Source organism: Onychostruthus taczanowskii, unplaced genomic scaffold (genome assembly GCF_017590055.1).
Source record: "Onychostruthus taczanowskii isolate IOZ18803 unplaced genomic scaffold, ASM1759005v1 scaffold100, whole genome shotgun sequence".
In the NCBI taxonomy this organism is placed as follows: Eukaryota; Metazoa; Chordata; class Aves; order Passeriformes; family Passeridae; genus Onychostruthus; species Onychostruthus taczanowskii.
The window spans coordinates 417775-976106 of record NW_024496527.1 but is presented as its reverse complement, the minus strand read 5'-3'; the positions used below and the strand labels follow the sequence as shown (position 1 = coordinate 976106).

The 558332-nt window shown below is 49.7% G+C and overlaps 18 protein-coding genes and 1 long non-coding RNA gene across 32 annotated transcripts; 9 read left to right on the top strand and 10 right to left on the bottom strand.

Annotated features, from left to right (window-relative positions):
- The first annotated feature begins 2253 nt into the window (after positions 1 to 2253).
- On the top strand, positions 2254 to 23039 carry KLHDC1 (kelch domain containing 1). Of its 3 annotated transcripts, XM_041409854.1 has the most exons (14): positions 2254 to 2488; positions 4963 to 5033; positions 7035 to 7152; positions 7739 to 7857; positions 9272 to 9350; positions 10309 to 10392; positions 11191 to 11274; positions 13259 to 13501; positions 15673 to 15731; positions 17400 to 17512; positions 17928 to 18000; positions 20980 to 21064; positions 21723 to 21775; positions 22100 to 23039. In XM_041409854.1, exons 1-14 carry the CDS (start codon positions 2387 to 2389, stop codon positions 22272 to 22274), a joined length of 1458 nt encoding a protein of 485 aa, XP_041265788.1. In that variant the 5' UTR covers positions 2254 to 2386; the 3' UTR covers positions 22275 to 23039. The 3 variants fall into 3 exon arrangements, 2 of the variants coding, with proteins under 2 accessions (XP_041265788.1, XP_041265795.1); XM_041409861.1 differs by lacking the exon at positions 13259 to 13501 and having other exon boundaries at positions 2255 to 2488; XR_005953065.1 differs by lacking the exons at positions 17928 to 18000; positions 20980 to 21064; positions 21723 to 21775; positions 22100 to 23039 and having other exon boundaries at positions 13259 to 14947; positions 17400 to 17479.
- Positions 23040 to 25426: 2387 nt separating this feature from the next.
- On the top strand, positions 25427 to 34917 carry KLHDC2 (kelch domain containing 2). Its single transcript, XM_041410395.1, has 14 exons — positions 25427 to 25510; positions 26876 to 27042; positions 27861 to 27940; positions 28721 to 28838; positions 29823 to 29938; positions 31065 to 31146; positions 31256 to 31339; positions 32214 to 32294; positions 32370 to 32428; positions 32620 to 32729; positions 33145 to 33217; positions 33823 to 33910; positions 34218 to 34270; positions 34672 to 34917. Exons 2-14 carry the CDS (start codon positions 26887 to 26889, stop codon positions 34793 to 34795), a joined length of 1224 nt encoding a protein of 407 aa, XP_041266329.1. The 5' UTR covers positions 25427 to 25510; positions 26876 to 26886; the 3' UTR covers positions 34796 to 34917.
- An 899-nt stretch (positions 34918 to 35816) lies between these two features.
- Positions 35817 to 54920, bottom strand: NEMF (nuclear export mediator factor). The gene is made up of 33 exons (XM_041410416.1): positions 54761 to 54920; positions 53691 to 53759; positions 53250 to 53352; positions 51615 to 51740; positions 51392 to 51540; positions 49777 to 49844; positions 48748 to 48834; positions 47997 to 48073; positions 47503 to 47573; positions 47334 to 47409; positions 46088 to 46150; positions 45824 to 45901; positions 45325 to 45533; positions 44716 to 44901; positions 44348 to 44411; positions 43809 to 43897; positions 43235 to 43338; positions 42833 to 42895; positions 42597 to 42709; positions 41655 to 41712; positions 41266 to 41324; positions 40732 to 40852; positions 40026 to 40356; positions 39501 to 39543; positions 39369 to 39418; positions 38557 to 38704; positions 38218 to 38295; positions 37953 to 38144; positions 37361 to 37393; positions 36627 to 36733; positions 36503 to 36546; positions 36330 to 36409; positions 35817 to 36047 (listed from the first exon to the last, which is right to left on the bottom strand). Exons 1-33 carry the CDS (start codon positions 54817 to 54819, stop codon positions 35970 to 35972), a joined length of 3276 nt encoding a protein of 1091 aa, XP_041266350.1. The 5' UTR covers positions 54820 to 54920; the 3' UTR covers positions 35817 to 35969.
- A 206-nt stretch (positions 54921 to 55126) lies between these two features.
- Positions 55127 to 58446, top strand: LOC121338693. Its single transcript, XR_005953070.1, has 3 exons — positions 55127 to 55230; positions 55423 to 55501; positions 57847 to 58446. It is a non-coding gene; the product is annotated as an uncharacterized LOC121338693 (long non-coding RNA).
- Positions 58447 to 65993: 7547 nt separating this feature from the next.
- ARF6 (ADP ribosylation factor 6) lies at positions 65994 to 69587 on the top strand. Its single transcript, XM_041409887.1, has one exon. The coding sequence runs from the start codon at positions 66106 to 66108 to the stop codon at positions 66631 to 66633; it is 528 nt and encodes a 175-aa protein (XP_041265821.1). The 5' UTR covers positions 65994 to 66105; the 3' UTR covers positions 66634 to 69587.
- Positions 69588 to 87899: 18312 nt separating this feature from the next.
- VCPKMT (valosin containing protein lysine methyltransferase) lies at positions 87900 to 92747 on the bottom strand. 2 transcript variants are annotated; one of them, XM_041410100.1, is made up of 6 exons: positions 92516 to 92747; positions 92275 to 92385; positions 91733 to 91805; positions 90051 to 90170; positions 88936 to 89040; positions 87900 to 88332 (listed from the first exon to the last, which is right to left on the bottom strand). In XM_041410100.1, the coding sequence occupies exons 1-6, from the start codon at positions 92725 to 92727 to the stop codon at positions 88318 to 88320; spliced, it is 636 nt and encodes a 211-aa protein (XP_041266034.1). In that variant the 5' UTR covers positions 92728 to 92747; the 3' UTR covers positions 87900 to 88317. The 2 variants fall into 2 exon arrangements, with proteins under 2 accessions (XP_041266034.1, XP_041266043.1); XM_041410109.1 differs by lacking the exons at positions 87900 to 88332; positions 91733 to 91805; positions 92275 to 92385; positions 92516 to 92747 and adding exons at positions 88376 to 88852; positions 91097 to 91165.
- Positions 92748 to 94698: 1951 nt separating this feature from the next.
- Positions 94699 to 140995, bottom strand: SOS2 (SOS Ras/Rho guanine nucleotide exchange factor 2). The gene is made up of 23 exons (XM_041409876.1): positions 140879 to 140995; positions 128476 to 128601; positions 125987 to 126118; positions 124496 to 124660; positions 123590 to 123793; positions 121978 to 122121; positions 117535 to 117645; positions 116372 to 116470; positions 112427 to 112554; positions 111253 to 111908; positions 109855 to 109936; positions 108752 to 108874; positions 106332 to 106435; positions 104790 to 105009; positions 102260 to 102379; positions 101841 to 102003; positions 101271 to 101388; positions 101011 to 101183; positions 100633 to 100749; positions 98176 to 98437; positions 97830 to 97871; positions 96877 to 96986; positions 94699 to 96250 (listed from the first exon to the last, which is right to left on the bottom strand). The coding sequence occupies exons 1-23, from the start codon at positions 140963 to 140965 to the stop codon at positions 95741 to 95743; spliced, it is 3996 nt and encodes a 1331-aa protein (XP_041265810.1). The 5' UTR covers positions 140966 to 140995; the 3' UTR covers positions 94699 to 95740.
- Positions 140996 to 143562: 2567 nt separating this feature from the next.
- L2HGDH (L-2-hydroxyglutarate dehydrogenase) lies at positions 143563 to 156059 on the bottom strand. Its single transcript, XM_041410037.1, has 10 exons — positions 155902 to 156059; positions 155090 to 155205; positions 153358 to 153509; positions 151443 to 151574; positions 150698 to 150860; positions 150166 to 150200; positions 148874 to 149041; positions 147411 to 147568; positions 146355 to 146486; positions 143563 to 145627 (listed from the first exon to the last, which is right to left on the bottom strand). Exons 1-10 carry the CDS (start codon positions 155976 to 155978, stop codon positions 145432 to 145434), a joined length of 1329 nt encoding a protein of 442 aa, XP_041265971.1. The 5' UTR covers positions 155979 to 156059; the 3' UTR covers positions 143563 to 145431.
- A 53-nt stretch (positions 156060 to 156112) lies between these two features.
- DMAC2L (distal membrane arm assembly component 2 like) lies at positions 156113 to 159134 on the top strand. The gene is made up of 4 exons (XM_041410051.1): positions 156113 to 156389; positions 156950 to 157158; positions 157963 to 158134; positions 158610 to 159134. Exons 1-4 carry the CDS (start codon positions 156298 to 156300, stop codon positions 158722 to 158724), a joined length of 588 nt encoding a protein of 195 aa, XP_041265985.1. The 5' UTR covers positions 156113 to 156297; the 3' UTR covers positions 158725 to 159134.
- Positions 159135 to 159930: 796 nt separating this feature from the next.
- CDKL1 (cyclin dependent kinase like 1) lies at positions 159931 to 171913 on the bottom strand. Of its 4 annotated transcripts, none has more exons than XM_041409935.1 (9): positions 171659 to 171913; positions 169304 to 169425; positions 167432 to 167504; positions 165445 to 165535; positions 164536 to 164736; positions 162943 to 163025; positions 162509 to 162565; positions 161855 to 161939; positions 159931 to 161023 (listed from the first exon to the last, which is right to left on the bottom strand). In XM_041409935.1, exons 1-9 carry the CDS (start codon positions 171824 to 171826, stop codon positions 160788 to 160790), a joined length of 1116 nt encoding a protein of 371 aa, XP_041265869.1. In that variant the 5' UTR covers positions 171827 to 171913; the 3' UTR covers positions 159931 to 160787. The 4 variants fall into 4 exon arrangements, with proteins under 4 accessions (XP_041265869.1, XP_041265885.1, XP_041265877.1 ...); XM_041409951.1 differs by having other exon boundaries at positions 161855 to 162010; positions 171659 to 171879; XM_041409943.1 differs by having other exon boundaries at positions 162970 to 163025; positions 171659 to 171879.
- Positions 171914 to 172846: 933 nt separating this feature from the next.
- On the bottom strand, positions 172847 to 233555 carry MAP4K5 (mitogen-activated protein kinase kinase kinase kinase 5). Its single transcript, XM_041410239.1, has 33 exons — positions 233114 to 233555; positions 213259 to 213316; positions 202161 to 202251; positions 200926 to 200990; positions 199946 to 200001; positions 199445 to 199492; positions 199314 to 199356; positions 198080 to 198152; positions 196054 to 196185; positions 195210 to 195272; positions 194621 to 194702; positions 193734 to 193850; positions 193505 to 193583; positions 192813 to 192871; positions 192349 to 192410; positions 189870 to 189914; positions 188933 to 188975; positions 188168 to 188378; positions 187568 to 187665; positions 187420 to 187461; positions 186650 to 186734; positions 186447 to 186526; positions 185199 to 185259; positions 184272 to 184274; positions 184066 to 184180; positions 183875 to 183933; positions 182457 to 182560; positions 180638 to 180815; positions 179238 to 179306; positions 178733 to 178825; positions 178105 to 178175; positions 177343 to 177398; positions 172847 to 175935 (listed from the first exon to the last, which is right to left on the bottom strand). Exons 1-33 carry the CDS (start codon positions 233219 to 233221, stop codon positions 175848 to 175850), a joined length of 2637 nt encoding a protein of 878 aa, XP_041266173.1. The 5' UTR covers positions 233222 to 233555; the 3' UTR covers positions 172847 to 175847.
- A 7769-nt stretch (positions 233556 to 241324) lies between these two features.
- On the top strand, positions 241325 to 269916 carry ATL1 (atlastin GTPase 1). 2 transcript variants are annotated; one of them, XM_041410360.1, is made up of 13 exons: positions 241325 to 241467; positions 253999 to 254246; positions 255701 to 255835; positions 256783 to 256887; positions 257095 to 257145; positions 258607 to 258663; positions 261642 to 261734; positions 262726 to 262864; positions 264124 to 264251; positions 264844 to 264900; positions 265527 to 265598; positions 267288 to 267719; positions 269256 to 269916. In XM_041410360.1, the coding sequence occupies exons 1-13, from the start codon at positions 241434 to 241436 to the stop codon at positions 269688 to 269690; spliced, it is 1986 nt and encodes a 661-aa protein (XP_041266294.1). In that variant the 5' UTR covers positions 241325 to 241433; the 3' UTR covers positions 269691 to 269916. The 2 variants fall into 2 exon arrangements, with proteins under 2 accessions (XP_041266294.1, XP_041266301.1); XM_041410367.1 differs by having other exon boundaries at positions 267288 to 269374.
- Positions 269917 to 274952: 5036 nt separating this feature from the next.
- Positions 274953 to 288952, bottom strand: SAV1 (salvador family WW domain containing protein 1). 2 transcript variants are annotated; one of them, XM_041409905.1, is made up of 6 exons: positions 288795 to 288952; positions 286850 to 287296; positions 280052 to 280322; positions 278296 to 278439; positions 275801 to 275823; positions 275073 to 275282 (listed from the first exon to the last, which is right to left on the bottom strand). In XM_041409905.1, the coding sequence occupies exons 1-6, from the start codon at positions 288886 to 288888 to the stop codon at positions 275215 to 275217; spliced, it is 1047 nt and encodes a 348-aa protein (XP_041265839.1). In that variant the 5' UTR covers positions 288889 to 288952; the 3' UTR covers positions 275073 to 275214. The 2 variants fall into 2 exon arrangements, with proteins under 2 accessions (XP_041265833.1, XP_041265839.1); XM_041409899.1 differs by lacking the exon at positions 275801 to 275823 and having other exon boundaries at positions 274953 to 275282.
- Positions 288953 to 290160: 1208 nt separating this feature from the next.
- On the bottom strand, positions 290161 to 349186 carry NIN (ninein). Its single transcript, XM_041410427.1, has 30 exons — positions 349131 to 349186; positions 343221 to 343424; positions 337724 to 337805; positions 331405 to 331568; positions 326655 to 326694; positions 325154 to 325341; positions 323972 to 324118; positions 322895 to 323062; positions 321140 to 321276; positions 319921 to 320061; positions 319053 to 319227; positions 318371 to 318481; positions 317522 to 317611; positions 315823 to 315976; positions 315374 to 315495; positions 314594 to 315120; positions 311903 to 313903; positions 310594 to 310719; positions 309700 to 309769; positions 308775 to 308990; positions 308351 to 308464; positions 307065 to 307187; positions 306424 to 306537; positions 305332 to 305478; positions 304406 to 304567; positions 303693 to 303842; positions 303061 to 303159; positions 300209 to 300379; positions 294491 to 294604; positions 290161 to 293821 (listed from the first exon to the last, which is right to left on the bottom strand). Exons 2-30 carry the CDS (start codon positions 343401 to 343403, stop codon positions 293612 to 293614), a joined length of 6246 nt encoding a protein of 2081 aa, XP_041266361.1. The 5' UTR covers positions 343404 to 343424; positions 349131 to 349186; the 3' UTR covers positions 290161 to 293611.
- A 6497-nt stretch (positions 349187 to 355683) lies between these two features.
- ABHD12B (abhydrolase domain containing 12B) lies at positions 355684 to 361122 on the top strand. Its single transcript, XM_041410226.1, has 13 exons — positions 355684 to 355778; positions 357491 to 357618; positions 358033 to 358135; positions 358228 to 358347; positions 358650 to 358680; positions 358838 to 358883; positions 358974 to 359103; positions 359321 to 359361; positions 359573 to 359652; positions 359763 to 359845; positions 360317 to 360395; positions 360525 to 360649; positions 360981 to 361122. The coding sequence occupies exons 1-13, from the start codon at positions 355684 to 355686 to the stop codon at positions 361000 to 361002; spliced, it is 1083 nt and encodes a 360-aa protein (XP_041266160.1). The 3' UTR covers positions 361003 to 361122.
- A 251-nt stretch (positions 361123 to 361373) lies between these two features.
- On the bottom strand, positions 361374 to 374681 carry PYGL (glycogen phosphorylase L). Of its 2 annotated transcripts, none has more exons than XM_041410214.1 (21): positions 374568 to 374681; positions 373320 to 373572; positions 371802 to 371903; positions 370381 to 370459; positions 370057 to 370160; positions 369359 to 369490; positions 368624 to 368735; positions 368468 to 368550; positions 367391 to 367534; positions 367174 to 367266; positions 366809 to 366955; positions 366087 to 366250; positions 365871 to 365985; positions 365158 to 365259; positions 364937 to 365084; positions 364784 to 364842; positions 363995 to 364136; positions 363660 to 363867; positions 363446 to 363580; positions 362238 to 362304; positions 361374 to 361761 (listed from the first exon to the last, which is right to left on the bottom strand). In XM_041410214.1, the coding sequence occupies exons 2-21, from the start codon at positions 373560 to 373562 to the stop codon at positions 361573 to 361575; spliced, it is 2568 nt and encodes an 855-aa protein (XP_041266148.1). In that variant the 5' UTR covers positions 373563 to 373572; positions 374568 to 374681; the 3' UTR covers positions 361374 to 361572. The 2 variants fall into 2 exon arrangements, with proteins under 2 accessions (XP_041266148.1, XP_041266138.1); XM_041410204.1 differs by lacking the exon at positions 374568 to 374681 and adding an exon at positions 374341 to 374555.
- Positions 374682 to 376056: 1375 nt separating this feature from the next.
- TRIM9 (tripartite motif containing 9) lies at positions 376057 to 439094 on the bottom strand. Of its 2 annotated transcripts, none has more exons than XM_041409971.1 (13): positions 438229 to 439094; positions 406727 to 406822; positions 405753 to 405875; positions 395945 to 396055; positions 394747 to 394900; positions 391871 to 392028; positions 390484 to 390622; positions 385901 to 386089; positions 383191 to 383232; positions 382122 to 382145; positions 380764 to 381067; positions 379933 to 380095; positions 376057 to 377718 (listed from the first exon to the last, which is right to left on the bottom strand). In XM_041409971.1, exons 1-13 carry the CDS (start codon positions 439042 to 439044, stop codon positions 377656 to 377658), a joined length of 2382 nt encoding a protein of 793 aa, XP_041265905.1. In that variant the 5' UTR covers positions 439045 to 439094; the 3' UTR covers positions 376057 to 377655. The 2 variants fall into 2 exon arrangements, with proteins under 2 accessions (XP_041265905.1, XP_041265914.1); XM_041409980.1 differs by having other exon boundaries at positions 391871 to 392016.
- A 31736-nt stretch (positions 439095 to 470830) lies between these two features.
- Positions 470831 to 478779, top strand: TMX1 (thioredoxin related transmembrane protein 1). Its single transcript, XM_041410405.1, has 8 exons — positions 470831 to 470997; positions 471078 to 471193; positions 472228 to 472273; positions 474165 to 474293; positions 475260 to 475305; positions 475385 to 475486; positions 475752 to 475824; positions 476202 to 478779. The coding sequence occupies exons 1-8, from the start codon at positions 470837 to 470839 to the stop codon at positions 476378 to 476380; spliced, it is 852 nt and encodes a 283-aa protein (XP_041266339.1). The 5' UTR covers positions 470831 to 470836; the 3' UTR covers positions 476381 to 478779.
- Positions 478780 to 535416: 56637 nt separating this feature from the next.
- On the top strand, positions 535417 to 555361 carry FRMD6 (FERM domain containing 6). Of its 4 annotated transcripts, none has more exons than XM_041410348.1 (15): positions 535417 to 535508; positions 537620 to 537738; positions 544339 to 544524; positions 545469 to 545559; positions 545685 to 545764; positions 546432 to 546508; positions 547355 to 547541; positions 548528 to 548683; positions 549218 to 549283; positions 549365 to 549433; positions 550105 to 550279; positions 551253 to 551588; positions 551668 to 551793; positions 552478 to 552569; positions 552651 to 555361. In XM_041410348.1, exons 3-15 carry the CDS (start codon positions 544426 to 544428, stop codon positions 552933 to 552935), a joined length of 1839 nt encoding a protein of 612 aa, XP_041266282.1. In that variant the 5' UTR covers positions 535417 to 535508; positions 537620 to 537738; positions 544339 to 544425; the 3' UTR covers positions 552936 to 555361. The 4 variants fall into 4 exon arrangements, with proteins under 4 accessions (XP_041266282.1, XP_041266277.1, XP_041266258.1 ...); XM_041410343.1 differs by having other exon boundaries at positions 545685 to 545827; XM_041410324.1 differs by having other exon boundaries at positions 545685 to 545875.
- Positions 555362 to 558332: the final 2971 nt, after the last annotated feature.

Here is a 558332-nt window from a genome sequence, read left to right as displayed (position 1 = left end):
TCCAGCCTGGCCTTGGACACTTTCAGAGATCCAGGGACAGCCACAGTTCCAGGATTGTGGAGTAGCTGCCTTCTCTCCAGATGGAAAACACACCTGATATTTCATTCAAACACTCATCCCCATCTCTCAAAGTACAGCTTGATTCCACAGAAGGCTCACAAAGCGACTCTTGAAAGAGTTTGATCGAAAGACTGCGGGGATTTAAAGACAGACAGAAAATGTCAGCTATTTTCCATAGCCCATTCTCAACTGCATAATTTATAATTGCTCCTCATCAGAGAGTGAGCTCATGGGTGAAGCTGCTGCTACTCTCTTCAGACAAAGAGCTGCCATCTGACAGGTCTCAGCTATTTTGGCAGGAAATATGATTCATTTTTTTGTCACAGGAATGCAGCTAGGTGCAAATTATAAGCCCAATTCTTACATAAGTACCTTCATTTGCTAAAATTACTGCTTATTCTCCTTCTAAGAAAACCTGATGCTGCCATTCAGCTCCTGTCTCGCCACATGAAGGAAGGTGCACCTGGAGAAGGGATGTGCCCCTCATCCAAAAATAGTTTTCTCTAAAGCTATGACCAACCAGGGAATGTAAAGCACACTCCTACAGCATCCTGCTGGATTTGGGGGCTCTCTTAGCTTGCCTGGAGCCTCCCACCAGAGATATAAAAGTATTCCAGTGTGAGCTGCAGCCTTGTGTTCCACTGAGCCATCTGCAGCTCTGCAAGCCGTGCCCAGATCTTTGTCAGCTCCCGTTGGAGATCACAGCAGCTGGAGAGTGACTGGAGAGAGCCCAGTGCTCCAGGATCAGCCAGCATGGATCTACCTGGATCCATGGAATTGTTTTGTTACACTGACAAACAGCTCATTTCCATGTCTGTCACTGCTCCACTGGCAAAATCCCATCTCCTGAGGCAGCACATTGCAGCTCTGCCTGACCTAGAGATCCATGGACAGAGTTTGTCTGCTTCCCGTGGCTTTTTTACATCTTCCAAATGCTGACTCCTGCATTTTAACCACCATCCCAATGCACCATCAGTACCTTGCCTCATTTGAGGAGTTCAGGACAGGTCCTGATCTCTGTGTCACCACTGAGAGAATACCTGGAGCTGTGCCAGGGGAGCTTTGGGTTGGATCTCAGGGAAAGGTTCTTCCCCAGAGGGGGCTGGCACTGCCCAGGCTCCCCAGGAATGGGCACAGCCCCGAGGCAGCCAGACCTCCAGGAGCTGCCAGGGATCCCAGGGTGGGATTGCTGGGGGTCTGGGCAGGGCCAGGAGCTGCCCTGGCTGATCCCCGTGGGTCTCTTCCAATTCAGGAGAGTCCAGGATTAATATTACCAGTTTATCAATGCAAATAATTAACATCTTCCCTCCTACATCCAGCAGAGGAAGTGCATGTCCCACTGTCACAAGGAAATCTTGACAGTTACTTTCTGGTGCTGTTTTATAAGATGCTAAAGTGCACATTTCTCCCCAAGTTCTACTCTACTATTTCTGAAGAGCTGTACCTGTTTTATTTTGAATTCCATTAATTCCAGCTGGACACAGAGTTCAGCAGGAACTGACTCAGTTGTTGATAAAACACAGTAAGAACTGGAACTGTCCAACTGTTTAATTAACATCCGCTGCTATTTCATAGCTGCTGCTTCTGGCAGTGGCTTGTCCCACCTTCAGAGACACAGGGAGCTCTGCTGTGCTTGTCTTATCACAGAATCCACAGGATCATGGAATGGTTTGGGCTGGAAGGGACATTAAAGCCGATTTCATTCCATATTGCCATGGCAGGGACACCTTGCACTGTCCCAGGCTGCTCCAAGCCCCAAAGTCCAACCTGGCCATGGGCACTGCCAGGGATCCCAGCTGCTCTGGGAATTCCATTCCAGGGAGGAATTCCTTCCCAATATCCCACCCATCCCTGCCCTCTGGCAGTTTGAAGCCATTCCCCCTGTCCATCACTCCTTGTCCTTGCCCGGAGCCTTAAACCCCGTCCCGCTTCGGGACCCGGCTCCTCCCTCCCTTCTTGCCCTGTGGTTTGCGTTTAGCTCTCCTATTCTCGGTGCTTCTTTCCTCCTCTCGCGCCCATTATTCACATCCTCCCGCATTATTCACATCCTCCCGCACGGTTTATTCCGCCTCACACCTCAGCCCGGCACTGCAGCCCGGCACCGGGGGCAGCGCGGGGCTCTCCGTCCGTCCGCTCCCATCCCGACGCGCGCCGGGTGCCGCCCCACACTTTGGACCCTCCTCGCTTCCCGTCCGCCCCAGGGGAGCGACCGGCGGCGGAGCCGCAGCTTCACCCGGAGGAGGCGGTGGCGGGACGCGAGCCCTGAGGCGGCCGAGCCGCTTCCTCCTCCTCCCTCCTCCTCCTCCTCCTCTTCCTCCCCCCCAAGATGGCGGCGGACCCCGCGGATCAGTTCTGCGTGGCCGAGGAGCGCAGCGGCCACTGCGCCGTGGTGGACGGCAACTTTCTCTACGTGTGGGGCGGATACGTGGTAAGGCGGGCGGGGGAGCCGGGAAGGAGCGGCGGGAGCGGGTTCCGGGCGCGGGGAGCGGAGCCCCGGGCGGGGCAGGGTGGGGGGGGGATCCCCCCGCCAGCCCTCAGCCCTCGGCGGGCGCTCGGGGCTGTGGCGCGGGCGCTGATTGGCTGCGGCGGCCGCGCGCCGTTCGAATGGCGGCGGGAGGCGCTGAGGGGACGGCTCTGAGGGGACGGCGCTGAGGGGATGGCGGGGCCGCTCCCACCGCCTCGTCCCGCCAGCCTTTCCCTGCGCCATCAGCGCCCTCCTCCTGGCCCGCTCGCCGCCGCTCCGTCGCGCAGCACGTGTGGGGAAGGGCTGGCGGAGCCGGTTCGCTGCCGGCCCCTTGCGACGCGCCCTTGCTCCGCTCCTCAGCGCGTCTCCCTTTTTTTGCCCCGACGCTGTAATTTGTGGCTCAGTTTTTCCAGGGTGTAATTTCCAGGGTGTCCTCGCTGCTGAGTCCACGTGGTTTTTTTATTTGTTAGGAGTTGTGTGGCGCTTACAGCGCGTTTTCCTCCTGTCGTCTCAAAAACAAGCAGGCTGAAGCCCACCCACAATTTAATTTTTTTTTTTCTCCATAAAAAGAATACTTTTGGTTCTGTCATAAGTAAATTCTTGTGTCTTATAACTCTGTGAATTCAACCCAAAAGGGAGATAAGAATAATACTACGTTTAATACACCCACTCAGTTTTACCTGTTATTTTTCTGTTGATATTCATCTATTCATCTTGTCTGCCTGTGCACATTGGCCATAAAATTGAAAATGCCTGTGCTTGGTGTAATTCCTTAATCAGGTGGAAACTATTACTTCTATAAAGATATTTCATATTCTATATATATTTTTTCATGGTGTAAGGTAACTTTAAAGTGTTTAAAGTTTGTCCTTCGTACTTAAGCAAAGAAATCTAATGGGAAACTCCTGGATTTAAACTCCATAATACTCTGTAGAACTAAATATCTCCTAAATCACTGGTAATCTTCAGTAGATTTTATGCTCTGGTCTTTAAAACTCAGGTTGAACTAATGATCACCATGTTTTCAAAGGTTTTCTAATAAAAAATTGTGGTTTCATGGTACATTCAAAACAGTGTACGTGAAGTTTAGCAGATAAACTTTGCAAGTGTTCTTGGTAGTACTACGTATTTATCTGCTAAAATATTATGAAAGTTGTTGCTCTGTGAGCAGCCCTTTACACAGATAAATCATTTTTCACGTGTTGCTGCTGGACTCCTGCCCAGCAAACTTTATTTTTGGCATCAGAGTGTTTGCTCAGAGCTGGTTCTGGAGCAGGTGCTCGACCTCTGGCATCTCCAGATTAAACTGAGTCAACTTGTGCTCCTTGCAGACGCTGCCAGGGCTGTGTAACAGCAGAGCAGAGGTGCCTGGCAGAATAAATTACCAAAAATTTACCAAATAAAATAAATTGCCAAAAAAAACCAGGTGCTTGGCACCTCTCAGAGTGAGAAATTCATAACAAAACATCATTTGAAGGCAAGTCGTCCATATCAGTAGCTGGATTGTCACTAATTAAATTTCAGTTTTGTGTTTAACTTCCTCACATTCGTTTAATTTTGAGGCAGTTTTTATTTGTTTACTGACTCTGGCTGCTTACTCACTGCCAGGCTTTAATTTCTTCCTAGTGCCAAGGCAGTAATTAATGCTGCAGTTGTTACTCACCATGAGTACTGCATTTTTTTGGGCTTCCTCTCCTGTTTGTTGTTTTTCCTCATCATTATTTCCTAAATTATTTATCTTTCTTAATGACCTCTGTTCAGGACTCTTCATAAATCTTTTTTTTTTTCCACAGAAGAATTAATTTGCTCCTTTATATTTGGTCTTTCAAGTTACTGCTGCAAGTAACTTCTGTGTTTTCAGTCTGTTTTTATATTCTGTTTTTTTATTTTTCCACTATGCCCATGGATAAAAAGTACCTAACTGAGTTTTAATTCAGGAGCTTCAAATCTGGTTGATGTCGTTGCACATCTTTCCTTAGCAAACTGAATTTGGTCGATCTGTGCCTTTATTGAGCAGTCCTGAGGAGGAATGAGTTGTTTATTTTTAAAATAAATTCATTTTCTGATCGGAGCAGTAACGCTGGAGCGTGACTTTGAGTTCCTTGAGATCATCCCTTGTTGCTGAGGAACGTGGCTTGGCACTTCTGCCCATGGATAAAAAGTACCTAAATGAGTTTTAATTCAGGAGCTTCAAATCTGGTTGATGTCGTTGCACATCTTTCCTTAGCAAGCTGAATTTGGTCGATCTGTGCCTTTATTGAGCAGTCCTGAGGAGGAATGAGTTGTTTATTTTTAAAATAAATTCATTTTCTGATCGGAGCAGTAACGCTGGAGCGTGACTTTGAGATCATTCCGTGTTGCTGAGGAGCGTGGCTTGGCATTTCATGTGCAAACACAAAAAGCAGAAGTGATTGAGCATTTTCACGTTCCCCTTTCAGTCCATTGAAGAAAATGAAGTTTATCTGCCCAGCGATGAGCTCTGGATCTACGACATGGACAGTGGGCTCTGGTGAGTTCAATGAATTCAGTGATGCTGAATTATTACCTGCAGCTGGTTTTGTCTCTGCTCTGCAGGGAGAAGCCCTCAGGGACCTTGGTTGTGTCAAACAGCAGGCGTTCAGTGTCAGCACTGAGGGACAGACCTGAGCTCCAGGAAGCACAGTCCCTGCTCAAGGCTAACGTTATGTTTGCCCAATGATCCAATCACAAATAAAAGGCCAAACAAAATTAAATGTAACAATAATTTTAATAGAATTTAAATGAAATAGTTTAAAATATATAAACTTGAATGCATTCAATAAATTGACAGTGTAATTTGGTTATAATAAAATATATTTTGGTTCGGGTAATGACGCATCAGCAAAATTACCGCGGGGTACGGAGCATGAGGGCCTGGGGACCCCTGCCACCTCACGGACAAGCTTGCCAAGCCCAAAATTCCCCCTTTATCCTGTCTATTATCAGCATCCCCTCCTATTTTCCATTCATCACTCCGGTGTCTCCACCCTCATCTTCATCTTTTAGGGGGTCGCACCACTCTTTGGGGGTCATCCAGATGAAGGCCGCTCCTCTTCCTCAGGTGTCCTTTATTTCACCTTTGGGTTACACATGCACACCAAGCTAATATCATATATGCCAAACCAAAGTTATATAAGCCAATATAATAAATCTTGTAAATTAACATATTTCTGATTTCCACCCAAGTTTTCCCTCTTTCAGTTAATTTTAGCAAGCTTTATCTGACTCCTTTTCCTGCCTTGAACATCTGCAGAAGATAATGGGGGGGGGGGGGACCCTTCCCCACCGCTTTCCTAGCTTTTTACCTTTTTAACCATTTTGTTATCTCCAAATATTGATTACTATATCCATATTGATTACTGTTTCAATTTTATCAGCCCGAATCACACCTATTTATCACACTAATTATTGTGTGCAGGGGAGTGGTGGAAAGGGTTGGCTCCAGGCTCTGTTAGCACAGGTGCATTTACTTGCCAGTTTATTTTGGCTTAGGTTTTTTACACTCACTTTTATGTTAGAACAGTTAAACACTGGCTGCTTGGGCTCTTGATCTAGTTACAGTTATGTATTTATTAATTTTTGTATTAATTCCATGTGTATTGCTACTCAAAAATAACTCAGAACTTCCCCTTTTTCTCTTTCCGTCCACTTTCTTTATTTCCTCCCAAAAATAACTCAGAACTTGCCCTTTTTCCTTCCACTTTGTTTTTTCCTGCCTTTTTTCTCTTTCCCTCCATTTTCTTTTTCCTCCCCTTTTTGTTTCCTTCTTCCCCTCCTTTTTTGTTACCTCCTTCCCCTTTTTTTTGTCTCTTCTCTTCTCTTCTCTTCTCTTCTCTTCTCTTCTCTTCTCTTCTCTTCTCTTCTCTTCTCTCTCCTGCCCTTTCTTCCCTTTCCCCCTTTCTCTTGCCCCATTTTTCCCCCTTTCTCTCTCTTGCCCCTTTTCCCCCATTTCTTTCTCCCTGCAGACCATGATTTGCTGTCCTTCCTGTGCCCAAAGCCCCTTCACACTCCCTTGGTTTTCCTTTCTGTGCTCCCAGGGAAGTGATCTGGGGTGAACAGCATTTTCCAGGTTATATTTAACCAGGATCTCCTGGCCTGCCTGAGCTCTCAGCACAGCTCCACGCTGAGTGCAGGGCACAGCAGAATCTCAGTTTTCCATTTCTGACATCCCAGCAATGCCAGATTCTCATTTCAGGAGTTCCTGGAGTTAATAATATTTCCAGATTCTGAGTAATTAATGTTTCAGCTCTACTAAAGCTCTCCTAAAGTGAATTTCACCTCCAGAAGAATCAAGATACTTTATAAACACACAATATCCACCTGGAAGTTCTCTCCCACCACAGGAGCCCAACCTCACCTGCAGCTCCTGCTCCTAGTTATGGCCCAAACTGTATTTTCACCTTTAAGTCTAAAAATTCTGGATAAATCTGTTTGGGATTGTTACATTTTGGCAGATTGGAAGGGACTTAATGTATTTTTTTTAAAATTGCAGGACAATGCACCTGATGGAAGGGGAGTTACCCACCTCCATGTCAGGCAGCTGTGGGGCCAGCATCAATGGGAAGCTGTACATTTTTGGGGGATTTGATGATAAAGGATACAGCAATCGGGTATTGTAGTCTTTTTTCCCCCATAATATTGTATTTTCACAAGTATTAATACTGACCTTGCTGTTTATTTGGTGTATTTGTATTTGAATTAAAGAGAAATTTGAGGAACAGCTTTATTTTTTTAAAACCTTCTATATTTATGCCAGTGCTTTCCCAATTGGTTTTAAAAAAATATTCTGACAACCTTAATTGAGGCTAATCTCTGAATATCACTTTTCTTTTTGCTCTTTGATAGCAATTCACTGCTTTAAATAATCAGGTAATAATTAAGGTTAAAATAGAGCTACCAGCTTTGCTTGTAACTGAAAACTGAATTAACAAAATAGATTAAATCAGTTGCCTCATAATGGAATATAAATAATGTCCCAGTTGACTCCTGACTAGGAAATCAGTGAAATGGAGCCTCTGGTGAAACTTTCTGCCAATTCTCCCATTTTAACTTCGTTTTTGTGGTGTATTTCTCATTGTAAACTCACTGCCAGTTCCTCTGTTACTTCCAGGCTTCTGGGGCTGGTGGGTTGTTTTTTTCTGGTGGTGATTTGTGGGTTTTTTTCTGAAAATATTGTCATTTTTCTTTCCTTTCAAGCTGTATTACGTCAATTTGAGAACAAAAACCGGAACCTACAGGTGGAAAAAAATCACAAATTTTAAAGGTCAGCCTCCCACACCCCGTGACAAACTTTCCTGCTGGGTGTACAAAAACAGGTAACACGTTAAAAATACTTAATTTGTGTTAATTGCAGAGAGAAGGGGTTAAAAAGTGAAGAGAACTCAGGGTTGGCATGGAGGGAACTGATTTTTAGCTTGACTTGCTGGGGGATTTTGTAACAACTTTGTACCAGAGTTTTCTCAGGTGTGAGCTGCAGTAACAAATAAAACCCCACTTCAGGAGAGGGCTGGGATCTCTAGGGCAAGTTTGTGGAATGTTTTACACTTCAGAAAGCTGTCATGCATCTATTACATGATTTCAACACGTTAAAAACCAGTATAAAATTACTTTCTCTGCAAGGTTCATTATTTTAAGCATTAAATTATTACCTGCAATAAATCCATGCAGTGTGTTCCCAAGGATTTTAACAGCTGGCAGTTGCAGAGGCATTTCAGGGATTATCTTTGTCTTGCAAGGACTGAGTCAGTCCTTTGGAAAAGTGACTAAGTGTGTTTAGAAAACAGGCTTGGCTAAACAGAAATACTCCAGATTTTCTGTTTGTTATGGAAAATGTCTGGGTAATGAGGCAGAAGTGATCACAAGCAGGTGCCCTGTCAGTGATTTGTTGTTGAATCTGTTACAAACAAGTCAGGATGTGATTTATAGTGCACATTTATCAGATGGAAATGATTTATCTCTTTCTGGACTTCACATCTAAAGAGGTTTTGCATAAGCTGTGCAGTTTCCCTGAGTGCCAGATCTTGGGTTTGTAATTCAAATTTAACTGCAGGAGATGGAAAATACAGATATTTGAACAGCTCCCTAGCTGTTAACACAAGATTATTCAAAACTAAATGCATTTATTCAAAGTGTTGTGTCACCTGCATGCTAGAAAATCACCTGGTTTGGATGATAGAATGGAACCCTTTGATGGAAAAAAAGATGATTTAGGAATGGCCCTTTCCTGGGTGGAATATTAGGCTGGGAGGTGTGTGAGGATCCTTGCAATGGGAGGCTCAGTGGTGCTTGGTTCAAAAATTTTATTTTAAGCCAAAAAGAGACTTTTTGTGTCCTGTGGGACAAACCTTGGGAACATTTCCTGCCAAAAATAGGACACACAAAACAAAAAACGCAGCAGGAGCATGGGAACTTCACTAGAGAAGGAGGCATTTCACTGTGCTGGGGTTTATTTCCCATTTTTGCCTGAGAACAGCACTGGAAATAAACTTTTGGGGAGAGGAGCAGAGACGTGGAGGTGTCCTGAATGATTTCCTTGTGTGGGTGACAGTCAGGTTTGCTCAGGGCGTGGCTGTGACCTTCTCCTCGTTGTGTTTGCATCATCAGGTGCAACACAAAATACTCTCATTGTTTGTATTGCTGCTAGTGCAGCAGTGACCCAAAATACTCATTACTGCAGCTGATGCATTTTAATTTTCCCTACAGAAGAATGAAGTGGTTTTGTTGTTTCAGGCTAGTTTATTTTGGAGGTTATGGCTGCAGGAAGCACAACGAGCTCAGCGATTGTTTCGACGTCCACGATGCATTTTGGGTAAGAGATTTGTCCCCATTCCCACTGATTGCTGCTTTCTGATTGGGAAAAAAAAACATCCTTTCTATCACCCTTGATGAGCATGGAAATCTGATTTTTCTTTTATTTATAGCATCAGCAGAAATGCAAATTTGGAATCTTTTTTAAGGTCTAAAATTCCAGATACTGCACGTTGGGAGTGGTGGTTGTTCCACATATTCCAAACTCCCAGTGCTGGGCTTGGAGTGCAGTGAATTAAATGCTGTCAAAGTGGGGAAAAGGTAGGATAAAAAGGCATATTTTAAAGCTGAAAATCCCAGAAAAACTTAATAATTTTTATAATTTAATCTAATCATTTTTATAGTTTATTTCTAACCTAAAGTTAGAAATACTTTATAGCTTCACACATCTAGCTGACTTCAGTTAGAAACAGCTAGATGTGTGAAGCTATCAAGTACCTAAACATTAGGTACTTGATAGCTTCACACATCTAGCTGACTTATTTGTCTAGCTGACAAATACTCTGACTTAATTTATTGAATTACTTTCCAGAAGGATGCCTGGATGATCAACTTCCCTACAGTAATTCCTTACAATTAGTACAAAGATGACTGAGCAGAGTATTGACAGGAAGCTCCTGACATCAGTTGTTAAAGACTGACACCCAAGAATTGTTTTTTTACAATCTCTTAATTTCTCAGTGTGTTACAACAAAATTTCGAAGGTGAAATTTGCTGCAGTGTCAGATGTTGGGGCCCAAATTCAATTTTCAGGTGTCACCAGCCTGAACATCCCTGGGTGCTGCTGACCTTCAAGTGAATCTAAGCTGCTGCAGCATTCTTAAAATATCACCACACATTTTCATGGAATTGCCTGTTTTAGTGTCTTTTCTGTTTGGACAGATCCCTTCCAGCTTCGTGTCCTTCACTAAGCAGAAAGATATTAAAATAATTTTTTATTTCTCTTTTTTTTTTTTTAGGAAGGGCAGATATTCTGGGGATGGCACAATGATGTTCATGTGTTTGATACAACCACACAGACTTGGTCTCAACCAACAATTCGAGTGAGTGATTTCAGTCTCACATCCTGACGCTGTTGGGATTTTACTGACTTTTGAATAATTATTGTGCTTTAGAAATTTGGGACACCTTCCACTGTCCCAGGCTGCTCCAAGCCCTGTCCAGCCTGGCCTTGGGCACGTCAGGGATCCAGGGGCAGCCACAGCAAATCTGGCAATTCCAAGTTCCCAATCTCCCATCCATCCCTGCCCTCTGGCAGTGGAAGCCATTCCCTGTGTCCTGTCCCTCCATCCTTGTCCCCAGTCCCTCTCCAGCTCTCCTGGAGCCCCTTCAGGCCCTGCCAGGGGCTCTGAGCTCTCCCTGGAGCCTTCTCCAGGTGACCATTCCCAGTTTTCCCAGCAGAAGGGCTCCAGCCCTCTGGAAATCTGTGTCCATGTGTAATTACCACGGATAACCTGTCACAGATAACAGGAGAGCTCTGCCTTATTGAGATAAAAATATTCTCTAAAGTTCATAAAATCCAGGTGAGTTTATGTAAGAACTCAGCAGAAGTTGTATATTTTAAACAGTGTCTGGCAGCTTTTATAGTCTTTACAAGATGTTCTAAAATCCCTTTAAAACCAAATGCAAAATGTAAAATTACCATTGCAAAGTAAAACCCAGTTTTTCCACCTTCAGCCCTGATTTACACAGGGAGAACTTTTTGGCACGTGGCTATAGCATCAAATTTTAAGGTGTGATTTCCAGAGGTTTTAGTAGCAGTTCCTGATGATTTGTAGATCAGAAAATGAAACTGTCCAGGAGGTTGCTGGTGTTCTGAAGGATTATTTTGCTTCTTCCAGGGTGGAGATCCACCTCAGCCTCGAGCAGCTCACACGTGTGCTGTGCTGGGAAATAAAGGTTACATCTTTGGAGGACGAGTGCTGGTAATTCAATATTTTCTTAGCAGTCATATTATTCTCCTGGCAGTTTTCTTTCTTTTTTTTTCTTGTCATTTTGTAGTAGGAAAAAAAAAAATCCCAAATGTCTTTGGCCTAACCTGGATGTTCAGGGCTCTGAATCCAGGATGCTGCTTGTCATCACTCTCTACAAAAAGAAGAATATTTCTGTCTGTAATGTTAATGATTGTCCCAAAAAAGGTAAAACACAGATGACTGTGTGGTAAATAACAGATTTGAGTTGGCTTTCTAATTGAATTTTGCTACTTTTTGCACATAAGTGACTGAAATAGAGATGTCTGGAAGAGGTCATAAACAAAAGGATGCAATCTGTGCATAAATAATTTAGGGTTGCATTGTGGCTGTGTCATTTTTACTCTTCCTGACTCTTTTTAACTGCAAAAAGCCATAGGCACCACCCCCCTGATTAAAGCAGGGAGATACTCCAACCTCTCAGCAGCACTTGGAATTTCTCCAGTGCTAATTAAAGGAGATTTTCTACTCAGTTCCTCTCTGCTGGAGCGTTGATGTAAGAAACAGATCCTGTAAGGCAAGTTAAAAGCCCTCCCAATTTCAGTGACTGTGCACTCTTGTGTTTTATTTTAATTGAAGTTTTTAGCTCTTTTCACTACAGCTGATTTAGAACCTTTAATCCTACTCAGCTAGAGGATGAGCCTGGATGTTTTCTATCTCCAAAACTGACAGTGAAGAAGCTTCTGAGAGCCCCCAGTGCTGTGTTCCTGTAGTTCTGGTCTAAAAAAGAGAAGGAATTAGTTTGGGAATGAACATATTCCAGCTCCACCTTGGAAAGCTGCCACAGCCTCACCCTTGTATTCCCAAATCCTGGCAAAGCAAGCAGTGTAAAACTGCGTTTTGTTCCCCATTCCCTGATTTTCCTGCTGGAATATTCCTTTGGCTAATCTGCACTCCTTCCACTCCTGCTGCTCAGTGACCACACCGTGTCCAGCCACTTCCCACACCTGCAGGAAGTTTTTATTTAAGTGCCTTTCCAGAGCAAACAGAAAAGAAAATAATGAAAATGGATCCTGTTTGTTCCTGCCATTATGTGACCTTTGATTCAGGATCTCTGGAATTGTTCCTCAAGCCTGAGAGAGCTGCACTCAGCACCTCCCAGAGCTGTAGGTTTGGACAATCTGGGTTTGGAGATAACTGAAGGAAACAAAGAGATGTGAGGAGAGTGAAAATCAGGGTTATCCATGCCCTGAGTGAGCCCTGTGCCCTGTCCTGTGCGCCCACAGCTGAACCCTTGCTGACCACAGCCCAGTCCTGCTCCTCCCTCAGGGAAAGCCCCAAAAGTGGGGCTGTAAAGGTCCCTTGGATGGTTTGGTCCTGCCCTGCCCGTTCCTCCTGAGCACCTGCAAAGCCTCCTTCCCCAGGGCTCTGTCAGGGAGGGCTCTGTGCCCTCCCTGGGGTTGCTGCACTCTTGAGCTGCTCTCTAACTCCAGCTGGGGTTCCTTGCAGCCTCTGCCAGTGAAATTCTGATTGAGCTGGAGCTCACCTGGCATTCCTCCTCTGCCCTCAGAGGGTTTGCCCTCAGGCTTCTGTTGAACTCTGTTTGACTACAGCATTCTGGTCCTAAAAGGTTTTTCTCTTCAGCTTCCTTAAAAACTTGCTAAATTTCAGTGAAACCACTTGGGAACCCGTGTCAGAAATTGTGGAAAGCTGTGTTTAATTCTGTAGGAGAGCAGCAAGTGTAATTTTCACCTTGGTGATTATTATTGATCCGTTTTCTATCCTAGAAATAAATGGAAGGAAACATAAAAAGGTGAGGGAACATTCAGTGGGGCTTGAGGAATTAATGTAAGTCATGAAAAGAAAAAGCTAAAGACAGCAGAAAGCCAGTAAATTTCCTGACACCAGGAATAATTCCTCCCCAAAGGATGAAATTTTGCTTTTCTCCAGAAATTAAGGAGCAAACACGGGGTTGCTCTGCTCCTCCTTCTCCTTCTAGTTCACCATAATACAAATCTTCCCAGGGAAAAGGCTCTGCAAGGAACCAGAAAGGGCCAGGAAGTGTCATGAGGCTTCTCCTATTCATCTTTCTGGGAGGAAAGGGCACCTTTTTCCAAACTTGGAGCTAGAACTGGTAAAAGAAGATGATGATGATGATGATGGTGATGATGATGAGAATCAGTTGTACCAGGAATCATTTGAAAACAGGCTCAGAAGTGTTATGTGGACTCAGTTCCTTCAGGTAAGCCCCTGGAAAAACAGAAATGGGAGAAAGTGGGAAGGAAGGAGAGTTAGTCCAGAAGTTGATGCGAGTCTTATGTTTGATTTAAGTGGAAAATTTTCATGTTGAGAATGAAGTGAATAAACCAAAGTCTTTGCAGCAGCTCTTCACACATCTGGTGCCTTAATGTAAGCATGTTTCTATTTCCTGTCAGCTAAGCTCAGAAGATCCGTGGAGCTGCAATCCTTCTCTTGGCAAAGCTTGGAGCTGGACTAGCTTTTGATTGTAAATCCAGGAGGGAGAGCTGCAGAATTCCCTGTCCCAGCAGGGAGCTGGGAATAATGTCACCCTTAAAGCCTCTCATGGTGCTAATCCTGAGACCAAGCAGCTCCTGCCTAACGTGCACTGGGCTGCCAAGACATCAACTTGCCAGAGATGAGCAGAGTGCCTCAGGAGCCCTTGGAGCTCCGAGGGAAATTCCAACCCTCCTAGGAGGCTTGGTGCTCTTAAGCCTATTAAAAATCATTTCAGGATTGGCAGCAGAATGATGAAATAGAGGAGGACAGAGAAGTGCATGAGAAGCTGCAGGAGAGCTGTGTGGCAAGTGATGGTCCTGTAAACCTGTGTGGCTCCAGCTTCCCAAAGAAGGGTTGGGTAGAAAGGTGCTTTTATTTGTTAAAGGCCTCAGTCTTGGACAGTTGGTGTTTTGAATTCACAATGAGGTTGCTGTAATTCTGCATCTGCCCAGCTGTTGAACCATGAGAATGCAAAGATTTTTTGATTTCCCAGGGAGCAGGAAAGAGAATTTCTCCATCTTCTGCCCAATGCCCAGGAAAGGAAAGTCAGCGAGGAGGTCTTGAAAGGATCCTCTTGAAACCTTAATTTTCACCATAACAGCAACTTCCTTTGATAGATATCCTTTATATCAAATTGTGTCACTCCAACGTGATTGAGTATTTCCAGTTGTAGAGGCCAGGATGTTGGGTTTGCCCCAAATGTACAGAAGATCCCAACTGCATTTTGCTTTCAGCTTGGATGATTTGATCCCCTCATGCCCTTCAAAGGCACCAGGAGCAGTAGGAAACTGGAGAGAGGTGTCATGGAAGACAGATCTGTTCCCCTGGCTGTCAGCTGGACCACACTTGGTTGGTTTTAGGTTGTTTTTAGGCAATGCCCCAAACCCTGACAATCTGCTTGTCTTTATCCTGTTGCCCTCCCCAAAATGCTCTTCCCATTCCCTTCCCAGCCCAGCAGGGTTAGCAGTGCTTGGCAGAGGAGGTTGTAGAATTCCTGAAATCCCTGAGAGACTTCCCAGAGCTCTGCTGGGCAGCTCTGGGGGTCCCTCAGCCTCACTGCTGGGGTACAAGCACTCCTTTCAGCCTAGTTCTGCCTCAGAGGATCTGCAAGCTGGAGAAAGGCTTTTTCTAATAGATCTATGGACTGCCCAGGGAGAAAAGGAGTTGGAAGGTAAGGCAAGAAACATTTCCCTACTTCCCAGATGGTTTTTGTAGTTCCCAGGGGAATCACAGCTCCCAGGCAAGCAAAGAATTCCTTTTACCACCTTCTCCACCACCCCGAGGCAGGCAGAGACTTCCTCCATCTCAAACCCCAGGCAGATGAGCAAGAGGAAAGATTTCCCATTTTATTTGATGGCAAATGCTTGCTGGTGGTCACTTTGTGAAAGGAAAGCAGGGAAAAGCACAAATGATGGACATTTCTGGGAATAGCCAGAGTGCAGCACTACCAGGATACTCCAAGGAGTAGTGACCAGACAGGAGGATCCAAACTTCTGATCACAGTGTCAAGGAAAATAACACCAGGCAACAATAGGAGAGTAAAACACCTTCTGCATTGCCCTGCCAGGAGTTCTGTGGATGGAAATTAAAAACATTTGCAGGAACTGGATAAATCCCCACAAAGTTCTTCACTTTTAGAAGCTAAAATTGGCCCCATAGTGCTGTTGCATGACTGGGAATATTTCTGCCAGGCACTTTCCTGAGAGTTGCATGGTTTTTGTGAGGAGAAAAGCTTTTCATCTGCCACATAATTCAGATTTATATTAAGGCAAGTGGGTACAGATTTCTTCAAACTATTGGTACTTGGAATATTCTGTCCCAGGAAGGCCTCACTGGAATATTTTGTTTATTGTTTGCTTAAAATAACCCAAGTGGGATTTTATTTCTTTGTTTTAGCAAACCAGAATGAATGATTTGCACTGCCTGAATTTAGACACTTGGACTTGGTCTGGAAGGTAGGTTTGCTTTTGTAACACTTAAAACTGAATTTAGAAGATGGAAACATATTGTTAAATAGTTCCAGAGCTACTCCTGCAGCTTTTCCAAGAGGAGAATGAGGGTTTGGGGACTCCTAACAGCTGCTGGGCTGGGATTTCAGTGGAATTGAGTTTTGATAGTGGTTACTGAGCTTTTCCTGCTCTGCACCAGAGCATTGATGGTGCTGTTTAAAGCACAGCATGGAGTGATTTAACACCCTCATTTGCAGCCTGGCTACATGTATCCAGATGGAATTCCAGGTTTTAGGGCTTTTTGAATGCTGGGTTTACTGTCTGTAGTTACAGCACAAATTGGGAAAAGGTCTTTTCCATAAAAGGCCATGAAATCCTCAAAAAATGAAGATTTTTCCAAAATTCAAGTTATTTCTGTATTGTGATCCAAGAAAAGCTCATAAGATTTATCCATGATTGAGTATAGTATCTATATAAAAATATTTATATATATATTGCTTCACTGTAAATTTATATATTAAATATATACATATTTATATTTATCTATTGGATCACTATAAATGTAGGAATCTTCTGTTCAGCTGTTGCAGCACCTCTGCAAAGAGTCCTTGAGAGACTAAAAAAAAAAGATTTAAGACTGAAAATAAATTAAAGATATTGGGGAAAGAGTTTTCACAGTATCTGCTACTGTTGCCACCTCACAGGAGATAAAATGTTTGTATTTATTATTATTATTATTTATTCCTCTGATCACAAAGGAGCCAATAATTATTAATTAATAGATGATTATTTTCTTTTTAACCAGTCAAGTTTTTTTTCTTACTCAACTCTGCCCAGCTTTCTTAAGGAATTGCATCATATGAATCTGCTAACCCAGGATTAGCATGCAGCACAATTCATTTCAGCTGCCACTGCCAGAAGTTGCTTGAGCTCTACTAAACTCATACAATATTTGGTTATTTCTGGTACTCATCACTTCTTCTGCATGAAAATTGAAATTTATCAGTTATCAGCATTGATATTATATTTTTTTTAACCATCAAAGCCCAGGCTGCCCCTTGGCCAATTTTAGAAGCCTCTTTTCTTCACTTGGATTCAAACAAACATTGCAACTTGGCCTTGAGTGCCAAATTTAGCAGGGCACTTTTGCAATCCCTGTTTAAGTATCTCTGATAAACTGGTTTTTTGGGATGTCAGGATCTTTACTGTTCACATTCTCAAGCAAACCCAACTAAAATAAAATCAATTTCAATACACCTCAGCTGAAATAGATTTCAGATGAGATTTTATCAATACTAAACCTTCATCTGTTCTGTACTTAGGAAATCCCCTCTTTACTAATATTTATTTCAAGTGTGGGTGAGCCCCAGCTTGAAGAGGTGGTAGCTTTTGGATCAGAGGTAAAGCCACAAATCCTTGTGTCATTTAAAATAATTTTCCTTGGAGTGGAGAGCCTGTAGCCCCTCAGGATTCATCAATTTTGTCTCAATTAACTGTTTCCCTACATGCATATGGAATTTATTTGTGTATTTAATCTCTTTTTTTCGCTGGGAAAACACCCAAGGTGGTTGCAGGACAAACTGAAATTTTCTGCCAAATTAATTTGAATTAAACAATTAAACAATTTCAGCATTGTTTGAAGATTTGGGGGTTTTGTTTCTTTGTTCCCCCCAGGATTAATATCAGTGGAGAGAAGCCCAGAGATCGCTCCTGGCACACGCTGACCCCCATAGGGGATGACAGACTTTTCCTTTTTGGTGGACTAAGCTCTGATAATGTTCCTTTGAGTGAGTAATTTAGGGTAATAGAAATCATTCTAATCCTGCTGTGAATTTCACATCACACAAACAGGGTTTGGGATGGTTGGTAGCAGTTGCTTTTGTAGAAAAGGCAGCTTGTTTCCGTGAAAAAAAACCTGAAATTGGCAAAAATTATTTGAAGCTAAATAATAATTTCACAGATAAATCCGCTGGGAGGAGATGATTTTCTCAATTTACCCAAAAGAAAGGGGTTGGGTGTGTTTTAATTCCAGGGCAGGGTGGTTCTGGGACAGCATTAAACCACAAGTGTGAAAAGATGCAGCTTCACAAAGGGCTGATGTTCCTGCTACCTAAATAATCGTGCTCTTAGAGCTGTTTGTGTGAATAAAAAGCTAATTTTTTGATCCCAAAAACCCCATTAATGAGCATTCTCCCATTGCAGGTGATGGTTGGATCCACAGCATTGCAACAAATGGATGGAAGCAGCTCACCCATCTGCCCAAGAGCAGGCCCAGGTACAGAAACACAAATCTTGTGGGCTGAAATGGAATCCTTTTTCAAAATGAACCACTTTTTAAATTACTGAACTGTATTTTAAAAGAATATTTTAGAATATTAATGCATTTTGCTTTAACACCTTTTTTTGCCATGTACCTCATTTTTAATTTGTGTATTTGATGCTTATTTGCATGAAAAGGTGGTTTTTTTGTGGTGAGGGATCTGGATGTCCAACTGGCCTGGTGCTCTGCAGCCAAATTACTGTTCTATAAACAAACCCATAAAAATTGGAGGAATAAATAACCAAGGAGAATAATAAAAGCTCATTAATACCTATAAATTATTAGAAACAGGGGAGGAGAGAACCATGAAAAAGTTGACTCCTCTTTCAGGGTTCAAAGGCAAAATTGAGTGTTAACCCAGTGTTTGAAGAATTACCTGTGTTTCTGAGTTACAAACTATTGAACTCATTTGCTGTAGATAGTAAATATTCAGATTTTCAATGAATTAATTCCCTGCATTCACCCAGGAACTCCCAGCACAATTTTATATCATAATATATATCACAATATATTTGTTTATTATTTTATTTATTATATTATTAATGCAATATTTATATCATATCACAGTTCTATATCCTTTTTTCTGATACAAAAATGTCCAGTTCTGCTCTGCTCCCTGCCTTGTTACTGAAATCTCTTCACCTTCATTATTGTTCTTCCTGTTTTATCCTGTTCTGGGCTGTCTCTCAAACACAACAGCCACAGCTAAACCAACTTTTCTGCCTTCTTACCCTTCAGACTCTTCTTCAGCCCTCAGCCTCACCAGATATTCAGTTTATGATCAGTGATACTTTGATGCTATTTCAGGACTGAGGAGTCTTTAAACACAGCAGGAGCAGCCAGGGCTCTGGGCTCAGTTCTTGAGTCTCCCAGACCTTCCCTGTGCTGAGGTTTTCCTGGGATGTGCTGGGGAGCAGCCCCAGGAGCAGCAGCTGTGCCTGGGAGGGACAGGGATCCCTGAGCCCCAGGGGTTCCCAGGGGATTTGGGTCCAGGAGCTCTCCTGGACCTAAATCTTTCTAGCACTAAAGGATCTCCCCTCCTTCAAGCAAAGCCCAAACCTCCTGGATTTCTCCAGGAAGTCCCAGACTTTTAAGGTTGGAAGGGAGCTCTGGAGAGCCTCCAGTGCAGCCCCCTGACGAGGCAGGGCCACCTGCAGCAGGTGACACTGGACGTGTCCAGGGGGGTTGGGATAAAAGCAGCCACGCCAAAAGCCTGGCCATGCACTGAGCTGCTTAAGTGTCAAGTATTTGTACCATAATTGTATTTTCTGCAGGATCTCTGCAGCTGGAAAAGCTTTAAATCAGTTCAGTTGCTCTTCAAATACATCTATGTGTACTTCTTTTATGTATTACTTTGTAATGAAATTTATTAGGGTCTTTTCCTGATGCTTCTGCAACTCTGATTCCCTCCCTAAATTCTGTAAAGAATAATTTCCTTCAACCTCCACTTTTAGCAATTTCTAAAGAATTGCCCTCTCAGGTGATCCTGAATTGGTAGAAAATACTGTTCCTCTCTCTATCCATCAATTTTAGTTTTGCATGCTGGGTTGAAATAAAGAACAAATTTTAACTCCTGGATTCCCAATGTTTTCATTCCCATAACTGGTAGAAAATACTGTTCCTTTTTCTGTCCATCAGTTTTACTCAGCCAACCTTTTGCATGCTGGGTTGAAACAGAGAACAAATGTTTAACCCCTGGAATTCCCCATGTTTTCATTGCCCTAATTGATATAAAATACTCTTCCTCCCTCTGTCCATCAATTTCAGTTTTGCATGCTGGGTTGAAACAGAGAACAAATGTTTAACCCCTGGATTCTCCTGTTTTCATTCCCATAACTGATATAAAATACTCTTCCTCCCTCTGTCCATCAATTTCAGTTTTGCATGCTGGGTTGAAACAAAGTGTTTAACCCCTGGATTCTCCTGTTTTCATTGCCATGTGATGCTGTTGCTGTGGTGAAGAGCCCTGTGTGATTGAATAACGTGCTCTGTTAGAATGTTTAGGTGATAAGTTAGAGCAGCCCATGGGAGGCCAGGAGCTCTCAGGCAGTAGGAAAAGCCTCAGGTTGCAAGCTAGGATGTCACCAGAGCCCAGGCAGGAAAGGCTTCCCCGTGTTCTCCGTGACCAAGCCCAGAGTTTCCCTAATGCAGAGCAGGCAGAGACAGATCTGTCACAGGTATGAGGAAGGGAAAAGGTGAGGTACCTGCTAAGGACTGATGTGAAGGGAGAAGGAAAGTGGGGACGTTGATTTTTGCATGAATCTTCAGTGGTGTGTTTGATTCTGGTTCAGTGGCTCTAAAGTCCATCAGCGGTGGTGACAGAGCAGAAAAATGGAATCATGACAAATAAATCCCCACCGGGGGTGGCTGCTGAAGGGGTAGGATCTTTGTGAAAGTTACAACGTCAGGCTTTGCTTTTGTGGGGTCTTTATGATTCAACTTCCTTGTGCTGGAAGTTACTGACTCACAGCAAGTGATCCCAGGAATCTCTGGGGGAAGGGAAGGACTGGAACAGGAGAACTGGAGATCCAAGTGCTCAGGGATCTGTGTCAGCACTGAGAACCCCCCCAGGCTGAAAGCCACGAGAAAATTGTTCTTCTGAACCAAAGAAAGTGGAAAATTGCAAAAGGAAAAGCTTGGCAAAAGCTTGGTTTGTAGAGTTGCCAAAAAATTTTCCACTGTGGTGATAAATAAGACAAAGTTTAAATGCCCAGAATACAGAAAAGTCAAATAATGACAAAATATATTGGTCTGTATGAAAATAACTCTCGTGAACTGGGGAGTCACATTGCTCTCTTATTTTATATTACTAAACAAACAAGTAATAAATTTTATGGTGTTCTTTTTTAGCTCTGAAATAATGGCTTTGTCTTGCTGCTAACACCCAGGTCCTTGTTCCTTGGGCCCTGATTGTGTCTGTGGTTTGATTTGCAGGTTGTGGCACACTGCCTGCCTCGGGCAGGAGGGAGAAGTGATGGTGTTTGGGGGCAGCAAAGATGATTTGCTTTTTATGGACACGGTCAGTAAACTGAACAACAAATCCCATCACTGGGATAATCATAATTAATGCCAAATTATGGAATGGTTTCAGTTGGGAGGGGCCTTAAAGTCCATTTAATCCACTACCCCAAGTTGCTCCAGGCATCATCCAGCCTGGCCTTGGACACTTCCACAGATGGGGAGTCCAAAACCTCTGAGCAAATAAATAAATAATATATTAATTGAAGAAAGTTAAATGAACTTGTAAGAAAAAGCTGAAACATCACCTGGTCTCTATAGGAGAACTTCAGTATATAAATATATTAATTGATTTATTTTCATTTTTCAATTAAAATCCATATAGGATTTTAATAGAAAAAAAAATCAGATTGAGTTTGGTTCAAACAATTTGCTCAAATTGGTAACTGAAACCATTATGAATTACACACCACTGAGGAAATCATAGTAATTTACACACAGATTATAAATTAATCATAACTTACACACCACTGATTCCACTGAGGAATCCCCACCTGAGGCTTTCTCGACTGGCAGAATAAAAAGGAATTTGTAATTCAGGTTCCTTATAAATAGTTGGTCAAGGAGGACATTTCTAAGTCCTGCACGTGGTAATAAATGTGCCACGAATGTGGAGAAGTTGTTTGCCATTCTAATGGTTCTGTTCTTCTCTTGCTCAGGGTCACTGCAGTGACTTGTTGATATTTCAGACTCAGCCTTATTCCCTGCTCAGGTGAGTTGGAGTTACAGAATCCCAGAATGGTTCAGGCTGGGCTTAATTCCCATCGTGTTCCATGGGCACCTCCCACTGCCCCAGCTGGTGTTTTAGCCACCTGCTCCTGCAGAAATTGGGTGAAATATCCAATTTCCTCCTCAGGAAATACCTGAACCCTTCTGTGTGTGATGCTGCACAGCAGTTGAATCACTGGTGCTGAGTAATTCCCTGCACCTGTAATTAACACCTGTAATTAAGGCACATCCGCTTTTTCTAGGGGTAATTTGTTAGAAAATAAACCATTTACTTCAATTTTTCTTTTTTCCTATTTCCCTTCCTCAGGCTGTGTCTTGACTGCATTGGGAAGAACTCATCTCTCTTGGAGAAGCAAATTCCCTGCTTGCCATCCAAACTTCTGCAGGAAGTGCTGAAAAAAATCACTTTTTGGGCTGCCATGACCCACAGGCAGGAGAGGAAAGCTGAGACTGAGAGACAAAGCCAGCTGCACTCCACATGAGGCAGGGCAGGGAGCTGCTGGGACACCTCACAGGGCTCTGTGCTGTTCCCCTGCAGCTCTGGGCTCTCCTGGGTTTCTGAGGGAAGTTTGACAACAAATCCTTTTTATGGGAATCTCTGGTTTCCTGCGTTACGGAAAAGTGATCCAGCTTCATTTCTAGATAATTGTTCACCTCTGCTCTCGTGGTTTTGGCCACGCAGCCCTCACAACCTTTTGTCCTTTTGGAAGGGGACACGATCCATTTCAGCTGGATAAAATATGGTTTGAGTTTAAAAATCCTCCTTGGCCTTACCCCCATCAGCCTTCCCAAAAAGATAAATTCACCTCGGTGTCTTGGGGACATTCACACTTGGTCAGTCTTAAAGGTAACAAATTTACCACCACCAAATGTTGGTTCCACCAGGCTCTCACCAAAATCCAACCCTGGAGCCTCACACCTCACACTCCCAAGTAGGAAAATCCATCAGGGAATTGTGGAACTTGGAAGAAAAAGCTGCACCATCACCTGGTCTCTATAGGAATACTTCAGTTCATCACCTGGTTTTACTGTTTCTGTCATCAGGAAGTCCTTTTGGAAATAAGTTGTATATTGTATTTTGGATGTGCAAAGTTTATATTTCATTCTTGTTTAAAAAAAAAAACCAACAAAAACAAAGTTGTTTATTTATTGTTTAAAAAAGAAAACAAATGTAGTACTGGTTATTTTTCTGTTTCAAATATTTACTTAACAGGAGCACAGTCATTAAAATTTTATAGAGAGTTGAAGCAAGAGGCATTTGGACACATTTTTGATGGTTTTAAAGTCTGTAAAAATTAATTATTTGGGGGAAAGAGCTTTAGAGGGAGCAAATCTGTTTCAAAAAGGAAGTTTTGTTACTGGTTATTTTAACAGCCTCATTTCATGTGCTGAACTCCCTCCTGTCTATTTTTGGGAGGGGGAGTTCAGATGCCCCCCTGAACCCCAAGGTTTGATTTGGGAGGCTCAGGGTGCCCCCCAGGGTCTGATTTTGGGGGTTTGGGATTGACTTGGTGCATTCAGCTGCCTCAAGGTTAATTTGCAGGGGCTCAGGTGCCCCCCAGGGTTCATTTTGTTGGCTTCAAGTGCCCCCAAGGTTAATTTTGGGAGGGCTGAGGTGCCCCCGTGGTTAATTTGGGGGGTTTCAGATGCCCCCAGTGTGAATTTACAAGGTTCAAGTGCCCCTGAGGTTAATTTTGGGGTGGTTCTGATGCCCCAAGGTAAAATTTTGTGGTTGTTCAGGTGCCCTCGTGGTTAATTTGGGGAGGTTCAGGTGCCCCCTGTGTGAATTTGGGGGCTCCAGCTGCCCTCAGGGTTACTTTTGCTCCCAGTGTTGATTTTGGGAGGTTCAGATGTCTGCAGTGTAATTTTGGGGTGGTTCAAGTGTCCTGATGTTAATTTTGGGGTTATTCAGGTGCCCCCAGTGTTAATTTGGGGTAGTTCAGGAGCCCCCAGGGTCAATCTTGGGGTGGTTCTGGTGCCCTCAGGGTGATTTTTGGGGTGGTTCAGGTGCCCTCAGGGTGACTTTTGGGGTGGTTCAGGTGCCACCAGGGCGAATTTAGGGAGGCCCGGGTGCCCCAGTGTTAATTTTGGGCTTGTTCAGATGCCCCCAGTGTTAATTTTGTGGTCGTTCAGGTGCCCCCAAGGTGATTTTTGGGGTGTCCCAGTGTTAACTGGGTGGCTCAGGTGCCCTCAGGGTGAATTGTGGGGCAGTTCAGATGCTCCCAGTGTTAATTTTGGGGCGGTTCAGGTGCCCTCAGAGTGATTTTTGGGGCGGTTCGGGTGCCCTCAGGGTGAATTTTGGCATGCCCAGGTGCTCCAGTGGTAATTTTGGGGTGGTTCAGACACTCCCAGTGTTAACTTCGGGGTGCCCGGATGTCCCCGGGGTGAATTTGGGGTGGTTCGGGTGCTCCCTGTGTTAATTCTGGGGCGGTTCGGGTGCCCTCAGGGTGAATTTGGGATGGTTCAGATGCTCCCTGTGCTAATTTTGGAGCGGTTCAGACGCTCCCAGGGTTAATTTTAGGGAGCCCGGGTGCCCTCGGGGTGGTTCAGGTGCTCCCAGGGTTAATTTTGGAGCGGTTCAGATGCTCCCAGGGTTAATTTTGGGGGTGCCCGGGTGCCCCCGGGGTGAATTTGGGGGTGCCGGTGCCCTCAGGGTGAATTCTGGGATAGTTCAGACGCTCCCAGGGTTAATTTTGGGGTGGTTCAGACGCTCCTAGGGTTAATTTTGGGGTGGTTCGGGTGCCCTCAGGGTGATTTTTTTGGGGTGATTCAGGTGCCCTCAGGGTGAATTCGGGGATAGTTCAGATGCTCTCGGGGTTAATTTCGGGGCGGTTCAGACGCTCCCGGTGTTAATTCTGGGGCGGTTCGGGTCCCCTCAGGGTGATTTTCGGCGTGCCCGGGTGCTCCAGTGATAATTTTGGGAGCCCTTCAGACTCTCGCAGTGTCAATTTTGGAGCTGCCCGGTGCCCCGGGGTGGATTTTGGGGGCAGTTCAGACTCCCTCAGTGTTAACCCCGGGCTGCCCGGTGCCCCGGGGTGAATTTTGGGGGCAGTTCAGACTCCCTCAGTGTTAACCCCGGGCTGCCCGGTGCCCCGGGGTGGATTTTGGGGGCAGTTCAGACTCTCTCAGTGTTAACTCCGGGCTGCCCGGTGCCCCGGGGTGGATTTTGGGGGCAGTTCAGACTCCCTCAGTGTTAACCCCGGGCTGCCCGGTGCCCCGGGGTGGTTTTTGGGGGCAGTTCAGACTCCCTCAGTGTTAACCCCGGGCTGCCCGGTGCCCCGGGGTGGATTTTGGGGGCAGTTCAGACTCTCTCAGTGTTAACTCCGGGCTGCCCGGTGCCCCGGGGTGAATTTTGGGGGCAGTTCAGACTCCCTCAGTGTTAACCCCGGGCTGCCCGGTGCCCCGGGGTGAATTTTGGGGGCAGTTCAGACTCCCTCAGTGTTAACCCCGGGCTGCCCGGTGCCCCGGGGTGGATTTTGGGGGCAGTTCAGACTCTCTCAGTGTTAACTCCGGGCTGCCCGGTGCCCCGGGGTGGATTTTGGGGGCAGTTCAGACTCCCTCAGTGTTAACCCCGGGCTGCCCGGTGCCCCGGGCGCGTTCGCGGAGCCGGAGCCTGCGCGCTGCCGCCGGAAGGTGCCGCCCGCCCGGCGGATGTTGCGGCGCGGCCGCGGCTGAGGGAAGGAGCGAGGGCCGGCGGAGCGGCAGCGCCGGGGCCGCGGTAGGAGCGGGACGGGGCCGGGGGGCTCTGAGGGACGCGGGGCCGGCTCGGGCCGGGCCGGTAACGGCGGCGGGCAGCGCTCGGGCGGCCGCCATGTCGCGACAGTTGAGCGTGTCGTGAGGAGCCCGCCGGGCCCGCCCTGCGCTCGGGCATGTCGCGACAGGAGAAGGGGTCGTGAGGAGCCCCCGGCTGCGGTGCGTGAGGGGCGTGGGCAGAGCCGCAGGGCTGCGGGGAGCTGAGGGGGAAATGGCTGAAGGGACACGGCCCGGCGTGTCTGAGGGGTAAAATGAATTACAGAGTGTTGTGCGTATCTATTCTCGATAAATATTGTATCGCTGTTGTTGCTCCGAGGCGGTGAAGACGCCGCTAGCTCGAAGCAGGCCTGTTTCACTGTGGGGCTGTGGGCAAGGCTTGCTAATCTAAATTAGAAATCGTAATTAAAACTCAGAGATAACCCCCCGGAGGTGGTGCAGCGTCTCCGTGGCGGGACTGATTAAAATTAAACAGCAAAAACCCCTCAGGAGCGGTGTGTGGCAACAGCAGAGTATCCAGCCTGGATGCAGGGTGTGCTTGTCCCTCTGAGCTCCTTTTCCCTGGATTTGGGCGCACAAATTCGGGCTGCTGGGCTGTGTTTTCCCAGCGCAGTCTGGGGTTTGGCGTTCTGCACGGCTTTGGAGCAGGGACACTGGCTCTGTGGGAGTTTGTGTGGGATGGGGACATTGTCCTGCACTGAGCCGCTGTGGGAGGTTTGTGTGGGGGACACTGAAGAGCTCCAGGATTTGCTGCTATTGTGGGCAAAGCTGTCAAATTTATTCCCCTTTGGATTGTTTTTTTGGGTTTTTTTTTGGCATCGTGGGGTTTTTTTGACATGGTGTGGGTTGGAAGGGACCTTAATGCTCATCTTGTCCATGGGCAGGGACACCTTCCACTATCCCAGGCTGCTCCAGCCTGGCCTTGGACGCTTCAGGGATCCAGGGGCAGCCACAGCTGCTCTGGGCAAATCAATCTAAGTATTTACAGATCAGATTTTAAATATATTTAAAAAGGGACACTTTGGGGCACATTGGCAGCTGTAACCATTACACTGAGGAGTCCCTGCCTGGAACATTTTTGACTCCAGCCGCGTGTAGTTCATCCTGGCTTTTCCAAGCCCCACACTGCGTCAGGGGAGGATCAGGATACCCGGGAAAGGCTCCACTATTCCAGAGGGTGCTTGGCACTGCCCAGGCTCCCCAGGGAATGGGCACAGCCCCGAGGCTGCCAGAGCTCCAGGAGCTGCCAGGGATGCGCAGGGTGGGATTGCTGGCGGTCTGGGCAGGGACGGGCTGATCCCGCTGAGGGAATTCCGCGTCCCTGCGCCCGCAGCACGTCCCGAGATGGCCGATGAGAACGAGGAGCTGCCGGCGGACGAGGAGCTGCCGGCGCCGGCCGAGGAGAACTTTGAGCAGCTGGAGAACGACAGCCCCGCGGAGCGCAGCGGGCACGTGGCCGTCACCGACGGGCGCTGCATGTACGTCTGGGGAGGATACAAGGTACAGCTGCCCCTCTCCCGCCTGGGAACCGTCCCGTCCATCCGCCCGGGCGTGACTCTGCCCAGTTATTCCTCCCCCGCAACGCGGCGGCTCCAGCCAGCAATTTGTAACGCGGCCCCCCGGGGGTGTTTTGCAACGTTGGGATAAATCGCGGGTGTTAGGGCTTGGCAGATGCACGGATTTTTGGGGTGTCGTTTGCCTGTGGGAAAAGGTGAAGGGAGTATTGTCCGATGGGAATTGTGCGCCCTGGGAGTGGTGGTTTTATTTGCACAGCTGTATTTTTTGGGTAGTAATTTGTAATTCCATTTTGTAATTTGTCATTTTGGGTGGTAATGGTTTTTTGGGGTGGTAAGGATCCCAGGTTTGTTGTTGTCACACAGGGGGGTGCGTGTGCTGCAGCACCACAAAATCATTTCAGTGACCGAGTCATTGTCACTGAAACTGACACCGAAACTCTGCAGTTTCACTGAAAGTGAACTCAGTAGATAAACTCCTGTCATGGAGGGTGTGGGGGAATGAAAAAGGAGCTTTTGGCTCATTTCTGCTCCCTGGCTCAGGCTGTAAAACAGAGGTTTAACTTCCATTTAACTTCCATTTACCCTGTCTGGCTCTGCTGGGAGCTGATTGTCCCCAGCAGGTGCTAAATTGGGCTGATTGCTGCTCTCTGTGCAGGTGGGAGGCACAGGAGTGTGGGAAGCACAGGCACTGCTCCTGCTGGGATCAGATCCCAGAGGGGTGCAGACATTCCCAGGAGTCTGTAATTCCATGTGTCAAATATCCTTCTAACCCTGCTTTTCCTTGTCTGACCTGTCCTGCAGAACGCCCAGGTCCGGGGGTTTTATGACTTCTACCTGCCTAGGGATGAGATATGGATCTACAACATGGAAACTGGAAGATGGTACAGTAAATCATTAATTTGGGGGAAAAAAAATTGATAAATCCTTGAACTGGAGTGGAAAGGGACTGAGCAGGGAGAGAATTCCCTGATCTCTTTGTTCCCACCTATCAAAGTCTTGCAAAAGTGTGTCAGATATTTCAGGTTTGGGGTTTTTTTTCCTGTGAAAGCATCCAATATGTTTTTCCAGGATGAAGTAGGAGAGGCAGCTGGGCCAGGCAGCCTGGATAGGAGTGTGTCACCAGCAGTGTGAGGTGTTTTGGGATTCCTGGGATAGGATAGAGCAGCTGGAAATTGTGTTTGTACCACTCTTGATGCCAGTGGTGGTCAGGGAATCCCTGCTGAGTTCTTGGCCTTGTCAGGAGTTGTTTTTCAAGGTTGATGCAGCCACAGAAGCTGCTCAGTGCTTTGCAGGAAGTGGGATTCAGCCCTCCCTGGGGTCAGGAACAGCCTGGGGCACAGGCTGGAATCTCCTCTCTGTGGTTGTGACGTTTACAAACAGGAAAAATCCAGGAGCAAAGTGGAAACCTGCAGTTGACACAGGTGAATCCTCTTAGCCTCAGGATTCTGAGCATTCCAAACTCCTGAGCTGGGCAGATGGGATTCCTACCCCCAAAAAACCCATGTATTAACTAAACTACCTTTTCCCCACCCCTCCATCGTAGGGATTGTTTTGTGAATTGTTACATCTGAAAAGGTGGGAACTGGGGTAATTAAAACCCTCCAGTGGAGCCCATCCCTGCTCACTGGGAGCAGGTGAAGGATCCCACCCTGGTTTTGCAGGAAGAAGAGCAAGACTGAGGGAGATGTTCCCCCCTCCATGTCTGGCAGCTGTGCCGTGTGTGTGGACAGAGTGGTTTATCTCTTCGGGGGGCACCACGCCCGGGGCAACACCAACAAGGTCAGGAATTCCTTTCCAGTAGAATATAAAAATATCATCCTTTCCCGTGGGGGTTGTGCCCTGGAAGTTTCACAGCACTGCAGGAACACCCCGAGCTGGCATCGGTTCTGTCCTTGTGCAACTCCCCTCAGCAATTGGATTGTGTCCCTGCCTCTGAGTTTGCTGATTTTAAAAGATGGGAGTTGCCAGAGTTGCCTGAAAAATATCAGGAACTGGTCTGGTGGTGGCTTGAAGTGTTTCTGTTCCCTGGAGTCTGTGGTAATCCCAGAATCCCAAAATCATTGAGGTTGGAAAAGCCCTCCAAGATCGCTGACCGATCACCACCCCTTCAACTGGAATTAATTAATGATCTTTTCTGATAGTTTGGCACTGTGGCTTAAATTAAATAGTTTTGGTCTATATAAATATGTAGTTTATCCATTTAAATATAAGATCATATATTTCTTTTGTAAATATAAGCTGGAAGGAGTTGGAAAGAGTTTTTGCAGACAGTTTGAAACAAACCTCATTTGTAAGGTGTGATTTCTTCCCTTCCTGCTGTGGCATTCTCACATTTCAGTCTTGTATGTGAGTGTAGCAGCTGATTCTCTTCCTGTACAATTATGTAAATGCAGAGAAGGGGTAATACTGTAAAAATTGTCACTTTGTAAACTTCTGAACCATTTTGTAGCTGTAAGATGATTGTGCTCTCTACACACCTTCACTGTATCCCACAACAGCTTTTGGATGCTGAAGCTCAGTGCCCAGAACCCTGTTAGTGGTGTAAAAGGTGTTTGAGTCTGCAAAAAGGTCAGAACTTTTTGATTTGTGAATCCACCTTTTGCTGCAAATATTTTCAGTGCTCTACTTCTCAGCTAGGAAAAGAACTTTCCATTTATTACTATTTCTGTACCAACACATGTTAATTTAAAGGTGCTGTTTTAACAGCAGATTTAAGCTTTAAGCTGACCGTGTCAGTTTAAAAAAATCTCTTTGTTTTCCCAGTTCTACATGCTAAATGCCAGATCCACGGACAAGGTGCTGCAGTGGGTGAGAGTGGAGTGCCAGGGGGTGCCCCCCTCGTCCAAGGACAAGCTGGGGGTGTGGGTGCACAAGAACAGGTGAGGCCCCAGCGAGGGCTCTGCTCTCTCTGGGCTTCTCCCTCCTCCTCCTCCTCCCTGCAGTTGCCCTGGGGCTGGCTGGGAATGTTCCCCTGGAGAGGAGAAGGCTCCAGGGAGAGCTCAGAGCCCCTGGCAGGGCCTGGAGGGGCTCCAGGAGAGCTGGAGAGGGACTGGGGACAAGGCATGGAGGGACAGGACACAGGGAATGGCTCCCACTGCCAGAGGGCAGGGATGGATGGGAGATTGGGAATGGGAATTGCTGGCTGGGCTGGAATTGCCAGAGCAGCTGTGGCTGCCCCTGGATCCCTGGCAGTGCCCAAGGCCAGGATGGACACTGGGACACCCTGGGACAGTGGGAGGTGTCCCTGCCATGGCAGGGGTGACACTGGGTGGCGTTTAAGGTCCCTTCCACCCAAACCAGTCTGTGATTTTGGAGTTTAGTTCTGTGATTTTGGAGTTTAGCTCTTGTGCTGCCTTGGCCACTCCATGGAGAGAGCTCCCAGTTAGGAGATTTGCTGTGGGATTTGCTGCAGAGACTCAGGAAAGGTGGGGAGTCCCTCGTGTGTCCCTTCCAGCTGGGGATGCTCCGTGGCTCTGTGGAATTGCCCTCAGTGCTGCTTTTTCAGCTCCTTGATGTGGGGAGTGAGCTCCTCATTAGCACACCTGATAGCATCAGCTTAGATGTGAATCTCTGCAGGGCTGCACTTGTGGGTGGTTAATTAGGTGCTGCAGGTTGTTTTCTGTCACTCCATAATCCTGTAGGAATTCCTGGCAAGGCCGTGCCAGTTCCTAACACAGGCTAAACCCCAAAAGTAAAACTTGGAGGTAATTGCCATTTAAACTGCAGGAGAACAACGTGGCAAAGGCCACAGAACGCTGTGCAGTGACCAGGCTGCACACCCTGACAGCTTCAGAGGTCTGGAAGTGGAGCAGAGCTTGGGAGCCTGGGGCTGGAAACAGCTCCAGAGGGATCCAGCGTGGGTGGGAGGGTCAGTGGGGCCACAAACAGAGCCCTCACCTGGAAAACCAAGGAGCTTCCCTGGTTTTCTGAGCACTTTATATTCTATATTTATACTGACAGATGTGACAGAATTTCTCACAGCTCGTGCTCCATGTCTTCCTCCAGGCTGATATTTTTTGGAGGCTATGGCTATTTTCCTGAAGGGAAGCAACGTGGAACGTTTGAATTCGATGAAACTTCTTTTTGGGTAGGTAACCCTGGAAGCCATTTCTGGTTCAACTTTCAGTATTTCATCAGTGCTTGGTAAAACTTGTTGCTTCTTTATGTTGGTTTGTTTTTTGTTTTTTTTTTTTAAGAATTCAGGTCTTCCTAGGGGGTGGAACGACCACGTTCACATTCTGGACCTTGAAACTTTCACTTGGAGCCAGCCCATAACTACGGTAATTAATGCTTTGCTGTCAGTTAATTAAGTCACAGCTCAGTGATGTTATTTAGGAGTGTTCTTGGAGCCATTTCCACTGAATTTAAACCATTCATTTAGACAGATCTACTCTGCAAAAAGAGGAAATTTGCCTTTTCTTCAGATCTCTTTTCATGCATTTTTTCCTGTCGCTTGCTTTGGTTGATGCTGCAGCTGCGTTGTGCTCAGGGCAGCGGGGTTTGCTGTCACCCTCAGTGCCAGGGGATGGTTGGTTCCTGTCCCTGGGGGCTGAATTGTGGTCGGGAGGCAATTAAACACTAAATTAAACACTTTGCTAATTGCAAATAGACGCATTTGGAGTGTTCGGGAACAGGGAAACGGGCTGGTGTTGCCACAGGGTTGGGAAGTGAAGTGTGAGACGAGGAGCTCCAGATTGCCAAAGAATTGCTCTGATTGCTTCATACAGGCCTCAGGTGGTTCAGAAACTCAAGAAAAATGGTGTTTAATGGAATCCCAGAATGGTTTGGGTGAAGGGACCTTAAAACTCATCCAGCCCCACCCCTACCGTGGGCAGGAACGCCTTCCATTAGCCCAGGCTGCTCCAAACTGTCCATTCTGGCCTTGGGCACTTGATGATTTATGAATTTAAGGATTTATTATCTCACTGTCTCATTTACAGTCTGTCTTCTGTGGCTGAACCCTGTGCTAAAAGCAAAATTTATACAAAATTTATACAGGGAGTTCTCTGATCTTCCATCCATCCATCCAAAAACTGCACACAGGATGATTTACTGGCTGTGTTTTTTCACTCTGATCCCTGCTGGCCTTAAAGCTTGAGCTGAGCCTCTCCTGTCCTCTGGTGACTGATTTGTGCTGTCCCTGTCCCCCCCCAGGGGAAGACCCCGTCCCCTCGAGCCGCCCACGCCTGCGCCACGGTTGGGAACAGGGGCTACGTGTTTGGAGGCAGATACAGGGTAAGCCCAGCCTGCTTCAGCTCTGCTCAGCCCAGACCTCAGCAGGAATCTGAGCCACGCTCTGCTCTCTTGCAGGAGTCCAGAATGAACGACTTCTACTACCTGAACCTGGACACGTGGGAGTGGAACGAAATGTGGGTGCTCAGACTGGATCCGTGTGAAATTCTCGGTGTCTAAAGAAATTCAGATTGCCCTTGGGTCACTGCAGTATCCTGTAGATAATAATCCCAGGAATAATAATATCCTGAAAAATAATCGGGGCAGGAAAGAGAGAGGGGTTTTGCTGTCCCTGATGGTGATTTGGGGTGTTTTTATTGCAATCCAGACTCACCCAAGGCATCTGCCCCGTGGGCCGCTCGTGGCATTCCTTAACGCCCATTTCCTCGGATCACCTCTTCCTCTTTGGAGGCTTCACCACGGACAAGCAGCCCCTGAGTAAGTCATTCCAAAGGGATTTGGTGGTGGCTCTGTGCTCTGGAGCAGCTGGGATGATTGCCTTGAATTCCTAAATTCCTCCTGTGTGCTCCAACTCCTCATTCCGCAGAGCAGGAGCTGCTGAGGGTGTGGAGACACCAGAACTCCCAGCAACTGATCTGCTCCAAAAATGGCTCTAAAAGTGCAAATTGCAATTGGTGGCAGCTTTACAATTCTCCACCTTCACCCCCATAAATCTCTGTTGCATTAAACACCTGTTGTCAAACAGGAGCCAGTGTTTTACAAGGTTTTTCCTAAAACATTTGATTTGTGTAAAAACAGAAACGGGATGTGCTACACCAGAGTATTTGTATATTGCAGCAGCTTCCAGAACTGACAGAATCCTGCTTTTATCTGGGAATTTGCTTGTTTTCAGGTGATGCCTGGATTTATTGTATCAGCAAGAACGAGTGGGTACAGTTTGAGCATAACTACTCTGAAAAACCAAGGTATGGCAGACATTTCCCTGGAAATTGGGTACAGAAGGGATGTGGAAGCACCTGGTGGTGGCTGTCAGAGAGAGGACCCTGGTTCCTCCTCACAGCTCTGTGTCCCAGAGGTGCAGGTTGTTGTGTGCTCCCAGAATTCCAGGTCAGGGCCACACAGGGCAGGCAGCCTGTGAAACAGCAGGAAGCAGAGGATTTAGGGTTTGATCTCAGGATTTAGGGTTTGATCCTGGGATTTGGGGCTTGATCTGGCTGCAGAGTGCCAGCAGCAGAGCTGACTGGAGCCAGATCCTTGCTCTGGCACCACCCAGGCACGGGCTGGTGTCACCAGGGTCCTGCCAGGGGCTCATCCTGTGCACAGCCAGGGCTGTCCTTGGCTTCCTGCTGAGGAAATAGGAGTTGCTGACCTGCCTTTTAAATCTGTGATGCACCAGTGTGGCGTGGGAAACACGAGCCTTCCTCCCTCTGGTCAGGGAAGTGACCTGAGCCAGGCTGAGGAGTTGAAGCACTGCTGCTTCCTGGTTTTCTCCCTTTGGCCTGGCTGGGATGAGGAGGGATCTTCCCAGAGCTGGGCTTTGGGTTAATGCAGTGCTGCTCTCTGTTCCCAGGCTGTGGCACACGGCCTGTGCCAGCGAGGAGGGCGAGGTGATCATCTTTGGGGGCTGTGCCAACAACCTTCTGGCCCATTCCAAAGCTGTGAGTTGGTTTTGAGCTTCCCTTTCCCGTGGGATCTGGAGCGCTGCTCTCACGGGGATGCATGGACAGAGCCTGAGGGGGAAATGCTTTGCTCCTGTCCAAAGTCCCTCAGTGCAGATGCCTCAGGGCTGGGAAACCTGAAGGCTTGCTGCAGTGTCCCTGCCCAGGGCAGGCTGGAATAGGATGAGCTTTAAGCTCCTTCCAACCCAGCCATTCTGGGATTCCCTGGTTGTGTGGGCCTGGGCTGCTCTGGCTCCTGCTGAGAGCCCACAGAACCAATTCTCTCTCTGTCTCTGCCACCCTCCAGGCTCACAGTAACGAAATCCTGGTGTTCTCCCTCCAGCCAAGATCTCTTGTAAGGTAAGAGAGCAAGACTTCAGCAGGGAAGTGTCGTGTCCCAGCTTAGCTGGCAGGAGGAAATTCCTGGGAGGGTGGCTGCCCCTGGATCCCTGGAAGTGTTCAAGGCCAGGTCGGACAGGCCTTGGAGCACTCTGGGATGGTGGAAGGTGTCCGTGCCCATGGAAAAAGGGTGGAATGGGATGGGATTTAAGTCCTTGCAACCCAAACCATTCTGGGATTCTAGGACAAGTGGTTGCGAGTCACCATTAGACCTGTTCCTGTTCCTAAAATACTGGCAAGCATTTCTGCCTGTACCAAACCCCAGCAGAGCAGCAGCCGGGGCTGGGGATGGAGGATTCCCCTCGCCTCTGGCCCGAGCTCCCAGCGCAGCCCCCCCTGCTGACGGCAGCCCCGTGTTGCAGGCTGTGCCTGGAGGCCGTGATCTGCTTCAAGGAGATGCTGGCCGGCTCGTGGCACTGCCTGCCCAAGCACCTGCTGCACAGCGTGACCCAGCGCTTCGGCAGCAACAACACCTCGGGCTCCTGAGCCCGGGCCCGCGTGTCAGCCCTCTGCGTCTAGGTAGTTGCTTCTCGCCCTCCCGTGCATGTCAATGGCCTAGAGAGAACCTATTTCTGTGTGAGACGTTCCAATAAATGTGTTTGATGCCAGAGGAGCCCGAGCTTCAGCTGTAACCAGGTGTGGGGTTGTGCACCCCGAGGGGGTGAGGCCGACCCCGAGGGCGGGGGGGATGTCCGTGGGGACAGAGCTGGGAATGCTGAGCGCGCCGCGGCTCTGGAGTGTTGCTTTAGTGGTGTTTAGTGCACAGCTTCACGTTCTGCCACAGATGCTTAAGGTCAGAGAAGCAGGATCTGGAAGTTAGAAGCAGGATCTGGAGTTAGAAGCAGGATCTGGAAGTTGTCCCGTTGTTGGTCGATAAACTGTCGTAAACCTTGAGATGTTAAAGCACCACTACTTTCTGCTTGGCTGTAGTTTGGTTTTGGTTTTTTTTTTTGGAATTTTTATGTTGTGGAACTTCAATTGTGAACCTTAGGTAGCAGATATTCTGCCCTGCGAGTGTAACTGGGAGTTTGTGCCTGTTCCCTGCCCCTGGAGCAGCCCCAGGGATGTCCCCTGGCTGCAGGGACATGGAGAGGGGACACGGGGGACAGGGCCAGGCCGTGCTGCTGTGGGGAAGGGGGGAATCATGTTTTAAGCTGTCTTCAAAAACTAATTAAAAATGTTGACTTGTAGAACAATTCCTGTGCTGTAATTCCTGAGATCCTGGGGGTTTATCCTGACTCCCAGCCCTGCTCTTCCTCCCCTCCACAGGGTTCTGGCACAGCTGGGCTGGGGGGGTCTGGGCCTGCACCTTCCTCTCTCCACAGCCAGGGGATGTTTGGGGGGAAACACGATTCCACCTTCCCAAAGGAAGCATTCTCCACTGGCACTGCCCTCCTGGAGGCTGTGGGATTGAACACCCCAGAGTTTTCCTGCCCCAAATTCCAGAGCCTTGGCCCAGCAGTGGGGAACGAGTGCTCGAAGACAGAAGCAGCAGCAGGGGAGGACATTCCTGACCAAATGCCAGCAATTTAATTCCATATTTATCTGCAATTTGTATCAGAGTCCAGCTAAACCAGCAGGAATACAGGCCCTGGCTGCTGGAATTCAGTCCTGGTTGTGGGTCTGGGTCCGGTCTGGGGCCAGAGCCCCCAGCATGGAATCACTTCCTCTTCATGTTCTGGAGGTGAGGTGCAGACACTTTCACCTTCCCAGGAATATTTCTCGACAGATCTGTGTCCTAGGGAACATGGGAGAGGAGAAGGTGAGCACAGCAGGAAAGCCTTGCTGGAGCACCGGGATGATCCTTGCCTTGGCCCTGGTGAGGACATCTCCACCCTCAACTCCCAGTGCAAGCTCCTGCCCCTGCTCCAGGAATTCCCACACCCAGAGGGTTTCCTGGAGATGCCACTGCTAAAAAAACCCAGCAGCACGCTCAGTTTTGGCAGCATTTCCTCCCAAAATGGCGCCTGTGGCCATTCTGCTGTGCTTTGCAGAGGAGACTCTGCAGAGCCAGCCTCACCTTCACGCTGCGGAACAGGTCCTTCTCTCGTGCACTGGCTTCTTTGGACTGCATGAAATTGTGCAAGGCAATCTTGGCAGCTGGAAAAACACAGGGAAGAGTGAAACAGCTGGAAACCCACGCTGCCTTCAGCAGGCAGAGCTCAGGAGGGGAGTCAGGCTCTCACACCATACCTTTGCCCTTCTTCTGCGTGCCCGGGGTGAGCTTGACTTTGTACCTGCCCAAGGAAAGGGATAAAGGTATGAAGTCAGAGACACACACTCACCACGTGCCCTCCCAGGAAGGTGCTGCACTCACTTGTAGTTGGCCATGGCTGTGTAGGGAGCACAGATGGGGACAGCAAAGAGCAGGATGTCCTCGGGGTGGGGCTGCCCCGTCAGGGAGTCCAGCAGGGCCTCGCTCTCCTGGGACACAAAGAGCTCCACTGGGACCTGGCCCCGTGCTCAGCCCTGCCTGGAGTCACGGGGCAGGAGCTGGCAACGGGCAGCCCTGAAGGGCCCTTCCAAGCAGAGCATTCCATGGCTCCATGAGCATGGAACTGGCATGGAATGCCCAAGCCAGGATTTGTGACTGATCTGTTTCATCACTAAAATCACATCCTTGGCTGGATCTTGGTTTTGGGCCAAGGGTCACCCAAAGCTTCCCTGGCAGACACCGTTACCCTCCTCCATGGAGGAACTTAAAGGAATTCACTTATTCCCAGCCCTGGGCAACACCCACAGCCTGTAATTACACAAAAGTAATTACAGAAAAGTTTTCCATTTTACATGTAAACAAACTTCTGAAGTAAAGAACCTGCACTACTCACTGTGTCATCCTCCAGCCCAGAGCCACCAAGGCAAAACCAAGGGCAAACATCCTTGGAGCCAGCTCTGGGTTTATGGGGATGTGGAGATGAGCAGGGCAGGCAGAAAAGGTTAATTTTTAAAATACAATTACGGTGGGTTCAAACAGTCCTGGAGGGCTCCCACATGTCCCAGTCCCAGCAGGAGCACAGCCCCACCTCAGCCCTTACAGAACTGAGCATTTACCTCCAGTCCTGGCTGCTCCTGGTCCTGCTCCTCCTGCACACACAAACAAGGACACATCAGAAACCAGAGCTGCTTCTGCCTCCCCTGTCCCCAGGAAATTCTTTAATCAGCAGGCCCAGAAATCCCCATTCTCCCTGCAAAGAGACCTGAGCTCCTTGCACAAGCACGGTGAGAGCAGCCCTCTGCCGTGGGTGGGAGGGTGGAGTGTTTCTTTCCAACCTCTAATTTGCCTGGCACACGCCGAGCTGGGAGGAGGAGATGGAGGTCGGAGATAGCAAATCCCAGCGCCAGGGCTGGGAGCTCCTCCCACCTGCCTGAGGGGGAGCTGCTGGGGGAACGGGAGCCCGGGACCGCTCCGAGCCCAGTCCTGGCTGTGCTGGGAAAGGATGAGCACAGGGATTGCTGCAGGGCTTTGGGCTGCCCTGGCATCCAGTGGGCTCCCTGAGCACTGGCAGCAAACACAGAGCTCTCCACAGTGCCCAAAATCCAAGGGGAGCTGCTCAGCCTCCCAGGAGCCACGAAAGCCCCAGCAAGGGACAGACACATGGACAAGGGAGGAGAGAGCTGCTCACCTTCTCACCCTGTTCCTCACCTTGTCCTCCTGCAGCTCATCCAGGGCTGGCTCCTGTGCCTCGTGCAGCACAATTCCTGCTGGGAGGGTCTCCTTGCCCCCTCCTGCTGCACGAACGGGTTTGGGTTTCTGCTGCTGCTTCTTTGCTGCCTCTTCTTTTGTCTTCCCCTTCTTGCCTTTTTTCCCTTTGTCCTCCCTGTTGGAGCCTGCAGACTGTGGTGACACAGGTGGTCAGGGCTGGTGACCAGAGCCACCACACCCCGGGGAAGGGACAACTCCCCCTCACCCCCAGCAGCTTCATGATGAGCTCCCGGTCCTCCTCGTCCTGGTCCCTGTACTTCTCCTTCATCTTCTTCATCTTACTCTGCAGCAGGAAACACCAACAGCTTCAGAAATGACAGCTTTTAGCAGAGTATTGCAAGCACAGATGGCTCTTTCCTTCCCAGTATCCCAAACTTTCAGAGCAGTTCACCAGTAAGCAAGGCACTGGTTCCAGTGAGCTCCGTGCTAACGCCCAGCACCATCACGAGAGACCCCTCAAAGCAGCCATGGATCCCAAACCCTGGGATTGCTCTCCGTGTTTCCATGCCAACAGCTCAGCCCAGGTTCCCCTGGTCCTGCCCACCTTCTGGCCCCGCTTGATGGGCTGGGGGGCTGGAGCTGCCCTGGGGCAGTTGGGAGCAGCCACAGGTTGGGTCTCTGCCTCCTTCTGCTTCTCTTCAGACAGCTCCGAGTTCTCAGAGTTGTTCTGCTGCTTCTTTTTCTTCATTTCTCTAAGGAGAACAGTCACAACACCCTCATTTGTTGTGGTGAGAGAAGCTCCTGCTCTCCTGACAGCATTCCCACCCTGCTTCCCAGCCACAGGGACCCAGAGGAACACTGCAAACAGCCCCTCCTCAGCAAAACCTCTCCATCCCACCAGTAAAACCCTGACAGCATTCCCACCCTGCTTCCCAGCCACAGGGACCCAGAGGAACACTGCAAACAGCCCCTCTCAGAAAAACCTCTCCATCCCACCAGTTCTGTGTTCCCAGCCAGCATTCCCAAAGGACAAGAGCAGCACCTCACCCTGGAAATGCAGGATGGACAATGGGCATGGACTGGGGTGGTTACAGATGTGCCCAGGACATGGGGGCCCAGCCAGCATTCCCAAAGGACAAGAGCAGCACCTCACCCTGGAAATGCAGAATGGACAATGGGGTGGGTACAGATGTGCCCAGGACATGGGGAGGGAATGGGGAAGAAGCATTTGTCCAGAGCAGCTGTGGCTGCCCCTGGATCCCTGGCAGTGCCCAAGGCCAGGCTGGACAGGCCTTGGAGCAGCCTGGGACAGTGGGAGGTGTCCCTGCACATGGCAGGGGTGGAATGGGATGGGATTTAAGGTCCCTTCCAACCCAAACCATCCTGGGATCCCCTGGAACACCCACTGGCTCTCACCTCCTCTCCTTGGCAGAGAGATGCCTCCGGCCCTGGGCCCTGCTGTCGCTCTGAGGAGGGAAAGGCAGCTCAGGGCAGGTCCTGCCCAGCAGCTCCCACTGCCCTGGGCACCCACTGGAGCTGGGACCTTACCAAGCTGGGCTCTTCCTCTTTGGGGATGATTTTCTGCAGGGATCTGTGGGGAGAAGGAAAAGGAGCTCATCAGCAGATGGAGGGCAGCTCACCATGGACACGCCAACCACAGCCCAAATTCAGCAGCCTGGTTCTACCTTTCAGCTTTCCAGAGCTTGGCAATCTCAGCTTTGGTGACTGGAAAAGGCAGGAACACTGGATTCACTTTAGAAAACAATCTCAGCTTTCTGCCAGCTCCTCTCTCACACACACAAGCACCAAACACAGCCTGGGCACCGAGGGAGCCCCAGAGTGCAGCTTCCCATGAGCCTCACCCATCCCTGCTCCTTGCACCCTCTAAGGAGTCCCAGGGACAAGAGGGAGCCGAGCTCATCCCACAGCCTCAGCAGAGCAGAGGCAGCTCAGGGCTCAGTTTCCAGCATTCCCATTGCTGAGCATGGAAGGAAGGGATGGCAATGCATCCCAGCCTTGTCCTGGCAGTGTTTTAGGGGACCCTCAGGTGCCCCCAGCTGCTGCTTCTCTCACCTCTGGGGCTGAAGGTGTGACAGGTCGATTGTGGTGTCTGGATAATTCACCTCTTCCTCCTTCACTTCCCTCTTGGGCTCTGGATGCTCCTCCTCAGAGTCTCCATCCTCCTCCTCCGAGTCAGCCTCTGGAGCAGGAGAGTTCCCTCCTCCCTGCTCAGCACTGCTCTCCTCTCGGGTGCTCTCAGCTGTGGCTTCCACATCCTCTGGAGCTTCCACATCCTCTGGAGCTTCCTCAGCCTCTGGAGCTGCCTCAGCCTCTGGAGCTGCCTCAGCCCCTGGAGCTGCCTCAGCCTCGGCTTTTTCCTCCTCACTGCTGCTGTCTCCTCCATCTGGGGCATGCAGGGCAGGAAAACACAGGAATACCAGGATCCATCATCCCAGGATGGTTTGGGTTGGAAGGGACATTAAAGCCTACCCAGTGCCACCCCTGCCATGGCAGGGACACCTCCCACCATCCCAGGCTGCTCCAAGCCCTGTCCAGCCTGGCCTTGGGCACTGCCAGGGATCCAGGGGCAGCCACAGCTGCTCTGGGCACCCTGTGCCATGGCCTGCCCGCCCTCCCAGCCAGGAATTCCTTCCCAATCTCCCATCCATCCCTGTCCTGTGTCAGTGTGAAACTATTCCCCTTTGTCCCATCAGTGATCCAAACTCTGGGATCACCCAGAGCCTGAGGGACCCCCCAGCAGCCCCAGTGCCCCCCATACCTAAAAGCTCCACCTCCTCAGCCAGCAGCTCACTGGCACTGCTGGAAACCGTGTCCAGCTCCTCCTCCTGGACTCTGACCTTCCTCTCCTCCCGGTGCCTCCAGACACAGCTCTCATCCACCTGAAAACAAGGAGCCTCTGGGTCAGGCCTGGTGATGCTCACACAACACCTCACTCAGCTTTTCCTTCCCTTTTTAACACTTCCTGCCATCAAAAGGCAAGAAAATTAAACCAGACCCAAGTGTGCCAAGCCCACAAGTCAGGGTGACACACAGGAATGTTCAGATTCCAAACAGAGCTGGGGGAACAGCAAAGGCTGTTCTCTTAGAGTCTGTTTGGAATGCAGACAGAGCACACTGGGCTGAGATGGAAATGAAAGCAGAGCCATTATCAGCAAGAAGCTCTTTATGGGATTTTTCCCAGTGGGAAAAGAAGTAATTGGGAATACTCTGATAAGCAAGATGCAGAAAATAAACCTCCTGCAGCTCAAAGCAAATTACAAAAGCCAGCAGGAGCTGCATGGAAAAGCTGTACCTTAAACAAGAAGCTGAAGCCCATCATCAGATAGGAAGGTGGAAGGAAATTCTTTTTCCCTGAAAAACAAAGGGAGAGTCTCATGAGGAGCTTTAGCAGCCATGCTGCAGGATGTACTTCCAAAATTCATTTTTATTAGAGGCTTTAGGCTACCAAAAAATTACACTGGGGCTTTTTTATCTCTGGGATGAGAACAGAAGAGCTCAAAAGCAGCTGAGTTAATGAACTTCTGCCCAGGGCTCAGCTCAAACTGCTGCTGCAGCTGCCTGATACTCAGACTAAGCCATTCCCAACAGACTTCTGGGAGAAGAGTGGGATCTGCTGCCACTGCAGGACAGCCCAGCACCTTTGGGAAAACATCCCATTGCCACTGCTCCCTTGTGCCTCACCTCGGATCATGAAGCTGCCAGTAGTGAGATATTCTCCCGTGGGGGCAGTTTTAGAAACCTAAAAGAAAACCACAATAAACTGTGAAAAATCTCTGTGACAGAAGTCCAACATCAGGTGACAACAGCACCAAGAGAAAAACTGGCTCAACAGGAGCTGAACTCCTGGGAACAGCTCTGCAGGATTCCATATCCAAGGGGCTCTTCCTCTCCTTAGCAGGGAATTTTCCTAAGGGGTGTTTCAATCCAATCACACCCTACCAGCACTGTGTTTTAGGAGTCCTGGGTGAGCAACTCAGGAAATAAACCCAGGATTTACTCAGGAGCATTCAGGGAATAATGCCTTGAGAAGGCTGCTCCAGAACAGAGGCTGGATGGAGTTCCAGAATAAAGCAGGGATTGATTCCAAGGATCTCCTCCATGGATCCACCTGAGCCATGATCCATCCATGAGCACCAGAGCCCAGCCAGGGCTGCCCCCAAGATGAACCCAAATGGTCCCAAAATGCACGAGCGCTCCCGGGGTCTCTCCCTGGGATCAGCTCTGCTCCATGTGCACATTGCAGTTCAGTGTCCAATTCCAGCTCAGCCCCTGCACTCCCATCCTGCTTGTTTTTCTCTCTGCAGCCCACGGGGTTTGTGCTCCTGGGCTGAGATTTGGATCATTTGTCCTTGGTGCCCAGCTGGAGCAGGAATTGTTTTGTCTCCCTGCTCTGTGCACAGAGCTCACCATGCCCTGATGTGGAGCCCAGCCCCACACACTAAAGCAGCTCAGAACCTGAAAATAGAAAAGCTAAACCTGAGGCATCAACAAAACCACCACAACTTTGGTGTGATCTCCAGACCCTCACACAGAAGTTTGATCCACACCCGTGGGCTCCTGTCTGGGGTCACATCCCAGCTCCCTGGGGTGCAGTGCCTGGAGAGCTGCAGCTGATGTGCTCACCTGGCTGTGGGACACCCACCAGGCGCTGGTGACCACGCGGGCGTCCCAGGCAGCGCTGTAGCACAGGGCCATGGTCCCCGCCTCCGTCAGCGTCCGCGGCGGGATGGGCTCACCTGGGAACACCCAGCACACCAGCAGCCATCAAATCCTGCCCTGACCCAGCCTGGGAGCTTCCCAGGAAGGACTGGTACCCATCCCGAGGGAAGGCAATGCCAGTTCCTGTCCTCCACAGGTACCTGAGGGGTTCTTGATGACGCAGCTGGTGGCTCCGTGCAGATCCGCGTGCACGTAGATGTCCCCTGGGAAACAGGAGGCTTCCCTCAGATCCACACATCCCTGGAGCCAGGGAAGTCTCTAATGTCAGATGGAAATGCCTGGTCTGGCTGCAAGGGGCAGGGTGGGGACACAGAAGCCTTTCAGCCCATCCTTGGCCCAGGGAGATTCAGCTCCTCTGCTCCTGAGGGGAGCCCATCCAAGCTGCTCTCGCCCCATGGCACCAGAGGAACTCCCACCACCAAAATTCCCTTTGATCCAAGGCCCAGCTCAAGGACAAAGCAGAGGGACCTTCCCCTGCCACTCCTGGGCACTCACACAAGTGGGAAGGAGGAGGAAACCCCCCATGGCCTCCATGGGCTCACCTGGTTTGAGGTAGCGCTTCACGATCAGCTCGTTCTGCTGCTGGTCCCTGCCAGCAATCACCAGGTAATTCTCAGAGCTGATGAACCACAGGAACTTCTCAAACCTGCCAAATTCCAGCAAATCCCCAGTGTGAGCAACACCTGGAACTAACAGGACATTGCACAGGTGGTTTTTGATAAACTCAAAATATCCATCTTAGCACAGCCCTCCTATTTATTTTTATTTTAATAATTAAAAGCTTTGATGTTTTGTTTCATCTGTTTGGTTTTTAAAGCACAGAAGCCCAGAATGGTTTGGAAGGAACCTTAAAGATGATCCAGTCCCCCTGGGCCACCCCTGCCACTGCCCCAGGCTGCTCCAAGCCACGTCCAGCCTGGCCTTGGACACTTCCAGGGACGTGGCAGCCACAGCTGCTCTGGGCTGCTGTCCCTGGGAACCATTCTGGGATTGTCTGACTCTTTAAGGAGTCTCCATGCAAAGTGCAGTGCTCAGAAATCCTAAAGAGCTCCACTCTGATCCAGGGTAGCTCCATCCTGCCAGGACATGAGAGAAGGACAAGGGAGCTGTACTTGCCAGTAGACCTTTCTGGCCTTCTGGATGGTGGTGACAGTCTGAACTTCCCTCAGGGTTTGCTTTGTCTTCTTCTCAGCTGATTTAAAAGCCTGTTTGGACAGAAAGCACCGTCACCATCCAGCAGGAATCACAGAATTCCCCACTGAACACTGGGAAAGTCGGTAGGAAATGGCTCTGGACTTGATCACAGTGCAGGCTCCAGCCCTGCTCTTAAAACTGCACCCTGGAGAGCTGCTCCCTGAAATGATCAGCTCTTGCACTGGAAGGATTTCCACTCATTTTGCACTCCAAGTCCTGGTCTGTCAGTGTCTCCCCTGCTCTGAGTATTCCCAATGCCACTGGTGGAAAAGGAGGATCCATCAGGGATCTGCAATCCTCCAGTGAGCTCCAAATGTCAAGAATAAAACAACTCTGGGTGATTGCTTTTCCCTTTCATGTTCTGTTAGGGTTGCTCAGACCAGGTCAGCATTTCCCACTGAGCAGTGGCAGGGATTTTCCTTTTAAATATCTTCTAAAATCCAAGGGGGGGAAAAAAATACCTTTTCTGCAGCTTCCACTGTCTTCTGAGTTTTCTTGGCTGCATGTCTTTTGTGATCATAGTACCTGTGAAACACAAGTGTGTGTCCTGAAATCCCAGCAGATCCACTCCCTCATCTTTTCCCACTCATCCCAGGCCTTTTGTTCCATGGGCAGAACTGGAAAACTCAACCAATGTGAGCCACAGAGCAGCTGCCCTGCACCAGGGAATTCCCATCCCAGAGCTCAGGACAGGCTGCTATTTCAATCTTTAACTCTTATTTTTAACAAGATATCCCAAAACCCTTCTTCCTGCAATATTATCACCAACAACTGCACACCCAGAGAAATTTCTCCTACAAAAAACACACATTTACTAAAAAAATCTTACTTTTTGGCATTGGCATAAGCAGACAAATTGAGATCAACATCAATCAATAAGGGTTTGTTTTTCTGAGGTTTCTTCAACTGTTTGGTTTTATTCTTTTTCTTTTTTCCTTTTGGTTCTTCTGTTTCTTCCTTCTCTACGTCAGCATCATCCTCCTCCTCTTCCTCTTCAGATAACACGTAGGGGTTCCTAAAAACACGTGAGATCATAAGACTGAGATAAGAGAACTGGTTAATTTTTAATCCTTGGTGCAATGTGCTCTTAATTTTATTCTCTCAGAAGTTTAGAAATGGCCCAAGGAGCCTCCAAACCCTTCACACTGTGCAGACACAGGAAGCTTCATGTGCCAACCCTTTTTTGTCCTGGAGTCAGCCAAATTTGGGGGGGAAAAATAAAACAAAATCAGAAGATAAAGAGCCCAACTTTTCCAATCCAAGGAACTGACTGAAAGCAAGTTTGTTCTATAAACTGCCATTTCTGAAAGCGAGGTAACCAAAAATTCACAGATGAACTCTGCCACGTCCCAGCTTTTCTACCCAAACTTCTGGCTACAAAAAAAAAGCAATTTTGGGGTATTTTAAAATCCCTAAGCTCCCGATGCAGCACACTCACCTCAGCAGCATGGTGATGTGGTTTGTCTGCAGCTTTAACTCTTTGATTGCCACGGCCACGGGGTCCCCCTGGGCCTGGGCCTCCTTGACGATGGCCCCGATCTCGGTCCAGTCGATCTGGTTGGCCAAGGCGCTGCGGACCACCTGGATGGCCCTGTCCACCACCTCCAGGTTCATCTCTATCAGCTCCCCCTTCAGCTTATCAGCTTCCTTGGGGAAAGGAGGAGCTTGGAGCCAGCGCAGCCAAGCACGTGCTCGGCAGCAGTTGTTGTAAGAATGGAAGCAGCGGTGAAGAAACCCAAGGATGGATTGAAGTGGCGGCACAGGAGAAGATCCAACTCCAGTGCTGCCAATCCCTGGAAGTGCCCCAGGCCAGGCTGGAGCTACATGGGATAGTGGAAGGTGTCCCTGCCCGTGGGATTGAAGCTCCCTCCCAACCAAACCATCCCGTGGTGATGTGGTTATGCACTTTTTAAATTAAAACCCAAAATCTGTCTTACCTGAGCCTGCTGGAGAGCTTCCAGTCTGTGCTCATGGTCCTTACGGACATTTTCAAGTTTCTTCAATGCTTGTTTTTCCTTTTAAATACAAGATGGCAAAAAATTACAAATATTTGATATAAAAATATATTTCTATGTATATATAATCTTGCAGTGATTATCTGATGCCATTACCAAATGGCATCAGGTAATCACTGCAAGAAGCAAGAGAATCCTCTGGAAATGTGGAGCCATCCCAGCTGCCCAGGCTGGATGAGGACACACCTGCTGCAAGGCCTTCAGATCAATCTTCTGCCCCTCCAGCTTGGAGTAGAACTCATCTGTAGCCTGCAGGAGAGAGTCAGGTTGGAGAACCCCCAGGCTGGCCTGACTCAGAGCAGGCACAGGAGGGTCCCTGCAGAGAGGGGGCTGCAAAGCTCTGGAAGAGGTGACAGAGGCTGAGACAACCTCCAGGAGTTTCCCCATTTCCCTTCCCATGGGAGGAGTCCAGGGAGACACTCAGGGCTGAGTCTCACTGCAAACACAGCAGGAAAACAGTGGCCAAGCAATGGCTCATCTTTTTGCTAAGAAATGATGGAAAAGCTGCTTTGGTTCAGATTAAATGGTTGCAAAGGCAGATCTGTCTGCCCTGAACCCCTGCTGCTCCACTGGGTTAGTTAAAAAAACCCAGAGTGCCTAAGAACTGCTCCAGCTGTGCTTAAAGCACAAGATGAGGAAGGCTGTTTAGATCATCAGAGGGACTGGGGACAAGGCATGGAGGGACAGGACACAGGGAATGGCTCCACTGCCAGAGGGCAGGGATGGATGGGAGATTGGGAATTGCTGGCTGGGCTGGTACTGCCAGAGCAGCTGTGGCTGCCCCTGGATCCCTGGCAGTGCCCAAGCCAGGCTGGATGGGGTTTGGAGCAGCCTGGGGCAGTGGGAGGTGTCCCTGCCATGGCAGGGCTGGCTCTGGGTGGGTTCTGAGTCCCTTCCAGCCCAAACCATTCTGGGGTTCTGTGATCACTGAGGGACATGACAGAAATTGAGGCAGGAAGCAGGGCAGGAGCGTGCAGTGGGAATTCTGGAGATCAAGGTCAAGAACAAGAGGCCAATTAACGACTCCAGATGTTAATGAGTCAAGGAGCAGAAAGGACAATGCCCAAGGAAGCCCCAGTAAGAGCCCTGAGGCTTGCAGAGCAAGAACAGGAGAAGTGTAAATGTGATGTCTGCCACAGTTATTAACTCCAGAGACAACTCCAGAACAAAACATCTGGGACTCTCTGACTGGAAGCTTCCACCTCCCTCACAGGTTCCACACTGCAGGATGAGCTCAGCAGCCAGCACTGCCCAGCTGCAGCCCAAACCCCTGCTGGGGTTGGCTTTTTCTCATCAAACATTCATCCACAAAATGATTCATCCCTTCCAAGGTCTCTGCGTTCATTAACAGCCCCTGCACTGTGTTTTAATTACTCTTTTTAGCAGCAGTCAATTCAAGCACCCAAGTACAGCATCAGCAAAAGCACTGTACCTTATTGAATGAGTCAAATTCCAAGTAGGGACATTTTGAATGTTGAGAAAACAAGAAAGGATGAAATTCCTCATATCTGTAAAATACACATTTGATATTATCACCTGAAAAACTAATTTCTGTTATGCAGACTAGTAGAAAAAAAGGGAAAAATACTTCAAATATTTACGTGTAGATATCTTCTGCTGGCTTATCTGGTTCCAGACTTGGCTTTTTCTCCCTTTTCTGGATAACATAACCCTGAAAGAAAACAAAAATATCATTTGTCTGTGGAAAGGTTTAGGTAGCAATAAATAATTCCAGCAGGGAACATTGTGCCTGACCCCAGTGTCTTGTTTTGACTCCAGTTTCTTCTGGAAAAAGAAGTGAACTTCTCCCAGCCCTCAGGACTATCCCATAAATGCAGAGTCTGGGTGCAGGATTTATTACAGAACCTATTAAATCCCAAGTGCAAATCTCCCAGGATTCACACAATCTGCCTGTGCATTATTTAATTGCTGCCCAGCTTGTGGAAAGAAAGCAATTTTTATTCCACATCAGCACCTGGCACCCAGGAATAAAATGCAGAGCTGGGAACAGCAGGAATTGGGAATTCCTGAGGAATTCCTGCTTGCCACCTTAACTCTGCAATTCCAAATCATTGATAAGCCACCCCAGACCCACCTTTCCACTGAAGTTGTCAGTGAGGGCCATGTATTCTTCTGCTTTCTCTAGAGCTGAAAGAACCTTTTCAAGGTTTTCTGAAGAGAAAACAGCAGAAATATTTCATCCCTGCAATTACTGCTCATTTTAAACAGAAGTCTAAGTTTACATCTGGGAAACTTTTAAAATAAAAATTTATTTAGATGATTTTAGCACATAATTATTCAAGTTTCAGGAGGAAAAAAAGACCCCACAATACCAGCACTTTATGAAATTAAAGCATAACCCAGAAGCAGTGAGAAGTTATTTTTTTACTGCACCATAATGCAGTAGGAAGGAAAAAATCCTCTGGATTTATGGCAAATATAAAACACAGGAGGAAAATAAGACTGCAGGAAAATATTTTCTGATTTCATTACCAAAATCTTTAATTTCCCAATAAATGTAAAGCTGCTATGTTACCAAATTCCCAATGTTTGCTACAAATAAAGACTTGGATATTAATTCTTCTTGTCAAACAACCAGAACTCACCTCATGGGAGAGGTGATGTCAGAATAAAATCATTTAGACTACAGAACAATCTGACATTTTATCTCCAATTTATGCACAAATCAACAATTTTAATGCAAACAAGGATGGTCCCCAAGCTAAACACATTAAAAAATAAAACCACACGGTCAGAACCACAGGTTCACTCATCTCCTTGGGAAAAAACCACTGCAGAGACATAAAAATCCCCATATTTGTGGCCCAGCCTTTAAAATATTACACCTTTATTTTCCAGCTGTTGATCTATTTTGACAGCTCCAGAAAATCCAGCTTCTATAAGGCAGTGCTCGATGAGAGTGGCCCCATAAGCTGTTAAAAAAAAGAAATAGTGAAGGATCATCTGTAGAAAATATTCACAGTTTGCATTTAAAAAAAAAAAAACCAAAACCAACAAACTGGACACAAGAGTGTGAGAAGAAAATATTCACAGTTTGCATTAAAACAAACAAACAAACAAACAACAAAACTGACACAAGAGTGTGAGAAGCACCAAAAACCAGGGAAGAGGCAGGAGGGGAGGGTGGGTAAGGAGGAGGGGGTGAGAAAAAGCCAAAATTGCCACAAAGGGAAGAATGGTGAGGATTTTAGAGTGGAGCAGCTGTGCCTGGTAACTGGATCAGTAACACCACGTGAGGCCAAGGCTTCCTACATGACAGGATCAGAAAAAAACCAAATCCCAGCAGGGACACAGCACAACTGGGATCAGAGGGGACAGTAATTAGCAATTATACATCATCATCATCATTATTATTTAGAAATTATTTAAGAGAGCAGGGTAGAGAAAGAGAGAGAAAAGGGTGGTGAAAAAGAGAATGAAGAGATGGGGCAAGTCATGCTCAGGTGTGATTTGAGCTGCTCAGGAAATTCTCTGCTTGAGCAGCTTTGGCAGGTCAGGAGGAAAAGCAATTTTGTTCTGATGACCTCAAACATGACAAAATTGGTTCTGTGCTCAGGAAAACCTGACTTTACACTTACAGCTCCTGGTGGTGCAAAATGCCCCAAGGCAGAGCTGCAGCAGAGCCACAGCTCTGTGCAGAGGCCTTGGAATCACTAAATCCCTGTTTTCCAGGGCAGCCTGGGAGGGTGGAAGGTGCCCCTGCCCAAGGCAGGAGGTGAAATGAGATGGGTTTTAAGGCTCCTTCCAATCCAAAGCACTCCAGGGTTCTGGGATAAGTTATCCAAATTTTCCAGCATGACACAGCACACACTGAGTGACCTCATTCCATCTCCTGACCAAGGCCAACCACTTACGAAGGAGTGGGTTGAGAACCCTCTTCAGCTGCTCCCCTTTGGGTGCATTTGATATGATTTCAGTTAACCTGCAGGAGAAAATAAAAACTTGCAATTCCATCTGTTGTTTTAAAACAACACTGCATTGCTTAGAAGCTACAAAACATTTCCAGCCTTAAAAAAATGAGATTAAAAATGGCCTGTAATAAACTAGCCAAAGATTTTCACAGCTCTGACAATTTGGGTTTGTCCCAATAAATACACCATTTATGAGCTCTGAAATTCATGGGGATTTCTGAAAGAGTTTTGAATGAGTTACAGATGGGATCTCTGAGGTTTTTAGAGGATGCTGTTTATTTTCTTATCTTCTGCACAGGCAGGAAGGATGAGTTCAGCTCACATCTTCACTGCACAGTTCAGAAGGTCACAAGACCCTCAGTTACAAGACTTTTTAAGGATTTATTCCCCAATAAAACACTGCCAACAAGGATATTTATGGTTTTAACCCAACCCTTAAATATTTCATCTTATGGACCCATGCTACAGTGTGAGCTTCCTTAGCCACTCATGTTATGGCACACAGACCCACAGTGCTGCATCCTAAACTCCTTCTTCACCTCTGGAACTACTTTTATTTTTATGTCTTAAACTCTAAAACTCTAAACTTTCCTTTCCTTAGCTCAACATGTCTCTGCTTTAGACTGTAAATCCACATTCTCACTTCTGGCACCTCAGTTTGGGAGCCTTTTCCAAGGGCTCAGATCAATCCTGAGTTTAATTCTCAGCTTTGGCTCACAGGCCCAAAGCTCTGAGAATTCCCTGCATTTCAGATTCCAACAGAAACTGAAACTACCTGTCCAAGGTGGGCAGGGGCACAGCAGCTTTTGCACTGGCCACAAGAAATCACCAACTATGAGCTCTGGGACTGGAATTACCTATCCAGGGTAATTATTCCTGGACAGGAATTACCTGTCCAGGGGCACAGCAGCTTTGGCACTGGCCACAAAAAATCACCAAATATAAGCTCTGGGATTGGGATTACCTGTCCAAGGTGGGCAGGGGCACAGCAGCTTTGGCACTGGCACCAAATATGAGCTTTGGGATTGGAATTACCTGTCCAGGTTAATTATTCCTGAACAGGAATTACCTGTCCAGGGGCACAGCAGCTTTGGCACTGGCACCAATAAATCACCAAATATGAGCTCTGGGATTGGAATTACCTGTCCAAGGTGGGCAGGGGCACAGCAGCTTTGGCACTGGCACCAAATACGAGCTTTGGGATTGGAATTACCTGTCCAAGGTGGGCAGGGGCACAGCAGCTTTGGCACTGGCACAAGTACGAGCTCTGGGATTGGAATTACCTGTCCAGGTTAATTATTCCTGAACAGGAATTACCTGTCCAGGGGCACAGCAGCTTTGGCACTGGGCACCAAATATGAGCTCTGGGATTGGGATTACTTGTCCAAGGTGGGCAGGGGCACAGCAGCTTTGGCACTGGCCACAATAAATTTACTTGTCCAAGGTGGGCAGGGGGAATTACCTGTCCAGGTTAATTATTCCTGAACAGGAATTACCTGTCCAGGGGCACAGCAGCTTTGGCACTGGCACCAAATACGAGCTCTGGGACTGGAATTACCTGTCCAAGGTGGGCAGGGGCACAGCAGCTTTGGCACTCTCCACCGGGTAGCGCTCCCGCACCGCGAACCTGACGTCGTCGGCCTGGTCCGTGCGGCACCTCAGGATGTTGAGGATCAGGTACTCGTGGTCGGTGAGGACGACGTTGCCCTGCGAGCACGGGGACCCTGAGCGGGGCCGGCGCGGCGGCCCTGCCCCGGGGCACGCCGGCAGCGGCGGCTCACCCTGTCGTAGAGCTCCAGGATCAGGTGGTAGGCGGCCCCCTCGCTGCCGAACTGCAGGTCCACGACGCGGTCGGCGCCCAGCTGCCGCACGCTCACCAGCCTCCGCGTCCTCAGGTGCTTCCGGCACTGCGGGGGAGGCCTCAAGCTCGAGCTTGTGTGGTTTTCAAATCGCTGCCGCCGCCTCAGGGGGTGACTCTAAAAGCCAGCTGGCAGCTGCTGCTCCCTCCTGCTTTGTGCAGATGGGACAATCCCTCCTGTTCCCTCCTGTTCCCTCCTGCTTTGTGCAGATGAGACAATTCCTCCTGTTCCCTCCTGTTCCCTCCTGGTTTGTGCAGATGAGACAATCCCTCCTGTTCCCTCCTGTTCCCTCCTGCTTTGTGCAGATGAACAATTCCTCTCTAGGCCTGAAACTCAAGGACGCCTCGCTGGCTCAGGCACCGAAAAATGTAACCAACAGGGAATTAATCAGGGGGGTTTTGTTCACTAATATTGTTCACTTTTTTTGGGTTTTTGTGCTGGTGAATGTTTTGCCTGTGAAATAACTTTTCTCCAAGGAAGTCTTTTTCCTGAGCCAGCTGGGGGAGGAGCCAATTGAATCTGCTTTCTAGAGAAACCTATTGGGAGGTTCTCTCCCAGATTTGCTCTAAACCAGGACAAGGGGCAAACTTTGGAGCAAGTGACTTCATTACTTGAAGTTATAATTGGACAATTAAGCTCTGATATGCAAATAGACCAAACTTTCATCTGTCTGTAAAACTCGTCTGGGTGTGGCCTCAGCAAGACTCCTGCGTGCTCAAGGTGTGCCCTTTAAAGACTTTCCACTAAATAATCACCTTTATCCATTAACTCTATCTAGCCTGTGCTCTAGGCAGCCTTTCCAGGCATCAGAGGGGTGGGAAAAACGTCTGGGAAACATCTGAAAACACCTGGGAATGGCTTGGCTACAGAGCCCTCCTGTGGCAGGAACCACTTCCCGTTTAACTCAAATATCACAAGAGTGAAAATGTTGGTGCTCACCGAAGTAACACCTTCATTTTTATAATTGTAATTAAAATTGAGCCCAATTCTTAACATTAACACATTTTTTCCATATTGTTTGTTTAGCTCAAGGGAGCAGCTGCTTCAAATTCTAAGAGTTTTATAAAGAGACCTGGGATTATTCCTGCATCCATCTCTGCTGTGGAAAGCCACCCTGGAGAATCTCTGCTGAGCCACTTCTGGCTGCACCCAGAGGATAACCAGATCCATGGGAGTCATCCCAGGCTGTATCCCCATGGATGCACCTGCAGGAGCCCAGCCTAAGAGCCTGGAGCAAGGCCTGAACCCCTGAACTGAATTGCATCCAGCAACTGAAAATTCACACAATCCAACTGGAATGACAAGGACTTTGCTGGAGCAACGTTCCGGAAGGAATTTATAAATCAAGTTTATAAAAGGTTTGTATAAATTTGAATGTTCCCTGTTTTGGGCACTGAACATCGGCGACGTGACCCCAAGCCCACGTTTGCTCTTCCCTTGTCCTCAGCCACCTGCAGGACCAGGATTCACTGGGAAAACCCTTCCCTAATTTCCTGCCTCCAAGGCCAGAAGGTGACCACTCCTTCCTTTCTAAAACACCAGCCCTGCTGAGCTCACCTTCATGGCAAAGCTGGATGGCATCATGTTCTTTGGCCACTCAAACTCCGTCAGGTGGATGCGGATCCCGGATTCCAGCAGCAGCGTGGCCTTGCACTCTGGCCTGGGGGAAAACAGAGCAGCTGCACCCCAAAACGCCCAGCTGCACCCCAAAATGCCCAGCTGCACCCCAAAATGCCCTGCACTCCCTCCACACGAGGACTTTCTGGGATCCCAGGTGGCACAGGAGCAGCCACCCCACCACCAGCCCATCTGCGGAGGGTTTTCTGCGGCGTTTCCCGTTTCCTTAGAACTTTCTGGGTAAAAATTACTGCATTTCACCAAAAACCAGCAGAATTTCACACAAAACAAGTGAGAAATTACTGCAGGCAATTTAAAAAAATCTGGTTTTCACACAGCACTCCTAAAGAATCTGTAAATAAAGGCATTTAAAGCTCTTACTTTTGCAGGCGAATGAGATAGGTCTTGTTATCCACATCATAAACGTTGTTCACTCTCATTCCCAACAAGCTGCCAAAAGGAAAACAAGAAATGCTTTGGAGAATCCAAAGCACAACTGGCTGGAAAAAAATCCCAGTGGCAATTAGAGTAAGCAGAAGGGCAAGTTATGATAAATTACCAAGGAGTAACCAAAAGGGCAGCAAAGGAAGATTAATGGAATGAGCTGGAAGCAACAACCATGGAGAGATGGAGAAACTGCTCTTAAGAGACAACAATTAAGAGAGGGAGAAAATTAGATGGAGGAATTGATATTGATGAATGAAATGGAGAAAGCTGCCAGTTCCTGCCCGTGCTCCCCTTTGTGGCAGGGATGTAAAGTGAACTGGTGATACTGGAGCTCCTGGCCAGCACAGGGCACCAGTAATCCCAGTATGGGCACTGAACCGGCCTGGGGGCGTCAGTCACTCCCTTCAGAGCAGGGCTGGACACCAGGGATGTGTCAGAGCTCCACAGGGATGTGAGGGAAACTGGGAATGTTCCCTGGAGAGGAGAAGGCTCCAGGGAGAGCTCAGAGCCCCTGGCAGGGCCTGAAGGGGCTCCAGGAGAGCTGGAGAGGGACTGGGGACAAGGATGGAGGGACAGGACACAGGGAATGGCTCCCACGGCCAGAGGGCAGGGATGGATGGGAGATTGGGAACTGGGAATTGCTGGCTGGGCTGGAATTGCCAGAGCAGCTGTGGCTGCCCCTGGATCCCTGGCAGTGCCCAAGGCCAGGCTGGACTCTGGGGCTGGAGCAGCCTGGGACAGTGGCAGTGTCCCGGCCATGGCAGGGCTGGCAGCGGGTTCTGTGCTGAGGGGCAGAGCTGTCACACGGGACACGATGGAGCAGCAGAGCCCCCGCAGCCCTGAGACTACGGCGGGGCGGGAACACCGGGACCAGGACCACGGAGAAGAGGGAGGAGCGGGGACAGAACCAGAACCAAAACCAGGACCGGGACCCGGGGCAGGACCAGGTCCCACCGGGCCGGGCGCCGCTCCCCGGGGGCTGGAGGGTCAGGGAGTGCCGGTACCTCTGCCGCAGCTCGGCGAGCACCGCGCGGATGTCGACGGTGCTGAAGCGGGACTTCATGGCGCCGGCGCCGCCCGCCGAGACCCACAGGGATCCCGGCCCGCGGCCCCTCCGCGATCCCGGCTCCCGGCCCCTCACGGCTCCCGCTCCCTCACGGCCACCCCGCGCCTGCGCCCACGGGCGCTACGGGTCGCGCCCGGCGCCAATCCCCGGCGCTCCGCGGCCGCGCATGGGCTGAGCCGGGCGGATATCTTTGTGAACATGTGCAGTGTACAGAGAAGGAGAGACCAGGGTCTCATGGCTGGGACGGGCGGGGCGGCGCCGCGCGCGACCAGCAGGAGGCGCTGTGAGCGCGGGGGCGCTGAGGGGGCGCGCGGCGCGGGGGGCCCGGCGGTGACAAAAAACGGTCCAGGAATGATAAAAAAAGACTCCGGGAATGACAAAAGAGACTCCGGCGGTGACAAAAAAAGGGTGTGTGTGTGTGATCCCGGGAGAGGCGGCGAAAGGGGGAGCAAAAAGGGCGCGAGAGGGTCCCGTGTGTGGGGAAAGGGTCCCGCGTCTCTGCGCTGAGCGCGGCGAGGGAGCCCGGGCGTGTCCGTGTGGGGCAGCGGAGGGAGCCGCGGGACCCCTGCCGTGAGCGTTTGTCCACATTTATTCTTTCAGGGCTGATTTGTCTTCAGAGTCTGCTCGGAGCTGTGAACTTAGCGGTTGGGCGGTGCGGCGTTGTTGCGGTGTTCGGCCGGTAGGAGGCGGTGTTCGTGTGCGCGGTTTTGGGGCAAAAAAAGCGGTTTCTGCGGGGTTTTGGGGCGCGTTAGTTGCGCTGCGGGGCCAAAAGGGAGCCCGCGTGTCTCTGTATTGCCCAGGCTACGCTGGCGTGGCTATTCACAGGCGCGATCCCGCTACTGACCGCCACGGGAGCTTTGACCTGCTCCGTCTCCGACCTGGGCCGGTTCACCCCTCCTTAGTCAACCTGGTGTCCCGCAGCTCCCCGCGGGTCACCATATTGATGGCGGCCTTAGCTTGGACGCCCGCTCGGCACAGCGCACGGCAGCCCAGAACTCCTGGGCTCAAGCGATCCGTCGGGCTCAGCCTCCCCGGCAGCTGGGATTACAGGCGCGCGCCACCGCGCCCGGCGACGGCAGCGGGCTCCGCCGGCGATACGCTTTGTGTGGAGCCGCCCCGTCCCGCCTCCTGATCCTCCTCCTCCTCCTGCTGCTGTTCTCGCTCCTCCCTGCTGTTTGTACTGCTCCTCCTCCTTCTCGTTCGGTGATGGCAGCGGGCTCCGCCGGCGATACGCTTTGTGTGGAGCCGCCCCGTCCCGCCTCCTGATCCTCCTCCTCCTCCTGCTGCTGTTCTCGCTCCTCCCTGCTGTTTGTACTGCTCCTCCTCCTCCTCGTTCTCCTCTCCTTCTCCGCCTGTTCCATCTTCTTCTTCTCTCCTCTTTCTCCTTCTTATTCTCCTTCTCCATTTCCTTCTCCTCCTTCTTCTTCTCCTCCCTCCCCTTTATGCTTTTCCCCCTCCTCCTCCCTTCCCCTTTCCCCTTTTCTTTTCCCCTTCCCATTCCTCCTTCCTTTCCCCCCCTTTCTCCTTTTCCCTTCCCCTGTCTCTTCATCCTTTTCTTTCCCCATTTCCCTTCCCATTCCCTGTCTTCCCTCTTCTTCTTTTCCTTATCCCTTCCCATTCTCCTTTGTCGCTTTTGCTTCCCATTCCCTGTCTTCCCCCTTCTTCTTTTCCTTATCCCTTCCCATTCTCCTTCCTCTCCTTCCCCTTTCTCCTTTGTTGCTTTTACCTTCTTCCCATCCTTACCCCTTCTCCTTACCCATTCTCTTTCCTCTTTCCCCTTCTCATTTCCCTTCTCCCTCTCTTCCTATTTCCCCCTTCCCTCTATCCCAATCTCATCCCCAGCACACACTGTAGTTTCCCTGCTGAGGAAGCAGCCAGGTCAAGGACAAAACCCCCTCCCCATTCTCAGCACAAACCCGAATTCTTCACTTCTTACACAATTTGGGCGTTGTTATCAGGGATTCACAGTGGGATTCAGGATCAGGGCCTCTCTCAGGAGCACCATATCCCCACTGAACTTCCACCAGCACAACAACTGCAGCCCAAAATCCCAACCTCAGCCTCCCCAGGACTGGGATCCCACCAGATCCAGCTGTTCTGCAGATTCCTGCCACCCGTGCTGTGCGAGCTCTGCCTGGCCACACAGTGGCAGTGGGGAACCGAGGGAATGCCCTCGAGCTCGCTCTGGTTTATGTTCCAATCCGCTTGGCTAGACAGGAATGGTTTTTGAGGAGGTTTGGGCTGCTGAGGAAGCCCAAAGCCCCACTCGGAGCCAGAGCAGGCACACCCTGATGCTGTTCTCGTTCCGAGCCGAGCGAGGCACAGCCTGGAGCTCTGTCCCGGGACAGCTCCGGACAGAGCAGCCCGGGCATGTCCTGCTTTGAAAAAAAAACTCCTCGTGGAGCAAAGCTCCCCGATTTGCCAGCGCTCTCCTGAGAGTGTGGAGCTCAGAGCCGAGGACACCAACGGGCTGTGACAGTAAAAACCAGCAGAGTAACGAGATGCTCCTGGGAGCTTCCCCAGCGTTTGAGGCACGGCTGGGACTGCCTCGCAGCCAGAAACACGTCGGGAATTCCTGCTGGCCGGCACAGGAACCCGGCATTTCCCAGTTTTACATTCACATCTGCTGCGATCCCAACACATCCCACCAAAACCCGAGCACGTCTGGGTGGGCGAGGCTGGCGCTCCATCCTCAGGAGGAGCATCCTTGGGAGTGCTTTTGCCTTTCCCTGCTGTGTGGCTGCTCCGCGGCACGGAGAGCTGACAAAGGGGGCTGGGTCCGAGGGGATAAGGTGCCAAAGGGGCTGGGTCCGAGGGGATAAGGTGCCAAAGGGGCTGGGTCCGGGGGGATAAGGTGCCAAAAGAGGCTGGGTCCGAGGGGATAAGGTGCCAAAAGAGGCTGGGTCCCGTCCTGTCACCCGGGCTGCGCTGCAGGGTCTGTTCACAGGCGCGATCCCGCTACTGACCGCCACGGGAGCTTTGACCTGCTCCGTCTCCGACCTGGGCCGGTTCACCCCTCCTTAGGCGACCTGGTGGCCCCCGGCTCCCCCGGGGCCACCATATCGATGCCGGCCTTAGCTTGGACGCCCGCTCGGCACAGCGCACGGCAGCCCAGAACCCCCGGGCTCAGCGGTCCGCCAGCCTCAGCCTCCCCGGAGCTTGGATTACAGGCACAAGCCACCGTGCCCGGCTGCTCCCTCCGCTGCCTCGGCTCCCCGTCAGCCCGGGAGCGGCTCCTCGGCAGCGGCAGCAGCGCGGTGGGAGGAGCAGCAGGCACACGGAGCAGAATTTAGCTTTTCAAGTGAGCATCCAGCACAGTGCTTTGGTTTAGACAGGTCAGGGTGTGCTGGTGTAAGTTTTAAGTTCGTGGCTCTGCTCTGGGATGTTGCCCAGAGAGAGATCAGAGGGATTTGCAGAATGTCTGAGGCGCAGCATGCTCCTTGCAGATGGAATGAGGTGAATGATTCTCAGCAAAGGATAGAAAAATAACAAAAACCTAAGGCAAGGAATAAAATTCAGGAGCTCCCTGTTTTTATTCATTCCCTGCCACAACAGGCTGCTGCCTAGGAAATCATTCACTGAGGATTTTTCATCTGAACTCTGTGTTTTGCCTCTGTCAAAGTGTCCTGCCCCAGGTATCCCATGGGAATAACTGGCTGCTCCCTCTCCTCCATGGATAGCTCATGGAATTGTGTTTCTCCAGCGCAGAGGTCGAGGCGAGGCCGTCCTGCCCAGGCAGGGCCACACCTCCTGCCCTGCCAGAGCCACTCTGAGGTGTGTGAGCACTTCCTCCAGCCCGAGCTGGCCTCTGGGCTGCTGGAGCAAAGTCCAGGGCTAAAGTCCACAGGGCAATCCCATCTTCGAGAAGAAAATAAGATTTTCCCCAGTGCTGCACAAGCCTGAAGCATTAAGGGTGTCAGGGCTGCATGGGAGAGATCCCAGACCTTGTTCTGGGCTTTTATCTCCTTAAGGAAGAGCTGCTGGTGACAGCTGGAGTTTTGGCTAAAGGCATTAGGATAATGGTTTAGGGGTCAAGGCATGAGGAGAGGGGGGCCTGGCATCCACAAACAGGGGAGAAAGGCAAACAATCCCCACGGAAATAACACTGCACACATCCAGGCACCCCCTCCTGCCACGGACACGGGGATTCTTCCTGCCACAAACACAGACATTTTTCCTTGCATGAAGAAACCATAACAGGAGGGATTTGGGAGAGCAGGGGCATGAAACTGCGTGATTTCCTGGAAAAAAAAAAATGTGATGGGAACGGGCTTGGCAGCCTGAGGAGGGCCCAGAGAGCAGGGCAGCACCAAAGCGACAGCCGAGATGCGAAATGAGCCCCTCGGGGCTGGGCACAGCTCGGGAGCTCATCCCGGAGCCCCGGGGTGCCCTGCCCTCCGGAGCCCATCCCGGAGCCCCGGGGCTGCCCTGCCCTCCGGAGCCCCGGGCTGCCCTGTCCTCCCGAGCCCCGGGGCTGCCCTGCCCTCCGGAGCCCATCCCGGTGCCCTCCCCTCCGGAGCCCCGGGGTGCCCTGCCCTCCGGAGCTCATCCCGGAGCTCCGGTGTGCCCTCCCCTCCGGAGCCCCGGGGTGCCCTGCCCTCCGGAGCCCATCCCGGAGCCCCGGGGTGCCCTGCCCTCCGGAGCCCCGGGGTGCCCTGCCCTCCGGAGCCCATCCCGGAGCCCCGGGGTGCCCTGCCCTCCGGAGCCCCGGGGTGCCCTGCCCTCCGGAGCCCATCCCGAAGCCCCGGGGTGCCCTGCCCTCCGGAGCCCATCCCGGAGCCCCGGGGTGCCCTGCCCTCCGGAGCTCAGCCCGGAGCCCCGGGGTGCCCTGCCCTCCGGAGCCCCGGGGTGCCCTCCGGAGCCCATCCCGGAGCCCCGGGGTGCCCTCCCCTCCGGAGCTCAGCCGCAGCCGCCGGACCCGCCCAGCCCAGCGGGAGCAGCTGCTCCAGGATCCCGCTGAGCTCCCCGCCGGAGCTTTGTGCACAGAGTTAGGGCTAAGCCAGGCTCCGGCCCCACAAATCATCAGCCTGGGGATCCCACTGAGCTCCAAAACTCCTCCTTCCAAGGGCCAGGCAACCACAGAGTCACGGAATAGAGCCAGCCACACAATACCATGGAGTCCAGCTCCTGGCTCTGCACAGGACCCCCCAAAATCCCACCATGGGATTATTTCTGCCACCATGGGGGTTGTTCCCACCATGGAAATAATTCATTATTCCCACCATGGGAATTATTCTTCTTGTTAAGGCTTTAGGATTTTTCAGGCTGATGTTGCCATGGTGGTGATCCAGGATTTTGGCATGTGAAGGTTTGGTCAGGCAGTATCCACCTCCCTCTTCATTTCCTCTCTCTGCTCCTGGGAGCACCCTGGGAAAGGAGGAGCCAGCTTTGCCAATAATACCTGCAGAGACATTTTGATGTACTTAGGATATATTACAAAACCCTAAATATTCTGGAATCATAGAATCCCTGAATGGTTTGAGTGGGAAGGGAGCTTAAATCCCATCCCATTCCACCCCCTTTCCATGGGAGGGACACCTGCCACTGTCCCAGGCTGCTCCAAGCCCTCTCCAGCCTGGCCTGGGGCGCTGCCAGGGATCCAGGAGCATCCAATGTGCTTTTTCTGAGTGCTTTTTTTGAGGTATTTTACCCTGAAAATCAGTCAGCAGTGTAAGGCTGAGCTATATGGAGTATAGCCAGTGCCCAGAGGTGCATTTCTTTCACTGGGGGTGGTTACAGGGAGTAGATTTATATACTGAAAACCTGTTTGCAATACCTCAGCACCCTCTGAATAAAGAATTCCCAATCTCCCATCCATCCCTGCCCTCTGGCAGTGGGAGCCATTCCCTGTGTCCTGTCCCTCCATGCCTTGTCCCCAGTCCCTCTCCAGCTCTCCTGGAGCCCCTCCAGGCCCTGCCAGGGGCTCTGAGGATCTCTTCCTCACTTCCACAGGGGGCTGGAGACCAGGACAGGGCTTTTTCCTGGTGATACCTGTGGGGTTTTATTGGTTCTTCAGGATCCTCAAGGCATTGTTCCAGCACACTCGGGTTCACAGAGACCTGCTGCAGCCAGGATATTTTTTGCTCAAATTTCATCTGTGATGACAAATTTCCACCTCACAGTGGCTTAAGTTGCTCTCTTAAAAATAATGGTCTTTCCAAACAAATTCCCATATTGTCCAACACCCTTCCCACCTCCACTCCTTAACGGGATGGGAAGATCCAGGGATGTCTCTGATGCCACTGTGCCTGTAGCACAAACACCTTTGGAGGTTTCAGGTTCAGCTTCCTGCCAATCCCAGCTGCTGCCGCATCCAAAATCACAGGAAACAGGGCTGAGCCATCCATGGGAGCCATCCCCACCCCTCCCTGCCCACAGGGAGGCAGGACCAGGGCCAAGTGCTCTGGGAAAGGCTTCTCTCCCTGACTCACCCCTGCACAGGACACTTGGCCCATTGTGTCAGATATCTCCATGACAAATCTGCCCCTGGAATGCCATTGTTGTATCGAGGATGTAATTTGTTTTCACAACGGGAGAATTTATCTAACACAGATACTAAAGCCAGAGCTGTTATTATATTCCCTTTTCCTTCCTTGGAAATCCACAAAGGTCTTTGAAGGATCAGTGAACAAAGGCTTTTCCCATCTCTGTCAAGAGGGAAGCAGGGAAAAGATGGGCTGCACCCCATCAAAACAGGTTTGGCCTGATGGTCCACAGTGATTGGAACTTGATTCACATTCAAAGAGATAAAAATTCTCTGACTGATGAGCATCAGTTTTCTCAAGGCTTGGTTAATTTGGTGTTTCAGTTGCTGTGACAGCACCTGGACCTCTGGTGGAGGGCAGAACATGGAACCACAGCCCTGCAAACCCATGGAAAACAATAAATGCAAACCTTGGTACCTGCACTGCCCAGGGGTTCCTCCTGGATAAGGGAAGATAAGGAAAGATAAGGGAAGATAAGGAGCAGCCAGGCCCAGCTGAGCCACCACAAGGTCCCACAGGTATTTGCTGCCCTTCTCCCCAGGCTGTAAGCCCTAATCACTTTATAACCATGATTGCTTTTTTCCCTCTGGGCTGTAAATCCCCAGCAGGTACACGGGCCACCCCATCCACTGACACAGCATCACACAGAGCTCGCTTCTAAAACACTCACCTCACTTTTAAAACATTCATCTGACTTTTGAAATATTTAATTCACTTCTAAAACACTCACCTCACTTTTGAAACATTCATCTGACTTTTGAAATATTTAATTCACTTTTAAAACACTCACCTCACTTTTAAAACATTCATCTGACTTTTGAAATATTTAATTCACTTTTAAAACACTCACCTCACTTTTAAAATTTCACCTCACTTTTAAAAACGTTCAGCTTACTTTTAAAACATTTAACTCATTTTTTAAACATTCAACTTACTTTTAAAACATTTAACTCACTTTTAAAATATTTAACTCACTTTTGAAATATTTAACTCCTGCAGGCTACCCAGTAACTCACTAGGGGTTGCCAAGGACCTGGGAAGGGTTTTAATTCTCAAGCAGGTGTGTGAAACTGAACCCCTTCTAAGAGCTCACGTTTTTCATGTATTTTAGGGCATATTTGGCTATTTTGAGTGCTTTACTGGGATATTTTACCTTGAAAATCAGTCAGCAGTGTGAGGCTGAGCTATATGGAGTAGCCAGTGCCCAGAGGTGCATTTCCTTCCCTGAGGGTTTACAGGCAGCACATTTATATCCATCCTGAGGTGAAGAACCTGCTTTGCTCAGACCATCACGCTTCACCTGTGGTGACAAATTTCCACCCCACAGCACCTTAAGTCTCTCTCTTAAAAATAAGGGCTTGTCTTTCCAAACCAATTCCCATTTTAGAGGCTGTGCTCTCCCAGAGGCTCTGCAGGGACTGGGATCCCTCAGACAGCAAAGCCTTTTTTTGCTTTATAGCTGAAGTTATTTCCATTTGCTTCCTGTTTACCCTCCTTCCTGTGCACTCACGGAAACCAACAGGACTCCACTGAAATGTTCCAAAAGTAGGTGGAGGAAACCAACAGGACTCCACTGAAAGGTTCCAAAAGTAGGTGGTGCTCTCTCTCCAGCTTCTCCCCATCCCCGCGGGACTGGGAAATGTGAGCTGCCAGGACTGACTGCACTGAGTTCATTAGTGACTAATTTGAGATCTTAACTACCCAAAGTGCTGAGTGCTCAAATGTCTCCTTGCTATCTATCCTCCTCAAGAGCAGGAATACTTCCTCTAAAAGCACAGCCAGGCCGTGGCAAATCTTCCCCTGGTGAGGCTGGGAAGCTTTCCTGAAGAGCAGGGAGGATCCTTGGGAATAAATCCCAGCACAGGTGGAAAAGCATTTGAGTGAATCCCATTTCTCTTCTGAGGAAGAACTTGTTACTGTGCAGTGAGCAGGCACTGGAACAGATTGCCCAGAGAGGAGTCTCCAGTCCTGGAGGCATTCCAGAACCAGCTGGACACGATCCTGTGCCCCGTGCTGGCCCTGCCCAGCAGGGAGCTGGCACCAGGTGACCCCACTGTGCTCCCTTCCAACCCGAGCTGCCCAGGGCACGTAACCACATCCCCCCATCAGTTTGGGGTTTCTGTGGGAAGAAGTGCAGCTCATCATTCCCCTCTGGCAGGTTTTGGGCCACGGATGATCATGGGAAGATCAGTTTTGGGTGCTCTCAGTGTCACACAGAGGCAGAAGCTGCGACCACAGCCCAGAGCAGCTCAACTCAGCCACAGGCCCTGCCAGGGATCCAGGGAAAGGAGACACACTAAAGCAGCACAGAATGTGAAACCATAAAAGCCAAACCTGAGGCATCGTTAGCAGGCAGAGGGAGAACAGGGATTGGAGCAGGGGGCTCTGGGAGGGCCTGATCTCCACAGGCTCCAGTGCAGGAGCAGCTCAGAGAAACTCTGGCAGGTGTTGCACAGGTCCCATCACTTTTCCAGGAGGGAAAGGACAGCAGGAGTTCAGAAAAGCTGTTTGCCAGGTGAAATGGACAGATCTAAAGCAGGCAAAGCCCTGTCTGCACCCAATCCCCAGGGATGATGGACAACACAGCCTCCAACAAAGCAAACAAAAGCCAAGATTCAAGAGGAGAGACCCGAGGAACAGCATGGCTGGGTGCAAAGTGGGGAGCAGATGGAAAGGGCACTTCCCCACCCTGCAGGTGCTCATTCCGTGGGGTTTCATGGTACCCAGAGGGGGGTGACACAGCATCCCAGACCCCACCCTGTGCTCCACCTCCTGTGCTTTATTCTCCCCTAATCCCTGAGATCCACGCTCCTCACCTGGTGGGAAACGGGAGAAAGGCCCAAAGGAGCCCCTCAGCTCTTACAAAGGAAAGCAGAACAACCTCAGCACAGTCACACCCTCTCCTCAATGCTTTGCACTGTCAGAACAAAAGCACCAAAAGTCATTTCCTGACAGCACAAAAAGCTGCTCCGAGGAGAGGGAAGAACAACAGATTCCGGCTCATGGGCAGAGGATGGACCTCAAAGGTCCTGACATCACCTTTCTGTGCTGCTGGGAACCCTTGTGGGCTCGTGCTGCCTGACTGAACGAACTCAGCAGCATGGAAATGGTCACACTGAGAGAGCCAAGTGAAAACCCACCAATAGCCACAGCCTGAGGTTAATTTTAGCCCTGCAAATATTTAGCTCTCTGTTCAGATAAATATCCCGTGCTAGTGAGAGAGGAGACTGAGCCAGCTGCATCCAGCGGGATCAGGGCTTGCTGGAAATCCCAACCCAGTGTGATAATTAGCAGCATTATCTGCTGGTTTAATCAGCAGAGCGTGAACTCGGGCAGTGCCCGGCCAGGCAGGGACACTCCTGAGCCCTGGGGTCAGCAGGCCGAGCCCTGGCACAGCCAGGCCACGGACGCCGTGTTTGCCTTGGCATCCTCCCTCCTGGCTCCTGCAGGAAAGAGCAAAGCCTTCCTCCAAAACTCCTCCTGACATCACAGAACCGTGGAAGGTCCTGAGCTGGAAGGGACCCCCGAGAACTGTGGATCCAACCCCTGGCCCTGCAGGAGAAGAACCTTTCCCTGTCTCCAAGCTAAACATCCCTGCACAGCTCCAGCTGTTCCTGTCCCTGCTCACCAGGGGGAAGAGCTGATCCTTTATTAATTCTGCAGTCTAGCAGAGCTCCCGTTCTCCTAAAGACACAAAGCATTCCCCTTGGCAGCTCCAAGAGTTTGCTTTCCACGTGCCAGGCCATCAGCCATAGAAATCAACTCACAGCTTGGTGCTTTTGAAGGGAATGGGAAGGTCCAGTTCAGTCAATCCTACACCTCAAGGGAATGCACTCTGTGCTGTCCAGCAGGAGACCCCACAGCGACCAAGTGCATCCCGTGGGAAGTGTCCCTGCCGTGGCAGGGGTGGAAGGAGATGGATTCAAGGTCCTTTCCAACCCGCACCAGTCTGGGATTCCATGGTTTTGTGGGATTTGTGCTCCAGGTGCCGCTCCCCCCATTGACTCCACGAACTCAGGAGCAGCCACCGCCCCAGGCTGGCTCCCGCAGGACCCGGCCGGGCACCGGCAGCGCCGGCCCGGAGGAGCAGCCGGCACCGCTCCCGTGTCCCTGGCACCGCTCCCGTGTCCCTGGCACCGTCCCCGTGTCCCGGTTCCCGGCACGGCCCCGGGGCGGGGACGGGGCCCGGCGTGTGCGTGCAGGAGCCGCGGCGCTCCGCGCTGGGCGTGCCGGGGCACGGCTCCGGGCACAGGGCAGGGCCGTGCCCCGAGCGCTGATCCGCGGAGTTTCACCCGCCCGAATCACAGGGAGTGACCCGGGACAACGCGGAGTCACACACCCGGTGATGCAGCGCTGAATCACGGCCGGCCGCGCTGGAACGGACCCGGCCCGGCCCCGGCAGGGACACCCGCCACTGTCCCGGCTGCTCCCAGCGCGGCCTCGGGCACCGCCAGGGACCCGGGGGCAGCCACAGCCTCTGCGGGCACTCGTGCCAGGCTTCCCCCGGCCCCGCTGCACACAGCGCCCGCGCCGGGGCTCGGTTCGGGGCTCGGTCCCGGGACGGCTCCCGGCCCGTCCCCCGCGGGTCCTGCCCCTTTAAGACGCGCCCCGCGCTGACGCGCGATCGCGTGGCGCCTCTCCCCACCGCGGCCCCGCCCCCTCCGCGCGCAGCCCAATCAGCGGCGGGAGCAGCGGAGCCGCCTCCCCGCCGCCCCATGCGCGGCCCGCGCTGAGCCCCGCCCGCCCTTCCCCGCCGGGCCGGCGCTCGCCCTCTCGCCCTCCCTTGGATGCCGCCGAGATGGGCAAGGTGCTGTCCAAGATCTTCGGGAACAAGGAGATGCGGATCCTGATGCTGGGGCTGGACGCGGCCGGCAAGACCACGATCCTGTACAAGCTGAAGCTGGGCCAGTCGGTGACCACCATCCCCACCGTGGGCTTCAACGTGGAGACCGTCACCTACAAGAACGTCAAGTTCAACGTGTGGGACGTGGGCGGCCAGGACAAGATCCGGCCCCTGTGGCGGCACTACTACACGGGCACGCAGGGGCTCATCTTCGTGGTGGACTGCGCCGACCGCGACCGCATCGACGAGGCGCGGCAGGAGCTGCACCGCATCATCAACGACCGGGAGATGCGGGACGCCATCATCCTCATCTTCGCCAACAAGCAGGACCTGCCCGACGCCATGAAACCCCACGAGATCCAGGAGAAACTGGGCCTGACCCGGATCAGGGATAGGAATTGGTATGTGCAGCCCTCCTGTGCCACGACGGGGGATGGACTCTACGAAGGGCTGACGTGGTTAACGTCCAATTATAAATCCTAATGGGAGAGGAACTATTTAGTCTACAAAGAATTAAAGAAACAAAACAAAAAAAAAAATTTAAACATAAAAAAAAAATTACAAAAAAAAAAAAAAAAGACCCACGTGGCTTTCCAGAAGAATGATTCTCTACTGAAAAGTAAAAACAAAACCGCATCCATAGGATTACGATCACCTTTCTCCAGTTGCCACCCTTTCCTCCTGCACCCTTGGCTGGATTCCTGTTCTAACTCCTCCTGCTTGGCGTTAGGATGCTCTAACCTCCGAACGTGACACGAACACGGGCACTAGATGCTACGGCAGACTTCCAGCAAACGGGGGAAGGACACATTATAGACTTGCTAAGTAACTTTTTTGTTTTGTTGGGTTTTTTTTTCCTTTTTCCTCTCGTTAGCCCTTTGCTGGTTTGATTATTTTGGGGGATGTTGGGGGAGGGGGTCCATTTTCAGTGTATGCTTTCTGGGTCTACTTTTTTGATTATATATATTTTTTTTCTCTCTCTTCTCTCACTATGCTGTAGATTGCTACTTTTTTGCATTCTTGCAGGATATGTTGCTAGGTCGACTTCATCTAGTAAACTGAAAATTGTTGCTTAAAATCAAACTGCAGTCTGTCTTTTTATATTAAGGACTTTTTTTTTTTTTTTTTGGAAAAAAAAAAAGTTCTGTTAATCTGTAACTAAACAGTGACTCAGTCTGGCTCCACGGCTCAGGCTAACGAGGGGAATTCTTGCCTGCAGTGGCAGAGAGTGGGAATTCCACTGTAACGCGTTCAAAGTGCGTGTCGGGCGCTGGGAAATGTAAGAACTGCTTTGGAATGTCAGCTGGGAAGTTCTGACCCATACATCGTGCATGAGGAGGGATGCAAGAGCAGCTCCCCACACCACACAGCAAACAAGGCACGAGCGATGCTGTAGTTCCAGGGTAGGCACCGGGCAGGTTTTTTCACTTAAATGAGGTTTAGTTGCAGTTTTTTACTCCTTGGTGTCGGTCCTCGGGCCGAGGCTCTTTCCAGCAGATGCAGCAATAAAATGTTGCAATGAGTTTGACTTTAAATCAGATGTTTTGGCACAAGTCCAGCTCTGACTTGCCTCTCGCTTCCATCTCAAGGCAGCTGGAGACACCTAAACCTTGAAAGGATTCCTGTTTCTTTCCAACAGCCAGAAGGAAATTGTTGTTGTTATTATTATTATTGTTCTTTTTCCATGCTGGAGCCTTGCGGAGGGGCGAGTTCCGAGCCGAGCTCTGCTCGAGCCCGGGCTTTCTGACATCAGGAATGGCCATTTTGAGGAAATCACTGCTTGCTTTGGTTTTCCAAGGCTGGACTCAGCCTCCTCCCTTTGTCCCGGGGCTGCTGCAGTCCTGGAGGAAAGGGAACTGTGCTGGATGGCTGAGGCCCATTGAGGAACTGCTAACGAGAGCGGGGAGGGGAGAGAGAGAATCGACGCTGAATGTAAACTTCCATAATTAGTTCTTAAAGGGCAGAGCAGCTCGTTAGCCATGTCACAGCCCGTAGCTGGGACTGGCCAATCAAAAACCCCACCCAGAGCGAGTATTTGCATAAAAACTCAATCAAGTGTTAATTAACGCTGGGTGCACAAACTGTTAAAGCAGCTGGTTCTTATTCAGCCTTAAGGATTAACTTCAGATTTCCTCAAGGAGTTAAAACTCCGTTGGGGAATTCTAGGAATGTATGCTACAAAACCAGAAGAAAATGGCTTTTATTTTCCTTTTTTTTTTTTTCCTTAATTGTTTTCTCTTTTCAAGAATATAAGTTTTACGTGGAATTGGGGGCATTACACTACATTGCTGCAGTGGTGACTCTGCATGCCGAGTACCTTGTACATGGAGCTCTTACCAAAGATGTATGGGAAGATAAAAATCCTGAATTCACTTCTGAAATCCAATGCTTTGGAGCACTTCAAAGTCCTTTTAGAGTATGGTTCCAAAAAAAAAGACTTTTCTGGATGTGGGTTGCAAATGGGACTGGATGGGTTCTTGGTGCTAGAAGATAGAGCATTGATGGACTTTGTGAATTAGAGAGAGTCTGCAGAAGCTTAATGTAGAAACAACTCTTCCATCTCAGCCCTAAAGAAGAGGAAGTGAGATTAGTTTATTTTAATCCAAGGCTTTTTGCCATTGGAATATCATTGCTCTATTTTCTAGCTTTTATTTTTGTTTTCCTGTTGCTGTAACTTAATGAACAGTGTGGTGGTATAAAAATTAAAATCACAACAATATGGTTACTGTTTTCTTCTGGAGCATCAATAAAATAGCCAAGCACAAAGTAAATGCCTAAACTGGAAAACTTGAAGCTCTATTAATGGTTCTTGAACTTTCTTAAACCTATTCTCAGTCAACATGAAAACTTCAATACCTTCATTTTTTGTCTGAGTTGGTTTCCTGTGTTTCCAAGCGCTGGGGCAGCCTTTGCATTAAGTTGACTTTGCAATTTTGTATCCCCTTAGAAGTAACTTTGTAATTCTGTTTTGTAGGTGAAAGGAAATCGCTTTTGCTTCTGGATTTTTAAAATTTCTTTTTTTTGGGGTGGGGGTGGGAGTGGGGAGGAAGAGATGGGGGAGAAAAAAGTTACTGGAACGTGTGGCAGAGCCGTCAGAAATAACCGGCTGTGGCCACCGAACAAAAACCCACAGGTTTCACTTCCAACACGTCCTTTCTAGGCTGTAGCTGGACCTCAGCACGAGGGGGTGGCTGTCAGTAGGAAAAAGTGGGAATTCTGTACCAAACCAACCAGTCTGGAATTCCAAGCGCATCGGTTTGTGTTCGTGTGAATTTATGGAGTAAGTTTTGAATGGCGTTCAGTCGTGTCCGACCAAGTGACTGAGTTTGTGGCCTGTGATCTCCCTGACTGAAGTACCCAGGAATTTTGTGTTCTCAATATGGCTGTAGTGTTGGTAAAGAACTAATAAGCAGAAAATAAAGCAATTATACAGCGGAGCTCTCCTGGTATGTTACTTGTATTGAATTATGAGAGAAGCAGAAAGGGGCAATCTGGTGCTGGACTCGGGCGTTGTGCTGGCATAAAGAGGGCTCTGTTCTGGATCTCCCAGATTGGAAGCCTGGCTGTAATTCCTCTGAGAATTAGATGAGAGACTGTAAGTGGAAAAGGAGGATGCTGCTTTAATATTCCCACTTGAGCAAACTTTATTGTCAGGATTCTCCAGCCTTGGTGCCAGCCCCACCTAACTCGGGAAGGTGAGGGCAGGGAGGGGCTGTCCCTGCCGTGTCCCAGGGAGGAAATTCCCTGGAAAGGGCAGCACGAGGCCGCTGTGGAACACGCAGGGGTGGACAAAGGGGCTGATGAGTGACTAGGGGTGCTTGTGGAGTGACAGATGTGACGTTGGGACTCGCCGGTGCCCGAGCAGGACACGAGTGAGCTGACAAAAGGACTTGGGCAGGTGCTGGGGCTGGGGAGCAGCGGGATATGGATCCTGTGACAGCTGCCATCCCCTGGGACAGGCAGCGGGGTCACAGCCGGAGCTCTGCTGGCAGAGGGCACGGCCGGGGCTCCGCTCCCAGGCTGCTCCCACAGCTGCAGGTGCTGGGCCAGGTGTCAGCCCTGGAACTGCCTCCTTGCTGCAAAGCTTTGGGAATGCTCAGGAGCGCCATTACCTGCTCCAGGGAGCAGCATCCCTGCCTACGGAACGAGCTGAGCTTTGAGGTCCCTTCCCCCCCAAAGCATTCCGTGATTCCGTGAATATCCAGCCAGGTGGGTGCAGGAGCCTTCCCCTTCCAGGCTGTTCAGGCTCTGCCTGGCTGGCAGGCCAGGGTGTGGCTGTGTAAATGAACTTACTCTGACTTAATTAAACTGCTGGGAGACAAGCAGGGGAACCGGTGTCTCTCCGGCTGCAGCAGTGAGTCACATTTCAAAATGCCGGCGCTTATCGCGTCCCATCGGAGCCAGGAGCACGCCGTGGCTCTGCCCCCAGTCACAGGGCCCCGTCCTCATGGACAGGCCTTGGGAAAACTGTGCCCACCATTCCCAAGTGGAAGTCATCCCTGTTAGTGCAAGTCCTCCCAAAGGAATGTGTCTCGCTTTAGAAGCGCTGTCAGAGCAGCTGGCGCAAGGGCTGGGAGAGCCTGGGGAGCTGAGCTGATCTCCCTTCTCACCGGGGTTTGGGAATGGGACAAAAGGCACTGCCAGGAGCAGAGAACTTGCTGGGGATGTGGAAGCAGCCTCGCTGTGAGCTCTGTGACTCAGACTTCCCTCAAACGCACGGCTGTGCTTTTATCTTGGATTTGTTTTTCATATCTGCCCAACCTGACAGCTCGGTGTGGGCAATCTGAAATCCCCTCAGCTTTGGTGCTTTCTGGAAGTTCAGATAAAAACTTTCCCCTGGTCTCGTGGGGAAGCATCGGCTCCCCGGGGCTGTTGGTGAGCGATGCCAGCCCTGCTGACTGACTCGGTTCCTCTTCCGAGGTCCCACGCGCGCTCGCCTTTCGGAATTACGTCCGAGCAAAGGCTCTGGGGGCTCCATCGGCTCCCCGGGGCTGTTGGTGAGCGATGCCAGCCCTGCTGACTGACTCGGTTCCTCTTCCGAGGTCCCGCGCTCGCGTTTCGGAATTACGTCCGAGCAAAGGCCCTCGGGGCTGCAGGCCCAGGTGGAGCCCCACGATCCATCTCCCTTTCTAAAGTGGGAGCACCCCAAGAGCAGAAGGGTGTCGTTTTCACCCTGTGTCAGCTCTGGAAGGCGCAGGGTGAGTCAGAGCCCGGCAGCCCCGTGGAGGGTGGTTTGTACAGGCGGGAAACAAACGGGGTTTGCCCAGGAAGTGGCTCTGCTCTTGCTTAAGAACAGGTATCTCTGGCCTCCTTAAGAAAGGAGGGGGAAAAAGTCAAGATGTGAGTCACTGCTGAGTCTCACAGTGGTTTAACAGGCTCTGGGCCCTGCTTTGCCTCAAGTGTTCCCTTCCAGAGGCTGCACTTCACTCTTCTGTTCCTGGTTTTTTTTAGTTGCATCTTCCGAGACAGCTTTAGTTAGGAAAAATGCTTCAGCAGGGTTTCATGGGTGTCCTGTGAGACGGAACTTGGCGATGCTTGGAAATTGGTAACACTTAAACACTTTGTTTTCCTTAGGAGTTTTCAGGTGAGAGCAACCCTCAGGGGTGGCACCAACAGCTCCTGGATCTGTACAGGATCCTGGTGCTCCAGCTGCCTTTCAGGGGGTGAAAACTCCCTTGGTGGTTAAACAGAGGAGAGGAGGAAGCCAAGGTGTAGGAAAGAACCTGAATTCCTGGCTGGAAGGGTGGGCAGGCCCTGGCACAGGGTGCCCAGAGCAGCTGTGGCTGCCCCTGGATCCCTGGAAGTGTCCAAGGCCAGGCTGGGTTGGGCTTGGAGCCTGGGATAGTGGAAGTGTCCCTGCCCATGGCTGGTGTGGCACTGGATGAGTTTTAAGGTCCCTGCTCAAACCATTCTGGGATTTTACAAAGCTGTGAACTCCTAAAATTATCCCCATGCTTGTGCCTCTTGAATCCAAGAATGGATTCCTTGTTTGATTTTCCACTGCATGGACCAGGCATTGGCTTCATCTGAAGTTTCTGATGGAGCAGGAGGGGAGGTTTTCTCTCTCATCAATGCAAGGCATGAAAACCTGTGGAAAGCTGCAGCAAATGCTGCACTGTATCCAATGATTCTTGAGCTGTTTTGTGAGGTTGCACTTTTATTTCACATTTTGGGGGGAAAAGGGGAAAACCTCAAGCAGCCTCTGTAGTTACAGGAGAGTAGGACATGGCGTGGGCTGGCTGGGAGACCTCAGAAGCAAGGGAAGCAGTTTCCCAGGATTACCCTGGATTTTTGAGAAGACCACATTGCCTTTTTCGTGGCTGAGCTCCAGCAATTCTCATCCCACGAGGATCCCTCAGAGGAATGCACCTGCCTGGATCATCACTGCAGGGGACAGAGAGAAGCAGAGGGAAGCACCCAGTGCCAATCCTGCCCCGAAATACCTCTGCCATTCCTGCAAAGCTGCTACTGGGGAAGGAGCTCATTCCATGAAGGCTGGGAGCTGCAGGCTCTGCCGTGCCTGGTGCTGACAGCTCCTAACGGGGCAGCACCGCTGGCTCCGTGCGCCTGCTCCAAGGGAGACTTTGCACTTTGGGAGTGGAACGTGGGATTGCAAAGTCCCTGGGCTGCTGATATTTGTTATTTTTGCCCTGAGGAGCATTGTGCATTTTCCCCTAGGAAGGAAGGGGCTCCTGTGGAGCAGCAGGACCCCGTGGCTGGGCACTTCCCACCACCACGCGCCGTTGGAGCGGGAGGTGCCCGCAGTTATCCCATCAGCTCAACATCTGCCAGGATGCCTTTCCCCACAGGGGCTGGATTAGGCTGGAACTGACCCAGCTCTCCAGGAAGCTTTTCCTATCAAGTTTTTGTGGCTTTCAGGCTATAACCAACCCCAGCACCCGCCTCACACCGCCAAGAGGGAGCTTTGGCAGGTCAGCAGGGAGCTGGCTTTACCTTTGCCTCCAAAGAATGTCTGCTAAGTGTTCAAATTCCATCCTGTATATTCTGGAGCAGCTCATATTTTCAATATAACGAGTTTTTTGGGCCGTGATGACTCAGAATGGACCAGGTTTCACATTAGCACTGAAAAGAGAAGCATTTGGGTAGGGAGGTGAGGGGCAGCAGCAGGACAGACACTGCTGGTGTGCTCGGTGGCTCCTTGCTGCCCGACACAAAGGTTTGGGATGACCTTCCCTGGCATCTGCTGGCTGGAAGAAGAGCCAAGCTCAGCAAGGGCTGCTGTGGAAGCTGCTGGCCCCAGGTGCTGCGTTGTGGAAGGAGCTGAATGGCTGCCAGCGAGCTGTCCCTGGATCTCTGGCTGATCTTACAGCCTTGGACCCCTTAATGAATCCAAATCCTCCAGCCCTTGCCTCCAAATATTTTGAGTGTGTGGCATTTGAGAGCCAGGGTCACCATCCAGGCTGGGGTCTGGTGATGCTCCTGGGCTGCTCCTGCTGCTCTCCTGCAGCTCTGCTTTGGATCTGCTCCTGGCCATGCCGGCTGCAGTGCTCTGGCCTCTTTAGGGAGGGCTGGGAATGTTGCAGGGAGTAGGGCAGAGGTCTGTTCTCCTTTAAGGAACAATCCTGCAATCTCAGGATCTGCTCCTGCCCTGCCTGTTTGGCTGATGCCTCATGGAGAAATCCTGATCTGTGTTTTCCCCTGGATGTGAGGTTCCACTTTTAACCACAGCACCAGAACTTCCCAGCTTTTCATGCCATCATGGCCATTATGATAATTTTTGGCAGGGGATGCATCTCCCCACCAGGATGAGCTGCAGTTTTTCCACCTTGTTTGGAGTGACCTGTGGATTTCCCTGACCCAAGGCCTCCAGGTCAAAGGCTGGAACCTCCTGCTCTAATGCCACGCTCACTTTTTCACTCCTCACCATTCCAGCATCCCCCAGCCCCGCTCTGCCATGGGGGAGAAGGGGTTCCACAGCTCCTCCATGCCCTCTCCAGCTCCAGGAAACGCTCCCAGTAGTGAAACTGGTTAATCACGTTGTCACTGGAGGAGTGCTGGCATCAGAGAGGGATCTGTGGATTAACTGGTTCCGGTGTTTGCCAGTTTCTCGGCAGCCTGATGCATTATTCAGCAGCCGGGCTTTCGGGCCTTCGGAAAATCTGGAGCTTCCCAACACTTGAGGGTTTATGAATTGACGTGTCTCCTTGCAGCTTCCTCCTCCCTTGGATTGCCAATTAACCGCGGGCAATTAAACACCAGACCCGGAGTGTTTTGCCGCCGGTTCCGCAGTCTGCAGAGGAGGCTCGGGGCACCCGCGGCTTCCTCCTGGGCTCCATCCCACCTCCCAGCATCCGCCCCGGGAAACCAGGTGCTATTTAAGGCATGGGATCCGTGGACTCGTTTAACATCTGCCAACTCCCCGGCATTCCCAGGTTGCGGGGAAGGCTCGGGGACAGCCGCAGCTCCGGAGCAGCCCGTTCCCAAACCTGCACTTCAGGCCGGAGCACTTGCAGATGGCAGATAGGGAGGGAGAGGTGACTCACGGAGATTAAATATCCTCGTGGGCAGCGATGGCTCAACACACCAACGGCACTCACAGCCGGCTCCGTCATTCCTGCTTTTCTTTTGCCTCCAGGTAGAGGAGAAAACTGGGAAAGGCAGAAGCTGTGGTAGCTGGGATGGCCCTGGGGGAGGCAAGGGGTGGAGGATGAAGGGACAAGAGGACAGAGAGGCAGAGTAGTGCCGGGGGGAGGCTCGTTCTTCCTCAAACATGATTATATCCATTGGTTTCGATGGCAAAACCCGGATTGCCGCATCCTTTCCCACGCCGCAATCCCGCCGCTGACTCGGTGCCAGCGGAAGGCGCTTGCGGGGCCATCGAGTCCGAGACAACAATTTTCCATCTTCTCTGATTGTTCGAGGCACTGCAGAGTTGTCAGAGCCTGTTCCCCGTTTTGGAAACATAATTGGAATTATGCAAATTCCGGTGCGGCACCGGTGAGTGACTGACGCGCTCCTCGCCCGCAGTCGGGCTGTTGGAGCAGGGAAGGCCGCTTCCATCCTGGGGCAACCGGGGGCTCAGCCCCGCTCCTGCTGCAGCTCCTGAGCATCCCAGCCTGCTCCTGCTGCAGCTCCTGAGCATCCCAGCCTGCTCCTGCACAGTTCCTGAGCATCCCAGCCTGCTCCTGCACAGGTCCTGAGCATCCCAGCCTGCTCCGGCACAGTTCCTGAGCATCCCAGCCCGCTCCTGCACAGTTCCCGAGCATCCCAGCCTGCTCCTGCACGGTTCCCGAGCATCCCAGCCTGCTCCTGCACAGTTCCCGAGCATCCCAGCCCGCTCAGCCCCGCTCCTGCCGCAGCTCCTGAACATCCAGCCCGCTCCGGGGCTGCTCGGCAAAGCACAGAGCTCGTTCCTGCCTGAACAGCCCGTGCTTGGAGCTGCGACACCATTGCTCGGCCATACTGGTGCTGCCAAAATTCCTGATGGTCGAGGGCTGGAGATATTTTTGGGATGCTGAGCTTCCCAATGGCAGCTCGGGGGGCTGTTTGGTGGGAGCAGAGCGGGATTTGGAACACAAGTCTTGGGGGATTGGAACAAGACTCCCTGTGAGGGTTGAGACTCTGCAGCCCTGCAGACACGTGGTAGGAGCATGGGGATGGTGCCTGGATCCAGCTGCAATTCTCTCCTGGAATGTGCTTTGGGCATTGCCCCACTGCCCTGGGTGCGAGCTCGGCGGGGGGAGCTGCTCTCTGTGACTCGGCCATGCCGGTGGGAGCGGTCCCGGGCCCAGTCCGGGCTCCTGGGAGCGGGATCCTGGGAGGGGCTCGGCCTCACGGACAGGGCTCGTGCTGCACAAAGTCCTCCCGTGAGGAGATCTGCGTGAGGAAAGAGGGATTTTGCCAAAATAACAGCACTTCCCCCCCCCACACCCATCTCAGCCTTTCCATCCGCGCGTCCCGCAGCGGTTCCTCTTTTAGCACCACGTCTCCTAAAAAAAAAAAAAGTGTTGACTGCAGCTTTTCTGGAGGCTGCAGCGCTCCCGCCCCGCTGACTGCACAGCTCTTCCCAGCCTCCTTCCCGCTGCGGTTCCCGGGCTGAAGGCAATCTTTTCCGGTCTGATCGCACGGCCAAGGAATGTACGTGCACATACAGCGTGTCTGGAGTCAGTTAAGTGCCAGCAGGCAGGATTTTGGGAGCAGCACCGAGGAAAAACGATGCCCAAGCCGCTGCTTCCCCAGGTCCCTTTGGGTTTGGGACGTTGATCCGGCTGCCCGACCTCGGCGTCTCTGCCCGTGTTGAGGGTGTGTGGCAGAGATTTCTGCCTCTCCACGGTCTATAAAGTCTTGGCCAAGTGGAACAAAAATATTCAATCCTTTTAGTTTGGAAGGTAATTCCAGCTAATAAATAAAAGGGGTTGGGGAAAAAAACCCCGGTGATCCGGCGTGGCCAACAAGCGCATCATCGGCGCTCCCCCAGAGACGCTGAGAGGGGGATGAGGGTAATTAACAAAGCAATTAATGCAAGATATGAAGCTGCTTCCCAAATACACAAGGAAATCCAGACTCCAGCTGTGCTGTCATTGCTCGTGCTGGCAAAGGCCTTGTCTGGGCTGGAAGGGGGATGCATGTGTTGGTTTGCAGGATCCATTAGCCAGGAGAAGCAGCAGGCTGGGGATTTGGAATCCTCCAGCAGGTCCCAAACCTCTCCACGAGTTTTGGTGGGATCTGTGCTGCTCCCTCAAAATAAAGCTGGAAAAGGCCAACTGGAGCAGGAGGACCAGCAGCTCTTCCCAGCTGCCAGGGCTGGGTGATCCAGGGCTGGAGCTCCCTGAGCATCTTTCCAGGCCAGCTGCTTTGTCAGCTTGGAGCTCTTGGAAAGAAGAATGGGATGATGTTTCTGCAGCACAGCCAACATCCAACACGCTCAGCTTGGCTGCAGTCCATGCGTGGGGCCGTGCTCAGGCCTGGAGCTGGATGGAAATGCCTTTAAATGTGGATCTAAATTGGATCTAAATCTATTTCTGCGCTGGGGGTGAGCTCAGGGAAAGGGGGGAAAACCCCAAAGACTGCTACTGGCTCCAGTTGCAAAGATTCATATATATTTATATATATAAATAAATGGAAAAGTTTATCTCTATTCATGTTGAATGAATCCCAGATTTTTATGGATCTGATAAACCCGATGACACCACACATTACAGAATCCCAGAATGGTTTGGTTTTGAAGGAACTTCAAAGCTCATCAGTTCCAACTCTCTGCCTTGGGCAGGGCACTTCCACCATCCCAGGTTGCTCCAAACCCTGTCCAAAGTGGTCTTGGACCCTTCCAGGGATCCAGGGGCAGCCACAGCTTCTCTGGGCTGCTGGGGATTCATGGCAAGGAAAAGAAGGCTCTGATGTGGCTCTGAGTGCTGCCATGTGATTTTTTGGGCAGACACACCATCCTCTTTTGGTTTGTGGGAGACTCAGGAAGTGGATCTGGGCATTTCTGCCCTTTCTTTCCACGGTGTGAAGCCCTGGGAGCACCTCCCCACCTCCCAGCCGTGTGTTCCCGGCACCAACTCCCCTCTTCCCAAAATATCCCCTCCACAAAGCTCTCACAGCTCAGGCTGCCCCAGCAGCATTTTCAGGGCGTTGCCTGCGGGCCTTCCCACTGAATTATATATAACACTTGGGTTTGGGGTGGGATTTTTGGGAAGGAAATCTGTTGCCAAGCAATGGAGCTGTGGCCTGGCTCTCTCCTCCCAAACTGAGACTTAGAAGTGTGTGTAAAATATCTGAGACATCTCAAGTGGGGTTGCAGGAGGCTGGATCACGGGAATGTGGTGGAAAAGCTGCTGCTGGAGCTGGGAGAAGGTTTTCCTTTCACTTTCCAGAGCCAAATCTGGAAGTGGAGAGTTGTTTGATCCCAGAGGCAACAAGAGATCATGAGAAATCCCCAAGGGTCCTGTGGGGAGCTCTCCCCATGGATTTACACCCAGGACATGTCCTGGGCAGCATGTATAAAAAACATTGGGTTTTCTGCCCAAAAGGAAGGTGGGATCAGCCCCAGCACGGAGATGTTGGGGGGTCAATCTCAGCACCACAAACTGGAGCATGAACTTCAGTACCCACTCATCAACCCATGGCACCCACAGTGGGTGTGGATGAATCCCAGGGTCAATACTGACCCACATCCCACAGCTGGGGGGTTGGCAGTGCCCGCTGGCCTTCCTGGGAAAGCTCCAGTGGGAATGGCAGTGCCAGTCCCGGGACTGACTTCATCCCAATGCCCACGAGCCCCGCGTGGGAGCCCCCGGTTTGCTCCAGGCCAGGAGCAGCCCCACAGGAGGGTTTCAGCTGACAGCAATCCAGAGGGATACAAAGTTTTCCTGATGTTCTCCCCAGCTGTTCAGCTCGGGAGGGAAATCCCACCGGCGTGCTTTCCTCATTAACCGCTGTCACATTTTCCAGGCAGAGCCTCGGTGTGCCAGGCGCTGATTTGCATCACCAGATCACAAGGATGTGACCTAATTAAATTTCAGCTCTTTTCAATATGATTTTCATACTCACACAGGGGTTTTTTTTTGGACCTGTGGAACCAGCTGTCTCGGCAGGGACGTTTCAGGCTTGGAATGGAAGTGGAGAAAACATCTAATTTCCCACTGGGAGCGGCTGCGGAGGCGAGCTCTGGGGTCTCTCCAAAGCCTTTCCCTGCTCCCAAAGTTTGATTCACAAGAGTGAATTGTGGGGGGTTTTTTTAGGGCAGATTGTTTTATTATTATTTATGCAGAGGGGAACATGATAGTCCCAACCCCCTTCCCATGCAGATGGATTTAGGTCACGCTGGGAAGAAGGGTGGGAGAACCTGGAGTGAACCACATCCCTCCTGGAACAAACAACCTTCCCAGGGCTCAGCACTGGATCTTAAAGATGCCTCCAGTCAAGACAGGTCCTATCAAACCCCACCAAGGCCCCTCAACACAAGGCAAATCCAACCATTCCATGCACCCAGACCTCCCCAGGAGCCTTTTAATCCCCAAAAATATTATTTGGAGTCTTAATTTTCCCTGGGAAGGGCGTGTTCAGCAGTGAGGGTAACACAGGAGGGTGTCCCAGCTGGATTTTTGGCTGAATGAGCAGAATCCCCTGAGTTTTCCCGTTGCTATGGCAAGGGGGAGAGCCGGGATTTTTGTGCATGGGTTGGTAAATCTGGCCCGTTCTGCACGGCTGATTTGCCCTCCAATTAATTAAGGGCATTCTTCACTTCCCCTCGCAATTAACATAAAGAAAACCCAATTAACTCCTGCACAGTGGACGCTGAGCACCGCCTTGGGCAGTGTGAAACCTCCCTGCTCTCCTGCAGGAAAAACCGAAGATTGTCAGGCTGACCACAGACCCCACACCAGAGCCCAGAGCCTGTCGTGTTGCCATCCCACCCCTGCAGAATTACCCTGTTTTCCCTGAGTGAAATCACATTCCTGCCTTTGCCAGACCTGTTGATATTGATTGCGAGCTGGGAATTGGGGTGGAAAAGGAGATTTGGCTGGAAAAGGAGATTTGGCTGGAAAAGGAGATTTCTGGCCATCCTCAGGCAGGCTGGTGCCTCTTCCCACAGCTCCTGGGCTGTGATGGTACAAAGGGCACTTCTCCTGATCCCTTGGTCGCTCATCCTCCTTTTTTTATGGCTGAAGCCACGAGTCCGGGAGCAGAGTCTGGGAGCAGAGTCTCTCAGGCCGTGGCATCCACGTCTCCCGGCCACGCCTGTAATTCCTGCCATGAGGTGCAGCAGGTATTTCCTGTTCCCGGACTGCTCCAACTTGCCCTGCACGGCTCCGGCTGCCCCGAGCAGCTCCCGGCCCTCCCAGATGGATCTGGGTCCTGCAGAGCAGTGTGGCTGCAAGGACGAGCCGTGCTCTCTGCAGTTTCCCAAAATAAATATGGGAGGAGGGAGGGGATGGCAGTGCCCTGCCAAGATAAAGGGTGACACGGTCTGAGCCGGCTCCTGCTGCCTCACCAAGTCCTCAGGATTTGCCCTCAGGATTTGCCTCTGGAATTCCCACGCTGCCACAACATGAGTTTGCCTCATCCAGGGGATGCCTGGTCTCTGAGCAGGGAGGTGACTTGGTGACTTCCATCTACTGTCCTACTTGGTTTTCTCACTGACACTGGCTTCTGAATTTTGGGTGGGTTGGATAAACCATGCTCTGGCTGGTTTATCAGCTCCCAGATGACCTGGAGCAGATCCAGTGTCCTCCCCAAGCTGGGAATTGCCAAAAATCCCAAGTGCTGGCACCACCAAGCTTTTTTTTTTTTTTTTTTCTTCTAGTTTAACACTTTTTAGGTGTTTGTGTCCAGTGCATTGGGCAAGCCCTGAGTTTGGATGAGGACAGAGCAGCCTCCTTCCCACAAAGGCACCTGAAGCATCCTTCATTTCCAGCACTGAGCTGTGATCCTGAGCAGAGCTGCAGGTTTGTCCACGGAGGGGGACAAACCCATGTCCCCCACACCCTCCCCAGGGCCGCCCACGGTGCTGCGACAAAGGGACCACACCAACCACCATCACACCGACTGCAATTCCTGAACATCCATCCCTGTCCTCAGCCCCTGCCAATAATCCTCGGGGACAAAAGACCCCGAGGGCAGCTCCCGCCCCCGCCTGTAATTCCTCCCCTTCACCCTAATCCCCGGCCCTTCTGTCGCAGCGGCCAAATCCAATTAACCGCGCCGGGATCGGCTCCAACGGCGCCCAAAGGCAGCCGCGGGGTGGCAACGCTGGGGCTGGAGGAGCCATCCCTGCCTTGAGCGGGGTTTATTCCCTAAAAAAAGACCTGAGAGCAGGGAGTTGTGTCTGGCCAGAGTGAGGGAGGGGAGGTGGTCTGGGGCTCGTGGCCGTGGCTCTGCTGGGAGTGACTCTTTTATCCCAGGTTCCCAGCTGGCTTGGTTGTGGTACCAGCTTCCAAGGCCCCACTCCAAACACCCCCGAGGGTCCCACTCAGCCTCCAAGACTTAATTTCCACTTGCTCAGGGTTTGCCATGAGCCTCTGAGCTCTGTTTCATGTCTTCTGCAGAGGAAGATGCTCTAGTCCAAATCCAACGTGGCATGGAGGATGGCTGGGGATTGGAAGGATGTTCTCCAACCTGGCCACACTCCCAAAGGTCCCAAGTTTTTTTTCCCATTATCTTGTCTGCCAAGAAGAAAAAAAGACTCATGGAGGTAGCATAAATTCAGGATGGTCCCAGTGAACCCCCACCAGAACCAGAGTGAAGAAAAAACAAAGAAAAACCCAGCAGTTTGGATTTGCAGCTTTTGCCAGGCTGAACTCTAAGCTGCAGCTGGGATGAGAAATCAGAGAATTTTGGGATGGTGAAGCTCCTGGGATAGAAAGGAGGAGGGGGGCAAGGAGATCTGGAGGGTGCACACGCAACAGAACAGTGAGGAAGGGCTTTGGTGGGGGCACAGAGGATGTGCCAGGCAGATGCTGCTTTTCCAGGCACAGATTGGGTAAAAGGTGAATAAATGATGGCTGGCCCCAGGGGCTGCAGAAGGACCAGGCTGTGCCTTAAATGAGGTGGAGAAACACGTGGAAAGAGAGGCTGAGTCCCAGGGGACGAGGTCCAGCCGGCCAGGGGAGGCTGCGGGCGGCACACTGACCACTGGCAGCTGCTCCCAGACCTGAGCTAATGTTTAGCTTTGGACTTTGCCAAGTTGTCCAAGGGGCAAAGGAGGAGGAGGATGAGGGCAGGTGACCTGAGAGGGGCTAAGGGTGGCTGCAAGCTGGGCCAGTGCCCAGGGCTGTGACTCCTGCACGAGCTCCGGGTCAGAGGGAGCCACTTTTGGGTGTAGTTTCTGCTGGTTTGGTCCTGGTTCAGCAGGACGTTCCCTGACAAGGCCTTGCTGAGCTCCTCCATTTAGCTCAGCTCTTCCTCATGCATTTTATTCCCATTGGGCTCCAGACAGCACTTGCAAGGGCTGCACTGATGGGACACTGTCGTGGACAGGGCGAGGAGCCTGGTGGCACCACTGACAAGGCTGCAAACGTGTCCCCAGCACTGACCCAGGGCTGAGCACGTCCCATTGGCCTGGATAACCCACCCTGGCAGGTGCCTCATCTCTATTTAAACCCCCTCTCCCGGGATGTAATTAAGGACGTGTCTATTAATTGCTGTGGCACAGCAGCACGGATCGTCCCTGCCACCACCGGTGCTCCCTGGGCAGCTCCCACTGGATCACTGCCATGTGTCTCCTCTCCATCCCCACCACCTCAACACTGCAGCATCCCAAACCTTCACATTTTGAGTTCTACCTTCCAGGCAATTTTGCACAGCAATGTTCTCCAATCCCAGATTATTCTAATGACACCGTGGAAGAGCTAAAAATAGCAGCAAGGCATTTTTTATTGCCTCTCCCCCAGCAGCCGCTGTCGGGAGCGTGGGGACGGCACCGGCAGCCTCTGAGGTGTTTGCAGGGAGCGTTTGGAGAGTATCACACCTCCCCTTTCCCTTCCCAGCCCTGGATCTTTAAATATCTGGCCCAAATCCACACAAGCCTGTAGCTGCTTAACTCTTTCCTTGCTCTCCAATCCAAAGGAAATTGGGCACCTGGATGGGATGGAGGCCATGGGGTGGTGGGTGCAAAACACTCCCAAATGTGCCAGACCTGCAGGAGTGACTCAGCCATGGTGTGGGTGGTGGGATCCTCCCGGCTTCCCTGGGGACCTCCTGGCTCCAGTGGGAGCCTTCCAGCTCCTGTGGGATTCACCTGTTCCATCCCACTTCACTTGCTCTCCTGCCAGGGCTCTTGGATGTCTCAGGGTCCTGCATGTGCCAGAAAATGCTGTGGGAAGCATCCAAATCCATGCTGCTCTCCCTAAAATGAGCATTCCAAAATTGATGTACTCACCCAAAAATGGTGCATTCCTCAAAAATGTGCTGCCCTGCCCCCAAACCAGCCATGCTGGATTTAGCACCTGAAGATGCTTGGCAGGGTGAAGCAGCAGCCTGGGGGCAGCTGTTCCAGGTTATTTCTGTTTGTTTTTTTTTATTATTTAAGGCATCCTATGGGATCCTGAACTCAGCAAGGCTGGCTGGAGTTTGGAAATCCACAGGAATTGTGGACAACATTCCTCCACATAGCCCTGCCAGCCCTCAGAGCCCACCACGCATCAGCTGGGCTGGGCAGGGGGAGCAAAACCCACAGAAACTGTCACCAACTTCATCCACAGCTTCCCAGAGCGGATTCCCAGAGCCTGCACTGGGAATGGCTCCTTGCACCACTCTGGGCACAGCAACCAGTGCTGGCATGAGGGCACGGATGTGTGTGGAGAGGCAGGGAGCAGCCAGGGAGACATCCAGCCCCGGCACGGGCTCAGCGGCACTGTTTGCCCTCTAGGGATGCAGAGGCAAACCGGAGGGGTTTGGACGCAGGGATCCAAACCAGGGGGAGAGCCCTGCTCCGAGGGTGTCAGGCCAGGATTGCGGAGCTGGAGGCGGGATGGGCAGATCGGGAGGAGAAGCGGAGGATCGCTGCCCCCCAGGGGGACAGAAACGCCGTGAGCCGGCGGCTGCCACGCGCCAGGGATTGCACTGGAGCGGAGCAGAGACCGATGAGTCACAGGATTCGGGCACAATGGGAAGCGCGGGCTCAGCACGGCCGGGGACACGCAGGGACAGGGACATGCCGGGATGGGACATCAAGGCTGCATCACCCTGAGCAAACGCTCCTCCAGAGGGAAAAACGCGGCTTTTCCCCGCCGGGTCGCAGGGAGAGGAAGGAAGCGGGTGAACTCATGGCAGCGTGCTCGGAGAGGGCTCTGCCACGCGTCCTCCCCGTCCTCCCGGCAGCCGGACACGGCGCTGTCCTGCACTTCCACTGGCGCTGGCAGGGTACCAGGGACCACAGCCCAGCCCCGGCAGGGCTCCCCCACTTCCCTCCTGCCCACTGCTGCCTTCTCACTTCCACAGCCTTTCCTGTTTTATAGATTTCCTTCTTTTATAAACCCAAAAAAGCAAATCCACGAGCACAAGAGGATTAAGAAACAGCCACACCAAAGCAGGAGCCCTGTTTCACCTCCTGATCCGAGTCACCCCAATAAGCCCTTGGCTGCTCTCACATTCCTCAGGGGAGCTGGTGAGGGCAGGAATAACAGGCACAGGATAATTACAGGGCTGAAGATGGAGGTCCCAAAGCTCTCAGGGATGGGAGAAACCTTCAATGGCAAACTTGGGCTGGACCCAGACAGCCATTCCACAGGGGAATTTGGGAAACATCCTCCAAAAATGTCTCCACAGGCAAAACCAGTTTGACAGAATTTCAGCCACCGCTTTCTCTGCTCTTTGTCATCTTTCTTCCTCTTCACACGGGGTGGGTGCTGGGAGAAGCTGATCCTCAGAAGAAGACACTAAACTTGGACACAAACGTGTGCCACCATCACCCTGGAGGTCCTGGTCACCCCCTGGGGCTCAGGCTCAGGGCTGGAAACTTCAGCCCACGGGTGCAGGAACAGGAGCTCCTGGGCCCCTGTGCTGCACAGACCTCATGGTTTGCATGGCCTCAGAAAAGAAACTTTCTTTTTTGTGTTTCAGGATGTGAAAGGAGACCACAAGACTGCGGTCCCACGGCTTCCCCACCCCGGGATGACAGGACACTGCACCAGCAGCAAGCAGATCAAACTGACACCATTTCAGGAGAGGAAGGGTGGGATCCCTCTCCTGGAATCCCACACGCCCTACAGGCACTCGAGGGGCAGTGCTGGGCCACGGAGTCACATCCACACCACCACTGTCACCAAGGAGTTGGGCTGCCAAAAAAACGTGGGGTTTGAAATCATGAAATTCCTGAATGGTTTGGGGTGGAAGGGACCTCAAAGCTCATGTTGTTCCACTCCCTGACATGGCAGGGACAACATCCACTACCCCAGGTTGATCCAAGCCCTGTCCAACCTCACCTTGGACACCTCCAGGGATCCAGGGGCAGTCACAGCTGCTCTGGGCACACTGTGCCAGGGCCTCACCACCCTCACAGCCAAAAATTTCTCCCTAATATCCGGATGAACCCTGGCCTCTGGCAGTGGGAAGCCATTCCTCCTGGTCCAAGCCCTCCATGCACTGCCCACCTCCCAGGGCCCCATGAGGTGTGGGCAGGTGCAGCAGGGATAGGAGAGCCCCTGGATGTGACCTCCTGTCACTGAGCTGCTGAGTGACTGTCACCCTGCTGTTTGCCCCTTGGCTGGGGCTCAGGAAGTGGCACAACAGCAGCAGCAGCCACACAATCAGCCCTAGACACCGTTTAACGGACCGGGAGCCCACTGCAGCTGGGGGGAGCGAGAGCAGATCCACAGGAATAAAAACCCTCTTCCTTAATGCTGCAGGCAAGAAGTGCCATTTTCTAAGAGGAGAATCCATTTGTCCAGGACTACATGCCATGGAAAACGATTACACAGCTGGGGAGAACATTTTCCCAAGCAAAGCCACCAGCCCTGAGGGATGTGTGGGAGCAGGTCCCGGCCTCACACAGTCCCAGGGGCTCTGCAGCAGCACCAGGAATCACTCATGGATGGCCAGATCTGGACACCAGCACTCCTCCTGGCAGCTACCCTGCATCTCCTGCTTGTCCTAGAAAAGGGAAAAATATTCCTGACACCATGACAAGAAGGCATCAGTGACTGACGTGGCTGGTGCTGAGCTGGCATTGCACACTGTGCTCCCTCCTGGACCGTGTGCCCTCGATCCAAGTGGAGCTGGAACAACTCCACTGGCTGCCACAGCCAGCAGTGAGCAGCCCTGGAGAGGCACCACAGGATGGTGGCACTGCCACTGCTGTCACCAGAGGGACAGGGCAGAGCACCCTCCAGGGCTGTGGGCTGAGCCAGCACAGGAACACCACGGCTCTCCCAGGAAAATCACGCGTGACCTCGCACCTCAGCCCACGCAGTTTCCCATGGCTTGGGCTGGTGTTGAAACCATGCCAGAAAATTATCCACAATTTAAGCATGACTTCAGGCAAACTCCTCAAACTCCCAAATGTCTCTGCCTGTGACACTAAACCAGCTCCCACAGCAGCAGCACAGGGAGGTTTCTGCTCTCTCTCTTGTGAGGACACAACCAATCTCAGCAAGGTGAGGCACAGGGCGGGTACCCAGCTGGGATGTGGTGGATTTGGTGCTGCTAGTTCCCACCACAGCCAGCCTGGAGGCAGAGCCCAGGGTGAGCTCTCTCACATGGAGAGCTGGGACAGATTTGGGCTGGCATGGCAGGAGGAACTGCCAGGGATATGAGTTCTCCAGAGCACCTGCTATGCCCCAGAGGCTGGGCAGAGCCTGACTCTGTTACAGCCAGACTTCTCCAAAGAGCCTGTGTTTAAGGGAGGAGGCACCAAAACACTCTCTCTCCAAGGAATCAGGACAAGTCCAACTGGGACAAACAGGACAGGTGAGAGAACAGAGAGGTTGGCAAGAGGCAGGATCACCACCTCCCTCGCATCCCATTTCCCATGAGGGCTCCACACCCTCTCCTAGTTCAGAGGAGGCAGCCTCTCCAGACACAGTGCAGCTGAGCCCCAGGTGGATCTCACCCCCTTTCCCAAAGCCCTTTTTTCTCCCCAAAAAGCAGCCGTTTCCCGTGGTGGCTCTGGGGACAGGGGGCCCGCCCTGCTGCCCTGGTTAGCAGCAGTTTCCTCTCGCAGCTGCAGAGCAGCAGCAGCAGCTGGGTTTTACATCCCCTCGCCCGGTGACAGGAGGTGACGCAGGGCGTGACACGACCCAGCCCCCTCCCACGAGGTCCCTGTCACTCAGGGACAGTCACAACCTGGGTGACGCAGGCCCAAAGCTGAGGGCACAGCAGAGCAGCAGCCAGCAGGGAAGAAAAAGCACAACTTCTTCCCTTTTTCTTCTGAAGAAGAGATCCGAGCCCTGTGCAAAAGGAAGTGCTGACACCACATATCCTGTAGATAAAACACAGTTATTCCACCAGCTCCAAACCCTTGGGAAAGGCTGCTCCCCTCTGCATCTCCCTCACCACCAAGCAGGGTGCCAGAGTGTCCCAGTGTGACACCATCCCTTTGTGCTCTGGGACATCATCCCCACCACTGCTGGGATTTGGGGATCTTTTCCTCATTTTTCTGGAATAAGAGCTTCCACTTGGGAAGCCACATTGGTATAAACATTCCAGTAAATCCCTTCCTGCGGGCCACTGGGTAATTAAGGAGCTCTTTTCATAACAAGGTAACAAATAACACGTGTGGTTTGACAAATTAGGTTCTCGCGCTCGCTAATCATCGCCGCCGCGCTCGGCAAGCCAGGACAGCGTTTTAGGATGTGGGAACTTTGCAAGGAATTCTCTTACTGGAGATAAAGGGAGCCTGAACTCAGGGCAGGTGCAGGAAACTCCTGGGAGCCTGCAAACAAAGCTCTTCCCAATCCAGCAGTGTCTTAGAAAAAACTCAGCCACAGTAACTCGTGCCTCTGTCACAGACCCAACTTCCACAGCTGCTTCCACCACAGAAAAGTGAGAATTCCTGCAAAATTCCTTCTCTAAGCCACCACTGAGCTCCACGAGGCAGAAACACCAACAGCCACAAGGAACCTGCTCACCAGAATAACCTGAAGGTGTCAAACTTGAACACTGCACATCTTTGCACCGGAAAAGCACAGGTGAAAACAGAAGGCAGAACGATTTTGCACAGGCACGTTTCATCTGCGCAGGAACCACCACCACCACCACGACAGCCCCAGCTCCTGCAACGAGCCTCCCAGGAGGGAATGACACAGGAAGCACAGGACGAATGAGCAACCCACCAGGCGAAACCCAACTCCCGTGCCAAAGTTTTATTGACCGGCCGTTCGAGCCCCTCCCGGCGCTTTCCTCGGTGAGCGCTCGGCAGCGCCGCTCCCGCAGCAGCCGGCCCCGCGCCGCCCCGGCTCCATTCCCCGCCGCCCCGGCTCCATTCCCCGGCTCCATTCCCCGCCGCCCCGGCTCCATTCCCCGCCGCCCCGGCTCCATTCCCCGCCGCCCCGGCTCCATTCCCCGCCTCCCCGGGCCGCAGACGCGGCCAGCCCAGAGCTGTCCGGCCGGAAGGCGCTGTCGGACACCTCGGCTGCCGAGCCGGCCGGCCAGAAGCTGCTCGGTGCAGATGAGCCACAACCGCACCGCAGACATTCCCTCTGCGGTGTTATCCCATCCCCGCTTGTCCAGAGCTCTGCCAGGGGACAGATCCCGTGCTCAAAGGTCTCACGATGGGAAATTCTGTCAAGAGATTTTCACAAAGATGACAGATTTTTAAGCGGCCTGGTTTTGTTCGAGAGCTGAGCCTGCATGTTGTGTCAGCACAATATGCAAAGTATTTTCTTCACGCTTCATCAGTTAACCCCAAAATGATCAAAGCAGTCCTGGCAGCTGCTGAGTATCACATCTAGAGCCTGGTTTTGGGGAGGGGGTGGCACAGCAGAGCCCACGGTGCCAAAAGCAGCACCAGGCATTTTATTTTTATTACTTTGGTGCCTCTAAACTCCAGTTTGGAGATCCCACCCCACCAGTGCATGGAAGCAGAAGTGTGAAGCTCAAAGATAGCGCTGAAGAGGAAGGCTGGCACCTGGAGCACCAGGTTTGGGAACAAAGCAGCTCCTTTGTACAGCAGGGCTGTGGTTCCACAGGGTCCCAAACTCCACAGCCAGTCTGGAGCTCCACCCCTGGAGTGCTCAGCTCTGGGAATTCCGGGCAGCAGTTGCTGTGCTGGTGCCACGAACCATTCCAGTGGAAGGTGTCCCTGCCCATGGCAGGGGGTGGAATGAGATGAGCTTTAAAGTCCCTTCCCAACAACCCAAAGCGTCCTGGATTCTGTGCACCTACCGTCTGCTTCCTGTGGATGCTCACGATGTGGATGTCCTCGCTCCGATACTCCTCGTCGTGCCTATCCAGGGGAATTCTCTCCAGCTCAAAGTCCCTCTGAAGCAGCTGTTCCACAAAGAACAGTTCCACAACCATTCCGGACACGCAGCACTTCACCCTCATTTAAACTGAGTGTGGTGGGCTCGGTGCTGGCCAATCACCAGTGCACCCACTAGGATCCCAGGAACCAGGACGCTGCTCCAGCACTAACCTAAAGCTACAGACTCGCAGGAAAATCTATTTAAACTTGTGGTGAAACACTCCTGGAGGGATTTAAAAGACGTGTGGATGTGGCACTTGGGGACAATGGCTTAGTGGTGGCCTTGGCACTGCTTGGGGATGGTTGAATTTGATGATCTCAGAGGACTTTTCCAGCCTAAATTATTCTGTGAATCCATGACTTTGCTTCAATCCCTAAAATGCTAAGGCAAACCACAGCACCTGTCTGCCAACCCTCTCAACTGGTTGGAAAAGGAGAGAAAAAACCAGTCTAAAATCCCCCAGCATCAGCTCTGGGCTGTGCTCAGATTGCCTGGGCTGAACCTGGCAAACAAGGAAATAAATCACAAAAAAACCCACAGAAATCAGCCAGAAACACCAACACCTGTTGAGTTTATTGTGGGAGCAGCACCTCAGCAGAGCTGAGCACAGCCCTCCTCACTGCCAGGGCCCCTCAAGAGTGTGAGGCACTAATTACCAAACAGGTACTTGATTAACGCCTACCAACCCCCTGGAATTCTCACCCTTTCCCATTTTTTGCAATATTATATTTATTATATATAATCCTGCACAAGATCTGCTTCTCAGCAGCCACCTCAGGTGCAGAGTTAAATCTGCACTGACCATCATCCCCCCACAGCTGTTCCCTGTGTGGCTTTTCCTCACCTGCACACAAAGTACAGCTGGAACATTCAATTAAAACACTTATTAATGGGCTCTCATTAGAGAGAAGGATTTTTTTTCAGAAGCACCTCCATCACTCAGGAAAGAGTTTTGAGTTCCTGAGCAAAACTTTGTATTTTCCCTCTGCTTTCAATGGAACAGCCTAAAAGAAAATATGCTTCAAACTCACTTACTTCAAAGTATTTCCTCTCAATTTCAGGGTTCTTCCCCACAGTCCTCTGTTCATAGCAGCACAGGACACAAGTGGCAGGGCCTGTCAGGTCCTTCAGGGTCTTCAGCAAGGGCTCCAAGGACTGCCCAAAAAAGGTTAAACATTTCCCACGTGGATTTCAAGTTCATTTCACTCTAGCTGAAGTCCTCACCCAAGAGAGAACCTCCCAGTTTCACTTTTCAGGGAGTTATTTTTAGTGCTTTAACTGGGACAAGAAGAATATGGGGAAAAAGCTGGGAAGCAGAGGAGAAAAGGGGACTCACAGGAGAAGAATTTCCCAGAGTGACCAAGAAAACTGAACTGGAATCCAAGCCAGAAACATCCCACATTGCTGAGTGGGCATTTCCTGGAGGCACACAGCAATGAGTATTCCTCAGTGTGTTTAAAAAATGAGAGTTCTCTCAATTATTCCTGGAGGATGGCTCAGATCCAGACCACAATGAAGGGAAATGGGACCAAGAGGCAGGGACACAATGCCAGGGGCTGGTAAAGCCATTGGAAGGGCACTGGGACATGGGGTTTGTCAGGTTATTTCCCTTTTCCTGCAGCTTCCCTCAGCTCTCTGTGCACATCCTACAAGCTCCAGCTGAGGACACGAGGCAGACTACAACAACCACTGAGCTGTGGCAGGATTTCTTCTCTTGCCTTCCCAAGGAAAGAGTGAGGAGAACCCAAACAGCAGATGTAGCACTCTTAAATTTCATTCACCAATGATTTCAACAGTTCACATTTCGCTTCACCCCTCCCAATGTAAAAAAAAAAGGGGGGGGAAAAGGCACAAATATTCAATTTGGGATTTTTAACATAAAAATAGTCTCTGGTTTTATGTCAAATGGCCTTATATCTATCAAAAGTGCCTTTTCCAGTTTTGTTCTACATATTCCTATAAACCACAGGGACCATGTCACGAGCACAATATTTATCTGAACATTTCTCACACTAAACACACTGATCCCACCCCCTTCCCAAGAAACCTTTCTGCAGGGGTTTAGCAAAGTCCTCATTTACCTCCTCATAGTAAATGCAATCAGCCATGAGTATATAATCGGGGGGAGGCTGAAATTCTGTTACATCTTCACCCCTAAAAAGAACAAACAAGAAGAAGACCAACAAAAAGTGGAAACAAGTTTTAGTAATAACACATACTAAAGGACTGAGCACGAAGTTAACTACTGCGTTTTCACATTAAGTTTCCCTCTCACATCTCTGTGCACATCCTACAAGCTCCAGCTGAGGACACGAGGCAGACTACAACAACCACTGAGCTGTGGCAGGATTTCTTCTCTTGCCTTCCCAAGGAAAGAGTGAGGAGAACCCAAACAGCAGATGTAGCACTCTTAAATTTCATTGACCAATGATTTCAACAGTTCACATTTCGCTTCACCCCTCCCAATGTAAAAAAAAAAGGGGGGGGAAAAGGCACAAATATTCAATTTGGGATTTTTAACATAAAAATAGTCTCTGGTTTTATGTCAAATGGCCTTATATCTATCAAAAATGCCTTTTGTTCTACATATTCCTATAAATCACAGGGACCATGACACGAGCACAATATTTGTCTGAACACTTCTCACACTAAACACACTGATCCCACCCCCTTCCCAAGAAACCTTTCTGCAGGGGTTTAGCAAAGTCCTCATTTACCTCCTCATAGTAAATGCAATCAGCCATGAGTATATAATCGGGGGGAGGCTGAAATTCTGTTACATCTTCACCCCTAAAAAGAACAAACAAGAAGAAGACCAACAAAAAGTGGAAACAAGTTTTAGTAATAACACATACTAAAGGACTGAGCACGAAGTTAACTACTGCGTTTTCACATTAAGTTTCCCTCTCACAGCGGTGTTTTGAAGTTATTCAGCAATTTAAGATGCCAGTGCAGAATCACAGAATCTCAAACTGGTTTGGGTGGGAAGGGAACTTAAATCCCATCCCATTCCTCCCCCTGCCATGGCAGGGACACCTCCCACTATCGCAGGCTGCTCCAAGCCCTGTCCAGCCTGGCCTTGGACACTTCCAGGGACACTTCCAGGGACAGCCACACTGCCCTGGGCACTTGTGCCAGGACCTTCCCACCTTCCCAGCCAGGAATTCCCAATATCCCATTTAAACCGATTCTCTTTCAACCTGAACCCAGAATCCCCGTTAAAGCTGGACAGAGACATTAAATAAAGGCTCATACAAACCATTTCAGTACCTTGGCTCGGACGGACCCTGTGACCAGGTGCTTGTTATTCTCAATATTAACCATCAACAGCTCCTGCAGCTCCTCCAGGTCTGTGACCGTCACGTTCGCCCTGTAACACACACACGTGGTTAGGGAGCAACGCCATGGCAGGGGACACTCCGCACAGCACAGAAAATAGGGTTTAAAGGAATCGAAAGGGTGTGAGGGAGCAGACAGCGCCGGGCAGGGAATCCTCTCACCCCAGCGTGGCTGCCATGATGCCGACGGCGCCGGTGCCCGCGCCCAGCTCCAGGACGTGGCGGCGGGCGAGAGGACAAGCGCCGGTCTCCAGGAACTTGGCGAGCACCAGCGCGGCGTCCCACACCACACAGCCCACGCCGCCGGCCGCCCGCTGCTCCAGCCGCAGCGCCGGCCCGGCCCGCCGCTCCAGCTCCCTCACGAAGCCCGCCATGGCCGCGGCTCTGAGGCGGCGCGGCCCCGCCCCGCCAGGAAATGGCGGGCGGGCCGTGAGGGGACGGCGCTGCCCGCCCGCTCCGGGCGGCGGGAGAGGCTGGGATTCGTGGGCATGGAGGTTTTTCCAGCCGGAATGATGGCAGGATTTCGGCAGGCCTGTCCAGCCGGAATGGTTCCAGGATTCCGGCAGCCCTGCCCAGCCGGAATTGATTCCAGGCAGCCGCGGCCGTGAGGGAGCGCGGAGCCCTCAGCAGCCGCTCCCTCATCCCTCCTGACCCGCTCCAGCCTGAGCCCTCCTGAAGGTTTTGTTACAAACCGCCCTCACACAACTTAAAAAGTCTTACAAACCTACAGAAAAGGTCTTAATAAACTTAGAAAAAAGTTTTAATAGACCTACAAAAGTCTTAGTAAGTCTACAAAAAAGGTCTTAATAAACGTACAAAAAGGCTTTAATAAACTTCAAAAAGGTCTTAATAAATGTACAAAAAGGTCTTAGCAAACCTACAAAAAGGTTAATAAACCTATGAAAAAGGTCTTCATAAACCTATGAAAAAAGTTTTAATAAACCTATAGAAAAGGACTTAGTTTGCAAAAAGGTCTTAACAAACCTACAAAAAGGTTTTAATAAACTCATAAAAAAGGTTTTAATCAAGGAACTAAATATGAGTTGATTCTGCATTGACATCTTGAAATGCAAACGTTTTAGATTTTTTTCCCCCCCTTGGATATGTGGAATAAAGTTTTTTTATTACTTTATTTCTTCATTCCTTTTAGAGCAATGGGAGGCCTCTTGGTGGTCGGCAGATTCCCCTTGGGAAGAAGTTTTCTGAGGGAATTGCCTTTTCCCACATGAACCAACTTCAAACCCAAATGTCCCATTTTTCCACTCCAGCAGTTTTTTTGTTGTTCTTTTTACCTACCCCTCTAATTATGAAGCAACTGAAATGTTATTTATTGCTCTCTTGAACCATGCTGGTGGGAATCTCACTGCCTTTGACCACTTTCCATGGCCATATATCATACTATGATATATTTTACTGTGGAATATTCAAAATGGTTCTGGCATAAGCACTTGTACAGGAAGGCATAAAGCTGACATCTGTATATTCTAAAATGTGGGAGAGAATTTTTTTCTCTTCATCAACACACAAAAAGTTTGAAAAAATATTATTCCTTGTTTAGCAGTAGCTGCTGGTGGGGACTTCAAAAGAGTTAATGCAAAGAATCTAATAAAGAATTCCACTTTTCCAAGTCATCCTCCATTTCCTACCTGCACTCCCAGTCCGTGCATCTCAAATTTGGGACTTCTTGAACCTTATTTTAGCAAAATGAAGCAGTTCTCTTATAAAAAGCGTGAATGGATTCCAACCCTCTCTTCTTCCTCAAGGAAGGAGCACGGAGGGGACAGGCAGTAAAAGTGTTCAAGAGACAGATGGAAAAATACATTTTCCCAGGAGAAAAATGGGGGGTTCTTGGTATGATCTTGTACAGGGCCAGGAGTTGGACTCCTGATGGATCCCTTCCAACTCGGGATTTCTAATTAACACCGCTCTTCAGTCATATCTCCTTTCCAAAAAGAAGAATTTTCCAAATGGAATGCCCAGGACAATGGGAGCAGCTTAGGCAGCCTGATGAGAGGCTGGAGTGTGATTTGGAAGCCTGGGATGAGCCAAAGTGAGACCAGCAGCATGGAAAATTGGGCCATTTTGTCAAAAATGCAATTCCCAACCTTGTCCTTGCAAGGAACACGCACTGCTCAAGCTCTTAAAAATTAAGACTGGGGTGATTTATTAATCTTGTTAAGAACTCTGATACAAAGCACAGTAAAAGGCCACAAACCAGTAAATAAAATGTGGCTTGTGAAGGCCACTTTATAAATGCTGCTACAGAACTACCAGTAAAACAGACTCACTCTCACACCAGTTCAAACACGGGCGTTCGACTGGCAAAGAAAAATTCCATTCACTTATCAGTTTAAAAAGTTTAATAAAGCTTTAAGTGTTTGCTGGTTTAAATGCTACCAATTTCCAAAGTGGATTCATGAGTTAAGTGTAGCTCTAAAGGAAGTTATTAGGTCTGGAAGGCAGGACTGCTCCCAAGCCAGAGGAAACGCTGCTGGCCGGATCCAATCCCAGGAGTAGCAGACTGTGTTATAGGCCTCGAAGTCAACTTCAATTTATACATGTCATTAGCATATCTGTAAATATACAATATAAACAATTGTACAGGCGCATAGCTTTGTTCTCCACAACAGCAGACAAACTCTTTAGCTTAAGACACCTTCGCCTACCAAAACAAAAAAGGCACATCTGAACAGGATGCACGTGAAGTACTCGGGATCCTCCCCGATATCCGAGAGGATACTCCTCCTTCATCCTTTCTCCAAAGAACCAAGACCAAAGGAATATTTTGGTATTTAGATTTCAACCTATTTTTTTCTTTGTCTTCAGCAGCAAATCAATGGCAATTAAGACATGGCATGAGAATATTCCAGAACAGGAGCTGTCACTCAGGAACCTCAAGGCAAGCGGTCAGAGGTTTCAAATCTGTGACGCTCTGTATCCTCGTGTTGCTTGATCATCCCATTGCTGGGTTTCCTTAATTAAAAAAAAAAGGCCACTAGTGCTCAAATTTGAAAGAAAAATTTCCACAGACGCACCTTTTTTTGGCTCAGTGCAATTAAAGGATGTCAGTTTAAATTCACTTAGTGTAGTTTACAGTGCAAAAGGTCTATTTTGTGTCCTGGCAGAACGGTCGGCACTGAGGATGTGAACCAAGGCAATGCTGCTGCTCACCTGAGGGTAATGCTGTCCAACCACACAGGCTGGAATGTGTGTAGTCTGAATTATTTCCAATTTAAACCTTTTTTTTTGATCAGCAGCACTTTAAGAGCATAATTTGTGAAAATACTAAAATACACTGCCTTTTTTTTTTTTTTTTGAATAAATTAAAAAAAAAAAAGAGGAACTTTACAAACAGTATTCCAGTGTCAATGACTACTATGGCTAAGGTCATTGAGGAGTTTCTGCATTTTCTAGCAAAGACAGTCTGTGCAAAGGAGGGTGGGAGAGCTCCCTTTTGTAAGTCTTTGGCGGCAGTTTCGGTAGCTGGGGGCTGGAGTTGTGCCGGGGCGGCACGGGGGGCACGGGCGGCTGTGCCAGGTTGTTGTGGCTGGCGCTGAGGACGCAGCAGCGGCGCAGCACCCGCGGGGAAGGGGTGCTGGGAGGGGTGCCCGGAGAGCTGGGGCCGGAGCCGGCCTCCCGCAGCCGCTCGGGGTCCCGGGGGAAGCGTCCCAGCGGCGGCGGCTGCAGGCTCAGCGGGCAGTTGATGAAGTGCTCGGGCGGCCGGAGCGGCACCGGCGGCGGGGTGTCGGGGACGGGGTCCCGGGGGGGCGGAGGAGGAGGGCTGTGCAGGGGCTGCTCCAGGGGGGCGGTGTAAGCAGGAACGCGAGGTTGGATCTTTGGAGGCGGCGGCTGCCGAGGTGGGATTGCTGGAGGATCGTCATCCGACTTGGAATTCCCCTGAGGTGTCGAGGAGAAAAGGGAGGTGTAAGAAATGGAAGAGCACGGAAGCTCAGAATGGTTTGGGTGGGAAGGGAACTTAAATCCCATCCCATTCCTCGCCCTGCCATGGCAGGGACACCTCCCACTGTCCCAGGCTGCTCCAAGCCCTGTCCAGCCTGGCCTTGGGCACTGCCAGGGGCAGCCACAGCTTCTCCAGACATGCTGTGCCAGGGCCTCCCCACCCTCCCAGCCAGGAATTCCCAATTCCCAGCATCCCATTTAAACCTACTCTCTTTCAGTTCAAAGCCATTTCCCGTGTCCAAATGTTTGGATAAAGAGCAGTCTTCATTCAGATGAGGAATTCTCCTGACCTCTGCTAGTGGTGCTGTCAGAAGCACAGCAGCTGTACCCTTGATGGGAATGTGAACATTTTGTTCCTGAAATTGCTAGCAGGGTTTGGACACTGGGAATCCAAAACTTAAAAACAGGAAACTGGAGCTCTGCACCTCAAAGTCTTTTAGACTGACAGAGCCCTGTTTGGATAAATGGTCGAACTTGACAATCTTCAAGGTCTTTTCCAAGAGAAATGATTCTAGATATTCCCCAATTTATCACCAAAGTTATTCAATCCAGGACAGCAATACCTTAGCATTGGAAGCATCCTGATCCATCTTTTTTCGTGGAGGAAGTGGAGGAGGGTTCTGAGGCTCATCAATCAGTTTAGGGAAGCTCCCCCAAGAGCTGAAGAAAGTCTCTGGAGAGGGAAAAGCAGATCTTTTACTCCTTGTGCAATACCTGAGGAACATATTCTGGAATATCAAGGCAAACTCAAAGCAACTCAAGTAAGGTCTTTGTGCTCCACAGCAACATGAACCAGTAACTGCAGCAGCACGAAATCCTTTAATTCACTGCTTTAATCAGATCTAGGCCTCACAAAGTGTTCTCCTATGTCCAGTATCAAAAAAAGGCATCAGCAGTCAGGAGGCAATGCTGAGAGACAGGAAAATAAATCCAGGGAACTCCAAGTGAGTTCTTACAGAGGGAGGAAAAAAATCCTCAAATTAAGACATAACACAACCCCTGACTTGTATTGGTGATTTCTGTCACACCTTCACTTTTCCTCTTAGGAAAAGCAGACCTGTGCTCTCCAGCTGAAAATTAAATTAATCATATTTTAAAAAATGTACGTGGAATAAATAAAAAGAACAGCTGAAAACACAGGTGAATGCAGGATATCCCTCACAGGTGTGGTACAAAATGTGTCTCTTCCTTCCCAGCAACAGAGCAGTTATATTCACCATGTGGAATTAGGAAATTATCAAGTTGCTTTATTTGTAGCTTAGTCAAACAAAACAATCATCAAGGACATTCAAAATAGAAGGAAAATCATGTGAGAGCCTGGAGATAAAAACCCAACCCAGACTAAACCAGCAGTTTAAGTTTTAGGCTTTACATTCTTTACTGGACATCTGATCTAAAAGGAACCCTTCTGAATGCAGCCCACATTCTCATCCCAGATCTCAGATTTTAATCCCCACCGAGCTCTCCTGAACCCAGGGAAGGCAGAGTTAAAATTTAACAGAGTTCCAACACTCACTCGACTGAGGCAAGTTCACAGGAGCGAAGATGCTGTTGTTCCCTGGGAAATAAAAAAATCCATTAAACCATTTCCAGACAGAAGCACTGCACTGCAGCACAAAACAAATGCTGAAACAACCTGAGAGATCAGAAAAAAACCCCAGGTTTATCTACTGCAAACGTGAACGAGAATTTCCTGTGTAAGACCTTCCTGAACTGGAGAATTTAACTCACGCTGGGAATTAATTGAATCACTTCACATTTTGCAGTTTATTTTTTTAAATCCTGGCACCCACTCCCAACACATGTGGGAAGCCTGAGGGACAGCACCAACCATCATTAACCCATAATAAGTTCTTATTTACCGTAAGAACTGTTGAGGTCGATGTCTAAGAAGACGCTGAACTCCGAGGACGCGGACACGGGCGGCGTCGAGGGGGTGTTGGGGGAGGTCGGAGCCGAGGCCGCCGTCTCCTGCTCGGCCTCGGTGATCCTGCTGAAGCTGATCTTGCTGGGCTCCTTCTCCAGGGGCAGGGGGTGGCTCCTCAGCGTGCCCGACGTGGAGCCGTGCCTGCCCGTGTTGGGCCTAATCCCGGGGGATTTCAGGGGGTACGTTGTTTTCCTGGGCTGGAGACAGGGGAGCTGTTAGCACGGCGAGGTTCCACACGGCGACGTTCCCAACAATGCAACGTTCCATAATGCAACACGGTCCCAACACTGCAACATTCCCAACACTGCAGCATTCCACACTGCAACATTCCCAACAATGCAGCATTCCACACTGCAACGTTCCCAACAATGCAACATTCCATAATGCAACATGGTCCCAAAACTGCAACATTCCCAACACTGCAGCATTCCACACTGCAACATTCCCAACAATGCAGCATTCCACACTGCAACGTTCCCAACAATGCAACATTCCATAATGCGACACGGTCCCAAAACTGCAACATTCCCAACACTGCAGAATTCCACACTGCAACACTCCCAACAATGCTACATTCCATAATGCAACATGGTCCCAACACTGCAACGTTCCCAACACTGCAACATTCCACACTGCAATGTTCCCAACACTGCAACGTTCCCAACACTGCAACATTCCACACTGCAGCATTCCACACTGCAATTCTATCAAAACTGCAACATTCCCAACTCTGCAACATACCACACTGCAACATTCCCAACACTGCAAGGATCCCAGGCACTGCACATTCCCAACACTGCAATGTTCCACACTGCTGCCATTCCCAAACACTGCTGTCATTCCCCAGTGCAGAAATCCCAAGAACTGCTGTCATTCCCCAGTGCAGCATTCCCAACACTGCTGCCATTCCCCAGTGCAGCATTCCCAGCACTGCTGCCATTCCCCAGTGCAGCATTCCCAAGGCTCTGGGGGGTATTTTTCAAGTATTTCTCAAGGAGCAGCACAGGGGTACAACTGAGGGGAGGTGCGGCATTATTTGCACAGCAGGAGTTTGCTGGGAAGTTGTGGATGCAGCTGAAGAAATCTATTTTTCCCCCACAAGTATGAGGAATGAAGAGTCCAGGTTCTGCTGCCAACCAGGACAAAACACTGGGAAAAACAGCCTTGGGAAATAGAAATTGATTCAAGAGCCCCTCAGAGCTGCAGCAGAGCCCCAGAGAACACCACAGAAACAGCAAAAGCACAGAGGGTCACCGGGCCCTGCACACGTCCAGGACCAAGGACACACTTGGAAACATGCTGTCCCTGTCCTCCAGTTTATCCAGGACAAAATTCCTACACCAGGTCACTGTGTGGACAAACCCAGCCTGGTTAGGCTTGGGTGGAATCCAGCACAGATCAAAGCTGAGCCTTGCAAAGTGAATTATGTCCCCATCTTTCAGTGGTGTCCAGCACATTACAGCACCCACAACTGGATTTTCCTGAAATTCCAGTAAGATTCTCTCTTGGGAAATCATGAGTTGTAAAGAATTCCTGCCCAGCTGACTGGACTCCTATTTTTAGACAAGATTTTAATAAAATTACTGTCAGAAGCATTTTTGCAACAGCAATTTCTGGTGTTTTCTTGCCACATTTGTGACATCATCTTACTCATTCCTCTAACAAGAGATGGCAAAAATTATTTATAACTCTCCCAAAAAATCAGACATGCCTCCAGTTCCTCAGACAATTATAACATATAAAAAACAAGTGCTCTAAATTGTGATTTTCCTGCTTAAAAAGAACTCTGAGCTCCAGGAGCTGGGTTTTTAAACCCAAAATTGCTACTCCTTTAAATGGAACTGCATTTTCTTCAGCAAAAAGGGTTGCACCTGGTAAAGTCTGCAGTTTTTGCAACAATATCAAATATTCAGACAAAAGAAAAATAGAAATTACCTTAAAGAAAACTGAACATATTGTGTATAAAAGTAATATTTTAATTAGTATTAACATAAGTCTTCTTGGTATTGTGAAATGAAAATATTACTCCATATTTTATCATATGACTGTATGATAAGAAATACAAATCTAACAGCAATATTTCAAGTTTTGGGTGGAAAAAGTGAGTTTTAAAATCAGAGAAAGGTAATATATTTTAGTAGTGACAAATATCAGGAGTAGAAGTACTTTTAAATCAAGTTTAGTTGGAAAATCAGCTCAGGATAAGGAATTCTGGAGAAAATTTATCTGGCTTGTTGAGGTAACCATGTGTTATTTTCATAGGGGTCAGTGAATTTTAGCTATTTAATTTTTGTTAAACATTAAATTTAATTAAATCTTGCAGGAATTAGACTCGATGATCCCTGTGGTTCCCTTCCAACTGTGATCCCATGAAATGTCAGGAAAAACTCACAAATCGAGGTGGTTGCTTGCAGTTCCGAGGTTCAATCTCCAAGGACTTGTTGAACAGATAATCTGTAAACTCTTTTTCTGGTATCTTCCCCATGGGATTGAGATTTTCAAAGAATTTCTGAATGAAACAAGTAGCAAGAATATTTTAAAAATAAGCATACAGAGAAAATTTTAATGAAATACTCATAATTCAGTGATTCAAAATGTCATTTTTCACCACTTTTGGCTGCTCCTTTGTGTGGTTCTTTGTTGTCTACCACCCACTGCTCCCCCCTCTTTTGATAATCACTATTCATGCAAAATTAGGTCCAGTGTTAGAAGATTATTTGGCATTTTTCCCCCTCCCCAGTCCCCAAAGAGATATTTCATGGCTGCTTACCCGGATTTCTGGCTCAACCCGTAAGCAGTAGGGCTGGTTCTGATACTGCTGAATTTCTCCTGTAATTTCAGCCACTTTTCTCCTCTTACTGAAGTTAATTAATTCTTTCCCTTGTCTTTTAAGGAAGTCAGGATTCCCTTCTTCTGTCTTCAAGATATTTGTTAGGTATATTCCTGATTAAATAAAGAAGTTTTTAAGCATATATCTGCAAGAAACTCAACTTCAGAGTGACAACACACAAAAAATTTGATGTCACTTACCAAAAAAAGGCACACAGGGAGGGTTGATTGACTTGAGCTTAGCTAAATACTTCTTAAAATGATCTTGGCTTAATTCTACTGCTTCATCCAAAACTCTTTTTTTCCTTTCCTGGAGTGCCTAAATTGTCAAAATAAAAAAAAAATAGGGATGGAAATGTTCTCAACAGCATGGTTAGCAAATACAAGACAAATCCCTGGCTCTCTGAGCAAAATTTGGGAATTGAAATGAAGGTTTCAAAGAACCTCTTGTGGCAATGGTTTGCTCTGCATTATAGCCCCCAACAATTCAGTCATGTGGATCCAAGATTCCAGATTATAGATTACTCAAAACAGATTGTTACTTTAACTTTAAAAATTTGGTCTTCAATAAAAATTAAACATTTGATTTTAACTTCAAGGCCTTGTGCTGCCTTTCAGAGCCATACAAAACTCAAACCATTTTATTCACATTCTTCTTTTTCTGTTTTACTCTAGGGAGGCTTTGCTGCCAGCAAGGGATTTCACCCCAGAACCTTGTGGGACCCAGCTCTGGATTCTGATTTCAATTCCTTTTCCGTGCCCTAAACTCACCTCAAATGTGTGATCCAGCCTGTAGACAGAGACAGAGTTCACAGCACTGACAATCTCCAGAACACCATTGAAATTGTTGAGGTCTTGGAAAACCTGCAGGATTTCTATGATCCTGCTGAGCACAGCCACTCGCTCCTCAAAGTTCTCTGTTTCCACGATGCACCTGATCAAAAGATGGCATTTGAGAAACACTGAGAAATAAAACCTGACACTTTCTGAGTTATTAAATCAAATTTTTCCATGAAAACCCATCCAGCATGCAGATTTTGGCTCTCTCTGCAGCATCTCAAGTATGAATTTCTGCAATCACATCTTACACATGTTCGAGTTGGAAAGTCAAGGGAGGATTTGCAGAAATAAAGCAGCAAACCCCAAGCACATCCAGGTAAAAGTGGTCAATGGCACTGCACTGGACTCACTTCTCAAACCACAGGGTGAGATTTGTAGTGTGACGAATCATTTTCAAGAGATTTGGGGAGTTAATTTCCTTATCTTCCTTCGTCCACACGCTGCCCACGAGTTCAGAAGGCTGCACAGCCCTGGCAGTGACAAAGAGGAGGAAAAATGCTCAGTACCAATAAAAACTGTAATTTCTGTCTTTCAATTAAAAGGTTATTTCTCCCATTAATCATGACCTGATATTTCACCAATCCAATCCCACCTCATGTACTACAAACCACAACTTTTTGAGTGCTCGAGTACAGAAGGGAATACATTTGTATCTTAATTGAAACTGGATAATTTTGAAGAAGCATTTTCAGATAAGAAAATCACAAAGGAGTGAGCTTAATTTTCTGAAAGGCCAGGAAAAGAACTTCAAAAGAGTTAAAAACTGAAAACAGGAAGGTGAAGCACTTGCAGCAACTGGTTGATTTCAACACAAAACCTCCTGACACTGAAGCAGGAATGGGATTTTATAATTTGAATTTTGTAAAACTCCTGAATTATTCCCCCTGCATTTCTGTTGTCACAAGTCTGATATGGAGATAAACCTCTTTTTTTTCCACTCCTTTGCATATTTTAGCATAGGACACACAGCAGAGAAACCTCTCTGGAAGTCACAGTGTATTTTTGACTGATGGTGTGAATGAGGAGCATTTTTTTGAGTGAAATAATGACAAAAAAGACGTGAGAGTGTTGGAACCCTGGATGCTGAAAATTTTAGATTTTCTGTGTTGAAAGACACTGACCCCCAAACAAACACTACATTTAACCTGAAGCCGTAGAGAAAGCTTCCAAAATTATATAACAGCACTAAGATTATGAGTGTATAAATAGAAGTGTGTAATATCACACAGCAGAAAATTTGAAGTTTTAAAAGATAAAAATACATATAAAGCAAGATAGAAGTTTTAAAGTGGTAGTTAATTCTTCTTCTTCATGAGTTTAAGTAGTATTGTATAATTAGAAAAATCCATGTTGCAAAACAAAAATAATTATTTAAATATTATTTAAATATTAAAAATAAAAATAATTTAAGTGTCATTTCTTAATTAAACAGCTTACCCTTGAAACACCTTGCAGAAAGAGCTAAACAAAGCTGTTGTTAAAAATAATTTAAGTGTCATTTCTTAATTAAACAGTTTACCTTTGAAAAACCTTGTAGAAAGTGCTAAACAAAGCTGTTGTGTAAATTATTAGTGAAGTACTATAAAACTCACAACTTGTAACACCATAATATAAATAAAATAATAAACACTTAAGTCCAAACACAAAAAATATCATCTCAAGCACTTTTAATCCCAACTCTTACACAAAAAAAAGAAAAAAGAAAAAGTGTCATAGGTTGGAAAAGGGGGTGTGTATTCTATTCCTATCTGATGGGGCAGCTGTCTCTGTTCATGGGGCAGTTTTCTTTATCTCTCCTACAGCCAATCCTCCCTCCAGGAGTTCTCTGCTGTTCATGGGCCATTAATTATTAATTATCTTCAGTCCATGGCCAGGGAGTGCCCCTGCATGGCTGATCAAATTCCAGCATCCCACTGGGAGATGCTCCGCCCAGGGGAGGAGCCAAGCATTCCTACCTGGATACAATCTGAGCCTGGAACAGCACAGCAGCCTTTGCCCCCTGCATTCCCAGAGGAGCAGCTTTCTCCTGTCCTGCATTCCCATAGGAGGAGCTTTCTCCTGCCCTGCATTCCCAGAGGAAGAGCAGGCCCATCTCCAGCAGCCCTGGAGCTGCAGAGGAAAACTCCAGCCTTGTGCAGGATCCCTGCTCCAGCAGAAGCACAGCTGGCACTGCAGGAGGGCTGAGCCCCCATGGGATGGGACTGTGCCACCACCCTGACACACAGGGGGACAGCCCTGTCACTGTTGTTTTGTATTACTGCATTTTTTAATTTTTATTTTTATTTTCTTGCTTAGTAAAAAACTGTTATTCCTCCTCCCATATCTTTGCCTGAGAGCCCCTTAATTTCAAAATTACAACAGTTTAGAGGGAGGGTGTGGCATTTACATTCTCTGAAAAATCCCTTCACCCAGGATTTTTCTCCTGGGAAGCTGAGAAGCCTCAGAGAAAAAGGAAAACAATTCTTATCTCATTTGATTCTCCTGTGTTTTGCTTGTCTGGAATGTGTGTGGAGATTGTTTACCCACAGGTGATTGTTTCAGTGGATTCTCCTGAGTTATTTTCTCTCATTGGCCAGTTAGGGCCAAGCTGTGTCAAAACTCTGGAAAGAGTCATGAGTTTTCATTATCTTTTTAGCTTTCTGTAAGTATCCTTTCTGTATTCTTTAGTATAGTTTAGTATTCTTTAATATAATATAGATCATAAAACAATAAATCAGCCTTCTGAGAACATGGAGTCAGATTCATCATTCCTGCCTTCATCGGGGCACCCCGCAAACACAACAGGAGGGGTTTTCCATTTTCCATTTCAGGGTTCCTGAGCAGCCCCCTGTCTTTCCAAACCCAGGCAGAGGAAGAGCAGAGTGTGGGAGCGAGGCGTGCCTGTACAGGTCGGACTCGAGCAGGGTGAGCTGCCGGGCGATCTCGATGGGGTGCAGCGTCATCAGCTCCAGCGCCTCGCCGTGCCCCACGCGCCACAGGTGCCACTCCAGGGGCGGCGGCGGGCTCTCGAAGGTGATGTTGTGGCTGACCCCGTCTGCCTGGGCTTTCTTCCTCTTGATGATTTTAGCAATGGACTCCACCCACTTCTTCATGGATTTTCCTGTAGAAGAGAAATCATTGAAAAAAAAAATATCCATACAGAATTTTTTAAATGATTTTGTAAGTTCGGTTTTCAACTGACGGAGGGTTACAAGTCCAAGAGAGGGGAAAAGTGCATTGATCTTGCTACAAGTGTTGCTTTTTAATAAATTTGTGTTCTTTCATAAATGTTGATATTATAGAGCAATCTCTGGGGAGGGAATATTTTGAGGTTGTAAATAAATATATTTGGGAACTGGAGCTCAGGCTGGAGGGACTTTGGACAAGGGATGGAGGGACAGGATGGGGGAAATGGATTCAAACTGTCAGAGGGCAGTGTTAGGTGGGATATTGGGAATAGGGAATTCCTGGCTGGGAGAGGGGGGAGGCCCTGGCACAGGGTGCCCAGAGAAGCTGTGGATCCTTGGAAGTGTCCAAAGCCAGGCTGGACAGGGCTTGGAGCACGCTGGGATACTGGAGGTGTCCCTGCCCATGCAGGGGTAGAACTGGATGGGCTTTAAGCTCCCTTCAACCCAAACCATTTGGGGAACCTCTGATCTTAAAGAATTTTTGATAATTTAGTGAAACCAACTCCCCAAAAATTTGAATGTACACTCAGAAGTCTGCATTTCTGCACGTAAATCAATCAGCTTTGTATTTCTCTATTTTTTCCTTATGGGTTTTTGCACCTATATCAGCTGACAAATAAACACACGTGAAACCAGTTCTATTTAACCACATCCTCTGACAGTTTTGGTGTGGAAAAAAGTGACCCTGTGTTCAGGGTCTTTTAATTGTCTTAGAATTATGTTGCCCAATGTCAGACCTGGCACTCTGAAAATAAAAACCTGGAATTGCCAGGATAAGGATTAAACATGCCAACACGGCTGCCCTCCACAGAGGCTGCCAGAAAGATCTAGTTCATAAAGAAGAGATACCAAATGGGCCCAATATCCTCTTCTAAAAGATTAATGATTTTCAGTTGGAACTTTATATAAATAGGAAAAATTAGAATGGAAAAATTCAATTACCAAAAGAGAAGGAATTCTCTATGGAGAAGGGGAAGGTGACAGCCTGAATTACAGAGTCAGGCAAGGATGACCATCCTGCCCAGAAGGAAATATATTTAAAGTGTTATTATCCTAATGCTTGAAATCATTTTTAGGAGCTGCTTAGGCTCCAGGCCAAAGCTTCCTCATGTAAAGGGGAGCCTCATAAACAGCTCAATTAAAGGCATTAAAATTACTCATGTGTGTACAGGGATTCTCAGCCCTAAAATCCATCAGCATCAGACTGGGAAGTTGTACAAAACGTGGGAAGGGAGCAGGACCCCCCTTACTGCACCTCTGACACTGGAAATGAAGGTCTCCAGCCTCTCCAGCAGCTCCAGATCTCTCTCAAAATCATAAAAATGGTGCTCGACCCAGTGCCGGAAAACATTCAATATTCTGAGGAAAGATGAAAAAAAATAAGTTTCTTTTAAAGGACTTCCGTGGCTTATCCCATAAAAATGAACCACAATCCTACAAAACTCAAGTTCCAGATTCATGTAGTTGGTGACTCTCAAAATACACATGGACAAAGGAGCAGAGCAAAGACTGAGCTTGGCAGGTGTTTTTAAAACCTAATTTATATGTTTTAAAGAATAGTTTTAGCATAAATAAAGCTTGGTGCTATTTTCAAATCTAATAGAAAAAATGCTAGTATTGAGATACTACAAGATAAACTTGGTATTTCTAATTTTCCTTGTAATTTCTTTTTTTTTTTTTTTTCTTGGTGTGGTATGAAAAAAGCTAATTAGGATCTCCCACTTGTTAAGAAGCAAATTTGTCATTCTTTCTTTCCTACACAGCAATTTCAGCTTCAAAGTTGATGTTATTGCCCTGCTTATACAATTTTTAATGACCCAAAAGGCCTGATTAGATCCAGTACATCCTTTAAGGATAACACTGAACTTCCTCTTGATTTTTCTCTACAATTTCTTACACAAATCACTAATAAATCAGTCTCTAAAAGTGAACTCCAGCTGCTTTTCAGCCTTGTGCACTCAGGATAAATCAGAATAAAAAACTGGTTTGTCTCTTCAGGTAAACAAGCTGAGCTCACACCTTCAACACTTTCATTTATCGAGGTGCAATTTATCACCTGAGCAAAAATCAGCCCTACATTGAGGACAAATGAAGGACACATGGAAAATTCCTTAACTCTCCTCTTCCCAGTGTGCAAGGTAAAAAATAAGGTTTACCCCATAAAAGAATTGCTGCCCAAACAGATCATTCAGGCTGGCAATCAATGCCACATTCCAAGAGGCAAAGTTTTAATCCAAGTTTCATGTAACAGGATCTTATCTAATCCATCTCTGCCCTTGAGATCCCGTGGTGAAAACTCTGGGAAAGCCAGAGAGAGCCTGGATCTGCTGACTGCACTTCCAGCTGAGCTCCTCCTCCTTCCCATCCCCTCACATTTGTGTCCAAGCCCTTTCCCTGCCTGGGCACTGCATTTTCTACAAGATGGAGAGTGCAGGGAAGCAGGGAAGGAAGGGATAAACACCTTCAATTCTCCACCTTCTTCCCAAACTGCAGTCTCTGAAGCAGAGGTCAATGCTTTTAACAACACTGGAATGCACAAAGTGATGAGTTTATCCACCAACAGCTCAAAGTCACTCATTTGCAGCTGTAAGACAGCTTCAAGCTACTGGAAATACACAGCAAAGATCAGAAACAGCTCCCAGAAAACAGCAAAACCAGGGAAAGCACGAGCTGAGAGGCAGCTCTCCCAGGAACTGATAACTGTGGAGACTTCTGGTGCTGCTGAACCCCCAGGAGCTGATAAAGTGAGAACACCAAGGGCCTGATAAGCTGCCCAAGGCCAGCAGTATGCAGGGGAATCAAGGTTACCCTGAGGTTATGTGACTTGGATCATGTTCAAGAAGGTGGTGGCAGTTCTGTGTCGAGGAAAACTATTAAAATTATCTTTTAATCTTTTATATATATATGCACACGGGTGTCTGATAAAAATGGGACCCCTGAGTGACTTTCTGAACACCTTGGAGGTACTGGCATGTCAGTGTGCCCCTTTGAGTCAACTGCTGTTGCTCCAACAGGAATGTGTGGTAGCAGAGTAACTGAGGGTTCTCTGTGTGTGTAATTAATAGTAATAATTACTATTAGTAAAATTAACGTGCTGTTAATAGGAACATCTTGATGTTACTCATCAGTGTAACGACTAAAAGTTGCTCAAGCAAACACTGCTTGTGATCTGTGTCTCCTCCTGTCTCGATCCCCAATCAGGGCAACAATTACTCTCATTCATGCTAGAAATGCTTAATTGTTCCCCAAATTAGCTTGGTCAGCAAGACCTTGAAGATTCCCTGCAGCCCACTGCAGTGTGCAGCACAGACAAGAGTCTCCCTGTCTGTGAGCAAACCCATCTACGGGGCTGGGAAAGGGAGTGAAACACCAGCAGGGCTGGAAAACTGGGAACAGAGGAATTATCTTCCCAGGGCCTTGGGAACAAGGAATGCTTTGAGAGCGTGGCCAGCCCCGCTCTGAGCTCCACATCCCTCAGCCACAGGCGCCGTGGGTGGGGATCCCAGCTGGGCCAGCTCCAGCTCCAGCAGTCGCTGGGATAATCAGGACACGATTTGGGATATTATGCCGGCAGACGTGGCTCAAGTCTCCAGCAGAGGTTAGAGTGTGCAGGAGCTCTGGCAGGCAGGGCAGCCCAGGCTGGCAGTGCCAGGGCAGGGCTGGGGGCACACCCACCTGAGCTGCACGGGCTGCACGTATTCCTTGCGGAAGCGCTTCAGGTCGGCGCTGATGGGCTGCTCCCCCTTCTCGATGGCCAGCCTGTCTGCCTCCGTGGGCTCGGGCTCAGGGATCTCAAACCTGGGGAAAACAGCACACAGGGATGGCAAGCAGGGCAGAACACAACCCCTCCGTGCACAGGGTGCAGTTTAGAGAAATGTTATTTCTATAAATTCAGTGTGGGGAGAAGCAGGTGCTTCTCTGCCGGCCGGTTTGCCTGGAATTCCCTCCCCGGCTCCACACCCTGCTAATTCTCTGCTTCTCTGCTCATCACACCATGTCTAGACTGGGATAGAAGGTTTTTAAGGACCTGCTGGCATGATTAAGGGAAGATTAGATGAGAGCTTAAGAGCAGCTTTACCACACTGCATTAAAATGCTGTTTACCTTAATTCTGTGCCTTCAAACAAACTGCCTGGAACATTTCTGTCCTTATTTCCATCGTGCACTCAGCTCTCTCATGAGCAGATTCAGCAGTTCACAACATCACCACCCACAGCCCAGGCACACCAGGTGCTCCAGCTCCTACCTCATTCAGGTAACTCATTTAAACTGGGAAAAGGAAGCTTGCACTGAAAACCTGGATCATTGTTTTAAAGTTCCTGGTTTATAAACTTCACTAGAACACTGAAATTTGACACTGGGATCCTGAGCAGGAAAGGAGCACTTGGAATCTCTGATTTTTGTGGGTCACTTCCAACTCGGGATGTTCTATGATTCCAAATATACCAAACTCATCAGGAACTGGGGTGACAGAACAAGGGGAAAGGCTTCAAACTGACAGAGAGGAGGCTTAGGTGGGATTTGAGGAAGAAATTCCTGGCTGTGAGGATGGGGAGGCCCTGGAATAGAATTCCCAGAGATACTGACTGCTCCAACCCTGGAAGAATCCAAGGCCAGGTTGGAGAGGGCTTGGAGCAGCCTGGGCTAGTGGAAGTGTCCCTGCTCATGGCAGGGGGTGGCACTGGATGGGTTTTAAGGTCCTTTCTCAAAGCATTCTGGGATTTTATTCTGTGATTCCAAACCTTTTCCATGCCTTCAGAAAGGAGGATCACTGCTCACCTTTCTATCAGCAGACTCAGCAGCTCCTGGGGCTTGCAAAAGGAGCGGTAGGTGGTCAGGAAAGTCCGGACAAAATTAGGATCTGGAAGGATTGAGTGAGAAAATGACAGCAGTGGGTTTTTATCCAGTTGCAAAAGATCAGAAATAAAATACAAAGAAAAAGTTTAATGTGCAGAAAAGACACTGAGGCTGTAAGGCAAGCACTGTATTTGAAAAACACCAGAAATGAAAGGGCTTGGGAAGTTTTCACTCAGTTCTTCAGTGCATTTCCCTGAAAAACAGTGAACTGCTCATCCAATATTCTTTTAAAACCTGTCTCAGCCTCCCCTGAGGAATGACTCTCCCTGATCAGCTGTGCTATTGGGGAAATTTAACAAAAACTGCACACCAGTCCCAACAGCACCAGCACCCCAAAACTGAGACCCAGCGTTTTGCTCAGCATCAGCACTTCATGGAACTCCTTCCAGCTTTCACTTCTGAGCCTTCCAGCCACTGAAAGGCTGAAAAATGCTGGTGGTGACTGGCATCAGCTTCAACCCAGACACTTCAGAGTGGCAGGCTGAATGTAATAAAAATAAAAAATACAGTAAAATAAGAAATTAAAAAAAATAACCTTCAACCCAGATACTTCACCAAGTGGTGGACTGAAGGTAATAAATATAAAAAATACAGTAAATATAATGAATATAACCTTCAACCCAGATACTTCACCAAGTGGTGGACTGAATGTAATAAATACAAAAAATACATCTAAATAAAAAATAAAAAAAAATAAATAAAAGAGATATAATAAATATAACCTTCAACTCATATACTTCACAGAGTGGCAGGCTGAATGTAATAAATATTAAAAATACAGCAAAATATAATAAGTATAACCTTCAACCCAGATTCTTCAGAGTGGCGGACTGAATGTAATAAATATAAAAAATACAGCTAAATAAAAAATAAAATAAATATAATAAATATAATAAATATAACCTTCAATTGATATACTTCACAGGGTGGCAGGCTGAATGTAATAAATATAAAAAATACAGTAAATATAATAAATATAACCTTCAACCCAGATACTTCACAAAGCAGTGGGCTGAATGTAATAACTATAAAAAAAATAAAGTAAATATAATAAATATAACCTTCAACTCTTTTCTTCCTTCACAGAGTCTCAGCCTGTAACAGCTCCATTGCTTTGGCCATGATGAAACATGGAAACATATTTTTGTGGTTTTTTTAGGGGATGAAAGGTTTGCATACCCAGAATTTTCTTACAGCTTTGCCTGCAAAGCCAGGTGATTTAACGACATATTTTTACTCCCTGCAGATGTTATTTTACATTTCATTACAAGCAGAAAAACCCCTAAAGATAAAAGGATTACAAAACAAAGCTCGGGATACCTGCATACATATGGTAGGTCAGCCTCTCGATGAGCTTCACCACCGTGCCCCCTTTGATGATGGGAATCCCATTCCTGCTCTGCAAGTTGTCCTCAAAAACGATGTTATCCTCGGAGTCCTCCACCACGAAGCGATACACGCTGGGGCTGGGCAGCCTCAGGGGCTGCTCGTTCTCCTCCTGCAGCAGCACCGAGTCCAGCATCCTGTCCAGGGTGCTGCGGTACTGCAGCGAGATCAGCGCCGCCATCCACGTGCTCTTCTCCTCGGCCGACCTGGCGGCGAACAGGACGCTGCTGTCGTCCTTGGACACCAGCTCGAAGGCGTGCTTGTAGTCTGCAGTGTCCTCCTTGTCCACCACCTGCATCTTCCTCATGACAATCTTCTCCTTGAGCCTGTACTCGGCGCTGCTGTAGCCGGGCAGCCGCGACTGCCCGTGGTTGGTTTTGCAGCTGATCAGCAAACCGTCGAAGAGGAAGATGTGGCGCTCGTGCTTGGCCCCGATTTTTGTCAGCCCTCCTTCCATGATGAACTCGTTGCAGCACTGCCCGATGTCTTTGCCCTCCCAGCCGTCGATGTTTTTCTGGATTTCGTTCATTTTCTTGATGGCCAAGTGTTTGCTTCGGATCTGCCGGTGATAGAAGCGGCACACCGGCTCCCTGGAAGGAGGAACAGAAAAGGTCACAATGGGCACGGTCCAGATTTGCCATCCCAAAAGACTAAAATAATCAATGGAATTAATTGCTTAAATTGTGATTTTTTTTTTGCCCTCAAAATGCCCTAATCAAGTTTCAAATATGCCACATGCACTGCTTTGGCTGGGCAGGAGTAGAATTTGTATTACTGCATTTTTAAATTTTATTTTTATTTTCTTCTCTAATAAAAAACTGTTATTCCTACTCCCACATCTTTACCTGAAAACCCCTTAATTTCAAAATTATAATATTTCATAGAGAAGGAGTTTACATTTTCCATTTCAGGAGAGACTCCCACCTTCCTTAACAGACACCTGTCTTTTCAAACCAAGACAAATATTCACATTATTCTTACAAGTGAGTAAGATTTTGAGCTGCTGCTCCATCTACAAAGAAAGCTGGCAACAAGACATGCTTGAAAAGGAAATATAGAAGGTTTTCTAGCAGGAGAAGGGGATTTATCTCCCTCCCTGCCAGCTTACCCAGGCCGGCGGCGCGGGGAGTGCTTGCTGTAAATGCGCTCCATGCTGCACTGCAGGTTCAGCAGGGCAGTGATGGCCTGCTTCAGGCACTCCCTGTCCTCTTCATCCTCACTGCATTCCTGCAATTGCTGGCACACAACAAACATTGATTTCCTTTCAGATTTGCCTCATTTCTAGCAGGGTAAGAAGACTGAAAGACCTTCTCACGTGGTGTTATCAGCAGCACTCGGGGAAATTTTGGTGATTTAAAGTCTGACTTTTTACAGAGCCCCAACCAAAAGTAGACAGGCATGAAATTATTTGTCAGAAATTTGGGAAAAATCACTGGATATTCACCAAGTTTAGAAACCTCTACCCTTTAATTTACCCACCCTTTACCCTTTAATGCTAATTGTCAGGTGTTAATTTTGCCTGTTATCTCATCAACAACATCCTGTCTCAAACTGGTTTGATTCAAGAGTTTCAAGGTTTGAAATAGCCAAGGATTCAGAACTGGTTTATGGAACTCTGTCTTCCTTCCATGAGTCCACCTCAACAATCCAAATTAAGAAGGAGAGAGATTCTCTTTGCTTCTTCTCATCCTGAATTCTGCCACCTTCAGCAAACTCAAGAATTTTGCACAGAGCAAACAGTAAAAGAAAGTTTGAAATTCAAGATTTGCTACTACAGAAAAATGTAAAGACAATGAGAGCAAATGTATTGCCTTTGTATAAAGGCTAAATCCATCTCCAGCACTCAGCAGAAACTTCCTGAATTAGGGAATTCCACAGATTTTCATATAATCTCCATCCACCTGGTAGCAACATGCTTTGAGCAAAACGTAAAAGTTCCTCTTTTTGGTTCTTTGAGGTGGTACCTAAAAAACTACTGAAAAGATAGAAGAGATTTTTCTTTTTAACCCTTTTCACACCCAAGATCATCTGAACTGTCCAGGGCAGGGGCTGGAATGAGATGGGTTTTAAGGTCCCTTCCAACACAAACCAGTCTGGGATTCTGTGAATTTTTAAAAGGAAAATTCAAGCTCATAAATTGGTGGGCAAAATTATGATAACTTGCCATGCAGTTTGGGATAAACTCTGTTTCACCTCCAGACTTGTAGAGAAGTCTTCCTTACACTCACTGGCATGGCAGAATCCTTCTTTTCCTTTCCCCAGTATATTCCCTCAGCTGGGATCCCTCAGTTTATTCTAAAACTAACTGAGAGAACAGGATTTGACACATCGGTCCACTCCCATGTTGTTTAAATTACTGAATTTTTAGTTTTCCTTGCCCAAACAACCTCCATATTAAAGAAAGGAAGAGTTTTGTGGCTCAGAATTTCTGGGAAGCTGAGGAACAGTACAGGGAAAGGAAAACTCAGTTGTCTACCTCTAGAAATTCTATTTTTCCTTGCTGCCAGCCATGGAAATGCAAAGAAAGTGGAAATGGTGTGAAATGCAGAAACCTGAAGGTGGGAGAAGCAGCTGAGGGATAATTTCAGATGTTGATGGATGAATCATGAGCAGGAATTAGGGATAATCCTGTGCCTGTGAGAAGGAAGGGCTCCATCCAGGACCTTGAGCCCTCTGCTCAGCAAAGAGGAGGCTCTGATGCAGACCCTGAAGGTTTTTCCACCAAGGAGGAAAAGTTCTACAGCTTGAAAGAATTTTCAGGCTTCTCCCGCTTTCATTTTATTCATTTCAGTTTAGCTGTTTTGCAAAAAAAAGCAAATATTTAGGGCTGTGTTTGTGTAAATCATTATTTTATCCACCTCCCAATTCAGAAGGGTTTTTGGTAGCTTTCTCAAGGAGTCAAAGTCTCAATCTGAGCTTCTCTCCCTGCTGAAACTGTGAAAATGTGAGTGTTTTGTTGCTTTTTTGGCTTCATTTTGTTCTTCTTCAGCCATAATTCCTAGAGGCAAATGCAATGGTAACAGAGAAGCAGTACCACCAGTTTTTAATGTTATATATTGTATTAATATATCATATAATGTTACATAATTAATATAACATATAATAATATAATATAATAATATATTATTGTAATAATATATTGGAATTGTTTAATAGATACATTTTTACCCCCAAAACCTCTCTGTTTTCTAAAAATCCCTGCTGTAAATTCAGGATTTTTTTCAAAGTACAATATAAAATGCAAATTAGAAACCTGTAACTAATGGGACCACAACAAAATACTCTGGACTGACCATTTCTGCAGGGTGGTATTTCAGATTTCTGTTCTGTGCTCACAAGGTTGTGAGGCAGCCAAGTGTATGACAGAAATGTCATACACTGTGGATAAAGGTCAAATTTAAATGTTTTCACTGTTAAAATTATCCTTGTTCATGCTGTATGATCCTTAAAAATAAATAAAAACACAACAAAATGATTTTGCCAGGCTTCATTTATCAAAAAAAAGGAGAAAAACTCTGCTCTGTAGGGCACCTGTGGTAATGTTTCCCTAAAAGGGGGAAAACCACAATATATTTTACACTTGTAAAACCAGCTCCAGGCTCAGAATCCCCCAGAGCTGTGGCAACACGTGATTTAATCCTTAAATTTCATCCTTGAATTTCATCCTGATGCACTTTCCCAGCTCTGAGACACAATGGGGCATTAATTAGCCTGACCTTCAGCACCAGGCAGGTCCCTGCCTCAATTCTGGCTTTTCAACCTGGAAGATTTTCACAATTTCCAGAGAATTATCCCATGCAGGTGATGATCATGGAAAGGGAAGTTTCATTATTTTGAAACAGACTCTTCTGATGAAGACATTTTCCCTGATATCTAATTTAAACTTCCCCTGGCAGAGCTTGACTCTCCTGTCCCCCACCCTCCTGTCAGGAAGTTGTAAAAAAATTGTAATTGTTTGTTTTTTTAAAAAGATTTTTGAACTGTTTTCTAAATTGACTATCAGTAGAAATGCTTAATAGTTGAAAAAGTACTGAAATCACACATATTTAAGTGTACTGGAAGCTGTCCCAGACCATGGCAGGGGTTGGAACCAGATGATTTTTAAGGTCCCTTCCAATCCAAACCATTCTGGAATTTCAGCTTTTCTACAAAATGTTGGCAATCCATTCATTGGGGATAGGTAAAAAAAAATCATCCCTTGTTTTTATTTATTTAAATCAGGATATGCAAAAAATCACAGCAGACATGAGGAAAACAAGAGTGAAATTAAGTAGAAATAAAAAAAAAAAAAGAGCTTGTGCTAAATATTGATTACAGACCTGGTATTAACACAACTCATAGATATATTTAGGTTGGATTATAGATAAATTCTATTTTTCTCCTTCATACAAGTAAATCCTTTAAAACACAAAGGAAATCCCTGTACAGCATCAGATTTTACACTGAGAACCTCCAAGAGTAAGTTCTGGTGCTATTTCCAAATGTCAGCTATAGCCACAGGCTGTTTTACCCATTTAATTGAAGTTCATCCCTGTTAGTTAATAATTCATTTACCCTTAAAGCATTACAAACTTTCCCCACACAATGGGGCAAACAGAACCTTTTTTACATTATCCTCAGCTAATTCCAGCTAGGACTCAGGACAAATGGTTGAATATTAAGAATGGATTATTCTGAAATAATAAACTGAGCTGCAGCTGGAGTGTGACCTGAGACTGAGAATTCTGACTGAATCCTGCTGAGCTTCTGAATGGCCAAAGAATTCAGAACTCATAGAAAGAAGAAATTAGATTTGTGTATTAAATTTTTAACTATATTACAACTCAGGTTCAATAAGGATTTGTTTAATAAAATGTAGTTTAAATGTTCATAAGAGGACAACAGATGCTTTTTAAGATTTTTTAAGTATGTTTTTACTTTCAGAAACCAAGTAACAGTGTCAAATAATTTTAATTTTCAGAGGTAGTAATGAAACATAACCAGTTATTTAAAAGCTCAGATTCTCTACATTAATAATTATTTCAGTCAGAAATGAGAGTGTGGCTCCATTTACCTGCAGCAACTCAAAGTAGTGCAAGCAGTGATAGACTGGGATCAGCATGAGGCGAGGCAGGACATACTGGACAGCCTCCTTAAATCCTTCAGCTGTGGACTGGAAAGAAAAAAAACCAGGATTATTTACACAGAAATATTCAGCATGTGCTCCCATTATGTCCAATAGCCCTCAGAAATATGGAGGCCTCATTGGGTACTCAGAAACTGAGAATCACAGCTTTATCACTTAAAAAATGAGAAATATTTCCCACTCCCAGAGGTTACTAAGGCAGTAATTCAGGGTGTAAGATGAGGAGAGGTTTTTCCAACCAGTGGTGAAATTCCTGCCACCTTCCATCTGAGGAGAAACTGAATTACCTCAGGGACAGAAAGGAGGCCAGATTCAGCACCTGACTGAAATATCAACTTAATCTGGAATAAAAGAATTCAATTCCAGCTTTGAGCTTTAAATTTCAGAGGGCAGGAGGCAAAGGCCTTCCTTAAGGAATATTTAAGAGTGAGATGATCCAGCTCAGCAAGGAGCTGCAGAGGAAGCATCCCCTGAAGGAAGGGCTCAGAGGGATCTCACCCTGCAGAGACGTCCCAGTACCACTAAACTGGGCTTAACTGGGAGCACCAGTGCTCCATCAGCTGCTCAGCAGCTTCTCTAAGGGCATTTCTGAACACCAAACCAGCCTGAGCAGCATTTTTAATTGATAAATCTGCTACACAGGCAGAAAGAACCAATAAACCAATAAAAGAATCACAGATTATCCTGCTGGCCAGCAGTGACTAAGGAATTACTGCAGAATTAATCCAGAAAAAGAACAAGTCACAGCCTCAGGGCTGAAGGAGGCCTTGGATATGCACAGTAGGAAATGAAAATATGGTGTTTGTATGCCTGTGCTTGGCTTTAAAAGGTAAAATCAAAGTGGCAGTGTGAGAATTCACCCTCTGTTCTCATTCAGGATGTGAGGAGAAAAAAACCTGCAAATCACCCATGGATGGGTGAGAGCTGTGCCCTGTTTTTACAGCAAGAGGCAAAGTCAAAATATCCCACACTGAAGGAGGGAAAGGATCTTGAGGATTTCTTCCTTAGTTGAAAGCAAAGAATTACTGACAGAATTCCAACCTTTGAAATATGAGAATTAAAGCCATTCAGTATTTCTCATTTGCACTCACCTGGAAGTGGAGAGCCACAGCAGGTTTGGCCATTAAGTTGTTAAAATGCTCATGAAATTGTGGAGAGAGAATATCCTGGGACAAGGTTTCATATGGATCAAAGGCTTGCTCCTAAATAAAAACAGAATTAAACAGAAGTGAAGGATCCAAGCTATTTCTGTCCCAGCTGCTACAATAATTTCCTTTAATAAACTGATGGAACTTCTCAAGAAAATATTGATTTTACAAAATAAATACTGAGTAAACCACAATCTTATTTCACTTCAGCTTTTAAATGCCCATAATTTTCTTGGAATTCCTCAACCTCCCCATCTTCATGGACAACACAAACTTTGTTGTACTGAAGCAGTGGGAACCAAGAGAAGTTTTTGCTTTTCACAGATTTCACACGGAATGGCAATTTTACCTCCCCTCTCTCCATAAAGATGGACAATGTGGAAACTTGGGACACTTTTCCAGGGAAAACATCTAATGTGAGACAAAGCAACCAGTCCCAGGGGAAAGTCTTCAAGTGCCATCAAGGGTTTGGATGCAAAAATTATGGTTTTGTTTGGAGTGTGACTCCACAGGATCAGCTACAGCAGGATGGGAGGGAAACCTGGGGGCACAGGGATCCCACAGGAATCATTTCTGGTTGCAGGAATCATTCCTGGCTGTACAGGGATCATTTCTGGCTGTAGGAATCCCACAGGAATAATTTCTGGTTGCAGGAATCATTCCTGGCTATACAGGAGTAATTTCTGATTGCACAGGGATCCCACAGGGATAATTTCTGGCTGCAGGAATCATTTCTGGCTGCACAGGGATTCCACAGGAATAATTTCTGGCTGTACAGGAATAATTTCTGGTTGTAGGAATCCCTGCAGGAATAATTTCAGGTTGCAGGGATCATTTCTGGTGGCAGGAATCCCTGCAGGAATAATTTCTGGTTGCAGGAATCCCTGCAGGAATCATTTCTGGTTGCAGGGATCAATTCTGGTGGCAGGAATCCCTGCAGGAATAATTTCTGGTTGCAGGAATCCCTGCAGGAATAATTTCTGGTTGCAGGAATCCCTGCAGGAATCATTTCTGGTTGCAGGGATCATTGCTGGCTCCCAGCTGGGCTGTGCCAGGGCATGTCAGGCTGATCCCAGTCCCTGCAGGGACTGATTCACTCCTGAGTCACTGCTGGGCTCAGCACATCCCTCTTTTCACCCCAGTGCTTGCCAGGCTGCTGGATTTGGGAATGCCAACCCCACAAAATGCTTGTTTGAACATTGGTGAAGTCTCAAGTCACAGTGGAATCCACAGTGCAAACCCACTGCAGGAGCCAGGCCAGTATTTCCTGACTCTGTGCTGTCTTCTGGAATTATTTTAGATTTTTACTGCATTTACAAGTGCTTTCAGTTTCTTCCACTTAGACTTTGATCAGTGTTTTTATGTTTTGGGCTTGTTTCATGAACATGAGATTAAAATGAACTGCATTAGGGATCTTCCCAAAGAGATTAATTATTTAAAAAGGGTTTTATGCTTGCAATGCTGCAAAAGTGACTGAAATATGGAATTCTGGAATATTGAAATGATGGCTTTTGGCTGAAGGAGGGCAGGGTTAGATGGGATATTGGGAATTCTTCCCTGTGAAGGTGGGGAAGGGCAGGGCTGGAATTGCCAGAGCAGCTGTGGATCCCTGGCAGTGCCCAAGGCCAGGCTGGATGGGGTTTGGAGCAGCCTGGGAAAGTCCCTGGAAGTGTCCCTGCCATGGCAGGGGTGGCACTGGATGGGATTTAAGGTCCCTTCCAGCCCAAACCATTCTGGGATTCCATGGAAGCATCACCCTGATGTCCCTGTGAATGATCCCAGTGCAGGATATGGCCCTGGCTTGGGGTTTGCCCACTGCACCTCCTTGCTGTGTGCACTGCTTCCCACCTTCATTCCTTTGGGGATACTTCAAACACCAGAAAACAAATTTAAATCTACTGACAATCCCCTTGTTTCATCAGCTGCCCTGTGAAGATCCCTTCAGAAGCCCTCTGCCATCCACCTCCCACTTTTGGGTGTTAGTTTCTGAATTTCCTCCACGGCAGCAAAAAATATTTTATTTTCCCTATACACAAAATCAATGTTTTATTTTCCCCACGCTTCCTAATCTCAAAACCACGACAACATTTATGTTTTTAAACCTTCCAGGGAGCTGATGCAGAAAAAGAACCAGACAAAGCAGGAAGATTCCAGCTTGCAAGGGTTGTTTGGTTTTAATTCTCCTTCCCAAGAAGCTGAAGGACCTTTTTAATGGAAACACTAAATGAACAAGGCTGGCAGTGAGATAAGCAGAGCAAATAAACACTTCACTTTCCTATCTCCCTTTAATGATTCCCCTTGCAAACACTGACACAAAGATGATCTCACCCCGTGAGATGATCACATCAACAGCTCACTTATTAAGCAGGTCTTGCCCCATATTAACTGAACTCATAAATTCAAATATATTACCTTCATAAAAAGCTTGGGAAAATAATCTGGACTTCATTTCCTCTTCAAGTTTTTCAGTGAATGAAAAATCAGATGAGATTTTCACTCATTGAAAAGGATTTGTTTCCATTAAAGCACTGGATGATTCAGAGCAGCTTTTGCAGTAAAATCTGATTTTTTTTTTCCCCAGGATAATGCTGCTATTTCAAATTTAAGGTGTTTTTTTTTTCCAGTTTCAATAGCTACTTTAATCCATTGATCAAACACTTCTCCTTATCATTATAAAGCAATTATGCTTCAATAACTGCTAAGACTTGGTCAGCTGGACTTTCTACATGAGTGGTTTATTGAAGCAATGCCAAGAAAACTTTATCTTTTATTCCTAAATGAGTGGCACCTGTGCCCAAAAATCACTATTTTTTACAGCCACAAACATGTAATAATTCTTCAGGTGGTGCTGGGGTGTTCATGCAATCCTCATATCTTAAAAATGGAAGATACATAAAAGTAAAATTCAAAGTTAATATAATAAAAAGTGTAATTAATAAAAATATAAAAAATATAAATATCTAAAATATATAAATTATACGATTTTAAAAATAAACACCATAATTTTAAGATAAAACTAAAAATTTGCCATTCACCATGTGTTTCACCTGATACATTCTCTGTCAGCTCAGAACAATTAATTTCCTCTTTAATAGGTGTTTATTTCTATGATTGCTCTCATGTTTTAGAGCCAAAAACTGGGATTAATACACATCCCAAAGAAAAGCAAATTCCATTCAAGCCATGTCCAAGGACAGCAAAATTTCCATCTCTACCCTGGTCATCCTCTCCAAGAGTTTTCTCCCCAGACAATTAAAATGTTGTGGTTTATTCTAAGCTGAACTGTTCTCTTGCCTCTCAGGTGCTGCTTTTGCCCTGTGCACCTCCCTGCTGAATTCCAGAGTCATTCTGCACCTATTTTTAGGAATTCTGACTAAACTGAGCTCTATCCCTCTTTAGCTTTGAGACTCCCTTCTGTATTTCAGAATAGAAATATTTAAGAATAATATTAATATTAAATAAAATATATTAAATATATAATATAGTAATAGAGTCTTAATATTATTGCAATTATTAATAATTAAATAATAATATTAATATATTATGTGTTAAATATATTATTATATTTTCATACATTAAAATATAATAATATTTAAGAATATTTAATAGAATAATTTTAGTATGGAGTATTTGAGAATTTTTAAAAAGTTCCTGACAGTATTTCAGTTTCAAAACAAACTGAGAAAATAATTAATAACCTTGCAGTAGGAGCCACACCCAACCCCAGTGCAGTGTTTTTCCTTATTCCTGCTCTTCAATACCCACTTTAGAGCTCAGGGAATCAACAGCACTTCTGGTGCAATCCTGAGCCCTAAACTGCTGCTCTGATACTTCATTCACCCCTGGAGTCCCTGAAGATATTTCCCATTCCAGATGGGAATTTGGAATGAAAACCCTGGGTCATGGTTTTGCATGGGAGACATTGAGGGAAGTGATGCAAAGTTCCCAAAGTGAACTGAAGAAAAGATTATTCTAGAGGTGGGAAACTGACTGAAATTTTAGGTTTTGTTTCTTTACACTGTCAGTGGGAAAGAAAAGCCTGCAGAGGGAGAAGTGTTCTGAAGGTTTTGTTCTGATTCTTATTACTCTTGCTTTTAGTTACTGTTAATAACTGTTTTCTTTACTGTTTGTTTTAACTGTTTCTTTACTGTTAATAAAATGTTTTCTTTATACCTTTTAAGGTTTTGAGCTTTGCCTTTCTCCTCATCCTCCTTCCCACAGGGAATGGGTGCTGGGGATGGGCCAGCACTGAACCCTCCACACTCCTTGGTGCACTGGCTGGGAAATCTCAAACTGGTGAACCAAAACCACTACACCATGCTTTGAGTGATTTAATAAAAACAAACATAAAAAACCCCCCTAAACCAACCAAATGAAACACCAAACCTCTGCCAGGTCCTCAAAGCAGCTGCCAGCCAGAGGGTGAGGGCTGCTCTCATCTGTCATTTCCACAGTGTCCTCAATCAGTCCCAAAAGCTTCACTGTCAGCTCGTGGATGTCTGAAATGTTGCTGAATATCACATCAATGTCCTGCAAACACAAAACAGGGCTGAGTCCTGGCTGGGAGGATTTATTTGGAGCATGGAAATATTGGAGTGGGTTTTGTCTGAACCGGGAGGTAAATGGAGAGGAGTTGAATCTTTAATTCTTTTTGCCAGGGTTGGGATTAAATGGTGAGACAGTATTTCAGGTGTTTGTTAGTTCTTATCTCTGTCACAGTCTCACAAACAGTGAGTTCTCTGTCAGCACAGAAAGTCTGAAATTCTCAGTAACCAGGGTTCCAGCAGAGAGGAGCCAGCAGAAAGCAAGGAAAAGTTAAACTCCATGGTCTTCCCAGCCCTCCAGGCTTCCCTGAGCACCTCCAGCCTTGCCCAATTTCCAGAGCATCCTTCCCAGGAGCTGCTGTGCTGCCAGGACAGGCTGGGACCTGGGCAGACACTCCTGGCCCTTCCTGCTCTTTCTTGTCCCACAGAACACAGCAGGAAGGAGCTGATTTACAGGAGGAATTTACAGCAGCTCCAGGCTCAGATCCTCCAAACCACAGGTGCAGTTAAAGCAGCTGCTGGGCTGAGAACAGAGCAGGAATTGGCAGCTTCCTTCCCAAATTCTAATTGTAGATTTTCAATTCCCCACACTCAATGTGGGAGCCCCTTCCCCAATTCAGTGTCCTGGATTCCTCCTCTGAATTCCCTGCTCAGAAGTTTCTCTGCCTCAACCTCCCACTGACCTCCTGCCAGTGCCCAGAGCATGGCAACCCTCTTGTGGGAACATGAAATCCTGAAATTTCCCATACCCATTCCCAAAAGAATATTCCTCAGCTCCCAAACATGGCTCCCTTCTCCTCCCATCATCTTCACTGGAATTCTACCCCCACAGCTGCACAATTCCATCAGCTCCTAAGGACTTCCCCACCCAGCTGGGATGGGAATGGCTCCTGCTGGCTCTTTTTAACCTGCTGGTACCACCTAAAAATCCCAGTTCAGGTTCTGCTGGCCTGTCCCCTTCTCCCTGCCCACAGGAAGGATCCACCAATCCTTCCTTACTCCTCCTGAGAACAGAATTTGCCACAAGGACAATTTCAATCAAATATTTCAATCATTTCTCAAACAGAGGTTCCCTTCACAGTTAGAGAATCCACAGCCAAGGGCTGTTTAAATTGGAATTTCTACAGGTAAGGGGTAGCCTGTAAATGTCAGTTAAAACATTCACTGCACATGCAGGTAGATGATTTGATTTCTGTCTTGAGCAAAAGTGAAACTGTTACCTAAATGACCAAAATAATCCAGCTGCTGCTGGCATCTGACAGGGAATTGTGTCCATTAAGCTCCATTCCCATTAATGGCAATTCCCCCATTGGATTTCACACACAGACAACACTCATTATTCACTGACAGACAATAAATCAAATTAGATTTCACCTCCAACACAGTTAATGCAAAATGGGTAAGTTCTGGCTGCTAATGGAGCAATTAGCAGTGCTGATCAATAAAGGACTCACATGAGGTGTGAAGAGTCTCCTGTTGGACAGAAAAGCCTCCCGAAATACTTTGATGATCAGGTTGAGCTCCCTCAGGTACTGCCTTTCCTCTGCAATCTCATTTCTCACCAGGTCGTAGTAGTTGAGCTCCCCAGAAGAAGAGGGCTCATCCTCACACAGAGAAACCAACCCAATCTCATCCTGATCAAACATATCCATCAAAACCTGCCAAAGAAATCCAGGGAATTACACCCAGCCAGACCTTCACACGTGGCTCCAGCTCAGCTATTTCAATGTGTTCAGAGAAATCCTTGGAGTTTTTAATACAATCCTTGCTGTGTTCACTTTCACAAGGGAGTAATATTTCAACTTTGGCAGCAGGAGGCTGCAGCACTTGCCAAAGCCATTTTCCCCCTTGGAAGTGAGCACGACCTAGAAAACAAGTTACAATTCATGCAGAATCAACTTGGAAAACAAGGAATCTTGCATAAGCCTTGGACAAAACCTCCTGCTGAAGATAAAACCGAACAAAAATGTTTCTCATTTTAATGGGCATGAAAACTAAAGGTCTTTTCTGTGTTAGGAAGGAGAGTTGCCACGACAAAGTGACATCAGGAGGGTGTGACAGCAGAGAAATGAAGGACAACATCATTTTCTGGCCTTACACTGCTTGTAAAGGCTCCTGCTGTTCCAAAATTTATGCAGGCTCAACTTTAATTTCTGCTGTGACAGATCTGCCATGAATAAGGAGAGAAGCTTTGCCTTTGACTTAAATGTTTGCTGTGACAGATCTGCCATGAACAGGGAGAGAAGCTCTGCCTTTGAGTAAAACCAGGCTCTCCCTCTGATCCTCCTCTGAACACACCTCCCAGATCAAATAAATTGAACAAATCACCTCCAAATACTGTTTTAATCCCAACCCCTTACCTTATCAGCACACATTGATACTTTAATGTCCTGCTGGGAGATCTCAAAGTGTCGGATATTGAAAACATAATTTCCAGCCAGCTTTAAAATGTCAGCTGAGATGTATTCCAAAACAGCCACGATATAGAGAGAGACATGGTAATCCACCTTGTAGCCCAGGACCTCCTGCAAAGTGAAAACAAGAGAAAACAAATGGGTTTTTATTCCAGAAATTCATCTAGAATGACGATAAACACATTGAATTTTCTACTGAAATAGATTTTGTCTGTGGTGATAATTTACAGTAATGGAACACCCAGGGCTGAGGCCATCAAATGGAAATTGGAACATCTGCCTGGAAGGAGATGCTTGTAAATATGTTATTTTGCAGTATTTTAAGAGAGGAAAAGCTACAGAGCTTGAAATAGTCCCTCCTCTAAAAATGACAGTCCTAAAAATAGAATTCATTTAAGGAAGGGACTTCAGTGGAATGACACCTGTACTTAAATTTCCATCTCTGTCTGTGCTTATTGCAGGACTCTGACCCTAATGTGGACTCTTGAGAACAGAGTAGCTTTCACCTTCAAGGAATCATGGAATGGTTTGGGTGGGAAGGGACCTTAAAGATCATCTCTTCCACCCCCTGCCACACCAACTGAGCACTCAGCACTCCATAAAATAATGGAACTTGAATAATGAAAGTCTGAAGAGACAAAACCCAGGATGAATGTAGCACATTATCCCTGGGAACATGCTCCATGTCCTGCACAGCTTGCACCACGCAGCCTTTCACCTGGCAATAAATGCAGCTGACTTTGTGCATTTGAATAAGGCAGACTTGTTCTCATTATGGGCTGGTGCATCCTCTAAAAATCAGATTCTGGGCCTGTTTTCACACTTCTAAACCAGATTTCACCAAAGAACACCAGTGGCATTTAGGAAGATCTTATTTAATGCTGTTTCCTCTCTTGACATCCCTCCCCCTCTCATTACCCCTCAGGAATTGAGATGTGAACACAGCAAGGAGACCTAAAAAAGTGCTTTAATTTCTGCTTATGTGCCAATAAAGTTTTCTCAACAGCTGGAAACACCTCTGCAGATCTCTTGATTTTTAAACCTGAGGCAGCAGTGACATTCAGCAGTGACTGAAAGGACACTGACACATCTTGGTTGACAGTACACAAGGAACAGGATCTGCTGTTCCCTCTTCTATTTTGGCTTCTGCAGCATTTTGAAACAAATAAAGGCATCAAAGCAGTGCTGCTGAAGCAGGGAAGGTATTTGAGTTTTGTTTGTGTTAAAAACTAACTAATCCTATTTCAAAGTAGAGTAATGGATTAACACACTGAAGTTTTGAAGGTGATGAATTTAAGGATTTACTTTTACTACAGTAAATTCAGCTTTGTGGTGATTCTGTACTCCCTCTGCCAAGAAGAAAAACTTCTTAAATTTCACACAAATTAAAGAAATACATTCAAGGTCATGCTGGGGGGCAGGAAAGGTGAGAGGTACCTTCAGTAAGGGATGGATTTTGTCCACAGGGAGCAGGAGAGGGTTCCTTCTTTTCCGTTTCTCGATGGCCGACTGAGCGTCAGCGATGGCCCACTTGTCTATGGGGTGGGGAAACGTCTTCTGAACCCGCTCCTGCCCAACACACACAGCTCTGAGACAACCACAGCCACCAGGGAGGTTTAAATAAAACAGCACAGCAAATTACTTCCCCTCCAGGACAGGCAATTATCCTCCTCCTCAGTGTTTGCAACACGTTTTCCTAATTGTTCTCTGCTTACTCAACTCAGCTTCTCTCTTTTCAGCAATTCTGAGCAAGCTCCCCTCCCTGAGCAGCAAGAACTCCTTCAAATCTCCTAAAATCTACGATTTCAAGAGCAGCAAGGAGGTTTCGGTCTCCACTTGCAGTGGAAGATGTTTCTGCCATGGTAAGGAGTTGGATATGGATGGTCTTTCAGATCCCTTCCAACCCAGACTATTCTGGGATTCTGTGAGACCAGGATCCCAAAATATAAACACTATCAGGAAGTAATGAACAGCTCACAGCCTACAAAAAAAACCCCAAGCTGATATTGCTCCTATTTGAGAAAAGAGTGCAACTTGCCCTACATCAGATCAAGCTCATGGCAGAATGAAAAGCTGAAGGATGAGCTGGAAAAAAATGGTGAAATATTTGTGTCCCTTTGATTAAAAGATTTTTGCACACATTCCAAGAGCTAACAGGAGGCCCTAACAGAGAGGCAGATTTTCTTAGAGGCAGCTTTTAAACCTTTGCAGAGGCCATTTAATGCCCAGCTTTCTGGTCAGCTCCCAGGCTAACACAGGGTGACATTCCCTCCTGGAGAGCAGCCCCCAGTGACCCTTCCTTGGGATCCCACCAGGAGATCCTCCCAGGAATGGAGCTAAGGTGGCATTCAGCCATCCTGCAGCTCAGAATCATGGAGTTCCAGACTGGTTTGGGTTGGAAGGGACTTCAATCCCATCCAGTGCCACCCCTGCCATGGCAGGGACACCTCCCACTGTCCCAGGCTCTGGGGATTCCATCCCAGCCAGGAATTCCTTATATCCAACCTAACACAAGCCTCCTGTGCTCCAGCACTGCTTCCCACTGATTCCTTTAGGAACAATTTGAAGGGCTGCTTCTATTTAAAAAAAACATTTTTAATTTGAGATTTTTAGGCCTTGATCCTGCAAATACTTAAGGACAACATCTTGGACCAACAGTTCCATTAGCTCCAGGCTGTTATGTAAATATGATAAACTTCAGAGATCACAGCTCTCATGTTTCCCCTCAACAGCTAGAAACAGCTGAGGAACAGATCCAATCCCAAGAGCTATTAAGGAACTATTAAATTTTGCTTTTAATTTAGTGACATAATAATTTTCATGTATCAGTATTTAAAAAAACCCCATAAATTAATAATTAATGTTGAATAAAGGGCATCTAATAAAAATCTAAAACGCTTTAGGCAAACCCTTTGGCCAATACACACATCTATATTTATATATATAAAAATTATTTATACATATAAAATATATAATCAACATAAATATATACATATCATACATATATATTATATTAAAATATATAATTATATAAATTTACCTATATATAAAATTTTTCTTTCATTTCCATGATGCACATACATAATTTATATTAATACAGACATATAATAATTGTAACACACATATAATTTATATACTTTTATATATATATATGTAATTCTTTTAATTTCCACGTAGAGAATCCCATACAAAGACATAATTTTGGATGAGGCTGAAAATCCTGGACCTACAAACTGATGTAAAATTAATGCTCTACAAAGCTCTATTGGGGCACAGCCACGTGGAAGCATTTTCTGCCTCCAGACTCCATTAAACCCTCATTTTGGAATGATGACACAAAAACTGACAGCTGCAATAATACAAGAGCCTCAGTGAGCCCAGTAAAGTCCCAGGAACATCCAACTCTATTCCCTCAGCTGCACAATCCAGGCCTGGTAACAGTAATCTTTCATTGAAATATTTAATTTTTTTTCTTGCATATTGATGACAAAAAAGTAGGAAAAATTCTCAAATTCATTGTGCATTCAACAGCAGAAAATCCTTGGAAGCATTTTGCATTTATAAAAATATTACTGAAAGGAAAAATTTCCACAATTTCTATCCTGAAGCACTGGGTAAAAAAAAAAAAAAGTGTTTCCAGTTAAATTTATTTTTAAAATCTACATATAATCAGAGAACCCCAGAATAGTTTGGGTTGGAAGGGCCCTTAAAGCTCATCCAGCTCCAATCCCTGCCATGGGACACCTTCCACTATCCCAGGCTGCTCCAAACCCATCCAGCCTGGCCTTGGGCACTGCCAGGGATCCAGGGACAGCCACAAAGTCCTGTCAGGAAGCTCTGAGCTTCCAGCCTGCATTGCCCAAACTATCCCAAATAATTTCAGCAATCCCAGAGGCAAAGCCTTGTTTCTGCAGCCCCAGTGGTACCTCCACGTCCTGCACGGTGCGCGGCTGGGCGATGCACAGTTTGTTCAGCAGCTGCAGGATCAGCTCCTCAATGTAGTACAGGGAATCTTCCTTTGCTGACAGGTTGGGGTGAACCTGCTGCTGCACCTGGCCAAGGGAATGCAAAGAATTAAGGGTTTTTTCACTAAAAAAAGAATCTCAGCAAAAGCAGGATAGCTCTGGATTGCAGTGCTGCAAATTCACACTACTTTAATATTTCTCACAAGTTTTCCTCCGGAGTTGAGGTGGTAATTCCTATTCCTGCCAAGCTGGCACCTCTGTGGAATTCCAAACTCTGTGTTTTGCCATTATGGTGGGGAGGAGTGTCAAGCCAAGGCAGATTCCTGCCAGCACTGGAGTGAAACCATCCCTGTGGGTATCAGCGAGTTACTCATGGATGAGTAAGTGCACTGACGTTACCAGCCCTCACACGAGTGAGCTGCAGCAGCAGCTCACCCTGCCTCAGAGCACCACAGGGCCACCAGGGAAGAGCAAGCAAAAGCTGCCTCCCACCTCTCTCCAAGGCAAGGCAGGCAAATTCCTTTTATCTCAATTCATGGAGATTAATCCCAGCTTTGGTTTCCCTGGCTAAAGTGGACCAGACAACCCAGAACAGGCAAACTCAGCAAGTGCCCACACAGAAAGGGCTACAATTGACTCATCCTGGCTCAGCAGGGCTCTTTTGCTACTAAAAAATCCCCCCAGTCAAAATACCCCACCTTCAAAAGACAAAAAAAGCATGCAGGGGTTGGTCTCCATACTCAGTTTTCCCTGGCAGCCTCTCAGTCAGGAAAGTGCTCACTAGATCTCAAACTATAGCCAAAAGATTCGTAAGGAAGACAATCCAGGGAAATTCCCTCCTCTCCCCATATAAATTCCATGTAAATCACCTCCAAAACGTCACAGGACACACTCACATTGGTATTCACAGGACAAATGGGGTGGCAGCTCCTCGGGACAAGACACAAATATCTTTTTTGAGGTTGAATTCTGATGCTCTGAAATAAAGGTACATCCTCTTCCAAAGCTCAGTGAGCAGATCCCAAAAACTGGGGGGCTCTGAGGGCTTCCTCCAAATTAAGGAGGATCCCAGAATGGCCTGGGTTGGAAAGACCTTCAAGATCATCCTGTTGCCCTCCTGTCTTGGGCAGGGACAACTTCCACCACCCCAGGCTGCTCCAAGCCCTGTCCAGCCTGGCCTTGGACACTTCAGGGATCCAGGGGCAGCCACAGCTGCTCTGGGAATTCCATTCCAGGGCCTCCCCACTCTCCCAGCCAAGAATTCCCAATTTCCCATCTAACCCTGTTCTCTGTGAGCTTGAATCCACCTGCCCAATCTTATTACAAAGTTATTTTATAGCCCTGTAAATGTAATTTTGCCTTCCATGCCTCAAACAGGATGCTTTACACAACTGATTCCCAGCTGACACGGACACAAGAGCCTGAAAGAAAGAAAAAATCCTCAAGAAAACCAAACCCACTCCTTGAAAACTCCTCCTTAAGACAGCAGGTTTTCAACAATAGCCAGGGCATTTTGTGTTCTTCCTGCACATGAGAGTTTAATTCCCAAAACAATGGCAAACCAGGAAGTGCTGGGTTAAGGTCCTGCCACGTGTCTCAGAGCAGCACCACAGCAAGAGCAGGACCAGCGAGGAAATCAAATGAAATTCGTGTCCCTGCAGTGAACCCTTAATGATGCTCCAGAGAATGACAAGAACAGGAACAGTCAGGAGAGGAGGAAGATCAGGAGGAGATGGGAACTCCCACTGCCTGATCAGACTGCAGAGTTCTCCTCCCTCCAGTCACTTATTTCAGACTTCACTGCACAAAAAAATGATTTTATTTGTACCTGACTTCAGTTCAAAGGTCTGAACAGCTCATGCCACACTCCCCTAAACTTTCCTGGGAGCACATGGATGTGCAGCAAGGCTGAGGAGCAGCAGAGGAGCACAGAGCTCTCCTTAAACAGTGACAGGGAATCTCAGCTGCATTTTAGGAACACAAATGATGGAATCCTGGAATGGCCTGGATTAGAAGGGACTTTTAACAGCATCCCATCCCACCCCTGCCATGGCAGGGACACCTCCCACTGTCCCAGGGTGTCCCAGTGTCCAGCCTGGCCTTGGGCACTGCCAGGGATCCAGGGGCAGCCACAGCTGCTCTGGCAATTCCAGCCCAGCCAGCAATTCCCAATTCCCAATCTCCCATCCATCCCTGCCCTCGGGCAGTGGGAGCCATTCCCTGTGTCCTGTCCCTCCATGCCTTGTCCCCAGTCCCTCTCCAGCTCTCCTGGAGCCCCTCCAGGCCCTGCCAGGGGCTCTGAGCTCTCCCTGGAGCCTTCTCCTCCAGGATGAGCATCCCAACACCCCCAGCCTTTCCCCATTTCTGTTCCATGCCCCAAATCATCTCCGTGGCCCTCTCCAAGACCTGGAGTCAATTTTCCTTCAAAAGGAGCAAAACCAACAACAAAGCCCAACATCTCCTGGTTGAGACAACTCTCCCCAGAGGATTTAGAAGCTCAGCTGCCTCTTGAAATGAGTCTGCAGCATCCTGAAAGGTCCCAGAGGAGCTTCTGCACTCCCTGGCTTTCAGAGAAGTCATTTTGACACAAACACTGAGGGGAAAAAACCAATTTCATTTCAAGCCAGTGTTTTCCAGAGCAAAACAAAAATGCTGTAATAAAAGCTGTGCACCTGCTGATCCAATCAGATGCCACTGGATCAAGGACAGAACACTTATTCTTTAGAGAGCTCCCCAAATCCTGACTGAGAGGACTGGAAAAGCAAGGAGAGACTGATCAACACTCAATGTATGGAAAAGAGCAGGAGGAGTTCCTGGGGATGGCACTCACACAAGGGACATTCACTGATCTCTGCTTCACACTGAAATACCTGAGCACAATTACATAAACTGCCATGGGATAAACCACAGCTACCCAGGCTGAATTTTGTCTGGTAATTGTTTCTTTTAAGGGTCAAAATACCCTTTAAAACCCACAAGGCGCTGCACCGATGAGCTCTGCTGCACCAAGCTGAGCAGAAGGGAGCACAGAAAACAGATTTTTAACCTATTTTATCTGTGAAACAGCAGAGTGTCTGGAGTCATTAAAGGGAGATTAGGATTAGCAGAACTAACTAATTTTTAGTGTCATTTATACAGGTTTAGTCCAAGTTGTGCCAAGGAAAAGAAATTAAACAACGGGTGCAGGAGTGGCATTTAAACTTGGCCTTAAGGCCTTTCTGGGGGACATAATTTTATTTTACATTGAAATTCCTAAACTGCTCCTTCTCTTGCTCCTCAGCTTTTCCCCATTCTCCCACCCTTCCAATGTGCATTTGATGAAAATCCTCAAAAGCTTCTCCACAAAATTCCTTCTCAGTGAAATATTATTAATCCTCAGAGCAAGGAGTCTGTTCAGAAATGATGAGGATAAAACTTTTCATGGGGATAAATGGTATTAAAACTAGAAACAAAATTATTTATTTTTTTTAACCAATATAATGGCAGGATTTTGAATTCACAGGAATTCTGGATCTCAGACTTTGGGAAATGCAGAAGTCCAGAGGAGAAAATAAATTATCAAAGGGATTCATTTGAAATGACAAAAAACGGAGGGAAAAAAAATAGAGAAAAACAGAGACCTGCAAGGAAGTTCTTTTTAGCCTTTTCTGAGACAAACCAACAGCTTGGCTACAACACCTAAATATATTTTTACTTAGTAGATTATTTTGATAGTGGAAACACATCCAGAAAACTCCAGCTGTTCCACAGCGAGCACTTGAGCAAAACAAAAGATTTTTCATTTAAAAAACCCCCAAGAACAGAAAATTCCCAAATCCACGACGTGCACATTGAGTCTGCAGGCAGCACATTCCGCCACAAAAACATGGATTCGTCTTCCTGAAATATTTGGTAAAAATATCCCAGTTTTCTACTCATATTCAAAACTACATTTTCAGAAAATGGAATTCCAGTATTACCTGAAATTTCAGAACAAGAAGTTTCTCATTTAAATTCATTTTTTTTAATTTAAAAAATCAGTGTTTTAATTCTTTCTTATCTTTTCTCTCCCGAAGATAATTCTGACCATAAGAAACACAAAACATCTGCTCCAAAGGCATTTTTAATCCCTCATCATGGATGATGCTCCAGAGGAAGAAGGGAACCAAATGGAGCAACTTAAAGGCTCCATTATTCACTGAAAGGGGACAGCAGTAGTATTCCAAATTTTCAAGCATTATTCTTTAGAAAGAACCACAAAGATTTAAATACTTGAAGAGAAATCCCCAATAAAAAAGCACTGGCAACTTTTTAAAAATAACCACACTGATTTCTTATTTTATTTCCAGCACAGCAATTTCTGGCTGGCCTGTCTTTCTTAAATCAGACTAAAACATGCTGAGAGAGGAACAGCATGAAGCAGCCTCTTAAGTAAAAGAGAATTTTTATCTGCATAGAGCATTTGGCTTTTTTTACTGTAAAAAATTTGAAGCATGGTTAGCAAAATAAAATTATCCCTCAACTGACTGTACAGGGGTATTAAAAAATCATCTTACACACCAGTCTGGTGTAAATGTGATTTTTTTCCCATCTTTAGCTATTTAAATAATCTTCTCCTACAGTATATTCTAGCTGAGGGGAGGGTGAATTAAAGCAGGAATGATGGGTGGTACAGACAGGATCTGACTCTGAAACAGCATCAAAGACTGTCCTAAAATCTCCTGGGAAAACTGCTTGGTGCCTACAGAAAAAAAAACATTAATGATGACACAAATACACAGAAATTCTTCTTTCTCCAATTAATTGTTGTTTTCTTTCACACAGAGTCAAGGAGAAGCTAAAATTGGGTTTATTCACATGTCCACAAACTATATATATATATATATATTTTTTTTTTTTTTAATCTTCTAACCTGATGGAAAATGAAGTGTTTGGATTTGATCCATCCATAAAGTGCTTTGTTAAAATTGAGATGAAGCCTGAGGGAGCCCAGCACAGCTTCTGGCTGTGACAGGGGAGGGAAACACCACGAGCTGGCTGTGCCCTCATCTGAATCAACACCTAGGGGGATTTCTGAAGGAGTTCTGAATGAGTTAGAGATGGGACCTCTGAGTTTTTTAGATGATGTGATTTATTTTCTTATCTTCTACAGGAAGGGTGAGTTCAGCTCACATCTTCACTGCACGGTTCAGAAGGTCACAAGACCCTCAGTTACAAGACTTTTTAAAGATTTATTCCCCAATAAAACACTGCCAACAAGGATATTTATGGTTTTAACCCAACCCTTAAATATTTCATCTTATGGAGCCATGCTGCAGTGTGAGCTTCCTTAGCCACTCATGTTATGGCACACAGACCCACAGTGCTGCATCCTAAACTCCTTGGTTACCTCTGGAACTACTTTTATTTTTATGTCTTAAACTCTAAAACTCTAAACTTTGCTTTAAACTTAGCTCAACGTGTCTCTGCTTTAGACTGTAAATCCACATTCTCACTTCTGGCACCTCAGTTTGGGAGCCTTTTCCAAGGGCTCAGATCAATTCCTGGGTTTGATTCTGAGCTTTGGCTCACAGGCCCAAAGCTCTGAGAATTCCCTGCATTTCAGATTCCAGTGAATGCTGACAGCTCCCAGTTTTCCCAGAACTCTTCCACAGGGAGCTGAGAGCTGCTCTGGGCTCTGAATTCAGCACTCAGGGTCTCCCTCTCCCCACTTTTTACATCCCACCCTTCCCAAGGAGCACGTGAGTGAGGCAGATTGAATTATTCCAACCTGCAATTTGACTCCCAGGATGGTTTGGGTTGGAAGGGAGCTCAAATCCCATCTCATTCCAACGCTGTGCCATGGCAGGGACACCTGACAGCATCCCAGGCTGCTCCAAACCCCATCCAGCCTGACCTTGGACACTCCAGGGATCCAGGGCACCTCTGCCAGGGGCTCCTCACCCTCACAGGGAGGAATTCCTGCAATCTGGAGACAGGGAAGGCCCTCAGAGTCACTTCCCCATGAACCAAGTGGTCATTGGGATGACATTAAAGCTCAGGAGAGCAGGGCCATGGGTCCAGGAAAGGCAGGTTTTCCACATGAGTAACCCTCAGGAAGCACTGATGGGAAAGGCTGGCACAGAGGCAATCAGTGAGGTAATTAGAAAAGCAAATCCCAGACTCCACAGCTCCTCTGGAACTGATTAGATAAGGGCTGCACTGTGCAAAGACAGAGCTGGAACCCAGGGAGAGCAGGAGGAGGGGGACAGGAGACACTGCAGGAGGTGAGGTGGGATGAGAAGATGGGGAAAGCACACACCATTGGGATTGGGACTGGAGCCCAAAGGCACCACAGTGAGGTGAATCACAGCAGCCAACAGCTCTGGTGGTTTTTAATTCCTCTGCCTGCTCCCCAAGGCAAACACTAATTCCCATTTCCACTTGAACAACACAGGTGGGAAGTGTTCCTTCTGCTGGAGCTGCCAAATGAAATCCCAGAGTTCCACTGAACACCTGGGATCTAAAATCCACCTCCATCTCACAACTCTCCTGTTACTGTTTGCCAGCCACAGATTCCTGTGTCAGGAACTTTGTTAAAAAGAAAAAAGCATGAAAATAATAAGATTAAAATAAAAGGATCAGCCCCCTTTGGTTCCAGGCTGACACATCCATGGAATCCCAGACTGGTTTGGGATGGAATGGATCCTTAAACCCATCAAATTCCAAATCCCTGCCATGGGCAGGGACACCTTCCACTAGCCCAGGTCACTCAAATTCATGTTTGGAGCAACTGCAGGTCTGCAAAGGTCCAGCCTTCTGAGCTCAAATAAATGTATTTATGAGAAGCTAAATGACCTGAGAGATTTCAAACCTAAATGCAACTATTTCTTTTAAAACTTCATAATAAGCAACTTTGCTGTTGGAATTATAATGTATTAAATAACAATGGATGCTAATGAAATTAGACTGCTTTAAATAATAATCTATTCTAATGAGGCTAAAATACATTAAATAATCCTAACCCAAGGGGAGCCTGATCCTGCCATGGAAAACATGCATGGAACAAAGCTGGACACCCTGCACCTCCTGACCTCAACCCCAACCTCACACATCACAACAGAGAAACTCCCACATGTTTAAAAATACAGAAGCACTGAACTAATGTAAACTCAAAAAAAAAGTCCTCAAAATGGTCCTTTATATCTGTCTGTGCAACATTTGCTAAGAATAAACCTTTTAGTCATGCTCTAGAAATTTGATGAGTGGTCCAGAGCAATGGTGGAATTGTTTTAGAAAATGCAAATAGTGCCCAGAGCCAGGATTATCCCAACATGTGGTGCCTGCAGAGCTGTGGGCTTTAACTGTGTGTGGATCACAGAGAAAACCCAAAAGGAGAATCCCTGGGAGATGCTCCTGAACTTTGTTTAGAAAAATCAAAGAGCAAAGCAGCTGAACACACAGCTCTTGTTTACAGAAATACATTTGGAATTGGCCAGTGGACGCAAATCCTAATTATGGAATGCTGGAATGCTTTGGGTTGGATTTAAACCCACCCAGTGCCACCCCTGCCGTGGCAGGGACACCTCCCACTGTCCCAGGGTGTCCCAGTGTCCAGCCTGGCCTTGGGCACTGCCAGGGATCCAGGGGCAGCCACAGCTGCTCTGGCAATTCCAGCCCAGCCAGCAATTCCCAGTTCCCAATCTCCCATCCATCCCTGCCCTCTGGCACTGGGAGCCATTCCCTGGGTCCTGTCCCTCCATCCCTTGTAAAATATAAGCTCAGGACACACAAGAATATTTTAAGGTGAATAAATCCATATCTATAAATTCCTCACACTCCTCACTATTTTCAAAAATACACTCTAATTCTATGGGGTCACCTATGGGGTTTATTTTAAAAATCTGTTCAAAGCAATCTTTTTGCAGCTTGGGCAGATGCTGGTTGGTTTTAAGGAGCTGTTTCAGGTCAGATTCCAGAGAGACCAGGAAAAGAAAATAAAATGAACAGAAATTTATTCCAGGTACCAATGGAAAGTATTTGGTACAAGCGAATTTTTCAACTACAATTCCCAAAAACCTTTTATGCAACTCACATCCAGGATATTAAAACTGGGACCTCCAGTGGGCTGGAGGGAGTGACACATTCAGCTGCTGCCTCTGAAATTCCCACAGGACTGGAATCCCATCCAATAATTCACACAGGACTGGGATCCCAGTCTCAGCCTGCAAAATAACTCACACAGGACTGAAATCCCATTCAGTAATTCATACAGGACTGGAATCCCAGTATCAACCTGTAAAATAATTCATACTGGATTGAAATCCCAGTATCAGCCTGTAAAATAATCCATACTGGATTGAAATCCCATTCAGTAATTCATACAGGACTGGAATCCCAGTATCAACCTGTAAAATGATTCCCACAGGACTGATCCCATTCAGTAATTCATACAGGACTGGAATCCCAGTATCAACCTGCAAAATAACTCACACAGGACTGGAATCCCATTCCATAATTTCCACAGGACTGAAATCCCAGTCTCAACCTGTAAAATAATTCACCTCTGGGAAGTTCCATCTGGAATTCAGCAAGAACAAGCTGTGGCACTGGATCTGTGCTAGGAAAGATGGTCCCAAACCCAAAATGCAGCTTTAGAAAAGGGTTTCACCATTTGACATCTCCCCCAACAAAGGCCAAACAAAGCAAAACCAACCCAAACACCAAAAGACAAACAAGAAAACAAAAAAAACTGCCAGGTTAAAAGCCTTTATCAGGACCTGTTTGAGGTGATTTACCTGCTCCAAACAGCAGCTCAAGTCACTGAACCTCAGTGATCACATCAAAACAATGTTTTCTTCTGATTCATTTACTTTGAAAGGATTTTATATTGAATTACCCTCATTCCCTGCTTACATTCCCAGCACAGCAGCAGAAAATAAAGTGTTTTAGAGCAAGGATGTGCCTGTTCATCTCCCAGCTGGAACAGAGGCAAATACATGAAACTGCTTCTACTTTTCCAACCTACAAGATCCCCAGGTGCCAGTGCTAAGGAATGTGAGCATATAAATATACAAAATCTGGTTTAAAGATGTTTTACTATTTAGCTTTGGGTTTTTCCTAAAAAGATTATCACTCTAAGGTAACATTTGGCACTCTACTAATCTTAAAGAGTATAAATGCATATAAAATAGGTTCAAAAGACAGATTCTGATCTTTTTTTTTTCATGTATTAAAGTAAGAACTAAGGTGTTTTACCATTTTTTAAGTGTCCATTGCACAGAATTAAAGTAAAGCAAGAGTTCAAAAGTGGTTTGATAAAAACAAGTTACCTTAAACTTGCTGAGTGCATAATAAAGAGACTGAAGCTCTCCAAAGCATGTTCTGGACTTAAAATCCAAACAACAGAGAAATATTCTTTATTGCTGGTGAACTGCATGGGCTCCACATCTTTGTGCATTTTAGAATTAAATCTTTTTCACACTTTAACATGCACAAAGAGAACCAGAATTCATCTTCTTTTTCTGCTTCTGCTTTCTGTTTCTCTCCTTCAAGAAGTGCTCATTTAAAGGAAAAGCTTTCAGGAATGGGAAATAACGCCCAGGATATTAAAAAAACAACTTAAGAGTTAAAAAACCCCCTCTATTCTAGGTGTTTAACTAAAAAATACTAAACTTTCTTTAGAGATTTCATCACAAAGCAACCTGCTGGGAAAAATCACATCTCAGCTGGCCAACAAGTGGATTTTTAACTATCTGCAAACAGCAGTGAGGATGTTTCATGAATTGGGAAATTAACAGAAAATTTGAGGTTTTCACACTCTGGATTCAGTGCCAGTTCTTCAGCTCCCCTAGAAATAATGGAATAGTTGTTTTGGATCATTTCCTGCTCATTTCAAGATCTCCAGTGCTTGTTTTGAAGAGTATCTTTTAAACGTGTTAACACTGAGAGCGCTTCCCCAGCAGCCTGACAATGATACAATTTTGGGTTGACTCACTGATACTGTGTGTTCACACCAGAAATGCACATTACAGCCAGATTGCCTCACGCTCCAGGGTGGGTCCTGCACACAAGGAACTTTCCCAGGGAGAAAAAACCTGGCTACAAGCAAATACACATTTTTACAGGCACTCACTGCCATCACAACCCCGTTTCCTCTGCTTTAGAAAGCTGAAATTGCTGCTTTTTTCACCCAAACCAAATGCACAAATTGAAAGAATTGGTAAAGCAGCATGAACCCAGCAACTTGTGCTGCATTTGTGTTTTAGGATGACGAAAGCACCTCTGAATTTTAAGGGAATCTTTTTGCACCTCACGTTTGGGCAGATGCTGGTTGGTGTTAAGGGGCTGCTTCGGGTCAGATTGCAGAGGGATCAGGAAAAGAACAGCCTGGCCTTCTCTAAGGCACTGGAAAGCAGCTTCCATGAGGAGATTTTAGGGTAAAGAGCAGAAAATCCAGGGTTCTTCAGACAGGCAATTAGTGGTTTCTATGCCAGCCACAAGACCACTTAGACAGACACCCAAAACAAATGCAAATCTTTTATGCTATTAAAAAAAATAACGGGGAATCATTATCCAACAGCATCACTACATCTCTTATTGGGAGAAAAAGAGACAAACCACTCACCACTGCCTAAAGTATTGGTATGGCAGCACCAGAGATGCAGATCAGCAGACAGTGATGGTCAGAATTATGGAATAACCCTCAGCTTTTGGAAAGGACACACAGCAGGGCACTGCTCCCTCCAGCCTCAATTTATCCTTTTTTTACACTACTGGGGGTGAAAAGGGGGGTGGGCTGGAGCTTCCCTGCTGTGCAAACACATCCTAAAAGCACGGATTCACCTCCTGTGGGTTTGCCACTCTCAGCTGTGCAGTGGCAGATGTGTCACAGGGTGGCTGCTCCCTGCACCACAGGTGGCTGCTGTCACTGCTGTCACAGGTGTCACCCGAGCGTCGGGAACAGCGCCGGGAAGGAACGCGGCTCGGGAAAGAGCCTGGAAAGGTGTCAGGAGAAACGCCTGGGGGGGGTGAAGGAAGGGGTGAAGGAAGGGATGAAGGAGGGGATGAAGGAAGGGATGAAGGAGGGGATGAAGGAAGGGATGAAGGAGGGGATGAAGGAAGGGATGAAGGAGGGGATGAAGGAAGGGATGAAGGAGGGGATGAAGGAAGGGATGAAGGAGGGGATGAAGGAAGGGATGAAGGAGGGGATGAAGGAAGGGATGAAGGAGGGGATGAAGGAAGGGATGAAGGAGGGGATGAAGGAAGGGATGAAGGAGGGGATGAAGGAAGGGATGAAGGAGGGGATGAAGGAAGGGATGAAGGAGGGGATGAAGGAAGGGATGAAGGAGGGGATGAAGGAAGGGATGAAGGAGGGGATGAAGGAAGGGATGAAGGAGGGGATGAAGGAAGGGATGAAGGAGGGGATGAAGGAAGGGATGAAGGAGGGGATGAAGGAAGGGATGAAGGAGGGGATGAAGGAAGGGATGAAGGAGGGGATGAAGGAAGGGATGAAGGAGGGGATGAAGGAAGGGATGAAGGAGGGGATGAAGGAAGGGATGAAGGAGGGGATGAAGGAAGGGATGACGGAAGGGGTAAAGGAAAGCACGAAGGAAGGGGTGAAGGAGGGGATGAAGGGATGGAGGAAGGGATGAAGGAAGGGGCGAAGGAAAGCATGAAGGAAGGGGTGAAGGAGGCGATGAAGGAAGGGATAAAGGAAGGGGATGAAGGAAGGGGATGAAGGAAGGGGATGAAGAGGAGATGAAGGAAGTAATAAAACAAGGGATAAAGGAAGGGGTGAAGGAGGAGATGAAGGAAGTGATAAAGCAAGGGATAAAGGAAGGGGTTACGGAAAGCATGAAGGAAGGGGTGAAGGAGGGGATGAAGGATGGAAAGCATGAAGGAAGGGGTGAAGGAGGGGATGAAGGATGGAAAGCATGAAGGAAGGGGTGAAGGATGCCATTCCCTTGCACACCAGCAATGCTATCAGGGTGCCCAGAGCAGCTGTGGCTGTCCCTGGATCCCTGGCAGTGCCCAGGGCCAGGCTGGACAGGGCTTGGAGCAGCCCGGGACAGTGGAAGGTGTCCCTGCCATGGCAGGCAGTTGGAAGGAGATGACATTTAAGATCCCCTCCAAGCCAAGCCAGTCTGGGATACCAACCCCTGCAAGCGAAAGCCCCACTTAAAGCGGAGAGCGAACTTCAGCGAGCGCAGGTGCCGGAGCAGCAGCGCCGGTCCCCGATCCCCGCAGCATCCCCGCCCGCCCCGGCCCTGAGGGAGCCGCGGGGGGCTCGGGGCCCTCCCGGCGCTGCCTGAGGGCAGGGCGGGGGCCGGGGCTCCACCTGCCCGGAGCGCGGGGACGCGGGGCAGGCTGCGAGCAGGTGCCGCCGCTCGGCGCCGGGACTGACCTTGCGCAGGGCGGGCACGAAGAGGCCGCGCCATTTCGGGCCGTTCTCCTCGCCCAGGAACTCGTAGGGCTGCGGCGGCGGCTGCATGGCGGCCGCTCCGCATCGGGGCCGGCCGGGCCGCCGGGAGAGAGAGAGCCGGGAACGGGAGAGATCCCGAACCGGGAGAGAGCCGGGACCGGGGGAGAATTCCTTATCTAGGTTAGAGATCCTGGACCGGAGAGATCCTGGACTGGGGGAGAATTCTGAACCAGGGAGAGATCCTGAACCGGGGAGAAAATTCCTTATCTAGGGGAGAGATCCTGAACCGGGAGAGGGTTCCTGAACTGGGGGAGAGCCCCTGAAATGGGGGATGTTTCCTTACCTAGGGGAGATTTCCTTAACTAAGGGAGAGTTCCTAAACTAGGGGATAATTCCTTGCCCAGGGGATAATTCCTTACCTAGGCGAGATTTCATTACTGAGGGGAGATTTCCTTACCGATGGGATAATTCCTTACCTAGGGGAGATTTCATTACTGAGGGGGTGTTTCCCCTGTCCGGGGGAGATTTCCCTGCCCGCGGGATGTTTCCTTACCTATGGAATATTTCCTCACCGAGGGGATGATTCTTTACCTAGAGGATATTTCCTTGCCCAGGGGAGATTTCCTTACCTAGGGAATATTTCCTTGCCAAGAGGAGATTTCCCTGCCCAAATGATATTTCCTTACCTGGGGATACTTCCCTGCCCAAATAATTTTTCCCTACCTGGAGGATATTTCCCTACCTAGACGTGATTTCCCTGCCCAAATGATAATTCTCCACTTAGAGGAGATTTCCCTGCCCAGAGGATATTTCCCTGCCCAAATGATAATTCCTTACCTGGAAGATGTATTTCCCTTCCTAAAGGATATTTCCCTACCCAGAGGATATTTCCCTTCCTAAAGGATATTCCCCTACCCAGAGGATATTTCCCTTCCTAGAGGTGATTTCCCTTCCTAAAGGATATTTCCCTTCCTAAAGGATATTTCCCTACCCAGAGGATATTTCCCTTCCTAAAGGATATTTCCCTTCCTAGAGGTGATTTCCCTGCCCAGAGGGTATTTCCCTCCCCGTGATATTTCCCTGCCTGGAAGCAGTTTTTCTGAAAGCTCTTCCCCTCCCTCCCTGGAGGTGTTCTTCCTGCCTGGATGCCATTCCCTGCCTGCAGGCTGTGTTTTACCCTGCCTGGAGGATGTTCCTCTCCTACCTGGAGGCAGATTTCCTCCCCACCTGGAGGATGTGGCTCTCCTTACCTGGAGGCTTCCTAGAGAACCTGTGCCTCTTCCTGCTGGGGGCTGTTCCCATCCTTATCCGAATCCTCTTCTGCTCCCTGTTTGGAGACTGTTTTCTTACCTGGAAGGACTTTCTCTCCTTACTTGGAGGCTTTTCTTCTTCCTGCTTGGAGCCTGTTTTCTGTAAACTCTTCTCCCTGCCTCGAGGCAATTTTTCTCACAGCCTGGAGCCTGTTTTCCTCCCCAGCTGGAGGATGTTTTTCTCCCAACCTCGAGGCAGTTTTCCCCCCTCTCTGGAGGATGTTTTCCTACCTGCCAGCAGTTTTTCTCTCCATACCTGGAAGGAGTTTCCCTCCCTCTTTGGAGGCAGTTTTCCTCCCTGCTCCAGAGAACACCATTCCCTTCACCCACTCATCACCCAAATCCAGATAAATTTTCCCTCATTTCCCTCCTGACAGCATAATATTCAAATCTCACACTTCATATTCCCTCCACTCCCCATTTTAAGACTTATCTACAGAGAGAATGGATAAATTAAACCAAAAGAGAAAAAATGTGCCTTCCTGCCAGTAAAATGGTGATCCTTCTTTGTAAGATTTCCTGGAGGAGCCTGATGCTTCCAGAGGCACAAACTGCTCCTTCTGCTCCATGGCTTGATCCTCCTGCCCCACCAGAGCAGCCTGGGAGGTTCCCAACAAAGCATTTCTATTTCTATCTAATGTATATGTATTATAATACACATGTAATGTATGTATAAACATAAGTAATGTATGTGTATATATGTATCTATATGTATTTGTAGCTATTCTATCTATATATCTATTTCTGTATTTTTATTTTCTATTTATTTCTATTTTATACTTGTTCCTCAAACCCAAACTGTGAGCAAAAAGGAAAAGTAATGATGGGATAATGCTGGCAAAACCCACAGTTCCTCCTCCTTCCAGAGTTTAGGGCTGACCTTGCTGGGCACTGTTTGTGTGGAATATTGGGAAGGAATTCCCTGTGAGTGTCCCAGGCCAGGCTGGAGAGAGCTTGGAGCACCCTGGGATAGTGGAAAGGGTGGCATGGGATGGGATTTAAGGTCCTTTCCAACCCCAAACCAGCCTGGGGTTCTATGATTCTGTAACACTTCTGGGGAACAAATGGTGTTTGTCCAAATATTTATTCAGAGGTTCAGGAATTCTCATCCCACCTGTCCCAACAGGCCCAGATCAGCCTGAGGAGCAGTGAGGAAAAGCTGTGAGGAGCACAGATAAGATAATTTAGGAAGACAAGTCTGGTCATGAGTGCCCCTCCTGGAGTGATTTCTGTTACACAGAGTGATACCCTGCCTAATTCAGCTGAGAATTAACAAATTCCAGTGACACTTCTCTCTGACTCAGGACAAATACACAGATTTTACAGCATTTAAAAAAAAAAAAAAACACCACACTATTTTAATCATAAAAGGCACATTTATGAAATCATCAAAGTGAGGCTCATTTGGAAAATAAATTAATACATTTTCACACTTTGTGAGCAATAAGATTGATGCCTGAAACCCTGGTATCATAATCTCTGAACTTATTTTTATAACAAAAGTGTAAAACCTTTATCTCTGAAAAGATTTATATTCACAGAATGCTACATCAAGGTTCATAATTTAAGTTTCAAATAAACTTTACCCCCAGTCAATCATCACCTGAGAGGAAAAAGCAGTGCACAGGGAAATGCTGACTCAGGACTCCCCCTGGTCTCTGTCTGCTTTGCATTTTAATGTTCTTTATTCTGTTAATACATGTCAGGGCCACACCCCATGTAGGAGGAAGTGGCTTTTGCAATCCTTTTGTGGGAGGGAAGATAGGATTGTTCCACTGTGGGAAGTTTTACACAGCCCTGTGGCAATGGAAGACTTGGAACAGCAGAATCTCTGCCTGAAGTGACCAAACTTTGCTCTGAGAGGGTTGGTATTGAATTTCCAGCAGTCGATTTGCTGGTAAAGTAGATATTACCAGGGAAAAAAAAAGGAAAAATAATAATAATAAAAAACAGGCAGATTAAGCCTTTTTTCCCTTCAAAAAAGTGTTTCCAATCCATACAGTGAAATCAGCCTCAGAGCTGCCCTCCTGTGCTAGCTCCCATCAGAGGAGCTCAGAAAAGAACATTTTAAGGAAAAAGTAATGTCCAATTTTCTCCTTCAAACTCCCCACAATTATCTGTGCTACCCAGCAGCTGTTATTAAACCCTCAATACTTTGTCCCTGAGGCCACAAAATTCTGCTTTACAGCAATCCTGCAGGACACTCCCAGATGCTCAGCACTGAGTTTCCTTCACCTCTCCCTGCACACAGACTCCTCCAGGTGTATCTCTGATAAAAATTGGGTATCCATGGAGTTCAGAGCTGTCTGAGCTCCCCCTGTGCTCAGGGAAAATGGGAAGCCTTCCTGACTCATCCCTGCTCGGGCTCCAAGGGAAGCAACACCAAACATGACTCAAGGCAGCTTTCTGGAGCTTCCCTCCCTTCACATTTCCTGTTCCAAAGACCATTTTCCCTGGATTGCCCAACTGGCTGGACAAAGATCAGCTCCTTTTGCATCATCAGCATTCAAAGGAAGAAACCCAAACCCACTGATGAAGTTTCTGATCAGTGCTGATTTCCCAGCTGTAAATGAAAAGTGATTGTTTGTATCCATATTTTGATTTCTGCTCTATAAAAAAATACAGACAGCGATCAGACAGAGTATCTGAGTTGCAGATCTAAATTGACTTGGGTTGGTAATCCTCTTTAAGCTTATTTTTCTGTGAAATACTCTACATTCACGTCGAAGGCTCTGAATATTGTTCACAACCTCTGACAAAGCCTTTAATTCCACATCAGCAGGGCCCTTGAGCAGGGCTCATCCTTCTATTCCATCACTTCCATGTCACCCAGAGGGCTGCACACTCCAACTTCAGTGGAATCAGAGCCCACACAGAGCCACCCCACCCTTGTGGCTTTTCAGACCCCTCTGAGGGGGCAGCACTGTGAGCACAGGCACGGAAAATCCAGGTGGATAACCCCACACAGAGGGATCCACGTGCTCTGCATGCCAAATCCAGGTGGATAACCCCACACAGAGGGATCCACCCTGCTCTGCCTGGAGTCCCTGCCGCGGCTGCTCCTGCTCCGCTGGCCAAACCTCCCTCAGGACGCCCCAGGAGCTGTGGGCACAGCACACTGCCAAGGCTGCTGGGGCACTGCCTGCTGGCTCTGTGTCCATCGGGAGGAGTGCCAGGCTGCAGAGGGGCAGCAGGCAGGATTCCTGCCGGGATTCCTGCCGGGGTTCAGAGCCGGAAGCGCCGCTGGGCCTCGTCGGCGATGGCGGCGGCGATGGCCAGCGAGGAGGTGGCGGCGGGGGAAGGAGCGTTCCTGACGTGCAGGATCCTGCTGCCCACGGCCCCAGAGCCCCCATCAAACACAAAGTCATCCACCAGATTGCCCTCACTGTCCAGGGCCTGGGCTCTCACACCAGAGGGACCCCTGCAAAAGCAAGGAGGAGCAGAAGGAAAATGTCATCCTGAGTCAGGGAAGGAACTGCCGTGAGGAGGTGTCCAGGGAGACAGTGAGGAGGGCAGGGGGTGGAGACAAAGCATTTTTTTGGGAGTTTTAACACTCAGGAGGCAGAGTGGGGGATACCTGACAGTCATGGGATCATTGAGGTGGCCAACCTGTGAGCTTAAAGCCCACCCAGCTCCACCCCAGGGACACCTCCCACTGTCCCAGGCTGCTCCAGCCCCAGTGTCCAACCTGGCCTTGGGCACTTCCAGGGATCCAGGGGCAGCCACAGCTGCTCTGGGCACCCTGTGCCAGGGCCTCCCTACCTTCACAGCCAGGAATTCCTTCCCAATATCCCATCCAACCATGCCCTCTGTCAGTTTGAGGCCATTCCCCCTTGTCCTGCCCCTCCAAGGCTCTGTAAATAATCCCTCTCCATCTTTCTGTGGGTTCTCCTCGAGTCCTGCAAGGCCACAGGGAGGTCACCCCAAAGCTTCTCTTCTCCAGGCTGAACAATCCCAAAATTCTCAGCCTTTCCTCCCAGCAGAGCTGCTCCATCCCCCTAATCATCCTGGTGCCTCCTCTGGACTCAGGTCCTTCAAGCTGGAGGCAGCTCCAAGTTTCTGTATCATATTTTGGTGGAGGAAGGGAGCCCGCCACGTTTTCTGCTGTTCAGACAGGAGATTTCCCAAGCAGAAGCAGTTTCCTTTACCTGAGAACATCATTGGTGGTGACCTCAGGGATGAACTTCTGCAGCTGCCTCACCTGGGCACTGAGGGAAAAGGCTCTGTACAGCTCCCCCAGGCCGTAGGACACGTTCCTCAGCACCAGCTTCCACAGCCCACTGCAAGGGAAAGTGGGAGAAACAACTGCACTGAGGGAAAATCTGCCCAAAATGCACCAGCTGCAGCTGCTGGAGAAGGCAGCAAATGCAACTGCAGGGCACAAGTTCCCATTCCCAAAATCAGGAACCACATCGTGCTTTGCATTTGAGAAATGCATGTTTGTCCTTCTCTGCTTCAACAAACCCTGCTCACAGAGCTGTGGCATTGGATTAATTCTGAATTCCAGGCCTGGAAGTGTTCCAGGACTTGATGAGTTTGGAGCAACCTGGGCAGGGACCCCTCCACTATCCCAGATTGCTCCAAGCCCTGTCCAGCCTGGCCTTGGGCACTGCCAGGGATCCAGGGGCTGCCACAGCTGCTCTGGCAATTCTATTCCAGGGCCTCTCCACCCTCCCAGCCAGGAATTCCCAGTTCCCAATCTCCCATCCATCCCTGCCCTCTGGCAGTGGGAGCCATTCCCTGTGTCCTGTACCTCCATCCTTGTCCCCAGTCCCTCTCCAGCTCTCCTGGAGCCCCTCCAGGCCCTGCCAGGGGCTCTGAGCTCTCCCTGGAGCCTTCTCCTCTCCAGGGGAACATTCCCAGCTCTCTCTCCCAGCCTTTGTCTGCTCCCAGCACCCTCTGCAGGTATTCAGTGATGCTGTCTGAGTTGATTAAGTGATCACAGTGCAAACCAACCCTGGAATGGCTCCACCAGCACCTTCCAGGGAGCAGCCACGTTCCCAGACTGGCTGAGACATGTCCTGGTAGCAAATTTAAGTATGAGACCACAAGAAGTCAAGTGTCTTGGGGAAGTCCACCCTTATCAGCAAAAGTGTCTTTGAACACACTAAAAACGTGGGAAAAGCAGGATTTTGGGCAGGAAGTGGCTTCCATGGCTCACATTTCAACAAGAGCAGGCAGCAGACACAAACACAAGGCATTACCTGTAGGTCACAGCATCCAAGAAGTCTCCAGGGCTGAAGTCCAAGAGTTTGTAGCCCTCTCTCTTAAAGGCCAGCACTGCATTAGGGCCAAGCCAGACACTGCCATCCATCCTGGGAGTGAAATGGAATCCCAGGAATGGGAAACGAGGGTTGGGAACCTGAAATGGGGCACAGGAGTGAGCAGAGCTCTTACAAACATCAAGTTTGCCATTTTATTTCCAACCACAGCAGCAAAACTCTCAGTCACAGAACCTCAAAACTGGCTCTGAGCTGGTTTTGTGGCTTGTTAATTGTGCAGTTGTGGCATGTCATTAATTAAACCACTGGAGAACAGAATGGGGCCAGGTAAAGCTGAATTTTAGGGAAAAGTAAAACAAATAACGGGGAAAAAAGTCCACATGATTTCTCAGGACATAAGGCAGTGACACCCTGATTTTGTTCACCAGCAGCAATTATACTGCAATAAAACAGAATACAAAATATTAGGAGAACCTGAACTTAGCAGGCCTGGTTAATGCTAATAATAATGTTAATAATGCTAATGATAATAAATCTGCATGTTCTTTTTTTGTTCCACTTCCTGCCTCCCATCCCAGGACAGGACCCTGAATGGCTCTCAGGTGAGAGCAAACAGCAATGCCCAGCATTCCAATCTTCCCAAAGATCCAGTGTTTAGCAGGCAAAGCTATTCTCATATTCAGAAAATCAGTATTTAAATGGACAGAATTAGTTAAAATGCTGCCCTAGGAATTCTCTCCAGTTGCTCTGTAATTACATTTTCTCTCTGGGATTGCTGCTCTTCATCCCATTATTTGTCTGTATTAGGTGGTAGAAAGATTGCTCCCTTTTCTCCCACATCTGTTTTTAATGACAAAATCAGCTAATCCAAAAATAAGGTTGAGAGGAAAATACCTAAATCTGAGTGTTGGCTATTAGCACAAAAGATGAAACCCTTTATCAATAGTTCATCACAGAATCCCAGAATCACTGAGCTTGGAAAAAACCTCCAGTGTCATCTGTGAATTTCCTGAGGGTACAGTCAACCCCTTTGTCCAAATTATCAATAAAAAGATTAAACAGGACTGTTATAATTACTTAAATAACAATTTACTGTCATCTCTCCCTGACTTCATTGTAGGACATACAGAAATAATGTAGAGTTTTCTGGATATGTGGCAATGTGATATTCCATCTTTTCTCTATTAAGTAAAAAAAACTCCAAAACTAAAACCATAAACAAAAGGAAAACAACTGGCAATAACTTCCCACGTGGTACTTTCATGTTTTCCTCAATCAATTGAAAAAAATTAACAAAAACAATTAACAAAATCCAAGCTGTCCTGTCCCAAACCAACTGAATCTCCACCCACGTGTGTGCGTCACTGCCACGGATTTTTTTCCTTTTTTCTGCATTTTCAGCAGCTCTTAGGGTACCCTGTGACACACAAACCAGGGGTACTTACTGGATAAATATTTCCTTTCACCAAGTAGGACTTTTCTGGCTTCAGGAGCAGGTAATCCCCCCGGAAGGGGACGATCCTGGGCTCGGGGCTGCAGCCGCTGATCCCGGCCAGGCGGTCGGAGTGAAGCCCTGCACAGGTCAGAAGGTGCCCACAGGAGATCTCCTCACCCTGGGGGAACAAAAACCACACCAAAATCCTGTTTATCTGCTAAAAAAAAACCACCCTGAAAAACCCCACAAGCATTGATTTAAATAAAGAAAATTTGTTTAGCTAATTAAATTATTAAAAATTAAAAAAAACTTATTTAAAATACATTTTAAAGCTAACTTATTTTAAAAAAATTAAATGTAGTCTTTTAAAAAATAAATTTGAAATTTATTTAAAATAATTTTTTAAAATATTTTTTTAAAAATTAACTTAAGTAAGGTAAATAAAGATGTTCACTGATTTGACCCCACAGGGTGGGAGCAGCTACACAAATTGACAGCACACAGGTATGGAGAGGTGCTAAATATTAAACACCTTTACCATCTAAATAAAGAAATAAATAAACATCAAAAACTATTATCTATTTTTTAGCTTAGTACCTGCTTTTAAATACGATTCTTTTTTTTCCAACTGAAAAATATTTGCATGAAAAAAATACCAGTATTTGGTGGGAAAAAAAATCCTAACAGATTTTTGAAGCTACTTTTTAATGGAAGAGCAAAAAAATAGGAGAAAAAAAAAGCAGCAGAACTAAATTTAAAAACAACCAGAGGGGTTGTGGAGCTGGTTTTGTTCAGATATTCCCTCCTGAAGGTGAACCACAGTTCCTGACTTGCAGGAACAGCAGCTGCCTTGCACCTGTTTCACTGAAACAGTCTGATGATAAAATGATAATAAAACGATGCTAAAAGCCTCCTTATCATTTTATGGATGCCAGAGCTCAAAAGTAAACATGAAAATTGGTGTTTGTCACCAGATGAACAAGTCATAAAGGAGTTCTTGCAAGCACAAGCATCGGATTGTGCAAATAAAGCAGATAAAGGATGGTAAATGTCAGGCAGCAGAAGTTTTAGCTGAATATTTTACACCATCATCATCATTATTTTTATTTATTTATTTATTTATTTGAACATCCTCATTGTTAAGAACTGATTGCAGTTGCTCTATCAAACTGATCATGTTGCTGAACAGCAAATTTTTAACCTTTTTTTTTGGAGATTATTAATTCACCAGAAAAAAAAAAAAACTGAAGAAAAGGAGAAGCAGCTTCCTGGAAGGAATGAAGACTTCTTTTGCACCCTTACCTTTTTGCTCCTAACAATGACTGGGTATTTCAGCCCTGAAATGGAATTAGACAAGAGAGGGAATTACTAGAACAAGCAAAAGAGAGCTGACAGAACAAGCAGCTTGTCACCAGGAAGGAATTTTCCTCTGGAATATTTTCCAAGCTGTGTAAGAACTACTCTTGTCATAATTAATCTTGTTGGACATGACTGTATTTATTAATTAATAGGGGGTTTTATTCTTCCCTCTGTGTGCCAGCACAGATCCAACCTGCCTTCAGGATAAGGAAAATCACTATCACAAGAATAAACATGCAAGACTCAGATAAATCTGATTTTAAGAGGAGAGAACAACTTTATTTCTCCATTTTACTCTCACTTTCTTCCATCAGTTTTAAATGTTTCAGCTGAAGGGTGACCTGCCTGCAAAAAAAACCCCAAGTGATTTTGCTGAATACTAGGAGACAAAAAAAAAAATCAGAAATGTCATTTCAGTTAAAACAATTATGTTCTAACTGAACTTAAAATGGAGGGCAAAAAAATCCAGCCTTACCATCCTCACTTTCTGCAGAACTTTCTCTGGCCATCTCCATGTTTGTGACTTCAAAATCAGTCAGGATTGTCCCACCTGCTTCCTGGAAGTCCCTGGCATAGGACTGGGCCACTTGTTTGTAATCCACAATGCCAGTGTAGGGAGAATCAAGGGCCATCAGTCCCTGCAAGGGTTTAGAGACACAGAGGAGAGGGAAGGTTGGGATATTTCACCTGGAATATTGCACTGCCATGAGAAGGGAGTGCTGCTCCCTCCCCTTGTGCTCAGCTGGATCTGCAACACTCAAAGGATGTTTTAGGGAGCAGATCCAAAATGTTTACAGGGGGGAAAAAAAAAAGACTGAAGAAGATTCTTTTCCAGAAAATTTCTGTCTGTACCTACAACCACTCCTAAGTGACACAGCTGCACCAGAGCAAGCTGCCAGATGAAAGAGCACAGGGAATTCACACCCAGCTTTTCCTTTCAAACAAATACTAATCAATAACAAATCTGTGTTCCACAAACTCCACGCATTCCTTCTGCTGGGAAAATAAACATAACAACCACACCAACTGCACTGAAATGGGCTTGATCCAAATCCACTTTTATGGATGGGAAGGAATTTTCAGGCTCTTCTGAACTTGAACTTCAAGGCCAGAAAAGTATTTGTGTTAAATCAGAAGATGTTTTCACCTGAGAAACAGCTCTTACAATTAGAATTAGAAGCTCCTACAATTAGCTAATTAGAAGTATGGTAACCCCTCACCCTGCAGAAGGGCTCCTTCTCCTGGATTTCCTTGGCTCCAATGAGTTTCAGCCCTGGGACGTTGTTCTGCAGCCCCCTCTCATACAGAGCTTTGAGCCTTGGAATTTCATCCTGCTCCACAGCCACAATCAGCTTTGGGAAAGGAAAAAAAGGCACAGCAGTGAGCAAAACAAACAGGGCAGGTTTGGCATCAAGCACAAGCAGTAGTGAGTGAGTGAACAATGAATCCAGGGGGTGAAGAATGGTTGGTGCTATTAACTGGACAGAATTCTGTTGCTGAGGAAGCACTAATATATCACAGAGAATTAAAAAATAAATGCTAAACTGTACTTTGAGATACAATCAATTGACAATATTTGCCAGAAGCAGCCTGAGACTACAAGTCTGCATGTGAGAGAGTTTGCATTTAAAGAACCACTGGGATGCTTTCAGAAGCAAAACTGAACTCAACCCAAGATGTACAAACTTCCAAGAGCCTCAGTAAGAGAGTGAGGACATGTTCTGACATGGCTGAGTGGAATTGTACCAGTTTCACTTAACCAAGGAGTCTGTTCACAGCTATCACAGGAGATAAATCCAGACTGGATTACCTGTGCCAGCTTTGCACAGACCATGATCCTCCCAGCCAGCTCAGCTCTGGCACCTCACACGTGTGAAGCTCTCCAAGCCTGGGGCTGCTCTAGGGAAAGCTGGTGAAGTTTCACCATTATCCTCCCTGCAATGAACACTGCCAGGGGAGTGTCATGAAATCATGGAACTGTTGAGGTTGGAAAAGCTCTCTAAGAGTCCAACTGATCCTTCAGCACTGCCAAGGCCACCACTGCTCCGTGTCCCCAAGTGCCACATCCACATGGATTTTAAATCCCTGCAGGGATGGTGAGTCCAGCACTGTCCTGGGCAGCTGTGCCAGGGCTGGACAAACCCTTCCATTAAGGAATTTTCCCCAATATCAAACCTAAAGCTTTGTGGTGCAACTTGAGGCCATTCCCTCTCCTCCTGTCCCTGTTCCCTGGAGCAGAGCCCGACCCCCCCGGTGTCCCCTCCTGGCAGGAGCTGTGCAGAGCCACAAGGTCCCCCTGAGCCTCCTTTTCTCCAGGCTGAGCCCCTTCCCAGCTCCCTCAGCCTCTCCTGGGGCTCCAGACCCTTCCCCAGCTCCATTCCCTTCTGGGGACAAGCTCCAGCCCCTCCTGTGGCTTTGCTGTGAGGAGCCCAGAGCTGTCCCCAGGGCTGGAGGTGGCCCTGCAGTGCCAGCACAGGGGACAGGCACTGCCCTGCCCCTGCTGTTGGTACAAAATGCACAAATCCAGCTCACCCAGGCTCCAGCTGACCTCCTCAGGACAGGAGCTCTGAGCAGGCTGTCCCCTCAGGAGTGCTGCTGCACAGATCCACAGTGCCACCCTGTGCCCAGCGTGGCAGCAGAGGGAGCACAGCTCCGAGAAAAACCATGGAATTCAAATTTATCCCTCAGGGCCAAAACCTTGGGGTGAGGATTGAGAGTCCCGTGGAAACAGCAGCTCAGTGCCCAGTGAGAGGTGGAAAACCTGAATTGAGCTCTAGGAACAACTGGGACATGGATACAGAACTCTGTTTCAATGAGCCTGGCCACACCTGGAATGCTCTGCCCAGCCTTGGTTCTCACCTGGCACCACAGACACACTGAATTAAAAATGGTTCCGAGCATGAAGACAGGGTGGGGAGATCATGAAAAACCTCTCAAACTGAGACTCATCAGCAGGAAGGGGATGATTTGGGGGCAGGAGGGAATGATGTACATTATCCACATTTATGTATAAAATTATGTGCAGCTTGGAGAGTGTGGAGAAAACCCACAACCAGGCCTGTGCCGTATGTGGTACCACACATCACACAGCTCCAGTTTCCAAGGTAAAGCAGGCAATCCCAGGAATTCCTGTACCTTCCCACACTGCTTGTAGGGAATCCCCTTCTGGTCACAGTATTTGTAGCACAGGGCTGCCCCCTGCACGCAGAGCTTGGCCTTCAGGGAGCCAGGGGTGTAGTAAATCCCACTGTGGATCACACCGCTGTTGTGGCCACTCTGGTGATGGGCTAAAGAGAAAGAAAAACACATTGTTAGAATTCTTTTGTTCCCACTTAATCACTTCTGCTGTCAGAAAAACGAGTTAATTGAGGTCCTGCCTTAAATCAGCATTATAAGAGATGATCAAGTGAGAGAACTGGACAATTAATTCCTCCCCTGGCCTCAAAAGGTTAGAGAAACACTGACACAGCCAGCCCTGGTTAATGATAATCCATCACAGCCCGCACTGTGCTGGATCAACAGGGAAAAAAACCCTAAAACCACAAATTTTTCCTTCAACAACAAACCAATCAATCAAAACAGGCTAAAATTAAATTTTAAAATCCAATTTTTACAATGAAATGCATCCCTTATGGCCTCATCTAACATAGTATCTGTCCAATCCACAATTCCTTTGGACATCCTAGCAGGCCTGGGAGGATTTTTGAGTATTTGTGAACTGGATTAGGTTGCTATTTCCTCTTTGCAAATAGATAAAATAGAGGTGAAAAATACCACAAACATTTTTACTGAAGTAATTTGGCCAGGCTCTTCTCCCTCTTTAAGGGTGGGTGCCCAAAGGTCATTCCTGCTTGGCACTCACACGGCTGTGTGTCTTGGGGATAAAAGGTCATTTTGTATCACTCATGGAACATCTCAAGAGCAATTTATAGCCAGGCTGATGGAGCTATTAAAGACAAGATTTTGGGCTCAGAGGATAGGGAGAGGGGATATAAAGGAAGGGGATATAAGGAATAATTGGGATATAGGGGAGTGGAGTTAATCACTGATGTCTATCCCTTGGGATTCTGCCAGCTCCATGCAGGACCTGCCTGTGCCCTCCCACAAGCTGCATTATTCCATATCCTGGTTATTCACCCTCCTTGTCCTCTCTCCTGCCATTCCCAGCCCCAGCAGTCACACTGCAGCTTGCACACCGTGCAGCAGCAACACTCAGCAGCTTTTAACTTAAAATTCCCAATCTGCCGTCCCAGCATTGAAGCACAGACTGATGATAACTCTGCTGAAGGACACGTCCTTGGGAGAAGGGTGGAAGAAATCCCTGTTAGGGAAGAGTCTTGGCACTGAAATGCAGCCTCAAGCTGTGCCAAGGGAGATATAGGTTGGATTTTAGGAAAAGGTTTTTCATGGAAAGGGTGGTAAAGTTCTGGAATGGCTGCCCGGGGAGGTGGTGCAGTCACCATCCCTGGTGTGTTTAACAAAGCCTGGATGTGGCACTGGGAGCCAGGGCTGGGGTGAGCTCTTGGGGCTGGGCTGGACTCCATGATCCTGAAGGTCTCTCCCAACCCAGGGATTCTGTGAATTCTGTGAGAGTCATCACAGAATTCCAGAATGGTTTGGGATGAAAGGGACTTTAGAGATCACCTCGTTCCACCCCCTGCCATGCTCAGGGACACCTCCCACCATCCCAGGCTGCTCCAAGCCGTGTCCGGCCTGTCCTGGGAATGGGAAATCCATCACCCACTTCAACAACAAGGGCAGCTGCTCTCCCACAGCCGATCCCTGCACACAGAAATCCGCGGGATGCCGAGGTTCTGGCAGCGTGTCCTCAGACACAGCCTCCCGCGGGTCCCTGTCCCGCTCCTACCCGGCTCCGGCTCCTTCTCCAGCACGGCGAAGGCCAGCGAGGGATGGCGCTGGACGAGCTCCCGGGCCGCGGCCAGGCCCACGATCCCCGCGCCCACCACGGCCACGTCGAACGAGCTGCAGGGACACGCACGCGGCATCGGCACGGGGACACGGACAGGGACAAGGGACGGGGACACGGGAAGGGCATGGAACAACAGAGGGGAGAGGGAGAGGGGACAGCACAGGGAGAGGGGATATAAGGGAGAGGAAAACGGGATAGAGGAAAGGGGGTGGGGGTGATTAATAATGTAAAGGGGAAAAGGATAGGGATAGCAGATAAAGGATATAGGGGAAGTGGCTATAGAGAATATAAGGGATATAGGAGAGAGGAAAAGGGGATATAAAGGAAGGGGATATAAGGAATAAAGGGGATATAGGGGAGAGGAAAATGGGATAGATGAAAGGGGGTGGGGGTGATTAATAATGTAAAGGGAAAAGGATAGGGATAGCAGATAAAGGATATAGGGGAAGTGGCTATAGAGAATATAAGGGATATAGGAGAGAGGAAAAGGGGATAGGGAAAGGTGATATTGCAAACATAGATACAGGAGAGAGGGACTGGGGATAGGGGAAGGGGGAAAGGACAGGGGAGAATTATACGGAAAGGAATAGGGGCCGTGGATGAGTAAAGTTAAGAACAGAGGGGAAGGGGTGAGGGGAGAGGGGAAAGGATAGGGCCAGGGGACAGGGCTAAGGTTACGGTGACTAGGACAGGGGAAGAGACAGGGCCAGGGGAGGGTGCAGGCCCGCCGCGCTGCCCCCCGGCCTCACCTGCGCCGCCGGCTCTGGAGCCGCCACAGCGCCACGGCCCGGGCCGGGCCCGCGCGGCCCCTCAGCGCCGCCGCCATCTTGGGGGCGGAGGGAGCGCCGGGGCCGCGGCCGCGCGTCCTTCTCTCCTCCTCCTCCTCCTCCTCCTCCTCCTCTCCTCCTCCTGCCCCTGCCCCTGCCCCTCCTCCTGCCGCCCCTCCTGCTCCGCTCCGCCGGGCAAGGTTCGGCCGCTCGGCGCCGGGGGCAGCGCGGGGGCGGTGACGGCCCCCCCCGCTGCCGTGGGGCCCGCCGGGCTCACAGCCCCGCTCAGGCCTTGAGGGCGGCACGGCCTCGCCCTGCTGCTGCTGCTGGCGCTGCAAAGAACACCTCGCTTTTCCCTCTCCCGACTGCGAGAAGGTGATGATGGCGTTGGGGACGCTCTTGAGGAAGCCGCCGCTGCCGCCGGGCAGTTGTAGAGCCTTCTGGGGATGGCTGAATGCCGTGTTCAACAAGTAAGAGTGAGTCGCTGGTTAATAATTAACTTTCAGATCCCTCAAATTCTCTGCGCGGTCTGTGAAGCGGAACAATCAAGTCCCTACGCTGCAGACAACGTTTTCTGTCATTAATGCTCCTCTTTCTCCCCAAATTGCGTGTTGGTTGTTGACAAGGGGTCGTTCCATACCTGCTTCCCCTTCCAAAGCCGTGACCTTCCAGAGGAGGGTGTGGGCTCTGCCACATGGATCCCATCCCTACATCCTGCTCTTCTTTGACCCCCAAACTCAACCAGCAGCACAGTTTTCTTTCCCTACAAGACATGGAAGGAAACAGAGCTAAGTCCAGTTGCGTTTGTGTTCCTTTTCCACTAAAAAGCATCTGCCACTTAACTTAAAAAACCTCACGCCAGACTTAAGCACCGCACGATCCAAACGCGACCCATAAACCACTTCTAGCAAATCGCATCCTTACTCCTCGGACCCCGCGCATAACCAGACACTCGCCGTGGAGCATTTTAATTACCCGTGGGTTAATTGTGTCGCCTTACAGGGCTGTGCGTGCTCTCTGTCCCCTGCAGGGTGGACCACGAGCGCATCCGAGCCGTGGGGCCGGACCGGGCGGCCTCGGAGTGGCTGCTGCGCTGCGGGGCCCTGGTCCGCTACCAGGGCTCGCCCAAGTGGCAGCAGGACTACAATGGGCTCCCCACGGGGCCCCTGGGCAAGTACAAGATCGAAGCCATCAACGCCACCGACTCGTGCATCATGTACAGAGGGTTTGACTATCTGGGTAAAGTACACACGGTGGTTGTTCTTAGATGGGTTTCTTTTTAAGTGCATCAAAATGTGGATAGTGGTGTCATTTTATCGTTCCTTAGATAGATACTGATAAATCATTTGTGGGTTGTTTTCCCCCCCTTTGCAAGTATTTATCAGTCCCCAGGGTTTTGCTGGAGGTGTGGTATAAAGTGAAAAGACATTGGGAATTTCAGCTTTTACCCAAAGTGGCCGTAGCACCGAGGAAGTGCCACAAATTTTTATGTGTTCATAGCAAAAAGCACGATAAATATTATTTTTCTTCTGCACCAAGGGATGATTTTGGTGTCTCTGAAGTTTTAATTCTGCTCATTCTCCAGCCATTTATGATGTCTTTTGTCTTTATTTGTCTAAAGACAAACAAAAAGCATTCTCTTAAAAATAAGAGATTAAACAAATGTTTCAGGTGGTCTTTAAATAGCAGAAAACAAAATGGGAACAGGCTGTTTTATTTTTTCATAGCAAGGAACCCTTAATTTCTGACCTTAGCACTTTCTTATGTCAGAGTCATTGTTCATGACCCAAAACAGTGTAGGTTTTTTTTGTTACTTGCCCATTTCAAAGCTCTTGAAGTCCTACCAAAACAATTCAAACCCCGAGGTTTTCCTAAATCTGAAGTACCACAAAGGACTTTGGAGATTCATTGTGTGTTACAGCCCCGCTTTATAAAGGAATGTGTTGCTGGGTGGTTTTAGGGGCAGTTGTTAATTGAGAATTTGACCAGCAGCCCAGGCTGGTCCTGGGATTTGGGAGCAAATCCTCACTTGTGCCTGTGCAGATGGCCTGGAGCACGTGATGGATATCAAGCTGGAGAAGTGCATGTACATACAGGACGAGTGTCTGCAGAGGCTCAGCGAGACCAGCAACCTCCAGAAGAGTCTGCAGCAGCTGAAGATCATTTCCTGTGGGAATGTCACAGACAGAGGCATCCTTGCACTCCACAAGCTGACGTACGTGAGGCACTGAGTGCTTCCACAGCTCCCTGCTCTGGGATTGGGATTGTGCTGCCTGCAGGGGCTGCAGTCTGGCTGTGTCAGGGCTGTGGGGTGACTGGGGTGGGCTTGAGGACAATTAATTAGTGATCAGCTTGGCTGCTGTTCCTGAGCCCTCTCCTGCATTAACTCTGTTTGACACAGTTTGACTGTGTCCTGTAGCTTTCAGTGCTTCTCCACCTCACAGTTTCCTGTCACACCTCTTGTGCCTCAGGGTTTGGGACAGACCTGGGTGCTCAGGAACAGGGTGCAGTTGGACACTGCAGCTAAAAACCCCAAACACCCGCTTCAGAAACAAACTTCCAGTAGAACCATTTAAAATACCAAAAATTCCAGTCACCATTTAAAACAAGAACTGCAGTAGAATAATTCCTCCAATTTCTCTGTTAGCAATTCAGTAGTAGTTGTCCATTTTCTTTTTGAATATTTACAGGAACCTGGAATATTTGTATCTGAGTGACCTTCCTGGGATCAGAGAGAAAGAAACAACCTTCCGTGTCCTTCAGCAGGCGCTGCCCAACCTGGAGCTGGAGCTGGATTTGGAATAAACACAGCAGCACACAACTGAGATGTATGTGATTTCCTAGGATTTATCTTATGTTGCATAAATGAAGTTGTAGGCACCACTGTACTTCCAGTAAGCCCAGCTCTCCCAGTCCAGCCTCAGAGGTGTATGTGACCTTTGAAGAAATCATGCAGTTAATTTTCATTAAGCTTAAACTCAGTGGTGGATCAAGAGCAGACAGGGCAGGCCTCTGCATGTAGGCATCTGTTTCCTGTTTTTCTAGGAAGCTCTGAATACCTCAGTCAGAAGTTTTCAGTATTTTACTGCACAGAAGCAAGTGGCAGTGGGGGGAATGTTGGTGTGTGTGCAGTTGGTGCCTGGTGTTGGTGCTGTTCCCTCTGGGAGAATCCCACCCAGTAGGTGGGTGCTGATTAATAAAAGAGGTTCTGGGTCTTTTTTGTGTTCTTCACACGTGGAGTTTTGTGTGGTTGAATGATCTGCAGGCAGGCAGGGTCAGCCCCTCAGGAGCACTGAGCTGCTGAAGGGACTCTGTTCTTTGTGCAGGAGCAGCAGCTCTTGGACACAGCCTTGAGCACGTTTTTGGTGTGTGCTGAGGGACTGCAGCAGTTCTGTGCAGCTCTGGAGTTGCATCTCATCCCTCCTGATAAATAAGAGTCATTGAGAATTGCTGGGGTTGGAAAAGTCCTCTGAGATCCCTGGAGTCCAGGGGTTCCCCCAGCACTGCCAAGGTCACCGGTGACCCATGTCCCCAGGTGCCACATCCACATGGATTTTAAATCCCTGCAGGGATGGTGAGTCCAGCACCGTCCTGGGCAGCTGCGCCAGGGCTGGACAAACCCTTCCATGAAGGAATTTTCCCCAATATCAAACCTAAAGCTTTGTGGTGCAACTTGAGGCCGTTCCCTCTGCTCCTGTCCCTGTTCCTGGAGCAGAGCCCGACCCCCCCGGCTGTCCCCTCCTGGCAGGAGCTGTGCAGAGCCACAAGGGCCCCCTGAGCCTCCTGTGCTCCAGGCTGAGCCCCTTCCCAGCTCCCTCAGGAATTCTCCAGCCCTTCCCAGCTCCGTGCCCTTCCCTGGACACGCTCCAGCCCCTCAATGCCTTTGTTGTGAGACTCACAACTGCCCCAGGACTGGCCTCACTGGTGCCAGCGCAGTGGGAATGGCTCAGCATTCTCAGGGAATCCTCAGGGACAGCACAGCATTTTCACACAAATCCCTGGCTTTGAGGCAGGGAAGGGCAGAAGGCAACAACTCCAAGCAGTCAGATGCACGGTGCTGTCTCAGAGATGGTTTTCCATGTGCAAGGAAACGAGGCCAACAGGCACACCCATGACATGGCATCTGTCCCACTGAAAGGGCTTTTACTGCTGTGGAACACAAAATGTACTGGCAAAACATCTTTGCTGTGTCAGTAAAAAGAGGATGTTCTTGCCCAGTAGTGAAGTTTTATATAGCAAAACACCTCCAGTAAATTGGAAAAAGTTCCATTTCTTTTATTCAAAATCATTACAATATTATGTTCTGAGATTCTACAAACCCCAGTTGTTCTAATACAAACACTTAGGTAGGATTCCTGCCTGTGTCTGGCCATTGTTATAAATTATATTCATGATTAGTTTTGATAAAATAATTTTCATGACTACAAGCAAGTGCCCTCACTCTTGTCAGAAGCAGAATTCAAGGATGAAACTTGCAGGAGAAGCTCTGGAAAGACTAAAGAATCAGCAGGGATGTTGTTGCTCTGTTCTCCTGGTGCCTGTGGAGCCCCTGAAGGCCGAGCAGCACCTGGAGACCTTTGAGCTCTGCAAGGGCAGGAGCTGAGCCCTCCCAGCCTGGGCTGCAGCCACAGCCCTTCAGCAGCACAGGCACAGCTCCTCAGAGCAGGGGCTCAGCCCAGGAGGGACAAGGCAGAGTTCTCCTGCCAAGTCTGAAATGCAGAGACAGAGTTTCAGATTTCATACTGCAAGCACTGGGTTGGGGTAATCCTGACCCAGGAGGCAGTCAGGAATTAAAGCAGAATGCATTTGCCTTTGTACACAGAACACTAAGATGAGCTTGGAGTTCTTTTTGCATCACTTCCTCTCCATCAGTGACCCAGAGTAGAGGACGGATCACTCTGTGCACACCATAACTTTTGGTAATTGAGTTTTTCACTGCGTATCCTCCATTTATAAATCCTGGATGACTCTGAACAACTTTTGATGTGCCACCTGGTCAGATGTTTGGGAAGTGGTACTTTGATTTCCTTGTTTTGCAGCAGTTCTTCTTGCTGTCCAAAGCTGGCAGAACTTTGCTGCAGGTCAGCTGAGGCAGGTGCTGTAACTAAAGGAAAAGTTACACCATGTGTGTTTGTTGGGAATGGGAATAAAGCACACATGGAATCAATTCTCACACGGAATATGAGCTATAAAACTATTCCTACTGTAATCCTGTACTTTCCAAGCTAGATGCTGGGGTTTTATGACTGGACTCATTAAAAAATTCCATTAGGCAAGAAAAATGTCCAAGATCATAGAAATGGAAGACTCCAATGAGTCTGACCCAGAATTGACATCCTGTAGCAGTTCTCCATCCCTCACCTCCAATTCCCCTACCTGTTCCCAGCTCAGCCTTAGAGCTGCCATGGGGAATGTGGCTCCCAGGAATAAAGAACTGTGGAATGAGTTGCATTGTGAGGCTGGATTTGGGGCCTTGGGATGGCACCTGGAAAAGCCAGAGCAGCAGGGAGACATTTGCTTGGCAGCTCCAGCTGCAGAAACACACAGTCTGTGGGGTAATGTGTGGAATTGTTACAAACAGAAGTGGTGGTTATTCCATCTCCATAATTCAGGATTAAAAAGCACCAGAGTACTCAAATCAGCCACAGGAGTGTGTCCAGTCTGTCCAGCCCTCCTGCTGCTCTTTGTCAGGAATGTCCTTTCCTGGATGAACCCTACTGTACCAGGGCTGTGCTGTTTATCCCCGGTGCCCCATGGAGCCGCAGTGCAAAATCCAGTTTGTACGGAGTTACTCTTTAGCCAGGGGCTTGTTTTCTCCTCAGCACAGAACCAAGAGCAGCCCAACACCCTCACCTGCCAGCACAGCCCACCCTGGGAGCCAGCAGAAGAACAGCCCCTAATTAGGGAGGAATATTAAACGCCATGGAAAGCTTACCCCTGGCACGTGCTTCCGAGTCAGCCCGGCTGGTCTGCGAGCGCCCTTCTCGTGTTCTTTGCCCGGCTCTGCCGCCTCCCTGAAGCTGTCAAAATAGGGGAACTGCAGGAGCTGCTCACAGCTCTGCCTCTCCGCAGGGTCCATCCGGAGGCAGCCCTTAAAAACATGGAGGAGGATCACACAAACACTCCTTACACAGCCCTGCACAGTTCCAGCTGCTCCCCACAGCCCATGGGTACCCCACAGGTACACGTGTTAGTAATTTTTTAATGGATGCTAAGAGTGGCTTTTCAGAGTCAGCACGAAGATTGAGGAGCAGCTAATTATCCAACAATTACAAGGATTAATCATAGAATGGTTTGGGTTGGAAGGGACCTTAAAGACCATCTTGTTCCAACGCCCTGCCCTAGGCAGGGACACCTTCCCCTATCCCAGGCTGCTCCAAGCCCTGTTCAGCCTGGCCTTGGACACTTCCAGGGATGGAGAATCCACAATTGTAGCAGGAATTGTGGCTCAAGGAACAGCTGCAATCCCATGGGGCAGCAAACCAGGTCTATTTTTCAGTGAATCTCTGATAACTCAGTCCCAGACTCTCACACCAGATGATTTGTTTACCCCAGTGCTGGGTTCCTCCACAACCTGGAGTTTCCTCACCTTCATGAGAGCCAGTGCAGAGTATGAAATATTAGGGAATTTCACTTCCAATGGTTCCTGCAGGGGAAACAAAACAACCAGTGAATGGACTCAATATATTAGCAACCTTTTCATTCATCAGGGTACCAAAACCCAGCTTTCCATAGGAACATGACCTCACTAAATGTCTCCATCACTCCATGTGCTCAGAGGCCTGGCAGCACTGAGGATGTGCCACCAGAAATAGGGCAAAGCAGCAGAGATGAAACATTTTTGGACTGCTTTTACAGAGGCTGTAAGTTAAAATGTCATGAGAGTTTCAGCCACCTCCAAATAATATTCTGGTGCACAGTGGCAAAGTAGAGGACAAAGCTTCTGGATAGGGAAAAAACACTGCACAGCAATTCCAGGGCAGGGTGGGAAGGGAGGGAAGTGCAGCTGGAGGCAGCTCTTACCATGCTCTCTGGGTCTGGAATTCTTACCCCACTGAAGAACTGGTTGGTGCTGAACACTTGCTGGTGCCTGGGAATGAGATCCCCTTTGACCAAGAATTTAAAAAAGAAAAAAAAAATGGAGTAATTTACTTAATTTTACAGTGCCTGCATTGAACTTGTATCCTCTAACAAGGCTGATGCCATCCAAGACAGCATCTGAAGAGGTGGAATGCCACCAAGTGAGCCAAGGCAATGTTCTTTTGTGACAATTAATGTCCATTTGGGCCATCACTGATCCCACACCCGTGTGACTGTGCTGAAGGAAAGGGAGGGCCACAAGTGTTCCAGCTTCAGGAGAATTTAACTCCTCCTGGGTGAAATTCTCTTTGGACACTCCTGAGGGTGCTGTACAGGACAAAGCTGGAACACAGCCCCACCTGAACCTGCTGCAGCTTTTCCCCAAGGCAGTTTTTTTGAAGCTCAGAGCACCCCAGAGCGAGGAAAGGGTTAAAATCAAATCCATAGCAAAGGAGGCAGTACAATGCCAACCCCATAATGGCACAGCTTCAATCAAGGAGCTTTGCTCTGTGAGCACTGCCTCACTCCAGCACCTGGATCCAACAATCAATGGGAATCTCCTCTGGCTGAAACCCTGTCATTAAAAATAAATTATATCTGCCTAACACTGGCATTAATGAATTCTGGAGGATCAAGCAATCAGTGATGAACTATTTTTCTAGCTGAGGAGCTTATCTGTTTAAAGCCATTAGTCACCTTTGTAGTTTTATAAACTGCTCAGTTAAAATTACAACTCTCTGTTCATTACAACAAAATCCAGTGAAAAGTGGGGGGTTGTTCGTTGTCACCCAAGAAATCAGATGTTACACACCAAAACTGAAAAGAATCAATGGCACTCGATTATTTTAAGTGTTATGGGGGATAATGGCTCTGTTATTTAACAAACAAACACCAAGTGGCTCCTAAATTCACTGATGAACAACAACAACCACGTGGAACAGTCAAGCTGTGATGTTCACACTGCCCTTCCCAGGCACACAGCCATCAACAGGCCCTGACAACACTTCAGAGACCTCCAAAGCTGGGATGAATTGAATCCAGCTGTTCACAGACCACTGTGTTTGGTACCAAACCCTGAAACACACCTGGACCTTGTAAACCTTTATGCAAAACCTTCCTGGTCCTTTCTGATACAGGCACCTCATGTTTTTGTCTATGTGGAGACAGCTGAAGTTGCTGTGCTACCCCACCCCAGCAGGGGTGGCATCCAGTGGCCACCAAGCTTTCCTAATCCCACATCTTTCCTAATCTACCCTGCACCAGACCCAGCTTCCCAGAGGGTTTGGAGAGTGGAGGGACGGTTCCAGGCAGTCTGCAGGCAGCGATCCCGATCCTCAGCCCGGTTCACCGCAAGCCTGTTAGCACACGTACACAACGCCAGGAACACCCAGCTCTCTCTAAAGGACAGGAACCCCTCAAATAAACCTAAAGGGAGAGATCCGCTGGGTGAATTCCCCCCTGGCCACTCCCCATTCCCAGCACGGAGGGCATCGCTCCAGGGCAAGCGCCGGGGCCGCGGGTGCCGGGGACACTCACCCAGGGTTCTGCGGATCAGGTACAGCTGGTCCGCGTCCGACTTGCCCGGCCACAGGGGCACCCCCGAGAGCAGCTCGGCGAACACGCAGCCGACGGCCCACACGTCCACGGGGGGCCCGTACTGGGTGTCCCCCACCAGCAGCTCCGGGCAGCGGTACCACCGGGTGGCCACGTAGTCGGTGTAGTAGTCACTGGGACCGGCTGGCTCGGGGTCAGGGGAGAGAGACACGGACACAGGAACGCGGGATCAGAGCGAGGCAGAGGAGCCATCGTTACTTTTAGCATTTTGGGGCACCTCCTGGGCAGGCCAGAGCTGCAGGAGCAGGGTGAGTCACTGGCCACCAGCAGAGCCCAGCTTTGGAAACGCCGAGGATCTGCTAAAAATCGAGACCGTGTTTTCCTCCAAATGAAAATGTGCAGAGCTCCACAGCAGGGCCCTGCAGCACCAGTGGGCAGTTCTCAGAACCCATGTGATTTGTCTGAAGAGGAGCTAAAAAAAACCAGATTATTAGGGGGTTTATTTACAACGGAAAATGCGAAGCCATTGTTCGCAGAGGCAGCCAGAGGGGCTTTTCCTGCCAGGGAGCTCCAGCTGTGTCTCCAGCCCTGCAAAAAGAGCGGCTGGGCAGCCCCGAGACGCCCAAGGCCGACTTCCACCTCCCCGTGGCAGCACCCCCAGCGGGGAGCTCGGTTTGTTTACAGATGTTTACAGATGTCACCGCGGTGTCCGGGCTCCCTTCCCTGCACGGTTCAGGAATCTCCACCCAGCCTTCAGCAGAGCTTCCCTGGGAAAACACACAGCTACCACACAGGAGGGTTTGCAGAGCATCAGACACAGGCAAGTGAGGGTTGGCATGGCTCATCCCACACTCCCAGTACATAAAGAGTGTAGATAAATTCAGCACTCACTAAGTATTCGAGCAAATCCGAAGTCACAGAGTTTGATGACCGAGTGCTTTGTTATCAGGATGTTCTCTGGCTTCACATCCCGGTGGATGCACTGGAAGAAGCAGCAAGGTTAGAAGGATTTAACCTGGCCCTCAGATAAATGCAGTCACACCTGGCACACTGTGCCAGGCAGTTCTTCCTGCTGAAAGGGAAGCTGGAAGGATTTCTGAGCAGCGGGACAATGACCTGTCCATAGCCCACCCTTGGGGACAGGCACTGTGCAGGCTCCCAGCTTCAGCTGCCAGCTCTGCATCCCCTAGGCAGCACGGAGGCAGCTCCCTGAACCCCCTGGGAAGCTCCAAATGCCAAATGGTTTTGCTGCCAAAGCTCAGCAAGAGCTCTGCTCAGCACAGGTGAGACACATCCAGAGCCGTGTCCAGCTTGGGACCCTCCAGAGAGGGAAGATGTGACTCCAGTGCCACTGGAATTTACAGGACTGGGGTGTCTGACATCCCAGGAGAGGATGAGGGAGCTGGGACCACCAAGAAAAGGCTCCAGGTGAAGCTCTTCAGTGTGCATGAAATACCTGATGGGAAGGGTAAAGGAGACTGAGCCAGGCTGTTCTTGGTGGTGCACTGAAAGGACACACACCATGGGCACAAACTGAACACACAGGAAATTCCATTGAAACCTAAGCAATTTATTTTATCTTTTGTACTGATGGCATGGCCAGACACCCAAACAGCTTGTCCAGGGAGTCTGTGGAGACTCCAGCCTTGGAGATACTGAAATCCTGACTGGAAAAGTTTCTGAACAGCCTGTTCCAGCTGAGCCAGACTGACTGGAAGGGTTGGATGAGATCTCCAGAGCCCCCTTCCAATACCAGCAATTCTGTGACTCTTTAGATGTGACCTCGTCCTTCACAACTGAATTTGGGCTTGGCAAAGAATTTCTGCTGATCAAACTAACCTTTATTTCTTTTGTTCTACTCAACTCACTGGGGTCTCACCCACGTTGTCCCTCTCCCATCATCACCTCAGAGCAAACACCTTGGACTTTCCTTGCCAAGCTGGTGGTAAATTATTGTGTCTCCTCCTGAGGACTGAAATGCTGCTTATTAAACCACTGTCATGGAGCTCCAGAAAGGGCAGCTGCACAAAACCTCATTAGCTGTGATCTACAGCAGCTCAGGCTGCAGCATCCCATTGTTCCCTCTGCTCTCAAACTCCACTATATCTTCCAGACTGAGCAGGGGAACAGGAAAAGACTCAAACCAACAAATCTTGGAAGCAGGAGAGACCTGTGGCCAAGTTCCTGCGGCTCAACTGGACGTAATTCCCTCAGCAAAGACAAAACACCCATTCCAGAGCCATCTCTTAAATCTGCCCCACTCTTCAATCTCAAATGTTGGCAGATGAACAAAAATAAAGACAATTAGAGCTAAGTTTGCCTAAGAAACTTCTCCAAAAGGCTCCTTCTCCTTCCCTGCTTCTTAAATTCCCACTGATGTATCTGACACGCACACAGCTCGTGTCTCCCTCCACAGAGCAGAGGAGGGAGTAAAAAGGGTTTACTGTGTCTCACTTTTGAAATCTTTTCACTGATGCCATAATTCAACCCCATGCCAGTCAAGTGAAGGACTTTCTGTGAAATCAGCCACAGTTTGCTCATGTCCCAACTGATGAGCTGGTAGGGCAGGTTCCTGAAGGGCAGCAGTAGTGCAGGGCCCAGGGAATCACACAAGGATCATTCCCATTCCTCCTGGAGGCTTGTCCAAGGTCATTAGAGCAAATTATTCCCTGACAGCCAAGCCAAGGGGCCTGTGTGACAGTGAAGGCAGCTGGTGTGGGTATACACCAGTATTTCAGATGTGTTTCCTGTTCAAAACAGGAGATTCCACCTGATTCCATCCCATGAAAGCTCTGGAATCAGGAAAATGCCAACAGAACGCCCCTCTCTCCTCCAAGGCCACGTTCCAGCAATCACTGGTGCAGCTCAGGGGACTCACATTGTGTTTATGGCAGAAGTTCACAGCCTGCAGGGTCTGCCAGGTTATGCTCTTCACCAGGTACTCTGGCACCCTGTTGGAAAAAACCACAGTTTTATTTTGGCCACTAATAACAAATTCACTATTTCAGGGAAAATGAGTGCTGACATTGTACAGGGATCTCTGAGCAAAACCATCAGGGAAGTCAGGAAACACTTCCAAAGCCAGTCAGTGCAACAAGGATTTATGTCTGGCACCACTGTCACAGCCAGCAAGGGCTGCCACTGTGACACACAGCAAAGTGAGTCCATCTCAGACCCTGTCCTAGGATTCCTGGCAATCCTGAAGTGCCAGCAGGAATTTCTGCCTCAGCACCTCTCAGGGCTGGAACTGCTGGAGTATCCATGGTGTAGATACATGGAATGCTGCCATGGCACTGATTGTGCAGAGTGGAGAGGTGAAAGATGGGCCAGGGAAGGGTGCTCAGACCAGAGTATAAAGCTCTGCTTTGGTTTGGATCCCCCTCCTTCCCTCCCACAGCCAGCAAACTTCCCAGCCCCCTCTCCTTTCTTTCAGTTACTGGGCAACAGTTCTTGAACTTCCTTGGCTGTCTGTAATGATCTTCCACAACCCCAGGAAAGGCAGAAGTGACAATCTTGGCGTTTTCCAACTCAAACACAATTTTATTTCACATGTTGAGTGCTGAAAAGCTTCTGATTCGTAATAAAGAAAAAAACTACCCCAAACCAAACCAAAACAATGCAAGCCTGAGTTTTTCTTTGGAGCATGGCTTTCACTTTGTGCTGTCAGTGGGTCGGTGACACTCTGCTGACACTGTGAGGAGAGATTCCTTCCAGAAACATCCCAGAATGGTGGGAGTGCTGCTGTGACAGCTTGAAAAGGGGATGGAGTTGGTCAAATGAGCTGGAATCAGCACATGCCCACCCATGTTAACCCGACCATGAAAGACTTGACCATCTATCTGCCCCAGCAAAGCTGAAAAGCAAAGCATGCAGCCAGCTGCTCCATGTTTGCTCTGACCAACAGTCAGCAATTGGGAAGCATTTCCTTCAGGAGAGTTATCCATCCCCTCTTCAGATTCCAGGGAACAGGTTCAAAGTGGGGTGGCAGCTCACGAAGCTGTCAGCTTTGTCACATGCTCCTTTTTCCTGGTGCTCCTCACCGGGGAGAAAGGGAGTGAACAACAAGCTCTTGTTTACTCAACCCCCCCGTGCTGCAGGCACATTCACAAGCTGTGAAACGATTTATGGACTTCTGCTTAGCATTTTCCAGCACCAAGGGATAATTAGGGACAGAGGCAGTGGTGTTAACAAGGTGTGGACGGAACAAACCCCGTGCGGAGCTCACACTTGGTGCAAGCACCTGTTCGAAGAGGAGCTTTGCAGAGAGGTGCAGGCACAGCTCTTAGGAATTAGCCCTCGCTCTGAAGGGCTCAGAGTGTTCAAAAGTGTAGATGTGGCACTTGGGGACAACGCTTTAATGGTGAACACGGCAGTGCTGCATTAACAGCTGGACTCGATGGTCTCAAAGCTTTTCCAACCCAAGTGACTCTGCAAGTCGCCGATTCCGTGTCTGGGTGCCGCAGTGCCCCAGCGACGGGAGCAGTGGAAGGAGCAGCAAAGCTGCTCGCAAGGCGCGGTTCGCTGCTCCCCCGGCAGCCAGAGCTCTCCCAAACGCTCGGCTCGGCGCTCCCGTCTCCGCGGTGAGCGGGGCTGTGCGGGAACGCGGCTCCCACACCGCTCCTGTGCCAAACCACAGCAACTGGGCTGAGAAACCTCTCCTGTAATTAATGAGATCCCTCTGGAAAGCCACGGGGCAGCAGCACGGACACCCCGTGCTCGGGTGCTCCGGGGCAGAGGGGCACTCACTCACCCGCGGGGGTGCTTGTCCAGCTCATGCAGCACGGTGTGCTCGCAGTACTCCAACACCAGGTGCAGCCGCCGCTTCCTCCTGAACACCTCGAGCAGCTTCACCAGGTTGGGGTGTTTGAGTTGCTGCAACACACAGAGCGAGGGCAGGGTGAGGGTGGGGGGCACAGGTTTGTCCCGCAGGGTCACAATGCCTTAAGCTGAACCCTTTCTACAAGCACAACTCAGCCTCTTATTTTGTACTTATTCTGGGAGCAGAGCTCAATGGGTGGGCAAGAAGCTCTGCTCAGTGTTCAGCCCTGCCCTCTGGCACGGGGAAGGCCCGATGTCCCCCTTGTCCTTGGATATTGGGAAGGAATTCCTGGCTGGGAGGGTGGGCAGGCCCTGGCACAGGGTGCCCAGAGCAGCTGTGGCTGTCCCTGGATCCCTGGAAGTGTTCAAAGCCAGACTGGCCAGGGCTTGGAGCAGCCTGGGACAGTGGAAGGTGTCCCTGCCATGGAATGGGATGATTGGAATCCCTTCCAACCCAAACCATCCTGGGATTCTATGGTTTCAAGAGCCTGCAAACTCCCACTCCACGTCCCTTGGCTCCTGGCCACAAAAATCCCGTGGTCTGAAGGTGTTTACTGGGCAGAAAAATCATTTATCAAGACCCATAATATTCTACTGATGAAACACAATGTCACTCCATCTCTGACAAACAGGAGTTGCCTAAGCTAGGAAGTGCCTCAACAAACAAACAAACAGTCACTATTTGCAGAGAAAAAGCTGAAAAGAGTCAAGCAGGTCTGCACTTGTTAAAGTCAACAGTGATCAACACAGATCCTGCTGTGCCTGGCTGCAGTAGCTTTGGATCCTTAAGGATGATGCAGCTCCCAGCTGCTTTACAAGGGACTTCTGCCATGATTATTTTCCTTTTCAGATGTTTAACATCATTTAAATCTTAATGTAAATCTAGCATTATTCACTGAAATAACATAGCTACATGTCTTGTGTTTACTTTGGATAGGAGAAAAACTTTGGCTGCTTCTTCCAAAATGTAACAGAAAAATAATTATGCTTTTTCCTAGATGACTGTTTTGCTAGGATAGCAGGTGTGCAAATCATGAGCCCCCTGGAAAAAGTGCCAAGGTGACACTTCCCATTTCTTGGAACACAAAGCTGAGGGTACTGTGTGCCATCACCCAGCAGCAAGTTTGTAACAAAGAAAAGGAAATATTTTTTTTCACACAACGCATTCCTAAAGCCTCAGGACACTATGGAGACCAAATGAACACACGAGCTCCAAAGAGATGGGACAGAGTCCCAAAAGTCTGCAGATGGATGAAGCAACAGGCACAGCTTTTGCTGCAGAATCCTTGCCCAGGAGCTGGGAGTGTGAAAAGAAACCTTTACCCAATCCTCTCCTCCTTTCTCCTGGGTCTCTCCTCATTTCTGCATGCTGGACAGACCTGGGGTGTGACTCACTGCAGATGCTCCTGTGTTTTTATTTCATGGGGAAAATAAAGCCAGAGACTGAAGGTGTAACTCATTTCTGAAGGAGTAACCCATTTCTGTGAGAGGATGAGCGCTCAGAGAGGTCAGGAGAGGATCAGCAAGGACAAGGTTCACTGCTGCCACTTCTGCTGTCACTTCATGTGGAATACCTGACCCTACACAGCCCCTGGCATTCAATCCACAGCTGCATCCTGCACAACCAGAGGCTCAGAAAGGGCGTTTGAAGGAGCTGGGGCAGATTTATCAACTGTGGAGCAGGGAGAGCTGTGTCCCCTGGCTGTCCCTCTCCTCGTGCTGCCCAACCTCGCTTTCTGCCCATGTGTTTTACAGCGGCTCCAGCTATCCCGGGGAATCTCCTGGGCGCAGAGGGGTCTGTGACACACACCAAGGGCAGAGCTGTGCCCACAGCGGCCAGGACATCGCTGGCTCGGCGGGGGACAGAGCCTGGCTCGCTCCCCCTGTGCAGGGCACACCGTGACTCCGGCACAGGAGCCGGCACCTGCGGCTGCTCACGGCCGTGCCTCAGCTCCCACCGGCTCCTGCCTGGGCCGGGCAGATCCCCCGGATTCCCTGGCACCGGCTTTCTGACCTGGGCGCTTCATGGTGCCCCTTCACAGCCGTCTCTTTGCTTTCCCCATCACCTCATGCCCCGTCTCTTCATGGCTGCCCTCACACCCCGTCGCCTCACGGCGCCCCGTCCCCTCAAGACACTCTGTCCCCTCCTCGCTGTTCTCACACCTTGCAGCCTCACGATGTCCCTTCATGGATGTCCTCACACCCTGACCCCTCACGACCGTCCCCGGCAGCTCCCTCAGGGCTGGCCATGGCCGGCAGAGGGGTCCGTCCCTCCGCGCCCGCCCACCTTGAGCATGCGGATCTCCCTCAGGGCGATCTTCCGGATCACCGGGTCCTCCTCGGACTCCAGGAACTTCTTGATGGCCACAATCTGCCCCGTGTCCTTGTTGCGGCACTTGAAGACGACGCCGTAGGAGCCAGCCCCGACCTTGCCCAGCTTCTCGTAGCGCTCCATGGCCGGGCGGCCCCGCCGCGCTCTGCCGCCGCCTCAGCGCGGAGCCGGGGCGGGCCCCGAGCGGGGGAGTCGCCCCGGCGGGTACGGCCCCAGAACCGCCCCGGGGACACCGCCACGGCCGGGACGGGCCCGGGGAGAAGGGAGGGAGGGACAGCGGGGATCCCCATGGCCGCTGCGGGGCCGTACACTCACTCCGCGCCTCACGATCCCCCCGGGCTTCATGCCCCGCAGCGCCGTGTCCACTCATGGACTGGGTCGGAAGGGACCTTAGAGACCACAGCTCCAACCACCCTGCCATGATCGCGTTGTTTTTACACCTCTCTGCCTTTCCAGAGGATCGCTAGGTTTGACTCCGTTTTCCTGCAGGGTTGGAAGGGCAACATCTTTCCACAGGGTCTGCACTTCCCTCTGGCACTGGGGGTTTCCCTGAACATCTTCCCACTGGTATCTCAGGTCTCTGCCGCTGAATGGGCTCCTGCCAGCAGCCAGACCCTTCCTTTGGTCGAATTTTCCATCCCTTACCATCCTGTTCTCTTTCCTGGTGCACCCGCCTGGGTCCCTGGATCCTCATCCCTCTCCTCATCCCCTGACCAAGGTGGCCTTTTGTGGTGGTAATTGCTTTCAATATTAGATCTGAATATGAGTGTGGGCACCCCACTCCATCTCATGCCTCCTCCCTCCCCAGTCCTTTCCTGAGGTGCTTCCCAACTCAGAACAAAGACCCACTAATTATTTTTCTTCCCAAGCCACATTCATCAGGGATGTGCAGTCCTCACATTCCAGCTGCCAAGATTGACCCCCCTAACCATCTCCTGCAGAGGGGGAATATTGCTGTATATTTATTTATAAATATAACTGCCAGTAACTGGCAGTTGTGTTGTCCAAAGCCACGTTCATTACATTATTTTTTCAGTCTCCTTTTCCCTCTACCTTGGCAGATCCCTGAAGATCTGGAGCTGGCTGGATCCTCCCCAGAGCCCTCTGACAAGGTATTGTTCCCAGCGAGCCACCAAGCACAAATCAAATAAAGCAGTTTATTTGGCATAGACTGAACTGCAACAGAAATTCCCGTGGAACAAAGCCTGGTTACACAAACTGAACGAGTGCAGTTATGAGTCTCAGTTACACCTAACGACGAAACAAGGTAAAAAAAAGCACATTTCAGAGTCTCCCAGTCTTGTCCTTTCCATCCAGAGACACCGTGGCTCCCCTGATGCGTTGTACCTTTCTTCTTTACAGAGATGTCAGCACAATTCCAGCTGTATTTTTTACTTGCAAGGAATTTGGTTAGGAAATCCAAAGAGATTAATCCACAGACTGCTCTTCCCATGCTGTCTGTACTTCCAAGAGCTCTGGGAGCCTGTTTTAAGGCTTTCAAGTCGGGTACATGACCTCGTGCATCCAATAATTAAAATTTTGATAAATGTTGAGCGAGGAAGGAGGGGCTGAGCAAGCTTTTGCTTCATCACCCCCAAGCTCCCCTTATTTAAACTTCTCAAGCCTGGTTTAAATTCCACAAAAACAAAGGTACAGACAATACCAGACTAAATTAAACAGTCAAACACAAATTATACTGATCAGAGTCACTGAGGCTGGCTGGAACACACAAATCTGCTCTGTGGTACGGAACAAAAGTGAGGTTTTACACTAGGAAACAGCATCTTGCAGATCATGCCAAAAAATGCCACTGTCTATGAAACCAGCACTAAGCATTTCACAACATGCCATTAGAAATGCTTCAACAGCTAAAAAGGGTTTGATTAAACGAGGACTTTCCTAAGTTTATTCTTTATGATCCAGCAAAACATCAGCAATTCGTGTCAAAGAAAAAGACTTTCAGCTCGTTATTTCTGCATGACAGTGTCATGACCTAAGAGTTATTTACTCCAGTTATTCCCCATAAATATCCAGATTTTATTTACAGGTTTCTCTAGTCTTTTAGAGATCTCCTTTAAGTGTTTTCAAAGATGAAGCTGAAATTACCTTCTGTAGTGAATGAGGTAAATTAAGAAGTGTTTGCTCTACAATATCTACACCTGGTGCTTCACTTCACCTTAATTTTTGTTTTAAAGACCAGGAGAGGCACCGTTTGAGGTTAATCACCAGTCACTGTTACCTGTGGAGAAGTAATTTCAATACTAGAGAACCCCTTTAAAAGACAAAAAAATCACACGTCCTGCTGTTAATACTGCTGAGCCAATTCCAGCTGACCATCCCTAAAGCACATTTTTCATGCTCTGTGGAGTGATCCATAAATTTCATCTGTACACTTAGTACTTTTTAAGCTTTGACACAGTGTCAGAACTGAAAAGCTTGACTTGATTTGGATGTCAAGTCAGCAAGAATTAGTTTTGAATGACAGTGGCTAAAATGCTGAATGTGTGCAGGGCTGTTTCCCCCTCTGGACCTTCCCTGAGCCATCACGTGGGCCCAGACAATTCCCTCCCTGTTAAATTATGGATCATGGAGCCCGATGCCAACACAGCACCAAACCACTCCCAGCTCTCACACACCTTTCCTGCTCTGCTCAAATGACCTGGGAATTCCAGCTTCTCCTTCCTAGGCAGCAGATCTCAGGAGCTGAACAGGCATTTAATTAAAAACCCCTTCAATTCCAACGTTTCTGAGCATTGGAATTCTGCACCTGCCCGAGGAGTGTTCACATCAAAGCCAGCAGGGTAATGTGAGGTAGTAAAACCAGATGCTCTCCTGGAGTCAGTCTATATTTAATGGTACCTCAAGAATTTTAATTAATGAGGAAGACAAAAGGAACCGATGTGACTCTTCAATGGAGAAAGAGAAAGGATTAAAAAAATTGCAGGTGACCAAAAAGTGATCAAAGCTTGGATACAGAATACTGGTTCTTATCATGTTTATTTATACTCACAGCTGGGGCAGCAGCCATCCCCAAAGCACAGCAGCTGGAATGCTGCTCAGGCTCAGCTGTGGCTCCAGGCTCCCCTCTGGAACAGCATAAATAAACCACACGTCGTGGGCAGTTGGATACATGATACTTTCATTCATTAAGGATGATGACCTGCTACAATTTCCACTTCATGTCACAAGGCTTATCCCTAATTTATGAAAATAAAGCATATATGTTTTGTACATTTTTATATATATATGTATAAATATATATATAAAATATACACACTGCCAGGCAACTTCACACACGTGCACACGCGCACACACACGTGGATATTGTACACAGCCACCCAGGAGCAACAGGTCTGATATCAATATTCTACTTTGTGTACACACACCCTACGTCTAGGAAGTAAGAAAATCCCTTTTATGGCAATTCTGCAGGCAGAAAAATCGGTACAAAATACTTTGTTGTACAAAACTGCATTTTTTTTACATGATCACCCAACACGGTAACACACCCCTCAGTAATGCACTACATCCCTACAAGGAAAAAGAATAATCAAATCTTTATACAATTGTAAAAAAAAAAAAAAAAAAAAAAAAGTAAGCTGCTCTGCAACCTTCCTTTGCTAAAAGTTAGACATTACCCCATCCTAGCAGCAGATTAATAAATAAGGATTAAATAGTCTATTATACAAAGCCATACCCCATGGCAGATTTAAAACCAAAAAGCTCTGCAGATACTTTCACTTCCTACACAAATCTTTGTTTTATTAAGAATAAGACTCAGTATAAAACAGGGCAACAGCCAGCACTAGATCTGTATCTACAGAATAAAAGGAAAACCCAAGGGAAGGGAAATATTTAACAGTTTATGGCACCTTTACTGCAGAACAAGTTTCAAGGCTCTGTTTCCCTAGAACTAACGAGTAAAGGGCTCTTTATCTCAGCTTTTATTAAGCAAACTCGACATAACCAACCACACAGTGGCAAGAGACAGAACCAGCTGTTCCCAGCTGCAAAAATGGATTGATTCCCACCCTAAACCCCAAGACAGCTCGGGTGTCAGACGAGAAGCGGCCAAGTCCCGGTTTCCTGCAGCTCCTGGGTCCCAGCGTGGCCAGTCCCCTCTGCTCTTTGGGGTGGGTGCTGCTCAGTAGCTGTTCTCATGTCCAGCCAGGATGTAGAGGTTGCTGTGAGCTGTGGGGTTTTCTGTGGGCCTGCTCTCCAGCACAACCACTCTGCAACCAAACACAAACGGGATCCACAGTTAGGGGCAAAGAACAGCTCTGGGTGTGACTCCAGAGGAGGAAACTCAGGGGGTTCTACAGATTGGAGACAGAGGTTCTCCCAGATATCTTGGGTGTTTCATTCTTTAACCAGTTCCCTCATTTTCCAGCATCACTTCTGATAAAAACACTCAAGATATAGTGGAAGGGTTGGAGCTGGATGATTTTTAAGGTCCCTTCCAACCCGATCCATTCTGTAATTCCATGATCCCATTCATCTACAGCCCAAATGTTTATCCCTCCTACATCTTCTGATAAGCAACCTCAACAATTCTCCTCCCTCCTAAATATTTATCACCTTATGGCTTCAAAAGGATCACTGAACCCCATCCCTGCCTTTGTCCTGTTGGATCACGTTCCTGTGGGCCACTCTGGAAAATGATTCTCCACTTGTCTTGGCACACTGAACACTGCTGGACCTTGACCATCAGCTGGTTGGGCCTTTGAGCTCCCCACTCCCTCCCAAATGCTGAGCATTTCTCTGCACCAATTCCTGTTGTTTTTAGGATTAATCTTGTCTCTGCTTTTTGTTTCCCTCCAAGAGTTTCCAAATGAAGTCTCTGAACAGCCTCTGTCCCTGATCCTCACCTCTGTACCCAAGCAGCTCTGGAGTGATTCAAGGTAAAAAGGTGATCCACATCTCACTGGAATGGCAGGAAAACTCCTGCTCCATTTGTACAGAGATGGAAAATACAAACCAAAGGGTTTGGCACTTCCAAGGCCAGATGAGGGAGCGGAGGATCAGGGATTCAAGAGCTGAAGGTCTTCAAGGCTCTGAGCCACCTGGGCTAGTGGAAGGTGGCCCTGCCCAGGAGTGGAATAGAAGAGCTTCAGAGTCCCTTCCAAGCCACACCAGTGTGGAATTCTGTGGCTGAAGTGATTGCTGCACTCATCCCTGTCTATTCCTACATTTATCCCCCTGGCTGGCTGAGAATCCACAAGTGAAGGTGTCCAGCCTGGAGCCTGGGGCAGCTTCTGCTCAGGCTGCAAACCTGGAGACAGCTGCACCTCTCCCCACCTGTGCAGCTGGAAGGGATCAGCTGGATCTTATGGAAAATGTGTGGACTTGGATCACTGGGACTAAAACCTGAGTGAGTTCTGGTTTGCTATTTCCAGACCAGCCAGGGTTGTTTTTAACTGGCTGCTGCCAAGGTAATTCCCAGCTCACCAGGACAATCCAAACCCAGGAGCAGGCTTTTCCACAAGTGCACTGGGCACCCTGCAAGCCCAGAGCATCTCTCCTCCCTTCCTGACACTTGGTGCCCACAGACAGAGCTGGGCTGGAAGCCAGGCCCAGCTGGGAACTAGAAAAGCTGGTTTAAATAAAACAAAAGGTTTCTGTTTCTGCAGGGGGATTACCTGTCTGAGCCCAGCAGGCGGAAAACCCTGGTTTCATCAGATATCTCCTGGGTCACCTGCAGAAAAATGCAGATATTCAGATCCATTTCAGCAGCAAAAGGAAATTTATTGGTCTGAGTTGGAAGGAAAGAAACATTCAAATGCAATTTAATGCAAAGAACAGGACTGAAATGGATAAATTGGTGTTAAGCATTGTGGAATGTGAGCATTCTCACTTGGGAAGCAGAGATGATGCCTCAGGTTTGAGCTTTTCTATTTTCACATTCTGAGCTGCTTTAGTGTGTGGGGCTGGGCTCCACATCAGGGCATGGTGAGCTCTGTGCACAGAGCAGGGAGACAAAACAATTCCTGCTCCAGCTGGGCACCAAGGACAAATGATCCAAATCTCAGCCCAGGAGCACAAACCCCGTGGGCTGCAGAGAGAAAAACAAGCAGGATGGGAGTGCAGGGGCTGAGCTGGAATTGGACACTGAACTGCAATGTGCACATGGAGCAGAGCTGATCCCAGGGAGAGACCCCGGGAGCGCTCGTGCATTTTGGGGCCATTTGGGTTCATCTTGGGGGCAGCCCTGGCTGGGCTCTTGTGCTGCCCAAGGTGGATCCATGGAGGAGATCCTTGGAATCAATCCCTGCTTTATTCTGGAACTCCATCCAGCCTCTGCTCTGGGGCAGCCTTCTCAAGGCATCAGAGAGAGAAGCCAAAGATCCAGTGGTAAATAAAGAACAGGAGGAATTAAACTGGAGATGCTGGAGATCACTTACTTCATCTGACTTGAAGCTCTTGCCCTGCATGCCATGTTTCCAGAAGGCCAGCACGCTGTCCTGAAGGCACACTGCAAAGGAGGGACACATCACACCCCATTCCCTGCATCCTTGTTTTCCCAGTGCCCCTGGAGAACCCCTCAGGAAGTGTAAAAACAAACAGTGCCAAGCAAAGCACCGTGGGCTGCTGGAAATGACACATCACCTGAGTTATTACAATTACTTCAAAACAGATGAATGATGGAAAATGGGAGTTTTCCATTCAGGGATGGAGAGAGCACAGAGCTGCCAGCTCTGAGTGATTTAATTCTGTGATTCTGAGAGTTTATTACAGCAGCAATTCTTGTTTGACAGCTACAATTCGAGTTTTAAAAAAACTCCTGTGCTTGTCTAAAGACAGCAGCTTGAGAATTTGATTGAAATATTATTCCCTATTAAAAAATGGATGTGCTATTACTTGAAATAAAATCTTAACTTTTAGAAGGCTAACACAGATTTATGTATTACTAAACCACTTTTTCCTGCCCAAATTTTGTTCTCATTGCTATGGAAAAGACCAGAAACCAGTCAGGCTTTCAACAGTGAGTTCTTAAACCCCTGAGGGACAGCAGAGCAGCAAATCACTCACCCACTGACTCGATGCAGAAATCAAAGCTCAGCTCAGAAGCCAATTTCTTGCTTGACTTCAATTTCCCTTGTAAATTCACTATTTTCACATATTCTCAAGAGAAAGAGAAAAATCAGCATTAAAACCCACTGCTGAAAAGGATTTAAATGTAAAATACAAATTTCATCTTTTAGGCACAAAGAAATACCCAAATTTAACATCTACAGCATTTGCTAAAATGAACCCAAGAGCATCTTTCTCTCAAAATAAATACAGAAAACTCTGTACCCCTTGGGGTGGTTTTACACTGACAGAGTGATGCACACATCAAGAGGGAAAGTGGAATTACAAAAGCCAGAATGAAATCCCACTTAGCCAAATTTTCTTTTTGGAAATATTACAACACAAATTAATAATGTTAGGAGAAAAAAACCAAACTCGTGGTGAAGTTCAAATCAACAACTGTGGCAACCCAAGTTTTGCACGAGATGTGGTGAGTTATCCAAGAGATTTTTGTGTTACTCACTGTCCAGGCAGACCAGGACAGTGTCTCTCTCCAGCTGTGTCACGTGAATGGCATCCAACTGCTGATTGCCTGGGGAAAAAAACAGATTATTTTATATTTTGTGTCACATCAAGAGGCTCTGCTCCCCCCACAAGCTCTTGTCACTCTGCTCTGGTCACTCTGATTTTTTTTTTTTTTTTTTTTGTTTACTCTGATTTTTAAAGGCTGTAAGATCCCAGAATGTTCTGGGAGAAGCACAAACCTCCCTGTTCAAAGCAGGTATTTAATAGGAAAACACAACTTTTACTGGAAAAAACACATTTGATGCTATGGTTCAGCACAGCTTCCTGCCCACAACAAACAAAAGGACTTTTAATTCCTAAAAACCCACTCTTTTCCCATAAATCCACATCTGGAAAGATTTTTGTGATGATAATAAACAGTTTAAGAGGTTTTTTTTCCTAGTTTTTACTAATGAAGTTGTTCTTACAGCTGCTAAAAAGCAATAATTAAAGGCAAAAATGTACATCCAACAAAGGCAAAGGAGAAAAGCAGCTGCAAAATATCAACCAGGTCTTAAAAATAACCCAAATTTTTGCTTTTTAAGAGCCAGCTGAAGATAACAACCCTCCCCCAAGGGCTGGAGGATGGACAAGAATCCATTTCTGGGAGCTCTTATGCAGGAAAGGAGGGCAAAGAGCAGGATCCCAAGGAAAGAGCACTGTACATCCAACAAAGGCAAAGGAGAAAAGCAGCTGCAAAATATCAACCAGGTCTTAAAAATAACCCAAATTTTTGCTTTTTAAGAGCCAGCTGAAGATAACAACCCTCCCCCAAGGGCTGGAGGATGGACAAGAATCCATTTCTGGGAGCTCTTATGCAGGAAAGGAGGACAAAGAGCAGGATCCCAGGAAAGATCATGGAACCACAAAGGAGAACCCAACCAGCAGGGTCTGACTGATGTTTAAGAGAATTTAGAAAATAAAAGGTTTTTTCTAAGGATAGCTTCTACTGATGTGGGGCAGGTCAGCACAACAGAGAATCAGGGAATCACAGAATAATTGGGATTGGAAATTACCTTGAATCCCATCCAGTGCCAGCCCTGCCATGGCAGGGACACCTCCCACTGTGCCAGAGCGTCCCAGTGTCCAGCCTGGCCTTGGGCACTGCCAGGGATCCAGGGGCAGCCACAGCTGCTCTGGCAATTCCCAATTCCCAACCTCCCATCCATCCCTGCCCTCTGGCAGTGGCAGCCATTCCCTGTGTCCCCAGTCCCTCTCCATGTGGGGATCAGCTCCGGGCAGAGAAGCTGCCAATCCCAAAGCTTTCCACAGCACTGCAAGGAAGGCATTCCCAGCATTCCCAGCAGCATTCCCAGCAGCATTCCCAGCCCCCAGAGCAGCCGGAGGAGGCGGCCTCACCTGGGCCGATCTCGGTGAACCAGGAGGAGGCCGAGTTCAGGTTGATTGTCTCGAAGTGCACCACCTGGCCGGGCTCGCAGCCCCTGGAGACGGCCACGCACACCATGGGGTACTCCTGCTCGGGGATCACCAGCAGCTCGAACACGCGCAGCGGGCTGGGCAGCGGGAAGTCAAAGTGCTGCCAAGGGAAACACAAGCACAGCGTTTCTAGGCTGGAAGGGAGCTGCAAGATCACGAGAACCCGTGTTCTAACACCTCGAACAGGTCACGGCACCCAGCGCCACAGCCAGTCCAGGGATGGGGGCTGCACCACCTCCCCGGGCAGGTGATTCCAATGTCTGAGCACTCCTTCTGTGAAAAGCTTCCTCCTTCATCTAACCTGCATCTCCCTTGAAAAAACAGCAGCTCTGAGTTTGCTTTTACCTTGATTTTACTCTGTGCAGCACGCACGGAGTGAAATATACACAGGATGTTTCTGTTAATATCATTAGATTAAGTGTATTTATATGAATAAAATGAATAATAAATAATTTAACAAAATGTATTTAATGTTTTAATTAGTGTATATGTAACATGTATATATTTATTATATATTATATGTAATCTAAATTTATTTATATTTTATAATATATGTTATTAATAAACTATTTGTAGTAACTATATATTAATAAAATATACAATAAATCTATTTAATAAAATAGATTTAATCAATGTGTTATATATTAGATATATTTTATATATTATATACATTATATATTGTATATAATATATATGATATATAATATATATCATATATAAAGAATTTATTAAATTTCTTTTATTAAATATATTTTAGATATAAATTTTATATATCTTATTTTAGATATAATATATAATATTATACTAATAATTTATTATTAATTACCATATATAATTATATTATTATAATAATAACATACTAGATATATATTCAATGATAATATGCATAATATTATAGGTATTATATATTATATATTTATTTATAAATACATTTATTTATATTTAATAAGATATATAAAATAGAAAATACATTCATATTTATGTTTATATTTTATTTATATTATATTTAAATATGCAGAGTATATTTATACCTATACAGAGCACACAGAGTATACTCTGTATATTTATATAAATATTTATATGTATAAATATTATTGTATATTACTGTATTATTTTTTATTGTATATTACTGTATTATTGTGTATTACTGTATGTTTATAAATTGTATATTTCTACTCTGTATACAGAATATAAATTTTGTATATATTGTGTATATGTATTGTATATTACTGTATTATTGTGTATTACTGTACATTTATGAATAGTATATTTCTACTCTGTATACAGAGTAGAAATTTTGTATCTATTGTGTATTGTATATTACTGTACTATTGTGTTTTACTGTATGTTTATAAATTATATATTTCTACTCTGTATACAGAATATAAATTCTGTATATATTGTGTATATGTATTGTATATTACTGTGTATTACTGTATATTTATAAATTGTATACTGTATTAATATGCAGAATTTTCACTGCTTTTGAAGCTGGGCAGAGGTGGATTGTGGTGCATTGCTGCGAGTGCTGGGCTCGATCCAGCACTGAAATGACTTTTCTGTTACTTAAATCACCTCAGTCACAAGATTTTCTGAGTCAAAATGTGTCCAGCCATTATTTTTTTCAAGTGCTCACAACCCACAAATGGCACCAGACCGGGGTGTATTTCCACCCCAAACTCTGCAAAGGTTATTTCAACAGCTGCATCATTCTTCAACTCAGCCAAAAGGAAATGCTTACCTTTATTAACATGAATTTCTGCATTGGCTCATACCACTGGAGCAGGACAATTCCAGACTGCAGTGCACCACACAGGTACTTGTGGCCTGTGTAGGGATTTCGTACTACATACAATAAAAAACCCCAGAAAACAGTCACTTTAAAGCCAAGTCAAGTCATACTTGAAAAAAAAAAAAAACCCAGAACCCAACCCTACAGCTCTCTTTACAAATGAGTTAAGAAGCAGCACTGTAAAATCACATCATGGCAGGATTAGGCTCGGAAGGGACCTCAAAGCCCATCCTGTTCCATCAGCTTCCCACTTGCTGCCTTCTGCCTTCCCATTCCAACATCCACAGCGATTAACACTGTGCCACATTGCAGATGAATTCAATTACAGCTTTAATTAACAACCATTCCTGGAGTCCCAGTTCAGAGGCTGAGCGGGCAGAAAAGCTGCAGGCTGGCACTGGAATGAATTCCCAGGCAGGGAAGGTGGGAAACTCCTGGGGAGCTCTGACAGCTCATGGAATACAAGAGACAGGGTTTGGGGGTGGCTTTTTAAGCTCAGCTGGACACAGGAGCAGCCTGATTTCAGGAATTATTTGTAAATGTGGCTGTTGTGGGTATTTCAGATGAGCTGAACAGGATCTCCAAGCGTGCAGCTTTATATCAATATATATATATAATATTTATATTTTAAAAGATACTATATATAAAACATTTTATAATATATTTTATATTTATATTTACAATATTAATATTTCTATTTTAGGGGTGGGAAGGTGCAATCTGCAGATGTGGCACTTGGGGATGTGGGTTAGTGCTGGGCTGGGGAAATGGATGGAATGTCTCAGAGGGCTTTTGCAGCCTTGATAATTCCAGGATTCTGATTTCACACAGCACCAGGGAAAGGAAAGCACAAATCCACAACTTCCCAAGCTTTAACTCTTTCTGTGCCCTTCAAACTGCACTTATGGCTCTGCCCTCCCCAGGTTGCCTGAATTTTTATTCCTACTGATCCTTTCTTGGTGGCAAATATTCAAGTTTTCCTCACTAAAAGTTGGACCTGGGTCACACCTCGAGCCAAGGTGACAAAGCAGAAATGCTGTTTGTGGGTGTGCCAGGGGTCTGGGCAGGATTTAATCCCAATATCCCATCCATGCCTGCCCTCTGGCAGTGGGAAGCCATTCCCCTTGGCCTGGCACTCCCTCTCTCATCAATAGTTTCTCTCCATCTTTCCTGTAGCTCCTCCAGGCACTGAAATGCCCCAGTTAGGTCATTGTGGAACATCTCCAGGCTGAACCACCCCAATTCCCTCAGCCTTTTTTCTGAACAAAGAACTCTTAAGTTTATTAAAAAGAAATGAGTTTCAGACATGCCATGTGCAGGCACAAAGGGCAGGGGAACAAATGGCAAAGCTGGATTTGTCTGCTCACCTATACAGCATTTGTGGCATCCTTTTGTGTCAGGGATCTTGGTCGTTAAGGCAAATTTCCTGGAATAATAATCACCAAAAAATGCATCAATAACAGATGTCAGGGCCCTTCACACACCAACTCAACAGCACCAACACAATTTATGGCTATTTTCACTTATTCATAATTGTCTATAAGTGAAAGGTTTGTACCTTGGTAATATTTTGTCAGGAAATCTGTGGGTTTGAATATGAGCAGCTAATCCTGTTTTTTTGGCTTGTTCAAACAGTGCTATTAAATTATGGGAGTAGAGCTGGAATGTTTTCCCTGCAAGAGAGAAAAGCACAGCTGACATCTCAGACACTCCTCCAGCACAGAACTGCAATGTTCAGGAAAATGCAAGTATGGAACAAATTACCTTCTACAAACAGGTGTCAGGAAGGTCAAGTCCAGATATGAAGAAAAACAAACCAAGATAAAAATAATAATGAATATAGAGAAGATCAGAGCTCATTTAATTACAGTTAGTTTTATGCAAACATTTTTAAAGGCTGTAATTACAAAATTACAATAAATTATACTAAATAAATAATATATAGTGTATAGTATATAACAGTATATAGTATATAATAATATAGTAAATAAAGAAGATATTTATATTATAAATTATATTTAAAAATATTTAAGATATTTTCTAATTGATAAACAAAGACAAGTGTTATACAAATCCTGCATTTTTAAAGGCACAGTCCCACCATCAGCCTCCATGGCACAGTGCCTCATTCCTGTCTGGAATGTTCTATTCCAGGACAAGTGACTGCCCAGGAATCAGAAATCAGGAAAACTGCTGGATCAGCAGCACTTGAAAGCCACCTCATTCTCCTTCAAAGGGACACAGGTTTTGTTTTAGGACAACAGAATCCCACAGTCTGGGTTGGAAGGGACATTAAATCCCACCCAGTGTCACCCCTGCCATGGCAGGGACACCTCCCACTGTCCCAGGGTGCTCCAGCCCCAGTGTCCAACCTGGCCTTGGGCACTGCCAGGGATCCAGGGGCAGCCACAGCTGCTCTGGCAATTCCAGCCCAGCCAGGAATTCCCAGTTCCCAATCTCCCATCCATCCCTGCCCTCTGGCAGTGGGAGCCATTCCCTGTGTCCTGTCCCTCCATCCCTGTCCCCAGTCCCTCTGCAGCTCTCCTGGAGCCCCTCCAGGCCCTGCCAGGGGCTCTGAGCTCTCCCTGGAGCCTGCTCCTCTCCAGACTGAGCCCATACACTGCATCCAACCATGATTCAAATGTTCCTGTTTATTTATGGCTGTAGTAATTTCCCTGCCTTGACACTCACCTGACAGGGACATTAAGGTGTTGTTGATAACGTACAGCCAGGTGCACTTTCGAGGAAATAACTGGAAAAAAAGAAAAGAATTCCATTAATAGAAACCTACAGGAATTTTTAACTCTGAAAATCCCACCTTCCTGTTTATTCCCTGCTTTGGACCCTTACTTAGCCCTGCACAGACAGACTATGGAATATTGGAGTAAGTGTCCAAGGCCAGGCTGGACAGGCTTGGAGCAGCCTGGGACAGTGGGAGGTGTCCCTGCCATGGCAGGGGTGGCACTGGATGGGATTTAAGTCCCTTCCATCCCAAACCATTCCATGATGGGAGAACACTTTGTCCCATGTGCCACTCCCATGTGCAAAGTAAGAAAACAGGTGTAGGAGAAAGTGTGGAAGGAAAAGATTCAACTGGTTGGACACAAACCCTGAGTATCTCCCAGCAATTTCCTGTTTAATAGAATAGCTTTGGGTTTATTCAGTGTTTCCACTGAAAAACCACAAATGGAATAAAAAAGATCCTCCTGGAACTGGGAGATGTTAACCCTGGACAGTCAGGAAGCACTCTGGAAGATGCAACCAGAATTGAAAGTTGGAGAAACAGTTCAGAATGTGCATTTGGAAGGGAGAAATCAGCAAAGGGATAAAAGGAAATGTGGGAACAAGTGGTGTGACAGATGCCTGTGGGGTTTCAGGTGGTCACACCTGACTTCTGCCAGGTGGGAATGCTCTCATGGAAAAGGAAAAGTGCACTGAATGTTCTCCCTACCCACCACTGGGACATAAAAAAGCACATGGAAAAGCCCAGAGAGGACTGCTACATGAAATAATTTATGAAAACACACAAGGAAGAGATTCCAAGAACATCCTGAATCTGAAACACCAGATTTAAGACCATGACTGCAGAAAATGGCTTTGGAAAGGGTTAGAAAGCCCAGGAAAAGCTTTTTGGGGATAACAGCAGCAGCTGAATGAAATGACTGAGGGCTTTGCATCAAGGAGCTGCAATGTGCCATCTAGTGGGGATAGAATGCAGGGAGAAGGGGCAGGGAATTGTTCTCCAAGGAGGTGGAAGATTTGACAAACTAAAAAATACAGGTAGGTCAGGGAACAAGTGATTTCCAGGTTTTCCTTACTGGCTTTGATGGGAATCAGGTAAGCTCCAGAGCCTGGTACCACCTTCTCCCTCCAGTGCCAAAGTTCACTCTCCTTAATATCCCCAAATCTGTTCTGTGTGTTCAGCCCTCCAGAACTCACCTGTTCCATGGTTGCTTCGTGAAGTTCATTCAGATTCAGAGTGTAGATCCCTTCTTCTGTGCCAAAGATAATGTACTGATCTGAAAAATCAATGGAAAAGGATTATTCCCTTCCCACTTTGGCAAGTTTCAAATGCAAACCTAAAATAACTTCACAAATTGTTTTCTTTCCCAAGCCCATCACCAAACCTAACATAACTTTACCTTTAGTATCTGGATGTATCCATGAAGTTGCACAATTAATCTTCAAAGGACAGCCATCAAAGACTTTGGAAAAACAGGCTCCCATCTGAAAGACACCAAAACTGAAACCTGAAACAAATTGAGAGTGTCAAGAGCTGATTTCCTGGCCACTCACATACAGCTGAACACACACAGCCTTTCACACCTTTTAATTTGAATTCATGGACATTCAAAAACGCAAAGAGGCTCAAAATGGTATCAACAACTTTAGGTACCTACTGGTACCTAAATACATCCTGGAGGGATTTAAAATCCATGTGGATGTGGCACCTGGGGACATGGCTCAGTGGTGGCCTTGGCAGTGCTGGAGGAATGGATGGACTCGGTGATCTTAGAGAGCTTTTCCAATCTGAATTAATATGTATTATCTGAATATTGACTATTATTTATTGAATATAAAAAACACATGAATATTGAGTGCTTATAAAATGGCACATGAAGGGAGAACAGGCAAAAACCCTGTCATCACCACAACCTTTTCCCATTTATTTCTCTGCCAAAGCAGGGGACTGCCACAGGAGATCACAACTCAGGGAGCCAGGGAAGCCTCCAACCCTTCACATCCAGACTGAACAGTGACAGGAAGGTTTTAAAAAATGGAAACAAGTATTATGGATTCAGCACTGGAAAAGCAGCTGGCTGTGAGATGCAGAAAAGTCCCCCAAGTGAGCTGGTGCCTTATTCCACACCAGAGAGCTTTCCATATCTCCCAGTGCACGTGGATTTCTTACCAGCACCTTCGGAGTCGGAGGCAAACCATTGATTGCTGGTTTCTGTGGGAAGAAAGAAAGAAAGAAAGAAAGATCATAAAACCCCTCCTGTGCACTGATCAGCTTGAGGACATGACAGTGAGAGCAGCCCCAGAGTCCCAACACCTACAGGGAAATCTCTCTTCTCCTTTTTCCGTGGCAGCTGAGGGATTTGTCCAGGTCCTTCTGCATTCTCCTCGATGTGTTTCAGCATCCCATTCCCATTGCCTGAAAAGGAGCCCAGACAAGGTTTGCATCTTATTTCACACAGTGAAATAGAAAATCTCTTCTCCCCTGTGCTGAGCTGGAGTGGAAGAGTGTGCTCTGACATTGCATAGCCACATCTCAGGGAGCTGAACCCCTCCCAGCACTGAGTTGCACACTTCCCATTATCCAAACAGTCCCTAGGACAAATCCCACTGAGAGTAAAGCTGTGGCAAGGTCCTGCCCACACATTCATTGTTTTTCTCCTGTGGCAAGGTCCTCCCCACACATTCATTGTTTTTCTCCTGTTCCTGCAGGCAACACAGTCATGGCACTGACTGGCTGAGTGTCCTTGTTTTGGGAAGAACATTCCCACCATGGCTCTAATAAGAACCACACATGGAAAAAGGAAAATTTCACCTCGTGACCAGCTTGTTTTAAAATATTATCTACTGGGAACAGCTGGCTCTGGAAACAATTCCTTTTCCAAGGTGCCAGGCAGCTTTGGGACAGGTGAGGCATTTACCCAGGTCGCTGTATCTGGCTGTGAGCAGTCCAGGGCTGCTGATGCTGCTGGTCATCCCCATGGGGCAGGAATCTGCCTGGGGCCCACAAACTGGGATGCTCTGTCTCCTGTGGGCTGCTGGGGCTCTGCTCTGGGACCCTGGGAAGTGTTTTATTGTCTGGCATCTGTTGTCATCAGGGAGGTTCTCCTCGGGGTAACTGTTCATCCTCGGCTGCAAGGAACCAAAGGGGGGAAGTGTGAGGAACTGGGAATGGCACCTGGGAAGAACAAACCTCAGACAAGTTTAATTTCAGTCAGACTGCTGCTACATAAAAATGTATCAGCCTTTGAAATGTGTGTGTGATATTGGGCACCACAATGTAAGAAAAGATGAAAAGCTCCCTGGTGAGCAGGGACAGAACCCAGAGAATGATTGGAGCTGTGCCTGGGCAGGTTTGGGTTGGATTTCAGGAAAGGTTCTTCCCCCAGAGGGGGCTGGCACTGCCCAGGCTCCCCAGGAATGGGCACAGCCCCGAGGCTGCCAGAGCTCCAGGAGCTGCCAGGGATCCCAGGGTGGGATTGCTGGGGGTCTGGGCAGAGCCAGGAGCTGCCCTGGCTGATCCTTGTGGGTCCCTCCCAGCCCAGGAGATCTGTGATTCCATGAAAATAAAACATCTGACAGCAGAATCATTTCAGAGCTTCCTCTCTGATGGAGTATCACAGGCAGAATGCAGAAAAAGAGGCCATCCCAGTCTGGCTGAATCCCTTAAATCCCACATTTCTCACCTTGGGAGGCAGTGGGGGTGGCCCAGCTCGCTTTAGTGTTGATCTGCAATGAAAAGGGCAGCACTTGTGTGAGTTACACCGAAGCCAGAACTCCTTGAGGACTGGAAATAAAATGAACCAGAGGCACAGAAAAGGCAGAGCAGAGCTTTGCACACACAGGGTTAAACTAGAAATGCAAGAGCAGGGGAGAAGCTCATTAATCTCGTTAGAAGTGTTGGATTTTAATGAACTCCTGTTCTTTCATAAATACCAGTGTTAGAGAACAATCTGTGGGGAAGGATATTTGAAGTTTGTAAATCAATTCAGGGACTGGATCTGAGGCTGGAAGGACTTTAGAGAGGGCCTGGAGTGCCAGGACAAGGGAGAATGGTTTTAAGCTGGAAAAGGGCAGATTTAGGTGAGATATTGGGAAGAAAATCTTCCCTGTGAGGGTGGGCAGGCCCTGGCCCAGGGTGCCCAGAGCAGCCCTGGCTCCCCCTGGATCCCTGGCAGTGCCCAAGGCCAGGCTGGACAGGGCTTGGGGAAATTTGGGATAGTGGAAGGTGTCCCTGCCCATGGCAGGGGGTGGAACAAGATGATTTTTAATGTTCCTTCCAACCAAACCATTCTGGGATTGCAGTCTGCAGCCTTGCTTTGGGATCAGACAAACACTGGGACACCTGAGCTGTGCAGGATCATCCTGTCCCAGCCAGGCCTTGCTCATGATGGATTCATCACCATAAAATCTGCTTTTAGGTGTCAGGCACTTCCACAGGGACTAAGATAACTCAGGGAGGAGAGCAGGGGAGGAAGCAGAGCTTTGGGATTTCTCCTGAGGATCAGGGAAGGAGCCAAGAGAGCAGCCAGCCCTCACTGGGTCAGTGTCAAAGCCTCCTGCAGCATTTTGAGGGAACAGGTTTTGGAGCAGAGCAAGTGTACAGGAAGGAGATTCACTCACTCTTCAACATCTTCACTCCCATCTCCAAATTTTGTCAGCAGTCCCCTAAGGCAGAATGTTTATAAAATTAAGAGCTCAGCTCTGAGGTCGACACGTGCAACTCAACCCATCCCTGATGTCACTGAGTTTCACAACAAGCATCTCCAAGCCCTTTCCAAAACAAATAATTCTCTGTACTAAGTTCCACTCTCTAAGGTCCTTTCCTTCTCCTTACCCCCTAAAAATCACTGGATTCTCTTCCACACCATCAGATTTCACTTCCCTACCTGGCATTTCAAATACTGTTGAAATGTCTAACAACAGTATAATAAAAAAAGAGAAAAAAAGAACAGAGGAAGTTACTGGGAAACAAATGGAGAAAAGCCTTTAAAGGGAAGTTTCCTTATTTATACATATACACAAAAGACCCAGACTGTTTCCCAATACAGTTAGAATTTTTGTTTCAAAGCCACTCCAGGGACAACAACAAAAAAAAAAAAAAAAAAGAAATTGTGACTAGAGGATCAAAGAAACACTGAAAATATAACCATGAAGAAAAAAAAAACAAAAAACAACTTGATAAAATTTTGCAAAATGGCAATTTTCAAGCTCTTTCTTTAAAGGGCAATGACCAGGAAAACCCAGCCAAATTTGGATTAATGTGAAATATCCCTGCAAGTCACTTCTGAGGGAAAGCAGCAGACAGTTACCAACTGGAAGTATTAAAAATTTAAAGGAGAAAAAGTTGCTTTTTTTTTTTTCCTGGAAGGTTCTTGCTGCCCAGAGCAGCTGTGGCTGCCCCTGGATCCCTGGAAGTGTCCCAGGCCAGGCTGGACAGGGCTTGGAGCAGCCTGGGATGGTGGAAGGTATCCCTGCCCATGGCAGAGGGTGGATTTAGATGGGTTTTAATGTCCCAACCCAAACCTTTCTAGGATTCTATGAAAGCATCAATAAAAACCACCTCTATAATGCAGGACATTTTTACAAAAGTAATTTTAAAATGGAAGGAACCAGTTCAATCACACATTCTGCTATTCCCCTTCCCAGTCAAATAATTCCTCAGTCAAAGATATCCCTCAGCATCCACTCTGACAAAAGCCAGAGGGCATGAAAAGCAAGGACCCCCAGCACACATCCTCTCTGCACATCCCAGGGATTACTCACAACTGCTGGGACAGAGGAGTTATGCATTTCCTGTTTATCTTTCCAACTGGAAGTGGTTTCCAAGTGAGCAGCACGGATCCCCCATCCAGGGCTGCTGTCCCTGCCCTCCTTCCCAATGAATCTGTACCTATTTATTGATTTACAGCCCTGGCAATGTTTGCTGCAGCTTTAGCACAGCCTGCTGCAGACAAAGCCACAGGACAGGATCAAATCCCTGAGTCCCTGTGCCAGGAGGAGCTTCCCTCCCTCCCTGCTGGACCCCACAGATTCCAGCTGTCTGTAGAAAATCCAGCAAGGCTTCAATCCACAGCTCAGCAGGGTCACACAAACAAACCCAGGGCACAGGGAGGGGAGGGAAACAGGGCAGGGGAGAGCCAGAGCCCCCCAAAGTTCAGCCCCAGAGCCCCCAAACTTCTGCTCCAACGAGACTGGGAGCAGGAAAACCAGGATGCTTTAAAAGGCTCAAATCCTGGCAATCTCCCCCAGCTTTCCAGGGGGCTGTAATGTCAGCTGACAGCTTATGCAAGACTTTTATCTGCAGCAAAAAAAGCCAGAGAAATCCACTGTCTGCTGCTGAGTTCCAAATAAAGTTGGGAAACAGGATTTTTGAGCTGAGCAATGGTTTGAGCCCAGATATCATCTCTGCCTACATCTGAATCTCCACACTCCTGACTGCAAATCCTTTAAAGGCAGAATCCACTTTTTAGCAGCAAAAAGAAGGTACACACCTAAAAAAAATCAGTCCTAAGTTGGAGGGAGTTGTGCTCCTGTACTTCAGGCCTGCTTTATCCCATGGAAACCAGCTGCAAACACATCTTTCCCTAAAACATTTCACCCCAAAACACTCCATGGCTGGTTATAAATTCCCCCAGAGCAGGAGGAGTGGTGCAGTGTTACTGAGCTTGGTAAAAGTCAACATTCAGAACCGGTTTCTCCTTCCCCTTCTCGAGCTCAGGGCTGGGCTCAGGCCTTGTCACAGGATGTCACAACCACAGGCACAGCTCAGAAGAGAAGTGTGAGGCCAGAGCAGGATCCTGAACCCAGCTCTGCTGCAGGAAATTCACTGTGGCTGTGTTATGTCACTGTCCTGGCCGTGCATTTACACTTCACTTCCCACCTACAAACTTCAAACAAGCTGCTGGTGGTGGATAAAAGACATTAAAAGTCACTCTGCAAGAGAACTGACCAAGCACCTGCAGAAGGAGGGCTGCACACTCTTTAATTTATCAATATTATGGTGGATCAGGGCTTATGGTTTGATTTTTTTAACATATCTCATTTTTCTTTCAGTTTCATAATAAGTCACAGAAATAAAAGCTGGTATTATTGTACTTACTTGTTGCTTCCATCAACAAAAGGATTCCAATGTGAAGCAAAGTCACTGCCAGCTGCCACAACCTGAAGATGCAGAAATTGTCATTTTATTTCCCCCTGTCCAACTAAACTATCTTTAATTACCTTATCCACCACACACGAAGAGGCCTGAGGGATTTCCAGCCCTGCAGGACAAGCCACAAGCAGTAACATCAAATTCCAAAGAGAAATAACATCTTACAATCTAAAAATTTATATATTCTTCTTAAGAGTTAAAAGCAGCACCAGGAAATGGGGTAATGTCCAGATCAAGCAGCAGTAAATAACAGGAAAACAAAAACTGATGGTGAAAAATCCAGTAAGGGTCACTTGGGGACCTTTAAAAACGTTCTTACAGCAAGCTGCTAAGGGTTGAACCACGAAATATTGAAGATACTGTGATTTTAATAAATAAACTTATTTTATTTATGCCAAACTTGTCCTTACCATTTCATCCCGAGCTTCTGTTTCTTTCCGTAGAGGGGGCTCAAACTGCAGCTTATCAACTAGAAAATGTAAGAATTTCATAATTAATACACACAATCTTGCACTGGGATTCTTTCAGTGCTCACTGCAGTGAAATGCAGGTAGGAACAGATGTAAATCTTGTGTACACAACTCTGAATTTGCCTCTCAAAGGAGCAGCACTTCACTATCAGCCTCATTGTCTGAGTGCCTGAATTTGCAAATATGAAACCCACAAGAAAGGCCAAAAGCAAATACCAAGTCACAGAAACATAACTATTTAACCACTTGTCACTGTGAAATGCATGTGAAAGAGGAGAAAAAGGCTCTTCAAGAGCAAATTTCCCAGAGTGTGATGGAGCTGCCAGTATTGGTGCTACCAAAGGCTTTTGATCAAACCTGCAGATAAAACCATTTCTACCCTCAGCATTTCAGCTTAGATCCATCAGAGTAAATAAACTAAATAGTAAAAGTAAATAAATAAAGTAACTGTAAATAAACAACTATCAGAGTAGTTTATTAATATTAATGTTAATTTTAGTTTTGAATAATTATTGTCGAAGATTGACATGCTGCTTGTCCACAGTTTGCTTCCCAAATGGCAAAATATTTTTGGGAAATGACCCCAGAGGCAAACCACCCCCCAGAAAAGGGGAAAGCAGAGCAGAACTCACAGTTGATCTCTGATGCTGTCCTCTCTGCCCGGACGTTCCTGTTGGTGGAGCGGATGGTGTGGCGGATGACGGAGTGAGGCTGCGGGGACGGCAGGGACAGGTGAGGCAAAAACCCACAGGAACAGGAGCAGCTGCTGTTCCAGCTCCAGTTTTAGATTCCCAAAGCAAAGCAGGGCTATTTAAAGTGCCACTTTTAACAAAAGGCAGGGAATAAAAAAGATGTTCTCACCTCAAAATCGTCATCGTCCACTTCGCCGTAGTGGGTGTGGTTCTCGGGGTTGTTGACTTTGTCCAACAGCTCAACTGCTAAAGACCTGGAGAGACCAGGCTGCCCCACAAAGCTGTGCTGTAACCACAGGAAAAAACACAAAAAAAGAAGTTTTAAATGGAATTAATAAGATAAGTTTCAGTAATCGTCATCGTCCACTTCGCCGTAGTGGGTGTGGTTCTCGGGGTTGTTGACTTTGTCCAACAGCTCAACTGCTAAAGACCTGGAGAGACCAGGCTGCCCCACAAAGCTGTGCTGTAACCACAGGAAAAAACACAAAAAAAGAAGTCTTAACACACAATGAATAAGATAAGTTTCAGCAATAAACATTCAGTAGAGTTACTGATTTATTTTTGTGCTTTCACTGTTATTTTAGTGACTCCTTAATGCTGGATTTTCTAAGAACATCAATATGGAAACACCACGTTCTGGGCCACTTGCAAATTAAACTTGAGTCAAACAAATAATTACACCTGAACTTCATTTTTTATATCAGTAGTTCAGAGTTTGGGAAAGCACAGATACATCAAGAGCTGCTGAAATTTTTGGGAGTCAGGAAAGTCCAACTTCTCCACAGCTCCAAAGGCAGCCCCGTACCTTGCAGGAAGGCCAAGGTTGAGAACATGAAGCCAATTTCTGTAATTGGCCAGAAATCGTATAAAACTGTGTAAAAATACTGAACAAAATCCACTTGCAAACAGCTGATCAACGTGGTTTTCCTTCAGATTTCACCATCTGCTTTATAAGATTTTAAAAAATTTGGTTTCCCTTTGGTGTCCTACTGATCTGTTCCTCATTTTGAGCAAAAGATCCCTTCCTGAGGTCACCAAAGGTCCCAAGTCACTTACAGAGAGAAGTCTGTCTGCTGTTGGTCTCTTCTTTGGATTTTTTGTAAGTGCTATTTTCACAAAATTATGGAATGTTGCTGACCTTAAAGAAAAAAAGAGGGTTTATGTTGAATTTTTCAAGGTATTATTGATTTTAAGATAGTTGCTAAACAGATTACAAGAGGGTGTGATAAAGTAGAACACTGTGCAGGTATCTCAACCTCAGGTTTGAATAATTACATTTCCAAGTTAACAAAATAAGGAAAAAACCCCATTTGATTCATGGAACTTCCATGGAAAACATTTTGGTACAGGAAACAAACCAAGAATGGCACCAGGAATTTCTGACAGGGTAAAGAAACCAGGAAAGGATTAAACCATTCCCTGTCCCAATGACAGGGGCAAGGGCCCCATGACAGGAATCAAGGGGAAAGAATAAAGATTTGTCTTCTAAAACATACAAAGAGCACCAAAGAAGGGTCTCTTCTTCAATAATAACAAATATTTTTGCCCTTTATCTATAAAATCTTAGAATGGTTTGGGTTGGAAGGGATCTCCAGGATCATGAAATTCCAATAAAATATGGATCAAAGGAAGGATCTCCACCTACCATTTTGCTTTTTCCTTTAGCTTTGGTGGTTGAAAATTACTTTTTGACATTAAAAACAGAGCCCTAAAGGAAAAGAAAGAATATAATGTGATAAAAAATAATTAATTTCATTCCAAAATCTAAATACTTTAACACTTTATGGTGAGAATCATATCAGTGAAAACGGACTGGAGTTTGCACTGGGTTAAAGGAGAGATACAGGGAATCTGTTGATTTTATCTTTAAATATTTTTAGTGCCATAATCCTGTTAAATATTAGGGTATGGCTTCTCTAGTGGTTTCCAATCAGCAGTAAATCTCTTCCTGTTCTTCATCAGATTCTTGATTCTGGAATCCCAGAATGATTTGGGTTGGAAGGGACCTGAAATCCCACCTCATCTTCCAACGCCCTGCCATGAGCAGGGACACCTCCCACTAGGCCAGGTGCCACCAAAAATGTAACAACTTCAAGATTTTGCTTCTAATTTCCATTCTGCCTTAGGATGGACATGGGGCTGTGTATTCTGCCTAGTAAAGAACTGTTATTCCCATTCCCGTATCTTTGCCTGAGAATCCTTTAATTTCAAAATTATAATAATTCATAGGGAGGGGGTTTACATTTTTCATTTTAGGGGAGGCTCCTCCTTCCTCAGCAGACACCTGCCTTTCCAAACCAAAACACATAAAAAATGCAAGATTTCAGCAGACTGATGCCTTAAAGACAGCCACGAAAACAGCCACTGAGTGATGGAATCTCAGTCTGAGTTTCTCCTTCTGAGCTCCAGAGAAGCTTCAGCTGAATCCTCACAGTTCCAGCTGGGACTCAGGGAGGTGCTGGAGGCAGAGGAGCCCCCAGGGCACAAACCTCATGGGGTGCAGGTCGAACATGGGTGGCTGCAGCTCTGCCAGCTCGATGGCAGTGATGCCCACGGCCCAGATGTCGCACAGCTGGTTGTACCCCCCGTTCTTCTCCACCGCCGCCACCTCGGGGGCCATCCTGCAAAAGCAACACCTCCTTCAGGGTCTGCTCCCAAGGAGAGCTGCACAACTGTGCATGTGTTAAATAGCAAGTGTTAATAAAATAAAATCAAAGAAAATTAAAGAAAATTTAATATAATAAATAATGTATTTTATTTTGTTTCATCTCATGTTATTTTATTTTATAAAATAAAATATAAAAATTTTATAAAATTTTATAAAATAAAATATTAAATGAAATTAAATTCACAGAATCACTGGGATGGAAGAGACCTTCAGGATCATGGAGTCCAACCCAGCCCCAAGAGCTCACCCCAACCCTGGCCCCCAGTGCCACATCCAGGCTTTGTTAAACACACCAGGGATGGTGACTGCACCACCTCCCTGGGCAGCCATTCCAGAACTTTATCACTCTTTCCATGAAAAACTTCTTCCTGATATCCAACCTATATTTCCACATATATACATACAAATAAAATAAGAAATAAATATTGTACATATTTTTATGTGCACGTACTGGATGTCTGTGACAGTGATTTATAATTTAAAGTAACTCATATTGCCCCCCAAGAAAGAAAGAAGGGAGGTGGTGCAGGGGGGGAATGAACAGGAGGAATATATATGTATAATGTGTGTATCTATATATATAAAATATATATGTCTGTGTGAATAATATATATATAATATACATGTATATATAATACATATATGTAAAATGTATAACGTGTGTGTATATATAATATATGTATATATGTATAATATACAAATATTTTTATGTCTAACAGAGTAAGTTAAGGATTTTATGCTTAGATTGGGTTTTGATCATTACAGAAACACTTTAGAAGTTTTTATCAATACTTTAATAAAAACTTAATTTATTTTAATAAAACTTAAATTTAAAAATTATTTTTAAAATTAAAACTCTATTAATATTTTATTAATAATTTTAACATTGTTATTAATGTACACATAAAACATCACACATTAATTTTAGCTATACACTTGTACATTTTTATGTCTAGTGGAGTAAGTTAAGGATTTTATGTTCAGATTGGGTTTTGATCACTGCAGAAATACTTTTGAAGTTTTTATTAATATACACATAAAACATTACACACTAATTTAAGCTATACACTTATGATGATTGAATTTGTTTCAATATTATTCTACAAAGTATGTATTTCAGGAGTTTGGATTTGGTTGTTTTTTTTTTTCCTAAAGTTCTGGAAATATCTTGGATCTAAGGACAATTAATATGAACTTTGTGTGTTTTACACAGTGGGTATAACCTTTTGAAATGTCTGAACACAAACTAAGGGACACAAAATAAATGTGCTGAATACAACATCACAAAAACCACAGCAAAAAATGTCACATTGAAGAGCAAGGTAGGGACACAAAGAACTCAAAAGCTCCTTATGGATTTAAATAAGCATCTTAGGAGGGGGATGTGACTGGATCACCTCTGGACACAGAGATGGTTATTTGCATATGATCATTTGCATATGATTATCTGCATATTAAATGCTGCCTTGTGCAGCCATTAATCAGTAGGGATAATTAAAAGATAGTCTGAAAATCTGGTTTTCTTTCTGCACAAAAACCAGTTTTCATCACTGTTTTAGTCACTAAAAACGTAGGGCTGAGAAACTAAATAACCATTGGTATCCCCCCAAAAAGGCAGAATATTCTGCAGAAATAAATGTGGGAGAAACAACAGCCCTGCCTCAAATATCAAGTAGCTTTTGTTACAGCAACAACAGATCAGTGCTTCCCAGATTTCTACCCTTTGGGCATTTGACTTGGAAGAAAGAGGATTTATGCAATTTCTATAGACATGTGCGTGTGTTTGAGGATTTTTGGCACAAATACAGGCTCAGCTTTGCAGCACAGCAACCAAAGTGGTTTCTTACCAGTAAGGGGTGCCAATAAAGGATTTCCTCTTTGCAATAGTGGCTGTTATTTTTGCTGCTACCCCAAAGTCAGCTGGAAAATAAAATCAAACCATCAGAGCCTCAAAATCACAGCTGAAGACCCCAGTCTTAGAGTGCTATGAAAGAACAATCACGTGTCTCATCCAAATTAAAAATTCATTAGGGAAACAGCTGAAGATTAATAAGAGGATCATGAAAGCCTTCAATGACATGACTTCAAATCAAAGAATTTTCTTTCTACACACAGTTCCTCTCTTAGATAATTTTTTCCATCTCACAATACATCAACCAGAATTTTTGGATGTTCAATTTAAGGGGAAAACCAGCATCATGCCTTGGAAAAGGCACCTTTTGAGTGTTATTTATGGAGGGACTGATGGGGCAGCTGTTCTCTGCCCTGGACACTGTCTAGGGGCCAATCATCCCTTGCCCCCAGAAACCTCCAACATCAGGTGGTCCTGCAGAGCCAAAAATCATTGAAATCCATTTGATTTTGATTGATTGGTGGCATGAAAGCTGGAGGAGAACTTGGGAAAATGCAAGCAGGCAAAAGGCAGGTACCCCTGAGCATGCCAAGTTTAATGCAGGGAGTCAAGGTTTTACTCCTATTTTTCCTTCTTTAAAAAGCTCTCCTTTCCCAACACAGCATTCCTGCTTCCCCCACAGGGGTATGGAGGCACAGCTGCCCTGATTCCAGGGATGGTGACATCCATGGAATGGTGACATCCATGGGATAGTGACATCCATGGGATGGTGACACCCCATGGCAGCTTCTCCCTGCAGACCTGGGAGTTTTCCTCTCCTCCACCTTTGTGGAATTGCCCAACACCACACACAGAGCCAGGATCAGATCCCACTTTTCCACAAGCTGCCCCAAACAGCTCTGAAGGATAAAAACTGACATCCAGGTAATGCCAGCCTGGCAAATTCCAAGAAAGTCTGGGAGGCTTAAAGGCTCAGTGGTTGAATAATGAAATTATCTATAATTTCTTCACAGAATAAAAACTGCTCATCCCCACACAGCCTAGCCATGGACACACACTTTGTCATCACCTTCTAGCACCATCTATTGCCCCAAATAATCATGGAATCATTTAGGCTGGAAAACACCTTTGAATGATGGAGTCCAGCACTGCCCCATGTCCCCCAGTGCCACAGCCACATGGCTCCATAAATTAAATTAAATCCATATTACAGAACTCAGGCAACTCACCCAATTTAACGTCTCCATGGTCTGTTAGGAGAATGTTTGCACCCTAGAACAAAATGAATTCAAAATCTTTATCAGAAATATTTTTCCTGCACTTGGAACTGTAAGAGAAATTTCTCAAGGTTCCAAGTTACCTTTATATCTCTGTGCATTTTGCCCTTCATGTGTAAATAAGCAAGACCCTGGAAATAAAAGACACAATTAATTATTCTGCCATTTATTAACATCCTACAAAGCCAAGTCTGTTTAACAAATTTAATTTTCTCAATATATTTGATTTGGAAATTGAGACATTTGAGATTTGCAGATAAGGGAAGATTCATCTTGTATTTCTTTGCTATCAGCAGTCACAAAATGAATTTTGTTTATCTGGTTGCAGTATTTTACCCCCACACATGATCAAATTTACCACAACAGGGCAGTCAGGCAGTTCAATATTTAAGCAAAAATTTGCACTATATCACACTAGAATTTCTTTTTCATTTTTATTTACAGTATGGAAAATAACAGATTACCCTGGTTAATTTGTGTCTGCTTGATTCCCAACAGAAGTGCTGGGATTGAACTAATTATTCTGTATCTACTTTATTTACATGGAATAAACACTTTATTGTGCACCTGCAGGAGTACAGTACCTGTAGAGTTTCTCTGCACACATAAGCAATTTGCAACTCTGACAGAGGTCCTGTTACTGGAAATAAAGATGCAAAAATTAAATTTACAACACAGAGCACATAAATAACACTGTGGGACAGCCAAAAAGTGGTTTGTCCATGCCAAAGTTAAAGGCTGGTTTTACATGATCTGTATTGTGCACTGAGCTGAAAGGAGGGGTTTGTTTGCTTGTTTTACAGAAAGGCTTTCTGTAAAAAACACCCCAACAGCACCACCACAGAAAACAATACCCACAGTGAGAAGAAAACCTGTTTTCACTGAATTAATTCTTATTTTATGAGTGATTTTGTAGTACTCTGCTATTGTCAGGAAACTAAAAGTGGCATCTGCTAATATTTTAATATTAGAAATGGGAATGTTTCATATCAGGGACTGTCTAAGGGGCTTGGAATTGTTTTAAAGGATTCAAATTTTTGTATTTGTACTAAATAATTTTAAAATAAAGCAGAAAGAGTTCAGGCATCCAAAAACTCAGTGTTATCATTTAAAGGCACAGAAAGTCCCTAACTGTTTTTCCAACAACTCCAATAAATTATTCTACAGCATCAACAACTCCAGATGAAACTTCAGGAAGGAAAATAATACAGGAGTGAGATGGTATTTCACAGGGGCAGGAATAAGAGTCTTTTTTTTCCTTTAAAGATCAAATTTTGAGATTTCCCAATGAAAACTCCTTTCTCACCCCACATCCAACTGTTCTTCCATAAAATGTCAAATATTAAATGTCAAATATTATGTCAATATTAAAAATATTAAAAATACTGGTCACTATATCTGGAATAAGCTCCCAATATCTATTGACTGCAGCTAAAAATCACTGTTTATGCCTCCCAAAAAACCCCACATCCAGTGCCAACCATTCCCTGTAGGTTTATTATTTATTTTTCTTTTTGCAGAAAGCTTCCCAAAGTAAAAAATGTGAAAATAATTGGCCAAATACCGTGGTAAATGTCCTGGAGGGATCCCCCACCACAGTATTCCATGCATATCCACAGCTTCTCACGGCTACCAAAACAAAATTAAAACACAAGCATCAGAAGCTGATTGATCTGGATGAAGAACATCATAATTTAAATTATTTTCTATTAGTCTTGATCACCCTCTGTTAAAAATACACATTCTGATACATGATCAGCAGTTACACTGTTATTAATACAAATTCTTGTGTCATTAATATAAATTCTCATGTTATCAATATAAAAATATTGATAAAAATTATAAAAATATAATTTTCACCAATCAAAAGTTTTATTCCGAAGTCCCTGAGAAATATTTAAACATCATTAAACATAAAAGGTGGTGCTTAACTCTACAACAAAACACCTGAGGTTTACCTGCTATCAGCAAAATTCAGTGTGATTAAATATCACACTAGACTCAGTGTTTCAATCTTAAACTGAAATTACATCATTGTATCTAAAAAACTCTTCATGCCCTCCAAAGTGCAGAAGTAGAAATTCAGAATTAGAAATTAGAAATTTAATTCCAGTTGAGTCCATTTGGGCTGCAGGGATTATTTAAATGCAGCCCTCCAAGAAAAAGATGAAGTCTCATAGAAAAAAGACCAAGCAGGCAAAGTGCAGATTTATATCCCCACAGAGCCAATTGATAAATGGCAGAGTTGCACAGAAATGGAGAATTTTCCCAGATTTCCTGTATAATATTCAATATTTTCCTGTATAACATTTAATGGAAGGTGCAGGGAGCTGACACCACCTTGGCTCTGCCTCTGCTACACCAGAACTGTGAGAAATGTTATTACCAGCAGCTCGGGTTTTTAACTCCCCAGCCATACTTTCATAGCCCAGACAACTATAATTAAATAAAATATCCAAAGGCAATTCTGCTCTAGAGAAATAAATGAGCTGCTTTTATATGAGAACTGATAAATGTGTGAGTAGGACTGGATATGTTGCAAGAGTCTCCAAGGGAAATGTTTCTTTCTGTTCCTAGTGATAAAAATATTCCAAGCCTTTTGGCCAGCAGAGAAAACACAATATTAGTCACTTTTGTTTTTTAGAGCCAGTTGGGTTGGCTTTAAAAAATATCAACAACAAAAAACCAAGGGCAATTCAACCTCTGGAAGAAGATTTAATGAGAATACAGGACTAAACCAGACTGGGATTGTTTTAGGAGAGAACCAGCAGGAATATTGATAGAAAAAGTGGGATTTACCTGAGATAACTCCCAAAATAGGCGACTATGTTGCAATGTTTGCATTCTTTAACCATATATATCTCCTGCTGGATCAGTGAGAAGTCATCTCCTGAAAAACAGGAAGCAGCCAGGGTTACATGATGAACGTTCAGAGAGCTCTGGAGGGATGCACAGAATTTGGGAAAACATTCCAAGGGTCTGGATCCTGGCCAAAGCCTTGAGCACACCAGCCCATCACCCGGCTGGACTCCTTGTGCTGTGCTTTGCTGGGGTGCTGGGTTTTGGATTCTTTGTTCTACCTCTGTTAAGGTCAGGATCAAAGGCACTCGAGATCATGGTTCAGGTTCAGGCTCAGGTGTTTATCAGTTCTTATCTCTGTCACAGTCTCACAAACCCTGAGTTCTGCAGCACTTCACTCTAACAAACTAAAAATGGAGCCCCATCTCTCTCTACAAGGCCTTTTAGGGATAAACTGCCCAATTAAGAAATGACACCTCAATTATTTTCACTTTTAACCCAAGAACCAACCACCCCTGCCTGCAATGGGGACTTTTTTATCCAATGACACAAAAACACCCAAACCCATGGAGAAGAAGGTGAAGAAGAAGGAGCAGCCTCCTCCCTAAAACCTCCCTCTGGCTTTATATATATATTATACTATTCTAAATCCCCAAACTCTAAGTTTTCCACCCTGTGATATCACACTCTTCTAATCAACCCCACACCCACAATCCCAGTTCTGCCATTCCATTTTGGAAGCTTCTCCAGGCCCCAGGTCAATGCAGTGTTCTCTTGGGGGTCAGAGCCTGGCAGCACAGAAACTCTGAAATTCTCAGCATCCAGAACTCCAACAGTGAGACACAAATATTTTCTGAAGCCCAAGAGAGCAGGCCTGGCACAAATATTTCTTGAAGACCACCAGAGCTGGTGGCCTGAGAGTGACCAGGAGTTCAGAGAGCTCCAGGAAAGGAGCACAGGGAGCCAGGGAGGGACAGGAGGAAATTCAAAATTGACTTTTCAAGCTTTGTTTCCACCCAGCTGCTCCCAGCACAAGGCTCCCAGCAGTGAGGATTGCTGAATTCCAGAGCCTGGAAAGAGTGGAGCCCACGTTCCACAGGCTGGTTATGAGGAATATTTCATTCCCAAGGGACCTGGATGGAGCATATGAGCCTGCACACCCACTCAGCTGACTCAGAGCTCAGGAGGGGGGGCTGGGTGATTGTGCACATTGGCACATCCTAAAGACTTTGGTTTTTTTTTTTGGTGAAAAAATCCATTATGAGCACGGCATGTTCTGCCACTCTAACATAAAAGGATAATTTCTTATAAATTAAAAAAGCAATAATTTCAGAGATGCATTTTCTGTTTGTATTTATACACATAATAAATCCCCTTCAGAGAATTTCCAAGCAGAGAATGGTCTCCCCAGAATCCTGAACTCAAACCCTGCAGCTCTGCTTTATTTTATATATTATTAACTTTTTTCATCATTTGAAATGGAAGGACAAAGGGGAATGGCTTTAAGCTGAAGAAAGGGATATTTAGATGGGATATGAGGAAGAAATTCTTGGCTGTGAGGGTGGCAGGCCCTGGCACAGAGTGCCCAGAGCAGCTGTGGCTGCCCCTGGATCCCTGGCAGTGCCCAAGGCCAGGCTGGACAGGGCTTGGAGCAGCCTGGGATGGTGGAAGGTGTCCCTGCCCATGGCTGGGGGTGGCACTGGGATGAGCTTTAATGTCCCTTGCGACCCAAATTATTCTGGGATGTTTACTTTTGTTTCAAGTTTCCCCAGTAAAATTCCCTCCTATATTCAAGTCAGGGATGTCCAACCCAGAAAACATGAAGAGCTTTATCCTGCTCCCTTTAATTTAGATGATTTTGACAAGTCCAAGAGGACTCAAGCACTGGTGTAAATTGAATTCTTCATGTGTTTATTCAAGTAGCAGCACAGCTAATATTTTTTAATAACCTCTTTTAAAACAGATGTTTGTATTTGCTGAGCTGTGAGGCAGCTTCCCTGAGAACTGTGTCACTGGCAAAAGAAGTACCAGTGTGTTATAAAAGAAATTATCACAGCCTTTATGTCTCAGTGACTGCCAGGCTTTCATTTAAGAAAATAACTACAAAATACAAAGGTAAAAGGGAACCCACTCACAGGAACCCACCCCTGACTGATTTAAGTAAATCCTCAAGGGGTTCTTGATGTTGAATTACATGAAGAAACACTTCACTGGGGCAGGAAAACAGTAGTAGAGAAGTTTCAAATGTCAAGAGGCTTTTTATAAACATCAGTAGTACTTTTTTAACCAATGAAAAAGAGAAAAGGCAACACAATTTCCATAAAATTAGCACAGAGTTCACACTGGGCTTGGTTTAGAGGTTCCTTGCAGCTACAGCTTCGCTTGGATTCACACATAAATTATCACAGTGAGTGAAGGATTCCTGAGTTTAGAGAATCATGGATTGGGTTGGAAGGGAACTTAAATCCCATCCCATCCCACTCCTGCCATGGCAGGGACACTTCCACTGTCCCAGGCTGCTCCAAGCCCCAGTGTCCAGCCTGGCCTTGGGCACTGCCAGGATCCAGGGGCAGCCACAGCTGCTCTGGGAATTCCATCCCAGCCCCTCCCCACCCTCCCAGCCAGGAATTCCTTCCCAATATCTACCTTAAATCTACCCTCTCCCAGTTTAAAGCCATTCCCCCTTGTCCTGTCCCTCCAGGCCCTTGTTTAAATTCCCTCTCATTCATTTTTATAAGATTCTTTAACTCAAGCTTAAATCTCATGGATTCATTCCTCCCATTTTTCCAACAATCTTCCTAAAGGAAATCATTGAATTCTCTCAGACAAAACTGGAGCATTTTCAAACTACTCAAGTATTTTCAAGAAAGTCAAATCTGAATAAGATTGAAAGCAAAATCCTCCCACCCCACACTGAAAAAATTTCATCTTTCTCCCCTACCCGCTGTCCTGGAGCTCAGAGGATCCAATGCCAAATGCCAGTGGCCTCTTCAAACCAAAGAATCCTTGAAATGTCAGCTGCAGCCTTTCAGCACAGCTGAATCCTGACCTGTTGGAACCCTGGACGCTGAGAATTTCAGACTTTCTGTGCTGACAGACTCTGACCCACAAGAGAACACTGCATTGACCTGAGGCCTGGAGGAGCTTCCAAAATGGAATGACAGAACTGGGATTGTGGGTGTGGAGTTTGGATGGAAGTGTGTGATATCACAGGTAGAAAACTTAAGAGTTGAAGGTTTTAAAATATAGTAATAGATAAAAAGCAAGATGGAGGTTTTAGGGCAGTGCTGTCCTTCTTCTTCACCTTCTCCATAGGTTTGGGTGTTTTTGTGTAATTGGATAAAAAGTCCCCATTGCAGGCAGGGGTGGTTGGTTCTTGGGTTAAAAGTGAAAATAATTGAGGTGTCATTTCTTAATTGGACAGTTTATCCCTAAAAGGCCTTGTAGAGAGAGAGAGAGACAGGGCTCCATTTTTAGTTTGTTAGAGTGAAGTGCTGCAGAACTCAGGGTTTGTGAGACTGTGACATTGTCCTGGTTTGTAAGATATGTGTGTATTTTATTGCCATCTGTCAGAGCTGGGGCAATTATCTGCTGTTCATTGGGCAGTTTTATTCTATTCCCATTCCCATATCTTTGCCTAGGAGCCCCTTAATTTCAAAATTATAACAATTCAGAGAGAGGAGGTTTACATTTTCCGTTTCAAGGAAGGCTCCTGCATTCCTTAGCAGAAAGCTGGCTTTTCAAAGCCAGACAAACATAAATAAGAACTAATAAACATCTGAATCCCAACAATAAATACTGCCTTGTGCATTTAATCCCAACCCTGGCACAAAGAAACAAAGACTCCACACTGCCCCATGTGGAAACCATGGTTGAGAACATCCCCAGAACAGCAAAACCTTGCAGGCAGCAGCTGGAGCTGCGCGTGGATCGCGCTGCCGAGCGCCAAGGCAGTTCTAGGAACCGTGACTAACGGGGGAAAATTGCAGGGAATGCAGAGATTTGGGCTAGAAAAGGACTGACAGTGAGAAGATAACAACCTTCCTGCACATAAAAGCAGGGAAGTGGGGAGAAGGGACAATCTGTCTCCAGTTTTGTAATAGGACAATTAGCCATTTGCTTAAATTGCCTTCACCTACATTGCCTGGACAGATGAAAAGGTTTTCCTAACTGGAGTAATATCAGGGATGGGAATCTGGGATGTTTGCTTTTTTGTCAAATTTCCAACATTTTTTTGGTTGAAATTTCCGACAAAGGAAAATAAAAAAAAGAAGAAAACATCAATACAAAACCCACCAGGAATGACTTGGAATGATGCTGCCTGTAGTAGAAGGAGACAGGAAAGATGATCTTGTGATTTGCTATTTATAAATGAAGAATTTATGCAAGAAATGGGGGTTACTTATAGAGAAAGGGGGAAAAAAAGGATTTGGAAGAGAAAAAAGACAGGGAGCTGACAGAGAAGTAGCAAACAGATGGAAAGAAGAGAAGTTATCCATGAGAATAGTTTGGCTAAAATATGGAGGAAAATATTCTGAAAGATGAGACTCAGAGATAGGAGTGAAGATGTATAGCTGCTCAAAGACGACAAGAATGAATACAAAACAAACCAATTCAGAGTTTCCAGGCAGCTGCAGTATTAATCTTGGCAAGAGACACTGGAATAGGGCAAAAATTAAATATCCTTGGACAGCAGGAAAAAAACAGACAGAAATTTGTAGAAAATACTTCACTGAGAGGGAGACAGCAAGATAAAAAGAATTAGACAAAAGGTGACAAAATATCCATAAATAATCTGGTTTAGAGGTCAGGGATTTGATGGTGAACAACGGGCAATTGGGAAGACTGGGTTTTGCCTGCTCACATGTTGGCAGTTTTGGGATGTGTGGCACGCTGGGTGGGAACATCCATCAGGGGAATGCTGCAAAGTCTGAGACTGAGCAGGGACTGAGTCACTGCAGCCTCCTCTGCTGTGGGGTTTTAGCTCTGCAGAGAGGCACACAGCCCCACAGTGCAATATTCTCCCTGGACAGCACAAGAGGCTGCTCATCCCCAGCTGCCAGGGAGGGAACTGCAGGAACCCACCCCCTGTCAGGGGGCTGGGATCTGAGCCCATCCCAGAAGACGAGCAAGGTAAGGGCTGGTAAATTCATGGTAAATTTGAATTTAAATGGGAGATGATGGAGGAAACTGGTGGCACATCAAGAGCTGTGAATTATTCTACTTGCAGAGCTCACCTGTGTGAGAGGCTGGGAGAGCTGGGAATGTTCCCCTGGAGAGGAGAAGGCTCCAGGGAGAGCTCAGAGCCCCTGGCAGGGCCTGAAGGGGCTCCAGGAGAGCTGGAGAGGGACTGGGGACAAGGCATGGAGGGACAGGACACAGGGAATGGCTCCCACTGCCAGAGGGCAGCCATGGATGGGAGATTGGGAATTGCTGGCTGGGCTGGAATTGCCAGAGCAGCTGTGGCTGCCCCTGGATCCCCGGCAATGCCCAAGGCCAGGTTGGACACTGGGGCTGGAGCAGCCTGGGACAGTGGAAGTGTCCCTGCCATGGCAGGGGGGGAATGGGATGAGCTTTAGGTCCCTTCCAAACCAAACCATTGCATGATTCTATGCACAGCTGGAATGTAGAGAGAGCCTGCCAAGTTTTCCTGGATGGAGAGCAGCTGCACCCTGGATCCTGCAGCACAGGAAGGCTCTGCTGGCTCCAGTGCCCATCACACAGCACTGCTGCATCTTTGGGCATTCCTCATCCTGATGGGTTTTAGTTAAGTTTATTCCTGCACACATTTTCACCTGCTCCACTGCTCTGAGTGGTCCCATCCTGCAAGAAGAGCCCAGGTCACTTGTCACAACAAGCCCTGGGAAGAACTGTGAACCCTTCTGCTGTCCAAAAGGTGACTTCTTGAGGGAGAAATTCCTGGGTTTTGTTTTAAATTAATTAATTTAATTTCTGCATCACTTCAGAGCTGCACCATGGGGCTGGTGCTGTGTGGGAGCAGAGGGAGGAGAGAAGTGGTGGCACCCAGAGACATCCCAGTGCCACCAGAGAGTGGGACAGAGGCACATTTGAAGAGACCAGACCTTCAAGGTGCAGCACTCCTGCGCAATCCCCCTCAGTCCCCACCATGGACATGGACATGATGGACATGGAGATGTGACTCCCAATCCTCTCCAGGCAGCTTGACCTGGAATTTTTAGTACTATAAGGAAGATTTGGGATTTTTAACACTGTAATTAACATTTGTAATTTAAAAATTAGATTATATTTAACAACAGGATTGGAGGAACACTTGAAGGACGAAGAGCAGGGTCATACCACTGCAGCCTCTGGGACCACTCCTCAAACATTTCTTATTTCAACAACCTGAGTTCCCAAACAAGGAGAGGAATCCCTATGGGAATGATAACTCTCTGCCCTAGTCCACAGCCAAGTAACATCCCCAGTCCCTCTCCAGCTCTCCTGGAGCCCCTTTAGAGCCTGCAAGGGGCTCTGAGCTCTCCCTGGAGCCTTCTCCTCTCCAGGTGAACATTCCCAGTTCTCCCAGCCTCTCACACAGGTGAGGTCCCCAAAATCCCCATGCTCCAACAGATCCCAGTCACTCACTCCAAACCACTCTCCTGAACCTCAGGAATGTTCAGGCTGTGCTGATGAAAGGCATGGCTTTCCCAAAATGCAGCATCTTTCATCCTGTTTTATCCATATCTTCTATAGAAGTTTTTTATATGCTGTTTTATCCAGACTGCTTTTCGCAGGACTCCTGGAAACCTGCAGTCTGACAGAAAGAATTTCAATTCCCCAAACTTGAAACTCAAGAAACTCGATTCCAAGCAGGAACAGCTATTTGGAAACAGTGATGTTTCCACCAGCAGATTTTCCTGCTGGGCATGGAGCTGCCAACTGCTAACCACTGATGGTCCTCATTATCTCTCTGCTGATGCTAAACATTTCTGATGGTGATGTGCTGCCACGAGCTCCACAGCAAGGAGCACACCAGAGTTTGGAGTGAGAGGTCCAACACCAGAACAATTTCCCTGTGGATTTTCTCTTCTGCCCTGCCTGGGTCCTGTTTATGAGCAGCCTCTCAACATATAATTAGTAATTAAAAATATAGAATTGAATTGGTATTGCCTAGAGAAGCTGTGGCTGCCCCTGGATCCCTGGAAGTGTCCAAGGCCAGGCTGGACAGGGCTTGGAGCAGCCTGGGATGGTGGAAGGTGTCCCTGCCCATGGCAGGGGTGGATTAGGATCATCCTTAAGGTCCCTTCCAACCCCAACCATCTAGGGATTCTGGGATTCCTCTCTCTTGGCAGTTTCTTTTCCTCCCTCCTTGCCTCACCTACCCACAGTTGCACAGCTCAGTCTTTGATCTTCACTGTTGCTGTTTTTCTTTATGTATTTTGCCAAATGATGTGTTCTCCTAACTCCCCCCAAGTGCCACACTCTTTCTTTCTTACTTTCCAACTAAAATGTGGAACTTTGCAGCTTCTTCCCTACTTGTAGCACTTCCTTCCCCCACCACAACCCCTTCTGTTGACTTTCCCCATCCCAAAAACTCTGTTTTAAGTGAAAACTTGTACTACCTGGGTCTTGCTCTGGATCCACACATTTCTTAAGAAGAACAGTGGATTATAAATTCATTATAAGGATGCAAAGTAAAATCTGATCCCATTTCAACATCAGTTGGATGCAATTAAAATTCTGGGCACTCTGGATTCCAAGTCCACGCTGCCTCTGCTTTGCTCTGTGTGGGGCTGAGCAGCTTTGAGGCTGTGCCAGCACCATGTGGGACATGGAAGGGCACACACAGCCCATGTCCAGCTTTTAATGGCTCTGGAACTCTGGAATTTGGCCCCAGAAACAATCCCAAACCCAACCAGGCTGCACAGCACGAGGCATGGAAGGTGTGGGTGCTAATGAGAAGTTATTTTCATATTTCTTCAACCCCAGTTGCTACCAACAACAGTTAAAGCCCAGCAGGCTTAGTTTAAATCAGCCTCAGGCTTAGTTTAAATCAGCCTCAGGCTGGTTCTTCTCCACAGCTCATGTCACCTTTGGGGAATTCATTGTATGGGAAAGGAGGCTGCCTTGCCCCAGCAGGGCTGACAGGGCAGCTCTGCAGTGCTGCTCTCAGAGGGGCCAGACCCCCCTGTGACCCCGACTCTGATCCTGTGTGGAAAATCCCCTTCCTGAGCTGGCTGAACCACAGGGCTCAGCACACACCTCATGAAGCAGGTCTGCCTTGGAATGCACTGAGCACACCTCACACCTCTGCAGGACTCTGCCTCCTGCAGCTCCTGTCCGGTTTCACATCCAGCTTGAAATAGGTAACTGCCTATTTCTGGGATCTCAAATGGAAAATGCAATCATTGCACCAAAAAAAAAAACCCCAAAAACCCAGCAGTGAGATTCTTCTGTAACCTTGCAGAAGGTTCTGAGCACGACAGAGGGCATTAGTTATCATGACAGCAGTACTTCAAACAGACATTAGCATATTTAAAAATACTTTTAATGATATTCTCCCAGGGAGAAAGTTCCGTGGCTGAAAACTCCACTGGCAAATAGTTCCCTCTTTGTATTGGGTCCCCTCTAGATTCATCTGCTAAACCCATAGAAGGAAGAGGCTTTAGTGTTTCAGACAGTTTTGGCTGCTATGCTGCTGAGTACAGTTGGATTAGTTTCTGAAATAGAATTGGCTTCCAAATTATCTGAAGCATTTGTGCTCAGGGAATGCTGGGAAATGTCATTAGCGTGCCATAATACTTTTGCCTAATGCTCTCCAAAGTCTATGCCAAAAAAAAAAAATTAAAAAAAAGAAAAAAAGGGAAAAACACTATTTTGACTCCAAGTGACTGTGGGAGCAGACCTAGAGAACTGCCCCAAATTCAAATGAATTAGTGACAGCAGCCTTCCAAGCTGAGATTGTATTTTCTTTGTCTGGAGAAGAGACAAAGGTAAGAGCTGATGAAATAAAATACAGATCCATGCTGGGATCTGTTTCCAGCTCTCTTTGAGCACTACCTGCAGGAGATGAGGGAGGAACAGGAATAAACCAGGACTCACCCCTGCCATGCCAGGAGTATCCTGATCTCCTCAAATCCTGCCATTTTACTGAGTGCAATCCCTTCACCTTTCATTCAGCACATTCCTCACCTCCTCTGGAGCACTCTCTGCTTCAGAGCCTTTTGTCTTTTGCTCCTAATTCCCCTGTCTATGGATTAATCCAGTGTTGAGTTTGGAGCTCTTATTTTTCCATCAGCTAATTAATTGCCATCGATGAGCCTCCTCCTCCTCCTCTCCAGAAGATGCTGTATGTAACTCCCAAGCCTATTTCTCCACTTTCTAATTTAGAAAATTTATTATTACTTTTATTCCAGCTGTGCCCTACTATGTGAAAGGAACTTGTGCTGGTGTTTGGAGGGGCTGCCCTTCCCAGGGAACCACCACAGGGAATTCCAACAGCTCCTGACCTGGTCCAGGAATTGACAGTGACCTGCAATTTAGTGTCTTCAAAAACTACTCAAAACCCTTAAAATTAGTCAGAAAACTGAAGTGTGTAGCAGCCAATTAATAATTTCTTTAAAAATCTGAAGTATTTTGAACATGAAAACTGAAAAAGGAGTAAGTAAGTAAATAAATGCTGTGAATCCTCCTTAAAAACCAAGCACCCAGCAAGATCCCTGCCAGGAGGCTGTGGGTGTACATGAGATGGATGGAGATCAGGTTGGCAACGTTTAAAAGAAGATGGATTTAAAAAACCAAACCAAAACAAACCAGAAAAAATGGCTTCCCTGTGGTGATCAGACCAATATAATTAAACACAAGACATGGTCATCAGTGCTAATTAAAACTGGGGCCAGAGTCTTGCGTTTATCACTGCAGTGCTGAAGCAGCACCAAGGAAATGCAGAACCTGCTCCTCCCTCAGTTCCATCGACAGGAGATTTGGCCTCTGCTTCACTTCAGCTTCCAAAACAGTTCCTCAAATTCAGAATAAAAGCAGATACACTTCATCTGGATTAGCTGCAGCGACACAGTGCTGGAGGAAGCTCCTCACCAAGGTAGCAGTGGGTTATTATTGTCCTTTTTCTGTCACTAAAGCATCGCTCTGCCTCACCACAGCCCTGCTGTAGAGAGTGGTTTGCTCTCCACAGCCCCACTGCCTCAAACTCTGGGTGTGAAGGATCCCCCTGTGCTCCCACTGCCTAATTAACCCTATCACTGAAAGGTTAATTAACCCAGGCCTGCTCTGCCAAGGGGGCTGAGCAGTTACAGTCACCCAAAGGCAGTGGTTTTCACTTCTCCCCTGAGTATCTCCATGCTTTTTCTACCTTCAGCCTTCAAACCCATTTCTTTTTCTGCACAGAACCAACCAGAAATAAAAATTAACCATCCTCTCAGCCCTTCAGCCCCAGATGGTCTTTAAGTTCTCTTCCAACTCAAATCATTCTGGGATTTTGTGACCCTTCCAGCATAAACCATGCTAGGATTCTATGATTTCCACTCAGGACACAATTTCAGACTTCAACTCTCTGTGCAGAACTCAGATGAAACTCCAGCTCAGGAAATCTCCTGGGCAGCAAGGGAGATCCCCTGGGTCTCCTGCTTTTAGGAGGAGTGGCAGAAACTCCATGGACAGTGGGAGCCATCCCCCTCCCTCGGCACAGCTGAAAGAAAAGATGACACATTCAAACACAGGGCTCTGCTTTTCCCAGCACACCTTTGGTGGGAGTTGGGATCACTGCCTGATCCCTTCCCCCCTTCAACTCCCACAGCCCTCCAGCTCCTCACTGGCTCAGAGCTCACAATTTACCATCTGTCCCTAATCTCCTCTTTGTACTAATAACACGTTGTAATTGCAACATCTCTTCATGCAGCAATTGATCAGGCAGATAAGAACAAACAAGGAAATAGTGAGCCTGACACAGCCAAGAGCAGTGGTACATCCTGCAGGGCTTCCTGTCATCTAACCACTGAAACTACAAAAAAAACCCAACCCCAAACACTTCTTTTGTCTAGAACTTCACAGTGGGTGAAAATAAACACATGGAAAAAATGAAAATGTGATTCAAAAATACAGGAAAGAATGTAAAACTTACCAGGCTCTAACTTGATTATTTTTACAGCAGCCAGTTCTCCTGTATGAAGATTTCTAGCCTGAAACGAGACAGTTAAGATATATTTAGATATAGTTAAGATGGATATTTAGATATAGTTAGGATAGTTAAGACATATTTAATCATAAATCAAAGGCACCCCACAGTCTTACAGATTGTGCAAAAATAAGATGTTGTCTGATACAAATACAATGCAAAGCTGAGACCAACGTGGGTGAGGATAATTTGGGTTTGGAATTAGCACAGCACCAGCCTGGTGGAATTGTGAAGTGTTCCTGACAGTTCTTTTGCAGACTTTAAAACATCAAATCACAGAACCACTGAGTCTGGAAAAGCCCTCCAAGGTCATCCCATCTGTGACTGTCACCACCCTGTCCCCAGCCCAGAGCACTGAGAGCCACATCCAGTCATTCCCTGGACACCTCCAGGGATGGGGACTCCAAACCTCCCTGGGCAGCCCCTTCCAACCCCTGACCACCCTTTTGAGGAAGAAATTCCTCCTCATGTCCAACCTGAACCTGGAAATGAGAGTTCACCCCTCTCAAGCACCATTTTTTAAGGGAAGCTTCTGGCACTCAAGGATGCACCAGGGGTCACCCATCTCATGGTGCTGAACCTCAGAGTGCCCCAAAAGTGGAACTGAGAGGGGCAGGAGAGGCACTGCAGAGGCACCAGGGATGAGTCACAGCTCTCTGCAACAATTTCACTCTGCAAACTCCCTCCTTGGTCCCACAGTCCTCCTCCTCAGAAGCAGCAGCTCCAATTAAGCCTTTACAGAACTGTCCTCTCTGGATATGCTCCAAATTTCAGCTGAGAATTCAGTGCTGGAAGAAGATGTCACAGGAACCTCAGATACAGAAAGTTTTAAGAGGGGATTTTGTGAACACTTTCTAATAACTAAATCACTCAGGCACCATCACCAGAGCTAAAGTATTATTCAGGACAAAACCTGATTTAATTAGGCTGTGCATCCAAGAGTTACAGGAGTTTAGTCCCAATTGTTTCATTCTTAACCTAACAAATATGCAGAGTCTTCTGAACAGCTGAAATCTGGTGAAGAGGTGGTTAGAGAAAATGGAGGGAAAACTGGGTTAAGTTAAATCATTTTGGACTTAAGATGAGGTCAAAGGAAATTTGACCCCATGAAGGGAGTCATTACAGAACACTCTTCTCCTCTGCAAGGACAAGAAGTCTTAAAAACAGGAAAATCAAGAGCCTGAAGGATTAACCCCTGAGTTTTATTAATACTTAGTCAAGCTTCAAAATAGGGAAAGGCTTTCCAGCCAGGAAAAAAACAAACCAAACCGAACCAAACCAAACCAAACCAAACTGAACCAAACCAAACTGAACCAAACCAAACCAAACCAAACCAAACCGAACCAAACCAATGAGTGGCCTTTCAAAGTCCTGCAGTGCTAAGACATGAGATGGGTTTCAAAATGCAGGCCAAGGACACAAATATGACTCAAGCTGATCTCAAAGAGAACCTGAACAGCTCCACAAAGGACCCAAACATCTGCAGACCAAATCTGAACTCAGAGTCATCTGCAAACCACAAAGGAAACATTCACCACTTCTGAAAGCACCTTCCCACCCAGGTGTTTTTTTTAGACCACTGCAAAATCTTTGGTGCCCTTCAAAATCCAGAAGGAGCAGGTGGATGCCAGCGGGATAAAGGATTAGGATAAAGAATAAAGGATTAGGAGTGCTCTGGTCCTGCTAGACCACTGTGAAACAGGGATGCTCCCAGCAGGGACACACTCTGCCTCAGTGCAGCCAGGGATGCTCCACTATCCACACTTTTACCCAGGAGCAGCTCAGCTGTTCAGGTGAAGTCGCCTGCACCATTTCCAGAGTATCAGCTTCACTTCTGGAGTACCAAAAGGATCGTATTCCTCACAAATACTCCTTTTCCACACAAGCAGTAACTGCCACTGTCATGCTGAAGCCTGAAGGAATGGATGGAGTCTGCCAAAGGTCTGCTTGGCTGGGATCTGAAGGTTCAAGCTGGGGAACACTGCAGCTCCTGGCTCCCAGCTCTCACACACGACACAATTCCACTAAATCGTGTCCCGCTGCTTTCCAGTCTCACCACTAAGCTCAGATATAATCTATAGCTTGGACAGGGACTATTTTGGGTTTCAACCATCAAACTCTGCCTGCTGGAACACAGAAGTCCCCACTGGGTTGATATTTATGATCTAAACCTATCAAGTTGTCTGTGTTTTCTGGTCCCACAGCTTTCCTCTTCCACCAGACACATTCCTGAGTTGATGACACCAAGACCACACGTGATCATTAACTCCTGTCGTGCCAGAACCAAAGGCAAAATCCAAAGTGTTCCCTGATCCTCAAAATCCTTGTGTGGATGCTCCCAGACAAGGAATGGTTTCACATCTTCAGTCTAGACATCGGCATGGTGAGCACGCAGCAAATCACTCAGAATGCTTCCCAAGGGACGTCACCCAAATGTCACCAGAGGCTTTTGTTCCCTGCTCTTGGCTTGCAGCTTTGCCCAGGGACACACAGCTCCACCTTCCCTCTGCCACCTGTCAGCTGAGCACTCCATCAATAATGAATTACTGCTCTCATTAAAAATGCAACAAGGCCAGGGCTAAAAACTGGTTCTCCATGTACACACCTAGATATGAGAAATGTCACATCAGGATTCCTCAGATCACTTTGGGATGTGTTAGTCAAAGAAATCCTCATTTCCCACGAGTCACTGCAGTTTGCATCATTCTATTTTTATTTTTTTTCTAAGAACGGTGCAGTTACCAAGGAAGTCCCAGCACCACGTCAACATCACTGGCTTTGTGAATCAAACCTGAAATTTGACTAGAAATGATATCTGACAAAAATGTAAGCCCCTAATGTGAAAAATTAGGTAATGATCTATCAGTCTGTCTTATTGATATAACTCTGCACTGCAGAGGGGGAACTACAGACTAAGAAATTACAGTTCTTCATCTCATGTTATTTACATTTCCTGAGCCCAACAGCAAAATATCTCCCTCCTCCTCATCCTTTGAAATTTCCTCTGTATTTCAAGTCTCAATTTAAAATCAGCTGAGATTTTTGAAATTAGCCAGAGACCAGGGAAACTGTTACTTCATGCCAAGCAATCCAGACCTGTTCAGTATCTCGTGAGCTATTACTGACAAAGAAAATAATAATTTATATGCATTTATCCCATAAAGATGACAAATATATAATGAACCTCAATGATGTATTTCACTTTAAGGAAGATAAAATTTGTTAGATGTCTTATTGACTTTAATTTTTCTGGCCTTGATCCCTTCAATATATAAAAAAGTCTCCTAAGAATTCCTTTGACACTAAAGACTGAAAGACTCAGTGTTGGTTTCCACATTTCCATCAGCAAGATGGTCCAGTTCCACAGGACAGAAGCAGATCCCAAATTCCCAAGATATCTGCTGTAAGACTTTCTCCAAGAGGAAGACAGAGCTTTTTGACCCTTATTAGTATTGATCCTAATTTTATTTCATGGGATTCAAACCTGAAGATCATGTTCCCTATAGAATGCAAACTAAAAGTACAGGATTTTGGCAGAAGGATTGCAAAGCTCCAACATGAGCCACACAAGAATGGGATCAGAACAAGAATCTATTTGAATGAGGTGAACCACAGCCAAATTTTAATTTGCTCAATGTCATTTACAAAGTTTATTTACTGAGAAAAAGAGTTTGGCAGCAGCCTTTTGGTCACCTCTTCAGCTATCCCACATCCTGACAGAGGATGAGTGACAGCATCCCACTGAGCACAGCTCTTCCAGAATATTTTAGCAGCTGAATACTAACACTGCAGAGCATCACATGGAATCTGTGTTCAAAATAAAACAAAACAAAACACAAAGTACAAACACAAATACTCTTTTTTTTTTGTGGATATCCTATTGCATTGCTGTAGTGACGGAGCACATCCCACCCCACTGGGACAGCACTGTTAGTAGGAATATTTTGGGGAGCTGGGAGAGTTTTGTAGTATTACACACCAAAAAAATCATTGGGTTTTCCCACTGAGACTTGACTTTCTTCCCAAACAGCTCCTGTGGGACAGTGGAACATGAGGTGAGGCCCGTGGCAATCCCTGTGTGCGACGCTTCCCACTGCACACCCAAACACCACACCTGAGAAAACACAATCTGGGGAGGACATTTTCTGCAGCCAGTGACCAGAAATAACACAGAGAACTGGTTTCAGAACCAGTTATGCACTCTGCACTTGTGTTTTGTTTGTTTCCAAGAGTGCAAGCCAAACAGTTCCAGCCCAGGGGGTCCACAGCGCTGAGCCACGTGAGATGGTCAAAAATGGGGGAATCTCTTGGACATCTGAATCTCTGCTCAGTGTCCTCTTCCTAACCACAGAGGAAGAGAAAGGGAAGATTCATGCAGCATCATCCCTCTGTCAGGCTCCAAATTAGTATTTTCAATTTCCATGGTGAAATCCTCTCCTCTCCCCATGGTCACTGTCTCATCTCCAGCCTTGGATCAACAGCCCCGTTCAGAGAGGAGCTGTTTGCTGGAGCGTGTCTTCATTAATTGAATGCTGATTGCAGCTCCTGTGGCAGCCCTCCCCTCCCTCCCCAGCCTATTCACCCCTTGCCAAGCTTCACTCACCCCTGACCACGAGGTTCTGCTGCCTCAAGTGCTGCCTGCTTGTTCCCAGTCACTGAATATCCCTTCAAAAGGTGCCTGACCTCGTGCCCTGGGAGTGAAGGACAAGCTCCTCTGCTTTCCAGTTTCTGACCTCTGACACTTTGTAATTCCCAACCTGCTCTGTGTGGTTTGGAAATTCACATTATGCTGAGTTTTCCCTTCCATATCTCACAGTATTATCACACAGAGCCTTGAATCCACCTTCCTGCATCTCTGAATTCACATCTACCACTGTCAAGAGCTCTGAAGTGACCCAAAGAGATGTTTCCCATTTTATGGGCTGCCCTAAAACCATAAAAACAGGGAATTCTTGGTGGATGGTGATGTGCTGGACTCTAACAGAATTTGAATTATGTCCTAATGCAGAAGTTTAAATAAATGTTCCTAGTGTTTATCACAATTAACTATACAATTCTGCTTACACCTGTGATTTACATAAACCTGACAGATTTAAAAAAATGCTTTGGAACTAGAGCTGGAAAAAACAAATATCAGCAACATACTCCTAATGACTGTAAAGAAGATGTTTGCTCTTCTCAAACACAATCTCTTTACCAGGTCAGTCTAACACCTCAAGTGTAGAGTTGAGGATTCTTAAAATGTCAGCTGAAGCCAGAAAATGACTCAGAAAGCCCAAATTAACAGCAACAAGAGTTAATCTGCACTGTGTGAGCTTAAAGTTGCCTTCCTTCACAAGAGGACATCCCTGTTTTCTGCAGTGCTGTATATTCAGAAAGATATTTTGTAAAATAAACCAAACTCTCTGAAAGCTCTAAAAAAAAAAAAAATATCCTTGAAACTCTGCAGGTTAACCCAAGCAGAGAGGCCAGAACCAAGCCAGATCTGCTCAGAGCAGCTCCAAACCTTGGTGTCAGGGGGAAGAATCACCTGCCCTGGCTCCAGCCCAAAATAGCAGCTCCCATGAGTGTTTCCCAGTTTTGAAGTAAGTAGAGTGTGCTGGTTCCTCTCCCAAGACCAGCACATCCCAAAGCACCCTCAGAAGGCTCCCAGGAATGGATTCAATCCATAGATTGTACCCCCTAGATGGTGCCTGTACCCAGCCCACACAGCTGCAGTTCTTGGTTTGGGTTTTAACCCTCTTTTATATAAGACAAAATAAGCAAAATCAAGCCAAAATTCCCCATGCCAAGAAAACCTAAAGAGAGTGTGAGACTGGATAAGTCCTTCCTGCTTGGTGCTGACAGTGTTTCTATAACAGATACTGAACATATTCTTTCACCTCTGAAGGTCTGTGCATGGATTAAAAATGTAATTGGAACAGAGAAGGAAAGCTTAAAAAAACCCAAAAATTGGACAACTCTGGCAAGTGTTAATGCCAATCTTACTGGACAGGTTGATTTGTGCCAGAAGAGAACCAACTGCCACAGAATCTCAAAATCCCAGAATGGTTTGAGTTGGAAAGGACCTTAAAGATTGTTTGGTTCCAGCCCTGCCATGGCAGGAACACCTTCCACCATCCCAGGTTGCTCCAAGCCCCGTCCAGCCTGGCCTTGGGCACTGCCAGGGATCCAGGGGCAGCCACAGCTGCTCTGGGAGAACTGTTCCAGAGCCTCCCAGGGAACAATTCCCAATTCCCAATATCCCACCCAGCCCTGCCCTCTGGCAGTGGGAGCCATTCCCTGTGTCCTTCACTCCAGGCCCTCACCCAAAGTCTCTCCATCCTTTTTGTTGGCTCCTTCAGGTCCTGAAAGGCCACAGTGAAGTCACCCCAAAGCTTCTCTCTTCCAGGCTGAAGAACCCCAAATCTCTGAGCCTTTCCTCACCGAGCTGTCCCTCCCCACAGGGACTCTCCACTCCTCCCTGCAGCTCTGCTCACACCTGTGGCTCATGTCTGGCTGCTCTTTGCTGCTGGAAAAAGAAACCTGAACACCATTCTTGATTTTCAGGGCTGTTTGTCTTTTAGGAAGCAGAAAGATCCAGAGGCAATTGTTCCCCCTGAAATCTTCCAGCTGGATTTTTGGAGGTGGAGAGCAGTACCAGACTCCTTTATAGTGGAAGGCACAGAGGCTTTCAGAAACTATTTCCCAAACAGAGACTTTATAGATTCAAGACACTAAAAAAGAATGGTCTCTTACAACCAGCAGTCAAAACTGCTTTTTGGGATAAACCCAAAATGAAGATTTCCATGCTAATTTTTACTAGTTTATTCTGTAGTTGCAACAGAGCCATCACTTTGGATGCCTGAGCTGAATATTGCACAAGGACAAATATTGATTTTGTGGGTGCTCTCCAGATGGATACTGCCAGTCCTCATCCCTCAGAACAAGCAGCAGCACGAGGCTGGATGAAAAATTCCCAGCTGTCACTCCCTATTTCCACATTTACACACTTCCTCTTGCAAGGACGGAACCCAGAATGTGCAGAAGTGCCAGGATTTCAAGAAATTCCACATTAAAACCTGAATCCCAGATCCACCGCTGGCACTCCTGACCACAGCTATAATGCAAATAAGACTTAAATGTATTTACTTTTGCTGGCAGTTGGTGAAACTGAGATAGTTTATCTCTGGCAGGGAAAATTGGGAGGAGGAGAACCTACCTTTCACTGAGAGACTTCTGACACTTTCTTACTCAAGGCCAATTAACTCAAGCAGTAAGGGATTAACAGCTCATTAATGATGTGAGGCCAACTCCCTTTATTCTCCACAAAACCAGACTGAGCATTTGTATAAGCAGAGGGGTTTTGTAGGGCTCAGTAGCCACTAAAAACATTTAATTCTCATCCCTGGTAATAATTACTGAAGGACAAAGACCTGGGGCAATAAAGATAACAAAAATAAAGCAAAGATCAATGCACAACTTAACATTTATTTAGAGGGGGAAAAAAACCCCCAAAAGTCAGCTCTGTGCTTCCCAGCAGAGGTTGGTTATTCTCCTATGAAATTTTTCTTGGCAGATCCTCCTTTGCAAAATATTTGGCACCATCCTTCTAAAACTGAAAAGCTAAAAGCTAGAAACAGACCCTGACCACAAAAGTATTATTTAGCAACTAATGCAGCACAAAAGACACAAACAAATACCACATGAGGAAAAAAAATAAAATTAAAAGGCCCCAATTTTGACTCAGCTGGAGAAGAAAACAAACCAGAAAAGAACCTTTTCAAGTTACGACTGTGTGCATTACAGTGGTTTGAAAAGCTACTAGAAATAACTCACTTTCCTGGAGAATAGGAAACATTTTTGAACATAAGATGATGAAAATGAAAGAATGCCCATGGAGCTGCTGATATACTCAAAAATGAACAGATGCCCAACAGCTTTACAGGCCAGGGTATAAAGTAGGGAAAAGAGAAAAAAAAAAAAAAAGAAAATATACCTTCAAATACATTAAACTACAAACCAAGATGGATTTTAAAAGGATTTTTTCACCAGAAGATAGGGGGAATAAATGTAAAACACTTTTATTGTATTCCTATGTTGAATGCTTAGACCATGACAAAAAAAACCCTCACAGTATTATGGAGTATTACAAACCCAAGTAACATTAAAAGATTATACATTTCATCAGCTGCAGGGGAATTTATTTATTCCCTAGAGATGAAAGAACTAAGAGATGTGACAACCAAAATATTTGAACGACAATATCTATGTGTCTTCTTTTACTGACAAAAAAAAATTAAAAAAGAAAAAAAAAATCTGACTTTCCAGGCAGGGAGAAAAGAATTTCTGAAGGAAAATACGGGTTGCTTTTTTTATAATAAAAAACTAAAGAATTTCAGACCATAATTTATTTCTTTACCAAAGAAAAAGGTATTTTTTTACTGCTTTGTAAATATGAGCTAACACACAGTGAGATGTGTCTCCTCAGAAAGGCAAAACTGAGAAGCCTCCACTGGCATTTTAAAGGGAAAAAAAAAAGAATTTTGAGATTGCAGCTGTTATCTCAAACCCTCCAAACCAAAGATTAAAATCCACATCAACTCCTTTTCCTTATCATAATTTATCCAACAGAATCTCGAGAGATTCAGGTGGAAAATGCAAATTTAAGTAGAAAGATCTACCTTCAACAAAGTTATTCAGTAATCACCTCCTTAAAATTCCAGTTTCTCAGAGATGAACTCACAATTACAAAATTCAAAATTAAAATTAAATTTCAGTTTAAATTGAATAATTAATTAAATAATTTAAAATTAAGTAAAAATTAAAACGAACAAGAAATTTGCCTTGATGAAGAAAACAGGTCAGTGTTTTGCTCTTTACTGTTAAATAAACCAGTGACCAGAACAGAATTAATAAAGAAGTTTTGTAATTGAAGAAGCTAAAGGAAAATTAGCTAAAAATAGGAGTTGGAAGATTCTTTTTCTGTTCTACAGTTAAGCTTTGGTTTGCATCTGGATTGTATCAATTGTCACCTTCTTGGGCTGGGAGATGGGTAAGATTTGATGTTTCTTTCTGATCCTGGGACAGCTGTTCCTACTAAAATAAACCCAGCATTTATTTACACTCTCCATTTTATAGTGATGAAATGGTGATCAGCAATATTCCTAATTCAGGAGATAAAAATCAGAACCTGGAATTCTGTTGGAATAAACAGAAATGACATTTCAGTAGGTTTTTAAGTGAGGAAAAACTGAAATTCTGAATGTGCTGGTACATGAGAAAGGTTACAGATAAAATATGTTTTGCACTTGTGCTGATGAAGCAGAGAGGAAATATGCTGCCATTTCATTAGAGATGATAACTGAAAATCGTGCAAGTTATCTCATCCTCTCACTTTATTTTTAGCCAGAACAGAGGAAAAGAACTGGTCTGATTTTTTATTATTATTGTTTTTCTTCATTTTAACCAATTAACTCATGTAAATGACGTCACCTGGAAACAAGACTCTTTCAAAGATGTCACATGAAAATTAGAATATTTTTCTGCAATTTCATCTACAGTGATGGAGCACCAGTTTCACTTCAGTCACCTGATTTCAAGCACTTGGCCAGAGACTTCCTCACTTTACTCTGAAAGATGAACCAAAACCGTGCTGGTCAAGTAATATGGGTTATTAAATAATTAGAATATTCTGGCAAATTTGGCCTGATGATTTAAGTGGAATTTTAAAAGAATTTTTAAATTTTAACACGCTTGAGAACATTTTCCATCTCACCTCATTTCTCTTGTCTATATAGATTTTCTTTTCTTTATTGTGTTTCTATAGGGTTTTAAATTCACACTTGGTGCATCCCTGGGTATGGGGATTTTTGAAAGAGTTTTGAAGGAGTTAGAGATGGGATTTCAGAGTTGTTTTTGATGACGTGGTTTATTTTCTTATTTTCTACATAGCTAGGAAGGGTGAGTTTGGTTTACATCTTTAACTAGGTTATAAGATTCCTAGTTCTATGATTTTTAAAAGGATTTATTGATTAATAAACACAGTTAACAATGATAATTATGGTTTTGATTTAATCTTTACATATTTCATTTTATGGATTTATGTTGTAGTGTAAGTTAATCATGTTGATACACAAACTTATAGTACTGTATTCTAAACTCCTTGTTTACCTTTGTAACTACTTTTATTTTTTTTATATCTTAAACTCTAAAACTTTAAACTTTATTTAATTTAACATGTAAACTACAAATCTATATTCTTGATTTTAGTACTTCAGTTTGGAAGTTTTTTTTAAGATCAAATCTTGTGTTTAATTCAAAGTTTTGGTTTACAGGCCCAAAGTTCTGAGAATTCCAACACATGGGGAGCCCTCAAGGCCATCCCTCCATGCCAGGCTCTCCCCCTGCTCCCATCCCCAAGGAATTCAATCCTCTCCTGTTGGAATGGAATCCTCTCCTAAAATTCCTGAGAATTTTAGATTTTCTGTGCTGACAGGCACTGACCCCCAAGAGAACACTGCATTTGACCTGAGGCCGTAGAAAAATCTTCCAAAATTGAATGATGGAACGGGGATTATGGGTGTGTAGTTTGAATAAAACTGCATTAATAATAAAATATGACATTAAAAAGTAATGTAAAAATAACAAAAAATAACATAGTAAAAAACTTAGAGTTTAATGTTTTCAAATATAGTAATATTTAAAAAATAAGAATTAATATTTTAGAATATAGTAATACATATAAAACAAGATAAAAGTTTTATCTCTCCCTGCAGCAGCTGTGTGCTTTTTCCATGGACCAGCCTTCCCCAGGCAGACACCACGAAGGAACATGCTGGAGAGAGCCAGAGGAAATCGTGGTACAGGCTCTGCACAGCCTGGCTGCCTCCCTGCTCCCAAAATTCTGCCTCAGCTCCGCTCGAGGAAGCACAACACAGCTCTCAGGGAAAGTTATTTAACAAGTCAAGGAATGGTTTGGGTTGGATCAGCCAAACACCACCTCGTGCTGGGAGCAGGGACACACTTCCACTGCAAGGCTGCTCCAAGCTCTGCCCAGCCTGGCCCTGAACAGCTCCAGGGATGGGGAATTTCACAGGATGCTGTCATGGAGCAAAGCCATGTCCTCCTTCTCCTCCTCCATCCCTCCTGCAGCCAGCACAGTCCATCTGTACTTGAGACATCCCACAAAAACCTCAACACCCACGCAATGAGAAAAAGGAAAAATCCATGGTCATGTGCCCTGGACAGGCTTGATGGATCGTGGAACCAAAAATGGAGATCTCCTTATCCATCTCCTCATCCTATCCTTATCCAGAAATCCCTTTGTCCTGTTTGATACTGTGAGCTAAATCTAAAAACCAGACTCTCAGGACAGGAACTGTTTGGCAGAGTTTAGAAGGCTCTGTGTTAATCCAGAAGTTATTCCTACCTCTTCATAATTAACCAAGAAGCAAAGGATCAGTGCTCAACCAGTGCTTTAAATTTAATCACACACATGCCTGAGAAAACAAAATGGTTTTATCAGAAACTGCTCATCCTGGGGACTGGCTGGGGTCTGGGCTGTGAATATTTACAAGGAACACATCAAATACTCTCCCTTTACTCACTGCAGACCAAATGCTTCAAAATTTCAGCTGCTCTTGTTTCCCAACCCCTCATAAATAAAACACAAATACCTGAAGCTGTTCCACCACTGAGAGCAATGAGCACCCCTCAGGCACTGCCTCCTGGCAAATTTTAATTATTTCAGTTTTACCAAGAAAAAATACATCCATAAAAGATGGTATTGCCCCACCTTGATTCTTTTTACCTGCTATGTTTACACCTCTGTGCCTGTACAAGAGACTTTACCATTTATCCTCCCTTGGGATTAATGACTAAATCCCCCAAACATTTTTGGGAGCCTGGTGTTTATAATTCGACTCTGATCGTGCGTGTCTGTACGTTGGACAGCAAGTTAAGGCACACAGAACTCAATTCTTTATTGCTTCAACAGCAATGATCAGCAAAGAATCACCCACACAGCTGAGAACAGGACAAAAATAGAGCTTTTTGGGGTGGATCATCAAAAATACAGCTTTTTGGAGGGGATCCTCACAAATAGAGCTTTTTGGGGTGGATCCTCACAAATACAGCTTTTTGGGGGGGATCATCAAAAATACAGCTTTTTGGGGTAGACCATCCCCTCAAATGTAAGAAGTTATGCCTTTAATGCTGCACAACACAAAGCTACTCAAAAAAAACCCCTTAAGAATGATTTCTTATCAACAAGATAAGAGTCCCCCTGCAATAACCTCTTCACTCAGAAGAAAAACAGCACTTGCCTTTCTGGAACGTCTCAAAATTCACATTTCAAACATGCTACAAATCCAGCTTTTTCCCACTGAGATGAAAATATGGTTCATTCAGCTTTCTTTTTTCAGACATTCCTTCTCCAGCCAAATCTTCCTCATCTCTATGAAAACATGAACCTCCTAGACACAATATTCATGCAGAAGACACAAAAATACACTTGGGGGAGGAGTAATCCCAACGTGCCAAGATATTAAATCTGGCATTAAAGATGCCATTTTGAAGGATCAGTAAATGCAGCAGTTTTGGACACCAGGACTGTGTGCTCTGAGGGTGCCCATGACTATATTTTGTATAATCTTTTTGCTATCTTAGGAGAATAAAGTCAGTGGAAACACACAGAGCAGCACACAGGAGAAGGGATTAGGGAAAAGTACTAGAAGAGGACAATCCTGGAAGTAATTCTGTTGCTCACCCTCCCATGTGCTCTTTCATTCAAGAGCTTCAAAGACATGGTCAAGCTGCAGCTTCTCCTCAGAGTTTTCCATCCATCATGGAAAAAGGTAAGTTTTGGCTGAGGAGGACCTTGCAGACACTGTGCTGGATGAAATTAATCACTCCAGCACTTGGGTGAAAGAATTTAGAAAGCTGAAGAGCAGAACAGAAACCTCTCTGTGCCAAACTCACAAATTTTTGTCCATCTAGGAAGGAAGAGTTTATCCAGCCTCCATGTGATTTTTTATTGGAAATCCAGAATGGATTAGGGAGAAGCATAACTCCCCAAATCAAAGGTGGCTGTGTCCACTAAACCTTGCTGAGTCTTTTACTGCTAGAAATCCTTCAGAAACTGGGAAAGAACTCTTCTGGCTTCTTTGGAAAATTAAATATCCAAAAACCAAATGAAATGGCAAAATGTGAGGAAGTCACAGAATCCCAGAATGGTTTGGGATGGAAGGGAATTTAACAACCAACTCATTCCACTCCCTGCCATGGCAGGGACACCTTCCACTATCCCAGGCTCCTCCAAGCCCCATCCAACCTGACCATGGACACTTCCAGGGATCCAGGGGCAGCCACAGCTGCTCTGGGCACCCTGTGCCAGGGCCTCTCCTCCCTCCCAGCCAAGAATTTAATCCTAATATCCCATCTAACCCTGCCCTCTGTCAGTGTGAAGCCATTCCCTTTTATCTTATCACTCCACATCCTTGTGAAAAGCCTTGGCAACCTCAACCACCAGGCATGGAGATTGCCTTGAGCTGAAGAACAACTTCATGAATATGGAGATGTCCCTCTGAGCTGGAATCACCTTGGGCTGATGCTGCCTCTCCTCTTCACTCCCAGCTGCAAGCAAGCAGCAGGTGCCAAACACAGCTAAAGGTAGCAGGGAAGGTTGTTTTTCCAGCTGGAATGAGCAGGGACAGTTGCTGGTGTCAGCAGAACGCGCTGCCAAACTCCGTCACGGCCTTGCTGACAGGAAGAGCTGCTCCCTCTGACAGGGATGATCTGTGAGCTTCCACCACGCACCTCTGTGACAGAACTGGGGCTCAGCCACTCATCCCAGAAATCCTGGAGGCTTTCCAGGTTATCCAAATGCTGGCAATGAAAATGGTCGCTGCATCTTCTGGAGACAGAGAGGAAGGAGATCTTGGCAGGCAAACGCTCTCAGCTTTGATCTGTTCTTCCCTCTCAGGTCTCTGCTCTTGGGGGGTGAGTGCTGGGTGACCTGCACTGTTTGCTTCCTCTTAATGGATATCTCACACTGAGAAGAAATTAGACTTCACTCACAGAATTCACAGAATCACTGGGTTGGAAGAGATCATGGAGTCCAACCCAGCCCAGCACCTCAACCTAACTCTGGCCCCCAGTGCCACATCCAGGCTTTGTTAAACACATCCAGGGATGGTGACTGCACCACCTCCTCTATTTTTAAGATTTTGGAAAGTGCCTGGCTCCTCAAAGTAAGAGACAGGGAGAAATAACCATAGGGGAAACACTACTCCCACCATGTAACTTCCCATTAACACCAAGAATTCCAGAACGGTTTGGGTTGGAAGGAACATTAAAAATCATCCAGTTCCATCCCTGCCATGGGCAGGGACACCTTCCAGTGTCCCAGGCTGCTGCAAACCCTGTCCAGCCCGGCTGTGGACACTGCCAGGGGCAGCCACAGCTTCTCTGGGCACCCTGTGCCAGGGCCTCACCACCCCCACAGCCAAGAATTCCCTCTGTATATCCAACCTTAACTTTCCTTCTTTCACTTTGAACCCATTACTCCTTGTCCTGTCACTACAGTTCCTGATAAACAGAAACATGAGTGACAGGATATAATATTTAAAGCAAAACAGCTTGGAACATCCCACATCAAAGACCAAATCCTTAATAAAAAAAAAAAAACTATTACAAACATTTCAAATGGAAACCCCAAAGTTTCACCTTCCACTGCTGAATATCCTCACAGAGGGGGTCAACAAGCCACAGAGCATCTTAGTTCTCAAAGCAGAAATCCTACTGACTGCATGCTAAAAGAAAAGCATGCCATTTCCCAGAAGAGGAGCTCCACAGCAGTAAGAAAAAACTTAGAAGCCCTGGTTTGATGTCATTCCAAACACCATTCCTATGGAAAAAGAGCACACAGAGTTCAGGCATGGCTACAGCAAACACTGCTGACCAGAGGGCTTTGATCTGCAGGGGAAGAGTGGAATCCCCCACATGACAGATGTTTTATGGTCATTTATATGTGGAAGCAAGAGATATTCACCAGGGACAGAAGTGCTGAGTCAGGGATGGCCAAATCCAATTGGTCTGCAGCTGCCAAAACATGTTGGTATGAAGTTGGGAATATGTGATTAAAAGCTGTCATAGCCATAACTGTTCTCTGGTATCAAAAAAAAGCTTTAATACTCTGTTCTTAACCTGTTGACTTAAGCAGTAAAACAGTGATAAAAAACTGATAAATGTTCATTATCTGAAAGATTAGAAAGGCATTGAGAATTATTTTCTAAACATCAAATCCAGGTTCTCAACAGCCTTTGGCTGCACCAGGAATTAGAATCCAGAGCTCTGAGAACAAGGCAGAGACCACACAAGCAGAGCTGAAACCTGATTCAAACTGGACAGAGTAACACTTTTATGGCAACCTTTAAAAAAAGAAAACACAAAGAAAGCAAAACAAATCTTTCTGTTGTTTGTTTTAAATTCCATTTGAGCAAAGAGTCTGTGTGCCACAATCCAATTTCATGGCTTACTGTTTTCCAGCAGCAATCAGTGGCAAAGCACTTCAGGTTTCTTCCAAGTTGATGCTTTTATTTGGTGCAGAAGATTAAAAAATAATGATAATAATCTCAAGAGAAGAGAGACTGAGCAGGTGACTCCAGAAAGAATGAAATTTTCATGATATTCAACAAAAATGCGCCCCTTGTTTACAGGCAGCTTCTGCCACGAATTTGGTGCATTCCTTGTCCCTTGTGCTTACTTTTCAAGAAAGCCACTGTGGCACTGCTCACAATCCTGCTTGGAAAAGCCCAAACAAGCCAGCTTTAGAATTGCTGCACAAGGTCATGTTTGATCATCGGGGAGCACAGACATCCCGCTATTCATCCGAGGCCGAGGCTGCCGGGCCCGGCGCTTCCACGGGCTCCCAGCTCAGCTGCCAAACAACAGCCTTCAACAAGGATGAATTTACATCCATCTGCATCAACCACCCTTTTGTTCCCCTCTGCAGAAGCAAGGAGCAGTTCAAACTCTTGTTTGGGGCACTTGGAATGAAAAACACAAAAAGCCGAGCCCTGGGAATGGCTTGGGGTGGAAGGGACCTTAAATCCCATCCCATTCCACCCCTGCCATGGCAGGGAACCTTCCACCATCCCAGGCTGCTCCAAGCCTAGTCAAACCAGGCTTGGACACTTGAATATTTCCCTAAATCTCTCCAGCAAACCTCTTCAGAGCCATTAATAAACACTCCAATAAAAAATCCACACAGGAACTCTCAGGAAGGACGAGCAGCAGGAAATTATCCCCCGAATTCAAGTCCTGTTTTCCAAAGCCCCTTGAGGACACCAAGATCCACAGTTACACACAAGAAAATGACTGGATGTTGTGATGCAACCAAATTCCACAAGTTAAGCAAAACAGCCCAGTCTTCTGCTATTCCAAATACTTCCAGAAAATACCATGGAGTGCAGGAATTCGTGATGATCCAGCCGATGGTGTGACCTTGTTATCAACCCAGCCTTAAACAAATTAGGACTACAAAGCCCTACTGAAAAGCTGCAGGTTCACTCACGGGTCATGCTGGTGTGAAAACCCATCCTGGGAAACATCTAACCACACTGGGAATTTACCTGGGATGGGATCTGACCAGCCACTTCCCAGTGCTGGAGGTTAAATTCCATTTACAGTCTCCAGCAGCTTTTTTAAATTGTCTGCTCAAAGACCCCAGTGAAACGTGTGTTTCTTCATTAACCACACACAACATCTATTTCAGCGTGAAACAGATGCATTTCAGAATTTCTGAAAGCAAACAGAACAAATTGATGTCATTTTTAAACACTGCCTTGAGATTTTAATTTTTTTATGACCACGGTGGGAAGACCTTTCCAGGAAAGCCAGATTAGAGAGACACTGGGGACATAAAAATACTATTTTTTAAACAGCACATTATTAAGTTCCAGTTCTCATCTTTGTTATTACAACCTCTTCCATGAGTCTGTAATTCAAGGTATCTTGGTGAAATGCTGTGAGGGATAAATTATTCCAATGGTTTAATATTAATATCCTCTATTAAAAATTAAAAAAAATAGCTTTCCCACCATGGATGAGGCAACTAACAAGTCAGGATTGTAATGGAAATTACTTCCAAGACTGCTAGACACAAACTTGGATCTATTTACACAGGCTGTGAATAGACAAGAGTTTATTTACAGATGGTTTCTCCCCAGCCCTGAAATGCATTTTGGGGAAAAAAAGATATTAAAACAACATCAACAATCCAGCACTTAGGAGCAATCCTACAATCAGCCATTGTGTGCCATGTGACAGACAAGAGAAATAAACCCCACAAACACTAAGAAAACACATCTCTGTTTAAAGCTTTCATGGTAGTAATGAAAAGCAAAGTGGGCAGGAGAATTTTGAAAAGCCTTTAAATATTCTTCTGTAACCTAATAGTGAAGATAAATATTTGATTAACCTCCACCTTCACCATCCAAAAAAGAGCCAATTACTCTAAAAGCTACCAAATGCCCCAAGAAGAATTTAAAGCATTAACCACAACCACCAAAAAGCATCTGAGGAAGAGGCAGATGTCCCACAATCAGAGAGGCTGCCTGGCTTAGACATCCCAAAAACAACTGTGCTGGAGACGCTGGTGACTCACTATTAGTGAAGGAGCAGAGAAAACCACTTGAAGAGGTGAGGGGAAAATTCCATTTTAATTTAAGAGCCCTCTCTAGCAAGCCCTTCCCGAGCTCTGCAACATAAAAACACTTGGATATTCACTAATAAATTCATTTTATAAACACTTCCGACAGCCCTCAGCGAGCACAAGATATGCTGTCTGCACTGAGACTTACCAGGGGCTAAGAAAAATAAAAGTACAATGTTTATACATTAAGTCCTTTCAAGAAAAAAAGGTTTACCTTACTTTTGAAATTATCATAACATCAATGACTTTAACAAATAAGTTTGCTGTGCATATTTGTCATAAGAGGCAGTGCCATCTGATTCAGTATTCCCTTGATACAGTTCCTGCTGCAGGCCTTTACAAAAACAAAGAGCAAACCAATGACCTAGAAACAAATGCAGCCTCTCAAACTCCTTTAAACTCATTAACTTTATACTTGTTTCGGACTCATAAGAGCGCCTGAAACTCCTGCCAAAAACTTTGATTGAAATCTGCCAGGCTGCACGAGGAGAAAGTTTGGGTTTCCTCCTTATCTGAAACAGTCTGAGGAGTAGAAGGAGCATTTTTCATAAGCCAGGGGGCAGAGGAGGGGGCAGAGGGCTGTGGTTTTTTTGTTTAAAGGGGATGGATGTGTTTACATGGCACGGAGCAGAGCCATGCATCCAGCCCAGCTCCGGAAGCGGAAGCTGGATGACATGTCAGCACAGCTCTCCACTAATTACCAGGATAATGAGAAGCAGAATATTTCTTTTTCCACAAAGAGATGACACAAAAACACTTCCCTGCAACGCAACTAGTTATTTCTTGTCGTGCTGCCTGGTTATTTCTTGTCATGCTGCCCTGCACTGGGCAGGCACACACAAACAAAGCAGCTCAAGGTAGGCAGAGTTCCAGATTTATGACAGTTGAAATGCTCTTTTAAAGGATTTAGTGCTAGAATCACTAAGAAAGAAGCTGACTGATCTGTGCACAGCACTGCAGGATTAAAAGAAATAAAAGAGGAAGGTAAATATGCACCATGAAAACTTTTAAAAATAACTCCCTGAGGTCATAAGTAACCATTTCAAAGGGGTGGTGGGAACAGGATCCATCCATAAAACTTCAATTTGAACATTAGCAAAGAGCCCTCCCCCAGCAGGAGCAATTACTGCTGCCTTTCATGTGGCACAGTAACACACCTTCCCTTGCACGCTTGGCTGTGTCAGGTCTATTTTAAACACACTCAACAGCACTACAAAGGAAAACATCCCACAGCCTCCCTCCCCGTGCAGCTGAACACGCACATTGCCAAGCACAGGTTGAAAACTTTGAGGCTTTCTTTATAATTGACCCAGCCCTGAAAGCTGTGGAGCATCCCTGAGGTGCGAGGAACATCCCTGAGGTGTGAGGACAGGGCTCATACAAGAAGAACACACCACTGCCTGCACCTCCTGTCCCCCACTCCTGTGGTTCTGTTGATGTGAGCACCAATATGGAATTGCAAAATCCATACTGGATTGGAAGGGACCTAAAAGATCATCCAGTTTCAACTCCCTGCCATGGACAGGGTCACTTTTTGTATGCACCATTCCAAGAGCATCTACTTGATGTGCTGCACTAACTCTACCTCGTGCTGCAGCTCCGTTCCAGCTTCTGAAGAGCTTTAATCTGCTTCTGCCTTTCACGGGCTATTATTAACCTCGGGGATAAAGTGGCACCCTTTTAATCAGGTGCTTTAACTGGATGCGTTCTGCAAACAGGTACAGCCAAGAGATATCCTCTACCTCCTCGGGCAGTAACGTGGGAAGAATCGCCTGCGATATTCACCAATAAAACCTCCAAGAAGGGCAGCGGTAAGAGAGAACCTTCTCTGGTGCTGCAAGCACAGAATCCCAGGATGGTCTGAGTTGGAAGGAACCTTAAAGATCTCATTCAGTCAAACCCCTTGCCGTGGGCAGGGACACCTTTCACTATCCCAGGCTGCTCCAAGCCCCGTGCAACCCGGCCTGGGACACTTCCAGGGATCCAGGGGCAGCCGCAGCCTCTCTGGGCACCCTGTGCCAGGGCCTCACCTCCCTCACAGTCAATCCTTCTCCACACAAGTGGGAATCCTCCCCTTTGCCAGAGGCGGCCCCCCCCGCCGCTCACCTTGTACACGTCGCCGTAGGTGCCGCTCCCCACCCGCTGGATCAGCTCGTAGTCTTGCTGCGGGTTCCGCCTCAGGATATCGCCGCTGGCCCGCGCCGCCGGCTCCATGTCCAGCGCCGCGTCCCCGCCGGCCCCGGGATGCTCCTAGCGCGGCGGCCCCCGGCCCATGGCTCCTGCGGCGGCAACGGCGGCTCAGGGGGGCTCCGGGCGGCCCAGACAAAGGCGGGCGAGCGGCCGCGCCCTCCGCGGCTCCCGGGGCTCCTCGGGGCAACCAGGAAGAGCCGGGGCGGGCGGGGAGCGAGGCCGGGCGGGGAGGGAGCTCCGGTGCCGCCGGCGGTGCGGCCCGTCCGCCGGGGCGGCCAGGCCGGGCCGGCTCCTACCTGCGCGCCGCAGCCCTTTGTCCCGCCGGGGAGGGAGGGAAGGGAGGGGGAGCACCGCTACCGAGGCCCTGCCAGGGGCTCTGAGCCCTCCCTGGAGCCTTCTCCTCTCCAGGTGAGCACCCCCAGCTCTCCCAGCCTGGAGCAGAAGGTTTCCAGCCCTTGGAGCATCTTTGTGCCTCTTCTGATCCTGTTCCAACAGGTCTTCGTTCTGGAGGGAGAAGTGCAGGTACAGGCAGGGCTTTCAGCCTGTACCCCTTGGTTTGAGGCGGGAAGAAAGCCTCCAGTTTGGCTACAACACCTATATTTTATATATATCTCTATCCATATATCTGCTGATACCAAACAGCAGGTTGAGCTTTCCATCTTTCACGCCAGAAGCTGGGATACTTCATGAGAGACTCGAGAAGGAAAAGGAGGAGGAAGACGAGGAGGATGTAGGACTGATCTGGATTGCAGCCTTGCAGCCACATCGTGTAATCCTTCTCATGGGCTAATCAGGTACCTACCATGGTATTTAGCTTTGTGGGTAACCAGTGTAATGAAAGTCACACCAGAATTACCTCAGACTTGTTGGGACTTGTCTCCCTGGGCTCCGTAAGTCAAAAAAGCTTCTGTGAACCTGCAAAGTGGAAAGCATTTATAACTGACTTTCCCAATTATTTTCAGCAAAGCAGCTGAAATTCTGGGCAAAGCTCACCCATGGTCTCTGAAATGAATGCTGAACAATTTTACAAGGCCAAAGGTGGGGATAGGGAGTAGAGGAATGCTGGAATTTGCAGTAGCACTTGCTGCAAGGAGAATCATTAGGGCCTGAAAGGAGGTGTGATTTTCTAGGCGTAAAAACTACCACATACTCAGAGCAGGAAATATGCAGAAGTTAGGTAGAAAAATTCAAATGGATGCCAGATGTAGGAGTCTCTGGTGTCCAGGATTGCTTATTTCAGAACAGATTCTGCTGCTTTGGCAGCCACACTGCTCAGGCAGGGCCAATGTAGTCTAATGACAATGTAACCAGGCATTGATCCTGGGTTTAAAACGGAGCCTGGGCTTTGAACTTGGTCTTACATTTAGAAATCCCACATGTAGTACCTGACAGAGTGGTGTGGATTGCATAAGATTTTCCTTCAAACCACAGGCTCCATAGCAGATTTCATTAGGATCCGTGGTGCTTTAGGTTAAACTCAAAGGCATCGTGTGCAGACTCCTGGGAATTGCATAGTGGCCTTTGGGTTTATTGGGATTTATTTATGGGCTCGTTTGGGCTGCAAAATGTAACCTGCCCTGCCTCCCAGAAACAGGAGAGCTCAGGGCTGCTCACTTAAAGAGATTCCCATTTAATTTCCTCTTGTCCTCTCCAAGCCTTCTGCATCCTGTATGTCCTTTCCAACATAAATACCTAAGTTTTCCTGAACCCCCAACAAACAAGAAACTATTTACCCTTTAGAGAGCTGTATTTCCTCAAGTGACTTTTAACAAAGCAATTACCTTTCCCCTCATAAATCAGCTTCCTGTGCTCCCGATAGGGAGCTGTTTGTGTCCTTTTTCTTTCCCCTTCCTCAGCTGATGCTTTTCACTCTGCTGACTTGCTGCTCCTGACAAGCCATGGGATGACAGCACAACAAAAAGGACATTTCATTTTCCAGTGGCAGATGGTGCATTAAGACTTGGCCTCCTGGAACATCTCTCGGATCTGAGGGGCTGCAATTCACTGCAAAAGCTGCTGTACTTAGTCCTTGCTAAGTTTCACTTCCCACCTGGAGGTGCAGTTTCTCATCCCATCTTGCCAGTGGTGGAGAGTGAGCTCTCAGAGCCCAGATTAAAGCTCTCGTGTTCTGAGCTTTAATCCACCTTTCCCGGCTTGGTTCCCTGCTGGAAGAACATCTGGGAGGTGTCCGTAGATAAAAGCAGCACTGGGACTGGATTATTGTTACCATTTCATGATTAGGAAAATGAGGAAACTGCCTGAAATTGTGCCAGGGGAGGCTGAGGTTGGATATTAGGGAAGATTTCTTCAGGGAAAGGGTGGTCAGGCATTGTTTGCCCAGAGCAGTGGTGGAGACCATCCCTGGAGGGTGACAAGAGCAGTGTGGATGTGGCACTTGGGGACATGAGTCAGTGATGACCATGGCAGTGCTGGGTTAAGGCTTGGGCTCAATGGTCTGAGAGGGCTTTTCCAACCTTAATGATTTAATTAATGATTCTAATGAGTTGTGCAGAGCTTTCAGTGCAAGACATGGACCCTGTGCCCTGCCAGGCCCATGCTCCTGAGCACACACTGCATTTTCCACCCCAGACCACGCTGCTTTTCTGGTCAAGCGTGTTCAGGAATGTGCTTTTATGCAGCATCTTCCATCTGAACAGGTCGCAGCCTTAAAAGGAATGTTAAGTGGTTTTACATAAGGCATTACGTGGGTTTGGAGAATGTGATCTGTTTGTGCTGCAGTCTGAGGAGGAAGAACAGCCACGGTTCTTTTAACGAGACGCCGAGGAGCACCAGGTAACGGCGGCTGCAGAGCTGGAGGGATTTCTGACTGAGCAAGATAATAAAGGTGGTTTTAAAAGCAGTGAAAATACTTCAACTCTGGTGGGTTTTTTTGACTACTAAAATATCTTTAATTTTACACAGTCTAACAAACTCACATGGAAGGCATTCATAACTGCTGCAGCACCTTCCCTATGGTTTGAATTTATTTTTATTTTTTTTAAGTTTGTGGTTTGTCTTTTTCAGGCTGGTTTTCCTCCCCAGTGGAACACACACTTGCTTCACCCATGGCCACAAGTGAAGGGCCTGCAGTGGAGCCATTTCCAGGCTTTCTGTTGATAATTTTCCACCCCTGAGTCCCTGCACCTCCTAAAGCTTCTTGGCATTCCTTTGGCAGCTTTCAGTGCTGCTCATGCTGCTTCACCTGCTCTGCTATCAGAATCCAGAATAAGAGGGATAGGGAAGATTTTGTGGGATCCTGAATGGTTTATTGTTTCTGGAATGGCCCTTTGGGGGCCAGTTGGGATGGCAGCAGATGTGGGCACGTGATGACAAGTACAAAAAATGCCTGCAAAAAAATAAAGAGCAGAAAGAGAGAGAAATCCTGGCAAGATGGATGGAGAGAACACAGCCAAGGGCAAGAGAAGGAGGAGACATCCAGGGCTGTTGGATGTTTCTTATGTCCAGCTTGGGAATTCACTTGCTCAAGGAAGCATCAGTCTGCCATAGACTGAGGATCTCTCCAGGGCTTGTGCTGAGATGCTGTGGGAAGAGAGAAAAGACATTAAAGGGAGAGAAAAGCCTTTTGTCCCTTGCAGGAGCAGGAGAATTGAACAAGACACAGCTCAGGCCTGTGTGCAAGGATTTGTTTTTCACGGAAGGAAGAGGGGCACTGTGGCTATACATTATATTTGTGTCACCCCGTTTACGTAGATGCATCTCAGGAGACTTTGCAGCTGATTGTGCTCTTTGCATTCAAAGGAAGGAAACCAGCTGGATGCCCTTCCCTCCCACGAGCACGCACAGGAGGGCAGAGGTCGAGAACAGACAGCAACTGCTCAGCACAAGGATGCAGGAAAATATGGCCATTTCCATGAAAAACAGCATTCAAAAGGGAAATTCAGAGCACTGCCTGGAAACCCGGCTGCTTCCCCTGTTTCCAGGTGCACCAACCTGGCTGGAACATTTTGCATGTATCCTGCTGAATCATCCAGGCAGGTGGATTTGGTTGGTTCTGCCAAGAGGAGCTGGAAGCCTTTTTCTGGCTGAGGTGTATCTTCAGGGGGAAATCCTAGAAACAAACTTGGCACGCACGGATTTTGGCTTGGGCTCACTAAAGCCACGTTGCAAACAAAAAGGAGGCTGGTGAGGAAGGATGTTTTCAATGGTGTCCATCTGCCTGTCAGGGCAGGAGAGAGGGGACAAATTAAAAACAGGATTGGAAATAGATGGGAAGTTTGGCTTAGGAGAGATCCTCTGCCTTGGTGACCTCTAAATTGTAGAATCGTGGAATTACCCTGAGGATCATCCAGTTCAACTCCTGGCCCTGCACAGACACCCCAAAAATCCCACCCTGTGCCTGAGAGCTCTCCTGGAGCTCTGGCAGCCTTGGAAACGTGACCATTCCCTGGGAAGCCCCACCACACTCTGGGGAATGAATCTTTTCCTAAAAGAGAAATAAGAGGATCACAGTCAGATGGTGCAAAGACAGCCACTGAGGTAAAACCAGGCCTGGGCTGATGATTCTTTATCTCCATGTTTATTTTATTCTTAAGTAGCTCCTTTAGTTTATGGAGCATCTTCCAGAAGGAAGAACCTCCAGACTGATTGATTAAACAAGTCACTTAATTAACTGCTGGAATTCTGTCTCCTCCACAGTGAAATACCTCTGTGCAGTCGTGTTTACAGAAGCAGCAAAGATAATTCCTTTGGCTGCAAAGCCCATGTAAATGTAGGCGGTCACAGCACAATTTGGGGTGAGAAATGGGAGCTGCAGGAATAGCAGGATTTCCTAAGCAACAAAGATCTGCTTCACTTAAAATATTTCAGGAAGAAAAAAAAGAAAAATCAAACAACAGAAAGATGTCAGGAAGGTTTTAGCTTCAGGACCGAGGAAAAAGCTGATTCAGTTTTATCCCTTTTTGGTATTTCCAAGGAATTGAGGCCTCCTAACCCTAGAATAAGGGTACAGAAATGGAACAAGCGATGAGGAATCCCTGCCAGGCAGTGTAACCAGCAGGGAGACATCCCCCTGCAATGCTCTTCAGACACATTTGACACCTAGATCTCTTTGACTTTCCCATGCAATTCAGCAGAAGCAGTGAAAGAGCAAAACCCGAGGAGGCAGAAGTGATAACAAAAACTAAACTAACACATCCCAGACCCTCGGATAACCACTGCAAGAACAGATCTGTCACCCAGGGGCTCGGGCAGCGCCTTGACCAAGGAAAACTGGTGTGGATGGCAGCGTTTTCCTCAGCAGCAAGTCCCAGTGAGCCCGTGGTGGCACCTGAGCAAGAGCAGAGCCTTGGCAGCGTCCCTTTGGCACCTCTTACATAAGCGTTGCACAACGCGCCCGGGTTCTGTTTGCAGAGGGCTGGGGATATGAAAAGCAACTGGAAATGCTGCCTGGGTAAGTGGGACATGGAATCAAGGTAAATTATGAAACAGCTCCTGCCAATGGAATGCAGCATGGATTTAAATCCAGGCTTTCTTCAAATTCTGGGGCTTTTTCTGCGCTGGATCTCGTGGTGTTGAACACCAGCTGTGCTCTCCCTCTGTGGGGTACTTTATCTTTTTGTCTTTCCTCCATTTAGCATCATTTTTACTCAAGAATTCTTCCAGTCCATGACCATTCAGCACATCTGCTGTAAAATCAGCTCTTTGTGATCTAGCAACTTGGGCAGCAAGAATGTAAAGATGCTTGCAACTGGGAAAATAAAGGAAAGATGAATCGGTGGAGAGAAGGGATGGATGAAAATTAACAAATGCTGAGTCACTCTCTGGAAAAAAAGATCACCCCCCTGACTTGGGATCACAGGAAATAATGCAGGAAAAGGCCTTGGGAGTTCATGCAGACAATCCCCACAGCACAGAACAGGATCAAACCTCTCTGCTTCTCTTTGACTGGGATAACACGTGCCATAATGGCGAGAGAAAAGGAGAAATTCCAATAAATGGGGCAGTACAAGCTTGACCTTAGCAGCAATTCTCAAATGGAATGAGGAAAACAGGACCTGAGCCCATCTCCGTTTAATTAGACTTTCAAATTACCACATTTCCCTTTCCATCCTCTATTTTTTCCCTCCCCTGTCCATTTCCCAGCTGCTTTTCTTTTAATCTCCTCTTTCAACCTATCTGAACCCCTCTGACAGTGTCCAGTGTAAGAAATCCCTCCTCACAACACCTGTCTCCTCTCTGCTGCATTGAAGCAGCAACAGGCACGTGCAGTCTCAGGGATTATTTACAAAAACCCTAATGCAGCTTCTGCAAAGCCCAGTGAGCTCCTCGTGGTCGCAGTGCCCAGCAGGGGTGGGCAGGATTCAGCTGTGTGCCACGTGAGAGAGCCAAAATTACATGTTTCCTTCTGATGCTGTAAACACGGGGAAGAGGCCAACGGGAGGCACTCACAGAGTGCTGGAGGAGGCACTCAGGAATTAACTATCAGCATATCAATGGCAGCACAACGACACATGGCTTTGGTACACATCAGATGCCTGGAACTGAAGCCTGGTTCATTTTTGAGTGTTCTTCCCGCTGTCAGGAGTGAAGAGATCCTGCTGGCTCCTGTGAATCCAACAAAGCTGGATGGCCACTGGCTTTCCCTGACTGCTGTGGGCCAGAGTGCAGAAATGATCAGCATTCTCCCAACATCTCCTCTTGCAGGTACAATCTGGGGCTCAGTTCCCTTCCCATCCTGCCAGATTTTGTCCCTCTGGTGACCACCACATTTCCACAGTTTAATCAGCTGATCTTTGAGTGCTGTGCCACGTGTCTCCCAAAGAGCATTGGGCTGTGGCTTCAGAGTCAGGTTGATTCCAGCAGCTTGTTGGCATCATAAGTGTGGGCATTCCCATGCTGGTGCGCATGGAGTGGGTGGGAGTGGGCAAGCTCCCCGTGGGGCCCAGAAAGCCAAACACAGCATGGGCTGCATGCCCAGCAGGGTGGGCAGGAGGTTCAGGGAAGGGATTATTCCCCTCTACTCTGCTTTTGTGACAGACCCCACCTGCAGTGCTGCCCCCAGCTCTGGGGCCCCCAACATGAGAAGGATGTGGAGCTGCAGGAGCAAGTCCAAAGGAGGCCATGGAAATGCTCTGAGGGCTGGAGCCCCTCTGCTCTGGAGCCAGGCTGGGAGAGCTGGAGAACAGAAGGCTCCAGGGAGAGCTCAGAGCCCCTGGCAGGGCCTGAAGGGGCTCCAGGAGAGCTGGAGAGGGACTGGGGACAAGGCTGGAGGGACAGGACACAGGGAATGGCGTCATCTGGGTTAGATGAGATATTGGGAAGGAATCTTGACTGCGAGGGTGGTGAGGCCCTGGCACGGGGTGCCCAGAGCAGCTGTGGCTGCCCCTGGATCCCTGGAATTGTCCAAGGCCAGGCTGGACATTGGGGATAGGAAAAAGGAAAGGAAAGGAAAAGGAGAGGACTCCCGCCCATGACAGAGGGCGAAATGAAATGAGCTTTAGGATGCCTTCCATCCCTTCCAACCCAGACCATTCTGGGATTCTATGTTATCAACTGTGCTGCATTTTAGTCCTTCCCAGAGGTGTCCAAATCCAGCCCTCACACTGCGTCCTTTGTGCCACATCTGCATTAACACAGTGAGTGTCTCCTGCTGCCTGCACAGGTGGAACTGGGGAGCAGGGTCTGGCTGACACCAGTGCTGACTTCTCAGCCCAGGTGTCCCCATGCACTCACCACGCGTCCTGCTTGTGCCAGGTGTCCCACCCTGTGGGTGGGTGCCCACAGGGGTGCTCAGAGCCCCAGATGAGCCAGGTGCCCTGCCCTAGGGTGGATATCTCCAGCGTGTGGATGCCCCAACGATCCCACTGCTCTGGCAGGAATAGCCTGGATATTGGAGCAGCCTGTCTGCTGAGCCCCCCACCCATACCCCCTGCACGGCCGCCGCTGGCGGTGCCCCCAGTTCGGGTGCCCCCCAGATCCCAGTGCCCCGGCTGGGCTAACCTGGATGCCGGATCCTCCTATCCCCACCACCAACCCCCCCTCGGGTGGCAATTCAGCACCCACGGGGGTGCCGCTCGCCCCGCCCGCGGGGCCCCCCCGGCTGCGCGCACCCCGAGCAGCGGTGCCGGGGCCGGCCCCGCGGGTGCCGTGGGCGGGTGCCCTATGCTGCTGCTGCCGCCGCCGCCGCCGGCTCCCCCGCCCGCCCCGCGCCGCCGCCGCAGCCCCGCCAGACGCAGCGCGGCTCGGAGCGCGCACGGAGCCTCCCGCAGCCGCCGCCATGGCCCGGAACCGCCGGGACAGGAGCAGCTGGGGTAGGGCGGCGATGGCAGAACCGGGGGGGAGCGGGGGGAGCGCGGACAATGCCGGGCCTGAGGCGGCCGCGGGCCGCACCGGGGCGGGGCTGCGGCGGGAGGACGCGGGCGGGGGGCTCGGCTAGCCCGGGCGGGGCGGGGGGCTGCCCGGTGCCGAGGGGACACACGGGCGTCTGGGACACCTCCGCGCTATCCCTGAGGGGCCGGGGGTCCGCCCGTCCCGCCCCGCCAGCGTGACGGGGAGCGGGGGTGCGGGATGGGGCGCCCCTCGTTCCGGGGCCTCCTGAGGCGAGCTGTCCCCGGCTCGGGCTGGTCACCGCCCTCGGCTTGGCTGCGGCGGGACCCCCTGACACAGCCGGGGCCAGACAGCCCCGGCAGCTCCCTGGGGAGCCTTTGGGCTGCTCCTCCGGCTTGCCCTGACACCCGTTACCCCGGCCCTGCTGTCCCCTCAGCCCCTGATGGGGGATGCCACCTCAGCCACCACCCCCCTCATCCGGGAGCAGGGATCCCGCTCACCCCGCCTTCCACAGGCAGAGCCACAAGGCCACCCCTGGCTTGTCACCCCTCCAGAGGGTTTCCCCCGTTTCTGGAAGCTGTAGGATTTAGTTGTCGAGTCACCCTCCTGACAGGGCCCATTTTAAACCCATCCCCTCACAGCCCCCTGATGCCGGGGGAGCCGGGGCAGCAGTGCCGGGGAGCGGAGCTGGGGCACGGGAGGAGGAAGTTCTGTGGTGTCTTCCTGCAAGGCTTCGCTTCCCTCCAGAGGCGCCTGGATCCTCCGGCAGCTGCCGCTTCCCCCTGGAGCCCAGGCTGGTCCCACAGGTGGGCTGCACCCAGCAAGGGGCTCCTCCGCCTTCAGCCTGCCTGTGGTGAAAGGCTTCACCCACTCCCACCGACACGCTGTTCCGTAGGAAATCCGATTTTATCCAGCCGGTTCCCGTTATTTGAGGAGAGTAATTTGCCGTTTCCTCCGGAGTCGTAATTCCATGGGAGCTCACTCACGGGTGCCGGCGGTATCCCGGCTCCTCAGGCAGAGCGGGTGAGCTGAGCTGTGATGCTTAGATACACAAATTACATTCTAATTTGTGTAGATGAGCGGAGGATTTCCCATGGCAATGATTAACAGTTCGGAGGCATGCTGGAGGAAGCGATGGGATAACGGAGCTCCTGATCCGGTGATGGGCTTTTTGGGATGGAGCGGGGGGGGGAACAAAATGGGCGAAGCTCATTTGATCGGTGCCGTGTTTAGCTGTGACTTAATGAAGGTCCTCAGATCCTTTGGGTAAACCGGAGGGAAAACTTGCCAGGGAATGTGGTGCCATTCTCAGCTTTGTCTCGCGGAGCGTGTGACAGACGTGGCAGCCCTGACTCCGTGCGTGCTGGGAATTGCACACACGTCCACACGCTGGTGCCTTCCCTGCACACCCTGAGAGCAGGAGGAGGGGATGCAAATGATGCCGGATGGAAGCGGAGGAAGCATCATCCTGGGAAGTACAGCCTGCATCCAGCAAGGGATTTAGGCGTATTTCTCAGCCTGGGCTGCTGAGCCCTGCTCCCGGGAAATGTGATGTGTCACTGAGGGGTGAACTCTTCCTGAGCTTCTCTGCAAGAATCTGGAAGCGTCCATGGATCCAAGTGGATCTCTGTGGGATCAGCTGCCTTCTGCTGCCACCCATCCACAGCTCAAAATAATTCCCTGTATCCCTTAGACATTCACCTATTCCTAGAGGATTTTCTGGCTTTTTGCCAGGCTGGTTGACATTGCGAGTAAGAAATTGAGTGAAATGCTTTTTTTTTTTTTTTTTTTTTTTTCTAGGAAAGCAAAAGAAAAAGCTGCCTTTATAAATGTATTTATTCTATTTATACAACAAAACCTCATTGCCTTGAAAGCTGTGTTTACATCCAGTGACTGCAGCATTGTGTGGTGACATCAGTCCATGGGGTGACTCTTCCACTGCTACATTTTTCAGCTGGCAAAGGAGGAGGCTTGGGCTTTTCCTGAAACTAAGGCAGAAAGGAGAAAGTCCTTGCTTTGTTCTAAAAATGGGCTTATGGGTCATTAAAAATATTAACGCTATTTTGAAATGGATCAAACTTTGCCCTAGTTACTCAGGCCTGAAAACAGGCAGCTGCTTAGTGCAACCCTCCTTTGTTTCATAAAAATAATTTGCTTTTTTAAAGCTCACAGAGCAAATTAGGATGAGTATGTGGGATTGCCCCTGGTCATAGCTGGGTCTCTGTCACATCCCTGGGAGCTCTGTAGGGGTGATGCATCCAAAGTAGGATTTAGCCTTGGGCTAAAGGTCAGCATCAGGTTATGCCTCATTTAAGGCTCTTCCTGAACGTGCCAAGCGGTGCACAGACCTCTCAACTGAATGGTTGAGGCAGCTGCAGATGAAAAAAATCACAAATAATTCCTTGCTGTGAGTAGTGGAACCTGCTTTGCCCAAAATAAGGATTGTTAGTCCAAGTTCTGCCTGGCACGGTAAAGTCCAGCCAGCTCATGGAGGTTTGTAGTAGATTACTCTGATTTTTGACTAAAATTCTTTGTGCTTGGCACTTGCAGATGTTCAGCAGCCTGATCTCTCTGATCCAGTGAGATCCCTGCTCCCAGTCACTCCTTGAAACAGCACAGACTGGAACAAATAGTGTGAAATCTCATCTTTCCCATCATGGCCAATTTTGTGTTGAAATTGGAACGGTCCACCTAGCAAGAATTCAGTTTTAAAACCATAACAGGCATTACAGAGGTTATAGATACTTTTTGGTGAGGGTTTTCAAGCTGGATAGGGGATTTAGGAGAGCTCCTAAAGGGAGCCAGGAAAAGCCAAGGAACTATTTTGAGGATAGGGGGCTCCTCTCCAGCACAGGCCAGAGATTATCTCTGCCACATCTTACACTGCACACAATAACTGAAAAAACTGAACACTGTGCACAGTAACTGAAAAATAACTGAAGTTTAACTGGGTTGAACTGAAAAGAAAACTGTGATTTTGCTAGGTTGTTTTTCATTTTATCCATATTAATATCCTTTCTGATTGTTGTTTGATTTCTGCCCTTTTATGATGGATTTTCAGTTTCCACTTCCTGGCATTTCTTGTGACTGAATGCTGGGAACCTGACAAGTGAAAGCTGAGATGTTTCAGACAGAGGGGCCTTCACACAAAAAGCCAGAAATATTCACAACCAAATGACTGGCTTGTGAAAGGGAAAAGTAAATGAAGTGCTGGGACTTGAAAGAAGAGACAAGTCAACATTTCAAGCTGAATGTGATTATAGAATCATGGAATGGGCAGGGACACTTTCCAGTAGATCAGGTTGCTCCAAGTCCCATCCAACCTGGCCTGGAACACTTCCAGAGATCCTGGGGAAGCCACAGCTTCTCTGGGCAACATGTGCCAGGGCCTATCCACCCTCACAGGGAAGAATTTTTTCCTACTATCCCATCTAACCCTGCCCTCTGGCAGTGGGAAGCCATTCCCTGTGTCCTGTCCCTCCAGGTCCTCATCCAAAGCCGTTCTCCCATGGATGTTGTGCATCCCGCGGCGTTGTACAGGGAATTGGAATAGGGACCCACCAGATGAGCAGGAGCAAGAGCAGCCTGACTTTCTCTTTTTTGGGAAAAAACCAGGATGGCCTGGGAGTGGTGACATGGTGCCCTTGTCCTGCCTCGTGTCATGTCCGTGCCATGAGTGGCTCTGGCCTTGGCTGCCTCCCTGGTTCATGGAAGTGGGAAGCAGCCTGTGCCATTGGTTGTGTCTTGCTGCATTTTCCCTGCTTAGCCCGTGGGTGACAAACAGCACACTAAAATGTTGTTTAGGGCCTGGGTGACGTTCAGAGGCAGCAGGCTTTATATCAGCTCCCCTGGATCACTGACTGGAACCTTCTCCAGCGGGGGAAGGAGCCTGGGGCAGGTGTTGTCACGCTGTGCAAGGCACAAGGTGTCCCACAGATCACTTCTGAATGTCACTTCACTCTAGAGAGCCCCCAGCTCCTCTGCTCCTGCCAGAAATGCTCCCATTTGCCTCACTTCAGGAAAAGTGAAGTGTTACAGCAGGAATATAACTGAACTCAGATCTCCCAAACGGGGTGGAGGCTCTGGAGAAGGGGCTGAGTTCTGCCAAGCCCATAAAGCACATTTAAAGTGCTTTATATACATAAGCATTTTATGCAGAGAGTAATTTCCTTTCATGTTCTATCCTTAAGTTTCATGGCATGTTTACCAAACTTTATTTTCAGGCAGTTTTAGCAACAAAAGGGTGAAAATAGTTTAATGTCAGAAAAAACTAAATCCAATACTGGTGGTGGAGATGAAGGGAGGCTGTTGCTGACAAACAGAGCAGATGAAGGACCATGCAGAAAATGTGTGCTGGGAGGGAAGAGGGAGTTCTGGAGACGTATCCCTGGAAGTGTCCAAGGCAAGTTGGATTGGGCTTGGAGCAACCTGGGACAGTGGAAGGTGTCCCTGCCCTTGACAGGGGGTGGAATGAGATGTTCTTTAGGTTCCCTTCCAACCAAACCATTCTGGGATTCTGTGTACCCTGGAGAACGTGGGCTTAAATATGGGAAATATTTATGGGAAATATGGGAATGGGCTTAAATGTGGGAAAGGGAGCAGACCCAGGGTTTGCACCTGCCAAACAGATCATGGTTTTTTGCTGGTGCTGTTCCAACAGTGTTTTGCCTATGGGAGGTGTCCACCTTGCCTCTGGCTCAGCCATTCCTGCTACCTGAGCTGTCATGGGCACAGCCACATAACTGTCTAAGCTGACCTTAAACTTCCTGAAAAAATTCTACAAAAAACCTCTGATTTGCTTTGTTCTCCAGGTAGTTGCCTGCCTGTGTCTCCAAAGCTCAGCCTGGGAATTTGACAGCAGTAGGAGCTGCTCTTGCTCCAGAGCCAGCTAAGCACTGAAGCTTCATGTAGTAGGTGTTGTAATTAAGAATTTCACATTGTACTTTGGCATTTGAGATGTTGTAACAGGCAGGTTTGGGGGCCAGTTATCATCCAAACTCTTGCTCCTGTCAGCAGCGGTTCACGTGGGAAGGCCCCAAACCACTCCTGCTATCAGCAGGATCATTCATCCCCTTGTTCCCTCTGCCAGAGGGAGAAGGGGCTGAGCTGGCCACGCGGAGCTGACGCTGTGCTGCTGCCAGCTGGGTGACTCAGGGCTGGCAGGAGGAAGGTGCACTCCACATCTCCACTGCTCCAAAAAAAGCAAAGGGTGAGGATGAAAGCCTGGCAGCAGCAGCCACCCTGCTCAGCTCCCTGCTCCAGCCATCCCAAGCTGCAGAGCGGGGTCCCTGCCAGGAGAACGTGGGAGTGCAGATGGCATTGGCAGAGCTGTTAACACAGCTGAGCTGTAGGAGTTTGCCCTGACTTTGGAGAGGACAGCTTGGGATCCCAAAGGGAGACTACCAAGTGTGGCCTTTTACAGAATCACATTAAAAGTCATTTAGGTTGGAAAAGACCTCTGAGATCATCAAGTCCCAAATATCACCTCGTTAACCAGCCCGTGGCACTGAGTGCAACATCCAGCCTTTCCTTGAGCACCTCCAGAGGTGTGAGTCCACCACATCCCTTAACAGTCCATTGCTATTTATCTGCCATTCTTTATTGCTGAATGACAGGGCTCCTTTTTCCACAACAGTTTTCTTCACCTGTTTCTGATGCCCTGCAGCTCCAGGGACTGTCACTGATCCATCATTTCCACAGATTCACGGCAGCTGTGATTACATCCAGTCTGAGGAGGTGCACATGATTTCCTAGTTGGGCACTGTAAGTTCTGGCTCTGCCTTCCCCTTCCTTGCTGCATTTCCCAGCTCAGCAGCCCCAGGTGGAAGGGGATAGCATAGCAAGAGAGCCTGACAGGTACATGTGGCACTCACCAGGTCCCATTGGTCTGGTTAGTGCATGAGCAGCATTTGGTGTTTCCTCTTCTTGGATCTGGGGTCCTCGCAAGAGAGCCTGACAGGTACATGTGGCACTCACCAGGTCCCATTGGTCTGGTTAGTGCATGAGCAGCATTTAGTTTCCTCTTCTTGGATCTGGGGTCCTGTGGTTCTGTGGACACGTCAAAAATCCCTGCAGAGGTGTGAGCAGAGTAAAGGGAAGGTTGTGTGTCTGTGCCTTCAGCTGTGCTCAGCATGCAGGAGAAGCATGGAGAGAGACTTATTTACAAGACCACATAGTACCAGGATAAGGGGAATGGCTTCTCACTGCCAGAGGACAGGGTTATGGGATATTTAGAAAAAGTTCTTCCCTGTGAGGGTGGGGAGGCCTGGCACAGGGTGCCCAGAGGAGCTGTGGCTGCCCCTGCATCCCTGGAAATGTCCAAAGGCAGGTTGGACAGGGCTCAGAGCCCTGGAACAGTGGAAGGTGTTATTTGTGTAAGGGTTGAAACTGGCTGGGCATTAAGATCCCTTCCAACCCAAACTATTCTGGGATTCTGTGACACAGCAGGGCGTGGTGAATGTTTGTGTGTGGTTAAACCCAGCTTGGGAGGATTGCTGAGCTGCTGGCCAGGAACCTTTGGGGGTGTGGTGCAGGGGTGGCTGTCACACAGGGCTTTGCCCAGCCAGGTTCCCTGCTCCACCTTCTGCAGGGCTCTGTCTCCCAGGAGCACCTCTGTCCAGACACCTCCTGCTGAGAGAATTTGCCAGCTCTCAGCTGGCCGGGCTCAGCTCTTGGGGTGCATCCTTTGTGCAGAACCAGCTCTTGGGGTGCATCCTTTGTGCAGAAGCCGGGCAGGTTATTGCTGGGCACACCCTGCTCTGACTCTCCAGTGCACACGCATCGCTTCCACGCTTTATTCCCCGTTTTTCCCTGGTTGGCTGGATCAGGTGCCGAGCTCTGCGCCAGCCCTGGAGGGGAGGAGAGGATTCCTGGTGCATGCTCGGAGCTCCCCGCCCCTCCCAGCTCCTCCGAGCATCGCTGCCTGCCACAGAGTGCAGAGCCCGTGTGCCAGCATGTCAAAAACTCCAATCGCTTGTTTCTGGAATTTAAAAAGTTTAATAGTAATAAAATGATTATAAAAATAGCGATGTAATTAGAGTAATAAAAATTTGGACAATTTGGACAAACTCCAATCACTTGTTTCTTAAATTTAAAAAGTTTAATAGTAATAAAATGATTATAAAAATAGCAATGTAATTAGAGTCATAAAAATTTGGACAATTTGGATTAGGACAATATGAGACAATAAAAAAGAGTTACAGATGTCCGTGTACCTTTTAGTGGGCAAAATAAGCCTGAAAAAGGACACACGTTAACAGAGGATTAACCCTTAAAAACAATAACCTGTTGCATATTTATACACTTCATAATGATGCATAAATTCCATTCAAACAAAGGATTTTGTCTGGTCATCCTCAACTTCTTCCTCTTAACGGCGCCTTCAGGGCTCAGCAAGGCGGGAAGAAGTTTGTTTCTTCTGATAAAGGGGCAATAAATTCTTTTGCTCTGAAAGATTTAGGTGTCCTGTGGCTGCTATCTTGGTGAGAGTCCTTTCTTTAGGAAAAAAAAAATACCCTGCATATCATAGTTTCTATGTTAACATTATGTTAAAACCTAAAACTATATTTAACACACTGCTTAAGAAAATTAATACAGCATAACTTTCTAACATAACACATATAATATTCATTTTAATATTTGCAAAAAGCCAATCATAAAAGAGGCGTTTTTCACACAGCAGCAGCCAGGCTGAAGGTGCCCAGAGCAGGGGAGATGCTCGGGGAGGGGTGCCTGTGTTCCCCAGAGCTGTTGTGCAGGGCAGATAAGCTTCCTGCAAACTGCAGCTCTCATCCAGAGGCATGGAGGCTGACTGCAGGCTCTGTTCAGGGCTTGGCCCGTGCTGCTGTTGGTGGCAGTGTGATATCTTTGGGATGGAAACTCCGGAATGGAGCCGCACAGATATCACTGCTGGTCAAAGGGATCCCTTGAGAGCTGCTGATAAGCAGCCTGACACGCTGGATACAGGATTGTCTGTTCCAAGGAACAAGCAAGTTCAAGCTTCCCATCAAACGCCGATTTTCTCTCCTTGCTAGTTTGTTTTCCATGCAGTAATTTGGTTTGAATGCCCTGAGAATGGCAGCACTGCCTGACATTGGTGTTTTTGTGTGTGTGACATCTGAGCTGGGGTTGTTTTGCCTGGAGAAGAGAAAGCTCCAGGGACACCTCACCGTGGCCTTCCAGTACTTGTAAGTGGCTTATAAAAAAGGAGAGTGACTTTGAACACGGGCACATAGTGATAGGGCAAGGAGAAATGGATTTAAACTAAAAAAGGAGAGATTAGATTAGATATGAGGAAAAAACTTCCCTGTGAGGGTGGGCAGGCCCTGGCACAGGGTGCCCAGAGAAGCTGTGGCTGCTCCTGGATCCCTGGAAGTGTCCAAGGCCAGGCTGGACAGGGCTTGGAGCAGCCTGGGATGGTGGAAGATGACTGAATGATTTTTCATGTCCCTTCTAACCCAGACTATTCTGGGATTGTGATTTCAGTGGGAGAATTGGAGCCCAGGCTGCAGCCCCTGCTTTCCACAGGATAGCTGAGAATCCTGGGATCTGAGAGAGCCTGAGAGCAGGGCTGGCAAATTGGCTTCCTCAGGCTCTGGTGTTTGCACAGATGATGGGACATGGCTGTGTTTCATGCTCTGGAATAAAATGTATTTATTGTGCAGGCTCACATGAGGACAAGGCTGATTCCTTTGTGGCACTCTGGGAAGCAGTCAGCATTTCTGTGACCTGTTCTTCCATGGCTAAGGGAGAACAGGCTTCAGCAAGCACTCACCAAACATTGCATAGTTAGTGGCATGTAATTAACTCCTAGAGAAGAATAAATTAAGTAAATTACATTAGACATGTCTGTCGGTATACACACAGGCACAATGTGAAATATGCTGTTTCAATTTCATTAATTTAGTCCAAAGCAAGTCTTAGACCAGTTAAAGAATTCTTTGCTTTTTTTTTTGTGCTGTCTGACAGCAAATCCTGCTCTCCTTCCCCTTCCCACTTGCAATGGCCATATGGAAAAGAGCTGTGGCTTCCACCCCGCTCCAGAGTGATGGGAATGAGCTGTTCTGAAATGGGGAGAAGGAGCCGGATCCTGTGAATTTCTGAATGAGCAGCTGGAGAATTGACGTAATTGCAGAGCCCAGAGAAAGGAGGAGTCAGCTCAGAAAAGGAGTGAAAACAAGAGTGTGTTTAGGAAAGCTGAGCTCTCCTTCTTTCCTTTTTGGCTGGATGAGTTTTTGCCACTGCCAGGTACAGCTTTTTTCAAGGCAAAAAACTCATTTATGGCCAGAAAGACCAGTTAAAATTATTGACTTACAGTAGTGTACAGCCATTTTATAAAATAATCCCTGGCTCTGCAGTGGGGCAGATAATCTAATAAACAGAACCTGAAAGTTTCATCACGTGGAAATATGAATATAAATATGAAAAAGATAGTTTTGTCTGCAGATGGCTTATGTGAAAGAAGCAGAGATAGGGATGAAATTAGTTCAGAGACCTGCTTAATATAATCTCCCTTTCCTGTTGTCTCCAAGGAACTGGGGGATCAACATATCCTACTCATAATGCTTTGTGTTGTGCAAACAGCCTGGCTTTCCTGGTGTTCAGGTGATGGAAACAAGGATGTCCCCCAGGAGACCATGGCCACTTCTGTGTGTGGAGACATTCTTCCAAAATCTGTTCATGTCTGCTTAAAAAAAAATTACTCTCCTTCAGATTTTGATGATTTGAAGGGACAAAATAATCCCTTCTCCTCTGCACTGGTTGTTGGTGCAGCTGCTGGAAAGAACAGAGGGAGAAGAAGGTGTGGAAGATCCCATCCAGGAGAGGGGATGTGGCACCAGTGTCCCTGTGGCAGGGGACTCTCCTCAGCCCCATGTCCTGGTGCTTGGATCCCTGCCCAGGACTGGGAGGTCCATTCAGCTCCCTGAGCCAGGGACATCCAAGGATTTGTGCCCATCTTGGTACCCACTGCTAGTGCAGGATGAGTAAACACATAAATCGTGGAATCCCAGAATAGTTTGGGTTGGAAGGGACCTCAAATTCCATCCAGTGCCACCCCTGCCATGGCAGGGACACCTTCCACTATCCCAGGCAGCTCCAAGCCCTGTCCAGCCTGGCCTTGGGCACTGCCAGGGATCCAGGGGCAGCCAGAGCTGCTCTGGGCACCCTGGGCCAGGGCCTGCCCACCCTCCCAGGGAACAATTCCTTCCTAAAATCTAATTAAATCTCTCCTCTTTCACTTTGAAGCCATTCCCTGTGTCCTGTCCCTCCAGGCCTTGTCCCCAGTCCCTCTCCAGCTCTCCTGGAGCCCCTTTAGGCCCTGCCAGGGGCTCTGAGCTTTCCCTGGATGCTTTTCTTCTCCAGGTGAACACCCCCAGCTCTCCCAGCCTGGCCCCAGAGCAGAGGGGCTCCAGCCAAAGTTCTGGTCCCACTTCCCTCTGTCTCTGTGCCTGAGGTGGGATTTGTCTGGTCTGGGAAGGTGGCACAGCTGTTGCACCCTGATGGCTGAGTTGCACTCAGAAATATTTAAGTTTAATTTGCTTTACCAATTTTTTCCTAAAGTTCTGGTCCCACTTCCCTCTGTCTCTGTGCCTGAGGTGGGATTTGTCTGGTCTGGGAAGGTGGCACAGCTGTTGCACCCTGATGGCTGAGTTAGAGTCAGAAATACTTAAGTTTAATTTGATTTACCAATTTTTTCCTGCCCCCCCCATGAGTCACATCCTATCCAAGGATCTCTCTACTGTCCTTTCTGTGCAGCTGGAAGAAGAAAATAAAAATAGGACTTGGCTTAGCTGAGCAGGGCTTTGGGAAACACCACAAGAGAGGAGGCATTTCCTATCCTTCATATGGCCCTTGCAGCTTGGCAGTGCTTAAAAAGAGCACAGGAGGCTGTGGCCCTTTGGCACCTGGCTGTCCTTACCTGGGAATGCCTCACTGCTGGAAAAGGTGTTTGGTGTGTGCCTGGATCCTGACTCCATGGATTTGAAATTAGAAGGATTTTTTTTTTTCCTTCAGGCCCCTGTGCAGCGACATGGTGCTTGAAGGGATTTTAGTGCTGCAGTCTGGTGGAGAATCTGCTTTTCACACCATTTGGGACTTTTGTTTAGTTAAAAAACCTCCAAGCAATGGAAAGAAAAGATCTTTGTCTTTCAGCTGTGAGCAAAGAAAGCTCATAGTATATGTCCAAGAGCCACCAGAAATCCCCTGGCAACCAGGCCTAATGATCCTGGTACTTCCTTGCAGGATCTTAGGAAATCACAAAAGTGCTGCTGTTATTGAAAATATGGAGTTACTGCTGGAGGCTTCTTTATAGAGAGGCCCAGAATGGGCAAATCCTATTCCTCTTGATATTTATAACTTCTCTTTTAGTGTCTGCACACACAGTCCTTGTGCTTTGAAATAGCTCAAAGCTGGGTCCCCAAGGTCAGGGGCTGAAACAGAGACTGGGGAGGTTTAACTTGAGGCAAAACTTGGGAAAGTTACAGCCCGAGCCAGCAAACTGGGAAGTTTTTGTTGGAATGTGGGGGGAACTTTCCATCTCACTCTCCTTTTCCTGCTGGCAGGGAGGTTTCACGTGGCTGTAGGTGAGCTGACTGGCACATTAATCACCTTCAGCATCTCTTCCCCGTGCTGGAAAGTTTGGAAAGACCAGGAAAGGAAAATTACTGGAGCCAGTCTGCTCTTTGCAAATCCCAGGGCTGCAGATCTTAAAATGCATCTGGCTCCTGTGAGACCCTCCTGTGTGAGCCCTCCACAGCCCAGGCAGCAGCTCCACAGGGAACTTGGCCATTTCCAAGTGGGAAAGGGGGCAGTGCTTGTGCTCTGTGTGTGCTTCCCACTTGGGAGCAGCAAAGTGGCTTTTATCAGGATGGGCTTGTGTCTGCGTGGCCTGATTCCTGCTGGGAGTGTCCTGGGGGATGCTGATGGCAGGAACAGCAGATTGCTCTTGGAGCATCAGCTCAGGCTGCAGATGGAGAGGAATGTGTTGTTACAGGAACAGCAGTGGCACAGGATACACAAAGGCAGCATCCTTTGATAGAGCTGTGAGACCCTTGGGCACCTCAGCTGGAGAGCTGCTTCTATTTTGGAGTCAGCCTTCAGGAAGGACCTGGTGGGGAGTGTCCAGAGGAGAGCAGATCCCTGGATAATGTGGCAGAAGGGATGATGAGGAGGCTTGGACTTCACTTTTCCAGCTGAGAAAGGGCCAAGGGAGGTGTTATGGCAGGCACTGTTTATGTAGGGAGTTGCAGGGATCTGCTTTCCATGCAGGATAAAATCTAATGGATGTGTTTTGCCAAGGGAGATTCCAGCAGGAATGGAGCACAGGGTCAGATGACCCCAGAGAAGCATGGAGTCTCCACTGGCGTGTCTGAGGCCAGGTGCAGCAGATCTGCTCTGGATGATGCCATTTTGGGATGGATATTTGAGTTTTTGGGTCTCTTAGTGCCCTGCTGTCGCTGACCCCTCACAGTGCAGAGGAAGGCACCAAGCCCCTCTCGTTTTCCCTGTTCTCACAGGTAGTTTTGCAGACAAGACTTACGAGTGGAGCTCTGAGGAGGAGGAGTCAGTGAGGAAGGCAGGGCCAGTGCAGGTCCTCATTGTCAAAGATGACCACTCCTTTGAGCTGGACGAAGCCGCCCTGAACCGCATCCTCCTCTCCGAGGCTGTCAGAGATAAGGAGGTGGTGGCTGTGTCCGTGGCTGGAGCTTTCAGGAAAGGAAAATCATTCCTGATGGACTTCATGCTGCGCTACATGTACAATAAGGTAAGGCTGCAGCTCAGGGGGCCCTTCCCAGGGCTGCTGTTCCTCCTTGCTCCCATGTGCTGCTCTACTGTAAATGCAGGGCCACCAACAAAGGAAGGAATGGTGAGGAGGACTCCATCTTATCAGAAGGCTAATTTGTTCCTTTATTATACTATATTATATTAAAGAATACTATACTATACTAAAGAATACAGAAAAGATACTTACAGAAGGCTAAAAAGATAATAATAAAAACTCATGACTATTTCCAGAGTCCTGACACAGCTTGGCACTAATTGGCCAGTGAGTGAAAGCAACTCACCCCAGAGTCCAATCAAGCAATCACCTTGGGTAAACAATCCCCAAACACATTCCACATGAGCACAACACAGGAGAAGCAAATGAGATGAGAATTTTCTTTTCTCTGAGGCATCTCACTGCCTTTCACCTTCCCAGGAGAAAAATCCTGGGTGAAGGAATCATGTTCAGAGAATGTGAATGCCACACTGCTCAGGGATGAGCTGGGCAGGACTCGGTGCTTTAAGAGTGCTCAAGGCTCTCATGAGTGTGGGCTTCACAAAATAAAGCAGAGCAGATCCTTCTCCAGGCAGAAGTTTCTCGTGGACTCTTGACTTTGGAGCAGGAGTGTTCACATCTTCTGCCCGGAATCACAGAATCATTTAGGCTGGAAAATCCCTGTAAGATCATTGGGTCCAGCTGCTAACCCAGCATCACCTTACTCACCACTGAACTGTATCCTCAGCTGTCTTATCTGTGTCTTTTTAATGCTTCCATGGATGGGGACTCCACCACTGCCCAGGGCAGCCTGTTCCAATGTGTGACCACCCTTGCGGTGAAAAAAAATTTTCCTAATACCCAACGCAAACCTTCCCTGGTGTAACTTCAGATTGTTTTCTCTTTTCCTGCTGCTTTTTAATCATTTAGGCTGGAAAATCCCTGTAAGATCATTGGGTCCAGCTGCTAACCCAGCATCACCTTACTCACCACTGAACTGTATCCTCAGCTGTCTTATCTGTGTCTTTTTAATGCTTCCATGGATGGGGACTCCACCACTGCCCAGGGCAGCCTGTTCCAATGTGTGACCACCCTTGCAGTGAAAAAAATTTTCCTAATATCCAACGCAAACCTTCCCTGGTGTAACTTCAGATTGTTATCTCTTTCCCCTGAGAGCAGAGCCTGAATCCCACCTGGCTGCCCTCGCCTGTCAGGAAGGTGTAAAGGTCCTCCCTGAGTCTCTTCTCCAGGCTGAGCCCCTTCCCAGCTCCCTCCAGACCCTTCCCAGCTCCATTCCCTTCCCTGGACACTCTCCAGCCCCTCCAGTCTTTGTTGTGAGGAGCCCAAAACTGACCACGGGATTTGAGGTGCCTTGACAGTAAAAGGAAGGAAAAACCTCCCTTATGGGGTTCTTAGCCCTTTTTGACACTTCCAGCAACTCCTTCTGTTCCTCCCTGCAGGAAGCAGTGGACTGGGTTGGGGATTACAACGAGCCCCTGACGGGTTTCTCCTGGAGGGGCGGCTCCGAGCGGGAGACGACCGGGATTCAGATATGGAGCGAGGTGTTCCTGGTGGACAAGCCCGATGGCACCAAGGTGTGTGTGTGTCTCTGCTGCTGCCAGCTCATTTTCCTCATTTTCCAGCTTTTGAGACTCCCCTGCCTTGTCTTAGGTGGTTGTGCAAGTTTAGAGAAGGTTTTCAATACCTTTCAATGTCTCTATTTTAGTAAGTGAAGGAAGTGATGTAAAAATATTTTTTTAAAGAGTGTAATTTTGGTAATAATTTTTGATGTGTGTATTTCACAGAGCTGAGGGGTGGAATGTGGTGATTTTGCATGAGAGGCATTTATGGAAATGATGTAAAAACTTCTGTGTAATTGACAGTCTGTAGACCCACTGGGAAGTTGTACACACCTCTGTGAAAAACACACATTAAAGAAGGGTTTAACTAAGTGAGGTGATAGAATGTCCAGGTGCCCCTGATATGTAAGTGTCCCTCAATTCTGGCATCCCAGAGTTTATTTTTGTACTATTCCCAGAAATCTTGAATCTCATGTCCTTGCAAACTCCTTCTCTTTCCTAGAGCAGGAGTTGTAAAGTGGAGTTTCTTCATTCAGAGTTGTCACAGCGGATTTGGAGTGTGCTGCAAATTCAGCTGATAGCCAGGAATATTTGTATTTATCTGCACTTCAACACAGAGCATGGCACCCAAGTGACACTGAGGCATTCAGGCTGTGATTCCTAACGCTGGCTGAGTGTGTTTGGGTTCAGAAGGTGCAATTTGTGTTTGCTTTCTGTTTGGAGGCAGAGCCTCCTCTGCACTGACAGAGGAGCAGAGCAGTTCCCTCACTGCCTTGCAGGGCATGGATTTTGCTGCCTGCTGGAGTCACCCTGCTGTCAGGAGTGGCTGGGGATGAGCTTTTCCTTTGTCCCCCAGCAGTGAAGAGGCTGAGGCAGAAGCAGTGATGCCCCAGCTGCCATTCCCCCCTGGCACGTGTGGGTGCTGCTGCAGGGGGTGCTGACAGGAGCTCTGTGCCCCGCAGGTCGCGGTGCTGCTGATGGACACGCAGGGCACCTTTGACAGCCAGTCCACCCTCAGGGACTCTGCCACCGTGTTTGCCCTCAGCACCATGATCAGCTCCATCCAGGTAAGAAGCCTCTGGGCTGGAGGAGTTCAGCCCCAGGAGCTACAGAGCCTGTCAGGGCTTCCCTTCCTACCACTTGTGCCAGCATCAGCTGGGACCTCGCCTGTGTCCCCATGGGGATGTCACAGGCTTTAGCCACACCAACCACGTGCTAGCTCCAAAGACAGGCTGTTCTGAGTGATCTGAAGTTGGTTTTTTGTTTAAATGCAGGTTTATAACTTGTCCCAGAATGTGCAGGAGGATGATCTGCAGCACTTGCAGGTAAGAAAAGCTTCAGGGTAACCTAATTGTAGCTATTTACAAGGGCCTGGAGTGACAGGACCATGGGGAATGGCTTCCATTCCTGGAGGGCAGAGTTAGATGGAATACTGGGAAGGAATTCCTGCCTGTGAGGCCCTGGCACAGGTTTCCCAGAGAAGCTGTGGCTGCCTCATCCCTAGAAGTGTCCAAGGCCAGCTTGGATGAGGGTTGAAGCAACCTTGGATAGTGGAAGGGGTCCCAGCCCATAGCAGACGTTAGAACTGGGTGGGATTTCAGGTCTATCCCAACCCAAACCATCCTGGGATTTTATTCTGTGGTTGTGAATTATCAGCCTGGATGTTGCCATCTGGTGTTGGCTCAGTACAGGTGACCCTCTAAGGGTGATTCCAGCCCTGACTGTTGCAGACAAGCAGCTAATGGGATTTTTGTGACACAGGTGTCCTGCCTATTTCCTGGAATTACCTCCTGCTTTCTCTTCTGTTCAGTTGATTGATTGGTTGATTAATTAAGTAGGTTTTTCCAGGAGCTTAAGGAAAGGAAAGAAAAGCAAAAGTCCAGCTGAAAAAATCAGCATTTGAATACTTCTGAATTATCTCAGTCCATAAATATTATTAACAATAACACTTCTTTAACACTGAATTTATTCAGTGTAGCTCTGATCTTTCAGCTTGGATTTTAAGCCATGACTGTTTAACAAGTTGACCCATTTTTAGGCATCTGTGAAACACATTATTGTGCCTTCAGTTAGAAATTAGAGTGCAGAGAGACTGGAGAGTTTCAAATCTTGCTGCTAGGCTGATTTTAGAGTCTTTGCACAGCAGGGGTTTGCAGGGAAAGTACTTATTTCTGAATTCATTTCCGCTCTTGCTGGAGTGTTTAGAGGGAGCAGGGCTCCAGCAGCCCCTGGAGCACGAGAAGTTTCTGGTTGGTGTGAAACCAGCAGCAAGCAGCTGATCTGAGCCATTTTCCACAGATTTGGCAGCCAAAAGCTCCAGGCTGGGATCTCTCACATGAGAGCTCAGCAGGGTGATGATGGTTCCATAACAGCTCCCTGTGCCTCTGGGATGTGAGCTGGGAGCCCAGAGCCTCTTTGTGTCCAGCTCTGCACGTGGTGCTGGTACTGCCTGCTCATGAATGTCCCTTACTGCTCCAGAGAATCAGAGAATTCCCTCCAGGGGCCCCCAGGGATCATTGATCCAGCTCCTGACCCTGCCCAGACCCCCAACAATCCCACCCTGGGCATCCCTGGCAGCTCCTGGAGCTCTGGCTGCCTCGGGGCTGTGCCCATTCCCTGGGGAGCCTGGGCAGTGCCAGCCCCCTCTGGGGGAAGAACCTTTCCTGAAATCCCTGCCCTGGCTCAGCTCCAGCCTTTCCCTGGGTCCTGTCCCTGTCACGGAGCTCAGTGTCCCCTGTGTCCCGCAGTGACAAACTCACTGTCCTGTCCTTTCCTTCTCCTTCCAGCTTTTCACCGAGTATGGCCGGCTGGCCATGGAGGAGACATTCCAGAAGCCTTTCCAGGTGAGTCCGAGGATCCTGGCCAGCTCGTGTGTCCCTGAGCCCGCTGGCTTCGCCACGAGGTGTCACTGCAGTTTGTAGCCTGGGAGGAGATGAGACTGCCTGGGCATCGGCTCAGCTGCTCCAAGGAAGGGATTTGTGCTTCCTTGCTTCCAAATACATCCAAAATCCCTCTCTCTTTCCTCCCTCAACCCCTGCCTTCCCAAGAGCTCTGCCCTGTCCTGCCAGGCTTGGAAAGCAGCTGGTGTTGCAGCAGGTTTGTCACACTCTGTAGTCAGGAACTCTGCCCAGCCTTTGTTCTGAGAGGTTTGAACTCACCTGCCCTGGGAATCCCTGCTCCTGGCCAAATGAAAGGATAAGGATTAGCAGAGCCGTGGGAAAACTCGGTGTAAGTGGGGTTTTAACTTCAAATTAGGGACATCTGTTCATCCTTCTGCTCCCCAACCTGTGAAAAGCTGGTGTTAAAAAAAAGGGAGAGCATTGGGCATTCACAGTAGGTGAGGTGGGTTCCTGTTTTGAAAGACAGAGGAGTGTTTTCATTAGGTTGGGTGAGGGTTTGTGAACTTCCTAAAGTGAAAACCAGCAGAGTACAAAGCATGCTGTAAAAATTCAAAGAGTAATTTGGAATGAGTTACAGCTATTTTACATTTGCTTTCCCACATAAAAAGAGAATTGTTGTCCTGGAAGGACTAAGGGGTTTATAAGGTGTCTGTGGTCAGGAAGTGGAAATAAAAGGTTAAAAAATACAACAAATGGACAAATTGAGATTTTGAAGGTGTATTGGATTCTGCTGTGATAAATGCTAAAACTAAAAATATATATGGTAAAAATATATGACAGGCAAGAGTTTGAAGAATGTTGTAACACAGTACAGCAAAAAGCCAGACATTAAATAAATATTCCTGCTCCTTATTTAAATACTGTGGGGATAATGTAGCCAAATATTCCAGTGAAACTGAGACACTTCCTACTCCATCAGTGAAAAGGAGGCTGTGAGGGGAGACTTAAACATGCTTAAATCATTAGGGCTGGATAATAGGCTCTGATTCTCCCAAACACTGTAATTGCTGTCGAGTCACAGTTGTGGATGGTGAGTCTTGTCAAACAATCCCATTATCAATTTTTGAAAGAGCATGAGTTGGGGTGATAAAGGTAACTCTCACCATGATCCATTGCCTTCTGCCAGCCTTATCTCTCCAGGATGCTGATTGAAAGCAAATGAAGTCTGGTTTAATCCATAGTTAATGGATTAAAAACTCATTAACTGATAGATGCCAGAGCACGCTGAACTAATTGTAACTAATTGTAGGAAATCATCATCCTTCAGAAGTGTTTCCTTGGGATCCCCCCAGGCTCTCCCTGATTCAATGTCATCTTCATTAATGATCAGGGGGAAATTATCAAACGAGGCTGGGAACCCTTGTGGGTGTGGCAGATGTGGCAGAGGGGTCAGTGGTGCTGTGGCCAGGTGAGAAATGATCTCCTGTCAGCATCCAGCTTGGGCTGCTTCCTGCAGAACACGTTTTAAATGAGAGTGTGGGTTAGAAAGCAGGAAAAGTAAGGGTGGGGAGGCCCTGGCAGAGTTTTCCCAGAGAAGCTGTGGCCCCTGGATCCCTGGCAGTGTCCAAGGCCAGGTTGGATGGGGCCTGGAGCAGCCTGGGATGGTGGAAGTGTCCCTGCCATGGCAGGGCTGGCACTGGATGAGCTTTTATTTAACCCAAACCATCCTGGGATTCTCCAAGTGTGATGGTGAATAAACTGCAGTGGCACTGATCCTGCTGGAAGGGAAGGGAGGTGAGACTTGGCAGTGGAAAATTCACATTTCCCTTTGTCTCCTTCCTCTCCTCACACTGAGGAGCCCCTGCCAGAGGCTCTTGAACGTGGGGCCTTCACAAAGGCAATGGTAAACATTTCCCTTTGTCTCCTTCCTCTCCTCACACTGAGGAGCCCCTGCCAGAGGCTGGCCCTGAACGTGGGGCCTTCACAAAGGCAATGGTAAACACAGCCTGTCTGGAACAATTTTACTTCAGAAAAAAAAAAAAAAATCCCAATTCAAGGCATGCACAATGTGTTTGTGGAATAGTCCTAAACATGGGAATGTCTCTTAAGCATCTCATGGTGTTTGAGAACAGCATGTCCTGAACCAGCTCACTGGGTGCAGTCACTGTGGCTTCTCCTGCAATTCAAAAAGGCCAACTCACTGTTCTCTCCTTTTTTTTAAACCTTTTCTGATGTTTTATGAAAGAGAAATAGCAGGAATATTTCCCCTCCCTCCATTAGATTTTTGTTCTAAACATAGATACATTTTAGGGAAATTCCAATGAAATGGGTTCCACTTGCTGACCTGCTTATCCATGTTCCTGAGAGGAACCCTGGCACCTCTGCCAGGCCCTCCTGGGCTTTGGCATTCAGGACTTCCCCCTCCAAACCCTTTGTTTCCTGCATGGGATGTTGTACAGATGAGGCAGTGGAGACCTGATTTTTTTCTGTATTTATTGCCCAGGAACTTTGAATGCCTCGATAAAGATTACAAAAGCCAATGATTTCTTATTCACCCTCATTCCTCTGCATCTGCTTCTCATTAAAAGTCTGTCTGGAAGGCTGCCCAGTGAAAAAGGCTGAAAAAATGAGCCTGTACAATTCCCATGGGATGGAACTAAATGTGGCTGGAATTAGGGAGCTTGCTGCCTTTTGTCCTGGTTAGCAACAATCCCTTTTCTTGGGCAGTTTGGGTGGTTGATGTTGTTCTCCAGCCAGGGACTCAAACTGGTGCAGCACTTTGGGGGGTGGGCAGTGGAGTGGTCTCAGCCCCTGCACACTGGGACCTCTCATTTCCACCAGGACAGGTGGGAGATGCTGCTGGAGCTGGGAAGAGACTCAGGGCCAGGTTTTGGTGTGGTGTGGAATGAGGGGGAAGGTGCAGAGGGTGCTGTGGGCTCAGAGCAGCAGGTCACTGACCCCACTGTCTGTGTGTTTTCCAGTCCCTTATATTCCTTGTTCGTGACTGGAGCTTCCCTTATGAATTTTCCTACGGATCTGATGGTGGTGCAAGATTTTTGGAGAAGAGACTGAAGGTATGTTTTGCTTGCTCTTTGTTCTGGAGCAGCCTTGGACAGTGGAAGTGTCCCTGCCCATGGCAGGGATGATCTTTAAGCTCCTTTCCAATCCAGTCCTCTCTGTGATTCCATGATTTTCCTGTTCACCTGGTGGCCTCAGCACTGGAGGTCAGGTGTGATCTGCAGTGCTGGTTATGGTCACACTCAGTGCCTTAAAATCCCAGAGGAGGCTTTTGGGGAGGGTGAATTTCCTTGCCATGTCCAGGCTTCTGCCCAAGCCCAGCTCCCTGGGACTCTCTGGGAGAGTCCAAAGCAATGGGAGTCAGCAGATTCCCAAGAGACTGGGAATGATGCTTTAGCAATTAGGGAGTTGTATAATAAAAATGATGGGCAAGGGCTGCTTGGGATCAGTCAGGAAATGCATGGGTGATCTGGTAGTGGAGAGACCTAATTATATGTGAGACAAGCAAGGCTCTAGTGGGAAATCCCAAATGTTTTTGTATTCCAGTCATCCATGGACATGTGCATTTTCCAGATGATAATAACATGCTCCAGGGCGTGTGGTCAGAGATACTCCAGTTCCTTCTCTTTGTCCTCATGCCTATGGAATCTTCTCCTTTCCCCCACTGTAAGCAGCCACAGTGTGGAGTATCCTGTGCTTCTGCCAGCTTTATCCCAATATTCCTGTCAGAAGGAAACTTGCTGGCCCCAAACTGTGGGAAGTAGATGGGCAGCACGGAGCTCTTGTCTCTGGTGACCACTGACAGAACCTGAGGAACAGCTGGAGCTGTGCCAGGAGAGGTTTGGGTTGGATCTCAGGGAAAGATTCTTCCCCCAGAGGGTGCTGGCACTGCCCAGGCTCCCCAGGGAATGGGCACAGCCCCGAGGCAGCCAGAGCTCCAGGAGCTGCCAGGGATGCCCAGGGTGGGATTGCTGGGGGTCTGGGCTGGACTCTGATCCTTGTGGGCACATCCAGCTCGGGATATTCTGTGCTTCATTGTCTCCACAGGTGTCAGGCAATCAGCACGAGGAGCTGCAGAATGTCAGGAAGCACATCCACTCCTGCTTCACCAAAATCTCCTGCTTCCTCTTACCTCACCCTGGCCTCAAGGTCGCCACCAACCCCAATTTCGATGGAAAACTGAAAGGTACAAAGGCAAAGCTCTGCTTTCTACCCTGATTCCTTAGAAGCTCTTGCACACTGTCCTGCTTGTTCCTCAAACCCCCAAAACTATTTTCCATGAAAAAACTTCTGGGAGAGGAGTTGGATCCTCCTCCCAGTGCTGTTCACACCCCCTTCTGCTTCTTCCCAGTGCAGCAGACAAATGTGGAGGGAGAAAAGGTGTGGGAGGCTGACAAGGCCTGAGAGCTGCTGGAATACCCAGTGATAGGAAAAGTGGGAAGGGCAGGGATGAGACTGGATGTTTGTGGACGTGGTGTTAAACCTGCAGTAAATTCCTGTGCCTCACCTGCACAGGCAGAGCCTGGATGCTGCAAGGCTGGTGCTTGTGGTGGGTGGAAGGCTGGTTCCACAAGCTCTCAGAACAGTTATTTCCCTTTGAAAAGCTTTCCAGGGAATATTTAATCTGCCTGACTTATCTGATCAGTGGTTTCCCGACAGGGCAGGCTTGGTTCAGCAGGTGAAAAAAAGGGAGAAGGAGAAAAGAGCTGTGGTGAGATTCTCCACCCCAAAAGGAGCCACGTGCTGGGGATATTTTTAGGTGTTTGTTGTGAACTCCTCACCAGCGTGGCTGGTTCCAGGCTGCTGCAGTCTTAGCAATAAAGTGGACCATTAGCTACTTAAAATAAATTAGCAGGCAAAGATGTGAGTTTTCCCCTGGTTTTGTCTGGCTCAGACTTGCTCTCCTGGCAAGCTCTGTGCAAAGCAGCAGGGACAGTGAGGCAGCAGGAGGGAGATGTGCTGGTGGAAACTGAGCTGATCCCTGGAGCTCCCCCTTAATCTCAGGTGCTGAGGAGTATGGAACAAGTGCTGGGTGCAGACAGGAGCTGTCAGCAGCTTCTTGACACAATTTTCACAAATTTCTTGTTGCCTCAGAGCTGTACTCAGCTTTTTGTGCTCTGATGGAAGAAACGTGGGGGATCTTCCCTGCTTTCCATACCTTCCAAATTCCTGGCTGTTGCATTGTTTTTTTCTGCCTTCAGTCCTGTACAGTTGAATTTAATGGAAACACCAGAAATCCCACCCTGTGCATCCCTGAGAGCTTTGTCCAAATCCCCCTGGAGCTCTGTGACCATTCCCTGTGGAGCCTGTTCCTTCCACCCTCTGGGGAAGAACCTTCCATGGCAGGGGGTTGGAACATGATGGTCTTTATGTCCCTTCCAACCCAAACTATTCTGGGACTCTGTGATGCCTCTTTTTTTCTTTTTTTCTTTCCCCCCCCCCCAGAAATAGACGATGAGTTCATCAAGAACTTGAAGATTTTGATTCCTTGGCTTCTTAGTCCTGAGAACCTGGATGTTAAGGAGATCAATGGAAACCACATCACCTGTCGAGGCCTTGTGGAGTATTTTAAGGTATTTATTTCAGAGAGAATGGATTTATTCCTCTGTGGAATTTTGCTGTAGCTGAAGGGGAAAGCAGCAGCAGGCAGGGCAGCACTGACAGTCCTGGCTCACTGCAGCAGAGGGCAAACACCTCGTGGTCATGTATTTGACCACACAACAAGCCCAGAAAGTGGGAGGAGCTGTTTTCCTTTCCTGGAGAATTGAGGGCTAGAGGGGGATAAGCTGAGGGCTGTATTCCAATTGCCTTTGGAAAAAGCTTATTTTTGTTGTCATGGCTACTGGGACATTTCCATGAGAGACATTGGTGAGTAATTCTCACCACCTACTCTTCAGGGCTACCTTGGCTCCTTCTCCTCCAGGGAAAGGACAGAGGTAGGTGCAGATCCTTTGGGAGGGGTACTGGGAGTGAGTGGAGGAGGGAGAGCCTGCAGTGACTGACCCAGGCCACCCAAGGAGTGACATTTTCTGACCAAAGCCATCTTGTGCTGGAGCATCCTCCTCTTCCCTGCTTCTGAACCCTGGCTGGAGCTGGGTGGGGATGGCTGCTGTTGCTCCTGTGTGCTGCATTCCACATGATTCCCTTTTCCCTGCTCTTTTCCAGGCCTACATAAAGATCTACCAAGGGGAGGAGCTGCCACACCCCAAGTCCATGCTGCAGGTAGGTGTGAGTGGGAGCTGTGGGAATTCCTGCAATGGAATTGCAATTAATTCCCAGGAATTAGCTGAGGTGTCCAGCACAGTGGCACTGCTGGGACTTTTATTCCAAATGCCTCAGTGTAACCACCCAAGGAGCAGCACTTTGGGAAGAGTTTGGCATCACAAGCCTGACCTGGCTGAGGAATCACACCTGGGGTGGACACTGGGGAATTGCTGGCTGCACACAGCACCAGCCAGCTCAGCTGAACAATTCCCTGCAGGTGAATGACATCCTTGGGGCCACACAGGGAGGTGACACATGGAAGTGGCTGCCAGAGCCAGCTGGGGGTTGCAGCTGGAGCTGTTTACGTGTGGCTGAGCCTTTTAGCTCTTTCCTTGCTGGTTCCCACAGCTGAAGCCAAAGTTTTTGTAGCTCTGGCTTGGAGGAGAGGAATCCTCTCTTCATGCAGGCTTTTGGATGTGCAAATATGGGATGAGCTTATTTGGGATTGGTTGGAGGCTGGGAGTGCCCCTTGGCTGATTCTGGGTGCCACACACATTGTCCTGGCTGTGCCCACGTGTGGCCCTGCACTTGCACAGCTTAACCCTGTCCTGCACCTAAATTTTGTGCCCCTTTCACCCTTACAGGCCACAGCAGAAGCCAACAATTTAGCAGCAGTTGCCACTGCCAAGGACACCTACAGCAAGAGGATGGAAGAGGTGGGTGGTGCTGAGTGTGTCCCTTCCTGCCCCTTCCTGTCCCTTCTTGTCTCCTGGCTCTCCTGTCATAGATTCCTGAAATCCCAGAAAGATTTGGGTTGGAAAAGACCTTAAAGCCCATCCAGTGCCACCCCTGCCATGGCAAGGACACCTTCCACCATCCCAGGCTGCTCCAAGCCCTGTCCAGCCTGGCCTTGGGCACTGCCAGGGATCCAGGGGCAGCCACAGCTGCTCTGGGCACCCTGTGCCAGGGCCTGCCCACTCTCACAGCCAGGAATTCCTTCCCAAACCCTAACCTCTAATCCCTAACCCTAATTTCAGATTTCCCTGTGTCAGGAGTGACATTTGAGGGATGATTTCACTGTTTCAGGAGTGATGTTTCGTGGATGATTTCACTGTTTCAGGAATGCCATTCCAGGGGTGATTTCCCTGTGTCAGGAGTGATTTCCTTGTGTCAGCAGTGCCATTCTAGGGGTGATTTCCCTGTGTCAGGAGTGTTTCCTATGTATAAGGAGTGACATTTCAGGGGTGATTTCTGTGTGTCAGGAATGATTTCCCTGCGTCAGAAGTGCCATTTCAGGGATGATTTCCCTGTATCAGCAATGCCATTTCAGGAGTGATTTCCCTGTATCAGCAATGCCATTGCAGGGGTGATTTCCCTGTGTCAGGGATGATTTCCCTGTGCCAGGAGTGATTTCACCATGTCAGGAGTGATGGTTCAGCAGTGCCATTTCAGGGGTGATTTCCCTGTACCAGCAGTGCCATCTCAGGGATGATTTCCCTGTGTCAGTGATGATTTCCCTGTGCCAGCAGTGCCATTTCAGGGATGATTTCCCTGTATCAGCAATGCCATTTCAGGACTGATTTCCCTGTATCAGCAATGCCATTTCAGGACTGATTTCCCTGTATCAGCAATGCCATTTCAGGACTGATTTCCCTGTATCAGCAATGCCATTTCAGGACTGATTTCCCTGTATCAGCAATGCCATTTCAGGACTGATTTCCCTGTATCAGCAATGCCATTTCAGGACTGATTTCCCTGTATCAGCAATGCCATTTCAGGACTGATTTCCCTGTATCAGCAATGCCATTGCAGGGGTGATTTCCCTGTGTCAGTGATGATTTCCCTGTATCATCAGTGCCATTTCAGGGATGATTTCCCTGTGTCAGTGATGACTTCCCTATATCAGCAGTGCCATCTCAGGGATGATTTCCCTGTGTCAGTGATGATTTCCCTGTATCATCAGTGCCATTTCAGGGATGATTTCCCTGTGTCAGTGATGACTTCCCTATATCAGCAGTGCCATCTCAGGGATGATTTCCCTGTGTCAGTGATGATTTCCCTGTGCCAGCAGTGATTTCCCTGTGTCAGCAGTGCCATTTCAGGAATGATTTCCCTGTGTCAGCAGTGCCATCTCAGGGATGATTTCCCTGTGTCAATGATGATTTCCCTGTGCCAGCAGTGCCATCTCAGGGATGATTTCCCTGTGTCCGTGATGACTTCCCTGTGCCAGCAGTGATTTCCCCGCACCAGCAGTGATTTCCCTGTATCAGCAGTGATTTCCCCGCACCAGCAGTGACTTCCCTATATCAGCAGTGCCGTGTCAGTGATGCTTTCCCCGTGCCAGCAGTGATTTCCCCGTGCCAGCAGGGCCATCCCAGCAGTGCCATTCCCGTGTTCCCCCGTAGGTGTGCGGAGGGGACAAGCCCTTCCTGGCTCCCAGCGACCTGCAGGCCAAGCACGCGGAGCTGAAGGAGGAGGCGGTGCGGCTGTTCCGCGGCGTCAAGAAGATGGGAGGGGAGGAGTTCAGCCGGCGCTACCTGCAGCAGCTGGAGGCCGAGATCGACGAGCTCTACATCCAGTACATCAAACACAACGACAGCAAGAACATCTTCCACGCTGCCCGCACCCCGGCCACGCTCTTCGTCGTCATCTTCATCACCTACGTGCTGGCCGGCGTCACCGGCTTCGTTGGCTTGGACATCATAGCCAGCCTGTGCAACATGATTCTGGGCTTGACACTTATCACACTCTGTACCTGGGCTTATATCAGATACTCTGGGGAGTACAGAGAACTGGGAGCTGTAATAGACCAAGTGGCTGCAGCCTTGTGGGACCAGGTAGGATAAAGAGCTTTTGATTTCAAACCCGCGCGCAGAAAGTATCCTCCCTGCACCCCGCTGGGTTTTTTGGTTTAAGCATTGGGTTTCCTGGGGATTTTCCTCCCCCTTTGAGGTGATTTTGGTTTTTAGGGTTGTTAGATCCAGCTGCTTGTGCTGTGATCGGTGCAGGGACGCCTTTCCAGTTTTAATTGAAGTTTTAATCTGTTCTGTAGAGCTTGCAGATGGGCAGAGGAATTGTTGCAGGTCAGTTTGTGCAGTTTGTTGTAAGGGGGAGGTCACAGGGCTGCCCTGTGCCTGTAGCACAGGTGGGGTGAGCAAGGCTGGAGCTGTGTCCCTGAGCCTCCAGTTCCTGTCCAGAGTGGAAAACAAGCTGTGTAGATCTGAGAAAACTCCCAGCAAGCTCTTTTGTTCTGCCTTTTTCTTTCCTCCTTGTCTTACCTGTCACCAGATGTGATTTTGTGGAGCCTTGTGGGCATGGGCAGCTCTGAGGGATGCCCTGGGGAGGATCCTGGTGTGTGTGCTTGGTGTGTGCATGGCTGTGGCTGTTAAAGAGGAGCAGCCAGGGCTCTCCTCTGCTTCAGGGCAGGGATTTGGGCTCTCCCAACTCTGCCAGAGGTCGGGGCCAGATCTTGACTCTGCCAGTTTTGGCACCAGACCCTGATTTCCCACTGCAGAAAAGGGAAAGCCCAGCCCACACAGAGTCCCCCTGACCCCTGCACCCCATCCAGGGGTACAGTCCATGTGTCCAGCTCTGCCCTCCTGCTCCTCCCAGGGCAGAGCTGGAGGAGCCCATCCCTCAGGAGCCACCCCAGCTCTGATTTCTGGCAGGAAGGGCCCTTCTCCTTCCCTGCTTTTCCTCCACCACAGAGGGTGTCATGGAGAGCAAGCACATTCCCTGCTTCCCTGTGCTGCTGCAGCTGACCATGCAGCTTTGGGGGAAACAAAGGCAGCATTTACTGATGGTCCTTCATTCCAGAGCTGGGCAGTGGTGCTGTCCCAGGTGGATTCATCCTGGCTGTCCTGTCCCCAGCACCTGAGCACCCCCAGTAAAGCCCCCTGCAGTGTCCCTTTGCCCGGGACACTTCCCAGCAGCCTGTGGGATGTGCTGGAATATTCAATCCCATCCCAGTGCAGGAGGCAGTGGCAGTTCAGCAAGAACAGGCATGAACAGCAGGAAGGTGCTGCCCACTTGCAACATGTCCAGCTGGGGCAAAATAAAGAGGGTAAAGTGCTTGGAGCTGGTGCTGGCTTCCACAGGCCCTGTGGCTTTCCAAGCAGAGGGAAAGTTCTCCCAGGAAGGATTTGTGGCAGAGGGGAGCTGCTGGCTTGGGTGACTGTGCCCACCAGGAGCCAGCAGCTCTGTCCCGTGGGAGTGGGAGCAGTGCAGGAGGGATGGCTGGACAGAGCAGGGAGGGGGTGACAGTTTGGGATGAGCCCCCCATGGAGCACCCCAGGGATGAGCTGCCATGGACACTGAGATCCACAGAGCTGTTTCTTTCTCTCTCTGTCTCCCTTTGCCAATGCCCCTCCCAGGGAAGCACCAATGAGGTAAGTGGCTCTTGCTCTCTGCATGCTGCCCTGGGCTCCTGGGAAAAGCATCTTGGCCCCAAAAGCACCTTTGGGCTGCTGGAGGATGGGAATCACGAGGGCTCTGGCTGTTCTCTGGATGCACATGCCTGGGGCAGGGTGTGGATGTGGGCACTGAGCTGCAGGAGAAAGTGGGAGAGAGATTTGGGTGGGAAGTGTCAGGACACGATGGGGATTTTCATCTTTGTCCCATCAGCTCTGTTTGGGGATTTTCCTGTTGTGCCAGGAGGTCAAACCCAACCCCAGATTGTTTTGGAGCACCAAGTGCAGGTGCAGGCAGGGACAGCTGAGAGCCCCAGGCCTGGCCAGGCCTTTCCCTGCTGCTGGAATTGCTGTGGGTTTGTTTTTTGGGAAAAACCACCCCATACTGGATTGAGCTGAGTGCAGAGCCCAGAGGGCACAGTTCATCCATCCCCAGCACTTCCCTTGGCAGCAGGAATGCAATCCTGCTCTCCCAGTGTGGCAGGGGAGCTGCTCAGAGGGGAAATGGTCCCTGCCCAGGCCTTCCAGGAACAGGAAAACCTGGATGAGAGAGGGACATTCTGCCCCACTCAGGTGAGACCCCACCTGCAGAGCTGCCTCCAGCCCTGGGCTCCAGCATCAGAAGGATGTGGAGCTGCTGGAACAAGGCCAGAGGAGCCATGGAGCTGCTCCAGGGGCTGGAGCTGCTCTGGAGCCAGGCTGGGAGAGCTGGGAATGTTCCCCTGGAGAGGAGAAGGCTCCAGGGAGAGCTCAGAGCCCCTGGCAGGGCCTGAAGGGGCTCCAGGAGAGCTGGAGAGGGACTGGGGACAAGGATGGAGGGACAGGACACAGGGAATGGCTCCCACTGTCAGAGGGCAGGGATGGATGGGAGATTGGGAAGGAAATTTTGGCTGGGAGGGTGATGAGATCCTGGCACGGGGTGTCCAGATTTGCTGTGGCTGCCCCTGGATCCCTGGAAGTGTCCAAGGCCAGGCTGGACAGGGCTTGGAGCAGCCTGGGATAGGCAAACGTGTCCCTGCTCATTCCAGGGGGATTGGAACTAAATTTAGGTTTTTAGGGGTCCCATGGAGGGACAGGACACAGGGAATGGCTCCCACTGTCAGAGGGCAGGGATGGATGGGAGATTGGGAAGGAAATTTTGGCTGGGAGGGTGATGAGACCCTGGCACGGGGTGTCCAGATTTGCTGTGGCTGCCCCTGGATCCCTGGAAGTGTCCAAGGCCAGGCTGGACAGGGCTTGGAGCAGCCTGGGATAGGCAAACGTGTCCCTGCTCATTCCAGGGGGATTGGAACTAAATTTAGGTTTTTAGGGGTCCCTTCCAAGCCAGTCCATTCTGGGATTCTGATCACAGAGCTCACAGGGAGCTCTGTGTGTGCCCAGCTCCCTGTGCTCCTCCTGGCCAGCCCTGCAGGACCCCAGTGTGAGCTCCTGGAATGTTCCTTGGGCAGAGCCTCACCAGGATCTGATTCAACCAAAAAAAAAAAAAGACAAATTTCCTGCACATGGGCATTATTTATTGCAGCTCTGGATCCCAGTGCCTCCCCAGCCTGGCCCAGGTGTGGCACCAGACATTTCCATGTTTTGCTGTGTCACCAAAGCCCACCAGCTCCAGCTGGCAGTGCCACCTCCTGAGCCACTGAGTTCTGGGGGGAGTTCCTTTAGAAGAAATTGAAGCTGTTAAAAACCATCCCATCCCTCGTCCCCCCCAGCAGCCAGGGTGGTCCTGTGGTACCTCAGGGTTTGCTGTGGCTGAGGTGCTGAGCAAACCCTGTCAGGTAAAAACGAGCACTGTGGGACTGGTTTGGCATCACAAAACCCTAAAACAGCCCAAAATGCTGCAGGGTGGCCTGGATAGGGCTTGAAGGGGAATTTTCAAGCAAGACAAGCAGAGAAGCTGTGTGAAATCTCTTCTGCCTGTCCACTGTGTTGCCAAACAATCCCAAAACACCTTCTGTTCCCAAAAGCCTGTTTGGGATGGGATCAGCATCCTCTTGGACACCTCTGGAGGCATCTCATCCTCATCCTCCTCACTGCCCCTTCAGCCTCTCCTGCTCCATTCACCCCCTGAGGGAACTCATCACCCTGTCAGTGCTCAGGTGCCTCTTCCCACCCCTTCCAGAGCTGATCCAGCTTGCCAGCAGTCCCCAGCAGGAGCTGATGGGATTTGGGTTGGTTTTTCCCTCTCCCAGTGCCAAGTTCATTTGAAATGGGAACGTCAGAGCTGTGACAATTGGTGACACCAAGTCCTCTGCAGCCAGAGCCGTGTCCTGGCACCTCCTGTGCCGTTTGCTGTGGGATGAAGGTGGGGAAAGGCAGGGAGGGACACGAGGGGTGTCACCCCTGGGGTCAGATGTCACCCGGCCCTGTGGGTGCTGTGCCGTCGGTTCCCTGTGGGAAGTGCAGCCCTGCAGCTGCTCCTGCCTGGTCTGAGCCTGGCCTGGCTCCAGGACAAACAGAAAATGGTAAAATCAGGAGAAAATCCACATCACCTGCAGAAGAATGATGGGGACAGGGACCCGTGCCACCCCAGCCTGGGGCTGAGGCACTTACGGAGCTGCCTGGGGGGCGAAGGAAACGCTGAGGCTGCAGGAACCAAAACTGTGTGTGGAACACACAGGGAAAAACAGCCCCAAAGGCCTCAGTCGTGGTCCAGATGAATGATTGACACAGCTCAGGGGGGACGAGGTGCTTGGAAAATTGGAATTGTAGAGTCACAGAATTCCCTGAGCTGGAAGGGACCCGCAGGGATCAGCCAGGGCAGCTCCTGACCCTGCCCAGACCCCCAGCAATCCCAGCCTGGGATCCCTGGCAGCTCCTGGAGCTCTGGCAGCCTCGGGGCTGTGCCCATTCCTGGGGAGCCTGGGCAGTGCCAGCACCCTCTGGGGGAAGAACCTTTCCTGAAATCCAGCATGAACCTGACACAGCTCCAGCCATTCCTCAGGCCCTGAGCCCGGGAGCTGGAGCCCTCTGTGTGCTGGGCACTCCACCCAACAGCACACGGAAGGCTGGGATGGATCGGGATTCCCTGGGATCGGGATTCTGTGTGTTTGGGATTCCCTGGGATCAGGATTCCCTGGGATCAGGATTCCCCGGGATTAGGATTCCCTGGGATCAGGATTCCCTGGGATCAGGATTCCCCGGGTTTGGGATTCCCTGGGATTAGGATTCCCCGGGTTTGGGATTCCCCAGGATCAGAATTACCTGGGTTTGGGATTCCCTGGGTTCAGGATTCTCTGGGTTTGGGATTCTCTGGGTTTGGGATTCCCTGGGTTCGGGATTCCCTGGGTTCGGGATTCTCTGAGATTGGAATCCCCTGGGTTTGGGATTCTCTGGGATCAGAATTCCCTGGGATAGGGGTTTCCTGGGATCAGGATTCCTCAGGTTCGGGATTTGCCGGGTTTGGGATTCCCTGAGTTTAGGATTCTCTGGGATCAGAATTTCCTGGATTTGGGATTTCCCCAGTTTGGGATTCCCTGGGATAGGGATTTCCTGGGATCAGGATTCCCCAGGTTTGGGACTCCCTGGGATTGGCATTACCTAGGTTTGGGATTCCCCGCCCCGGTGATCCCGGCGGTCCCGGCCCCGGCCCCGGTGATCCCGGCGGTCCCGGCCCCGGCCCCGGTGATCCCGGCGGTCCCGGCCCCGGCCCCGGTGATCCCGGCGGTCCCGGTCCCGGTGATCCCGGCGGTCCCGGCTCCTCTCGGATCGCCGCCCGCAGCAGCCCGGCTCCGTCCCAGCCCGCCGGCAGCGGAACCGCCCCGTCCCTGTGTACATACGGCACCGCCGCAGCCCAGAGCTTTGGTTTGTCATGGCCGGCGACTCCCAGCTCATTTATGAAGCCTTATTTTCCCCCTTCTTAATTAGTCACCACTGAGGAAATGATAATTTACGTGATGCCGCAACTAAAATGGCCGAAGCTTGTTCAAAAGCCAGTTTATTTCGGGTACTTGAAGAAGTTGTAACATGTAACCACGTTTTTTTCCTTCGTTTAACTGTTTAATTACATGAACATAATTAAAGGTGTTAACTTGCTTTATCAGACACTGTTAAGGGCACTTCGCTATGGCCTGTGAAGGGTGCTGTGAGGAACCGTTTCTGTTTGTCTGCACAAAGTGTCACTTTGTAGCTGTGCTGGAGGAAGTTTCTCTGTATTTCTGTACATATTTATCCACGATAGTGCATAGGATGTGTGGTACAGTTCTATTCTTTTATTGTCAGGACTATTAAAGTTTGCTTTTGGTTCCTAAGAACTTGGTTCTGCAGAGAAAAGTCATTTATTACCTAGGCACGAGCTTCTCCTCTGGGGTTTTTTGCATGTTTGGTGTGATTTGGGGTTTCACAGTTGGTGTTTTGAGGGTCATTTCTGCACTGACAGACCCAGAGCTCGGTGCCACCAAGAGCTTTGATCATCTCGAGCCCGTGGGGCTTCTACTGCTGGCAGGAATGGTTTATCTGATGTTCTGAAAGGCCACGAATCAGTCACACAAACCCTTCGTTCATTGAACAAAATGATTTTTATTGAATTAATAGGATTTACAAGAAATGTACTTTTTTGTCTGCAGTGTTTATTGCACTGAAAAGAACCCATAAATAACGTATCAGGACAATTAATGAACCAAATGAAATTACTGGAGAGGGCAACTGGACAATTAAAGATTTTCCCCAAGTGAGGAGCTTTAAGACAAAAGCTCATTGAAAAAAAGAAACAGTCATTGCTGTTACATCCCTGATTTTCCCCCTGGGGTGGCACAGTGGGTCACACAATGCCGCTGCCTTTCCACTGGAGCGGGTCAGGTTTTGGGAAATGCAGGATCAAAACCACTCTGCTTAGAGATCTTGGTCTTTGGGAAGGTACAAGCGTTCCCCCTCGAGTAATCTGTGTGAAAATGAGGAGTGAATCTGGAGCACTAATGAGCTAAAGTAAAAAATAAGGCAACTCGGATCCGAAGGGCGAAATCAGCTCCTGCTGCGGCTGAACAGGCCCGGGGCTGCTTCTGTACATTAAAGCTGTAAACAAAGAGCGGAGCTCTCTCAGGAGAGGGATCCCAAATCCCCGGGGAAACGCCCGAGGCATCTGGGTTTGGACAACGTTTGGAAGCCAGGACGCGACAGTTGCATCTACCACCCTTAAAAAATACACAGCCAGCTTTAACAGCGCAGCTGACTGCAGGACAGGGATCCGGGATCCGACGGAACCGCCGGCTCCTCAGGACAACAAACTACTCCCGGCACGGCAAAAAAAAAAAAATTAACAAACAATTCCCACTTTTTTTTTTTCTTTATAAACAACACATAATACATGTAGAAAAATATTCAAGAGGATAATAACAAAGGTGCAACGTCAACAGAAAGGAGCTGCCTTTCCAGCAGAAGCGCTGTTCCTTCAGTAGCTGGCGCCGTGCTGCTGCGGGCGGCGCTGCTGCCGCTGCTGCCGCTGCTCCAGCTCGGCCAGCAGCGCCTGCCTGTACGCCTCGTAGAGCTTCACGATGCGCTCCAGCTCCTTCATGAACAGCAGCTTCAGCATGCCCTGGTACGTGTCCAGGTCGGCCAGCTGGAACAGCTCCCACTTGAGGATGTGGTCGTACCTGCGGGGGACACACAGGGTTCTGCCGGGACGGTTTGTGGGATTGATGGTGGAAGCTGGGGGGTGTGTTTAAAATTAACAAACAATTCCCACTTTTTTTTTTATAAACAACACATAATACATGTAGAAAAATATTCAAGAGGATAATAACAAAGGTGCAACGTCAACAGAAAGGAGCTGCCTTTCCAGCAGAAGCGCTGTTCCTTCAGTAGCTGGCGCCGTGCTGCTGCGGGCGGCGCTGCTGCCGCTGCTGCCGCTGCTCCAGCTCGGCCAGCAGCGCCTGCCTGTACGCCTCGTAGAGCTTCACGATGCGCTCCAGCTCCTTCATGAACAGCAGCTTCAGCATGCCCTGGTACGTGTCCAGGTCGGCCAGCTGGAACAGCTCCCACTTGAGGATGTGGTCGTACCTGCGGGGGACACACAGGGTTCTGCCGGGACGGTTTGGGGGATTGATGGTGGAAGCTGGGGGTTGTGTTGGGGAGTGGGATGGAGGAACAGAATCCCTCCAGGAATGGAGGAGTGAGAAGAATAAAGCGGCGCAGGAGAACAGGGGTGCTCCCCTGGAGAGGAGAAGGATCCAGGGAGAGCTCAGAGCCCCTGGCAGGGCCTGGAGGGGCTCCAGGAGAGCTGGAGAGGGACTGGGGACAAGGATGGAGGGACAGGACACAGGGAATGGCTCCCAGTGCCAGAGGGCAGGGATGGATGGGAGATTGGGAATTGGGAATTCTGGGCTGGAATTGCCAGAGCAGCTGTGGCTGCCCCTGGCAGTGTCCAGGTTGGACAGGGCTTGGAACACCCTGAGATGTCCCTGCCATGGCAGGGGTGGAATGGGATGGTTTTGAAGTCCCTTGCACATGAAACCATTCTGGGATTCTGTGGAAATGCTTTTTGGAAGCACTGAACAGCAATTCCATTCACAACCCACCTGGAATATTTCCTGTAGAACATCTGTTAAAATACCAGAGTAAGACAGAAAGCTGAATTCTTTCAGCAGCTCAGCTCCCTCCCAAAGATGGGCACTGCTGTCCCAGTGCAGCTGTATCGAGTGTTCTTGGCTGCTTAACCTCTCCAATTAACCCCTGCTGGTTAATTAGCAGCAATAATCCCCAATGGGTATTTAATGCAAACCCTGCTCTGGTCCCACCCTCACTGCCATACCCTCCTTTCCTGCTTTTCCCTCACACAACCCACCCACAGTCTGATTCCCTGGGCTTGGAAATGGGGAGCTGACTGCTGTGAGTATTCCTGAACAGGAGAAACTCCTGCAATAATGGAATTATTTGATGCAGCTGAGGCACAGGAGAAGATGGATTCACCTGGGTGCAGGCTGAGGCTGGAATATCAGTGGATTTATGGAAATAAACTGCGTTCCCCACTGAAAGTCACATTCCAGAATCACAGAAGCACCAGCACGTGCAGGTGACTTCCAATCTCATTAAAACCTACCACAGCCTCTGTGTTAAAGTCATCCCTCATTCTGACAGGGCTGCACTGCTAAAATCAGTCTTTTTCCCCCCAAAAAAAGAGAAATAAACTGCAGCTGTTTGGAGTCTGGGCTGTGTGTTGACAGGGAGGGTTGAAGTTTCCAGGCAGAGCCACCTTTGGGAGCACCTCTGGATTGCAGAGCCCCCAGGGACAACCTTCCAACCTTCCCTCCTGCTCCCCTCCCACTCACCAGGAGCCTTCCTGCCCTCACAGGAAGGAAATTTTTCTGGAAACAGAGATTATTTTGGTTAACACCTACTGGACTCCCTCTCAGGCTTTTTGTTATCTTCTAGAGGAATTTTTAAAAACAAAATCTAGTATTTTTTCTGTAATTATCTACTCCTCTCAACAAAAACTGGGCTTTACAGCTAAATCCATGTACAGAGCCAGGGGTAAGTAAGAAATCATGACAAAAAAAACCCAGTGATTTCAGTGCAAAACTGTGCTGATAATTAAAAATTTAAAAATTTGTCTGCCTACTTGCTGTAAAGAAATCCCTCACAAATTGTTTAATTTGTCTTATGTTTGCTTCTCAAATTTCAAGAAAATACCCAAAATAATCCACACAACACAGGCTGAGCTATTTAAATTTACATTGTCTGGATGTGTCAAAGACCTAAATAAAGGAATGGACCTGCAGCCAAAACCTGGAAGAATTTTTAGGAAACAAATCCTACAGGCTACAGGAACTGAGTCTGGAGCCTCATTGTACTGGGGGATTTTAGGGCAATTTAAATCTTTATGGGCTGCTGGCAAACCCAGCAGTCACAAGAAGTAACAGAACTCATTCAAATTGTAGTTACTAGGAGCAGGTAATAAAAAAAAGGAATTTTTTTAGTGGAAGTCACTGAACACCACAGCTTAAATTTGCAGATACAGACTGACCTTGCTGCTGGAAAACTGAGTTTCTCCATATTCTCCTTATGAATAGCACATTATTTAATAATTATTACACCACATTTGGGATTTTTATTGCTTTCTATTCAGTGTTACTGTTCTGCAGAGCTGCACCCATTAAAAAATCTCATTTCTTTATGCTGACTCAAACCTTTTTTTGGAGGAGACTCCCTGTTCCTGCAGCAGTTTTTTTGACAAAATGACTTTTTATTACCCTTTAGTTCTCAATTCAATTTCTTAAATAGAAATATAGAAATAGAGATGTCAGCCAGCATGTGGCCTAAAGGGGCTCCAAAGGAGCTGGAAAGGGACTTTGGACAAGGGATGGAGGGAAGGACAAGGGGAAGGGCTTTAAGCTGGAAAAAGGTAAATTTAGGTTGGATATTAGGAAGAAACAGTTCCCTGTGAGGGTGGGAGGCCCTGGCACAGGGTGCCCAGAGCAGCTGTGGCTGCCCCTGGATCCCTGGCAGTGCCCAAGGCCAGGCTGGATGGGGCTTGGAGCAGCCTGGGACAGTGGGAGGTGTCCCTGCCATGGCAGGGGTGGAATGGGATGGGCTTTAATGTCCCTTCCAACCCAAACAATTTCATGATTCTATGATTAAAAACTCTTAAAGGTGAAGGAAAAGCTGTGCTGTTTAAAAAGAAATAAAAGAGACATGAGGAAGTTCTACCCTAGAAATGTTTCACATATTTTCTGAGCACGTGGTACCGCTCTTGTAAATACTCTGTGAAAGCAAAACACATCCTTCACCCTCTGCCAGAGCTTTCTGCCAGTTGTGGGAGCTGCACAAAGTGATCACTTCAAGTCTTGCCTGAAAGAAAGCAAATTCATCTCATAAACATTTGGTACAACTCCCTCGTGCTGTCAACCTCAGCCCTGAAAACCAAACACAGCACAAGCTCTGCTGTCAGTCACAGAAATTCAATTTTTTTTTTCATTTTCAGAGTGAAAAGCATAATGCTCTGCTGTCAGTCACAGAAATTCAAATTATTTTCATTTTCAGAGTGAAAAGCATAAAAAAAAAGGCAGAATCTCACTTGACAGGAGCCCTGGCATAGACCTGCAGCCAGTCAGGGATGTCAGCACTGTGGTAGGGGTTGGCAGGGACCAGCAGGGCTTGGCTCCTCTCCGGGGGCTGCGGCTGGTAGGACACGGGGGGCGGCTGATCGTAGCGGGGAACGCTGCAAGGACAGCACAGGGACAGGGACAGGTCACACTGCACTCACTGCAACCACTGCATGCACTGCACTCACTGCACTCTGCACACACTGCACTCACTGCACGCACTGCACACACTGCACTCTGCACGCCCTGCACTCACTGCACTCACCGCACTCACTGCACACACTGCACACTCTGCACTCACTGCAACCTGCATGCACTGCATGCACTGCACTCCCTGCACACCCTGCACTCACTGCACACCCTGCACTCACTGCACCCACTGCACACACTGCACTCACTGCACACCCTGCACTCACTGCACCCACTGCACACACTGCACTCACTGCACACCCTGCACTCACTGCACCCACTGCACACAGTGCACTCACTGAACTCTCTGCACTCCCTGCACACACTGCACTCCCCGCACACACTGCACTCACTGCACTCACTGCACTCCCTGCACACTCACTGCACTCACTGCGCTCCCTGCACACACTGCACTCACTGCACACTGCACTCACTGCACTCACTGCACTCACTGCACTCACTGCACTCTGCACTCACGGCACACACTGCACACCCTGCACACCCTGCACTCACTGCACTCCCTGCACTCACTGCACTCACTCACTCCTCAACATCACACAGAGATTCAGCACTGCAAAGGCTGCTGCTGCAACCTCAGCGGGGTCTGCACCCAGCAACTGCTGCTGCTGTTTGGCTGAAATCCACCTCAGCCCCACTCAGCACTGCACAACAAAGCACTGGAGCTGTTTTGAAAACATTTAAATATACTGATTTGTATCATCCACCACTCAACATGTCAGAACAGATGTATTCAGGCAGCAGCTGATCAGAATTACTCCATATAAAGATATCCCCATACATTTATCTCGTGACAAAAGTTGAAGAACTTTCTCTTCCTGGCTGTCAGCAGAACAGACTGAGCAGCAGAAATTAACAATTTGGATTAACAATTAACAGTTGGATTTGGTGTGTATTTACAATTAACTATTAATTTGGTGCATGTTAATTAACAGTTGGATTTGGTGTGTATTTACAGTGAACTGTTAAAACGGTGTATATTAACAATTAACATTGGATTTGGTGTGTATTTACAATTAACTATTAATTTGGTGCATGTTAATTAACAGTTGGATTTGGTGTGTATTTACAGTGAACTGTTAGATTTGGTGTATATTAACAATTAACATTGGATTTGGTGTGTATTTACAATTAACTTAGATTTGGTGTAGATTAACAACTAAGATTGGATTTGGTGTGCATTATTTCTATTTTGCTTTGTGATTTTGAGTAGCTCACACACCCATTTTCACTGCAGACAAGACTTAATTCACGTTTCAGATGCCCAGAGCACCTCCAGCACATCAGACCAAGCCTCCTTTCAGTCTACAGCTCAGTTCTCTTCTCAGCACCTTTGCTGTTTTACTGGCAGCTGCAGAGCCCTGACTGAGCAGCAATATCCTGCTGCTAAACCTCAGAAACACGAGGCAAAACCCGAACTTCCCTCACTGAGAAGCGGCAAAGCCGAAAATAACATTTTTTTTTTCTGTTGCATCCCGCTGGCTGAGACAAGCCCGGGGGGCAGGAAGGTGGGAGGCTCACCTGGGAGCACAGGGGTGTTTGTACTGAGCCCTTTTGTTGATGTGATCCACGTAGTAAACGCCGAATTCCGCGGACTCCACGCGCTCCCAGCCCGGCGGGAGCCCCTCCCGCTCCAGGGGGTGGCTCCAGTGCGTGGTGTTGGTGTTGTGATCGATGTAATATTTCCTTCCTCTGATAGTCCAGTCCACTGACCAGCCAGGAGGAAGAGGTAAATCTTCAGAACTATGATTTGTTAAGTTTCCTAAAGATGTAGCAGCAACTCTCCCGATGCCTAAAACAAAGGGAGATCGGGGTTTAGGGAAAGATTTACAGAAATTATAATTTTTGTTAATAAGTTATTACGGCTGATTCATCCACCAACAACAACAAAAAAAAGCATTTAAAAAACCAAAACCAACCAAACCGAACAAAAAGAAGTTAAAGTTCATTTATCAACAAAAAAAACCCCCAAAAAGCTGAAGTCAGAAATTAAAACTATCCAGACAAATCACTGAGTCCTCACAAAGCTTTTTAGGCGAACCAGTCAAGAGCAGCAACAGGACAAGGTAAACAAGAGAGGAGGGACAAGCAGGGTTGGGGTCCAAGAGCTGCCAGGAATCAGCAGCTGATCCAATTCCCACCTTTTCCCTGGAAACAGAGCACATCTGGGACTGATCCATCACCAGGCTGAAGAGCCTGCTCAGCAGCTCTTTGCAGTATGTCATTGGTTTAACACACAGAGTTTTTTTCAGACCAGCAGCTGGAGGGTGAGAGATGCCTACAGAAACAGCTCCTGTCCCAGCCCTCCCCAGGGATACTTGGGAAGAAACAAAAGCCAGATGAGCAAGAACAGAAAACTCATAAAAAAGCACCCCCAAGACGCCCAACCACAAAACCCCGGGGACAGAATCAAGAATTTTGCAGGCTTCTTTCCATCCTTGGGAATTTGCTACCTTCTGGATGTGCTGGGCTAAATTCAACTCTCTTTTAAAATTCATTTGAAGGAGTTCCCTTTAGTCCCTCACAGTTACACACTGCTTAGTTTTAATGAAAATTCCAATTATCTTTTCATCCCACAGCCAAATGCATCTATTCAATGCCACTGTCAGCAGAGTTTGTGTGTTGCTTTTTCCCACAGCCAGCAGAAGGGATTTGGGAGCCACTTTTCCCACTTTTTTACAAGTCAGAAATCACCCCCCCACACACATTTACTGACAGGAATACACCCCCTGCTCCTTTTCTTCAGGAATAACATTTTTGTGTGCTTATTTTCTGAGAGAAGGGAAAGGCAGAGTCTCTCTCTAATAAAATGCCAGCCTGAAACCTGGGTGAGCTATATCCTACCAGAATATTATAATAATTGAAAATTAAGTTACAGGAAGGCTCCAAAACAACTGAATAAATTATAAATAAATTAACCCCCCCTCACAAACATCCTCCTTTAAAACTCTGTGCTCATCCATAAATCTTTTTCCAGCCTTGTCATGCTCTGAACTGTTTGGCCCTAAAGGATTTCCTCTTGTGTCAGTTCTTACCTGTTTGTCAGCACTACAAAGGGAAGCTGATGGCTGTGTCCATCTTTAATTGGGATTGAACAACCCAGACCTTAATTCCAGAGAAAAGAAACATCTGGAGCATTCCTGACCTTTGGAAGGGCTGGGGCAGGGGAGCTGGTTCAGCTCCACATGCCACTGCCAAAACAGAAACATTTCAGCTTCTTGAAAATGCTGTGCTTGGGCTGAACAAATCCAGGATTTTCCCCCACTAGCTGAAGCTCTGGGATGTGATTTCATGGATGGGGAAATTGTTAAATCATCGCTGCCAGGAGAGCTGGACACAAATTTTGGGGGAAAAAAATCCGTGTTTTTCTGTTTCCTGTTAAAACCTGCACATCCCTGCATTTTTCTTACAGTTCCTCCTCTTAAATTCTGGCCTCAAATCCACAGGTATTTATTTTTACTAAAGGTAAACTTTAGTGCCATCCTCTGCACTAAAGTTCTCCTGACACATGGATTCTCCCAATGCCAGCATATTTTTAATTTCCAAGATGCAAAGAACAAAAATAACACCAGATCACAAATGTTTTATCCATTCCTTTTGCCATTTTCATTTCATAGATAAAGAAGCAGAGCCAAACCATTAAAATAAACTTGCACAGATGCAGAAATTACCAGTTTTGAACAATATTCCATGGACATGAAATCAAAGGCCAGACTTATAAACTGATGATTGTAACTATAATTTTTTTCCCTTATATCACAGATTATATTGGAATATTCTCTGTGCTGGAAGTTTTAAGATGTTGACATTCACAGGGCCTTAAAGCCATCAACCACTGTGGCATGAAAATCAACAATTAGTACAATTTAGACATTTTTTTCCTGTAAAATTATTTTTTAGAGATGAAAAGAAATTGTCTGTTGGTTTTCCTGATAAACCTCAGATGTTCCTTTGTGGGAGGATGGATACACACATAAGAGGAAAAGCTCCTCCTATAGTTTTGAACAGTAAGAGAAGAGGAAAATTAACTTTTATATATATTTTTATATATATTTACACACACCTGTAATTTCAACTAAACAACACTTGGCAGAGTGAATTCCTCTGTGATCTTTTCCAAAGTATAACCCAAGGAAGAAAATTCCAAGACAGCCTAAATCCATGGACTGCCTTTTCCATGGCAAATTGCCAGGAATGCCATTTTCTGCATTTAAATTCTGAGCCCCAAAGCATTTTCACAGCAGCCCAAAGCTCCACACAGGATTTTCCTGCAAGCACCAGGGATGTTCCCTGGGTTGGGGGCTGGCACCAGATTTATGGATCCCAAATAGAAAAGCTGAACATTTTTTATACAAACATTTTTATTAGAACCTTTTCAAAATGTCTCTTTCAAGCTTGTCAAGCCTCATCTGCTAATTCTGTTTATAATGTTATATTATATTAGCTAACAGGGTGTTTTTTGGTTCAGCTGTTGCTTTTAAGGAATATCAACATTGAAATTGAGGCTTTAATTTTCCTTCCATTTCAAAAATCCAGTATCTTCAATTTAAGGTCTTGAATTATCAATTCTAAGCAGCACATGCCAGTGCACTTTATCAATGCAAAATGTTCCTTCTCTTAAAAATCCAAAGAAAGCCACAAGTGTGAACAATCTGTAGTGTGTTCTTCACTCAGGGAAGTTGTGTTTAGGAAGGAACAAAGGAACTGGAAATTATGTCAGTGCTTTCCCAGTAAAAGGGTTTTTTAATGAGGGAACCTTGCCTGGAAAGAAATCCAAGCCTTCTGGAGCAAAGATTCCCAGGCCAGCAAAGGGCAGGTAGGAAAGGCAGCAGAGAAATCCCACCACCAGCATAAAGGGCAAAGAGCAAAACCAGAGGAGAAAGTTCCACTTGGGTACAAAATGCAGAGAAATTTCAGAGCCCAGGAACTCCCCACAAGTGACTTCACCCAAATTTCCAAAGTGTTGCAGAGCAAATCTTACAAAACAATATTTGTCTTTAATTAGCCCAATTGTCCTGAGAGCCTTTTTTCAGGATGCCAAAATCCTCTCCCTTCCCCTCATCGGAGCTGGGTGAAGAGCAGGAAGAGAAGATGAACAAACTGTTTAATTTTAAAAGAGTAAGCAGCAGTACAATAACAAAAAGTTCCAATAAGTCTCCTGTCTAGCCAGGTCTGCAGGTCCCAGGCTTTCCTAACCCACTCCAAAGCATCTGAAGGAACTTCCTGAGCACAAGCACCTCTTTTGTTGGAGGGAATGGGGCGTTGCAAGCAAGCACAAATTCACTAATAGGAAATGACAGGAAGAACTCTGAAAGCATCAAGAATTATGCTGCAAAATTCCTGCAAAATCAGCACAACAGAAGAAAAAGGCAGGAACTGCCATTTGTTTAAAACTGAGAGACGTGTACACACAGAAAAATAAAAATATGGGTATTTCAGCTCTAAATGGGTTTCATGTCATAATTTGCATTTCTTTTGCTCTTACATTAAACAACTTCACAGTTTTTCAGGGGTACAACTTAACAGATGAACCAAAAGCAGACTGGATTCTCTGTTAAATTGTTTTTTCTCCTGTGACATCCCAGTGAACTCATCACAATCCACCACCAGCAAGTGCCTTTACAGTGTTGATTTCAAGCTCAGCAATTTTCATAGACACAGAAGAATGGTTCAGCTTACCGCTCACACAGGCACAAATAACTCTGAGGTCTTGGTTACAAGTTACTTCCAATCTACACTGTAGGTATAACTTCAACCACAGACCTCCCCAAAACTTTAACCTAGAAGAGAGGAAAGAGATGGCGAGGAAAGACAGGTAAAGTCTCTTAGAATTAAAAGTTTGAAAAGGACACTCATAATAATAAAAAAAAAAGAAATTAAAAATTTAAGAAATGCCACAGAGGTAGCTAAATGTACAAAATCAGGAGGTATCTCAACTGAAAATACTGGTCAGGAAAATCAGCAGCACTGAACTGGTAATCAGAAACAAAGTGAATGAAAACATGGAAAGGAGGAGATGGCAGAAGTGAAGCACGGCGAGAGAGAAAAGTGGCTTGAAGGAGAAATGCCCATGGAAGGACACGGCGATGCTGAAACACCAACTGCTGCAAAAGCACAGGGCTGCCCTCCAACCCTGGCTGAACGCTGAAGTCTTGAGAAGAACGTGTTTGCAGCTTGTCTCCGAATCACAGAGAGGACAGACTCGGTTGTGAACGAGAGCTGAAATTCACAGGCACCTCTTCGCTTCCAGACTGCTCCCAAAAATCACCTCAGCGTGAGCACCATGGAATAGCAGCAAAGCGGGAACACCTCGTGCTCACCAGGCAACATTTCCTTGGGAATCCACCCAAAACACACCAGAACTGACCAAGGGCACCTTTGGAGGGAGGGTGGGACAGGAGGGGAAGGGGAGAAGGCAGAATTTACAAACTCCAGCTAAAAACCAGACTTTTCATTTGGAACTGCAGGCATCAGGCAATTCTGGCATCTCAATGAAGAGAAACAACAATGGAGACGAGTAAAGAAAAGTAATTTAGACAAAGACAGTGAAAGCAACAGGCTCTGGAAATGCAAGAAAAAGAAACAAGGAATTACAGAGACATTTGGGTAACTCAAGGAAAACACTGAAGGTGTGAAGCATGGGATGGTTCAAATAAAAAGAAGCTTAATGGTGAGATGAAGGAAGCAACAAAACCTAAAATTTTCTTATTTTGGGCCACGTAATTCTTTAAGAAAGAGGAAAAGAGGACTTTAGGAGTTCATATGGAGATGAAAAAAAATGGAGGAAAGGGAAAACAGTGGCAACTAAAAGGCTCACCTTCGTCTCTCCCTACGAGTGCATGAGATTAAATACTCACCCATCACAAAACCTGTGTAAAACTTGTTCAAAATATGAAATGTTAAAGAATGAATGACCAAACCAAGCAAACAGGAGCAGCTCCTTTATGATTTCCAGGGCTAAGGTCAACAAACAGCAAGAAAAAAATCTATTTAGGAAGAAAATGTTGCTACCATTGAGCAAAATACGGAGCTCCTTTTAAAAATTTGCCACACGAATCTCCACCTCCAAGCTGGAGCTCCATTTCTGGGAATCTCCTCAGCAGACACAGCTGCTGTTTAATCCTCAAAGTTTGTGAAATCCTCCCCTCCTGCCTCTCCTCCCTAAAACATCCCAGCACACACTCCCAGTGCTTGTTACCTGGACTGGGTAAGTGTTTAATGACTGCTGGATGAGCAACAGCGGGCAGAGAAGCAGGGTTTGCACACAAAATCCAGGCAGATCAGATATATACATTTAGAAAAATAAAGGAGGATTCAAGTAGCAGGCCTTAAACCCCAGCATTTCAGAATTTCCTGGCTGGTATTTCCATTTTTCGTGGAAGTGTTTCTGTGGTGAAGAAAACCCAAGGCACTGACAGGTTCTGATCCCACACAGGAGGTCAGCAGCATTAAGAGCTGATGTCCTCCCTGGCAGATTTCTTTTTCTAGACAGATTTAGTTTATTACACACTAATTACAATTTTGTTTACAGATTACAGGTGACAATGTATTTAATATTGAAGGTACATTATTTACAGGTTTGAAATGTTTCTTTCAAACTCCTCCTTGGGCATAGTTTTTGTAATATCAAATACAGAGTCAAACATTTCAGGAAAGTAATATTTAATGGGTTCTTCTTTCTTATGCTGTTTTGTTTTAGGAAACAAAGGCAAGTTCCAGTGAAATTAAGGGGGGAACAGGCATACTTACAAACCATTTTAAAAGCAAAAAGAAAGGAGTCAAGGATTAGAAAGTAAATTTCCACACAAATTAGATGCCAATTTGCTAATTACACAAAGCAGTCATTCCTCCCTGTGACTATTTATAAGAATTATTTTAATTATTGAGGTTAAACTCAAACAATGAAATTAAGTAATAAGATGATAATTAAAATTTAATGATAATAACAATAATAATAATGCTGCAATGTTGTAATTTAGGCCTGTTGGTTATCCTTTATATCATGAAAATAGGAGATGTCCCCCAATGAATAAAATTCCTTGCTAGCCAGCAACTGATGTGTAGAGGAGATGTACGTATGCTTAGCATTAAAAACCACAAAACCTGCTTGGCCTTACTCCATTTATTTAAGAAAATAATCCTGGCTTAAGACCATTTTTCCTTTCTGCATATGTGTGAACAAACCCTCAATTCCAATCACCCAAATCCCAGAAACGCCATGAAAAAGCAGCTCTGTCCTACACACCTCAACCACAATCCTGATCACCCAGACTCCCCAAGCCGCACCCAAAACCGCGTTTTAAACGAGGAAACCCTTACCTGAAGTGTGCCTCCCATGATTCTGGGACATCCTCTGGAAAAGATCACTGTTGTGTTCATAATACCTGTAGTCCTCGTGCAGGCGCTCGTTCAGCTGCCGTCTCCTCTGGGCATCGTAGAAATGATCGTAGTAATAGCCGCGGGCTCCGGCGTCGCCGTTCTCCAGCCCGGCGCCGGCCTCGGCCAGGAAGGGCTGCGAGGAGGAGCCGTATTCCCTGGGCACCTCGGCCAAGCTCCTGGCCAGGTACGAGGGTGCAGACAGTCTGTTGCTTTCTCGCCTCATTACCTCGTGAGGCGGCCTCTGCACGGCGGTTCGGAGGAAGCTCTGGCTCCTGGAGGCGATGCCATCGCCGCCGGGGGCGTAGGCGGAGGATGCGGGCTCGGGAGGGCAGATATCGGTGCGCCTCGGAATGGTCGGACCGTGGCGGATAAAGGAAGGCATCAGATCTGCCCGAGAGAAAGGAGGAGAAGTGAGAACACTGCCGGTGCAGATTGACACACTGGAATTGAGGAATTCACGTGCGGAAGCCGCTTAAGGCACCTCTAGCGCCTGTGTAAATGTGGTGGTAAAACTGCAGTGTCCTGGTGCAGCAGAAACCAACATCGGGAACCCACGGAGCAGTTCTGCCAGGGAAACTGCAGCTGCAATAAACAAACCAACCCCAAAGCCTTCAAAAAAACCACACAAGGGAAAAAAAAACCCAAACCCAAACCACCCACACCGTGCTGTGGATACATCAGCCAGGGTTCGTGTTTCTCTGTGAGAAGGGTCAAGAAAATCCACATATCCTGGCTACTGCTTCTTTGGGAATGCTGTCCTTACAAAGTGGGGATGACAAGATGTTAATGCCCACAGGAATCCAAGATAGAAACAGAATTCACGCTGCCCCCACTAATGCCAAAGTCACAAAATTCAGCCAGAAAAAACGACGGCATTCCACACACGTTAAGTTCTCAAATTATCAGGGGGATATTTCACTTTCTCCTTTAGAATTTCACTGCCTCCCTCCAGTATGTGAAACATTCCTCCTCTCCCTACTTTTACTTTCAACGTGATAAAAAAAAAAAGTAGTTTCCCTCCAGGTAAGTCAATACAGATGATAACTCTCACTTAGAATTAGGTAATTCCTACTATTAATAAACTTTTATTAACAAACTCTTTACAACTTATGGTTAAAATCTGGAGCGCCCCAGAAGGCGCCAGCAATAAATTGATTTATTTCTTTATTGGGCAAACAAACCCACTTCAGGGTTGTCTTCTAAGACCAACAAACCCAAACCCAAGCCCACTTTCGGTGCGTGTTTGCGGTGCTGTGCCCAGCCCTGGCTGCAGGATCAGCGCCACGGGAAGATCCCAAGGCTGAGTCACGGACAGCACCTGGAGCATTCCCTATTCACATCTGCTTCCTCAGGGATTTTATGCAACTGCCTGGCGGGACAGTTATCTCATTCCACAGCGCCCAGACGGGGAAAACAAGCGCTCGGTTCTGGGAGGAGCGGGATCAGGGATTCACGGTTCTGGAAGGGGCCCGGAGCTGCCTCAGGGACGCCTTCCCTACGCCAGGCTGCTCCAAGCTCTTCGCTTCATTTAAAAGCAACCTCTGCACACTGCCTGAACCCCGGCCGGCTGAAACTGAGAAAATCATAAAAACCACAAAAACCACCAAGTGCGGGCACGCTGAGCACCCGGTGGAACAAGGCGTGCGGGGCTCCCTTTGAAACTCGGGCTTCATTTCAGCTTTAACTTCCCTCCGTCATCTCCCAGGGCTCCTAACAGCATTAAAAACACATTTACAGGGAGAAAGAACCGCCACAGGGATAACTCCCCCTCACGCCCCTCACCCCGCCAAGGCCGCGCAGCTCCAGGGCCCGCCGGACCGGCCGCACACAAAGGCCTCGGCATCGGCCCCCGGAGCCGGCGTTCCCCGGTCCCCCCGACACTCACTCCGCAGCAGCGGGCTCGTCTCCTTCTTCACGTACTTCCCCTGCACCTCGCCCGGCTTGGAGAGCTCCGTCCGCGTCTTCTTCCGCGACAGCATCCCACCTCCCGGCCCGCTGCCACCGCCCGCATGCCCGGCGCCGCTCCCCGCTCCGCAGGGCGGGGGGGGGCCGCCCTCCGGGCCGGCCGCGGGGCAGCGCAGGGGAGGGGGCGCGGCCACAGCGCCCCCGCGCGGCGGGGAGGGCGCGGCCCCTCACGGAGCGGCGGGAGCCCGCCAGAACGGGAATCCCGGAGCAACAGGAACCCCGGAATGGGAGAAATCTCGGAATGACGGACTGACAGACCCTCACAGCGACAGAATCGTTGAATCGTTGAGGTTGGAAAAGACCTCCGAGATCAGCGAGTCCAAGCTGTGCCCGATGCCCGCCTCGTCACAAGCACCAAGTGCCACCTCCAGGCCTTCCTTGGGCACCTCCAGGGATGGGCACTCCAGACCTCCCTGGGAAGCGCCTTCTGCTACCTGACAACCCTTTCCGTGGAGAAATTTTCTCTGACATCCCATATAAACCTCTCCTAGCACAGCTTGAGGCCGTTCCTTCTCCTGTTCCCTGGAGCAGAGCCCGACCCCCCGGCTGTCCCCTCCTGGCAGGAGCTGTGCAGAGCCACAAGGTCCCCCCTGAGCCTCCTGTGCTCCAGGCTCAGCCCCTTCCCAGCTCCCTCAGCCCCTCCTGGTGCTCCAGACCCATTCCCAGCTCTGTTCCCTGCCCTGGACACGCTCCAGCCCCTCAGTGTCCCTTCCAGAGGGGCCCAGAGCTGGACTCGGCCGTGCCTGACCAGGGAGGACGGAGCAGGGACCCACTGTGGTCCCCTGCAGCTTTGCCACCCCATGGCTCTGGGCAAGGCTTGCAACAAGCACTCAATATTCCCCTCAGTACTTCCCAGGGAAAGGTGAAGAGCAGGGATGCAACTTCAGCTGAACGTAAGCCAAGGTGTGTTCCCTACCTGTCAGGTTTTTTACAGTTCAATTTCATACTTTTATAATGCAAGAAGCTATTTTTCCAGAGCTGTCAAACAATCCTTTTTATTATTGTGCATGCCTTTGATACTGCTTGCAGTATTTACAACATCCATGAGATGAGAAGCTGCCCCTGGATCCCTGGCAGTGTCCAAGGCCAGGCTGGACATTGGGGCTTGGAAGAAGCTGGGATAGTGGAAAGTGTCCCTGCCATGGCAGGGGTGGCACTGGATGGGCTTCAGGTCCTTCCCAACCCAAATTATTCTGTGATTTTCATTTGGATAAAAACCAAAAGACACAAGTATGCATTGTACATTAATGTATTTTTTATGCTCGTTATAAATAATGTATCAGTTGCTTCATCTCTCTCAGCTTTACATGATGTTCTAAGGACAATATATTACACCAGAACAAAACAAACTCAATAGAAAAAAAAATATACCTTTGTTTTCCTTTATACAGAAGTTATTTGTCATGAAACAACACCAAACAGGAGATTGGACAGGTAAATGATGGAAAACCTGAGTGACAGGGATGGCATTTGCTGGAAGTAAACAAAAGGATTTTACTCTTCATCAGTCCAGACTGTTCCCCCTGTTATACCTAACATATAACCTGGCTAAAATCAAATATGTTAAAATCCTGTTTCTTTCCCCAAGCAGAATTCAAACAACTCAGTTCTCCTTGTATTTAAAGTACTACTTGGAGCATGTGCCACAATGTAGACTTTTAAATCACCCTAAATTGACAAGCAGCACTTCAGCTGCGTGAATTTTGTACACCTCTATTTAACTTGGGGTCTGTCCCCTTCCAAAACCCCCAACCTGAAATGTCTATGTGCCTTTATTTTCACAGTGATTCATGAAGCAAGAGCTGAAAACATTTAAAACACCTTCTGGTAATGAAATAGCTCATATCTGACATGGCAGGACCTGTTATAAGAACAAGGCCTAAAAGTTCAGTGATTTTTGACTGCAACAATAACACTAAATACTTTGGTTTTTGCCTATTCTGCATAGGAGACACATTCATGCACAAAACACCCCTAAATGCTTAATAAATTATGTGTTTCTATGCTTATTTTCAGTAGCCTGGACTTTGCAAAGCAGCTGCTCCTCTTCTGAGCTGACACAATGAATTCAGGAGCAACGTGCCACCCGTCTGGAAACAGCTCTGCCTTTCTCTGGGATCCCTCCTTTTGGGAAGGGATTGTCCTGAATTGTCCTGTGGCAGCCCAGCCAGTACAGTACAGGAAGGCAAAAGGCACTTCTGAGAATTCATCCACACAAATCTTCCAGTGAAATTGGAGTTTTTACCAACAGGATGTTTTCCTCCTCCTCTCTCTCTGTAGTTAAGTTGGTTTTTTTTTTTTTTTTTTGAAGTTTAGTACAGGAAAGTAGGATAGGGGAGAAAGGGAAAAGCCAAAACTCCCTTTTCCCTATTTCTGCTTCTCCCTTTTTGGTGCTGTGCTCTAGCAATGTCTGTGTTTGCTTTATAAAAGCCTGGTAACTACCAGGAGATTAAAAGAATTAGTTAACCAGTCCAGCCTTTAAATTGAGCAACATGAAAGTAATTGCACAATAATGTAAGTGAAATATTCATTCCTTCCTTTTAGATTTTGCTCACAGACACAAGCAAATCAAGGTCAAGGTATGAAGTAATCTTAAAATGTACTAGATAATAATATTTTTTTTCCAAATACAGTTCTGAACCTAATTTCTTTTGTTTCCTGGTATTATTTTGGAACTTTGCAAATTTCCAGAGCATGGGTTTAGGATGTGCTCAGTTCCCACCTTGCCACCACACAGCCCTGCTACCCACACAGAGATTTATTATCATGTAACTCAGACCACTTGGTGATAAAAGTACCAAGAAATCACTACTTCAGCTTTTCAAACCCTCAGATTTCTATCCATTTAAGACATTTCCAGTTTGTGAAAATATTTTTGCAGACTCTGAAAAATCTGTAAATCCTTGAATTTGGAATGACTTAGAGAAATCTCTACTACAGGCATTTAGAAGAGCAGTGAAATAATTCATCAGGACTCCAATACTGTTATTCCATGATTCTATTTCCATTTCCACTTTGTTGCCTGCACAAAGCAACAGAGGAGGAAAAGGAGGAGGAAAAAGTCACTTCCTGTGTCTAGTTCAGTCCACAAACCCTCCAAAATTGGTAAGTAACCCCAGAGACACCGGGAACATCCTCTCAGCCACATCAGGACACAGTAAAACTCATCTTCCATCTGCTCCTCCACAGCTTGCAGCAGTGTTACCCCAGTTTCTGGAGGAGGATTTTTGGCTCCTGACAGAATCATCAGCTTGCCAGTGGTCTCTGAGACAAAACACCTCTTGCTCCCCCTCCCAAACACTTCCATTTAAAGCTTCAAGTGTTCCAGAATGGCCCAGTTTGATTTACAGTTTAATTGTGTCTGACTGGTCTGGGGGAGGCAGGGCAGGTTACCACACACCCCTGGAGCAGGCAGGCTCTCATCCAGCTGCTCCTCTGGCAAACCCCTCTGTCTTGAAGGTGTTCCCAAAAATTTGCATTTCTCCACTGCTCCAAGATGAGGCATCACCCTCATCCCAAACCTCGGTGCTCCTCTGCAGATTGGCTGGGTAGGGGAGCACCAAGGAAATACCCAAATCCAATTTGGTTTGTCCTGCTGTCCCTCAGGTGTGTTCATCTCCCTCTGCTGACATTTACACCCACATTTAGAGCTGAAGGAAGCTGATTTAGGCTGTTACTCCCTGAGTTCTTCACGATGACACTGAATGTGTTTCTTCACAACTAATGACAGATTCTGCACTAGCATTAACACAAAAGACAAGACTTTTCCAAATGATTCCTCAGGTCAGAGCAAATGCTGCATTCCTGGCAAAGCTCCATGCTCATGAGGGTTCCAACAACAGGATCCCACTGACAAAATCCTCCAAGTGCCCCTCTTCATTCTTCTGCCAGCTGTTTAATAAATACACTGCACTGCTTCACTGAATTTACAAATCACATAAACAAAACTCCCATCTTTGCTTCTGTTGAGTGACTCTTCCTTGGTTTGACTTATTTCCATATACAAAACCAGTAAGGCATCTATAATTCAGTTGTCTGGCAGCACAGCTTAAAACAAAAAAAGGAAATAATAGTCTTTATTTGCTAGCTGGGAAATTTCTTCAGATGAAATACTGTCACACTTAGTTGGAGGCAGTAGTCTAGTTCTGTATTTTAAATAAACCTCTTTTTCTCTGAGCTCTGCAGAGAAACAGCCATGAAGAACAACCCAGAAGTCTAATGCATAATTGCTTTAGAGAAACCAGAATCAGTTTACAGGACACAGCCCACACCAGCAAAGTCTTGCCTTCAATAACATTTTTGTTGACAGTGTTGAAGACCGACCCATCAGCATTTCTAGGTTTGGAGCTATTTTAGAAAGCTGAAAATATTCTTTTCAGTTCAACAATCTGAGTTTACTTCAGGCCTTTGCTTCAATCTAGATGATCCAGAACAGGAAATTCAGAATTTGGATTTTAAATGGAAGTCAGATAATGAAAATAGGTTAACCTAGAAAAACATAAGTGTGGGGCTTTTTCACATGGTGATGATTATTTTCAGGCAAAACTTAGCAGAAACCCAGCTTGGGAACCAACAAAATTCTCCTAGGGTAGTGTCCATTTTGGGAATCAGCTCTGTGCTCTCTGGGGGAGGCATTTGTAACTAAAACACATTCAGTAAAAAAAAGGCAACGCAGTGAGAAGCTGAAATATTCCCATTTCAGTAAAGTGCACGGGGCTGTGACACACAACAGCTTTGCTACGACCTGATCTCTGCTGCTGGGCTGAAGGAGGGGGAGGCCAAGTTCTTCACTATTCTGTTGAGGTTGGCAATTTTCTCTTCCAGCAAATAATTCTTCCTCTCTGCAGTTTTCTGCCTCTGCTCTGTCACCTCCAGAGCCTTCAGCAGCTGCGCGTTCTCCACGTAGAGATCCTTGACCATGGCGTCTGCCTTGGTGTTCTTGGAAAGCTGGGGTGGCAATGGACACAGGCACTCAGCAAATGGCAAGGAAAAACTCCCAGGGAGGTGGGGAACTAGCTGAATGTGTTAATTATAACAAAAATATCAAAGTAAAACCCCGCTCCTCCATTAAAAACCCCAGGGTCTTTAGAGATGCCGTGGACGTTTTGAGACTGGAAAGGTTTTTTAAGGAGATGGGGTGGGTAGCAGAGGGATTCAAATGAACCTGGTCAGGTGAATTCTGCTTTACAGCATTTATCCTCTAAGGATAAATTTAGTGCACAAAAGAATCCACAAGCCCAGTGATCCCACAGAGACACTTCCAAAAACCCCAAAACCACATCAAACAAAAGATGAATTTGGGGCAGGAGGCCTCAAAGAAATCAGTATTTTCTCCTCAAGAAATTATTTTTTCCTCTTTTTCTAAGCAACTTTTCCAGTTAGCATCCTCAACTGAAATTTGATTTTTGTTTCTTGATTTAGGAAATTGGTGAGTAGTGGATTCAGTCCCCAATTTGGAGTTTTATGAAGTTTTGGGCAAACATGCTGTAGTTGAGCTCAGAAGCATTAAATAAAACCACTTTTAACTTTATTCTGAACAACACCTTGACAGCTTTTTCCCACTTAGGGGTTTACAGAAGGAATGGGGAAGGTTTGAGGAAATCCAAGAGCACTTACTTGTTCTTTCAGCTGATTTACTTTGTCTTGGAGAAGCCTCTTCACAAGCCTTAATTTCTGCTCCACATCCATCATCCTCTCTTCCATCATTTTTAGAAGCTGCTCATGACCCCCCTGGAAAGCAACATTTATGTGAAAATCAGTTAAAAATCAGTTCCCATTCACCAGCCTGTTTTGTTTTTCCAGTTTATGCTCAAGAAAAATAGGTGGCCTTCCACATTTCAGTCTGATTTAGAGGCAATTAAATTGATAAACCTTTAATTGAAGCAAAATATTATGGCAGCACTTAAAGGTCACTCAGCTTGGTTTTCCAAGCAAGTTACACTTGAAATTACCAAATCAAGGAAAAATTACATATATAAAATCCAGAACTAAATCTTTGTAACAGAGCTGGATAATTTCCCTTTCTTGTTCTTTGGTGCTGCCAAATTTCTGGTGAATGTGGGAAACAAAATGCCAATTTAATGCTTTTAGAATAAAAAAAAGGTGAAGTCATAAGGTCACGTTTGACAATGTAACTCTCCCATGCCAGAGACCAACATCCAAAAGAAGTAGAATTCCAAACTTCATTTTCTCCATCTTTTTAGATTAGTTTTCATAACCCTAAACTGGTTTTTCTTCTTTTTCTTCAGCAAGGTGACAGTGTAACTAAAACCATCATAATTCTGTGTCATGTTACACAAACACCTGAGGGAAATTTTCCCAAATAAATAAGAAACATCAGGAATTACAAAAGAACTTGTTTGGATTTAAGAACTTTAGAAGCAACTGCAGGAAAATTGAGACTTATTTTAATGTTGGTTTGTTACTCAACATTCTAGGCAGTCATTTGAGGAGATTAAAGTTTGAGAAAGCACCAACCCAAAACAAAACACCTTCAAACCCAAGCCCATCCCACCTGTGGAGGAGGATAAATGAAAATCTGCTTCAGGTAGGAAGTTCTTCATCTAAAACCCTACAAAATTATCCCCTTGGGAGGTTGATTTTATTTATTTAACTTGTTTATTCAACATTTTATTTGCTGTAGCACCAGAAATTCAAATCTGTGTATGAGGTTATGTGATAATCTATTTTTATGAAAAATCCTATATTAGGGTTACACAGAAAACAGTTTTACTGTGTGGGTGGAGTGGATATTTTTCTGAATTAATGGAATTTGATTGCAATTCAAAACCCTGGAATTGGCTATTCCACTTTCCACTGGTTGTAGGAGCCCTGAGTGAGTAATTATGTGGAAAAGAAGAATTAGAGAACTCTCAATACCTGTGATCCCTGGGGTTTTTTTTACCTTAAATATTCTCACTTCCCATTATTTCATGTTAAATGGGAGAAGTCAGCTCAGGCAGCAGCTTTAAGGTCATTAAAAATAGGAGAAAAAGATCTTTACAAGCAAACAGCTGAAATGGTTCAGGGCTCCAACAAGAAAAATCACAGACCTTAAAGAGGAGTTTTGCTGAACTACTGAAGTATTAAAATCCTAATTTAATTAAATTAGGATTTAATAAATTCATTAAATCCTAATTAATGAATTAAATTTTATTAAAATCCTACTTTGAGACAAAATAAAAACTACAGAATTTTGTCCAATAAACAATAATATTCCCTTTTTACTTTATGGCCACAGCAGTAGATCTCTCATTTTCTTAAATTTTCAGGTACATCTGCTAAAGAAAAGCTGAGTTTCTGTACTCTAGTACATCCCCACCACAAATATTCCCCAAAAGTCCTGCTATAACAACGTTCACTATCAAAGATAAATATTTTTGTCTAAAACTTGCTAATTCTTGAAGTGGAAATTATTGATTTCTATGAAGACAAGAGACATTATGCTTAAAAAAAGATTTTATTTTTCATTTACATCAAAAAAGTCATCTTTCCCTGTTAAAAAGTTTATACATCTTATACAAAAATGCAGTATAAATACCCCAGGTTTTCTTCAAATCTCATATAAAATTAGTACCATTTGAGAAAAATAGGCTCTTTCCCATACTGAACAACTGCACATTTTAAATAACATAAATAAAACCCGTTTGTAACAAATTTTAAAAAGCTTCTGGAAGCTTTTGAGCTTTCACAAAATAGCTTCTAGACAAATAAATAAGAAAATAACACTGCGGAGACTTTTTTTGCTGGTTTTTTTGGGACAAAAAAGGAAAAAAAAAATAAGCATTTGATCCTCAAGTTTCTCAGCTTATGCCAGTTCTGTGTTTTTGTGTGTTTGTCATGGAAAAGGAAGGGGATCAAAAGCAGGCAGAGGTGTCAGAGGTGCCCAATCCTCCGGTAGGAATCTGCATGCACTGCTCGCTGCTCCGGTAGCAAGGCCTGGAGAAAGAAGGGAAGTGGGAATACTTCACCCTGAGATCCAGCTTCTGCTTCAAAACATGAACACTTCAAAGCCAAAAAAATCACCCGTACAAGCAAAGCAAGCAACACAGGACAAAAGAAAAAAAAAATACACACAGAGGAAAAAAAAACATGCAGAGTATCTTCTATTTTATAGCTGTAAGTTTTAATATCAGCACTACACAGCTGGGAGATCGAGGGGGTATTTTATACATCTAAGGACTCTCATCCCTGGTTTTTAAAAGATCAGTGGCAGTGATTAAGTTGGTAAAGTTTTTTAGAGGAAATCCTCCTCTCTCGCTTTAAAAATCTCATTTATAGCATGAAAATCTCATATAACATATATATATAAACTCACAGATTGCCAAGCACTTGGGAAAAATGTATCCAGACATTACATATATATAAATATATATTTATATATAATGTCTGGATATATATATTTCAATATATGTATACGTACAATATATATCTATATATATATATATATATAATATATGAATATATGTAGAATATATATCTAAAACCTCACATATTGCCAAGCATTTAGGAAAAATGTATCCAAACATTGCATATTAATATAATAGATACATATTTTTAAAAATATACATAAAATCTCGTAGATTGCCAAGCATTTGGGAAAAATGTATTCAAACACTATATATAAATATAATAGATATTTATTTAAAAAAATATATAAAAGCTTATAGATTGCCAAGCATTTGGGAAAAAAATATAGCCAAAGGGGCCCTCCTTTGAAAACTTTGCATTTCTGTCTCAAATCTTGTTGTTTTTCCCTCAGAGTGAACAAGCAGCTGGTCAGAGGTGATATGAAATTTGAAATAAAGAGCTGTACAAAGGGGGAACTGAGCAACTCAAATATTAATCAGTGCTAGGCAAGCTTTGGGAAATATTGGGTAATTAACAGACTCCCCAATTTGGTTATTGAGAAGGGGATATGAGGTAATCTCAGCACTGGACACAGCAGAAACAATCATTGGAAATTCAGAAGAGTCCAGACAGGTTAACACAGTACAAACAGCTCAGGAGTTATAATTTAATTTAATTTAGTGAAATTTAAACATGTAACAGCAGCCTTTGGGTGAAAATAACTCAGGACTGACTGCAAAATGAATGAAAAACCACAGACAAGCAGGATCAAAAGGCAATGACAACTGCAAAGCAGGATAAACACAGTAATTCCATTAAAAAAAAAAGGGGATAACTTTGGATTCCTCATTGCACAGGATCTAAAAAGCTGCAAAATGCAAAGCAGCAGAACTAAATGATTAATTTCACACACTGAGATAACCTGACCTTGTACTCACTGGTGAAAGGATGGTGGAGAGGGATTAGCATGGAAGTTTTCAGGCTGCTAAAGGGGACATTGAAAGGGACATGAGCTCAACTAAATGTCAGACCCTAAAAATCAGGATGGCAAAGAAAAATCAACAGAGATTCAAGCAGGAGCTGCTGACAAAGTGGAGACAAATAAATTTGGATTTCTTTACAAGTGCAGGTTTTTAATAATGATTTTAAAATTATGTAGTAGAAAAGGGGTGTTATAAACCAGAATATCCACTCATTTTAAGGAAAAAAATTAAAAGGATTAAGTGCATTAGTGCATTGACAGCACATATTTTTCAAGTCTAAGTATTTTTAAATTCACAAAGCTTTTCCAGGAAATGCAGAAGCAATTCTTCTCTAGAACTGCAAGTTCCAGGATGTGACTCGTTTAGATTCAAGCAGGAGGTGCTGACAAAGTGGAGACAAATAAATTTGGATTTCTTTACAAGTGCAGGTTTTTAATAATGATTTTAAAATTATGTAGTAGAAAAGGGGTGTTATAAACCAGAATATCCACTCATTTTAAGGAAAAAAATTAAAAGGATTAAGTGCATTAGTGCATTGACAGCACATATTTTTCAAGTCTAAGTATTTTTAAATTCACAAAGCTTTTCCAGGAAATGCAGAAGCAATTCTTCTCTAGAACTGCAAGTTCCAGGATGTGACTCGTTTGCAGATTGTTCCAAAATCTAAATTACAAACTCATCACTCCTAATGCAATCCCTGCACATTCATTTTGCCACTGCTGCAATATGGCTTTGATTGATTTTTAAATTCAACTGCACATTTTGCTCCCCACGGTATGGGAACAAGTACATCAGCCTGTGGTGATGCACTTATGAAAAGGAACGTTACAATCAATTTATTTCTACTTAACCTGAAACTATTTGCTTTTCTTTTTTCATGAAACATTTTGATTTTATACCTTTCTTTAAAAAAAAAAATTACTCCAAGTTTTGGATACTTTAAAAACTGGTTACTGCCTATGCTCTCTCTGTAATACCTTTTTGTCTGGAATACTTATTACCACATCCAGAGATTTTTATACTTCAAAGTCTTGGTATTATTATTATTTTAAGTTATTCTTTTAAAGTATAACTGCAATCTAAATTTAAAATACAAGAGGGGTATTTTTTTCCTGCTATCAGATGAATAAATAGCTAATAGTATTTTATCTAATTTATTTATCTAAGTGTAAATCTAAGTAAATATCTAAGCTAAAATAGATAAAATACTAAATATACATTTAGGTTACTTAGAGCTTCATCTTTTCTTATAAGGTAAAGTTTTAATATTAATTTAAGACATTATTTGGCCAAAGCTTTAGAGATTTAGAGAGCCAATTATTTTGAAGAAAAGGATCATTTGGCAATTTTTATAGGGCAGATACAAACCTCTCTATTGCCTAGAATTCAGTTTTACATGGTAAATAGTTAACACTAAAAGTCAGTGGATGAATTAATCTTCCTTGGAATTGGTTTTCCCTCAGAAATGCCAATGTTGAAGTTTCTGCACAACAGTAACAGTGTCTTGTCTCATGGCCAAATCAGGAAGAAAAAGGATTAGGAAAAACCTTTAGAAAAAGGATTAATTTGTGTTCTGCTCTGCTACCACTGACACAACCCCATGTGACAGCCACAGCCCAATTTAGGATTTTATGTGATGGATGCCTGTGCAATATTTGGTGTGGTGTATTTTACAAATAACAGTTCCAGACACAGTCATTGGGTAAAGAAACAAAAAAAAAAAGCTTCTATAAACACTTACTGCACATGGAGCAGAAGGAAAAAAGCCAGTTAAATGTGGTTTGATCTCAAAAAAAATGAAGAGCCCTTGAGAACAAAGCTCTGGCTCACCTAACCACACCAAACAGCATTTTCACACATCCCCTTGCTGCCCTGAAATTTCATTTTTGAACTGGCATAAACAGAGAACGGATCTCACCAGAATTAAAAAAACCACCAAAAATCCAAGACAACTCAACCAAATACTTAAAGATTTTGCACTTTCAAGGTGGGGGGACCTTACCTGCTGCATGTTTGTCCCCGAGGGTCTGCTCTCGAGCTCTTCCTGGAGGTGCTGACTCCTCCTCTCTGCCTGCAGCAGCTGCTGCTGGAGCTGCAGGAATTGTTCCCTGGGCACCGTGGCACAGCCTTGCTGCTGGGAGCTCTGGCTACGCATCCCCCCGGACTGGAGCATCTGCAAAAGCCCAAAATCCCAACATCAGCACCTGCTCCCTCCTGCCTGGGCTGCTCCAGGATTCCTGGCGGGCAAGAGGAACGAGCCTGCGCTCGGTGACAGAAGGTGACAAAAGATGGGATTTCACACAAAGGAAGCTGGGCTTTGAGTCATCATTTCAGGCCTGAATTAGAAAATCACTGAATTTTTGATGAATTCCTATAAATTTTAGTTGGTACCAATATTTTCCCATATTCCCACTTCAAGGGGAAGGCTGAAGTTGTGCTGATTATTAGTTGTGCTGATTATTAATTGTGCTAATTATTTCTAGTCTTTAGGGTGGAGAGTGAACATTTATCTCTGCTATTACCTTCAAAATTCAGTATATAACACCCTATAGATATTCCCTCTTATTCACACCTAACTGTGGAGACATTCAGAGCTAAGACAGTCAGGTGAAATAATTTAGAATTTATCCAGACTAAAGCAAAACCCAGGTAAGTAACTTACAGTTGGAAGAGTTAATTATCCTGAAAAGGACCAGAACTGGACAGTAAAAATCCCTGATGGTTCAGACAAACTCATTTGCAGCTGGAATTTGTGTAGCATTAATAATTTCTTCCCATAAAATCCTGTTGCCTTAAAACCATTACTCTGTTCCCTCAGGAAAAGGTGTATAAGATTATCTTGGTGATTTTAGTTCTCCTTTCACAACTGATTTTAATTCCCTTTCACCACTGGCAAAATTATCAATTTGGATCATATTTCAGTTACTGACTTCATCTCTAACTGTAAATATTTTTCACAATGGTGCAGCTCTTCTGTTACCATCCCTATCTCTGCTGGTCCAGGTAAACGGAAAATAGATTTATAAATACTTCAAAATAAAACTATTTGTGCTTTTTAAAGCTATTTAGGGGTTCTCTTTGTAAAGGAGCTGTTCTTTTCCTGACAATATAAACAGTGAAAATAATGAGCTGTTGGTGGGATTTCTTTCAGGTTCCTGTCTTGTTGTGAAGCACACGAGTAACTAATGAGGAAACAGTCAATTAGTGTTAACAGCATCTTAAAAATAATTACTAATGAAACAACAATGAAAACAATAAAGCCCTGCTGTATTCATCTGTGGAAGAAAATGGAACAATCATGAGCTTGCTAAACTACCAGGATGATGCCAAGTGGGATCAGAAATTAATTAATTTGAGGAAACACTGGACAGTCTGGTGGAAAAGCATGCAGGCACCAGAGGTAAATATGCAAACACCTTGAAGCCTCACAGGCAGTGGGGTAGCAGGAAGCCACTTTTCATTCTCCCACTTCCAATTTTAATTCTTTTGGGAGCAATGGGGTGATTTCTCCCCACTTTCATGGCAACCCCTTAGGAACATGGCAGCTCCTCGGGGTACAGATCCACACTGCACAACACAGAGCACAAAGAACCTGTCCAAAATTGACACTGAAATGAATAGTGGCTTCTTTACTTGAGAGATGCATGGAATAAAAAGAAAATAAATCCATTAAAAAAAAATATGAAGGAGTGTTTTCTCCATGCTATGGGGGTACATGAAAAATGATTGCTCTACCTTCACACACTATTTCAGAGAGAGAACTGCCCCCTTCTCTGCTAGCTCCAACCACTGAGTTCTAGCCAGGTTAGCCATGGACAAAAGGAGAACAGGCACAAAAGAGAGAGTTAGGAGTCACAAATCACTGAGTGAATGTTGTACACACCTGCTGAGAAAAGGTTACCAGGAGGAACAAAATCCTGCGTGGTTGAAATACACATTTCAGGAGAAAAGGCAATCCCAGGCTGGGTGGTTATGGGTTTAAGTGTTTGGCATTTTCCCAAGGCTTAATTAAGACTATATAAATAAATTCACAGGGAGTATAAACAGTCTTTTCATTAACTTGTCAAAATCTCATCTTTCCTAATTAGGTTTTTACAGTTTTATTACAATTACATAGGATTTTCAGCCTAATGGCTCCCATTTGATGAGAAACATGAAGCCATTTATGAAGTGTTATAGAAGTCTCATCTAAAAGATGCTTTAACTTATGGAACAAGTCAAAATTGCAGGGGTTATTTTTTATTATTATGTTTTAAACTCAAATCCAGGACATCAAATTTAGGCAAGACTACTGAGAGAGAGCTTGGAGGTCTGGGCTGACCTTATGGGATGCACTAAACACAATTTAGTTAAATTGCCCATTCCTATAACCAAGGACTCCTAAACTTTGATGATCCATCTCCAGCAGAACTTTTACAGCAGCTTTTGGAAGAATCTCCACTAAAGTTTTCACTTGTGCCTTTAAATTAACAGTAAGCTGTGTAAATTGCTATTTTTTCACTATTTAGATAAAATTAAGCTTAAATTCAGCAAATTATTCACAGAGGAAATAAGAAGAGGTTTCTACACTAAGAGCAGCATCACACAAATATTAGATAGGAAATTTGAGGTGACATGTTTTAGGAAGGAAAAGGGAAGTGTCAGCCTTGCCTCAAGTACAGAAACAAATTTCTTTGCTATTTGATTTTCTATCTGAAGGCATATGTGAATTATGACTAAACAAAACATGCTTCAGAAATGAAAGAGGAGAGGTTAATTCTTCCAGCTTCAATTAATTTTCTGTTGCTACACTTCCATAAGTTGTTTTAAAATAAAATTAATAAAAGGGATAAAGGCCCACTGATTGCAAAGTACCTCCATTAACTGATCATCCAGCTTGACTTGCTTTTTTCTCAGCCCTTCATTTTCTGAGCTGGTTTCCAGTTCACGTTCAAGAGAATTCATCTGACTGATCTGTCAGAGACAAAAAGTTTCCTTAGAAAAGCAGCAATTTCTCATTTTATCTGGTTTTTCCCCCTCTCATGAACCACTGGATACCAAGACAACTCAAGTCTAAAAACCAGGAGTATGTGGACAAGTGCTTTGCTACACGAGCTGTCTCACAGCAGATGCACAGAGCCCTGAGAGCTCCTTCAGACACAGATTTGTGGGAGGCCAAGAGCACAAAATTCAGAGCAGAAGAAGAAAGTTATCTTAGCTGGGAGGCTGGTGTAATTCTGTACCTTTCAAACCCAAGTTGCACTGAAAATTAGATCCTCTGTCAAGGACTGGTTTAATTTTTACAGTTGATAGGTGCAAATTAATGCATTGTCCACAGATCTGGGGGTTTTGTTGGCAAAATGTTTCTTTTAGGGAAGAATGGAGACTCAGGGGAGGGACTGATCATTGCCAGTCCACGTTCAACACTTCAAACACAGCTTATCCCTTGAGCTTCTGAGAGATGGAAACTACTGCACTGATTTGTGTGTTTGCCACCCAAAACTCACCTTCCTGTTTGCAGATGACAACTCCTTCTGAAGCTGCTCACACTCTCTCTTCAAGCTCAGCTTCTCCTGCTCTATGGCTTTGACAATCCCTGCCTGGCTCTGATGCTTTTGGTGCTTTAGGGAAAGGATTGTGGATTCCAGCTGTCGGATCTGAGGAGATCAGAGATGAACAAATGGGAAAAGGTGTTCCAGAGAGTTCCTGTTTATCTAAAATACCAGTTGATTTTGGAATACCAGAATGGTTTGGGTTGGAAATACCTTTAAATCCCAACCCATCCCACCCCTGCCATGGCAGGGACACCTCCCACTATCCCAGGCTGCTCCAAGTTCTGTCCAAGCTAGCCTTGGACATTTCCAGGGATCAAAGGGCAGCCACAGCTTCTCTGGGCAACTCTGGGTTATTTTTGACATCTTGGCCTTCTTTCCCTTTGTCCTCCCCATAATCCACTTAATACTGTGAGCTAAGAAATTCCACAAGAAGAGCATTAGGAATACTAAGAAACTTTTTGTTAACTTGGAGTTGGACTGAAATCTTGGACAAGAATTACCAGGATTGTCTTTTAAAGAAAAGAAATATCCTGAGAGTGTTGTGGAGTCTCATTCTCTGCAGATATTCAAACCCTGCTTGGGTTGTGATCTGTGCAAAGGGTTCTGAGTGACCTCCAGAGCTCCCAGCCCAGCCCTCCTGTGATCTGCCAGCCTGCCCAGGTTACCTTTTCCCTGGAGTGAGCCAGGTCTGTTTTTGTGCTCTGCACTTCCCTCTGCAGCCTCTCGTTGTCCTGCCTGAGCAGCCTCTGCTCCTGCTCATCCCAGTGGATGGGCCCCTGCTGGTCCTGCAGCCCTGAGGGAGGCACAGCCACTTCCAGAACCCGGTTCTTAAGACAGACAGAATTGCAGGGTTAGGCCTTCAACAAAGAAGCAGACATTTGCTCTATTCAGGTGGGTTTTAGGTGGATTTTCAGTAAGTGCAGGCTCCAAAGTTGCAGCATTCCCATCTCCCTCCCAGCCCACTCACTGTTTTCCCTTAAGAAATCCAATGTGCAAATCCCAAGTGCTTCCCTCTAGTAAAATCATGGATAATAGCCGTGTGCACAAGAGTTCAGCAACACAAAAAAAGCAATTTATGCTCTCTTTAGAGCCAAACAGAACTCAGTATTATATATTATGTACTAATAGCTGTAATTTAGCTCTTGTTGTACAATTCTGAAACAGCCTCTTTTCCATGTGGACATTAAATATTCCTTAATTGCATGGCAAACAAGCCAGCTTGGTAACTGAATTCCTAACAGCAATCCCAGGACTGCTGTCTACAGCCTCCTTCAGTTACAAATCCTCATTAGCTGAGAGGTTGGGGTAATTCTGTACCTTTCAAACCCAAGCTGCACTGAAAATTAGATCCTCTGCAAATGACTGGTTTAATTTTTAGAGTTGATAGGTGCAAATTAATGCATTGTCCATAGCTTTGGGGGTTTTATTGGCAAAAGGTTTCTTTTAGGGAAGAATGGAGACTCAGAGACTGGTCATTGCCTGTCCACGTTCAACACTTAAAATACAATTTTTACAAAACAGCTTAAAACCTGCACATTATATCCAATCCACAAGAATCACAGCAACCTCCTGAGATGCCTGAAGCCTTTACCTTGTCACTGCTGTGCTGCAGCTGCTTGTGCAATGCCATCACTTCTTGTTTCAGGCTTTCCTTCTCCTGCTGTGTCAGCTGCAGGTCGGATTTCAGCCGGGACATTTGGAGGTTGGTGCTCTGCAGAGTTTCATTGAGGCTCTGAACCTGGAAAGAGCAGGAGCACAGCTTGGCTTTTGTGGATCAAGCTCCCCTGTGTGGATCAAGTAGCCCAGGTATTTAGGATTTCTGATAGGAGGAGTGAAGTTTAAAATGTTGATTTCCTCCTTTGAAAATGTTTAATTGAGTTTATTGCTCTCTACAAGTCCCTGACAGGGGTCAGGCTCTGCTCACAGGGAACAAGGGACAGGATGAGGAAACAGCCTCAGGGTGTGTCAGAGGAGGTTCAGATTGGATATTAGGGAAAATTTCCTCATGGAAAGGATTTTTGAGCATAGGCACAGCTGCCCAGGGCAGTGGTGCAGTCCCCATCCCTGAAGGGATTTAAAAGCTGGGTGGATGTGGCACGGGTCAGTGGTGGCCTGGGCAGTGCTGGGGGAATGCTTGGACTATTTTATAGGGATTTTCTATCCTTAAAACTCCATAATTCCAAATGATTTTCCAATTTTCTGTTCCAAGCTCACAGCCACCCACTTTGAATAGAGCCACAATGCTGCATTCACCAGAAACATCTTCCAGCCCTGAGCATTTCCTGAGATATCTGTTAAGAAGCTTTCCCTTGAATTGTTTATTCTTCCTGGCAGGAATTCTTCCTACTCCAGGAATGCTCAGCCAAGCAGGGAACCACTTGATCCCATCCCTTTCTGGGGAAGGATGAGCCTGCACCAGGACAGAGGAGCAACAGCAGAGTCTCTGCAGCATTTTAGGAATCACCAGACAGAGAACTGGCAAAAGTGACTTGGCTGTAGAGAGAAAAATCCCTCCCTGTGTTAAACAAGTTTCCTTTTATCCTTTAAGAACTTCACTTTGAAAGCCCCTCAAGCAGCCATTCTCAGCTGCATGGCATCAGGAGGGGCTTTCATGAGAAAAAACACTACAGAAGATGATCAAACTGCCTTTGTCAGGGTTAGAACACAAATCAGTGTTTCCTACCTTGTCCTGGGAGAGGCTGAGCTGTGCTTTCAGTGCCTGACTCTGCTGCTCCCAGGATTTCTGCTCCTGCTTCAAGCTGCCAATTGCATTCTCCAGGCAGCTGACTTGAGCCACCTGCAATGAGATCACACCAGGAATCCTCACTCAGGAATTTGTTTTTGACTCCATTTCACTTCAAGGGTTACCCTAGAGGGAGTTAAAGCTCAGGAAAGAAGGAAAATGCAGGACAGCAAAAAGCCCCTCAGCTCCCTAAATTTCCACACAATGGGATTATTATTTACAGTGTGCAGACTGCTCTGCTCCAGTTCAGAGTTACAGTAGGTTAGAGATGCAATAAAAGTCCAAGAACACTGTCTCCCTTGTCCTGCTGCAGTATTTATATCCAGGCCTCTCTTCCTTGCAACGTTTGGAATTTTCTACATCATCAAATTACAGTCAAGCCGTGCTCCAGAATTGAAGCTTTCCTCTCTAAGACCAGCTAGGAAAAAAAAAATCCAGGCAGTGGCAATAAAGCAGTTATCTGGCTTGAGGGTAAGGGAAGAAGCATCCAGAGAAGTTTTATAGGTTGTGGTGATACAGATATAGGAATTTTAACAGCCTCTTACAGCACATAGTGATGAGGATTTGCAGTCCTCTCTTACCTTATCAATGCATCTGTTCAGTTCCTCACTCAGGGCTTCTTTCTCTTTCTGCAGCTTTTCATTTTTAGTGATTAAACTTGAAACTTCATTTTGAAGGTCAGCAAGATCAGGACATCTGGGCAGCTGTGGGAAACAAACCCCTCAGAGTTCCATTTTTGTGCTGTCACAGAATTGGGCATGAAAATCAGGGGATGAAAATGGTTTGGGTTGGAAGGGACCTTTGAAGGTCACATTCCAACCCCCCTCTGGAATAAGCAGGGACACCTCCCACTATCCCAGGTTGCCCCAAGGTGTCCTTGGACACTTCCACAGCCTGTGCCAGGCCCTCCCCACCCTCACAGGGAAGGATTTTTCCACAATATCCCACGGAAATCAGCGTGTGTTAAACACACAGAGGGAAAAGCACTGCACTGCTGACTTCCAATCCTTTTCCCAACTGCCCCAGTGCTTTATCACTGCCTTTCCTCATTCCAGCTCCTGTAATTGCACTCCAGCCACAATCCACTCCTTTCTGAATAGGCCTCAGCTGCTTTTGCTTTTTAAGACCATTATCTACCCTGAGCACTGAGTGTTTTACACCGTGCAGAAAATGACTTTGTGGAGCCCTAATCAGGGAACTGACTCATCTGAAGCCTTCATTATCTGTGTTTATTAGCATACTTTTACAGCCAATTGAACTGTGCTTGTACAGGAGATAACTGAGCTCTCCAGGAAATTATCCTCAGACCTTGTGAGACTCCCATATCTCCAGATGGGTTTAGCAACAGGAATTCTCCCTGACAGGACTCCTTAAATGGAGCTAAAATGGGTTATCTCCAGTTAAAGAGGGAAATGTTCTCCTGTGGATCCCACTTGCCCTGTCTATCCCTTAATTAGAGCTTTAAATCTTTATCTTGACCAAGGCTTCTCTTTGTAGATCCGCTACCCCCAAAAATCTTTTGGCAAAGTCTAAGTGAACCCGACCTTGTTTGAACAATTGTGTGTTGCACCTGGAAACTCTTTCAAGAGGAGATACATAAATGTAAGGGAATGTCCTTTCTTTAAAGAAATCAACTGTTTCCACCTCTTAATTTTCATCCATTAAGAGATGGTGCAAATTAATCTGATGGCACTCAAACAGAATGCCAGAAGGGTTTGGGTTGGAAGGGACCTTTAAAGGTCAAGTTCCAATTTCTCTGGAAAAAGCAGGGACACCTTCCACTATCCCAGCTTGCTCCAAGCTGTGCTTGGACACTTCCAGGGATCCAGGGACAGCCACAGCTCCTCTGGCCAACAGCATGCCATACCTGTTTTGTCTTCTCCAGCTCCTGCTTGAGGATGTGGTTCTCCTGTTCCAGCAGATGAGCTTGAACCTTCATTTTTGACAAATCCATCTCCAAAGACGACACCATATTTGATGACTGCAAAACATGAAAGGCTCAGATTTCAATTTAGGAGACTCTCACAGAGCAGAGTTTAAACAGAGGATGCTGCAGCCACTGGATAAAGCTGAGATAGCACTGCATGAACAACAGCCATGCTGGAAAGGGCAGGGAGATATTTGGCATCATCACTAAGCTGGGTTTTCAAGACAAACCTGCACATTTTTCCCTCCTGGCTTTTGGCTGCTGCTGTGTTTAAGCCAGCACTTAGCAAAGCTCAGCTTTGAAATCCCATCCCAGGACAGGGATGCCAATTCCAAAGCCCCTGAAGTCCTACCAAATCCTGTACCTTGATTTTGGAGTTTTCCAGCTCCTCTTTCAGCAGCAGCCTCTCCTTCTCCCATTCTTCCAGGGTACACTTCCCCTCTTCCCTTTCCTTTTGCTTGAGCACCCTTGCCAGCTGTTGATTGAGATCCTGCACATCTGCTTGGTTTTTGGAGTTCCTCTGGCTGAGTTCTGTGTTTTCAGAGTCCAGCTGTTGGTTCCTGGTCTTCAGATCAGCCACCTGAGCAGGGACAGCAGTGATTTTACACCAGGAATGAGATTTTGGATATTTCCTTTCTATTAAGGTGATTAAAGATCTGACAACCCTCACTCTGACAGTGACTCCAAACAAATAATTTGTCATAATTGGCCTTAATTAGAGACCAGTCATATCAGTCACACAGCACTCTTTGCCATGCTGGCGTGGATTTTGAGGGTTATCCTAACAGACTATTCTGAGCAAGAATTGTCCTAAGCAATACCAAGATGACATGGATGTAAAAGGTAATTAATCCTTCTATTTCACCCATTATAACAAGGCACCCTAAAATCAAAGTGGCAGCCACATGGATACAACTGGCAGCATTCCTAGACCAAGCCAGCTGGGAAATGAGAAGAGGTTGAATCACAATCTCCATTTCCCAGGGGCTACTGCAGAGAATTGCACAAAAACTACAAACCAAAAGGTTTAAACTTTGTATTTCTATGAAAAAAAACTTTCCAGGTTGACTGTGGAAAGTGCTCTCAAGGCTGTAAGCTGGACAATTACAGCTTCTGTCTTATGAACAAGTCAAGCAAGCCTCAAATCAACCCCAAAGAGGCAATCAAACAGTTATCAAATGTTTAAATGTATAAAGTGCTCGTTTTCTGCTGTCTTTGTGACTGTTCAAGGAACAGCTTTGATGCAGTGATGATTTCTACAGAGAAGGTTCTGGGCTCAGCCCACACACCTGCTTTTTGAGGTTGTCCACCATCTTCTGCACAGCCACTTTCTCCTTTCTCACAGCCTCTATCTTCTGCCTATGGAAAAATGAAAGCTCATTAACACCCAAATCAATTATCAATGTACACAACTGCAAGATTGCACTGGGGGACATCACCAAGTTGTGCCAGGGGAGTTTAGATTAGGTATTAGCAAAGATTTCTTCACTGCCCAGGGCAGTGGTGGAGTCCCCACCCCTGGAGGGATTTAAAATCCATGTGGATGTGGCACTTGGGGACACAGGTCAGTGGTGGCCTGGGCACTGCTGGGTTAATGGCTGGACTTGATCTTGGAGGTCTTTTCCAACCTTAATGATTCCAAAAATGAGGTTTTTTTTTTTTTTAAACACCACCAGAAATGGTAGTTGTGGATATTTATTTATTTATTGCTCACCATCCCATCTCTGCATCAGCTTGGCAAGTGCTCAACCTCTCAGGGTGCCCCAAGTGGGTCTTTCCTTGAGGGGAAGAATAATCCCAGGAACAGGGATGGCTCTGCACTTGCCAAAGACTCAACCACTGGAATAATCTGTCATAAGAGCCTCTCCCTGCCTTTGCTGAAGCACAAATAATTGCGTCAGGTCAGCTCCTAAGTCCTGTGCGTGTTACTGGGTCACCTCAATGCCTACAGCTAAACCCCTGCCTGGCTCTGGGGATGGGCAGGACAAGCTGGGGCAGGGAAAAGGATGAGGAACAACCTGTCAACCTGCTGGATTTCCAACAGCACCATGAAATAACCCCATTTTGGATCTGTACAGCACCTAACACACGAAGGAGCTTGGAGAGAAGGGATGAACCCATCGTGGCTGAGCCACACAACAGCCTGAAGGCATCACAGGCTGCATTCCCCGTGGAATTCTCACCTCATTTCTTCCCTGGACCCATTCAGCTCCCTCAGTTTCAGGCTGGAAGCGCTCCCTTCCTCGTTTAATAAAGTCACCTCGTTTTTCAGGACGGCGTTTTCCTCGCGCAGCTTCTCGGCCTCACACCTGTGCCAGAGACAGGAGACAAGTGAGAACAGTTCCTGTGGGACACCTGGAGAGGGAGAAGTCCCACTAGTCAGAGCCACCTGTAATGCTTCAAAAACAAAGCTACAATTGGCCTTGTTTTATGTATAAATGCTGTATTTATATTTTACGTGAATTCAGCAGGAGAGCTCCCCAGTTTGTTGAAAAAACCCCAAAATTTTACAACAAACTTCAAAAAAAAAACCCCAAAAAACAAACCTGGGCTTTCGGGGCATGTTTTTGAGCAGCTCAAGTGAGTTAAAACCTAAAGTTTCACACTAATATTTTACATATTTTTCAGTCCTTAAGCTAGAAATAACAACTGAACACCACAATATGCAGATTGCCAGGAGAGTGAGCTGTTTCCCCAACTGGAATTCAGAATTCTGGGAACAGCACAGTTGGGAAGTGTCTTTTCTGTCCTCAGGAGACTGCACAGAAATAACTTAGCCGTGGTGGGACACCTGAAAGAACAATTTCCTGCAGGAAGCCGGTGCTGAACAATAATTAAACCACTTTATGCATAAAAAAAGAAATCCTTGCTGGAATACAGCAGTTTAAAAAAGCAGGTAAAACCTATGATGAATATAATATAATGAATATATCTTTCATAAAATATTTACCATACCCCACCCCTGAGGGGTTCCTAAGTGGGAAAAAAGTCCCTATAATTCTCTAATATTAACTTAAATACTGAGAAAAATAGAAGCACTTTTAGCGTTTCAAATTACCATAATTCTACAGCGTTCACCGAAATACTGAGGGAAAAACAGGAGCAATTTTAGCCTTGCGAGCAACATTCAGCTCTGGAAGGGAACAAACCGAGCGAAGCGAATATTAGTAAAAGCTACAAAGCACTCTGGAAAGTGTTACCATGGATTTTGGACATGGAAATACAATGGGTTTGTGCTGGAGGACGAGCTACACACGGTGACGGTGACATCCACACACAGGACAGCCGGCAGGTGCTCCTGCTTAGGTGGTGGGCACAGAGAGGAGTAAGTCACACACAGTTATTGGTTCCAGTGGGCTTTTATCCACGACTGGAGGAGTTAGGAGTCCACGGCACTGCTTGCTACTCGGAGTTAAAGCAGAGTTAAACTAGGGTGGTTAAAGGAGCGGCCAGGGCAGCGCTGGGTTAGTGGCTAACGCCGCGTTACGTTACCTCAGCAGGTCAACCTTCTGCTGCAGCTCAGTGCACGTGCTCTGCAAGCCCTGGGTCACTGCCCTCCTCTCCTCTGGGGGACCCACAGTGTTCTCCTTCACCTGGGGGTTGGGCTCCCTCATTCCTGCTTTTTCCACTTGTGTCGTGGTGCTGGCGCTTTGGGGATCCTTGTGCTGCTGGCCCGGGAATGCAGTGAGGTGTTCTTCCAGCTTCCCACCTCTCGTGTCACTGGGCACAGCTGATTTTCTTTGAGCATCTTGTTCTTGGACATCCTCCGATTCTTTAATATCTTCCAATCCTTTCTCTTCCACGAGGAATTTGGTGTTCTCCTCTTCAAACTTTACGCTTTCCACCTCGTTTTCTTCTTGTTCACAACAAAGGCTTCTCAGCCTGCGCAGCTTGTCTTCCAGCACTCCATTCTTTTCAATTAACTGCATCACTTCAGCCTTCAGATCCTCATTTTCTATCTGAATTTCTTCTTGTAGCGACAGAAGTTCAGCCTGTGCCATGGATCTGTCTTCCAGCTCTTCCATCCTTTTCCAAAGTTGAGCTATTACGCTCTTCAGGTCACCATTTGCTGCCCCAGGAGTGTGATCCAGCACGAGAGAGTCTTCACTCAGTTCTTCAGCCCTCTCCAGCTCCACCTGCATCTTCAAAGCATCAGAAACAACCCCTTTATTTTTGGGAGCTATTCTGTGATTTGGCAGATGAACCTTCTGCTGTTTGACATCGTTGTGCAGCGCTTTTGGCCTGGGAACTTTCTCCAGATCTCTCTTTTTTGGCAGCAGAGGCACCCAAGAAAGGTTCTTGTCACAATCCTGGTTGCCATCAGCATCCAGAGCCGCTTGACTTCCCTGGATCCAACACCCCTGTGCCTCAGGGTGGCCGCCAGCCCTGGCTTTCACACATCCCTCCTCCAAATCCCAATCCATCTCCGACATTTCTTCCAGGTCCGTAGTGTCGGCCTCCAGAGGCGGAAGGACACTGAAATCTGCTCCCACGGCCACATCTTGACAATCACTGGGCAACCCTTCAAAAGTGGGATCTATTTCCTCCGGCTCTGAGCCAGACTGGGAGCAGCTGGGGCTGGGAGGTGGCAGCTCCTGCTCTGCTGCTTCCAGCCGGTGCTGCAGCCTCAGGATCTGGGCAGCCATCCTGACATTCTCCTTCACTGCCTGCTCGTGCACCTTCTGCAGGTGTTGGAGAACATCCCCATCCTCTCCCAGAGGAGCTGCACCAGGAAAAGCAGCGATCTGGCTCTTGGCTTTTGCATACTCACTCTCCAGGACCCTGTAGTGGCTCTGCAGGGCAGAAAAACTCCGTGTTTCCCACTGCAATTTCTGTATTTTCCCCCGGAGGTCTGAGACTTCCAAACCCAGCTCAGCCTTTTCTGTCTCTGCTCTCTCACAAATGTCTCTGTTTAAACTCTCCAAAGCAAGAAGTTTGGAATTGAGCTCTTCTTTCTCTCGCTTATACTCACTGTCCAGTCTCTCCAGCTTTTCCCTAAACAGTTTCCCATTTTGCTCCACTGTGGTTATTTGTTCATCTTTCTCCTTTAGCTCTTTTTCATGGTCATTTTGGAGCTGTTTTATTTTCTCCTTCATCTTTTCCTCTTGCTCCTGGGCAGCATTCCTCAGCTCTCTCAGCTCCTTCTCCAGCTGCTCCCTCTCGCACACCAGCTTGTTCACTTCTTCCTTGAAGTTTTTCTCCAGGAGATCCTTCTCCTGGCTCAGGGCAGAACAAACAGCCTTCTCACTTGCCAAGCTTTCCTTCAGCTGCTCGTGGGCTTCAGCAGCCTCCTGAGCAATTTCATCCCTTTCAAACTCCCACTGGGATTTCTCCTCTCTCTGCTGCTCAGCAAGCTCCTGCAGCTCTCGCTGGTAACGTCCTTCCAGACTCTGCAAGGTTTCTTCATATTTATTCACAAGTGTTTGTGTGTCCACAGAAAACTGAGTTTCTGCATGAGATGCTCTTCTGTTATAGTCACTTGCCATTTTTTTCCTAGACATGGTTAACATAAGATATTACTAAACTACCTCAGAGATTAAACTGGCTTTTTAGGCTGAATAAAACAAGTTGGAAATGTACTTTTTTTTTTTTTTATCCACTGACTATTGGATGGGTGTTTCTGGGAGCTGTAAGTTAAATTGGAGGCAATGTGGTGGAACCTCAAAAAGAAAAGCTGCCTTGGAAAAGTGCAACAACTCATGAAATGTCCTCAGAAAAGGTTTCATGTGCAATACGTGCCCTTCAGTTCCTGTGCTCAGATTTTGGGAGGGCAGATGCTCTCACCCCCCTCACCCCAGGGTGGCTTCAGTTTCTTTTGACACTCCATGTTGGCTAAAAGCACATCCCAGCCACCCCTTTCCTCCTTCAGCAAAGAACCCTGAAAATCCAGAGTTTAAAAAGAATTTGTGGAGCACAGGGATCCTGAACAGAGCTCGAGTTAATCACGCCTGGTTATGCTTTAACACAACTGCTGCCTCTGGGCGAGCTAAAAATGAACCTAAAGATCTGCTTGAGAAAGGTCAGAAGAGAAAAAACCCTGGAGAGCACAGCCCAGTGCTGTGGAACAGAGCAGGACACTTGGAATTCCCCAGCAGGGAAGCGTTTCTGCACTAGGTTCACCCCGGTCACCACGCTCCAGCACTGTCCCCACCAGAGGTGACACCCCACAAAGGTGACACTCACCTTTCCTCCTCCAGCTCCTGCTGGTGCTTCCTCAGCAGCTCTTCCTGGAGCTCCTCCTTCTCCAGGGCATGCACCTCTGCCAGCCTCTTCAGCTGCTCGTGGAAGCCCCGTTCCAGCTCCCCCTTCTCCTCCTGCAGAGCCTGCACCACAGCTCTCATCTTCTCTTCCACCCAGACACTCTTCTGGATCAGCTCCTCCCGTTCTTGCCTGAACTCCTCATTCACCTGCTCCAGTCTGGCCCTGACATCATCTTCATGCTCCTGCCTCAGCAGTTCCTGCAGATTGGCTTTCTCCTCATCAAAATGCACCTGCAATTTGTTTTTCTCCTCCTTGTGTTTGCAGTCGAGCTTCTCCTGCTGCTCTCTGAGCGCTGCTGCCTCGCCCTGCAGCTCTGCTATTTGATTTTTGAGGCCAGTGATCTGCTTTTCCATGACATTCATCTCCTCAGCATACTTCTGCCTCATATCCTCTTGCTCCTTTTCCCAGTGGGCTTTTGTCTCATCCAGCTGCTTTTCATAATGGCTCACCTACAGGAGGGAAAATGGGATGGATTAATTCACTTTCCACAGAATATTCTACAGGGATATTTTCATCAATATTTCCATCTAGTTTTGTATATCCACTCCACTGAATATTTTGGTTTACACTTCAGCACATCTTATATTAATTTCCCTGGAAAGAATGCATAAGAGCTCAGCTTTATTTCTTACTGGAATCACAGAATCCCAAATTGGTTTGGGTGGGAAGGGGCCTTAAAGACCATCTCATTCCAACACTTACTGTGTCTTCAAGCTCCTGTTTGAGGTGATGCAGATCCCTGTGGTGTTGCTCCTTCATCTGCTCAATGGCCATTTCTGCCTCTATGCTCATATTTAATGGGTTGCAGTCTTCTGAACCGAGTCCTTTAGAAAAAATAATCAAGTAATAATTCATATAACAATAAAAACATTAATTATACAATACATAAATAGATACAATTCTCAACAGAATCACTTCATCAATTTAAATTTGTTTGGCAGCTCTCAAACTCCCATCACAAGCACAGCCAAGGAACTGCAAACTTCAATTTCAGCTTTACATTCGGTTCAGCAGTCATGGTCCAAATTAACATTAAACACCAAATCAGAGGTGGTGACCAAGTCTCACTGGGAAAGTTTTCACAGAATGACCTCTAAGAGGTTATAAACACCTGCAGCCCAGACCTCAGCCCTACAGGAGGGATTTTTTACCTTGGTCAGGCTCGATCCCGCTGGTGCCATGACTCTTCACGTCAATGTCAAACTCCTCTGACAAGGAATTTTTCAGGGCAGGCCTGAGCACTTTGCCTTGGGCACGGTACTCCTGCAGCTCTGAGTGCAGCTCATCAATCTGGTCCTGCAGCTCCTGGGAGAGAGGGCAACAAAAAAAGCTGAGGGAAAAGCAACCAAGGCTGCTGAGCACCGACCCAGTCCCACCACAGGACACTGAGGTGAGAATTATAGCAAAGACTTGGCAAGAAACATAGTGCCACAGCCAAACAAGGGCAGAGGGCAGGGATGGATGGGAGATTGGGAAGGAATTCCTGGCTGGGAGGGTGGGGAGGTCCTGGAATAGAATTCCCAGAGCAGCTGTGGCTGCCCCTGGATCCCTGGAAGTGCCCAAGGCCAGGCTGGACAGGGCTTGGAGCCACCTGGGATGGTGGAAGGTGATCCTGCCCATGGCAAGAGGTGGAAAAAGATGGATTTTAAGGTTCCTTCCAATCCAAACTGTTCTGGGATTCTCTGAGGATTCTACAATACCAAGTTCTCAAAGGTGAAGGTGTTAACAGGAGCTCCAGGAGCTTTCCCTTTATTCCTTCTTCCTGTGACCTTTTATTAAAAAGCAGCTTTAGTAGCATTTTCAAACACTTGGGAAATGCCTCCTCAAACACCACCTCCTTGAAAAATCAAATCAGAAGCAAAAGATCAAATTAGGAAAGAGATCCCCTCATTATTGCATTCACCATCTGGTCCTTCCTCCTGCCTGCCAGAGGAACATCCCAGGGGTTTGTGCCAAGAGCTGTGCACTCCACTCCAGGAACAGCAGTTATTGAGGAAAACAACTCCCTGAATGTGCAAACACAAAATCCTGCAGGTCTAAAAGGCCCAGGAAGTGAACCTTGAGTGCTGACTTATATCTGCCACCCTCAAAAGTAGAAAAATCAGCTGCATATTGAGAAGTATAGATTCAACTCCCATTTCTAGACAATTTTTGCTTTTAAACTGCAGCTTCCTAAGAGAGCTGCTGTGCTGTTTCCAACCCAACAGCAAAGGCAGCCTTTTATTGAAATAAACCTGCAGAACAGATCACAGAACCACAAAATGGTTTGGGTTGGAAGGGATTCCAAAGCTCATCCCATTCCACCACTGCCACTGTCCCAGGCTGCTCCAAGCTCCATCCAGCCCAGCCTTGGACACTCACAGGGATCCAGAGGCAGCCAGAGCTTCTCTGGGCAACAGATGAGCTGGTACCTCTGCAGACATCAGAAAGTTGATGTGTAAATAGAAAACCAGCAGGCTCACCTTAAAGTCTTTTAAGTACACAAGACAGAAGAGAAAGCAAACTTTCTATTCTCAGGTTTATTTAAAAAAAATATTTCTGGTCTGAAAACCAGCAAAATGTGGATGTATCTTATTTCTCCTCTAAGTTCCTGCAACTGTGAATTCACAGGGCTCCATGGACCCTCTCCCAGCCCACCCTGGGATCACCTCACCCTCCTAGCTCAGCCAGCTGGTTCTGTGGGAAGAGATTTCCAACCTGCCTCCTGCTGCTGTTTGCAGTGAGGATGTGGCACCTGGGGAGATGCTTAGTGCAGGGGGAATGGCTGGGCTCCATCTGAGAGGGATTTTCAGCCTAAATGGGTCTGTGATGTTCCTGTGGACACAGGAGCCAGGTGTCAGCTCCACTCACCCTGCACTGCTGCTCGTACTCGCTCCTCATCTGGGCCAGCCTCTCCTCCTGCAGGAAAAACTCTGCACTGGTGGGATCCAGGTCACCAAACTGCAACACAGGAGTGGAATATCCAGTTACCCACCCACCCTGCTGCTCAGGACAGCTTGGATACCCTTCCAAGCAGCCCTGCACTCCCTCTTCTCCACTCTGGATTTTTATTTTAAATAAAGAAACTCTGCTTTCCACCTAGCAGGGAATGAGTAACTTTCCCAAAAAAAACCTGTCTGCCACCTAGCACAGCTCTCATGCTCATTCTGATTCCAGATCACAGCTTTCTACCTCAGCATATGCACATCTCAGTGTGGTGAATAATCCCAAGCTTTAAAGAAGGCTGGAAATCCCAATGATGAAACCTAGGCTATGGCTGCACAAACTTAAACATCTTTGGAGAAGCTGATATTCTGAAAGTTTAATGTAATACAGCCATGAACAGCTGTTCATCTCCATTTTCACCTAATTCCAGCAGTGATGCCATGTAAAACCTCACTCCTCCTGCATCACCTTCCCTGAAAGGACCTGCAAGTTGGGCCCATCCAAAACTCTGTGCTGGGGGGGGAAAAAAAAAAATCCCTGCAGATCTGCAGGATGATTGCTTCATTCTAAAGTTCCCTGCTTTAATTAGAATAAAATTACAGCTAAGGTGGAATATCTGTATTTTCCTTAGCTGGAAGGCAGTCCATGTCACCAAGGCAGGCTGTGCCTGGATAGAGACCCCAAAAGCCTCTGGCTATCAGTTAAACTGGCAGCTGGAATGTAGCAACTTAATTATTTCATTCTGAAACCCCACTGGGAAAAGGGGGGATTTACCTTCTCAGCCAGGACGTTTTCCAAGTTCCTCTGCAGTTTGCTTGCCAGACTTTCACACTCAGCCAGTTTTTCTCCTGTTTCCAGGAGCTCGTTTTCCAGGCGGCTGTTTTCCTGGGCCAAACAAAAAACCCCACGGCAGATGAGCACTCAGAGGAGGAAAAATCAGCATGTGTTAACTCATCAAAATAAGGGTAACTCCCAGTCCAGCATGACACTATTCCAAGCTTCAGGTGATGACAGGAATTATTCATTATTATTATCCACACACAGCCCACTCCTGCCACAGCAAATGTGAACACTGGACTTTTGATAAATTATCAAAAGGCTTAACAGCAAGTTTGCTTTGGATGGTTTGTTTTTAAAAGAGGATTTAAAACTTGATCAAGGTGTTTTATCTCCTGGCTTGACAGCTCATCTGAGAGCTGTGCACACACACACTCTGCACGTGATGGCAGCAGAGATGTGAAATCTCTGGAGGTTAGGAATCCATGGAACAACCCACTGAGGTGCCCCAAACACCAATTCTCATGGACATGCCCCTGTCTTGCTGCTTAAGTGACTTCTGACCAGCTAAACACAGCCCAGAACTCATCCTTTCAACACAGACTGCACGAATCACTCCCCCTGCCAGGATATTCCTGCTTTTTGGGGGGAAATCCTGGCTGTGTTTAGTCCCTGTTACCTTCAGGGCCAGGCCCAGGCGGTCCCGGATGTAGTTCTCATCTGTTTTCAGCTTCTCAATCTCCTGCTCCAGCTCCAGCCTCTGTTTGTTGGCCTGCTGCAGGATCTGCTCCCGCTCTCTGCGCAGCTCGTTCTTCAGAGCTGCAATTCTCTCCTTGTACTCCTCATCCAGCTTCCTGCCAAGGGGGACAGGAGCTCCTTAGAGGAAGTGTGGAAGCCCAAGGCACTGGGAATATTTCTCTGTCTGCTCTGGGGTGTCCTGGCCCCCAGGGGAGCACTGACTTTCACCCTCATTCATGGAGAAAGTTTCCTAGACTTCAAGATAGACCAGAATCCACAAAACTGTGCAATAGATTATAGACAGTAGTGTAGGTGTATCACTTGGTGAGAAATTTAGGTTTTGGGGATTTTTAGTATGTTGTGGATGGAAGCAAGATGGAGGGCACAGGGTGTCATCCTGGGTTTCTTCTTCATGCTTCTTTCTTCTCCATGGGTTTGGGTGGCATTTTGGAATTGGGCAGAAAAGTCCACACTGGGGGCTCTTTGGGATCAATCATTGGGTTAAAAGGGAAAATAATCCAGGCATCAGTTCTTAATTGGATAGTTTAGTCTTAAAAGACCTTGTGACAAGAGATTGTTGGCCAACTTGTGCCTTCTAATGAAAAGCTGCTGAACTCACAGCAGTGAGAGTTTTACTGACAAGAAATAATAAACACCTGAGTCCTAACATGAACTACTGCCTCAAGTGCCTTCAAGCAGACCCAGAGAAACCCACAGCTGGTACCCTCACAAGGAGGAGGGTGACAAATACTGCTGGGGGTGAAGCTGGGTGGCCACCAAGCCCAGGAGGAGGGATGGGTGATGCCCACCTGAGGTTGTACTCGTTGCGGCGCTCGATGGCGGCGTGGTGATCGTCCACTTCCGAGGCCATCAGGGATTTCAGCTTCTCTGCCTTTTCCAGGTCCGACCGCAGCTTCTCCTTCTCCCTGGCCACCTGGTCAAACCTCTCCCTGGGCAGGGCAGAGCAGAGCCAGCCTGCATTAGGTCAGCCCCCACTGCTCCCCCAAAAAGGGGATTTGGAACATCAGAGAGGAAGCTTGGGAAGATCTCCAAGGGTCTCATCAACTGCATTTGATGTCACTGGATTTGAACCTGCACCCAAATAGCTCTGGACATGTCTTGGTGTCCCCACAGATTCTGAGACCTCAACACCTGAGACCCTCAGCTGTGGTCCAGCTCCCCAGCTCAAATTCTGAAATGGTTTGGGTTGGAAGGAGCCTTCAAGACCCTCTGATTCCAGCCCATGCCATGGCAGGGACACCTTCCACTGTCCCAGGCTGCTCCAAGCCCTGTCCAGACTGGCCTTGGACACTTCCAGAGATCCAGGGGCAGCCACAGCTGCTCTGGGAATTCTATTCCAGGACCTCCCCACCCCTCCCAGCCAGGAATTCCTTCCCAATCTCCCATCCATCCCTGCCCTCTGGCAGTGAAGCCATTCCCTGTGTCCTGTCCCTCCATGCCTTGTCCCCAGTCCCTCTCCAGCTCTCTTGGAGCCCCTATGGCACTGGAAGGGGCTCTGAGCTCTCCCTGTAGCTTCTTTTTTCAATAGAGGAACCTGCACAGCGAGTCCAGCACAAAGTCAAACTGTGGTGACTTTCAAAGGGAAAACATTGGGATTTACAGTGGGTTTGTGCCTCACCTCCACATCTATCACACGAGAGAACCTCTGCAATGCCCCAAATCAGTTTGGATTAAAGGTACTGAACCTCCAGCAGCCTCTGCCCTGAGCTGTGCATTCCTCGGCCATCAATGACCACTGTGGACAGCAGTGACCACTCCCAGACTGGGAACAGCCTGCTGCCTCCATTTTTAATTTTTAACCACATTTTTCTGCAATCCTTGGAGGTTTCAGTGTTTTTCCCAGGCAAAACAAGGACAGCTGGAAGTCTGAGTGCTCCAACAGAGAACTGAGCCTTCCAGTGCCACCCCAGTGTCCCTGGGAGCACCACCACACCTCAGCTGCTCCCTCAGCTCCTGCCTGGCCGAGCAGAGCAGGGGGAAGCACCTCCAGCCATCCCTGTGACTCACATCAAGTGCCTGATCTCTGTTTTGAAGCTGGCCAGGGCTGCCTGGTGCACCCCATTCTTGGTGATCAGGAGCTCGTTCTCCAGCGCCAGCGTCAGCTCCGTCAGGTTCACCTTCCCATCCAAGCTGAAGTCCAGAGCCTGTGGAAACAACAAATCCTTTGAGTGGAATGAGCTTCCTGCAGGAGCCTGGAGACATTTCTGCAGGGATTGACAGGAGAGAACGAGCAGGCTCAGAAGAGATCTTTGCTGGCTAATTAATCTGTCACAAACGCCCCGAGGGCAATGAACCAGACATCTCTGCCAGCTCCCTCCAACAGAGCTGCTGCCAGCTGTGGAGAGGGGAAGTGTCCTGGTTGTGCTGCAAGACCAACAGGAAATTAAGGCCAGGACTGATGAATTGCACTGATTCCCTGCAGGATCTAACGAGACTGGACTCTGCAGGGATCGGCTGCTGCGAGGAGGTGGCTGGGGATGCTCGTGTCAAACAAAACAGAGGCAGCACAGAGGCAGCCCTGCAGGAGGGATTTGGTGTGAGGATCCCACCCCTCAGAAAGCAAGTTATCATCAGCTTGGAATTTTGTAAAATCCCAGAATGGTTTGGGTTGGAAGGGGCATTAAAGGTCATCCAGACCCCTGCCATGGGCAGGGAAACCTTCTACCATCCCAGGCTGCTCCAAGCCTTGAAGAAAGGCCTTTTCTTTCCCTGGAAGTGTTCCAAACCCATATGGATGTGGCACGTGGGGATGGGGCTCAGTGGTGAGCAAGGGCTGAGCTGACAGCTGGACTTTTCCAACCTAAATGATTTAACCTAACCCTGCAGGAGCACAAAGCAAGGCACTTGTGGTGGGGCTGAAACGCTGCAGACACTGGAGAAACCAGCCCAGTGACACCAGCACAAAGCAATTTTCCAGTGGAAAGCAACAAAGTGAAGGTGGCCACACAAATCTGGTGAAGGTGGTCCCACCCTCTCAAACAGTGCAAGGTGATGAGTGAATTTTAAATCCTGAGCCATGGCTATTCCAGCCTGGCTCTTCTCTACCTACATGGATATTTAAAATCCAGAAGAACCACAGTCATCTTGTTGGGAATCCAGTGATGGCCACATGAAATTATCTTCTCCCACCCACAGCTTCTAATGAGATGGACAGGGATGGATTTATTCAGGTACCTGATTTCATCCCCATCACCCTTTCACTCTGTCTAATGGAACACTGAGGACTGGGCAGGGTTTCAAGTGCTGTGCTCCACCTCAGCACAAGCAATAATTCAAGTCACCCCAGTGCTGAGAGGTTTGCAGGTGCAGCTATTCAGGGAAGAAAAGGAATTAAATTGCTTCCTAACAAATGTAGGTGACCTCTTCAAGCTATGCTGGAAATCAGAGTGCATTTTTATCATTAAAAGTGATAAAACGGGATGCACCATAAAGGAAATTATTGGAAATTTCCCAAAACTCTTGTCACTAGCACTGGGAATTTTTCTAGAATTATAGAATGGTTTGGGTTGGAACAGACCTTAATGATCATCCAGTTCCACCCCATGCCATGGGCAGGGACACCTTCCACTAGTCCAGGCTGCTCCAAGCCGTGTCCAACTTGGCCTTGAACACTTCCAGGGATAGAACAACCACAGCTCCTCTGTGGGAAGTTTTAAAAGGGGAAAAACCAGGGACTTTGGAAAGGAAAAAAATAACTCCGCGTCCGACACAGGGAGAAAGAAATACACATAAAACCAGGGGTGGGATGCAGCTGGGGGTTACCTTCAGGATCTCCTGGCTGTTCTCTATGCCCTCCTGGTGCCAGCAGTCCAGGACCCCCTCCACACAGCCATAGCCCATCCCATCATCCAGGCTGGAGAAGAGGGAGAAGCCGATGGTGCTGGGCATGGCCGAGGGGGTGGTCGTGCGCCTGCCGCTCTCGTCGAAGGACTGCCAGAGAGGATGAGGATGATGAGGAGGGTGTGACAGGGCAAAGGCAGTGCCCACAGGGCTCTATCAATGGAATTTCCCTAGGCACTGCTCCAGAGATTAAGGATTAAGCTCTGTTTTTCCTCGCTGCCGAGCAAAACCCGGTGGGAGCGTCGCTGCCGACCTCACGGCACAAGCAGGCACTCGGGATTTAAAACAAATCCCAGGAGGAGCAGGGTTTCAGAGCTGGCCTCATTGCTCCAGAAGGGTTTTCCACTGTTCATTTTTGGTTTGGAATGTCACTTTCCCTAAAACGGCTGCAGGGAGCATTTGTAGAGTGGTTTGGGTAGAGCCTTCAGCTTCCAGGCAAAGACAGAGAGCAGATTTCAAATTCTCTCAGAAAAAAAGCAGAAGTTGGAGTAGAGAAGTGGGACCTGCATTCCCCCAGCCTATCCCAGGCAGTGCTTCCCCCTGCACCAGTTTATACTGGATGCCCCATCCTGGAAGTGTTCCAGGCCAGGCTGGATGGACTTTGGAGTACACTGGGATAGTGGAAGGTTCCCCTGCCCATGGCATGAGCTTTAAGGTCCCTTCCAACACAAACCCCCCTGGAATTCTACAAGGTTCTACCACTGCACTCCACAGGTTGCCAGAGCTGTCTCCAAGCCACAAAACTTCAAAGGGGAGCAGTGTCCCCTTTCCCATGAGGGTGTTCTGTGTTTTGTCTCCCCCAAAAGAGTTTTTTTCTGAGCGAGAATTTGAAATCTGCTTTTGGAGCAGGGTATGCCACAGCTCAGTGCCACCAGCTCCTGCCTCACAGCTGCCCCTGCAGGGACAAACACTGAGGAAGAGGAGGAGACAGGCTGGGTGGGAACTGTTCAGGAATTCTCCTGCTCCTTTTACCCCAGGATTCACCTCTCACTTCCTCACCTGCATGGAGAGGTGGCGTTTCAGCTGCCGGTACGGAGTAGAGGCTGAAGGGGTGAGAGATTTCCCATTTCTAAACAAGCCATAAAAGAAATCCTCGATGCTCATGGTCCCATCTTGCTCCAGGTTATGGAGCACCTCTTCAAGCACCTGCAAGGAGACAGAAATCATGTAAAAGGGCGAAAGAATCTGGCACAGAGCAAACATTCTATTCCCAAGGCTCCAAAAAGAGCAAAGCAAGAGCTACCTGCTACATCAACCCAGCACATTTCCATATTTTCCATGTGGAAAGCTGCAGGCACACATACACCACGAAGAAAAGCTCCTGGTCATCTTGGAGCTGCTGTTTAATGAGGCAGCAGGAAAAGAAAACACCTCATTTCATTCTGCTCCTGAGCCAATGTGACCTCAGGAATTCAGCTTGAGGTACTGAGACAGATGCCAAACCCTGAGCAGCTGGAAGTGACCAGGCAAAAAATAACCCCTAAGACACTGCAAGGTTATCATAAATCTGTTTGATGCTTCAGGACATGCTGCTCTCTCAAAAGCAGGACTGGAGATGTTCAGATTAGTCCCTCACTATTTCTTTGTCTACAGTTTATCTTTTCCATTTTCTGCCTTAATGCCCTGAAAACATTTCATTGTGGATGCTGCAAAGGAATACCTGGCTCAGGAACTTGTTTTGTGGAGGAAATTAATACAAGCCATGTTATCTTAAGATGCAAAAAAAATCTGACTTTTTTAATAAAACTAAATCCTAAGTTGACAAGAGCTTTTTTTTTTTGTTAAAGATTCCATTTTCTCGTGGGCTCTCGCTGCAGGACAGAAACACCCACAGGCCTTCACAAAGCCAAAAGCAACCACCTATGAATATTTAACCCATATTTGCTGTCTAGCTAGAAAACTCCCAGGATTAAGGAGACATGCTTGGAATCCAAGCCACGCTTTTAAATTCCAGATCCCCCAGTGATTGCGTGAGGAGAGACGCACGCCACGGCTCAGCCTGGCAGTGCCTCCTCCTGCAGCAGCCTGATGGTCTGGGACCAAAAACCTCGCTGGAGAACCAGCAGCTGGAGCTGGAAACCCCTTTCCAAGCATCCACCTGTGCTTGTGGTGAAGCCCAGGAGGGATTTTGGGGGCCCACACTAAGCCCAGGCAGGGGCAGTGGTGGGGTGGGTCGCTCACCTCCCCGGCCGCCGCGTGCAGCCCGTGCTGCTCACAGATGGAAACCAGCTTCTTCCTGTTCAGGTGGCCGTCCCTGGTGATGCCCAGGTGCTCACAGACCTCCTGAAGCTTCTCCTCGATCCAGTCTGGGCTCGGTGAGGCACCAGGGGAGGCGTTCAGGTCGTCTGGGTTCCAGAAGCGCAGCTGTCCTGGAATGGGGGACATTGCTCCGGTGTCTGGAGTGAGGAGCAGATCTGGGGGTTCTGCACCCCACAGGGGAGCTGCTGCTGCAGTGGGCAGAGCTCCTTCCCAGCTCTGCAGATCCCAAGGGATCACTTGTCTGGGTTCATCCTACTCAGAGCCCACTTTGGGTTTCAGGATGTGGACACTGGTCCCAGCAGTATCAGACTCTGGCAGGAGGTTCTGCTCAGCATTTCACTCACTTTGCCACCAGGGGAAGGAGCCTCGTGGCCAGAGGATCATGGAATTGCTGAAATAAACCTCTGGAACAAGTGTTGGAATTGTTGGGAAAAAACCTCCAAGGCCATGGAGTCCAGCTGTTCCCCAGCACGGCCAAGGCCACCCCTGATCCATGTCCCCAAGTGCCACATCCACACAGCTCCTCATCCCTCCAGGGATGGGCACTCCCATGCCTGACCAGGCACAGCAGCTGGGGCTGTGGCCAGGAGGATCTTTGGGAATGTGGATGAGTCTGATGGCCATCATGAGCTGGTGGCCAGGGAAGAGCAGCAGAGCTTCCCCAGCTGCTGGCATAGTTGGGAAAGGCACCCCTCCTCCTCCCCTGGGCTATTATGGGATCAGGGGAGCTGCAAGGCCACCTCCTGGAGCTGGAAAAGCAGCTTTAGGAGAAAAAAGCTGGCCTCTTTGGATGGGGAAGGAGTTAGACAGCAGCTGAAATGCGGGAGAGGTGCTGATGTAATTAAAAGGACGTTTTTTGATGATGAAGATGGTAAAACACTGGCACAGGCTGGCCAGAGAAATTTCCCATCCCTGGCAGTGCCCAAGGCCAGGCTGGACAGGGCTTGGAGCACCCTGGGATGGTAGAAGGTGTCCCTGCCCATGGAGGGGTGGGACTGGATGAGCTTTAAGTTCTCTTCCAAACCATTCCAGGAATGGGACTGGATGAGCTTTAAGGTCCCTTCCAAACCATTCCAGGAATTTATAATTCTGTGACAATTAGGGAACTTTTAATGACTGGTCCCTGCTGACATCTAGTGCCCACCAGGCTCCACTACAGCCAGAGCCCCCCGGGGCAGGAGTGGGGAGCAGGACAGGGCTCAGGGAGACAGGAACACCCACAGCAGGATGAAGAGGACACAGGGGGTACGGCACAAGATGTGCCCCACCTTAACTTTCATCCCCAGCTTGGGGGATGCCCCAGCTGCACCTCCCCAAGCTCTGGGATGCTCCACACACCCAGAGCCCCTCTCCACGTGCTCCCCTGATCCCTCCTCAAAGCTGAAATGAAACAAGCAACCCAGGTGCTGCTCTCTGCTCTTACCCTCGGCCTCGTACTCCTCGCTGCCTCGCGTCTTCCAGTGCTGCGGAGAAAACAAAAGGCTCCTGAGTTATTTATTGCAAGACATCCCCTGAATGAGAGAGACTCCGGGATCAGCAGCCAAGGAGCTGCAGGGCTCCAGCAAGGCTGCCAGGCTTTCATCTCCCTGCAGGCTGGGCTGGGAATCCAGGGCTCTTTGATCCTGCCTTGTTCTGGCACGTGTGGCTCGCTGGTGGGGAGAACCCAGAGATGCCCAAAGCCCCAAAAATGACCCAGCAGAGGGGACAGATCAGAGCTTGGCAGGGTGCTGGGGATCAAGGGAGAGGTTTGCTCTCTGAGCAAACCATGCTGCTTTTCTTTGAGGTGTTGATGGTTGAGGGGATGGGGATGCAGGGAAGATCATAGAGCTGGGTTATCCCTGGCCCCACACTCAGCCAACCCAAATTCAAACCTCCTCCACTAAGTGCAGCCCTGTATCAGGAGAGAGCTATGCTGTCAACAAGCCTTTCACTGAGCTTAACAGAGGATAAAAAACCCACTCTATGGTGGTCTTAAACCACCCTGCTCCCTCTGGCATCAGCCCATCAGCTCAGGCAGCACCAGGAGCACAAGTACAGCATTTAAGGTGATTTCCTCATGTACTACACGTTGTCTCATCCCTGCCACCCTTGTAGCAGCCCAGGGTATTTACTCCCACGTGATGCTCCACAACATCAACTTGTGGTTTAGCAGTGGCAGATGTTGCTCCTGCAGTGGTACAAGTGGATACTCCTGCCTGCACGTGACTGATGGATTTGGAGTCAAAGTCAGCCAGGACATAAAGAGGCTCTAAAGCATCACAGAAAAGTTCAATACGTCTCATTCAGATTACAGCTAAAAGCCATTAATCTACAACGTTGCCATGGAAACTGAATGAAGTCACTGGACTTTTTTTAGCTCTGCTGCCGTTCCCGTTTCAGCTGCAGGACCAGGCAAGGGCCCTTTGCTGCCACAGCATCACAATGCCCCACGAGGGACAAAAGCAGGAGCTGAGGCAACAGGTGCCACTAAATCCCATCCCTGGAAGTTCTTTATAAAGACAACGGCAGAAGCCTGGCACAGGGTGCCCAGAGCAGCTGTGGCTGTCCCTGGATCCCTGGAAGTGCCCAAGGCCAGGCTGGATGGGGCTTGGAGCAGCCTGGGATGGTGGAAGGTGTCCCTGCCCATGGCAGGGGGTGGAACTGGATGGGCTTTAAGGATCCTTCCAACCCAAACCATTCTGGGATTCCATGAAATTGCCATCTGAAAATGCAGAAAACTTTGTGCAGAGAGAGGGTTGGCTTGGGTGCCAGAGATATCCCCCTGCAGCCACCCATCCTCATCCTCAGGGACAGCTGGGACACTGAGGGGGACCTGGCAGTGATGCAGAAGGCAAATCCTCTGCATCCAAGTCTTTGTGCACAAGCAACATGCACACTTTTATATAGAATCAGGTTAATCAAGCACCAGACCCCCTCACTTCAAGCACTTTCAGCAAAGCCACACAAGCTGCTGCTGTCCCATCCCTGGAAGCATCCAAAGCCAGGCTGGACAGGGCTTGGAGCAGGCTGGGATGGTGGAAGGCGTCCCTACCAGGGGGTGGGATGGCATGAGCTTTAAGCTCCCCTCCCAACCCAAACCACTCTGGGATTCTGTGAAACCACAACAACTCCATCAACCCCAACAGCCCAAAGAGGCTGAACAAACCCAGGGGGTTTTGGGCTGGCAGCCCCGGGGTGCTCGTGCCACCTCCCCTCCCTCCCTCCCCTTTGTGCGCTGGGGGCTCGGGGTCAGCCACCACCGGGAGGGGACAAAGAGGGTGGCACATCCCCATGTCAGGCCCTCATTGTCCCCTAGCCCCGGCAGGGCTACAGCTGGCCCGGGTCAGAGGCAGGGGACGGCAGGAATGCGTTGTCCCTGGGGAGGCGCGTGCGGAGCAGATGGCTCTGAATGCATCTGCAGCCTGTGCCCTGCCCAGAATGAGGCAGCAGCCACCTCTCTCTCCCCCCCTGCCATCTGCTCCAGCCAGCCAGACCTTTGTTCTCCCCCGGAATATATTGCTAATTAAAATGATGATCAGCAGCACATGCCACGAGGTGAGCCCTCGCCCCAGTGCCGATGGATTTTGTTCTTCCCAGATCCACACTGCAGCTCCCTGGGCTGAGCAGCCTGAGCGGAGAACCCCAAAAATAAGCAGTCAAATCCCCACACCCTGCTTTGCCACGTGCCCTCAGCTCCAAAGCACCAGTCACACCTGGTGTGTGCAATGCAATGAAAAAGCAATGCACTTTTTCTGGCAGCAGGCACTATCCTGAGGTGTTAATCACAAATCCTGGCTTTCCAGTGCTGATGGATTTTGTTCTTCCCAGATCCATGCTGCAGCTCCCTGGGCTGAGCAGACACCCCAAAAAAAAGCTGTCAAATCCCCACACCCTGCTTTGCCACGTGCCCTCAGCTCCAAAGCACCAGTCACACCAGCAATGCACTTTTTCTGGGAGCAGGCACTATCCTGAGCTGTTAAATCACAAATCCTGGCTTTCCAGGACAGTCCCACTTTGGGAGTCTCACACTGAGGACCCAAAAGCAGGAGTTTCAACCCGAGCCTCCCAATGCCAGGAAACAATCCATAAACACACAGAGCACGGGAGCAAGTGGCACTGAAGGGACAGGACTGGGGTGTGCCAGCAGATTCTAAAACCTCAAAGCCAGGGCTTGGAGCCACCTGGACCAGTGGAAACTGTCCCTGCCCATGGTAGAAGGTTGGAATGAGATGGGCTTTAGGGTCCTTTCCAAGCCAAACCATTCTGAACCTGCAAGCAGGAGGGACCTCTCCCAGAGCAGAGCCAGCAGCTGGGGAAGGGGAGGTGATGGATGCTCCCCAGTGAGGCTTGGAATCAGCACAGCCAGCATCCATGAGGACAAGCTCCTGCAGGTCAGAGGGACCCTCAGGAACCCACCATCACCCCCTACTCACAGCAGGGTTAGTGCCAAATCCAGACCCAGCAGCTCATTACCTTATCCCGCAGCACCTGAAACCCCCGGGGGATGGAGGTGGAGCCTCCCTGGGCAGCCGGTCCCAGAGCAGCCTTCCAGCCTTGTTTACCAGGGAGGGAGGGAGGGAAGGAAAGCTCTCAGACACAGCCTGAGCCCTTTTAATTGGCACTGCTTGGGAGCAAGCACCAATTAAGCCACGCTGCCCCAGTTCTCAGGCCAGGCAGAGCCCGGAACGCCGGCGTGTTTGTACACACAACAGCACAGAACTGGGCAAGGGCTGCTCCCTGGCCACATCCCAAGGAATCAGGGCACCAGGGACCCCTCAACACCTTCCAGCAAGTCATTCCCACACATACCAAGAGGATCTGCTTTGGAGGTGCTGACAAAAAGGGATTTCACAAGTTTAGCCTGACTTTTGCTCCACTTGCAGAGGAATTAACCATCCCAGCAGCCCAAAAGGTGCAACAAGCATTCCCAGCAGGAGACTGATCCGGCCCCCACAGCACAGCGTGGCTCACACCAGCTGGGTTAATTAACTGACCTTGTTAATGGACTACCCTTCTACACCTCCGTGACAGCTAAAACCAAGGGGTAAGATTAGAGCAGCCTCTTCCACCAAGGACATCGCTTCCCTGGGGAGTGTGGGCGGATTAACATCGATTCCAAGGTCAGGGCAGCCCATGTGGTCAACACCAGGAGATGGATGAGCATCCCTGTGGTGCTGAGCAAAGGTCACCAGGAGCAGGGAAAAGCAGCTGGGAGTGGTGGAAAAGCTTTTCTTTGAGGTGTTGGCTTGGTGGTTTTTTATCATTTTTAAGCTCAGCTGCATAGGAATAACCCTGAAACCATGGGAATTGGAAACTCCCTCCTTGCTTTCTCACACAGGGCTGGGTGTCCCCCTACAACAGAGCTGCAGAGGCTCCCAAGTCCAAGTGAAGCCACGAGACAGAGGAGGGAGAAAGCAGCAGTGCTTCTCCTTCCCAGTGGAAAAACTGCCACCACATGCTCCTGAATCAACAATACTTGGCACAGCAGGGCAGGCTGGAAGCAGCCCAGCTCCAGGGAGATGCTGTTGTGGCTGTGCTCTAACACAGCACCAATTCCAACCACTCGGCTCCTTTGGCTTTCCTGTCTGGGGAAGCAAGAGGAGCTTCTGGGATTGAAAGCACTGGCACAAAGAGAGCCACAGATCTGGAGCACAAAACCAGGAATGGGGATTTTTTCCAGCAATTAGATGCCACTGACCCAAAGCAGCTGCTGGCTGTGGGGCTCTGCTGCCCACCACCCCTTGTCCCCATCCCTTCTGCTGGAGCCACGGCAAGATTTTGGCAGCTGCACTAATGGATGTGGACGTGCTCCGTCTGCTCCCAGCCCACACCTCGTTAGCCACGGAGGCAGCAGCTCAGCCCTTAATTGCTGGCCCACACTCCAGCCAGGAGCACCGGCCCAGCTCCTTCCCCACTTCCCACGGCACATGGAGCAAGGGAGCCACGCCTGGCACGGCTCATCCCTGGGGACAGGCAAGGAGAGCAGCCAGTAAAGGCACTGGGATTCCAACCCCCTTTGGATGAGGGCAGCAGCCACGTCCAGAGGTGACAATGCCACCCCAGCACCCATCCCAGGAGAGCGGCCAATGCCTCTGCTGGGAAGGCTCCAAGCGCATCCCAGCCCCTCTGGATGTGGGGAGCAGCGACGCCCAGAGGTGACAAGGCCTCCCCAAGACCCAGCCCTCCCTGCTGACCTCCTGGCTGGCAGCAATGTGAGCAGGATGTGGCTCCTCGCTCAGCGGCTCGATGACCGTCACCTCGGCAAAGTCCTCCACCGACTCCTGGAACTCCGGCAGGGAGCGGCGCCCGTAGCGTTTGCCGCCTTTGATGTACTTGGGCTGCGCTTCTGGGGAGGAATCTGGGGAATCCAAGCACAAAACACATCAGGAATGTGATTGCTGAGCTCCCTCAGGGATGGTTTGTTCCTTCAGCAGAATTTTGAGCGCCAAGTTGCCGCCACCATTCCCGGTGGGCAAGCGCCAGTGGCGGCTCCGTGCCTGGATCATCACCGCCCTCACCCTGGGTGTGATGGTTAGAATTGATGCTGCTACCTGCCAAAAAAAGCTGTCACAAGGTGGAATCTTCCTCTTCCTCACCCTTCCCCAACTCCCAGATCAAGTTAACAGGATGGAGGGAGAAAACCACCTCAACCTCGCCAGGAGCTTTGGATGGAAAGTCCATTAGGCCTCTCGTCCTTGCACTCATCTCCATTAGCAGCACCAGGCAGGTTTAATTAGGGACAGAGTTGCACTGAGGCAGCTCAAGTCTCCAGATCTTGCAGACACCTGGGCGGCTGCTGCTGCTTTCCCGGGGTTTGAGTTTCAGCTCCATTAAAAATGCCCAAACAAGCGGGAGAGTGGAAAAAAATCGGGCAAGTTTGGAGCCTCTCGGGGGCCGACGGGAGCAGCTGAGCCCAGCTCAGACGGTGGGGCAGGTCCCAGCCTGTGCCGAGCAGCCAAAGCCAACTGCAAGATCTAAATAACCCTTTGGAGTCGTCATCTAATTACAGGGGCTCCACATTCCCCAGCTCCAGCTTCCCCCAGCAAGCTCCTGCCTTTGGGGACTGAATTATCCGGGAGCGCTGGCAGGCGAGGATCAAAACAAAAAAAATAAATAAGCACGTTTTGGGCTGTTTTCAGTGAGAATCTGGAGCAGGGGGCAAATTAAACCAAGGACCAAATTAGCCAGGGATTCAATTAGGGGAAGGCTCCGTGCCACGCTTTGTTTCAGTGTTTGCTAACCTGACTGCTGAAACCCCCCCAGGACTCCATCATCTTTTATTTTCTGCCACTCGCAGTGGCAAGAGCAGCAGCTTTTGAAAATTTTATTTGCAGAGGGCCCTGATATAAAAGAAACGCAGGAGTGCAATACTAATAAGGCCCAGGGAAGCTGTTCCACCACTGACAAAGGACACACGGCAAGCAGCAGGTCTCCAAACCCCCTTACCCAAATGCCTCCTCGGATAATATTCCTTTAGATATAGAAGAAAAGGCTTCAAGCTTGTTAGAGGGGGAAAAAAAAAATATATTCCACAACTTAGCTATGCAATGAATTATAAAATACACAGGCTGAGGAGTGCTTTGATTCCTGCAGCCCCACACTCCATCCAGCCTCGGCGCAGCTCTAGGGAACAAACCCGGCGCCCGTGTTTGAACAAGGCCATTCTAACAAGATTTGCTGCAGCTGGGACTCAGCACATGAAAGTTGGGCTGATGGAGTGCACCGATAGAAAAATCAGGAGGAGACAGGCTGATTAAGGAAGAGCCCCAGAACAAAAGCAAACCTTATCACTCCTATTAAAGCCCGCCCGGTGGTGAACAATCTCCATCCAGCAGCTCTCTCTGAAATGCTAATATTTGTGGCTACTCATTCACCCTGTTATTTCCTCCCTCCCCAACAAGAGAGGGCTGGGGGCTTTGTTTTTCTTCAGAAATCATTTTTATTATTCCTAAGACAGAGCCGTACCTCCGTCTGTCTTTGGAGAGATGGAGGAGGGGGAAGAAGCTGGAATTTAGCAATAGCGAAGCTACAGCTGAATTTCCCTCTGGATTTCCCCAAGAATCCTGTTTCCAACCCCACCACACTGACTGTGCTCACCCACTGCTGGAAATTTGGTCTAGTGGAAGGTGCTCCTGCTCGTTTCAGGGGATGGAAGGAGATGGTTTTCAAAGTCCCTTCCAAGCCAAACTGCTCTGTGACCCTCAGGGACACAAGTGCCACCACACTGTGCCCCTGTGAGCAGGGCAAAGGGAACAACAGGAGCCTCTCTCATCTACCCCCCTGAACTGCCCCCAGGCTGGGGGCAAGAGGAGGAGGCTGAGACAAGAAGCCTCTCACCTTCCTGCCCACTGCCCAGAGGGTTTGTGTCCCTCCAAGTGCCCCTGGAATGAAACAAACCCCCCCCCAATTCTGCATTTCACGAGAGCTCCCTGATTTAAGCGCCACAGACAGGAGCCATCAATTCCCTCTCTCACTCCCTCCATCCATCCCACTGAAACGTCTCCATGGCTGGAGATTTACACTTGATTTTCTGCCTTTCTGCACCAGATAAGTCATTTCAAAATCCTGCTCTGCCCTCAGATGGGGAGGGAGGGGGGCTCCCCTTCCCTGGGCCAGGCATCAAAGCCCTGCAGCGCAGACAAAAGGGGGTTTAGAGCAGGAGCACCTTCATCCCACAATCCCAGCCTTCAGAGGTGAAATTAATTTCTCTGCTGCTTAAGATTTGGAAGGGAGGGATGCTCCAACTGCTGGGCAAAGCACATGGCAGCCAGGATCTGCTAAATCCTAATCCCCTGAGGCACCAGGTATGCCTGAACCCCTCCAAGTCCTATTTCATCATTCAGCCTCAGCAGTGGGAGAAGAGAGGAGTTGTGGCAGGGTCACCACAATCCAAAACCAACGGGTTTTGACCCAAAAATCATCAAAAAGCATCAGCCACCCCTGCCTGGGCTGTGACACTGGTTTTATCCAGTGTTGCAGCCACTTCAACAACCTTTCCCCCAGGGATGGGGTCCTTCCAAAGGGCATCATCCCCACCAGCCCCTTCTTTTAGAGGGCATTTCTGCTGTCTCCAGGAGGAGAAGGAAAAAAATGGGGAAGGAAAAACCCCAAAACCCTCGTGACTGTGGGGAGGATGGCGTCAAACTGCTCTTTAATTTCTCCTGGGTGTCCCTGTAATCCTGCACTCCACCCCATAATCCCTCCCTAGCCCAGCCTCCATGCACTTTTTATTTGCTATAATGGGGAGGGAAAAAAAAGCCTGATTTTTTTCTTCCCTAATCACCCACACAACTGATTTTTTTCCCCCCTCTCCCCACCTTTAAATCTATTTTATTGTCCCCTCACTGCTGCAGTGACCCGTGCACAAAGAGCAGCAGTGGCAGCAGCACCAAGAATCAAGAGCTAAAATAGTGATTATTTTAAACCACACTCAAGCTTTTTTTCTGCTTTTCCTGGAATCTCCCCACCCCTGTTCCCAGCAGAGGCAGGCTTTGCCCAGCCAGCTGATGCTCTGGTTCACAGCTGGGTCTGTGTCCCCACTCTGACACCCTGGAGGGGACAGAGCTGATCACAGCAGCTCTGGAACTCTGCCTTGCTTCCCAGGCAAGGAGCCTGCAGCACCATCCTCCCTGCCAGTCTTGCCTTTGCAAAGGGGAATTCAGCCTCTTTGCCAAGACAAAGAAAATAAAATGTAAATACCTCAGCTGCTCTCTGCAAGCCTGAGCGCTTCGCCCACCTCCCTGTCCTCCCGAAATGGGGAAACCCCAGTGGCTGCTTCTGCAGGAACTGCAGCACTTCTGCTTCCTTGTCCCCAGCCCCTGTCACAGAACCAGTTTGGGTGGAAGGGACCTTGAAAATCATCTCCTTCCACAGGCAGGGACACCTTCCACCATCCCAGGCTGCTCCAAGCCCTGTCCAGCCTGGCCTTGGGCACTGCCAGGGATCCAGGGGCAGCCACAGCTGCTCTGGGAATTCCCTCCCAGAGAGAAATTCCTTCCCAAAATCCCATCCATCCCTGCCCTCTGGCAGCTCAAAGCATTTCCCCTTGTGCTGTCACTCCAGGCCCTTGTGGATAATCCCTTTCCCTGTTTCTTTCAGGCTCCCCTCAGGTACTGGAAAAGGCTGCAAGGCGTCCCCAAAGCTTCTCTTCTCCATCCTGAACAACCCCAAATCTCTGGGCAGCACAGGGGCTGCATCCCTCTGTGCTCCATGTCCTTCCTGCCACCCTCCCTGTGCCCAGCCCTCCTCGCTGAGCTGACAGCATCCACGGGGACAAGGACATGCCACCCCCTTGGCCGTGTCCCACAGGCTCTCTGGGCTGCAGCACAAAGCCCCAGCGCTGCCCTCTGACCCTCCCATCACCCAAATCCCTGGAGAAAACCACCACAGCCACTTCCTTCCAGAGCAAACTTCCCAGATGCTGCAAACGGCCTTAAAATCTCTGCCTCTCCCCCCTCCAATCCCCCCTCAAATTAAATTTTCATTTAAATGATACGATTTAGAGCTCTTAACTCAATTTTTCCCTAGCCTGGGGCAGGCTGGAACACCAGCATTTCCACACTCCCTGACAGTTTGACACCAACAGCACAAAGCAGCTTGTTCTCCAAATCTCCAGTTTGATCTAAATTAAAAGAAGCAAAGACTTTGGCATTAACCAACCTGTCAAAATGCATTAAAAATAAAATGCCTCCCAGGCCTGCCTGGCTCTGGCTCCCTACCTGCACCCCACACCCTTTGATTCCCTGCCATTCCAACCCCACTGTGACAAGAGTGTCCCCAAGGAGAGCTCTCCAGCTTCACTTGTAATTTCCCCTGTGCTAACCCCAAATTTAGCCATTTCTGGAAGATTTATTTACATTTCAATCAAGCTGGAGCTTCTCAGCCATATGATACCCCACTAAATGCAGAATGCTGGATTAGTTCTGCCTCACTGGGGCTGATTCCTGCTCTGTGCCAGCTCCTTCCCAAGGGGCTGGCAGGGCTGCTCCCCCCGAGCACCCACCCACCTGCACTTGGAAATTCCATTAAGGAATGCCGGGCACAAGAGCTGCCATCACCCCTCTCACAGCACTAAAGAGCTTTGGAGATGAGAGGTGGAAAATAAAAATAATCCATCAATCACACCTCTCCAACCCTGTGGTTTGTGCAGCCTTAATGAAAGGGGAAAGTTGTAATTTTGCTGGCAGGCTCCTCTCCCCAGAGTGGGATGCTCCAGCTGAGATTGATGCTCCAGGAGAGGAAACCTGGAGAATTCTCTGTCCCCCTTTGCTAAGCTGTTTTCTCCTTGGGGGATTTGGCTCCCCTGCTGCTCCAAGGACAGGATTAGGGATTTATTTACATACAGGTGTGGCACCAGCTGGAGCTGCAGGGGCTCAGCCCCAAGCACGGCCCCACAGCTCCCAGGCCCTGCTGCAGGGGGAAAACACTCAGGCTGAAACCTTTCCTGCCAAGGAAAGCCTAAAAAAGCCCCATTTTCAAGGCACACTGAAACAAAGCAAGGAAAACACTGAGGACTCACAGCAGAGCCCCTGGCAGTGCCCAAGGCCAGGCTGGATGGCACCTGGAGCAGCCTGGCACAGTGGAAGGTGTCCCTGCCATGGCAGGGGGTGGCACTGGTCACTTCCCACTCAAACCGTCCTGGAATTCTCTGCCCAGCCCCAGCCTGGTTTTTCAGGGGTTTCACTTGCTCAGGAACACCTCTGGAGCAGCCTGACTGTTCTTCCTGGGAGAAATCCAGAGAAGCTTCCTACACCCTGCTCATCTCAGGCACAACGAAACAGAATGGACTTAAAAAACACAAAATCCAACACCAGCCCCAGCTGGGAAAAGCCCCAGCAGCAGGAATTCAGCCATTTGTCTGCCTGGCCACAGCTCTCTGCTCCTGAAGCACCCCTGGCCAGCAGAGTGGTGTGGGATGGAGAGAGCTGAGCCCCTGTGCCAGCCATGAGCCATCCTGAGCATCTGGAGGGGGCTGCAGCTGCCTGCTCACAGCCATCCTGGGCATCCAGACCATGGGAATGGGAGAGAAATCCCCAATGGCTCTGAAAACACCCGTGTGCAAGGCTCCACAACAAACCTCGGCTCCCTTTTTGTAAAGGATACATTTCTCACCCTTCACCAAAACCAATAAAAAAACCCATATTTTATTTTTATAAATAAAAATAAAATAAAAACCTAAATAATAAAAAATATAATATATTATAAAATAGAATATGTTACATTATATATAATATTAAAATAATTAAATAATAAAATATAAATAATAAATTATACTATAAATACATTAATATAAATAAAATAATTTTTATAAATCTTATCTTTAAACCTCTCAATTACCCCATCTCTATAAAAATAAAAAAAATCCCAAATCAACACCTTTTCTCCCAAGATCAGCCTTTTCTGCATGGATGGCAGTACCCAAAAAGCACTTTCTCTTCTAAGTTCTTCTGTGAGAGCCACCCACAGCTGCTCTGCCAATGAAAATACACCAGTTCAGCTAATTTCAGTATTTACCTGGTTCTTGGAAGTGCTCCTCATTTGACAGGGTTCTGGATAAGATGAGGATAAGTGCTTCTTTAAACTGATCAAAGTGGACCTGTGGGGAAAAAGAACAAGAAAAAAAGGAAGGAAAGAGGCAATCAGGTGGTGCAGGGAGTTAAATATGAGGCCAAAATGCAGCAGGAAGATGGGCAGCAGTGAGATCACTCCTCACCACCCCGGCACAGAGGAGCCCTGGAGAAGTGACAGCAAGGGACACACAGACACAGCCAGCACCTCTGGGCACCTGGCAACAATTATTGCCACCCAGAAGGACCCAAAGGCACAGATCTCGGGCACTGGTTGGGTTTTTCCATGGAGCAGGAACATAAAGAACATGTCCAAAGGAGCAGGGACACCTCCAGCCCAAAAGGAGCAGGGACACCTCCAGCCCAAAAGGAGCAGGGACACCTCCAGCCCAAAAGGAGCAGGGACACCTCCAGCCCAAAAGGAGCAGGGACACCTCCGTCCCCAAAAGGAGCAGGGACACCTCCGTCCCCAAAAGGAGCAGGGACACCTCCGTCCCCAAAAGGAGCAGGGACACCTCCAGCCCAAAAGGAGCAGGGACACCTCCAGCCCAAAAGGAGCAGGGACACCCCCAGCCCCAAAAGGAGCAGGGACACCCCCAGCCCCTGAGGTGACCTGGCCAGGGTCAGTGGCTTCCACAATGACACCATTCCTGAGCAGGGATGAATATTCTGCTGTGGAAATGCTCCACTGCCCTAACTTAGCTTCAAAAACCACTTCCCAATGTGGATGGCAGAAAAATCCCTCCCTTTCCAGGGCAGCTCCTGTAGTTCTGGGAGGGCTGAACTAAGCCTGGAGTGAAGCTGGGGAAAACAGAGATGTTCCTGCCACTGAGGGGGGGTTTTTTCCTCTTTTCTTTTTCCATCTGTGCCTTCCTGGAAAGCCTCCTGCCTGCCAGAAGGGGCTGCAGCATCCTCCCCAGCCTGCTGGGGAATGTCAGCAATTCCAGCCCGGGGGACAGGGACAGCTGGAAGAGCTATGTGACACAGAGCAGTGGCCAGGCAGAGCTGGCTGCTGCCATTTCTCTTGGCTAAATAAATCTTAGAGGAATTTTTAGCATGGAACAGGAAGGAAGATTTTGTATTTAAAGAAACCGAGCGAGGCTGCTCTGGCTGGCAGGGCTGCACTCTGAGGGATTTTCATGATGCTGGGGGAGGCACAAGCAGCAGAGTTCAAGTCTGAAGTTCTCCAGCTTGTTTTTGGGGGGTCAAGCAAGCTCAGAAAAATACCAACAAGCTCCCTGGTAGGGAGGGGACAGAGGTGAGCCATGGAGGTACAGGGGAGCACCTCATGCCACAGCTCAGGCAGTGCCGATCACCCCTGAGGCTTTAAACAGTTTTAAACATGTTTTTTAAACACAATTAAAAAAACATTTTCAGCACAGAAGCTCATCAGGAATGCCTTCATCTGAATACTAATTGCTGCCATCCATTTGCAGACACTGGTGTACTTCAAAAAGGCCAGTTCACAGAGAGAGGAGAATTTCCCCCATTAAAAAAAAAAAAAGAAAAAAAACTTGACATTTAGACTAAATGAGGATGAATAAAAGATGAGGGTGTTCAGATTACAGGTTCCCTCCCCATGGGATCCTCTCAGGAATAAACGGGCAGAGCCAATCCCCTGGATGGGTGCTGGGGCTGGCACCTCACAAGAAAACCAGATCCACTTTGCATCCCTCACACAAACACAGAGGATTAAATAAAGCCAAACCACCTGGGCAGGTGTGCAGCAGCACTGACATCACCTGCTCTGCATAATGAGCCCCATAACTCCTGCCTGCACTAATGAGGAGGAGGAAGGAGGAGGAGCTGAGCCCTTGCTCTGCTGCACAAGGACAGAGGCAGCCATCCACGCTTCCTGAATGCAGGAAACCCACTGATGAGCTGAGCAGGTTCTCATTCCCAGCCAAAACTGAGGAGGAAGGGTTGGGCAACCATTCAGGTGGGAAAACAATCATTAAGGTCATCCAGTCCAGCCTCAGAGCTGCTCAAGCCCCTGTGCTTGCAGGGGCACAGGAGGAGCATGAAGGAGATGTCAAAATCAAGCCTTTCACTGAAGCACATGCCCACAAAACAGCCCTGTGTGCTGTTCACCCCCAAAAATGCCAAACATCCCCCTGAGCAGGGCACAGGATGCTCTGCTGCCCACTCCTCCCACCAAGAGCAGGGGGAGATGCTGCTGCTCACACCCCCACTATTGTGTGGCTGACAAATCACCAGGAAAGGGGGGAAAAAAGAGAAAAATAAAATGGGTTGAGCCCTCCCTGCTCCCTACAGCCCTTGGCAAAGAGTGGGCTTAGTAAAACCCACTGCAGAGCTGGTGTCCAATTAGACACTGGGGTCCAATAAAATAGACTGGCCCTGTGTCACTCTGTGATTTTACCACAGGAGCTCCATAAGGAGCATGGTCTTCCTTATCTGAGGAAGATCAGGCTGAGCAGCAGATGTGGCCAGGCTCCTCAGCAGCATTGCAAATGCAGATCAGCAGCACAGGACAGGCACGGGGGGCTCCCCAAAGCCCTCCTCACTCTGCAGGTGGAGTCACAGCTGGCAGAGGGGGGAGGTTTGTCCTCAAGGTGGGCCAGAGGTTTTCCCAACACCAGCTAAGCAGCAAAACCAGCCTGTGGTGCACCTCTGACCTTGGATGTGGCGTGTCTGCAGGCAGAGAGGGCTCAGAGTCAGAGAAACAGCACTGATAAAAGCAGAGCTGGGCTGGGGCACGAGCCAGGCAGGGCAGCCACGGCACAGCAAAGCCACAAAGGCTGCAGAAATCCTCCTGTAAGGGTGGGCAGGCCCTGGCACAGGTTCCCCATCCCTGCAGGTGCCCAAGGCCAGGCTGGATGGGAAGTGGAAGGTGTCCCTGCCATGGCAGGGGTAGAACAAGATGGGCTTTAAGGTCCCTTCCAACCTAAACCATTCTCTGATTTTATGATTGTGTTTTGGTGTTGCTCATCTGTGTGTCTGCTCATGGGGGTCTCTCAGCAATTTGGGGCTGATCCCAGCCAGCCAGAAGGCAATGGGGGTTGGGCAGGTGATGCACAATGTGCTGCCATGCCCACCCAGGATCGGGGACAGCACACACATTCCTGGCTGGGAGGGTGGGCAGGCCCTGGCACAGGGTGCCCAGAGCAGCTGTGGCTGCCCCTGGATCCCTGGCAGTGCCCACTGGCTTCCAGGGCCCATCCCCGTCCCTGCACATCAGCCAGGCCCACGAGCACTGTCCCCAAGCCACCTCTGCTTTGCTGCTGATTAAAGGGCACAGGGAGGGCAGACAGACAGGCAGGCACAGGCACACCCATCCCCTCACTCCTGCCATCAAGGGTGAGGGGACAGAGCCTTCCTGAGGAGCCCAGGAGCCGCTGGGAGCATCACCTCTGCAGGCAATGTGTGAGGAAAACACCTCCACAGGGGTTTGGCTGTGCCACGAGTCAGGGCAGGATTTACACCCCACACCAGACCCCATCCATCCCCAAACCATCACAGCACCTCCAGCCCCTCTCTGGATGGAAACTCAGCTCCTGCCCAGGGCAGAGGGCTGGAGCGAGGTGATCTTTAAGGTCCCCTTCCAACCCAAACCATGCCACGATTTTCTGATCCCAGAGCACCCATTCATCCCTGGAGCAGAGCCCCAGCACAAAGACAAGAAGCACGTGGCCCCACCGAGTTGCCCCCAAGCAGACAAAACCTTCCCCCGCTGCCCCCCTCCCCAGAGCCCTCCCATAAATCCCAGCCCCTGGAAGTGCAGGCAGACAAAAGCTGGGACCATCTGCAGCAGGAGGGGCAGGTGCAACAAGTCTGTGCTCAGGGAGCTCTGTGTCTGCTGCTATTCTCCCCCAGGAAAGCCCGAGGATCCCAGGGTCATGAAATTGAAATCTCATGTTTAAACCTGGCCCACTGCTGCTGCTGCTAAGGAGCAGGGGCAGGAGACAGAGATTGTCCTGAGGCTCTGTGGCAGGCTGGAAGGGAGAACCATCCCCAGGGGCAAAGGGGGAATGAAATCAAATGGGATGCCTCGTGCCTGAAGGGCTGGGATGGGGTGAGTGTGACCCTGCACTCTGGATGCTTTAACAGGGGTTTGGTGCCCTGACCAGCTGTGACAGCCACATCTGTCCTTTTCTCTCTATGCCACCGTCCCACGAGTGGCAAAGCCAGGTGACAGGACAAGGGCTTTAAGCTGAAGGAAAATAGATTTAAATTCAATATTGGGAAGGAATTTCTGGCTGGGAGGGTGGGCAGGCCCTGGCACAGGGTGCCCAGAGCAGCTGTGGCTGTTCCTGAATCCCTGGAAGTGTCCAAGGTCAGGCTGAACAGAGCTTTGAGCAGCCTAGGCTAGTGGAAGGTGTCCCTGCCATGGCAGGGGTGGCACTGGATGGGCTTTAAGGTCCTTCCAACCCAAACCATCCTGGGATTCTTTGATAACAGCATCCAAGTGCTGGGCGCTCAAGATGACACAGCAGCACAGAGTCTCTGGTGCTCCAGAAAATGCCACACAGCAACTCTAAAGGTCAACAACCTCCACCTGAATCCATCCCAGCTCCACTCAGTATCAGCAGAAGAGCCACGGCCCCAGGGCAGGCAAGGAAGAGGAGGGAAAAGGAAAAATCCCTTTGTTTGTTAGAGGAATTTTGTTTGTGAAATTGTTTTGTTTGATTGGAAATTGGAGTTGGGATGGCTGCCTGTCTGTTGAAAGCCCTGGCTGCCCTGCTCCACATTTTTCTGATTTTAATGAGCAGTGATGGGATTTCAGGGTGATTTCCAGGGAAGGATCTCGTGCACTCTGAGCACAGCGTGCAGACCTGACGCAGAGCACAAGCACATCCCCCCAAGGGCAAGCAGCTTCTGCTCACTGCCCTGGGATTTAACTCCATAAAGGTAAAACCACCACTGAAAAATGGCTTTGGGGAGCCACCAACACCAGGTAATGTGGACAAAGGCAGCTCAGACAGCGTGGGACAATATTCTCCACCTTAGAGAAACATCCGTGACTGCACGCGGCCCGGCCAGTCTAACTACAGCTTAAGCCAGCTTAAATCACAGGCTCAAGCCCTGGATTTAGGTCTTTGTCCCATCCCAAGTGGCTCAGAGCTTGTCTAAGCACCTGGTGAGCTGGTTTGGGGAGGTGACCCAGGGCTGGGGGCAGCCAGGACCTGGCCCTTGCTCTGGGCATGGGAAAGCACAGCAGTGCACAAGGCTCAGCCTGAAGTGGTGGCTCCTGAGCTTCAGACCACCTCCAGTCAGGGCAGACAGAGCAGTTCCCTCCCCTGTTATCACCAGTTTTACTCTTGGAAGTTGCCCTGTGCCCACCCTACTGAACAGACCAGACCCCACAAGTCCTGCAGCACCAGAGCCTCAGGAATGTTGGATATACACAATCACACACACCAGGCTCCTCCCAAGACCATTCCATGCATGCAGGTACTGCCCCCTCCATCCCCCCAGCTCCTTACCCTGCCTAGGAGGTTTCCTTGGAGGAGGGTCTGCTGCAGTGCTGGGGCCACCTCCTCCAGGTGCAGCATGTGGCAGAGGTCAGTGAGCTCCTCCTGCCCCAGGGAGCCCGTGCCTGTGCTGTCAAAGCTGTCAAAGAGCTCCTTGAGGCGAGCTTCATACTGGTCCTGCTCAGCTTCATCCATCCCATAGCCTGCCACGCTCACCTGCGGGAAGAGACAGGCCAGGTCACCGTGGGTGACAAGGGACAGCAGAAAACCCCCAGGGCTGGCACAGCAGCTGCCCACCAGGCTGTTTGGGGCTGTGTTTAATGCTCCACCACTGCTCCAGCCCACTGGGGGAAGAAGTCACAGAGCAGAAAGACCCCAGGGGAAAAAGCCTGCAGAGCCAAACCCTGGGGAGGGGACAGCCCAGGTGGCTGGGCCAGCCCCGTGTGGCATGTCCCTGTCCCTGTGTGCCACCTCACGCTGCTCCTGTCAGCTCGTTTTGGCACGTCCCTGTCCCTGTGTGCCACCTCACGCTGCTCCTGTCAGCTTGTTTGGCTCAGCTGCAGCAGCTAAATTGTTCCCTTGAGCTCCAGTGATCCCCAGGTGTTGCAGGTGAGAAGATAAACAAGCCAAGACCAGCTCAGCAGCTGCAGGGAGAGGAGTGTGGGGCTGTGCCTGAGGAGGGGAGGGCAGCGCTTTGGTGAGAAGATAAACAAGGCAAGAACAGCTCAGCAGCTACAGGGAGAGGAGTGTGGGGCTGTGCCTGAGGAGGGGAGGGCAGCAGACCCCAGCCCAAACCCTTCAGGGCAGCCAGCCACCGTGGCCACCCCCTCCACGTTCCTCCTGGGATCATGGGATGCTTTAGCTGGCACAACACACCCTCCTGGGATCATGGGATGCTTTAGCTTGGGGGAAAAACTCCAAAATCAAGCCCAGCTGCTGAGCACTCCTCCCTGTGCTGCTCTCCCTCAGGGGTTTCAGGTGAAACCCTGGCTGAAGGCAGAGAAGGGTTGGACAGGCAGCAAACCCAGAGCAGCGTGGGGACAGCCAAAACATACCTGGTGTCCTGCACCAGGCACACAAAACCCAGACCCAATTTGCCTCAGGTCTTCATCTTCCCCTCCAAGGCAAGTTTTCACCCCTCTCATCCATTGCTAACAGGATCACAGCCCCAGGAGCTGTTCTGGCAGGGGGGTAGAGGGAAATTTCCTGTCTGAAATGAAGGATTTGGCTGGAGCTGTTTGTTCAGCCTGGCCCAGGGCTCCTGGCTGGCAGCAGTGTCACCCAGTGCCACCACACAGCCTGGACGTGGATGTGCCACTGCCCTGGGGCACAACAGGCACTGTCACCATGCTTGGGTGACACTGCAGCTGGTGTCCCAAGGACCCAACTGGGCATCCCAGGATGCTTAGCCAGCCTCATCCATGACCCCACACCAGCCAGCCATGGGAATTCTGGTTTTGTGACTGCTGCAGCTTGTGCCACTCACATTTCCCAAAACAGGGGGTCCAACCCCGACCCCCTCCCCATCCAGCCCTGTCCCCTCTGCTCCTCACAGGGTTCTTGTGGCTCCCTGGGACACCAGCAGCACTCCTGGACATCCCAGAGCTGCTCCAGTTGCAGCCCAGTTCCACGCCCCTGCCCAGCCCAGCCAGGAAATCACTGGGCAGGCACTGCAGCAGCTGTGTCCTTGATTTCCCTGGCTGCAGGAGCAGATGCCAGGGCAGAGCATCCTCTGGATCCCACATCTGCTGAGGGATGCAGGGCTGGTGGAGGCACAGCCCAGCCAGGCTGTCCTTCCTCCTGCCCTGCCCCAGACAGGGATGGCTGTGGACACTCCAGGGATGGACACAACCCTTCCACCTGAGCCTCACACCCTCCTTGTCCCATTTTTTTCCCCCCAAATCCCTCTTGAGCTGATTTCTCACAGTGCCCAAGCGCTGGGGGGAGGAGGGAGGGCACAGACACATTCGACCCGGGGCACAGAGGAGGAGGCAGCACCCAAAACCTCAGGTGCCTGTGAGCAGCAGGAAGGCAACAAACTTGTTTCCATTCCCACACCAGCAACCCTATTTCCCACCTGCACCCACAGGGCTTGACAGTGGCTGGATCCTGGTGTCAGGGAGCCCTGCCTGCACATTCCAGCGGCCCCAAAACTCACAGCCAAGCCTCCAGCAAAGATGACTCCATCCCACAGAGCTTCCCAAGCATTTCTGAACCCCTTATCTTCAGGGTCAGCCACCTCCTGCCCCCCCCAGAGATGTCTCCAGCACCTGACCCTACTGCTGCACTGCCAGAACCAGTTCCCCCAGTTAGTGGGGAGAGCTAAATGCCACCTCCCAGGATATCCCCGAGCATCCCTGCTGCCGCAGCACCGGCATCACCCCTCTCAGTGCCACAACAGCACAGAGCCCAAAAACTCACCCTGGGCAAACCCAGCTTTGGGAACCCCACAAAACCAGCAGGAAAACCCCAATCCCTACAGGAAAAGAGCATCAGGTGCGTGGGCCACACCTGCCCTCCAGCCCAGGTGAGTTTTTGGCAAGAACAGCCTCACACATCCCCGCGCCGGGCGACAGCCAGACCTTAGAGGGACACAACCCATCCCTGCGGAGGCTGGGGAAGGGATTCCCCGTTCCCCAGCCCCAGGAGGCAGCGGGGAGGCCGAGGCTGGGTGCCTACCTGCGGTCAGAGGCACGGGGAGCTGCCGGCAGCCCAGATCCCGCAATCCTGCACAACCTCCATCTTAGGCAGGCGGCTCCCGCACGCAGCCGGCTGCGCAAGGTGACCCAAGATGCCTCCTCCTGCCTGAATTATTCAGCAGCGAGAGGAAAAAAAAAAAAAAAAAAACCAAAAAAATAAAAAAACAAACCACCCAAGCCTCCTTCCTACCTGAGGAGCTGGCCAGGCCGCCTGGCATCAGCCGGCAGTCACAATAATGAGGTCAGCAGCATCAGAGCCACCTCCAGCAGCCGTGACGGGGAAGGGGGGACCCAGCAGAGGCACACAAAGCCCCAGTGAAAGGGCAGCCTTTCATCTCTGCTCCAGATGGGCCAGCAGCTGAGATGCAGGAGGGCAGCCGGGATAATAGCTGAGTGGGGGCCGCCCAGACCCCCGCCAGGAGGAGAGGGGATGGTCCCTGCACAGGGCATCACTTTGTTCAGATTTATTGCTGCCCTTCTGTGCTGTTTCAAGCCCCCCAGGATGACCAGCTCGAGCAGACAGCGGTGAAAAGTGCAGGTTTAGGAGAGTCAGCACCGCGTTATTCCTTATTTCTGTTCTCATTATTACCAGCCCGGGGAAGCAAAAGCGCTCCGGGATGATGAGAAGAGGAAGTTTTCAGCGGCATTTCTTTCCTGCTTTTAAATCCACCCCCTCCTGAGAGCCAGATAACCTTCACGGCACACAATGTAGGGGCCTGATAGGACTAAATTCTCAGCTAAATTTAACTCAAACAATATAGGCTTAAACAGTAATTACTGCTCCCCATCTTTAAGTGCCTGGAATCAATACCAACTTTAGCCTGGAGCTAATGAGGACACAGATTGGTCAATCAATGGCATCAGCAAGGAAAATCACCACAATTAGCACAATTACTTTTTTTTTGAGGGGGTGGGGGGGTGTTTGTAAACAGTAGGAATTACAGAATCCCGGAATTACTTTAGTTGGAAGGGGCCTTAAAGGCCACCTCATGCCAAGCCCCAGCCACAGGCAGGGACAGCTTCCACTAGGACCATACAAAATTACTTTTGCTGTTGCACAGGAGGGAGATTTTGGGGATGCTCTGCCCAGATGCCCCCATGGGCTGCATCACTCACCAGGGCTATGGGTACCTTGCCCTTACCCCAGCCTGCCCTCCACTGAAGTCATCACCTCCAAGGGACAGCGAGGAAAATGTTTTTACTGCTCCTCTTGATTGCCTCCACTCAAATGAGGGCCTGGTAATTAGCAGTAATTAGCCAGCAGGGCAGCATCCTGTGGCCACCTCCAAAACACAAGCACCTACTCCATGGGATGTCACTGCTCCCAGTGTCCCTCCTGTGCTGGAGAGCACAGCCACACTTGGGCACTTTAAAGCAACTTTCCCTTCCCACTGCACTTGTGACAACCTGGGTGATGTGAACACAGCTGGCAAAACCCACCAGGAGCCCAGGTTTTAATAAAAAAAAAATAAAAAAATGCTGGGGGTTGTATGAGATGCCCAGCAGCCACCAAAACCAGACTGTGGAGCCCTTGCTGGAAAGCCAGAGCTGAGGTTGTCTCACACTCATTATCTCACTCCCTAATGAACCATCTCATCCATCACAGCAGCTCTGCTGAATCACAGAATTCCCTGAGCTGGAAGGGACACACAGGGATCATCCAGTGCAGCTCCAGGCCCTGCACAGACCCCCAACAATCCCACCCTGGGCATCCCTGGAGTGGTATCCGAGCTCCTGGAGCTCTGTCACCATTCCCTGGGGAGCCTGGGCAGTGCCAGCACCCTCTGGGGGAAGAACCTTTCCTGAAATCCAACCCAAACCTGACACAGCTCCAGCCATTCCCTGGGTCCTGTCTCTGGTCACCAGAGAGAAGAGCTCGGTGCCCTGTCCCTGTGTCCACCCCAAAAATCCCCACCCAGAGACAATTCCAGCTCAGCCCACACTGCAACACCCCGTCCCCTCTTGGAGCAACAACCCCACAAAGGGTCACACCGAGAAACCAAAGGGAAAGGGGAAAAACAAAACCCAGAAGGACAATGAAGCACCTTAATGTCAGTAAATCATTTGACAGCACGCCCAGCTCCCCAAGGGTCACCACCAGAGTCAGCCTTACAGCTGGCAGCTCCTCCTCCCCACTGACCACGTTCATCATTTTCCCTCTGCACCTCAATGCACCCCAAAAACACCCCCAGACCCTCCAAAGTTGGCAGAGAGCAGCGACTCTGTTAACCAAGCTCCACTCCAGATTAGCAAAGCAGCGATGGCGTATAAAAGCACCATAAATTTATGTAAAGAGCTTCAAAAGCAGCCACAGCGGTTTGAATATTCACGCCAGCCCGGTATTTGCATTGTAATAGGGCTTTTCACTCCCAGCCTTCCCTCCGTAAGGAAAAACAAAGCGCCCATCTGGTTTGATTTTGCAAATCGGGCTGGAGTCGCTCTGCAGTGACTCGGGGAGCCCCGGGTGCGATAAAGCCCAAGGTGGAGGCACAAAGCTGATTATTTCAGGAGTAAACAAAGCGAGCCGGTAATTCACCCAGCGCCGGGAAATGCGGGATTCGGGAATTCCCGGAGCCGCTCCGATGAAGCCGGGCTCTGCTGAATCACGGCGACATCGCGCCCTGAGCCTCCCCTCCGCTCCCTTTTGGGGAGCACACGAGGAGGATGAGCAGGATACACCCAAACTGCCACCCACGCTCCCAGTAAAACGCCAGCACTGGATGCGCCCAGGCTGTGGATTTTGGCGTTCCTCGGCTCCATCCCTACAGGGATGCTCCAAGGGAGACGGGCCCACGGTCGGGGACCAGACAGCACATGCTGTCTGCCACCCTGGTGACAACGAGAGCTTCGCCGATGACAAAACAACTGCTGTTTTTAATTCCTCCAGCCGCAGCCGGCTGCTTCCCGAGCTCAGCCCGGCCAGAGCGGTCCAGAACCCGCTCCCAGCATCGGAGCATCTCTCCGGGAGCAGGGATGGGGCGCCCTTGGCAGGAGGGCGAGCGACACCCGGTACCTGTCACCCCTTGGGACCACTGCCACCAGCGCCGAGGGGCCCTTGGTGGCTTTGGGGTGGCACCCACTCACAGACACCCCTGAAACCACCACCGCGCCCTGCGGCTACGCGTCCCCATCACCCCCCTCCTCCAGCACCCCCCGACTTCCAGCATCCCATCCCTCCAGCACCTCCCCACCCTCCATCCCCCCTTCCTCCCCAGGCACCCACCTCGCCGCTGCGCCCCTTCCCCGCCGGCCCGTCCCGGCGCCCCGCACACGCGGCCGGTCCCGCCGGGAAGGGACGGGAAGGGGCGGGCTGGGCCCCGGCACCGCCCGCGGAGGAGGGACCGGGGCGGACAGCGCTCCCCCCGCACCCGGAGCTCGGTGGTGCCCCTTCCCGCCCCGTTCCGCTCCCCGTTCCCGTCCCGGCCTCACCGCTGCCGGTGCCGCGGGCGCGGCGGCGCTGGCGGAACGCTCGGAGCGTTGCGGGCCCGGGGGAGGCGCCGCGTTCAAATGCGGCCCCGTTTATTGGGCCGAGGCTCGGGGGCGGCCCCGGGGGTGCGGGACGGCCCCGGGGCGGGGGGACCGGCGGCCTTTGTGCGGCACCGCCCGGGAACGCCCCCCCCCGCACAAGGGGCGGCTGCGGGGGCGTCCCGCAGCTCCGGGGCACCAGCGTGTCACCGCTGTTCTGTACCAGTGTGGCATCACCCCACCTTCCTGCTGTCGTGTCCCCCAGGGTGGCATCGCGTCAGCTTGCCGTTGTCCTGCACCTCAGGATAGCATAGCCGATGTCCTGGTCCCCCGGGTGGCATCACCTCGGTTCCCATCATCCAGCACCCCAGGGGACATCATCCCAGCTCCCTGCGGTTCTGCACCCCCGGGTGGCGTCAGCCCAGCTCTCCGCTGTCCTGTCTCCCCCAGAGTGGCACCACCATGGTCCCCACTGTCCCTCACCTCAGAGTGGCTCTTCAATGTCCCATCTCCCCAAATGGCATCATCACAGTTCCTGCCATCGCACTCCCCAAGGTGGCATCACCCCAGCTCCCAACTGTCCTGTCCCCCAGGGTGACGTCACCTGAGTTCCCATCATTCTGCACCCCACGGGGACATCACCCTGGCTCCTGCTGCCCTGCACTCCAGAGCAGCATCACCCCAGCTCCATCCTGTCCCCCAGATGGCATCACCCATCTGCCTGCTGTCCTGCACCCCAGGGTGGCACCACCCCAGCTCCCCAGTGTCCCGTCCCCCACGGTGACATCACCCTGGTTCTCACCCTCCCACAAGCCAAGTGGACACCACTGAGTCCTTGCTGTCCTGTCCCCCAGGGTGGCATCACCCCGGCTCCACGCTGTCCTGCACCCCAGGGGACACGGCCCTGCAGCTCCTCATTGTCCCAAAAAAAACCAATGGCACGTCACCTGGACTGTCCCACACCTGAAGGTCACAGCAACACATCGCTGTCCCCCACCCTGGGGACGTGGCACCCTGGCTCCCTGCCACTCCAGGGTACCATGCCACCCCACTGTCCCCCACCCTGGGGACATGACACCCCAGCTCCCTGCCATCCCTGGTCCTGGGGGACAACATCCCGACTCTCCTCGTGTCACCGTGACACAGGACGGCTGCTGTGCTGTGACACCCACCCCTTCCACCAGCGGTGGCTCTGCACTGTCCCACCCGCGCCCCTCACTCGCTTTGGGGGGGGGTCACAAAGCCAAGGACCCCCTTTTACCCCAGCAGCCAGCCGGCAGGGCAGCCCTGGGGCGGTGACACGGCAGCCACAGGCTCCAGCAGAACTCCAGGCTCTTTTAGAGCTCGGCAGTCCCGGCTGGAAGCCGCAGCCGCCGCCCGCCCCCGCTCCCGCTCAGCGCCAGCCGAGCCGCAGGAAGCCGGCGGTCCCCAAGGCTTGTGGATCCTCTCATGGCTAATAAGAGCTTCCACCCACGCTGCAATCCGCTCTCCAGCAATGGCAGGAGATTATTTTTGCTGGGTTTTTTTTTTTTTTTTTTTTTTTTAATGAAAATGCCAAGGGCGACATGAGTTTTTAGCCTTCTTCCCTTTTTCAAGGCGGCTCTGGTCTGCGGGTTCAAGAAATTTCGTGGGGAGGAGCGAGGGGAACACAAAAGCCTCGCACAGGGGGTTGGATGAACCTCGCTCAGATCATAAACCAGGCTTAAAGCCCCATAGCAGAGCCACGGGTGGGTTTGCCACCACACCAGGACATCTGGGACATGTGAGGTGATGGCGTAAAGAGCTCCAAAAGTATTGTAATAGAACATTGTAGTAGAATATTGTAATAAAATATTTAAGGGTAGCTCTGCTGCACGTCACCTGGCACCTCACTGCCACCTGCCCCGGGGGCAGCGCTGTGGGACGTGGCACGGTGTCCCCAACACCCAGCACAGCCCTGTGCAGGGATGTGGCCGTGTCCCCGCGGTGACAGCAGCAAGGCAAGGTGACTCCAGAGGGAAGGGGCCCATTGGCGAGTGGCTTTGCCGGACAGATGTCAGCAGCCGCGGCTTTGTGCCGGCCAAGGGGCTTTTTGTCTGGGTTTTTTTAACATTTGCCATTTTTCTCCGCCGCTTTCTTCTGCTCTGACACTCGCTGAGGGTTTTTCTTTCTTTCCTTTCTCCCTCTCTTTCCACATTTGCTTTTCCATCCCCGCTTCAAACACTTTTTCTCCGCGTATTATGCTGAAGTTGGAACCATCTGGTGCTTTTGTCTTGTTGCGAGCCCGGCGAGTGCCAGGACCTTTATCCCCCTCACCCTCCTCCTCCTGCCTCTCTAATCCAAGTGACAGCCCCCAAAAGTCCCCCCTGTCCCCCAGCAAAGCCACGGGCCACACGCGTGCACGGGCAGGCGACGGGGACAGGCGGCACGCTCGCTGTCCCCGTGTCCCCATCCCACAGGGACGTGCCTCAGGAGCGCTGCAAACCATCCCAGTGCAAATTCCTGACTCATTTTTAGGACCAGCTGTTAGCAGGGGCATCCTGATTTTATTTTTCCCATAGGAGAAAAGCGCATTTCTAGGGAGCCGAGGAGCCGGGCCAGACACAGAACCCTCCCACCTATTTTTGGAGTCCCCCTTCCCAGCGAGCAGCTGCGCTCCAGGATGGCATTTACAGCCAGATAGGAAGGAAACCTCGTCTCAAGCAACCCACGGCGTCACAAAAATCGGGACACGTGGGAAACACCGGGATTGCAGGACATCAGCCGCCGGTGGATCCGCGGCTGGCACGGAGCCACCCAAAATCCGGGGCAGCGGGTGGGTGACCCCTGTGCGAGGCCGTGGGTGCCCGGCTCCTGCAGGAACACCCTCCCGGCTTGGCTCGGGCTGCTCCGTCACGCTTTCCTTCCCATTTTCCCCGAACAATGGGGTGCTTTGTTCTAGGGCGAGGAAAAGTCCGGCTGCCGCGCGGGGAGCTGGGGGGGAGCTGGGAGCTGCTCCTGCATTCCTGGGGTCTTTCCAGCTGTGCCTTGCTGGGCACAGGAACCCCTTACCCCGGCCAGGACAGGGGGAAGAGGGTCATCAAATAGCCAAAGAACCAAAAAGACCCAAAAAAACCCAACAAAAATCATGAAACCATCAGCAAAACATAAAGGGAAAAAGGAAAAGATGCTGTAGGAAAAAAACCCAAACAAACAAACAAAAAAAAACCCACCAAAAACCAACCAACAGCTGGAGAGAACCTCCCCATCTCCCAGCTGGTGCCGGGAGAAGTTTGGAATGACATAAGCCCAAACTTTGCTATTTTTTGCACAAAACAAAGGCGAGCCCTGCTCAGCCGCAGTGGTACCGCCGCTCCCCGGCTCGCTGCTGCCATCCCACGTCGGGCTCCCAGCACACAATCCCCTTCCAGCGCCGCCTCCCGGGCCTCATCCTGCCTCATTCCACCCCAGCATTTTCCCTTCAGCCCAGGAAAACCTCGTGTTTGCTGGGCTGGATCCTTATGGCAACAAATATTTGCTCCATGCTGGTGAGCACTCTGTGCTTCCCGAGCTCCGTGCCTGCCCCTTCCAGCCCTCTGGAGCTCCAGAGCTCTCTGGCACCTTGCCCAGTCCTGTGGGCATCACTGGAGTTTTTGGGGGTCACCTTTCCCATGGGAATTCACTGCCGAGCTGCAGCCCCAGCACTCGCTGGGAATGGGGAAAATTGGAGTTGGAAGGAAAAGATCTGGCTTGTGAAACCAGCTGGGAATGGAGAAAAATTGGGCTGGAAGGAAAACCTCTGGTCTGTGAAACCAGCTGGGAATGGGGGAAAATTGGGGGTGGAAGGAAAAACTCTGGCTGTGAAACCAGCTGGGAATGGGGAAAATTGGGGGTGAAAGGAAAAGCTCTGGCTTGTGAAACCAGCTGGGAATGGGGAAAATTGGGGGTGAAAGGAAAAGCTCTGGCTTGTGAAACCAGCTGGGAATGGGGGAAAATTTGGGTTGGAAGGAAAATCTCTGGCTTGTGAAACCAGCTGGGAATGGGGAAAAATTGGGGGTGAAAGGAAAAGCTCTGGCTTGTGAAACCAGCTGGGAATGGGGGAAAATTTGGGTTGGAAGGAAAATCTCTGGCTTGTGAAACCAGCTGGGAATGGGGAAAAATTGGGGGTGAAAGGAAAAGCTCTGGCTTGTGAAACCAGGTGGGAATGGGGGAAAATTTGGGTTGGAAGGAAAATCTCTGGCTTGTGAAACCAGCTGGGAATGGGGAAAAATTGGGGGTGAAAGGAAAAGCTCTGGCTTGTGAAACCAGGTGGGAATGGGGGAAAATTTGGGTTGGAAGGAAAATCTCTGGCTTGTGAAACCAGCTGGGAATGGGGAAAAATTGGGGGTGAAAGGAAAAGCTCTGGCTTGTGAAACCAGGTGGGAATGGGGGAAAATTTGGGTTGGAAGGAAAATCTCTGGCTTGTGAAACCAGCTGGGAATGGGGAAAAATTGGGGGTGAAAGGAAAAGCTCTGGCTTGTGAAACCAGCTGGGAATGGGGGAAGATTTGGGCTGGAAGGAAAAGCTCTGGCTGTGAAAGCAGCTGGCTCTGTTGGTCATTTCCCCCGTTCTCCTGCCCCTGAGGCATGGGGAGAGCAGCTCGGGGCTGCCTTGTGCCACCTCATTGCAGCAGCTGCTGGTGGGGAACACGCAGTGCCTGCCCACAGCCCCGGCTTGGCCGGACCTGTTTGTCTGTGGATTTGCATTTTGCTGCTGAGGCAGGGTTAGATTAGATATTGGGAAAGAATTGTTGCCTGTCGGGGTGGGGAGGCCCTGGCACAGGGTGTCCTGGGTCCCTGGAAGTGTCCAAGGCCAGGCTGGACAGGGCTTGGAGTGCCCTGGGACGGTGGAAGGTGTCCCTGCCCATGGCAGGGGGTGGGATGGGATGATCTTCAAGGCCCCTTTAACCCAAACCATTGTGGGATTCCATGATTCCAACTCAGGAAAAGCAGCACAGGTCTTACTTTGGATAAAAGCAGCTCCAAATGCCAGCCTGGGTGGCTGCTCCTCTGGGAAAAGGTTTGTCCCCAGCCCTGCCACAGTTGATTTATGGGGTCCCTGGCCCCGCTGACAGGTGAGGTGCTGAAGGGCTGGCCCAGCTGTGGGTGCCTTCCAGCAGCACATCCTCCTGCACCTGGCAGGCTTGCACAGGGAATCCTGCTGACACAGGGGTATTTGTGTCCTGGTGGGAAGATCTATCCTGAAAAGGCCCAGCTGACTCACCCTGACAGAGCTGCAGGTGGGAGGCTCAGCTGGGAGGGCAGGCAGCAGCAGGTTCCCACCCTTCCTGCTGAATCCTTGGGACAGGGTTATCTTTAGTGTTAAGCCATTTGAAAAATTATTTTTATTTTTTAACCTGGAAGCTTTCCCTCTGTGCTCCTTGCCCGTGGCAAGGCTGTTTTCTCTGGTGTGTCACCTTACTGCTGGCCACGTGCTCCCCCTGGCCTCTTCTGGGGGACAGGGGACTGCAGAATTTCTAGGGTCCCCTCTAAACCCACCCAGCCCTGGGTCACAGGGGGCTGCAGATCTCCTGGGGTTCCTGGGGGACTGGGGACTGCAGATTTTCTGGGATCCCCCTTAAACCTGCCTGTCCCGGGGGGACAGAGAGCTACAGATGTCCTGGGGGACTGGGGACTGCCACCCTGATGGTGTCCCTCTAGGTGTGCCCAGCCCTGGGGGACAAGGAGATGCCACCCAGCCAGAGACCCCTGGGACCCACCCAACGCCAGGGGACAAGGAGATGCCATCATGCCAGAGGCCCCTGGGACCCACCAGCCCTGGGGAGGGGGACAAGGGGATGCCACCCTGCCAGAGTCCCCTGGGACCCACCCAACGCCAGGGGAGAAGGAGATGCCACCATGCCAGAGACCCCTGCGACCCCGCCCGCGCTGGGGGACAAGGAGATGCCACCATGCCAGAGACCCCTGGGACCCACCCAACGCCAGGGGACAAGGAGATGCCATCATGCCAGAGGCCCCTGGGACCCACCAGCCCTGGGGGACAAGGAGATGCCACCCGGCCAGAGACCCCCTGGGGACCCCCTGTGACCCATCAGCCCTGGGGGACAAGGAGATGCCACCCGGCCAGGGACCCCCTGGGACCCACCAGCCCTGGGGGACAGGGCTGCAGCCCGGCCGGGTCCCCCCAGTTCCCCGGCACGGGCGGTGACACCGAGGGTGGCCCTGTCCCCGCCCCTGTCCCCGACTCCCGGATGGGCGTGGCCGACGGGCGTGGCCTGGTGACTGACATGTCCCCGTGACGGGGGCGTGTCCCCGCGGTGGGCGTGGCCTGTCGGCGCTGTGGTGCGCGCAGCGATGCGGCGGCGCGGCGGGGACGGCGACAGCGGCGGCAGCGGCGGCGGCGACATTGGCCGGGCGGAGGGCAGGCTCGGCGTGGCCCGGCACGGGCGGTGAGTACCCGCCGCCCTGGGGACGTCACCGTGGCGACATCACCGTGGGGACACCGCCGCGCTCCCCCGAGCCGCGTGTCCCCGGCCCCGGTCCCTTGTCGCGTCTCATGCGCTGTCCCCCGTGCCGTGGCTCTGTCCCCGTGCCGCCGTGCTGGCGCTGTCACCCCGTGCTCCTGTGTCCCCACGCCGTGGCCTGGTCACCCTGCTGGGCCGTGCCCCCGTGTCTGTCCCCGCTGCCGTGGCCGTGTCACCCTGTCGCTGGCGCCAGCCCATGCTGTGGCCGTGTCCCCGGCTCGTCTTGCCATGACAGTGACTCCACGCTGCGGCCGTGTCCCCGTGTCACCCTGCCAGCACCGTGACCCCGCGCAGTGGCCGTGTGGCCGTGTCACCCTGCTGTCCCGGTGCCGTGCTGTGGCTTGTCGCCCTGCTGTCCCGGCAGTCGGTGGCCCTTGGCGGGGCTGTCCCCGCTGTCCCCGGCTCACCTGCAGCGGGTGTTGTGCCACCTGACAATTCCCTGGCGCCCCTCCGGGGCATTCCCGGCTGTCCCATGGCTGCCCAGCCCCGTGTCCTGGGGGATAACCGGGATCTGAGGAGCTGTGCCTCCCCCGCCATCCTAGCCCGTCCTGGGACTGTCCCCATTCCCTGGGGACCGGTGCCATCGTGCCCTGGCACCCCTTGGGCAGTCCTTCCTTAGGGTCCTGCGGCATTCCCAGGGCAGGGAATGGGCTGGGTGCTTTCTGACCCTGCTCTTGGCCTGGCAGGGGCTGGGCTGTGCCTGGCTCCATCGCAGCCCTCTGCCCTAAATCCCCCATGATTTCCCCATCACCATTAGCCCACAGGGGGTGTTCGTGTTGGGAAAGCTGCAGCTCTTGGCTTTCCTTTCCACCTGGGGCTGGTTTGGGGTCACTTACGGGGTTTTAGGGTCATTGATGGGGTCCTGGAGTCACTTGTGGGGTCACTTAGAGGTTTTGGTGTTCTGGGGTTACTTGTGGGGCAGTTTGGGGCCACCTGTGGGTCACTTGTAGGTCACTGATGGGGTTTGGGGGGCACTTGTGGGTCTCTAATGGGGTTTTAGGGTCACTTATGGTCACGTGTTGCTAATGGGGTTTGGGGTCACCTCTGGGTCTGGGGTCACTTGTGGGTCACTGATGGGGTTTTGGGGTCACTTGTGGGTCCTGGTTTGAGCAGAGCCGTGGGGCAGCCCTGGAATGGCAGGGCACTGTTGGAGGCGGTGCTGGTGGCACTGGGGGACGTCACCCCCAAGCCCCTTTTCCCTCCTTCCTCCTTGTCCCTGGAGTATTGCAGAAGCTCTTAGTGCCAGGCTTGGGGCACATCGGTGGCTGTGCCTGGCCAGCCAGGGCCCGGGTGTTGTCACAGAGTATCGGTTGCCCCTTATTGCAGGTTTGACTTGCAGCTCCTGGCACCTTCCCTGCCCTTCCTGCCTCCAGGCGCCCCGTGGGAGGGCGTGGGGACCAGATCAGAGCCTGTGTCACCCTGTGTCACCGTGGGGCTGCTCAGACACCTTGGCTCCGTCCCCAAGAGCCCAGCACAGCAGCGATGTGGGGATCCAGCTCCCACTCCCAGAGGGGTTGGGATCACCCTCAGGCCCTTGTAGCTGTATCCAACCCTCATGGCTGGCACTGGGAATGGGGAGCTGCACCCCAAATCCCTGGGGACGGGAGGGGATGTGCTGACACGTGCCTCCCTCGCAGGGCCCGGCGCTGGTGGCTGCCATGGCTGCGCACCCTCCTCCTGGCCCCGCTCCTCACCTACGCCAGCCTGCCCTTCCTCATCCGCCTCTTCCCCAGCGTGCTCAACAAATTCGTCTACCTGAACTTCCGTGAGTGTCCCGGGGCTGTCCCGGCCGGGAGAACCCCCCCAGGCATTCAGCTGGCTGCTGCAAACCCCCCCAAAACATGGGTGGCACCGTGCCGGGGTGGCACCAGGACGGTTTTTATCCTGCTGTGCCCTGGGCTTGCAGAGGAGGCACGGAGGGATCTCTGCCCGTGTTTTGCAAGCTCTAATAAGGTGCTGCTGCCGACCCTGTTTACTGCCTGCAGTCACGACACGCCCAGGCACGCTCAGCATCAGCAGGGATGGAAATTCGGGTGGGAGGAGATAGCAGAGGGCTCAGCTCGTTTGCCTCAGCACGGCCCTTGATAATTCAGAACAAATAACACGCTGGTTTGGAAAGACTTGGATGAAAGCAGCTGGGTAGGAGGATTCTGGATGATGGCTGTGGTTTCTCCACCAGTGGCCTTCCCTTTCTTCGTGGACTTTCGGCGGCCGGAGCTGCTGGTGAACAACACCATCAACCTGTACCTCACCACCGAGCCGGGCGTCACAGTTGGCATCTGGTGAGCAGCATGTCCTCAGGACATCCTCAGCATCCCACTGGGGACAGCAGTGTCCCGGTGGAGCCCCCGGGGTAACGCCCTGTCCCCTCCAGGCACACGGTGCCAGGCAGCAGAGGGGCCGAGGCGCAGGGCAAGGACCAGCGCTGGTACGAGGAGGCTCTGGCTGATGCTCACCCCGTGATCATCTACCTGCACGGCAATGGGGGCACCAGGTGAGTTCCTGAGCTGCTGCTGCAGGGCCAGGGGCAGGGCAGGATGGCTGAGGTGAGGTGAGAAGCAGCAAACTCGAGGCAGCAGCCAGCAGTGCTGCGGGGCTGGGGCTGCTGCAGGGATCTCTGACCCCAGCAGTCATGAGAATCCCTATAAAATAAAGGGAAAAGTCAAAATCCACCCACCCCACAGCATCCAGCTCTTCCCTTCTGGGATAAGGTCACCTGGTTCCTCACCTGCACTGCTGCTGGAGGGGAGGGTCCCTTGGGGTCTCCCCGAGCTCTAACCCCATTTTCCCCATCAGGGCTGCCGGTCACCGTGTCCAGTTCTTGAAGGTAAGTGGTGGCCTGTGGGGACACTGGGACCTGCTGGGAGTAAGGCTCCTGCTGGTCCTGGGGACCCCACAGAGACCCTGAGCAGAGTGAACAGGCCATGCCCAGGGCTCCTGGGGTGCATCCCCTGCCAGAACATAACTCAGTGCTGCTCTGACAGACGATGGGGGCTGCTGACTTCCACATCCTGGCTCTCGACTACAGAGGTAAAGTTGTCCCCTTGCCTCTTGCTGGGTGATCCCCCTCTTGGGGCCTGTCCCCACCAGGGTCGTGACACCGGGCTGTGTCCCCCACAGGCTATGGGGACTCCACTGGACACCCCTCAGAGAGTGGCTTCACCACAGATGTCCTGGCACTCTACGACTGGGTGAAAGCGCGGAGTGGGAACAGCAGCATCCTCTTCTGGGGACATTCCTTGGGGACAGGGTAGGTGCAGGGGGCGGGATGGGGACACACCAGAGCCCACCCTGTGCCCTGTGACGCTGCTGCCAGACTGGTGGCACCTGGGGATGGACCAAGGGCGCGGAGCAGTTCCTTGGTGGAGACCCCTGCAAAGCCAAACGCAGCCAACAAGGGGAAACCTGAGGGAGCCGTGTGTCCCTCCCCGTGCTGCTCCCCCTCACTGTCACCTCTCCTGTCACAGGATTGCCATCAATGCAGCGAGGAAACTGCAGGAGGAGCGAGGTAAGAGCTGTCCCCATGCAGTGTCACTGTGAGGCTTTGCACTGCCCTAGCCTGATTTTGGGGCCGCAGAGGAGATGAGGATCCCTCCCTATCCTGCCTACTGGGATGGGGACATCTTGGCCTCACTGCTGCCTGGGAAGGGGGTGTGGCAGCAGCCTGGCAGGGGGACAGCCCCTCAAAGCCATGCCCACTGCCACCTCACTGCCCTCAGGGGTCCAGGTTGATGCTGTTGTCCTGGAGTCTCCCTACACCAACATCCGAGACGCAGCCGCCAACATCCCCATCACCAAGGTGGGTCTGGGGGCTCCCCCAGCAGTGTCAGCCCCAGCTTCCTGGGTCTCCCCCAGCTCACAGCTGAATCCAAGCCGTGGTTTAGCACCCCCAAACTCTCTCCCTGCCAGGTGTACCGGCAGTTCCCAGGTTTTGAGTACCTCATCCTGGACTCCATGGCTCGGGCAGGAATGTTCTTCCGCAGCGACGAGAAGTGAGTTCCCGGTGGGAAGGGGCACAGCAGAGCCCAGGGGCTGTGGGAATGATGCCAGGACCACCTGGCTGAGGAGAGGTGTCAATCACCCCATTGAAATTCCTGCCCTCCTGTGTTTACCCAGCTTACTCATACTCCGAAAGTGACTTTTTGTTTGCATAATGTCAGGTATCAGGTTGATTATTGAGCAAAGTCCACAATCCACCATCCTATTTTGGCACTCCCCTTGTAGCACAAAGAGCCTGCCCAAAATCCATTTGTTTTATGGGTGCTTTTGAAATGGGGGGTTTAAGGTGATTAGCGTGTTCAGTGCTGCCATGCCAGGGCAAGCAGCATGGGCATCACCCAGGTGGGCATGAGGCTGGCTCTGGGGGGCTCAGGGTGCTGTGGGAATTTTCTCAGGGATTGGGGAGGCTCCTGGAGGCCTGTTGGCTCTGGGAGCATCCTCAGGGCTGTGCTTGCTACCCGCAGTGTGAAGGTGCTGGGCTGCCCCCTCCTCATCCTGCACGCAGAAGATGATGGAGTCGTGCCTCCAAAGCTGGGACACAAGGTGGGCACCTGCCACCCGGGCTTTGAGCCTGGCTTTGGAGGCTGAAGTGGCCAGAGAGGGGATGGCCACACACCAGGAGGGGTTTGGGGTCCCTGCTCGTGCAGTAACCGCGCTCCTGCCCCGTGGCAGCTCTATGAGACAGCACTCAAAGCCTACAAGGACAAATCCAAGGTGAAGTTCATTACCTTTCCCCAAAAGCTGGGCTTGGGCCACGACTACATCTCCTTCAACCCGGAGCTGCCTGCCCTGGTGAAGTAAGTGCTGCTCCACTGAAATGGGGGGGCACAGGATGAGCCTTGGCCTCGCCTTCCACTGCTGCCTCCTCTCCTGCTGCCTGTCCCCTGCTCCTTCCTTCCTTCCTTCCCCTCCCCACGGTGTTTGCTGGCAGCACTTCCCAAACTTCAGTCTCTCCCCACGGCCCTGAGCCTGTCCTCAGCCCGGGGAGGTGGCTCTGGGGACACCAGCTCCTCTTTGCCCTGGGTGCAGAGATGCTCCAAGCCCTGCATGCAGGGATCACAAACCAGGCTCTGACGCAGCACAGGAGGGTCAGTGACACAGTGTAAGATTTATTACATCTTCTTGCAGAGACTTCTTAAACATGAAGTGATGCCAGTTGCTGCCTGCATTGACCCCATGCTCCCTCAAATACGCTCCAGGTCCCCCCCCCTCCCATGGCACTGAACTTACTGCTGTAAGTAATAAAAACTACTAAGAAAGTTTTAAGTCACCCTCTGCCTCCAGGATGCTGCAGGTTACTCGAGGGATGGAGACACTGATGTGCCAGGACCGGGAGCATCCCACGGGACACTGGTGGGGACACATGGGCCTGGCCCCCCCTTATCCTGCTTCAGGGCCCAGACAGCCGTGTCCAGCTGCATCCAGCTGTGCTGCCCACCCCCCCCCTGCCCAGCCCTCTCCCTGCATCAGCACTGCTGGAAACAAGCCCAACCCTAACTTTAGGCTCCATCAAACAGCCTCTTTTGGACTCCAATGGCACTTTTTTTTTATTTTTAGCACCTAATGCAAGCAACAGGGCGACGTGCTTTCGCTTCCCACACACGACACTTGCGTTATAAAAACCCCTCCCCTCCTGCCCACCCCTAGGGAAAGCCAGCAGCAGCAGCAAACACAGAGACTCAGACAGCAGAGAATTTTACAGCGCTCGCGTCGCCGGCCCCTAGGCCGCGGTGCCGTTGGGGGTCTTGTCCTGCCCCGCGTCCCGGGGCTCGTTGGGCGGGGGGATCTTCAGGTCCGAGGGCTCCACGTGCCAGATGTCCCGGGCGTACTCCTTGATGGTGCGGTCGCTGGAGAACTTGCCGGCCGCCGCGATGTTCCTGATGACCATCTTGGTCCAGGCCTTGGAGTTCTGCGAGGAATTCACAGGATCACCGGGTTGGGAGAGGCCTTCAGGATCATGGAGTCCAACCCAGCCCCAAGAGCTCAATTCAGCCCTGGCACCCAGTGCCACATCCAGGCTTTGTTAAACACACCAGGGATGGTGACTGCACCACCTCCCCGGACAGCCATTCCAGAAATTTATCACTCTTTCCATGAAAAAAATTTTCCTAATATCTCCCTTGGCACAGCTTGAGGCTGTGTCCCCTGGTTCTGTCAGTGCTGCCTGGAGAAGGAGACCAACCCCAGCTTCCAGGAAGTTGCAGAGGCACCCCTGAGTCTCCTTTTCTCCAGGCTAAAGGAGAGCGGTGGGGTCGGCCCCAAGGCTGGTTCTCAGCCAGGGATGCCCTGGGATGAGATCAGCCTCATCTCCAGCACGTTCCTTCTCCAGGATGGGATGCTGTGTCCCGGCACAGCTGCCTGCCCTGTCCCCGGGCTGGCACTCACCAGGTACAGCTCGCTGACCTTCTCCTGGCACTCGACATAAGCCTCGTAGTCGGCAAAGACTTTGAACCTGTAGCAGTGAAGAAAGGAGGAGTCAAGAGCAGGAGAAATAGGAATGCAGGATGCCTGATCCAAGGTGGTGTCACACCCCAGACCCTGAAATCCAGGGCTTAAAACTTAACGTTCCTTTACCCCGTTTTGGTGCAAAGGAGAAATCCCCACCAGACACTCTCAAGAGGTAAAAATCACACAAAAGTTTTACTTGCAAAAACAGCAAATTAAGGAAACTTTGGCAAAAAATACAACATTGTATTCAAAGTAAATACAAAGCTGAATTCAATGTAAAACCACTTATCACAGCATTACTTACCATTAATTTAGTATTCAGCATTTACTTAGGATTTATTTAGCATTTGCTTAGCCTATTTAACTGGGAAACCTTTAAAACCTTAAGATGTTATGTTACCATAAAGCTCTGTGAAAGGATTAAGAGAAGGAGGGAGAGAAAGAAGGAAAAGGTACAGAAAACCCACACAGCTACTGACTCCTGGGCTCCAGTGTGGGTGAGGTAGACACTCCAAGGAAGATGTCAGGGCAAGGTCGGCCATAAAGCCTCAGCTCCTTTTATACCCGCAGAACTTCATGGGCCCGCCTCTAGGTGGGACTTCTGGTCGCTCGACCAATCAGAGGCTGGTTAGTGCTGCTCCCACTATGATTGATTGGCAGCTCGGCCAATCAGAGGCTCGGTTACCACAGCCTCACATACTAAGGTGCCATGATTGACAGCTGTGCCAGGCTGAGGGCTCTGGGCACTGCCCCAGCAGAGAGCCGGGCCGGACCCCAGCCCCACACACACAGAGGGGTCCCAAGAACCCCAAAAACGGCTCGAGACATCGATCTAATCCCGTCTCTGACAGGTGTCCTCTAACACAAAGCCTCTGGCCAAATTACCTCATCTAAAGCCTTGTTGGTAAAGAACCCTGGATGGCCCCGAGGGAAATGCAGTGAAAGCATTTCTCCAATCCCACTGCCCATGGCTGACCAGCGCTCTGGCCAGGAAAGCCCTCGAGATGCCTCAGATTATCTGGAAGGGCTGTGCACCCAAAGACATTAATGTGACAATGGCCATCCATGGAGAATGATGCCTCAAGAGTATCATCCACGTGCAGCATGGTCCCAGCCAGGGGATGGATGGTACCCCAGCACCTCACCTGTCATGGTGGAAGAGCATGTTGACCACGTCGTTGAAGAGGTTGGGGTCTTTTGGGGAGAAGAAGCCACTTTTAATCTGGTCCACAGCCTGTTTCAGCTCGGGGAGCCGGTCGTAGTAGAGCTGGGCGTTGTACCTGGAGGGAAGGAGGCCATAAAATGGTGCTGCTGCCCAGGTACCTGAGGTGGCAGCCCTGTGGCACCCCCAGCCCTCACCCTTTCCTGTCCAGCTCCGTGACATCCTCCACCCTCATGCCAAAGATGAACAGGTTTTCCTCTCCAGCCTCCTCGGCCATCTCCACGTTGGCTCCATCCATGGTGCCGATGGTCAGAGCCCCGTTCAGCATGAACTTCATGTTGCCCGTCCCCGAGGCCTCGGTGCCCGCTGTGGAGATCTGCTCCGACAGGTCGGTCGCGGGGATCACTGCCAACAAAACACACCAGGGGCTCGTGGTGACCAGCTTTGGGTTTGTTTCCTGCTGAAGGACCATGGTGGGGAGCCACGGGATGGAGGGACACACCCTCCCCACAGCATGTCCCACCCAAGGTACCTTTCTCTGCCAGGGACACCCTGTAGTTCTCCAGGAAGATGACCTTCAGCTTGCTGCCCACCACGGGGTCGTTGTTCACCACCTGAGCCACGGCGTTAATGAGCTTGATGATCATTTTAGCCATGTGGTATCCCGGGGCAGCCTGGGAGAAAAACCACAGGTGAGCCAGGAGGGCTGGTGCCAGGGGCAGGTGAGGCACACCCAGCTCCCAGTGTCCAGGGAACAACCTGTTCATCCCTGTTCCCATCACCTAATTCAACACGTGTTACACCACATTTCTGGGGGCTTCCATGACCACAGACAGCAGATGGTTGTCCAAAGCCCACCCAAACTTGCTTGGGTTGAAGTACCAGTGCTATTCCAGTGCTTTTTGGGATAACTTTGTGGACTTAACACCATGGAATCATGGAATTGTTTAAGTTGGAAAAGCCCTCAAAGCCTACCATTCCCCCTCCACTGTCAAGACCACCACTGACCTATGTCCCCAAGTGCCATATCCACATGTCTTTTAAGTTCCTACAGGGATGAGCACTCCACCACTGCCCTGGGCAGCTGTTCCAATGCCTGAACACCCTTTTGATGAAGAAATTTTTCTTAATATCCCATCTAAACCTCTCGTGGCACAGCTTGAGGCCATTTCCTCTGTCATGTCCCTTTCTCCCTGGAAGAAGAGACCCTCCTGTCAGGGAGCTGTAGAGATGTGGCCCCATGAGACATCTACACCCACATCCCCCAGGACACTTCCAAAGACTTCCTCCAAAAATCTCTAAAACTCCTGACCCAACTTACCTTGCCTCCAATGATCACTGTCCTGGGCACAAACAGCTTTGCAGGATCCCTCCTGATTCCTGGAGAGAACAGCAGGGTTACTGTGGGATGTGGGGCACGGGGATGCTGCTGCAGCCCCGGGGCACCCTGTCCCCTCGGGGCGCGGTGCCTTACGGTTGTACATGGTGATGATGTGCAGGCAGTTCATCAGCTGCCGCTTGTACTCGTGGATCCTCTTCACGTGCACGTCGAACATGGAGGAAGGGTTGATCTTCACCTTGTACTCCTTCTCCAGGTACAGCGCGAACTTCACCTTGTTCTCCTGGGCCAGGGCAGGGACCTCGTCAGCCCCCAGGGAACACCAGCCCCCGCTCCCTGCTCCCCCTGCCCCTCACCTGCTTCACTTTGGCCACCTCCCGGATGAAGAGGTCGTCGTCCACAAACTTGTGCAGCTTGGTCAGCTGGCTCAGGTCCCGCACGTAGTCTTCCCCGATTTTCTGCAACAGGAGCAAGGGCACATGCTGATGGTGGGATGGTTTGGGATGGAAGAGATCTTGAACCCCATCCAGTTCCAAACCCTTGCCATGGGCTGAAACACCTTCCACTAGCCCATGGTGCTCCAAGCCCTGTCCAGCCTGGCCTGAAACACTTCCAGGGATGGGGCAGCCACAGCTGCTCTGGGCAACCTGTGCCAGGGCCTCACCGCCCTCACAGGGAAGAATTTCTTTCCAATATCCTATCCAACCTGTCCTCTGTCAGTCTACATCCATTCCTCCTTCTCCTATCTCTCCATCCCTTGTCCAAAGTCCCTCTACAGCTCTCGTGGTGCCCCTTTAAACACTTGAAGGGGCTCTAAGGTCTCCCTGAAGCTTTCTCCAGGCTGAACACTCCCAGCCAGGTGGAGTCAGGAGCATCTCCATGGCCTCCCTTGGACTTACTCCAGCAGCTCCACACCCTTCTGGATGCTGGAGACCCCAGGGCTGAATCCCCTCCCTCGACCCTGAACTCCTCAACCATCCAGAAGATGAGAATGGTTGAGGTTCCCAGGGCACGCTGGGCTCAGCAGGGAAGGCTCAGTGGCCGCAGGGCGCTCCCCCCGTGCCGGTACCTCCGCGATGAGCTCCGCCAGCCCCGGGTTGCAGAGCAGGAGCCAGCGCCGCGGGGTGATCCCGTTGGTCTTGTTCTGGAACTTCTCTGGCTCCAGCTCCGCAAAGTCCTCGAATCTGCGAGGGCGAGGATGGCACAGCTCCAGCCTTTCCCACCTGGCACCACCACCCCTTCCCAGGCCAGGGTGACCCATCAGCACCGCCCTCCCCTCACTCACACTTGAGTCTTGACGATCTCGGAGTGGATCTTGGCCACGCCGTTGACGGCGTGGGAGCCCACGATGCAGAGATGGGCCATGTTGATCCTCTTGGTGTCCCCCTCCTCGATCAGGGACATCCTCCGCAGCCGGTCCACGTCGTTTGGGAACAGGGACGCGATGTGCTGCCGGTGGAGCCAGGGAGGTGGTGAGAGGTGGTGGCACTGAGGGATGTCCCACCCCATGGCTTACGAGGAGGGGCCATGGCAACGTCCCCAGTGCATTTGACACCAGCCAGAGCGGTGGCTTTTACTCTGTTGAGGTGGTGCAAACTGCCTCTAAAGGGTGCCCTTTCTCAGCACGGATGTCTCTGCATAGAAGGATCCCCCCAAGCTGCCACACAGAGGGGTTTGGGGACACACACTTGGCCAGTGAGGCCATGTTGGCAAAAGCCTTGTGCTGACAGACCAGGAGGTCAAACCACTCCCAATATCATCTTTCCCAAGATGAATTTAGCACTTAGCAAGTAAAGAAATGCCAGCTCTTAAGTCCCTGAAGCAACAGGTGAAGCCTCTCAACAGTCACTAACTGCAGGATGGCATTGTGCTGGTGGAAAAGGGCTCTCCTACACATCAACTTCCCAAAACAGCAGCTGGAATCCCCCATCCCCACACCCAACATCACCAGTTTGTGCATGCCCCTCATCCTGACCCCCTCTTGGGAGCAGGCTCCCAGGCACTCACATCCAGGTGTCTCTGGTTGATCTCGTAGATGATCTGCAGGTGCCTGGGGAGCAGCTTCTCCACCAGGTCCACGGGCCAGCGCTCCAGGGCCTCGGGAAGCACCGTGTGGTTGGTGTAGGCAAAGGTCCTTTTGGTGATGTCCCAGGCCTGGCAGGGAAGAGCCAGTGCTCAGTCACACCTCAAGTGCCAGAACCCACCCTTGGTCCTCCCACCACGTCCAGCAGCACAGCCCAGCCAGCTCCTCCCAGTCCACACCAGTTAAACCCAGCCTGACTGCTCCACATCATTCCCAGCAGCCACAAAACTGGTTCCTCCACCATGGGCAGGTGGGTGCAAGCGCGGGAGACCATGTGGGGTGTCCATACCTTATCCCATGGCAGCTTCTCAATGTCCACAAAAATCCTCATCAGCTCAGGGATGGCCATGGCGGGGTGCGTGTCATTCAGCTGGATGGCAACCTGGGAGAGCAGGGTGGCACGTGGGGACACTGGGAACCCCACAGAGGGCCTACAAACATCTGCACGCTCTGGGAGGTGTTGAAACAAGCTCCAAGGCAGAGGTGGGAGCAGCCCTGGCTCGTACCTGGTCAGGGAAGGAATCAAACACGGTGCGGACGCTGTCCGTGCTCCCAAATTTGGATGCTTTGAAGCGGCGGATGATGTCCTGGAGGGTGGCAGCCACGACAAAGTACTCCTGCTTCAGCCTCAGCTCCTTTCCTTCGAAGAACTATGGGCAGAGGAGCAAGGAGCTGCAGGATTCCTGCAGGATTCACTGCAGTTCCTGCAGAAGGTTTCCCCAGGGTGTGCTTCCCCCAACATCAGGTGTAATCCCAAGCTCTTCTTGCTTCCCAGATTCCAGTACAAGGTTTGGGATGTGCTGGTGCAAACAGGTTAAATCCCAGCTGAGCATTGTCAAAACCTGTTCTCAGTGGTTTGAACTTTTTGGCTGCAAGGAAAGGTACCAGGACAATGGGAAGGGAAGCTATAGGAGCTATTTCCAAGACAAGGATTTCACCACTATTCATGCAGCAAAAAACATCAACTTGCTGGTTTGCAAAGTAAAAGCTGCAGGAGACAATCTCACCACTGGAGCTGCAATGCCCCCAGCTCTCCTTACCAGCTGGGAAAGGCTGGAGGAGGATTAAATGGGAAAAACACTACCAGGACCTGCCTTAAACAGGATGCAGAACAAGGAGAGCTTCCCTTTTTTATTTTTATTTTTTATTTTTTTTTTTCCCTGCTCCACAGCTTGGTTTGTGGCTAGGGAAGGGCTGTGTGTCCCACCATATCTCTGTGCCAGCTTGGCAGGAACTCCCAGAGCAAGAGGGCTGGAGTGCAAACAACCTCTGGTCCCAGGGTTGCAAAGGGCCACCAGGGTAACACCAGCAGCATTCAGCAGTTTGCCTTCATGTTATATTCTGAGATTCAAGGAATGTTTCTGCAGCAGGGCCTGCTCATCCCCACTCGCTCTAGGCAAGGCTCAGGGGCACAGACTCATCCTGCTGAGAGGCATCAACCCTCATCCAAGCACTGCAGGCAGCTTGAAACACAACTCAAACCATCTCTGCAGCATCCTGGAGTGAGGAGCTGCTCCCTTTCCCCCTCCTCCTGGACACTCTTTATCCACCCCTACAAGACCCCCTAGAACACCGCGACTCACGTTGTCGTTGGGGTAGAGCACCCGGGAGATGTTCTCCGCCAGGTTCCTGTCCAGCACGGCCTGGATGTAGTCCCCGACGTTGACTGGGGAGGAGCAGAGGGAGAGGTGGGCGTGGGACCCCCTCAGCTCTCCCCACCCCGCCCAGCTCCCACTTACAGTCGCGCAGGTTGAAGTCGTTGGGAGCGCGGGCCGACCACAGGCGCATGGTGTTGACGGTGTTGTTCATGTAGCCGGGCACGGGCGTGTCGTAGGGCAGTGCCAGCACCACCTGTGACATCCCCAGGGCAGCTGGAATTGGGCTGGGATCCCCACCATGCTCCCCCTGGAGCCCTCCCATCCCACAGAGCCTCCTGCTCAGGGCTGAGCTCAGGGTGGTGTCCCTGCATGAGTGGGGACATCCTTGGTACCCCTGCATGGGGACACCCCTCTGGCTCTGCCTGCTGGCTGGTGTTTGTCAGAAGTGCTCAGGGTTTGTAAAGGTCAGGAGCAGCTTAATTTACGTTTAATTTATTCCTGCTGGAGCTGCTTTTGGTATTTTGTAGAATCCCAGAATGGTTTGTGTTGGAAGGGAACTTAAAGTCCCTCTTGTTCCAAACCCCTGCCATGGGCAGGGACACTTCCCACTTGACCAGATTCCTCCAAGCTCGATCCAACCTGGCCTTGGACACTTCAGTGATGGAGAGCTTGGCTGCAGATGAGGAGCAGCCAAATCTGTCCTCATCCCCCTGTCCACCTCCTCCCCAGTTTGCCCCACCACTGCCTTTTCCATCCCAGCCCAACCTTCCCAGCAGAGGTTCTGCAGGACTCATCCCTGGGGTGCAGCCAGCCAGGGAGAGTCCTCCAAATGACAGGGCAAGCCATGCAAGGGACATTCCTGTCCCTAGCCCGTACCTGGGTGTCGATCCACTTGGCACCAGAGGCAGAGTGCTCCACGTGGCCGTAGAAGTGCACGGGCAGCATGTACTCAGGACGGGCCTTCTCCCAGGGATTGCCATGCCTGAGCCAGTCATCAGCTTCTTCCACCTGCCAGAGGGACACACAGCAGTGACAGGGCCACCCAGCCCTGGGGGTCCCCCCACCTGCAGGATGGCTGGGCCAGGATGGCTGGGAAAGGCTCTGCTCATGGCCAAGGGGAGGATGCTCTCAGTGTGTCCACCCTAAAGCTGGAGTTTGGCACAGCAGGGTCAGCCTGGAGGCACCACCCTGAACTCTGGGGTGTCTGTGCCTTCCATGGGGATGGGGACAAGCCCAAGGTGCACTGCTAATGTTGCTTTCCAAACCAGCCTCTTCCACAAGAGGAACACAAGTCTTCCATCCTCACCCACTCCAGGCAGCCGTGGAGCAGCTCTTGGGGTGGCCCTGAGCAAGGCCACCCTTGGCCTTGGGACAAGGGATGGAGCTGTGAGCTTGCACTGGGTTAAGAAGTTACATTTGTTCACGAAAATATCTGTTAAATTTTAAATATCACAGCAGCAGCAGCCCCTGAGCTGAGGAGAAGTGTCTATAACCCCTAATCTAAGGGGGAGGAGGTGAATGTGGGGCTCCAGCTGTGCCAGGGGACAGCGAGGGCCACACATCTCCATCCATACCTGCCACCCATCCCGGATCTTCTGGTTGAAGATGCCGTACTCGTAGCGGATGCCGTAGCCGTAGGCTGCCAGCCCCAGCGTGGCCATGGAGTCCAGGAAGCAGGCTGCAGGAGAGAGCAGAGCAGTGAGCCCTGCAGCCCTGGCAGATGGAACCTTCCCCCTGGGACAGCCACAAGCCCCAAGGGACAGGAGGCAGGGCCAGCAGCCTCCCAGCACCTTGCTCCGTGCTGGAAAGGCTGGAGCAACAACCCCCAGGATTAGGAACTTCCCACAGGGGATGTAAAGCCCTCAGGGATGTGCCCACCACCTGGGGGGGACACTCACCTGCCAGCCTGCCCAGACCCCCGTTGCCCAGCCCAGCATCCTCCTCGATTTCCTCCAGCTCTTCCATGTCCAGCCCGAGCTACAGATGGGAAAAAGGAGAGGGGCTGGAGACTGTCAGGGTGCCCAGCCCCACAGAGGGGAGGCACTGCTGGCACACAATCCCTTGCAGGTGGGCTCCAGGAGGGCTGGAAAGGCACCCAATTCCACAAGACCCATCTGTGCAGGTGGGAACTGTGATTTGCACCCAAAGCAGCTGCTCTCCCCCTCAGCTGTGTCTCTGTGCCATGGCAGGGGCCATCTCCCATGTTTAAGGTCACTCTACCAGGCTTTACACAAGGACATTCACACCCTTGACCTCGCCATGGGCAAGATCTGGGGGTGGCTGGCACCAAACTATAACCAGGGTGCTGCCCTTGGGGTTCCAGACACTTCCAAGGCATCTGAGAGGTTATTCCCAGGCCTGCTCCCTCTCTCCATGGCTGCAGCCCTGCAGGAGCAGGTATCAGGTTCCTGTTCCCGACCTGTTCCAGAACCCCCTATCCCTTGAGGCAGTCAGGAATGCCAGGAATGCCACCCAGGTGGAATATTCCTGCATCCCCAGCACCCCTATTCCTGGTGGAAGGCACCTGGGTGCCACCTTCCTGCTCTCCCAGCACCCCAATCCCTTGGGGACAGGATCCAAGTGCTGTGTTCCTGCTCCCTCAGCACCTCCATCCTCTGGAACAGACACCCAGGTGCCCTTCCTCCCAACTGCAGGCATCACCCTTTAGGGTGAGAAGCATCTACACCCCTTTTCCATGGAAATTTAATTTTTCCAGCCCAGGATGCTGTAGGAGGAAGTGGTTTTGCCTATGCAAAGTTCCTTGGGGAGCTCAGGTGGAGACCTTTGGGCCATTGCCCTGCCCTGATGTCCCCTGGATGCAGCAAGTGGGGATAAAAAATTTAACCCCGACCTAAAAATAAGTTCCTCTCCTTTGCAGTGTTTGCACAGAAGTTGTTCCTGCCCTTGTGCAACCACCCTGGCCACATCTGATGATGTTTAACACAAGAGGTGGCAGGGTGGGGACAAAAGGAGCCACCCAAAATCCTTTGACAACCCCAGTGCCACCTGGTGCCAGCACCCAGCTGGGCTTAATTCAAGGTTTTATTCCTCCCTGCCACTGATCATGGACATAAACAGCCTCATCCACAGAAGCACCAGTGTCCTTCCAGGATCCTGCTGCCTTCCCCAGGACACAGCAGCCAGGCTGGGCAGCTCCAAGCCTTTCAAGGGCAGGCACTGGAGCAGCCTTTATTCCCTAAGCCATCCCCCGTGGCTCAGGGAGCTCTTTACAGCCAATGTAGCAAACATGGACATTCCCAGGAGCTGGAAAACAGGGATCCCTCCCAGGGCAGGTCCTCAGCCCTCGTGGGATGCTCACCTGGTAGACAGCCTCGTCACAGGCATTCTGCAGCCCTAAGTTAATCATCGTGTTCTGCAGCGTCCGCCCCATGTAGAATTCCAGGGAGAGGTAATAAATCCTCTGGAAGAGAAAAGCACCCCGTGGTCACCGTGCCCAGGGCTGGAGGAGGCTCCTCTGGAGCTATTGTGTGATATCTCAAAAACAAACAGGAAAAAAGCCCAGCTTCAGCAGAGCAGGGCGGTTTGCAGCAGGAATTCCAGGCTTGTGGCTCCCAGGCGGCCCTGCAGCCCCTGCCCTGCCCTCCTGCTCCTTCCCAAACCGGGAGGAGGCTGTTCCACTTGGACAAGCCCCGTTGCCCTGTCCCAGGGTGGGGACAGCTCCACGATGGTGGCAGCACCAAGCTAAACTTTAAAGAGGAGCCGTTTCCTAATGTCACTCCGGGCTGCAAAGCCACCGGAAAACCGAGCGAGCTGGCGGGGCCAGGCGGTGGCTGTGGGGACATGGGGCTTCCCCTGCTGTCCCCTGGGGACACCGCCGCTGACACGGCGGGCGCAGGATGCGGCCGGTCCGGCCTTGTGTAAGCCCCGGCGTCAGCACCGGCAGGTTTTAAGGAAGGATTTAGGCTGGGGGAAGCCGCTGACTCCACAGCTTTCCCCAGGACCTGCGCGGGGTCGGGCGGGGAACGGAGGTGCGGTAGAATCCTGGAGTCCTAAAACGGTTTGGGTCGGGTCGGGATGGAGCACAAAGATCGCCTCGTTCCAACGCTCCTGTCACGGGCAGGATGTGCCGGGCAGGATCCACTGGGATTTACTGGTTTGACTCCAGCAGAGCGGGGAGCAGAGACCCCAGGCAGCAGCAGCCGGGGTCCCAGCCCCAAACCCTGCTAGAGCTCCTTCTCCTCAGCCCTACACAACACGGGGGAGCGCTGAGCTATCGCGGCTGGCACGGTCCCAGCGAGGCGCTGGCAGGGAGGAAATTGATGCCGACAGGGACGTCCAGGTGTCAGGAGGGGGATTAGGGCTTAATCCCCCCGCGGCAGAGCCCGGAGCAAGGCAGCGGGACGAGCAGCAGCGCAGCAACTCCTGCACAAACCGGATCTCTCACGCTTGGCATCACTTGCGTTAAACAAGACCTGCTTGCGGTTGGCTTCGGGTGCCTTTAAGCCTTTCCAATAATTCCCCCGGGAAGGCTTTGGAGTTGGTTTTGGTAGACAGCACCCACGCCGGCGCCGCGGGACAACAAACGGCGTTCCCATGCCCTGCACCCCGCTGCCGGCCAAGCCGGGCTCTGTTTGTTTTGCAGAGCAAAGGACAGTGGCCTCGCTTGGTAAAGTCCAGTCCCTCCTCTCGGAAAAGTTACCGGAACAGCCCTAAATCCACGAAAAACCGAGCCCCGCCAATCCCTCTATTCCAGCGCGGAGGGAGGGTTCACATCCACGGGGTTCCCACGCCAGCCACAACCCAGGACCCTCCGTGGGGGGTTCCCAGCACCCCGCCCTGCACGGAGGGGCTTCCCCCCATATCCCACCGCTCCCACCTTGGGATCCTTCTCGTAGTAGTACTGCTGCGTGCGGATCCAGCGCCCCACCAGGTGATCCCGCACGGTGTGGGCCAGCGCGAAGTAGTAATCGCGTGGGGTGGCCACATTGCGGTCCTTGACCAGGGTGAAGTGCAGGTGCCGGTTGAAGCCCCGCTTCAGCTCGGCCACGCTCTCTGCGCCCACGATCCCGCGGATGCTGATCTGCTTCCGCCGCTCCTGGTCCGACAGCGGCCGCGACATCGCGGCGGGGCTGCGGGGACACGGGGAGGGGGCACACGGACACACGGGCTGGGCTCCGGGGCCGCGTTCCGCCTCCGCCCCGCGCTGGCACCGCCCCGGGAGGGGACGGGACGGGGACGGGGATGGGGACGGGCCCCGGCAAGGGCCGCCCACGAGTGGGGAGGGAGCGGCGGCCGCCACCGGGGGCGCAAAGGGGGGACCCCGAGGAGGGACAGAAGGGGGTGCAAAGGGGGGGATCCCGGGGATGGACAGAGAGGGGGCAAAGGGGGGGAATCCCGGGGATGGACGGAGTGGGGTGCACAAGGGGGGAATCCCGGGGATGGACGGAGTGGGGTGCACAAGGGGGGAATCCCGCGGACGGACAGAGGGAAGCGCAAAGGGGGGACTCCAGGAACGTGGCCTGGGCGTGTCCGGGGACCACCCCTTGGCTGGGTCACTGAGGGGCGTGCAAAGGGGGGACCCCGAGGGTCACAGAGGAGCGTGCCAAGGGAGGGGGACCCCGGGTATGGACGGGGGGGTGCAAAAGACAGGAAGAACTCGCAGTGGCACAGAAGGGTCCACAAAGGGGGGGGATCCTGGTGGTCTCAGAGAGATGCGCAAAACGGGGCTCGTGGGGGGGTGTGCAAAGGGGGTGCCCGGGCAGGTGCAGAGGAGGGGGCCGGGGCAGAGCCGGAGCCCCCCGGGCGCACCCGCAGCGGGAGGAGCCCAGCGCTTCCCCCGGCAGGGACCGCCCCACGCGTGGCCCCGCCCGCGGGACAGCCTCTCCTGGAGCACGTACGAGGAAGGTGCTTCCCGTCGGACCCGGAGGGAAAACCCGGAAAGGGTCGTGGTGTGTCCCCCCTTGTCGCGATCCATCCTCGTGCCCGTGTCACGGTCCCAGCCCTGTGTCCCAGGTGTCCCAGCCCTGTGGTCCTGTCCCCGTGTCACGGCCCCTTCCTGCCCGGCTGTCCCCCGCCCTCCCCCGCAGCATTTCCCGGCCCCCTCCCTTTCCCCCCGTCTCCTCACTGTTCTCTGCCTGCCCGCAATCCCTCTGGAAATGGCGTGGGATCGTTTTCCCCGCTCCGGGCTCTTCCCGGCTGCCTCCCGCACCGGCTGCCCGAAGGACCCTGCCCTGCCCTGCCTCCGGTTCCTCCCAAGGGCAAAAATATCCGATACGAGCTTCCACGCAACACTTTCTCCTCCCCCTCCTCCTCTAGCCATGGCCCCGAAGGCTTTCCAGGCTGTTTTCCCTGTCCTGGCCTCATCCCCAGCAGAGTGGGCAGCAAGGCAAGGAAATGGGATCGTGCTGCTCTGCCCCGCTCAGGTGAGACCCCATCGGGCCCTGGGGTCCAACATCAGGAGGATGTGCAGCTGCTGGAGTGAGTCCAGAGGAGCCACGGAGCTGCTCCAGGGGCTGGGGCCAGGCTGGGAGAGCTGGGGGTGCTCACCTGGAGAGGAGAAGGCTCCAGGGAGAGCTCAGAGCCCCTGGCAGGGCCTGAAGGGGCTCCAGGAGAGCTGGAGAGGGACTTTGGAGGAAGACCTGGAGTGACAGGATGGGGAAATGGCTTCACAGTGCCAGAGGGCAGGATTAGATTAGATTAGATCCATGCACTTGCTTCCATCCAGAGAGTAAGAGAATCACAGAATCATGGAATGGTTTGGGTTGGAAAAGAGCTTAAAGATCATTTAGTTCCAACCCATGCCATGGGTAGGGATACCTTCCACTAGCCCAGGTTTCTCCAGGCCCTGTCCAGCCTGGCCTTGGACACTCCCAGGAATGGGGCAGCTACAGGGCAAGCTGTGCCAGAGCCTCACCACCCTCACAAGGAAGAATTTCTTCCCAATACCTCATCTAAATCTCTCCTCTGTCAGTATAAAACCATTCCCCCTTGTCCCACTGCCACAGATGCTCTGGCCCTGGGCTGTTCCCCGTGCTGTACATGACTTACAGGCTGGTTTTACATGCTGCAGGGAAGATGCAGTTTCCTGTACCTCCGGTGTTCTGGGCACATTCCCACTCTGGAAGGAACAAGCATCCTTCTGAGATGCACTTCATACATTAGCATTTTCTTCTTTAGCCCTGGACTGGAGCCCGTGATGAGCTCAGAGGCTGCACATTGAAAACCTCTCCTGAGTCACTCTGGGAAAACAGAGCAGGCACTGATACCCCAGCAGCGACTCCTTCTCACGGCCCTGGGAGCACTCTCCATGCTGTTCCCTTGGAAATGGCTCTCCCTCCACTGATCCCTTAGAATTTTGCCTCTATTTCATCTCCCTGGGGAGATGGTGCTCTGTATCCAGCCTCGGACATTCCTCCCTCCTTCCAGGGATCCAGGGGCAGCCACAGCTTCCCTCAGAGCCAAGAATTCCTCCTTCCAGCTGCTCCCATGGCCCTCTCCCTCCCATTGACTGAGTTCTGTGTTATCTCTGCTGCTGCCTCTGGCCAAGGCCAGTGAGGGATGTGATGGGAATGAGATGGGAAGCGAAGCACAGAGATGCTCTGGAAGCTGTGCCCTTCTCTGGTAAAAGTCCTTTATTAGAACGGCAAACATGACACTTCTCGTCAGTACAGCGGCTGTGTGCAGCTACCATCGCGCAACGGGGGGACGACGTCTTACAATCACTGGGACTCTAAGAAGCACCATGAACACCCTAAAGAACGGGGGATGACGGCTGAGAGAGGAGCCCCGGGTGAGCCGGCCACGGGGGCTCCTCAGGAATCCACCAAGGAGCTGCCCGGCGTTGTCCCGCAACACGGCTCTCCGGCAGCTGGGAGGAACTCCTCGGCGGGAGTCAACGAGATAGCACCCATCCAATAAATTAGGAAAACCTAATGCTAGAGCAACAAGGGAATGAACGGGACTGTCCTAGAGGAGGGCACGCTGGGAGGGAATGGGCTATTTACACTTGTCTTTCTGCCGGGCCGGCGCTCCCGTTGCATCCTGCCCGGAGCTGCGGCGCTGCGGCCGGGCTGGGAGCGATCCCGCCGCCCGTCCCGGCTCCGCGGGGAGCGCAAAGCGAAGCGAGGGGACAGCGCATGCAGGCGCTCTCGGCTCGGCGACGGGGCTGGCACCGTTCCTCTCCTGCCTCTGGATTACCAGAAAGTCGAGCAGGGGATGGCGGCCGACGGGAACTGCTGCCGGCAGCAGGCGCGTGTTCCTGAGTGCGTGGCAGGGCTGTGGCCAGCTCTCCTTCCTCCCCATCCCATCCCCACCCCCGGGCTCTCTGTCAGACCCTCGCTGCAGAATGAATTCTCCGGTGATTGGAAGGACACTATCAGTTGAATTTAAGGCTAGGTTTATATGGCGACTATAAAAAAATAAACACTAATCTCCGAAGAGCCGGGCGAGGGCTCTCCGGTCTATGGCTGTGGCGCGTGTGCTGGCACCGAGGTGTGGGGGGCCCCTGGAGAGCCCCCCGTGGGCATTCAGCACCCGACCAAGGGCCTGCCAGCACCCGGAGCACCTGGGGACAGGACGGCCACCCCCTGCCCCGCAGAGGCGCCCCAGGGGGACACAGGACAGAGTGGGGTGTTTTGGTAAGGACATGGAGACTGACTGGTAATCCAGGACCCACCTCTACACGTGACCGAGGGTGCTCTGCAAGAAAGGCCACAGGGGAAAGAAATAATCCTGCAAAGTAACCAGGCTGGCGTGGGCGGAAGCGTTCCCGTGGCGGGGTCCCTCGGGCTGGCCCCACGGGCGGGGAAAGCGAGACAGAACTGCCCCCCTCCCCCAAAACCCCAACTCAAATCAGGAAAACCAAACCTAAAAGCAGACACAGGAGAACAGCTCAGGCTACCTAGGTACTTCATCAGCCAAGGAGAGCTAAAGAGCGAAGCGCACACACACAGGACAGCGTGGAGGCCGGGGAGCGGAGGCGGCCCAAAGCCGGGATCTTCCTTCCTGATTTGCTTCCCCATCTCCGGCCAGAAGCTGAGCAGGGACCCGGCAGCTGGGCAGGGACCCGGCAGCTGGGCAGGGACCCGGCAGCTGGGCAGGGACCCGGCAGCTGGGCAGGGACCCGGCAGCTGGGCAGGCCAGCCTTGTCCTGCAGGAGGGAACGGGCTGGCTCCTCTCACCCCGAGAAGAGGCAGCCGGCTCCGCGAGCATCCTCAGGGCATGGCCGAGCGCGAAGCGTAGAACTCGGGCACCGGCAGCCCGGTGTGCAGCGTCACCTGCAAGGAGAGACACGGGTCTCAGCTGTGTCCCGGTGTGCCTGCTGGGACAGCTCGTGGCGTGGCAGCTGGCACGTTGTCCCCAGAGAGGGCAGGAGCAGCACTGGGGGCAGGCAGGATGTGACTGGAGATGCAGGTGTCCCCGGAAGTGTGGCAGTGGCTCCACCTGGCTTGTTCCTCACTTTTCTGTGCTGCTGGAGTGAGCTGGGACTGCTGGTACCAAGCCCCAGATATTCCCAGCTGGCTGTGTACAAATCCCACAGCCAGAGAGGTGGGACATGGCAGGAGTTGGGTCTTTGTGCAGGTGAGATGGACAAGAGGGGATGGCGGGCCTGAAGGACAGTGAAGACGTTAGAGGAGATCTTGGAGAAGCCCCTGAGCTGAGTGGGGATGGGCACAGAGAGGGGACAGGGACAGTGGAGGGGATGTGGCTGATTGCTGGTGGGAGGAAGGAGCTTTGTGGTGGGGAAGCTGAGCAGCATCAGGATGTTGGGGCAGGGCCATGCTCACACAGGCACTGCTGAAATTCATTTCCCTCCACAAATGCTTTCATTTGGGAGGAGAGCAAATTCCTCCTTTTACTGCAGCAGCAGCATTGCCCCCTTCAGATATAGATTTGAAGAAAACTGTCTAAAATACAGAGATTTCCCTCCTAATTAGAGTTGTTTTCAATTAGGCACATACCTCTGAAAAAGCATAATAAATGGCTTGGCTTAATTAGCAGCCTTTTATCAGCATCCCAAGGGATTTCTGTGTTGTCAGGGGATTTAGGCTCTGCCTTCAGGGAACTCACAAAGCCAAGGGGTTCCAGAGATGCCTTGTTCCTTATGGCTGTGTAGAGGACTGAGGCAGGAGTTAAACCCAGCACACAGCAGGAAATTTTTACCACAAATTAACACAGAACCTCTAAACCCAGCATAGACAACACGGGCTTCGTTAGTGTTTCCTAATTAAACATTTCCCAGCCCTTCTCCAAGCCAGACAGATGCCAGTGAGACCCTTGGGGTGGGAAAATTCAGCAAGGATGCTCCCAAAGTTTGGGATGGTCCCAACACACCTTTGTCCAAGTGCTGCTGGAAAATTGTCACTGCCTTGGTGACAGTTTTCCAGCAAGCCCTGGATCCTGATGGACAAGGCACACCATGTCCTAATCCTAATGGATCCCTAATTTACAGAGGCCACTTGGTGCCTCTGCCCTTGCACAGAGGGAATCATAAAATCCTAGAATGGTTTGGGTTGGAAGTGACCTCAAAGCCCATCTCATTCCCCCCACCTCCATGGGCAGGCACACCTTCCACCATCCCAGGCTGCTCCAAGCCCCGTCCAGCCTGGCCTTGGGCACTGCCAGGGATCCAGGGGCAGCCACAGCTTCTCTGGGCACCCTATGCCAGGGCCTCTCCACCCTCACAGGGAAGAATTTTTTCCCAATATCCCATCTCCTCCTGCCCTTTGGGAAGCCATTCCCACTGTTCCTGTCACTCCACACTCTCTTTCAAAGTCCCTCTCCAGGTGTGACACCCACTGCAGAAGACCCTGCCAAAATGCTGGGCACCCTGAGATGATCCATCACATGCAACGTGTCCTTGGGTGTGCCTGGGCACTTGTGCAGGGCTGGAGGTGCAGGCAGTGGCAGGAGGGATGTGCCAAAGCCAGGGTGGGGAGGATTCCCTGGGACAGAGCAGAGCAGGGATGTGATCAGTGAGAATAGAAATGAAAGATGGAAATACCAGATTGCCCCAGGGTGTCACGCTTGGGGAGGTTCAGGAGAGCTGAGAGCTTGGGAGAGAGGGAGAGAAGAGGGGTTTGAAATGTCCCAGAGGCAAACAGGCTTTGGAAGGTGCCCTTCTCCCTGCTGATGCTCCCATCCAGGACCTGGGGGAGCTGTAGGAGCTGGTGAGGCTCTTGGGAGGGAGCACCACAAACACAGTTATCAAACCCCACCCCAGGGAGGGCTGGAGAACCCTGGTGCTTCAGCAGCCCTGAGGGAGGAACCTGGAGCAGGCAGCGAGATTTGGGAGACTCACAGGTGTGAGTTTACACTTAGGGTGCAAGTTTAGCTCCTTCCAAGCCACCCTTGCTGCACAAGAACCCTCCTGCTGCTGAGCAGCAACCACTGCAGTGACAGCAGCAGCAGGGGGAGTGTGACAGCAAGGTCACCCCTTCCCACTGCTGGGAATGTCACACCCTGCTCCAGAGAGCCCGACCAACCCCTACCTGCACGTTCCTGTTGAGGCTGACGGCGGGGAAGAAGAGGCCCTCCAGGTTCTCGAAGGCCACAGGCCCTTGCTGGTCCTCGTTGATGGAGAAGGTCAGAGTCCTCCTGGTCAAATCCAGCAGCACTCCCACCGTGGCGCCTTTCGTGATCCCGCCCTCGGTTCTGTGGGAGGAAGAGGCTCAGTGGGCCCTGTGCTCCTGGCTCAGGCCACAGAGCTCAAGGATTGATAATAGTGAACACAGCTCACCCAGGAGCCAGGCCATGACCTGCTCCCATCCCAGCCACGCTCATCATTCCCTGGGAACCTCCTCCTCTGCCCTCCCACGGAGCTGCTCTCCTCTTGCCTTGCTGTCCCCAAGGGAAAGCCACCCTGAGAGCAGCTACAGCCACACAACCACGGGGGAAAGCACGTGGAGCTGTGGAGCAAAGCCACACCAAAACCTGCTGATCCATCAGGGAACAGCCCTCAGGGCTGCAGGAAGGTGACCCCAGGCTCTCCCCAGGCAAAGTCCCCAGTCCCACGTGGAACACGAGCAGTGGCACAAGGATCAATGCAAATTCTGCTGCAGCAGTTGCAAGGATTTGGCTGTTACTGGGAAGGGGATGCCAACAAGAAGAGTCAGCATGGAAAAGTGGTGGCAGGCAGGGAAGGAATACTGGAACAAGGCACCACCAAGCTGATCCCCACTGGGTGAAGGGCACATCCTCCAACAGAGACAACCAGGATTGATGTCCCCCTCCCTGGGGACACTTGCAGGTGCCACTCTCAAAGCCACAAGCTCTTTGGGCTGTGGTGTCCAGGGGGGAAGCTCCCATCCCTGCCCACCTACCTGTTGGTGTGGGAGTTGTTGTGCATGAACCAGCTGCGGTTGTTGTCCACGTACATGGCCCAGGCCTTGTCGTCCTTGCCCAGCATGGCATCCTTGAGGACGTCGATGCGAGCCACGCCGAAGGCCGGGTCGGGGTGGTTGTCGTAGCGGTCGATCGACAGCTCCCAGTAGTGGAGCCCTTTGGAAAAGCCCGTTTTCCCCAGCACCACCCTGTCATCGTAGCTGTTGCAGGTGACAGTCAGGTTGTCATTGGAAAAGATGATGTCGGCGTGGGCAGAGGAGGGGTCGAAAGAAAACCAAGCAACTGGAACACACAAAGAACGCGGCGTTAGCGCGGTGGGGACGCGCCGGGGCCGCGGGGAGCGACACGGACAGGGCATGCTGCATGCAGGACACCGAGCTTCCACCACGGAGGGACAACTTCCACCAGGGAGGGACAACTTCCACCAGGGAGGGACAACTTCCACCACAGAGAGACAACTTCCACCACGGAGGGATTCTCTGAGCTCCTGTGGCTGCAGCTGCCAGTGTGCCTGAGGTTTTATGGCCAGGACTTGGAGGAGTCTCGCTCTTGCTGCTCCATGGTTCCCAATGTCTCAGCTCGTGAGCCTGCAGGATCCTCAAGGCCTCCTAAAAATTGGCCCTCGCAGGAGATGTGATCCTCAGCAGGTCTCCAGGCTCTAACAGAGTTATGGAATCGTGGAAGGGTTTGGGTTGGAAGGGATCTTAAAGCCCATCTTGTTCCAACACCTGCCATGGCAGGGACACCTTCCACTATCCCAGGTTGCTCCAAGCCCTGTCCAGCCTGGCCTGGAATGTAACTTACTCTCAGGACCGAGTGTTATTAGTTTGCAGAGTCAGATCAGTGTGGGAAGGGAACTGAGGATCAGCAGATAAACTCTGTGTGCGTATTTAAGGGCTGTTTTTGGGAACCAAAAGCACACACAAAGGTCTTCATTTACTGAGTCACACAAAGAAACCTCCCTGCCAAGCAATGAGCCACACCTAAGACAAGAACTCATGGGAAGGCTGGAAAATGCCCCAAAACCTCCAGGATTCCGTAGGGCTGCTGGTTTAAGTGCACAGGCCTTGGTTACTGCAAATCTGACAGACACAGTGCCACGTCCTCGACAAGACAGAGGGACAGGGAGTCATTCACAAGCCACCAGCCCGGTTCCCCAGGTGGTTTCCTCCAGCTGAAAATGTGAACTGACACATCCAACAAAACACTCTGGCGGCTTGAAAAATAAAAACACTCGGGTGAGACTGGTTCACTGGTTTATTGGAACGTTTCACAGGACAGCTCCCATGCACGCGGCCGCCCCGCGCTCCCCGCGCCGCGCACGGGGGTGCCGTACCTGCCACCATTTTTTTAATGTCAACTGTGGTCATTCCCAGGGAAAGGCATGCGGGAGAGAAAACAGCACGTCAGGTTGGGTAGGGAAGAGAAGGAGAAACCATTCCTGCTTGTCTGTGACTCCAGCCAGAGCGTGGATCTGTCGGCATTTTGCATCAAGGTGGGGCGAGAGGCGCGAGGATGGGCTGGGGCTGTGAGAGGGTGCAGGGTGAGGAGGGAATCCCACAGGGATGCAGGTCCTTCTCCCAAGGGAATGAGCAGGATTGGCCCTGCAGACAGTCTGAAGAGGACAGGCAAGCAGCAGCCACCTTGCTTTAATTAGCTGCAAAGGGGCTAATTGCATCCATGGCATTTGGCCCACGTTCAAGTGCCTTAATGAGCAGGGATGTGTACTGAGAATCATGGAATCATGGAATGGTTTGGGTTGGAAGGGATTTGAAAATTCATCCTGTTCCACCCACTGCCATGGGTAGGGGCTCCTTCCACTATCCAGGTTGCTCCAAGCTGGCCTTGGGCACTTCCAGGGATCCAGGGACAGCCACAGCTGCTCTGGGCAATCTGTGCCAGGGCCTCCCCACCATCACAGCCAGAATTCCTTCCCAATATCCAACCTAACCCTGCCCTCTTTCAGTTTAAAAGAGGAGAGCAGAAGGATCAGTTCTCAATTACAGGGCTACTTCCACAGCACTGACCTCAGGCTTCTCTTTAAAACCATTTGGGGGAAAACCAAAATGCCTTTAGATCATCCAGCCATCATTACTTCTCCAAATTTGCCTCCTGCCCAGGGCAGTGGTGGAATTCCCATTCTTGGAGGGATTTAAAAGCCCTGTGGATGTGGCACTTGGGGACATGGGTCAGTGGTGGCCTTGGCAGTGCTGGGGAATAGTTAGACTCAGTGTTAGAGGACTTTTCCAACCTCCACAATTCCATGATTCTGTCACATCCAGGAGTGCTCTGCAAGCAGGGTGCGAGTGAGAAACGCTGCTCAGTCACCAAAGAAAAGATAAAAAAAGCAAAAAGAATGAAGCAACACGCAGTGGGTGCCAGTTAATTGTAATTAAGATACTTGCCTAATTGGGAGTAAGGCGATCCTTGTGTGTCAAAATTGCATCCTATAAAGAGATACTACATTTCACACATCACAGCTAAGGAACAACAACCTCCTGACAAACACTTGTGAGCATTTCATTATTAATTAAGCATCCAGCAGCCACGGGAGGCCTGATTCATTAAAAGCCAGAGGGCACGGAGAGGGGTGGCAAACACAGCCTGGGAGTTTGAGTGTGGACTGAATAAAGTCTGACTGCTCAGGACACCAAATTATTCTGCTTTTCTCCAGAAAATAGCCAGGAAATTTTAGCCTTGGTGGAGTATCTTGGCTGTTTGGTAAAGAGTCTCTAAACTGACTGAAAAACCACTCCTTGAAGGACAGGAATTGAGGAAAAGGCAGCTCCTGATGGGTCTGGGTTGGAATGGAGCTGGAATGGGGATCCCTGGGGGCTGACACCTGCCTCAGACCCAAAAGGGCTGTAGCTTAATCAGCTCCAAGGGCAGGATGGGTCAGGGTGCCCTTCATGCTCCTGTGCCTGCAAGCACCGTGCTCCTTGCTGCCTGCAAGCACCTCATGGGAGCCAGGGACTGATCCAGGAGCTTGTCCTGACTTAGGGCTTGTCCTGATCCAGGAGCTCGTCCTGATCCAGGAGCTTGTTCTGACCTAGGGGCTTGTCCTGATCCAGGAGCTTGTCCTGATCCAGGAACTTATTCTGATTCAGGAGCTCGTCCTGACCTAGGGGCCTGTCTTGATTCAGGAGTTTTTCCTGATCCAGGACCTTGTCCTGGTCCAGTTTTTTTCTTACCTAGAAGCTTGTTCTAGTCCAGGAGCTTGCCCTGATCCAGGAGCTTGTTCTGACCTAGGGGCTTGTCCTGATCCAGGAGCTTGTCTTGATGCAGGAATTTTTCCTGATCCAGGAGCTTGTTCTGACCTAGGAATTTGTCCTGTTCCAGGAGTTTTTCCTGACCTAGGGGCTTGTCCTCACCAGGAGGAGACACCTACACAAGCTGTTGCTGGCATTGTGTGTGACAACACTCACGAAGGGCGCTGGATTTTAGGGTACCCCTGCCCAGCTCTGTGCCTGCTTTCCCCTCCTGCCCTGGGTGTTGGTGGAAAGCTCCTGGCTGTGGTTGTGCCCCATGCTGTGCCAAGAGGCTCCTCCTGAGGCTGCTTTAATGAATCCTGCCCCGTGTCCCGACTCCAACACCGCTTCTCCAGGTCTCCGCGCATCGCTGCGCTCCAAGCTCTCGTGAGGGACACACAGACCCTGTTTTGGCATTCAGGACCCCATTTTTCCCTGTCCCCCCACCCCGGAGTGGGGCTGCAGAAGGTCCGAGGTGCACACACGGGTATCGCTCACGGGCAGCGCGGAAGGGTCCCGGAACACCGGACACAAAGAAAGGAACGTCCGTAACAAAACAGCGTTGGAAGCCATCAGCTCACAGCAGCACGATGAGAAATCAAACATAAAAAGCACAAAGAAAAGAAAGTTTGCAGGGTCCCCCCCCTGGTTATTCTGGCAAGGGTCATGCTGCAGCATTCCTCATTCCGTGTTATGGGATGGAAGTCAAACAATCGGGGGCCCCCATTCTTCCAGGGCTTACGCCGGAGCAAGCCGGGAATGAACGCCTTTGGAGTGGTGGAAATCCAGAGTGGTGGAAGAATCAGGGCCCAGGATCTTTAGCAACAGAAGATGTGCAAAGATTGGTTAGAAAACAGCTCTGAGAGATCCCTGTGCCTGTGGCTCCTTGCTGGCTGCCCAAATCCATCCCTCACTCTGCCTGACCTGCCTCCATCCCAGCGCAGCCCGCGATTCCGGGCGCGCGGATCCGAACCGAGCGCTCGTGTGGGGCTGCCAGGCCGGCGAGGCATCACAGGGGTGGTGTCCTCTGCTCTGCAGCACACAGGGCTTTGGGATGGTCACACCTGGGTTTGGAAAAGCCGAGCCCGGTGCTCAAAGCTGAGCAGAAAAGAGCCCACGGCTCCAGGCCCTAAGTCGGGCTGTGAGCTGGAATCACAGAATCCCAAACTGGTTTGGGTTGGAGGGGACACAAATCACCTCATTCCACACCCCTGCCACGGGCAGGGACACCTTCCACTATCCCAGGCTGCTCCAACCTGGCCTGGGACAGCCACTTCCAGGGATGGGGAGTCCTCTGAGCAACAAGCCAGAGCCTGCATCCAGACTTGCTTCTTTCTCTAGATTTAATCAACCAAACTGATTTCACAGAGCAAATCTCCCAGCAGAGGCTGCGTTTCCTGGCTGTGTTCATAAAGGAAAGCATGGGGTTATTCCCACAGGTTTCACCCAGGGAATCTCTTTTCTGATTAACCCTTGACACAAGATCAACACAAAGCAGAAATGAGGAATCTTCTAGAGGAAAGTGTCCCTGCCCATACCAGGAGGTTGGAAGTGGATGAGCTTTAAGGTCCCTTCTAACCCAAACCATTCAGGGATTTATGATCACCAAAGGGTTCAGCCTTGCCAAGAGCAGCACCCAGGTAAGGAATTACTGTGCTGCTCCATCAGCCCACACCTGAAACACCCCGGGAGAACCACGCCACTGACCCCCCTGGGCGGCAGGAGCAGGCCACTGACAAACAGAAAGAATTCCCGCTGCCATCCGCGCGTCATGGGAAAAACAAACACAACGGAACAGAACGAACAGAGAGTTTGGAGATGCCCAGAAGCACAGACCAAGAGGCAACGCCAGAGGTGCTCAGCTCACCGGCTGAATTCAGGGACTGTAAGGAAGAATGCAAGCTCAGCTGGTGGGCCGAAGATCTTAGCTCAAAGTAGGATCTCCCCGAGAAGCTGGGTTGCAGATTAAGGGTGGAGGAGAAAGGACTCATTCTACGAAGCTGCGATCTTTCCAAAGGCACTGGAAAAGGGAGGGTCTGCTCTTCTGACTGCGTGTCTAAACGTAAGATGGAGGCAAACTGCAGATCAGAAATGGGCTCTCTGCTGGGCGGCCTCGCTCCCCAGCCCCAGCTCGGAGCGGAGCACGGGCCCTGCTCCGTGGCAGAGCAGCACTGGCTGGTGCTGGGCAGCCCCCAGAGACCCTTCAGGGCAGCCTGACAGCAAGGAAAACACCTTCATCTTCCCAAGTGTCCCCGTGTCAGCGTGACAAATTCAACTGGTTTTCTGTAAAGGGAGAGGGGTCCTGTACCTCTTCACAGAAAGGCACCTAAAAAAGTTCACAGGTTACCATGCACACGTCCCATCGTGCTTTAACACATCCCAAACCTTTTTGTGCACAATAATCAGGGGTGGAGAACCCAGCTGGTGACATTTTGCAGGGCTGTGCTAAGCCCTATCACCCTAAGAACCACCAAGCACCCACCTTACTCAAGGGTTGTTCGGGAGGTTGTGTTCTTGGTATCCCTTTGTACCTGTCAAAACACATCTGAGCCTTACAGCAAGAATTGAACTTGTGGGATTCACAGCAAAAATGTCAGAGCAGAAGGAACCTCTTGGGTCATTGGTTTCTGTTCCCTGCTACCACAGTCACCTCCCACAGTTTCTTCCCTAACCTTTTCCAGGATTATGTTAACATCAAAATGTAGAATCCACCATCCACACACTCACACTGCATCCCCCAGCCTTCCCAGCTCTGCTGTGAGTATGGATTGAGCTGGGATTTGTGTTAAAACAGGTAAAAAGGGAACATTTCTTTGCATGGTGGGTTGTAACTCCTGCAACTCGCCGCTGCTGTGGCCGAGGCTGTGGAAGCAAAGGGTGTCAGTGGGGTCAGAGGAGAGAAATTATTGCACAACAGCCAATAAACAGAGCTCAAAGTTTGTTTATTAGTTTAGCTTCTAACCCTACCAATAGTGAGAGGAACTACTGCCACGAGTAGCTGTGCTCATGGCTCTCCCTAATCAGCCCCTCACATCCCTGGAGCTCCCTGCAGGCTGATCCCCCCGGGGCTGCTCACCCTTTCCAAAAGCTGCTGGTTAAAAAGCCCTGGTTTCTGCTCAGGGTCACTCCAGGGATGGTCAGGAATTTAAAGCTCCAGATGAGGAGCTGGGCTTGAAAGAAAAGGTTCTGGTGCTTGGTTTGGCTGGGGGAAGGGAGGAGGAAGCTCTGTGCCTGGGGAGAAGCCTGGGAGGCACTGCTGAGCTCCATTTCTCCAGCTCCACCTGGAGTGAGTTGGTCCTTCATCCTGACACCCAGAGCATGGAAAGAGGTCAGCAGGAGTCTGGCCAGAGGCCAGGAAATCTGCTGGATGAGGGAAAACCAGGAGAGCAGGGGCTGCCCAGCTCAGGGAGGAGGAGGAGGAGGCTGGGAGAGACCCCAGGGCAGCCAAGCAGGGCTGCCACCAGCCAAGCTCTGGGACATGTCTGTGCCTGGAAACTTTCTTCCAGACTCCCCAGCCCACAGCTGAGCTTCATTCAGCAGCTGGAGAAACAGAGGTTAAGGCAGAGCCTGGGAGCCTTGGGCTGAGATGTGACAGAGCAAGAGACACTCCCAGGGATTGTGTGGAACAGCCCCAGATCAGCTCAGGAGGGGACACAGTTCGAGGGAAGGATGTTACCTTCAACCCTTGCTGCCCCTTGGCTGTGCTGGTGACAGGGATCTTCATCCCTGGGAAGGCCCAGCACATGGGAAAGGCTCTGGAGCACAAACCTTCTCCCAGCCAGGAACCACCTTGTCCTGCTGGTGGCACCAAGAACCAGCTCTGAAGAGCAACCTGCAATCCTTTCCTCTGGGATGAGCACAAGGTGCCTCTCCCATGGGCTGGGAAGATGTTCCTGCTGCAGACTCCTGCCTGTGCTGCCTTCCCATGGGATTTTCCACCTGGCTGCCTGTGGCTGTTTGGCACCACAGAGGCAGCACCTGCAGAGTCCCACACACATCCCCTTCTTCTCATCCTTGTTCTCTTCAGATGCTGACCCCTGCAAGACCTTTTGCTCCCCACTAACCTCTGCTCACAGAAAGCAGAAGAAAGGCTTCAGTTCCCTTCCACAGGCTGCAGATCTCATGGGCCAGAGCTACAAAACAGCTCCTAAATACCAGAATTCCTCACAACCACTTACAGCAGGACAGCCACGCTCGGAGAGACGCTCTCTTCACATCCAGCCCGTCCTTTCTTTTGTCCTCTCTTCCCACACAACCACTTTGCAGGAAGCTGCAGAGCTTGGCTGAAGGGAAAAGCTAAACCCACTTCAGACAAAATAGGTCTTAAGAAAGCCTGATGCTGCTGTAAAAGCCAGGAATAAAAGCCTAAGCAAGGGCTGTGATGTGCTCCATTCACCGAGTCACTGGGATATCCGGAAGCTGCGCACACAGATGTGATTTATTTCTCTTTGAATCCAAAAAGAGCTCAGGCAGCCTCTAAGAGCACAAAATGCTCCAGGCCCGTTTGACTTTTTCTCCCTGTTTTTCTGTGCTGGAATAACAAATGCAAGAGCTCATTCAAGTGAAAAGGCTGAATGAATGCAGCCAAGGAGAGTGGAACTTCTCCTTGGTGGCACGGCCCAAGCACTGCCCTGCTGGGACCACAAGCAGCTATTTTCTCCCAGATTCCTTTGTATTTTGGAGCTGGGCTCAAGGTGAGAACACCTCTGAGAGGAAATCAAAGCTGGGAAGATCATAGAGGGCACCCTGTGAACTCCTGGCTGGGACAACTTAAAGCCCCGCTGGTTTTGATGAGGAAATCGTGTCTCAAATGTGTCATGTGAGGCACGAATGAGATGAGAAGTCAGAGCTCTGCTGTCTCCTGCTAAGGCTGGAGTGGGAGCTGTTGACCTTCAGGCTTTGGGAGCAATCCTGGCCAACCTGGCACGGGGCTGGATGCAGCTTGTCCCCTGCCTGGATCTCCAGAGGAACTTCTGCAGCTTCTTTGCTGCTGGTGCTCTGTTTGCAAACAGGCACTGAGGTGTCTCTGACAGATGTGTCGAGGCCTCTGTGCTGTGCTGTGACCTCCCTGCCTCTCCTGTGAGAAGTTTGTCACAGTTTTGCTGTCTGCTCTAGCTTTGAATGAATCCCATTCCTTGCTGACCTGCCCTTTCTAAACTGGAATGGTGATCTGCAGGCAGCAAGGGAGACTAGCTCAGTTTCTCTAAGAGAAACAAGCTTGCTCTGCTTTTGTCTTCTATTTCTTCAGCAAAAATCCCATTTTTCTCCTTGCTGAAAGCCCCCAGGGCTGCTCAGTGGCTCTCCCCTTCCTTCCACCCCACCAGGAGCCCCAGGAGCTGTGTGTGCTCCCTTCTGATCCCAGCTGCCAGCCAGCTGGATGCTGCTGTGAAAAAACCCTCACACGGCTTGGAAAAGAGAGATTTTCATCTGGGAGCAAGGAAAAGGGATTCCAGCAAGCGTGGGAAGCTCCCAAAGAAGGGTTTTGTGCCTGGCTGTGGGGCAGCAGACGTGCTGGTGGGGGCTGATCCCTTCCCCCACAGCTCCCGACTCCCACCTCGGAGCCAGCCTTGCCACTCTCCACCTGCACGTCAGGAATAAACCAATTTTCCACAATGGATTAAGTGCCTGGCGTGACAAATGTACTTAAAGCCAGGCAGGGAGATCCCCCTGCAGCCTGCAAGGGAGTGTTTTAATATTCTGAGTGGGTGTGGGGGCGATGCAGACAATGCTGTGGGGCTCCTGTGCATCCCTGGCTCTGGAAGGACACCCACACTGCTCCATGGCCCCTCTGCTCCCTGCCCTGCCTTGAATCCTGTGCTTATGGCACTGTGCAGTCAAGCACAGCCCTGAGGAGAAATGCTGGCAGTGTTTTGCTTTAAAGGGGCCCAATGGAAACATCTGAGCTTCCCTTTTGTGTCACATCACCCCAAAGTTAAACACCTCTCTTCCCAGAGAGAAGCAGGCACAACTTCCCAAGGACTCGTCCTGGGAAACACAGCAAGAAACCTCAGAGAAGAAGAGGAAACAATTCTTATCTCTATTCACTGCTCCTGTTGTTTTTGCACATGTGGAATGTGTTAGGAAGATTGTTTACCTGAAGGGGTTTGGTAATTGGATGCTGGTGATGGTTGTTTATATTAATTAACCAATCACTCCTGGCTGGCTCATGGGTTTTTCTTTAGTATAGTATTAATGTAATATAGTATAGCTTAATAAAGCAATTGTTCAGCATTCTGAATCATGGAGTCAGATCCCAATCTTTCCCAGAGTTGGGGTCTCCCTGCACTCCCCAGACAACACCCCCTGCACAGGAAAAGCCTCAGAGGGAACTCCTGGCTGTGCTGGAGGCTCCTGACACAGCCTTCCCCCTCTGCTGCTGCAGGGGAGGCTCAGGGAGGGCAGGGGGAGCTGAGCAGGGCTGTCCTGGGCTGTGTCCATGCCATTCCTTACCCTCGGAGGTCTGCAGCACCAGGGTCTTGCTGTAGGGGCTCACTCCTGACTTGTTGAAGGCCTTGACCCGGGCGCTGTAGGTGCTGTTGAAGTGCAGCCCATCCACTGTGCACATGGTCTCCTTGCCCACATACACCTCCTGCAAGGCAAGGAACACCTCCTGTCGGTGCCAGGGCTGGGGAACAGCCTGGCACACCTCGGGGGGCACGGGATCCCCCCTGCCCTGCTCCCTGGGGAGGGCTAAGGCTGAGCAAAATGGGGTTTGTTCCCTGGGTGCAGCAGCAGCAGGAGGTGAGGGGGGTTCTGCCCCTCTGCTCTGCTCAGCTGGGATCCCACGTGGAGTTCTGTCCACAAACCTGGGGTCCATCATCAGGAAGAGCTGCTGGAGGGAGTCCAGAGGAGGCCATGGGGCTGCTCCAAGGGCTGGATGAATATTTTCAGCAGCAAGCACTGACTGTGTTCTCCCCACACCCAGCCTGCTGCTGCCTTCTCTCCCACCCATGTCACCTCTCATTTGCCTCAACTCTGCTCTGGCAGTGCCTGAGCTCACTGTAGATGAATTCAGAGTGCAGTGGGCTGCTCCTGTGCCTGCTCTCCGTGGATGTGAACACGCCAGGATAATTACTGGCGTGTTGGATCAGAGAAAAAATCATATTTTAATTGTGTAATTACAGCAATTTAAAAGCCCAGGTCCCACCCATGTCACCTCTCCTCTGCCTCAACTCTGCTCTGGCAGTGCCTGAGCTCACTGTGGATGAATTCAGAGTGCAGTGGGCTGCTCCTGTGCCTGCTCTCCGTGGATGTGAACAAGCCAGGATAATTACTGGCGTGTTGGATCAGAGAAAAAAATCATATTTTAATTGTGTAATTACAGCAATTTAAAAGCCCTCAGGCCTTAAACACCTCTGCTTGCTGGCAAACCATAAGGCTTTCATGACAATTAACATATCTTGCATGAAATATTCAGCAACCTAAAAATATGGACCTTCATGGAATGGTTTGGGGAAGGGACCTTATAAACCATCCAGTTCCACCTCTTGCCATGGGAGGGACACCTCCCACCATCCCAGGCTGCTCCAAGCCCTGCCCAGCCTGGCCTTGGACACTTCTCCAGGGATCCAGGGGCAGCCACAGCTGCTCTGGGTAACAAGAGCTTCAAAGTTGTTCTTTGAGTTTCCAAGTCAATGTGGCCACTGGAAAGTCATTTGCACCCCCTCAAATCCCCCCGTACCCCAAAACCCCACAGCTTGTCTGCACCATCTTCTTCCCTGGGCAACCCAGAGGGGACTTGAGAAAAAAATATAAAAAATAAAAAAAGAGAGGACAAATCCTGTGGCAGGGAATCCCTGGAGGCAGAACATCAGAGCATCCCCTCTCAAGCACGTACCCTGAACTGGCCGCCGTTGCCGTCGTCCAGCTCCAGGATGTATCCCTCCACCTGCACCGTGGACAGAGGGGGCTGCTTCCAGGACAGCGTGGCGCTGTTGTTGTGGGTGCAGCACTCCTCCAGCTGCAGGATCGGCGGGGCCGGCACTGGGGACGAGACTAATCACCAATTAGTGCAATTAGTGCAACCCCGCGGGATGCAGGCTGCGCTTACTGCCTGGCTGGGAGGCAGCTCCAGGGGCAGCAGAAAGGATTTTTCTCCCACCAAGCTCCACTAAATTCCTCCCCTCCCGCCAGCCTGGTGAAGCTTTTCTGCTTTATTCCCATTTTCTAATTAATTGTGGAGAATTATGGCAGCACAATGTGCTGGTTTTGAGCTGCCTGGACCTTCCATGCAGCCAGTCCCAAACCTGGGACAATTCTCTCACAGCTTCTGCAGAACTCTGGGTCTGGACTTATCTACAGCCTTGCTTTTCCCTTCAATAAATCCACTGCAACAAAACTGGGGGGCTGAGTACCCCCTCTGGCTGCCATCAGCTGCACAGGGGACAGAAAGGACTGCTGGGGTTTTCCTGCTGTGTTTGGGCATCTCCACATGTGTCCCACAGCCCGCTCCTGCTCTGAAAAGCACGGGAAGAGTGACAGGGAGATGTCCCCTGACACATCTCTCAAAGAGCTGCTCGTCCACCATCCTCATCCTCACTGCCCAAAGTGACAAGAGCCAGTGGAAACAGACATGGAGAAGCCAGACAGGTTGGGGAGGAGCCATGGATGCCTGGGAAAAAGCTGGATTTGCCCAGAATTCACCCTCTGTGACTGCTCCACCTCCTGGGCTGGATCCTCCAGGCTGGCACTGGGTGTTTGAGGGCTGCCTTGGGGTTGCTCACTGCTCTTTATCGAGGCCTCAGGTGTTGCCCTCCCTCCCCTGGTGCTGTGACACAGATTTGGAATGCAAACCCAACCTTCTGCAAGTCTACAAAACCAACAACTGACTTCCACAGCCAGGGTGAGCCGGGAGGAGGGATTTGATAAGAGGAGGGTGGGCGGCTGAACCAGCAGCAGATTTGCTCTTATTAATTAAAAATAACCCTCTGGGCTAAACTGCAGGAAGGGAGGGCAGGAACACAGGAATGTGAAACAGCAATCCAGCCCTCCCCGGGTCTGCTATCCAAAAATATTCCTGACATTTCAGATGAACAGCCTGGCTAAGGAAGAGCGAGCACGGGCAGCTCCTCACTGCCAGCAGCACCCTCAGCTAGGGATGCTCCCTGTGGTGACACAGAAGAGTGTGGCCAACATCCTTCCTGTCCCTGGCCACTGGGACACCCTGGTGAGTGCAGACAGCTCCTGGGCCAGGAATTCCAGCCGTGGTGGGGATGAAGAGCAGTGCCAGACCTGCAGCTGGTGGCTGTTCCTCCGGGCAGCTGAAGGTGCAGCCCAGGTTCAGGGTCCTCCTGTCCTGAGCCTCCCTGTGTCACAGCCCCTCTGCATCTCTGTCAGCTTCCCTGGGCTTGCCAAACCCCAAATTCCTCATGGGCGGCAGCAGCCCTTGCTGGGACAGCAGAAGGAGCACAGAGGGAAGGGGGAACAGCAAGGAAATAGAGAAAATAGAACTAGAATGGAATGGAGCGAAGTGGAATGGAATGGAATGGCGTGGAATGGAATGGAATGGAAAGCCTAAATGATGATCTAAACCAACAGGGAGGTGAGGAGAGGGAGGGCAGAGCCCAGGCCAGGTGACCTGGCTCTGTTTGCAGTGACATCTGCTCTGTGCCAGATGCTGCTCAGCACTGAGCGAGCACGGGGATGTGAGGAGAGGTTTGGGAAAAGCCTTGTGCTGCTCTCAAAAGAGAGGTCCCAGCCTGCAGAGCACTTTTCAATGCACTAACAGCTTTGTCAGAGCACTTTTTAATGCACTGGTAAATTTTTTTATGCAGTAGGAGTGCTTTTCCAGGCAAAGCCAAACCCCTGGCACCCTGCCCTGGCACACAGATGCCCAGGGATCCAAGGCAGGGAGGCAGATGGTTGGCCCAGGGATGCAAAATGCAGGAATGGGTATAACTCTGGGTCTGGGGTGCCCAGTCTTTCTGGGAGGTTGTTGGATTATGCCTTTTTCTGACCCAGAGATGGAGTAACTGACAGGTATTTTAAAACTTTTATTCAATTTTCAGTCCCATGTGAAGGGTGAAACAATATAGATGTTATAATTCACACCATCACAATCAGAAGCCAACTATTTCCTAATCACAATACATTTTAAGTGTTTCTTTAAGGCTGTAAATGGCTTAAAGAAACACTTAAAAACACTGTAAAATCTTTAAGGCTGTAAATGCCTTAAAGCCAATCATCTAAAATTACCCCTCGTGGGTCCTACTACAATGCATCTTTCATCATTCTATTTCTCCACAGTTTTTAGTTTTATTGCAAAGCCATCCTTTGAAACTTGTTTTCAGTTCTATTTTTCTCTTAATAATTTGTTTGTCTTACTCTACAGCATTTCAAAGTCAGCACTTCTTATCTCAAAGTTTCCATACAGAAGCACTCTGCATCAGCCTTCTGTTGAGCTTTGAGAATTCTCTACAAATTAATTTCTCACAGGAGGTGAGAAACTCTCCTTTTCTGGCCTTCCCCTGGGATGAGCTGCCTGGCAGCTCCAGCAGGAGCAGAGCTGAGCTTTGGGAAGTGTCCTGGACTGCCAAACAAACTATTCTATTTGCCATCTGTATGGCAGTTCTCTTCTGTTAATTGGGCAGTTTTTCTTTATCTCTTCCACACCCACTCCTCCCTCTGGGGGCCATTTCAGGGGAGGCTCCTCCTTTCCTTAGCAGACACCTGGCTTTCCAAACCAAGAGAGGGAGGCACTGGAAAGATCCTTACCTTTCATCTGCACGAAGTCCAGCTGGTGGATGGACTGCAGCAGAGGGGCATTGTCCAGGTTCAGGTCGAAGTCCGTGGTCATGCGGGGCGTGAGCGTCCCCTTCCCCCACTGATCCTCGGTCATGTGCACCCTCCTGATGAGAGCATCTGAGATCTGCAGGGCAGGAGCAGCCTCAGCTGCTGTGGCAATGTCCCATGCCTTGTCCCCAGCCTGCTCTCCCTGTCCCTCTGCCTGCCAGGCTGAAGGCTGGGATGTCACACGTGGTTTCCAGCATCGCTCCTCCCTGCAGGCTGGGCTGGAGGAGGGAACCCTGGAGAGCTGGGTGCTGTTTAATGGCAGGGTTTAGTGCCAAAGTGCTGGAAAACCCCAGCTTCACAGAGATGGGCCAACTGGGAGGTGTTTTACAAGATTTTATTCCATTACCAGTCTTGTAGAAGGGTGAGACACAAGAGATGTAAAACTCAGTGCCATTGTATCAGAAGCCAACCTATTACCTTATAAATGTTTTAAAGCCTATTAGCTTTTGCCACACAATGCTGCTAATACTTCACTCCAGTACTTCACCTAATTATTTTTCCCCACTATGCATCTTTAAGTTCTAATTCTCCAAAATATCTGGTCTTTTTGCAAGGCTGTAGTTTGAAACTTCAGTCTCTCTCTCAGCAATGTCATCTCCATTCCATGGCCTTCCTAAGTCAGCACACCTTATCTCAGAGAGATCTTTGCATACACGTGTGTGAGCTTTCAGTCAGGCTTGGAGAATCCTTTACAATTCCATTTGTCACACGAAAGGGAGCCCAGGAATGCCTGGTCTGTTGGTGTCTCAGTGGAGAGCCACGAGCACAGTGTGATCCCTGCTCCAGAGATGCACCCTCCTCTCCCTGCTGCATCCCTCTCCTCCAGAAATATCCCTGCTCCAGAGATGCACCCTCCTCTCCCTGCTGCATCCCTCTCCTCCAGAAATATCCCTGCTCCAGAGCTGCACCCTCCTCTCCCTGCTGCATCCCTCTCCTCCAGAAATGTCCCTGCTCCAGAGATGCACCCTCCTGTCCTTGCTGCATCCCTCTCCTCCAGAAATGTCCCTGCCCTGACCCTGCTGTGAACATGGAGGTGACCAGAGGCAGATCCTTGATTTTATGGGGCCGTCCCCCCTGGAGCAGCCCCAGCCCTGCTGCATCCCCCAGGCCCCAGACTGACCTGCAGGAAGCCGCTGGGGTCGTTCTCCTTGATGACCTCCAGGCAATATTCCATCAGCCCCGTGGTCTGGCGCAGCTTCACCGTGCAGTGCGAGATCTGGTCCCGCACCACCTGCAGGGGACAAGGACAGCAGGGTCACACGGAGAGGCAGGAATGCCCAAGACTCACACACTGAGCTCCAGACCTTTCAGAAGCCGGGGAACTCTCGGGTTTCAGTGGTTGTGATGACCCCTGAGGTGTCAGAAAGTTTCTTTTCTCCCAGCCCCGTGACCGAAGAAGAAGTCGAGATTTGTCGGTTCTGCTTTTCAAGGGTGTTTATTTTTCCTTATCCATTCCATTCTTTCTCTGACCTGCTGAGATCTGTCCTGCAGGTCTGGCTGTGGCACACTGCCTGCCCTTGGGCTGCTGTTAACTTTTTTATACCAAGAACTACGTGTCCTTTATTTACAATAATTTTCCAATTCCTGTCACCCACGTTAGACAGTCTGTCTCCACTCTGAGCCAACCCAGAAGTGTCACCATCCCAGCAGAAGGTGGAGGACAAGCAGAAGGAGAAGGACAGGACACGCCCAGATTCCTCCATCTTGCCTCTTGAACCCCCATTCTAAAACCCCAAAATTCTACTTTTTCACCCTGTGACAAATTCACTATCATTCTACTCAAACTCTTGTGGCCTGTAAATCCTCACACAAAGTTGGTAATTGTTTCCATGGGTTAAAATCAAAGGCACAGGTGTTTTTGACTCCGTGCTGAGGTCTCTGAGCCCCTTGCCAGGGACTCAAATCACTCAGGGCATCCAGAGGAATGTCCTGGGTCCTGACAGGGAACAACAATGCAGAATCCCAGCAAGTTTTTAAGGTTCCTTCCAACCCAAATGAATCTTGTTCTACCCCCTGGCACGGCAGGGACACCTTGCACATCCCAGGCTGCTCCAAGCCCTGTCCAGCCTGGCCTTGGACACTTCCAGGGATGGGGAATCCACAATCTCTCTGGACAACCTGTTCTAACAAGCTTTGTTCAGCCCAAAATCATTAACAAACACAATTACCCAAAGCAGGAGCTCCATGCCCTGCCTTTAATGAAGCTTCCAAATGGCAGCTCCTGAGCTCCATGCCAAGCAAATGCCAACTTCCATGGATCCACAGCTGCCCTTGGCATGAGGATGAGGAGTGACCCTGGCAGCTGCTCTTTGCCAGAGGAATGGGCACCACCTCTCCCAGCCCCATCCCTGAGGATCTGCTGGAGATGCTCAGCAGCTGCAGAATTCCCTCGTTGTCTCCTCAGGTTGGGGATGAGCTCTGAGGGAGGGAAGCTCCAGGGAGAGGAGATAAATAAATAAATAAATCAATCCAAGCTCAGCCTGGGGCTGCCCAGCTCCTCATTAAGGCACCTCCTGCACTCACAGCTCCTTCCCCAAGGGATCACATTCCAGCATCCCAGCAGAGCAGCACCAGAGTGAGGTTTGCAGGTGCCTGAGGGCTCTGCCGACCTTCCCTGAAGCACAGCAAGGAGGAGAGGGTCCAGGCTGGATGCCACAAGGATTTATTGATTTATTTGAAGCTGGCTGCTCTTTCACACTGAATCCTGCAGGTCCAGGATTTCACTGGCAGAGCAGCTCAGGAAGAGAGATTTTTTCTCTTGGCCAAACGTGGTCAAACACTCATAGAAGATTTTTTATTTTCTACTGCTGGAAGAGCTTTAAAAAGCTGTGTACAGCTCTCCAGTGGCACTGAACAAAGCTGTGCAGCTCCGTGGAGTGTCACAGCCAGGATGAGCTGCGAGGATGAGCTTGGCAGCTGCAGCCAGATGGAGAAAGCTGCAATAAACAGGGATGAACATTCCTGGGAGCTCAGTGCCTGCTGCTCCAGGGGCTCAGCAGGGCTGGGATGCCCACTCTGAGCTGGAGAGCACCTCCTGCCAGCACTCCTGTCACAGGGATGGGCAGGGGAATGGAAGCACAGTGAAGGAACCTGGGTTTCCAGCAGGGGTGACTCCTGCAGGGCCATCACGTGCTGGTTAATTAAAATTTAATCACCTCCACTTAATCACCTGGCAGGAAAAAAAGAATTACCAGCCTTGCAGTTTAGAAGCACAGATTCCTACAGGTTGGAAAAGTTCTCTAAGACCACCCAGGCCAACTGTCCCCCAGCACTGCCAAAGCCAGCACTGGGAATTGCTGAGAATTTCAGACTTTCTGTGCTGACAGACTCTGACCCCCAACAGAACACTGCATTGACCTGAGGCTGCAGAAAAAGCTCCCAAAGTTAAATGATTGAACTAGGATTATGAGTGTGTAGTTTAAATAGAAGTGTGTAATATCACACAGTAAAAAACTTAGAGCTTAAGTATATATAGACTTATATATACTTATACTTAGAGTATGTATATATATATATATATATATATATATATATAAAACAAGATAGAAGTTTTAAAGCATAAGCTAATCCTTCTTCTTCACCTTCTGCTTCATAAGTTTAGGTAACGTTGTGTAATTAAATAAAAAAGTCCACATTGAGAGACACAAGAAGTTAGTTATTGAGTTAAAAGTAAAAATAATTTAAACTAAAGAGTTTATCGTTAAAAGGCCTCGTAGAGGGAGAGATATGACTCAATTTTTAATTTGTTAAAGTACTGTAGAACTCAGGGTTTGTGAGACTGTAACATAGGTAAGAACTAATAAACATCTGAGTCCAAACAAGAAATACCATCTCACACTTTTAATCTTAACAAAAACAAAAAAAGAAACAAAGAATCCACACTGACCCATGTCCCCAGGTCCACATGGATTTAAAACCCCTCCAGGCACGGAGACCCCTGGGCAGCCTGTGCCAGGGCTGGACAAACCTTTCCATGAAGAAATTTTCCCCAATACCCAACCCAAACCTTCCCCTGGTGCATCCTGAGGCTGCTCCTTTCATCCTGTTTCCTGGGGGATTTGGGACAACACCACTGCTTGGGTGAAAAGCCACTAAAGAACCTCCAGAACAGCCCCAGATTTTTAGGGAGCAGCCATTCCTTGGTGCTTTCAGCAATCCCAGCCTGGTGCTTGCAGGCTGTGGAGAGGGAGGGTTGCAGGGTGGACAGGGCAGCACAGGGAGCTCCCACACTGCTCCTCTGGACCTGGACATTGTCCAGAGGCTTGTGGAGATGCTGGATGGCTCTGAGATGGAGCTGGACTTGCACATGCTGGCTTTGGCCTCAAACACTGCTGCTGTCAGAGTGGGGAGTGCAGGAATGTGCTCCCTGCTGAGGGAGTGACAAAATTATCCTTAAAAAGGAAAAAAGCCCAGAAGTTTCTCTCCTCAATTAGGTGAAAAGACACCTCATAGGATCTTGGGGACTTCACCTCAAACTTAGGGATAGCCAATGGGACAGAAGCCAAAAAGTCCTGCCAAAGCAATTCACTAGAAAAAGAAGAGAACAAAGGAAATAATTGCTTTTGTGAGGTGCTTTACCAGGAGCAAGAGCTTCTTGCCCCAGCTTGGATTTCTCTGTAAAGAGCTTTGTTACTTTGCCTTTTATTAATACTTTTCTGTCTCCAACACTGCCACAGAAGCCATCCTGCTGATTTTATGCCATCTGAGGTGGCTGAGCTGTCCCAGGTGTGATGTAGATCTCCAAGAGCTTTGAGACCTGGCTGGAGGAGACCCCTGCATCAGGGGAGTTCATTCAGTGCCAGTTCCTGACTCCTGAGTGCACTGAACAGCTCTGCTGGGGCGAATCACACAATTCCAGGATGGCTGGGGTTGGAAGGGATCTTTAAAAGCCATCCAGTGCCACCCCCTGCCACGGCAGGGACACCTTCCACCACCCCAGGCTGCTCCAAGTCCTGTCCAGCTTGGCCTTCCAGGGATCCAGGGGCAGCCACAGCTGCTCTGGGAATTCTATTCCAGGGCTCCCCACCCTCCCAGTTGTCATAGTCATATTTTCTGAAAAATCCCTTTGCCCAGGATTTTTCTCCTGGGAAGCTGAGAAGCCTCAGAGAAAAAGGAAAACAATATTATCTGATTTGCTTCTCCTGTGCTGTGCTGCTTTGGAATGTGTTTGGACATTGTTTATCCAACAGGTGATTGTTTCATTGGTTTCATGTGAGTTGTTTTGACTCATCCCAATCAGTGCCAAGCTGTGTCAGGGCTCTGGAGAGAGTCACAAGTTTTCATTATTATCTTTTTAGCCTTCTGTAAGTATCCTTTCTGTATTCTTTAGTATAGTTTAGTTTAGAATTCTTTAATATAATATAGGTCATAAAATAATAAATTAGCCTTCTGAGAACATAAAGTCAGATTCATCATTCCTTCCTTTGTCCAGGCACCCCACAAATACAATACCCAGCCAGGAATTCCCAATTCCCAATGTCCCATCCATCCCTGCCCTCTGGCAGTGGGAACCATTCCCTGTGTCCTGTCCCTCCATGCCTTGTCCCCAGTCCCTCTCCAGCTCTCCTGCAGCCCCTCCAGGCCCTGCCAGGATAAAGCAGAGCCAACAGCTGGTCCTGGAGATCCCACTCCCACACTGACCCTCCTGAAAGAGGGCAAGCCCCTGGATTTCCTTTTTCAGTCCTCCAGGACAGGCTCCAGAAGGAGCAAAGCAGCTTTTTGGCTTTGTGTGACCCCTCCTGCTCAGAGGGAGGGCTCAGGACGTGTCTGCTCCTGGAAGGGCTTTTGCCTGTCTGGATTTTGGGTCTCCCAGCTGCAGACCATGGGATAAAACCAACCTGTGGGGTGCAAGGCTGCTGCTAGAGATCATCCTGGCTGCACCAACCAAGGCAGAGACAGGTTTTGCATTCCCTGCCTGCTGGGAAGGGGATCCCACGTGGAACGCCTGGAAAAGCCACGTCGGCCCCTCTGTGGGGAAATGCACGTGCCACTGGGAAGGCAGCAAAGATGGGATTGCTAAAACAATCTTCTTATCTTCTTTGCAGCTTAAATCTCTGTCTGCTTTGCCCAGGATAATGAATTTGTGAAGATCTCCCTGCTGGAGCTGGTGCTTTCCAAGGATTTCCAGCAGAATTGCCATCTGCTGCCTCCAGCCAGGCTCCAGCTCCAGGAAACAGCATTTGCTGGGTGAAAAGATAATAAAATCTTTCTTCTTTTTCTATTAAGGTGGTCAAAGACCAGGAAAAAACCAGGCTCCTGCAGCAGAGACACTCCAAACTCCCAGGGCAGCCTTTTCCAGGTGAATCCAAAGCTGCAGCTCTGTCCCAGCCCTTCTCTAAGTCTGATCCCTTCAGGGACCCAGCATCACCCATGTGGAGATCCAGGGCATAAAACAGCATTTTAATTTCACCATCTCTACAGCACAAAAGCCAAAAGTAGAAATCCACGTTGCCTTCACCAGCACCAAAGTGCTTTTAAGGCAAAAAATAAAGGATCTTTGGTTGGGATCTAGTGGGGCTTCATTGGTTTTAAAGGAGAAATGGGATGCACACAGGGCAGAAAGATTCCATCAGTCACTTTGATCAGTAAAATTAAAAGCCTTAGAAATAAGACATGAACATCTCTCACACATTTGAAGGCCTGGTCTAAACCCAGTGGGGTCAGCAAAGCCAAAATATTTTCCATGTGGCATTAAGCCACTTGAATCCTGTGATTCTTAAGCCACAGAATCCTGGGATTCTCATGCAGGAAGGATTTCTACTCCCTGAGACCCCAGAAATGCAGAGTTTGCTGATGGAGAGAGCTGGAAGGGAAATCTTGAGGTTCCTCAAGCTTTGGACTCGTGCCAGAGACTGTGCTGGGCTCAGGCTGCCAGGAAGGACTCCCAGGAAAACCTGGCACATCCACATGGGTTTTGAACACATCCAGGGTGGTGATCCCACTGCTGGCCTGGCCAACCCTTTCCATGAAGAAATGTTCCCTCATGTCCAATCTAAATCCCCCCTGAGGCAGCTTGAGGCAAGAGACTGACCCCAGCCTGGCTCTCCATGGCTCACATTTTGAGGGGATTTAGGAAGCTCTCTACATTTTTTACCAAATACCATTTCCCCCTGCTCTTTAAGTGCTAAATAAGGCAACAGCCAGAATCTGGCTGCTAATTCCAGCCTATAAAAAGGGGTTTTTGTGCGCTCACAACATTTCACCACGACCTTAAAATAGGATAGTTCTTTCAAGAGCTTTTCTTCCCTGAGATGACATTAACTATAATTTACATTTTAATTTTAATACAGCTCCTAGAAGGCAATAACATCTCCACTCAGCTCTACTTAAGTGTCCTCCTCCTTTTTTAAGTGCTTGGGTGGGTAACAGATTTCAAGGCACTCAACCTTCCCAGTGCCTGGGATGAGTCCTGCTGGGAATGTCACATGGAGGACACAGGTGGAATGTCACATGGACCCTCCTCAGCCTGGGCCACCTGCAGGGCCACGGGGGTGGAAGGTGGTGCCCTGTGCTCCACCACGGAGCTGCACACCCAGATGGAGAAATCCCAGATGGAAAAATCCCCGGGACAGACCCTGGCAAGGTTCGGAGTGTGCAGAATCCCACAGCCAGAGCTTTTTCCAGATGGGTGTTTCCACGGTGACAATCCTGACTGAAGGCCTGAAGAAGGAGCAGCATTTCACCTCTGGAGAGCCAGTGCCATGGACAGAAAGCCTTGGGGAGTGTTTTCTGTCATCTGCTCTCCTGGGAACGTGGCAAATGCTGTCTGCCCGAACAGCAGCCTGGAGAAATCATGGAGCAAAGGCATCCCCATGGCCTGAAGGCTGGAAAAAGACTGGAATAGTCCACAATGCTGCTGAGAGCTCCAGGAGGAGCACCCAGAGCTCAGCCTGTGTGTGTGGTGGGCTGAGGAGGGATTTCTTCCTGGGACAATGCTCCAGGGAAGCCTCTGCGTGCCCTGCACAACCTGCCCGTGCTGGAGGACATCATCCCTCAGGAAAGACCCCACTGCTCCTCTGAAAACCAGCCCCAGCAGTGGGAAGGACACACAGGGAGGTCTGTCCTGCAGGAGGAGCTGCCCTGGCCCCCGTGCTCCTCCAGGTGTTGGTTTTCAAAGCCCAGCTCCTCAGCCTTGAGCCCAGCCACAGCGGGAGGCTGCAGAAGGGCAGGGAGGTGTCCCTCCAAGCTGGTGTCCTCACAAGCCTCTCCCTGCTCTGCAGCAATTAGTGCTGGCCCAGAGTCAGGCCTGGATGTGTGCCTGCCCCCATGGAATGTGTGTCAGGGCAAAGCAGGGCGCTCCCAAAGCCAAACCGACCCCAAATCCAGGCGCCAGCCACACAGGGATGGGAACCGGGGCTGGGAACGTGTCCTGAGAGGTGCCTGTGGCCCTGTGCCAGGGCTTGGCTCTGTCCCCCTGTGCCTCTCCTCCTCCCTGCATCCCACGGTGCCAGGATGGCCAAAATCCCACTGGGCAGGAGCAGCAGCCCAGGGAGGCTCCAGGACAGGAGCCAGGACTGCGGCTCCGTGCTGGCTGCTGGAGCCACCAGCTGGGACCTGAAAGGGCTCCCTGGCACTGCCAGGGCTCACTGGACACTCATCTCCGAGGGGGAAATGCTCCAGGATGGGGCAGTGACAAGTGGACACCCAGGAGAGGCCTCCTGTGGGAAAGGGTGAAGGTCCCAGCAGTGCCAAAGTGTCCTGTGCTGCTGTGAGCACGGGCCAGGACAAACCCCTGAGCCCTGCAGGGCTCACCCTGGCCCCAGCGGTGCCAAAGTGTCCTGTGCTGCTGTGAGCACGGGCCAGGACAAACCCCTGAGCCCTGCAGGGCTCACCCTGGCCCCAGCGGTGCCAAAGTGTCCTGTGCTGCTGTGAGCACGGGCCAGGACAAACCCCTGAGCCCTGCAGGGCTCACCCTGGCCCCAGCGGTGCCAAAGTGTCCTGTGCTGCTGTGAGCACGGGCCAGGACAAACCCCTGAGCCCTGCAGGGCTCACCCTGGCCCCAGCTCCACTAAAGCACAGGCCAGGAGTGACCTCCTGCTTCTCTGCAGATGGAAATGGGCCAGGGCCATCTCAGAGTGAGTGTAGACCACTGCAGCTTCAGCCACTCCAGGGGGAAGTTCAGATGAGCCATGAGGAAGGAATTGCTGGCTGTGAGGGTGGGCAGGCCCTGGCACAGGGTGCCCTGGATCCCTGGCAGTGCCCAAGGCCAGGATGGACAGGGCTTGGAGCTCCCTAGGACAGTGGAAGGTGTCCCTGCCCATGGCAGGGATGGCACTGGGTGGGATTTAAGTTCCCTTCCAACCCAAACCATTCCATGATTCTGATTCCACCTGGATGAGGCTCAGGTGCCACATCTGCCAGGGCACCAGAGAGCCCTTCCTGCCCTTCCCACAGCACGTGGAGCTGAGGAGCTTCAGGGAGGGAGGCTCCAGGGCTAATTTAAGAGTCCAGTCACAAACCCAGGGGCTGTTTCTTGTTTTAAGGACCAGGCCTGGCCAATGACAAAGCCCAGCTGATAACGAGAGTGGATGGGGGTGGGATGGAGGCCATGGACAGAAGCAAACAGTGGGATGCAGATCCATGGATGGGAGCAAGCAGTGGGATGCAGATCCATGGACAGAACAGAACAAGCAGTGGGATGGAGATCTGTGGACAGGACAGAACAAGCAGTGGGATGCAGATCCATGGATAGGAACAAGCAGTGGGATGCAGATCCATGGATAGGACAGAACAAGCAGTGGGATGCAGATCCATGGACAGAACAAGCAGTGGGATGGAGATCCATGGACAGAACAAGCAGTGGGATGGAGATCCATGGACAGAACAAGCAGTGGGATGCAGATCCATGGATAGGAACAAGCAGTGGGATGCAGATCCTTTCCTCCAGCCAAAGGCCTCTGTGGGTTGTGCTGAGCAGGGAAATTGCTTTGTGCTGCCCGGCTTTGTGAGAGTTTAATTAACCATGCCCTGGAGGGGATGAGGGAAAGGGAGCCCACCAGGCCCTGGGGTCCCCTCGGTGCTGTGGCTGTTTGGGGCTGTGCTTTGCTGCTGGCAATGAGCACTGAGGGTGGGCTCTGTCCCACAGAGCTGCCATTGTCCCTCTCCCGTGGAAATGCCCTCGTGCTGCCCATGGTCTGCATGCAGAGAGGACTGGTGGCCTTCACCCTGGTTTTAGGCAGGTCCAGGAATCCCTCTGGCAGCCTCCTGGGTGGCCCAAAGCAAGGTCAAGAGGCACAGAAGGCAGAACATTGAAATGACCTCGGAAGAGGAATCCTAAATGTGGGTGTGACATCCCTCAGCTGGACTCCATCACTGATGGCCAGGGTGCAACCCCCTTGTCCAACAATTCTGGGCATGGCTGCACCTGCTCCACTGCTCCCAGGTGAGATCTGTCCTTTGCTTCCCTTCTCAGCCCACATCAGCTGGAAAGACCAGGTGTGGTGACAGTGGGAATGACACAAACCAGGAGCCTGTTCCCACAGCTCCCACTGAGCTGCATCTCTGCTCCCCAGCACCACAAATCTCAGTGCCACCACCACCCCGAGGCCATGAAAGCAGAGAAATCAGCAAATCCTGCTCCTGGTGACAACTCATGACACCAAATGGCTCAGGACTTCAGCAGAAGTTACAGGCAGATCCTGCAGGATCACTCCAGCAGCTTGGGAGCAACATGTGACAGGAACAAAGTAATTTTCCATGCAGTACACAGGGTTCTGCTGACTTAAGGGCTAGAAATGAGCTCAACAATTCAGTGGGAACCACCTGGAGGAAGCAGCACTTTGTCAGGGACATGCTGTGAGTGGGTTGGGCATCTGCAGCAAGACGGAATTCACATGGAAAAGGAGTGACCTCCCCAAAAAACAGCACCCCAGTCCTCATCCCCAGCCAGTGCCAACCCTGCAGGAAGCTCTCTGACCAGCCAGGCTCACCTTCAGCTTGTGCTCATGCTCCTTGTTGACCCGGGACAGCAGCTGGGCTTTCCTTCTGTTGAGGGCGTCGATGAGGGCGTCACACTGGGCCACCAGGCAGGCCTCGAACTCCACGCTGTTCTCCTGTGGGGCACAGAGGGAGTCAAACCCAGGGAAATGTCCCCAGGACAGCTGGAAAACTGGATTTTCCATTTTAATGGTGCCACAGGGGTCATTTTTGCGTTTTTCTGCCCCCCACGAATCCACAGCATCAGATGTGGGATTCGTACGGCCTGGGGTGGTGGAAAATGTGGAGGTGGTGATGCCTTGGGAAGGCTGCCCCAGAGCAGAGGCTGGATGGAGTCACAGAATAAATTATTCCAAGGATCTCCTCCATGGATCCACCTTGGGCAGCACAAGAGCCCAGCCAGGGCTGCCCCCAAGATGAACCCAAATGGTCCCAAAATGCACGAGCGCTCCCGGGGTCTCTCCCTGGGATCAGCTCTGCTCCATGTGCACATTGCAGTTCAGTGTCCAATTCCAGCTCAGCCCCTGCACTCCCATCCTGCTTGTTTTTCTCTCTGCAGCCCACGGGGTTTGTGCTCCTGGGCTGAGATTTGGATCATTTGTCCTTGGTGCCCAGCTGGAGCAGGAATTGTTTTGTCTCCCTGCTCTGTGCACAGAGCTCACCATGCCCTGATGTGGAGCCCAGAACCACACACTAAAGCAGCTCAGAATGTGAAAATAGAAAAGCTCAAACCTGAGGCATCAGTGGCAGGTGAGGAACAGGTTTGGATCCACCCATGGCAGAGATGGGAAGGGCTCAGGACTCTGCTGTTCCATCCATGAGCAGCAGTTCTGGGGAGGGTTCAGCGGGGCAATATGGAAAATGAGGTTCCTTTGGGAGAGCACCCACCCAACCAAGCTTGGGAAGAGGGAGAGGGGATGGCTCATCCTGGTGGGAAGGGCAGTTTCTCAGCCTGCAGACTCAGTACCTGGATTTGCTGCACCATGTTGCGGAGCTGGACCAGGAATTCCTTTGCCTCCTTGGCTCTGTCTGACAATCCATTCAGGGCCTGGGAGAGCTGGCTCTGCAGGGGAAGCAAAGAGCAAGGTCATTTCCATGTCCAGGACTCATCCATCCCTCAACACAACTGACTCCACAGAGGTCCCTCCCAAGCACTCTCAGTCATGGAACTAACAGGCAGAAACAGAGCTTGTGACAATCAGGAAAATCCATGGAAACAACAGAAAAACAAAAGCAACAACTTCAGCTATCTGCACAGACCTTGCCCTGCTAACAGGCAAGCTGTGGAAATGTGGGCAGATTCTCCCACCACACCCAGATCAGAGCTCCTGGAATGTAGCTGATGGACTGGACACCCACAAGATGTCAGATTTAATTTGATCTGAAATGGGCCCATCTAATGGTTTTCAACAAAGAGACAGGATTGTGTGGGATTTGGGCTCAGAACCAGCATCCCACCAAGGTGTGCCTGAGTGCAAGGAGAGGAAAAGGAGGGTTAACCATCATTCCCTGGCTTTGGGAAGCAGATATTCAGTGTGCACCTCCTCCACAGGCTTCCCTGGGTGATCAGGGACAAGCCACATCCACCCTGGCTCTCACTTGCTCCCTCCCCTGGATCTGTGTCCTTCAGGGAATCACCAAAAATTCTGCAGGGTCTGACCCATGTCTGCTGGGAACACAGGTCAGGCCACCCCAGTCAGACTGAAAATCACCCAAAGCCTCCTGGAAGTGAAGGCTGGGGGAAATGGATTAATAGAAAATTCTTAAAGCTTGACAGAAAGTTTATATAGTGTGTAGCTGTATGTAAACTTTGAGATAAGAAATGCTGATTTAGAAATGTTATGGAATAGGACAGAGATTGTTGAGAGAGAAATTGAACCTGAAAAAATTTTTAAAGGATGGCTTTGCTAAAAAAGACAAGATATTTTGGAGAAATAGAACTGTGGAAGATGTATTGTAGTAAAACTCACAAGGGGTAATTTTAGATGATTGGCTTTAAGGCATTTACAGCATGGTGTGACAAAAGCTGAGAGGCCAAGAAACACTTATAATGTATTGTAATTAGGAAATAGTTGGCTTCTGATTGTGATGGTGTGAATTATAACATCTGTATTGTCTCACCCTTCTCATGAGATTGAAAATGGAATAAAAGTTTTTAAAATACCCTCAGTTACCCCATCTCCAGGTCAGAAAAAACCATAATCCAACAGAAGGTCAAGGTCTTCCTGCAAAATACTGACTGCTCCTTCTCCCTTTGGAGTGGGAACACTCCCACAGCCCTGGCCCTGAGCAGCAGAACGTGGTAATAACAATCATTATGTTCATCAAATGCCTTTTCTTTTTCATTTCCACGGCTCTTTCTGAACACTCACTCGGGAATCTTCCCAACCTCCCCCTTCTGCCATCACAGCAGTGTGTGGATTGTCTCAAGAGCTGGCCAAATCACCCTCAGCAATTTTCCTCTGCGAGAGATTTTGCCTCTTTTGTGGGCTGCAAATTGGCTGCAAACGCCCCGTGGGTTTTGGGGGTGATCTTTCTTTGAGGCAGACGCAGAAAGGTGTTGGGAAGGTGGTTGATTTGTCCCCACATCTCCAAAAATCGACTGTGCCCATCCTTCCAGGGATCAGGATGTGGGCACTGGGCTGGCACCCCTTCCCAGCAGTGCTGTGCCCCCCTGGATGCCAGTGTGGGAGATGGGAGAAGGGAAGAGATTTCAGCTCTTTCTGGGCTGAAATCAAGAGTAAAACTCAGCACTGCTACCGAGGAGAGCCGTGGCAACCCTTTAATGGCCCAGAAATAATGGCCCAGAAAATGACCTCGCTGCTGCTTCCCCGGGAGACTTTAATCTCACCCGAGTGCTTCCTGCATCTCCTTTGTAATTTATCCTTAGGATATGGAGCTAATCAGGGAATGCATCTCTAATAAAAATGGGATTGCTAAATCAGCTCTGCAGGTCCCCCCATCCCTCCTCCCTCCCCCAGGCAAGGTCAGAGCCCCGCAGGGACAGCCCAGCCCTGCCTCTTCCAAAGCCTCCATCACCTTCCTCAGCCCTCCTGGGTTTGGGAGGATGCCCCAAGCCCAGCAAGGTGTTTTGCTGAGAGCAGGGTTGCTGCAGAGCCCAGGTCCCTGATAACACAGGCAATTAATGGAAAAAATCAGCAGGGGTTGGCTGTGTTTACAAGCTCCTCATTAAAACTGCAGCATGTTGGGTTGGTTTTTTTTTCTCCCTTTAATGTCTTTAAAAGGCTTTTTTTTTTTTTTCCCCATTAACACGAATTGCATAAAGGGTATCTTTAGATCAACATAAATCTTTGAGGGTTTTCTGACGGGAAAGCTTTTTAAAAGTGGGCTTAAAAATTACTAAGAGCTCTGTGGTGCCTCTGTGTGTGTTGTCCATGGAGGTTCCTTCACCCCAGGCACCCCCAGCCTTGCAGCACAATGGCTCCAAGCTTGGGGCCCCCACAAAAAGATGGTCCATCAGCTCAGAGCATCCCTGCCTGTGGGCTCCCTGTCTCAGCTCAGCCCTTCCCTCTGCTCCAGACATTCCTGATGCCTCCAGTGCAAGTGAGGGAAGAGCATTACCTAGTCTGAAAAGTGTAATTTTTCCAGAATTTTAAGGCCAGTTCCTAAACACGGGTGGGCACAGGTTGCTCACTGGACACAGGAGCTCCAAGGTTTGGCATTTCACCAGCAGGAGCTTCATTCCCATCTCCAGATGGGTCACCCTCAGGAAGGCATTCCCCCTTGTCCTGTCACTTCATCCCTTGTCCCAAGTCCCTCTCCAGCTCTCCTGGAGCTCCTTTAGGCATTGGAGTCCTCCACAAGAGGAATATTGTGTGATATATTCAAATAACTGTGAACATTTCTGACACGCTGCAACGACCTGGAATGCTGCACTTTGCATCTCCACGTGACAACAAAATCGTTGTGGCTTTTTGGGGTCGGGAACCCTCTCTGGGGACACCATCCATGGGATCACCCACTGGGCAGCTGCCATGTGCTGGAGCGGAGCCGAGCCCAGCCCTCAACCAGCACAGGCAGGGAAATTAATGAGTGTGAAATGAAGAAAAATCCCATTTACCGGTGCCTTAAAATCAAGGGGATTTATCCTTTGTGGAAAGCTGCCCTCTTTTTTCAATGCTCTCAGTCCAAGGCAGTAAGAAGAGACCTCTGTGATTCACATTAGCATTAATGGGAGCGAAGCATTTAAATCTCTCTGTCCCCAGAGCACTTAGGAGAGAATCTGTCCTCTCTTTGTGCTCACTAATAGCTCCATAACCCTCCTCCTTCCCAGGCACGGCTGACAAAGGGATTTCTGTCACTCTCTGATTCTCCCTTGTCCCAGCACAGGGATGGGAGCAGCCGGTGCAGAAGGCTGAGTGTGGCATTCACATCCTCTGAAAAAAAATCCCTTCGCCCAGGGTTTTTCTCCTGGGAAGCTGAGAGGCCTCAGAGAAAAGGAAAACAATTCTTATCTCATTTGCTTCTCCTGTGTGGAATGTGGTTGGAGATTGTTTACCCACAGGTGATTGTTTCAGTGGGTTCTGCTGAGCTGTTTTCACTCATTGGCCAACCAGTGCCAAGCTGTGTCAGACTCTGGAGAGAGTCATGAGTTTTTATTATTATATTTTTAGCATTCTCTTAGTATCCTTTCTGCATTCTTTAGTTTAGTATAGTATTATTTAATACAATATAGTATCATAAAATAATAGATTAGCCTTCTGAGAACATGGAGTCAGATTGATCACTCCTGCCTTTGTTGGGGCATTCCTTGCAAATACAACAGCTGAGGGCTCAGGAGAGCTGAGCAGGCTCCAAGAAACAGAGAAAAGCATCATCTGAACTCTGCATCAGCAGAAGTGCCCTGGTTTTCCTCCTCCACAGCCCAGCTGCCAGCGATGGAGCTCATGCACGCTGACTTGGAGGTGAGGAGGGAGCTGGGTTGATTTTGGAGGCACTGGGTGCTGGAGGGGTGGGACAGCTCCATCTGGACAAGCCTCACTTCACTGGTGTTGGACACCAGCAGGGGTGAGGAACTCTGCCATTTCAAACCCAGCTTGTTGGCAGGCTCTGGCACGGGGCAGGATCATAAAATGACAGATTTGTTGAAGTTGGAAAAGCCCTCTGAGATGATGGAGTCCAACTGTTTCCCAGCAAGGCCAAGGCCACCACTGACCATGTCCCCAGGTGCCACATCCATGTGGCTTTTAAATCCCTCCAGGGATGGGGACTCCAGCACTGCCTTGGGAAGCTTTTTCTAGTGTCTAACCACCCTTGCCACGAAGAAATTTTCTGAAATATCCAACCTGACCCTGCCCTGGAGCAGCCTGAGATGGTTTCCCCTTGTCCTGTCCCTGTTCCCTGGGAGCAGAGCCCCGGCTGTCCCCTCCTGGCAGGAGCTGTGCAGAGCCACAAGGGCCCCCTGAGCCTCCTGTGCTCCAGGCTCAGCCCCTTCCCAGCTCCCTCAGCCTCTCCTGGGGCTCCAGACCCTTCCCAGCTCTGTTCCCTTCCCTGGACACGCTCCAGCCCCTCAGTGTCCATCCAGCCAAGTCACCTCCCAGCCAGTTCCTGCACTGGAGCATCCCTCTGGAAGCACAAGAGGAGAGGAACACCATGGCAGAGCTGTTCTGCTCCTGCCCTCCAGAGGCTCAGGAGCTGTCACAGATGCTGGAGCTGAACTCATGTGAGTCTTGCTTTTAATTAAGGCACAGGACCTGCAGCCTTTGAATCCTGAGGCCAGCCCCCTGTACGTGATGGCTGCCTAATTAAAATGGGATGTTTAATTAAAACTTGCATTTAGTCAGGAAGTTGATGAAGCTAAACTGCTGCTAATTGGCTTTTGGCTCCAGTGCCTGACTTTTGGAGTCAAGGCTGCCTCTGGAAAGAAACCAGGAGCTGCAGCCTGGGCTGATCCTGCCCCTAGAGACTTGAGGGGTCAGACAGTGCCACGTCCTGGGATCCTGCAGGGGCCTGGCCTTGGGCACTGCCAGGGATCCAGGAGCAGCCACAGCTGCTCTGGAATTCCATCCCAGCTCCTCCCAGCCAGGAATTCCCAATTCCCAATCTCCCATCCATCTCTGGCAGTGCAGCCATTCCCTGTGTCCTGTCCCTCCATGCCTTGTCCCCAGCCCCTCTCCAGCCCAAGGCCAGGCTGGATGGGGCTTGCAGCAGCCTGGACTAGGTGGAAGTGGGATGGAGTGAGATGGTCCTGAACATCCCTTCCAACCCAAACCACTCCTTGACGCTGTGATTCTGCAATCTCAGCTGCGAATATCTGTAACTGAGCCAAAGCAGGTGACAGGAACAGGGTCTGAACTGTCCCTCTGCCAAACTCCACCACTCTGCTGCTGAGCTTCTGACACGGCTCCAGCTCAGGCTTCCCTGGGTTTCCACAAGAAGATGTGATCCCAGTGTGGCAGTCACATTTTCTGAAAAATCCCTTTGCCCAGGATCTTTCTCCTGGGAAGGTGACAAGCCTCAGAGAAAAAGGAAAACAATTCTTATCTCATTTGCTTCTCCTGTGTTTTGCTGCTTTGGAAAGTGGTTGGACATTGTTTATCCAACAGTGGATTGTTTCAGTGGTTTGTGTGAATTGTTTTGACTCAATGGCCAATCAGTGCCAAGCTGTGTCAAGTCACAAGTTTTCATTACTATCTTTTAGCCTTCTGTAAGTATCCTTTCTGCATTCTTTAGTATAGTTTAGTTTAGTATTCTTTAATATAATATAGATCATAAAATAATAAATTAGCCTTCTAAGAACATGGAGTCAGATGCATCATTCCTTCCTGCCACGGGGCACCCCACAAATACAATATCCCAGCCTGCCAGAAAGCTGCAAATCAAGCAAAAAACCAAGGATCAAATCAAGGAAGAGCCTAGACTTGTCACCAGAAGGACACACACAGACAGGCAGGTTTGTGAGCACAGCTCCTGGGTGCAAACTGTAGGAGAAAAAGGAATTTTTAGGAATGGATCCCACTCCCCTGCTGCATTCCACAGGGGCCTTGGTTCTCCTCCTTCACTGCAGATACCCCAAGGAATCTGGGGTGTGCAGGAGGGACATGAAATGTAAATCCTCAGGTGGAACAGCCCCTGGGAGAGCAGCTCCATAAGACCTTGGAAGAGGCTTCCAAACTTAGCTGCTAGAAGTGAGAATGTGGATTTATAGTTTAAGGTTAAGAAGAAGAAAGTTCAGAGTTTTAAAGATGTAAAAATAAAAGTAGTTCCAGAGGTGAACAAGGAGTTTAGGATGCAACACTGTGGGTTTGTGTGCCATAACATGAGTGGCTAAGAAAGCTCACACTGTAGCATTGCTCCATAAGATGAAATATTAAAATATAAAAAAAAATAGCCTTGTTGGCAGTGTTTCATTGGTCAATAAATCCTTAAAAGGGGTCTTGTGACCTTCTGAGCCACGCAGTGAAGACGTGAGCCCAACTCACCCTTCCTGCCTATGTAGAAAGAAAAAAAAATTGTAAAAATTTATTAAAAATAAATGGAATTCTTTCCAGAATCCCTCAGCCCTTAGGGTGCCCTGAGCTCCCTGTGGGGTGGTGCTGGCAGTGGGCAGGCAGAGCTGAAGCCCCAGCCCCATGGGCTGTCACTGGGGGGCACAGATGGCCCTGGCCTGGCTTTGCTCAGGGCAGTGTTCCCCCAGCAGGCACAACTGACTCAAAAGCTCCAGCCTGCAAATAAAACAAGGATAGATTCTTTTCAAGGATGACCTTACTGAAGCCCTTTCCCTGCCTCCCATGTGGGGTCCCCTGGCCCTGGGCAGGTCCTGGGAGCTCTGCCTGCTCCCAGGCCATGGTGGATTCAGTGTTTTATTTAGCCTGGTGACAGTGACAATCCTGCAGCAGTGGCACTGTGTGTCATCCATCTGTACTTGCCTAGGCCCAGCTGAGCCCCTCACCCCACACCCTGACCAGCCCCCAGGTTTTGGGGATCATCCCTGAAAGGAGACTTTTAATCTTTTGAAAATTATTTGGTCGCCAAGCCCTGCACTGGAATCTCCTGGAGACTGAGGGTAAAAACCAGCAATTCCTCTCTTGGCATGGATTCTGAGGCACATAATAGTTATGTCAGAGCTGTGAAAGAACAAGTCTGGGCTGCAGACCTCCTGCCAGGAGCCATGTGGATGAGGGCCTGGCTGGAATGCCTGGGATGCTCAGGGACAGGTCACACGCTGCTGAAATGGGACAGCAAAGTGTTTCACTCCTGCTGTGAATCCTTGTGCTCACTTGAACCTGCCATTCCCTGGCTCCCAGGCCAGGCCAGCTGGTGCCCTGCAGCCTGCAGTGATTCCTCAGCAGGACTTGGGAGAAAGAAGCCCCAAACTGCAGCATCCCTGCTCTCTGATCCCGTTTCTTTGAGGGGCAAACCAGGCATGCAAAACTCTCAGGTGGGGTTGGTCTCCTTCTGCAGGCAGCACTGACAGAGCCAGAGGACACAGCTCAGGCTGTGGTTGAGATATTGGTTGATGGGATAGATTGAGATAATAGGTGGGATTTTAGGGAAAGATTTTTTACAGAAAGGGTGATAAAGTTCTGGAATGGCTGCCCGGGGAGGTGGTGCAGTCACCATCCCTGGTGTGTTTAACAAAGCCTGGATGTGGCACTGGGGGCCAGGGCTGGATTGAGCTCTTGGGGCTGGGCTGGACTCCATGATCCTGAAGGTCTCTCCCAACCCGGTGATCCTGTGAATTCCCCAGCAGAAGACACAAAGCCAAGTGGCCAGTGAGATACCAGCCTTCCAAACCCATGGAGACAGCAGGTGAAGTTACCAGATTCCATCAGAGCTGCAGTGACCTTCCACACCTCAAGCACTGCAGTGGGATCAGCCTTGGTTTAGCTCATCGCCCTGGAAAAGGGCTGCTCCAGGAGCATTCCTTGATGAATCCTAGAATCATGAAAAGGTTGGAAGAGACCTCCAAGATCATCAAGTCCAACTTCCAGGTTGGCTGAAGCTGAGCAAGGCTGGTTTTGCCCTCAGGGACACTCAGTGTGGATCACTAATGTGACTTTTTTGGCTGTCCCTGGTATTTGGACTGAAATACCAGAATTATGGGATGTCCTGGGCTGCTCCTGGCTGTGAGGATGTATTAAAGAGTCTCTGTCCTTGCTTTGATATAGGATCCAGTCTTTGCTTTGATTTTTGGGGAGAAGAAATGTAAGCACCTCGCTACAGCCCTTTGATTTTGTCCAATTAATTCCTGGTTTGCTTCATTAATGATCAACAGAAAATGATCTTAGCTTTTCCCTGCCAGCACCTGACATGGGTCCCTTTGAAAGTACAGACAGAACTGCAGCATCAGGGATGCTGAGAAAAACTCAGCCAGGAGCTGCTGCCTGCCCACAGGCACAGAGAGGGGCAAACGAGGTAAGGACAGAAAGTAAAAACTCCAAATATCCACTTGTTGAGTGAGTTGGTGATGAGGTCTTCTCCATGTTTTAGGTTGTGTCCTTGAGAGGAAGCACTGCAGCCCAGCACAGACATCAGGATGGAGAATGAGCACAAGAGAACTCCAAATCCATGCTGAGTGTGGTTTTTCTGGGGAGCTGAGCCCTGGCAAGAAAAGCTCCAACTTTGCTGAGGGCTGGTCCTCGTGTCCTGGGATCCTGCAGGGGCCAGGCCTTGGGCATTTCCAGGGATCCAGGGGCAGCCACAGCTTCTCTGGGAATTCTATTCCAGGGCCTCCCCACCCTCCCAGCCAGGAATTCCCAATTCCCAATCTCCCATCCATCCCTGCCCTCTAGCCATTCCCTGTGTCCTGTCCCTCCAGGCCTTGTCCCCAGGCCCTCTGCAGCTCCCCTCCAGCCCCTCCAGGCCCTGTCAGGGGCTCTGAGCTCTCCCTGGAGCCTTCTCCTCTCCAGGGGAACATTCCCAGCTCTCCCAGCCTGGCTCCAGCCCTTGGAGCAGCTCTGTGTCTTCCCTGGACTCCCTCCAGCAGCTCCACATCCTTCTGATCCAGTTTTCTTTTGTTCTCCCTCCTTCACTGCCCCTTATTTAATTCCAAACCTCCTGTAGAGGCAAATCCCTCTCTGCTGTGCCCTGGGATGTCCCTGGAGAAGACTTGTTGGAGCCCAGGACATCCCTCTGGCCGTCCTGGATGGTTTGAGCCCCTGGCACGAAGCCAAAGACACCTGTGCCTTTGATTTTGACCCATGGAGCAAATTACCAGCTTTGTATTAAGAATTACAAGTCACGAGAGTTTAAGCAGAGTAATAGTTGTCACAGGGTGAAAAGGTAGAATTTTAAGGATTTTAGAATGGGGGTTCACGGGGCAAGATGGAGGAATTTGGGTGTGTCCTGTCCTTCTTCTTTCTTCTTCACAGCCTCCATCTTCTGTGTGATGCTGGCACTTTTAGATTGGTTCAGAGTAGAGACAGACTGTCTAACATAGGTGACAGGTATTGGAAAATTATTGTAAATGAAGTGCACGTAGTTCTTAGTATAAAATGTTGACACCAGCCCAAGGGCAGGCAGTATGCCACAAGCAGACCTGCAGGACAGATCTCAGCAGGTCAGGAAAATAATGTAAGAGATAAAATAAACAACCTCGAAAAGCAGAGCCAAGGAACTCCGGCTCCTTCTTCGACTGCCAGGCTGGCAAAAAGAGACTTTTAACAATCTCGGGGTCATCTTGACCACAGAGACTCCTGAGAAAGACTGACTGGGATTTTTTGTGGGAGCCACAGGACCCTGGGAGGGTGACCCAGAGGGAGATGTGAGCTCTGCACCTCAGAGGGAGCGCTGGGGGAACCAAGGGAATGCCTGGAGGTCTCATCTTGACCACAGAGACTTCTGAGAAAGACTGACTGGGATTTTTTGTGGGAGCCACAGGACCCTGGGAGCTCTGCACCACAGAGGGAGCGCTGGGGGAACCAAGGGAACGCCTGGAGCTAACCCTGGAGCTCAGGACAGCACAGCTGAGTCTTTAATACCCACTCCCTTCTGTCTGCTGCCCCGTGGTGAGGGGAATCCAGGGCTCTGAGGCTTAGGAGTGAAGGGAAAATGCCACAAGGAGCAGGGATCAGCTGGGGGGGATTAGCTGCTAAGCAGCCTGCTCAGGAAATGCAGCTCTGGCTCCATTAAGAACCTTTCTCTCTAATTAAGGCTCTGCAATGAATTTGTTGCTTCTTAAGAAAAACAGGAATGCTCTTTCTGTGGCTGCCTGAGATGGAGATCTTCCTTGAGGAGCCAGTTCCTTCTGACCTCCTCCAGAAGCTGAACTCTGCTTCCTGAGGCTGCTCATTAACTGCATCCACTGCCTTGATTACCTGGCACTAATGAGCAATAATAATCCCGGTATTTGCTGTGCACTGACTTCCTCAACAGAGGATTCACACAGAGAGTAGGTTTAGGTTGGATATTGGGAAGGAATTCCTCCCTCTGAGGGTGGGCAGGCCCTGGCACAGGGTGCCCAGAGCAGCTGTGGCTGCCCCTGGATCCCTGGAAATGTCCAAGGCCAGGCTGGATGGGGCTTGGAGCAGCCTGGGATGGTGGGAAATATCCCTGCCATGAGTAGAGGGTTGGAATGGGATGGGCTTGAAGATCCCTTCCAACCCAAATTCTGTGTTTCTTGCTATGAATTCCCACCAGTTTTAGAATTAAGAGACAAAAAAAAACCCCAAAACAACAACAAAAAAGATTTAGGGACAGAGCAGCCTCTGTCCATGACAAACACCAAAGCAGACTCTCACAGGGTGCTCAGGAACACTGAGCCATGGTCCAGCACCTCAGCTCTTCCAATGGAGTCCCACAACAGGAAAAGTCCAATGTGAAGCACTGATGGTGCCATAGCCATCCTTAATTATATCCTGGAGGCAGCAAAGCCCTTCCTCAGCAGCCTGCTCTCACCTCCCTAAAAAACGACTGCTGCACTTGACCTCCCTTCTGCTTCAGGCCTGAGGAATGCCAGAGGGTTTGAGCTCTTCCAGAAGGAAATGAGCTCCTCAGGGATTGCTGTGAAACGCTCCTATTTATGCAGGACAAATGAGCACTGGGGGAATGACTGCCAGAAAAGGTCAAGGAGCTTTAAACCACTTCCAAATTAAGCCAATTTTAACCTAAACCACTTCTTCCAACCTAAATCACTTCTGAATTAAACCACTCCAACCTAAACCACCTCCAAATGAAACCATTCCCAACTTAAACCATGTCCAACCCAAACCTATCCCAACCTAAACCACTTCTTCCAACCCAAACCACTTCTTCCAACCCAAATAATTTCCAACCTAAACCACTTCCAAACTAAACCACTTCCAAATGAAACCATTCCCAACTTAAACCATGTCCAACCCAAACCTATCCCAACCTAAACCACTTCTTCCAACCCAAACCACTTCCAACCCAAACCATTTCCAACGCAAACCACTTCCAACCTAAACCACTTCCAAACTAAACCATTCCCAACTTAAACCACTTCCTAACCAAACCATTTCCAACCTAAACCACTTCCCATCTAAACCATTCCCAACTCAAACCACTCCCCAGCAGGCAAACAAAAGCTGTCTCCTCAGACACAGCTTTTCTCCGTGGTGGATGAAGAAAACATGGGAGCAAACATGAGGTTATGATCTAATTTAAGGTTCCTTCCAACCCAAATATTCTGGGATTCCATGACCCTATGAAGCCCCACCACAGAGGGCAGCCCAGTGAAGCCCCTTCCTCCTGAACCTGTCCCTGATGTGGCATCCAGGAGGTCTGGAACCCAGCCCTGCTCAGGCACAGGTGACCAGTGTGACACTGGACACCTCTGCCAGCGCCAGCTCCGGGGCAGTCTCGGTCTAAGGAGGCCTCAGGTGCCTCCCACAAAAGCACAACGGCATCTTCCAGGCAGCAGGAGCAGCTGGATGATGTCCTGGCTGTCACCAGGAGGGTGCCACAGCCACAGCTCCCCCGTGCAGGACATCCCTGGCCATCCAAACCACGGCTCTCCACCATCCCAGCGCAGCCCCTGAGCAGCAGCTCCTCATTTCACTGCTGCCCACAACTGGGGTTTTACACAATTTCCTCACGGATTTAGCTCAAAGGAGGTTTGCAAAGCACAGATGGGAGATGGCATCTCATTCCCTTTGGCTGTGGACACACAGAACTTCCGTTGGACAGGAGGAAGGACAAATGTCCTCCAGCATCCCCACACTTTGCACTCATCTCCTGGCACTTCCTAAAGAATCCTCAGTGCTGCAGCCTCCCAGGATGGGCTGCTGTACCCAAAATCTTGTCTGCCTTTCCCAAGGGAAGGAGCCAAACAAAAGGTCTCTCCTCTCCCGCTCAAATCTTACCTTGGACACACCCAAAGTCCTACAGAAGTACAAAATGTGGATTTATGTGTTTGTTCCTTTTGGCTGCTTCTCTTAACCACGTGCCACTGTGAAAAGCAGCCTGGGGTGTGAAGTGAAACAGCATCAACATGGAAGAGGTTGGAGTAGATGACTTTAAAGGTCACTTCTAACCCAAACCATTCCATGATTTTATGACTGCTGCCTGTATTTCCTCGTTTCCATGCTTGGCTCAGATCTAAATCAGCCTCAGGCCATCCTTCCCATTCCTGATGGGATTCTGGCTATTCCCTGGTCAGGCAGATGCTGTTTGGGGTCATTGGCACTCATTCAGGCCATTGCCCAAATGCCAAAATTCCCAATCCCAAAGTGGGAAAAGGGTAAATTTAACCACATTTCCCCTGCCAGGACTGAAGTGCCAAACTTCTTGCTGCACCCATGGAAACACAAAGCCTCCCCCAGCCTGCCTGAGGCTTGAAGACCTCCCAAACCCCTCTCCAGCCTCCTCAGTGCACGCCCAGCCTGCTGCCTTTTCCTGAGGTCTCATCTTCCATGGTCTGCAGTCACTCCCACCCCTGGGTGCCCCACACCACCACCATCCTCCAGCTGAGGCTGGGCTGGCATGAATAAGGGATAAAGTTCTGGGATGGTTGCCCGGGGAGGTGGTGCAGTCACCATCCCTGGTGTGTTTAACAAAGCCTGGATGTGGCACTGGGGGCCAGGGTTGGGGTGAGCTGTTGGGGCTGGGTTGGACACGATGATCTTGAAGGTCTCTTCCATCCCAGTGATTCTGTGAATTTTCCCAACATTCAGGACAGCTCACAGCACCTTTTTCGGGTGGTTTTTGTGTTCTCCTTTGAACCCTTCCACCAAATAAATCCCTGCACATCACCACCATCATCTCCTCAGGAAAATCCACCACGCCTGACCTGACCTCCAAGCACACAGCAAGCCCCTCCCTCTGCCTGTCTGGCACGTTTTTAGGAGCATGTGGGTTCCCTTAAAACATCATTTTTGGTCTTTCACTCAACATTGCTCTTTGCTTTTAAGTCTGTGTTCCACTGTGAGTGCCTGAGGAGCACAAAAGTGACACGTTCAACCTGTGGGATTGTTCTGTGGGACCAGGATGCCCAGAGCCAGCAGCAAAACACATTTCAGGGACCTGAGCATTCCCAGCAGCATCCCTGCATCCCTCACATCTCCAGGAAACAGCAGCTCTGCCCACCTGATTCATCCACCTGCTCAGCACAGCCACTGCAGCATCTCTGCTCTGCTCACCAGCAACAGGATGTCAGCTAATTACCACTAATTTGGTGCTGCTTTTAATAAGATTGCTGGATTCACACAGCAGCAGGAAGGAGGAGGAAAATATGGATCACCTGGTCTTTCTGCTGCATTTCTTCCCCCTCCAACAGGATGGGAAAGGCTCCCTGGAGAGCATCACTTTGGATCTGTGCTTCCAGCCAGGACAAGTACAATCTGGAAGATTCCAGGCAGCCTGAAGGATGTGGAGCTCTCAGCAGCAGAGCTGACAGGACACAGGGAATGGCTCCCACTGCCAGAGGGCAGGGATGGATGGGAGATTGGGAATTCCTGGCTGGGAGGGTGGGGAGGGGCTGAGATAGAACTTCCAGAGCAGCTGTGGCTGCCCCTGGATCCCTGGAAATGCCCAAGACCAGGTTGGACTTTGGGATTTGGAGCAGCCTGGGATGGTGGGAGGTGTCCCTGCCATGGCAGGGGTGGCACTGGGTGGGATTTGAGGTCCCTTCCAACCCAAATCACTCTGGAAAACTCTCCTTCAGTTACTGCTGCTGCTTCTGGGCAGAAGGCTGAGCTCTGAGGTCCCTCCTGACCTGAAGGTTTTTATGACCAAAGCTGTGTGACTGAAAAAAAAGAGTTTTTTCCAGTCAGGAACATCCAGAGCTGCTCCCACCTTGTCACCCACAGTGGTTTCAGAGGGGACAAAGCTGAGCAGGGCCACTCCAGACCCCCTGAGCCTCACACAGTCCTGCTCTGCCCTTGGGAGTTCTCGGCAAGAGACTGAAGGGAAGGTCCAAGGACCAGGATTTCACATTTCCTTCAAAGCAGCCCTTCAGAAATCCTTCCCATCACCATGGATACTGGAGCACTGGGAATGCACCACTCACCACGGCTGGATTGGCTGGATGCTGCCAGGAAAACACACCTAGGAAGCTCAGATCTCACCTCAAATGCAGGAAATCACAGGAAAAACCACAGTAATTCAGCTTTTCTTCTCTGTTAACTCCTTCTTCCAGGCACTGGGCTCTGAGCCCCTGCAGCTGGATGCAAGTCTCTCAGGTTGGAAAGGGCTAAATTTGGGGTTAATCCTAAAATCTGGCAGCAACCAAATTGCATTTGGTGCTGCAGATACCCAAAAAGGCTCCAAAACACGGAGAGAGCTGGATTTACAGAGATGGGAAAGCATCTCATTCCCAGACTGAGAATAAACAGAAATCCTGCCTGAGACAGGGAGCAGGCTGGGCACAGGAGGAATTTCACAGCCTTTTCCTCCCCTGGCTGGGGGCTGGAATGGCCACAGGAAAACAAACCCAAATTCTCTTTGGAAATCCCACTCCCTCAAGTTCAGAAGATGTTTGGAAGTGGCCCCTTGGGAATCCAGACTGAGAATCCCAAGGAAAATAAAGCCCAGGGAGAGGCACTGATGATAAAAGCACTGAAGGCAGCAGGAAACTGAGAATGTGTTGCATTGTTCCCTTTTCTGACCCACAGATGGGGTAACTGAGAGGCATTTTAAGAACTTTTATGCCATTTTCAGTCTTGTGTGAAGGGTGAGACAATACAGATGTTATAATTTATGTTATTACTATCAGAAACTATTTCCTAGTTATAATACACTATAAGCATTTCTTGGCCTATCAGCTTTAGCTACATGATGTTGTAAATGCTTTAAAGTTAATTAACTAAAATTACTTTTCATAATTCCTACTACAATCCATCTTTCATAATTCTATTTCTCCAAAAGATCTAATCTTATTTACAAAACCACCTTTTCAGACTTATTTCTAACTCCATTTCTCTCTCAACAATATCTATCCTATTCCATATCATTTCTAAGTTACCATTTCTGATCTCAAAATTTACATACAAATACATACTATATAAATCTCCTATCAAACTTTAAAAATTTTCTACAAATCTATTTCCTACATTAATGGTGTATGGAAAGGAGGATGACAGGCAGGGAAACCACTGCATTGGATGGATTATGAAGAGGTTGTAGATCCATTAATAAAAAAAGGAAGAAGAATAAATCAATAACCCTTGGAAGAGCTGAGATAATGACTGCCTTTAAAAAAATTAATCTTTAATAAGAAGGGATGTCTGGCTAATTAGGAAGTAATGAAGAACTTGTCAGTGTTTCTACAGAAAAGGAGGAGTGAGGGGGTTCCATCTCCACAAGTGGAGGGAATCTGAAGCACTGGAGCAGAGAAATCCATCCTGGAGTCACCAGGGAAGCCAGTGCTGGGCTCACTGAATTATTCATGAGCATTTATGGAGAAGTGAAGAACCCAGGAAACACCAGGGGATGGGAGCAGGGGGAAAATTCACATTTACCTCAGTAATAGGTGCGGGGCTTTTTCAGGGGAAAGTGCTTTCAAGAAAAAAAAAAGAAAGAAAAACCAGGCTAAGGAGGAAAGGAGGCACAGACACAGGTGTAAAACAACACGGTGCTGAGGATGCCAAGGCCACCACTGCTCCATGTCCCCAAGTGCCACATCCACACAGCTTTTAATGCCTCCAGGGATGGGGACTCCAGCACTGCCCCAAGGCAGCTGTGCTGAGGCTGAACAACCCTTTTTGGGTAAAAACTTCTCCTATTATCCAGCATAAACCTCTCCTGGTGTAACTTGAGGCCGTTTCCTCTTGTCCCCTGTGTGGGATGCCCACCCCACAGAGCTGGATGCACACCAGGATTAGCCCAGTGAGCTTGAGCTCATTAGCCCTGATATTTAATTAGCTCCCAGGTGGTCAGCCTGAGCGTCCCTGCCATGACCCACTGGCCTGACAATCCAGAGGCACAGGACAAGCCTGGATTTGTCCCATGGGTGCCCTTTGTCCTGTCTGTCCCAGCCAGCTCTTGTGCCTTCACCTCCAGCCTGGGAGCACAGCCAGGAGGCTCTGGTGGCTCCTCACAAGGACAAAGGGTCTGCACACAAATGTCACAGAGATCCAGGAGTTTTAATATAACCCTAAAATGTGAAGTTTGGGCTTTTTCCAGTGGCTTTTTCCCTTCCCTTCACCTCCAGCCTGGGAGCACTGGCACTGACAGGAGGCTCTGGTGGCTCCTCACAAGGACAAAGGGTCTGCACACAAATGTCACAGAGATCCAGGAGTTTTAATATAACCCTAAAATGTGAAGTTTGGGCTTTTTTCCAGTGGCTTTTTCCTTTTTTTCCTTGGCTTTTCCAAGGCAAAGGGCTGAGTCCCAGAAGTGCAGGGCCTGTTCCCTTCCCTTCACCTCCAGCCTGGGAGCACTGGCACAGCCAGGAGGCTCTGGTGCTCCTCACAAGGACAAAGGGTCTGCACACAAATTTCAGAGAACCAGGGGTTTTAAAATAACCCTAAAATGTGAAGTTAGGGCTTTTTCCAGTGTCTTTTTATGCTTTTTTCCTTGGTTTTTCCAAGGCAAAGGGCTGAGTCCCAGAAGTGCCAGGGTCTGCTCCTTCCCCTTGGAGGCTTTGCTTTATTTAAAGATGTTTCCATTTAAACTTACAACCAGTTTTGACCACACAAAGGAGAAGCAGCTCATGAAGCAAAGCTTGCCCAGGCCTGTCCTTCCCATCTTTCTCCCAAGCCCAGGGCAGGGGCTCCCAGCAAAGCACCAAAACCATTCCCTGCACACGGAGCAGCTCCAAGAGTTCCAAGCTCTCACTGGCACTTCCAATGTGGAGAAGCCACCAAGGAGGGACCTGTGTGCCCCACAGAGGCTTTGGGCACTGCCAGGGATCCAGGGGCAGCCACAGCTGCTCTGGCAATTCCAGCCCAGCCAGGAATTCCCAGTTCCCAATCTCCCATCCAGCCCTGCCCTCTGGCAGTGGGAGCCATTCCCTGTGTCCTGTCCCTCCATGCCTTGTCCCCAGTCCCTCTCCAGCTCTCCTGGAGCCCCTTTAGAGCCTGCCAGGGGCTCTGAGCTCTCCCTGGAGCCCTCTCAACACATTCCCAGCTCTCCCAGGCTTGGATTATCTCCATATCTCCTCCAGGGCCAGCGATGTCTCATGTATTTAACTCCAGACCATAATATCTACCACTGGGAACACAGGCATGCAAAATCATCATCTCTACATCAACCCTGCCTCAGAATAAACACCTATTTTTGCTGCAGAGCCGTGCAGCCACCAAGACCACCTGCTTTTAAGATATTCTCCTCCGGGAAGAGGTTGGCTGAGGGATTTGTGCACATGCAAAGTGGTGAAGGCAGCAAGCTGTTACATAAAGCCTTACATAAATTACCTCCCAACCCCACAGGAATGCGCACAGTCCAACTCCACCAACCTCATGCTGAAGGAATCAATCACTTCAAGTTAGCACAGATCTTCCTGACAGCCAGGAGAAGTGCAGGAGGCAGAATCAGGCCTTAAATCCCACTCTGGACACACATTTGTGGCATTATTTGTACTCAGAGATCTCCTGGCTCCTTCAAACTGGAACTGCAAATCAACCTGGAGACCCCAAACCATGTAATCTGCTTAAATCAAATGGATGCAATAAAATAATTACTGATTTCATCCATGTTTTACCAAGGTTAAAAGCTTTTCCCAGAGATGGAGGTTAGGCACAAAACCCTGCTCTGGATCCCTGTGAAGCACATTTAGGAACAGGTCATGTTTTATAGTGGAGTTTAAATCAGGCTAAACCAGCACAGCCCCCCTGAACTCCACATGCAGCATGTGCCATCACCAGGTGATGGTGTTGGCCCCATAAGCTTTGTTACATTTAATTTAAAATTTAAAAATATAATAAATAATAATTACACAATAATTATTATAGAATAATTTTTATACAATATATAATACATTCTGTAATTATAACATCTAATGTACATTATAACATAATTATTAATTATATTATATTATATATTATTATATATGTCTATTATTATATGTTATATGATTACATATTATATAATATTGATTATATAATATTATCTATAATTAGTTATAATAATTTAATAAGATAATATATTTTCTCTAAAATAGCTGTATTTTGGGGCATGTACAAGGAAAGTGGAATTTTCCTGGGTTCAGGAGCCCTGCTGGGATGTGACCCCTTGAGGAAGGGCTGCATAAACACAAATCCCACTGGCTGGATGAAGTTACACTCATTCTTTTGTTTCTAACACATTCACTGGGAGGGAACGGAGCCATGACCCACCTGATGTTAACTCTGAATAAATCCCAGGATGGTTTAGGTTGGAAGGGGCCTTGAAGCTCATCCCAGCCCTGCCATGGCAGGGACATTCCACCATCCCCGATTGCTCCAAGCCCTGTCCAACCTGGCCTTGGGCACTGCCAGGGATGGGGCAGCCACAGCCTCTCTGCTCCAGTGCCTCACCACGCTCACAATAAATAATTTATTCCTTGAATCAAGTTTAATCAATCCTATTTTAGTTGAACACCATCCCAACAGGCCCTGTCACAAAGGCTGTCCCTCCCTCCCGGGCTCACTGTCAGGCTGGTGAAACCCAAAGCTCTGGGACCTGATGTGATTGATGAGAATTTCACAATTCCCAGCCCTGCTGAAGCCAAATCCTTGGCATATGGCAGGAAGGGCTTTTATCCCACCACACACAGCCTGCTGCAGCCCTGACATAAATTATTCCTTGCCTCTCCTTTGGATGCAGCACAAGATGAACCGAGGTGCCAAATGCTGAGTGCACAAGGTCCCTGGGAGACAATCTGTGCTAATTGCCACTAATGACCTTGTGCAGCACCACCCTCCTGTCTCTGCCAGGTCCCAGACCATCCCAGGAATTGCAACAGCTCCATAAAAACGTTCCCACTTTCCCCCTCAGCTGAAGAACCATCCCACAATGGCAGGAGGTGCTCCCCAGCTCAGAGCCCATGTTTGAGGCCACCTTCCAGCAGAGCAGGTTGTCCCAAGTCTCTTCACCCCAGTTTGGGACAAACTGAGCAGAATCTCTGTCCCTGAAGCCTCTGCAGGTGCTGGAGCCCTGCGAGGTGGGGATGGAGAATGCTGAGAGGGGGTAGGACCCCATTTCTTTCCCCTTTCCTTCTCCCACCTTCCCACCTTGCAGCACGTTCCTCCAGGCTTCCCACAATGCTGAGACATCCCAGAGGATCCCAGAATCCCTGAGGTTGGAGATCTCCCAGCCCATCAGGTCCAAGCTGTGCCTGATCCCCACCTTGTTCCCAGCCCAGAGCTCTGAGTGCCACCTCCAGGATTCCTTGGGCACCTCCAGGAGTGGGGACTCCAAACCTCCCTGGGCAGCTCCTTCCAATACCTGACCATCCTTTCCATGAAGAAATTTTCCCAAATATCCAATCTAACCCTCCCCTGGCCCAGCCTGAGGTCGTTCCCTCTGCTCCTGTCCCTGTTCCCTGGAGCACAGCCCGACCCCCCGGCTGTCCCCTCCTGGCAGGAGCTGTGCAGAGCCACAAGGTCCCCCCTGAGCCTCATTTTCTCCTCTGGAACCTTCCTACCACTCCCAGCTCACCCAGGAATCACATCCCAGGCCAACCAGGCACACGTGGCACCATCAAACAGCACAGCATGGCAACGGGAGCCAGAAACCTTCTGCAACAGGCAGTGGTCAGCTGGCAACCTGGCAGAGATGTGGGCAAAGCACCTGCCAGCCAGGAATGGAAAAAAGATCCTCCCTGGAGCTGCCTGTGTGCTGTCCTTGCCCATCTGACAGCCTGGCACCACGGCAGGAGATCAGGGGAGAGCCCAAGCCACAGATGGATGGAGGGCTCGCTCATCTGGCCACAGCTCCAGGAGCACAGCACGGCTCCCAGCACCAGCAAATGACCTCCCTGCCCCTCCATCTGGCTTGTCACCTCTTCTTAGGGCAGGGGGAAGGTACAGCATCCACTGCCAGAGGGCAACATTTCAAATGAAAAGAAAAAAAAAATTCATATATTCACCAATTTTCACTGCTGTGCTCCGGGGGAGGTGAGAAATCATCTCAGAGGTGAGAAACTGTGTCTAAGCTCTGGCTCTGATTCACCAAGGTGTGGGCTGCCGGCAGCACAGAGCTCAGCAAATGCCCCCTGAGGTCCTCATTTCATTTCCTGGGAACAGAACGTCAGGATGGGAGAGGTGTTGGTGCAGGATGGAGGCAGCACCGGCTCAGCCTGGGCTCTGTGGGTTTGGTGTGACAGCGTGACAGGAGCCACCACTGCTGCTCCCTGTGGGGACAGCCCCTCAGAGAGCTGAAATGGCACGAGAAAGAGGGAGCAAGGAGCACCAAGGAAGGAACAGGGGCAATCAGAGGTGCTGCCACTGCTGCCCCAGGCAGCAGGGCTGAGCACAGAGCCTTTGCTGGGGAGGCTGAAGCTTGTTCTGCACTCCTGCCTTCTGCACAGCAAGGCCACAGACTGAACAGGTTAAACACACAGCACACTTCATCTGTGCTGATGCCTCAGGTTTGAGCTTTTGTATTTTCAAATTCTGTGCTGCTTTAGTGTGTGGGGCTGGGCTCCACATCAGGGCATGGTGAGCTCTGTGCACAGAGCAGGGAGACAAAACAATTCCTGCTCCAGCTGGGCACCAAGGACAAATGATCCAAATCTCAGGCCAGGAGCACAAACCCCGTGGGCTGCAGAGAGAAAAACAAGCAGGATGGGAGTGCAGGGGCTGAGCTGGAATTGGACACTGAACTGCAATGTGCACATGGAGCAGAGCTGATCCCAGGGAGAGACCCCGGGAGCGCTCGTGCATTTTGGGGCCATTTGGGTTCATCTTGGGTGCAGCCCTGGCTGGGCTCTGGTGCTGCCCAAGGTGGATCCATGGAGGAGATCCTTGGAATCAATCCCTGCTTTAACCCCATCCAGCCTCTGTTCTAAAGCAGCCTTCTCAAGGCATCAGTGTGAGCAAGCCATACACTACACAAGTTAAAACAGCACACCTCATCTAAATCCCAAATTGATTTCTACCCCAAATTAATTTCTAACCCCATGTCTCATTCCCCTCTTTTCCAGAAAATGAGAAAATTCTTTTACTTAGTACAAACCCCTACAGTAACATTGTACCCTGACAAAGAATGAGTGCTGTGCCACCCAGGGAATGGTGGCATCTGTCACCAAGCCAAGGGACAGCACCAGCCTCACCCAGCACCTCGTTAATCCAGCCCTGTTTGCACATCAAGGGTTCTCCCCAATCCATCATCTCAGACATCCCAACTGAGAAAGCATTTCAGTCATGCCCTCAAATCTCTGTGACTTCAGTCCTTGTCTGAGCAAGGCTGGAAGTGCTTTCCCAGGGAGGGAGGGAGGCTGATGCTCCCGCTGTGTCCTTGACGGGATTTCACCCAGCTCTCACAATTTTGGAAATTCCCACTTCATCTCTGAGTGTTCTGTTATGAATTCCCACCATAATTGCTGCTGGGCTGGAGGAAGGGCACTGGTGCTAAACACACATTTCCTGGGAGAGGACAGACAGGGGCTTTGTGCAATTATTTACCCAGGAGGACAAAGCAAATCCCTGGCAGGGAGAACTGATCTCCAGCCCACCCCTTCCCTTTCCAGCATCCTCAGGGAAATGCTGCCATGATTCCCTCCCACCCCTCCCCTGCTCCAGCCTGGATCCCTGGGTTTTGGGGTAAACAGCCCTGCCAGGGAGGAACAGAGGCTCTGCCCCCAAAGCAGAGTCTGTGTCTCAAAATCAATAAATGTGCCTTGTTAGGAATAATCCATTTCACATCCTGACACAACCCCCCCTTCTGCCAGCTTTACATCCCCTGGCAGAGAGAGCACAGCACAGAATCACAGAAACCTGCTTTGAAAGGGGGATCAAAATCAGACCTCTGAGTTTGCCTTTGCCCATGGAAAGGTCCTTCCCAAGCAGGAATGCCACGGCACAGCAAAGCCCCAGGTCTGACTGTGGGAATCACAGAATCCAGGATTGTTTGGGTTGGAAGGGACCTTAAATCCCATCTTGTTCCAACTCCTGCCAGGCCAGGGACACCTTCCACTGTCCAAGGCTGCTCCAAGCCCTGTCCAGCCTGGCCTGGAACACTTCCAGGGAAAGGAAGCAGGGAGAAGAAAAATGGTGAAGTTATCAGAACCAGTGAATTAATACATCTTGACTGAAGGGACACTGGTTATCTGGGAAAACAGAGGGATTTCACCAGAGAAAATGACAAGAGCTGCAGGTGGAAAGCAGCTCCACAGCACAGGCTGTCAGGAATGATGCCATGGATGCACTGAGCTGAAGGCAAGGCCACAACCCATCATTAATTCACACAGAAACACCCCAATCCTGCCACAGGGAACAGCAACGAGAAGGGAACTGACCATGCAAATCCAGAGAGGCAAGGAGCAACAGAAAAAAAGACAGAATTTAATACAAATTAAATTAGTAAGTTTGGACAAAGGTCCAGAGCCCAAAAAGTAAAAAAAAAAAAAAAGGGATCACTGGCTGAAAGATGCTCCACATTTTCAGGGTTGGTACAAATAGTTTAACTGATATTTCCCACGTATTTTGGCTTTACACCAAGCAGGAAGCAGCAGCCCCAGTGTGGGCAGCCAGGCTGGCATCCCCACAGATCTCCTGGGATTTTCAGGAGGCATTGGAAGTCACAAATGTGATCTTCCACTCCAGTGGCTGCTGCAGCTGCTTCCATGGAGCTGTGCTCCCTTCATCCATCCCAGCTGTGGATCCGAGCTGCTCCCCTCGGGAATGGCAACTGTGGCTCCAGCCCCCAGCACTCCAGGCAGCATCCATGCATGCCTTATTAACATCCAATTCCCAGCTTTTTTTTTTCCTAAACCCATCAACTCCTATAAGGTTAGTAAAGGGGAAAGGGTAATTAACACTGATGGGAAATCCCTCAACTGCCAGATCCCTCCCAGGGCAATTTCTGCTGCTACAGAACTGAGAGGGCTCCTATTAACAGCCCTCTATTTCTGTGACATGGGGAATTTAATGGCTAATTAAATACAAAAACGTGGCCCAAACCTCAATCCATGCTGTGCATGCAGTGTTTGAGGTTGGCACCACCCTCACAGTCACCCCCTCTGCTGCTCAAGAAAATTTCCAGCTGAACTTGGGTCTCGTTCTTTCTGCCCAGAAATTCTGCCCTGATCAGAGCCTCTGCTGAGCTTTTCCAGCCAGCTCCAGGTCAGGCTGTCCCCAAAGCTGAATCCAACTCCGAAGGCAAAATACCAGCTGGTTCAGACTGCAAACAAAATTTTCCTTTCAAGAGAGGCAAGGTGAATTCTCTGACCTGCCGCTCTCAGCTCTGCTCTCCTTCCTGCATTAACCAGGGAGGTGCCACTGGAATGGGTGAGAGCTGGGCTTCATTTCTATTTATCTGTCTCCCTTTTAAAGAGTTTTATACATTTCCTATTTATGACCACCTGGCAGGGCCCTCGGTGGTGGTCCCAGACCCCAAACTATCCCTGCTCTTTCCAGCTACAACGGGATGGTCCCTGGGGATTTGAGAAACTCACCCTGAGAGCTTTTACTCCTCACAGTAATTCCACCCCAGCCTCTGCCTCTCCTTCCAGCCCATTACCTGAGCCAGGGTCAGCAGAGATTTATACCCCCAGCTCTCTCTGCCTTATGTGCTTGCTCTAAATAGAAATTTATCCAATTCATCCCAGCAGGACGAGCTGAATGAACAGGGAATGAGCTGGCTTATTTATAAGCCAATTTACCAGGTAAAATGCCTCGTCCCAAGAACAAACAAAACAAGGTCCAAGGCTGACAAAAGAGCAGCTTTGAGAGTTGTTATGTTCCAGCCACATTTCTCTTTAATTACTCTTTCATACAGCTGGGAAGAGCAATGCAATTTGAAGGCACTCTGAGCTAAATGAATTTGTGTGAGTAACACGAGTTAATCAAAGGCTGCTGGAAGTTCCTTCCAAGTCCAGGGAAGGGAAATATCTCCCAGTGGTATGTGCTGGATTGCTAGAAAGTGCACAGCAGGACTCCAAAAAGGAATCTGTGGTCATATGGGAAAGGGTTGCGGCAAGAAGAAAAAGCAGGAAAGGTTTAGATGGGATATTGGGAAGGAATTCCTGGCTGGGAGGGTGGGGAAACCCAGAGGGTGCCCAGAGCAGCTGTGGCTGCCCCTGGATCCCTGGAAATGTCCAAGGCCAGGCTGGACAGGGCTTGGAGCAACCTGGGACAGTGGGAGGTGTCCCTGCTCATGGCAGGATTTGGGATGGGATGGTCCTGAAGGTCCCTTCCAAGCCAAACCAATTTGGGATTCTGTGACACCAAGCAAAGTTTTCCCTTTAAAAGCCTAAACTTCTGGGTGCTGGATTATTTAGAGGAGCAGGAATCAGCCATGCAGAGTAGCCCCAAAGCCTCCTGAGAACATTTTCCCACCAAAGATCCAGCCTGCACCAATGTCAGCTCCTGGAAAGCATCCTGTGAAACCTGGCTAATTAACAGCAAAGCCTTTCCACGCTCTCAAGTAATTAATTTAACACCAGGCACAGTGTTTGCTCTTCCTCATTCTCCTGTTTTTCCAGGCTAGGGATGTGGTTGTGGGAAATGAATTTGTAGCGAATTCTTAAAGCTTGACAGAAGGCTCACATAGAATGTATTTGTATACAAACTTGTTTTTGTTTAGCTGCTTTTTGGTAAAAGTTTTCTTATATATTTTAATTCTTAAGTAATATAAACCAAGAAACACTTAAAGTGTATTGTCATTAGGAAATTGTGATGGTGTGAATTATAACATCTGTATTGCCTCACCCTTCACAAGAGACTGAAAATGGAATAAAAAGTTTTTAAAACACCTCTCAGTTACCCATCTCTGAGTCGATAAAAACCTTAACAGGGGAATTTCTGGGTATGGACAGTGCAGAAATTTGCTTGAAAGAGAGACAAGACAGTCACTGGATTGATTTCCCCCATCTCAGCTGGGTGCTCCTGCCTTGCACCACAGTAAATGCAGCAAAACCCACCAGGGGGGTCCTCCATTCATCAAGTGGCCAAGAAAAGAAAAGAGATGGGAGAGAATGGAAAAAGTTTGATAGCTACAGATGAAGATGGACCCCACCAGAGCTCAATCTGCTCGTGGAGGTGCTTCAGAGCCTGTGGAGAGCCTGAGCCAGATGGTGGAACAGAGCACTGCTGTCAGATCTGTGTATTTTTGGACACAGAATCATGGAGTGGTTTGGGTTGGAAGGAAACTCAAAGGCCACCTCATTCCAACCCTGCCATGGCAGGGACACCTCCCACTGTCCCAGGCTGCTCCAAACCCCATCCATCCTGGCCTTGGGCACTGCCAGGGATGCAGGGACAGCCACAGCTGCTCTGGGCACCTGTGCCAGGGCCTGCCCACCCTCCCAGGGCAGAATTTGTTCCTCATATCTAACCTTCCCACTGGAAATGGAATGAAAGCTGCAGTGATTTACACTCAGTCTGGGATGACCCTGGGCCCATTTCCCTCTGCAGATAACTCAGAGGTCACCTCCTGCCTCCTGGGCTCCACAAACCCCTGGGAGGACTTGGTGTACCACCCCACCTTGGATTAACAGGGGATCTGGGCTTGCTCCTTAAAAGCAAAGAGCCACCTGACAGAAAGCTTTTACCCAAATAAATGAACAGGATCACCAGCAGCACCTCTGGATGCTGGGCAGGCACAAGCTGCTGTAAATCACAGCATCATTCAGGCTGGAAAAGACTTTTAAATCATCGTGTCCCCAAGTGTCACACCCACACAGCTTTTAAATCCCTCCAGGGATGGGGACTCCAGCACTCCCTTGGGAAGCTTTTTCCAGTGCCTAACCACCCTTTCCATGAAGAAATTTTCCCAAATATCTGACCTGAACCCACCCTGGAGCAGCCTGAGATGGTTTCTCCTTGTCCTGTCCCTGTTCCCTGGAGCAGAGCCCGACCCCCCGGCTGTCCCCTCCTGTCAGGAGCTGTGCAGAGCCACAAGGTCCCCCCTGAGCCTCCTGTGCTCCAGGCTCAGCCCCTTCCCAGCTCCCTTTTCCTCTTCTCATCAGATTTTTTGCTCCAGATCCTGTCATTTCTTGGCTTTTTCTGACTTCAAAGCCTGTTTGCCACCCTCTGGATTTGGCCACAGAGGGATGGAGGAGGTGGGAAGGCTGCTGGGCATTGCTGGAGAAGGAGAGGATGGATCCTGCTGCTGCAGATGGAAAAAGGCTGGTGGGATAGGAAGGCCATCACACCAAGGCTTGGGAAACATTAAGGATTCTCCCTGCTTCTCTTTAAACAGCAAATATTTTACTTTGCAAGTGCAAACAGATCTTGGTCATACAGCAACTCCCTGGATACTTCCCCAAGTGCTGCGGGTACAGGAATTCCCATGCACACAAGAGCAGCACATTCCCAGTCCAAATCTTCCCTCCAAAGTTCCTCTGGCAGCCAACACAGAGCCCTGGCAAGTGAGCAAAGGAAAAATCCTCTCTGCTCATCCCTGTCCTGGCTCTGGTGTCCCCTGGGCACAAACTGAGGGGCCCCTGCAGTGTTTCCCAGCCCTGCTTCTCCCCAGATATCCAAACCAGCTGGAATTAAGTCCCAGTGTGTGAATTTTGGTTCTTAAAAGGAATCACCTGCATCCCTCATTCCATCTGTGCTGGGGCAGGAGGGGCTGAGCTCCAGGTGACACCTGTGCCAATGAGGTGTCACCTCTGCCTGCTGAGCATCACTGCTGTTCCCACGAGGTGTGGGATGGAAATTCCAGGGCTGAGCTCTGCTGCAGTCTGCAGGGGTTTGCAATCCAAGGGCTGTTTGTGTCTTTACTGGGCAGTAAAACCCCACGTAAAATGAAAATGGAGAGCATTGTTTTCCTTCCACTGAAGTCAAGATTTGTTTCTGCTTCTCTCCAAGAGGACCTGGACATGCTGCCTGACCTCCTCAAGGACAGAGTGGTCCCAAATCAGAAACTTGGAATCATTTAGGCTGGAAAAGCCCTTTGAGACCACTGAGTCCAACCTTTCCCTCAGCACTGCCAAGGCCACCATTGATCCATGTCCCCACGTGCCACATCCTGATGGATTTTAAACCCCTCCAGGGATGGGGACTCCACCTCACTCCTCACAGGACTTGTGCTACAGAGCCTCCACCAGCTCTGCTGCCCTGGATGCAGAAAACAAAAGGAATGTGGATGAGAGTGTTAAGAAGAGGCAAAGCCCCACGATCCCAGCCCAAAGCAGAGGGAAGCTTCTCCCTGCACTGCCCAAAACCAGCAGAAGCTTTTCACCCCTGACCTCTTCAGCTTCTTTTTAGTGCATGGCAAATCCAGGCTCACCTTTGCTGCAGCTGGGGTGTGGATGGCAAAGACAAAAAAAGCAAAAAGCAGCCCCTGGCAGGTGTGTCCCACCCCAGGGAGGTGTCCAGCCATGAGGGGGAAGTGCCAGGGAATCAAGAGTGATGGGCAACAACTCAGTATTTGAGAGACAGGCAGGAATAGCTGCTCTGAATCATTGTCTCTCCATTTTCCAACCCAGAGCACTTTCAAACCTGCTTAAAATCTCCTACCAGAATCTTTTTCTGGGAGACCTTTCTAACCTGCACCAGCAACAGTAAAATGATTTTAAGACTGAGTTTGATCAACTGGCTGGGATTTCAGGGCTGTGGGAAACAGTGATGATGCCTCAGGTTTGAGCTTTTCTATTTTCACATTCTGTGCTGCTTTAGTGTGTGGGGCTGGGCTTCACATCAGGGCATGGTGAGCTCTGTGCACAGAGCAGGGAGACAAAACAATTCCTGCTCCAGCTGGGCACCAAGGACAAATGATCCAAATCTCAGCCCAGGAGCACAAACCCCGTGGGCTGCAGAGAGAAAAACAAGCAGGATGGGAGTGCAGGGGCTGAGCTGGAATTGGACACTGAACTGCAATCTGCACATGGAGCAGAGCTGATCCCAGGGAGAGACCCCGGGAGCGCTCGTGCATTTTGGGGCCATTTGGGTTCATCTTGGCTGCAGCCCTGGCTGGGCTCTTGTGCTGCCCAAGGTGCATCCATGGAGGAGATCCTTGGAATCAATCCCTGCTTTATTCTGGAACTCCATCCAGCCTCTGCTCTAGGGCAGCCTTCTCAAGGCATCAGTGAGATCTCTCCCAGCCTATTTGTATTTGTACACAAGCATCCATCCATCCATCCATCCATCCATCCATCCATCCATCCATCCATCCATCCATCCATCCAAACACCATCCAGCTGCTGAGCCTGCACTCTGCACACATTTCCAGCAGAAGAGGGACTCAGATGTGTGAGGAATAAATGATTCAGCTCCATCTTGTGCTCCTACTCCTGGCATGCCAAGCAGCACTCCAGCTCGTCAGGATAAAAACCCAGACAGCTGCAATATCTGTGCAAAACTGGGACAATTCAGATTAAAAACTCATTTCCCTCTACGTTTCCCTGAATATTCACCCCACTCCCAACAACTGAAAGAAGGCAGGGACAGAGAGGATTTGCCACAATCTGTGTCCAGCTTAGAAACCCCAGCTCCCTGAATGACAATTGATTGTGCCTCAGCAGAGATTATTTTCAATGATCATCCCAGAGATCCTTTGGAGAGGAAAGGGGAAATGGGGGCAGTTCCCAAAGAGGGCTGTGCAAACCCTTTGGATTTGGTTCCAGGGGGAGCACGCTGCACTTAGCAGGGATTGATTGCCCTGGGTCTGCAATCACCTACTGAGGCATGAACACTGCTGCTTTCAGGAGAAACAGCTCACCCAGGCACTCCGGGTGAGGCACTCACACAGCCTCTGGGGACAATCACAGCCCCCTGGGCCAGAAGGGAAGAGCATCCCAAGGAACATCCACACCAAGAGGTGCTGGAACGGTGCAAGAGAATTCAGGAGCTGGCTGGTGGGTGTTAATTGAAAGAGACTTGATTTAGGTGGAATATTGGGAAGGAATTCCTGGCTGGGAGAGTGGGGAGGGGCTGGCACAGGGTGCCCAGAGAAGCTGTGGCTGTCCCTAGATCCCTGGAATGTGCAAGGCCAGGTTGGACAGGGCTTGGAGCAGCCTGGGATGGTGGAAGGTGTTCCTGAGAATAGCAGGGGGTGGAACTGGATGGGATTTAAGGTCCCTTCCAACCCAAACAGTCCATAATTCCCTCCTGTAAGGTGTAGGTATCATTACACTGCTCATCACAGAGAAAAGATCAGGCAAAAAGGGACTGTCACCCCTTCAGCAAATCCGTCCCACTGCCAAGGGACTGTGCTCTCAAAACATCACACCACCAGATACTTCTGCAAGAGGATCACCACTCCAGTCCGCAGGTGGTTTGGTTCCTAATGCCCAGTCCCAACCAGGACCAAGCTTGGAAATTGTGGGTATTGGTTTTGGTGGTTTAGGATTTTTTTTTATTTTGTTGGATGGCATCTCAAGGAGCAATCTGCAATCTGAGCTCTGGCCCTGAAATCACTCCTTCAATTATTCCTTAACATCACATTTAACTCCACAGACTCTTCCCATCCCTAAAAAGCAAACTAACACCAGGGAACCCCTGCAGAAACACAGCCCTCTCCAGGCAGGCGAGGCTCCACTGCCCACAACCATCATTTGAAATAATGTTACAGCTCCACATCTGCCAGCTACATCAATGAAACAGCCGTGCCTAAAGCTCTCCCCTGGGAAAAGGGATTTAAAAAGAAAAGGTAAAGCTCATCTTATTCCAACCCCACTGCCATGGGCAGACACCTCCCACCAGACCAGGCTGCTCCCAGCCCTTTCCAACCTGGCCTGAGCAGCCAAGCTCTCCAGGTGGAATTCCCTGCGTTCCAAACTCCGCCTTGTTGCTTCTCATCGGCCTGTTCCACACCCCAAGATCCCAGCTCCATCCTCTGCCTCCCCGTGCTCCTGTGTCACCTGTGCCACCCTGACCCTGGGCATCCCACACCAGCTGATGTTCCTGCTGGCTGCCAGCACCTCTGGGATCAGGGATTGCACCCCTTGGATAGGGACAAGGGCACCGAACTGCCCTGGCACGCCACCACAAGAGCTCTCAAAATCCAGAGAGGATCGTTCCTGCTCCCAGCAAAAGGGGACAGGAAAAGCCCCTTCCAAAGCACCACCAAACCTTCTCCCCACAGCACAACGCGCTTACCCCGCTTTTTGGGGCGCTGTGACAAGTGACAGCCTGTCCCTGCGTGCACCCACTGACCCAGTTCGGGGTGCAGAGCTCCAGCCCCGAGATCTGCATCCTGCACCGAGCTGCCAGAGCATCCCGAAACATTCCTGGAAAGCAATCTAGCCCGGTCCCTCCCACCGGGAGATCACACCCTCCCCAGCTCCTTGTCGCAGGTCCCCCCCCACCTGCTCCAATCTGTCGGAATGGGGGCCAATTATGGCGATAATCATCCAAGGAATGACGCCCATCCATCCCCCTGTGCCCTGTCCGCCCGTGTCCCGCTCACTTCTGCCCCAGTTCCCTCGGTCACTGCTGCGGGGAGGGCGGGCGGGAGGCAGAGGATGGATGGAGCTGGAGATGATGATGGCCACATCCCTGCCTCAAGCTCCAGGACTCTCTCGTCCAGCACGGACGCGAGTGCAGCTGATCAGTATTCAGGGACAGGCTCCCGGCTGCCCGCTGCCACCCCTCCTCCTCCTCCTCCTCCTCTTCCTCCCGGTGCCTCCGAGTGCGGCAGGAGGTGGCACCCCGCGGCTCCCCGCTCCCACGGGGGATTTCACGCCTCCCTCCTCCTCCTCCTCCTCCCCAAACCATCGCTCCCCGTTGCTTCCCCAGCCCTGCGGCGCAGATGTCCCCGACCCACCACCCCCGGGGGGGGGGGGGCCCTGCCAGCTCCTTTGGTGCAGCTGGCACGGCCGGATTTGGGAACCCGCATCATCTGCACGATGTCCCCACGCCGAGGGGACAGCACGGAGCGGGGGTGGATGGCACGGCTGAGGATGGCACGGCTGAGGATGGCACGGCTGAGGATGCTGCCACCCTGGCAGCTGCGGGAGATGGAACGCGTGGGGTCAAGGTGGCTCGGCTGGGGCTGCCGGCAGAAGCCGGGGCTCACCTTGTGGAGCTTCCACATGGCTCCCAGCGCCTTGACCTCGTGGCTGGAGTGCTTGCCCTCCTCCAGGCACTGGTAGCAGACGGGGCTCTTGCACTGCACGCAGTACATGCTGTGGTTCTCCAGCTCGTGGTCGGTGCAGGTGGAGATCTTGCGGGGGCTGAGCCGGCGGCTGACGCGGCCCTGGGCCGGCGGCACCAGGCGGTGCTTGGCCAGCGGCCCCCGCGGCGGGTGGCACCGCAGGCGGCACGGGTCGCAGTAGAACACGTCGCACTGCTCGCACATCACGGCCGCCTCCTTGGGCGCCTTCTCGCAGAGCTGGCACCGCAGGGCCGCCGCCCTGCCCTGCTGGTAGCGGTCGATGACGCCCTCGAGCAGGCGGTTGCGGGGGAAGCCCCGCAGCCCGCGCTCGTCCAGCACCAGGCTGCGGTGGCACTGCGGGCAGGTCAGGCACGCGTTGCGCGGCGGCGGCGGCGGCGCCAGCGCGGCGGGAGGAGGCGGCGCGGCCGGCGGGAACACGCGAACCCCGTTCGGGGACTTCTGGCACGGCGTGGTGGGAGCGCTGGCGAAGCCCCCGTAGGAGCCGTAGCCGCTGTCCGCCTCGCTGTACAGGCTCATCTTGTCCAGGTCCAGGTAGTCATAGTCGGAGACGGCCGAGCCCGAGGCGCGGCGGCTCTGCGGAGACTCCGAGTCTGGCGTCTGCACCAGGATGTTGCGGGCGCACGCCTGGCACAGGTTGTGCGAGCAGGGCAGGATGATGGGCTCCCGGTAAAAGGAGCCGCACACCGGGCATTTCAGCTCCTCTTCCATCTCTTCCATAGGGGAGGGAAGGAGGAGGGCGGCGGCGCGGCTCCGGCGGCCGCGGCAGGAGCCCGACGAGCGACCCGCACCGCACCGCGCCTCGGCGCCGACTGCCGCCCCGGAGGTGCGCTGCGCGCTGCGATTGGCTGATCCGCCCGTCCGTCATGCAGCTCGCCCGCCCACCCCGCGGCGCTGCTGAGGGGGCTGCGCTCGGGGCTGCGGCGCCGCTGCGGGGTCGGTGCGGGAGAGCGGCGGTCCCGGGCCTGCCGCTCCTCTGCCCGCTCCTCTGCCCGCTCATCTTCCCTTCCCCGGCTCCGGGAAGCGGCACGGCAGCGGAGCGGTGCTGAGGCGGTGCTGGCCTGTCCCCGAGCCTGCGACGCCCCCGTGGGGACACGCTCCGCCACTGGAGAGCGGGGACCGGGCCCCGAGGGGCTCCCGTGGCTTTGCCTCTCCGCCCCGCTCGCTCCGAAGGTCGGCCGAGGTCTTAAACTCTCCTGGCAACAGAGCGGCACGGCGGGTCCCGCTCAGCCAATGGAAAAATAGGATTGCTTGGAACGTCTCTGTGCTTTCTCCCATTTCCCTCTCTCTGGGCGCAAATTTGGGGCTGCGTTTGTTGGTGCAGGTGCTCTGTGCTCCCTGTGATGGCTTTGGGCTCTGTCCAGCTCTGGGACACAATGTCAGAAGGACCTGGAGCTGCTGGAGCGGGTCCAGAGGAGGCCATGGAGATGCTCCAAGGTCTGGAGCCAGGCTGGGAGAGCTGGGAATGTTCCCCTGGAGAGGAGAAGGCTCCAGGGAGAGCTCAGAGCCCCTGGCAGGGCCTGAAGGGGCTCCAGGAGAGCTGGAGAGGGACTGGGGACAAGGATGGAGGGACAGGACACAGGGAATTTATTGAAGCTAAAAGAGAGAAGATTTAGAGCAGATATTAGGGAGAAATTCTTCCCAGTGAGGGTGGGAGGCCCTGGCACAGGGTGCCCAGAGAAGCTGTGGCTGCCCCTGGATCCCTGGCAGTGTTCCAGGCCAGGTTGGACAGGGCTTGGAGCAGCCTGGGATAGTGGGAGGTGTCCCTGCCCATAGCACCCATTTCCATGGTGAGGGATGCCAAAAATATTGGGGGCACCCAGGGCTGTGGGTCCCCCACTCGACAGAACACACTGAGGGGCTCCTTCCCCTCCCCAGTGGGTCCATGCAGGTGCTGGGATTCAGGGAGCAGCTGCAATTCCAAGCTCCCGCACTGATATTCAGGCAGGGGGGAAAGCCCAAAAGCCCAGATGCCCAAGGCAGGCACCACCATTTCTCAGCCTGACAAGGAAGGACAGGTGATAAGGAGAAAAGGATTTCCTGAGGGCGTCTCTTTTCCACTCCAGTGTGCTTTGTTCTTCCCTTTCTGCTTCCTCAGGCTCCTGCTGGCTCTGTATTGACCATGGCTTCCCCTGGACTCTGCTGAACATTCCTCATTTGCTCCCTGTTGGTGTCTCTGCTCAGAGCTGCTCATTTTTTTCCCCCTGCTCTCCCTCCTCGAGCTGCCCTTTTTCCAAAATAAAACCATCATTCCTTGTTTGCCCCTTGTTTCCCGTGGCCATTTTTCACCCTGGCAGGTCTGGGATTGCCGTTTCTGCTGGAGTGATCCTGCTGATCATGGAAATGGGCAGGGAGAGGAGCACAGGCAGTGCCTTTGGAAGCAACCCTTGGTCATAAACATCGAGCTGTTTTCTTCTTGGCACTGCAGCTTGAGTGCTGTGCTCTGGCTGTGCTTTATTTGTGACTGCCACACTTGTCACTGCCCCGAGAGCTGCACAGCTCTGCACCTGCAGTAATTACTTGACCCAGCTTCGGCATTCGTTTGTCTGACGTGGCTGTGATCACTAAAGGGTGGGGAAATTGTCTTGTTCTCAGCTGGCTCCTGCTTTTCCCGTGTGGCTCTCACCTTCACACAGAGCCACGGAATCAGTGAGGTTGGAAAAGATCTTTGGGATCATCGAGTCCAGCCTTGATCCCCACCTTGAGCCCAGAGCACTCAGTGCCACCTCCAGGGATTCCTTGGACACCTCCAGGAATGGAGACTCCAAACCACCCCAGGAGCCCCTTGTAATGCTTGACCATCCTTTCCATGATGAAAATTTCCCTGGATTTTCTGCTACAGAAGCAGCCTCAAGTCCTGCATCTCCTGTTGTAACCAGCCTCTGTCCTGGAGAGTGTGGAAGCCACCGCTGGGCTGAGATAAATTAAAGTCATTTAGACTCTATAAGTGCTGCTGGATCCTCTTGGTGAATGGTAATAAATATCTGAGCTGGGCAAGAGCTCATAAATAAAAGAGAGAAATGAAGCAAGACAACGACTCTGCAGTCTCCTTATTCATCCCACACCTAGAACAACTTGAGGAGATAAATCAGAGTGGACAAGAGCTCCTCAGAGGAGAGGGTTGGGAGCACCAGAACCTTTCCAGAGAGGCCTCAGGTGTCACTGCAGCTTGAGTGCTGTGCTCTGGCTGTGCTTTATTTGTGACTGCCACACTTGTCACTGCCCTGAGAGCTGCACAGCTCTGCACCTGCAGTAATTACTTGACCCAGCTTCGGCATTCGTTTGTCTGACGTGGCTGTGATCACTAAAGGGTGGGGAAATTGTCTTGTTCTCAGCTGGCTCCTGCTTTTCCCGTGTGGCTCTCACCTTCACACAGAGCCACGGAATCAGTGAGGTTGGAAAAGATCTTTGGGATCATCGAGTCCAGCCTTGATCCCCACCTTGAGCCCAGAGCACTCAGTGCCACCTCCAGGGATTCCTTGGACACCTCCAGGGATGGGGACTCCAAACCACCCCAGGAATCCCTTGTAATGCTTGACCATCCTTTCCATGATGAAAATTTCCCTGGATTTTCTGCTACAGAAGCAGCCTCAAGTCCTGCATCTCCTGTTGTAACCAGCCTCTGTCCTGGAGAGTGTGGAAGCCACCGCTGGGCTGAGATAAATTAAAGTCATTTAGACTCTATAAGTGCTGCTGGATCCTCTTGGTGAATGGTAATAAATATCTGAGCTGGGCAAGAGCTCATAAATAAAAGAGAGAAATGAAGCAAGACAACGACTCTGCAGTCTCCTTATTCATCCCACACCTAGAACAACTTGAGGAGATAAATCAGAGTGGACAAGAGCTCCTCAGAGGAGAGGGTTGGGAGCACCAGAACCTTTCCAGAGAGGCCTCAGGTGTCTGATGCAGGCAGATCTTCCACTGCCACGTGGGAAACCTGCTTCAGGCTCTGGGAATGTGTTTCCTCTTGTGCCTGGAGGTCCCACACGTGGTGCTTGTCCCTACAGAGCATCTCTGCTGTTCCTGGAACGTTCTCCCTGTGCCCCCTGGGAACATCTCAGCAGATGCAGCCAGAGCTTGGAGCTGCCTTTTTATGACTCCAAGACATTGGCAGCTCATAAATCATCCTGTCACCAGCCAATCCACCCTCCTCCTCCTCCTCCTCCATCATTTTGAGTGGATGAGCTCTTGGCTGACAGGAGCAATCCTGGTTTGTGAGTCCCTGTGTGCACAACCTTGAAATCGGCATCCCTGAGCTCATCCTGCTCCCTCAGGTCACCCAGAGCTTCCAGCACATCCTGATTTCCCTGTCCTGGGGACAGCTCCTGGACAGCAGGACAGGTGCTGAGGTCATTCTCCTCTCTGGTGCCAAGAGTGTGGTCAGGAATGCTGGCATTGTGCCTGGAAAGGATCCAGGGCTCCCAGAGTTCTGCCTCCCAGAACAACCTCCAGAGCTTCTACTGGTGACATCATTTGCTCCAAGCACCACTGCAGGAGCTCAAAAAGTTGGAAACACTTCCCATTTGTTCCTGAGGTCTCCTCCTTGCAAGGAAAAGTGCCAGATTTGTGTGGATGATCCATTGAATGCAGGTGGCATCTTTGCCCAGTGTCAGTGTCACAAAGATGAAGGATCCAGGAAATGCTTTATAGCTGTAGCCAGACCTCCCAGCTTTTGAGCATTTTGAGCATTTTGATGCTCAGTTCTCCAGAATCACTTTCCCTTTGCCCAGGACTGGCTCCTTCCCCCCACTCTGAGCTGCTGCAGGCTGAAGGCAGTGCCAGCTCTGCTCCCTCACTGCTGGCAGGGAGCTGCAGCTCCCTGGGAGAGTGCTGAGGTTTCCCTACAGCTTCTCAAGGCATCAAGCACACACTTTGCCTATTAAATCCAGCACTTAATTGGTAGCACAGGGTAATGAAAAACCCCCATGTGCCAGAGGAGGTTATCCTTCCCTGAGGATTTCCAGCTCTGACCATGGGCATTGGGAGGGATAATGCTGCCCAAAAACATCTCTGGAAATCACTTCTGAAAATAAGATGGCAAAATTGCTCCATCAAGTAGGAGCCAGGCTGGCGAGGTGCCAGGCTCTGTGCACGTCTGACTGGAAGAGAAGCTAAAGCTCAAATGATGCCTCAGAGTGAGATGTACTGAAAAAAAAAAAATCTGTACGTCTCAATGTGCTGCTTACTTTCAAGGGTGACATCATTTATTTTAAAGTTATTATTTTTTCTTAATTCCAGGAGCTGGTGGAAAATTTCTGATTTTTATCAAAACAGAGCAGAATCCATTGCTAATATAGGGGAAGAGCAGAGCTTCAAGTCTGAATTGTGATGCTCCTTTGACCAGCCTGCCCACTTACTCATCCCCTCTGGGATTAATGCCCCACTTCTCCAGCTTGTGACTCATTTTGGAGAACAGCAACATTAAATTCATCCCACCAGAAAAATCTGTCCTTCCTCCCACAGCCAGTTTGTCTCCACCCTCCTTTCCCTGCTGCCCAAAGACTCAGCTGGAACACTTGGTGGTTCAGATGTGCTGAAGGTGGGACATTCCCTGTGTCTTCAGCACTGAAAAAAAAAGCTTTGTCCAAAATTTATTGGCTTCACAAACAACTCAAGGCTTGTTTGACCTGCCCTGAAGGTGTCCAAGGTCAGGTTGGACAAGGTTTGGAGAAACCTGGGATAGTGGAAGGTGTTCCTGCCATGGCAGGGGGTGGAATGAGATGGGCTTGAAGGTCCTTCCAACCCAAACCATTCTGGGATTCTCTGATATTCCCATTTTCAGACAATTTCTGCTTCCTTTGAGCAGAAATTTTTGCTCATACAAAATGATCTCCTAACCTCTGCAGTACAGATATCTCTTAAAATAAAACCTAAATTATGAAGTTTTAAATTCGAAACTCTAAATTATATCTAAATTTAACAATTAAAGTGGATCTGCTGATGAGTCACCCAGGTGTTAGAGAGGCCTTCAGGAGCAGCTTTTCCATTAATTGATGGAGTGGGACATTTTCTTTCCAAGCCTCCTTCCACCCCTCACAGCTTCTGGCTGAGAACTTTGGAGGAGAGCAGCTGAAAACTTTTTTGGATGTATCAAGTGGGAGGCTCAAACCTAATGTATGGCTGAGTCTGGTGCAGATTTCTTCTCGCTGCCATGGCAACCAAACTAACTAAAAATAAGAAGCATTCCCATAAATGTCAAAACACTCCATGCTTCCGTGACGTATGGAGGATCTGACCTGGAATCTGCAACCATTATGTAACGGTGTTTAACATTCCTGTAATTACAGGGGGAAATTGTCTCCAGGTTAGATGCTTTGCATAACTTTGGGAGTCAACCTGCTTCCCTGTGTTCTTTGGGATTTCTGTTGGGAATGAGCTGGAGGTGCTCAGAGCAGCTGTTTAGCACCTGCTGTGGTTACGTGTGAAGGGAGGCTCATGAAACCAGTGCCAGTGTCCATCTGCTCGAAATAACCTCGAAATAAACCACTAAATCCAAAATCTGGGCTTCTGGAAAAGCTGCCTGTGCAGGTGGCAGCTCTGGGCGAGCTTGGAGAGCCAGCCTGCAGGGAGGACACCCCAGGAGTGTTTTAGGGGCTCCCTCCCAGGTGTGCAGCTCCTGCTGGAGGGGGCAGCCCCGACTGGTGCCTCTGTCCAAGGGCTCCATCACCTCTTCCTAAATCAGAGAGCTGAAATCAGGCAGGGGCTTGGGAAGGGAGCCTGGGAGACTTGCCCAGGTGTGGGTGCCTTCATGGTGGACTGGGATGAGATGGATGGGATGATTCCCATGGGATGAGTTTTTCTGTTGCTCCAAGTGGCCTTCAGGGGATGCCCAGGCTCCAGGACACTCTCCTGCTGCAGAGCCTTCACCAGAGCTGGGAATGTCGTGCCAAGGTCAGCAGAAGGTGCCACCATTCCTCATGGTGAGCTTCATGGAACCCTGGAATGCTTTGGGTTGGAAGGGACCTTCAAGGCCATCCAGTCCCTTCCACCAGCCCAGGTTGCTCCAGCCTGGCCTGGGTTTCCTGCTGCTCGTGTCACTGGGATTTCTCTTCCAGGATCTCCAGCATGGGAAGAGGATTCTCACCAGAAAGAAAACAAAGGTGAAGAGAGGGGATGTCCTGGCCAGATGCTGTGAGAGGTATCCCTCTCCCTGGGGTCACTCAGCCTCAGATCCCAGCTCTGCTGGCCAGATGTGAGGTCTTGGCAGACAAAAATTGACCTGACCTGGAGCCACAGTGGTGGCCAGACCGTGCCAGAGGCAATGACAGGATCAACCCTTCCATAGTCACAGAATTCACGGGATCACTGGGTTGGGAGAGACCTTCAGGATCATGGAGTCCAACCCAGCCCCAAGAGCTCACCCCAGCCCCGGCCCCCAGTGCCACATCCAGGCTTTGTTAAACACACCAGGGATGGTGACTGCACCACCTCCCCAGAACATTCCAGAACATTATCACCCTTTCTGTAAAAAACTTCCTAATACCCAGCCTGTATTTCCCTTGGCACAATTTGAGATTTGGATGACAGCTCCTAAACTGAAGGCTGTGGGAAGCCCAGCAGCAGGGACACCCTTCCCAAATCCTCCAGCTGCCCCGTAGGGATGGGGTGGTGGATCCCATGCTCCAGCCCTGGCTGGGACGGCTGTCCCTGACCCCATGCTCACTTCTCCCAGAGGAATCTCTGCTTCCCAACGTTCTCCCCCCCGTTCCCAGCACGGATCCCTGGCGTGGGTGTTCCCAGCAGCCTGCAGTGACACGCTCAGATGGATCAAGGGGGTGGTGGTGGAAGCGCTGAGGAGATGTGAGAGAAGCAAACCAGGCGTGTTCCCATTCCTGACTGCCCACTCCTCATGCAGACTCACCTCTGGCTGGCAAAGCAGCGTTTTAAATCTCAATAAAAGGGCAAAACGGAGAGAAACTGGCACACTGAGCTATTCAGGGTTTTGTGGTTTGATCTCATCTCATGTATCCATTGTCCATCCATGGATAGCCAAGGGTTATTCCTCCCACACACCACTGCTACCTCCTGCTGTTCCAGTGCCAAGGTTAATTCCAAAAAAGTGGGAAATCCTTCTTTGGGGGTGTTCATTCCAACCACAGGCACATTCCTTGCAAATTTAGGGGGTCTAGCACTCAAGCATCCAGCCTGGGCTCAGGGATGGAAGAGGTGCATCCCATCTGGTTCAGGAATGGTGAAAGGAGATGTTGGGGTAGGTGAGGAGGAGAGGATGTGGGAAGGATCCATCCCCTGGGCCATTTTGTGTGACCACCTCACAGCACGTGGAGTGTCCTCACTGCACTCTCTCTGTGACAGGCTGGACCCAGCAGGATTTCAGGAGAGAAGAGCTGTGTGATTCCTTCCCTGCTCCAGCCTGACAGACCTCCAGGCCTTGGGATCCTGCCAAGGAACGGCACCTGCCAGTCTCCTGATGCAGGGACAAACCCTCTACAAGAAAAACCTTTCCCTTTTTTTTTTTTTTCCTGGCTGCCTTTGCTGTGCTGGAGCTGAGGCAGCTCTCCAGCCTGAGCCTCCTCAAGGAGATGAGGGAAAAGCAAGGTCTGGACCATGGAAAAAGGAAAATGTGGACACCAGGACATCAGTGCTCCGTGGGATTTGCTGGACACTTTTTTGAAGATTTTTATTTTTCCTCCCTGCTTTTGGCTTTGATTTTTTGGAAAGAAACTCCAAAGGCTCTTTCCAGCAAATAAAACAGGGCATAATTTGTGTGGAGACTTCACCCACAACCTGTCCGTGTGAAAAGGCTGCCAAAATGCCAGGAAAATGAAAGGTCTGTGCACTTCTTTGCCCAAGGAAGCTGTGGCTGCCCCTGGATCCCTGGCAGTGCCCAAGGCCAGGCTGGACAGGGCTTGGAGCAGCCTGGGATGGTGGAAGGTGTCCCTGTCCATGGCAGGAGGTGGAATGAGATGAACTTTAAGGTCCCTTCCAACCCAAACCATTCCCTGGAATTCCATGATTTTGTGTCTTAGTGCAGAACTGCTGGGAGCAGAGAAGGGTGTGGGGAACAGGACTGGAAAAATCAACCTGTAAAAGAAAATGGAGGGAATTAAAATGAGTCAGTCTAATCCTTTTAAACCTTGGAGAAGTCCAGGGAGGTAACAAATCTGCTTTGATGGGCTCTTTCAATCACTGGATGCCCAGAGCCAGGGGTGAGGCACAAGCAATTGGGAAAGAACTAGGAAACTGCAGCATTTCTATCTGTTAAAAAGGGAATTTTTGTGTCTGGGCTGTGGCAGTGCTTCCACCTGATCCAGACATCCCATAAGGCTCTAAAAGGTTTTTTTCCTCCCTGAAGGAGAGTGACAAACTGGTAATGCTGCACCCGCCTTCCTCCTCCTCCTCCTCCTCCCACAACTGCTCTGCATCCATCCATCATCCATCCCTGTGCCAACACACCTCCCTCTTCTCACAGGAGCTTCCACAAGGTCTGTGTTGGCACTGAGATCATCTTGGCTTTTTATTTTGTTGGAGATTCCTTCTCCCATACCTAAGATGCGATTTTTTTTTCTTTTCTTGTTTTTATTTTTTTTTTATTTTTTTTATTTTTTGTTCCTGCTGCCATGGCAACCTGGATGGATTCTGGTCACGGCTTTGGCCTCCCTGGCTGCTGATGGCCACAGGGACATCAATCAACAAGTGACACAGCTCCCCCCGGGCGTCTGGCAGAGCTGGGAATGCCCTGCAGGCAGGGATTGTGCTGCATGCCCAGCAGAGAGCAGAGCTCACCCCCCAGGATGTGCTCCCTTCTCTCCTCCTCGTGGATCCTCCAGGGCTGGGTGCTGGGAAGTTTTGAAGGGGTTATTTTGGGCAGTGGCCACCTGGGATGGCAGGAATTGGGTCTGTGTGCCAAGATTCATAGAATCATAAAATCATGGAGTGGTTTGGGTTAGAAAGGACCTCAAAACTCATCCAGTCCTACCCCTGCCATGGCAGGAACACCTCCCACCACCCCAGGCTGCTCCAAGCCCTGTCCAGCCTGGCCTTGGGCACTGCCAGGGATCCAGGGGCAGCCACAGCTGCTCTGGGCACTCTGTGCCATAGCCTGCCCACCCTCCCAGCCAGGAATTCCCAGTTCCCAGTCTCCCCTCCATCCCTGCCCTCTGGCAGTGGGAGCCATTCCCTGTGTCCTGTCACCTCAGGCTCTTGTCCCCAGTCCCTCTCCAGGTGCTTTGGTGGGAGATGGGTGCTGCTCACTGCTGGTCCCTGGTGAGATGTGACCTCGGTCAGAGGTGCTGCTGCAGGTGGAAGGAGGAGGAAAGCTGGGAATCTGCAGACTGCTCCCCTCTGAGCTCACAGGTGACTTCCTCCCTCATTCCCTCCTCCTCATCACCAGCAGCTCCCTCCAGTCTCCCTGGAAGGCAATCCATGGCCGTTCCCACCCTGCTCAGCCTGTTGGGTGCCAGTTCTGGGCAGCTTTAGCTACGGATGGAGAGGTGCCACTGCTTGAATTTAGCAATTCTCCCAAGAGTCCTCACCCATGGACTTGTCCACCCTCCCCTGCAGCTTTTATTTCTTCCTCACAAGTGGCTGACCTGGCCTGAACTTTTCCAAGAAGGCAGGTAGGACACCTGGCATGGGAAATGCCAGCTCTGGCTGCCTGGAGCTTGGGGTGATGCCTTAAGCCACAGATAAAGGTCTCTTAGTGGGACAGATGCTTTGTTCCCTCCTCATTCTGCTTCTCAGTTCTTGTGACCAAATTTAATATTCCCTGTTGATGTAAGTGATTTTCTGTGGAAATGGACCTTCAGCTTGAAGTTTATTTGCATTTTAATAAACCTTCTTTGACAGAGAACACCCATCTCTATTCATCCCCCACAAAAGAGGAGTGAATTGAAAATCATGCAGGAACTTAATGCAGCTGAAAGGAAATTGCAAGCTCCGACTTGGCTGCACTGAGAAATCTGGAGATCAAATGATCCCATCTGCAGTGGGCACCCAAAGGAGCAGCTGCTGCTGATGGGGGGCTGAAGAAGGGAAGGGATTTGGGGGAGGATGCTCTGGAATGGCAGAATGTCCATTTAAGAATGGATGGGTGGACCCTGGGCTTGTTAGTGTTCAGGAACACATAATCACAGAATGATTATATGCAGGTGCTTTTATTGAAGAGCTCTGGGTGTCAGAGGTACACAGACCCAAATCTGACCCGACATGGTTTTGAGCCAAACATGTTTTATCTTCTATCCTTATATAACTTACATATTAATTATTAAACTTACATTGTTCTGCTGTATACATTGATTTCATCCAAGGATGGATTTCTCGTGATCCCCCTCAAACCCCTAACACAGTTTCTCATGATTCTTTAAACAATAATTACATCTAATCACATCTAACAATCATATAATTTATCATATATTGATTACACAGGTGCAGTTTCACATGATCTGGCAAACACAAGGCCCAAAATTTCCCAGGGCCTACTAAGCCTAACTTTCTTTCTAACTCTCTGAATTATTTTAGTATAGTTTTAGTATATAATTTTAATATAATATATATCATAATATAATAAATCAGCCCTTTGAAACACAAAGTCAAGATTCGTGTCTCCTCACACACAGCATCAACCAAAGGATGGAGCAGAGAGGTGAGGAGCACGGGAGGATTCACATCCAGCTGTGCCACAGGGCTCGGTGCCAGCACCTTCCCTGGGAGCATCCCGCTGTCCGAGAGGGCTGTGCTGGCAGGAGGAGCACATTCCCAGCTCCCCTTCCATCCCAATCCAAGGGGGATGTGCTGGCAGGAGGAGCACATTCCCAGCTCCCCTTCCATCCCAATCCAAGGGGGATGTGCTGGCAGGAGGAGCACATTCCCAGCTCCCCTTCCATCCCAATCCAAGAGGGCTATCCGGGCAGGAGGAGCACATTCCCAGCTCCCTCTCTATCCCCAACCAAGGAGGGCTATCCGGCCGGGAGGAGCACATTCCCAGCTCCCTCTCTCTCCCCAACCCAAGAGGGCTATCCGGGCAGGAGGAGCACATTCCCAGCTCCCTCTCTCTCCCCAACCCAAGAGGGCTATCCGGGCAGGAGGAGCACATTCCCAGCTCCCTTTCCATCCCAACCCAAGAGGGCTATCCGGGCAGGAGGAGCACATTCCCAGCTCCCCTTCCATCCCAATCCAAGGGGGATGTGCTGCCAGGAGGAGCACATTCCCAGCTCCCCCTCTCTCCCCAACCCAAGAGGGCTATCCGGGCAGGAGGAGCACATTCCCAGCTCCCTTTCTACCCCAATCCAAGAGGGCTATCCGGGCAGGAGAAGCACATTCCCAGTTCCCCTCTCTCCCAACCCTTGGCGGATGCCGCAGCTCCATCTGTGCCCGGGGGCGGGGGTTTGCTGGAGGAGGAGCGGGAGGTGGGCACACGGAATTACCGAGGCAGAGAATAGGATCCCAACGCCTGAGATCTTCTCCATTGTCTTCTCTGTCACAGAGCTCGGGAAAATTTAGCACCAGCCGAGCGAGGCAAAGTGCCTTGTGCACTTGGAGACAGGAGCCAAGAGCTCCCTATTTATATCTGCTCAGCAGCCGCTTCCCTGGACCCTCGATGGGATGAGGGGCTCCGGGGATGTGCATTCCACAGCTGGGCCGAGAGGAGTTAAATATCAGAGAGTCCTGGAATGGTTGGGATTGGAAAAGGACCTTAAAGTCCATCCCATCCCACCCCTGCCATGGCAGGGACACCTCCCACTGTCCCAGGCTGCTCCAAGCCCTGTCCAGCCCGGCCTAGGACACTTCCAGGGAATCCAGGCGCAGCCACAGCTTCGCCGGGAATTCTATTCCAGGGCCTCCCCACCCTCCCAGCCAGCAATTCCCAGTTCCCAATCTCCCATCCATCCCTGCCCTCTGGCAGTGGGAGCCATTCCCTGTGTCCTGTCCCTCCATCCTTGTCCCCAGTCCCTCTCCAGCTCTCCTGGAGCCCCTTCAGGCCCTGCCAGGGGCTCTGAGCTCTCCCTGGAGCCTTCTCCTCTCCAGGGAACATTCCCAGCTCTCCCAGCCTGGCTCCAGAGCAGAGGAAATCCAGCCCTGGGAGCATTTTTGTGTAAATGTGCAAGTGATAATAACAGAGGAGGTCTGTGCTGGTTTGGGAACATCCTGCCTGGTCACACAGAGCTGGAGGCAGTGCCAGGCTGGCTGTGTCACCTCACTGGCACAGAGCAGCTCTGGCTGCCCCTGGATCCCTGGAATGTCCTAGGCCAGGCTGGACAGGGCTTGGAGCAGCCTGGGATAGGGGAAGGTGTCCCTGCCATGGCAGGGGTGGAATGGGATGAGCTTTAAGGTCCCTTCCAGCCCAAACCATTCCCTGGTTCCCTGGCTCTGTGCCCTCCAGAGGAGGTGGCTGCCAGGCATGCCCCCATGCCATGCTCTGCTCCCTGTGAGGGGCACCCATCTCTCTCCTCACCAATCCCCCCTGGGCCATGGGACACCCCAAACACTGGAGTGTGAGGAAGATTAAGAGAGAAAAATGAGTATTATTATGGCTGGGAGGAAAATACCAGCGGAGAGAGGAGGGGAGGGAATGAATCATTTTTGACAGATGTCCCCACACTGCAAATGCTACTTGGCTGTGGAAAAAAAATTCTACAAGCTAAGGGGAGCCTCAGTGTTTACCTAAACAGAGCAAAAATGGAAAAGCTTTCATAGAATCCCAAAATGGTTTGGAAGGGACCTTAAAACCCACACAGGTCTACCCCCTGCCATGGCAGGGACACCTCCCACCATCCCAGGCTGCTCCAAGCCCTGTCCAGCCTGGCCTTGGGCACTTCCAGGGATCCAGGGGCAGCCACAACTGCTCTGGACAACCTTTGTTACATCCCATGCTTCATGAAGAGGATTAATGGTTTTGAAAATACTTCATAAGTTATTCCCTTTAATCTGAATTTTGAAGATATTTTCCAAGGTCTGGCAAGGACCCATGTGACACCGAGCTCTGCCTGAAATGGCTTCAATCATCTTAACACTGACTTTCAAAACATGCCATTAATTCAATTTTTTAGGATGTTTCTTTAGCCCTGAATAGCCCTGGTGAGGAACTCCTCTCCTGGTGCTCATTACAGCTGTGCTTCTCCCTTTATTCAGCAAGAAAGCTGTTTGAGAACAGAATACAATTCCTTAATTCCCAATTAATGGTTGTCATTATCTACCCCTTATATATATAAATAACCAGCTGGAGCATGAGACAACCTTACAAGGTGCCCTGACTCACAGGAAATAATAAATGGTAAAGAAAAACCTTTATCCAAGTATGGAATAAACAAGACATTTGCCTTTTTAAAAGAGGATGACTCTGGAAGAAAGCTCTTCCACACAACAATTCCCAGGCATCACTGACTCATTGTATTTGTAGGAGAAAGTACTTTTCATGACAAAATTTCAAACAGCCCCAGGAAATTTTAATCTCCAGGCAGAGGAATAAGTCAGAGGCCTCACTGGTTGTGGTTTTAATTCTTAAAAAAACACTTTTTGCACTTCCACGGGCTGCCAACCTGAGCCTGCCTTGGAGGCAGCTCAGCTGATCTCTTCCCAAAAAAGCTTTTAAAAGTGTGTGGTGATAGGGAAAGGGAAGGGGCCTAGCAGGAGGTGCCAACTCCAGGGATGCTCTGGAAGGGCAGGAGGGAAAGCCAGAGTCAGGCTGAAGTCACAGGTGGCTCTGCCAACATTCCCGAGTATTTTATAAGTGAAGGGAAACTCTCAGGGAGCAGTGGCTCCTTCTCCATCCATGTGGAGGATGATTCCTGCCAAGCTCCCCTCCAAAACCATCTCTGCAGGGGCAAACAGCTCAAATTCCAAAGGTTACAAACACCAGGAAGGTGCTTCCTTCCTCTGGCCCAGAGCAGCGAGGCCAGGCAATGCTCCTGGCTCTCCCCAGGCTCTCCCCGAGCTCCCCACGTCCCCTCCAGCCACGGGGACCCAGGGCATGGAGCTGATGCCTTGGGAAGGCTGCCCTAGGGCAGAGGCTGGATCAGCTAAAGAATAGAGCAGGGATTGATTCCAAGGATCTCCTCCATGGATCCACCTTGGGCAGCACAAGAGCCCAGCCAGGGCTGCACCCAAGATGAACCCAAATGGTCCCAAAATGCACGAGCGCTCCCGGGGTCTCTCCCTGGGATCAGCTCTGCTCCATGTGCACATTGCAGTTCAGTGTCCAATTCCAGCTCAGCCCCTGCACTCCCATCCTGCTTGTTTTTCTCTCTGCAGCCCACGGGGTTTGTGCTCCTGGGCTGAGATTTGGATCATTTGTCCTTGGTGCCCAGCTGGAGCAGGAATTGTTTTGTCTCCCTGCTCTGTGCACAGAGCTCACCATGCCCTGATGTGGAGCCCAGCCCCACACACTGAAGCAGCTCAGAATGTGAAAAACCCAAAAGCTGAAACCTGAGGAGTCAGAGCAGCCAGGGGCCAGCAGCGTGCAGGGGATGTTGCGTAAGGAGCCGCATTCCCGAAGATGCGCTCCCGAACTGCAACAGATAAAAATATCCAGGGAGGACGTGTTGCTCTGACTAAAGCTCTGCAAAAATAGGAGAGTGCGCAAATCCCGTTTTAGCTGCTCCTCCCGAGCCTCCTGCCTCTCCTCCTGCACGGCACAGCCACGGGGGGTGTGTCTCACACCCCCTGTCACCGTGGATGTGGTTCCTTGAGTGTCACCTGTGTCCAGGTGGGTGCTTCTCCTGCTGGGATGTTCCACCGGGGTGGTGGAAGGAGTGAGGTTAAGATGTGGCTTTGCTCAAGTTCAGGATTTGGTTGTAAAAGGTTTTTTAGGAGCTCCTGGGCATGGGGAGAACTGGAAGGGCCATTTCTGCACGTGCTGGTCACAGTCCCCTGGCTCTGGTGAAAACTTCCCTTGTGAAATGTTTTAATAAAACCCCTTTTTTAAAAATTCCTTTCTGTTTGAAATCCCATCCTCCAGCTCTGCTCCTGTCTGATCTGGCCATGAGACAAATTCTGCCATCCCTGCCTGTGGAATCACATGGAAGGTTTTGGGTTGGAAGAGACCTCAAAACTCATCCCATTCCACACCCTGCCATGGCAGGGACAACTTCCACTGTCCCAGGCTGCTCCAAGCCCTGTCCAACCTGGCCTTGGACATTTCCAGGGATCCAGGGGCAGCCACAGCCTCTCAGGGCACCCTGGGCCAGCCCCACACAGAAAAGAATTCCTTACCAATCTCCCATCCATTCCTGCCCTGTGGCAGTGGGAGCCATTCCCTGTGTCCTGTCCCTCCATGCCTTGTCCCCAGTCCCTCTCCAGCTCTCCTGGAGCCCCTTCAGGCCCTGCCAGGGGCTCTGAGCTCTCCCTGGAGCCTTCTCCTCTCCAGGGGAACATTCCCAGCTCTCCCAGCCTGGCTCCAGAGCAGAGGATCTCTGGCCCTCTGATGATTTTTGTGGCTTCTCCTGGAGCCCATCAGGTGGGATGAAGAACCCAAACTCCCAAAAACCTCCCCACCACCCACACATGCTGTGTCACTCCTCGTTAACCTGCTCTGCCAGCATTCCCTCCAGCTCCCAGGACCGTGTGAAGGCAGTGTCCCCCTGGGAGAACACTGGAACCGAGCCCATTTCCCTCCTAATTACAGCTCCACACAGAGAGGGAAGGAAGCAGGAGGGACCTGGGCTTCCCTGTCACTGGTGCTGGGCTCCTGTTCACCCCCAGTGCTGGGAGCTGCTGGGCATCCCAGGATCTGCAGGATGTGGGAGCTCCCCATGATCTTTGCTTTTGGGAGGAGATTCTGGCACCAGGATGAGATTGAGGGAGAGGCAGCTGCCTGGGAAGGGGGAGTTCTGCTGCACCCTGAGCACAGGGATGTGCTCCTGATGCCTCTCCCTCATTTGGGGCCGCCACAAACCTGATTCCAAGCCAGGCCTGAACACCTGGAGTTGCTTTTCTCTCTTTTTGAGCAGCTAACTCCTCAGGGGTTTGGAGCCAAGCTGCTCCCAGGGCTGCAGCAGGGCCCTGAGGAGCCTCGGAGCTGCTGGAAATGCAGCTCCTGGCAGAGCCCCAGTGGCACTCACATGATGCCTTGGATGCTTCAGCTCCAAACCAGGGAATCCCAGAATTCCAGACAGTTGATTGTGGGCAACATGAGCAGTGCTGGAGAGGAACCTGCCAGGAAGATGGAAAAGAATTGGGCACTGACCATGATCCCTTTTCTTTTTAAAGAGTTTCCTTGAAGAGAATAAGCTGAGAGGTGACAGCACAGCTCCTGCCACCCTGCCAGGTCATGGAACCACAGAGCTTCCTGAGATGTTCTCTGGGAATATCCTGAGGGACCCACAGGGATCATGGAGTTCCTATTCCTGCACAAACCCCCCAGCAATCCCACCCTGGGCATCCCTGGCAGCTCCTGGAGCTCTGGCAGCCTCGGGGCTGTGCCCATTCCTGGGGAGCCTGGGCAGTGCCAGCACCCTCTGGGGGAAGAACCTTTCCTGAAATCCAGCCTAAACTTCCCCTGGTACAGCCATTCCCTCAGGAGTCAGGGAAGGGTCCCTGCTGTGGCCTGGGGATGACCCACCTTGCCAGGCAGCTCAGCTCTACAAGAAAAGAAATTATTAATCCTTTTGTACCCCTCAGGAAATGTCTGTCCCCCCATCCTTCTGCTGACAACAACAAATCCTGCACACATTGTTAATGGCTCATTAAAATTCACTGGGAGCTGCCACTGCAGGCGGCTAAAATAGAGGCTGTGCAGGATGCTAAGCCAAATAATTTAAGTTATTCATGTCTGTGATAATGTAAACAAACTGTCAGACATCCAGATGCAGGGAGAAATATCCATGGACAGTAAGAGAGACAGGGCTCGGCACACATTCGTTTACTAATCTGATTGTGTGAATAAATTAAGTGAAAGTGTTACAAATGTATTCCCTGGGCCCGTGTTCTGCTGGATTAAGATGTGATAATTTGGTAGCTTGGGTCACTGAGCAAACAGAGACGTGCCTCAGTGATCAATGGAACCCAAGCTGGGTCAAACAGCCCCTTCTTTTCAAATCCGTGGGTCAAAGTGTGGGGTGACACCCTGGTGTCTGCTGTGGGGGGCCAGGAGAAGTGTTAGGGAAATGGAGTATGGAAATAGAGTATGGAAAAATAAGGGGTTGTGTAGATTTGTCCCTCAGATGCTCCAAGGGCTGGGGCTTCTCTGCTCTGGAGCCAGGCTGGGAGAGCTGGGAATGTTCCCCTGGAGAGGAGAAGGCTCCAGGGAGAGCTCAGAGCCCCTGGCAGGGCCTGAAGGGGCTCCAGGAGAGCTGGAGAGGGGCTGGGGACAAGGATGGAGGGACAGGACACAGGGAATGGCTCCCACTGCCAGAGGGCAGGGATGGAGGGGAGATTGGGAACTGGGAATTGCTGGCTGGGAGTGTGGGGAGGCCCTAGAATAGAATTCCCGGAGAAGCTGTGGCTGCCCCTGGATCCCTGGCAGTGCCCAAGGCCAGGCTGGACAGGGCTTCGAGCAGCCTGGGACAGTGGGAGGTGTCCCTGCCATGGCAGGGGTGGGATGGGATGAGCTTTAAGATCCCTTCCAACCCAAACCTTGATCCTATGTAGGATTGTTTTCCATGGAAAACACACATCCCAGCTTTCAGGGCAGCAGTTTTGATGTGCCTGACCACAGCTGGTGGTGCCACACAGACTGTCCCTCCGAGATCCAGGTGAGGCTGCAAGGCCATGGGAGTGTTCATCCCATACCCAGGCAGGCTGCTCCAGGGACTCATCACCTTCCCTTAAAAATGTGCATCTCATTTCTGTGGAAACGGAATTGTAAAGGACTCTCAAAACCTGACTGAAAGCTCACACAGCCTTGTACATGTGTGTGCAAACTCTGAGATAATGTGTGCTGACTTAGGAAGGCCATGGAATGGAGATGACATTGCTGAGAGAGAGACTGAACTAGAGACAAGTTTCAACAAGTTTCAAAAGATGGTTTTGCAAAAATACCAGATATTTTAGAGAATTATAACTGTGAAAGATGCATTGTAGTAGGACCACGTGGGGAAAAAAAATATAGATGATTGGTGTTAGAAGTAATAGCAGCATTGTGTGGCAAAAGCTAATAGGCTGAAAAACATTTATAAGGTATTGTGACCAGGAAATAGGTTGGCTTCTGATGGAATGGAGATGAGTTTTAAATCTCTTGTCTCTCACTATTCATCAAGACTGATGATGGAATAAAATCTTTTAAAATGCCTCTCAGTTGCCCCATCTCTGTAAAAGCTGAGAAAACCAACAATTTCCAGCCAGAATTTTTCTCTGACTCGAGCTCCTTGCCGTTGGGGATCATTATGGTCTGTTTTCATTAGATCAAAAAGAGCTCCAGCACTCACCTCTCCCCCCTGGGAATGGCACAGCAGGGCTGCATTGCCTCGGCATTGTTGGATAATGTGGATATTAAACTTTCTCTTCTCCACTGAATTTTCAGGCAGATCTCACCTTAAAGGCACGTTTGGATAAGATCAGGGAAATGGCCATGCTGGTGCATGTGGTTCATGTCTCCTGATGTCTGATTAAGATCACAGAATTCCAGAGTGGTTTGGGTTGGAAGGGACCTTAAATCCCATCCCATTCCACCCCCTGCCATGGGCAGGGACACCTGCCACTGTCCCAGGTTGCTTCAAGTCCCATCCCACCTGCCCTTGGACACTTTTAGGAATGGAGCAGCCACAGTTCCTCTGTTGCCAGGGCCTCTCCACCCTCCCAGCCAGGAACCTGGGAATGGGGCAGCCACAGCTCCTCTGTTGCCAGGGCCTCTCCACCCTCCCAGCCAGGAATTCCCAATTCCCAGTATATATCCCATCCATCCTTGCCCTCTGGCAGTGGGAAGTCATTCCCTGTGTCCTGTCATTCCAAGCCCTTGTCAAAAGTCTCTCTCCATCTTCCTTGTAGGCTCCCTTCAGGTCACTCTTTAGCCTTCTCTTTTCCACACATCACACTGCAGCCCAGGCTCAGCATTCCAGCAGTGGCTGGGATCCCAGATTTCCTCAAAGGCTCTCCCTGGCATTGCTGCTTTGCCTCTTGGCAGCTTGAATCCAGCCCTGCTTCCCAATCCCATCTGGCTGCTGGTGGGGAGAGTGGATGGAATGTGGATGAGTCCATCTGCCCATCCTGATGTGTGGAGAGGTGGAGGGGATGGAGATGGACACTGGGATCTGTCACAGCACTGCTTTGGACATGGAATAAATTGTCTGTGTGCTCTGGTGCCACAAGGTTTGGGAAGCTCCTGCCAGCCACCTCCAGGATTTCTGCTCTTCCCGCTGGCCTCTGGCCATGGGGACACAAGGGAAGAGGGAGAGTGATCCCAGAGCTGGGATGGGAACCAACACTGAGCTCCCTGCTGCCTCCTTGGGAACTGGGATCAGCTCTGGGTTGGAAAAATGGTCTGAGATCACCGAGTCCAGCTGTTATTCCAGCACTGCCAAGGCCACCACTAAACCACGTCCCCAAGTGCCACATCCACACAGCTTTGAAATCCCTCCAGGGGTGGGGACTCCACCACCACTGGGCTGCACAACCCTTTCCATGAAGAAATTCCCCTAATGTCCAACTTAAACCTTCCCTGGTGCAACTTGTGACCATCTCCTCTTGTGCTGTGTGTTTCAATAGTCCCAAATCCAACCAGGCACCCCATCCCCAGTGGCATTTTGTCTTTGTGTGGCCTGCTGGCACTGCTGGAAGGATTTCAGTCACAACCAACAAGAAAGGCAACTTCAGGATTGCAGCTGCATTTTCCTTTTCACTTGGACTTTGGATTTTGTTCTGTGTGTTTTTTAAAAGCCTGACATTTCCCTGTGTGACTAAAGAACCTGAAAAACAAAAGGGGGAGGAGATGGCACAGCCAGACATGTGCTGTTGATCAAACCATAATGACAAAGCCCTGCTGAAACCCCAGCTGGAATTGTGGTTGTTCCAAGAGTGTCCTGAAATTGCCTTCACCTCTTTTTCACCAGTCAGGAGTAGATTTTTGGAACCAGCTCAGCTGAGATCTCCAAAATCAGGAAGCTCAGAGGAGCTTGAGTCTGATCCCAGCTCTGACATGCACCTTTGGTACCCATCCTTCCCCTGCTCCTTCTCTCACATTCCTGTGGGCTGGAGTTCTCTGCGTTCCCAGCAGGGAACACAGCCAGCCCTTCCCTGAGCAGCTCTGCACCACAGGCTGGGAAGTGCCTGTCACTCAGCCAGGACAGGAGGCACGCTGAGCCTGGGAATGCCACCACAGCTGGGACATGCTCCTGGAAGTCCCCTGTCCTCTTTAGAGCCTTTCCCCTGCCTCCTGTCTGGAGAACATTTGGAGCCAGCATCCTCCTGAGCCTCGCACACGCCGGCTCTTCCTCTCCTGACTTGACTTTCCACCACAGGGATCCAGGAGCCAGAGCTGTCACTCACTGCCACTTGTCTCATCTCCAAAAGCACGAGGACAATCAGCATAATGACTTCGTTTGCAGTGGAAATCCAATTACTGCGGGAAGCGTTTCATTAGGGCGGATTTTCTCTGCGGGGAGCCTGCGTGTGGAACAACGGGATCGGGATTGGGATCGGGATGTGGCACCGGTGCCAGCACAGGGCACCAGCCCCGTGTGCCTGGGACTGTGAGGGTGACAAGGTGACAGAGCAGGATGGCACACCTGTGCTGTTCCCAAGCCACGTCCCAGCTGTCTCCTCTCCCCTTCCCATCCTGGAAATCTCCAGCTTTAATCCATCTAACCCTGAACTCTGGCAGTGGGAAGCCATTCCCTGTTGTGTTTGTGGGGTGCCCCAATGAAGGGAGGAATGATGAATCTGACTCCATGTTCTCAGAAGGCTAATTTATTATTTTATGATCTATCTTATATTAAAGAATTCTAAACTAAACTATACTAAAGAATACAGAAAGGATACTTACAGAAGGCTAAAAAGATAATAATGAAAACTTGTGACTCTCTCCAGAGCCCTGACACAGCTTGACCCTGATTGGAATGAGTCAAAACAATTCACATAAACCAATGAAACAATCACCTGTGGGTAAACAATCTCCAAACACATTCCAAAGCAGCACAATACAGGAGAAGCAAATCAGATAATATTGTTTTCCTTTTTCTCTGAGGCTTCTCAGCTTCCCAGGAGAGAAATCCTGGGCAAAGGGATTTTTCCAGATAATATGCTGTGACCTGTGCTGTTCCCACAGCCGTGTCCCAGCTGTCTCCTCTCCCCTTCTCATCCTGGAAATCTCCAGCTTTAATCCATCTAACCATGAACTCCGGCAGTGGGAAGCCATTCCTCCTTGTCTTGGCACTCCAGACCTTTGTCCCAAGTCCCTCTCCAATCCTCTTGGAGTCCTTTTAGGCACTGGAAGGGGCTCTGAGGTTACAGAATCATAGAATCATGGAATGGTTTGGTTTGGAAGGGACCTTAAAGGGAATTTTGTTCCAATCTTCTGCCATTTGCAGGGACACCTTCCACCATCCCAGGTTTCTCCAAGCCCTGTCCAGTGTGACTTTGGACACTTCCAGGGATGAGGCAGCCACAGGTTCTCTGGACAGCCTGTGCCAGGGTGTCCCCACCCTCACAGGGAAGAATTCTTTCCCAATATCCAGCATAAATCTACCCTTTTCCACCTTAAAACCATCCCCCTGCCATCTCATACCTGTTTAAGGCCAGGCTGGATGGGGCTTGGAGCAACCTGGTCCAGTGGAAGGTGTCCCTGTCCATGGCAGGGGTGGAAGGAGATGGTTTTTAAAGTCCCTTGCAACCCAAACCACTCCATGACTTTATGATTCTATAATTCTATTCTGAACATGGTGTTTTAAAGTGTTCAGGAGCTACTGATCTGCACGAAATTGCTGCTGCAACCCCACAAACACTGAATAAGAATATGAATAAGACTTGGGAGTGATTAAACCTGACTTATCTCACTGCAGGCAGCAGACAGAAGAGGAGGAAGCAGAAGAAGCAGCATGAGCCACGTCTGTGCAGGAGGTGCTGGATACCTGGGACTGCTCAGGCACAGAGAGGGAAGGGGAGAGATGGATTTTGCTAAAGAGCAGAGTTCAGCTGCATGGCAGTGCCAGTTCCTCTCCCTGCCATCTCTGCCTTGTGTTATGTACCCAGAAAATGACCCCCTTTCTCCTGGGGAGGATTTTACTGCCTGTTTGTTTGCCTGTCTGGAGGTTCAGTGTGATTCCAACAGCACACGGGGCTGTTGTTGATGTGGGGAAAAGCAGAAATAAATGGAAATAAGAGGCAAGCCTGAGTGCTAGAAAAAGCTGCCCCTTTATGGACCCATTCTATCAAAATTCCTCCTGGCTCCAGTTTCTGGCTTAGATATTTGATAGAAACCCCTGGGTCCCTCTTTTCCTGTGTTTGATGTTTGAATTTCAGACTCTCTCCCATCATTGCATCTTCTGTTCCTGGGGGCCAGGACCCCTATGCTCACCATGCTGGAGTATCTGTCCAGCTCTGGGGTCCTCAGCACAGGGGAGACAAGGATCAGTTGGAGTGAGCCCAGAGGAGGAATGGAAATTATGGAGGGCTGGAACTCCTCTGACAGGCTGGGAGAGCTGGGAATGTTCACCTGGAGAGGAGAAGGCTCCAGGGAGAGCTCAGAGCCCCTGGCAGGGCCTGAAGGGGCTCCAGGAGAGCTGGAGAGGGACTGGGGACAAGGCATGGAGGGACAGGACACAGGGAATGGCTCCCACTGCCACAGGGCAGGGATGGATGGGAGATTGGGAATTCCTGGTTGTGAGGGTGGGCAGGCCCTGGCCCAGGGTGCCCAGAGCAGCTGTGGCTGCCCCTGGATCCCTGGAAGTGTCCAAGGCCAGGCTGGAGATTGGGGCTTGGAGCACCTTGGGACAATGGAAGGTGTCCCTTGTGATAGGACAAGGTGACCTTTAAGGTCCCTTCCACCCTAAACCAGTCAATGACTTTATGATTTCACATAACCAGATGTCCCCCGTGCCTTTCCTCTGAATGCCAAACAAACCCCCCACCACTTTTCAAACTCTGCAGCAGATTTGGGATTGCCACCTCCAGGGCAGCAGGTCCAGCCTGGAGCAGACTGCTGGCAGAAAAGCTGCTGCACTAAGCCTGGATTCTGGGCTGGTTTATCAATGACATTTTAAGGCAGAGGCAGGTAGGGATGGTGGGTGAAGGAACATTTTGCATAAACCCACACAGCAGTCACAGCGTGGGCAGCTCGTTCAGGGCTCTTCCCAGCAGGAATGTGGATAAATGTGCCAGAGAGAACCCCCTCTGAGGAACAGGGGACAGAGCTCTTATTACAGAGTCACTGACTCAATTATGCCCTGAAAGCAGATTAAAGTGACTCTGCTTTTACTGCAAAAGGGTGAATAAATCCATATTTTGTTAGTGAAAATAGGTTTCCATTTGAATTTACAGAGGGCATAAAGCTCAGCCAGCTCCTCTCTGCAGGTAGCTCAGTGTAACCCCTCGGGCCCTCAGTGACAGCAGCAGAGGAAGGGACAGTGTGACAAAAACAGCCCTCCTGTGAATGAGCCAGCACGTCCATCCTTATCACAGCTGGTGCCTTGCAGCTCCCTGGGGCCTGGGACTGCAATCCCCAGGCATCAAAGGAAATGTGAGTTATAAAAATAACAGAAGTTTTTAGCAAACCTTACAAGCTGGTAGAACAAGTGTGGCAATGCACACCCACTGTATAAAGGCAAAATCACGTGGCCAGGAGAAACAAATGTAAATAAGAAAGGCCAGAGGGAGATCTAAATTCTTCCAGTCTCAGGGAGTTTGGATGGCTGTTGGAGTTCTGGATGCTGAGAATTTCAGACTTTCTGTGCTGACAGACTCTGACTACCAGGAGAACACTGCATTTGACCTGAGGCTGTGGAATAAGCTTCCAAAATTAATTAATAGCACTAAGATTATGAGTGTGTAGTTGATTAGAAATGTGTAATATCACACGGCAGAAAACTTAGAGTTTGGAGTTTTAGAATATAGTAATATATATAAAACAAATAGAAGTTTTAAGGCAGAGGCAGGTTGCTCTTCTTTACCTTTTTCCTTCTTCTTCATAGGTTTGGGTAGTGTTTTGTAATTAGACAGAAGGCTTTTTTTGGGTCCAAGCAAGTTCCTGCCACCCCAATCCCAGCCCAGGAGAGCAAATATCCATCAGCACCAGCCAGAAATGGGGCTACTCACAGAAGGCCTTTCCAGGGAGAAAAGTGGGGGAGAATTTTCCATGGAAAATCATGATGTGCTGTTCATCCTCTTGTTAGCCTGACTCAGAGCCCAGCAGTGTTGGTGAGGAGATATTTGGCTGGGCATGCTGGTTCCTTCTGGAAGAACATTTTTGTTCTCTTGCCATGCTACCACTGTTCTTCTCTTTTGGCTGGCAAAGAGTCACAAGGAGAAATGTTCCCTTGTGCTCAAAGCTGCTGACTTTGGGAGCTCTGCGTGCCTTGCTGGCCTCACCAGGGTCGGGAGTGTCATTCTCTGCCTCCTTAGAAGCTCTGGAGCTGTTTCTCTGCTGCTCTGTTTGATTCTTTGAAGCTGAGCTCTCAATTTGAGTTGTTCAAAGAAAAAAAAACCTACCAATTTGATTTAAACTGCCTTTTTAAAATGAGGCAGCAGAGGGCTTGCTGCCAGCAGCCAGCCAGCCTGGCTGTTTCTGAGGGCACAAATGCTTCCAGGGTTTTATTTGTGGCACTGCCTGGCACTGGGGGTTTGATCCCATGGCTAGAAAGAGGTTGGCACCAATTCCCAGCCAGAAGTAAATGGAATAGGGATGTAAAGAAAAGGAGGAGTGAGGTGATTCCCCATGAAGAGCACTGGGATGCCTGGGGATATGTGGAAAGCCAGCCTATCCCTCTGTCCCCTTGTGACCTCAATATCCAGGAAGATAATCTAATTTAATCTGATCTAATAATCCAACAGAATCTTCCAGAAGGTCATGACCTGCCTCTCGTCAGCATTAGCTGATGCAGTGAAGTAAAGGGCCTGCTACAGATTAAGTCATCTGAAGAAGTATTTTTGGCTTCAAAAGCAACATCACTTCCTTCCCAGCTTCCCAGAAAAATCCCCTGCAGCCTCAGGGACACACAGGTTTGATCCTTACTGCCTCCCAAGGCTGGGACTGGCCTGCAGGGGCCTGGGGATGCATCCACACAGAGCACTGGCCACAATAAACACTTTCTGGTTCTTTTTTCCAGCTTCTCAGGCTGCTCAGGTTCCTTTTCCACGGTGACAGGGAAATGCAAGGTGTGCTGACATCTCCCCTGCCTCGTGGATTTTCAAAGATAGAAATTGGACCTAAGTGGAATGTTTTTATGGAGCGTGGAGTTAAATATGGCCTCGTTTTGGTCTTGTCTGAGCAAGGCCTGTGCTTGTATGGCCTGCTGGAGCTCCCAAATCAGCACAAAAATACCTGCCCAGACCTTGCTCCTGCAAAAGTGACATTTTACAAGGAAACTGTTTTAATATAATTTCCCCCTCCAGGTCTTTGGCCACCCTCAGGCAGATTCCTGTGCTGGCCTCAGGGCAACAGGTTTCTTGTCACTAAAACACAGCAAAATGGGCTTCAATCAGCACAACATCTGCTGTCTCCCAGAACCAAGAGCAACCTTCAGGCTGGTGCAAAGAGATGGAAAACCAGCAGGTCAGAAGGGATTGATATCTGGACAAAGAAGGATTTGGAGGGCAGGAAGTAATCATTCTGATCTGGCTCTCCTTGGCCCACGTTCTTTGCTCTGCACTCTTTGGTTTGTTCATATTTTGCAGCAAAATCTGCAGAGGAAATGCCAACACCTCAGTTTCTGTCTGCCCAACGTTTCCCACTGCAAGCCTCTGCTTCCAGCCTCTTCTCATCTCCCTGAGCTGAAATCTTGCCTGCTGACGTATTCCAGAACAAATATTCTGGAAGGTTTCTGCCAAAATCAGTTGGAGACTGGAGCTGGGGAAAGGAGGAGGTTTGCCTCATGCAATGCTAATTCTCCCCAGGGGGGTCTCTGAGGTTGCCTCACTCTTCCTTGATTTTTGTTAGAAACTGGAAATTTGGAGTTTTGGCTTTTGCCTTTTCCAAGGTGATGAACTGTGGCTGCAGGTGGGATGGTGGAAAAAGTGGGATTAAGACCCTGTGATCTGAGCAGCAGCTGGAAAATGAAGAAGTTGTAGCCTGAACTCAACTTTTGCCTCTGGTGGGACACAAATACTGTTTGTGAAGAGCTGAAACAACAAAGTGATGGATCAGCCCCTGGGAAAATGAGTAATTCCATATCCAGCACAGGGAAGGAGGTCAGCAGCGCACAGGGGAGGGGGCTGAGGAGGAGTTTGCTTTTTAAACACATGAATATTGAACTCCCTTGGGAGGGGAATTCCTCCTATTCACAGAGTCAGGCAGAGGTCTGAAGGAAAATAAGGACATCCCTTTGCTAATTATTTTTAAGGAGTGATACATGTGCTGTGAGAGCCATAGGATGGCAGGATGCTGGGAGAGAGCAGGTGGGAGTGAAGTCAGGAGATGGGATGGGGGCTGAGAGCTGGGAAAAGAGATTTGGAAAGAGAGCAGAGCACAGGGACAGCTACTGGCACTGGGTCAGGTCTCAGCTGCTCCTCCCTAAAGTGACAAACATGGAATTAGAAGAAAAGAAGATTTGAGGAGTCCAAGGTGTTAGGAAAGAGAGCAGAGGGGTTCATGCAGGAGAAGCAACGAGAGCTGCTCAGCTCAGCCACCAGTCCTTGTTACAGGACAGGAGCCTTGACACTTCTCCCCACATTTATATCCCAATCCCAAACCAAATCCTACCTGGATGCCCCCAGAGATGTCCCCAGCCCCAAAAGAAAAAGCAGAAGGGGAAGCTGAAGCCAGGGATGCAAGGTGGCCTTGCAGGAGAACGAGGGATGAACCCTCAGGGGAGCAGAACCTCTTTGACACAGCATTTGATACAGAAAAAGAGATTAAAACTACTTTGGAACAGAGCACAGAAGAGTTAAAGCTAATGAATGAGACAATATTAATTGTCTGAAACACAATCTGCTTGACTTCTGGTTTACAAAGATCTCTCCCTACTTTAGTTCCCATGGTAACTCCTGTGCAGAACAACACTTTTCCTCATCATCTCCACAGAGTTTAAAGCAATTTTGTAATCCAATCAAATGGGAAGGAGAGAATTTCTTTGGGCATTGAGGAAACTGCTGCACACAGTAATTGGGAGAGGCCACACTCACAATTAGACCCCAGAGAGATACTTAATTACTGAATAATTAGCAGTTACTGAGTTTTCTTAGCTCAGAGAGGATTGTGAGAATAGTTCCGAGGTCTTCCATGTGTTTTTCCAAAGTGGGAAGCAGCAAACTGATTGTGGGCAACTCTCTGCTCCCAAAAACCTGAACCCTTGAACACTGTGGGCCCTGTGAAGCTTGGCTGAGGCAGCTCAGGTGCTGTGGAGCAGAAGGAATGGGCCTGTTGGATGGGAATGTGCTTTCCAGGGGGGGTTTCCAAGCAGGAGGAGAGGATTCTGTTAATCCTTCCCACATGGACAGTGGGGAATGTTCACATGCACCAAGCCCAGTGTGGCTCCTGAGAAGTCACTGGCACCTCCAGTGATGAATTATTTCCTGTGAAACACAGGATTTTTGTGTAAGAAAAAAAAGCATTCATGTATGGACAGAGTTCCTGGAGTGAAATCCTGAGCCACAGAGAAATAATTACATCTTGACTTTTATTTTTTTAGTGCTGATGCCCAGAAAACTGCTCTGAGTGGAATTCTAGATGCCAACTTTCCCAAAAGGATGAAGCCAGGAGGAAACAGTTCACTCTAACTGATGTTGATGCCCAGAAAACTGCTCTGAATTCTAGTTGCCAACTTTCCCAAAAGGATGAAGCCAGGAGGAAACAGTTCACTCTAACTGGACAACCCATGAAATTCACAGACATTTGGTATTTTTGTCACCCCAACCTTGCTCAAATTGTGGTTGTGTGTTGGTGTCCCCTTCACCTTAGCAAAACCACCTAGGAAAAATCAGCCAGGATCACTTTTTCTTCCTGCAGCACTACAGAATGCAGCTCCAGGCCTGGCTGGGACTTTTTGGGACAGCCTGGTTTCACCTTGGGCTTTAGGACAATGACTTCATGTCTCCTGCCTCACATGATCACACTCAGGAAAGCTCTCTGCATAATCTCTTGGCATTTCAGAAATGCAGGAGCTGTAAATGAGGTCAGGGCTCTGATGCTGTACCTGATCCAGGGACTGCAGAGCTTGGAATCATCACTTGGCCAAAGCCTCTGCTCTCTTCAAGTGGTCCTTCAAAAGGTCAGCCCCAGGTGGGCAAGTGTTGGGCTCCTGCAGCTCCTTCATCTGGTTCAGTGTTCAGCTCATCCTCAGGGAAAAAAATATAAAATAAGGAAAAATAGAACTGCTTAAATTAGTTCTGATTTAAAATGTAAATGAATTAACATTCTGCAAAAAAAAAAAAAAAAAAATTAAAATTTTTCAAAAAAAAAAAAAAAAAAAAAAAGAAACCCAGTGAGTCTATTTGTGTGCAGTTTTTTAAAGTGCTTTTGAGCACTTACAGAATGGAGTGAGTTTGTAGAATTTGTTCATCTCTGTGGCTTTAGCTTTGGGGACAATATTGAGGCATTCGAGTGTTTGAGTATTTTTATTTTCATTTTCAGCTCAAAAGAAAGCAAAGCCCAAAGGGAGTTGAGTCTTTCCATTTCCACTCCTACCTGCAGCATCTGATTTTCTGAGATGATTTCTTGATGACACAGGCCTCTCTTATTTCATCATCCTTCATCCTGTATCGAAACCCAAGAGCTCTGTGGACAGGAGAATACATCCCAGAATGGTTTGGGTTGGAAACATCTCAAAATCCACCTTGTTCCAACCCCCTGCCCTGGGCAGGGACACCTTCCACTAGAGCAGGTTAAGGTTTTCATGATTTTCCCTCTGTCAGAAAATTCAGAAGCTTGTGCTTCTTCCTGTGCATCACTAGTGCTCACTCTAAATGGACAATTCTTTTTATGAAACTTGAGGACTCTCACTCTAAATGGACAATTATTTTCATGAAACTTAAAGACTCTCTGGTGGTGGTACTTTTGTAACCCCAACCTTGATCAATTTGTGGTTGTGTGCTGGTGGGAAGCTTTAAACTGACCAGAAAATCCCCTTTACCTTAGGAAAACGACATAAACAATGAGCTCTTGGATAAAAAAAAAGCCTTGAAAGGTGATGGGGTGTCCCCAGCAGGAAATCCAGGTAATTCCTAACCAAAAACTATTTTTTCCTTCACTCTTTCCCTTTAGAAGCAGCCTCAACTCTGCCTCTGTGTGGCAGCACTGAAAAAGAACATGGAAAAGAATGAAAGATGTGTTTCTCTCTAAAGGTCACTTGGTTATTAACTCTCTTTATCCTGCCATGAACCTTGAAAGATGAGGCAGATATTTCTCCTGTCAGCTTGGGAGGGCTGAGAGGAGCAGGCTGGAGGGAGATGCCTCAAAGATAAGGTTAAGGCTTTCTTGTTCTTAAAACTTTACAAAGAAATAAGACAATGTCAATGTCATATTAATAGCTGAGATAAAAGTAATTCAGAGCAGTCATTACACTTAAAATAATTCCTGGAACCAAGCAGGGGAGGTATGAAGTCATAATTTTCAGGGTCTTTCAAGCTGTTCCCATAGGGAGCTTGGTGTGCCTTTGAAGAAATCTTTTTATTCACAGTGGTAATTTATTTACACACGGTTACACAACATGTTTTTATGCACTTATTCCTCAACATATCTCAAATCATCAAGGATAATCACAGAATTCACAGAACTGTTTAGGCTGGAAAAGACCTTCAGGATCATTGAGTCCAGTTGTTATCCAGAGACAGCACTTTGAATTTCACCTGACTGCTGATGCAGAATGGAATATTCATGGGTTATCAATAACAAATTTCAAAAATTCAATTATGCCTAAAACAGCAGTCAGCAGAGTGCTGCAAGCAGTGATTTATTCCTGAGTGCTGAATCAATGAATAACAAGTCCTTAATAATGCCTGTTCCCCTACAGAGAGGAACATACACGTTGTACTATAGAAAAGTTGCTCAAATAAGATAAAACAAAATTAAAAAAAAACCAAAACCCAAACGCTGATTTATTCTTTTTTTTCCCTGCACCGCTCAATGGCTGCCAAGGCTCTGAAATGTGGGATATGAAATTATGGCAACGGGGCAGGCAAAGAAATTATCCAGGCAGGAAGGGGAAGGTGACATTATCACAGGAGCTGGGGAAAAAAATGTGTTAAAGAAAGTATGTGCATATGGAAAAAGAGGTTCCTTCCCTGGAAATGCTTCAGGTGGTGAGGACAGGAGTGGGTTGATATGGGATTTGTCTGCTCGTTGACACTGACCTTCTGCTTGAGAATTAAGCACTCAGGTGCTGTTACTTTCTGCCAAAAGTAAAGATCACAGAATCATGGAATGGTTTGGGTTAAAAGGGGCCTTAAAACCCACCCAGTTCCACCCTGTGCCATGGGCAGGGACAACTTCCACTGTCCCAGGTCACTCCAAACCCCAATGTCCAGCCTGGCCTTGGACACTTCCAGAGGAAATGGGGCAGCCACAGCTGCTCTGGGCAGCAGCAGCGGGGAGCTGTGGCTGTTCTCTATCCCAGACACACAGGCTGGATGGAGAAGGGACTGGGGAGAAAGATTGGGGGTGACGGTTAATGAAAAACTCAACATAAGCCAGCAGTGTGTGCTCCCAGCCCAGAAAACAATGACCCCTAAATTTGGGAAGGACACTGAGGGGCTGGAGAGTGTGCAGAGAAGAACTGGGGAAGGGTCTGGAGCACCAGGAGAGGCTGAGGGAGCTGGGAAGGGGCTCAGCCTGGGGAAAAGGAGGCTCAGGGGGCCCTTGTGGCTCTGCACAGCTCCTGCCAGGAGGGGACAGCCAGGGGGATCGGGCTCTGCTCCAGGGAACAGGGACAGGAGCAGAGGGAATGGCCTCAGCCTGGGCCAGAGAGGGTTTAGGCTGGATATGAGGAAGAATTTCTTCACAGGAAGGATTGTCAAGCATTAGAAGGGGCTGAGCAGGGAATGGTGGAGCGCCCATCCCTGGAGGTGCCCAAGGAATTCCTGGATGTGGCACTCAGTGCTCCGGGCTGGCTGACAAGGTGGGACCGGGCACACCTTGGACTCAATGACCTCGGAGATCTTTTCCAACCTTAACGATTCCGGGTGCAAACCGAAAGAAGCGAAATTTAGGACACATGGAAGAAATCCTTCTCTGTGAAGGTGCCGAGGCCATGGCACAGGTTACCCAACCACCCGCGGCTCCCTCACCCCTGAAGCGTCAGAATGGCCGAGGCTCGCAGCACCCTGCTCCAGGCGCGCCTGCCCATGGCACGGCGTGGGACGGGCCGGGATTCCAATCCCGACCACTCCAGGATCGCAATCCCTTCCAATCCCCAGCACTCCAGGATTCCAAGCCCTTCCAATCCCCAGCACTCCCGGGCTCCCCGATCCCGCCTCCCCGCTCTCCCCTGAGGGCGGGCCCGGCCGTGACGCGGAGGGAAGGCGGAAGGGGGGGGCCAAGATGGCGGCGCCGGGCCGTGCTCGGGCCGCTCTGAGGGCTCCGCTCTGCGCTCTGCTGTGCCTGGCGCTGGCGGCCGCCGCCCGGGGCAGGCCGAGCCCCGTGAAGGTGCTGTCGGACGGGATGTGGCGGGAGCTGCTGCAGGACGAGTGGATGGTGGAGTTGTGAGTGGGGAGCGGCGCGCTCGGGGTGCCGGGGCGGTGTGTGGGGTGCGTGCGGTGACAGCGCTGTGCTGCTCCCTCAGCTACGCGCCCTGGTGCCCCGCCTGCGAGAACCTGCAGCCCGAGTGGGAGAAGTTCGCCGAGTGGGGAGAGGACCTGGGGGTGAACGTGGCCAAAGTGGATGTGACGGAGCAGCCGGGTGAGAGGGGCTGGGAAGGGCGCCCGAACCCCCCGGGATTTGGGGAGCTGAGGGGTTTGGGGGTGCTCGTCCGCAATGCGTGCTTGTGGGAGGCAGGCAGATTTAAAAGGGGTAATAAAAGTGTTTTACTCATCTCTACCACGTTGCTGTGTGACTAAACGGCCTGATCTTGCTTAATGGAATCCCGGAATGTTTTGGTTGGGAGGGATCTTGAAGATCATCCCAGTCCACCCCTTACCACACCTCCCACCATCCCAGGCTGCTCCAAGCCCTGTCCATCCTGGCCTTGGACACTTCCAGGGATCCAGGGGCAGCCACAGCCTCTCTGGGCACCCTGTGCCAGGTTTCACACAGGAACCTCCAGCTCTCCTCCCAGGGAGCAGACTGTCAGATGGTAGATAAAATAAATATAATTGAATGAATAGAATAAACAAAATGCATGGACTGTAATAGATAAAAAGAATGAGAGGTTTTCTCAAGGAGATTTTTTTGCCATACTTATAAAGCAAAAAACAAGGTTTCAGCCTTGCCATTCACAGTTCCTCCTTTGGTTGGTGGAAGGGAGTGCAAACAATTTGCTCTGCTTCTGCTGAGACTCTCCTGAAACTCTCCTGGGACTCTCCTGAAACTTTCCTGTCCATATAGGATTTGTAAGCCTGGCTTTCCCCATGCTGATCTCTTTCTCCAGAGCTGCTTTACTTTGGAAGCTTGCCTCACTTGGATTATTTTCCTCAGGGTTTCTGGGGGGCTGCAGATCATGTGTGCAAAGGAGAGCCTCTCCCTCTGAAGAGCTACAGCCACAACAGCCCCATGGAGCAGTTATCCCTGGATATCTCATTTTCCCCATTTTACTCTTTGACCAGGGATCATTTTTTAAGTGTGTGCTGCTTTAACATGCACAAGGTTGTGTTGGATTGCATATAAAGATTGATACCTAGGCCTGCAGTTGTATTATGGGTTTTTACAACATTTCTTGCCTCTTTTTTTTTTCCATAAAAATACTCAAAATGCTCTCAAAATAACTTTTCTTACAGGGTTAAGTGGACGATTTATCATCACAGCCCTCCCTACCATCTATCAGTAAGTATGCAGGGCTGCAGGGGTTTTTTGGGGTGACAGTGGGCAGTTTTTTCTTCTTTATTTCGGGCAAATAAACGAGATTTCTTATGCTCTTTAAGAACAGGAGCTGCTTTTCACTGACACAGCCACTGTCTCACCCACTGTGACCTTGTGCTGCCAGATGATTTCTTTTCCTTTCCCTTCAGGCCTTATTTATTCTGCCTTTTATGGGTGTTTCTGTTTTGCAATCCTTTCTCTGTAGGTTGATCCTCAGTGCAGGTGTGTGGCAAGGGCTTTAGGAAGATCATTATCTTTTTTACTCATCTCTACCACGTTGCTGTGTGACTAAACGGCCTGATCTTGCTTAATGGAATCCCGGAATGTTTTGGTTGGGAGGGATCTTGAAGATCATCCCAGTCCACCCCTTACCACACCTCCCACCATCCCAGGCTGCTCCAAGCCCTGTCCATCCTGGCCTTGGACACTTCCAGGGATCCAGGGGCAGCCACAGCCTCTCTGGGCACCCTGTGCCAGGTTTCACACAGGAACCTCCAGCTCTCCTCCCAGGGAGCAGACTGTCAGATGGTAGATAAAATAAATATAATTGAATGAATAGAATAAACAAAATGCATGGACTGTAATAGATAAAAAGAATGAGAGGTTTTCTCAAGGAGATTTTTTTGCCATACTTATAAAGCAAAAAACAAGGTTTCAGCCTTGCCATTCACAGTTCCTCCTTTGGTTGGTGGAAGGGAGTGCAAACAATTTGCTCTGCTTCTGCTGAGACTCTCCTGAAACTCTCCTGGGACTCTCCTGAAACTTTCCTGTCCATATAGGATTTGTAAGCCTGGCCTTCCCCATGCTGATCTCTTTCTCCAGAGCTGCTTTACTTTGGAAGCTTGCCTCACTTGGATTATTTTCCTCAGGGTTTCTGGGGGGCTGCAGATCATGTGTGCAAAGGAGAGCCTCTCCCTCTGAAGAGCTACAGCCACAACAGCCCCATGGAGCAGTTATCCCTGGATATCTCATTTTCCCCATTTTACTCTTTGACCAGGGATCATTTTTTAAGTGTGTGCTGCTTTAACATGCACAAGGTTGTGTTGGATTGCATGCAAAGATTGATACCTAGGCCTGCTGTTGTATTATGGGTTTTTACAACATTTTTTGCCTCTTTTTTTCCCCTAAAAATACTCAAAATGCTCTCAAAATAACTTTTCTTACAGGGTTAAGTGGACGATTTATCATCACAGCCCTCCCTACCATCTATCAGTAAGTATGCAGGGCTGCAGGGGTTTTTTGGGGTGACAGTGGGCAGTTTTTTCTTCTTTATTTCGGGCAAATAAACGAGATTTCTTATGCTCTTTAAGAACAGGAGCTGCTTTTCACTGACACAGCTTTTTTTTGGCAAATAAATGAGATTTATTATGCTCTTTAAGAACAGGAGCTGCTTTTCACTGACACAGCCACTGTCTCACCCACTGTGACCTTGTGCTGCCAGATGATTTCTTTTCCTTTCCCTTCAGGCCTTATTTATTCTGCCTTTTCATGGGTGTTTCTGTTTTGCAATCCTTTCTCTGTAGGTTGATCCTCAGTGCAGGTGTGTGGCAAGGGCTTTAGGAAGATCATTATCTTGCTTTTTTTTTTTTTTTTTTTTTAAATGGATTCACAGCCTAAAGCTAGCCAAGGTGTTCCTGGAGTCAGTGTTCTGGAAATAACTTGGAGTTAGTCCAGGTGTTTGGAAAATGTTTTTTAGAGGCAATATCAGCTAAAAAAAAAATTAACACTGAAAAAGTGAATGTGTAAAAATAGACAAGGTGATGGAAAGGGGTTTGTTGGATGGACACAAATGCTGCACTTGGTGCTTGGATCGTACAAAATAAAGGATTTTGGTGGTGGTTTTGTTGTTTTACAGCTGCAAAGATGGAGAGTTCAGGAGATACCAGGGAGCAAGGACTAAAGCTGCCTTCATTAACTTCATCAGTGATGAGGAGTGGAAATCCATTGAACCAGTGTCCTCCTGGTTTGGTCCTTCCTCTTTCCTGTGAGTTTTGGGTTGCTTTGTGTAAGAATTTATTATCAAATGTCCTGAGGTGTGTCCTGCTCCCTGTTCCCAGCTCTGTGTGAATGTCCTGGTTCCTCCTCAGCTCTGGGAGGGTTGTCACCACATCAGAGGTGACCTGAGTGTTGTCACCACAGCAGAGATGTCCCCAGCAAGGTTTACCTTGAGGCTTGAAGAGGTTTCTTGTTTCCTAAACTCTTGTAGGGAGCTTGCTGACCCTTGAATTTGTTTGGTCTCTGTGGCACTGAGATGGTTTTGCCCAGCTAAATCCTGGGAAATTTCTTCCACTCTCTGGAGGAAATCACAGAGGGATTGTCCATCAGGAACTGACAGGAAAAAGGGGAATGGGTTCAAACTGTCAAGGGAAATTTAGGTTTGATGTATGGAAGGAATTCCTGGCTGTGAGGCAGGTTCTCTTACAAACTCTTATCCCACACCAAGGAATGTGTTAAACTGGGTAATAACTCAGCATTAAGAAGTTCTCTGTTATTTTCTGTATTCAGACACCAAACTTAAGTGTCTGAAGATCTCTCAGCTCTTATAACCTGGTTTTCTTTTAATAGCTTAATGTTTTTGTTTTACTAAAACCTCCTGATGCTTCTTTCTTAATATCTTCATTGGAGTTCCAGCTGGCTTCTCACAGAGCATTGGTCCAGATAGAACAGAAAAAGAACTTGAAATTCATGTGGATTAACTTGAACTTGGATTCAGCAGATCCAGGTTAAAGACATTTGGGAATTTACAGCTGTCCATGTATGAGCTGAGGTTATTTCACACAGGTTTGAGGCTGAAATGATGGCAAAGAGGCAGGCAAAGGAATTACCCAGGCAGCAGAGGGAAGGTGACATCATCAGGAGCTGGGGAAAAATTTGTGTTTTAAAGATTTGAAAGTGTTCTCTTTTGAAGATTTGAAAGTGTTCTCAGTTCCTCCTCTCTGCTTTGTTTCAGGATGAGTAGCATGTCAGCGTTGTTCAAGCTGTCCATGTGGATCAGGGTATTTGCTTACATCCCCACTTCATTTTCTCCTCAAGATGAAATCCAGCTCTTCCTGAAATTATTCTCTTTTATTCCAGCATGGCCACGGCTATTTAACAGAAAATCTTGGAATACCAGTCTGGGGCTCCTATGCTGTTTTTGGATTGGCAACTCTGTTCTTAGGAATGGTCCTGGGACTTGTAAGTGCACTCCTTGGGGCTGGGGGTGACTTTGTTACACTGGTGCTGCCTCTGCCTCTGTTTTGGGGTGGGATTTTGGGGTACCCTGAGCTGGAACACAGGGATGGGGATGGGGTGGAGCCCCCATAATCCAAGGGGAAATGACACTGAGTGTGGGGATCCACCTGAGGGTAAATGCTCGGACTTGATCTTAAAATTTTCCATCCTAAACGATTGCAATGTGCAGAATGTTTGGGAGTTTCACCTTGGGTTTCTTTGGTTTTAGATGATGGTGTTCCTGGCAGACTGCATCTGTCCCTCCAAAAGGCACAGAGCAGCACAGCTCCAGCCTCAGTCAAGTAAGCCCACAGCAAACTTCTGATTCAGTGAAGCTGTTTGCTAAATCTCATTTCTAGAAAACATTAAAGAAATCCTGGTGTCTGCAGGATGTGACGTGGAGTGTAGAACTTTGCATTTGGGATTGATGCCTCGTCCTTAGGGTTTATAATGGGTTGGGATTTTCTGTTTAGTAAAGCTGGGATATTTTTAAAAGTGGTTTTAGGGACAGAAAAAATGTTGTGAGCATTTTCATACCTCAAGACATGAAATTCCATATAGGCAGGGAGAGAAGATGGAGTGGAGCTCTCAGCGTTGCTGTGCTTGCCCGTGATGTTAAAAAAGTGGATTTTACTTGGGAATGGCATTTACTTGTGTGTATTTTTCCTTTCTCCTTGAGGGAAACAAGGTCCAGAGGCAGCTCATCTGCTGAAAAACAGGTATGAAGAGCAAGAAGCAGATGAGGGAGACATCTCAGATGATGAAACAGAGGGGAAGGAGGGGAGCAAGAGAGACTCATCCCCGAGTGGCGTCCGGCAGCGCCCCGTGCCCGGTGCTGCTCCCCAGGAGAAATCTTAGCTGCATTTGCACCAGGATTAGTGTTTGGGTCAGCCACTCCAAGGGAGATCAGTGTCAAATCCTCCAGCTTGAAGAGAAGAATGACTCCTGGCTTGGTAATGTTCCTGCATTTCATGAATTCAGAGGAAATAATAAGATAGAAAGCATCAGGTATTCCAAAGGAAAACTTGCTGTTGCAAATAGCTGGAACTTCTCCTGTCTGTGTGCAGAGAAGTGCCAAGGAATAATTGCTGTGGCTTCTGGAATGATTTGTTCCCTAGGGATTATTTGGAAGTGAATGTAAACCAGAGTCATTCCTGCATTAGGGAGCATCAGCAAGGAAAATGCACTCACCTGGTTGTTGGTTAAACCTCCCAAAAGGCTTCCCTGTTCTTATACTGTTTTTCAGTATAAATCTCTCTAGCTGTGCCCTGAAGAAATGCTGAGGGGAAAAAAAGTTCCTTTAGTTATGGAACTAGAATTCCTTTAGTTGAGGCTTTTTATGTGACAAAAACTGCTTTTTGCTATGACAATGAGTGCTACAAACCCTCCCCAACCTTTTTTCTTACCAAGAGCTGATGGAACTTAGCACAAGCACTCTGCAGTGGGATCCTCTGGCTGACCAGAAACCTGCTGCTTGCATCCATTTCTTCCAAAAAAAAAAAAGCTGTAGAAAACTCTCTGAGCTTCTTGGCAAAGTAGTTTTTCTCTAGGAGCAAGTGACAAGCAGCACCTTGAAGTCTTGTCTGCCTCTGTGACTCCACGTGGTGACAGTTTACACACAGGGTTCTCTGTGCAAATCCTCTCCATTCCTCCTCCTGGATGCCAGCAGGACTCTGCTTGTTTTTAATCCTTCATTTCTTACCCAAATCTTGCTGCAAATCCATGCAGGCTGTACCTGGCCTGAAGTTCAAATAACTCCTTTCTATTTCTTTTACAGAACCTTTTTTTTTTTCCTGTTTTCACAAAACCATTTTGGAACATTAAACCTGAATTTTTTCTTTAAAAAAAAAAAGTAGTTTACTCTTGTCTGTATGGTGTTTGTTTTCACTCTGCATAGAAATAAAAAGAATGCACATGCCCATTGGACCAGTGTTGTAAAGAGTTTTCCATCTTCTTTTGATTAAATCCCAAAGTTTTTCCAAGGGAAGGATGAGCCTAATACTGAGCACATTTAGATTTTTTTACAAGCCTGTTTCTGATTTTTTTTTGTTTGTTTGTTTGTTTAGCTCTATGGGTTCTTAGCTTTTATTTGTAGTTATTTAGGTTTTTTTTAGTGTTTTAATTTGTAGTTATTTAGTGGTTTTGTTTTTTTTTTAATTGTTCATCTCGCTTCTTCCCCTTTTTCTTTTCTTTTCTCTACATTGGTGCTTTGGAATAACTTGACTTCAGTGCTGTGTTAGAAAGATAAACTGATGTTTGAAAGGGTCTTTTTGGCTAAAATCTGAGTGTCCCTGTCCTTTTTTAAAGCTAAAACCTCTCCTGGTGTTAGAATGAAGACCACTATGTGCCAGAATTGCCCTTCAGGCGTTGATTTTGTGGAATTGCCTTAAATTCTCTGAAATTTCCCCTCTCTTAGCCTTTGACACTCATAAATAAAGCAATAAATAAATAAATATGAGGAGAAGTAGCAGCACTGCCTTGGATCAGTGGTGGTTTTGCAGTTTGGAGGGGGTTTGAGGAGACAGAAACGTAGCTGGTAGGAAAAAGTGTTGGGTTGTTTTCAAAGCTGAACTCTGCTCACTCCACTTGGCATATATTAAATGTAGCTTCTCTAAGTGCTGAGGTTTTTAATTTTTCAGTTACAGCCAAACTTGGTGCAATATAGAGAGGACACCCTGCTGACTTGTGGCTAGCTTTTCATTTTAAAAGAACACCCAGCTTTTCCTTTCTTATGCTGGACTTGTGGGCTCCTGCTTGAACAAGAACTTCCAGCATTCATTTACTTTTTTTTTTTTTCTCTGCCTGCTGCTCACTCCTCCCTGCCTTAGGCACAGAACCAAATCCCAAACCTGCCTCGTGGGGGTGACTGTTCCCAGCTGGAATCCAGCCCCTGTGTGTAACTCCTGCTTGGATTACCCACAGGCAGCCTCTGCTGATCTCTGCTAATCTCACCCTTCGTGTTTTGCATAATATTATGGTTTTGTCCTGTGAATATTTAAGTTCCTTGCTTGATTTTTTTGTTTTAAAAGTTTATTCCAAAGATGTTTACTGAGGCTGAGCGGTGTAACCTGAGTGTCAGAGCCTGTCCTTTGTGTATTTTGATGTTGCTTGAATATCAGTTTTGTAAAAACCACACTGCCCTTTCCATATCACCTGGACCAGGCCTCTTTCATTCCAGAAAGAATTAATGACAATAATGTAACAATAATTTTGTTCTTCAGAGAGTCTTCAAGTAAAAAATAACCACTAGCTTTGGATTCCTGTGTTTGTGTTGTGTCTTTTTTTTTTTCTCAGATTCGTGCTGCTTAGTCATGAAACAGCTGCTTCCATGGATAAAAATTGTAACCCTGAAGCTAAAAAATGCTTTTTTGAAAAGTCAGGTGTGAACAACAATTCAAATTAAAGCTGCACTGAGTGATTTTTAGTCAAGACTGGCTTGAGTACCTCATTTTGGTAGATGCTTCCAATGGTTTGGGAAGGAGCTTTCACTCGTGCCAGGCTTAGCCAGAAATGGTAATAAAATGTGATTTTTTTTTGTAGCAAAAAAATGTAGGCTGGAGTTGACAAATGATGTTTAAAATTCATTTTTTTGGCGACTGCTTTGTGGGGCGTGGGAGCTGCACATGGGCCCTCCCCTGGCCCTCCCACGCTGCTCCCAAGCCCAGCAGCTGAAGGGATCAACGTTGTGGGATTCATCTTGGAGTGGGAAGCTTAATTCCAGCTGGTGGCAGCTCTGAAGTGAAGGAGGCTGCTTGGGGAGGAGACAATTCCAGACAAGGAATGCTGAGAGCATTGTGAGTTACAGCCAGCCCAGTGCCTGGTCCTTCCCTCCATCCCTGCCCTTGGGAATGGCTGCTGAGGGCCTGGCAGCTCTGGATGTGTGGAATTTTCTGGAAAAGTGCAATAATGCTCTTAGCTCCTCCCTGACAGGAGTAAGGAGTTGAGAATTCCACAGGCACTCCTAGAAACCTCACTCCCCTCCTCTTCCACTCAGTGTGTTACATCCAACGGGGAATAACAGCAGAAGGAAGAAAACCTAGGGAAAACCAAGAGGGAAAAAGAAAAAACTCAAGGGAGAAGTCAAACTGAAATATTTTTGGGTATTAAAATGGTTGGGAATGGCCTGATAGGAAAGAAATGCCTGGGAATTGTTGCCAGATTGCCAGAGGTTGGGTTGGAAATCAGTGCCTGATGGAGAAGGAGACATTTCAGTGTTTAGCACTGCTTTAGAAACACCAAATGCAAGCTCAATTTTAAGGTTTCTTTGCTTTAAGAAGGGGGAATTGTCTCTCCTGCAGGTGTCTTGTTCTTGGTTTGACCTGGACATCACCTTTGGCCCTTCCCTGAGTTTATTCCATGGCTGATTCCCCACTCTTGGACCAGCTTTTCTTTACCTTCCAAACTCCCTACTTTGTTTAATCCAGTGACTTTCCAGAAGAATTTCTGCCTGAACCTGCGTTTTCCCCTCACTTTTCCCTGCTTGAAGCTTCCCAGCCACAAATTTCAGTTCCCTTTAGCATTTCTTACAGAAATTCCCTTTCACTGCAAGGCAGATCCAAAAGGATAACTTTTAGGTCCTTGGAATTCTGCCTGCCCCAGGCGGGTTCCCAAAACCCAGGAGGAGTTGAGGTGGATGTGGCTGATGTGTGAGGGATGTCCTTGAGGTGAGGGCAGGTTCTGAAATCTGTGAACATCAGAGGGGGAAAAGAATCAGTGAAATTTTTATTCTCTAAAAAGTTTTTTTCTAAATTAAATTACAACTCTTTCAAGGAGTTTTAAACTGCAAAATGAGAAACCATCAATGCAAAGTCACTATTAAAGATAATATTTTTCTCAGCTGTGCTTTTCCTTCCAGAGTCTGTGTTTTGCTGAGCCTGGACCTCAATGCCCTTTCCCCCCCCTCACTTTTGCTGGTTCCTCAGGAAGATTCTCTCTGAATTTTCCTTCAAATTCCATGACACGTGGACTTACCAAGAATCAAGGAAAAGGTGTGTTCAGAGTCAAGATTTCTGGGATAAATGGTTCTCCAAGGATAAGCAGCCATTTCTCCCTCTTCCTCCTTTTCTCATCTCTTTGTCAAATATTTGGGAAGTATTTGAAGTGTAGTCTTATACAGATTCCTTTCCCTTTTCCTTTTTAATCTTTCCTTTCCTCCCCTTTCCTTTCCTCCCCTTTCCTTTCCTTTCCTTTCCTTTCCTTTCCTTTCCTTTCCTTTCCTTTGTGCCCTCCATGTGTTCCCAGGAACAGGAATGTCACCCCACGTGCCCCCTTAGGACAGCACATGTGCCTGCCTCCAGAATTCCCCAAGTTTTTGGGATTCTGCAGGATCTGCTGTGAGCGGCGCTGCCACAACTCCAGAGCCGATCGATGAAATCCCTGCCTGAGAAGGAATGAAAGCCAATAAACATTCCCGAGATCTCTGCTGTTCTGGGAGGACACTCCGGGTGTAATCCCGGAGGTTTTAGCTCAGTCAGGCTGATGGGTGTGTGACAACTTGCTGAGGGAGCTGCCAGGTTGATACATCACTTGCCAAGGGATCCATCCCCTTCCTGATCCTTTTTGGAAAGCATCAAAAGCCGTGGCGTGCCATCAAGTGCAGGGACATGGAGCAAAGATTGCCCAATTGGTCCCCACTGAAATCGCAGAAAAGAAAGGCTCCCAAACACTCTGGAAAGGAGATGGGATCAAATGAAATCCAGCTGAAAAAAAGGCACACAAACCAGAAAATTGGGATATTTAGTGACTACCAGAAAATGGTCTGGGAGGAAATCAGGTGCAGTGCAAAGGGCCAAAACATACCAAAACTAAGCTGACAGATGTTGCAAAAGCAGGAGAAAAAAAATCTAGGAGGAAGACACAACTTTGAGGGGAAGATATCAGAGACATGGCATGGATACTGAAAAGAAAAAAAAATTAAAAAAATTGTCACGGAACTGAAAGCCATCAAAAGCCATGGCATGCCATCAAGTGCAGGGACATGGGGCAAATCATGCCAAAATTCATCCCTATTCCAATGCTGGAAACAGAAAAGAAGCACTTACAAATGCTCTGCAAACGAGATATCATCAGAAAAATGTAATTGAAGAAAGAAAAAAAAAAGAAATTTGGGAAATTTAGTGACTACTAGAAAATGGAGCGGGATTACATGCCGTGCAGTGCAAAGGGCCAAAACGTGGCAAAACTAAGCTGACAGATGTTGCAAAAGCAGGAGAAAAAAAAATCAAGGAGGAAGACACAACTTTGAGGGGAAGATATCAGAGACGTGGCATGGATACTGAAACAAAAAGGGGAAAAAAAAAATCATCTCCGAAGTGAAAAATCTGCCAGGTTGATGCATCACTTGTCAAGGGATCCGTCCCCTTCCCGATCCATCCCCTTCCCGACCCAGCACCCTGAGCAGCGATGCTGCAGCCAAGGCCCCTCTGCCTGGGATCTGAGCTTCCCCTGGAGTTTTCCTCCTTTTTCCTTAATCGGGAGAGGCAACACCAAACCCTGGCCCCGGGGAAATAGTTGTTTGCTCGGATGCTCCGCTGGAATTCTGCAGCCAGGACTGAAACTCCATCCACCATGGGGTGGTGCAGTGAGACCTGGCTGGGAGGGAGAGGCGGCCAGCACAGCCCCCCGGCACAAACACGGTGAAGAAAGCTTTTAAATCAGTATTTCTGCAAGATTTTCTAATTGAAATCCCTCCTGTGGCCGCTGAAGATGCCTCGTTTGTCTCCTGCACGCCCAGGAAAGGGAGAAGCCGGGTGGAGCCTGGTGGAATTGGGGCTGGATCTGGCTGCAGGGCAGGGTGGGGAATGTGCAGGTGGGGCTCCCTCCTCTTGCCTCCGGAGGAGCTCCGGGACATCACTCTCTGCTTTTCTTTAGGATAATTAGGAGTTTAGGATAATTAGGACTAATGTTTAATGCTCCTCACGCTATTAATTCTCCAGCCTGGGTGTGCTTAAATAGATTTATTTTTTTTTTAAGAGTTTTGGAGCACATTTCCTAAAGGGCTGCTCCCACTTGACTCCAGAGAGTTGTGGAAGAGGTGAGGCCAGAAGAAGAGGAAGGGAAAGGAACCATCCGACCACGTGGTGGCAACGTGGAGATGCTACAGGAGGATTGCTTGGATTGCTGTGCTTCCCTGGAGGAATTTTCACATCTACAGAGACACCTGAAGTTAATTTATGGCTTAAAAGAGGGTGGTAAAAGCAGGGAATGTAAATATTTTCAGCTGTGTCACCTGACACTGTGGATGCCCACAGTGGCATGGACCAAACAAATGGAAAAAGCAGTTTTTATGGAGAGAGCTTTCTTTTTTATGGAGAGAGAGTTTTGGTGAGATCTTTCTGAATGAAAGGATGTCAGGAAATGAATAATTAAGGCTGAGCCAGAGGAAGTGCAGAGGAAGGCACCTGGCAGCAGGATGGGGTTTGGCTGAGGTGAGGACAGCACAGGGAAATCTCCAACTCCTGCACTGGGCTTTCCACAGATGGATTTAGTTTGTGCAGATTGAGATCATCACTTGGATTTCCAGGCCTGGGAGTGAACAATGAGACACTGGGAAGCTGAGGAGAGATTTTATGGCTCTCCACAATGCCCTGACAGGAGGGGGCAGCCATGTGGGATCCAGGCTCTGCTCCCAGGGAACAGGGACAGGATGAGAGGAAACGGCCTCAGGTCATGGCAGGGGAGGTTCAGGTTGGACATGAGGAAGAGTTTCCTCATGGAAAGGATGGTCAAGCATTGGAACTGCCCAGGGAGGTGGTGGAGTCCCCATCCCTGGAGGGATTTAAAAGCCATGTGGATGTGGCACCTGGGGACATGGGACAGTGGTGGCCTTGGCAGTGCTGGGGGAATGGCTGGATTGATGGTCTTAGAGGGCTTTTCCAACCTCAACAATTCCACGATTCCATGGAAGCTGCCCAGAGCACGCTGTGTTCCATGGCAGGTCATCCACAGGTGCATCCTCAAAACCTGTTGGCATTTCCCTTGCCCAGCTCTGTCCTGCTCCTCCTGACTTTTCCCACCAAGTCCTGTGCTGGACCAGGAAGGGGGAGCCAGCAGTGAGGGGAGCCTGGGAAGGCAGCAGGCTGCTGCTGCTGGCTCTGTGGGGCAGGAGATGGGAGAATTCCAGAATCCCAGGGCAGGAGCAGCGTTTTGAGCAGGAGATGGGAGAATCCCAGGGCAGGAGCAGCGTTTTGGCTGCTCCAGGGAGAGCTGAGCTGCTCTGTGTGTGCTCCTCACTGGAATTCTGTGCAGTGCTCGGAGGGGAAGAAAGGCTCTGGAATGGGCAGGTGGTGAGCAGAGCCCAGTGCTGCCCTGGGGCTCTGCCTGTGCTGCAGCTGCAGCTCTCTGGATTTTCTGCCCTATGAATGAACATAAAAAACCAGTTTTCTCTTCAGGGCAGCACGTCAGGGATTTTTCCTCTCCGTTTGCTGCAGCGCCAGGAGCCAAATCCGTGGGGTGCCCACGCCTGGCGTGCGTGTCCCAGCAGGATCCCTGGAGCTGCCCCAAGGCTGGGCTCTGCTGCTGCATGTCCTGGGGGCCACAATATTGTATTTGTGGGGACTCGTGGCAGGAAGGAATGATGAATCTGACTCCACGTCCTCAGAAGGCTAATTTATTGTTTTATGATACTATATTATATTAAAGAATACTCAACTATACTAAAGAATACTATAAAGAATATAATAAAGAGAGGATACTTACAGAAGGCTAAAAAGATAATAATGAAAACTCGTGACTCTCTCCAGAGTCTGACACAGCTTGGCACTGATTGGCCAAAGAGTGAAAATAACTCAGCAGAATCCACTGAAACAATCACCTGTGGGTAAACAATCTCCAGCCACATTCCACATGAGCAAAACAGATTAGAAGCAAATGAGATAATTATTGTTTCCCTTTTTCTCTGAGGATTCTCAGCTTCCCAGGAGAAAAATCCTGGGCAAAGGGATTTTTCCAGAGAATGTGAATGTGACAGCACAACAGCCTGGTGCCACTTGGCACGTGCCACATGACAGGTGTGATCCATGGGGATGTGCCCACCCTGGACCTGGGACTGCTGGAAATGCCTGTGTGCGTCAGGTTGCTGAATAAATGGAATGTGGGAGCACATGGAATAATCCTGCCCTGGAAGGAGGGGATGGGAAGGCAGCCCTGGTGCTTCAGTTTGGTGTTCAGCCTGGAGAAGGGAAGGAGCCAGGGAGACTTTAAAACCCTGCCAGGGCCTACAGGGGCCCCAAGAGAGCTGGAGAGGGACTTGGGACAAGGCAAGGAGGGACAGGACAAGGGAGAATAATGACTTTAAGCTAGAAAAGGTTGAATATGGAATATTGGGAGGGAATTCCTGGCTGTGAGGGTGGGCAGGCCCTGGCACAGGGTGCCCAGAGCAGCTGTGGCTGCCCCTGGATCCCTGGAAGTGTCCAAGGCCAGGTTGGACAGGGCTTGGAGCAGCCTGGGATAGTGGAAGGTGTCCCTGCCCATGGCTGGGGTGGGACTGGATGTTCTTTAAGGTCCCTTTCAATCCCAAAAGTGAAATCTCTGTGAAATCCCTCATTGCTGAGTTTTGAGATAAGACTTTCTCCATAGTGTCTTTGGCATAAATTACCTGTATGGATTATCTGCAGGCTCCAGGAACTGGGAATAGGCGGAACAAAGTCACAAACCAGTTCAGTGCTGCTTCCCACAACAAACAGGAGCACATGGAGTTGGACTTGGTGATCCTTGTGGGTCCCTTCCAACTCAGGGCACTCTGTGCTTCTCTTCTGTGATTCTGTGACATTTTTAGGAGATCTTTCCAGACCCCCATGAGCTGCAGGAGGAGCTTGCTGGTCCCTCCATGCAGAGCAGCTCCAGCATGGAGCTGTTTCCAGATCCTGCTTCATCCAGGAGCAACAACAGCAGCTGAGGCAGAGATGCAGGATCCTGTTTTGGAGAATTCCCATTTCTGGTATCATTAACCCTCCACTGGCCTCTGGGTTATTTTCCCAGCTGGGCTGATTCATCATTCCCTGTCCCTTTAGTCTCTTGGCCATCTCCTCAATCCCTTCAATCCCAACATGTATTTCTATTTATCAGGCCTTTCCACTGGATTTTTTTTTTCCCCCCCGGCTGACTTTGCAGAAGTGGTTTATTTACAAATCTGCCCAGAATTGGCTCCAAGTGACGCGGGTGTTGGTTGAAGGAAAGCTGATTTTTGACAAAGTCAGCACGAGAACGGGAACAGATGGGGACGTTGATGAATTTGATTTTGCTAAATGTTGTCCTCCTGCAAATCAGCTTGCTTTTCCCTATTAGCATAAGAAGCAGCAAAAAAGGATTTAATTTCTCTAAACATTTCCCCTTAATGATCTACCTCTCCAGCTTAGAGATGTATGTGGCTGCTTATCAGCAGAGCAGCTGAATTCCTTCCACTGAGAATCAACTGCAATTTCCAGGTGATTTCTGGCACTTCTCCCTCCCTGGGGTGAGAGCTGGGCTTAGGAGAGGTGGTTGCTGCTTTGAAGTGGTATCAGTTCAGGGGTTTATATGTGATTAGTTGATTGAACTGAGTGATTTTAAATTTTTTTAAATTTCATGTTGATTTTTAAAGGCACATATTGAAGGTGCTGCCATTCCCAAGTGTCACTGGTGAACTCTGCACCTGTGTCCAGCATCCACAGAGCTGCATCCCTGTAGCCCTTGGGTACAGGAGGGGCAGGAGGAGGTGGGAGAAGCCCAGAGGCAAATCATTTCCAAAGCTTTGGGCTGGAGTCAGCCCACAGCAGCATTGGGCATCGAGTGCTGCAGCACTCACAACGTGCAGGCTCCATCCTCTGCCAAGAGCCCGCAGGAAAACCTGGCACAATTCCACCCAGGGAGCAGCCCTGGCACAGCCCCAGGGGCTGCCCCCGCTCTGTCTGTCCCTCACTCCCTGTCCCCAGAGCAGAGAAATCCCAGAGAATCTTCCTCCATGGAGCCTTCTCCTCTCCAGGTGAACATTCCCAGCTCTCCCAGCTTGGCTCCAGAGGGGCTCCAGCCCTTGGAGCAGCTCTGTGGCCTCTCTGGACTCGTTTTTATGTTGGGACACCCAGATCTGCCTTTCCTCTCAGCCCAGGGGCTGAAAGCTCTAAGCCTTGATTTTTATTCTCCTTTTCTCTCGTCTCCTGAAGCTGCACAGCTCTGACTGATTCATCCCATTGGTCACACTGTCTTTAGCCTTATCCATTAACTTGGAGCCTCTGTCATCTCCTGCAGTGCACTGGGTACTGCAGCATCTCCTCCTGGATTAGCCTGTCCGACCGTGTCCAAGCCCAGCCATAAATGGAGGCTCAAGATAAGCTGCTGGAGCCAACTCCCTGCTGGGAACTTTAATTTGTTCTTAATTTCTTCCCAATATCCAGTTAAATCCATCTTCCTTTGGCTTAAGGACATTCCTCCTTGTCCTGTCGCTCCTGCCCAAAGTCCCTCTCCAAGTCTCCTGTAGCCCCCTCTAGGAGAGATGAAATTCAAAGTTTTGGGTTTTGTTTCTTCAGCTTTATCCACCTGTGCTGGTGGCACTGGCCTTCTCCAAACGTCTGTATTCCTGCCATTTGTCCTCTGCCTTGCTCAAAGCATCCTGCTGTCCCACAGAGTCATGGGAGACAGGGAATGGCTTCCCACTGCCAGAGGGCAGGGATGGATGGGATATTGGGAAGGAATTCCCAGCTGGGAGAGTGGGGAGGCCCCTGGCACAGAGTGCCCAGAGAAGCTGTGGCTGCCCTGGATCCCTGGAAGTGTCCCAGGCCAGGCTGGATGGGACTGAAGCACCCTGGGATAGTGGAAGGTGTCTCTGGGGGTGGAATGGGATGGGATTGAAGGTCTCTCCCAATCCAAGCCACTCTGGGCTCCTGTGATTTGCAAGGCAATCCACTGAAACGTGCAGGTAAAGAGAGCAGTGGGAGGCATTTCCTCCATGTGCCAATAAATCCCTGGAAGACAGATCCACCTGGCTGGATCAAAGAGCACTCAAGTGCTGCTTGCCTTGGCTCCCTGACAGGATGCTCCAGAGCAGAGCCAGCCTGGAAGATGAAAGGTTCAGTTAATGACTGCACAGATGTCTCGGACATCCGAGATGGCTCATCCGAGCTGTGGCTGTGAAACTTCCCAGTGCCAACTGCAAAGGGGGAGATCATCTTTCCTCTCCCAGCCGGTGCCTGATTTAGTCACAGATGACACTTGTGCATCCTCAGGGCTGTAAATCTCCCTGGTGGTGGAGTTTTAACAGCCACGGAAGGGTGGTGGTGCCGAGGTTGTATCCCGATGATCCCCGTGCTCGTCTCTCCAGTGGGGAATGAGGCATTTGTGCCGTGCGTGGTGTGGGAGAGATGAATCCAATGACATGATGCTGTTCTAATCCTGAGCTCTGTGCACCACTGTTGTTATCCTGTCAGAGATAAATGGCAATGGCAACCAGCTTGTCCTTCTAACAGGGGAGCCTTGATCAAGGCTTCAGCGTGTGCTCTGCATTCACAGACAGCTCCATGTCTGCTTTTCTCCTTTAATCACCTCATTGTATTGGATTTGCCAGATGAAGAGTCCCTTTTCATGAGCTCCTCCTCTAAGACTGAAATACAGAGTTTAATTATCTCCCCTTTATTTATTTATTTCTACTCCACGGGCTCACAGCCCTTCTGTGGAGTTGCTCCCCTCCACGGGAGGCTGGAAGGAGAAGATTCCAGAGGATGTGACTCATTTGTGGTGTTCTGCTTTGCTGAGAGCATCAGCAATATCCGAGGAGCCCGGATCGCTCCCGGCTGCTCGTGCAGTCGGGAATGAGCCAGAGCGTGGCTGCACAGTGAATTATTGATAAGGGAATAATAGCAGCTGGAGATAATCTCTCCCACGGAATATAGGGAATAAATTTTCTCTGCTGTACAGGGAGTTAAGTCTTTCAGCGAGAAGGATGGGAATAATGGTGGCAGAAGGTTTTCCTTGAGCAAAGAGCATGGAAGGAGCCCCTGGGATTGGCGTGCAGCACTGCAGGGAAGGGATTTGGCTCTGAGAGGGGGGGTTCACCCACAGACCTCACTCTTGATTTGGGAACTTCTACTTAGCTGAGAGCTGTGGGTCTTCCAGGAGAAACAGGTTGTGGAAACTGGGAATCAATCAGGCATCTCAGTACCTGCCAGGTGGAGAGGTGGAGAGGAGTGGATCACATCAACTGCAGAGGATCATTTTTGATGTGTCTTGGTTTGAAAAGCCAGGTGTGTGCTATCCAGGACACAGCTCCGCCCTGGGGTGGGAGCAGGCACCAAACACAGCCATGAGGGCAGATGGGTGCACTGGGGTGCGGAAGGGGATGAGGCACAGCAGGGTCAATACCTGCTCCAGTGAGTCTGTTTCCAGCTTTTCCATGCCAGAAAGTTTTGTCCTGACAGCAGCTCCTGGTGAGGAGCTCCTGTGAAAGGTTATCCTCCCAGGACACAGCTCCGGCCTGGGGTGGGAGCAGGCATGGCCAGGAGGGCGGATGGGTACACTGGGATGCGGAAGGGGACGAGGCACAGCAGGGTCAATACCTGCTCCAGTGAGTCTGTTTCCAGCTTTTCCATGCCAGAAAGTTTTGTCCTGACAGCAGCTCCTGGTGAGGAGCTCCTGTGAAAGGTTATCCTTCCACACCAGGCCCAGCTCTCCGTCCATCGTCCGTGCCCAGGGTGGCACAGGATGCACAGGCCACAGCTGGGACACCTGCACAGTGCTGGGTCATTTACAGCCAAATACCCCAAATTAAAGTCTTCATTGGCACCCAGAGGCCCACCCAGAGCGTCTGACCCCCTTCAGGAGGGTTGCAGGGCCGTGGTGGGGCTGCAGTGATCCCTCAGGGCCTGAACGCCCAGCAGCCAGGCCGAGCTCTGACCTGGCGCTACGTGTGGAGCTGGAAACGTGGATCAAGCCTCCTCAAATCACAGCCTTTGTTTTCCTCTCAGATGTTGAACATGGAGAACACAACCCTGAGGTTAGGGGGGGATACACTCCCTCTGCTGCAGAGCAGATGGCCCAGCAGCGCAGCTGGGCTGGCTCTGGCAGCACCATCAGGTTGGTACAAATCACAATTTGGGGACAGATGGTCCTTTCACCAACAGGGCCTGCCCAGCCTTGCCAGACCTGTGTGCTCTCTGCAAACAGATTCCTCTGCCCATCCCTGATCCCCATGGCAGATCTGGAGCACAACGGCTCTGCTGATGGAGGCTCGAGGCATTTCTCTCATCCTTTATGGGGTGTATTGGGATTTTCCCCTCTTCTTGCCATGCTCAGTGAACCATTTTGGGAGAAAAACTTCTCAAAACCAGTGGATGCCCTTCCATTATTTAATTTGGAAGCAAAAACCATCACCCTGCATGCAGGGATGTCCCCCAGCAGCACAGCTCTGCTCTGGCTGCCCCGACACCACACTCCTGGATTTCTAACAGCCAAAAAAGCCACTCAAATGGGTCAGTGGACACCTCTGCCATCCTTCTGGGAAGAGCAGAGTTCACATTTCAGGGAAATCCTGGTGAGATGAGTCCCAGCAGCAGCACAGATGTGATGTCCCATGGGAAGGTGCAGAGGGCAGGGTACAATTCTCCCCTCCATATTTTTTGGGAGCCTGGCTCCACATCCTGGATACCAAGCAGCAGGATGTACCCAGCAACACTTGATTTTCCTGCACAGGAGGGTGGGAGCACAGAGGAGTTTGGACTGTGGTGGATCAGGGAAGATCCACCAGTGCTGGGACACTGTCTAGGCCACCAAACATCTCTCTGCCATGAATTTTGCAAGGAATTCTGCCCTTTGAGGGTGGGCAGGCCCTGGCACAGAGTGCTAGAGAAGCTGTGGCTGCCCCTGGATCCCTGGAATTGCCCAAAGCCAGGTTGGAAAGGGCTTGGAGCAACCTGGGACAGTGGAAGGTGTCCCTGCCCATGGCAGGGGTGGGATGAGATGATTTTTAAGATCCCTTTCAACCCAAACCATTCTATGATTCCTGCTGCAGACCCTCAGCACTGGGGACTGACAGGGCCCCTCCAGGCTCTGCTGCCAGCTCTGTGTTTTCCCTAATCTCTGGCTGGGTGTGTTTTGGGCACCAGTGGAAGGGGCGCTGAGGAAGTTTCCCAGTCCCAGGGATGTCATTTCAGGGGTTGTGGTTTGGCTGAGCCACTGTGGAGAGCCACATCTGGACTGTATTTCTGGGAATCTGTAGAGCTGAGCTCTGTGTTCTCACTCAATTACAGTGGGACACTTGTCAGCAATTTCTTGTTTTTATTTCCTGCGACTTTCCAAACTTGGTTGTTTAAAAAAAAAAAAAAAAAAAAAAAAAAAGCAGGAGGAAAAAAAAAAATCCCCAAAAAACAACAAAAACCCCAAAGCACATGACATGGGTTGGAAGTGCACCAGGAGTGGATTTTTTCTGGGCAGGAATGACTCCACTTCTGCTGGAGCTGTGTGTGCAGGGAGAAGAAGCTGCCCAGAGAGCTCCTTAATGAGCCTGTCAGTGTTCCACGGAATCACAGAGTGGTTTGGATTGGAAGGGACCTTAAAAACCACCTCATTCCACCTTCCACGAGACCAGGTGTCTCCAAGCCCCATCCAATGTGGCCTGGAACATTTCCAGAGATGTTTAAGAGGCACAAATTCCCTCAATAATTAACTTTTGGTCACCCCTGAGGTGATCAAGCTGTTGGACTTGATAATGGTGACAGGTCCCTTCCAACTGAAATATTCCAGTCTGTTCCTGCTGTGGATGAGAGATGCTCAGAGCCCTGTTTTGGGCAGAGTCCAAGAGCACCTTCTGACCCTCCAGAGCTAAAATAACCCCAGAGTGATGCAAAATCCACCCCCAATACCCTGGTCCCTGCATCCCCCTCCTGCTCTGGGCCCTGGAGATGGAACAATCCCAAAATGAAGGACTTCTTCCAGTAATTGCTGCCTGAAAACACATAATTAATTCTGATACATTGAGATGGGAACTTTAAATTGATTTAATGGCAGGTGGAAAAGAAGAATGCCCAAGGGTTGCCAATTTCTGCAGTTTCACTTCCCTGATGTATGTAGGAGCTTTGGAATAATCACATTTGTCATTAGCACTGTCAGTGCTAATACATTAAACCACACTAGTGCTGAATTGCTTTATTTTAAAATTTATTTATTTTATTCATTGGACCAAAGCTATCACGCTTGGAAATTTCCTTATTTTGGAAAGCAAGTGGGGAATCATGGAATCATTAAGGCTGGAAAAGACCTTTAAGACCGTTGAGTCCATGATGAACCAGCAGAAGTTGTCAGCCTCTGTCTCTTATCTCGTCAGCACCTTTTCCCACAGGGGTCCCTGCTGGGCCTTAATTCTCCCCAAATTCCACACCTGCCATTGCATTCCCATTGGAAAGGGCCTTGCTCTGTTGGAACAAGCACTGTGGAGCCACAGAGCCTGGCTTCTGACTGCTCGTTTTCTTTGTCTCTTGGATCCGGCCCCGTTTGTCAATGGAAGATCAGGATCACTTGGCTCCAGCAGGGAGGAAATCCCTCCTGGCCCCGAATCCTTGGCAGCAGGTTGGCAGAGTGGGCAGCTCCCAGCCTCCCTCCAATGGCTTGGCTTCACTGCAGTCCCTCCTTCACTGGAAAGCTCTTGTCCAGATGGTGCTGGAGCCAAAACATCCGTGTTCCCTGGTTTCCAGGGCTTTTCCCAGGCACTGGCACAAACGTGCCTCCTGCTGAAACCTCTGGGGTGTCTCTTCTGTGTTTGTTCTGGGATGAGTGTCCCCAGTGCAGACCTGGGTCTGTGATCCTGCTCCTCAGGAAACTCCTCAGGAGAACCCAAAATGTTTCCCAGCCCCTCTGAGCAGGTGCTGGGAGCATTTGAAAGGGCAGATGAGAGCACACTTTGCTGCTGGAACAACATCCAGGAATTTTCCTCCAGGTGATGCTACTCAAGGTCACCTTGGGTTGGTCAGAGCCCTTGGAGTTGTTTAATCTGGAGAAAAGGAGGCTCAGTTTTTTTCACTCTCCACAGCTCCTTGACAGGAGGGAGGAGCAAGGTCAGGCTCTGCTCCCAGGGAACAGGGACAGGACAAGAGGAAAAAGTCTTAAGCTACACCAAGGAAGGTTGAGATTGGATATTGGGAAAAATTTATCCATGGAAAGGTTTGTCCAGCCCTGGCCAAGCTGCCCAGGGCAGTGGTGGAGTCCCCATCCCTGGAGGGATTTAAAAGCTGTGTGGATGTGGCACTTGGGGACAGGGATCAGTGGTGAACTTGGCAGTGCTGGGGGAGGGTTGAACTCAACAATCTTCAAATTCTTTCCCAACTTAAACAATTCCATGATTCTATAAGAGTCAGTGTCCTGCCAGCTGCTGGGAACTAAAGGCTGCTGCTCTCCCTTTCTTCTTGGGACAGCTACAAATCAGCATATCCCAGCCTCATTCCCAAATTTTTTGTGTTCCTTGGAGCACTATCACCAACAGAACGATCTGTCCCAGGCTGGGCTCTGCCAGGAGCTCATCCTGGTGTTCCAGCATCTCCATTTCTGTGCCATGGCCATTCCCAAACCAGAGGTGCACTGCCTCCCTCATTCCTGCTCCCAGCCTGTGGAGAGACATCTGCACAGGCAAACCCAGGCTCTGCTGCAATATTTATCACACAGCAAGGTTCACCATCTGTTGCCTCCTCTGGTGCTCCCCAGGACCAGCTCTCAGCTGCTTTTCCAGGATTTCCTGTGGAACTCCAGGCCTGGGGCTGTGCTGAGCTTTGTGCTGCCCACCCAGAGGGTGACACCAGCACCTCCCAGAGCTGCTCTGCACCCCAGGGCTCTCCCATGGCACAGGTGATGCTGTAGCAGTGCAAAATATTTGTTGATAGGGGTAAATTTTTCTCCTGTGATTTGTTTTTTTTCCCCCTTCATCTGCCTTACAAACATCCCCACACAAACTCACAAGAAATTCTGAGTTTTGGAGCCTCCCAATATTGTTTCTCCTTTTCTCTTCCTGATAGGGGTAGATTTTTCTCCTGTGATTTGGGTTTTTTTTCCTCATCTGCCTTACAAACATCCCCATACAAACTCATGAGAAATTCTGAGTTTTGGAGCCTCCCAATATTGTTTCTCCTTTTCTCTTCGTGACCAGCTTGTCACTGCTCCTTTCTGGATGAATCCCCACCTCAATTCTCTTGATTTGTCACATCCCTCACCCTTGGGGGAGTGACACTTTCACCCTCCTCCTCCCCTCATTAGAGCTCGCCCCTTGTACTTTATCTCCCAAATTAATTTGTTCTGTGTCAGCTGCTGGCTTGTTCATGCAATTATTTTCTTCAAGGCTGAGGAAGCAGCACCTGATGGGGATCTTTTCCCACTGGATGCCTGCAGACCTTCATCAGTAACTCCAAAACGTGCTGCCAGGTGGAGCTCCTGGAGCTTGGCTTTATCCAGGAGGTTTTCCTGCAAGTCCTGCTGACTCTGACCCTCCACCCAAATGCTCCAGCATGCCATGGGGCTCTCAGTGGGGTTGGAGGTTGATCTCAGAAAAGGTTTCCCACTCTTGCACATCCTCTCCAGCTCTGCAGCATCCCATGGGGCACCTGGATCCCCCTTGGAGGTGAATTCCTGGTGGGAATGGTGGGGCCTGAAGCTCTGAAGGTGTCACTGCTTTGCATCCAACTGGCTGAACACTCAAAGTTGTGTTTGTCCCTGTCAGTGATGCCCTGTCTCACGCTTTGCCCTCTCCCACTTCCCAATTGAGACTCTCAGAGTCTTGGAGCTGCTCTGAATTGCAAATTTCCCTCTGAGTCCTGATCCTGGGATCTGAGTCACTGCATAATCCACGGCCCCAGGGCTGAGAGGTTCAAATGCAGCCCAGGAGAAGAGTCAGGGAGTCATGGAATGGGGAGAGGAAACCACGTCTGGGAGTGTAACATCCTGCTTGGAGCTGGCAGACCATGGCCAAGAGCTGTGGGTGATGCATCACAGGCTCCCTGCTGTCCTCCAAAGGGCAGGAATTGTTGGGATGAGTCCAGGAAGGGCCAGGGAGCTGCTCCAAGGGTTGAAGCCAGGTTGGGAATGTTCACCTGGAGAGGAGAAGGCTCCAGGGAGAGCTCAGAGCCCCTGGCAGGGCCTGAAGGGGCTCCAGGAGAGCTGGAGAGGGACTGGGGACAAGGGATGGAGGGACAGGACACAGGGAATGGCTCCCACTGCCAGAGGGCAGGGATGGGTGGGAGATTGGGAATTGGGAATTCCTGGTGGGAGGGTGGGGAGGGCACCAAGCTCACGGTGCTTTCAGCATTTTGGGATAGTTGAGCTTTCCTGGATGGTCACACTGCGGGGTGTGAGGGGGGACAGCAGCTCTGCCCCACTCCAGGATGGAGGAAGGCTGGAGGAAGATTCTCTGGGATTTCTCTGCTCTGGGGACAGGGAGTGAGGGACAGACAGAGCGGGGGCAGCCCCTGGGGCTGTGCCAGGGCTGCTCCCTGGGTGGAATTGTGCCAGGTTTTCCTGCGGGCTCTTGGCAGAGGATGGAGCCTGCACGTTGTGAGTGCTGCAGCACTCGATGCCCAATGCTGCTGTGGGCTGACTCCAGCCCAAAGCTTTGGAAATGATTTGCCTCTGGGCTTCTCCCACCTCCTCCTGCCCCTCCTGTACCCAAGGGCTACAGGGATGCAGCTCTGTGGATGCTGGACACAGGTAGAGAGTTCACCAGTGACAATTGGATGGATGGGATATTGGAAACTGGGAATTCCTCCCTGTGAGGGTGGGCAGGCCCTGGCACAGGCTGCCCAGAGCAGCCGTGGCTGCCCCTGGATCCCTGGAAATGCTCCAGACAATGCTGGACAAGGCTTGTAGCAGCCTGGGATGGTGGAAGGTGTCCCTGCCATGGCACAGGTGGAACTGGGTGGTCTTTAAGGTCCCTTCCAGCCCTGGCCTTCCCAGGAGCACAGCTCTGTGTCACCCCCAGGACAGCTCAGGTGTGGCAGGAAAGAGCTCTGGCCCTATAAATGTCCTCCTGCACAGACAGAGTCACCTTGGAGCTGGCAGGGAGCCCTGCTGTAAATCACTGCTCACGGTGTTTCTGGGCTGTTCCCAAAGTTTGGGTCTGTCCACGGTGAGTCAGAGCAGCCCCAGGTGGCCTCATTCCAGGTGTTCCCTGGGTGCATTCCCAGGATTTGCAAGGGCAGGGATCAGAGCTGGAAGGAGTCACCTACTAACAGGGGGGCTGCAGCTCTGGGGGGGATGTGGGGTGTCCTAGGCTGCTTCCACATGGAAACCAGGCATGGCTTTGCTGGAAGAGCTCTGCTCCCAAGGAACCAAGTGAGATGGAGATGTGACTTTGAAAAAAATAGGAGGAGAAAAGGACAATCCAGGCATTGAAGAGATCATGAAAATAATGGACATTTATTTCTTTGCCTCCTTGTTCTCCCAACTGTGAGGGTGGGGAGGTCCCATGGGCCTGTACAGAGTTTGCTTGGAGAAAGAGGAGCTGATGGTGAGGGCAGGAGCACAAGAAGGGGAGATCCTACTCCAGGTCCCTGAGGGATTCCTGCAGCTGCTCCCTCTCTGCCCCTAAAATGAGCAGGTAAAGATGATTTGGGCTTGTGCTGCAGTTTTCAGTGATTTCAGTGTTTGTCAGTGCTCAGGAGTTGTGGGACTGGCAAGGCTCCCCCCTAAACCCTGGCTTATCTGCAGGAAGGACTGGGGGTCACTTTAAACCCTTGCTGATACCCATCTGGTTTTTCTGTGAAGCCCAGCCAGGGCAGCAGACACAAGCCAGCCTGGAAACAAGACACAGCAAGTCTCACAGCAGAGCCCTGAAAATTCACTGATCTGTATCAGGAGAGGAATTCTGGAGGAGAGCAGAGCAGAGCTGCACTGGGTCAGGGTCATGGAATCGTGGAATTATAGAATGTAGGATATCCTCACCTGGAGGGGACCCACAGGGATCAGCCAGGGCAGCTCTTGTCCCTGCCCAGACCCCCATGAATCCCACCCTGGGATCCCTGGCAGCTCCTGGAGCTCTGGCAGCCTCGGGGCCGTGCCCATTCCTGGGGAGCCTGGGCAGTGCCAGCCCCCACTGGGGGAAGAACCTTTTCCATTGGAGTGGTGGGATCCTCTCCTGGGTGCTGAGATGCTGGAGCAAAGGTTGTCCTGGCTTTATGGGGAGAAGAGACATAAAGATGGGAATGTGGGGGATTTCCATGAGAAAACCCAGAGGAGGCAGAGATGGAATCTCATTTGAGGCTTTGCTTTTTTCCCCTCTGATTTTAGTTGTTGTTTATCTGCAGCATCAGATTCTGCCCTTATCTCTTGTTTGTTCCTCTGTCTCCAAGGCTCTGAGAGCAGCAGATGAGCAGAGCCAGCCTGGGGTCAGATCAGGGGACCTTTGGCTCATCCTGGAATGGGGAGCCCTCAGAGCCTGGTGAGGGGGGCGTGTTTGTGTGCTGGGTGCCCTCTCTAAAGTTCTTAATAAAATTCACAAACCCATCAAGATCAATCCCTGTGCCAGCCTGGCTCATCAATACTTCAGTGCTAGTCTCCTCCAGTCTCTTTGAAGGGATTATTTTGATATGCACCAGCTCCTCAGACATGGATAATGAGGGGTCAGGCGGATGCTTTTGTGTGCTCAGAATGTGGCTGCAGCTGGGCTGCTCCCTCACTCCCTCCTGCTGGGGCTGCCAGAAGATTCCTGTGGATCTTCCCAGCTCCCGGATTCCCGGGGTGCATCCTGACCTCGTGCTGTGCCTGCTGCTGGGACAGGGGAAAAGCCAAGCCCTGAGGACAAAAAATCTGTCCCATGGCTGTGGGGCCAGAGGAGACCCCAGACTGTCTCTCCCTGGAGGAGAATCCCATTATTCAATGGATGAACTTTCCCATTTTATCCCAAAATTTCGCTTGTGGGATGTTGTTTTAGCCGTGCTGGATGGCAGTGGGTATTTGATTGTGTTGATATGTTTGGAAACCTCCTCTTTGAGAAGGTCCCTGATCCTTCCTCACTTCCATGGAGGATTTTTCCTGTCCCACTGCTGAACTGGAGCTCACCCTGTGCCAGCCCTGCAGGACAGCAGGCATGGAGCAAGCAGAGCCCTGCTCCCAGCGCTGGCAGATTTTGGGATGGGGTCACAGCAGCGAGGCCTCTGGGAGAGCTGGAGTTACTGGAATGCTGGCTGTGGGCTCCAGGGGGGCTGGGATGGAGGCCACAGGCCACAGGGAGTTGCTGTTTTCCTTCTTTCCATGACAAGAGGGAGGGCTGGCGCTTGGGTTTGTTTGTTTTTCTCATCCTTGTTTGCAAACTCATTTACTGTAATAACAGCCCTGCTTTTAAAGGACAGGTTTCCACTGCTTGGAAAAGGAGATTCTTGGGATCAGGAAGAGGAGGGAATCCTCTGCTATTTTAAATATTTTTCTTTCACAGACATCCTCTCTCCAGCCTTACCTGCTCACCAAGGAAGGGCTGGGGCAGCCTGGCTGCAGGAGATCTCCATGGAGATGTTCCAAGGGCTGGAGCACCATTTCCTATGGAGCCAGGCTGGGAGAGCTGGGGGAGAGAAGAGAAAAGGAGAAGAGAAGAGAAGAGAAGAGAAGAGAAGAGAAGAGAAGAGAAGAGAAGAGAAGAGAGAGAAGAGAGGAAGGCTCCAGGGAAGCCTCAGAGCCCCTTCCAGGGCCTAAAGGGGCTTCAGGAGAGCTGCAAAGGGACTCTTCATGAGGAGCTGTCATGATAAGACAAGTGGGAATGGGTTCAAACTGGAAGATGGGAAATTTAGCTTGGATATATGGGAAGGAATTCCTGCCTGGGAAGGTGAGGTTGCCCAGAGCAGCTGTGGCTGCTCCTGGATCCCTGGAAGTGTCCAAGGCCAGGCTGGATGGGTCTTGGAGCGCCCTGGGATAGTGGAATGTGTCCCTGCCCATGGAAAGGGGGTGGAACTGGATAAACTTTAATGCCCCTTCCCACCCAAACCGTTCCATGATTCTGGGATTTTGTGGAAATGCTGATGTCACTGCCATGCTGCGATTTGGGAAAAGCCACTGGGAGCTGCTCCATCATTCCATGGCACACCAGGGAAGGTGGCCCAGTGCTGGGGTGTGGCAGTCACAGGGAGCTGGGATCAAAGCCAGGGCCGTGCCAAACTCTCCTGACCAGATGTGGGTTTTGATAAAGGAACCAGGTGATTATTGCTCCACCTCCACGGCGTGTGTGCAAATCATTAAGTGGTTATTAATTCCTCATTAAATGCCAGGCCTGAGAAAGTGTGAGGAAGAATTCACTCCACGTGGCTCAGCCCCAGCAGCCAGGATGTCACACCTTGATGTGCAAGAGGGTTTGGATGGCCCTGCCCACCCACAAGGGATGGTCCTGCCCCAGGGCATCCATCCTTTTTGGCAAGACTGTCCTTGAGGAGATTCCTGCCCTTTCACTGTGCCAAACAGGAGGTGATGAATCCCAGAAGACACCTCCACATCCTCAGCCATTGTCCCATTATTCCCAGCCAGCTTTGGAAGCTGTGAGAAGGCACAGTGACAGTGGGGACAGCTGGAGGGTGACACCAAGCCATGGCCACCACAGCCTTAGCAAAGCATAAACCCCACAGTGTCACTGGTAACCCTGTTTGGGCTTTTTGTTTCCCCTCCAAAAAGGGATTGACTATTATTGACTTGACTATAGTAAATAGTAAATAGTAAATAATAAAAATTCTAAATAGTAAAGTCAATAGATAATGTACCCAAGGAATGCTGGGCAGACACATGCTCCAGATTTTCTCTCCAGCTGCAGCTCTCCTTGACTGGTGAAGGGTCCACGAACCCCCAGCAGAGAATTAATTGCACAAATCATGAAGCATCACAAATCCTCGGAGCAAATCAGGGCATAGCAAGGAAAACTTGCCAGAGATTCCCTTCCCAGAACACTTCTGGGAGTCTGAAGTTGCAGGGCTGGAACTGGGCAGTGAGACGAGCTCTGGGGGTATCTAAGGCATATTTTGGGGGATCCCCTCATGAAGGATTGCTTTGAGATCACACCTCTTGGCGGGCTTATTCCATGGGCCAGGGGGTCTGGTGGCCCTTTGGATGAGGTGTTTTCCATGGAGGAGAGCACGGGAGGGCCCTGCAGAGGAGGATGCGGGGAGCGGCTGCGGGCGGAGCGGCCGCCGGGACAGGCAGAGCCGGCGGAGCCGCTTCCCACGCCCGGCCCGGAGATTCCTCCTGGAAACAGCGCTCAGGGGCCGCCGGGGCTCCTCTCTGCTCTCCTTCTGCAAACCTTGGGTTTGGGGGTGCACCTGGGCCGCGATGAGCTTTGTGTGCCCCATTCCATACCTGAGGCCCTCCTGCCCCATCCCGGCCCCCTCCAGCCCTGGCAGTGCTGGGATCATTGGGATCATTCCCTGCCCAGGTTTTGTGTGCCGTGTGTTGCCACACTTCTCTTCAGAGAGAAAAGCAAGGCACAATTCTTCCCAAGAACATTTCTGGGATTCACATTGTCTGAACATCAGAGAAAGGGAAAACACGATTCTTATCACTTGCTGTGCCTGTGTTGTGCCAAAGTAGAATGCAATATGGAGATTGTTTACCCAAAGTGAGGATGGTTTGTTTCCTTGGCCTATCAGTCTGTCAGACTGTCACCAGACAGTCACCAGAGAATCAGAGATGAGGGCAGTTCTGTGCAGTTCTGAGCAAGGGTGAGTGCAAGGCAGATTCAGTTTAGATATAGCGTATATAGGATCGAATAATAAAGTAATTATTTAGCCTTCTGATTATGAAGTCAGATGCATCATTTTCTCTCCATCACCCATGTTGGAGTGGCCCTTGATTTGTAATACTGTGTCTGCCTTTGCAGCTCCCCTCCAGCTCTTTTGCCACCCCTCTCTACTTCCCTCTCCTTCCCCTCGCTCTCCTGCCCAATTTAAAGACAAAAGATGATCCATGAGCAGCCCAGTCCCTCCTTCCCAAACACTCAGTCCTCCCCTCTTTGTGCAGCCCCTGGTGCGTGGTGCCTGCTCCAAAGGAGGAGAAGGGGACAAAGAGAAGTGGCACTGCCACACCAGGTGACATTTGCCAGCAGGATGCTGGTGGCAGTAGCATCACAGCCCTGGGACTGACCCAGAGGCAATGGATGGTGTCTCTCCAGCTCTGGCTGGTGTCAGGGAATCATGGCTAACTTGGCTCTCCCCAGTGTCCCAGCCTCTCTCCCTCCACGTGGACAAAATCAGTTCGTTTTCTTCCAAAAAGGAAAAAAAAAAAAAAAAAAAGGCAAAGCAAACACCTCAGCCTTTGTTCAGGGAGACAAGGGCTGCAGCCTGCTCAGATGGAATTTATTTTGTGCTCAGTAATTCAATCCATTCGGGCTCAGGATGTGGCCAGGAGACTTGAGCCAAAAAATGCAAGTTTAAAGCAACTAAATTTTATGCTGTGTATACAGCAAAGTTTGGGGTTGGCTGAGACAAGCAGTTTCCGTGGGGGTTTTTTGCAATTCCTGTTGTAGCAACGAGCTCCTTGTGCAATGGAAGGGCTGGGGGTTGTGGCTGGAGAGGGGCAGGGGGGGAACTGGGACAGCTGGGATGGGGGACAGGTTTTATCACAGGATGATTGATACTGGCCCAGCTGAGTGACCCTCACTGGGGACAGCGTGCTTGGCATGGCTGAGAACATCCCTGTGCTTGGATGCTTTCCTCCAAATCCATTCCCCCAGCATCCAAATGCCTCCAGTGCCATGCAAAGCTTCTCCCAGTGCTGGAATGCAGCTGCTGAGCTGTGCTTTCCCTCCCCGAGGTGTCCCTCTCCCTGCTATTAACATTTTTCAGCTGGAAAAGCTGTGCAATGCTGAGCTGTGGCCCAACAGCTGGGCTGCAGATGTGGGAAAAGCCAGCCTGCAGCATCTGTGTGTGTGTCCCTGTCCCCTCCAGCCCCGTCTGCCCTCAGTGCATATCCCTGAGCACCTCCATGAAGCTGCAGAGCCACTCTGCCAGTGAAAATCCTGAAATCAAATCCACACAACACCCCGAGGCTCTCAGGAATAACTCCTTGTTTTCCCCTTGACCATGGGATTATTATTTCAGCTGGCCAGCTCGCTCTGACCAGCCCTGCTCATCCCTCAGCCATGATTTTGGCAGGAAGAACTTGGTGTGGGAGCTCCTGGTGGGAACTCAGCACTCCAAGCCTGGAAGAGCATCAGGACTTGGGAAAAGTCTCAAGCTGCACCAAGGGAAATTCAGGTTGGATATCAGGAAAAGGTTTTTCATGGAAAGGGTGATAAAGTTCTGGAATGGCTGCCCGGGGAGGTGCTGCAGTCACCATCCCTGGTGTGTTTAACCAAGCCTGGATGTGGCACTGGGGGCCAGGGTTGGGGTGAGCTCTTGGGGCTGGGTTGGACTCCATGATCCTGAAGGTCTCTCCCAACCCAGGGATTCTGTGAATTCTGTGAATTCTGTGAATTCTGTGAAAGCAAACCTCTGCAGGGAGGTTTTCCTGTTAGATGGCATCAAGTGGCACTTTTCTGCTCAGGGATCATTCCCAAAAAGGTGCTGTTCTTTCAGGAAACTCATCCCAGTGGCCCAGTGGAGCCCAAGGAAGTGTTGGGATTTATTCCCAATCCGGTGGTGGGCTGGAGGGGATTCTCCTCCAGATTTACCCCGTGCTTGTTGCTGCAGTCAGGGCCAGTTTGTAAAACATTATCAGTTTATCAAGCTACTTCTGAAGTGTGCCCACAGCCACCCACAGGGCTGGAAGCTGATCTCCAAATCCTTCCTTCCTTCCTTCCTCCCTTCCTCCCTTCCTCCCTTCTCTCAGGCTTTGCACTTCTGCCTGCAGAGCATGCACTGCCCTGCTGAAGTTGGTTACAGATTAAATTAATCCTGGAATTAGGTTGGAAAAGACCTTTAATTCTCCCAGCCCATCCTGTCCCATGAGAGTCACTCAGAGATGGATATTTCATTTCACTTGTCCAGCTCAGAAGCTTCCTGACGGGGCTTTTGAGAGTTTAGGAACCTGGTGGATTTTTATCCCATGAACTTCTCCAGTACTCTCACGAACCATTGGCATTCCTGCTGTTCTGTGTGATCAGCAAGTTACATAGAGGCAATTTGGGGACTTCCCTTCTTTTGGGTGCTCTCACCTGTATTATTTGATGCCTGTTTGATTCTGCATCAGCTCTAACTGGACACAGCTCCTAATTCCCAAGGCCACCAAGATTCCACAGCCTCCTGTTGCCTTACCCTGGAGTTCCAAGTCACCTTGGGCAAACAGAGGCCTCCTTCCCTGGGAGGGTGGGGAGGCCCTGGAATAGAATTCCCAGAGCAGCTGTGGCTGCCCCTGGATCCCTGGCAGTGTCCAAGGCCAGTCTGGAGAGGGCTTGGAGCAGCCTGGGATAGTGGGAGGTGTCCCTGCCCATGGCAGGGGAAGGAATAGGATGAACTTTAAGGTCCCTTCCAACACAAACCATTCTGTGATTCCATGATTCTATCCTGCCCCATCCCTTCCCTGGTCTTCCACCACTGCTGGGCCCCACAGCTTGTCCCCAAAGCTCTTTTCATCCCCACAGGTTGGAACTGGAGTGGATTTTGTCCTGGAATTCACATGTCCATTCCTGCCTCTTCCCCTTCCTCTCCCTCCACTGTCTCTTCCAGCAGACACTTGAGATGATCTCCTGAGGAGCCTGGAATATCCTAGAGCTGCAGGAGATCTGTGCATTCCTCGAGACTGTCATCCATCCAGCAGCACCTCGAGGGTGTCCATGCCTCACCAGTGGCAGGACACCACGGAGGTGACACATGAGGTGTGTGGGGACCTTCTGGGGGCCGCCACCACCACTTTTGGGACAGCACCTCCACACCCACGACAGGGCTGCACCCACCAGGGGGACTTGTGGACCCCCCAGAGCTGCTGACGAGCAGATCTCCACAGGCTGGCCCATAAACTGTTAACACATTAATTAAAAGAAGAAAAAGGAGTTGGTCCCATTAAGCTCCCCATCTGTTTTAATTATCCACTGGAGCTCACAGAAAGCTTTGTACACACTGTAATTGCATAATTAAAACGAACTGTTGGGAGATAGATGGCACTGAGATGACTGGGGAGAGAAAAGCAGCCCTTGCTCCTGCTCTGCTGTCACTGAAGAACATTGTAATTAGAAAGAAACATTTTAAAACCCCCTTTTTGGGCTGAGCTTAGCATTGCACAGCCCCAGCTGACTTTTGAGAGCTTCCCAGGGGTGTTTGTGTCATCTCCACCCCAAGCAGCAGCAGCAGCAGCAGCATCATCAAACCCCACTTTGCTGATAGCTGGGATGAAAATTCGTGCTGCTCCACAAATTCCAAATTTCCAGTCCAAATCAGCACCTGGATGCAGATACAACCCAACCTCTCCTGCCTCATGTTGGGGGGTGAGGATCTCAGCAGAGTTTGGCAGCTCCTAAAACCAGGCTCATCCAAAGGGATCACATCCAAAACCCAGCTGGTTGTTCTCGGGTATGGAGCAGGTGGCCTTGTGCTCGTGACAGAAGTTTTAAAAATCAAAATATTAGTCTTAAGAAGGGAAAACAACAAGCGTAACAAACTTCCTGTGAAGCAGTGGGAATTCTTCACATTTTTTTTTGAGGGGGAGGTTGTCTGTGGGTTGAGGTTTTTTTTTATTCTTGTGGTATTGCACTGATATTCTCATGTCTTTTAGCTTGTTTTTCCCAACTTGGTGCTCTTTCACGTTCCCTGCAAGCCTCATCTTTGGATTAATACTTTTATTTTTCTTGACACTCAACTTCTGATCCGCGCCGAGAAAACACGATGAGGTCACTGTGAGTCCTGAAAACTGGAAAAAGTCCTTCTGGTTCAAAGCCCTCCTGGGACAAACCTCTGACAAGGAGGAGATCCAAAACACAACTGTTCCCGGAGAAAATATGACTCTGGATCAGGCCAGGAACGAGCTCATGACAAGGAAAACACTGGAATGGAATTAGATCAGAGCTCTGTAGGCAGCCAGAACCACCCAGCTTTAAATGTCAGCTCAGAGACACATGGATAACTTGCAAGGGTCTTCTGGAGCCAAGGTAAACTTGGGATAATCTCCCTGCACGCCCTTGGAGCAGCGACGCCCTGGTACCACCTCTTCCTTGGCATGGTCCTGATGGATGGGATCTGTCACATCCTATCTCCCAGGGGCTGGTATTTTGTTACAGAGCGATTTTCCTGGCAGAGAATGATGATTCCATCAAAACCGAGGTGTTCTGTGGGAATATGGCTGACCCTCCTCACGAGGGCATGTTTTGATTTTTCCTTTAGGGACAAACTTCCCTCCCCACGACAAGACAGGTTATCTTTTCTTAATCAGAGCTGGGATAAAAGGCCAGGATTCATCCCAGTTATCCGGATTCTCTCTGGAGTTTTGTTTCCTGGCAAATTCCAAGGCGTTTTTGAAACGAGTTTGCAAACATGGAGCGCGCTCCAGCAATCCTGGCAGGGAGCAGCTCCAAACATCCGACAGCAATCCAAGGCATGGAGAAAAACCCTCCACCTGCAGCAGTTCCTTTGTGGGCTCCTCATAGAAATGGACCCAAGCAAACCCTCTTTTGCAAGTTTTCCCTGGTTTTCCTGCTTTTCCCTGTTTTTTCCTCTCCCAGAGTTTTTTTCCACAGACAAAAAGCTGGTGTTGGTTGTTCAGCTCTGACAAAAAAAAAAAAAAGTAAAAAGTGGAGCTGGTTGCTCAGCTCTGCCAAAAAAAAAAAGTAAAAAGTGGAGAAGGGAAGGGTTACAGATCCCTGTGGATGTGCACTTGGGGTGGGCTTGGCAGTGCTGGTTAAAGGCTGTGTTTGATGACCTTAGAGGGCTTTTCCAACCTCAACTTCTTCAAGTTCCATCATGGATCCCTAGCAGGAGATGCCGGGATTTCTATCCATACAAAATTGTGGAAAACATCACAAATTAAAGCAATGAAATGGGGTCATGGCAGCAGCTGGGGAGTTGGAGATGCCCAGTCCTGGATGCAGCAACACACTTCAGGATGGGGCCCTGAAGCACCCAGAGGGTAGAAAAGCACTTGGTTGGCATTTTCTTGGAAAACCACTTGTACTTGTTTTGGTTTAGGGCAAGTTTGGGAGATAACTTCCAAAGGGGCTTTTCTACGAAAGCAGATTCAATTGCCCCCTCCCTTCCAACTGGTTCGGGAGAAAATATCTTCTTGGAGAAAAAGTGGAAAGAAACCTGTTTATTAAACAATAGAACCCAAACAATATAACTTCTCACTGCTCCAAAAAAACAAACTCAGAACAGTCCCCTCCCCAGGTTGCAGTTCGTCTCACTCAGTTTCTGATCAGTCTCTCTGGTGCTGGAAATGCCGCGGCCCAGGCCCGGCCAAGGGGCCTCAGGTGGAGCTGCCAGTGGTCTTCTGGGTGTTCAGTCCAGAGCAGGCTTGAACAGATCCAAGAAAAAGGAAAAAAAAAAATCACAGTCCAGGGAACTTCTTTGCCTCAGCTAGCTAAAACTAACTAAAAGCAAAAAAAAGGGGAAAAGAGGAGCTCTGTCCTGCTGTCTGTACGTCCGCAGACAACACAGTCCAGGAGCAGGAATGTGGAGGAGTGAGTGCAGTCTGAAAACAAACTGCGCGCTTCTTCCCTCCCCTCTTCACTCTCTGGAAGAGAGTCTTAAAGGTGTAAAACTTATTATTCAGTATAAACAAGACAAGACGATTGGGGATAAAAGCATCATATAGTCAACCCAGGACACCACTTCTGAATGGTATTCCCAGCCTGGGATTCCTTGCCCTTGTGTTCTCTGGAAAACTCCCTGGCCTGGGATTGGGAAGCAAATCTCATGGATGGCTTAGCTGAGATGTGTTTTGCCACAGGCCTAATGCTCTGGAAAATTAGAGTGCAGGTTTCATCTTCTCTCCTTTCTTCTCTCAAGTGTACTCTGGAATTAATAGAGCTCAGTGTTGGAGTGAAATAATTGCAGAACATGTAGAAAAAGGACTTTTTAGTCCAAAACTCTTTTTGAGGCATTTTGAGTGCACAGTTTGCCAAACCATGGCTCGGTTTTGTTGGCTGCTGTAATGGGAAATCTGTCTTGGGTGTCTCCTAGCACAGATGTGATCCATGGTGGCTTTCTCTGGAGAGCAAAATTCACCCCAAATCAACTGCTCAGGAGTCAAAGTAGTGAAGCACCTTTTGGGAAATCTCTTCCATCTGGAGAAGGTGTTATTGGGAAGGGCCATCAGCAGTCACCAAAATTGCTCCCCTGAATACATGAATAGATGAATATATGAATATAAATTGCCCCAATTCCCATTGAAGTAAAGGAGTCAATAATGCAGAAAGAGGAATAAAATCAGACTAATGAGGGTGGATCAACATCAGAGAACCCCAGAATGGTTTGAGTTGGAAGGGACCTTAAATCCCATCCTGTTCCACCCCCTGCTGTGGGCAGGACACCTTCTACCATCCCAGAGTGCTCCTAATCCCATCCAACCTGGCCTTGAACTCTTCCAGGGATCCAGGGGCAGCCACAGCTTCTCTGGGCACCCTGTGCCAGGGCCTCACAGGGAAGGATTTTAATGAGGCCCTCAGGATTCTTGCAGGATTTATTAATTGGGCTGTTGTTTTTTCAGTTAACATGAAGGTGCAAAAGGAGCCTGGGGTGATGAAGAAATGGGAAAGATCTGGATACTTTTGCTGTAGTGGCCAAGCTAGGAAGCTGGGAAGGTTTTTGGGGTCTCAACCAACTGTGCTCTAGAGTTCCCAAAAAAAAAAGAAAAAAAAAAAAAAAAGAAACAAGCAAACAAGAAAAGCCAGATTTTGGAGGGATTTTTATTCCACTACTTTTACAAAATCTCTGAAAAACGCTTTGTCTGGACCCACCCAGAGCTGCTCGTGGGACCAGCACCGAGGTTTTGCTCCTGGCGTCAGCTCCCCATCCCTTTTGTGCAGCAATTTTTCTTCCCACTGAGGTCACTGCTGAACAGAAAGCCCTGGTTGTTTGGAAGCAGAAAGTTTCCTGTAGAAAAACATCCAAATGAAACATTTCAGCTCTGGGAAACCTTCCCTCCCACCCGCTCTGGCTTTGCTTGGTTCTCCCCACGGAAAATCCCTCGTGTTGCAAAGCCACGGCTCATCCCTGTCCCCCTGCTCTGTCTGGGATGCACAGAGCACAAAGGCACTTCCCACTGCTTATCCCTCCTCCCAGGCATGGGCATGGAGAGTGTTCAGTCACTGATCAGCTTCCTGGGAAGCCCAGTGAGGTGGTTTTTGATGGAGGTGGAGGTGACACCTTGATTTTTCCTTGCCAGGCTGAAAGCAGGTGCCTGCCACGCTCGGCAGGTGTGACAGAGGGAGTCAGAGACATCAGGCTGGAATTGCCACAGCTCAGGTAGCACTGCACTGCAATTGCCCATCCCCATGGAATTTTGCAGGGGAGGCAATCCCCAGCCCATCTGTTTGCTGGGTGACGAGGAGCACAGACAGTGATGTTGGTGACATGGCTCTACTCGGGCTCCAGGGGGGCCGGGGACATTCCAACATGAAATTCCTACAAGACACGCAGAGCTGTGCATTCCTCACCCTCAGGAGACTTTTTCCAGAGCCCCTCTCTGGACACCTGCTCACTCTGGAGCCCGTTGCAGGTGCATGAGGAGCTGATTTCCCACCTCCATGGTGCTTTGGAGCTGTTCTCCCTGGGCAGCACTCGCAGGTCACTGCCCAGTCTGGAGCAATCCTGAACTGGTCTGACTCCTTTCCCTGCTGGGACAGTCCCAGTTGGTGGCAGGATTTCTCCTGGGTGTAGATGTTAAGTTTCCATCAAGGACCTCCTGGTTTCCCTCTCTCCAAATGCCTGAGCTGCAGGCAGGACAAACCTCCAGTGCTCCAGATCAACCCCTGATGTTCCCAAACCTGAGGAGGCTTTCCTGCCCCACACTTGGGCACTGCTGCTCCACTCCCCATTCTCCTGCCTTGCCTCCTTCTCCTTTTCCATGTCATCCACAAGAAAGCAAAGGGAGAGACACAATCACAGAATCCCAGAATGGTTTGTGTTGGAAGGGACCTTAAATCCCATCTCATCCCACCCCTGCCATAAGCCTGGACACTTTCCAGGGTGCTCCACACCCCATCCAGCCTGGCCTTGGACACTTCCAGGGATCCAAGGGCAGCCACAGCTGCTCTGGGCACCCTGTGCCAGGGCCTCACCAATGTCTCCTTGATGTTTCTCATCCAGGATGTGCAGTGCACATGTGGGATCCCACCTGGGCAATCCCAGGCAGTGAAGGTTGTTCCTGGCGAACTCCTGGCAGGGTCGGGGCTCTCAGGCTTGGAAGCAGCTCTAGGACAGCAAGGAAAAACACAGCACTGACGATGCTTTCCATGAAAATGGCAGCTTCAATCCCAAAGGACAGCTCCAGCCCCCAGTGTGGCCCTGCCCAGCCATGGGATGGGGTTTAGTGGTGGATTTAGCTCTTGGTTAACACTGGGCTCGATCTTACAGGTCTTTTCTTAATGATTCCATGATTCTATGAAACAAAACTGGGAATCTCATCCCTCCTGAAAATGTTCATCTCCATCCCCTGGCATGTGTCACTTCTGTCAAATACACGCCAGGATGTCACAGGGAAACCTTGAAATCAGACAGAAAGTGTAGGGAAAAACTGCCTTGGAATGACCTCCTTGATTGCATTTCCATCAGCCTCCCATACCAGCTGCAACACAAAGGACAGGAAAAGTAATAAACTGTTTAAAAAGTCATATTTCACGTTAACTACCCTTTTCTGATGCTCCAGAACAGCCTGTGCTGGGCTGAGCCAGAATTTTGGAAGAAAAATGAAGGGTTGTTCTTGCTTGGTCTGAACTGGTTCGTTGAGTCATGCTCTTAGTTAATCCCTGGCATCGGCACAGCACAGAATCCTGCTGGAGGGGAAAAACTCACTCAGGGAAAGTTCAGGCAGTTCGTGCTGCTCCGAGCGGGGCGAGCAGACAAAGCCCTCTTGTTCCACAGGCGGGGGAGAGCAGAGAGGAAGAGGGAGGCGAGGAAGGGCGAGGGATGGTGGGATGGAGCTGGAGACGAGGCGGATTTGGGATGCCTGCCCACGGCGTGCTGCTCGCCCAGCCCCAGCCAGCCGGGACGCATTCTTCCAATGCTTGAGCTGTGTCAAGAAGAGGCAGTCCCTGTGCCAGAGGGGTGCGTGCCTCAGAGGGGCAGGACAAGGCAAAGCACGGGCTCTGTGGGGTGGGAAGAGCAGGATTTGGGGAGGAATTTGGGGAGGAATGTCAGGTCATGGGAAAAGAGCCTGCTGGTTGTGCAGGGAAAAGGTGGGATGGGAAGAGCAGGGTTTGGGGAGGAACAGTGGGGCCCTGGAGAAAATACCATGGGTGGCATGGGGAGAAGGTGGGATGGAATTCCACCATTTCTTCCATATTTCAAGGGAAGAGCAGGTTTTGGGGAGGAATGTTAGATCCCTGGAGAAGATACTGTTGTGACATGGGGAGAAGGTGGGATGGGAGGAGCAGGGTTTGGGGAGGAATGTCAGGTCACTGGAGAAGAGCCTGTTGGTGGTGCAGGGAAAAGGTGGGATGGGAAGAACAGGGCTTGGGAAGGAACATCAGGGCCCTGGAGGAGATACCATTGGTTGCATGGGGAGAAGGTGGGATGATGGGAAGAGGTGCCTGATGCACCAGAGTGGTAGGCAAGCTTTTCCAGGCAGGGAAAGCTTTCCCAGGCAGGTTGATGGATGCTCCATTTGTACAGCAGCTCTGATGCAGGCAGAGTTTGGAATGTCCCTCCAGAACAGACACAAAGCAGCTCCCTCGGCAAACACTGCGGTGACACTTTGTGCAAAGCTCTGCTCACCTTGAGAGCTCCCTCCACCCCATCCCATGCCAGGAGAGGCGGTGGGACAGGAATGAAGGATCTTTTTCCACCACACACCACCAGGCTGAGCCAAGCTCTGGCCCCACAGGAGGTCTCAGCAGGTTGGGGCTGTGACAGGACACATGGCAGAGCTTCAGGCACGCCACCACCTCCTCCTCACCTCCACTGCTGTCATCAAAGGGTGGCAGCCAGGTGAACGCCTCTTGCTCTTGCTGGCTGACTTCCAGAGCTCAATTAGAAATGCAAAACTGGTTAATTAGGGATGCCTCAGAGCTGGCCACCAAGCCAGACGCTGGTGGGTCTCCGGGGAAGATCTCTGAGCTCGTGCTCCGGAGGATCACAGCAGCCATCAGCCAAATGTGATCTAATAAGCAAATAAATAATCTGCAAATCAACTGCAGCTCTGACAAGTTCCTGCCTTTGCAGTGCCCTGGAACTGCTCAGGGCAGTCAGGTTGGGTAATTCCTCCTGCCTCAAAGTCAAGCTTGTGTTCTGCTCCTCTATGAGGAGCAGACCTGCAAAAGCTGTGGGAGGAAGGGGAACGGTTCTGGGGGCACAGCATCGGGCCAGAGGTTCTCCTGCTCACCCCATGGAGTGAAATAATTGTATAATTAGTGAATAATTGCTGCCCCTCGTGCTCCTGGATAAGGGATGGTAATGCCCAGCTCTCATTTTCTGTCCAGCATCCCATGGGATGAACACATGGGTGAACTCTTGTCTGGGCAGGGCATATATTCATATTCCATGTATTATTATATTCTGTAGAATATTATCTAGCCCATAAAATCATGTCACTGCACCTTTTGTTCTCTTTACGTCTGTATTGTCCCTCTCATCTCAATGTCACCCACCATCTGTGTCTGCAGCAACTTCCAGATCAGGCTGGAGACAGAATGAATCATAGAAGTCACTTTGCATTGGCTCACTCCTAGAATATTCCTAACCTTAAATCCTTACCCAGCTTAAAGCAAGGTTTCCACATTTCAAAGGGGTGTTCTTTTTTAATCCCACCACGCTTCCCAGGTAAGCCTCCCCTGGTTGCCTCTGTTGGGAAATGAGGCCGTTGGGCAGCTGCAGGAGCCCAAATTGTGTTCACACTTGAGTTTGGAGTAAACAGAGGACAGAGGAAGGAAAAAACAGAGGGGAAACTCTTCCCTTGGAAAATGGAAAATCAATTCCAAGATGAGGGAAGATGACAATGAATCCATCAGGGCTGCACAAGGACAGCTTTGATTCTTCCCTGTGAGGGAGGTGAGGCCCTGGCACAGGGTGCCCAGAGCAGCTGTGGCTGCCCCTGGATCCCTGGAAGTGTCCAAGGCCAGGCTGGAGAAGGCTTGGAGCAACCTGGGAAAGTGGAAGGTGTCCCTGCCCATGGAAAGGGGGAGGAATGAGATGATTTTTAAGGTTCCCCCAACCCCCAAACCATTCTGGGATTCTGTGACATGTCACTTAAGGCTCAGATGGTTGAAGTCGTGTATGGGGGAGAGCATCACCCTACCAAATAAACCCTTTTGGGGGGTAATCCATCTGCAGAGCCAGCTGGGTGGCTTTTAAAAAAATTTCACCTTTTAATAAATTATTTTCTTTAAGTTTGTAATTTAGACTACAGCAGCAATGCTCTACTTCATGGAGTGGGGTTTCTTTTTGGAGGACAGCTGCCTCCTGGGATCTTTCTGCCAGTCTTTAATCCTTTAATGTGAGCTTTATGGATATTCTATGGAGCTTAGGTTTTAACAGCAAGTTGAGTAGCCCCTCCCTGCCTTTATTAAGGCAACATTACACCTGGCCCTGCTGGTGCTGCAGGTAGAATCCATGGTGGGATCCTTTTTCCCTGCCCACCAGAGCTTAAATTCTTGTTTGTGCCAATTTTCTCCTTTTTTTGTGGTCAGCTGCTGGCTCTGTTCAACAGTCCAGCTGCACAAATCCCACTCAAATGGGGAAACACCATCCAGCATCTCCCACCTGCAAGGCATTGGGTTTCTTGGGCTTTTTGCACAGGTAAAAATGAGATTCTGATGTCCTTCACAGCAAGGAGTGACACGGAGCTGTTTCCTCTGGTTATGTGTCTGCTTTCCTGGGCTTTCCCTGAACTGAAAATTGCATCCTGCTGCATTTCAGTGCTTGATCACCTGTGGAGTGAGTCGCGGGCAGGCTGTGGTGGTGTTTGCAAGGATTTCCAGGGCTTCAGCTTCCTCCTGCTCTTCCCAGAGTCTGCCCAGGTGTTCCTTGGCTTTTGGGGCTATTTGTCAGGAAAAAGGGTTTAAGGAGCTCCTGACACCTCTGTCCTTGCACAGGGCCTTGCCAAGGAGCTGGAGCAGAGCAAGGTTGGCTTGGAAAATATTTTGTGTTCTGACTTTCAGAGCAGGGTCAGCATGAAACAGCCACGATTCCCACGAACTGTGGCACAGGAGACCCTGCTACGGCCACCAAATCCCCCCCTGGGAGGGTGACAGAGGCCACCACCCCGACCAACAGAGCTGTGCAGGGAGATCAGCCAGCCCTGGGAGAAACTCTTGCCGTGGGGTGGCTTAATTACATCCTCAGTGGAGCAGCTCAGGGCCCTTTGATGTGGGGACGTGGCGCAGGTATCTCGAGAGGAGATGTCTCCACATCAGCCGCCGTCTAGACTCCTGTGCACAGCTGGGAGGGGGTGACTCAGCCCATCTGCATCCCCCCTTCCGAGGTGACTCCGAGTGACAACGGAATGGCAGCCCTGGATGGAGGCCACCACGCTCCCAGGAACCCGGCAGTGCCCCGGGCACAGCGTGAGCTGCTCCACGCAGGCAGGGCTGGCAGGTTGCTCTGCCGCCTATGGCTGCTCCAGGAATGCTTCCACAGGCTCCCAAATCCACTGCATGGGATGTTTTCCCTCTATTTCAAGTTATCTGTTTGCATCATAAGAGTTCAAGGCCATGTTAAGTGATCCAGACCAGGCTGGAAAGGGCTTGGAGCAACCTGGGGTAGTGGAAGGTGTCCCTGCCCTAGGCAGGAGGAAGAAAGGGATGGTTTGGAGGTCCCTTCCAACACAAACCATCCTGGGATTCCATGATCCTGTGCAAAGACCAGCAATATCACCCCAGTACTGGGCACTTGCTGCCCAGTTCCCCAGGCTGGACATGGTCCTACCAGCCAGGGACAAGTCATGTCCAAGTCCTGCAAAATTTGGGGTGAAACCATGACTTAACTGGAGCATGTATGTCACCAAAATAGCTCCTAGCAGGGAGTTGAGCTAATTAAAGTCCATTTAGGGGAAGGAGCTGCCTTTCCTTTTGCAGGAGACAGCAGCTTCGTGAGCTCTAATAAAGCCAGGGAGGAAAGCAGGGACATGGTCATGGATATGGGGACGCTGCTCCTTGAGAACCTTCAGGGAAGGAACCACTTTGTTCAATTACCTGGAAACGTAGGAACATTCCCAGGCTCACAGCAGGGAGGTGTGAGCTGATGGCACCTCTGCACCATCAGCTTAGGGTCAGCACAGCTCCTCCAGATGTGAGCAGGGATGAATCCTACCAGAACTGGTGAGTTCCAACACGGGGACATGAAGAAAAATACAAAATAAATTCATATGTTTTGTTCTTTATTCTCTCTGTTAGGCCTTAAATGCTTTTGTGTTTTCCATGACCTGAGAGAGTGGTCCTGTGTCCTTGGGCACCTATGTTTTGGCATTCCCAGCTCCCTAAACCACCCTCACAGAGACGAATTTATTCCCAGTATCCCATCTGTCAGTGGGAAGCCATTCCCCCTTATTGTGTCCCTCCATCCCTTGTCCCCAGTCCGTCTCCAGCTCTTCTGGAGCCCCTTTAGGCCCTGGAAGGAGCTCTCTGGAGCCTTCTCCTTTCCAGGTGAACACCCCTTGCTTTCTCAGCCTTTCCTTTTGGAGAGAGAACACGTTTCCCAAATCCAGAAGAGAGATAGACTGGAGTCCCTCTAAGGCCAGCTCCTGTGCCAGCAGCACCTTCCCTACTCGGTGTTTTTCCCACTTTTGATCTCAAGAGACAAATGGAAACATCTGACAAGCAAATGACACCGTTCCCTCCCAGCCCTGCCCCACCATGGAACCGCTCCCTTCCAGGTCCTGCACCCGTGACCTTTGGGACAGTGCCATGTCCAGGGGCTGAGCAGAGATTTCATCCCCCAGTCTTGGTGGGTTGTGGATCTGGTGTCCCTCAGCCACGTGTCTTCTGCAATCCAACCTTGCAGAAATTCTGGCTTTCCATGATGGGGAAACGGCTCCCCTTTCCCCCATCCTGCCCTTGGAAGGCTGGATTAACCCAGCTCTGGATTTCTGTCTCCCACCACTCACCGCTCCCCCGATAAAGATCCATGTGAAATTTATCTCGCCATCTTTCATTAAAATAAACCAATTAAGCAATGCTGAGGAGCCTCTGATCCAGGCCAGCTCGGTCAGTTGGTGAATCCCTGTTTCCAAAGCATCTTCTCTCTCTGCTTACCCTCACATCAAAGCAAGCCAGGGACCAGCCCCGTCCTTGGAGCAAAGCCTGTCAAGAGATTGGGGAAACAGCTGATTTAATGCCAAGGAAATTAGTAACCAAATCAGTTCTTAGCCAAACGGCTCCTCTTCTTGATCTTGGGAAAAGTGGTGTTTAAATTCTCGATCTCATGGTTTTAGACTCAGGAAATGTGATTACACATCTGTCATTATTTTACTCTTCTGTGTTGATGGCTCATATTAAACAAACCACATTCCTGCATCGCTTAGTAATCTCTGCTGTTCCCTTTCCTTGCTGAGGAGACAAGTCCCAGCTTGACATCCCCATCCCTGTTGATCACAGCTCTGCTGTGAACCAACCGGCAGAGCTGTGCTGGCTCCAGCCGCAGGAGCGTTCGCACCTCCGACCTCTTTTCTCCAAATTCCCACAACTTCGCAGCCCCCTTTTCTCCTAAACACCGTCTGGGTGAGGAGCAGGACATCCACACCCTGCTGAGATCCATGTGTTTCTCGGAAAGGTGGTCCAGCCTTCCCTTGTCTTCCACCGAGCAGGTAAGAACATGCGCTTTGGGCTTGGACACCAGTCAAAAAGGGTTGGTGCTTCCAAGCAGAGCACAATTCCCAGGGATCCCGGCGCCTCACCAGCCCAGGAGGACGTGGAAAGCCCCACGGCTCCTGCGGGATGGGCTCCCAGCGGCCACGCAGGAGGAACCTGCCCTGAAAAACGCCACCTCTGCAGGGACACTGAGCTTTTCTCTTGGTGGCTTTATCTTCCAGCTGTGCTGAGACAACCCCGAGCTCGCCATGGAGCTGCTGGAGGAACCTGACTCATAGATGTTCCCAGCACCAGGTAGGAAAAGGAGAGCCTGTTTCAGTGGTGTTGGGGATGGAAGGGAGTGGTGGGGCAGAGAGTGACCTGGTACTGGTAGGGACATCGGAGACGTGGGGCTGTGGTGTTGACTGAGAGGTGCCTATCCAGGTGTTTCCCATGGCTTGTGAAATCCTTCCCACCTGCTGGAAACTCAGCAGAGGATCTCAGGGAAATCACGGGGTCGGAAAGCTTTGCCTTTTCCTGCTGAGGACACGGTTGGCCAAGAATTGGCAGCCATGCTCCTTGTGGCCGTGTTTTTCCTTTATCATGCCATTTTGGCACAAGAGCTGTGCCAGGAATGGTGAAGATGCCTGGGAATTCTTGTGGAGGATGGTATGGTCTCAGGAAAACCCCCAGCTCCCAGTGCAATGCTGTTTGCTTGGATTGTGGAATTTCCCTTGGTTTTGTTGGTGTGATTTCCATCTTTTGCCTGCACCAAGCCCCAGATTTGTCCCATCCTGGGAGCTATGAGAGGTGGAAGGGTTGGAGCAGATGGGATGTGCTCCTTGTCAGCAAACCCACCATGTTTGTGCCTGACTGATTCCTGTGGGAGAAGGCTGGTGTGGCATCGCCCTGTTCCTGTCAAAGACGAATCCATTTGGTTAAAAACAGCTCCTTTTGTTCTCTGCCACGTGACACGGGGAGTTTTCCTCCACCAACCCCTACAGGACGAGAGGGGAAGGTCCCGGTGAAGTGGGATTGAAGTGAAATGGGGGTGGGAGTGGGAGGGCAAGGCTGGGCGTGGGCAGGGCACCACTCCTTGCTGTGGGAGGCTGGGTGAGGTCCTGGGGGCACCTCTGCTCCCCCCCTGCACCCAGGAGCTGGGAGGGATCCCGTTCCCCTGGCACAGGGCATCCAGAACTTCATCTTCCACAGCCACTCACCCAAGGGTGCTTTGGGCAGTGGGTGCAGGGCTCTGCCTTCAGGTTGTGGTGCCTGTTGCTTCCAAGGTTCCATAACCTGAGGAATGAGCTGGGATTGCTGAATTCCAAGCTGCCTCTGGCCTTTGGGTTTTTATATGTGTGTATGGCAGGTGTTCCTCGGGTGTTTTTGGCAGGGATCCCCTCTGGACTGCATTGGGTCACACACTCTGGGGACAAGGGCTCAGGAGCACTTTATGCTTCGTGGCTGATCTTTCCTGATGTGAAATCATCTGCAAGGTTGATGTTGGCACAGATACTGTGAAACTGCTGGAGCGAGTCCAGAGGAGGCCACGAAGGTGCTCCAAGGCTCTGGAGCCAGGCTGAGGGAGCTGAGGGTGTCCAGCTGGACAAGAGAAAGCTCCAGGGAGACCTTAGAGCCCCTTGCAGGGCCTGAAGGGGATCCAGGAGAGCTGGAGAAGGACAGGGGACAAGGGATGGAGGGACAGGACACAGGGAATGGCTCCCACTGCCAGAGGGCAGGGATAGATGGGATATTGGAAAGGAATTCCAGGCTCTGAGGGAAGTGAGGCCCCGGCACAGGGTGCCCAGAGCAGCTGTGGCTGTCCCTGGATCCCTGGCAGTGCCCAAGGCAGGTTGGACAGGGCTTGGAGACACCTGAGATAGTGGAAGGTGTCCTTGCCCATGGCAGGGGGTGGAACAAGGACGTCTTTAATGTCTCTTCCAACCCAAACCATTCCATGACTCCGTGAAACTCCTCTGGGCCCGGTGGAACACAGGACCAGGCTCTCTTGGCAAGCAGAGCAGCTTGGGAGGAGTGTTTGTAGGATTGCTCTTTTTAAACAATTAAGAGCTTCTCCAGCTCATTTCCTTCAATGCCCTCACAGAGCAAATCAGCTTAATTAGCAGTCTAAGTGAATAATTAATTTTCTCACAGGTTTTTTTGATAGCTTCTTTAAAGCAAGAGGGTTTGAGCAGCTCCTGGCACGACCACGGCTCAGTCCTTTAGCTGGTGCCTGCAGACCCCGAGACCTATTTATTCCCTTATGGGCAGTGGAAATGGCCAAAAAATGGCACAAGGAGGGACCAGTGGCATGGAGGAGTTTTCCAAACAGTTTTCCACCCCCAGCATCCCATGGAGACGATGCAGCTTATTGATGTCCTAGCAAAGCACTGAGGTGTGACCCTAAAACCTGCTGCCCAGCCAGCTGATAGAGAGAGGTTTGAGCCTCCAAAGCCATAAAAATCAGGTTTATTTTCATCTTTGCCTCTTCTTTTAATGACAGGAGGGTCTGCTGTTGTTTAGACCTGAGTGGAGAGACTTTAATTACTACTTTGGTGCCAAGGATGTAAATACGGACTCGGGGAAGCAGCGAGGGTTATTAAAAAGAAAAGACTGTAATTGCTGGGCCCCTCCCTCTCCATCAGATTTTCCTCTCGCTCCGGTTTGGAGAGGACCGGCTGATCCAGTCGGGCTGTCTCTGGCCAGGGGTTGCAGGCTCTCCCTGAGGAAGGGGAACATCCAGCAGCACCCACCCAAGTCAGGATGGAATCACCTTTATCCAGGCAAAAAACTTTGTAGAAGCCCTGGGTTTTAGCATGGCCACACAGAGATGTTTGCAGTGTGAGGAGCAGGGCAGGCATTTTGGGTGGGTTTTCCCTGGGGAGATCTTCTTGCCATGGAAGAAACTCCCAGCCCTGCTGTAAACAGCCTCCCTCTCTCAGATGCAAGCACTCCCATGGCTTTTTTTTTTTTTTAAACTCCCATCTTTGATTTCATTTAATAATGGATGAATTATCAGAAATATGTGCTGGCAGGCAGCCCGGGTTTTGTCAGGAGGCAAACGACTTCAGTAACGCGTCGGTTGAAAATATTTTGAAAAAGAAAAAAGGGAGCGAGAACAAATAAAATAAAATAAAAAAAAAAAGAAAGTCAGTCTACGCAAAAGCCTCCGGGGGTGGGAAAAAACCTAAGCTGACTGCAGAACTTTTTTTTCTCTCCCTTTTCCTTCATGCCTGTACTGAGGGTAGGATTGTCTCACTGAACTCATCTCTCCAAGAGCACGCTGTCACTTCTGTGGGCTGGAGGGGGAATATCGGGGTGATGGAGGAGCCTCATCTCCTCCAAAAATTCCGGCACAGCCTCTTGGAAGTGGGGCTGCAGAGATGTGACGCCCTTGACCGCATCTCAGGCCGCGCACCCGCATCCCCCACGCCTCGATGGCTCCACGGCCGTGCCCGTCCCCGGGGCGGCACCGCGGGGAGCAGGGAGTGGGTGCCAAGGGGAACTTTTGCCCCAGGGCTGGAGCGTGTGGGGTGAAGCAATGGCACCCAGTCATCGGGCAGGAACGGGGCGAAGCCAGGGCGAGCAGGAGCCGGGGGAAGGCAGCACCTCCCCGGCGGCCTGCTCCGACATGCCGGGCCCGCACGGCCTCCCCGCGGGGCCTGCTCCTTGCATCCCTTCAGAGCCATCCCAGCACGGGCTGGGCAGGGAATGGAGAGAGGGAAACGCTGAGGAGAAGGATTTGGGGGTGTCGGTGGGTGAGGAGCTCAGTGTGAGGCGCCCATGTGAGGTGGGAGCCCCAGATCCAGCTGGGTGCTGGGCCGGTCCCACAGCGGGGGCAGCAGGGAAAGGGGGGATTCTCCTCCTCTGATCCACTCAGGTGAGACCCCACCTGCAGAGCTGCCTCTGGCGTCTCCAGCAGCAGAAAGATGTGGAATTGCTGGAACAAGCCCAGGGAAAGTCATGGGGTTGTTCCAAGGGCTGGAGCCCCTCTGTTCTGGAGCCAGGCTGGGAGAGCTGGGAATGTTCCCTGGAGAGGAGAAGGCTCCAGGGAGAGCTCAGAGCCCCTGGCAGGGCCTGAAGGGGCTCCAGGAGAGCTGGAGAGGGACTGGGGACAAGGCATGGAGGGACAGGACAAGGGGGAATGATTTCATTGAGATCAGGGTCAGATGGAATATTGGAAAAGAATTCTTCCCTGTGATGCTGGGGAGGTCCTGGCATGGAGAAGCTGTGGCTGCCCCTGGATCCCTGGAAGTGTCCAAGGCCAGGTTGGACAGGGCTTGGAGCAGCCTGGGACAGTGGAAATTGTCCCTGCCCATGGCAGGGGGTGGAATGGGATGAGCTTTAAAGTGCATTCCAAGCCAAACCATTCTGGGATTCCATGACTCCATGATCCCTTTGGTCATCCTGCTGGCTCTGGACATTTTTCATAGTTTTGGGATTCATGTTTGGGATCCCAGCTCTGGTGACACCATCACGTCCTCCCACAGCCACAGTTGCTTTGGCTGTGTGGAGGGGGATTTCCCACCTGTCCTGATTTTAAAGTGGAAATGGAGAGACAGGGAATTGCATCCTGAAGCCTGACTCCATTTCAGCTGCTTGCTCCAGCTGGTGAATTTAGCTTTGTTTCCCTCTAGAGAGTGATTTCTCCAAAGAGAGTGATTTCTCCAAAGAAAGCAAAGCTCACATCAAGAATGTCCCTGAGGTCCCCACGGGATGCTCAGCCCTGGCAGGTTTGGGATCAGTCTCTGAGTCCTGGCAGCGTGGCTGAGGCAGGAGATGCTCCTGAGCCAGATTCCATCCCACTCCTCTGCCTGAGTCAGAGTGAGTCAGCCCTCTGGATTGCTCTCCTGCTGCCCCGAGCCAACCCAGCATATTTATTAGTTAATTAGTTTGCATTTCCTCCTCCTCTCTTCCCTTCCCTTCACAGCAAGCCCTCTCCCCCATCTTTCCTGCAAAGCAAACTTCGGGGACCTCCATCCCATAAATATCCCCATCACCCACCCCCAAAAACATCATTCTTTCTGCAGACAGTCCCAGCTCTTGGTCCCCTGTTGGATTAAGCTCTTTTCTGACCCAGAGATGGGGCAACTGAGAGGTGTTTTAAAAACTTTTATTTTATTTTTAGTTTCATGTGAAGAGTGAGACAGATAATTTATATTTAATTCATGCTATTAAAATCAGAAGCCATTTCTAATTACAATGCATTATAAGCATTTCTTGGCCCATCAGCTTCTTTCCCACAGTCCCCTGTCCATGCAGTGGGTGGCAGGGGGGACCCACACTGCTCCCAGCAGAAGATCCAGGCCTTTCCCTACTAAGACCCAATTTTAGCCCTAAAATGTAAGGACTGAAGTTATTTTTCTGGCCATTTTCCCTGGCAGAGGAGCTGCACCCACAGGAAGGGTGCAGGCTGTTATTGTGACATCCCAATGAGTTATTAGCAGAGGGGGAAGTGTGCTGAGGCTTGCAGGGAACAGGAGGAATTCTTGCTGGTTTGCAAACTGTCCCCAGGGCTGGTTTTGCTCCATATGTTCACAGACTCCTGGAATCCCAGGGTGATCTGGGTGGGAAGGGATCCCATGGGCAGGGATGTCACCCACCAGATCAGGATCATCCATCTCTGCTTCCCAGAGTTTTATCCCTTAGGGAAGTGCCTGAGCTGGGTCCCACAGCCTGGCTGAGCCCTACACAGCTTTGTCCTCACCAAGAAAAGCTGGAATTTAGCAAAAAATCTGAGATTCAGCTGAAATCCTGATAAAAATCAGGGATGGCTAAAAAATCTACAACTGCTCCAGCTGCTGGAGGAGAGGGCCTGTCCCCCACTGGGAAAGGGATGGGAATAGATACAGGAATGAACGGGAAAAGGAACAAGGATGGAAATGGGAATGAGGATAGGAATGGGAATAGGGACAGAGACAAACAAGGATGAGGATGAACATGGAGAAGGGATGGGAATGGTGACAGAAATGGGGATAGGAACAAGGATAAGGATGGGGATAGGAATGGGGACAGGAACAAGCATAGGAACAGGTGTAGGGATTGGGATAGATGGGAAAAGGAATAGGGATGGAAATGGGAATGAGGATAGGGATGGGAATAGGGACAGAGACAAAGATAAGGATGGGGATGAACATGGAGAAGGGATGGGAATGGTAACAGAAATGGGGAAGGGAAGAAGGATAAAGAATGAGCATAGGGATGGGAGCAAGGATAAAGATGGGGATAGGAATGGGGACAGGAACAAGCACAGCAACAGGTGTAGGGATTGGGATAGAGATGGGAAAAGGAATAGGGATGGAAATGGGAATGAGGATAGGGACGGGAATAGGGACAGAGACAAACATGGTGACAGAAATGGGGATGAAAACAGTGACAGGAACGGGGATGGGAAAAGGATAAGGATGGGAACAAGAACAAATATAGGGGTGGGAACAGGAATGGGGACAGGAACAAACGTAGGAATGGGAATGGAGAGAGGGAAGGGACAGAAAGGGAAAGGGAGCAGCCTCAGTCCCGCCGGCTCAGCCAGCCCCGGTAATGAGCAGCTCCCCTGCCCTCGGCTGCCCCGCCTGGGTGGGGAGGGTTTTTCCAGCACTGAGGGTTTGCAAGCGAGGCACCAGAAGGCAGACGGGGAGGAGCAGGTAATTTTTATCCCTATGAAGTCAGCGCTGCCATTTCACTTGGAAAACCCATGGATTATCCTGCTGTTTCCTAGCACCCTTTGTTCTTCCTCACCCTGTTTCCCACAAGAGATGGGGAGACTTGGAGGAGCTGGGCAGTTTTGGGTTTGATAGGAATCAGGTCCAGCTCTATCTCATCTCTGCTGGAGAAAAAAAAAAAAAAAAAAAAACCCTCATTTTCTTTGGCTTTGCTGATTAAAGTTTAATTACCTTGAATGCAAATGATTCATCAAAGAAGCACAGATTGTTTTTTTTGTGAGAAGTTCATGTGCAGCCTGGGAAGGAAAGTGTTTATTGAGGTGTTCTTTGAGCAGGGTCTGCTCAGTGTCAGGAAAAGCTTTTGGGCAGAAACAGAAAAAAATCACTTTTGCTCTGTTCCCAACTCGCTTTTCCTTCCCTGAAAGGTCTCCCTGAGCACTTGACAGCATCACACAGCCCATTGCACAAGTGACTTATATTTTCCTGCTCTCAGGTCTGCAAACCTACCTCTGGGAATTGCCCAGACATGGGGAAAATAGGGCCTTTGCTGGTTTTCCATGGTTTTTGTGTGAGTTCATACTCTGGGAGATCTGATTGCAAAAGCAGTCCTGGAGTCAGGGAAACAGAATTCCAGGCAGGTGTTCTCACTGCACTTGGGGAGCCTCTTCTTTTCTTTTGGGGTGTGTAATTCCTTTATCTTGCTTATCTTTCCTAGAGATGCCTCTGTAAGCCCAGAGCAAAACTTGCTGGGCATCCAGCAGAGTTAGCAGGGCTGACAGGAACTATCTGATCCCCCAAAATTAAAGGGAATGACAGTGTGGGAATACAGCTTGGAGTGTAAGTAGCTTGTGCCATGAGAAATCACCTCAGCTTCGTATCCTGATGGATTTAAACCAGGTAAATGACTCAGAAGGGGTTGCCACCACCATGGCTTTTATTTACAATCCCAAGGGGGCTGATCCTGCTGGGATGGGGCTACAGAGGGGAAAGGACCTCTCTGCACAATTCCCCCCCATGAAAACGCCTGGAAATAGAAAACAAAATGATGCTGTGTTTGTCCTTCCCAAAAATAACCCCAAATCCTCTGGAACACCGTGGGTGGAGCCTGTGCTGCTTATCCAGCTTCTCCTCAGTCTCCTGCAGATGTTTGCAGGAATGAGGTGCTCAGGGGCAGCCAAATTCCCCCAAAAACCCCAACCTGGGGAATGGGGCTGCAACTCAAGGATGCTGGAGAGCCTCGGGGTGCAGGGCAGCCATCCCCCCAGGAATCAGACATTCCCGAGAGCAGATAAAAGGGATTGGGGCTGGCTGCCTGCCCATGGAAAATCCCAGCCCAATCTTCTCACCTGGAGCTGTTTGCAGACTCTTCTCCCCCATTAGCATAAGCAAAGTTGCCTCCGTGCCATGCTGCCTTTCTATCCCGCTCAGCTGCCACTCCTGTTGGGATTTGAGGCTGTTTTTAATGTCATTCCTTCCTCCCCCTGTGGCACCTGGAGCAGGACCAGCCTGGCATGTCCCGGCCATGGGCAGACAGACACATCCCACTGGTCTTTCATCAGCTGGGCAGCACAGCCCCAGCCCTGGTTGCACCCATGCCATGGGTCAGCCAGGGAAATTCCCCAGGCAGCCATTCCCTGGGCTGCCCACTCCTGCTGGTGCTTCTTGGAACCCTGGGAATTGCTGAGAATTTCAGAGTTTCTGTGCTGACAGACTCTGACCCCCAAGGGAAAACTGCATTGACCTGAGGCTGTGGAGAAGCTTCCAAAATGGAATGACAGAACTGGGATTATGGTGTGTAATTTGAATAAAAGTGTGTAATATCCCGGGGTGGAAAACTCAGAGTTTAAGGTGTTAGAATATAGTAATATATATAAAGCAAGATGGAGGTTTTAGGGAGAAGGCTGCTCCTTCTTCTCCATGGGTTTGGGTGGTTTTGTGTAATTGGACAAAAAAGTCCCCATTGCAGGCAGGGGTGGTTGGTTCTTGGGTTAAAAGTGAAAATAATTGAGGTGTCATTTCTTAATTGGACAGTTTATCCCTAAAAGGCCTTGTGGAGAGAGAGACAGGGCTCCATTTTTAGTTTGTTAGAGTGAAGTGCTGCAGAACTCAGGGTTTGTGACAGAGATAAGAACTAATTAACATCTGAGTCCCAACAAGAAATACCATCTCATGTATTTAATCCTGACCCTGGCAAAGAAGAAGCAAAGAATCCACAGGTGCTGTGGGAATGATCCTTTTGCATCCCTAAACACCCACTTTTCCAGCTCAGAGCAAAAATAAATACATCATCCAAGCCCCCAAACACCCTGCACTTTGCAAACCTGAAGGATCAAAATAATCGATCTGCAGTGTTTAGAACCCATTTGCATCGTGCAAAGATATTATTAATTGCCAATTAGCAGTCAAACAGCACTAATGGCACCTGGCACAGGGAGGGAATAATCAGCTGGGCTTCTGCAATTGGAAAAACACCCAGCCCTGTGTAATTAAATGTCTTCTCCAGGCTCACCCCACCTGGCTGGCCTGGGCACTTGTTTGGGAAGCTTCCCACGCCACTGGGATGGGGCAGCTCTGGGACAGGGCAGCTCCAGGATGGGATTCTGCCAGTCCCACAGATGTGCTGTCCTTTCCTGGGATGGCTGGGGAGGAAAGGATCTCTCCACGGCGTGTGGAAGGAGCAGCACAGTTCCAGGAGCTGGTAGGAGCAATCCCTGCATGGGGTAATTGGGGTGTCTGAGGGATGAGATGTGGCTTAGGCTTAGGTTTAGGCTGGGTGTGAAGCCTAGCTCAAGGGAGGGCAGGCCTGGTGTTCTTCATGTAACAGCTTGAGATCCAGCCCTGTCATAAACACAGCCATGGGAATGTGATAAATCCAAGCTGGCTCTGCAGGTAGGGCTGTTTGCTGAGCTTGGAGAGGGAGGAATGGAAAAGGCTTTGTGCCTTGGAAACTCTCCTGATTATACCTAAAACCAGGGATTGATACTTGGAAAAAGAAACTGGGAGGGTTATTTTCTCTAGTTTATTCAGCTGATCGCCTCCTAGGAGCACTGGCTGGGCAGATCCATGTCTGCAGCAGCAGTCCATGTTCCTGAGAAACTGGGAAAGCCTCAGGCACAGGGAATATTGCTGGAAAGAGGGGAAAATCCCCACTGGGGGTGAGGAGGTGGCACCAGCCTTCACCCAGGACCAGTTGCCCTGGCAGAGCACGGGAGTCCTGGCTGCTCCAGGGAGGGATGCTGCAGCTCCTTCCTCACATGCAGAGCACAGAATTGGAGACTTTGTGATTTTTTTTTTTACTTTTATTTGGGGGGGATTTTTGGTTTGGGGGTGATGAGCCAAGAAGCTGGTGTCAGGGTAAACCCTGGGGAGCTCCAGGCTCTCCAGAGCACCATGGGGCTGGAGAGAGCCTTGAATTCCTGCACTGACAGCCCAAACCCTTATTTTCATCAAGGCAGCATCTTTCTGACCACTGGTGCCATAAAACAAGTAGCTCCAAGTGCGTGCTGAGGGTTTGTGGAAATCTGGGATGTGGGATGTGCTGCCACATCCAAGGGGAGGATTTTGGGGCTGTAAATGGATTCAAACTGCCAGAGGGCAGGGATGGATGGAATTTTGGGAAGGAATTCCTGGCTCTGAGGGTGGGGAGGCCCTGGCACAGGTTTCCCAGAGAAGCTGTGGCTGGCCCTGGATGCCTGGAAGTGTCCAAGTCCAGGTTGGACAGGGCTTGGAGCCACCTGGGATGGTGAAAGGTGTCCCTGTTCATGTCAGGGGGTGGCACTGGATGAGCTTTAAGGTCCCTTGCAACCCAAATAATTCTGGGATTCCATAAATCAGGGGAGCTGGCTGGCGGGGCGGGGAGCATGATTAGCTGGGATGGCTGAGTTTGAGGAATCCCCTCTGCAAAGCACCAAAATTAGGGAGTCCCCTGAGAACAAGGGATCCAAGGGCTGAGTTTGCCCCAGGAAAGGTGCAAAGGGGGAGCCCTACCCTGCAGAAAATCATGGCTGGAGATGGAGGCATCTGTGCTTGGGCTTTGGAGCAGGATGGGATCTGAGGTGAGCCAGGATTGGGTTTGTTGGATGGGATAACACAGCAGGACCCTGATGTCTCTGAAAAAAAATGCATTAATTTTAAATACAGCAAGTGCTGCTGGAGCAGCTGGGAGTGGTGCCACAGGCAGGGTGGCAGAGGGGTGACAGTTTCCCAGGGTTTTTCCCAGGGTTTTCCTGGGGTGCCCACAGCATCTTTCACTCCTTTCCTTCCTTCAGGGAAGACCTTGGACAAAGAACTGTTGGCACAGGGCAGAATTGTGCAAACATGAGGCGGGCAAGGCTGAAAAAGGAACACCTGGGATTTCTCCCTCACTGCCCGTCACTGGCTTCCAGAAGCTTTATTTTTAGTATTTTCTTTAAAAAAAAAAAAATGGATTTGGACTGAAATAATTTGGATCATTGAAATCATTTGGATTGGATTGAAATAATCTCCTGGGCTATGGATGAGAGTCAGGGCTCTGCATTTCATGCCCCTGCAGTAATGGGTGTCAGGGTTCTCCTTTAAACCTCTCTTTCCCAGGGCTTTATATCTGGATCATAAAAATTCAGAGGAAGGAAAAAAAGGAATCACATAAAAGGAGGTCGTAGCCACAGCTGCTTTTGGTTTATTGTGCTCACAGAGCTCATAAACACCTTGGTTTGGAAGTGGAGAGGGCCAGGTCCAGCTGCTGTGGGATGTTTGGGGTAGGAACCCAGGGATTTTGAGGGTGCCATGAACATGGGAGCTCGTGGGAGAATGGATTGAGGTTTTGGTGATGGGGGCTGGCCCTGGTAATCCCACAGACACAGGTCCTGCCCTGGAGGGGAGGGCTGCTGTACCCGCTGCTGGGGTGGGACCCCAAAATGGGCTAGAATCCTAAAATCCCAGAATTGTTTGGGGTGGAAGGGACCTTCAAGACCATCCAGTTCCAGCCCCCCTCGCAGAGGCAGGGACTCATTCCACTTATTCCCCTATCCCAGATTGCTCCAAGCCCCTTCCAACCTGGCCTTGGACAATTCCAGTGATAGGGCAGAGGTTTGGGAGCTTCCAGGGCAGGAAGGAACATTTTGGGGTGGCCCAGATCTGTCCCCAAAGCTGTGATTCTTCCCTCCTGCCTCGCACCAGCTCCCAGACACAGCCCTGGGGAAGAGTGAGCCAGCTCTTCCCCTCCCAGTTTGGTTAATGAAACCTGGCTCCTGCTGACAATCCTGGCTTCCCCAGAGAAGGGAAGGGAGAGAGAGGCCTAAACATGGAGCAAATTCCCTCCTGGAAGTGCAGCACCCCGGGCTGGGTCACTTCCCACATCCACAGGGCGCCACAGCACCCACGGTGGGTGGCTTGGGCACTGTGCTCACCCCAAGAGCTCCCATCCTCTGGGATGGAAATCATCTGGGCTGGGCACATCCCTGAGCCTCACCTGCCCTTGGTGTCCCCTCAGCCCCTTCAGGTGTCCTGCACATCCCAGACGCCAGGGAATGGTGTCATTTCAGGGCCACATTTTCCAGAAATTCAGTCTGGTGATGGTCTGGGAGACAATGTTCTTCCAGGAGAGGCTTTACCAGCTTCCTGAGGGATAAATACTTCTGGAGCAGGATAACCCTGCTGGGTGAGAGCTGGGTGTTGTGTTTCCAGACGAAGGAAGGAATGATGCATCTGACTCCATGTTCTTGAAGGCTAATTTATTATTTTATGATCTATATTATATTAAAGAATGCTATACTAAACTATACTAAAGAATACAGAAAGGATACTTAGAGAAGGCTCAAAAGAAAATAATGAAAACTTGTGACTCTCTCACAGTCCAACACAGCTTGGCACTGATTGGCCATTGAGTCAAAACAATTCACATAAACCAATGAAACAATCACCTGTCGGATAAACAATCTCCAAACACATTCCAAAGCAGCAAAACACAGGAGAAGCAATGAGATAATATTGTTTTCCTTGTTCTCTGAGGCTTCTCAGCTTCCCAGAAATCCTGGGCAAAGGGATTTTTCCAGAAGATATGACTGCCACAGCTGGGGGTGACACTGTCACCATTCAGACACGTCCTTTCCTCTGTGCCACGGGCTGGGAGCAGCAGGGGGAACCTCTGGAGATCCACAGCTGCTGCTTCCTGGGGAAATGGCATGGCTGGGAAAGATTCCACTGAAAGCTGCCCTTCAAACCAAACCAAAACAAAATTATGCCTTTTCCTGCTGCAGAGAAGGGAGGGGGGCAGCAGGAAGCATGGAATTCCAGAATGGTGTGGATTGGAAGGGGCCTTGAAGACCATCTCATTCCAAACCCCTGCCATGGGCAGAGAAACTTTCCACTAGCCCAGGTTGCTCAGGTTTTATATATAAACAACCAAATAATAAATAATATATATATAATATAGATAATTACAAACATATATATATAATTATAAATTTTTATTTTATATATATCCACAGGCTTTCTCTGCCAAAGGAGCACCCCCAGAATCCCATCTGGAAAAATACACTGCAATAATGCACCAATTTGCAAGTTATTTGCATATTATTGCACCAATGCAATAATTTGCAAGCCCTCAAATGCATTTGCTCACTTACAGATTTACAAGAACGTTCCTGAGCTCTGATATTAATAAGCAAATAAACACATAAATGAACTGTTTGCTGCCACAGCAGGGAGGTATTCCCAATCCTTGACTAAAGCTGGGCTTTTTGGGACATGGTGCCAGCTCCAGGCTGTCCCATGGGTGCCAGAGCACTCGGTGACAGCTGTCCAGTGAGATTCCCCAGGGAACCTGACTGGGATAAAGCCCAGCCAAAGCCTGTGGTGATTTCAGAGCTGGTGTCCAGTGCTGGTTCACTGTGCAGCCTCAAAAATGGGGTTTTTAGCCCTGGGAGGTGGGATGGAATGAGGGAGGGGGAAGGAGAAGCTCAGGGAGAAAAAAGGAGGTGACCAAAGTGGAAGGACACAGGGATATGGAACCACAGCAACGTGCCCAGGGACACAGGGAGCTTGGAGACCCCAAAATCTGGGGTCCCTGGGAGCTCAGGGACCTGGGAGCTTGGAGACCCCAAAATCTGGGGTCTCTGGGAGCTCAGGGACACAGGGAGCTTGGAAACCCCAAAATCTGGGGTCTCTTGGAGATCAGGGACACAGGGAGCTTGGAAACCCCAAAATCTGGGGTCTCTGGGAGCTCAGGGACACAGGGAGCTTGGAGACCCCAAAATCTGGGGTCTCTTGGAGCTCAGGGACACAGGGAGCTTGGCTGCAGCTGTCTGGCTCCTGTGTGCCATTAATAAACACAAAGGGATTAACGAGCTATTTGTGGGAGCCCATTAGGCAAATATTAGCCCAGCTATGGATCCTCCTGGAGGCTGCCTCAGTCCATTTCATGAAAATCAATTCGCTTTTGGGCAGGCGTGGGGAGAGGCGGCGGCGGCGGCTTCAAAAAGCAGAGGAATTGCACAAATCCTGCCTGGCAGCACTGGCACCTTTGGAACCTTCGTGTGAGGAGCCTTTTGTGATCCAACCCCAACATCCTGGTGTTGGTGCTCCCAGCACTGGGCTTAGGCTGTGCTGGTGTTCCCAGGACTGGGTTTAGGCTGTGTTGGTGCTCCCAGGACTGGGTTTAGGCCGGTGTTGGTGCTCCAGGACTGGGTTTAGGCCAGTGCTGGTGGGAAGTGATTCCTGCTGTCTCCAAAGGGGATGTTTGTGACTCAAACCCCAGGCAGGGGCTGTTGGCATATCCCTGGCACCCCAGAGGGGGGTGAGGTGAGTGTGGAAGTGGTGAATGGAATGAGACGGGCTTTAAGACCCAACTCGGATCGTTCCGTGTTGCCACAATTTCCAGCGGCTCCGTGCTCCTCGAGCCTGGTGGGAGCAGAGATGCCCAGCATGAGCCCCTGGTGCTGCTGGGGTCCCTGCCTTGGACTCCCACCCCCTCTCCCCTTTGGCGTCCATCCCTTCCCTGCCAAATGGAGCGCTGACCTTGGCCGGGGCCGCCGGCAAGGCCGGGAGCACAAACAGCTCTTCAGAGCAGCAGTAAATCATTGATGGGTGGCTGATGGACACGTGGGGCCACGGCCAAGCTCCCTGGGCCGCTCTGTCCCTGGGGATAGAGGGGGGGACGGTGGCCCAGGGTGGCTTTTCCCTGCTGCAATATCCTGTTTACAGAGCACGAGGCTGGTGTCCTGTTTCCGTGGGCAAAAGGTGCCTGCCTGCTTTGCCTGGGGATGGGAACAGCACCAGCAGGGCTCTTAGGGTGAGGATGAGGATTAGGGTTATTCAAAAAGCCCCCCAGAACGCTGTGCTAGCAGCAGGGTTGTTACAAGCCATGCCAAGGAAAACACATCCTGGCAGGGCAGTGCCACCCCAGGGCACGCTGGTGTGGGTGGAGGGAGCAGGATGGGATGGGATGGGAGCCTTTGTGCCCTTCTGTCATGGAGTTGGGGTTTAAATTATGGGGATTAAATTAAATTGTGGAGAATTATTAATTTTTAATTAACTATAAAAATTATTTTAATTAATTATTAAGTGATGGGGAAATCCTAATTTAACTGGCTCAGGCTGTGAGGGTTCTGCTAGGTTCCCTTCAGGAAGTGCACTGGAGGATCTCCAGTTCTCCCAGTGTGAATGTGCTGCTGGTCCATGACCCCTCGTGCCCAATCCATTCCTGATGCTGCTGCCCTTTGCACAGAGCAAACCCAGCCCTGCACCCCTGACCCCTTTTCCCAGCTTTGTCCCAGACCCACCTGATCCACCCTGGATCGGGTTTGGAGCAAACCCTTCTGCTTCATGACCCCATTCCCAGATTTCACCGTGGCTCCTGCAAACCTGCAACCAAGCCCTGCTGCCATGGAAAATCCATGGACACAGGTGGGCAAGGAGCTGGATCACCAGGGAGGGAATGTGCCCCCCACACCTCCTCCTTTGGAGCACTGATGGATGCCCTGGCTCTCTGAAGTCTTTCACCACCCAAACTCCACTTTTTAATTTTTCTTTTTTTTTCTCAACAGAGAAATTCCGAGTTTTCCTCCCACTCCACCCCACTGAGGGGGGATTCTCTGATGTCTCATAGGTCAGGGCTGTTGGTGACCCCCCTGAGGGGGCCCTGGCTGGGGTTTCTCTCTCGTTTCAGCAGCCCTGAGGCGTCTGCCCCTCTGTCAGATGGGGTGGGAATCATGGAGTGGTGTTGAAGCTGGAGAACAGACGGGCTAAAAATATTCCCCCGCTCGCTCCTGTGATCTTTCCTCCCCGTCTGCCCCTCCCTGCTGCCCTTTTCTGCTTTACACCACAATCCCATGGGATTGCAGCAGCTCTGCCAGGCTGGGAGCAAACTCTAGGAATAACCCCCAGGCCCAGAGCCACGAAAAAGCCCCTTGGGGTTCCCCAAAACAGAAAGGATGAGAGGGGGGGAAATGGAGTTTTTAAAGAGGGAAATGGGAGTGGATTTGGGAAATGCGGCTGTGGGAAAACCAGACTTAATCCATAGAAAATCCCTGCCTGAAAATCCCTGAATTTATTAATAATTCGGTGATAAACCAAACCTTTGGTGGCCCGGGTGGGGTGAGGAGCAGGGGGTTCGGTTTGGGGGCGATCCCGCCTTTCCCTCCGGCCATCCCGAGGAATCTGCCGGGCTCCAGTGGCATTCCTGCTGCTGCTGAGGAGGATGCTGGGCTGCAGGAGCTGGGAATTCTGCGGGCTAGATCAGCAGATCAGCACTGCCGAGCCGGGGGATGCTTCCCTGCCCGGTGCACGCTTGGATTTTCTTGATGGTTCCAACTCTTGGGGGTTCAGGCTGGATTTTCTCATTTTCCAGCCACTTCGGGTTTAAATCTGATGCAGCTCATTTTTATTTTCGTCCTTGCTGACTTCCCAGGCAAAGGCTGGGCACGGTAAATACAGAGGGGGATTTTTGGGGGCCTGTTAAATGTAGTGGCATCCTCCCTCAGCTAAAATCAGATGGAAAGAGCCCCTCTGGGAGCATTCCTTGAATTCCTGGGGAGCCAGGGGTGGCTTGGCATTGCCAAAATTCCAGAATGCCCAAGGAGCCATCCTGCTCTCCACCTGGCTCCTGAGCTGGGGTGTCCCCAGGCCTCTCCCAGGGATGCTCCCCCTTTCCCAGCACCATCCCGGGTTGGCTCCTGCACACTGAGCACTGGCTTTCCCAAAATTCAGCTGGGATGGATGGAGTTGGAGCTGTCCCCAGGGGCAGCACTGGGGCAAAACCCCTGAGGATGGGTCCCAATGTGTGCTCAGGCTTTTAATAATAATAATAATAATAATATTTATTATAAATTCATAAGCTCAGGTTTATTAATTATATTACATTCAAACCAAATTGAAGCAGAAGCTTGATGAAATCCCCGTAAATTGGGTATTTATGGCCAAAAATCAGGTGGAATTCTCCTAAACAGCCCAGCAAAAGCTGGAGAGGGTCCCTCCAGCCTGGTGGCTTCTGTGCTGGGGTGACAGAGCCTCCCCCACCCCAGCCTGGGTAGGGAGGGAGGAAGAGCTTCCTCGGAAATCCCCGTGAAATGCAGGAATGGGAGCGAGGTCCAGCTCCTCTCCGGAGTTTATAGCAACGCTCCGGCTGTTGTGGCTCCGTGCCGGGGATTCTTTATTTAATTTCTTCCCCTTATGGGCTGAGAAACCTTCCCAGCCCCAGCACAGCCCGCTCACAGTAGCTGGGATTTGTTTTCCTCTCTTGTCCAGGGAGGAATTTCTAAATCCCAGCTGCAGCCAGAGCTGGAGCCCTGGAATATGCTGAGTTGGAAGGGGCCCATCGGGATCGTCGAGTGTGATGCTGTGCCAGGTGTCATCGAGCAGAGGTGACACTCCTGTCCCCAAATGCACCCCACAAGGCTTGTGGTCAGCGCTGAGTTCCCTGTGCTGCTGCTCCAGGGTCAATTTTCCTAGCAGGACATCCTGAAAATCCCTAGAAATGGATGCTGGGCACCGACAGCAGCAAGCCTGATCCGTCAGCCTTTGGGAAGGGGATGGGATGCAGAGAGGGATGTGTTTAGTTGTTATTTTGTTGCTTTTTGAATAAGAATTTTTATGCCATTAACAAAATCCGAGGGACACTACGAGATAAGAGAGCTCCCACGTCTCCGTGTCCCTCCCTGCCAGTGACAATGCTGGCATTGAAATTCTGGGATGGGAGACACTCGCCTGGTGATAATGCAGGATCACAGTGAGCTGCTGCTATTTCCTGTCCTTTCCATAGAAATGCATCCAGTGCGAGAAAAATCCGTGTATTTTATGGGAATGGCATTTTCAGTCATAACCACACCACCTTTTTCTTTTTAAATTATTGTTATTTTGAGATAGGCCTTGCAATGCAAAAACAAACCAAACCAACCCCAAAAGAATTCAGGGTTTTTTTTCCCATTTTCCATCTGCTTGGGACTCTGAGGAGATTAATTCCAGAACTGTGAGGGAAATGTCACCGGAGTCTTTGGGCTTTTCCTCTCGCAGAGAGCAGAGGCAGAGAGGACCCTGGCTGAGGTCCATCTTTCCGAGCTCTCCCCACGTTGCAGCCTGGGATGGCTTTTCCTGGAGCGTCTCCTCCAGCCCTGGGATCATCTCCCTTTGGAACGAGCCGAGATTTTTCCCCCCCGGCTCCCGAGCGGCGTCGCGCCCGCGCCATCCATGTCGGTGTTTATACATCGCCTCGCTGGCATCCCAGAGCTCTTCCTGCTGCTTTATTTAGCCTCTGCAGCAAGGCAGGCGCTGGGTTCCTGTATCCCTGTGTTCCACAGGGCCTGGGATGGGGCTGGGATGTGCCCAGCGGGACCCACTCATCCTCCTCCGTGTCCGCCCCACAGCCCTAAAGTGATTTGTGGCTTCAGAGGAATGAGCTAAAGGGAGGCTTTGCTTGTGTTAACTGCAAGGGGGGTGGGGGGAGTGTTTCCAGAGGGAGTTTTGGGGGAAAAAAGACTTTTCTGGCTGGAATGACAGGCCCTGCTTGGACAGGATGCTCTCCATGCCCTTGGCAGTGGCACCAGTGGCTTTGTAAGGACTCGAGCAGGAGGTGTGGGGTAGAATCCCTCTCCCAGTTCCACCTGGCATGGACAGGAGGACGAGAGTGAGCCCAAACCCAGGGGACATCCAGCCCCAGCCCTGCAGAAAGCCAGGTTGTGTTTTTCCACGAGGAGAGCGGCGCGTCGGGCTCCCGTGCGCTGCCATAATGGAATTACCCAGCACGAGCTGTTGAGCTGCAAACAGATTTCAGCAAGGAGCGTCAGGGTGTTCACGGCAGAGCTGCTCTTTATTTAGGGCTGGGAACAAGCGGCTCCTCTCTCCCAGAGCCTCGGAGAGACTGCGGGGGCCGAGGCGGCCTCGCAGGTCAGCCCGAGGAACGCCTTTAGACAGTTAAAAGTGAGGAATAAATAACTCCTCCAAAAACAATCTCGCCAGATGGCACTTCTGAAGGAGGAGCGGCTCGGAGATGCTTTGCTGCTAATTTATGGTGCTGCTGCTGTTGCTATTCCGGGCCTGGGTCACCTATGGAGAGGGATCCGTGTGTGTGGATGTGTGTGCATCGGCTCCGAGGGGTGGCCAGGCCTCACACCTGTGAGCTCCACTCACCTTCATCCAGCTGTTTGTGGGGGATTTCATGGGAATGGGGTTTAATTCTGCTCCTGCTTCAACCTGAATCCTAAAAACTGGGATTCTGTGATCTCCCAGGGCTGGGGATACTGGGATGGGTGTGGGGTTACCCTACACAAGGGTGTTGCGACCCCCCCAGAGGACATGTGAGTCTATTCCCTGGGAGATCATAGAAACCCAGCGTTGTTTGGATTAGAAGAGACTTTAAAAAACCTCTCATTCCAACCCCTGTCTTGTGCAGGGACCTTCCACTAGCCCAGCTGGCTCCAAGTTCTGTCCAACCTGGCCTTGGACACTTCCAGGGATACAGGGGTGGCCACAGCTTCTCTGGGCACCCTGTGCCAGGGCCTCCCACCCTCACAGGGAAGGATTCCTCCCCAGTCTCCCATCCATCCCTGCCTTCTGGCAGTGGGAGCCATTCCCCCGTATCCAAACTCCCTCCCCAGTTCTCTTGGAGCCCCACTGGAAGGGGCTCTAAGCTCAGTCCAGGCTGGACACCCGGAGCTCTCCCAGCCCTCGGAGCCTCCTCCGGCCGTGCTCCCCGCGCTCCCCGCCGAAGGATGCTCCGCTCCGCTCCGCTCCCGGGCACCTTCGGTGGCTCCATCCCCAGGGCCGGTGCCCGTGTGCCCTCCCAGGGGATGCGATGCTCAGGCTCTTCCCAGAGCCCTTCGTGGGCCACCGTGGCGGCGTCCGCCCGGCTCCGCACTCCTCCTCCGGGGCCACCACTCGTCTCTCAAGCCCGGGACCACCCCGTTCCCGACCCTTTCCCCGCCGTCCCGGGCACGGCGCCGGGGCGGGAGGCGGCGCCGGTGCCGCTCGGGGCGGTGCGGGGCGGCCCGGGAAGGGGCNCGGCTCGGCTCGGCACGGCGTGGTTCGGCACGGCGCGGCTCGGTTCGGTTCGGCACGGCTGGCACGCAGCGCGCTCCCGCAGCCGCAGGTAGGTGCGTGCCCGGCGCCCCGCACCGCGCTCCCGCTCGGCTCAGCCCGGCTCGGCTCAGCCCGGTTCCGCTCCTTTCGGCTCGCTTCGCCTCAGCCCGGTCCGGCTCGGCTCGCCCCCGCGGGGCCGTGCCGCGGGTGGGCCCGGCGCGGCCGCTTGTTGCGCTCGGGGGCGAGTTGGAGCCGGAGCGGTGCGAGCGGCCCCGGCTGCAGGAATGCGAGTCATTTCCTCCGCCCGCCCGCGGGAGCTGCGGCTCCGCCGGAACCCCCCCACGGCCCCCGACGGCCGCGACACGGCCGCGACACCGCCGCGACACCGCCACGGCCACCCCGGACCCGCTCCGGCAAGGGGCGCGCTCCAGGGGCGCGCTCGCCCGCGGGACCCCTCGCCCCTGGGTCACACTGGTCCCCACATCTGCGGCACCCCTCGCCCCTGGGTCACACTCGTCCCCACATCTGTGGGACCCCTCGCCCCTGGTCACACTCGTCCCCACATCTGCAGCACCCCTTGCCCCTGGGTCACACTCGTCCCCACATCTGTGGCACCCCTCGCCGCTGGGTCACACTGGTCCCCACATCTGCAGCACCCCTCGCCCCTGGGTCACACTCGTCCCCACATCTGTGGGACCCCTCGCCCCTGGTCACACTCATCCCCCCATCTGTGGGACCCCTCGCCCCTGGTCACACTTGTCCCCACGTCTGTGGGACCCCTCTCCGCTAGGTCACACTCGTCCCCACATCTGTGGGACCCCTTGCCCCTGGTCACACTCGTCCCCACATCTGCGGGACCCCTCGCCCCTGGGTCACACTGGTCCCCACATCTGCGGCACCCCTCGCCCCTGGGTCACACTCGTCCCCACATCTGTGGGACCCCTCGCCCCTGGTCACACTCGTCCCCACATCTGCAGCACCCCTTGCCCCTGGGTCACACTCGTCCCCACATCTGTGGCACCCCTCGCCGCTGGGTCACACTGGTCCCCACATCTGCAGCACCCCTCGCCCCTGGGTCACACTCGTCCCCACATCTGTGGGACCCCTGGCCGCTGGGTCACACTCGTCCCCACATCTGTGGGACCCCTCGCCCCTGGGTCACACTCGCCCACGGGTCTCGCTCACTCGTGCGCCGCCTTGTCCCCTCACCCACAGGTCTCACTCACCCGTGGGATCCTTTTCCCTGGGTGGCACTCACCCACAGGTCCCCTCACCCATGGGATGCCTTGCTTTCAGGTCACACTCACCCACAGGTCCTCTCACCTGTGGGTCACTGTCACCCACAGGTCCCCTCGTTCCTGGTTCACAGGTGCCTGTTGGTCCCCTTGCTCATGGGTGACACTCACCCACGGGTCCCCTCGCCCACAGGTCCCCTCATTCGTGGCTCACAGGTGCCCACAGGTCCCTTTGTCCCTGGGCCACACTCACCCAACTGTTCCCTCGCCCCTGGGTCACACATCCCCACTGGGTCCCCTCACCCCTGGCTCCTCTGTGCCTGTGCCAGCTCTTTTCTGTGGCTCATGGTGACCCACAGGTCCCCTCAGCCGTGCTTCCTGCCATCTCACAGGTTCCCAGACCTGTGATCCTCTCATCCACGGATCCTGCTGTCCCTGGGTCACAGCCACCTGTGGGACCCTGTTGTCCCCGGGTTCCCCTCACCCTCGGGTGCCCCCCACCCCGTGGAGCTGCTCCCTGCTGGTGTCACTGATGGCCCTCTGCGTTTCCCACCGGGAATGCCTGTCCCTGACTCGTTCTGGAAGCAGCCAGGATAAATCCATGCTGTCCTAAGCCAGGCTTTATCTGACCTGGTGCCCTCGTGGCAGCAGGAAAATTGGGCTGAGCTTTCCCAGGACCATCCTTGGTGTCCCTGTGTCCTTTGACTCGCCCGTGGGAGTGAGGCACATCCCAACCCTGCCGTGCCCCTGGCCCCCCGCCACCTTCCTGCCATCTCCCATTCCTGAATCCTCCTCTTCCTGCTCGTGGCCGGTGCCTTTCTGGCCATCAGGGTGTTTTTCCCTCTAAGCCAAACTCTGCTTTTCCAGAGCTGCTTCCGCGTGGCACCGATGGAGCTTTGCTGCTCTGCCTAATTCTGGGCTGGTTTGTGTTGGTGTTTTTCCACAGGGCTCGCTGTCCCTCTCCGAGTCTTGGATAGAGCTGGGATTAATTCAAGCTCTCTTGCCTGAAAGAGATGTTCCGTTTAAAATTCCCAATCCCGAAGGCATATTGGAGTTTGGTTCTAGGTACTGGATTTTTACTATCGGTTTTTAAAGGGGTTTCTTTTTTTTTTTTTTTAAACTGGGTTTATTCAGGCTCTTTAAACCCCGAGTCTGTAAGCAATTATTCCATTACATGAAAGTCAGGACGCTGAGAAAGATTAATTCAGACCAGATGTAAAAATAAATGGGAATTTGAAATTAAGATGATGTCAGTTCCCTCCTGCTAAAAAAAAAACCCGGCAGCCTTTGGACTCCAGATGGAGTATACAAACCATGGCGCTGGTTAAAATATCTGCCTGCTCCTTAATTGAGTTTTATACTGCTTTTTTTTTCGCCCCCTGACTGAAAAGTGGGCTTTGGATATTTTTCCCATAAAGCTTTCCCTGATTGTGGCCGGGGCAGGGAAGTTGATGGAGGCTGTGGCGTGGCTGAGGAGCTTTCCCAGCTGGAAAACTGGAGAGCGGCGCTGCTGAGGGAAGACAAATCTCCCTCTGCCCGCCCCAGGATTAAAAAAATCAGGAATTTGGTTTGGCTTTGTTTTGCTGGATTTGGAGCTGGAGGCGAGGACGCCACAGAGGGCAGCAGGAGCTCTGGATAGTCCAGGCATGGATTTGAATATTTTGGCATAAAATGGGGCTGACTTTTGGGTTCTTGTGTGTCTGCGAGAGCACTTTGCATCCCAGTTTTCCCCCCTCCACGTGCAGCAAGCACTGCACATTCCCCAGAGTGGGAATGGGTTTGGGCACCAATCCCACATAGAGTGAGCGGGATATTGGGAATGGGGCTCCCCAAAAGTGCCTCCTACTGGGAAGGAAGGGTTTACCCAGGGTCAGAGCATCTTGGGGGTGTGTTGTTATAGAAAATAATGTAAACGTTCATCATTGCATATTATTAATATTAATATTTACGTGGCATTATTAATTATTTAATATTCTATTGTTAATTACATTTAAAATATGACTTTAATTTCTAAATAGGGAGCTCCGTGGTTTGGAGACTCAGGGCTGTGCTTTCTGTGGTGCAGGGATTTGGGATGGTGACTCTGGCCCTCGGGGCTGCTTTGTGGTCCAGGCATCCCGCAGCCAAATCCCAAGGGATTTATGGCAGCTGCTGCTGGTGTGGGCTGCAGCCTGCCCACGGAGAGGGGAGCAAAGGCAGTGCTCCACATCCATGTGCAGCCTTGGGAGTGATGCCTGTCATCCTGGGAGTGGGAGCTCTGGGAGCTTTGGGCTTCTTGGTGCTGGAGAATGATTCCTAAAATGCCTGGGAACACCGTGGGACAGGCTCTGGAGCTGGATGGGAGAGCTGGGCTGCCCTGAGCACAACCCTCTCCAACCCAGTATGGATATTGTTCTAATCCCAAGGGCTCAGGCAAAGTTTCCTGGAAGGAAGTCTGATGGAAGGGGCTGGTTCTGGAGCAGAGGAGGGAAGAGGAAGAGCAGGCATTGTCCCTCCCCTCCCTGGAGCCCTTGCCAGGAGAAATCCATCTCTGTGTCCATCCCTGTCGGAGGCAGGGATGCTTTATTTATATTTTAGTGCTCCAGAGTCAGGGAATGAAGAGGCCTGGAGTGGCTCTGCTGTGGGCTGGATGGAAAATCAGCGCTTCCAGGCTGGATTCTGCTCCGTGCATGACGAGATAGGCAGGGCAGCAGCTTCCTGAGCTGCCATGGCTCAGCCTGTGTTTCCCCATGGAATGTGATGTCCCATGGGGCTCATCCCTAGCAGGAGGGGACATCATCCCATTTTTTAGGGTGATCCACCTGGCCCAGCCATTCCTGCTCACTGCTGTTGTCCCACTGCAGTCACCAAGGGGGAGGAGGATGAGGAAGAAGAAGAATGTTGAAGAGGTGAAAACGGGCAAGCTGCTGGAGGAATTTTCCTTGGAGAGGCTTTTTGGATACCCCCAGCACTTGGGGGCATCTGCTGAGGCTGGTGGGGGCTGGCCCCTGGCTGCCCAGGCTGAGTTTCTAGCATCCAAATAGCTTTTGTGGTGGATGAAGTAATGGAATATTTATAACTGAGTCCTTTTTCCCAGTGAAGGTCTCTTTCATCTGCCTCTCTTCATTAGGAGGAAACTGTTGAGTTCATGAAGAATTGGAGACAATTTTAATTACGGGGCAACCGCAAGCAGGAATTAATCTGGGTTTTGGGTTCGGAGAAGCTGCATTAAGGGACGGCCCTAAAACTTGTAATAACAGCTCTGTGCATACCTGTGCCTGTGATGTGGGGTGAGACCCACTCCAGACTCTTCAAAACAAGAAATTCCTGCCCCGTGAATTCATCTTCCCATCTCGCCCCGCGCTCCGGGCAGCCTCTGGCTGCGGGATGGCCCCTGCCTACGTGTGGGTCCTGGGCTGGATCCCTTCCCTCGCCCCTGGGGTGCTTCAGGAGGGCTGGAACAAAAGCCTGGAGGTGGCTTAGAATCAGGGAATCGTGGAGTTTTTTAGGTTGGAAAAGATCTCTAGGATTGTAATCAACCATTCCCCCAGCACTGCCAACGCCACCACTCACCCATGTCCCCACACGGTTGTTAAATTCCTCCAGGGATGGCAATGTCTGATAGGGCTGCATTCTTTTGAAAAGCGGATATTTTGGCAAGGAGGGGTGGATTTGGTTGATGGAGAAATGGACAGGATCTGCCTGAAGGCTGGATTGAACGGGGTGCACTGGGATGTCTGGTGGGTACCACAGAGGGACAAACCTGACCCAAACCCACAAGGATGGAGACTCATCCGCTTCCTTTAAATCCATTTAAACCCACGGAGAGAGAAAAACACTGCCCATCCACTCAACCTCGCTTCACACTCACAGAACCTGGAAGAAAACCCCACCTCAGCCAGCAAGTTCAAACCATATTCAATCCCCACCCTGGAATTACATCCAAATTTCTATTTCTGACGAGATCCTGCTCCAGCACCTCCATCTGAACCAATCCCAGGCTCTGCCTGCCCTCGGATGTGTTTGCAGGACCCCGGGATGAACAAATCCCTCGCCGAGTCAGCAACGCCAGCCCCGGCTGCTTTTCCTGGGTTTTTTGCGGGATGTTTTCTTTGCAGCGGAGCTTTGCGACGGGATTTATCCCATGGCATCAGCACCAGGGAGGGAGACAATATTCCAGCAGCCTGGGCCTGGAAAACACAGTGGATCGAGGAATTTTCTCAGCTCTGGAGTCATGAGCACTTTGCAGTGTCTTCCTGTGGAGTTTTATTGCTCTTTTCCCCATAGCAGGGAAAACATGGCTGGAAGACCTGGATCTCCTCACTCTGCTGATCCATGCCCAAGTCCTCATTCCCAATGTTTTTTCCAGCTGACTTTGGATGGAAAACCCTTTGGAAGACTGCCTGGAGTGGAGGTTCCTATTGGAGTGTGGGGTGATCTGTGTCACCCCATGTGCTGTGGGGCAGTCCAGGGGGGCTCTCCCTCCAATCCAGGATCTTTCCAGCTTGGGACCTGGAAGGTTGGGCTAGATCTTTAAAGGTCCTTTCCAACCCAAACCATTCCATGCTTCCATGTTTGTGCCTCCTATCAACACTTCCTCTGGAGCAGCAGTGACTCAGCGAGGGCAGCGGCGCGGGGTCCCAGGGAATCAAAGCCCACATTGTGGGAATGAGCAGCAGATGCCTGGAAAGAATTTCCCGGCGTCTGGCCGGGGCTGCTGCAGGCACAACACCCTGGAAAGGGCTTTGTGTGTCCCCTGCTGAATCCCTGCAGCTCCCAGGGCTGCCAGAGCCCCTGGGAAGCACCTGGAACTGAGGGAATCTCCATAGGGACCGTCCCTGTGTGGTGGGCTGATGGAATGTTCCCATTCAGCAGCAAGAGCTGGGATGTTTTCTGTACAAATACCAAAATACACGGTTTGGGGTTGGGTGGTTTTTTCCTCTCCCATGTCTGTGCTCTGCTGACGCCAGCTCGTGTGGTTTAATCCCTGGTGCTCTGGGATCAATCCAGGCTGCAGGAGGAGGAAATGCAGTGGCTGGTGTGGGGATGAACAGCCCCAGAATGCCAGAGAGGGACAGGACAAGAGGGAATGGTTTAAAACTGGCAGAGGGCAGGGTTAGTTGGGATATTGGGAAGGAATTCTTGTCTGTGAGGGAGGAGAGGCCCTCAGGAAGCTGAGGCTGCCCCATCCTTGGAAGTTTTCCATTCTGGACAGGATTTGGAGCACCCTGGGATAGTGGAAGGTATTCCTGCCCATGTGAGGGAGAGAACCCCAGTGATGGATTCTCCAGTAGCTCAGCAGTGGGTGCTGCCCACGGCTGGAATTTTGATCCAGCTGCAGCCCCCAGAGCTGCCACGGGAAGAAGCTCTCATGCACCCCCGGGACTTGAGGAGCCCTGTGGGTGGGAGCAGGACACGGAGGGTGCTGCAGGAGCCCCGGGACACGGCCCCTCCCCAGCCCAGCCCGCGCAAGTCGCATCACGCCGGTGCCCGGGAGCTGCCGGCGCCCGGCCGGGCCGGGCCGTGCCAAATTCCTTCAGCCCCGCTCCGTGCGCGCCGGGATCTTCAATGAGCCCTGAAACCAACCCGGCTCCCGTTGGGATCGGCCACGGCGGGCACGGCCTCAGAGCGTGGGTGCCATGGAGAGGTGCCAGGCACGGCCACGGCGCAGAGCTGTGGTGCAGGGATGCACTGCATGCATCCAGCTCAATGCATGGGTGCCACAACGCATGGCTGCAATGTGTAGGTGCAATGCATGGTTGCGCATCTGTGTTGCGTGGATGCAATGCCTAGGCGCCATGATGTTCCAGCTCAATGCGTGGATGCCGCAATGCACAGGTGCAATGCATTGGCGCCATGATGTTCCAGCTCAATGCGTGGATGCCACAATGCATGGCTGCAATGTGTATGTGCAATGCATGGCCAGTTTGATGCACAGATGCGATGCATGGATGCCATGAGGTGCCAACGCCATTCATGGATGCCACAATGCACTGATGCAATGCACCGATGTCATGATGCACTGCTGCAATGCACAGGTGCAATGCATTGGTGCTGCGGTGTTCCAACTCAATGCCTGGATGCCACAATGCACGGGTGCAATGTGTAGGTGCAATTCATGGCCTGGTTGCACATCTGTGCTGCACAGATGCAATGAATAGATGTCCTGAGATGCCAGCACAATTTATGGATGCCACACTGCAGTGCTGCAATGCACAGGTGCAATGCATTGGGGCCATGATGTTCCAGCTCAATGCATGGATGCCACAACATGAGTGCAATGTGTAGGTGCAATTCATGGCCAGGCTGCATGTCTGTGCTGCACGGATGCAATGCATAGGTGCCACAATATTCCAGCTCAGTGCATGGATGTCGCACTGCCATGCTGCAATGCACAGGTGCAATACATTGGTGCCGTGATGTCCCAACTCGATGCATGGATGCCACAATGCATGGGTGCAATGTGTAGGTGCAGTGCATGGCCAGGTTGCACATCTGTGCTGCGCAGATGCAATGAATGGATGCCATGAGGTGCCAATACACTTTGTGGAGGCCACAATGCAGTGATACTATGTACAGATGCCATGATGCACTGCTGCAATGCACAGATGCAATGCACAGGTGCCACAACATTTCAGCTCAATGCATGGATGCCACAATGCATGGATGCAGTGGAGGGCCACGATCCACACAGGTGCAACACAGAGAATCTGTGATGCACCAGCACGATGCATGGGTGCAATGTGCAGGTGCAGTGCATGGCCAGGATGCAGGGATGCAATGCATGGGTGCAATGCACATTTGAAATCCAGGGTCCACGACGCACGGACACAGCCTCTGTGCTGCAGTCCCAGAGTGCCCTGGCCATGGGAAAGCATCGCCTCCGGATTTCCCAACTTCTGCAAAACCCCAGGAGCCACCAACAAAAAGTCACCTCAGGGCACTTTTCCCCAAGCTGCTGCAGGAATTCCAGGCTTTCGGAAGCCAAAGGCGCTTCCATTTAGACCAAAGCAAATATTTGGTGACGAGGGAGACACTCTGCTGTCCGGGTGCCAGCGTAAATCTGGGCTAGGAAAGGGCTGAACTAGGTCAGAGTTTAAAGTCCTTCCTCATGGTGTCACGTGGGAATTCGTGTCCTCGTGGATGGTGGGGGTAAAAAGTGCTTTGGGAATATTCACCCTCGGAAATGAGAATTTCCTGGGGTCAGTGTTAGGATGGATTTGTTGGCTCTGAATGGCAATGCCAATCTGCAAATCCCTGCTGGTGCTTGGATTGTTGAGTAAAGAGTCAGAACTGGGGGGAAGGATGCTGGAGGGGATGTGGGGATCCTCTTAGGAGACTCCGCAGCGTTTCCTTTCCTTTCCATGGCTGGCAGGGAAACCTCCCACTTCCAGCACCGCTCCTTACTGGCCCAGCTGGGTTATTCCCAGAGGATAAACTTCTGTTTATTTAAATTACGCCAGAAAAGCCTTTCCTGAGGTTTTCCTGAACCCGAGCCGGGATAATCAAACTGCTGGCTCTGGTTTTCGGGGGTGCCTGTGGTGGGGTGTGCTCAGGGGCTTTGGGGGACACCCCAACCATGAGCCCACACCGTGTGGGGACACGCTGGTGGGTGGGAAGGATGGGGGGATGCATCTGGGAAGCCGAGGGTGCCGTGCCCAGGGCTCACCCCCTTTTTTCCCACAGGGATGGCACCCGCAGAGCCCGAGGCTGCCCCGGCCCGCCGGTGAGGTGCCCCCCAGCAGCCACCCCGAGCCCCCTGGCCAGAGCACGATGAACAAGCTGCCTTTCCACAACAACAGAGTCATGCAGGACCGGCGCAGCGTGTGCATCTTCCTCCCCAACGACGACTCCCTCAACATCATCATCAACGTAAGGGACGCCCCCTCCCCAGCCTGACGTTTCCTTCGCCCCCCCGGGGTCGTGTTTTTTACGCCCTGGCTTCGCTCCTGGGTTTCCTCTGGAGCCTGCCTGGCCTCGCCCTGCCGGGGAAATGCACATGAGTTATTCCCCTGGAGGCTGCAGGGGTGTTTTGCGCTCTCCTGAGTCTCCTTGATCCATGTGATGCTGGCAGCAGCGGGGTTTGGGGAGGGTGACCTGCTGCTTGGCATCCCAGGGCATGGCACCAGCCCCATCACTCCACTAATCCCTTCTGGATGGCTCTTCAGCCTCCTCTAGCCCAGGGAATAAACAGGATGGCGTTTGGCTCTGGTTGGCATGGGGCATTGAATGTGAAATTCCCCCAGTTTTTGTTGTTTTTTTGTTAATTCACCCCCACCCAGTCAGGAAAATGTTGAAATTCCTGTCAGGACTTAAAGGGAGCTTATAAAAAAAAGATGGAGAGAGGTTTGGAAAGAGGCGGATAATGATAGGATAAGGGGAATGGTTTTAAACTTAAAGAGGAAAGATTTAGATTAGATAATAGAAATAAATCCTTGCCTAGGAGGGTGAGGAGGCTGTTGCACAGGTTTCTCAGAGAAGCTGTGGCTGCCCCATCCCTGGAAGTGTCCAAAGCCAGGTTGGATGGGCTTGAAACAGCCAGGGATGGTGGAAAGTGTCCTTGGGGTGGAATGAGACTCTGAATATTCTGACTTCTGCCCCCAAAACATCTCCCCAGTTCCTTCACCACCTGCTGCTCTTGAGCTGCCCCTTGGTCCTCTGAGCATCCCACCCCTGGCAGAGCTCTGGTCCAGGCTTTGGGACCACTCTGAGCCCCACAGCCCATCCTGTCACCCCCACCCTGCTCGGGGTCCTGCCGAGGAGTTTGGTGGGCACAGATGCAGCCAGGGCTCATTTCTGGGTTTTTTTTTTTACAGGTGAAGATTTTGTGCCAAGAGTTACTGGTGCAGGTGTGCGACCTCCTGAGGCTGAAGGATTGTCACCTCTTCGGGCTCAGCGTCATCCAGAGTAAGTGTGACAATTAACACTTTTGGTGACGAGGAGGTCACAATTCCCCATCCCCCCTCACTAATGGGTCACGGTGGGAGGCAGGGGACACCTGGGGATGCTGATGCCACCTCTGTCCCTCGCAGACAATGAGCATGTGTACATGGACCTGGCCCAGAAACTCTACAAGTACTGCCCCAAGGAGTGGAAGAAGGAGGCCAGCAAGGTCAGCGGTGAGGTCTTGCATGGAGAGCTGACGGCAGTAAGGCCACCTCTGTCCCCGTCACAGGTCACTTCCAGGACCCGGGAATGCTGCCAAGGGCTGGGGGCGCATTTGGTCAGTGTGGGGCTGGGGGGTGGATGTGCAAAATCACAACCCTGGGGTTGTCACTCTAAGTGCCACCATGTGCCCCAGCTGGGGGTGCATCCTCCACACTCTGTCCCTGGAGCTCTGGGGTTTTTTTTTCCTCTGATTTTTCTTTCCCTCCCTTATCCTTCAGCTGAATTTTTGAGGTCCCTTCTTTCAAATTCTAAAATCAGTTTGGGTTTTTTTTTCTCCCCAAAGCACCTTTTCATTCTTTCAGTGCTCAGGGGGTGGTGTCCAGGCTCGAGTGCTGGTGGATGATGGTCTGGGAGAGGGAGAGCAGCAGTGAGGTGTTGCAGAACTCCTGGGCTTGTCACACCCAGCCTTTTAAAATCCAAATCCCCTTCCTTTCCAACATTTTATGTGGAAAAATGGGCGCCAGACTCTTAACTGAGGAACAAAAGTGCCATCAGTGCCGTGGGGGGCAAGGGGTGGCTGTGACAGACATGACCCCAGAGAGCTGAGGTGAGGGGCTGGGGTGTGATGCTGGGATTCCCAGGGGGATTCCTGAAAACCTCCTCCATTCCAGGGCATCGACCAGTTTGGCCCCCCCATGATCATCCACTTCCGAGTGCAGTACTACGTGGAGAACGGGCGGCTCATCAGGTAGGGCATGGCCCCCTGCCCGGCACCTCGGGGGGCTGAGACCTCCCAAAAGCTGGGGCTGCTTATGGCTGGGTGCTGAGTGCTTTCTCACAGGGGCAGGTGGGCACATTGCCCCCAGACAAAGCCTTTTTGGGGGGTGGGGATTATTGTATTTGGGTTGCCCCCAGATGAAGGGAGGAGTGATGAATCTGAGTCCGTGTTCTCAGAAGGCTAATTTATTATTTTATGATCTATATTGCATTAAAGAATACTAAACTATACTATACTAAAGAATACAGAAAGGATACGTAGAGAAGGCTCAAAAGATAATAATGAAAACTTGTGCCTCTCCCCAGAATCCCAACACAGCTTGGCACTGATTGGCCATTGAGTCAAAACACTCACAGCAGAAATCCAGTGAAACAATCACCTGTGGGTAAACAATCACCAAACACATTCCAAAGGAGCAAAACACAGGAGAAGCAAATCAGATAATTATTGTTTTCCTTTTTCTCTGAGGCTTCCCAGCTTCCCAGGAGAAAAATCCTGGGCAAAGGGATTTTTCCAGGAAATGTGAATGCCACAGGGGACGATGTGTTTGGGGGTTTAGCACAGCCTGATTTGAACTTACCCATGGCTGGGTGGGAGCTGCAGCTCCTGCCTTGGGGCTAAAATGATTCCCAGGGCTTTGGGGACACAGTGTCCCCTGCTCAGACTTTTTGAGGGGGTTACTCCACCTGCCTGGTGAAGCGGCTGCACCTTTGCAGGATTTTAATAGGGAAGAGGGAACAAAACCCTTCAGTGAGGCTTCCCGGCGGGTGTCCCCTGGCTGTTCACTCCTCCCTGTGTCCCCTGTCCCCATCCCAGTGACAGGACAGCTCGGTACTACTACTACTGGCACCTGAGGAAGCAGGTGCTGCACTCCCAGTGTGTGCTGAGGGAAGAGGCTTATTTCCTGCTCACCGCCTTCGCCCTCCAAGCCGACCTGGGGGACTTCAAGAGGAACAAGCACTACGGGAAATACTTCGAGCCCGAGGCTTATTTCCCTGCCTGGGTAAGAAATCCTGCTGTGCTCCCTGCTCTGGGCTCCTCTGGCTGCATCCCGGGTTAGTCCTGGTTGTGAATAACCTGGGACAGCTGTGGGGGTGGAACAGCTGTGGCTTGGGGCTGCAGGGATGCTCCTGAGGGATTCTCTGCAGGCATTGCGCCACCAGCATCAGGGGTAGCCCTTTGGGACTGGTGGCACAGAATCCCAGAGTGGTTTGGGTTGGAAGGATCATGAAGATCATCCAGTCCCACCCCCTGCCATCCCACCAGCATCAAGGGCAGCCCTTTGGGGACTGGTGGCACAGAATCCCAGAGTGGTTTGGGTTGGAAGGATCATGAAGATCATCCAGTCCCACCCCCTGCCATGGCAGGGACACCTTCCACCATCCCAGGCTACTCCAAGCCCTGTCCAGCCTGGCCTTGGGCACTGCCAGGGATCCAGGGGCAGCCACAGCTGCTCTGGGCACCCTGTGCCAGGGCCTGCCCACCCTCCCAGGAAAGGATTTCTTCTCAAAATCCCATCCATCCCTGCCCTCTGGCAGTGGGAGCCATTCCCTGTGTCCTGTCCCCATCCATTCCCTGTGTCCTGTCCCTCCATCCCTTGTCCCCAGTCCCTCAGCAGCTCTCCTGGAGCCCCTTCAGGTGCTCGAAGCTCCCCCTGGTGCCTTTTCTTCTCCTTCCCAACCCCTTTACTTGGTTTTGCCCCAAAATCTGCCCGCTTCTCCTTTTTTCACACACGTCACTGAGGAGCGGTGGCCTGAGCCCATGTGTGACTCTCCCTGCCCCAGCACAGGTGTCACCATGGAATGGCCACATGGAGCACACTTCCCAGCGGGAAATCCTGCTGGCAAGAAGTCACTGGCTGCTGTAATTACTTTATTTTTGCTCGGAGATGTCTAGAGCAAAGCTCCAATTTGCCCTTCTCCCTTGACACCACCACTGCCAGGGGCCAGCACAGGGCAGCTGGACAAGCTTCTTTCCCCCTCCACGCAGGTGGTTGCCAAGAGGGGCAAGGATTACATCCTGAAGCACGTCCCCAACATGCACAAGGACCAGTTTGCCCTGACAGCCTCAGAAGCCCATCTCAAGTACATCAAGGAGGCCGTCAGGCTGGACGACGTGGCCGTGCACTACTACAGGTTGTACAAGGTGAGCCCTGGCCCTGTGGCTGTTGGGATCTGAATTTTGGGAATGCCCTCCCTGAGAAATACGTGCCGGTTTTTTTCTCTCCAGGGAAGAAAGCAGTTTGTTTGTTGTAGGAGCGTGGGGTGTTTTATTTGACTCTCAGAATGGTTTGGGTTGGGAGGGGGCTTAAATCCCATCCTTAAATCCCCCGCACACCTTCCACTATCCTAGGGTGCTCCAACCTGGCCTTGGACACTTCCAGGGATCCAGGGGCAGCCACAGTTTCTCTGGGCACCCTGTGCCAGGGCCTCACCACCCTCACAGGGATAATTTCTTCCTCACATCTAATCTAAACCTCTTCTCTTTTAGTTCAAAAGCATTTCCCCTTATCCTGTCACTCTCTGCCTGTGTCCAAAGTCACTTTCCATTTTTAATTTGCCACATTAATCATAGAATAGTGACTGGGGTGATTGTGGGAGGATCCCTGGGCTGAGGTGGGGTGGATTTATCCACTTCCTGCTGCAAATTGTGTATTTAACAGCATTTTTTCCCCCTTAGGACAAAAGGGAAGTGGAGGCCTCCCTGACCCTGGGGCTGACAACACGGGGCATCCAGATTTTCCAGGTAGGTAATGAAGGTGATGGCTCAGCTCAGCCATGCCCCTGCCAGAATCCTCAGCCATGGCTCCCTCTCCTCTTTTTGCAGAACCTGGATGAGGAAAAGCAGCTGCTCTACGAATTCCCGTGGACAAACGTGGGGAAACTGGTGTTTGTGGTGAGTGCCACCATCTCCACCTGGAGCACTTCCAGCTTCCAGCGCCAGGGTCCTCAGCACAGGAAGGACATGGAGCTCTTGGAGCAGCTCCACAGAGGGCCACGGAGATGGAGACTATTCCCTATGGAGCCAGGCTGGGAGAGCTGGGGGTGCTCACCTGGAGAGGAGAAGGCTCCAGGGAGAGCTCAGAGCCCCTGGCAGGGCCTGAAGGGGCTCCAGGAGAGCTGGAGAGGGACTGGGGACAAGGCATGGAGGGACAGGGCACAGGGAATGGCTTCCCACTGCCAGAGGGCAGGGATGGATGGGATTTTGGGAAGAAATCCTTCCCTGTGAGGGTGAGAAGGCCCTGGGTGTTCAGAGCGTGTTTAGAGCAGCTGTGGCTGCCCCTGGATCCCTGGAAGTGTCCCTGGCCAGGCTGGACAGGGCTTGGGGCACCCTGGGATGGTGGAAGGTAGAAAGGGTTGGACTAGGTGGTCTTTAAGGTCCCTTCCACCCCAATCCCCTCGTGGTTCCACCATCCCCGGGCGGGGCATCTCCTGGGCGTGGGACGCGTTTGCACCGCCTGGCAGCGGGCGATGGCAACCCGGGCGCTGCTGAGGAGCTGCAGCAGGGCTGGGTGAGAACTGCAGCCTTCTCCTCTCGGGGGCTGACCCCTCCCTTGTCCCACGCAGGGCAAGAAGTTCGAGATCCTGCCGGACGGGCTGCCCTCGGCCCGCAAGCTCATCTACTACACGGGCTGCCCGCTGCGCTCGCGCCACCTCCTGCAGCTGCTGAGCAGCAGCCACCGGCTCTACATGAACCTGCAGCCCGTGCTGCGCCAGGTCCGCAGGCTGGAGGAGAACGAGGGTACGTGCTCCCGGCCCCAGTCCCGCCAGGACAGGCTCCCACGGGGTGTGTACACCTGTAAGAGCTCCTGGTTCTTCTGATTCGGGATGGCGAGCCCTGCTGCCGTCCCTGGTGTCCTGGTTCTGCTTCAGCACGGCTTTCCCAGTGTCCCTCATCCTTGTGAAAGCATAAGGTCTTCTTCCTGTTCTTTTCTCTCCTCGTCTTCTCTTTCTCTTCCTCATCTTCCTCTTTCCCCTCTTCCTCCTTTTCTTATTTGTTCTTCTTGTCCTGCTCTTGTTCATCCTCCCCATCTGCCTCAACTACTTCTTCTTTCTCATCCTTTTCGTATTTTTTTCTTGTCCTCTTCTTCTTCCTTGTTCTCATCTTTATCCTCTTCTTTTGTTTTCCTCCTCATCTTTTTCTTCCATGTCCTCCTCATCTTCCTCCTTCTCATCTTCATCCTACTCTTTTCTTGTTTTCTTCCTTCTCTTCCTTCTCTTCCTTCTCTTCCTGTTTCTCTTCTTCCTCTTCTTTCTCTTCGTCTCCCTCCTCCTCCTTCTTGCTCCTTTCTCGTCCTTCCCCTTTTCATCTTCCTTTCTCTTCCTTATTCTCCTCTTTCCTCTCCTCTTCTTTCTCCTCATCTTCTTCCACCTTGTTTCATCGTCTTGCTCCTCCTCCTCGTCATCTTCTACCTTGTTTCATCTTCTTTCATCTCATCCTCATCTTCTTCCATCTCATCCTCATCTTCTTCCTCCTCATTTATTTTCTTCTTTTCCTGCTCCTCCTTATTTTCTGTCTTCTTCTTCCTCTTCTTCCTCCACATCTCTTCCTCCTCCCCTTCTCCCTCCTCCTCTGGGACAGAGCTGTCTCCAGCTGTGCCAGGGCTCGGGTGACAATTCCTCTATGTTCCAGGGCATCCATGCCCTTCCAGGGGGTCCAGTTTGCCCCGGGGGGTGTGTCGTGGGAATCACACTGATTCCGTGCCCCCCTACAGAGAAGAAGCAGTACCGGGAATCCTACATCAGCGACACGCTGGACCTGGACATGGAGCAGCTGGAGAAGCGCTCGCGCGCCAGCGGCAGCAGCGCCGGCAGCATCCGGCACAAGCGGCTGTCCCGGCATTCCACCGCCTCCCACAGCAGCTCCCACACCTCCGGCATCGAGGCCGACCCCAAAGCCCGGGAGATGGGGCCCGAGGACGGCTTCTCCGGCGCCGGCGCCCACCGCAAGCTGAGGACCTGCAGCTCCATGACCAGCCACGGCAGCTCCCACACCTCCGGCGTGGAGAGCGGCGGGAAGGACCGGCTGGAGGAGGATTCCCAGGACGACGGTGGGTCGTGCGGGCGCTGGGGTTGGGGGGTGCTCTGAAGGGGCACGGCTGACTCGTCCTGGCTGGTGGTGTCCTGCAGAAATTGAGATGCTGGTGGATGACCCCCGGGAGCTGGAGCAGGCTGGGGAGATGGAGGTGAGCCCCGACATGTGCGTCTACATCACCGAGGACATGCTGCTCTCCCGCAAGTTCAACGGGCACTCGGGTAAGGAGGTGGTGGCCGCTTCTCTTCCCAATCCTCCGGTGCCAGTCACGCCTTTGGGAGCTGGGATGAGGTGGTCTTCAAGGTCCTTTCCAAGCCTGCTCATTCCGTGGTTCTTTGGTGTTTGGCGGAGGTGTCCGTTTGGGTTGCTGGGAAAAACTCTTCACTCAGTGGGTTGAAGGAGAGATGGGGTAAAGAAAAGAGGAACCTCTCTCAAGTTGTGCCAGGGGAGGTTTGGATTGGATATCAGGGAAAATTTCCTCACAGAAAGGTTTGTCCAGCCCTGGCACAGCTGCCCAGGACAATGGTGGAATCCCTGGAGGGATTTCAAAGCGGTGTGGATGTGGCACTTGGGGACACGGGTCAGTGGTGGCCTTGGCAGTGCTGGGGAACAGTCAGACTCCATGATCATCTCTGGAGCTGTGCCTGCACCCAGAAAGTCACTTGCGGCTCTGAGCTGGGAGCTACTGGGAGGTCTTTGGGGATTCCAGGCTCCCTGGGGACAGCTTTGGGTGCCACTTTGGGGTAAATTTGGGATGCTTTGTAGGCCAGGCTGTTTGCAGGTGGAGCTGTTGGGCTGAAGGCACCGCGTTGCGCCGAGGGAACCTTTGTCCCCGTGGACAGCAGGGGTGGATCCCAAGAGAGCTGAGCCACCCCAAAATAACCTTTGCACCCTCCTTCGTGCAGGACTCATCGTGAAGGAGATCAGCTCCTCCACCTCCAGCTCCTCGGAGACGGTGGTGAAGCTGCGGGGGCAGAGCACCGACTCCTTACCCCAGGTACGTGGGACGGGGGCTTTGGGATTCCCCAACCCCGGGGGCTCCCTGGCAGATCCTGATCCTCCTCTTGGCTTTTCCCAGACAACGTGCAGGAAACCCAAGACGTCGACAGACCGGCACAGCCTGAGCCTGGATGACATCCGGCTCTACCAGAAGGACTTCTTGCAGCTGGCCAACCTGTGCCAGGACACGGCGCAGAGCTTCACCTTCGGCTGCGCCCACGGCCTGGACGAGGACGGGCTCTACTGCAACGGCTGCCTGGCCCAGCAGTGCATCAACATCCAGGACGCCTTCCCCGTGAAAAGAACCAGCAAATATTTCTCCTTGGATCTGACCCACGACGAGGTGCCCGAGTTCGTGGTCTGAGCGTGGGGAGGCTCCGGCGCCGCCTCGCCCCAGCCCTGCCCTGCTCCCTGCACAGCCGGTGCTGGATGAGGGGCAGGATGGGCATCCCCGGGCACGGAGTGCATTCCAGAGGAGTTTGTGCCAAACACAAGTTGTCTTATTCCGACTGGCAGGAGCGCAGCTCAGCTGGAGCTGGCGGAAGCCCAGCTGTGTCTTCTCGTGGCCTCTCTCCCCCTCCTTGCCCCCAGGTCACTCTGGGGTGGCTGGAAAGTGCCAGACTGTCGTGTTCAAGCCAAGCCAAAGAAATGTAAATAACCCTAAAGGCCAGTATGGGAAGGGAGAATTAAGCAATAACCAGCCAGGGATCTCCGGGCATGGTGATGTTCCATGGAGGAAGGCATGGCCAGCAGCTCCTGGGGCAGAGCATGATCCCAGTTTTTCCAAAAACACGTGCTGGAGGTCAGGCCACAGCAGTCCCAGCCAGGTGGATGATGGCTGGAAGCTCTCAGAGCCATTTGCAACTTGTTTTTATATTTTTCTCTTTTTTTTTCTATGTATTTTTTTTTTGGAAGCAAAACCCCAAAAAAAAAAAAAAAAAAAAAAAAAGAACCCACTCTCCCAAAAATAAAAAAGAAATCAAAGCAGGATGGAAAAAAATAAATCCTCTATAAGTATAATGCAATAATGCATCCCAAACATTGAGTATCTAGAGAATACATATATAAATATATCAAGGTATGTATGTTTATATATGTCTGGATCTTATAGACCCATTTGCATTTTACTCCTGCTCTGAAACACCTTTTATACAAAGGATCTGCCTTTCTTCTTTCATGAACTCTAGTAACAATCCTATCTTTTTTTTTTCTTAAGCACTAAGGTGAGAAAACAGACTTTTCTCTCAAGGAGAATGTGCATCCTTGCCTTGTCCCTGTGGCTCTTCCCACTCATTTCCCTTCTCTTTTCCCAAGGCTTTTAATGCGTCCTTAGGTGTCTTACAGCTGGAATAATTCTGCCAGAGGATGATGGTGACATGCTAGGAAAATCCAGGGGTGGTTTCTGAGTGTGTCCCAGGGAAGGCAGACAGCCCAGGTGGAATATTTGCCTATTGCAGAGTTAATTATCACAGCACAATGCCTTTGTAGTGGATATTTTTAATTAGAGTTTAGCCATTGACAGCCAAAGTTTTGCCATATTTTGATACACCACCGTTTTGTTTTTGTTTTTGTTTTTTTTTTTTTTAAACTGGAAGCTTTTCTTAAAAAAACAAACCAAAAAAAATTATAATTATTTTATAAATAAGCACAATCTTATTTTTATAAGAAATGTTGGGGGAGGGAGCTGAGAAACAGGAGCTGGTACCAAAAGAAATGGAGAGTAGCTATAGGCACAGTGCAAAAAAACCCCAAAATCTCTTGGGATGTTTGGGGTATGGGAGAGCTGCTGTGGGACTGTGGCACTGGCACCGTGCCCCCACCCCAGAGCTTGATCTGGCCCTGCCTGAGGGATTTTATGGGAAAAACATGTCAATATCCCATGTTGGCAGGGCAGGATGGTGGTCCCTAAAGCATCCTTATGTCCCTAAATCCACACAGGGCAGCTGGAGGGATGGGGATGCTGCTGGGGCTCAGGGCTGTGTGCCCCACTCTGGTTTGGGTAACGCCCCACCAAGTACCCCAAAAACCTCTCTTTGGGTGCTGGGGTGAGTCCAGCCCCCCACCCACAGCTGGGTTTGCAGTGTGTGCACCAGCAGGGTGAGTTTCCACGCTGGCACAGGCAGGAAAACTCCCCAAATTCATCCCCAGCCTCTTTTTCCCCCCTCTGCCAGCCTCTGGGTGCTCCCCATGGGACCCTCACCCTGCAGAAACACAGAGCTGGAGGGGAAAAAAGGGATAAAACGTGTCAAGAGATGCTCAGCTCTGCTGAAAAATGGGGAGGGGGCAGCCCCATCCCATTGCCCTGCATCCAGATTTGGGGTGGAGCAGTGGGGTTGGGAATGGGCTGGGATGGAGCTTGTCCCTACAAACAGCAGCAGTGCCAGGGAGCAGGGGGACACAGAGGTGCCATTTGGGCAGGGGGACACAGAGGTGCCATTTGGGCAGGGGGACACAGAGGTGCCATTTATTCCCAGTTTTCCCGCAGGTGGCCGTGCCCTCCTGCCCTTGGGGCTGTTCCCCCTGCAATAAGGAGCTGTCTGTCTGCACAAAATAATCCTTTCTGTGAAAGGATCTTTCCCATCAGGGCTGATGGGAGAGCCCAGTGACTGTGTTGCAAAAGGAGCAGAAAAAAAAGAAAAAGAAAAAAAAAAGAAAAAAAAAAAAGAAAAAAAAGGAAACTCAAGGAAAATCAAGCGAAAATCCCCGGAGCGAAATTCTTTTGTACCAATGAAGTTTGTTGTGTGCCTTTTGCAGTACGGCTGGACGTGACAATAAAGTGACAGTTGTTTGCATCACTTGGACTCTTGGAGATGTAAAATGCTCCCAGGTTTCAGGGGGAGACAGAGCAGGGCTGAATTTAAGGATAATCTTCCATTTACTGTGTTCTCTGCTCCGCTGATCCCAGCTCAGGTTAAGGCAACTCCTGCCTCAGGCAGGGCAGTGGATGGGCTGAGCCTTTCAGTCCTGATTTTTGCTGGTTTTTGCTGGGTTTTGGTGGTTTTTGTGGAAGTTCCAGCCAGTTCCAACACTCTAGAATTGGGAAGAGGCACAGGGGGAGCTCCTGAAGTGGGAGTGTGGAGTGTCCATAGTAGGGATCCTGGTGGGATGCTCAGGGGGTCCCCAGCCTTCAGGAGCTGTGGGATGGAGGGGTGACCCCCTCACTGTGGGATGGGGGGATGGAGGGGTGACCCCCTCACTGTGGGATGGGGGGATGGAGGGGTGACCCTCTCACTGTGGGATGGGTGAATGGAGGGGTGACCCCCTCACTTTGGGGTGGAGGGATGGAGGGGTGACCCCCTCACGGTGGGATGGGGGGATGGAGGAGGGACCTCCTCACTGTGGGATGGAGGGGTGACCCCCTCCCTGTGGGGATGGGGGGATGGAGGAGGGACCTCCTCACTGTGGGATGGAGGGGTGACCCCCTCCCTGTGGGGATGGGGGGATGGAGGAGGGACCTCCTCACTGTGGGATGGAGGGGTGACCCCCTCCCTGTGGGGATGGGGGGATGGAGGAGGGACCTCCTCACTGTGGGATGGAGGGGTGACCCCCTCCCTGTGGGGATGGGGGGATGGAGGAGGGACCTCCTCACTGTGGGATGGAGGGGTGACCCCCTCCCTGTGGGGATGGGGGGATGGAGGAGGGACCTCCTCACTGTGGGATGGAGGGGTGACCCCCTCCCTGTGGGGATGGGGGGATGGAGGAGTGACCCCCTCACTGTGGGAGGGGGGGATGGAGGGGTGAGCCCCTCACTGTGGGATGGGGGGCAGAGCCTGTGCCAGCCCCCAGAACCCCAATCCTGCCCCTCACCTCGGCAGGGGATGGGCAGCGCTCCGTGTGTGATGAGCGAGCCCGTCCTCCTCCTCCTCCCTTTCATCCCTCCTCTGCTCCTCGGGGACAGTGGGATGGGGATTTGGGGATGTGGGAGCAGCTCCCTGGTGAGTTTTCCCCAGGGGAGGAAGCTCCACAGCCTTGGCTCGGGATGTGATTCCGAGCAGGATCCTGAGCTGGTGTTTTTGGGTGGTACACGTGGATTCTCCAGTGTCCGATGGAATTTTTGGGATCCTTCCCCCTCCACAGCACCCAGGACCACCCTCCCATCTCCCTGGTGCTAATTAAACTCAGAACATAATTGGCCACTTCTTTTCCATGTGATTTTGGGCCAGGTTTGCTGATCCTGGCACCTCCTTCCTCCAGCCATGGAAAACTGTGGAAGGTACCAATTTCCATGTCCCCATTTCCAGTTTCTGGAGCATCTCTTGATCTTCAGTGGATTTATCCTCTCACAGGGAGAGGGTGCCAGGAAAAGGGGGAATGGCTTCCCACTGCCAGAGGGCAGGGATGGGTGGGTTATTGGGAAGGAATTCCTGCCTGGGAGGGTGGGGAGGAGCTGGAATGGAATTCCCAGAGAAGCTGTGGCTGCCCCTGGCTCCAAGGCCAGGTTGGAGCAACCTGGGACAGTGGAAGGTGTCCCTGCTCATGGCAGGGGTGGAATGGGATGAACTTTAAGATCCCTTCCAACCCAAACCACTCTGGGATTCCGCGAAGAAGATGATAATGATGATGATGATGATGATGGTGATGATGATGATGATGATGAAGAGCCTGTTTTCCAGCCTCAGGGAAGGCTCCACAGCGGTTTCTCCCAGCACACAGCACTGCCCTGTGGCCCTGGCTGCAGCCCTGTCCCATTTTGGGGTCCCTTGGCCATCCCCCCCTCCTCCATCCCCTGGCGTGGGGATGTGGGGCCGTGCCCCTCTGGAGTGCCCCCACTGCCCCTCCCCTGGCACCTTCAGCATCCACACTGCCAGGAGCATCCAGTGCCTTTTCCACAGGCTCCAGAAATAATTGCATGTTCCCAGCAAATTCCCTTTGTCCTCTAAAAATATCCCTCGGCCCCGGCGCTGACCGTCCGCGGGTCCGGGGCCCTAATTGCTGATTTCTGCTAAAATCCGACATTTTCAGGGCAGGAGGGAGGAGCACGAGGGAATGAGCCACTTCTGGGAGGGGGACTGCATTGTCTGCTGCTAAGTATAGCCTCCAGATTTCATGGCTGGCCTATAAAACCCCGGAATTTTCCTCAAAGCAGATGGGGAAGGGTTTGTCGCACCGGCCAGCCCCGTCTGGCGGGGGTGAGGAGGGGAGGGAGCTCTCCCTGCCCCTGGGCTGTGCTTAGAAAAGGCTAAATGGGGATGAATTTCATAAATCCCCCTCCCTTTGATGCCTTGACCTCCACTCCTGCTTCATCTCGGCGCGGGGGAGGTCCCCAGGGACCGAGGGAAAGGTCCTCGAGTTCCCATCCCCGGGATGCTCCCTGCTGCTCCAGCCCTCCTGCTGCTCTCTGCTGCCATTGCAGGGATTTAAACGCTGGCAAAAACAAAAAGCAAAAACAAAAAAGCTAACCAAACAAAAAAAAAAAAAACCCATGCAAACAAACAAACAAAAAAACCAAAACAAAACAAAAAAAAAAAAAAAACCCAAAAAAAACAAAAAAAAAAAAAAAACCCAAAAAAAACAAAAAAAAAAAAAAAACCCAAAAAAAACAAAAAAAAAAAAAAAAAACAAAAAACCCCCCAAAAAACAACAACAACAAAAAAAAGAAAAAAACCCAAAAACCAAACAAAAAACCCAAAAAACCCCAAAAACACACCCATAAAACCCTGCCCTGGGGCCATCTCTTCTCCAATCACTGCACTTCCAAATTTTGCAGCTCCCATCACGATTCCAGGCCGGCTGGAGAAGTCGGAGATTTGGGATCTGTAGG

Coding starts and splice junctions, on each gene's coding strand:
- MAP4K5 (XM_041410239.1), bottom strand. CDS start 233,221: ATGGAGCCGGCGGCGCGGGCCAGCGGCGATATCCTGAGGCGGAACCCG. Junction 178,176..178,732: donor TTTCTGCATCGAGTCAGTGG/GTGAGTGATTTG, acceptor CCTCCTTTGCAG/TGTGCCTTCAGGACAGCGTG. Junction 175,936..177,342: donor CGCCTGCTGGGCTCAGACAG/GTAATCCCCCTG, acceptor GTTTGGTTGCAG/AGTGGTTGTGCTGGAGAGCA.
- SAV1 (XM_041409899.1), bottom strand. CDS start 288,888: ATGCTGTCGCGGAAGAAGACGCGGACGGAGCTCTCCAAGCCGGGCGAG. Junction 287,297..288,794: donor GACGAGCCCGCTGCTGCGGA/GTGAGTGTCGGG, acceptor TCTCTCGGGCAG/ATCTGATGCCTTCCTTTATC. Junction 278,440..280,051: donor AAACACCCCTGTGCTCCCAG/GTGAGCCTCCCA, acceptor CTGTCCTTGCAG/CGTTCCCCGCTACGATCAGC.
- PYGL (XM_041410204.1), bottom strand. CDS start 374,417: ATGGATCGCGACAAGGGGGGACACACCACGACCCTTTCCGGGTTTTCC. Junction 365,260..365,870: donor TGGCGGAGCTCATCGCGGAG/GTACCGGCACGG, acceptor CTCCTGTTGCAG/AAAATCGGGGAAGACTACGT. Junction 362,305..363,445: donor ATGCTCTTCCACCATGACAG/GTGAGGTGCTGG, acceptor TCACTGCTACAG/GTTCAAAGTCTTTGCCGACT.
- KLHDC1 (XM_041409854.1), top strand. CDS start 2,387: ATGGCGGCGGACCCCGCGGATCAGTTCTGCGTGGCCGAGGAGCGCAGC. Junction 9,351..10,308: donor ACGTCCACGATGCATTTTGG/GTAAGAGATTTG, acceptor TTTTTTTTTTAG/GAAGGGCAGATATTCTGGGG. Junction 21,065..21,722: donor ATTTGCTTTTTATGGACACG/GTCAGTAAACTG, acceptor TCTCTTGCTCAG/GGTCACTGCAGTGACTTGTT.
- SOS2 (XM_041409876.1), bottom strand. CDS start 140,965: ATGCAGCCGCCGCCGCAGCCCTACGAGTTCCTGGGCGAGGAGAACGGC. Junction 109,937..111,252: donor GACCTACCATATGTATGCAG/GTATCCCGAGCT, acceptor CAATCCTTCCAG/ATCCTAATTTTGTCCGGACT. Junction 102,004..102,259: donor CTCACCCTGTGGTTTGAGAA/GTGAGTCCAGTG, acceptor TCTTTTGATCAG/GTGCATCGTGGAAACAGAGA.
- ARF6 (XM_041409887.1), top strand. CDS start 66,106: ATGGGCAAGGTGCTGTCCAAGATCTTCGGGAACAAGGAGATGCGGATC.
- DMAC2L (XM_041410051.1), top strand. CDS start 156,298: ATGATGGCGTTGGGGACGCTCTTGAGGAAGCCGCCGCTGCCGCCGGGC. Junction 156,390..156,949: donor CTGAATGCCGTGTTCAACAA/GTAAGAGTGAGT, acceptor TGTCCCCTGCAG/GGTGGACCACGAGCGCATCC. Junction 157,159..157,962: donor CAGAGGGTTTGACTATCTGG/GTAAAGTACACA, acceptor GTGCCTGTGCAG/ATGGCCTGGAGCACGTGATG.
- KLHDC2 (XM_041410395.1), top strand. CDS start 26,887: ATGGCCGATGAGAACGAGGAGCTGCCGGCGGACGAGGAGCTGCCGGCG. Junction 28,839..29,822: donor CCCGGGGCAACACCAACAAG/GTCAGGAATTCC, acceptor TTGTTTTCCCAG/TTCTACATGCTAAATGCCAG. Junction 34,271..34,671: donor CAGCCAAGATCTCTTGTAAG/GTAAGAGAGCAA, acceptor CCCGTGTTGCAG/GCTGTGCCTGGAGGCCGTGA.
- ATL1 (XM_041410360.1), top strand. CDS start 241,434: ATGGCCCGGAACCGCCGGGACAGGAGCAGCTGGG. Junction 255,836..256,782: donor ACAAGCCCGATGGCACCAAG/GTGTGTGTGTGT, acceptor TGTGCCCCGCAG/GTCGCGGTGCTGCTGATGGA. Junction 258,664..261,641: donor CATTCCAGAAGCCTTTCCAG/GTGAGTCCGAGG, acceptor TGTGTTTTCCAG/TCCCTTATATTCCTTGTTCG.
- L2HGDH (XM_041410037.1), bottom strand. CDS start 155,978: ATGGCGGCGGCGCTGAGGGGCCGCGCGGGCCCGGCCCGGGCCGTGGCG. Junction 155,206..155,901: donor CTCCAGAGCCGGCGGCGCAG/GTGAGGCCGGGG, acceptor GTGTCCCTGCAG/CTCGTTCGACGTGGCCGTGG. Junction 150,201..150,697: donor TTCTGCAGAAAGTGAGGATG/GTAAGGCTGGAT, acceptor ATTCCATTTCAG/GGCTGAAATACCCAGTCATT.
- NEMF (XM_041410416.1), bottom strand. CDS start 54,819: ATGAAGTCCCGCTTCAGCACCGTCGACATCCGCGCGGTGCTCGCCGAG. Junction 41,713..42,596: donor GGTGGGTGTCCCACAGCCAG/GTGAGCACATCA, acceptor GTTTTCTTTTAG/GTTTCTAAAACTGCCCCCAC. Junction 40,357..40,731: donor TGAGGAGGTGGAGCTTTTAG/GTATGGGGGGCA, acceptor TGCATGCCCCAG/ATGGAGGAGACAGCAGCAGT.
- NIN (XM_041410427.1), bottom strand. CDS start 343,403: ATGGATGAAGCTGAGCAGGACCAGTATGAAGCTCGCCTCAAGGAGCTC. Junction 315,496..315,822: donor CGGGATCGAGCCTGACCAAG/GTAAAAAATCCC, acceptor TTTTTTCTAAAG/GACTCGGTTCAGAAGACTGC. Junction 294,605..300,208: donor CGGGGACAAACATGCAGCAG/GTAAGGTCCCCC, acceptor GTTGCTTTCCAG/GGGGGTCATGAGCAGCTTCT.
- FRMD6 (XM_041410324.1), top strand. CDS start 544,426: ATGAACAAGCTGCCTTTCCACAACAACAGAGTCATGCAGGACCGGCGC. Junction 545,876..546,431: donor AAGGGCTGGGGGCGCATTTG/GTCAGTGTGGGG, acceptor CCTCCATTCCAG/GGCATCGACCAGTTTGGCCC. Junction 551,794..552,477: donor CAAGTTCAACGGGCACTCGG/GTAAGGAGGTGG, acceptor TCCTTCGTGCAG/GACTCATCGTGAAGGAGATC.
- ABHD12B (XM_041410226.1), top strand. CDS start 355,684: ATGCGGCGGCGCGGCGGGGACGGCGACAGCGGCGGCAGCGGCGGCGGC. Junction 358,136..358,227: donor GGCGTCACAGTTGGCATCTG/GTGAGCAGCATG, acceptor TGTCCCCTCCAG/GCACACGGTGCCAGGCAGCA. Junction 358,884..358,973: donor CCTGGCTCTCGACTACAGAG/GTAAAGTTGTCC, acceptor TGTCCCCCACAG/GCTATGGGGACTCCACTGGA.
- VCPKMT (XM_041410100.1), bottom strand. CDS start 92,727: ATGGCGGGCTTCGTGAGGGAGCTGGAGCGGCGGGCCGGGCCGGCGCTG. Junction 90,171..91,732: donor ATTGCATTTACTATGAGGAG/GTAAATGAGGAC, acceptor TTTTTTGGGCAG/TCCTTGGAGCCCTTGCTGAA. Junction 89,041..90,050: donor TTGAGAGGAAATACTTTGAA/GTAAGTGAGTTT, acceptor TTTGTGGAACAG/CTGCTTCAGAGGGACTTTGA.
- CDKL1 (XM_041409935.1), bottom strand. CDS start 171,826: ATGGAGCGCTACGAGAAGCTGGGCAAGGTCGGGGCTGGCTCCTACGGC. Junction 164,737..165,444: donor CGGATTTGCTCGAATACTTA/GTGAGTGCTGAA, acceptor ACCCCGAGCCAG/CCGGTCCCAGTGACTACTAC. Junction 161,024..161,854: donor CTCGGAAGCACGTGCCAGGG/GTAAGCTTTCCA, acceptor CTTTTCCTTTAG/TTACAGCACCTGCCTCAGCT.
- TRIM9 (XM_041409971.1), bottom strand. CDS start 439,044: ATGGAAGAGATGGAAGAGGAGCTGAAATGCCCGGTGTGCGGCTCCTTT. Junction 406,823..438,228: donor CCATGTGGAAGCTCCACAAG/GTGAGCCCCGGC, acceptor CTTCCCCTGCAG/AGCCAGCTCTCCCAGGCCCT. Junction 386,090..390,483: donor GGTGCTGCAGACCTCCGAGG/GTAAGGAATGGC, acceptor TCTTACGTTTAG/ACACGCAGTCAGAAGAGCAG.
- TMX1 (XM_041410405.1), top strand. CDS start 470,837: ATGGCGGCGCCGGGCCGTGCTCGGGCCGCTCTGAGGGCTCCGCTCTGC. Junction 472,274..474,164: donor GCCCTCCCTACCATCTATCA/GTAAGTATGCAG, acceptor GTTGTTTTACAG/CTGCAAAGATGGAGAGTTCA. Junction 474,294..475,259: donor TTTGGTCCTTCCTCTTTCCT/GTGAGTTTTGGG, acceptor GCTTTGTTTCAG/GATGAGTAGCATGTCAGCGT.